Here is a 576,716-nt window from a genome sequence, read left to right as displayed (position 1 = left end):
CGGAATCTTTTTTGAAAATGTAACACTGAAGCTGGAACGAGGAATAGAACAGCTAACTGGAGACGTACAAACGATATAGATTCGTCTCAACTTCATGAAAATGAGTAACAATGTTCCATTCGAGGCGCATGCGCGAAATAATGTCATAATAATTTTTTAAATGCGTAAGAGTATTATTTTATTTTAATTAATTGTATGATAAACTTTCTAATAATTTTATGTTGAGTGTCAGTAATGCGTGAGACGCACTAACGATTGGTATATTGTGTGACGGTAAACGGCTTATTAGCGCTAACGGCCAAACCATGCGGCTGCTCGCGAGGGCAGCACCTACCGGTTGGGAAAAATGTGACGAGAGAATTCGGCACGCGACGGGACGAAACGCGCGCGTATGAAAATGAACCAGTGGAGGACTAACTACCGATACGTCTAGCCGCAGAGTCGAGGAATAGAACCCGATCACTGAGCTGTGCAGCAAATACTTTTGACGTTTTCCCAGGCTTTCCTGAGTGCAGAAACAAATTAATAAGGAGAGACAGGAACTGTGCCATCACCCGATATAGACGAGTGTGTGTAAGCAAGCGTGCGCGAGGAGTTTCGCCATCGAGGGCGAAATCGACAGTGAGAGCCGATCGACCACAGAAGCGGGCTTCCCCGAGTCACGTCTACGAATTTTTTCTTTCGTTCTCCGTGTGACTGATAACAAGGTAAGCTGGCCAGCTTAATTTCGCGATTGCGATAGAATTGTCTATAACTAATCTCTCGTACTCGACAAGAAATGCGCATGTAATAGCTCTGCGAACAATGAGCGGTGAGCGATCTGATACTGCATGTTGTTGTCGTCCGCGCGGCATGTAAACATAAACACGCGGGCCGAATACAGTGTAGCATTAAGAGGCAATAAACGATCTCGTATGTGATATTAACAGCATTTTCGAGGTATTTATTTCACGTTAGTAGGTAGTTGGTTGACTGACATCTGTTCCATCCTGCTCTCCGGTTTTCGTGTTTGAACATTCAGGTAATCACGCTCGCTTTTCTATGCGATCGCGCGCTTAAAATAAAAAGACGGTATTAACCCCGTTACAATTGTAAAAAATTATTTTCAAGATATAAACCACTATATTTGGAGAATCAAATTTGGGTGTTAGCGCTAGCACCAATAATTAATTTTATCTGTTTTTCACATAAGGAAAAAAGAGCATAATCGACGCACAAACGATATGTGATTAATTAGAAGCCACTCAATCAAATGGTGCAGTTAGTTTATAGATTTATTCAATATTTCAATTGTTGGGTGCTAACTTTTAAGAGCTTTAATTCCTTAGTACTTAATTAATTATTATTAGTACTATTAACAGTTAGTATTATTAAGAGTTCTAACTATTAAATAAATATAATTATTTAAACAATAACTATAATTACTTAGCCTAAAATTAATATGTAATATACACGCGTGTCTACATTTTAGAAACAACGAGAACTCGGTCGTTATGTCATTGTTTTGGTAATCAGTAACACTCATACTTTGACTTTATTGCAATCGTTCCACCTTCCATTTCATCCTCACTTGAAAACAAATATTCTTCAACCATATAAAAGTTTCTAAAATATTAATTAAAAGTAATTAATCTTTAAAATAATGATAAAATAATTTTCATTTACACGTATATCTTTATTACATATAGACATTACGAATTATAATTTATAATTGAAACCAGTGTTGAACGATACCAATAACTGATAACAATAGCGTAATATACTATACCAAAGTGAATTACAAGAATAAGGAATACGTACCCCAATAACACAAAAATGTTTTAAAAACGTTTCAAAAACTTTTTCTGGAAAACTTTTAAATGTTGATGACTTTCAGTGAAAAAAATGTTATTAAAACGTTTTTAAAACGTAATATATGTCCGCAAGTAATACGTTTTGAATACGTTTTACAAACGTTTTAAAAACGTTTTTTATAAAAATTTACACAATAGACCGGTATCATAATCTGTTTTGAAAACGTTTTAAAACGGGTGTCACAACGTATTATAGAAAAATTTATACAATAGGCCAGTATCACAATACGTTTTGAAAACGTTTAAAAACGTATTGTGATACCAGCCTACTGTATACGTTTTTTCTGGAAAACGTTTTAAAAACGTTTTCAAAACGTATTTTGATACCAGCCTATTATAGAAAATTTTCGATAAAACGTTGTGACACGTTTAAAAACGTTTTTAAATCGTTTTCAAAATGTATTTTAATACCGGCCTATTGTATAAATTTTTATGAAAAACATTTTTAAAACGTTTTTGAAGCGTTTTCAGAACGTATTACTCGCGGACATATATTACGTTTTAAAAACGTTTTATTCACTAAAAGTCATCAACGTTTAAAAGTTTATCCAAAAACGTTTTTAAGACGTTTTTGAAACGCTTTGTGCTAATCGGGTATGTCCCCTCCTAAGGAGGGTTCACTGACTCATGATATTTGTGAATAACGGAAAGCACGTGTTGATAACCTACAAATAAGTTATTAACTAAACGTATTTATATTTTTTACATATTTATTGCAACTATTGTGTGAAAGTATGCTTTAGATTAAAAACAAATTATAACCGCTAATTTTTATTTGTGTGATCAAGGTTAAAAAAAATTTCCATTGCGGGTCTGTTACATACCATACACTCAGATTGAGCCGGATATACAATTGCAGCTCTCAATTAATCTTAAACTGCTAGTGTTGTAGTAAACTTGCTTTATTATATATATACACTTATAAGTATTATTTGTAAGCACTAGTTTATTAACTCTTAAATACAAAAGTAAAAACAGTTTAAAGAAACACTGCGCACACTGCTATGTCACGTCTGAACAAGTAAGGGAAAGTCTTAACAAAAGGCCCTCTCAGAACCAAACGTTGCTGTCGCAAAGAGCGCTAATCAGAGATTGAGTGAGAGCATTTTTATTCTCTCCCTCCGAGCCGCGCCAAAACCGAGACAGTGGAAGGTGGCGCCTCCAGTGGTGGTCACGACGTACGTTCTCACTCCCTCCCGTCGTGAGCCTTACTTTGAATTTTCCTTGTTAGGGGATCCAGCAAAATAGATACATATGAGATTTTATTAACTTATTTGAGTAGAGTCTGAATTAATTATTTTGTCTCTTAAGTATATGTGTTGTGGTGCTGGTAGAGTTTTCGTCATAATGTCAGCTATGTTCTCTTTGCTTTCTACCCATTTGACCACTACTCTGTTTTCTAAGGCACACTTCTTAGCATAATCTCTATGAGTTACTGCCATGTGAATCTTGCTTCCAGTCTGTTCTCTTAATTTCAATTTTCTCTGAATTTCTGGAACTTCATCATCAAAGTTTTTCAACTTGTGAAATCCATCCTTCTGAGTGCATTTTCCAGCTGAGTCGTTGTCACACCAGATGGTGGCTGGAAAATATGTTTTTCCAGTCATGTCTCTTATGGCTTTGTCAAGTGATATTATTTCTTGACATGCTTCACTCATCGTCAGATATTCTGCTTGGCAGGTGGATAGTGATACATCATTTTGTTTGTAGCTTCTCCACGCTACTGTATTTCCATATAATTTTATTATGTATCCACCTGTGGAGGTAGAGTCTGTTTGATCTCTGAAGCTTGAATCTGTAAATGCCTCTAATTTGTCTCCTCCTCTTCTGTATATTAGCCCTACTTCTTTAGTTTTCTGCAGGTATCTAAAGATCCTTTTGACTTCTTTCCAGTCATTCTCTGTGGGTGCAGCTTACTTTCTGGCCATAAAGTTTACAGTATAAGTAATATCTGGCCTTGTCATTGCTGACAAGTATTGCAAGCTGCCTATTGTTTCTCTGTATGGTGCTCTGTATCTGCTCTGTATGGTATCTCTCCGTCTTCGTGTCTTTCTGAATTAGATTCAATCTCTTTTCTTTTGGCTTGTCTGGTTATCATTGGAGAATTCTGTGCCTTGCAGTCCTTCATGTTAAATCTTTCTAATATCTTTTCTGTATAATCTGTCTGAGTTAGGGTCATGGCTTTATTTAATCTATCTCTCTGAATTTTCATTCCTAAGTACATGTTTGGTTCTCCCATGTCTGTCATCTGAAATGCTTCACACAGTCTGGATTTTATTTCCTGCAGCTTTTCTTGATTATTACCAGCTAGGATTATGTCATCGACATAGAGTACAAGTATAATCATTTTTCCTTCCTTTCTCCACGTAAATAGGCATGCTTCATTGATGTCTCTCTCTACACCTAATTTCTTCACTTCTTTAGTAAATTTATCATTCCATTTCTTTGGACTGATTTTTAGTCCATACAGTGTTTTCTTAAGCTTGCAGATTTTTCTTTTCTTTAGTTCTTCTGGAATGTTTAAGCCTTCTGGAATGTTCATGTAGATTTCTTCGTCTAGTGTACTATTTAAGAAAGCCACTTTCACATCAAGTTGCACTGCATCTAAGTCTTCTTGATATATTATGGCAAGTGCAGATCTGATGATGGCTATGCGAGATACTGGTGCATAGGTTTCTCTTAATTCGTATTCATTCTTATCCTTAAAGCCTCTTATAACCAGTCTCGGTTTATGCTTAATTTTTCCATCTGAAATTTTCTTTTTGTATATCCATTTTGAATCTATTAAGTTGAGTTTGGATACTTCTGAAGTTGAGGCTGGGTAATCAGTTATTTCCCATACTTCCTTTTCTATCATCGAGTTTAATTCTTCATTCATGGCTTGTATCCAGTCTTCTTTTTCTGGTGAACTCAATGCTTCTTTAAAGCTTGATGGATCTTTGTATGTTTGCGCTAGACACACATATGCTTGTTCATCTTCCCTTTGAGCCTTGGGAATTTCTGTATTAATTTGTACTTTATATACAAAGTCTGGATTTCTTGTTGGATTCTCTTTCGCTTTTCTCTTTGGTCCTTTCCTTATTTCTGATGGACATTTATCTGTATCATTGTGGTTCGAAGCGTTTTTCCTTTTTCTCCCTCTTTGATCTTTTCTTCCGATTCTTTTTCATTGTTCTTTTCGTTTAACTCTGAATTAGTTGACTCTTTGCCATCATTTACTTCTGTATTTTCTTCTCTGAACTCTTCAAATCTTAGATCTGTAGGTTTGGTTTCTTTCTTGCCCATTACTTCTTTATAGGTTAATTTTTCATTAAACTTCACATGTCTGAAGTTGATGAATCTCTGTGTTTGCGGATGCCATAGAAGGTATCCTGTAGGTGTGTGTCCTACCAGAATCGTCTTAATTGCTCTCTCTGAAAACTTGGTTTCTGGATTTGGAATTTTTACGTATGCGATACAACCAAATCTTTTTAGTGCATCTATATGACTCTTCCTGTTTGGATTGAGTATCGATAACGGAGTTCTGAAGTTGTTGGCTTTGTGTGGTGTTCTGTTGTACGTGTGAACTGCTGATTCTACAGCAAGAACCCACATGGTTGAAGGTATTCCTGAGTCAATCAGTATTGCTCTTATCAGTCTCTGAATTGTCTTATTGAATCTTTCTGCAGTTCCGTTCAGCTCTGGAGTGTATGGAGGTGCGAATTCTCCCGTGATGTTTTCATTCTTTATTATTTCTGAGAACTCGCCACCTGTAAACTCTGTTCTGTTATCTGTTTTTATGAAGCAAACTTTTTCATTCCGTTCAAGTTCATTTCTTCAACTTGCTTTATTATATATATATACACTTATAAGTATTATTTGTAAGTACTAGTTTATTAACTCTTAAATACAAAAGTAAAAACAGTTCAAAGAAACACTGCGCACACTGCTATGTCACGTCTGAACAAGTAAGGGAAAGTCTTAACAAAAGGCCCTCTCAGAACCAAACGTTGCTGTCGCAAAGAGCGCTAATCAGAGAGTGAGTGAGAGCATTTTTATTCTCTCCCTCCGAGCCGCGCCAAAACCGGGACAGTGGAAGGTGGCGCCTCCAGTGGTGGTCACGACGTACGTTCTCAGCTAGTCAAGTATGCACTATTTACTATTCACTGCATAGTTCACTAATATCTTATAAGTATATAGTATATTGATTTTTTCTACATTTGAATGGACAACTACCTCTTCAAATATCACGGCCCAGAAAATATAAACATTATCTAAAATCAGGTACCAGTCCTCCCATATCAACAAAATATGATGCTAAAAGAAAAAAGAATAGTAAAAGTGACAGCTCGGAAGACAGTAACAACAGGGTTTGTAAAGTTTCATAGTTTTTATGAAATAATGTTTTGTAAATTTTTTTACGAAATAATGTTTGAATGTAATAAATATTTATTATTATAGGAATGCTATCAGCCTGTTCTATATAACATCTATCACGGGCATTCACTTCAAAACAAAGAAAGTTAAGACTCAAAATCAGCAGGAACTTATGAGCAAAGTAGTGATCAGTGCGCTGTTGCACTTTCTAATTATAACATCATAGGAGATACATGTCGGTCGTCTAACAAGGAGACTGAATGTGAATTGTTTGATATGGAAAACTATGAACAATCAATAGGAGCAATGCATTATGATGAATTCGTGAGTAATTATTGAAACCTAGAAAGAAAGTACAAAAAATGTCTATTGAAAAAAAACCACCTAAATTAACAAATAGCCAATCCACTGATGCGTTTGTAATGTGAATAAAATGTAGTTTCCCATTTTGGGATTTTGTTATCTGTATTTACATGCGCATTTTTAATGAATTTAAGATTGGTATACACGATGAATAATTTTTTCCTTTCTTATATTTTACATTTAATCAACAGAGGTGTCAATAGCATGAATTGAATTTTAAAATAATTTGTGTTACAAGTATCTGAAGACAAATTTGAATCAACGTCGTCTTTTCTTGCCACTGATTATTCCAAAGATGATTCTGAATTTGAAGAAGACTTCTGGAAAAAGACAGAGAATGGAGAAAATCTAGAACTTGAAAACAAATTGCAAAACTGCGATTTAAATAAAAAATCCAATGTTCGTTTTGATGTTTCCGCTACAGAAATGATGTTTGCTATTACTAAATTAGCTGATCATTTTGAATTGCCAATTAATTGTATAGAAAGTATATGCTCTAAGTCAAACAGTTTTGTAAGCTCTCCTGTTTTGCCTGACACGCGTTATGAGTTAGATCAGTTGCTGAGGCGTAAAGATCATGCTGAATATCACGCTGTGTGTAATAAGTGTAGTATTTATCTTCGTAAATTTAATCCTATTAAAAATTATGTATTTTGTGATAAATGCCAACAGAGTATTTCAGTAAAAGGCAATGATGTAAAGTATTTTGTTATTTTTAATATCGAAAAAGAAGTTAAGTTTTTAATGGAACAAAATCAAGAATATTATACTACACTAGTGAATAATTTAGAAGAGCGTGAAAAAATATTTAAAGATATTTATGACGGAAAACTTATGACGGTAAACGTCCGGTTTGCGCTACCGTCTCGATCACGTGGCTGCCTGCGAGGGCAGCACCTACGGACCGGGGGAAGTTGAAAACCGGAACTCGGTCCGAAATGGGAGGGAATGCGCGCGAAGAAAGAAGGACCATTTTTTCAAAATGGGAGAGTGCCTTTGACACCGGTAACAGGTGCAGGACTCTAGGAGCAACGCTAGAATCAGTAACAGCGAGAGTCTAGGAGTACCGCTGGCTGTGTTAACAGCGTGCGAGTTTTTGAGAGTACCTTTGACATCGTTAACAACGCGCGTCGTCGAGGATTAACGATAGAATCGTTACCAGCGTGAGTCCGAAAAGTACCTCTAGCACCGATAGCAGAGCGTTTGTATACGGCAGTTGTATCAAGGTGCGCGAGTACTAAACTGCCAATAGTTTTTGTTGTTGCTGCTATCGTGTCAATCCAGCGAACACGCCATCGTAGGCCGGCGGCAAATTCAACGAGCTGATCCGACGAAAGCAGGAAGGCGATCGAAGAGGCCTCGTTTTCGTGGTAGAAAAGCGGCAACCTGAGTCACGTGTTAAGAGGCGACCCTGAATTGCTCCCCCTGACAGCGCAACTAGTTTTATAAGGTTAGCTGGCCAGTTTCGCGTTATGATTTTTATTAAACGTCCGCGCGTTTTGTCGTAGCTCTTCCCTCACGTCTGCTAACGTAAAGAAATCGCTAGCGAGCGAGCATGCAAGCGTGTAATTCGAACGGGCGACTATAAACGAAATGGCGGCGCGTAAGATTGTCGCGCACATCGTATAAACGTAAATGCGCGGGCCAAATGCGTGTAGATTATATAGTAAATAAACTAGTTTGTGTATGATTGAAAGATTAATTTGCTGTTGTCTTTTGCTATTAATAAGTTGGTTGACTGATACCTGTCCTACCCCACTCCTCGGTTAGTTAACAAAAATTGATTATTTCGATCTCGCCGCGCGCATTCCGGTACGAGTGCGCATCAGGCGAGACAAAGAAATTAATACGCATTCATACCCCGTTACATGGCGCCCAACGTGAAAGAACCTACTGTGTTTATGATTGTTCAAAACGCAGGTTTCATTAGACACTGACCTAGTGCTCAGTCAATCAACGATCCAGGTGGCAATTAAAGAGTGTTGCACACTTTAACGCATGCTACATAGAAAATAAAATAAATCGTAATCGAACTCGTGAAGGCCCGACGCGACGATAGCTTGTAAACAGTGTAAGCGCGTGCAAGTGCAACCGAAAGACTCTTTGTAAGTTACCTCGCAATCACCAATAGGTTTTGAAGGTTGTCGAAGAATAACAACATTGTACCCGTTGGCCCGGCGAAATGACTAACACCGGCAACATTCAAAACAAAATAAACACAACACAAATATTTTCTTTCGTTTTAGTCTCAATGTAGTTATATCTTTCAAGAGTTGCTAACTGTAATTATTGGTGCTTGCACGGAAACAAGCTCGCTGTATTAATTTAAAAACTAACCAATACAGTCGCATTAACAAACAGTTAGTGCGCCTGATAGACAGGATTATTGTATTGCGCAATAGTGAGCAAAAGAGTTTTTCGGCTAGCGCAATAGTAAAATAACTTGTATTGAGCCTTTTGTTGGCAATTAGAAACTAAATTTTTGTTTATAAAGCATTGATTGTAGCACTCGCACTTGCATTGTCCTTAAAGGAATTGTGTAATTTATAAATAAAATTAATCGCGGCGATAATAAAAAAAAGCGCGATATTGTAAATAAATAGAAATGGACAGCACTCAGAAAGAAATTGAAAACTGGGTATTGTCGCTCCAAGACGAGGAAATAAACGAGTATCTCGAATAATTGGAGCTAAAGAAAAACGGGAGTAAGCTCTCGCGAGGAGGGCGATTGCAAAATTGGTTGCTAGGCGACTACTCAGCAGCAAATTTCGTCGAAGATAACAACTATAAGAGCAACCCAGTAAGAAGGGCAGCCCTACGCTTAGAGCTGATATCGTTCATCTGCGATGAACATACAGCATCTGAAAAAGGATAACACCCGTTAGCTCAATTGATGCAAAACGCAGAAGTTATATCGTGGGTACAAGAAACAGCGATAAATGTTGTAGATGTATTAGACAATGGCGAAAACAGTAATAGCAATAAGAATATTACAATAATAGCTGATGTTAGCAACCAGTTTCAACTTCCGCCTACGTTTGCTGTAATGATTCAGGACCTCATTTTCCGCTCCCGAGAGAATAAGAGGAAGCTCGAGCTGCTAGACTCGATAAGCGACACCGTATCAAGTCTAACAAAGGTGTTAGACAAGATATATAGTAATAGCAGCAATGTTAAGAGCCAGCTAGATGACTTATCCGCTAGAATAAGTATATTAGATATAATATACTCATTCTAGCGGGATACCAAAAATAAGAATACACAGCCGGATGATACGAGCCATTCAAGTGAATTAAGACAACAAGAAAAACCGCGCAGGAGCGTTGCGTTTCAAGATACGAGGGGGATCAATAAGTCTTTACAAAACCCAAGAGATGGCGCTCGTCACGCTGAAATTATGATGTTTTTGGCAAGCAATACTACTAACTAGATATCGTTCAAAGTTTCAGCTCGATTCATTAAGTCGTTTTTTTGTGAGCGTTGGTTGAACAAAAAGTTATTGGTTTATTTGAAAAATGGAAAAAACAGAGTTTCGAGCGGTGATAAAACATTTTCATTTCAAAGGCCTTACATCAAAAGAAATCACAGTTGAGTTGAGCGACGTTCATGGCAAGTCTGCCCCTGTGTTTAAGACTGTTTATAACTGGGTAAATGAATTTAAACGCTGCCGTACAACAACAAAAGATGAACCTCGTTCAGGACGCCCCATAGAAGTGATTACGCCCGAAATGGTCAACAAAATCCACGATATGGTGTTGAGTGATAGAAGATTAAAATTGCATGAATTAGTTGAGGCCACAGGGGTATCAAAGGGTACAATCATTTCAATTTTGCATGAAAAATTGCGGATGAAAGAAATATCAGCAAGATGGGTGCCGCGTTTGCTCACTGTTGAAATCAAACGAACCCGCGTGGTCACATTTGAGGCTCTTTTGGCACGCATACGTCGTAATCCGGAAGGCTTTTGGCGTCGACTTGTAACTGTAGACGAAACATGGGTACACCACTAGACTTCTGAAACCAAAGAACAGTCCACACAATGGATTACCGCAGGAGAACCAGCTCCAAAGAAGGCAAAGATAGTAAAGTCAGCTGGCAAGATTATGGCCACGGTTTTCTGGGATGCGCATGGAGTCATCTACATCGACTACAATACTATGCGTCATTATTAGGTTAGCTGAAAGAAAAAATCAGAGAAAAACGTCCTCATTTAAAAAAATCTCTCGCATGCCGGCACCACCTTCCAATGCTTAATTGACAGCGTAATCGGTCCTGAGCTTGGCGATTTTGCCTTCGCCTATTTGGACAATATCATCGTAGTGTCGTCCAACTTCGAAGATCATCTACGACATCTCAGAACCGTGTTGGATAGGTTAAGCCAAGCCGGACTCTCAATTAATGGAGAGAAGAGTGTCTTCTGCAAGCCAGAGGCTAAGTATTTAGGTTTGCTGATTAACCGAGAAGGAATCAGCCTCGACCCTGAAAACGTGCGCTCTATCATGGAGTACCCCCGACCAGAAAACGTACGACAGTTGCGTACTTTCCTAGGGGTTGCTTCTTAGTATCGCCGCTTCTTGAGTGATTTTGCCACACACACTGAACCGTTAACGAAATTAACGAGGAAAAAGTGCGAATATATGTGGGGACCAGATCAAGAGCACGCCTTCGCCACACTTAAGGCACTCATGATGTCCGCACCGTGCCTCGAATTGCCAGTACCCGATGGACTGTATGTGTAGGAAACAGACGCTAGCGCTACGGGAATCGGCGCCGTCCTGATTCAAAGAGTACGGAACGAAGACCGAATCATCGAGTACGCTAGTAGAGTCCTTAACCCGGTGGAGCACAACTACTCTGCCACGGAACGCGATAGCTTGGCGGTCTTATGGGCTATACAGTAGTTTCGACGATATATAGAAGCGTACCGATTCGAAGTCAGTAGGTAAACTAGAGAGGCCTTAACTCAGAGGGGTATCAGCTCACTGAGTTGAAGTGTCTGAGTTGAGGTGTGTGCATCTTCAGCTCAGCACTGTCAACTCATCTCACCCCCCTTATTGAGCGGCTCGAGCATTATCGACTGACCTCCCCCCTCCTACTGCGTTATACTGGTGCGTTCTACGCACTCCCCCTTCCCTACTAAGTTGATCTGTTCTAATGCCGTGCGTTCTCCCCGCTCCCCTTGCTCTACTGTGCTATCCGTGCGTTCTACGCACCCCCTCCCCCTCTCTCCTACTGGTGCTGTGATGCCCGTGCCTTCTACGCACTCCCTCCCCTCTCCTTAGTGTGCTGATGTGCTCTGACGCCCGTGCATTCTCTGCACTTCCCCCTCCCAGTCTACTAATCTAATGTATTCTCGATGCGCCCGTTCTGTGTTACGCGTTTCGATTTTTTATTTTGTGTGTGTGTGTATGTGTGTTAAATTTTTAGATTTATCGGAAAAAAACGGACGGACGGATCGGGGGATCGAACGCGCGTCCTCCGGATCCGCAGGCTGATGCTCTAGCGCTAGAGCTACTGCCACTGGTACTACGGGCAATTTCTATTATGTATGAGTATACTAGCTACACGATTGATATGTCAGGGCTGGGGAGGGCCCAAGCGCTAATACATACAAATGATAATAAATTTAATAAATATACTAATTATAATAAATATTATACATAAATATTTATTATAATTGGTATATCACGGATAATTTTTTTGCTGTTCAATGTGCGTTCGCGTGTGTGTGTTTGTGTGTGTGCGTGCGTGCGTATCTCATCTACCGAAGATGCTTTAATAGAAAAAAAGTGCAAGTACCTGTGAAGACAAAGATGAAAAAATGCAACAAAATTCCTACTTATTTTCTTTTTTTATTGATAAAATCTTATTCTACGTGTTCTTAAAATATATACCTTATTGTACAAATTATTAACTTAAAAAACAAAATCACTATAGAAATCCTTCAACGACTTCATCGCTCTCTTCCCAATCCATACAACACACATCGATGTAAAACTTTTTCATTAATTTAACGTTTTGATGTGCACATGCGTTACGTATTTGCCGTTATGATTAGGGCACACGGTGACTGATTTTAATCTTTTGAAAGGTGAATAGCCCCAATCATTCAAATGGAAAACTTTGAGGCCATATCGTTCTAACCACTCTTTTTTCAAATCTCCGGAAACGAAAATTTTTGTAGCATCTTTGATTGTATTTGTGATGATGAATTTATGCTCTTCGTATTTATAATCGCCAGATTTCCATGTTAATCCATAATAGTAGAGTTCTAACCAGAGATTTTCTCGGTTATATTTCTCCGTTAATCTTCGCCATGGAAAGGGAGGTTTGAACCAGCGTACGAGCGGTTCTTCGTTGTAGTTAAGTGGAAGTATCGCTATCTCTTTCAAAGCATAAGTTTTGCTATGGATCATGAAGCATTGCATATCCACTACGTACTCTATTGCGATAAAAAGCTACTACTGAGCTGCTTAAGGAAAGAGTCACTTCTTTAATACTCTTCCCCCCTCCCCTAAATAAGTCTCTTCACATCTCCATTTATCGGATTATACTGAACGATACGATCGTGTAGAATAAGACCATACGCTGTAGTTCCTTCGGGAATATTTTCTCTGGTTTCGAACTCCAAACGCACATCTACTAGAGCAGTCTTTCATGATGTCTTCTACGAGTGGCATGTAATTTTTATATTCGAGTTTTTTGAGCATCGGTTGGGCATCCTTACCGTAGTATACGTTTTGAAAATTGGAATACGTATCGTACAACATTGCGTACTGGTATTTACTGAAATCAATGTTTAGATTACCGTATGGATAGCACTGAAAGTTGAGGTACAGTTTTACATTTCTGATGTTACAATGATCAAATATATTAGCGTTAGAGTTTGGTTAATTTTTTCATTTGATTTGGAAGGCTAAGATGACGTAGCGTGGTTTCTCCAACTGATTTGTCGTTTTAACTGTCCAAACGTGATTTGTGTTTGCAAGCAGCGCTGGATATTCGTACAGTTCCCAACTACGAAAACGCATTAAAATACTTCGTTCGCTTTTGAGAAAGTCGAGTAGACGTATTTTCTTTGCATTCGATGCAGTCACATAGGGTATAAGCCATTCGAAACGTGCTACATTAATCTTGAATTCTTCGTAAGTTTCAACGTTGGTTACGGTCTTCTTCGTTTGATAAACTGCATTTCAATCGGTACTCGATCTTATCAGAATTAATTCATGTTTCATATTCACTAGCACTTTGCGATAGTCCTCAGCGAATCCAAGTATGAAGCTCAGAGAAATCAAACTGTCAAAGTCGCCATTCACATTAGTTATTTTACGGTCCTTTTGTTCTAAGGTATTTATCCATCCGGCATTTTCGGCAATCAAAGTTTGACTTGGAGTGAGAGATAACCAGTTCCTTATAACGTTTGTGAGACCAACGTTCTTACATTTATCTATTTCTATAGCGTTCAGCTCATACTTAATTTCTTTAAACATGTGGCATTATCAACAAAATCAGTATTCATTAACAAAGTGCTATTGTTGCTACGTAATCGTCCACAAATGTGTAACGAGCTGCGAGATGGTAAAAGGCACAAGTTTTGATGTTGAATTGATATACGAATCTCGTTACTATTTTTGAACGATGAATTGGTGTAAGGTTGATGAGCGTGGATCTCGTAATGAGCCAAAGATTCATCGAAGACGACAAGTGACTATATTTCCAGAATGTTCTCCATTGTTTCGTTGAAAGCAGCAGCAAAACAAAATGACTCTTTAGGAACATTATGCTTTGACGTATTGAAGCTTTCGCTTTCCGATGACGATTGATAACTGGAGTTCGTCGTGTTGACGTTTTCAATTTCAGTCGACGACTGATGGTGGGTTTGCATTTTTCAATGCTTATATAGCCCCTACCACTCTTTGAATTGTAAACAATTCCCATTATACGCTTTTGAGGTGTAATCTGATAGTTATGACTTCACAGCGAAAATTAATTAAATTTCCGTCTTGATCGACGATGTATAGTTGTAAATGATCTATAGACTTTTTCGTAACTGGAAGATAAATCACGTGAGAGGGAATTTTAATAATTTTATATCAAGGCGGTACTGCTGGAAAAAATTCGTGAATATCGTGAACGGTGTTTCCGTTCAAGTAAGCTCCAGCGGTTATGTTACACTTGACTCTTACAGCGTTCACCCTGAGAATACTGATGGGCAGATCAGAGTTGTGAGAAAAGTTTACCTCTAATATACTTTGTGAAAATCCTAAGGTTCTAAAAATCTATAGGTTCGGAACACTTGATTGTACAATGCAAGGTGTTGTTGTTTGGTTTCAAACTAAATATTATATTATTATTATTATCAGTACGGAGAGGCTGCACAGCTTTGCGAAGAAATTTATCAATGTCGTCGATCTCGTAGGTCTCGACAGGTATTTCGATAATTTGATTTGCGACGTAAAATTTATTATTATGTACGTCGATATTAGGTATCGAGTTGAACGTTAGAAACTCGACTAAGCCCAACTTGTAATGTTTATGCTGTGATAGTTCGATTGGTGGGAAATAGTGCGCTTCCAACAGTGAAGAATTACCCGAGGGAGTCAGAGTTAACGAATCCTCCATGACTTTCCGAACATGACTACCGATATTTTCACGTTGCCTTTACTTTTATACCCTCGCACACAAACTGTAAGCAAAAATGACCGCATACGTGAGAATTGAAATCGTGATATCTTTTCGTATTATATTTGATCTCGATATCGCTAAGATACATCATTAAATCAATAGGTGGCCTAAGATCTCCAAAGCTATCGAAATATGTGACGTTTTTTCCGATTTTGCGGTAAGCCACCCAGTGCGTTCCTGTTCCTTCGACGTCGTCAAGATTGACTATAGCTGATTCGTGATAATATTGTCCAGAACTCGGTAAGTAATTTCTCATGAAGACTCTGTGAAAATTAGGTATACTCAAAATTTTTGCATACTTCATCAAGTCGGCGTTTGTGAAGGCTCTATCCGGTAAATTTATTTCAAAATTTTTTTTTTCAAACCTGATCCCAGATAAGGTTTGAGATAAAGTCCATAGCCTTTTTTATAAGGTTTGGATACAAGCCTTTTCCCAGAGTAATGGCCTCCATAGTTTTTGTTGTGTCTCTTGTTTTCTTCCAATTGCTGTTTTGCAGACTTTGCATTGTTCACGGCTTTTGCGATTTCCGTGGCGCCAGTTGCACTCAAGCCTGCAAAAAGTGATATGAGGAAGGGCAAAGCTCCACCCATCTTAGTTGATATTGACAGAATTCGTGGAACGTTGATATTTGCTTTTATACCGGCTTTTTTAACGGCTGTACGAGCTTTTTTCAAAGCAGAACCGATGACTTTGGGCGCACATTTACTCTTGGACCATTTGAATGTAGCCGTTTTGATCACGCTTTTCAAATTAACTAACTTTTTCGTTTTCTTGCGTCCTTTCGTCTTGGTTTTCTTTCTTCTGTTCGCGAGACCCATACCAAACTTTGATTTTAATTTCATGGCATTAGATATAGCGTAAGCAGCTGCTTTCTCACCAAAACTAGAATCCTTAGCGAAGATTCTTTTGATCGCTTTTTCAGCTAAAATTTTGTCTGCGATATTTCTAACCTGGATATTTTCTTGATTTTTCGAAAACGTTATATCGTGTTGCTTGCAAGCTGCGTCGAGAGGATTGATTCCGGGATCTCTGCGAGTTAAACGTGTCTGTAACTTAGTTCCTGGTCCACAATATTGATGGTCTGGAATAAGGAGTTCAAATGGAAGTTTATTAATATTATTGACGAATCCTCGTCCTTTCTTCGCTCTTTGACGTTTCCATATGATCATTACTCGATCAAGTGCAACATAGGACTAACATTTGAAACTATAAAAACAGGTATATATATAGCCATATGGTCAGTTATCGTTCGAACTCTGTCTCGTGAGTATGAATTTCAAGAAACAAACTGTGAAACTTCCCGTAGGAAAATTTGACGTCATCGTGCGGGAGGATAAACAAGCAAAGCGTCACGGAGATTTACTGCCGAATAGCATCAAAGCTATTTTTTATGGTCCGTCCAACAGTGGCAAGACCAACAGTCTTTCGGCGCTTATCACTCACTTCAATGACGTTAGATTCGAAAATGTTTACGTGTGCTCGAAATTATTGGAAGAGATGTTGAAGCCGATGGACGGAGTGAAGTATTTTCCGTTCAAGGAGCACGAATCAGTGATGGATCCCGAGCATGTATTGTCTAATTCAATTATGATATTCGACGACATCGCCTGTGAGAAACAGGACAATGTACGTGCTTTCTTTTGTATGGGCAGACATAGGAGTGTCGACTGTTTCTATCTCTCGCAAACGTACGCGCGTATTACTTAGCATCTCGTGAGAGATAACGTCAATTTATTGGGAATTTTTCGACAAGACGAAGCAAATATGAAACATATATACGATGATCATGTGAATTCAGATATGACTTATGATCAATTTAAAAAACTTTGTGCAAAATGCTGGGTGGATGATTAATATGGGTTTTTAGTGATCGACAAAGACAGAGCTATAAACTGTGGAAGATATCGAAAGGGCTTTGATTGTTTTGTTATAAATATATCACAATAGTAATGCGGTCTCTCGATGATTGTCGAAGCGTTAACATGGCTGATCATCAACGGGAAAAACATGTGCTTTCTCAACTCGTAAAAGTGCAAGACGCGATAAGACAAAAATATAGTTTATTGAAGCATAGCCGAGAGTATACCGACGAAGTCTTGAATAAGACATTCAAACCAATAGTCGATTCTCTTAAAGACATAATAAGCGAAGTGAATCCAATCAAAAATTTAATAAGTGAAAAGGAACAAAAAATCTTCCCCCCAAAACTTCCGTTACAGTTAAAAAGCCGAAATTTTTAAACAAAAAAAAATTTAAATATGAAATCAATTCGGCTGATAATGTCGACAAGTATGAAACCGCTCAGTCTAGTTGTGGAGATAGCGATGCTACGTCTGTCACGCACAATACTATACAGTTTTATAACAGTTTATCCGACGAGCCGAGCGAGGATGAGCATTTAGCTGGCGACAAGTACACGAATGTATTGGATAAAAGTGATTCGAATTTTGTGGACTTGATTGATGGAGTACGTAAAGAACGTAATGTACGTAATGGATCATACATGCTTGGTAAATCTACGGTATTTTTGACAAAGATAACGTAGACGTCGATGATTTCAAGTATCCAAAAACACAGGGTTTGATGGAGTTACTGGTTGCAAAGCAACCTGATCAAAGTTTAATCACTTTCAATGATCTCAAGAACTACAAAGAAATCTTGGATATATCTAATATTCATAGGAAGAAAAACAATCCAAATGAGGCTATACGAGCACACAATAGTAACAAATTCAATAACATAATTGGTCCGCTATTTGTTCTGACTAAAAAAAATACAAAAGGATGCGAGGGGCTGCTACAGACGACTGGTATGTCTTTGCCTATCTACAAGATTGCGCGAAACAATACTTCTATGGATTTCGTATACTGGGATGATCCGAATGAGCTCGTTGATCATCTTCAATTGTTAGTGGCTGAGGAATCAGATGGTAACAATAATCACATTAACGAAATTCATTCGATAATCGAAGAATTACGCGAGGGTGGATATATATACTAAGAGCACACCTACCGTTCGAGTGTTATCAAAATGAACATCGACATATTCGGACGTAAATATAAAGAGCAAAGAGTCCACGGTCTTCGCGGTACTCCCGGTATTGGGTTCAAGCTCACGAGCGAGTACCATTACGATCTAGAGAATGAGAGATTGGAAAATCTTGTTCCTCCGCGACAGGCTAAAGACGCTATAAGTTGGGAAACTGCGAAAAACATCGTTCAGATGGCAATCAAATCTACGAGAGACGTGATCGCGCGATTGAGGAGTGATCTTGAGGATTTGGATGCAATTATCAAAGAGGAATTACCACGAATAAAGTCAAGTGTTGAAAATTTAGAAAACAGTTGATTAGATGGAAGCGGTGGTGGAGGAGTTGCACAAGCCAACGAGACGTTATTATCCAAGACGAAAGTACAACGTTCGAGGTATCGATGAGACGTGGAAAGCCGGTCTCGTCGTTATGCAGGCCTATTCTAGACAAAATCGCGGCTACAGTTGGCTTCTCACAATAATTGATATTTTTCCAAGCACGCCTGGACTGTGCGAGTGAAAAGGAAAACCGGTTGCGATGTGACAGCGGCCATGAAATATTTTTTAGAGTAAGGTAGACGGCCAAAGAATCTTCATATAGATAGAGGCAAGGAATTCTACAATGCAGATTTTCAAGCTCTCGTGAAAAAATATAATATCAATCTGTACTCTACCAATAGTTCGCTCAAAGCTTCGATATGCGAACGATTTAATCGCACGCTGAAGAACGCTATGTGGAAAAAGTTTAGTCTCCGTGTAAACTACAAATGGTTCGACGTACTACCGGAGCTCACAGCTGCTTACGATAATCGCAAACACAAAACTATTGGTATAAAACCTATCCAAGTTACAGCGGCGAATCAAGCTCAAGTATTAAAAAAATTTATACAATACGTTGGAAGAAGAAGAAGAAGAAGAAAAGAAGAAAGCCAAAGTTCAAAGTTGGCGACAAAGTCAGAGTCAGCAAAGCGAAGCAAATATTTGAAAAGGGATATACATCAAATTGGTCAACGGAAATATTTACAATTGTGCGCCTGGAACCAACAAATCCAACTACTTATCATTTGAAAGATTATTAAAATAAGCCTATCCTAGGTGGCTTCTACGAACAGGAACTTCAGAAAACCAAATATCCCGACATCTATCTAGTGGAAAAGGTTATTAAGAGGCGTTGTAATCAAGTTTTCGCAAAGTGTCCTTGCCACTAGGAAGCACAATTTTACACATATTCACATTTTTACAGTCGGTCTCGTGCGTTTTCAATCTCTCTTCAGTTAGAAAATAGTGCAAGCAACGATCGCATATGTATGACTTACATTTGCGAAATGACAACTGTCGATACATCAATCGAGATAAGTCTTTTATCCAAACGTAGTGCACTTTGGTATACCGGGACGTTCCATTTGCTGCTGCTGCTGCTGCTCTTCGTTCACATCGACATTAACATCGATATAATAATTTTCCACTAGAAGAAGATTCACGTGCCTGTCTTTTTTCTCATCAGACAAATATTGCGGCAACACATCGTAGGACCCATTATTTAAATTTAAAAAGTACACGTTCACTGAAACGTTGTTTTGCTTTTCAAATTTCATGACTTCTTTCGATAGCAGTAGCAGTAGCAGTATCATTAGCAGTAGCAGTAGCAGTAGCTATAGCGCTATAAAGTAGTTATAGCGCTATAAAGTAGTTATAGCGCTATAAAGTAGCTAAATTTTTCCCCGCTGATCACTACGATGACGACGACGACGACGAAAACGACGATGATGATAATGACGATGACGATAACTAAGCGTCAGTTTTTTATAAATGTTTTACATGTATCTTTTATATTTTTGTATTTTTTGTACTTTTTATAAATAATAAATATTTATGTATAATATTTATTATAATTAGTATATTTATTAAATTCATTATCATTTATATGTATTAGCGCTTGGGCCCTCCTCAGCCCCCACATATCAATCGTGTAGCTAGTATACACAATACGAATTGTCCGTAGTACCAGTGGCAGTAACTTTAGCGGTAGAGCATCAGCCTGCGGATCCGGAGGACGAGCGTTCAATCCCCCGACCCGTCCATCCGTTTTTTTCCGATAAATCTAAAAATTTAACACACACACACACACACACACACACACACACACACAATAAAAAATCAAAACACGCATTACAGAACGCGCGCATCGAGAATACATTAGATTAGTAGATTGGGAGGAGGAAGTGCAGAGAACGCACGGGCGTCAGAGCACATCAGCAAACTAAGGAGAGGGGAGGGAGTGCGTAGAAGGCACGGGCATCACAGCACCAGTAGGAGAGGGAGGGGGGGGGGGGGGTGCGTAGAACGCACAGACAGCACAGTTGAGCAGGGGGAGCGAGGAGATCGCACGGCATTAGAATAGATAAACTTAGTAGAGGAGGGGGAAGTGCGTAGAACGCACCACTATAACTCAGTAGGAGGGCGGAGGTGTGTCGACAATACGAGGTGTGTTTGAAAAATAACGAGAATTTTCGTTTTATGAAAAAAATATTTATTTATTCATCTACATTAATGTTGTCGCCTTCAAAGTAGTCCCCTTCGGATACAATACACTTATGCCAACGCTTTTTGCAATCCTCGAAACACTTTTGAAACTCGATCTTTGTAATAGCTTTTAGCTCTTTCAGCGATTCGCTTTTAATATCATCTATGCTTGTAAAACGACGGCCTTTTAATGTTCTCTTTACTTTTGGAAATAGAAAAAAGTCACATGGAGCCATATCTGGCGAATATGGAGGCTGAGGCATCATTACAGTTTCGTTTTTGGCCAAAAATTCACGAACAAGCAATGAAGTGTGAGCAGGCGCATTATCGTGGTGCAAAAGCCATGAATTGTTTTGCCACAAATCCGGGCGTTTTTTTCGGATTGCTTCACGCAAACGACGTTGAACTTGTAGGTAGTACTGCTTATTGATTGTTTGACCTTGTGGCAAGAATTCATAATGCACTATGCCATTAAAATCGAAGAACACAGTGAGCATAACCTTCACATTCGACCGCACTTGTCGAGCCTTTTTCGGTCTTGGCGATCCAGAATGCCTCCACTGGGACGATTGAGCCTTAGTTTCGACATCATATCCGTAAACCCATGTTTCGTCACCTGTTATAACACGTTTTAGTAGTTCTGCATCGTTATTGACTTCATTTAGCGACTCCTAAGCAACTTCCATTCGCCGCTGTTTTTGTTCGAAATTCAACAATTTTGGAACGAATTTTGCTGCCACACGTTTCATACCCAAAACATTCGAAAAAATTTGATGGCATGAGCCAACTGATATGCCAACATCATCAGCGACTTCTCTGATTGTGATTCGGCGATCGTTCATAACCATTTCTTTCACTTTTTTCACGTTTTCATCGGTTGTTGATGTGCTTGGGCGTCCGGGTCGTTCGTCATCTTCAACGTTTTCGTGGCCATCTTGGAAACGCTTATACCACTCATAAATCCTTGCTTTACTCATAGCAGACTCACTATATGCCTTTGTTAACATTTGACAAACTTTACTACATTTTATTTTATTTTTTACGCAAAATTTAATACAAATTCTTTGATCCATTTTTTTTCACAAACGAAAATCGCCGAGCTCGAAAAACACGTCTAACGTTAGCGGCTGCCACTTAAAAAGTAAGCAATGAATATTGCTGAAAATTTTATCGTACTTCAGGGGCATGCGTACCAACATAATAAAAAAAAATTTTATACAAGCGGACTCTCCAAACCCGCGAAATTTGAAAATTCTCGTTACTTTTTGAACACACCTCGTATACAGGCCGCTCAGTAAGGGGGGGGGGGTGAGATGAATTGACAGTGCTGAGCTGAAGATGCACAGACCTCAACTCAAACACTTCAACTCAGTGAGCTGATACCCCTCTGAATTACGGTCTCTCTAGTTTACCTACTGAAGTCGTAATGGATCACAACAGTCTGAAATGGCTGTACGAAGTCTGTCCGGAAAGTATCAGGCTGACCTTTATATTTTCGTGTTAGCGTTATTCTTTATCATCTGGTGGGTGGCATCCTTCAAAGTAATCCTCACTTGATTGAATAACACGTTTCCATCGATGTTTCCACTTTTCAAAAGAGTCCTAGAACTCACTTCTAGGGATAGCCTTAAGTACACTCGTCGCATTGTTTTCAACCGTTATTTTATCATCGAATCGGTGTCCTTTGAGTGGTTCTTTTAGTTTTGGAAACAGCCAAAAGTCACAAGGACCTATGTTGGGACTGTATGGAGGTTGTCGAAGCAATGCGATATTGTGTTTGCTCAAAAACTGCTGAATAAGATTCGATGAATGTGCTGGCACATTATCGTGATGGAGAAGCCAGTCACCACTTTCTCAAAAGTGCAGCCGTTTTCTTCTTAGTGCATCACGCAAACGTTTCAAAATTTGAACATAGTATTCTTTATTGATTGTCTGACCTGTTGGTGCATATTCGTGATGTACAACACCTTCACAATCGAAATTGACTTAAAATTGCTCCGACTTTGACGTGCTTTTTTTGGACTTGACGATTCAGAATGCTTCCACTGTGAAGATTGTTGTTTTGTTTCAGGATCATAACCATAAACCCATGATTCATCATCTGTAATAACTTTTCTAAGCACATTATCATCATTATTGACCATTTCCAGATTGTCCAGAGCGATTTCTAAGCGGATGTTCTTCTGCTCTACTGTAAGCAATTTTGGGATGAATTTCCCACACACGCGTTTCATTTCTAAATTTTCGATTAAAATTTCTGAAATGATAGTTTTTGGTATCCCGAGGTCTTCTTCTAGTTCTCGCACAGTCATACGACGATCTTGTTCGATTGCAAGTTGCACCCGCTCAATATTATCTGCGGTTTTTGTCGTTGAAGGTCGGCCGGAACGAGAATCACTATCGACTGAAGTGTGGCCATCCTTGAACCGCTTATACCACTCTTTTATTCGTGTTTTGCTCATTCACTCGCTTCCGAAGACCTTTTGCATCATTTCAATAGTTTCCGAACTCGTTTTTCCGAGTTGAAAGCAAAATTTGATGCAAATTCGTTGATCTTGTTTTTCAGTCATTTTTGACAATATCAAAATCCGACGAACGTGAAAAAGGCACTGTAAACAAAGATACGCTGCGCATGAACTGTACGTCCGGCACGTGTCAGTAAGTAACCAATAGATTCGTGAGGCTTTACTGTTGACGTTTCTGTCCGGTAGAGGTCGCTCGAACACTATGGCGCGAAGATATAAACGTAGGCCCGATACTTTCCGGACAGACCTCGTATAGTTTGAAAAACCCCATAGGACGTCTGGCCCGCTGGGCCTTACAACTCCAAGGCCATACTTTCGAGATACAATATCGAAAAAGAGCTGACAATGTATTGCCCGATGCGTTATCACGCGCGTTTGAGCCCGCGAAGGCGGAGGTCAGTGCGATAGACCAGCCTAAAGAAAGGGACGACGCCTGGTACTCGGAAAAATTACGACGTGTCGAAGCTAATCCGGAGGAATACCCAGATTGGAAGGTAATGGGCAGGGTGATATACCACCAACGGCCCAACAATGACTACCGAGATCAATATGAATACGAGGATGCCTGGAAGCTAGTCGTGCCACCAGAAGACAGAAAAGCTGTCCTGTTCGAGAACTGCGATATTGAGACCGCCGGACATTTGGGGCGAGAGAAAACCTTCGCCCGCGTCGCCTAGCCCTACTATTGGCCAGGCATGTACGCGGATGTCAGAAGATACGTCCGGAAATGTCGGATCTGTCAGCATTGTAAGGTTGATCAACGTCTGCCACGCGGACTCATGAAGAATCGGATGTTGTCCACGTCTTGGCAAGTTGTAGCGGACGACATTGCCGGACCGGTCCCGAGGAGCCTTCGAGAGCACAAATACGAATTGGTGTTCATTGACTCATTCACACGATGGATCGATTGTATACCTATACGTAGTGCCAAAGGAAAGATGATCGTAAAGGAGCTCCGGGAACGAGTAATCCTGCGCTTCGGTACACCTAAGATCTTCCTGTCCGATAGTGGCACTGCACTCCGTAACAAGCTTGTAGATGGATATCTGAGGTAACAGGGTGTAAACCGGACCTTTACGCCAACCTATACCCCACAGGCTAATCCTACCGAAAGAGTTAATAGGACTCTGAAGACGATGATTACCTCGTACCTACACGGGAATCATAAAGAGTGGGACCGAGTCTTGCCTGAACTCGCGTTCGCACTGAATAACGCTATCCACAGCTCCACGGAAACCAGCCCTGCTATGCTCAATTACGGGAGGCAACCGGAAGCCCCGAACACCCTGCGTAGGCAAAGGGACGAGCTTGCGACCCAGGAGGAAGACTTGTTCCGAATAGAGCAATGGAACGAACATATGAAGAATAACCGGTTCGTCATTCAGGAAGCCCGAGAGATCGCCTCTAATGAATCTCTTAGACAGGCGAAGTATTACAATGCCAAGCATAGGGCTTCGGGATTCAAGGAAGGGAACTGGGTATGGAAAAGGAACCGCATACTATCCAGGCGGCACAGGGTATATCCGCGAAGCTAGCGCCGAAATTCGTTGGCCCTTACGTGATAATTAAGGTACTCGGAGTCAATTCGTACCGCCTTGCCGACCAACAGGAAGAGGTCTAAGAATTGGTCCATGCCATAGACCTCAAATCCTACTACGGGCAGGAGGATACCTTGTCGAATGACGAAACCCGAAGGCGAGATGACGACGATACCCTGACTACCGAGGGAGCTGAGGCGACGAACCACCCGCCTATAGCGAGTAATGCGACACCGCACGAAAGCGAACGCGCCGTTACCACTAATAATACGCCTCAGAGCGAGAACACGACGAGTTCGAGTCCTCCTCGTCGCACCCTTTCCGATCACCCCGATAAGACTCCGATAACAGCCCCATCAAATAGCACGGTAAAGCGTCCGCGGGGACGACCTCGCAAGAACGCGCTGACTATTCGGGTACCGTTATGCCAACAAAGTCCACGTGTCTTCTCTCCCGTCATCGTGAAAAGGAAGAGATAGAGACCCCTGAAAACACCGACCGTTTATGAATGACGCCCTACCAACGAAGGACCTAGGAGACCGACGCAAAGGACCCCACCTACAATCCCAGAGACGAAGGTCCTGGGCAGCCGACCAGGCGCTCACCTTCGATATCAAAAGGAAAAGATTACCAGTATTGACAAGTAGAAATATTACAGGATGAAGATCACGCAGGAGCAATTCGAGCAAGTAGCGGCCACCTTTATAGGATTGGATTTGTGCCCCGCCGTCAACGGAGTAGTACACGCCGCCCTCCACTTCATCGAAGAAATAAGAAAAGAGGAGGAACAGGCACGAACACGAGCTCGCGAGAGCTCGTCGTCCGTACTGATTGAGGAGATGGGCGAAGACGAACCCCAGACTCCATCATCTGCTCTGGGCGTTGTATACAAAGAGATCCCGTCGCTGCCAGGACCACCAAATAAATATGTAGATATTTATGTAGATATTTCATATGAAAATTGATATAGAATTCATATGAATTTATATCAATTTATATCAACATTTATATCAATTTTTATATGAAATTTCATATAAAACTGATGTGGAAATTTTAAGCGGGGTTATCAAATTCATCATCATCATCATCAATAGAAATAGCAGACTAGTAGTATCAATGTAGAATTTATAACGAATTTAATTCATTCGTTATGTCTCTCTCTCCCCACGCATGCTTGTACACAATTTATATACTTGTACTATACTTGAATTTATATTATAATGTACAGCAGCCTGTAGCAGCCGACAACGCCGAAGTGTAAGGTAAGAGAGAGAGCCCGGCATGTCTACTCATGTGCGTACGAGCAGAGAGAGCCGCGCTCGCATGTATGCGTGTATGCGTGCGGTCGCGCTGCCGAAAAGTGCGATAAAAGAGTGGGGACGCCTCTCGCGGCAATTGACTGGCATACGTAACGCGGGCGACACGTGTCTGGATGCGCAAGGGCTTTTCCTTTTCTTTCTCTTGCAATCGCCGCGATTTGGCGTTGGTCGACTTCGTCCTCTTTACTGGAGAGTTTGGGACTTTCGGCCTGGCATTGCCTAGAGGTGTTTTGCGAGTGCGTACTGTAGTGCGGCGACTTGATTGAGTGGCGTGCGCGTGCTGGGACCTAGCGCTAGACGGACCCGCGCTTCTTCACCACTGCAACCGGCGCCCGGAAACGCCGTCCGGCGAGCGGATACCCTTTGCACAGAGGGCCTGGCCATTGCCATTGTATTGTGAGTACCTACTCGTTTGGCTCTCTCTTGCTAGCTTGCCGCTTCTCTCTCTCTTTGCCGACTTACTGCTCTGTGTACTTTCCCTTGGATGCTTTGTATAAATTATTATTTTATCCTTATTCTCCGTGTTTCTCTAATTTTGCGTCCAACTCTCACTCCCTATCCTTAGCGAATTCTCTGCGCTCGTCGCTACTTTTCGCGCTTTTCAGCCACTGCTACCTGCGACGCTCTACGCGGGCCACGAGGCTGCCTGATATTGCGGCTAATCGAAGGGCCTGGCCGCACGTGCTACAACGCATCCGCCTCGTGGCATCAGTAACTGGTTAAGCCGAGCTGTCAATCATTTTATCCTCTCGATTATAACGACGCGTTAGCTAAAACCCCGTTATAAATTTAATTCATTAGCAGTACTATTAAAATATCAAGATTTGTAGGGAGTTTCAGCTGTTACTTCTAACTTGGAAACTTGATCGAACGCGATTTTCTTTTCCTTTTTCGTTGGCTGTTCAGTAGTAGTAGTAGCGTTACTTTTATCAATAGCTACCTCCACAATTTCTTCAATGGATCAACCATAGGTTTAAAAGTTTCATTTAATATATTTTCTAAATCAGTTTTGTTATGTTTTATCAGTTGATACTTATGTCTGATGATATGACGAGCCTCAGATAATTGCTCGAGCACCTTCTTTTCTCTTTCAAAATCAGCCATGTTGACGCTTGTAATTTCTAAAGTTAAATAATCTTCATTTGCTTACTCCGTTATATTTATAGCAAAAGAATCAAATCCCTTTCTATACTGTCCATGAATAATTGGTCTATATCTATCGATAACTAAAAACCCATGATTATCGTCTCTCCAACATTTTAAAGAAATTGCTTTAAACTTCTCAAAAGTCATATCTGAGTTAACATGATCATTGTCAATATGTTTAATATTCCAGTCATCTTGTCGAAGAAAAACTAGTAAATTCATATTATCTCGAATGAGATGCTTCGGAGTGCGTACGATTGACAGAGATAGAAACTATCTACTTTTTTATGTCTTCCCATACAGAAGAATGCTCTTACAATATCTTGCTTCTCAGTGGCTATATCGTCAAAAATCATGATAGAATTTGGTCATGTTTTATTTGACGAAAAACCTGCCTCATGCTCTCTGAAAGCATGATATTCTATACCATTAATAGGTTCTAATAAATCTTTCAAAAATTTATACTTGGGCTGATTAAGAGATTTTGAGTAGACATATACGTTTTCAAATCTAAGACTATTAGGATGAGTGATTAATGTTAATAAACAATTAGTTTTTCCGCAGTTACTAGGTCCATAAAAAACAGCACGTATACTGTTAGACAATAGTTCACCATGTCTCTTTTCTTGTTTTTCCATCTCTACCACTTCATCGAAATTAACGACTTGAAGCTTAAGAGGCTGTTCTTTGAAATCCATATTGTTTACTCGTCATCGATACCTCAATGAATGAGTTTGTCAGGTATAAAGAGACTGCTTATATATCTTTTATTTCATTAATATGTTGTCTTTCGAAGAAGTATGATAACGTACAATAAAAGAAAGACTGGATTAAAATTAAACAAACGATTGTTGCCTGGAGATCCTGGTAAAAATCCACTAGACGTTGCTTGTAAAGAAGATGATATCGTTTATTCGCAAAATCAAGAGGATATTGCGACAAGAAATAAAGCTGACGAAATTCTAGCTAAAAAAGCTTGGGAAAGAGTACTAACTAAAAATAGTAGTTTTGGTGAAAAAGCAGCTGCCTTCACTGTAGCCAACATTATGAAAGTTAAAAGTAAGCTAAGTAAGTATGGGTGTTGATATGAAGAAAGGTAGCAAGAAATGAGATAGAGGATTCAAAAAACGCCAAACACGAAAGAAATGTAGAAAAATAAAAAGCCATCAATTACATTGAATACAATTATTAAGGCGGCCTTGAAAAGTAGTATGCCTAACAATCAATCTCTTGTAGTTATTCTTTCGACTATAAAAGGTATGGTGGGGAATTTCGGGGGTTTTAATCGCGCTACGAATTTCTTCCGCCGCAAGGCCTGTTTGACTCTTTACCCCCGATTATTTAGGGCCAGACCGCCGGCTAATTAAGGCGATCGTCGGGGGTAGGGCCAAAATGGGGTTCGTCGCGTATATCCCGGTTTGCCTTCACGGCGACTCTTTCAGGCCTCGGTGTCCAATAATTCGCTTCCTATTGGTCTCCTTGGTTATGGTATGCCGGCAGCTCAGATGGAGACTCCTTATTTCAGGTCGAAAGTTCGGTCGAATTCGCGCGTATGTTACCTATCGTGGGACCCGGAAATATAGCAAATCAGCGTTACCGGATTATAACCGCTCGCGGCTGAAAATCACCAGCATGCTAATGAGGCAGGGAACAAAAGTAAATTGTATATAAAAACAATTAATCAGTTGTATTGGCGTATTTATTGATCCATAAATAAGTGGTCGGATTGATTAGGGTCAGTATGACCCGATATAATTATGAGATAGCAAGGACACGAATTAGTCGAAATACTAATATTTTCCCGGTCGGTCTCGGATTGACAAAGATGGTGGAATGGTCAGCGCAAATAATTAAGTCACGACTTCTAATTCATCTATTCCCAATTTCTGCAATAAATTATTATACGGCGAAAAGTCAGCGCGAATAATTGAATCACAAGTTCGAATTCGTCTACCTTCAATATTCGCAATAGATCATTTTATTGGCGAAATGTTAGCGCGAATAAATTAAATCACGAGCCTTCTTTGTCTGATCCTAACACTCACGTTCGATTTTATGAAATGGCGGAAAGGTCAGCACAATTCAATAGGCTCGATAATTTTATTCGGCTAAATGGCGGGCAGGTCAGCGCGATTAAATTAATCAATAATTTTATTCGGCTAATTCTGCGTGCGTAATAAATTAGTATACGACGAAAGGTCAGCGCGAATAAATTAATCACTGCTTTTAATCCATATAATCCTAACACTCACGTTTGATTCTACGAAATGGCGGAAAGGTCAGCGCGATTCGATAGGTACCGGCATCGACAGATCCACGCGTCGCGACGACCTACGGCACTGAAAAATCCACTCCCGCACTCTGCGATTTGCCTACTTACAATTTTCCTTGCTGTTTCGGCGAACGAAATTAGCGTGAACAGAAGGCGTCTAACGCAATTGGTCCTGCGGCAAGATTATCTGGCGTGATCACTCCTTCTAGTTAGAAGACCAGTGACAAAATGGATGAGAATCAGCTTTTCGCGGTCAAAGATCGCCTTTCTTCTCCTCTTTCCGAGAAGAAATGTTATTATTGGTCGGTATGCTAATTCGGATATCGGTAGCGCCCCCTGAATATTTTATCATTGGTCCGTATGTAAATTAGAAGGATACAGCGCCCTCCTTAACTCTCCTACTTTCGTCGTTATTTACCCTCTCTCACCCCCCACTAAGGTAGCTATCATTAATTGACGGAAAAGATCTACCCCTACTCTTATCTATTTTTCTATCCGGACGGAAATCAAATTTTATTCTAATTCGCTAATTGGTCGTGACGTCACTAGCGAATTTCGTCAGAGGTTCGAATTCTATCGGTTAATTTATTGATTAAATTTAATGGGGTAGTTGTCGCTCGCTATTATAATAGGGGGTGTGTCGGTCGCATGCGAATTTTTATAGTTCGGTATTTATTTCATGTTCATTTTTTTTTAATTATAATTTTAATTTTAATTCGTTGTAAATACATATATAATATACGTCGTTTCAATTGTAGCGTCCCCATCCTCGCATTTACATATTATTCTACTCATCATTTCATATAATCTGTCTCGCTCGCTCTTGTTTAGTCTATTTCGCTCGCTCTGTCTCGCTCGCTCGCTCTCAGTATGTCTCGCTCGCTCTGTTTAGTCTATCTCGCTCTCTCTGTCTCGCTCGCTCTGTCTCAGTCTGTCTCGCTCGCTCGCTCTGTCTCAGTCTGTCTCGCTCGCTCGCTCTCAGTCTGTCTCGCTCGCTCTGTTCAGTTCATCTCGGCGCTTCAAAATGGCCGCTCGGTCTCTCGCGCGTACGCTTCGTGTTCCCGTATCGGTTGTTGGAGCGCCTCCTGGGGCGCTCCCGTGTCGGTTAAATGACGTGTTCCCGGATTCGTGTGTGTGGTTATCGTTGTGGTTGTGTGTGGCGCTCAGGATGTCGCCGATGGTGTTCGGCAGCCCGACCCAGCTGATTGCCGGCTGCCACTTCATCGGCGATTTTCTGCTTGCCCCAGGAGTATCAGTGTTCTGTGAATGTTGGTGTTGGTGCCTGGGAGTATACCGGATCTGCATGTGTCATGAACATGCATTTCCGTTGCATTTCCCAGTGAAGTTTTCCCGTTTTTCTTTTGCCGGTCGGCAACACGTGGTCGGGAGTCAGTGTGTGCGTGCACTCTCTTATTTCGTGGTGCGCTTCTTTTTTTTTCTTTCGAGTGTCTGTCAGATTACTTTCATAGAGTTTGTTCCGCCAATATCTCCGGTGTGGTTGTTCGGGCATGAAAAAGGATAATCGTTTTTTATAGGGCGCGTTTGTTTTTATTTTACGCAACTGGTTACGGGGCAGCAAGGGATGGGAATGGCTTTCCTGAGGTGGTGCAAATAATGCAGCGCTTAGGAAAGGCCTTGTAATGTACCGCATTACAAAGGAGCCAAAGAAGCTGTGAAAAAAGCCGGCGGTAGAAGTAATAGTTATTTACGTACCTCGGGCTGTATCACCTCGTATACGTCGAGGGACTTTTTGGGCCTCGGACGCTCCGCCCCCATCTCCTTCAAAAAGTCCCTCGACGTAATACGACGTAATACGAAGTGCGTTAACAATTTTTCAATTTTGGCGCCCGTAAACTGATTTTTACCGTTAGCCGGTTGTAATATAAATAAATATTGTAATCATTTTAATTATATTTTATATATTTATTTATAACTTTTATATTTTTTACATACGAGGTGTGATCAAAAAGTAAGGTGAATTTTTATTTTTCTCAAAAAATATTTATTTATTCATCAATTTTTATTTTATCTCCTTCAAAGTAATCCCCCTCGGATATAATGCACTTGTGCCAACGCTTTTTCCAATCCTCAAAGCATTTCAAAAAATCATTTTTTGTGATCTTGTTTAGTTCATCCTTCGATGCCGCCTTTATCTCCTCAATCGTGGCAAAACGCCGTCCTTTCGTGGGCCTCTTCAGTTTTGGGAACAAGAAGAAGTCACAGGGGGCCAGATCTGGGAAATACGGTGCCTGTGGCATCGTTACTGTGTTGGTTTTAGCCAAAAATTCGCGCACAAGCAACGATGTGTGAGCAGGGGCGTTATCATGGTGCAAAAGCCAATTGTTATTTTTCCACAAATTCGGACGTTTCTGGCGGATTGCTTCGCGCAAATTGCGCATAACTTGCAGGTAATATTCCTTATTTACTGTTCTACCCTGTGGCAAGAACTCATGATGCACCACGCCCCTGCAGTCAAAGAAAACTGTAAGCAAAACCCTTACATTTGATCGAACTTGGCGTGCTTTTTATGGTCTTGGTGATCCAGAATGCCTCCACTGGGACGATTGAGTCTTAGTCTCGACGTCATAACCGTATACCCATGTTTCGTCACCTGTTATAACCCTGTTGAGTAAATCTGGATCATCGTTGCCGTCATTCAGTAGCTCTTGGGCGATGCTCATGCGACGTTTCTTTTGGTCGAAATTGAGCAATTTCGGAACAAACTTCGCTGACACACGTCTCATGTCTAAAACACTCGTCAAAATTGATTGGCACGAACCAAATGAGATGCCAATATCATCAGCAATTTCTCTAATGGTAATTCGACGATTTCCCAACACTATTTTCTTCACTTCTTCAACATTCTCATCAGTTGTTGATATGCTGGGGCGTCCAGAACAAGGTTCGTCGTCGGTGTCTTCTCGGCCTTCTTGGAAGAGTTTATACCACTTGTAAACATTTTTTTGGCTTAAAGTAGACTCACCGTATGCCACTTTCAGCATCTCAAGTGTTTTGGAACATTTGATTCCATTTTTCACACAAAATTTAATGCAAACTCTTTGATCCATGTTTTTAGACAGCAGCAAATCGTGGAGCACGCAAAACACTTCTAACCTTGATGTCTCTCACAAACAAACCAAACATACTACAAAGCTGAAATTTGGAACGTATGTTCTAGACGAGTGTACCGACATAACCAAATAAAAAAGTCGAAGATCGAACGGACGTAGCCCGCTAAATTTCAAAATTCACCTTACTTTTTGATCACACCTCGTATATAAATAAAAAAATAATTATTTTCACTAATACCGGCACTTTTTACTTTTCTCGATTTTCAAGTTCGGACACGTTTGACATATCCCCTCTCACTTTTTAAAGGCGGAGACTATACTTTTCCGCAGCACGGAAAAACTTCCATGCAGAGCCCTCTACATGGAAGTTTTTCGTACTAGTCCTCCGACGTATTAAGTGCTGTCACGTAGAGGGAGCCAGGGTCCTGGGCTGTATTGACTCAATACAGCCCAGTGTCCTAGGCTGTATTGAGTCAATGCAGCCCAGGACACTGGGCTGTATTGAGTCAATACAGCCCAGGATGCCCCTCCGCTGTACTGAACAACTTTCTACGCTGAGCATGCTCTGCACGTAAAAAGCTGCTTACGGGCGCCTAAATTGAAAAATAAATATACCAAGTATTTTACCTATTCTCATTAAAGTAGGTGGAGCGCTTTTTTTTTAATTCCATTATTTGTTGCTTTAAGTGCCCCTGGAGCTCTAGCCGGAAGAACTACTTCAATAGCGAAAGCTGTGAACAGTGCTAAAGCTGTTCAAAATGACCTGAAAGAGGCTCAAAAACATAACAAAACTATGGAGGCTATTGCTATAGGTAAAGGTCTTTATCTGAAGCCTCATAGTAAAGGTTATAGACTTCACCTCAAACCACATATAAGCGGACAAGGTTTAAGAAAAAAAAAACTTTGAAATAGTTTTGCCTAAACGCGCTCTGACTGATTTAGATATAAAAAATATGCTAAAATACTAAAAATTGCAAATTTTCGAGGTATTTTCATGCGTAATGATTTACTATCTGACGAACCTCACTATCAAGAATCATCTGTTATCAATTTAGATGGTACGCACTGGGTAGCATATAAAAATAAAGGTGATGAAGTTATATACCTTGATAATTTTGGTGATCTTCAACCTCCTATAGATTTATTACTCTATCTCAAAGTTAAAAGAGTCAAATATAACTATGTGAGATATCAGGATTTCAATACCTATAACTTCGGACATCTTTCCCTAAAATTTTTTTCGAATAAAATATAAATAGATGTAATGAATGAGAAAATAATCATTTAATAAAAAACTCTGATGGAAAACACACTAACGTTGAGTCTGTCAGGAAATTCATCAGTTCTTGAAGCAAATTATTTTCCATCAATAGAGCTGTCACCTAAAAAAAATATGTACTAAGCTTAGTGAAGCTATTAACATTTCATTCAATACGAAATATTTACGTAGGCAATAATAAATTTTACGTTGGTGAACACGAAAGCGTTTTACCGACAGATAGCTATGAGATAGAAGATATTGAGAGTTTTCTACAAGAAACACTAACGTTTAATCAAATATCAATTAGTTGAAAACCAAACAATAATAATCTACGTAGTGTTATTCAATGTAGTCATGAAATAAATTTCAAACCAAAAGATTCTATTGGTTCAATTTTAGGCTTTACTAGACGAGAGCTATCTGCAAACGAAACTCATAGCTCTGATTTACCTGTAACTATACTCAAAGTGAACGCTTCACGCATAGATTGTAATATTACTACAAATTCTTATATAAACGAATTCATGAAGTACCTTCACATATAATTTATTTATCAGTCGCCGTGAGAAGTATTGATCATTTAGAAATACGTATTGTTGATCAAGACGGAAACCTAGTTAATTTTCGAGAAGTCATTACAGTACGTTTTCATATCAAAGCAATATCGTGATGGGAATCATATTTAACAACAATAAAATTGGACGAGGATATATGAATATACTGTAATGACAGTCAGTGATCAGTCGATCGCGAGCTATTGCAGCGCTCACACGTCAGAACATTCAGTTCCTGAAAAGTCCAGGACTAAAAATAATAGAAAATACATTAGCTGGCGCAAAGTATCGTGTATATTAGTGTGTTACTTACATCAAAATGGATGAAATTCTAAATATTTATTCAGGTATCGCTTTCGATGAGTCGATAGCTCATCAAAGTTACGATATTACGAAGTTCATGCGCATCAACCTCATTCATTATCACATTTCAATAATAATGATGAAGTTCGTATCTCAATTCAGCATCAAGATTTATCCATACTTCCATCTCGTAGTATGATTCATGTTTGCGGTAGATTAACTTAGGAAAATGGAAAACTAAGTTAAAAGCATTATTAACTAACTTAAAACTAAGTTAGTTAATAATGCTACATGTCATTTGTTCGAGGAGATACGATACGAGATAAATGCTATTGAAATAGATAAAGTAAAAAATGTTGGCTTGACAAGTCTTAAGAGGAACTGGCTATCACTCAATCCGAGTCAAAGTTTAATCGTTGAAAATGCTGGTTGAACTAGTGACAAAGAAGTATCACTTACAAATGACGAAGGTTATTTCGATGTTACTATACCCCTTAGTATGCTACTTGAATTTGCTGAAGATTATAGAAAAATTGTAGTAAATGTTAAACATGAGCTTATTATTACAATGTCGAGAAATGATTTGAATGCTACCATAACTACACCTTCCGATACAAATGGAGTAATTCCTTATGAAAAAATTAAAATTACTTTGAATAAAATTGAATGATTAATGCCATATGTAGTAGCAGCCGATAGAGAAAAAATCAAATTACTTAATCAAATTAGTCGTAATAGAGCGATCACTATGAGTTATCGCACTTGGGAATTATATGAGTTCCAAAATTACCTCGCACATCTAAACATGTTTGGAGTGTGAAGACATCCAATCAATTGGAAAAACCTCGTTTCGTTATTTTAGCCTTTCAAACACAACGAAAAACTGAAATAGCCGCTTCTGCTAGTCACCTTGACCATTGTAACATTTTTGATGTTAAATTATTTCTAAACTCTCAATGTTATCCATATAGAAATCTTAATTTAAACATTAATCAAAACCAGTACTTTATGATATGTACGCTAACTTTCAAAACGCATATTATATAAAAGAAAATGAACCATTGCTTAATAAAATAAATTTTATCGAAAAATTACCGTTAATCGTAATAGATTGTTCGAAACAAAATGAATCTATTAAAATTTCTCCTATAGACGTCCGCATAGAGTTTGACAGGAGAGAAGATTTTCCTGATAATACTGCAGCCTATTGTTTAATTCTTCACTATCGAATTGTACAGTATAATCCAACCAGCGGTGATGTAAAGAGATTAGTTTAATATAGTTTATCTCTAAATAAAATATAATTAATACAATTAAATATAAGCAAAATAAATTAAATGTGTAACATACTATACATCACGTTCAATCTTATGAATAAAAGCATTCAATTTTTAGTATATATCTTTACTTAATACATAAACATAACAGCATATGTAACTCTCTCTCTCGCTCTTTTTCTTTAGCTCTGGTTCAGAGTGGACCACGGTGCGCGGAGGGCAGCGCATGCTGTCTACAGTTCTAGCTTGGGGATGCGCTACTACTCGTATAGTAGTAAACACGTGCTCTCTATCTCTTTCCCTCTCTTCTTCGCTTGGGGTTGATATTTCTATCTCTCTCTCTCTCTCTCTCTCTCTCTACCACTAGTTCTCTTACTCTATCACTTGTTTCTCTCCCTCTTTCTAATTAAAAAAAATAAAGCATTATATTTATTTTAATTTATTTTATGTAAAATATACATTAAGTACTACAAAACAATATAATTTAATTTAATTAAATTTTTTCTTTTTTTTCTTTCTGATCCTACAAACTTGAGGGGGCGAGTCGGCTTTCTCGTTGTCGGTTTGGCCGGAATTACAATTATTTTACACCGAACAGCCTCACTACTCTTGATTAGTGGTTTCTTCGGCACAGTTCTCTGTAAAATATTAAAAATATTAATCAATTTTAATTAAAGTATGTGATGTTCGTATCACTTATAAATAATAATAATTCGAACTCTCGTATCTAGCTAATGAGTAAGAATTTGTTTCCAATAATTTTACTCTACTTGTCAATAAAATAAATAGATAAATCAAATGTATTCTAACAATAAATAAATCAGATATATATAAATAAGTACAATGTTTCAAGGAAAGTCAGATAATGCCCTAGTTTCTTATGGTACGAATTGTCCCATAAGCAAAGCTAAAGTCTTTCTTGGATAGGATATAATTCGGCCCAAGTTTCTTATAGCGCGAGATGTTCTATAAGTCGAGCTTGAATTATAAGGAAGGAACAGTCTTGCTCAGTTAATCACAATGAGAGAAAGAACTTAGGTATTAGCCAAGTTTATTCAGACTCATGCGCTCACCTTGCAAGGCTAGAAGTGAATGCTAGCCTGTGCAAAGGTGGGCCTATTTATACACAGATTTTCCCGCTTATTTTTGCAGCAGAGATGTCATCGAACATTCGAGAGACATTCGCGAATTTTGAGTAATGAGTTTTCTTAATTTACAAGTAAATAATTATTAATATTAAGCTTTTAATACATGTAAACTTTACAAAATTTGTTATTTGTTGATTTTATACAATATATAATTATCGCAAATAGTTTCGTCAAAAGTTATTAACTAATATAGTTAATTAACGTGATATTACAATATTTACAATAGAAAATTAAGAAATTTTTATATAACTTTATAGTTGATTCAATTTAGAAGTATTTTCTAAAAATGAATTATTAAATTAGTTAATAACATTTGAATTATAACTAATTTTTCATATTTGTAACGGTTTTTCCTAATCTTATAATGCAATTATTAGATTAATTATCTAAGATTCCTAAATCATAAAGCTATAATTATCAAGTATAAAATTAATACTTTCGTTTTATATACAGTTTATTGTTTAAGTAAATTATTAATTGTTTATTTACTAATAACAGTTATTATTCAGCTGTTATTAATGAAACCAATTCTTACTCATGTTCTATACTTATTCATTTTGCATATGGATTATTTACATTTTTTTAATATTTCATAATGTTCGCGTAATAAATAAATCAATTTTGCATATTAAAATTCATTATTATTTCATAATTAAATGCAATTTGTGTTATTATATTCTGAATCTACGTACTTAAATTTATAAAATAAATAATTTGTTATATTAAAATTATCTCTAATTAACATTGTGACGGTAAACGTCATATTAGCGCTAACGGCCCATGTATGCGGCTGCCCGCGAGGGCAGCACCTACCGGTAGCCGAAAAATGTAACGAGGGAATTCGGCACGCAAGGAGACGGAATGCGCGCGATTGAAAACGAACCAAGAATACGACGCTATACGGCCGCGGGACATCGCCCCAGTGACTTAGGGTACTGGAGCCAATAATAATAACAATAATAATAATAATAATAATGCCGTCCAGTGAGTGGAAACACCTCACTGGGCAAATGCTAGCTTTCAACGTCCACGACGTGTCCGGTGGAATCGGTGTCCGTCGCGTCAATGCTCTGAGCAGCAACGCTATAACGGACACGGTCAAGAGGAAGATATGGCTCACAAATGACGCAAAAGATTCTGCCGATGTGCCCAACCATTAATTACTTACACACACCTACACTCACACATTACACAAACACTTACACATACACGCCTCTTAGCAAACCGGGATGAATGATGGCTCGGCGACCCTATAAACGGGGCTTACCGAAAAAGCGAATGCCACCGACCCCTACAAACGGAGCCGCCCAAAAGCGAATGAAGGGGATCCCTCTAATCAGGCACTCCCCGTGAACCAAGCCCGGTTTTGTCACTATGGGCACTCACAATAACGCACACTCTACAGGGGGGGAACACTGAACACACAGGGAAGAGGAGGGGGGACCTTAGGGGCCGTGCGTTGTTCCAGCGCGATTCATTGAATCACGACCACGAGGGACCTTCAGCATAACGGGACAAAACCAAAAATATGAATATGCACAAAAAAAACATTGACATACCTCAAGTGGCAACTCCTTCTCAGGAGGAATCCATCCCGGGTTTCGATCGGGTAAAAGCCCTGGTGGCCACGGGCAGCGGCACGGCCTCGCTCTCTGGGGGTCAGTGGCAACCCGTCCCTCCGGTTCGGGGCGAACCACAACGGCCTTTCGACCGTGGGGTCCTCACCCGTGGACCCTACCACAAGATTTATGTGGATGGGCCCTGTTGCTTGACCCCCATTGCTGCCGTCTACATTGACCACCAGGTTTACCCCGCACGTCCGCGGCACATCGCCCCAGTGACTTAGGGTACTGGAGCAAGATGGTGTCCCGCCGGCGCCAGTTCGCACTCGCGCTGAAGGAAGTACAGCGCCGTCACCGCCAGGCCCCCGAGGGCCCGGTGAGTGACGCACCCACCGGCTGCTCCCAGCCTCCAACCGTCGGAGCCAGACCAGCGGCTCCGGAATCCAGGTCGGAGACTGCGACACACCGGGGCCCGCGGACGTGCGGGGTAAACTTGGTGGTCAATGTGGACAGCAGCAATGGGGGTCAAGCAACAGGGCCCATCCACATAAATCTTGTGGTAGGGTCCACGGGTGAGGACCCCACGGTCGAAAGGCCGTTGTGGTCCGCTCCGAACCGGAGGGACGGGTTGCCACTGACCCCCAGAGAGCGAGGCCTCCCGCGAGGCACCCTCCTCCGCGCTCAGTGGGAGGGATGCAACGTGTGCCACTACCCCGGGGTAACCCGCACCGACCGGTGTCCCCGCGTAAGGCAGCATGCCGACTTGGTCCAGGAGAGGCTGGGATGGGAGGCACGCGGGCACCCCGCATTAGACGAAGATAGCCGAGAAGAACGGACAGGACCAGCCAGGTGAACGATCTCTGCCCCCGTGGGCAGGGCCGCTCGCACGCCTTCAATAAATGAAAGTTGTTCGAAATATCACATGGACCATGACCTTTTATTATCCTTCCCCCTCCTCACCTCAAAAGTAACAGCGCTAATGATATTATAGTCAAGGACCCCATAGGTCCAGACTGGAAGGGAGCTGTGACGGTAAACGTCATATTAGCCCTAACGGCCCATGCATGCGGCTGCCCGCGAGGGACGCACCTACCGGTAGCCGAAAAATGTAACGAGGGAATTCGGCACGCGAGGAGACGGAACGCGCGCGATTGAAAACGAACCAGTGGAGAATCAGCTACCGATACGGATGCCACAAAAATTGAGGTTCACGACCTAATTGCCCGAACGTGTCCCCAGAGATCAACTGATTGTTGTTACCGAGCTATCCGGAGTGTCGACCTGAGCCAACTGAAGCAGCGTCGTTCCCTGCGGAATCAAATGTGTGTGTGAGGTTTCGCCATCGAGGGCGAAAACCGTGTGCGCGCGAATTCGTGATCCGCGACAAAGAACAGACAATCTCTACCGCTACGAGAGTGCGACTTGCTCATCCGTTCATCGCAAGACTGCTAAAAAGGTAAGCTGGCCAGCTTAATCTCGCGACCGCGATTGCATGCCTGATAATCAATTTTCCGTACTCGAAGCGAAGCGTGCATGTAATAGCTCTGCTAACAAAGAGCGGCGAGCGATCCGACACCGTATGTCGTCGTCGTGCGAGCGCCGCTGTAAACATAAACACCCGGGCCAATTCTAGTGTAACATTTAAGAGATAATAAAGGATTCCGTCAGCGAAATTAACCTTGTTCACGCCATATTGATTTCACTCCTGTAGATAGTTGGTTGACTGACACCTGTTCCCTCTTGCTCTCCGACTTCCGTATTGAACATAGGTAATTACGTGCGTTTTTTCAATACGATTTCACGGATAAAATTAACTAAACGGTAGCAACCACGTTACGACATATTTTTCTTAATATCCAAAATTATTATATCTATATCTATTACTTTGTGACGTCACGCTGTTTATTTTGATTTGACTCTTATATGTATACAATCGAGTAAACAGTGAGGTAGCACCGCTTAATGTATTGATTTGAATAAACAGATAGATACGTTATACTAGTTGCAGTAATTTAGTGATTTAATAAATAGATCATAAATAGAACCGTTACAAGTAAATGCATAAAATATATGAATTTCATAATAAATATAAGCGTTTTCTTACCTTAGTAGACAAATCCATTGCCTCATCATGATGCAAAATTTTTAGCGAAGGCAACTACGGCATCGATGATGTCGCAGACGCAGATGTAGCATACGCAGACGTAGACGACGCAGACACAGACGTCGCAGATAAAGGCGACACAGACGACGTAGACGACAATGACAATGTCACCGATCCTGAAGATGATGATGTTGATGAGGGCGACACTGATGAGGATGATTTTGCTAGCACTATTCTTTTTTTTTATTTTATCAGCTAATTCATCCTGCTCCGTCTTGGCCAGTTCAAGATTCTTTCCTCTTCCGCTCTAGTCCTGAGAATTCTTGTTTTTTTCTTATTATTTCTGCGCGCTTCTGAGATCAAAGCTACACCCTCACTCGATCTTCTATTGTCTTCTCGATCTGATAGGCTAATTGTTGCGCAACCAGCCTTTCCGTTAATGATTCTTTGATCCACTGAAAAATAAAAAATCTGTATAAGTACATGTAAAGAATTAAATAATAACAAGAATAATAATAATAATATCAATAATAATAATAATAATAATAATAATAACAATAATAATAATAATAATAATAATGCCGTCCAGCGGCAGCGGGGTGAGCTACGCCTCTGCCGCTGACAGCCAAGAACCAACGACAGGACGAAAACCGACAATAACAAACGATACACGAGACGTGACGGAACTGCTGCGGTTCATACAAAAGACGGCGACGAAAATGGCCAAGGCAGCAAACATACAAAAGAACATGAACATGATCGTGAAGACGGGAATTAAGACAATTCTTGAGACTGTGGACATCGCGTTGCACAAGCGATCGGACACAGTTTCGGAAAGACGTTTCCAAGACAACAACAATACGGATAGGACAGCGGCGAATAACGAAGAAACGCCACGGACGAAACGAAAACGGTCGGAACCACGCCGGAGCCCTCACAAAAGAGGCCACCGACGACGGAACCGACAAAGGACTGGCAGACGGTAACACGAAAACGATCAGACAAGACAAAAAAGAAAACGGACGTAAAGAATCGGCCTGACAGAGGGGGACAGGCCCACCGGAAAAGGGGTCTGGCTGTCCTGATCAGGCCGGGCACGGACGCGACGTACTCTGACATAGTACGGAAAATACGGACGACGATTGACCCGCAGGAGAGCCACGTGCAGGTGACAACCTTGAGGAAGACGAAGAACGGCTTATGTCTTCTGAAGCTACAGGTAGACGCAGACAAGCCGGACGGACGTGAGATGTTTGGACGACAGATCCAAGACACGATCGGGGAAGCGGGCAGTGTCAGGGCCGTGACCTCCAAGGTCCAATTGGAGATCATGGACCTGGACTGCGTTGCGACTCCGAAAGACGTGACGGACGCGCTCACATTTTCGGTCCAAACCGCGTTGAGCATTATATGGCGGTCTGCGAATTAGAATCGCGGGAAGCCGATGCATTGTTCCGGCGTGGTCGGATTGGAATTGACTGGGTGCATTACCGCGTTCGGAAACGACTGACGGTGACAAAATGTTACAGATGCCTGGGCTTCGGCCATGTGAAAGCTGAATGCACAGGTAAGGATAGGACGAAATGCTGCCGCAAATGCGGCGCATCCGGACATTACGCGAGGAAATGCAAAGGAGAACCGGTCTGTCCACTGTGCTCCGAGGCCGGGCATGAGAGCGTCGCCCATCTCGCCGGAAACGGCAGGTGTGCCGTGTTCCGGGCCGCGCTGGAGGAGTGCAGGAGGCGTGCCGGAAGACGGACAGAGTAGTACAAGGAAACCTGAACAGAAATAGGACTGCAGATATGCTCCTACCGTAGATAGCCGACGAACATGACGCGGATATTTTGATCCTGTGTGAAGCATACAGGAAAAGGATGTCCCAGACATACATTACAAACAAGACAGAGACCACTGCTATCTGGGTAAGGGGTGCCGCTCAATTTAGAGTCTCCAACCGCGGAGTCGGGGACGCCTACGTCTGGGCTACAGTCGGCGCTGTCACTTATATCAGCGTCGACCTGACACCTAACTGCACGACGGCGGAGTTTGAAAGGAAGGCGACGCTGTTAGAAGACAGGATCAGGGACCTGCCCGGAGATGTCATCGTTGCGGGGGATCTCAATGCGAGGGCGATCGAGTGGGGAATGAACGAAACGAATCGACGTGGACGACTGCTGCTGGAAATGGCCGCAAGGTTGGACCTAGCAGTAGTAAATACGGGATACACGCCGACGTACAGACCACCAGGGATTGGAGACTCCATCCCTGACGTGACGATGACGTCGGACAGAATCCTGCCACGGCTGAGGGGGTGGCGGGTGGTCGAGGACTGTACAGCCAGCGACCATCAATACATCGTCTTCGAAGTGGCGGGACGGATAGAAACGAGACAAACGAGAATCCACCAACTCCCGCGGTGGAACCTTAACAAACTTGACCGACAAAAATTTTCGGAGGAGTTGATGGCGGCATCAACCCCGGGGTCGAAGATTCCTCCTGAGCTAACGGGCCGGCGAAGAACGGAAAGACTGACAGATGAGACGGAGAAATTAATAAACAACTTGTGCACCAGCACAATAACAAAACGACGACAGATACAAAAAAGACGGCCACAATACTGGTGGACGGACGAAATAGCCGAGCTACGCAAGATATGCCTGGCAAATCGGCGACGAATGACAAGGGCAGGGGGCGGACCCGAAAAGGAAAACCTCCAAGCCATATACAAAACAGCACGGAAGACGCTGACGAAAGCAATACGGGACAGCAAGACGCGATGCTGGAGGAAGCTCTGCGAGGAGGTGAACGAGGATCCCTGGGGAACCGGCTACAAGATTGTGACCGGGAAACTAGGAGCCCGAGTCTCACCGGAACTTAAGGATGCCGAAACAGCAGGACGGATTGTTGACGGATTGTTTTCGACGCACCCGATTAGGTCAAACGTGATGGATGACGTGGACGCATAAATGCCCCCCCCCCCCGCTTTTGCCGCTGAGGAGCTCATCAGAGCAACGAATGCGATGAAGACGGGTAAGGCACCGGGACCGGACGGAGTAACATCCGAGATCCTCCGGCTCGTGGCTCGTCTACGGCCGGAGATACTTCTCGACCTGTACAATACGTGCTTGACGACAGGAACGTTCAGCGATCGGTGGAAAGAGGCGAGGATCGTTCTTATTCCAAAAGGTAGGGGCGACCCTGGCACTCCTTCGGCCTACCGACCGTTGAGTTTACTTGACACTACTGGTAAACTCTTTGAAAAATTACTCAGACCGAGACTGACGGACGCGATACAGGCCGGAGGGGGTCTCTCAGATTTGCAATTCGGCTACAGGAGGGGTCGGTCGACAATTGGAGCGATCCAAAAGGTGATTGATTCTTTCCTGGAACTAGACAGACACTGCCATGCGGCGCCACCCATTGTGCTGCTAGCGACGCTCGACATCAGAAATGCTTTTAACTCGGCCAGGTGGGTGGATATCTTGGAGGTGCTGAAAAGCAACTTTCGGATCCCACCGTACCTGGTTCGGGTTGTGGAGGATTATCTGAGAAAAAGACGAATAACGTACGAGACGATCGAAGGACAGGTAACGAGACAGGTCACCGCTGGGGTGGCTCAGGGGTCGATACTGGGACCCGACTTTTGGAATGGTCTATACGATAGTCTGCTTCGGCTTGGGATGCCACTCGGAGTGACCCTCGTCGCCTACGCTGATGACGTGGCGGCGGTGATCACGGAGAGATCTCCCGAGCTGGCGCAGCTGACGTTGAACCAGACCATGAGACGAGTTGGACGATGGATGACAGACCACAGACTACAACTTGTAACAGAAAAGACGGAACTGACGTTTTTCACAAAAAGATGCATACAGACAATACTACACATGAGGGTAGGGACATACGAGATAGAGACCTAGAGGGAAATCAAGTACCTTGGGGTAACCCTGGATACGAAGATGACCTTCTGGCCTCATATACAGAAAACAACCCGGAAAGCTGCAGAGAGGATAGCATCCTTGAGTCGCCTGATGGCAAATACGACGGGACCGAAATCGGGAAAACGACGACTGTTAATGGCGACAGCTCACTCGATCCTTCTATACGGCGCGGAAGTATGGGCAGAAGACAAAGAAATAATGTAAGTCGATGATGATGGTACAGAGATAGGGCGCACTGCGAATCGCTTGCTCCTACCGAACAGGTTCTGCGCAGGCTGTTTTGGTGGTGGCTGGCGTAATACCCGTGGATCTTCTGGCCTTTGAACGCAAAAGGATCTATGGGAGCAGCGCGGACATACGACGAAAGAACGCGGCAATCGTTGAACGCGAAAGGACGATCGACATGTGGCAAGACCGATGGACAGAAGAACGAGGTAGCAAATGGACGAGACGACTAATACGGGACGTAAGACCGTCGCTCGGAAGGAATTTTGGTCATGTAAATTTCTACGTCACCCAGCTCTTGACGGGCTACGGGTACTTCCGACAGTACCTTTACAATATAAACAGACTACGAACACCCGACTGTAAGTACCGTAGACACGAACGAGACGATGGGGAACACACGTTTTTCGCGTGTGACTGCTGGACAAGACTCAGATAGGAACTGGAAGAAACGGTCGGCAGCATCACCCCCGATAACATCGTGGCTCTGATGCTGCGTGAACCCGAATGGTGGCGCTTAGTCGCTACCTATACGCAAACTATACTGAGATGTAAGAACGCCGACGGCTGCCTGACAGATGACTGAGCAGACGAAGTAAAGCGACGTAACGAGATACGGAGGAACGATAGGAATGGACGAACACAGACAGGACCTCCAGTCAGAAGTAATATCAATATAGTCCCTGGCTAGGGGGAAGGACACCAAGGAGATGGCGGTTTAGTGGGTAGGCCTATTTTTTATTATTTTATTTTTGGGGAGTCCCACATAACCCCTCAGTCAAAAAGACTAAGGGGAATCCGCAAAAAGGATTCCGCAACTTCTTGTAAAAAAAATAATAATAATAATAATAATAATAAAACTTACTTCACGAACAACCGCAATCATCTGAGTTAGTTGGGTAACGAGCTGTATGTTGCCTGTATACCTGAGCAAATGAAAATAAATAAATAAATATTTAAATATTAAATATTAAATAATACAAAAAAAAAGAACTTACTTTGTTTAAAAGAACAATGAGCAGCCGATACAGCAGCTCAAGCGGAATAGCATTAGTATTCTATAAAATAATTCAATAAAAATTATTAACATTATATATATATTGTGACGGTAAACGTCTTATTAGCGCTAACAGCCCAACCATGCGGCTGCCTGCGGGGGCAGCACCTATCGGTTGGGGAAAGAAGTGACAAGAGAATTCGGCACGAGACGAGACGGAACGCGCGTGTATGAAAATGATCCAGTTGAAGAATAGAACCCGCACACTCAGCTGCTGCTAGTGACAATTAGAGTTTTTCCCGAGTTTTCTTGGAGTGTTAAGACGAGTCAACTGATAAGGATCGACGGGAGCTATGCCTGAGCCAGACCAGAGCGAGTGTGTGCTAGTGTGCGTGAGTGAGGGGTTTCGCCATCGAGGGCGAAACCGAAAACGCAAGATACCTCGTGACAAAGACAGACTTTCTCGCAACTAGAGTGCGGACTTTTTCTCTTGTTCTCCGTGCGACTGCTAATAAAGTAAGCTGGCCAGCTTAATTTCGCGACTGCTATGATTGTTAATCACTAATCTTTCGTACTCCATAAGAAGCGTGTATGTATCAACTCGGCGAACAAAGTGCGGCGACCGATCCGACACTGCATGTTATTGTCGCGCGCGCGCTTTGTAAACATAAACACGCGGGCCTAACACACTGTAGAAATAAGAGGGAATGATTGATCTAGAATGTGATATTGATTGTAACTTTGATGTTATTATTTAATGACAGTAGAAAGTTGGTTGATTGACCACCGTTCCCTCCTGCTCTTCGGTTTTCGAATTTGAACGTTCAGATAATCCCGCGCGCTCTTCGATGCGATCGCGCTCATAAATAATACGACTGTTATCAACCCCGTTACAATATATAAAATTATTTTTACAATAAGATTTCGCATTATACAATTTCACACAAGCGCGTTTCATCCCGAATCTAATGGAGTAAAAGAGAGATCACTCCTCATTAAATGAGCATTTAAAAGTTTTTACAAATAAATGTGAAGATTGGGATGAATTTGCTGAAATGGCGATGTTTAGTGATAATACTAGCAGACACGAGGTTACGCATTATATTCCGTATAAACTTATGTTCGCAAGAGTTGCAAAAGTGCCATCAGCAGCTCCTCAAAAACCGGAAGATCTATTGCCTACATACGAGGTGTGTTTAAAAAGTAAGGTGACTTTGTATTTTTAAGAAAAAATATTTATTTATTTATCAATATTTATGTTGTCCCCTTCAAAGTAATCCCCCTCAGATACAATACACTTATGCCAACGGTTTTTCCAATCCTCAAAGCACTTCTCATAAGCACTTTTCGGTATAGCCTTGAGCTCTTCCAGCGATGGAGTCTTTATCTCTTCAATCGTTGCAAATCTCCGTCCTTTCATAGGTCTCTTTAGTTTTGGGAACAAGAAAAAGTCACATGGGGCCAAATCCGGTGAATATGGTGACTGAGGCATGATTGTGGTGTTGTTTTTGCCCAAAAAATCTCTCACAAGCAAAGATGAGTGAGCAGGGGCAATATCGTGATGCAAAAGCCATGAATTGTTTTTCCACAATTCTGGGCGTTTTCTTCGTATTGCTTCTCGCAAACGGCGCATAACTTCAAGATAATACTGTTTATTGACCGTACGTCCATATGGTAAGAACTCCTGATGCACCACGCCATGGTAATCGAAGAAAACAGTGAGCAAAACTTTGACATTTGATCGAACTTGGCGTGCTTTTTTCGGTCTTGGTTCATCTGGGCTCTTCCATTGGGACGATTGGACTTTGGTTTCGATATCATAACCATATACCCATGATTCGTCACCAGTTATGACCCTTTTGAGTAAATCTGGGTCGTCGGTGACGTCATTCAACAGTTCTTGAGCGATGCTCATGCGACGGTTTTTTTGGTCAAAATTTAGCAATTTCGGAACAAACTTCGCTGACGCACGTCTCATGCCCAAAACGTTAGAAAAAGTTCATGGCACGAGCCAAGCGATATACCAACATCCTCAGCAACTTCTCTGACAGTGATTCGACGATTTTCCAGAACAATTTTCTTCACTGCTTGAACGTTTTCATCAGTTGTTGACGTGCTTGGGCGTCCAGAGCGAGGCTCGTCATTGGCATCTTCCCGGCCATCTTGGAAGAGTTTGTACCACTTGTAAACATTTCTTTTACTCAGAACAGTTTCACCGTATGCCACCGTCAACATTTAAAGTGTTTCGGAGCACTTTATTTTATTTTTTACACAAAATTTGATGCAAATCCTTTGATCCATATTTTTCGATAGCAAGAAATCGCCGAGCACGCAAAACACTTATAACCTTTACGCCTCTCACAAGCAAACAAAAAATGTTATACACTTGAAACTTGGGACAGATGTTCGGAAAGAGTGTACCAACATAACAAAACAAAAATATCAATAATCGAAAATACGTTGCCCGTGAAATTTGAAAAGTCACCTTACTTTTTGAACACACCTCGTATAGTAGGTACTTAGCAATCATTTATGAAAGATCCTGTAGTAATATTACACTCTATACGTAAAGTATTGACTTTGAGAATAGTTACGTCTAAGTCAGAACTATGCATTTCGTTTTCAACAAGCATCCATCTAGTAAAGCCTAAAATTGATCCAATAGAATCTTCTGGTTTAAAATGCATTTTTTGACTGCACTGAATGACACTGCGTAAAGTATTATTATTTAATTTCAGGCTAAACGATATACTCGTACGTTTGGGTGCTGTTACGGTCCTATTTATGAGCTATTTATTAAATCACTGAATTACTGCAACTAGTCTAACGTATCTATCTGTTTATTCAAATCAATACATTAAGCGGCGCTACTTCACTGTTTACGCAATTGTGTATACAAATAAGAGTCGAATCAAAATAAACAGCGTGACGTCACAAAGTAATAGATATACTATAGATATAATGATTTTGGATATTAAGAAAAATATGTTAATTAGAGATAATTTTAATATAAAATAATATTGATTATATAGATTTTAGCATGTAGATTCATAATAAAACTACACAAATTACATTTAATTATTGAATAATAATGAATCTCAACATGCAAAGTTAATTTATTTATTACGCTAATAATATGATCTATGAGAAAAATATAAATAACCAATATGCAAAATGAATAAGTATAGAACATGAGTAAGAATTGGTTTCATAAATAACAGCTGAATAATAACTGTTATTAGTAAATATACATTCAATAATTTATTTAAACAATAAGCTGTATATAAAACGAAAGTATTAATTTTATACTTGGAAATGATAGCTTTATAATTTAGGAATCTTATATAAATAATCTAATAATCGTATTATAAGATTAGGAAAAACAGTTACAAATATGAAAAATTAGTTATAATTCAAATGTTATTAACTAATTTAAAAATTCATTTTTGGAAAATACCTCTAAATTAAATCAACTATAAAGTTATATAAAAATTTATTAATTTTCTATTGTAAATATTGTAATACCACGTTAATTAACTTTATTAGTTAATAACTTTTGACGACATTATTTGCGATAACTGTATATTATATAAAATCAACAAATAACAAATTTTGTAAAGCTTACATATGTAAAAAGCTTAATATTAAGGATTATTTTTTTGTAAATTAAGAAAACTCATTTCTATAAATTCGCGAATATCTCTCGAATATTCGATGACATCTCTCCTGTAAAAATAAGCGGGAAAATCTGTGTATAAATAGGGTCACCTTTGCACAGGCTAGCATTCACTTCTAGCCTTGCAAGGTGAGCGCATGAGTCTGAATAAACTTGGATTATACCTAAGTTCTTTCTCTCATTGTGATTAACTGAGCAAGACTGTTCCTTCCTTATAATTTGAGCTCGACTTATAGAACATCTCGCGCTATAAGAAACTTGGGGCGAATTATATCCTATCAAAGAAAGACTTTAGCTCTGCTTATGGGACAATTCGCACCGTAAGAAACTAGGGCATTGTCTGACTTTCCTCGAAATATTGTACTTATTTATATATATTTGATTTATTTATTAGATTACATTTGATTTATCTATCTATTTTATTGACAAGTAGAGTAAAATTATTGGAAACAAATTCTTACTCATTAGCTAGATACGAGAGTTCGAATTATTTTATTTATAAGTGATATGAACATCACAGTGCTAATGCTTATTTGAGAAAGCTTTCAATATCTTCTATTTCGTAGCTATCAGTTGGCAAAGTGATAGCTTCTTGACATTCAATGTAAAATTTATTATAACCAATATTAATGTTTGGTATTGAATTCAATGTTAATAGCTCAACTAGACCAAGAACGTATTTTTTGTTTGGTATCAGTTAGACCGGTGGAAAATAATGTGTTTCGAGTACGGATGATGTTCTCGAGAGACTCAATGTCAGTGTATTTTCCATGACTGATTCATATTAAATAATAGTCATTCTTTAAATGAGTATTTTTCATATTAGTCGTCTCTTCTATAGTTTGTCAAAAGAAATTTGAGATAAAAATGGCCGCAATTGTACGTATTAAAATCTTGATATCTAATATAATTATACATAGTTTTATTATCTTTGAGATGAAGTAATCTTGAGATAAAGAGTACTATAGTCGGTTGTAGATTACCAAAACTATTAAAATACATAATCTCATCACCTTTATTTTTATATGCTACCCAATGAGTCCTGGTTCACTTTCATCATCTAAATTTACAATAGCTGTCTCTCGATTTCGCGGTTCATTGGCTGGTAGAGCATTACACAAGAAATCACCTCGAAAATTTGTAATCTTTAATATTTTAGCATATTTTTTATATCGTGATCTGTCAATGCTCGATTAGGGAAAGTTACTTCGACTTTTTTTTTAAAACCTTATACCCTTGAATATGGTTTCAGATAAAGGCCATTACCTTTACGATGCGGTTTCAAATAAAGTCCTTTACCGATAGTAATAGCTTCCATAGTTTTATTGTCTCTATGAGCTTCTTTCAATTAATTTTGAGTGGCCTTAGCACTGTTAACGGCTTTTGCTATTGAAGCGGCTCCTCTAGCTAGAGCTCCAGTGACATTCAAAGCGGCAAATAATGGAATTAAAAAAGGGAAAGCTTCACCTACTTTACTAGGAATCAGTAGAATACGAGGCATATTTATTTTTCTTCTACCTCCAGCCTTCTTCACAGCTTCTTTTTCTTTTATAGCCGAACGAATGACGAAGTGTGATCTATTACTAGGAATAACACTTCTCGAGACAGCGCTAATAATCTTTTTCAATACAATTGATAGATTTTTACTTTTACCGGTGTCTTTCATCGTCGTTGTCGTTGTTGTTGTTGTTGGCAATTTTTTAATCCCTTACCTCGTTTCTTTTCAGGTTTTACAATTTTAATACCCAACCAAGTTTACTTTTCACTTTCATTATGTAGGCTACAGCAAACACAGCAACTTTCTCACCAAAACTACTATCTTCCGCTCATACTCTACCCCAAGCATGTGTAGCTAGAATTCTGTCGACTTCGTTTCTCGCGTCAATATTCTTTCGATTTTGATAATAAGCAATATTATCATCTTTACAAGCAGCGTCTAGCGGATTTTTTTTCAGGATCACCCCGAGTAAGTTGTTTTTTAATTTAGTTCCCGGTCCGCAATACTGATAGCCAAGCAAATAAGCTTCGAATGGCAAGTTATTGATGATCTTATTCACTAAGCCATAACCATTAGTCTTTCTTTCATGATGAATGACCATACCTCTTTAGAAGACAAAGTCTTAATGAAACTGAAAATATATAAGCAGTATTTTTATAGTCAGTAGACTCATTCGTTGTTCGATCGGTGGCTTGAATACAATATGGACTTGGAAGAGCAACCACTTAAGTTGCAAGTTATAAATTTTGATAGAGTGGTGGAGACTGAAAAACGAGAAAAAAGACATGGCGAACTACTACCTGACAATATACGAGCAGTTTTATGTAGTCCTAGTAACTGTGGGAAAACTAACTGTTTGCTAATACTAATCACACATCCTAATGGACTTAGATTCGAAAACGCTTATGTTTATTCAAAGTCTACCTAAGTATAAATTTTTGAAAGATTTATTGGAACCGATTGATGGTATACAGTATTATACATTCAGCGAACATGAGGCAGTTGTATCACCGGATAAAGCTAATCCAAATTCCATCATGATTTTTGACGATATAGCCACTGAGAAGCAAGATATTGTAAAAGCATTCTTCTGTATGGGAAGACATAAAAAAGTAGATAGTTTCTATCTTTATATAATCCTACGCTCGCATTCCGAAGTATCTCATTCGAGATAATATGAATTTAATAGTTTTGCATCGATAAGATGACTTAAATATTAAACATATTTACAATGATCATGTTAACTCAGATATGACTTTTGAGAAGTTTAAAGCAATTTGTTCAAAATGTTGGAGAGACGATAATCATGGATTTATAGTTATTGATAGAGATAGACCAATCAATCATGGACGGTATAGAAAAGGATTCGATTCTTTTGCTATAAATATAGCGGAGTGAACGAATGAAGATTATTTAACTTTAGAAATTACAAGCGTCAACATAGCTAATTTTGAAAAAGAAAAGAAGATGCTCGAGTAATTGTCTGAGGCTCGTGATACCATCAGACGTAAGTATCAACTAATAAAACGTGACAAAGCTGATTTAGAAAATACATTGAATGAAACTTTTAAACCTATGGTTGATCCATTGAAGAAACTTGTGGAGGTAGCTATTGATAAAACTAACGCTACTACTGAATTGGAAACGAACAAGGAGAAGAAAATTACGTTCGATAAAGTTTTCAAGTCAAAAACAACAGCTGATACTCCCTAAAAATCTTAATATTTCAATAGTACTGTTAATGAATTAAATTCTACATTGCAACCGCTTCATACTACATTTGAATCCACTATTTCTATTGATGATGATTCTGATGAAGACGAGTTTAATAAGACTACTGAATCATCACTTGATATAACTGCAATAAATTTAGACAAATTTAGTACAAATGTAATTACAAAACAACAAAAATAGCTATTGGATAATTTGATTGTAGGAAATTATATTCGACTATTGCATGAACCTCAACAGAAAAGTAATTTAGACAAAACATTTGGTATTCATTTGCAAGAAAATACATATAGCATTAGCAATTCTCCAATTTCCTTCCAAAACGATAACGTGACTATGAATGATAAAGCATAAAGCAAGATGCCTGGCTTAACAGAACTTCTCTTTCGTAAAGAACCTGATTCTAAATTAATCAGTTTATCGGATATTGAAAATTACAGTCGAACCTACGGCACTGCACCCTTCGGCACTGCATTGCCCGAGTCACTGCGCGCCTCTATACCCTAGAAACTGCACGCTGCACAGTACCGTCACTAGTAGCCCACTCACCGGGGGGGGCCCTCTTAACTTTTTTATTAAAATTAAAAAAAGTAATTTTAATTGAATTATTTTAATGCCGACGAAATCCAATATTATTCTATTAAATAAAAAAATTATCCTGCTTAATTAAACAACTACGAACAATTGCGCGAAAATTTTTTTGGGCCTCTTTTAGTGCTACATATGCCCGTTCCTGGCGTGATTGGCTACCGCCAGCGTGCAGTGCCTTGGATCGGCTACTCCCGAAAGCGTGCAGTGCCGTAGGTTTGACTTTATATGAAAATTCTTGAAATCCCTAATGTTCATCGCAAGAGATATGAAGCAAACGGAGAATATACAATAAGCACGTAAATAAATTCAAAAAGTATATTGGTCCAAATCTATCTTTGTGCGGTAGCGCTAAGAAGTGAAAATCGACTATTGATGAAAGAGGTTTTTTTCCTAATTATAAAACAGCAAGAAAATGAACACTATTTGATTATGTATATTAGGATGATCCAAACGAGCTCGTTGATCGATTGAGATCGCTTATCGCCGAACAAATCGCTGGTAATCATAGTCATGTTAATGAAATTCATTCAATCATTGAAGAATTACGTGAAGCTGGATATATAGATTAAGAGAATCCTAAATATTCCTCAGTAGTAACATGAGTGTTGATGTGTTTGGACGTAAATTGAATAAAAAGAGGTTAATCCAGGTCCTCCTGGTTTAGGGTATAAAATCACTAAAGATGGACAATACGACGTGGATAACAAAAGATTTGGTAACATAATCTATCCTCAGGAGAGTAACGATGGTGTAAACTTATGAACGTTGCGAAAAATTAGTGAAGCTGACGTTACTACGCTTACGACTGCAATTAATAACATTAAAAAATCTCTAAATATAATAAGGTCAGAATCACAAGCGTATCGAGAAGCGATTAAACATTTACAAGAAAATAATAATAATAACAAGAACAAAGACTTAAAGAATATATCGTTTGACTATATACATCAATTTTAACAATTATATTGAAAATGAAACATCAAAGAGTGTTTGATGAGTTACATAAACCAGCACATCGAAACTATCCTCGTCGAAAAATCGATATACGCGGACTAGATGAGACATGGTAAGCTGATCTTATTGAGATGCTAGGCTATTCCAGAGAGAACAAAGGTTTTCGCTATCTATTAACTATTATAGATACAATCTTAAAATATGCTTGGGAAGTTCCACTAAAACAGAAAACTGCTATAGATATCACTAATGCAATGGAGTCTGTATGAAAAAAAGGGACGCATTCCTAAAAATCTCCAAGTGGACAGAGGCAAAGAGGTCTAAAATACAAATTTTCAAAGTCTAATGAAAAAATATAAAATAAACCTGTGAACATTTCAATCGAAAACTCAAAACTGTTATGTGGAAAGAATTCAGTTTAAGAGGAAATTATAAGTGGATTGACTTTCTTTCCCGTTTAATAGAATGTTATAATAATCGAAAACATCGCACAATAAATATGAAGCCTAAAGACGTGACAAAAGAAAATGAAACGCATGTCTTGACACGATTCTCTTTCGACCAACGTCTTTTCAAAAAACCGACATTCCAGGTGGGAGATAAAGTTCGAGTGAGTCACTCTACACCCTTTGTGTGTGAATTTTCTGTGTTTTGCTCTATAAACGAACGCGAGCGAGCGTCTGTACTACTACTTACTACATCACACTCCGAAGGACTCTGGAAGACCCCGTATTACTCTGTTCTTTGCTTAATAAATCTGTCCACACTGTGTTATCGATTTTAAAGTAGTAAGTTTCTCGCTCCTGTTAATCACAGTTACAGTCCATCTCCGGAGATTGTAGCACGAGTTTGTAGAAGGAAATCAACTTATAGACAATTCTATTTATGTTAACCGTTACGTGCGACGCAACAACGTTTTCAAAACGTATTGTGTTACTAGCCTACTGTATAAATGTTCCTGAAAAACGGTTTAAAAACGTTTTTTTCACTAAAAGTCATCAACGTTTAAAAGTTTCCCAAAAAACGTTTTTAAAATATTTTATGCTAATTGGGTTAATATCTTTTCCACTCGGCGTGCAGGAAGTTCGATTTCCCGCACGCTTGTCCGTACGGGAAGTGTAGCATTTCCACACGGTTATTCGGCATGTGGGGAAAGCTACAAGAGCGTGCGGAAAGTAAAAGTAGGTACAGGTACGCACAGGTCTACTTAATGTGCTGACGCTTTATAAGAGACGAGACGAGTATGGGTTTTCCCAATTTGAGCATTATTAATTTCCGCACGAAGCGTTGCAAAACCCAATTAGCATGAGGATGTAATGCGGGAAAATCCATAGGGCTTCTCAAAGAAATATCACTGCGCATTTCACTTTGTTTTTACCTACCCTATTTTCATTTTTATTGTTTTTACCACGTAAGCATGGTCTTTAAGATTATGTTGAGAGTTTTAACGAATAGTTTTCCGTTAGTTACAGTCTAACCTTGAGACCATCCACATAGATTTTTTTATAAATTTCGATCAGCCTTTAGGCGATTAAAGAAATAAATTCGAAAAGTGATAGCAGCGAAATAAGTGACAGTATGCCAGAAGAGTTATTGGAAGCTGCTAAAACTGTAACCCTTAATTTATTGCCATCTCATTCGAAGCTAAAATACACGAAAACGTACAACGAATTTAAAAAATGGCGCCCATTGAAAAATACCAAATCGTTTAGTGAGAAAGTGTTTTTAGCTTATTTCTCAGAAACTGCAAAAAATGTTGCTCCATCAACATTATGGGCGAGATATTCAATGTTAAAATTAACGGTTCAAACATTTGATAACATTGATATTAGCAACTATAAAAAGCTAATTGCTTTTTTGAAAAAATAGAATGTTGGTCATCGATCAAAAAATGCCAAGGTTTTTACGACAATGGAAGTTTAACATTTTATTAATGAAGCTCCAGATGACGATTACTTGTCGTTGAAGGTGAGTTTAATATATTTTAATATTATAAAATTATAATGTACATCTCTACAAATCATTAAAAAATATGATATTTACTATAGAAAATTTTACAAGTTGCTCTCGTCTTCGGAATTGTTGGTGCATGAAGACGTGAAGAGCTAACAAACATAAAATTTAAAGATGTCACGGACCAAGATATATTTTATTTAATAACAATACCGAAAACTAAAGCCGGTATCTAACGATCGTTCACAGTAACTGGTGACTTTTATATATTGCAAAGAGACCGGACCATATTGACTGTGAAAGAGTTTTTATAATGTTCAAAAAAAACATGTACATAAACCATCCAATTGGAATAAATATCATTGGAAATATGCTCGGACAGATTGCAAAGTATATGAATCTTTGCAATCTAGAATTATATACAGGCCATTCATTTCGGAGGACACCTGCAACTTTACTCGCTGATGCTGGTGCCGATACAACGACGCTCAAGAGACATGGTGGATTGAAAAATAATACTGTCGCCGAAGGATACGTATATTGAAGACTCACAAGGAAGGTACCCCAAGTCGAACTCACCGATTTTGATCATTCTTGTATATATTGGAGTAAATTAAAAAAGCAAGAGTTTGGTATTTTTTTATCAGCGGAAAAACATATTTAACGGGTGAAATCCATCCTCAAAGTTCACCCACAAAAACATTTTTTTCAAATAACTTTTCTTCTAGTCAATATTTTTTAGTAAAACAAAGTGGGTAATAATCCTTATAAAAATTAAAATAAACTCTGGTGTGTTTGATTTTTGGGGATTACAACCCCTATTTTTAATACACGAAAAATTGAAAAATTGATATCAGTTTCTACGATAAAAACTTTTAAAATAGTGTAATTATAACCAAATTTTTATATTTACTCGTATAAAGAAAATAGAAAAAATAAGTTTATGTTTTCCAGTATTTTTAATAAAAAATATTTTTAGAGGGTAAAGCCACCCCTATTAACGAAAATTAGAACTTTCCATATTAAAATTATTTAAAAGCGAATTATTTCATTTTTATTGCTTTATATATATTATTATAATACAAATATTCTAAAAACACATTGAAACGGTGAAATCTAACATCATAGTACACCCCCCCAAAAATAGGTTTTTTTGTTTTTAATTAAATTATAGGTTATAACGTGGATTTAGCCCGGTTTACCCCGTGAATATATAAAATAATGAATGGGGAATGATCGAGTAAACGAAGTCTGAAATTCCTGGACGTAGTTGTCTTCCCAGGTCCAGTGTTCGTCGCGTCGGTGACAGGACGGCCGTATCAGCGCAGATTTGTCGTGTTGGCTAAGGAGCGCGAAAGTTTGGTAGTTCGAAAGTGGTTGTCGGCGTGGAAGGTAGGGTGTTCAAATAAAGCAGCGGGATATAAATACGAGGTGTGTTCAAAAAGTAAGGTGACTTTGTATTATTAAGAAAAAATATTTATTTATTTATCAATATTTATATTGTCCCCTTCAAAGTAATCCCCCTCAGATACAATACACTTATGCCAACGGTTTTTCCAATCCTCAAAGCACTTCTTATAAGCACTTTTCGGTATAGCCTTGAGCTCTTTCAGCGATGGAGTCTTTATCTTTTCAATCGTTGCAAATCTCCGTCCTTTCATAGGTCTCTTTAGTTTTGGGAACAAGAAAAAGTCACATGGGGCCAAATCCGGTGAATATGGTGACTGAGGCATGATTGTGGTGTTGTTTTTGCCCAAAAAATCTCTCACAAGCAAAGATGAGTGAGCAGGGGCATTATCGTGATGCAAAAGCCATGAATTGTTTTTCCACAATTCTGGGCGTTTTCTTCGTATTGCTTCTCGCAAACGGCGCATAACTTCAAGATAATACTGTTTATTGACCGTACGTCCATATGGTAAGAACTCCTGATGCACCACGCCATGGTAATCGAAGAAAACAGTGAGCAAAACTTTGACATTTGATCGAACTTGGCGTGCTTTTTTCGGTCTTGGCTCATCTGGACTCTTCCATTGAGACGATTGGACTTTGGTTTCGATATCATAACCGTATACCCATGATTCGTCACCAGTTGTGACCCTTTTGAGTAAATCTGGGTCGTCGGTGACGTCATTCAACAGTTCTTGAGCGATGCTCATGCGACGGTTCTTTTGGTCAAAATTTAGCAATTTCGGAACAAACTTCGCTGACACACGTCTCATGCCCAAAACGTTAGAAAAAATTTCATGGCACGAGCCAAGCGATATACCAACATCCTCAGCAACTTCTCTGATAGTGATTCGACGATTTTCCAGAACAATTTTCTTCACTGCTTGAACATTTTTATCAGTTGTTGACGTGCTTGGGCGCCCAGAGCGAGGCTTGTCATTGGCATCTTCCCGGCCATCTTGGAAGAGTTTGTACCACTTGTAAACATTTTTTTTACTCAGAACAGTTTCACCGTATGCCACCGTCAACATTTCATCAAATGTTTCGGAGCACTTTATTTTATTTTTTACACAATATTTTGCTGCAAATCCTTTGATCCATATTTTTCGATAGCAAGAAATCGCCGAGCACGCAAAACACTTATAACCTTTACGCCTCTCATAACCAAACAAAAAATACTATACACATGAAACTTGGTACAGATGTTCGGGAAGAGTGTACCAACATAACAAAACAAAAGAATCGATAATCGAAAGTACGTTGCCCGTGAAATTTCAAAAGTCACCTTACTTTTTGAACACACCTCGTATATTAGAACGTTTACAAAACTCTTTAATTATAAATAATTAACATCGACGGTCGGAGGGAGGGAGAGAGTACGCAGAGCGAACGAATAGAGAGAGAGAGAGAGTGATCAAACCATCAAGCCGGTACTTACAAGACAGATGCCTAAACCCTATAGGTTCGTCGACGGTTTCTATGAAGGTCCGCGTTGACGCGCGCACACAATGGATGAGCCGCCACGTGCACCACAGAGCTCTAGGTCCTTCGGCAGAAGTAGTCCCTCGTGCAACAGCAGACTTATCGTCTGTATCACCAGCCGCAGTTCACGTGTCCAAACTGCCCGAAGAGTCAGGCGACGTCACAATCTGCTGCCTTAGAGTAGACACTCACAACGAGAGGCGAAGAAAAGGGACAGAAGGACAAAGCTGAAGTTCGGCAGAAGAAAAACAGTCGATGGGACTACGTCCGCTCACTAGCGTGTCGAAACAGCTACTCGTCGCGCCGCGGGCTCAACTTCGTGATTCCGTCTCAGTGAGCCAATCAATGCGCGCGGCCACTCGCTAAGGCGCAATTATATCTGTTTCTCTCTCTTCGCGCCTTGCTATCGTGCACGGAAGTGTCCCTGCGTATTTGCATCTCTCTCTCACCTCACTTACCTTGTATCAGAACAGGAGTGCACTTACATATATGTAAATATACAAACATAAATACAATAAATTCGTGAATATATAGGATAGGTTCGGAGAAATAGGTTACATTTACTTATAGCTACCAGGGAGAGAGAGACATAGCGAGTCAGTAATTTCACTCGTTATAAGGCATTGCAATTCTCGTTTCTAATGAGAATAAACTGGAAAAATTTATATGAATTCCTATTATAACCCTTTATGGTGAAAAATTTTATTTTTATAAAAAGAGAAAATAATATTTAATCTATATTATCTTACATAACTTTACTTTTAACTCATTTGTCTTTGTATCAATTTTTTGATAGAGTGCTGCACACTTACTAATATAAACTTTTATAAAATTTAATACTATTTAGAAGGAACGGTTTTTTAACATTTTTTATTTGTTAAAATCTGAACAGTAATGATAATCATAAAAAAAATATTTGAAACATAGGGATTTTTTACACCATCCACAACGTATAATTGCAGCATTTTAGCAGCCTTCGATTTCGCATTTTGAACTACAAGAATCCCCGAAACTGAAATCAAATGGATTATCAAATGTTTCTGGTTTTTCTTCGAGATATCCACTTTTAAAGATTTAAATATTTTGGTGACGGAAATAGGTTATGAACCAATGACTGAAGCCTAATAATATTATTTCTCAAATGTAAATTCATATCGTAATCCATTAAAATAACGCTATTTGAAAAACGTCGAACAAAGTTTTTCCACACTCGTAATCCGTATACATCTCATGGTTGGATTTTTCCTGTAATTCCAGTTGGAGTTTTCATAGCATTAACGATCTTATTTTCTGGTCTAGTTTCTTCAATTACTTTTTTGCAGTACCCACTCCAAGAATCTAGCAGCAATATACTGGTAGGACCAACATTTAGATGAAAAATGTTCTTCAACCAAATTTTAAAAAGTGTAACGGGGTTGCTACCGTTTAATTAATTTTATCCGCGTAATCGTATTGAAAAGCGCACGTAATTGCCTATGTTCAATACGGAAGTCGGAGAGCAAGAGGGAACGGGTGTCAGTCAACCAACAAATCTACTAATACGGAATAAACACGTCAAAAGTACTGGTTAATATCACAGACGAAAACTTTTTATTACTTCTGAATGTTACATTACATTCGGCCCGCGTGTTTATGTTTACATACCGCGCTCGCACAGCAACGACATACAGTGTCGGAGTGCTCGCCGCTCTTTGTTAGCAGTGCTATTACATGCACGCTTTGCTACGAGTACGGAAAATTGGCTACCAGGCATGCAATCGCGGTCGCGAGATTAAGCTGACTAGCTTACCTTAATGACGAGTGTTCGGCAGCGAACGAAACTTAGCACACCCAGAGCGTTCGGGTAAAGTCTTTTGTTCTCCCTTTCTTTTGGGTCGCGAACTTGCGCGCGCACGGTTTCGCCCTCGATGGCGAAACACTTCACACACACTCGTGGTGGCAGGGGAGGACACCGTGTCTGCAAGCTCTGGTCAGCACTCTCTGGGTAACCCGGCGACAACAATCACTCAATTTCTGCGATGCGTTCAGGCAATCAGGTTACGAGCCTCGATTTTTGCGGCCTCCGTATCGGTACCTAGTCCCATACTGGTTCGTTTTCATTCGCGCGCGTTCCGTCTCCTCGCGTGCCGAATTCCCTCGTTACATTTTTCGGCTACCGGTAGGTGCGTCCCTCGCGGGCAGCCGCATGCATGGGCCGTTAGGGCTAATATGACGTTTACCGTCACAGCTCCCTTCCAGTCTGGACCTATGGGGTCCTTGACTATAATATCATTAGCGCTGTTACTTTTGAGGTGAGGAGGGGGAAGGATAATAAAAGGTCATGGTCCATGTGATATTTCGAACAACTTTCATTTATTGAAGGCGTGCGAGCGGCCCTGCCCACGGGGGCAGAGATCATTCACCTGACTGGTCCTGTCAGTTCTTCTCGGCCATCTTCGTCTAATGCGGGGCGCCCGCGTGCCTTCCATCACAGCCTGGACCAGGTCGGCATGCTGCCTTACGCGGGGACACCGGTCGGTGCGGGTCACCCCGGGGTAGTGGCACACGTTGCATCCCTCCCACTGAGCGCGGGATAGGGTGCCCCGCGGGAGGCTTCGCTCTCTGGGGGTCAGTGGCAACCCGTCCCTCCGGTTCGGGTCGGACCACGACGGCCTTTCGACCGTGGGGTCCTCACCCGTGGACCCTACCACAAGATTTATGTGGATGGGCCCTGTTGCTTGACCCCCATTGCTGCCGTCCACATTGACCACCAGGTTTACCCCGCACGTCCGCGGGCCCCGGTGTTCGCAGTCTTCGACCTGGATTCCGGAGCCGCTGGTCTGGCTTCGACGGTTGAAGGCTGGGAGAAGCCAGTAGGTGCGTCACTCACCGGGTCCTCGAGGGCCTGGCGGTGACGGCGCTGTACTTCCTTCAGCGCGAGTGCGAACTGGCTCCGGCGGGACACCACCTGGCTCCAGTATTCTAAGTCACTGGGGCGATGTCCCGCGGCCGTATGCGCGTCGTATTCCGCGTATACGGCTCGCTGGAAGGTGTTGAGGGTGGTCCAGCCTTGTTCGACTTCCCTCAAACTCTCCACGATTTCCTCCCAGGTCCGTTCGCCAGGCAAGGATGCCTGGCTAGTGAACCTGGGGCGCCAGGTCGCGTCGCCGAAGGTTGTCTCCTCGGTTTGCGTCCCGATGGAGATTGGTGGGGCTCTTATCGCAGTTGCCGTTGCTCCCGGCAAGTGGGGTGCCTCGTCACGTGTGACGCCCTGCACCGTCGAGGAGGGCAGTGGTCCTTCGTCTGAGAGCTCTTCGATAATCACGGATGACGAGCTTGCGTGAGCTCGCATCCGTGCTCGTTCCTCTTCTTCTTTCTTCTCCCCCAGGAGGTGCAGGGCGGCGTGTACCACACCCTCGACGGCGGGGCCCAAATCTAGCCCGATAAGGGCGGCCGCCGCCTGTTCGAACTTCTCGAGCGTGATCTGCATCCTGCAACAATCCCACACATCAGGATCCGGAACATTTTCCTCAGGAATCGAAGGTGGGCGCCTGTTCGGCTGCCCAGGGCCTTCGTCGCCGGGGTCGAAGGTGGGGTCCTTGGCGTCGGTCTCCCAGGTTCTTCGTTCGCTGAGCCTCATGCACCCACGGTTGGCGTTCTCGGCGGTCTACCCCTCTTCCTTTTCCCGACGATGGAAGGGGGAGCACGTTGATTCTGTCGATGCGGTGTAGTGTGTGTGGTTAGCGCGTACTTGCGAGGTCTCCCTCGTGGGTGCTTCACCGCGTTAGTAGAAGAAGTGTTTATTGGGACTTGGTCGGAGGGATTGGGACGGGTGTGACGAAGTGAGCTCGGAGTTGTCGCGTCATTATTCCGGAGTTTGTTATCCGTAATGTCGGCGCGCCCGTTTCCGCGTGTCGCCGCGTCGCTCGCATTAGGCGAGACGCTCGTCGCCTTGGTTCCCTCGGTGGTAGAGGTCTCGTCGTCATCTCATCGTCGGGTCCCATCTTCCGGTAAGTCGTCCTCTTGCCCATAGTAGGGCTTGAGGTCCTTGGTGTGTATCAATTCCGTGACCTCTTCTTGTTGGTTGGCAAGGCGATACGAGTTGGCACCGAGTACCTTCGTGACGATAAAGGGACCTATGAACTTGGGCGCTAACTTCGCAGAAATGCCCTGCGCCGCGCAGGACAACACGCGATTCTTCTTCCACACTCAGTCCCCTTCCTTAAACCTGTGGGCCCTGTGCTTGACGTTATAGTACCTCGCCTGCCTCAGGGATTCATCCGAAGCGCTCTCGTGAGCTTGCTGAATAGCGAAACGGTTATTCTGCATATGCTCGTTCCATCGCCCGATTCGGAGCAAACTCTCCTCTCGAGCGACAAGCTCGTCCATTCGTCTCCGAAGAGTATTTGGGGCTTCCGATTGCCTGCCGTAGTTGAGCATGACAGGGCTGCTTCTCGTGGAACTATGGACGGCTGTGTTCAACGCGAACATGAGTTCGGGCAGCGCTCGGTCCCATTCCTTGTGATTCCCTCGCAGGTACGAGGTTATCATCGTCTTCAACGTTCGATTAACCCTTTCCGTAGGGTTAGCCTGTGGGGTATACGTTGGGGTAAAGGTCCGTTTTATCCCTTGATCTCTCAGGTACCCGTCTACCAGCTGGTTGCTGAACTCGGTGCCATTATCGGACAGGAAGATCTTCGGCGCGCCGAAGCGCAGGATTACCCGTTCCCGGAGTTCCTTCGCGATCGTCTTGCCGTTGGCATTACGTACGGGTATGCCCTCGACCCATCGTGTGAATAAATCGATGAATACCAACACGTATTCGTGCCCTCGAGGGCTCTTCGGAAAGGGTCCGGCGATGTCGCCCGCGACCACTTGCCAAGGCGTGGGCAACGTTCGATTCTGCATGAGCCCGCGCGGCAGTCGCAGTTCAACCTTACTCTGTTGACAGACCTGACACTTTTGGACGTACCCCTAAACGTTCGCGTACATCCGTGGCCAATAATAGGACTGGGCGACGCGAGCGAAGGTCTTCTCGCGTCCCAAATGTCCTGCAGTCTCAAGGTCGTGGCTCTCGAACAATACCGCCTTGCGTTCCTCCGGAGGCACGACGAGTTTCCATACGTCCTCGTACCCATCTTCTCCCTTGTAGTCGCAGTTTGGCTTTAGGTGATACATCACCCGGCCAACTACCTTCCAATCCGGGTAATCTTCTGGGTGGCTCTCGACGCACCGGAATTGTTCCGCGTACCAAGCGCCGTCCCCTGACTTCGGTTGGTCCATTGCGCCAACCTCAGCCTTCGTGGGCTCAAAAGCGCATAATACGGCGTCGGGCAACACACTGTCTGCCCCCTTTCGACATTCGATCTCGAAAGTATGGCCTTGGAGTTGCAAGGCTCATCGAGCTAGACATCCAATCGGGTTTTTCAGGTTATATAGCCATTTCAGACTGTTATGGTCCGTTACCACCCTGAACCAGTACGCCTCTATGTATGGGCGGAATTTTTGTATGGGCCACACGATCGCCAAGCACTCGCGCTCCGTGGCTGAGTAATTTTGCTCCGCCGGATTAAGGACTCTGCTAGCGTACTCGATGATCTGGTATCCGTCTCCTACTCTTTGTATCAGGATGGCACCGATTCCCGTAGCGCTAGCATCTGTCTCCAGCACGTACTGCCCGTCGGGTTCCGGTAACCCGAGGCATAGTGCGGATATCATGAGTGCCTTAAGTTTAGCGAAGGCTTGTTCTTGGTTCAATCCCCACACATATTCTCTCTTTTTCCCCGTCAACTTCGTTAGCGGTTGAGCGTGTATGGCGAAGTCACTCAAGAATCGGCGGTACCATGAAGCAACCCCCAGGAAGGTATGCAGCTGTCGTACGTTTCCCGGTCGAGGGTACTTCACGATAGAGCGCACCTTTTCAGGGTCTGGCCTGATACCCTCGCGGTTAATCAATAAACCTAGATATTTGGCCTCCTGCTTGCAAAAGACGCTCTTTTCTCGATTAATCGAGAGGCCGGCTCGACTTAACCTATCCAACACGGTTTTAAGATGTTGCAGGTGATCTTCGAATTTGGACGATACTACGATGATATCATCCAAATAGGCGAAGGCGAAATCGTCAAGCTCAGGTCCAATCACGCTATCTATCAACCGTTGGAAGGTGGCGCCGTCGTACGAGAGACCGAACGGCCTTCGTACGAACTGGAAATGCCCCAATCCGGGCACGGTAAAGGCCGTGATAGGTCAAGATTCGAGTTTGAGTGGTATTTGGTGATATGCACTACTGAGGTCGAGTGTGGAGATATAGCGCGCGTTTCGTAAGCGCCTCAATATATCTTGCATAAACGGTAGGGGATACACGTTTGGCTCGGTGACCTTGTTGATCTTCCTGAAGTCTATACAGAAACGATACGAGCCATCCTTCTTGCGTATCATAATCACTGGGCTCGACCAGCCATTGTCCGCCGGCTCTATCACCCCTTGGTCTAGCATCTCCCTTACCAGTCTATGCATTTCTTTCTCGACCTTTTGTGATATCGGATAGTAGCGTTGTTTGATTGGCTTCGTATAACCAACCCGAATCTCGTGCTCAATGCCCGCCGCACATCCCAAGCCCACAGGGGCTTGCGATAAGGCCTCGTCGATGGTCCTCTGAAATGTCGTCTGTTGAACGGCCGTCACCTCGGCTAGTCCGATCGTAGCTAATCTCGGACCAGCTTCCAAGCTAGCTACCCCTAGCTTCATCTTGGCTTGTGATTCCTTGAACAGCAACGTATTATCGTCGGGGTCAAGTACCGCTCTGAACAATCTGACGAAATTCACTCCTAGAATGCATTCCTCGACGAGGGTTGGGAGGATAGCTACCCTCGTCGGCATCGTCATCTCCCCTACGGCTAACGGTCAGGCGTGACCAACGATCGTCAACTTTCGACCATCGGGTAGCCCTGCCGTACCCGTGTGGGGGGTATCTAATCTGACGCCTAGCACAGACGCTATCTGCAGAGCATTGCTAGCCATCGCCGGGGTGGAAGCTCCCGGATCATAGAGAGCCCGTAAGTGGAAATCTCCTATTTTCACCGGTAGCCACCAGCGCGTTTCCTGTTCCGGGGAATATTGGGAAACAGTTTCGGCGGCTCCACGGCTCTGCTCCTTGCATACCATAGCGCTAGCCACGGTGCTCTCATGTGGTAAAGTGACGTCACTTTTCGTTCGAATCACCTCGGTTCAGACGACTGGAGTTTCCATAGGGTTATCCTTTGACAGTTTATCTACCGCTACCCACGCCCCCGAGGGCGTGTGCGAACCATTCGACACCACCTCGGCCGGTCTGGGGTCTTGGGCTTTACTAACGTCATTACCCTTTCTCTCCGCGTTCACTCTACAGCCACGTTCGTCATTGGCGTCACCAGAGGAGTTCTAGCTCTCGTCGCTCAACATGCTCGCTACTAACGGTGCGGACTGTGTTGACGAAGGCCGCGAGATCTCGTTAACGGGGTTTAGGTTGGGGGACGAAGGAGTGGGGTCAACCCCACCTAACCACTCCTTTCCTCGTTTCCCTTATTTTTTGGTTTCCCTTATTGGGGACAGTACTTCCTGCTGTACCCCAGTAAACCACTCTCGACGCATTTGAATGGCTTAGCGAAATCCCTCTCTCGTCTGCGAGGAGTCTCCGGCTCCTTAGCTCGGTCCTCGGAGGTCAGGTTTTTCCCGGCGAAGTTATTCTTCATCCCTTTCGATATCTCCTTGAGAGACAGTAGTGCTTGGCTGAGTATATCGGTGAGTGGAGCCTTCTTCTCGCCATTCCTTGCCTCTAAGCTCGGACTAGGTGTCGCCCCCGAGGGCGTCGGCGTGTAGATAGCCTAGTGCGTCACCTTCTCGAGCACTTTCTCCATACGGTCTAATCTGTCGGTGACCTCCGGTTTGTCACTGGACATGGCTACCACCTTGCCCTTGCGACCCTTGCTTGCATCGGCGCGAGGGTGGTACGCTAACTCCGGGTACAGAGTTGACTGAGGGTCTGGTACCACCCGTTCTATCCTTCGCTGATATAAGCTGTTCTGGGCCGCCGTGGCGAGCGCATTCATGGTCCGTATGGAGTTTACTTCGGACCTCCGTACTTGACCTTGAATGTCCGGGAGGAGGTTGGCGTGCAGCAGGTCCAATTGATTGTCAGGTGTCATCTGGGGTTTCAGCCGCTTCATCAGGCCCATCATGTTAGCGACGTAGACATTTACTGGTTCGTCGGGGCCTTGATATCGGCTCTGAATCTCCTTCATTAGACGCAGTTGCTGCTCCACGCTGGTCCTGAACCATTCTCTCGCGTCCATCTCGAAATCTGCGTAGGAGAGCCATTCCTCCTTCATCGTCTCGTACCAGGTGAGGGCGAGACCGACGAGTAACTCCGATACCGTTAAGAACATCTCGTCTTCCGTGAGTCCCGCGCCGTTCCTTAAGTTGTCCAGCCTAGACAGGAAGGTGTCAATACTCGCATTGCCCTCTCCTGAAAACTTCAGTTTCCATCCTCGGACAATGCGACCAACATCCCTTTTAGTCGACCAAGGGTTTGGTGTCTGCTGGGATGACCACGTGCTCGGCGGGTGGTTAGCCACTTCAGCATTAACTCCACTGAGTTGATGCTGTCCACCCTCTCCGAAAGGGAGCGTCCGGCGGGGGGTCCTGCCGGTGGCCCCCGTGGGCCTCTGTCTGCATCCAGCTGGAGTACTTTGGGGTAGTCTGGTGTCGTAATGGCATGTGAAGGTGTCCTGGAATGCCACGCTCCTACGCGTGTTCTGCTGTTGCCGCGCTTCGCTGGAACTATTCGCATTGTCTTGCCGTATATTTCTGTATTCGGCGTTTTCCAGTGCGCTCATCCTGGCAGATAGATCGTCCAGTTGGTCCTTCACATTGCTGCAGTTGTTGTAAATCTGGTCTAATACTTTTGTTAGACTTGACACATTCACTCTCAGTTAGTCTAGCAGCTCCAGTTTCTTCTCATTTTCTCTGGACCGGAAAATGAGGTCTTGTATCATCCTTGCGAATGCCGGCGGGAGTTGGAACTGGCTGCCATCATCAGTCGTAATCGTAATACATTTATAACTGTTCGTGTTCTCGCCGTCGTCCAGGACATTCGCGATGTTTATCGCAGTTTCTTGTATTCGCGATATTACTTCCGCACTCTGCATCAGCTGGGCTAGCGGGTGTTCTCCCTCTTGCTCGGATGCTGTGTGTGCCGGGCATAGGGATACTGTCAGTTCCGAGCGTTGGGCAGCCCTTTTTGCTGGATTGCTGTGCTGGTTGTCGACTTCCGCGAAATCTGCTGCGAAGTAGTCGTCAAGCAACCAGTTCTGTAGTCGTCCAGCTCTCGAGAGCTTGTTCCCGCTTGTTTTAAGCTCCAGGTGTTCAAGGTACTCGTCGATTTCCTCCTCCTGGAGCGTCAATACCCAGTTTTCTACCTCTGTTTGAGTGCGGTCCATTTTCTTCTGCTAGTTGTCTTGCGGCTAATTTCACGCGAAATTTACACGTCTGTTACGCGTGGTGCGAGTGCGAGTGCTGTACTAAAAATCCGTACGCAAGTAAAAAAAATTTTATTAGCCGATACTAGGCTCGATCAAGGGCATTTAATAATGTATCTGCCGATTGACTCTTCGCTCGTTATTGCGCAATATAATGATCATACCTATCAGGCGCGCTAACTGTTTGTTAGCGCGGCTGTGTTGGTTAGTATCTAAAATATTATAACGAGCGTTGCGCGTAATCACCAACAACCGCAGCTAGTACTATTTAAAAATTTCGTTTATGTTAAGACAACACAATATCAATTAAAATTACCAATATTAATTTCTTTTATTTGAATGTTGCCGGTGTTAGTTTTCCCCGGTCCAACGGGTACAATTTTATTAACTTGCGGCAACTTTCAAAATTTATTGGTGTTTGCGCTTAACTAAGAGTCGTTCGGTCGCACTCGCACGCGCTTACAGCTAGTGTTTACAATTTTACGCCACGGCGGGCCTTCGCAAGCTAACTAACAGGCTATGTTTACTCTTGTGGCCTTCAATACCAAGTATGCACAACAACACTTGATTGCCACCTAAGTCGCTGGATGACTGAGCGCAAGGTCAATTTTAAGAACTGGTGTTTTGAACATTCATAAACACCATACGTTTAATTAATTTTATCCGCGTAATCGTATTGAAAAGCTCACGTAATTACCTATGTTCAATACGGAAATCGGACAGCAAGAGCGGACGGGTGTCAGTCAACCAACTAACTACGAATACGAAAAGAAAGCTTCGAAATTGCTGTAAATGTCACAGACGAAAACTTTTATTCTCTCTCAGTATTACATCAAATTCGGCCCGCGTGTTTGTTTACATGCCGCGCGCACGACAACAACATGCAGTGTCGGATCGCTCGCCGCTCTTTGTTAGCCGAGATGTTACAAGCACGCTTTTTCTCGAGTAGAGGATTAACTACCGATACGGAGAGCTGCGAGCGAAGGATTAGCCGTCATCACGCTTAGTCAAAAGGATCAGGATTAGCTACCGATCGCAGAGCCGTGCCGCATAACCTTCTGACGTTGTTCCGAGGTTTCTTGGGAGCGTCAAGGTGGATCAACCACGCGGAACCAAGGAGAGATAGTTTGGCGGACTTGAGTGTGTGCAAGTGGGTGCGAGAGCGGTGAGTTTCGCCATCGAGGGGGAAACTACGTGCGAGAGGCACCGCAAACGACAAACGAGAGTGTACAAAGACATAACGTGCTGTACGTGATCCCCTCTTCTCCCTTGCAATCCGTGCGAGAGCTGAAATAAAAAGGTAAGCTGGCCAGCTTAATTTCGCGATCGCGATATAACTGCTAAACAATAATCCCTCGACTCGAGAAAAAGCGTGCTTGTAACATCTCGGCTAACAAAGAGCGGCGAGCGATCCGACACAGCATGTTATTGTCGTGCGCGCGGCATGTAAACAAATACGCGGGTCGAATTTGATGTAATACTGAGAGAGAATAAAAGTTTTCGTCTGTGACATTAGTAGGTAAACTAGAGGGGCCTCAACTCAGAGGGGTATCAGCTCACTGAGTTGAAGCGTGTGAGTTGAGGTGTGTGTATGCCCCCCCCCCCACACTAATCGGCCCGTGCGTTATCGACTCACCTCCCCCTCCTCCTACTAAGTTATACCGGTGCGTTCTAGCCACTCCCCCCCTCCCTACTGAGTTGATCTGATGTGGCGTGCGTTCTTCCCCCTCTCCCAGCCTACTAATTTGATTCCTATGCACTGCGCGCGTCACCTCCCCCTCCTCCTACTGAGTTATACCGGTGCGTTCTACGCACTCCCCCTTCTCTACTAAGTTAATCTGATGTGGCGTGCGTTCTCTGCACTTCACCCTCTCCCAGCCTACTAATTTGATTCCTATGCACTGCGCGCGTTCTGTGTTACGCGTTTTGATTTTTTTATTGTGTATGTGTGTGTGTGTGTGTGCGTGTGTATGTGTGCGCGCGCGTGTGTTAAATTTGTAGATTTATCTGAAAAAAAAACGGACGGAACGGGGGATCGAACGCGCGTCCTCCGGATTCGCAGGCCGATGCTCTACCGCTAGAGCTACAGCCACTGTTACCACGGGCAATACCGTATTGTGTATACTAGCTATACGATTGATATGTGGGGGGCGGCTGCTGCTGGGGAGGGCCCAAGCGCTAATACATACAAATGATAATAAATTTTAATAAATATACTAATTATAATAAATATTATACATAAATATTTATTATAAATGGTCTATAACGAATAATTTTTTTTGCTATTCAATGTGCACGTGCGCGCGTGTGTGCGTGCATGCGTGTCTCATCTACCGAAGATGGTTTAATAGAAAAAACGTGCAAGTACCTGCTTACTTTCTTTTATTTGTAGACTTCGTGGTTGTAAGCTACTATAAATAGCACAGTGTAAGAATTATAGAATCTTTCATCAACCAGCATTCCAATAAAATGGATCGCTACTCTAAAGTAAAGTACTCTCGTCTTCCACAGGAAGACCCGGATGAAAAGAAGAACAAAGAATCATCGACATGGAAACAAAGTACGAGGTGTGATCAAAAAGTAAGGTGAATTTTGAAATTTAGCGGGCTACGTCCGTTCGATCTTCGACTTTTTTATTTGGTTATGTCGGTACACTCGTCTAGAACATACGTTCCAAATTTCAGCTTTGTAGTATGTTTGGTTTGTTTGTGAGAGGCATCAAGGTTAGAAGTGTTTTGCGTGCTCCACGATTTGCTGCTGTCTAAAAACATGGATCAAAGAGTTTGCATTAAATTTTGTGTGAAAAATGGAATCAAATGTTCCAAATACTTGAAATGCTGAAAGTGGCATACGGTGAGTCTACTTTAAGCCAAAAAAATGTTTACAAGTGGTATAAATCTTCCAAGAAGGCCGAGAAGACACCGACGACGAACCTCGTTCTGGACGCCCCAGCACATCAACAACTGATGAGAATGTTGAAGAAGTGAAGAAAATAGTGTTGGGAAATCGTCGAATTACCATTAGAGAAATTGCTGATGATATTGGCATCTCATTTGGTTCGTGCCAATCAATTTTGACGAGTGTTTTAGACATGAGACGTGTGTCAGCGAAGTTTGTTCCGAAATTGCTCAATTTCGACCAAAAGAAACGTCGCATGAGCATCGCCCAAGAGCTACTGAATGACGTTAACGATGATCCAGATTTACTCAACAGGGTTATAACAGGTGACGAAACATGGGTATACGGTTATGACGTCGAGACTAAGACTCAATCGTCTCAGTGGAGGCATTCTGGATCACCAAGACCAAAAAAAGCACGCCAAGTTCGATCAAATGTAAAGGTTTTGCTTACAGTTTTCTTTGACTGCAGGGGCGTGGTGCATCATGAGTTCTTGCCACAGGGTAGAACAGTAAATAAGGAATATTACCTGCAAGTTATGCGCAATTTGCGCGAAGCAATCCGCCAGAAACGTCCGAATTTGTGGAAAAATAAAAATTGGCTTTTGCACCATGATAACGCCCCTGCTCACACATCGTTGCTTGTGCGCGAATTTTTGGCTAAAACCAACACAGTAACGATGCCACAGGCACCGTATTCCCCAGATCTGGCCCCCTGTGACTTCTTCTTGTTCCCAAAACTGAAGAGGCCCATGAAAGGACGGCGTTTTACCACGATTGAGGAGATAAAGACGGCATCGAAGGATGAACTAAACAAGATCACAAAAAATGATTTTTTGAAATGCTTTGAGGATTGGAAAAAGCGTTGGCACAAGTGCATTATATCCAAGGGGGATTACTTTGAAGGAGATAAAATAAAAATTGATGAATAAATAAATATTTTTTGAGAAAAATAAAAATTCACCTTACTTTTTGATCACACCTCGTATTTCCAAATTTTCGGTCAAAACTAAAAATTTTCCTGAACAAAAATCAATAGTTCAATAACGAAAAGAAGAAATAATAATCATATTTATACATGTCATAATTGTACACCATCTCAACTAATAAATAAACATTTTTTTTATCTAAATTCTATGTTGTATAAATTTTTTTTGTTGATAAAAAAAATACAAAATTTATTATAAAAAGATGAACTGCTGCTGCTGCTGTCATCGTCAGAGTCAGCGAAGAATTTCGTTTTTTTGGATGGTTTAATAAAGAAATAAAAGAATTTTTTTTTTGTATCAATTGTAACAAAAATTTTTTTTATTGATAAAAAATATATCTTATTCTACATGTTCTTAAAAAATACATATTATTCTACAAAGTATTTACTTAAAAAATAAAATCACTATAGAAATCCCTCAACAACTTCATCGCTCTCTTCCCAATCCATACAACAGCCATCGATATAAACTTTTTCATTAATTTAACGTTTTGATGTGCACATGTCGTTATGTATTTGCCGTTATGATTAGGGCACACGGTAACTGATTTTAATTTTTCGAAAGGCGAATAGCCCCAATTATTCAAATCGAAAACTTTGAGGACATATCGTTCTAACCATTCTTTTTTCAAATCTTCGGAAACGAAAATTTTTGTGGCATCTTTGAGTGTATCTGTGATGATGAATTTATGCTCTTCGTATTTATAATCGCCAGAGTTCCATGTTAATCCATTATAGTAGATTTATAACCAGAGATTTTCTCGCTTATATTTCTCCGTTAGTCTTCGCCATGGAAAGGGAGGTTTGAACAAGCGTACGAGCGGTTCTTCGTTGTAGTTAAGTGGAAGTATCGCTAACTCTTTCACAGCATAAGTTTTGCCAGGCATCATGAAGCCTTGCATATCCACTACGTACTCCATTGCGATAGAAAGCTACTACTGAGCTGCTTAAAGAAAGAGTCAATTCTTTAATACCCTTCCCCCCTCTCCTAAATAAGTTTCTTCACATCTCCATTTATCGGATTATACTGAACGATGCGATCGTGTAGAATAAGACAATACGCTGTAGTTCCTTCGGGAATATTTTCTCTGGTTTCGAACTCCAAGCGCACATCTACTGGAGCAGTCTTTAATGATGTCTTCTACGAGTGGCATGTAATTTTTATATTCGAGTTTTTTTGAGCATCGGTTCGGCATCCTTACCGTAGTATACGTTTTGAAAATTGGCATACATTTCGTACAACATTACGTACTGGTTTTTACTGAAATCAATGTTGAGATTACCGTATGGATAACACTGAGAGATGAGGTACAGTTTTACATTTCTGATGTTACAATGATCAAATATACTAGCGTTAGAGTTTGGTTCATTTTTTCGATTGGTTTGGAAGGCTAAGATGACGTAGCGTGGTTTCTCCAACTGATTTGTCGTTTTAACTGTTCAGACGTGATTTGTGTTTGCAGGCAGCGCTGGATATTTGTACAGTTCCCAACTACGAAAACTCATTGAAATACTTTGTTCGCTTTTTAGAAAGTCGAGTAGACGTACTTTCTTTGCATTCGATGCAGTCACATAGGGCATAAGCCATTTGAGACGTATTACATTAATCTTGAATTCTTCGTAAGCTTCAACGTCGGCCACGGTCTTCTTCGTTTGATAAACTGCATTTAAATCAGCACTTTGCGATAGTCCTCAGCGAATCTAAGTATGAAACTCAGAGGAATCAAAATGTCAAAGTCGCCATTCGCATTAGTTATTTTACGGTCCTCTTGTTCTAAGGTATTTATCCATTCGGCATTTTCGGCAATCAAGGTTTGACTTGGAGTGAGAGATAACCAGTTCTTCATAACGGTTGTGAGATCAACGTTCTTACATTTATCTATTTCTATAGCATTCAGCTCATACCTAATTTCTTCAAACATGTGACAAATGGCATTATTAACAAAATCAGTATTCGTTAACAAAGTGTTATTGTTGCTGCGTAATCGCCCACAAATGTGTAACGAGCTGCGAGATGGTAAAAGGCACAAGTCTTGATGTTGAATTGATATACGAACCTCGTCACTATTTTTGAACGATGAATTGGTGTAAGGTTGATGAGCGTGGATCTCGTAATGAGCCAAAGATTCATCGAAGACGACAGGTGACTGTATTTCTAGAATGTTCTCCATTGTTATGTTGAAAGCAGCAGCAAAAAGAAAAAATTAGAAAATTTATTTTCCACCTGGAACTACTATTAACCAAAGACTTTTTAGGAACTTTATGCTTTGACGTGTTAAAGCTTTCGCTTTCCGATAACGATTGATGACTGGAGTTCACCGTGTTGACGTTTTCAATTTCAGTCGACGACTGATGATGGGTTTGCATTTTTCAATGCTTATATAGTCCCTACCACTCTTTGAATCGTAAACAATTCCCATTATACGCTTTTGAGGTGTAATCTGATGGTTACGACTTCACCGCGAAAATTAATTAAATTTCCGTCTTGATCGACGATACGTAATTGTAAATAATCTATAGACTTTTTCTTAACAGGAAGATAAATCACGCGAGAGGGAATTTCAATAATTTTACATCCAGGCGGTACTGCTGAAAAAAATTCGTGAATATCGTGAACGGTGTTTCCGTTCAAGTAAGCTCCAGCGGTTATGTTACACTTGACTCTTACAGCGTTCACCCTGAGAATACTGACGGGGAGATCAGAGTTGTGAGAAACGTTTGCCTCTAATGTGCGTTGTGAAAAACCCAACAATTGTCCGATAGAATTCTGCGGACGAAAATCGATAGGTTCGGAACACTTGATTGTACAATGCAAGGTGTTGTTGTTTGGTTTCAAACTAAATATTATATTATTATTATTATCAGTACGGAGAGGCTGCACAGCTTTGCGAAGAAATTTATCAATGTCGTCGATCTCGTAGGTCTCGACAGGTATTTCGATAATTGAGGGGTTGGGTGGAAAAACGGTATAAGTCGAGTTATACCGATTTTGAGATAACATGATAGAATGATCAAGTACTACCCATTACACATTATATCTTCACCCCATAACAAAAATCATAAATTTAGACCTATTAAATAAGAGACAAACTATGGAAAAACGGTATAACTCGACTTATACCGTTTTTCCAAGTACTCAACCCAACCCGGCGTGCATGAAGCAAAATTGTACACGTAACCGCATGTGGAGCTAGTATGTAATACTACATTCTTATATATTTTACAAAGGCATACTCACGCTTATAAATATACTCACTAATGCACAATAAATAGAAAAAGAGAGAGGGGACGCGAGAGAAAGATAGTCCGATGAATGTAAACAAACGCATTCTTAGCTCGCGCATGCCATATTCGTACATTTCACACAGTATAGTGTTTGTTCTCGACCGAAGCATGTGTGACATATAAATTCAATTAGTAAAACATAGTGGATATGGCGAGTGACAATAGTGAACTTGGTGACAGCAATCTTAGCATAAACTCAACAGACTACTTATCAAGTGAACAAGAAAGTGGAATAAAAAACAAAAATCGCGGAAAGAAAAGAAAATTGCTTACACAAAGTCATGCTGACAATAAAAGAAAGAGACGAAAAAATTCTGGAAAATCCTATGTCAATCGTAAAGGAAAGAAAGTTAGTATAATAAAGATTATTATAAACGTTTTATTTGCTTTTCTAGTTTCATAATTGAAAATGTATAATGTAGATGTGAAAAACAAATACAAGTAAATATATCAACACTGGTAAATAAATACTCATTACTACGCTTGTTCATTATTTTTCTATTACAGGTGCCAGGAAAAAAATTTGAAGTTATATTGAAATGTTGCTCTAAGGAATGTGCTACTAAAATAACAGCTGTGAATCAAAAACAACTTTTCGAATCATTTTGGTTGTTAGGTGAAAAAGAAAAACAAGATTTATTTTTATGGAACTCAATAGATAAAATACCTATAAAATTTAAAACTTCAAATGCAGTAAGAAAAAATAGAGAATGTATGTGGTCTTATAATATTGAATTATCTGGCGTGAGAATGCGCGTATGCAAAACTTTTCTGATGCGATGTTTTCAAATTACGAATAGACGTTTAACGTTCGTTACTAGTAGGAAAAAGGAATCAGTTGTAGATGTGAGTGATAAGCGAGGTAGAGCTAAAAATCCTAAAAAATTACCAGATAAAGTCCTTAAATTAGCTTTGAAACATTTAGCATTGATTCCGCACAAGCGATCTCATTATACCAAATCCCAACGATTTTACTTTGAAAATCCAAGTCTTACTGTCAATGATCTGTACCTAAGTTTTAAAGATTTCTTTTTGGCTCAAACAAACAGCGCTTTGAAAATGCAATATAATACTTATCATCATTGGTTTCGAGAGAATAGTCCGTACAGTTTCAAAGAACCGCACAGCGACACGTGTGATTATTGTACACAATGTATACAAAAATTGAAAGTTAACGCCAATGACTCATGTAAACAGGCTTTTCAAGAGCACACAAAGAATGTTGAAGATTACCAAAACATGAAGAAAAATTTATTAGCAGCTTGTAAAAAAGATAGTTCATTATTGATTTTTGAATTTGATTATGGACAAAACTTAGCATTACCAAAATTAACTGTTACTTCCCAATTTTATAAGCGTTTATTGTGGATGTACGTTTTCAATATTCACTGTCATAATGATAAAACAAGTGCTTTTTATTGGTTTCTAGAGCATTATGCTGGAAAGTCTCCTGATTCAGTGGCGTCATTCGTGAATGATTTTCTACAAAAGTTTTTACCAAGCAAAACTGTGAAAAGAATTATTTTTTTCTCTGATTCTTGTGGAGGTCAGAACAAAAATCACTGTATGGTTCTTTTCTTCTCATGGCTTAGTCAATTATATGATGTACCTATAGAACATATTTTTCCTGTGCGTGGTCATTCTTACAACCAGTGTGATCGAAATTTTGGCTTATACGGTAAAATGAAAAAAAAAATTGAGGTAATTCCAACTGCGTTAGAATATGTAGATATACTTGAGAAATGTAGGCAAAAGCCTCAACCGTTTCTTGTGATTGAAGGTACAGATCTGATAAAAGGATGGCATGACACATTGAGTAAATATGCATATTCAAAGCCGTATGCTAAAAAACAAAAATTCAAAATTCAATCTTACAATCGACTATTGTATACTACCGATGGATCTATTGAAGTTACTCATAGCGATGATCAGTCAAAAAAAGAAACATTTTCTTTGTGGAATAGGGTTTTAGAAGTTTCTTGTATTCCGAGTAAACTATTGCCTATCTGCCCTGTTGGACTGACTGACGAAAAATTAAAAGATGTAAGATCATTAATGCCTTTTGTTGACTCAAAATCAAAGGCTTGGTTTGAAACTATTTTTGAAAAATCTATAAAAAAAGTAGGAAAAAGAGATGCTAATGAAAAAAATATGAAGACAGTGTCAAATATTGCAAAAGAAAAGGTTAAGAAAGCTACGAAGAAGACCACAAAGAAAGAAATCAAAACAGCGAAAAATATTGAAACAAAAATTTGTAAGATTAAGAATAAGGATAGAAAAACATCCAAAAAAGGCACTATAAAAGTCAAATAAATCAAACAATTACTGTAAACTATGTGTAATAAATTTTATGATAATAAATAGCTATAAACTCAAAAAATCGTAGTTGATCTTTGGAAAAACGGTATAACTCGAAAATTTCATTTTAATATATCTCGCTCATTTTACAATATTTTTTTAATTTGTTATATAGTACTTATGCACAATAGTTCACTCAACCCGAGAAAAAAATTAGATGAAATAAATAATCATTTATCATGGTTTGACAAGTTTTTCTCATTTTTCTCAAAATCACGTTTTTCGACTTATACCGTTTTTCCACCCAACCCCTCAATTTGATTTGCGTCGTAAAATTTATTATTATGTACGTCGATATTAGGTATCGAGTTGAACGTTAGAAACTCGACTAAGCCCAACTTGTAATGTTTATGCTGTGATAGTTCGATTGGTGGGAAATAGTGCGCTTCCAACAGTGAAGAATTACCCGAGAGCGTCAGAGTTAACGAATCCTCCATGACTGTGGGAACATGACTACCGATATTTTCACATTGCCTTTAATTTTATACCCTCGCACAAAATCTGTAAGCAAAGATGACCGCATACGTGAGAATTGAAATCTTGATATCTTTTCGTATTATATTTGATCTCGATATCGCCAAGATACATCATTAAATCAATAGGTGGTCTAAGATCTCCAAAGCTATCGAAATATGTGACGTTTTTTCCGATTTTGCGATAAGCCACCCAGTGCGTTCCTGTTCCTTCGACGCCATCAAGATTGACTATAGCTGATTCGTGATAATATGGTCCAGAACTCTGTAAGTCATTTCTCATGAAGACTCCGCGAAAATTTGGTATACTCAAAACTTTTGCATACTTCATCAAGTCGGCATTTGTGAGGGCTCTATCCGGTGAATTTATTTCGAACTTTTATTTTCAAACCTGATGCCAGATAAGGTTTGAGATAAAGTCAATAGCCTTTTTTATAAGGTTTGAGATACAGGCCTTTTCCCAGAGTAATGGTCTCCATCGTTTTGTTGTGTCTTTTGTTCTCTTCCAATTGCTGTTTTGCAGACTTTGCATCGTTCACGGCTTTTGCGATTCCCGCGGCGCCACCAGCTAGAGCGCCAGTTGCACTCAAGTCTGCAAAAAGTGGTATGAGGAACGGCAAAGCTCCACCCATCTTAGTTGATATTGGCAGAATGCGTGGAACATTGATGTTTGCTTTTTCACCAGCTTCTTTAACGATTGCATGAGCTTTTTTCAAAGCAGAACCGATGACTTTGCGCGCACATTTACCCTTGGACCATTTAAATGTGGCCACTTTGATCACGCTTTTCAAATTAACTAACTTTTTCGTTTTCTTGCGTCCTTTCGTCTTGGTTTTCTTTCTTCTCTTCGCGAGACCCATACCAAACTTTGAATTTAATTTCATGGTGTTAGATATAGCGTAAGCAGCTGCTTTCTCATCAAAACTAGAATACTTAGCGAAGACTCTTTTGATCGCTTTTTCAGCTAAAATTTTGTCTGCGATATTTCTAGCCTGGATATTTTCTCGATTTTTCGAGTACGCTATATCGTGTTGCTTGCAAGCTGCGTCGAGAGGATTGATTCCTGGATCGCCGCGAGCTAAACGTGTCTGTAACTTAGTTCCTGGTTCGCAATATTGATAGCCTGGAATATGGAGTTCAAATGGAAGTTTATTAATGATATCATTGACGAATCCTCGTCCTTTCTTTGCTTTTTGACGTTTGCATATGATCATCCCTCGACCAAGTCTAACACACGACTAACGTTTTAAACTATAAAAACAGGTATATTTATAGCCATGTGGTCAGTTATCGTTCGAACTCTGTCTCGTGAGTATGAATTTCGAGAAACAAAATGTGAAACTTCCCGTAGAAAATTTTGACGTCATCGTGCGGGAGGATAAGCAACCAAAGCGTCACGGAGATTTACTGCCGAATAGCATCAGAGCTATTTTTCGTGGTCCGTCCAACTGTGGCAAGACCAACAGTCTTTTGGCGCTTATCACTCACCCCAATGGCGTTAGATTCGAATATGTTTACGTGTACTCGAAATCGTTCGATCAGCCAAAGTATAAATTATTGGAAGAGATGTTAAAGCCGATAGACGGAGTGAAGTATTTTCCGAGGAGCACGAATCCGTGATCGATCCCGAACATGCATTGCCTAATTCAATTATGATATTCGACGACATCGCCTATGAGAAACAGGACAATGTACGCGTTTTCTTTTGTATGGGCAGACATAGGAGCGTCGACTGTTTCTATCTCTCGCAAACGTACGCGCGTATTCCTAAGCATCTCGTGAGAGATAACGTCAATTTATTGGCAATTTTTCGACAAGACGAAACAAATATGAAACATATATATGACGATCATGTGAATTCAGATATGACTTACAATCAATTTAAAGAACTTTGTGCAAAATGCTGGTTGGATGATAAATATGGGTTTTTACTGATCGACAAAGACAGAGCTATAAACTGTGGAAGATATCGAAAGGGCTTTGATTGTCTTGTTATAAATATATCACGATAGTAATGCGATACACAGTCTCTCGATGATCGTCGAAGCGTTAACATGGCTGATCATAAAAGGGAAAAACATGTGCTTTTTCAACTCGTATAACGCAAGACGCGATAAGACGAAAATATAGTTTATTGAAGCATAACCGAGAGTATACCGACGAAGTCTTGAATAAGACATTCAAACCAATAGTCGATCCTCTTAAAGTCATAATAAGTGAGAAGGAACAAAAAAAAATTCTTCCCCCCGAAAATCCCGTTACAGTTATTAAAAAGCCGAAATTTCTAAACAAAAAAAATTAAAATACGAAATCAATTTGGCTGATAATGTCAACAAGTACGAAACCGCTTAGTCTAGTGGCGGAGATAGCGATACTACTGTCACGCACAATACTACACAGTTTTATAACAGTTTATCCGACGAACCGAGCGAGGATGAGCATTTAGCTGGCGACAAGTACACGAATGCATTGGATAAAAGTGATTCGAATTTTGTGGACTTGATTTATGGAGTACGTACAGAACGAAATGGATCATACACGCTTGATAAATCTACGGTATTTTTGACAAAGATAACGTAGACGTCGATGATTTCAAGTATCCAAAAACACAGGGTTTGATGGAGTTACTAGTTGCAAAGCAACCTGATCAAAGTTTAATCACTTCCAATGATCTCAAGAGCTACAAAGAAATCTTGGAGATTTCTAATATTCATAGGAAGAAAAATAATCCAAACGAGGCTATACGAGCGCACAATAGTAATAAATTCAATAACATAATTGGTCCGTTATTTGGTTTGACTAAAAAAAAAGACAAAAGGAGGCGAGGGGCTGCTACAGACGACTGGTACGTCTTTGCCTATCTACAAGATTGCGCGAAACAATACTTCTATGGATTACGTATACTGGGATGATCCGAATGAGCTCGTTGATCGTCTTCGATTGTTATTGGCTGAGCAATCAGCTGGTAACAATAATCACATCAACGAAATTCATTCGATAATCGAAGAATTACGCGAGGTTGGATATATATACTAAGAGCACACCTACCGTTCGAGCATTATCAAAATGAACATCGACATATTCGGACGTAAATATAAAGAGCAAAGAGTCCACGGTCTTCGCGGTACTCCCGGTATTGGGTTCAAGCTCACGAGCGAGTACCATTACGATCTAGAGAATAAAAGATTGGAAAATCTTGCTCCTTCGCGGCAGGCTAAAGATGCTATAAATTGGGAAACTGCGGAAAACATCGTTCAGATGGCAATCAAATCTACGAGAGACGTGATCTCACGATTAAGGAGTGATTTTGAGGATTTGGATGTAATTATCAAAGAGGAATTACCACGAATAAAGTCAAGTGTTGAAAATTTAGAAAACAGTCGAGTAGATGGAAGCGGTGGTGGAGGAGTTGCACAAACCAACGAGACGTAATTATCCAAGACGAAAGTACGACGTTCGAGGTATCAATGAGACGTGGCAAGCCGATCTCGTCGATATGCAGGCCTATTCTAGACAAAATCGCGGCTATAATTGGCTTCTCACGATCATTGATAATTTTTCCAAGCACGCGTGGACTGTGCCAGTGAAAAGGAAAACCGGTCGCGATGTGACTGCGGCCATGAGATCTATTTTAGCGAAAGGTAGACGGCCAAAGAATCTTCATACGGATAGAGGAAAGGAATTCTACAATGCAGATTTTCAAGCTCTCGTGAAAAGATATAACATCAATTTGTATTCTACCAATAGTTCGCTCAAAGCTTCGATATGCGAACGATTTAATCGCACGTTGAAGAACGCTATGTGGAAAAAGTTTAGTCTCCGTGGGAACTACAAATGGTTCGACGTACTACCGGAGCTCACAGCTGCTTACAATAATCGCAAATACAAAACTATTGGTATAAAACCTATCCAAGATACAGCGGCGAATCAAACTCAAGTATTAAAAAAATTTATACAATAAATGGGAAGAAGAAGAGAAAGAAGAAAGCCAAAGTTCAATGTTAGCGATAAAGTCAGAGTGAGCAAAACGAAGCAAATATTTAAAAAGGGATATACACCAAATTGGTCAACGGAAATATTTACAATTGAGCGCGTGGCACCAATAAATCCAACTACTTATCATTTGAAAGATTATCAAAATAAGTCCATCCTAGATGGCTTTTATGAACAGGAACTTCAGAAAACCAAATATCCCGACATCTATCTAGTGGAAAAGGTTATTAAGAGGCGTGGTAATCGAGTTTTCGTAAAGTGGTTAGGATTTGATGATTCGCACAATAGTTGGATAAATAGAACCGAATTGTAGAGAAAAAAAAAAAGAAAAACTATGTAGACTGAAGAATTAATAAATAAACACACACACACATATTTTAATTTGAAAAAAATATAAAGGAAGTTTATTCTCTTCTTTTTTCTTGTTATGCGTACATTGATATACATACGAGGTGTGTTCAAAAAATAACGAGAATTTTCGTTTTATGAAAAAAATATTTATTTATTCATCTACATTAATGTTGTCGCCTTCAAAGTAGTCCCCTTCGGATACAACACTTATGCCAACGCTTTTTCCAATCCTCGAAACACTTTTGAAACTCGATCTTTGTAATAGCTTTTAGCTCTTTCAGCGATTCGCTTTTAATGTCATCTATGCTTGTAAAAAAGTCACATGGAGCCATATCTGGCGAATATGGAGGCTGAGGCATCGTTACAGTTTCGTTTTTGGCCAAAAATTCACGAACAAGCAATGAAGTGTGAGCAGGCGCATTATCGTGGTGCAAAAGCCATGAATTGTTTTGCCACAAATCCGGGCGTTTTTTTCGGATTGCTTCACGCAAACGACGTTGAACTTGTAGGTAGTACTGCTTATTGATTGTTTGACCTTGTGGCAAGAATTCATAATGCACTATGCCATTAAAATCGAAGAACACAGTGAGTATAACCTTCACATTCGACCGCACTTGTCGAGCCTTTTTCGGTCTTGGCGATCCAGAATGCCTCCACTGGGACGATTGAGCCTTAGTTTCGACATCATATCCGTAAACCCATGTTTCGTCACCTGTTATAACACGTTTTAGTAGTTCTGCATCGTTATTGACTTCATTTAGCGACTCCTGAGCAACTTCCATTCGCCGCTGTTTTTGTTCGAAATTCAACAATTTTGGAACGAATTTTGCTGCCACACGTTTCATACCCAAAACATTCGAAAAAATTTGATGGCATGAGCCAACTGATATGCCAACATCATCAGCGACTTCTCTGATTGTGATTCGGCGATCGTTCATAACCATTTCTTTCACTTTTTTCACGTTTTCATCGGTTGTTGATGTGCTTGGGCGTCCGGGTCGTTCGTCATCTTCAACGTTTTCGTGGCCATCTTGGAAACGCTTACACCACTCATAAATCCTTGCTTTACTCATAGCAGACTCACTATATGCCTTTGTTAACATTTGACAAACTTTACTACACTTTATTTCATTTTTTACGCAAAATTTAATACAAATTCTTTGATCCATTTTTTTTCACAAACGAAAATCGCCGAGCTCGAAAAACACGTCTAACGTTAGCGGCTGCCACTTAAAAAGTAAGCAATGAATATTGCTGAAAATTTTATCGTACTTCAGGGGCATGTGTACCAACATAATAAAAAAAATTTTATACAAGCGGACTCTCCAAACCCGCGAAATTTAAAAATTCTCGTTACTTTTTGAACACACCTCGTATATTTATGCAATTGTAAATTCTATACAACCATTACCCTTATGGCTGAGAAATAATTTAACTTTATTAGCGTAATCCGACATATCGTTGAACAGCTTTTCATTCACGATCAGTGCACTCGATATCTTGTTTGGTAGAAACAGCTGAAACTCCTCGTTCACTTCGGCTACGATTATTGCACCGTATCGTGTTTCAACTTGTTTGAGTCTGGTGATCATATACTTGGATTCTGTGTCCAATTCACGAATCTTCATGGTGGGTTTGAATTGATTACAAGCTAAATTATTCAGCTGCGCGAGATCCATCTGTAGAAAAAAAACAATGATATTTAAACTCAGTTGACTTGAAACAAAACACACACACAAAATCACAATTACCTCGTGTAATTTTTTTAATCACGGAAATTTTATTTTTTTCTAATTTTATCGACAAACCGAGCTTCCAGTAACTTTCTTTTCCTCGGTTGACTAAGAATGAAATTGGAAGACTACTGCTGCTGCTCGCTACTCGTCGTCAACGTTGCTGGTAACTTTGTCTCGATGAGAATGAGCTGCGAAGCCTCGGGTGTCGATTGATATAACCCGTCCCCCACTCCGCTCTTTTTCGGCGACGACGGCTCGACGGCAGTGGTTGGCGGCTCGACGGCGTTGGCTGGCGTCTCGATGGTGGTGGCGGCGGCGGCGGCGTCGGTGGCAGCAGCAACGACCGTTGGCTCGACTGCGATCATTCCCAACGCCTCTATCCGCCCCTCCCTCTCCACCAATGGAATGCCGTAATGGCGCCAAGGAAGCGTATCGGTGGTTCCGGGCAGCAAGAAGCGTTTATCGTCGTGCGCGCTGAGCGCGATCTTTGTTTGTCTTTCGCTGTACAATTGATGATGACGCGATCTGATGGACTTTTGCTGTCGGCTCAAAATCACATTTTCTCGGAGACATTTGACGTAGTCAGCGAACGTAATCGTGGCATTAAGCACCGAATTCTTGATCCCCTTTGCCTTCTTTATTAAATCTCTATTCCGAACTCTCACGCTGTACATTTTGCTTCTGAGTCCCATGAACTCGAGCATGATCATTCCGGCGTTCTTGTCCTTCATCTTGCCAACCACCCTCTTATTGGCTCTGGGAATCGCGAAGCGATTCGGCTCTGAAAAATTCGACGTATCGAATTCGCGAATATCACGACGCATGACCTCGTACATGTCTACATTGGTGATCTCGTACACGAGACTATCCGTGTCGGTGTACAGAAGCTTGCAACGCTCCTCGCCAACGGCGGCACCGCGCATGTAGTCGTAGTGGAATCGATACACGAGCGTCTTGGACAAGTAGAGAACAGCGAGACCTATGTAAATGGGTTTTCTCACGGTTATTTCCGTACGCAACAGTTGAATCGCCACCAGTTCGTCGTCGAAAATATCGCTACTGTGGAAATTTGGTCGAGCTATCAGAGCCTCGGCACCGTATCGCCCCTCCCACTTGTTCACCAACTTCACGTCGATGTGTTTCTTCTCGTTTTCCATGGTCTTGCCGTACACCGCATTGTTGAACAGTTTGTACAGCATTTTTTCGAATTCGTTTGCCGCTCGCTTACGCAACTCGCTATTCAAATCGATGTACTTCTGCAGCCATGGGCTCTGCTTAAACTTTAAAACCCGATGTATCTTCGCGAGGTGCAAGCCATGCCCTATTGCTTGTTTTAGAACTCTGTAGTGGATTACGTAACGCTCCTTATTATCGAGAGTCGTCATGAGCTTTTTCTGTTTGGATCGCGGAGCGGCTTTGTGCTCCGGATAAAATGGCATATCTCTGTGCGCATCGTGAATTTCTTCTGGATACTCCAAATCCACCTCGAGTATGTAACCGAAGGCTGAGTCATCGGGAATATTGAAGGAAAAGTTGGCGGCAGCGTCAATGTCGCACCATTCGAATTCACCGAGTGGAAGTGGCTCGGTCATACTCCAACCGTAAAGGTTATTGACGTCAAAATACATCAAATATTTGTCATCTTTCTGTGGATCGTAGTTGTTATCGTCGTCGTCGTCGTCGTCATCGCCCATGTATGGATTGTTCACTGCAGCGTACCTATTGCAACACTGGCTAACTCCACCGCGAATGCCGCGCTCGACAAATATGAGCATGTCGATATCCGTCAAGAGCTCCAACCTTACACCCGTATACTTCAACATGGCGTCCCAACTCAATCCGGACGTCGTATAGTAGTGGGCCGGATCCAAACGATACACCGTTCGACACTTGGCTCTGAAATTTTCAAAAACTTCGGCCAACAAGAGAACGTCCGTCTTGAGATACAAATCCGAATAGTTGCCGAGATCGGCGATGTCGAACGTTCTCCAAACGTTCTCCGCGTGATTGTACTCCTCGTCGCTGATATCCGAATCGTACAGACTGCTGTAAAAATCTTGCTTTCGTGGAAGCGTCGTCGTCTCCTCGAGTTTTGTAAACGACGACACATAGACATAAGGAAATACACCTTTTCTCTTGAGTAGGGCAATCTGCGGCAGTGTGTATCCGTCATCTTGCTGAAAATGTCGCTCTAGAATATCGTGTTTTTCCAAGTACGACGATAGTTTGTCGAGCGAAGACGCCATAAATCGAAACGAATCGACGAAACGCAGCTTTATATCGGTACCTTCCACGTATTTCGTAAAAGATATGTATTTTTCCTTGGTATGAGGAATGAGGCTCACTCGACCGGGAAATTCGTTCGCGATTTCCCGGATAAATAGATGCGCATCGTATCCGCTGAGATTGTGAAAAAAAACGAGTATAGTTCGCGATTCTTGATAAGCAATGTTACACGTGCTGTGAGCAGCTCTACGATACTTTCCCGTAAAGTGACAATGATCGCAAACTTTTCTGTCTTTTTTTTTTCTCGACAAAAGGCCTATTACATATATGACATAGCGTAGCACGAAAAAAGCTAAATGCCTCTTGGAACGTTAAATTTTCCATAGGCTGCGGGCTTCTGTACAACTCGTGCAGATACTTGGCCAAAACGTGAAGATTGCGAACGAACCACTTGGCCGGACCAAAGTCATCGACGGTTTTCTGTTTGTAGCTTCGATAACGCGAAAGAGAGTCATCGTAGCTACACTTGACGAAAAAGCCAACGCTGTACGGTTTGTGACGTTGATAGATCCGCTCGTCGTTGGACACCGCTTCCAAGAGACTCTCAAAATCGGCGTACACGACGAACGGTACCGCGCACTCATTTTTAAAGTTTTCAAATTGTAAATATTTATCCTTGACACTGGGAAGCACAATTTTACACATATTCACATTTTTACAGTCGATCTCGTGCGTTTTCAATCTCTCTTCAGTTAGAAAATAGTGCAAGCAACGATCGCATATGTACGACTTACATTTGCGAAATGATAACTGTCGATACATCAATCGAGATAAGTCTTTTATCCAAACGTAGTGCACTTTGTATGGTATACCGGGACGTTCCATTTGCTGCTGCTGCTGCTGCTTTTCGTTCACATTGATATAATAATTTTCCACTAGAAGAAGATTCACGTGCCTGTCTTTTTTCTCATCGGTTAAATGTTGCGGCAACACATCGTAGGATCTATTATTCAAATTTAAAAAGTACACGTTCACTGAAACGTTGTTTTGCTTTTCAAATTTCACGACTTCTTTCGGGTGTACCGGAAATGATAGATCTTTGAAATTATATTTATCTTGATGAGCAGTATAGGCAGTGACACGGCATGCATTCCTTGCGACTGGATGTAACGCCGAAAGGATGGCCCATTTGAAGCATTCGTTGTCGTTGTTCCGTACCTTCACACAGGCTCTCTTTTAATAGGCTTGGGCACTTCAACGTAAGAACCAGCTCTTATAGGATTGTACTTGCTGATATTTACGGTTAAGTTTAATATAACGCGAAGAGACCAGCCTGAGTCTTGCTCTTGAAATTCTTCCGTGCTCTTACTGATTGGTTGTAAAACGTTTTCGACGAACCACTCGTCTATGTCTGTGGTTAGGTATATCCAGTACGGCATTAACTTTTAAAGAACTATGTTTCTTCATGGTCTCCTTAATTTGAGCATGGAATAATGGTTTGGCATGCCTCAAAAACGCATTCAAATCCAAATGTTTCAGATTGGTTATCATACCAGTCTTTATTCTGCCTTTGAACGCACTATTGATGTCGTTCCAGTGAACTGTTGAGTCTTGAGCTGGATTAACAACAGCCGGTGTAGTGGTAGTAGTAGTAGTAGAAGTAGTAGTAGTAGTAGTAGTACTAGCCGGTTCGAGACCTTCACCAACTACATCCAAAATAACGAGAGGTTCGTATATGGATTGTTCGCTATGCTTGCTCACCACAGGTTCGGCAATCGAGAGGTGGCAATGGGGGACTTTGCCAACAGCCTACTCTTGTATTCGTTTAGCAGATGTAAAACGCTTCTAATCATGCACATAGCTGCCTGCAGCTTCTGTTTGCCAGACACGATCAAGCTAGGCGAACGAGAAAGCTCATCGGCTTTGCGCAAAGCCAATGAAAGCAGTGTCAATAATCTTTCGATGTCTTCGACACTAGCATAACCTGCATACGCCAGACGATGTGCGCGCAAGAGCAACAAAGCTGTGTTCTTGAAATACTCAGCCATGATGCTAGTTACTCAACTGAGCATATTTGACAAATCCATCGCGTTATATTCATTACTCGTCAATGCTAATTGGTTGGAAAAAGTATAGAGGGGGTGAACTATTGTGATTAATCGAAAAATTATAGTGGGGCATCAACAAGTGCAAGCTCAGTATAAAAAGACATTCATTCGTCTGTATTGACGCAGTCGTCGACGTCGATTCCTCAGTTACTACAATGAATTTTGTTGTAGACGTACAGGGCTTCAAAACTATCTTAAACGAATTCGTATTCAAGGAGATTGCTGTTTGTCCTCTGGAAGAAGATCCAACTCCATCGGTGCTTCTGTTTAAACTACCTTACCCATGGGAGTGGTTATTAAAGAAAAATCAGTGTGAAAACCGGTGGTTAGCGAGAAATTTTCATGGTATTCCGTGGAAATCTGTCGATTTACCGTACGACGATCTTGGAAAAATAATGAAAAAAACACTTTTTGGAGCAACTATTTTTGTCAAAGGTCTTGAAAAAACAAAATGGCTGAGAAATTGGTTGACCAATGCACAGTAAGTGTCTTTTCGTCGCGTATCACTTAAAGAGAAAAAAATGATATCTAATGATTTTTTTTACAGAACGACTGTGGTTAACGTTGAAGATTTGGGTTGTCCATCACTCAAGAATCTTTCAAACGATAGCATTTCCGTATGCAGTAACCACAACGCGTATCTATCAAATCCACCATGTGCCTTTAAAAACGCGCTGGCTATCAGTAGATGGATGCTCGCTCGCAAAAGTCGTGATATGTAATTTGATTTTTTTTATATCTAAGTTTGAAAATAAATTTAAAAAATTAACGTATCGATCAATCCTTGTTTTTTACTCACTTATAATATATAAATTTTAGAAACAAAAAAATTTAACATTAAAATACAAAAAAATATTAGATTAAAAGAGAAAAAAACTACACAAACATTTTTTTTAAATAATAGGAACTTTATTAAAACTAAACAAGAACAAATTTACGCAAAATAAGCATGAACGCGTTTGGTAATAGTTTGACGATATATTGGACAATCGTCAATTCTTGATGCATATTCCATGCATACAGTGATGTGTCCACAAGGTAAAAAAAGTTCAGCGACCCTAGCATCCAAACATATCTTACATCTGGTAATTTCAAGTTGACGCAAAATATTGCCTATATCTCGCTGCGACTTTTCAACCCTTTCGCGAATTTTATTCATTTTTTTATTTTGTTTATCGATACTCTTCTTATAACCGCGTACAAATTCTTCGCAAACAGATACCATACCAACAGTTGCATTTACTATGGTTTTCGAAGCACATTTCTCCGTCAAATGTAAATCGGAAAAAAGCTTTGTAACAAGACTCTCAATCGATAACGATAACGCAGGCTTGTCTGTACTCGAAGGTGGGCTAGTTGTTGCGCACGCTGTTGCTGCCCGATACTCGAGCTTATACGATCCACAAACATCTTTACTTTTTCTTCAAGGAGGAGGAGGAGGTACCGGTACGGCGCTCGATCCGATCGGCACATTGCCGCAACTTCTGTTACGAATGAAAAGGCAGCAGCCATCCCAGCGCTTATGTTCCGTCATAGGGTCATCACCTTCTTCCCAACGACAGACTTCCATACCACATTCAAAACAGCGCACTTGATCGATCTGCCCCGTATAATAAAAGCCGGCCGCAGCAAGATCTGCTGGTTGTACGTGTGCGCATGTCCATTGAGACGTGAAGCTATTCAGCCTCGCTTGCTCAAATCTGCACAAATAAAAAAAAATATTAAAAAAATATATAAAGTATGTTCTATAAACAATAAAACAAATAATTACCTATAGTCAATCTTGTTGGAGCTCATTGTAGAATGTTCGTATAACCTTTTTTCTTTCACACTTTACACTAGTTCACTCTGGATGCGAATGCGACTGCTGATAAGATGCAGCTTATTTTTATAACGGACGATTGAGATTTCCCCCCTCCATCCTCCATTAAAAAAATTCCATACATGCCATACGTGCCATACATTCCATTCATTCCATACATGCCGTACATTGCATAAAAAAATATTCATTTAATTTTTATGGGTTATACATACATGTGCGCGTGCGCGTGCGCGTATGCGTATGCAAAGCATACAACTTGTGGGGAATTGACTCAACGGCCTATGCGAGTGACGTCATTTGAAACTGTCGCATATACGCACTGATTTTTAGAGACATTTTTGTTGTTGTTATTTTTAATAACGATATTTCAATTATTTTTAATTAAGAAGAAATTACCTGTCCTTTCTGTTGAATTTAATTGTTGACAATTTACATATAAATAATTAATTGTCTACATCTAATACTCTATAAGAAAAAATTAGTAACATTATTTATCGAATTTTTTTCTCGTACTAATCTTTCGGTAATAGACATACAGGAGAATCGAACCTAGCCTCCTTTGCATCTATACGACAGTGCTCTACCGTCTGAGTCATTGTCGCTCTTTGTAAAGATAGTGCATACTAACTGTATATTACTTTATGATTTAGGAAAAAAATTATCATTTTTTAGTATTATTTTGTACTGTAACGGCCTGTGAAATAATCAAATTATTCTCGCGGCCCGTTAAGAATTTTGTTTTCGCTGTTCGGTGAGGGGCTCACCGCCGCCCCGATCAGCTAGCCGCTTCCTAGCGTTCCGCCGAATACGGGCGGACACGCGCTGCCCTGAAAAGGGATCGCGAAAGCACGGCTAAGCACGAGAGCGTGCGTGAGTTCTAATCACGGGCGTGGGAAGGGACAGAGGTGCCTTCCTAGGTACGCCCAACACGACGACAACACTAGTGTAGGTCAAATCGGGCTTTATTCCTTTTTAGGCAAATCTTATACACAATATCGCGTGCCGAGATTTTGCTTTGTATCCTATTTTAGAGAGAGAGGCGCTCGCTCGCGCGACTATCACACGCTAAATAATCGCTTACAAACGCAACGAAACTCACCGTGAAGTAGCTGCTGCAGACAGACTACCCCTCGCTAGTCGCCCGCGTTATCGCCCTTGCTCGGGCGGGCAAGTTCTGCCCCTGGTAACCGCCCACTCGAGATGACGATCTACAGGTTCCGGCGATCCTCGGGGATGGTCTCTACTTCCTTGCGCACTTTCACTTTTTCCTCTTGTCGGTCGCTCTCCTTTTTCTTTCGTTCGTGCGCGCACGTGACAATCCTTCCCTCTCGCCGGTCTAAGTCTCAGTCCGCGAAAACCGTTTTCTCTCCCCACTCTCTCGCTACGGCACACGCCTGATCGAGTCTCCTTCTGTCTCTCTCTCTCTTCACTCCTCGTTCGCTCGCTCGCCCGCTCGGCCATGCTCGGCCTCGCGCGCGGACAATCTTCCGCGAAAACGGCCCCGGCCGTTATAGCCCCCTCCTAGTCGGATGATACCCGAGGTAGTCTCCGACGATCATGGCGCGGAATGATTATGCGAGGGTAAGGACTAGCGAGGTGAGAGGGGTAAAGTGAAATAAATGTGACGATGACATGAGGTAGGAATCTTTTATTTAGCTGCCCCAGTGGGCAACTGTCAGTGACGCCGGTGGCTGCGGCTGCGACGGAATTCGCCGTGGCGGGCGAGGTTCGGGCAGCGCGATGACTTGGAGACGCCGGGATGTCTGCAGACGTAGCATCCCTCGACGTCTCGGCGCGATTGGCCCTCTCGGCGACCCTCCGGGTCGACGACGTTGGGGTTGGGAGTTCGGCTCGTGCTCCTCACGCGGCTCCGTTCTCTTCGCCCCAGGGAATGGGCGCTCTGCTGGCGATGATGTTCTGACCAGCGCCCGTGACGTTGGCTGACATTGATCGTCACCGTGCTTCCCCCCGAGGAGTTGGCGTCCACGCTCACGCGGCCGTGGTGGGCTGGCTCGGGGGTAGCCGCGTTCTCGGCGTCCTGGTCAGACGTTGCCTGGGCTGTGGACCTAGTGGCTCTGGGCCCTTGGGGGCGCTGGTCTTCCGTGCCGGGCGCACGGCGGAATTCCGGGTAGGGCAACACCGGAGGGGGCGCCGTAAATACGGGCGACTGCCCTTGCTGTATTGCCCGGACCGCCAACTCGTAGCGTTGCCACCGCTCGAGTTTCTCGAGCCACGGGTCAAGGAGGATTACCGCACCGGGTAGCTCCAGGAACTGCGCCGACTTGGTTAGGACTCGGCGTTGGAAGCTCATGACGAACTTCCAAGCGTTCCCGAGTTCGGTCAGCGCTCGCCCGATGCTTGGCCAGCCCTCTTCGCTCGATCGGCTCACCCACTCGCTCAATGGGGAGGTGGGCCAATCCGCACTCTCGTACGGCCGATCGATGCGGGGGTATACGCGGGCAGGCCTCGGAATGTGTTCCGGGTTGCTGCCCACGTCCCGTGCCTTCCGGCTGCACTCGGAGGGCGCGTCTCTTCGGCTCGGGGCCTCTTCTCGGGCCCGCCGCGGGTCGGCCAGCCCTCCGGGGCCTCACGGACCTCGTCCAGGGTGAGCCTTGGATTCAGCCTTAGGCGTGGCGACGCGATGACGCCCTCTTCCTGCAGCTGTTGCACCCGCAGGACGAGTCGAGTTCGGGCGTCATCTAGCCGGTGGAGCACCGTGTCCTGTGCGATGCCCTCCCGGATCTGGTTCGCAATCCGGTCAAAGATGCGGGCGAACTCCGCATCCCTTTTCTCTTCGTCATCCAACTCGAGGGCCTCGACGCGCATCCGCGCGAAAGCCTTGCGAGCGCCGAAGAGGGTCCTTTTCTCCGACCGCTCGAGGTCCTCGTGTCGGGCGTGGTTGAAGAACCAGGCGGCGACTTCGACGACCGCGTCTTCCATCTGAAATGGGGTGACAATGGATGGTATGAGGTGAATGAATGATCATGACTGATGGGGGTAATGATTGCGAATGGCGCGGTTGTGATCGCTAAGCCTTTCTCGGTCTTCCAGGCTTTCGCTTGTTCGTTTCGACGGCTCGGCTTGGATTCGGCATAGCCCGCGTCGCTGTGCGAAGTACCAGGCGTGCCGTTTTCCTAGGCCGGCCCCGTGGCTTTCTCGCGGCAGTGGGCTGTGGGCCTGCCGCTTGGACCTTGCGCGGCCGCCCTGGTCCCCGCTTCGCTGGCGCCGGCGCGGGTGTCGGATCCGCCGGCTCGCCCGGTTCGTCGGACTCGCGCTCGCTCGCTTGGTCGCACGCTTCGGGCGGGTCGCCTTTCGCCCTTGTCTCCCTCGGCGGTCGAACCGTGTCTTCCCCATCTTTGGGCTGGGTTTGGTCTTTGTACTCGGCCGAGTCGTAAAACTGGCGGAGGTCTTTGGCGTGGACGAGGGTGTCTAACTCTTCTTGGTGGTTAGCCAGTTTGAACGCGTTGTTGCCGCAAACTTTCCTGATGACGTATGGCCCGGTATATTTCGGTGCTAGTTTCGCCGCTACGCCTTGGGCCGCCGAGGAGAGGATCCGATTCCTCTTCCACACCCAGTCTCCGACCTTGAACTTATGCGGCCGATGTTTTTTGTCATAATGGGGCGCCTGGCGCTCTTGCTCGTCCCTCGTGCGTGCTGCGGCCTCTTCATAGCAGTCACTCAGTAGCCCTAAGTGTTCGGCCCATTCTGCCCTGGCTTGTTCTTCTTCGTTCTCAGCGCTTGCGGAATCCTGTTGGCGGCGCTGAGTGCCGGGCGGAACTGGTTGTCGACCATAATTTAAAAGGGCCGGGCTGACCTTGGTGGTGCTATGTATGGCCGTGTTCAGGGCGAAGGACAATTCAACGAGCTTCTCGTCCCAATTTTTATGATGGTCTTCTAGATAGGTGACGATCATTGTCTTGAGAGTTCGGTTGTATCTCTCTGTCGGGTTGGCATGAGGGCTATACGCAGGGGTTAGCCCGGACTTTATGCCTTGCTTAGCCAAGTAGTCTTCGACGAGTTGGTTTTTAAACTCTGTCCCGTTGTCCGAGAGGAATTGTTCCGGCGCTCCGAATCTCATTACGATTTTGTCGTTTAACTCTTTAACGATGGTTTTGGCGTTGGCTCGGCGAATTGGTATGCACTCCACCCAACGCGTAAACAAATCGACAAAGACCAGGAGATATTCGTGGCCCCGGGCGCTGCGCGGGAACGAACCGGTAATGTCGCCGGCCACTACCTGCCATGGGCGCTCAACTTTGTGTCGCCCCATAAGCCCATAAGCGCGTCGCTGCTCTACTTTGCACTGTTGGCAGATTTGGCAGCCGCGCACGTATTCTTCTACGTCGCTCTTAAGCGCCGGCCAGAAGTAAAGGCGGCGCACGCGGGCGAGTGTTTTGTCTCGCCCCAAGTGCCCTGCTGTCACTGCATCGTGACACTCGGCCAAAACTTTCCCCTTCTGCTCTTGGGGCACTACTAGCTTCCATGCCTCATCGTCCTCAAGCAGTTCGGAGAAAGCTCGGTCGGGGCGGTAAGTGTACAAGTTACCGCCCGTGATTTTCCAAATCGGATGGGCACCGGGCTCATTTTTGACCTCTTCGATTTTGGACAGGTACCACTCGTCTTTAGTTTCTTTGGCCCACGTGAGAGCACTTATCGTGGGCCCGTCTTCGTCGTCGTCCTCGAACGCGCGTGACAGTGCGTCGGGGACCGCGTGCAGGGCTCCTTTACGGTGCTCGACTTCAAATTGATATCCTTGAAGTCGTAGAGCCCACCTCGCTAGACGGTTCGTCGGGTTTCTCATGCGTCTTAGCCAGCGCAGAGAGCTGTGGTCCGTTACCACTTTGAATTTGTAGCCCTCTATGTAGTGTCGGAATTTTTCAATTCCGTACAGCACTGCCAGGAACTCACGCTCCGAGACCGAATAATTGCGTTCTGCTTTCGACAAGGTGCGGCTCGCAAATTCAATCACGCGCTCTTGGCCGCCAACCGACTGTACCAGGACGACTCCGAGTCCTGAGTCACTGGCGTCCGTGTGTAGCGCGTAGTCTCCCTTGGGGTCCGGTGGCTGTAGGATTGGGGCTGACATCATCAAGTTCATGATGGTTTCGAACGCCTCTTGCTGTGTGGTTCCTCACACGAATGGTTCGGCCTTTCTTGTCAGCTTGACGAGGGGCTCAGAGATCGTGGCAAAGTTCTCGATGAATCGCCGGTACCACGAGGCCATGCCCATGAAGCGCCTGAGCTTCCGAACATTGCTGGGCCTCGGGTATTCTGCAATCGGCCGGACTTTTTCTGGATCCGGCCTGATTCCGTCGCGATTAACGAGCAGTCCGAGATATCGGACCTCCGACTTGCAAAACACGCTCTTATCAGAGCTCACTGTGAGCCCTGCCTCTATTAAGCGGTTCAGAACTTTCGCCAAGTGAAGCTTGTGCTCTTCAAATGACGAAGAGACGATGATGATGTCGTCTAGGTACGCGAACGCAAAAGGGTCCATGCCTGGGCCGATGACGCTGTCTATTAGACGTTGGAATGTCGCCCCCGCATATGCGAGGCCAAAGGGCATTCTCACGTATTGAAAATGCCCCAGGCCCGGTACGGTGAAGGCTGTATACGGGCGACATTCCTTTTTCAACGGGATCTGATGGTAGGAGAGGCTCAAATCCACCGTTGATATATACTTGGCGTTGCGCAGCCGCCTCAGTATATCCTGCATAAAGGGAATTGGGTAAGCATCTGGCTCTGTAATCGCGTTCACCTCGCGGAAGTCGATGCACATCCGGTATTCTCCTTTATTGCCTCGCGGTACCATCACGATAGGACTTGACCAACCGCTTTTCGACCTTTCTATTACGCCGGCCTCAAGCAACTTTGCGACCTGCTTGTGCATTTCCTGCTCGATCTTGGGTGAGACCGGGTAATATCTCTGCTTGAGCGGTCTGGTGGACGTCAGCTTGATGTCATGCTCGACGTCTCTCGCCGCCCCTAGAAGTTTGCTGGGCGGTGGCAGCATACTTTTCACTAAACTTTCTACCTCCGCACGCTGCTCTTCTGTCGTGTCAGCGATACCGATCGAGGTCATTTCGGCGGCTCCCTTTAAGCCAGCCATCTCCATTGGTACCGTCACGTTATCGTCTCGCAGAAAAATGGTATTATCAGTGTGGTCAGTCACTGCCTTGAACTTTTTCATGAAGTTGACCCCCACATAACATTGATCTGCGAGCTCTGGGATGATAGAGACGCGGACATCTTTGGTCACGCCTCCGGTTGTGAAAGGCATCTCTAGATGGCCTATCACAGGCACTGATCGGCCGTCCGGTAACTTGCACGACCCAGCCTTGGCTACTTTCAATTTAAGTCCGAGTTCAGCGGCAATCAGCAGATCTAACGCTCCCATCGACGTGCAGGAGGCTCCTGAATCGTATAGGGCACGAAGTCGGAAAGTCCCGATCTGCACGGTGAGCCACCACCTTGACTCGTCCTCCGGCGCGTATTCTTTTTCACGGCTTACCGTGTGGCGTTCCTTTGCGACCGCGGCAGTCGCCGAAGACTCGCCGCCCAAATCACAAGCTCCATTAGCCGCAGTGAGCCCCTCGCTCGCTGCCTGCTCCGTCTGGGCTTGCGTAGATGCGCGGGATCCTGAGATCTCCGGGTTCTCTGGTGCCGAGGCCGATACCTTGCCATTGCTGTGGAAAGAATGTCCGTCGCGCTCATCTGTGAAGACTAAGTCGGCGCTGCTGGGTCCGCTGACTCTCTTTTCCTGTGTTGTAGCCGAATCTTCGCTACTTGCCGTGGTCCCACAGCCGATGTTACCGTCGTCACCGCTTCCTCGCCCGTGTGTCGGCTGGGCGCTCGCTGGCTTCAGCGAGTCGTCGTTGCCCGCCGATTGCGGGTTTATTTTGGTGACCGGCATCGGGGGCATCGGGCGATCCTTATCGCCCGAAGTTTGCCCTGCCTGTGGGATCTGGGGTTTGGGGGGAGCGGCAGCGATCCCTTCTAACCGCTTCCCGTCCCGTTTCCCGCCGGCACTGGCGGGTTACAATCTGGACAATACTTAACGCTGAAACCGAGCCTGCCGCACTTGGAGCAGCTCAACGGTTTCGAATAATCTATTGCCCTCCGCTGACCTCTTGGCCTGGGTGCCGTCTCGCCCTGGGCCTGCGGCTTGGGAGATGCTCTTGTCACAGAAGGGATCTGGGCGAGCTTTTCGCTGAGCTTATCCATTATGGATTTTTCCAGCTTCTCCATCCAATGGCTCGGTGTCCCCTTCTGAGCGACCGCCGCTATCTCTGCCTCAGCCGGCTCCTCTCCTTCCTCGGGCTGTTCAGCACTCAGTGCTGACATTTTTGCCTTTTTTGCCCCCGCCCCCGATGGGGTATAAGTCCATTCCGGAAACAGGGCGGCTTTCGGCTCCAGCATCATTCTTTTCTGGCTCGCGTGAATTAGGTCGTTCTGGACCTCTGTGGCCAAGCGGCATAATTCACGTACCGAGATTACTTCCGTGCGTCTGATATGGCGCTGGATTTCTGGCAGCAAGTTGGCGTATAGCAGTTCAAGTTCTTCCGACGCGGGCATGGGTGGCTGCACTTTTTTCACCATGGCTTGGAGCTTGGTAATATAATCCCTTACCGGCTCATCTTGCCCCTGGTAGCGCGCATGCACCTCCCTCTTCAGCCTCTGTTGCTGCACGATGCTGGTGCCAAACCATTGGCGTGCGTCCTCGAGGAAGTCCTGATAGCTGATCCAATCCTGGTGGTTGTTTAAGTACCAGGTTTGGGCCGCTCCCGTTAGGACGTCGGGTAAGCCCATCAGCATCTCTTCCTCGGAAATTCCGGCGGCCATCCGTTGCGCTTCCAGCTTATCTATGAAGACGTCCACACTTTGGCCTTCACTTCTAGCGAACCTAACCTTCCATCCTCTCACCATTTTTCCCACATCTCGAGTCGTGGAAAATCCGCCGGTCGTATTTTGGTGCGACCCCGCCGACGGGCCCATGCTGTACCTGGGCAGATAGGTGCTGTTGAACCTGTTCTGCCCTGCACTGCGTCCCAGTCTGTCGGTGGTGGTCGGTTCTACCTGCCCAAAATTCCGTCCGACCGTGGTACTATTGTGAATCCTCGGCTGCCCTCCTGGGTTCGGTACAGCGGAATTCAAATGGGCATTCTGCTGTCCGCCCCCTCCTGAGGGCTACGCTAGGGGTGGTTGGTGCGGCCATCGCGCCCCGGGCGTTTGATTGCCCCTTAATGGCGTGCTGCCGCCCGTGTCGCTCGGGTAGTGAAGCGTAAACGTGTCCTGGAAGCGCGCGCCCGGGCGCGGATTGTCTGGTGGCGGGGCGTTTTGTTCAGCGTGTGTCTGCGCTTCTTGCGTATCCTGCAGGTCATCCATGTCGTTTTCTAGCATTCCGACTCTGTGCTGGAGTGTCTCGATTTGTCTGACGATTCTGGCTTGTGCTGCACACACTCCTTGCATCAGCTGTGTCGCTTCCCGAACCCTTTGGTTGTTTAGGGCCACGGACTTTTCCACAGCTCGGAGTTGCTTCAGCCAAACTCCTATTGCTTTTATGAATTCCCGTGAGACCTGTACTGGGTCTCCTCCGGTTGTTAGCAATTCGTCGGCCTCATCCTCGGGATGCTCTGGCCTTTGGGGCGATGTTGGTGTTTCGCCCGAGTGCGTCGACTCCTCCAGAATCAGCCTCGTTAGCTGCATATCCATTTTTGATATGAGCATGTCATCTGTCAATGCTATTTGCAGTGGATGTTCTGCGGCGCCCGTCGCCTCCACTAACGCTTCTTGCTCTTGCAGGATAAACGTTGTCCTCCGTTCCATCCTGGCTCGCATGGCCGACGCTGGTGACGCTTGCAACGTCTGCTGAAAATCTGACGCGGTATAGTCTCCCAGCATCCATTTCTGCAGCCGGCTCTTCTTTACTGCTATGTCGCCATCTACTTTCAAATCTAGGGCTGCCAGTGTTCTATGTAGCCCATCTTCTTGCAACTCGGCGATCCATTGCTGAACGCATACTTCCGGTTCTCTTAGCGTCTCCATTATTAATTGGTTGCGGGCGCTGTTGTACATGTCAATAATCGCCTAGTACGATTTACAACCTCGCTCTAACAACCTAGCGCACGTGAGTGTGTTCTTGATTAAATGGTGGCCGACCAAAAATAAATTAATTAATCGCGTTTTAAATTCCAACGAATTCAATGCTCCAACGCGAGCTTTTATTTTGATGGCCTCTCAACACACGGCTTGGGGCGCGCCACTCTACGCAAAAAAAAACAATAATCCTACCTATCAGCAGTACTAACTGTTTGTTAGTGCCGCTGTGTTATTTTTCTTTTGGGTCGTTGGGGTTATTATGTGACGATAGCTAGAATCCGAGAAAAGTTCGATTCGCTTCGTCTGTTATAAGTTCGGCGTAGCAAGGCGGCTTACGACGAGTCAAAACAAAATAGTGAGAAGAAAAGAAAATTTTCAAAGCAAAAGCAAAAACAAAAAAAAAAAAAATATGGCCGCTGTTTTCCCCACGAACTCTAACTCAAGCCGCGTGTTTGTAAACACTCACGCGCGCCTGACACAAAGACTCTCTCTCTCGCCGGTTTCGACCTGTGGAAGGTTGCCGCGCGCCGGTCAACCGTTGTTGCCCGTGATTATAGCTAGTTGGGCGCCACTGTAACGGCCTGTGAAATAATCAAATTATTCTCGCGGCCCGTTAAGAATTTTGTTTTCGCTGTTCGGTGCGGGGCTCACCGCCGCCCCGATCAGCTAGCCGCTTCCTGGCGTTCCGCCGAATACGGGCGGACACGCGCTGCCCTGAAAAAGGATCGCGAAAGCACGGCTAAGCACGAGAGCGTGCGTGAGTTCTAATCACGGGCGTGGGAAGGGACAGAGGTGCCTTCCTAGGTACGCCCAACACGACGACAACACTAGTGTAGGTCAAATCGGGCTTTATTCCTTTAGGCAAATCTTATACACAATATCGCGTGCCGAGATTTTGCTTTGTATCCTATTTTAGTGAGAGAGGCACTCGCTCGCGCGACTATCACACGCTAAATAATCGCTTACAAACGCAACGAAACTCACCGTGAATTAGCTGCTGCAGACAGACTACCCCTCGCTAGTTGCCCGCGTTATCGCCCTTGCTCGGGCAGGCAAGTTCTGCCCCTGGTAACAGCCCACTCGAGATGACGATCTACAGGTTCCGGCGATCCTCGGGGATGGTCTCTACTTCCTTGCGCACTTTCACTTTTTCCTCTTGCCGGTCGCTCTCCTTTTTCTTTCGTTCGTGCGCGCACGTGACAATCCTTCCCTCTCGCCGGTCTAAGTCTAAGTCCGCGAAAACCGTTTTCTCTCGCTACGGCACACGCCTGATCGAGTCTCCTTCTGTCTCTCTCTCTCTTCACTCCTCGCTCGCTCGCCCGCTTGGCCATGCTCGGTCTCGCGCGCGGACAATCTTCCGCGAAAACGGCCCCGGCCGTTATAGTACACTGAATTAAACGAACTATTTTAATTTTGTATATTTTTTAACTCATTAAAAAAATACTTACCTTATACTTACCTGCTCGTTTCGCTGAAAATGGAGGGGGTAAGAATAAAGAAAAACACAAGGTTGAATTTATTCGTAATTTCAAATTGTTATTGTTTTTAGTACTTACCTTTGCGGCTACGATATATTTTCACATACGTTTGAATAGCACTTAAAAGTGCTGCTTTTTTAAAAAAATTATATAAGTTTTTTATTAAACAAATAGTTAGTCTATGTTATATTTAACCATACGTTTGAATAGCACTGAAAAGTGCTGATTTATAGAAAAATAATATAAGTTTTTTATTGAAAATTTAGCACTGAAAAGTGCTGTTTTAAATTTATCTGATCTGATCATGATATCGATTAACTGTCGGGATTGTACAGCTTCGTCAACTTCAACAAAAAAAAGTGGCCCAGAAAAGGGCCGATCATTCGTTCGCTGCAACTTGTCACTACCAACGGCTTGCCACCACCTACTCTTCGTCCGTTGCGTGAGAAAAAAGAGCGTACACGCTATCGCGATCCTATATTAATACACATTGGCGTCTCTTCTCCGCACTAATCACATTTTCTTTAGCTACTCCCACCACTAATTATGATCGTCTTATGCGTGCGACAAAATTAGTGCTGTCGCGTAGTCTCGCGTCCCTACTCCCAAATCTTCGACCAATGACCAAAACGCGGCTAGTGTTTCAAAAATGAATAAAATTCGAACGCCTTGCAACGATACGTCATTGTAATTTTTTTTGTCGTGAAGTTAAGTTTAGTGAAGAAAAAATGCAGCGTGAAAACGATAGTGCAGTGAGTGATGAATTGTTGGAACAATTGTTTTCGTCGGACGATGTGTCGTGACAAGACGCATTAAATCAAGTCATCGAAGCATTTGGCGAGGACGTCGATCTTTCCGAAGATGATGAATTCTTCGGAGTGATAAATTTACCAGTACATGAAGCAGCGGTGGACGAAGTCGTCGAGCAGCCGCGAACACCTTCGCCGAGGAGAAACGACGACGACGACATCCACGAAGCGGCAACAATTCGGATGCCGCTGACACCTCCACCTACAATAATATTGTAAGTACCTATTTTTTTCATTCTCTTTTACTCTCTCTCTCTCATTCTGTTTTTATAATATAAAGAATAAAATCATTTAAATGTAAATAGATATGTTCTTATTATTATAAAATTTTATATATAATTAATACCATTATACTAATAACACAATTATATTTAAATATTATTAATTTATCAATATAATGGTATTAGTTATGCACAAATTTTTTTTATAATAATTAGAGCATATATGTATATCTTTACATTAAAAAGAGGTTCTGTTTTTTTTTTCATTGAATAAGGAATGTGAGAGTATGATTAATAATATGTTCTTATTATTATAAAATTTTATATATAATTAATACCATTATACTAATAACACAATTATATATCTAATAATATTGTAGTAATAAATTGATAAAATTTTATATAGATAATTTATCAATTTATTAATGTAAAAGTATTATTCGTTATATAATATGTATGTACGTGTGTATATGAGAGAGAGAGAGAGTATATACTCCAATTTTAAATTTAACGTTCTTTTCTCTCACGTACTTAAAATTTCTTGTGTTTTTGGATCGCATTCTTTTTTTTACGATGTCTGGTTTTCGTCGTCGTTATCAGCATAGTATACTGTTACTATCACAGTTTTATTATGCAGGGAATTTCAGTACAAATACAAGTGTTTCCTATTACAGCAGGCATCGATCGCCACTTGAATTAGCGCCACCGACTCCATGCTCGCGATTGTTTCCAACGGTGAATGTGTACGTTGAATATTGTTATATATAGATAGGTATATGAATTGATTTTTTTTCAAATAAAGAATCTTTTTTTTTTGCAGGTTTGATGACGATGACGACGACGTGGAGATGGTCTGTGAGGTGATTGTCTCGCGTCGACCACCACCACCACCATCACAACACGTGACATACGTCGACCTGGTGACGCCTCGAGCAGCACCCGTGATCATCGACATCACAACGCCACAACAGCTGCTCTTGGTGAACTTAGTTTCGCCAGAGATACAAGAGACGTCCTGCCGCCGACGAGAACAGGTATGATTTTTTTTCTCTTTTCTTTTTTTCTAATCCGCCGTAGTATGTTCTAAGTTTTTTTCATTTTTTTATTGCAGGTCGACGACAACAAAAATAACAACAACAACAACAACAACAACACCATGCCAGTATGCGAGGGCTGGGAGTGCGTATACTGCGCCGCTGGTCGCTGCAGTCAATAGCCGCAGTGGGTGGAATCACCACCGCAAGCGCGGCAGCAGGCGGCACGTCGATCGAAATGGGCCAGTCAGACACGTGGTGCGCAGATTATTTACATCGAGGTCGTACAGTCCCGAAAGTTCCCCCCGCTGTGCGCCAGCCTTCTCGATCGCCGTCGCCAGCTCCCTTGAGTAGGCCCGCGAGATCACCTGTAACGGCGCTCATGCAGGATCTCCACATCACGAGGAAAAAGCGCCTGTGCGTCATGGACGAAACAGTCGACAGCGCCCCGCGCTATAAAGTTGCCAAATTATTCCCCGCTGATCACGACGACGACGACGAAGACGACGACGACGACGACGATGATGACTAAGCGTCAGTTTTTTTTATAAATTTTTGTGCATTTTTATATTTTTTTTGTATTTTTTGTACATTTTTATATTTTTTTATGTATTTTTTATATAATAAATGATTATTAATAATAATATGTCTTTTTATTTCAGCGATCAAACACACACACACACACACACACACGCACGCGCACATTGAATAGCAAAAAAAATTATTCGTTATAGACTATTTATAATAAATATTTATGTATAATATTTATTATAATTAGTATATTTATTAAAATTTATTATCATTTGTATGTATTAGCGCTTGGGCCCTCCCCAGCAGCAGCTGCCGGCGCCGCCGCCGCCCCCCACATATCAATCGTATAGCTAGTATACACAATACGGTATTGCCCGTGGTAACAGTGGCTGTAGCTCTAGCGGTAGAGCATCGGCCTGCGGATCCGGAGGACGCGCGTTCGATCCCCCGATCCGTCCGTTTTTTTCAGATAAATCGAAAAATTTAACACACGCGCGCGCACACACACACACATCCACACACACACAATAAAAAAATCAAAACGCGTAACATAGAACGCGCGCAGTGCATAGGAGAGGGGGGACATGCACACACCTCAACTCTTACGCTTCAACTCAGTGATATTTATCTACTGATATTTACCTACTGATATTTACAGTAATTTCGAAGCGTTCTTTTCGTATTCGTAGTTAGTTGATTGACTGACACCCGTCCCCTCTTGCTGTCCGACTTCCGTATTGAACATAGGTAATTACCTGCGCTTTTCAATATGATTACGCGGATAAAATTAATTAAACGGTATCCACCCCGATACAATTATTTTATGAATTTAAATTTGAAAAAATACGAGTATATAGGACAGTTAACACATTTCATTTGATAGTATTTTTATCTTGTTTTCTTATTTGTAAGTATTCTCAACTCTCACTTTCAACGTATGAAAAAAATTAAAAAATTTATATCATCATTTCATTAATTGGTTCAGTTTTTATGTTTACGAGGTCTCTCCGGAAAGTATGGGGACTACCTTTATATTTTCGTGCTAGCGTTATTCTTTATCATCTGGTGGGTGGCATCCTTCAAAGTAATCCCCACTTGATTGAATGACACGGTTCCATCGATGTTTCCACTTTTCAAAACAGTCCTGGAACTTATTTTTAGTGATAGCCTTAAGTACACTCGTCGCATTGTCTCCAACCGTTGTTTTCTCATCGAATCGGTGTCCTTTGAGTGCTTTTTTTTCATTTTGGAAACAGCCAAAAGTCACAAGGGGCTATGTCGGGACTGTATGGAGGTTGTCGAAGCAATGCGATATTGTGTTTGCTCAAAAACTGCTGCACAAGGTTGGATGAATGCGCTGGCGCATTATCGTGATGGAGAAGCCAGTCACCACTTTCCCTAAAGTGCGGCCGTTTTCTTCTTACTGCATTACGCAAACATTTCAAAATTTGAACGTAGTATTCTTGATTGATTGTCTGACCTGTTGGTGCATATTCGTGATGTACAACACCTTGACAATCGAAAAAAACAATCAAAATTGACTTAACATTGCTCCGACTTTGACGTGCTTTTTTTGGTTTTGGCGATTCAGAATGCTTCCACTGTGAAGATTGTACTTTTGTTTCAGGATCATAACCATAAACCCATGATTCATCATCTGTAATAACTTTTCTAAGCCCATTATCATCATTATTGTCCATTTCCAGATTGTCCAGAGCGATTTCTAAGCGAATGTTCTTCTGCTCTGCTGTGAGCTATTTTGGGATGAATTTTGCACACACACGTTTCTTTTCTAAATTTTCGATTAAAATTTCTGAAATGATAGTTTTTGTATCCCAAGATTTTCTTCTAGTTCTCGCAGTCATACGACGATCTTGTTCGATTGCAAGTCGCACCCGCTCAATATTATCTGCGGTTTTTGTCGTCGAAGGTCGGCCGGAACGAGAATCACTATCTACAGAAGTGCGACCATACTTGAACCGCTTATACCACTCTTTTATTCGTGTTTTGCTCATAGACTCGCTTCCGAAGGCCTTTTGCATCATTTCAATAGTTTCCGAACTCGTTTTTCCGAGTTGAAAGCAAAATTTGATGCAAATTCGGTGATCTTGTTTTTCAGTCATTTTTGACAATATCAAAATCCGACGAACGCGAAAAAGGCACTGTAAACAGAGACACGCTGCGCATGAATTATACGTCCCGCAGGTGTCAGTAAGTAACCAATAGATTCGTGAGGCTTTACTGTTGACGTTTGTGTCCGGTAGAAGTCGCTCGAACAGTATGGCGCGAAGAAATAAACGTAGGCCCGATACTTTCCGGACAGACCTCGTATGCTCCATATGTTAAATTAAATTTGATAATTGAAAGACCTTACTCTTTTGTACACAAACGTTTTATCACACTAAAATATTCTACATTACTAATAAACAAACGAATGTTATGTCCTTCATTATTATTCAATTATTATTATAATTATTCAAAATTTAATATTTGTCCAGTCGCGTTTGAAAAAGTTAAAATAATAAGATAATAATAATTAAACTATTCACTTCTTTCTAACTTCTTTAGTATGGCAACGGCCATCGAGTACTGAAAATCAGAAAATTTATTTAAAACTTTGGCATTATCTACTCATTAGATACTAATTTTTGTAACGAAAGCTCGTTCGTTAACCATTATTTAAAGGGGGGCAAGTGATGCGCACTCGCTCATAGCAATTGAGGCGGGAAGGGGGAAGAGGCAAAGAAATGAAAGTGGTTAATAAATTATACACACATAACACAAATTTGCATTTTAACAAATCTAATCAAATCAAATAACAGTTACATTACACTTGAACTTCGCAATACCGCACATTAACAAATCGCATAAGAATAAGCCGCATTACACAAACTCTTAATCTAATAAACACAACGACGTTCTTAACACCTATTACAAAAGAGAGCAAGTTAACTAATCGCACTTACTAATCTATACAAAGCAACGCGCGTCGCCCGGCAGATGACCGCCTTGACGACGAACCGACTTAGGCTACTTAACTTTTATAAGTTTGTCTTTGCCAGAGAATGATCGGATTCTCACTCAGCACTGTACTGTACGCACTGTAGAACTCATGTAGGGATATCTGGTGATTAGCAAATGTTTGACCTGTTTTATCGACTAACTGCCGCATATTACTAATTTTTACATTTTCCTCAATTTTGGATAGAAAATGAACAAAAGGAAAATTGTTTCGTAATCTGGGAATAAGGAGCTATCTTCCGCTATCGATATTATTTCTTTTTAAACAGGAGAAAAATGTTTAATGCATTTTGCGCGCTGTACGAACGCCCGATTTTTTTTCGCAATTTTCTTAAAAACGGAAAATACGGAAATAAAATTTCAAGCGGAGACATAATCCGGAAAAAGGGAGAAAACGTTTTAGCTCATGAAAACTCAATAATATGATTAAAAAACTTTTTTGGGCGTCAGATTCACAAGTCTATATGCGCGCACCCCAGTCAGTGATGAGAATCCGATAAAAAAAAAAATATCCCCCTTAACCTAGCCTGCAAAGTATCATGGACAGTGAAAAAAAAATACCATTCAAAATATCTCTAATTGAACCCTCCAAAAATGCTCATTATTTTAATTGAACCCCTTCAGTTGTCCCACAAAAATTAAAAACTATGATAATTTTTTCTTTTTTTGCAACTGGGATACCTTTAGTAATACTTAATATTTTTGCAAAGAAACAAAGCAAAAAAGTTGAACCCTTGTTCATATTAATTGTACCCCTCATACTTTTTCAAAATTATTGATATATATGTCAAAAACAACAATCTAATTTTATTGTATGTTCTTTCTAAATAGATGGGTTAACGCGTAATATACAATAAAATTAGATTGTTGTTTGTGACATATATATTAATAATTTTGAAAAAGTAATAGGAGTGCAATTAAAACGAGCAAGGGTTCAATTTTTTTGCCTTGTTTCTATGCAAAAAGATTGAATATTACTAAAGATATCGCAGTTACAAAAAACGAAAAAATTATTATAGTTTTTAATTTTTTTTTGGGACAACTGAAGGGGTCCAATTAAAGATATTTCGAATGGTATTTTTTTTCACTGTCCATTACACTTTGTGGGCTGGAGTAAGGAGGTTGCCATTGCACCAACCACTTACTTGCCGGCTGTGAATCTTGATCATAATTATATAAATGATATAGATACGATACAACTTCATGAAAATAAAATTTTATGTACCGTCATCGGATTCTCATCACTGACCACAATCGATTGAAAACAGTGTTCAACTACATTGATGCACGTTATGAATTTCACTTTCTATCTGCAACTTTCAGCAATCCAACAACTGCAAATAAATTTACTTGAATTATTCTATTGGACATCGATCGATAAATTGATATTAATAACTAAACTATAGTAATGTTACGTCTACGCCAAATGACGTTTAGGCGCGAAGTTCAAAGCGGATAGGTAGTGTTTTAGAACTAAGTGCAAGAGCTGTGAATGTATGTGATAGATAGAACAAAGATGGAAAGATAGCAATTTCCGTGCGTAGAGTAGTTTAAGTATATTCTTGCCTTGATTATTATTTGATGATAATTAGTTGTGTTGGTCTCCGTTAAATAATTCGCGTGGTACGCGATATGATTTAAAACGCAGAGTTAAATAATTTGGGCCAGATATTTAAGGTACACTTTTAATCAAAGTAAAAGATACGAATACAGTTTATACTTAGGTTATCTCAGGTTTCTAATGGAGTAATATAATATTTTAATATTTAAACTAACAAGAGCTCAGGTTTATCGAAACGAAAAAACGAGAAAGGAGTTGAAGATCATGCGCAGCGAGTGAACAGGGGAGAAAGAGAGTCAGTCCAGTGGTAAAGACTTCTTTTATACCTGCTCTGCCGACCCCTTCTCTAACTGATTTAACTTAAATTATGATACTAATTCATAGAAAATTGTTACGTCAACACTTTGTTTACTGTTCTTAAATTTTTAAACCTTGTAGCATCTTTTACCCGAAGCAATAAAATTCTCAAATGAAATAATTCAAATTGACTTGAATTCACTGTGTACATACGATCAATGCACGGAATATCGAATTTTCTTTTAACTTATCTTCTTACTTTTTGTCCATCAGCTTGAATTGGTTAAAAACATATTTTTCTGGAATTGCAGAGTAATAATATTGATGCGTATTACGATATGGCATATTTAAATCAAAATAATATATCAACATTGATATTTACGAATCAATTGCATTATTTATCTCATCAATATTAGTAGGTTCTATGTGAATATTTTGAAAATTTGGAAGATGCACAGGTAAACGAATAATAACATCACTTTTATCGTACATTGGTCGAAACAAAATCCGCCAAATGGATTCTACTGGTCCTATCGTGCATTTAAATATTAAATAATTTCATCATGATCAACAATAAGATCATTAGAATTAGTAACAATTACAGATGCTGCATCCTGTCCTTTGTATAGATATTTATGTAAATATGCAATGGATTTCATATTTGAACAAACTTCTACGTTAATATGACAATTAAGCTTCAAATATAACACTGGAGCATAAGGCACTGCATGACCATTATCTATTTCATAATCATTAGTACATAAATATGTTTTTCCAGTATCTCTTCTCTCTTATTTTTTTGAACATTTCCGATCAATAATATAGCAATCTCCATAAAGACCGTGTATCATATTTTATTCCTTACAATATTAACGCGGTTTTCCCTTTTTGGCTAACAACAATTTTTCCCGTAAAAAAAAACCGGGGGGTTATCCTCGCAGTCCTCACTTGATCACTTCTCCTACTTCCACACATTCAAATTCTCCGTCGTACTCGACTCTCCACCAATAACAACGTGCTTACGCTCTCTCGACCAACGATATTCAATGCTTACCAATATGACGGCGCTCTAAGAGCTGGCTTCCTTTTATATAGAGATATAGAGAATAGATGAGTGGGGATAAAAGGGGATCATGATTATTTTTATATCGAGAATCTAATTATAAAAAATATTGATAACATTTATAAATTGTTGTTACTGAACACGATTGAACATTACTACCCGAATTGTTATCTTTTTTTAGAACTTTTTTCACGACTTCATCGACTAATGTGTAACGGGGTATAACCGTTTAATTAATTAAATCGCGTAATTATATTCGAAAGGACACGCGTATCTATCAATGCTCAATACGAATTCGGGGAGCACGAGAAAGTATGCCTCAGTCAACCTGTAATCATTAATAACCTATTCGGAATTGAGTAGAAGCTATGAGAAATGAGAGAATTAACGAAAACACTTGTTAGTAAGCTAAATCAGATCTTTTATTGTTTCCTCAAAACTCACAAAAGGTCGGCCCGCGCGTTTGTTTACATACACGCTCGCTCATCGGCAACACGCTTTGCCGGTACGCTCGCTGCTCTTTGTCGCTAGAGCCGTTATATACACGCATCGAATGTTAGCATCGAGTTATTATTCATTCATGTAATTCCGAACGCGTAATTAAGCTGGCCAGCTTACCTTACTTATCTGCGACCGGAGAACACTATGACGGGTTGCACAGCACGGAACAGTTAATTGTATTGTTTTTGTTGCCGGTCGCGAACGCGCGCACGTTATGGTTTCGCCCTCGATGGCGAAACCTCATACACACACTCGTTCACTCGTCCTGGCCTCAGGTGATCGGACGTCTGGCTCCTGGATGGCGGTTATCACGGCTGTATCTGCTGTGGTCCTCTCGTCGATCTGATGTACGGTCAGCGAAGGCACGTGGATCAGCGGCGATACGATAGCGAAACGGGCGGACACAACAAAGGTTGATGCTTCACTAGTTCGAATCTTGTCGCGCGCGTTCCGTCTGCTCGCGTGCCGAATTCCTTCGTTACATGTTTTTGTCCCCCCTGGGAGGTGCTGCCCTCACGGACAACAATAAGGTTAAATGATTAGCGCTAACTTGACGATTACCGTCACAGCCCCCTTCCAGTCTGGACCTATAGGGTCCTTGACGATGATCCCGTTAGCGCCGTACTTTCCGAGGAGGAGGTGGGGAAGGATAATAAAGGATCATAGTTCGAGTAATGTCAAATCTATCTTTATTGGACGACAGGGCGATGTATCGGTGGTCCTGCCCACGGGGGCAGGACATCATCACCTAGCTGGCCTTGGTTGTATCTCCTGGCCCTGGTCGTCCAATGGAGGTCTGCCGCGTGCCTCCCACCCCAGTCTCTCCTGGACCAGGTCGGCGTGTTGCCGCACGCGCGGGCAGCGGTCCGTACGGGTCACCCCGGGGTAGTGGCACACGTTGCACCCCTCCCATTGAGCGCGGGAGAGGGTGCCCCGTGGGAGCCCTCGCTCACGGGGGGTCAGAGGCAACCCGTTCCTACGGTTCGGGGCGGACCACAATGGCCTTTCGACCGTGGAATCCGCACCCGAGGAGCCCAGGACCACATTAATGTGGATGGGCCCCGTTGCCTGACCGCTTTGGCTCCCGTCCACGTTGACCACCAGGGTTACCCCGCCTTCTTGTGAACCCTGGTGCGGCGTCATCTCCGACCTGGTTTCCGGAGCCGTTGTTCTGATCCCGGCAGCCGGAGACTGGGGGAGGCTGTTGGTGTCGCCACTCGCCGGGCCCTCGTGGGCCTGGCGGAGGCGTTGTTGCACCTCTCTTAGGGCCGACGCGAACTGGCGACGGCGGGACACCACTCTCTCCCAGTGGTCAAGATCTACTGGGTGGTGTCCCGCGGCTGTGTACGCATCATATTCCGCGTACACAGCCCGCTGGAGGGCGTTGAGGGTCGTCCATCCTCGCTCGACCTCCCTCAAGCCCTCAACAATGTCCTCCCAGGTCCTTTTGCCAGAAGGTGGTGCCTGGCTCGGGAACCTGGGGGACCAGCTCGCGTCGGGGGCGCCCTCTTCCGTTTGGGTGCCCACCGATACGGTGGGAACCCTCATAGGGATGGGCCCCTTTGGTGGTCCGGATGGTGGTGCGGCGTCGCTGCGCGTGATGCCGGGTGTCGTTGCCGGCGTCGTGGGGTTTTCCTCATCCAGGAGCTCTTCTATGAGCACGGATGACGAGCTCTCGTGAGCTCGCACCCGTGCTCGCTCCTCTTCCTCCTTTTTCTGGGCGAGTAGGTGGAGCGCGGCATGTACCACCCCCTCGACGGCGGGACCTAGGTCCAGGCCGATGAGGGCGGCTGCCGCCTGCTCGAATTGATCGAGGGTGATCTGCATCCTGTAAATGTCCGGCGAGTTAGTATCCTACAAACAACTTTAAATATCGAAGGTGGGCGCCTGTTCGGCTGCCCAGGGCCTTCGTCGCCGGAATCGAAGGTGGGGTCCTTAGCGTCGGTCTCCCAGGTCCTTCGTTCGCCGTGTATCATGCATCCACGGTTGTCGCTTTCGGTGGTCTGCCCCTCTTCCTCTTCGCGATGATGGGAGGAGGGGCTCGAGTTGTTTGTCGATGTTGTGTGGTGTGTGTAGTTCGCGCGGACTTACGAGGTCTTCCTCGTGGGCGCTTCGTCGGGTTAGTAGGAGGGGTATCTAGTGGGACTCGGCTGGGGCAATTACGGCGAGTACGGCGAGGTGATTTCGGAGTTGTCGCGTCGTCATTTCGGAGTGTATTATCTGAGGTGTTGGCGCTCCCGTTTCCGTGTATCGATGTATCGCTCGCGTTAGGCGGGACGCTCATCGCCTCGACTCCCTCGGTGGTAGAGGTCTCGTCGTCATCTCGCGTTCGAGGCCCATTCGTCGGTATGTCGTCGTCTCGTCCATAATAGGGTTTGAGGTCCTTAGCATGTATTAGCTCTGTGACCTCTTCCTGTTGGTTGGCGAGGCGATATGAGTTGGCGCCGAGTACCTTTGTGACGATAAAGGGGCCGATGAACTTGGGTGCTAACTTTGCGGAAATGCCCTGTGCCGCGCAGGACAGTACGCGGTTCTTTTTCCACACCCAATCACCTTCTTTGAACCTGTGGTCCCTGTGTTTGGCGTTGTAGTATTTAGCCTGCCTCAGGGACTCACCCGAGGCGCTCTCGTGAGCTTGTTGAATGGTGGAACGGCTCTTTTTCATGTGTTCGTTCCATTGTCCGATTCGGAGCAAACTCTCCTCTTGTGCGGCGAGCTCGTCCATTCGTTTCCGGAGCGTATTCGGGGCTTCCGGTTGCCTGCCATAATTTAGCATGGCCGGACTGACCCCGGTGGAACTATGGACGGCCGTATTCAACGCGAACATGAGTTCGGGTAGCGCTCGGTCCCATTCCCTATGATTCCCCTGCAGATACGACGTTATCATCGTCTTCAGGGTACGGTTAACCCTTTCCGTAGGGTTAGCCTGTGGGGTATAGGTTGGGGTGAAGGTCCGTTTTACCCCCTGGTCTCTCAGGTACCTGTCCACCAACTGATTGCGAAACTCGGTGCCGTTGTCGGACAAGAAGATCTTTGGCGTGCCGAAACGCAGGATTACTCGTTCCCGAAGTTCCTTCACTATCGTCTTGCCGTTAGCACTACGTATGGGTATACATTCGACCCATCGCGTGAATACGTCAATGAATACCAGGACGTATTCGTGCCCTCGTGGGCTCTTTGGAAAGGGTCCGGCGATGTCGCCCGCGACCACTTGCCAAGGCATAGACCATGTTCGGTCCTGCATGAGCCCGCGCGGCGGTCGTTGCTCGACCTTGCATTGTTGGCAGACCTGGCACTTTCGGACGTATCCTTTCACATCTGCGTACATTCCCGGCCAGTAATAGGACTGGGCGACGCGGGCGAAGGTCTTCTCGCGTCCCAAGTGCCCTGCCGTCTCTAGGTCGTGATTTTCAAACAGCACCACCTTGCGTTCTTCCTGGGGCACGACGAGTTTCCATTCGTCGGCATATCGGTCTCCTCCTTGATGGTCGTGATTCGGTTTCCGGTGATACATCACCCGGCCAACGACCTTCCAATTTGGGTATTGCTCGGGTTGGCTCTCGACGCGTCGGAATTGATCCGTGTACCAGGCGCTGTCCCTTGGCTTCGGCTGGTCTATTGCGCCAACCTCTGCCCTCGTGGGCTCGAAAGCGCGCGATAAGGCGTCGGGCAATACGTTGTCTGCCCCCTTTCGATATTCGATCTCGAAAGTATGGCCTTGAAGTTGTAAGGCCCATCGGGCGAGACGTCCAATTGGATTCTTTAGGTTGTATAGCCATTTCAGGCTATTATGGTCAGTTACCACCCTGAACGGGTACGCTTCAATGTATGGGCGGAACTTTTGGATGGCCCATACGACCGCCAAGCATTCGCGCTCCGTTGCTGAGTAGTTTTGCTCAGCCGGATTAAGGACTCTGCTAGCGTACTCTATGATTCGGTCGCCGTCTCCTGCCTTTTGTAACAGGACGGCTCCGATTCCGGTAGCGCTAGCGTCTGTCTCCAGCACATATTGCCCATCTGGTTCTGGCAATCCCAGACATGGAGCGGACATCATGAGTGCCTTAATTTTGGCGAAGGCTTGTTCCTGTTCCTCTCCCCACACATATTCGCTCCTTTTTCCTGTTAACCTCGTTAACGGTTGAGCATGTGTGGCGAAGTCGGTCAAGAATCTGCGGTACCATGAAGCAACCCCCAGGAAGGTGCGCAGTTGTCGCACGTTACCTGGTCGTGGGTACTCCATGATAGAGCGCACCTTTTCAGGGTCTGGCCTGATCCCCTCGCGGTTGATTAACAGGCCGAGGTATTTGGCTTCAGACTTGCAGAAGACGCTTTTCTCTCTGTTGATCGAGAGGCCGGCTTTGCACACCCTATCCAACACGGTTTTTAAATGTCGTAGGTGATCCTCGAAACTGGACGATACCACTATGATATCGTCCAAATAGGCGAAAGCGAATTCGCCCAACTCGGGACCGATCACACTATCGATCAACCGCTGGAAGGTGGCACCGGCATACGAGAGACCGAACGGCATTCGTACGAACTGGTAATGTCCCAGTCCGGGTACGGTAAAGGCCGTGATCGGCCGAGATTCCATCTTAAGCGGGATCTGGTGATACGCGCTACTGAGGTCGAGCGTGGATATATAGCGCGCGTTTCGCAAACGCCTTAATATATCCTGCATAAACGGCAAGGGATACGCATTCGGCTCAGTGACTTTGTTGACCTTTCTGAAGTCAATGCAAAATCTATATGAACCGTCTTTCTTGCGAATCATAACCACTGGGCTCGACCAACCACTGTCTGCTGGTTCGATTACCCCTTGGGTTAACATTTCCCTTACCAGTCTATGCATTTCCTGCTCGACCTTGTGCGATACTGGGTAGTAACGCTGTTTAATCGGCTTCGTATCACCGACCCGAATCTCGTGCTCGATGCCTGCCGCACATCCCAAGCCCAACGGGGCTCGGGACAGAGCCTCGTCGATGGTCTTCTGTAGCATAGTCTGTTGTGTAGCCGTAACCTCGGCTAGTCCGATTGTGGCTAATCTCGGACCAGCCTCCAAGCTAGCTACTTCTAGCTCCATTTTGGCCTGCGATCCCTTGAACAACAACGTGTTATCGTCTGGATCAAGTACCGCTCGGAACAACCTGATGAAGTTCACTCCTAAAATACATTCCTCGGCGAGAGTAGGGAGGATGGCTACTCTCGTCGGCATTGTTAACCCTCCCACGGTGAATGGCAACAGGGCGTGACCAACGATCGTTACCTTACGACCGTCTGGTAGTCCCGCTGTACCCGCGTGGGTGGTGTTCAATCCGACGCCCAGCACAGACGCTATTTGTAGAGCGTTACTTCCCATGGCTGTGGTGGAAGCTCCCGGATCATAGAGGGCCCGTATTTGGAAGTCCCCTATCTTCACCGGTAACCACCAACGCGTCTCCTGTTCCGGGGAATATCGGGAAACAGTTTCGACGGCTCCACAGCTTAGCTCTTTATTCCTGATAGCGTTAACCACTGTGCTGACGCGTGGTCGAGCGACGGCACTCGTCGTCCAAGCTTCCTTGGTTCGGACGGTCGGAGTCTTCTTGGGGCTTCCTTTCGACGACTTGCGCGCCTTTACCCGTGTCCTCGAGGGCGGGTGCGATTCTTTCGTCGCCGCCTCGGTTGGTCCAGGGTTGCTGGCTTTACTAACGTCGATGCCCTCATTCTCCATGTGCACTCTTCTGCCACGCTTATCTTTGGCGTCACTAATGGAGTTCCCGCTCTCATCGCCCAACACTCTCGCTGCTAACAGTGGGGGCGGTGTTGGCGGAGGCTGCGAGATCTCTTTGACGGGGTTTGGGCTACTGGATTGAGGAGTGGGATCAACCCCACCTATCCACTCCTTTGCTCGTTTCCCTTGTTGCACTGGGGACAGAACTTCCTATAATAGCCCAGCAGGCCACACTCGTGACATTTGATTGGCCCTGAGAATTCTCTCCCTCGTTTGCGGGGGGTCTCTGGTCTCTTGGATCTATCTTCGGAAGCCAGGTTTTTGTCGTCGCGAATATTCTTTATTTCCGCCGACATTTCCTTGATGGACGACAGCAATTGGTTAAGTACGTCGGTGGGAGGAACCTTTTTCTCACCATCGACGGCTTCTAAACTCGGATTAGGCGCCGCCCCCGAGGGCGTCGGTGTATAGACGACCTGGTGCGTCACCTTCTCGAGTACCTTCTCCATGCGGTCCAATCTGTCGCTGACTTCCGGTTTGTCGCCGGACATAGATGCAACCTTTCCTTTACGGCCCTTGCTCACGTCGGTGCGGGGATGATACGCCATCTCAGGATACAACGTCGACTGAGGGTCCGGTATCGTCCGCTCCATCCTTCGCCGATGTAAGTTATTCTGGGCCGTCGTGGCTAGGTCATTTAGGGTTCGTACGGAGTCCACTTCTGATCTCCGTATTTGACTCTGGATTTCCGGGAGCAGATTGTCGTGTAATAGGTCCAGCTGGTTCTCGTGTGACATTTTGGGGTTCAGCCGATTCATTAGGCCCATCATGTTCGCGATGTAGACGTTCGCGGGTTCGTCTGGGCCCTGGTATCGGCCTTGGACCTCTTTCGTCAGACGCTGCTGTTGTTGCCTGCTGGTCCCAAACCATGCTCTGGCGTCCGTCTCGAAATCCGCGTACGAGAACCATTCACTACGCATGGCCTCGTACCAAACGAGGGCGGGACCGGCGAGTAGCTCGGATACTGCCAGGAGCATCTCGTCCTCTGTAAGTCCCGCGCTGCTCCTCGAGCTGTCCAGCCTTGATAAGAAGGTATCAATGCTTGCATTGCCTTCTCCGGAGAATCTGAGCTTCCATCCCCTGACGATGCGGCCGACGTCTCTTGTAGTCGACCACGGGTTTGTCGTCTGTTGGGATGACCACATGCTCGGCGGGTGGTTATCCACTTCAGCATTAACTCCACCGAGTTGATGCTGTCCACCCTCTCCGAAATGGGGCGTCCGGCGGGGGGTCCTACCGGCGGCCCCCGTGGGCCTCAGTCCGGGTCCAGCTGGAGTGCTCTGGGGCAGCCTGGCGTCGTAATGGCATGTGAACGTATCTTGAAATGCTACGCTCCTACGCGTGTTTTCCGGACGTTGCTCCTCGTTGGAACTGTTCGACTCGTCTTGCCGTGCATCTCTGTGTACGGTCTTTTCCAGAGCCTTAATTCTGGTTGACAGGTTGTCTATTTGTTCCTGAGCCTTAATGTTGGTACTGACAATCTGTTCTACTATATGGGTTAGGTTAGACGCATTTAAGTTCTTTGCGTCTTGTACCTCCCATTTTCTCTCATGTTCCCTGGACCGGAAAATGAGGTCTTGTACCATTACCGCGAATGCCGGCGGGAGTCTGAATTGGCTGCCATCATCAGCCGTGATAGTAATTTCTTTATTACTGTTTATATTTTCTCCGCCGTCCAGAGCATTCGTGATGTTTATTGCGGTTTGCTGGACTCGCGATATTACGTCCGCACTCTGTAGTAGTTGGGCCAGCGGATGTTCTCCCTCCTGCTCGGATGCTGTGTGTTCCTGGCATATGGATACTATCAGCTCCGAGCGTAGGGCGGCTCTTTTGGCTGGACTGCTGTGTTGGTTGTCGGCTTCCGCGAAATCCGCTGCGGAATAGTCGCCGAGTAGCCAGTTGTGCAGTCGCGCAGCTCTCGAGAGCTTACTCCCGCTTGTCTTGAGCTCCAGCTGGTCGAGGTATTCTTCGATTTCCTCGTCTTGGAGCGTCCATACCCAATTTTCTACTTCGGTCTGAGTGCGGTCCATTATTTTCTGTTAGGTTGCTTGCGGTTGATTTTTGCAAAATTACAAGTATGTTATGCGCGTGCGAGTGTTATTTTATAATTGGTGCGCCGAATTGAGAAATAAAAAAAATTTTATTTGCCAACACAGGGCTTGATCAAGGGCGCTTATTGGATTGGTTGCCGAGAGATTCTTTGCTCGTCAATACGCAATATAATGATCCTACCTATCAGGCGTACTAACTGTTTGTTAGCACGGCTGTGTGAGTTAGTATCTAAAATATTGTTACGAGCGTTATACGTAAACACCAATAACCGCAGTACATAATATTAAAAAAATATGCTAACACAATACAATGTCGAACAAAATTATTCAATTGAAATAATTCCGTTTGAAAATTGCCGGTGTTAGTTTTTCCCCGGGCCAACGGGTATAATATTATTTGCGGCAACTTTCAAAATTCGCTGGTGTTTACGTACTAGAATCTTTCGGTTGCACTCGCACGCGTTCACAGGTTTTGTTTACAAATTTTCGCCGCGGCGGGCCTTCGCAAGCTAGCTAACGTGTTTGTTTATTATTGTGGCCTTCGGTGTCAAGTGTGCATAACAACACTTGACTGCCACCTAAGTCGTTGGTTGACTGGGCGCGAGTTTATTGTTAAGAACCGGTGTTTTGCACTATCAAAAACACCGTAGGTTCTTTAACGTTGGGCGCCATGTAACGGGGTATAACCGTTTAATTAATTAAATCGCGTAATTATATTCGAAAGGACACGCGTATCTATCAATGCTCAATACGAATTCGGGGAGCACGAGAAAGTATGCCTCAGTCAACCTGTAATCATTAATAACCTATTCGGAATTGAGTAGAAGCTATGAGAAATGAGAGAATTAACGAAAACACTTGTTAGTAAGCTAAATCAGATCTTTTATTGTTTCCTCAAAACTCACAAAAGGTCGGCCCGCGCGTTTGTTTACATACACGCTCGCTCATCGGCAACACGCTTTGCCGGTACGCTCGCTGCTCTTTGTCGCTAGAGCCGTTATATACACGCATCGAATGTTAGCATCGAGTTATTATTCATTCATGTAATTCCGAACGCGTAATTAAGCTGGCCAGCTTACCTTACTTATCTGCGACCGGAGAACACTATGACGGGTTGCACAGCACGGAACAGTTAATTGTATTGTTTTTGTTGCCGGTCGCGAACGCGCGCACGTTATGGTTTCGCCCTCGATGGCGAAACCTCATACACACACTCGTTCACTCGTCCTGGCCTCAGGTGATCGGACGTCTGGCTCCTGGATGGCGGTTATCACGGCTGTATCTGCTGTGGTCCTCTCGTCGATCTGATGTACGGTCAGCGAAGGCACGTGGATCAGCGGCGATACGATAGCGAAACGGGCGGACACAACAAAGGTTGATGCTTCACTAGTTCGAATCTTGTCGCGCGCGTTCCGTCTGCTCGCGTGCCGAATTCCTTCGTTACATGTTTTTGTCCCCCCTGGGAGGTGCTGCCCTCACGGACAACAATAAGGTTAAATGATTAGCGCTAACTTGACGATTACCGTCACAAATGTTACCAGTGGTTCGTGAACAATAACTTGATTATCTGCAGTAGCAATATCATTAGTGACCCTCCAATTTTTTCTAATGAGGATTGTTTAAAAAAATTAATTAAAATCGAAAATTTCATCAATTTCTTTATTATCTATTGCAAAACCCTGCATGTCTAAAACATTTATGCATCTTTTACCCTTAAATTCTATTCCTTAGAACGCTTCAAATGTATATAAGTAGGATTAGGTATTGTATAAAGAGCTTATCTAACTTATAGAGGTTATATGTAGGTAAGTTTCCAAAAATGTCATACAACTTATAGGGTAGAGAGATTTTAAACCTAAAAATAAAATTCTTTATCTATATGCATAGGATTTTGCAGGTAGCTTATTGATTTAGATCAAAATATCTAGGACTCCCACTAGAAATATGGCAGCTATAAATCCCCCTACATAAGTGTGTTAAATATTTCACAAGAATCTCTTATCTATCCAAGCAAAGAGCTCATTAATGCAGCAAACATTTTGGAACGTATTTTTAATAAATTTCATAAAATATTCTTGTCAGATAAAAACTTCATTTTTTTTATTACGTCTTACAAATTGTGAGACAGGAAAATATTTTATCCTTTTCGGTTGTGATTTCTTCCTTTACCCGGGTAAGGAAAGATTAGTGTTTATTAAAAATACTAGTTATCCCTCAATCTAAAAATCCAATATTCAGGCGCCAATCCTTTCAGAAGGCTCAGTGAATACTTGATAACAGATTCCACTCAGACCTATAAAGATCCTAATGATCCTAGTTCTGAGCGTTAAACTATGTATCAAGTCTAATCAACTCGTGTTTCAACGAGAGGACCGAGCGATACGGAATTGGGAAGATGAAATGAGAAAGAGGAAGAAATGTGAAAATTAATAATTGAAACAAAACTTATTGTTTATTTTATATGGTGTCCTTTCCAAAAAATAATCCAATATTTTAGTATACTTTTCTTAAGATAGATGGAACTACTCATGCCGAATCGCGTATAAAGGTACTATTGCTTAAATTTTTAGCGTGCAAGAACTTAACATATTTTTATTACTTTATCCATTATGAGTTATTTAATACAGGGTGTCCCATTTTAACTTACGCACCAAGATAACCCAAAAACTATGAGAGCTAGCGAAAAATGTTTTGAATAAAAGTTACTTGTCTCCGAGGGGGACATATTATGGTGACCTTGACTTTGATCTCGAGGATCATTTTCAAGGTCATTTGAAGGTCAACTTTGTTTTTTCAAATAGGAACCCCTATTTTCGACCCCGGATTCGGAATGAGCGGAAATTCCTACGTTTAGATGACCTACCATACGTGGAGTCCGGGAGATCCGCCAAGGTCATTTGAAGGTCAACTTTGTTTTTTCAAATAGGAACCCCTATTTTCGACCCCGGATTCGGAAAGAGCAGAAAATTTTACGTTTAGATGACCTATCATGCGTGGGGTCCGGGAGACCCGCCAAGGTCATTTGAAGGTCAACTTTGTTTTTTCAAATAGGAACCCCTATTTTCGACCCCGGATACGGAAAGAGCGGAAAATTCTACGTTTAGATGACCTATCATGCGTGGGGTCCGGGAGACCCGCCAAGGTCATTTGAAGGTCAACTTTGTTTTTTCAAATAGGAACCCCTATTTTCGACCCCGGATTCGGAAAGAGCGGAAAATTCTACGTTTAGATAACCTATCATGCGTGGGGTCCGGGAGACCCGCCAAGGTCATTTGAAGGTCAACTTTGTTTTTTCAAATAGGAACCCCTATTTTCGACCCCGGATTCGGAAAGAGCAGAAAATTCTACGTTTAGATGACCTATCATGCGTGGGGTCCGGGAGACCCGCCAAGGTCATTTGAAGGTCAACTTTGTTTTTTCAAATAGGAACCCCTATTTTCGACCCCGGATTCGGAAAGAGCGGAAAATTCTACGTTTAGATAACCTATCATGCGTGGGGTCCGGGAGACCCGCCAAGGTCATTTGAAGGTCAACTTTGTTTTTTCCTGGAGTACCCTACTTTTTTTATCACGGATTCGGAAACAACAAAAAATTCTACGTTCAGGCAAGGTGTAACTTGTGGTTGATCACTCAAGAACATGTGAAGGTTAACTATTTTTCATAGGAATCGCTATTCTCGACCCCGGATTCGGGAAGTATGGAAGGTTGTCCGTTCTGTCAACGTCGAGATGTAACGTGTATTCAATTCTTTATGCTCATTTAGAGGTAAAAGTAAGTTTTTGAATAAAAACGTCGATTTTTGTTTTGAACGGAGTGACGAATTTAGTGTTGAGATGAGTGATTATTAATAGTAAGCATTTTTTTAACAACTGTTGAAAAAGTCGTTGAGCGTTTTTCATGTAAGTATTAACAAATTATTACCACTCTTGTGGTTAGTGTTATCTTTCAGATATGCATTACGTCTTTGATATTTCTTCACAGAATGACCAATTATTCAGGAAATGAAGTCGTTGAAGTATTGTTAGTACTTGGTGAATGTCGCCGGAACTACCGAGCTGCTGCTCGGCTCTATGCTGAACGTTTTCCGAACCAGCGCCATCCTAATGACAGGCAAATCAGAAATATCGAAAGACGTTGCCGTATGAATGATCTTCATCGACAGAGAGGTGGAAACAGAAATGTGAACAACAATGATCCAAGACTTCTTGCTGTGTTAGCAATGGTTCATGTGAATCCTCACATCAGTACAAGAGAAATCGAACGTCGGTTGGGCGTACTACTGCTCATCGGATGTTAAGATCCGTGGGTTACCATCCATACCACATCATCCTGCACCAAGAACTCAATGAAAATGATTATTTACTCAGAATGAATTACTGTAGGTGGGCTCTTAATCAACTGGACGAGGATCCCAATTTCTTTTGGAATGTTTGTTTTAGCGATGAAGCTACCTTCAAAAGTGACGGTAAACTCAATAGACATAATTGTCATTATTGGTCACCTGTCAATCCTCATTGGCATCGTCAAGTGATAAAGCAACACCGTTGGAGTCTTAATGTTTGGGTGGGAATATTCAACGGGCATATTATTGGTCCCCATTTTTTTGATGGCAATGTCAACGGCCAAGCGTATCTTGATTTTCTGGAGAATCATCTACCTGAATACTTGGAGGACATCCCACTGAATGTTCGGCAGCTCATGTGGCTACAACAAGATGGTGCTCCAGCTTACTTTGCTGTAAACGTTAGAGAATTTTTGAATGCTCAATTACGTGACCATTGGATAGGTCGAGGTGGTCCAGTTCCCTGGCCACCTAGGTCTCCTGACCTGAATCCACTAGACAGCTATTTCTGGGGATATTGCAAGGTCGCTGTTTACAAGGATGCACCTACCACTATATTAGATATGATGGATAGAGTGAGAAGAGCTTGTGCAGCTGTTACGCCTGAAATACTTACAAACGTTCTCAATAATTATCATCGGCGTTTGGAAACATGCTTAGCAAACAATGGGGGACCTATTGAACATCTCATGTAATTGTGCGTGCGCATCATTCATCACCAACTTATTGCCAGATCATTATTATTGTTATTATTGAGTTATTCCTCATCAGATTGACTAATACTGTTGATTATTACTACTAATGAATAATATTTTTTTGTTAAACTCTGTACATAAAAAGTTGAATAAATTTAGTGTGTTCTAAAATTTACGCATACTTTATTTCTCATATGAAAACATGAAACTGTTCTGAGTAAAGTAATTTTCCATTAATTTGACGTTTAAATGGCCATGGAAAGTTGAATTAATTCATTACATAAAATATTTAGGATTTTTTGTACTTTTCGAATCCGGGGTTAAAATTAGGGATTCCTATTTGAAAAAACAAAGTTGACCTTCAAATGACCTTGGCGGGTCTCCCGGACCCCACGCATGATAGGTCATCTAAACGTAGAATTTTCCGCTCTTTCCGAATCCGGGGTCGAAAATAGGGGTTCCTATTTGAAAAAACAAAGTTGACCTTCAAATGACCTTGGCGGATCTCCCGGACCCCACGTATGGTAGGTCATCTAAACGTAGGATTTTCCGCTCTTTCCGAATCCGGGGTCGAAAATAGGGGTTCCTATTTGAAAAAACAAAGTTGACCTTCAAATGACCTTGATAATGACCCTCGAGGTCAAAGTCAAGGTCACCATAATATGTCCCCCTCGGAGACGAGTAACTTTTATTCGAAACATTTTTCGCTAGCTCTCATAGTTTTTGGGTTATCTTGGTGCGTAAGTTAAAATGGATTTGTTATATATAAATAACAATCTGAGAGTTATATTTAATTCTTAAATGTTATTTATTTACATCTTTTAAAATCTAATTTGAAATTGATTTGTTTTCGTCGGTTTTTGCTTAATTTTAGTAATAATAAAATGGAACTTAAATGAAAAGTAGCTTAAATTTTAAATTGTACGACTTAATTTTTATCTAAATGCACAAAACTACTCAATAGAATAAAATAATTTTTTAATTTTATTACGACTAAATTTACTTATGAAATAGATTAATCTAGATACAAATTATGAATTGTAAATAAGCGTAATTACTTAATCATAAAAATTTTGCAGGTGGGTCTTATTCTCCAGAGGTTACTAATATGATTAAGTCACAAACACAAGGGAGTCAGCACGAACAAAAGGAAAATAATGAAAATTCCTCAAATTCAGTTAATATTTCATCATCTGACAGAGCAACAACAAAAGTATGAATTTTACATGACTTTGAAGGAAACTTAAGGTATGAAGTTACGGTGAGCCCAAAGATGTATGAGAACCCTGCTAAAACATGGACATTCAACCGGATTGAAAATCCAATCCGCTTCGAGTCTATTTCTGAATCCTTCAAATGACAATTTAAATTTATCAAACTGGAATCGATCTGAATCCCCTTTAATATTTTTCTATCCTGAAATTAATTATTATAACATGTAAAATTAATTTCCGGATTAAAAAACATTAAAGTGAATTAAGATTCATTCTACTTTAATGAATTTCAATTATTTGCAACGATTGCCGAAAATCGTTAGGACTCGCGTAGACTGTCGAGCGGGGCTAAGTGTTATAGCCGTGATTGGCTTAGGGTAGAGAGAGAGAGAGAGGGCGCGTTAGGGGCAATGACCGGGAGGGGAGAGGTAGCGAGCCAGTATGACTATGTCCTTCAGTCCAGCGACATCGCAGCTTTTTACGTTTGAAGCGACAACGTGTTTTTCCTTCCGAGTGATAGACAGGGTGATTGAGTGGATAATTAGAGAGTGGTGAGGGGAGTGCGCACACTGTGCAACGTGTGCGACCTCGGCAGCATCCACAGCAACGTAACTTCAGCGACGAGAGGCAGTTGCAGAGGCAGTTCATCCTTTTAGTATAGTCGGATACGGTTGGCCACCGTATCCTCATCGATTCAGCGGTAAGTGCGCTGCACTTTGTATAGCGTTTAGCGTGCGATCCCGCGCAGCGCGCGCGGTGAGTTTTAGGTAGCGTGCGTGCGAATAGTCCGCGATATCCGCGAAATCTACTCTCTCTCTCCCCCATTCGAATTATTGTGTCGAAATAGCGTGCGTTCAGACTCTCGGCATATCGTCCCTTGTACAGGTTTAATGTCGTCAAATAAAGTGGTTGAACATCAATAAGAGACGATCTTATTATTTCGTCTCCCCTTTGTCCGGTGTCGGTGTTATTGTTTACATTTAATTCGAACGCGCCGGTAATCCAACAAGGATCGCGAAAGCATAGAAGGAGCTGTTCGTCGACCGAGTTGTCTGCAGCGGCCGACGGAGCGCTGGCAAGCAAGCGCATCAGCGCCCCCTTGCGGAGAGTTCGCGCATCTAAGTTAGATCACTGAGAGAACTCGGCGCATGCGTACACCGGAGCGAGGTGACTAAGTGTGCTTGAAGCATACAGCTAACAGAGCACCATTTGGCCGTATTCATAACTATAATTACCCGGGCTTTACGACCAAGCGGCAGTCTGTTACATGTCATTTGTAGGATTCAAAAATAGACTCAAAACGGATTGGATTTTCAATCCGGTTGAATGTCCTGGTTTTAGCAGGGAAAGCCATGACAGGTATGGTAAATATTGAATAAGATATTTTTATTTTGGAAAATATGTACATATCTGTTCAACCATAAAAACATTGTAGATGATAATTTTGCAATGCAGATTTTCGAGAGAATAAAAAAAGATAGAGTATTAAAAATAAATCTGCTTTTGGAACAGCAAAAATCTGCAAGTACTTCACCTGATGTTATTAATTCAAAATCATTTGGCAAAACGATTGATCTATCAGGTAATGTATTTTTCAATTACAAACTATTTTATTCTATATAAATTAAAAATATTACGTAATTTATTTTTTTTTAATAAACATTATTTTTCTGTTAATAGAAAGTTCTAATGTAGACAATGAAAATGAATTTATAGAATTCAGCATCCAAGATTCTAAACATAAACATAAAACATACAAGATGTGGCTTCCCCGAGAACAAAATGCTGCTGCTACAAAAGGGATTTTATACTATGTTTTGTAAACCTAAAATTATTCTAATATATTTAAATATACATCTTTTTCAGATCCTTCCTATGCAATTGATCTATTGATTAAATTTAAAACTGATAGGAAATTGACTTATAATCCATTACCGGACGAGACAAATCATAAAACAATTAAAGAGCAGTCTTTTTGTTCTGATACTATCACAGATAACAAATTAGAGAAACAAGTTACAAATGATGCTAGTGAGTTCTATTAAATTATATACGCGCACGCACGCACATATACTCTTTATAATTGCTTTCTTTAGATTGTGTAAATTTCCATTGAACTATAATGTATGACGTATACGAGGTCTGTCCGGAAAGTATCGGGCCTACGTTTTTTTCATCGCGCCATACTGTTCGAGCGACTTCTACCGGACACAAACGTCAACAGTAAAGCCTCACGAATCTATTGGTTACTTACTGACACCTGCGGGACGTATAATTCATGCGCAGCGTGTCTCTGTTTACAGTGCCTTTTTCGCGTTCGTCGGATTTTGATATTGTCAAAAATGACTGAAAAACAAGATCACCGAATTTGCATCAAATTTTGCTTTCAACTCGGAAAAACGAGTTCGGAAACTATTGAAATGATGCAAAAGGCCTTCGGAAGCGAGTCTATGAGCAAAACACGAATAAAAGAGTGGTATAAGCGGTTCAAGTATGGTCGCACTTCTGTAGATAGTGATTCTCGTTCCGGCCGACCTTCGACGACAAAAACCGCAGATAATATTGAGCGGGTGCGACTTGCAATCGTACAAGATCGTCGTATGACTGCGAGAACTAGAAGAAAATCTTGGGATACAAAAACTATCATTTCAGAAATTTTAATCGAAAATTTAGAAATGAAACGTGTGTGTGCAAAATTCATCCCAAAATAGCTCACAGCAGAGCAGAAGAACATTCGCTTAGAAATCGCTCTGGACAATCTGGAAATGGACAATAATGATGATAATGGGCTTAGAAAAGTTATTACAGATGATGAATCATGGGTTTATGGTTATGATCTTGAAACAAAAGAACAATCTTCACAGTGGAAGCATACTGAATCGCCAAGACCAAAAAAGCACGTCAAAGTCGGAGCATTGTTAAGTTAATGTTGATTGTTTTTTTCGATTGTGAAGGTGTTGTACATCACGAATATATACCAACAGGTCAGACAATCAATAAAGAATGCTACGTTCAAATTTTAAAACGTTTGCATGATGCAGTAAGAAGAAAACGGTCGCACTTTTGGGAAAGTGGTGACTGGCTTCTCCACCACGATAATGCGCCAGCGCATTCATCCAACCTTGTGCAGCAGTTTTTGAGCAAACACAATATCGCATTGCTTCGACAACCTCCATACAGTCCCGACATAGCCCCTTGTGACTTTTGGCTGTTTCCAAAATGAAAAAAAAGCACTCAAAGGACACCGATTCGATGAGAAAACAACGGTTGGAGACAATGCGACGAGTGTACTTAAGGCTATCACTAAAAATGAGTTCCAGGACTGTTTTGAAAAGTGGAAACATCGATGGAACCGTGTCATTCAATCAAGTGGGGATTACTTTGAAGGATGCCACCCACCAGATGATAAAGAATAACGCTAGCACGAAAATTTAAAGGTAGGCCCGATACTTTCCGGACAGACCTCGTACCTATATATTGTTGGACTTGAAAGTGATTTCGCGTTGGACAGACCCGCAAACGGAACTTCTTCTTACTGTTTTTGAGAACGTCTCAAAATATCATAAAAATACATTCGATGACATATTTTACAAGAATATTGGAAATGATTTTGAAGAGCATGGTTATTTTGTCACAGGAACTCAATGTCGTAAGGAAGTTGATACCCTTAAATCAAGTATAAACAGTGTTTAGAGCATAACAATAATTCTGGAAATGATAAAAAATATTGTGCTTTTTATGATGTAAGTACTTGTTGCAAAATATTAAAAAAAACGATAAATATTATGTTTGAATATATTACTAATTATACAAACATTCAGGTCTTGCATAGTCTTTTTTCTAAGAAACCGTGGGCACAAATAAAGGAGAAAACTATTGGATTTAACATCCCCATGAAGGATTTGAACGATTTACCATCAACCATTCGTTCTGTTAATAATAATATCAAACAAGAAAGGAGGTATTGATGAAAAAAGTAGTTACTACCATTATACTTTTTATTATACTAAATCAATTATTTTGCAGAAAGAAAATCGAATGTAGATTTTAACGAAGAAAGATAAAATTACATGAAGAAAAAGTTAAAGCAAGGGGATAAGAAGTTAAAATTGGTGGAGGATTATCAAAAGCAAAAATTGGCAAAAATGCAAGGCTTTTTTCACTTTGAAAAAAATTGTGATTTTGTTTAAACGTTACTGCGTTGAATAAAGTAATAGTTATTCACTCAAACCTGTGATTTTCTCTGAATTCATCATCATTATATTTATCAATTACTTCTTCAATAAAATTTTCAGCTCGAGGTTTCTTCCTTCTAGGCTCACCATCGAAATTATCATCATCAAAAATTAAATTGAAGTCATCGCTTGAACTAGAAGAAGAATCCTCGCTATCACTAAATAAGTTATTTAACACATCAATGAGATCTTCTTCAAAAATCATGATCTATAACCTATAATAATAATAAATAATATAATAAATTTTATCAATTACGTCTAAAAACTTTTTCAACACATTTTATATTTATAATAAAATTAAGAATAACCACAATTAATTATAATATTTTGTCGTATACTTAACTAACTTAACCTCTTTTATGTTTTGAAAAATACTTCTAACGGTACAGTGATTTAAAATACGCCGCGCATACTTCGATAACATGATATAACCCAACGTGATCATGCGACGTTGCTGAAAGAAGGTAAAATTTATTTTGTCGTCCCTTTGCGGAACGGACACCACATCTCTTATTCTTTCCACTGTGACATACTGCCTATGTCACGTGATTGTGCACATTTGTAGTAAGGCAGCCTCGCGAATGTTCAAAACCCCTTTCTTTGTATTATAGCGTAGTACTCTTAACTACGTTGGTTTTTAGTTCTCACGCTCGTCAAATATATTTTTACTTTCCCTTTGACACTTAAATGTAGAAAACGCGAATGATAATAAAATTGTTACTTGAGCGCTACGATGCCTCGAGTCATAAATAACGACTCGAAAAGGAAAACAACGCTTCTCGACGACTCTCAACTCGTTAAAATTTAATGGATTTTTCGCTGAAAAACCCAAGTTTTGTAACCATAGCGAACAACTGCGCTACACGTAAGGACTATCAGTGAGGAGAGAAGAGAGACCGAGGATGAGAGCCAGAGAGAGAAAGAGAGAGAGAAAAATCAGCCTTCCAATTCGTCAGCGCCCAGAAAAGGGACGCCCTTTTGCCTCCCACGCACGCGCGAATTGCAGCAATCATCATCGAGCGAAGTTTCGAAGCTGCATCATAAGATCAGAATCGATCTAGTCATCGAGTCGTGTAGTTTAGCCTGTTCCCTGTATTAATCTCATCTGTCACAAATACACATAATGGCTTTTACGGATAATTTAAGTTCTCTTTTAAAATAAAATTATTATCTTTTCCCTTTTTCCAAATTTACCCGAGTCGTGAAAATTTCTTTTTGAATTCACGTGAGTTACGCGCCCAACACAAGGTAGGGATATAACACCATGTATTGGATTGCGACGCATATTGTGATTACATCGTAAAATTAGGTCTTAAAAGTTAGCACCCAACAATTAAAATATTGAACAAATCTATAAACTAATTACACCATTCGATTGGGCGGCTTTTAATTAATCACATATCGTTTGTGCGTCGATTATACTCATTTTCTTTATGTGAAAAATTGATAAAATTAACAATTTGATTCTCCAAATATAGTGGTTTATATCATGAAAATAATTTTTTACAATATACCAATCGTTAGTGCGTCTCACGCATTATTGGCACCCAACATAAAATTATTAAAAAGTTTATCATTTAATTAATTAAAATAAAATAATACTCTTACGCATTTAAAAAGGTTATTATGACATTGTTTCGCGCATGCGCCTCGAATGGAACAATGTTGCTCATTTTCATGAAGTCGAGACGAATCTATATCGTTTGTACGTCCGCAGTTAGCTGTTCTATCTCTCGTTCCAGTTTCAGTGATGTTTACATTTTCAAAAACGATTCCGCGAAAACATTTTTATTGAAAAGCTGTAGATGCAGTACGAATAGATAATTTTGTAAGTTAATTAATTATATTAGTATACTTTACTAACATAATTAATATTATGTTCAATGATATGCAGATCAGAATTTTCAATTATAATACACTAGAACGAATTCACTCTTTTGAAATACAGTTATTATATTAGATGTATCATAGTTCATCTAACTCAACTATTCATTTTAACTAATAGTGATATGTATTTATATATTATTGATAGTAAAACATTAAATAAACTTATCATATATTCAATAACTTTCATGTTTCATTGTAAAGATCATTACGCTTAGAAAATTGTTTATGTATATAGGTAGTCAAATTGTATGGGCAAAACACAGGAAAATTCAACAGGTCAATTTGAAAGTACTTGGAGAAGAAGCTCAGGAAGGTGAGAAGTTGCCATCAACTGTCAAAGACATGGGTGCTTGTGAAATCTATCCACAAACAATTCATCACAATCCTAAAAAAAGATTCGTTGTAGTTTGTGATGATAATTTATTATTTATACGTTTATAGGCTTGAGAAACAAGGCTTTATGACAGGCTTTTGAAGTTGTCTGGGCTGCAGATTCAAGTCTGTATGCTGTCAGAATTTATCATGCCGATATTAAACTGAGCTAATATCTGAAGGAGGTAGTTTTATAAATTAATCGTTATAACTTCTATATAAAGTTGATAAATACAGTAGAATTCGTTTTTTTATTTTAGGAAATAGCTTTTTTCAAAGATTATAAAATAATTAATCAGTACGGTTTTCAGTAATTATATACAATGTGGATCACTTCAGGCTATTATTGTTTTCTGAATATGGACTAATGAATTAATTTGCTATTCTCACAAGATAAAATATGCAATTTTAGGTATAAACTCTGAAAATATGTCTGAAGCATGTGCAGTTGATTATTGTAATAAAGATTAAATGTATTTAATTTTCAAGGTCATACAGAATTGAAAAATGTAAAAGACCATTGCTTTTTATTGTGGTATTTATATGGTATTTGGTCTGGATAGTACAGAAGCTTGCAAACTAAATGAATTTTTCATAGCTAATTGTATACAATGGCGTTAAGACTGCATTAGATCATGATGAAATGAAAATTACTCACATTAATGGTGGTACATATAATGTGATAATATTGTATGGCTTGAATTGAGAATTAATCGCTGTAATTTATATTTCTAGTTTGGAACTGAAGAATGAATTGAAAAAATATTTATCAGGAATGATTCTGTACTGACGAAATTTTGACTTTATAAACTCAATTTAATTGAAGATTTTCTGTACTCATGGATAATATAAAGTAAGTTAAGGTTTTCGTTATTGTTTTATAAATCATTCTTCTGTTGTATTACTACAGAAATTCATGTAGCTGCTAGATATATTACAGAACAAATAAATGCTGACGAACCATTTTTAATATCCATTTGTCTAAAGGACTATGAAGTTACAAATTTGAGAACTATTGTCAATGCTATTCAAAAGCTGGATCTCAAGAGTCCATAAAATGAGCTCCATATTTGGTTAGTTAGTAATAGGCCCACCTGGCACTGACAAAGGTATCTCCCCATAATGTCCAAACTAAAATGTCCAAGCCAAAATGTCCACAGTTATTTATTGTCCAAAATAAAAATATGTATTTCATTAGTTTTTTGCTTTCGATTGTTTTCCCGATAGCGTTTTTTTCATTCACCATAACCTTTCATATCTTACATGTATTAACATTTGTGTACACTCTCACTCATGATTTTTCAAAATTTTCGTTGAACCTCGACAATGGCATATCGTACATTAGAAATAATTAAGAAAGGGTCTTCTACTTATGGACACATTGACGGTTTCTTATACTCTGCATCGACTTCCAAAGGTGATGTAAAATATTGGAAGTGTCGATATCGAGGTCAATGCGCCGCGCGTTTGACTACCGTCAGCACGGGTCGCAGAGTTTTGATTCGGAGAGGTGGGTCGGCAAACTCTCACACTCATGAACCTAATCCCGAAGAAGTCGAATCTGTGCGCATTATGGGAAATATTAAGGTACCACTCTATATTTTTCTACATTGAATAGAAATAATTTTAGCTGATATAACAGCGTTCGGCTATAAGTGACCGTGCTCGTCCTCCTTCTGCTATAACGCGAGAAGCACAGGATTGTAATGAAGCTGTGCAAGCTCGTTTACCTGACATTGGCAACATTAAAAAAACTATACAGCGCGAACGTTTACTGCATCTACCGTCTAATCCCACTACCATAGAAGACATAAAAGGTATAAGAGTCAACATATCTTTTTACATACCATCTCCTGCAGCTATACATTTATTATAAAGTATAACATTTAAGATATACCTGAAACTTTTACAAAAACGCTCGTTGGAGATACTTTCCTGATGTATGACTCTCATACAGACGAGGATTACAATTCGGACAGAATATTAGTGTTCGCAACGCGCGAAAATTTACGATTGCTGTTCAGCTCAACAATTTGGTTCCTAGATGGTACGTTCGACACTGTACCATCGATTTTCTTCCAGCTTTTTACTATAATGGGTTCAGTTACCCAAACTTACAAAGGCACTGAACGTAAAATCGCTATACCATTAGTCTACGCACTCTTGGAAAATAAAAAAGAAATAGCATACTCCAAAGTCATAGAAGTTACTCTCTCCGCTGCTGAAGAGGCCGGTATACGAATACGTCATCCTCAGATTGTAATGACTGATTTCGAGCTGGCGATAATTAACGCTGTGAAAAATCATTTCGGTGAAAATATAATTCGACTGTGCTTCTTTCATCTTCGTCAAAGCATATACCGGAAAATACAATCTGAAGGTCTACAGCAACAGTACGGCGATCCGAATGACAATAGTATTCGAGAAGCTGCGCATTCCATGTGTGCCTTAGCCTACGTGCCCCCAGACAATGTGCCAGAGATATTCGACCTCTTTCAAAATGAAATGCCAGAAGAGTTTATTCCAATAGCTACATACTTTGAAATTAATTACGTCCGAGGTATTCGAGCAATTGGCCGGAGAAAAGCAGTAAGAGTTCGGTACGCGCCAGCCCTATGGAATCAGTACAACTCTGTTCTTCAAGGAGTTGCGCGGACAAATAATGCTTCCGAGGGCTGGCATAACCGCTTCCAAATATTAGTTGGTCGCCGTCATCCGAGCCTCTACAGTTTTCTTACGGAGATCCAGAAAGAACAGGCTGACGTTGAGTATATGTCGCGGGAAATAAGTTTGGGTAAAAAAGTGAAAAAATTGCCTAAAAGCAGCCAACTTCGAGCCGAAGAACGTATTGCCGCCGTCGTTGCCGCATATCAAAGTTATGTCGACGAAGAAAATGAATTGGAATATCTCAAAATAATTGGTCACCATCTTAATACGTGAATAAAATTTGGACATATTTGACATATCAATTGTGGACATTTGACTTGTGGACATTATTTTCTGTGGGCATTTTCCTTTGCACATTTTGGGTTGGACATTTCATTTTGGACATTTTGGGGTATAATCCTGACAAAACAACATACTGCACTGAAATGGGAATATTTCTTGAGAGTTTGGGTAGAAAAGTAGCAATCATAAATATTGGTAAGTTAGTATTTCTAGCTTACCATCAACTACTTTTTGCTATATTACTTAAGGCATATATTTGCTTTTTTTGTTAAGATCCAGCCAATGAAAATATGGAGTATAAGCCAGCAGTAGATGTTTCTGAATTAGTTATACATGAAGAAGTTATGAAAACTTCAAAACTTGGACCTAATGGAGCTTTTGTATATCGTATTGAGTTTTTAGAGAAAAATATTGAATGGTTGATTAGAAAAGTTCTTAATTTCAAAAACTACTACCTTTTGATTGATTCCCCAGGACAGGTAATGAACAAATATTACTTCAGTTTATTTCTTGGAATTTAGAACTATTATTTTATTCTTTGAATTACTATGATAGGTTGAACTATATATTCATCATGAATTTATGAACAAAATTACTAAGAAATTGTTTACAAATTTAGTAAGACTTTGCTGTGTTAATTTAATGGATTCACATCATTGTAGTGATCCAGGTGAAATACCTTTTCATTGCATGAATATTTATGTATTAGTAGATATTAAATATTTATTATTATTTACAGGAAAGTATCTTTCTTCATTGATGGTTCGTACGATATTCATGGATAATTTGAGTAAGTAATATATTAAGATTCAATTTGAACATTTATTTACTATAGCGTGATAGTAGCTCTTTCATTTTCAAGTAAATAAATATATCTGTAGGCTGTAGAATTAGTTTTGTTTCCAAGCTTAGTTGAATTATTATATTGTGTCTTAGTATGGCTAAATTGAAGTTCTTAGTTCTAAAGTAAACAGATATATTTGTATACTGTGCGATCAGTTTTTTTTGCTAGCTTAGTTGAATAATCAATTTTATTTCATGAATTTAAGTTGTTCTGGCTTGTACATCTGATATGGAATGCAGCTTTTGTATATCATTCCAAGTGGAGGATAACAAAGAAAATATTGCCATAATAATACATAATAAATAAATTTCAGATGCAGTTGACATTCTAACATGTACTCAGTGAACTTCATAACAGTAGCAAGGACAAGGAGGGTTAGACGATGAGTCTTTACAAAATATTTTGGCTTAGTTTTGGCCTCTTCTGTAGAAGACATCAAGTTAACATGCGTGTGTTTATCTCATCTAAACCAATAGATGCTACTAATGAAACACACATTTATCAGGTACTTTTCATCAAATCTTTCTAGAAAAACTTAACACAGGATGAATGTTTGCTTATTAAATTAAACTTCCAAAATACAATTACAAAATGGGAGTAAAATATTCAAGGTCGATTGTTTAATAGAAAAAGTAGCTGTCTATCGAGATCTTTTATTGCAAATTCAGTCCTTGAATCTATTACATGCAGTAGTTGAAAGTGAAATAATTATCTTGTATTATATATCAAATTTATATTGATTAGCTTGTATCATCACAGTTGTTAAATGTCTTTTTATTTCTAAAATTAAGGATTCCTGAATATGCTTTTGAGATTTGTCTGGCAAAATATCGGAAAAATGGAAAGCTCACGTGGTGCCCCAGTTTGGTGTATAGATGTGTCACAAGAAAATATTATTTACTGGAGGTGCTTGTCAATTATGAGAAGTTCTAGTAACTTAACTAAACATGGTTTAGAAGATAAAAACTTGTTGGTTGATGCTTATAATCTACCTATACATAATTCAAGCTAAAGATTATACAAATGTTTCCAGATAGACAGTTGATTGCTTTAGCTTCACTTAAAGTTGAAATATCGCTTTACAAAAGTACATTTAAAGACATTTCAATATTAGTTTTGAATTGTTGTTTTTTTAAGTGTGGCTCAATTTTCTACTCAAGGTAAAATTTATTAACAAATAATATGTAATGAAGTAACAATTATATAACGAATATTTCAATATTGATATGTTAAATTTTATGTTTAAGGTTTTCAAATTTTATTACAATACAAATTGTTTGCTAGTCGATAACAATGGTTGCAACAGCTTGTCCATATGAAAATGTTATAATATGTGGAGACAGAAAGGGTAGTATATATGTGTACAGACTGCAAATCGACTCTGTCAACCTAATTCAATCTTTCAAAAGGATTCATGGTAGACTGGATGTACAGTCATGTATTATAGTTAATAGCAATTCACTTGCCAGTGGGCGTGATGGAAAATTAAGATTTTAAATTTAAGCACTTTAAAAATTTCTAATAATAGTCAAGATGTATTTCATTTTGTTGTTTGTTTGGATGGATGCATAAGGTAAGCATGATTTGCAAAAGTAATATCTTGTATTATTTCTTAAATGTATGAATATTGTTTTAGGACTTATATCTAAATATTTGTAATAACCATGGGATCTGGTGGATTTTTAAACTTGGCATTTTTCTTTTACTAATAAAGAAGCTGATATAAAAAAATTATCAATTAATGATGAAATGGAACTTCGTTTATACCAATTAGAAATTAGTAGTTTTGACATGGCAATTGTTAGTGATAACGAATACTTATTGGTCATAAGTGGATTTCCACTTATGCCATTTGACCATCTACTCAGTTTAACAAGTTTTCAAATTCATTTACCAGATAATCCTATTCCGTTTATGAAAATTATTTCTATGTGGAAGACAAATTCTGTACATTATGCGCAAATTACAGGTAATACTATGATATTCTTTTTTGATCATGCCGTGCGGAAAGTACGACTCAACTTAAAGAAAATACGAAAGTCACCGCACGTTTCGTGAAAAACGTGCGCTCGAATTCGCGCTTTCCGCACGTTGTTTTAGAAAATACCGTATCGAACACGTTCAGAAGAGATTCTCGTTTTATGTACTTTTTCGCCATCGCTTCGCCTTGCTCGGGCATAAAACTCGTACGAGACAAGAAATTACTTCCTTGCACTAATTAACTAATGTACTATGGTAATATCATTATTTGAAAAAATAATACTTTTTATTTAATTTTTTGTTTACTTAGGTGTAAAACTTCTTCATAATAAGTGGAATTTTAGCGTTGGGGCTGACCAGAAACTTGCAAAACATAAATATTTATTTAGTAACACTATAATTCATTCCTCACTTGTCAAAGATGAGACTCTTTGTATACCTGATACACTTTTCGATATAAATATTACTATTCACCCCTATTGCTGATACACACGGATTGAATCATGATCGGTATGTATATAAATCAATTCAGTAAATGACAGTCGTTTTAATTAACTCAGTTCTTCTAAATACTGTACATACATCTTTACTAATCCGCAATTACATTTTTATAGACTGGATTATTTATGGAGACGTTTGCCGATGCTGGTCGAATGGCGTTCTTCAATCTCTTGCTGACACCTATTTAACCTATCCGGTAGCCTAGCAATCCCATGAGCTTTGATTTTAATTTCATTTGAAATGAATATTGTATTTATTAGTTACATAAGCGTGCATGCCAAATATTTGCGTTTCAATACTGTATTTATTAGTTATGTATAAGCGTGCGTACGAAATTTGAGTTAGAGTATTTAATTTTAAGTAATATAAGCTTGCTGCTTGAATTCAGAATGACACATAATCAATAACGCTTTATATATTAATTGAAACAAAATATAATTTTCTTACCGTCTATTCTTAAATTTGTTGTATCTCAAGGGATCTCGATTTAAACAGGCCGCGCAAACATGACGGCGCATGCGTTTTCATCGCGGCGGGTCAAATGTTCAAATACTTCGAATTTGTAATTCAAGCCATTAGCCTGCACTCATTTGTTTTGAACGTTCAACAGCGTTCGATCTTTTCATCAGCAGTAATATTACATTCAGTAAATAACAGTCGTGTGATTATTCTGAGTTTTTCAGAGTAACAAGCACCGAGTTATTTGCGTAATAATATTTAATTTATAAGTAATATAAGCGTGCGTTTATACTGAGTGTTCGAGAGCGTAGCGTCATTTCAATCAAGAATTGAAAGTCGGATTCGCAATGAAGGAAAATGAAAATTTAGAACATAAAGAAAGTGATAACGGTTTTAAACAACAGTATCATTTATTAGTTTATGAGGAAGAATGGAGAAAAATAAAACCGGTTGAAGTGCAGCATCGATATAGAAAAACTCGGAAATTCCAACAAGTTTGGACCGATTTTATCATACAGAGGCTGTGGTAGGATTATGGAATACCATGTCCCTTCGCTTTCAAAGATCACAAATTCTACCGAAAAGTTTCTTTACCAGAGGTAAAGTTCTATGGCGATTATCACGAATGTGGTAACCTTATTAATGCATACATAGAAAGAAATACTATTGGAGAATTTCCTATAACCATTATAATTAGTACTTGCGACACGAGCGGAGTTCTCCATAAGACAAACACTAATCTAAGTGGTGAACGACGAGTTCAAGAAAAATTGAAATTAGCTTATACTAAACCAGCAAGATATAGAGATGAGTTGGGAGCTGAATTATTGAACGATAGTGGGACGAAGCCTCCCTTTTACGTGTCTGAGTCAGTTGCATCAACGGCAAGACAGGAAGTTAAACGACAAATTATTGGAATCAATAAGTATGCAGGCGATACCATGTCAGCTGTTACTAGCATGGCAAATGATTTTATCTGTATTCGTCATATATCAGTATTATAACGGGGTTCCTGCTCAGCTTCGCTCGAGCGGGACACGCTATATAAAAGTAACCGCGGAAAAGTAGATGAATGGCTCTCCAGAGCAGATCGGCACTCCTGCACCGAACGTCCTGGGTCCAGCAGCTCAGTTGCCTCCTTCTCGAGTCGAAAACTTGGCCCGCGGAGAGTGTCGTAAGCTTTCGTATGACAAGGCGCGACAGCCAAGGAGAAGCTAAAGCGCGTAATCGCATATACGACTAGGAATCGAGGGAAAATGACACATAGCAAAGGAGTGAATTGAATTCATTTATTCATAACACAAGCATAGAATAGCGTAGTTCGCGCGCAGTACAAATAGCAGCGTGGATAGCCTCGCGTCAGATTTCAGTGCAGCCGACGAGCTGCGCACACGCTACGCAGCGAGGACTTGCACGCGCACGCCCTGTTAAGAGCGGCTAGGCACAATGGCGACGGCCAACTGGCGCGCACCGTTTGAACGAGAAACCTACATCGCTTACTCGTGTCGGCTCTTTAGCCGGTCGAAACGTCTCGGTCACTCGACTTAGACGAAAACGGCAACCGCACTTGCTCGTTGTAAATCGGACGAAGCGACAATACGCGTATAACGGAAGCCTGTTCGTAGGCCGAACGAAAACAAAAAAGAAATAAGCAACTATGCGGTAAGGTATAGACAAGGATACGCAATTTAAGCAACGCAGGAGGAGAGAGCTATAGAGAGAGAAGCCAAGTTAACAGACTGGTACTTAGAATGCTGGAACTGACGAGTCGCTCTACAGTAGATTCGCAAGTAGTTCTCAGCGCGCTCGCTTGCAAAGGATTTGTTAATCGCGTTATCGCTTCTTGCGTTTACGCTTTTTCTCTCTGCTTCTATCACCGAGTGTTCGCTGGGCTTTTCGGGAACAGCGTCGATGGTTGTCACGCGTGTGGCTATCAAACCTGATTGCTCTCTCTAGTAATTAGCGAGCTCGCGTTGCCGGTTGCTTGTTCGTTGCCGGTCGGAAGCAGACTTACTTTTTGTCCCTACTCTCTCTCTCTCCTCGAAGGGCTCGCCTCTCCGCGAGGTTCGCGCCGCGAGTCGATATCGATAATCGAACTATAATCGCGTCACTTACCGGTTCGCTGACGTCCACGCTGCAATTATTTAAACATGTTTACATGATAATTAATTATTATAGGTAATTATTATTTGATGGCTTCCTGGGGAGAGAGAGACATAACGAACTTACATGCCGTTCGTTATATCCCCCTTCCCCAGACGCTGGTTGCCAGTGGGGTACCAGCTCGAAACCTGGTCTCTCTCTCTGCATGCATATGAGTTTATTTACCTCATAGGGAAAATTTAAGACGCGGGCCATCATATTGGGGCGGAATAAGCGCAACCACAAAGGATAGGAAGGGTAAGGTAGTTAGAGTAACTCTCTCCTTTACAAAAATAGGCGTAATTAGGTCGCTTAATTTCGGTTGGAACGGAGTCGTCTCGGTGACGGTGGATTCGCACGCAACGCGAGTCTCTTCTTGCCTTTCGGTCGGCCACGTTTTCTCCGCGGTTAGGAGTTCGTCTCGCAGTTTTCCGACCTATTATACTTACGACCTATATACTTCTTTGTCCGCGTCCGGACATTGATCCTCGTCGTGGCAAGGTCGTAAGTCGCAAACGGCAACTTTACCCACATCGTGGCTTTTTTCGGTACTCAATTGGTATGAGTTCATGCCTAGACGAGCAGTCACGACGAAAGGTCCCGCAAACTTCGGGCTCAGTTTAGCAGCTATTTTCATCGCTGCTGAAGAGAGTAGGCGGTTCTTAGCCCAGACTTTATCTCCAATGCAATACTCTACGTTTCTTCGTTTTAGGTTGTAATACTTCTGTTGACGATCTTGCGCAATCCGAGTGTTTTCCATAGCAACAGCGCGGAAATCATCTAGCTTTTCCATCCTCGTGTGCCAGTGTTCTATTGCAGCAGCTTCAAGGTTACGAACTCGGTCCCTGTCCTCTTTCCTTTTCTCGGAGTTAGGAAGTTCGGGGTGCCGTCCATAATTGAGGAAAGCTGGACTAGCGCGCGTCGCTTCATGTATCGCCGTATTGTAAGCGAAAGCGAATTCCGCAATATGAGCATCCCAGGTGGCGTGATTTTCTTGAATGAACGCACTAATCATAGTTTTGATAGTGCGATTCACTCTTTCGGTCGGGTTGCTCTTTGGTAGGTATGGCGCGCAGGTGCTATGCGTTACGCCAAACGAATCCAAGAATTCGTCCACCAGTTTGTTTTTAAACGGCGTACCGTTGTCCGATAAAAACTTATCAGGCACCCCGAATCGCAAAAAGATTCGTTCCTTCAACTCGCGGCGGATCGCTTTCCCATTAGCCTTGCGTAATGGAATACACTCTATCCAGCGAGTGAAGAGGTCGATGAAGATTAATAGGTGCTCATAGCCTTGCGCTGACTTAGGAAAAGGGCCCATGGTGTCACCTGCCACAATCTCCCATGGCCGAGTGACTATGTGCCGTCCCATCAGTCCTGCTGGAGCAACTTGCTCCACTTTAGTCTGTTGGCAAACGAGGCAGTTGCGAACGTAGTGGGCTACGTCCCTGTGTATGCCAGGCCAATAGTACTTAAGCGCGGCTCGCTTTTGCGTCTTATAGCGTCCTTGATGTCCCGCAGTAAGACTATCATGACACTCTGATAAGACTTGAGCTCTCTGTTCTCGAGGAAGCACAAGCTTCCAAGCATCTTCATCGGTACCCATTATATCGTCCACGATAATATCTGGTTTATAAATATATAACTTGTCTCCTATATACTTCCAATATGGGTGATCGGTAGGGCTTTCTTGAACTTTTTCCACCCATTTCAAGTACCATGGGTCCTTGACTTGCGGAGACGCTTTAAGCGAAGCCAGGCTAGCGATAGCCGTTTCTTCATCCTCTTCGTACATTCGCGATAAAGCGTCCGGGACTACGTTGTGTTTTCCTCTTCTATGCACGATGTCGAAGCTGTAGGACTGTAGAATCAGCGACCATCGTCCTAGCTTGCCATTTGGATGTTTAAGGTTTCGCAACCATTTTAAGCTATAATGATCGGTTATCACCGTAAAGTGATAGCCTTCTATATAGGGTCTGAACTTTTCAACTGCCCATAATACAGCGAGACACTCTCTTTCTGTGACCGAGAGCCTTCGCTCGGTAACACTGAGTGTTCGACTCGCGAAGCAGAGTACTCTGTCTTCGTCTCCGACGTGCTGCAAGAGTACACTGCCTAATCCTGTATCGCTGGCATCACATTCTACAATAAATGGAGCCGTAAAGTCTGGCCTAGCCAAGACGGGGGCAGTAGCGATCAGGCCTCTTATGCGCTCGAAGGCGTCTTGTTGCGCTTCAGTCCATTCGTACTTAGTGTCTTTTCGGGTTAGCAAGGTAAGCGGATCCGCTATGCTCGCAAAATCGGGCAAAAACTTCCGATACCATGACGCCATGCCGAGGAATCTGCGCAACTGCTTCAGATTCTTTGGCGACGGATAGTCCAAAATAGGACGAACCCTTTCAGGATCAGGACGAGTCCCATCCTTGTTGACTAAAACACCTAAGTAGCGAACTTCTGTCATACAAATGCGCGACTTCTTGTAGTTGATGGTTAGGCCCGCCTTTTTGATCCGATTAAGGATACACGAAAGCCATTTCAGATGTTCATCATAGGTCTCGGTGGCTATGATCAAATCATCTATATATGCGAAGGCGTAGGGCTCCATCTCAGGCGGTATCAGCATATCTGCCAGCATTTGGAAGGTAGCTGGTCCTCCAGCCACTCCATAGGGCATTCGCACAAACTCGAATAGCCCGAGGCCAGGAACAGTAAATGCTGTAATCGGCGTGGATCGCTCCGTAAGAGGGATCTGGTGAAAGGCCCCTGAGCAGTCAAGAGCGCTAATATACTTAGCGTGCTGCAGTTTTCGCAGAATCACGTCCATGAAGGGAAGCGGATATGCGCTAACTTTGGACACTGCGTTGACCTTTCTAAAATCTACGCAAAAGCGATACGAACCGTCTGGTTTTTTAACCATAACGACAGGGCTCGACCATTCGCTTTTCGAACGCCGAATTATCTTCGCCTCAAGCATCTTATATACCTGCGCATGCATCTCCATTTCGATAACATGCGAAACAGGATAGTATTTCTGCTTGATCGGCCGGGCATCTCCAACGTCAATGTCATGGGAAATCCATGAAGTACATCCAATGTGGCCATTCTTTGATTCCGGCAGTATCTCCTCAATTACTCGGTCGATCCCTTTTCGTTGCTCTGGAGTAATCTCTGCAATACCAAGTGCGGACAGAGCGAGCGGACTATCAACGCTCAAAGACGAGAGGGTAAGTGACACGGGTTGATCACACCCTTTTACCCGTAAGGTATTCGTCTCGGGATCAAGACAAGCGGAAAACGCACGAATGAAGTCTCCTCCTAGAGTACATTCAAACTCGGCTTCGCTTAAAATAAGGGCATCTATCGTATAAGACGCTCCTGCGACCGAAAACGGTAATTGAACACTGCCAATGATGGGCACGTAATGTCCATCGATAGCGCGCGCTCCTGGGCCGTCGTACAATGTGACCGGACGATCCAGGGCCGCAGCTATTTGAAGGCCAATAGGGCTTAAGACAGTCCGAGATGCACCGGTGTCATAAAGTGCTCTAAACGTGAAATGGCCTACTTGTACTGGTAGCCACCACCGAGGGTACGTTTCAACTAAAGCGCACGTCGCAGTACTTTGGTCTGGCAGAAGCGTAATCGCTTGATCGTTCCGTGCCGGCGAACAGACGACTTTTGCTGATTGCTGTGCCTGACGGTCTCCTGAGTCGGCGTTAGTTGATGAGGCCCTCGGAATCAGGGGAGCGATAGGGACCCCGTCTACTCGCTCCTGTCTGCGTTTTTTGCAGGCTCATTTTTCGAGCATTCAGGACAAGTAGCCTTAGTATAACCGGGCCAACTACACTCCCAGCAGAGTAACTTATCTGCGTCTGGTCCAGGAGTTTTATCTTTATTCTTGTCTGAGCGTGGTGTGATAACTCTTGCTCGACCTCCAGGCGGTCGATCACCTCCTCGACCACCTCTAGCGTTCCATCGCCCTCCATTCCTGCCCCCTCTGCCACGAGAATCGGATCCTCTTCGTGGAGAAGTAGGTGACTGTCGTGCTGCAGCTTTCGTTGAAGTTGGAGTGGTATCCACACTAGCGATAGGCAGGCTTTTGGGAGAAGACACTGTAAGCTCCTGGTATTTCTTCAGTAGGTAATTGTGGAGAGATTTCTCTAACTCAGCGTCTGATAAACTCGAAGCTTCCGCCATTGAAGCGATATTAGCCTTTGACTTCGTCGTTGTCTTGGTCTTCGGCTTATATGCGGCCTCTGGGAGCAAGCTCTGCTCTGGAGACGGCGGCGGCTTCCAAAGTTCATCGGATTCCGCGATTTCCACCTCTTGCGCTCGATGGAGGAGCTGAGCTAGCGATGCGATGGTGTGTTGCTGCTTCTTTAGCTCCTTCTTGAGTCTTGGAACCATGTTATCTATTGCCAAGTCCACTTGGTCAAGGACACTCCATGGTCGCTCAAAGTGGCTGAAAATCGTATGTAGGGCTGACAGGTAGTCTCTCACGGGTTCATCAGGTCCTTGCGTCCTTAAATGCGCTTCCACCGACAGGTTTCGGCTGTACCGACGTGACTTGCTATAAGCGGTTAGCGCTGCATCTCGAAACTCTTGGTAGGTATTCCATGTTGGTCTCAAGAGGCGGTACCAGTGGAGCGCTTGACTTCTGAAAAGCGTAGATAGTGAATCCAGGATTTCATCCTCCGTGATACGGTCTAAACAGCAGTTTTCTTCTACACGCTCCAGGAATTCCTCGATGCTGGCACTCGAGTCGTTGGAGAACTGGATCTTCCAGTCTCTGACCGTTTTTCCCAGGTTTCTTGTTTGAATTCGTGTATTGTCGAAGCCGTTAGCGTTTGTTCTCCAATTTGGAAGTCCGTGACTAGTGGTCGCTTGCCGTGTTGCATTTGTTGGTTGCGATCCCGTAGCATGCGAGAGCGAAAACGCTTCGTCTGTTAGGACCCCCCTTCCCCAGCTCGAAGCTGCGGGGGTAGAAGTCATTCCGCAAGGCCGAAGGTCTTGCGTACTTGTCGCATTAGCTGTTCCAGTAGGTATTGCATTCCTTAGTATGCTTGTTCTGTTGGTAGCTATTTGCGATCTTCTCGTTGACGAAAACAAAGCTGCATTCGGATTCAGTTTTGGCTTTTCAATTACTGTTAAATCGTACTCTGGATCTATAAGACTGTAGGTATCACGAAAATTCACATTTTTGTCCTGTCTTGTTGCTTTCCAGTTACCCATGGTTTCAGACAACGACTTTATCTGTTGCTGTGACTCGATTTTGTTTACGAGTCTAGCGTTCTCGCTTTGCACTCTTGATAAATCGTTCTGTAAATTATCTACCTCTTCTTGAAGCGTAGTCGCATTAATCATAAATCTTTTTAGCTCTCTAGCCGTAGATTCTGGTATGTATTGTGTTTTTCCTGTTGGTAATAAACACCATACCATTCTTTCTGGCGTTTGTGACATTTCGCTTATCGATCGGTTTTCCGATGTTGATGCTCTTGGCCGTGTGTTGACAAAGCTTGTTGTTGTCATTGTCTGTGCCGTATGTGTGCTCCCCGCGATCGTATTGTTGATTAAAGTTTCCTTTGTTAAAATTTGTGTTGTATTAGATGTCGGCGTTAGCGACATGTCCTCGTGTACGCTATTATCTTCAGTGTTGGTGTTATTTGTATTCTCAAAATCCTCTTCATTATCCAATTCTGCAATAAGCTTGAGGTCATCGCGTAATGACTTCGGTATGACTTCCGATTGCATCAGTGTCACACATAATCTATCGCGTCTTTCTTTCGCTTTTAGCGTTAAATTGTCGATCGTTTCCACGAAGTCATCCGTCGAATAGTCTGCTTGTAGTCGTCTGTAAAGTTTATTCGCGCGCTCGTATATTGAACCGTTATTATCTATTTCAAGGTCATTTAAAATGTTATTTAACGTGTCACTGGGTAAAGATTTTATCCAATCTTTAATTTTGTTGTCAATTTCATCTTTAAATATCGTTAAATCGCTAATATTTTCCATTTTTATTTAATTGGTTGATTATTTATAATTATTCGTTATTTATTATTGTTTTCTTGTTATAAACCTTGATTTGGTTCTTGTTATTCTTCTTTGTTAAATTCTTATTTTAAATTTGAATTATTTATTAAGAATTTTAGCGAAATACATGCGCGTTATAAATATATGATTATATATATACATATAAATTGTTGGGTATTTATGGATAATGTTATTATCGTTAATTGTTGACGATATATAAATTGGGATTGTCATATGTACACGGTACTTTCAAAATATTCGCTTATACATGTGGTGACTATATACGTAATATATAGCACAAACACTTAAATTGAAAATATTCGGACTGTCGTATTAACATATATATACCTTTGCGTGGCGATTCTCGCTTCGAACGCCTTTATTACAGAGTATATCTGTACGATATAAACACTCTGAACTCCTCGATGTTGTTTATACTGTGAGAAGCCTTTGTGACTGTCCTCTACAGTTTGTCGTGTTTACGTTTTTACACGTACGCTTCACTTAAATTTTCCGCGAAGGGTATCGCAGCAAAGTCATACGTAAATCGATGGACACGTTGGGCGCCAAAATATAACGGGGTTCCTGCTCAGCTTCGCTCGAGCGGGACACGCTATATAAAAGTAACCGCGGAAAAGTAGATGAATGGCTCTCCAGAGCAGATCGGCACTCCTGCACCGAACGTCCTGGGTCCAGCAGCTCAGTTGCCTCCTTCTCGAGTCGAAAACTTGGCCCGCGGAGAGTGTCGTAAGCTTTCGTATGACAAGGCGCGACAGCCAAGGAGAAGCTAAAGCGCGTAATCGCATATACGACTAGGAATCGAGGGAAAATGACACATAGCAAAGGAGTGAATTGAATTCATTTATTCATAACACAAGCATAGAATAGCGTAGTTCGCGCGCAGTACAAATAGCAGCGTGGATAGCCTCGCGTCAGATTTCAGTGCAGCCGACGAGCTGCGCACACGCTACGCAGCGAGGACTTGCACGCGCACGCCCTGTTAAGAGCGGCTAGGCACAATGGCGACGGCCAACCGGCGCGCACCGTTTGAACGAGAAACCTACATCGCTTACTCGTGTCGGCTCTTTAGCCGGTCGAAACGTCTCGGTCACTCGACTTAGACGAAAACGGCAACCGCACTTGCTCGTTGTAAATCGGACGAAGCGACAATACGCGTATAACGGAAGCCTGTTCGTAGGCCGAACGAAAACAAAAAAGAAATAAGCAACTATGCGGTAAGGTATAGACAAGGATACGCAATTTAAGCAACGCAGGAGGAGAGAGCTATAGAGAGAGAAGCCAAGTTAACAGACTGGTACTTACAATGCTGGAACTGACGAGTCGCTCTACAGTAGATTCGCAAGTAGTTCTCAGCGCGCTCGCTTGCAAAGGATTTGTTAATCGCGTTATCGCTTCTTGCGTTTACGCTTTTTCTCTCTGCTTCTATCACCGAGTGTTCGCTGGGCTTTTCGGGAACAGCGTCGATGGTTGTCACGCGTGTGGCTATCAAACCTGATTGCTCTCTCTAGTAATTAGCGAGCTCGCGTTGCCGGTTGCTTGTTCGTTGCCGGTCGGAAGCAGACTTACTTTTTGTCCCTACTCTCTCTCTCTCCTCGAAGGGCTCGCCTCTCCGCGAGGTTCGCGCCGCGAGTCGATATCGATAATCGAACTATAATCGCGTCACTTACCGGTTCGCTGACGTCCACGCTGCAATTATTTAAACATGTTTACATGATAATTAATTATTATAGGTAATTATTATTTGATGGCTTCCTGGGGAGAGAGAGACATAACGAACTTACATGCCGTTCGTTATAGTATTACCTATCTTAATTTATTATTGGACTGATAACCAGATTGCGCTGTGGAATGAAGCTAACGAGCATTTCCATGTTCCTATTTCTATAGACGCAACCGGTTCTATTGCACGAACAGTTAATATTGTAGCACATGAAAAAAGTGCATCAATAATGTTATATAATAATACTATAAGATTTAATAAGCATATTTATAGTATATGCCAAATGTTATCGAGCTCACAAAATGCTTCTACAATAAAAATTTGTCTTCGAACATGGATAGTAACTGAAGCCACATGCCCAAGAGAAGTTATATTGGACTGCAGTTTAGCTCTGTTAATAGCTGTCTCCAAAGCATTTAATGATTGTCATTATTTTATTTACCTGAATCTGTGTCACCAATATCTACTGAAATTGACAGACTGCTTACCATCGTCTTGGATTCGAAGAGATAGGGCTCATCTAATCAAAGCTTGCTGCTGCTGGAAAGTGTTTGTCAAAGAATCGTGGATTAAAAAAGATTTTTATATGAGCTATTAGTGTAACTTTGGAAGTAACGGAACTAACTTTGTTAAGACAAATTTTTTTCAGTTTACTCGTAATTTGCCAGAGTGAATTTATTGATCCTGGTAGTGAATGTGGTGAAAAATTTGGTTTTCTTTTGGAATTAATTGGTACTTTTGATTACAAGAGTGCATATAATATATTAGATGATACTTTCAATTGTAATTATGATACATGCAGTATACTCACTGAAACTGAAAATATGCAGCATCATACAGAAGATGATATCAACTCTTATCTATAAAAAATCAAGAATGAAAGCGATAAAATATTAAGAAATGGCATTAATTACAAAGATTTAAATCCTTATTACTTACCTAGAATTACAAGTAATCTGTTCAGTCTTTTCTCTCAATATCCGAGTTGGACAAACGTATTGATGAAACATTATTTCTTCAATCCTAGTAAAGTTTCAACTAACAAGTACAGATTCAGAAGTATACTTTAGAATATTAAAAAAAAGTTACCAAATTTCTTCTACGTCTTTGCAAGTGTTTTTACTGAAGCACATTAAACTAATTGACGGTGCAACTAAAAATGGAAGACTTAACTTAAAATTACTTTTAAATCAAAAAGAAAATGAACCTGAAAAAACAACTATAAAAGCTGTGACTCACAAGCCTCAGAAGAAAGCTATGAATGTTGTAAAATCGTCGATTATTGACTTCTCTGACGATAAAATCTATAAATTACTTAATAGAAGTCCAGATTTGCCATATCTCGTCGTCCTTTTTTTTACCACAATACTTTGCCATATTTGATGCAAGAAAATCAAATGTACTCAATTTGTTTTAGTGCTTTTCAATCACTTCGAGGCAATATATACGTGGCGAAATAATTGATACAATTACGGCAATTTTTAAGAGAAAAAAAGATTGGAGTGACATTTTCATGATTCCTACTTACTAAACTAATTTTATACTTGGAGACTGTTGTTATACACAGCGTGGCCAAGAGTAGTCAATGTATCACCTAGATTTTCAGTTTTATGGCTTGGTTTTTATGCCATACTGCTATAAACAACACTGGCGTATGATGGTATTAAATATAACAGAAGAAATAATTTAACATCATGATCCAAAATATTCAGATGAAGAAGAAAAAATCGAGCTATACGTGAGTAGATAAGCAATGTATGTTCGAGGACACAAAGGAGCCGACAAAGGATGCCACCAATGTATAAGGGATACGTGTATGTTCTGGGATACAAAAGAGCCGCCCGATGAAGGTGTCACTATCGTGACACCTTTTAATTTAAGGTGAGACCCCATGCTGAGTGTTTAAAGGGCATTTGATGTTCGTTTGACACCTCCCGCGTGCCAGTGGGCCCCTTCGACGGTGCCCCTCCCCCCTCACCCACCCACCTACCTAAGAGATTGTTAAGGTAGGATGCTGTAGAAGTCGGTAGGGTGTTTGGTAAACTATGTGATGGTCTCTCTCTCTCTCTCTCTCGCTCTCCTTCAATAGTAGGGCGCTTATGCTAGCTGAGTGTGGGCTCTCGGAGAGGGGGTAGCGTCTCTAGCTTGTTAAGCGCAGCCACCACCCACCCACCCACCTCCTACCTTTCGTCTGACTACCCCCTCTTCAACCTACAGCGCCGAAACCGTTGCTTTCAGCACCACCATAGTGCTTAAAAGCCGTGCTCGATTGGAAAAGAGCGCAGTCTTTCGAGACAGCCCGCTTCACTAGCTTTCTTAGCAGTGACAAGCAGTAGTAGTAGTAGTAGTAGTACTAGTAGTAGTAGTAGTAGTATTACTAGTTATCCTACGCGCATTTTCATTACAATGGCTTCTATTTCTTATTTTGAAAATACAGTACGCGATTTATGGAAAGCCTATTACAACTCAGACGCTAATAAGGATGATCTTATTAGATGGAAAAATATAATAATTACCGCTTTGAATTCTCTTGAAGAATATATGTTACGGCCTAACTTAAGTAGAGCAATACGACAGAGATATCAAACATGCGCTACTCATTTGAATTCAATCGAAATTAATTTAAATAATTCGATAAAAGTCGGAGGAAATGTTAATTCATTACGAGTCATTCCAAACCAAATTGAAGGGGACGGAGTTATTTGGCGTGAAATAAATTCAGCATTTGAAAAACGTATCATTACTGCATTCATAGCCAATCAAGAACATACAGATATAAAGTCATTCTTAAAAGCAGCAAATAAATTATTACAACTACAAATACCAAAATATCTTTCAATTCATAATGCTCTAAAAATGAATACAGAAATGTCAGCTTAATTTACCGTAATAAAAGATAATGTAGAGGAATTCAAGTAAAGTATTTCAACACCGAAAATGTTTCTATTTATTGAACGACAGATCTTAAATTATGGTTTACAGAAAATATTGAAGATGTTATACTTAAAAATTTAGATGAATTTCAAGAAAAAGATTCCGGTTGGACATTAAAAACTATCATCGGTATTACTGTTAATATAAATAAATTTAATCCTTTCAAACCTGGCTCATATATTCAACTACCAAAACAAATAGCAGATAAAAAAGCAATTATCAACGTTCAAAATACAGATAATGAATGTTTTAAATGGGCTGTGCTTGCCTGTCTTCATCCAGCTAGATTTCATTGCGAAAAAGTTCAAAATTATATGCCCTTTGCGAATGAATTGAAATTTGATGATATAAACTTTCCTGTTGAGGTAAAGAATATTCCTAAATTTGAAAAATCAAATAGTATTTCAATAAATCTATACATACTAAAAAAATTCGGTTTTAAATTCGAAGTCTCACCATATTATATATCAACTTTAAAACAAGATAAGCATGTCAATGTTTTGTTACTACAAAGCGATTATATTGATGAGAATGAAACAGAAAAATCTAATAGATCAAATAACAATGATAATTCCAAATTAAAATTCCACTATGTATGGATTAAAAACTTATCTGCTCTTGTTAGAAGTCAAGTAACGAAACATACTGCACAAATTTATCTCTGTGAATGCTGTCTCCACTATTTTAATAATAAAGAAAAATTGAATATTCATGAGGCAGATTGCTCAAAATTAAATAAATATAGAGTTAATCTACCTAATTTTCCTCTTCTGAAATTTAATCATTATGATCGAAAAGAAATGGTTCCGTTTATTATCTATGCTGATTTAGAGTGCTTATTGAAACCAGTAAATAATGGACGATTCTTCAAAGATCATGAAGCCTTTAGTGTGGGGCTTTATATAAAATGTAGTTATGATGATTGCAAATCAGTCTTTAAGATGTATAGAAAAAAAACTGAATGAAGAACAATCACCCGCACAATGGATTATCAAACAATTTCAGATTTAGTTAGATGAAATGAATCAAATATATAAGAATGCATATGCAATAGAAATGAATCTTTCATGGCGTAATCAAATGGATTTCAAGATGAGCAAAGTGTGTCATATTTGTAGAAAATATTTTTAACGTGATGAAACAAGAGTTAGAGATCATTGTCATTTGACGGGCCGATTTAGAGGTGCTGCTCACGCATCCTGTAATTTAAATTATAAGAATCCTTATTTTATACCAGTCGTCTTCCATAACCTTACTGGATATGATTCTCATTTTATAATAAAAGAAATAGCTACTAGCTCTGATCTTGAGGGAAATGTGACTGTTTTAGCTGAAAACAAGGAAAGATATATAGCTTTCACAAAACACGTGGACGGTAATACTATAAATTTTCGATTTATTGATTTGTTTCGTTTTATGCCATCATCTCTCGAAAAACTGGCTTCATATTTAACCAAACTAAATATCGTAAAGCATGAATTCAAGATAGATAAATATATAAAAACACAAATAGAATTATTCAAGAGAAAAGGCGTTTTTCCATATGAGTATGTTAACAGTTCTGAACGATTAAAACAGACTCAATTACCACCTATCGAAGATTTTTATAGTTAATTGATAGATAGCAACATCTCTGAAGCTGACTATGAGCATGCTCAAAAAGTGTGGAATGCATTTGACATCATTGATTTAGGACAGTCTTCTGATTTATATTTAAAAACTGACGTATTACTCTTGGCCGATATTTTTAAAAATTTTCGTAAAACTTGTATAGATGCGTATCAACTCGACCCAGCACACTATTATACGACTCCTGGATTAATATGGGATGCTATGTTAAAGTGTACAAAAATTGAGCTAGAACTTTTAACCGATATAGACATGGTCTTATTCATCCAAAAAGGTATTCGAGGAGGTATTAGTCAATGCTGTAATAGATATTCAAAAGCTAATAATCGATATATGGGCTTAGAATATAATGAAAGAGAATCTAGCAAGACTTTGATGTACTTTGATGTTAACAATTTATATGGATGGGCGATGACGCAATCATTACCATATAAAAATTTTAAGTGGGTCTCTAACATCGATGAGCTTCATTTTTTCAATGTTTCCAATAATAATGAGGTTGGATATATTTTAGAAGTTGATCTAGAGTATCCAAAAGAACTACACGACGAACATAAGGACCTTACACTTTGTCCTGAACATAACACACCACCCGGATCAAGACAAAAAAAACTTTTAACAACACTGTATAATAAAGAACGGTATGTCATTCATTATAGAGCGCTAAAGCAGGCTATTAAATACGGACTCAAAATAAAACAAATACACAGAGCACTTCAGTTTAATCAAAAGCCGTGGCTTAAAACTTATGTAGATTTGAATACAAAAAAAAGAAAACAAGCTAAAAATGAATTTGAAAAGTTATTCTATAAACTCATGATTAATGCAGATTACGGAAAGACTATGGAGGATGAAAGGGAACGAAAAGACGTTAAATTAATTAGTGCATGGAGTGGCTGATATGGAGCAGAAGCACGGATCGCCCAACCCAACTTTCATAGTAGTTCAATCTTTGATGAAAATTTAGTAGCAATACAGTTATCATAGACGTCTATTAGTTGTAATGTGGCACATTACAAGGCCTTTCCTGAGTGCTGCATTATTTGCAACACCTCAGAAAGACCATCCCCGTCCCTTGCCGCCCCGTAACCGGTTGTTTAAAATAAAACTAAACACGCCCTACACCGAACAATTATTATTTTCCATGTCCGAATGACCACGCCGGAGATATGGGCGAAACAAACTTGCCCAACGCGATCCGACGGATGCTCAAAGAGCAGAAAAGAAAAAAAAGGAGCGCACCACAGAAAAAGAGAGCGCACGCACACACTCACTCACAGACACTCCCGACCACGTGTTGCCGGCCGGCAAAAGAAAAATGCAAAACCTGACTGGGAAATGCAACGGAGATGCATGTTAATGACACATGCAGATCCGTTACACTCCCAGACACTAACACGAACACTCACGAGGCACTGACACTCCTGGGGCGAGCAGAAAATCGCCGATAAAGTGGCAGCCGGCAATCAGCTGTGTCGGGCTGCCGAACACCATCGGCGACATCCTGAGCGCCACACACACGAAAATCAGCGACCACACACACAAACACCCGGAACAACACCACAGAACCGACACGGGAGCGCCCCAGGAGGCGCTCCAACAACCGGCGCAAGAACACGAGGCGTACACGCGAGAAACTGAGCGGCCATCTTGAAGCGCCGATATAGACTGAGAGCGAGCGAGCGAGACAGACTGAGACAGAGCGAGCGAGACAGAGCGAGCGAAGCAGACTAAACAAGAGCGAGCGAGACAGACTGAGACAGAGCGAGCGAGACAGAGCGAGCGAAATAGACGAAACAAGAGCGAGCGAGACAGACAATATAAAATAATAGAATAATATGTAAATGCGAAGATGAGGGCGCTACAAATGAAACGGCGTATATTATATACGTATTTCTGAGATTAAAATTAAATCATAAATTGAAAAAGAATGAACACGAAGCAAATATCGAATTGTAAAATTCGCACGCGACCGACACCCCTATTATGATGGCGAGCGACAACTACCCCCTTTAGGTTTAAATGATAATTTAACTAACTGAATTCGAACATCTGACAAAATTCGCTAGTGACGTCACGACCAATAGGCAAATTAGAATAAAATTTGATTTCCGTCCGCATAGACGAATAGATAAGAGTAGGGGTAGATCTTTTCCGACAATTAATGATAGATACCTTAGTGGGGGGTGAGAGAGAGTAAATAACGACGAAAGTAGGAGAGTTAAGGAGGGCGCTGTATTATTCTAATTTACATACGGACCAATGATAAAAATTCGGAGGGCGCTACCGATATCCGAATTAGCATACCGACCAATAATAACATTTCTTCTCGGAAAGAGGAGAAGAGAAACGATCTTTGACCGCGAGAAGCCGATTCTCGTCCATTTTGCCATTGGATACCTGGAGAGAAGGAGCTCTATTAGCTAATTTTCGCCGTCGAACCTCTAGCGCTAGACGCCTTCTAAACTCTCTGTTGTCAATTTTGTTTGCCAGTATCGCAAGGAAAAATTTGTAAGTAGGCAAAATGCCGCTCATTTTTAATTAATCGCGGAGTGCGGGTTAAATTATTTAATTTATTTAGTTCGGTGCTGTAGGTCGTCGCGACGCGTGGATCCGTCGACGCCGGTGCCTACCGGATCGTGCTGACCTGTCCGCCATTCCGCGAATATAGATTGAGTGTTCGGTTACGAGAGAAAATCGCGACTTAGTATTCGCGCTGACCTTTCGTCGACTTTATTAAGTGTTCGTTTTGTGAAGGAAAGTCGCTACTTGGTATTCGCGCTGACCTTTCGTCACGTTTATTAAGTTCGTCTTACAAAAGAAAATTGCAAGTTAGTATTCGCGCTGACCTTTCGTCACGTTTATTAAGTTCGTCTTACAAAAGAAAATTGCAAGTTAGTATTCGCGCTGACCTTTCGTTAGTTACTTAGTACCAACGTAGGTTCCGTTGAAGTAAATTGTTTTGACTAATTAGTTGTGCTGACCTTTCAGCCATTTTCGCAAACCGAATTTGAGCGTTAGGTCTTATAAAAGAAAATTGCGATTTGTTACTCGCGCTGACCTTTCCGCCATTTTAGGAACCATTTAAATTGTATCTTAGGGATTAATGAAAATTCAGAATTTTACCGACCACGTTTATTCCGACCTCGTATGTGAGAAACTTTCAATACATCAATAAACAATTAATTGTCTTTATATACATATATATATCTTACTTGATAACCTACCCCTGTTGCATGCTAGCGATTTTCAGCCGCGGTCGGTTACATACGGGTTTATTAATTCGCTATATTTTCGGATTATTCGTTAGGTAAAATACGCGCGATTTCGAACGTCCTCACGACCTGACTTAAGGAGTCATTACCTGAGCTGCCGGCACACACTAATCAAGGAGGAAATTAGCATCGAACGTTGGACACCAAAGGCCTGAACCTCGGATACAACGCGTATCCCCCCATCTGCTTACTCTGCGCAGTCGCCGTTAGGCAGACCGGGATACGCGTAACCCTACTGGCCTTACCCCCGACGATCGCCGTAATCAGCCGACGGTCTGGCGCCCTAAATAATCGGGGGTAGAGCCAAACAGGCCTTGTGGCGGAAGAACTCGGAGCGCGGTCAAACCCCCCGAAATTCCCTGCCACATAGTATTAAAAAACCAATATATATTGGACTTTGTGTGCTAGATCTCTCAAAAGCATTAGTATATGACTTCCACTATGGCTACATAAAAGAAAGACTACCTCATAAAGCAAAATTACTTTATACTGATACAGATAGCCTCGTATATGAATTTCAAGATGTTGATATATATGATATAATGAAAGAAGATATCAATAAATTTGATACATCAGATTACTCAGAAAATAATCAGTTTAATATGCCGTTAGTTAATAAAAAAGTTCTCGGTATTATGATAGATGAATGCAATGGTAATATTATAAGAGAATTCATTGGACTTCGAAGTAAAATGTATAGTATACTAATAGAAAACCATCAAGCAATAAAGAAAGCAAAAGACGTAAAAACACATACTGTCATAAAAACTATAGATCATGAAGATTTTCGAAACTGTTTATCGGATTTAGAAATTATTAGGCTTGAGCAATGCAATATACGAAGTGTATTGCACCAAGTAAAAACAGAAAGAGTGCAGAAAGTAGCACTAAGTCCATATGATGATAAACGATGTATATTCGATAAAAATCCTGATACACTTCCATGGGGTCATTACAAAACTATTGAAACGTCAAAGCTTAAAATCAAGAGTGCGGAACAACGCAGGAAAAGAAAGATCATAGAAATGGAAGAAAATCCTCAAGAAAGTTGTAAGCTTCCTCCAACCTCCGATAGAAGTCGCTTAGAATAGAGTAGTAATAGTGGCGAAGAAGAAGGCTTAGTTAGGAAAAAACTAAGGATAGAATAGTGAGAGAGTGGGGACAACAGTAGAGTGGGGGATAACAGCAGACATGGCGACTGAAGTCGGAGGAGTATGGGCAATGGAATCATCTGAGAAATTACTCAAGTGGGGATAAGGCGAAAAGAGAGGAAAATTACGGCGGCTAGAGTTCTCAGAGAGGGGACGCATGGTACAAAACGGAGAACCCACTCAGTCCGTCGCAGTTATTCAGCAGTAGGTTGAAGCAACAGCAATAGTCTCTCTTCCTAGTTCTTCTATTCGACTTCTAGATTTTCTCTTAAAAGTAAGTTTCTTGTATACGAGTAGCTCTCTAACTATATCCTAGTAGTATTAATTATTGATTGATTTTTTTTATTGTAGAATGGATTTTTCATCAATTAACAAAATAGCCAAATCGGCATTCTTACCTAGAAAAACAATGTCGCAATTAGAAAATAACTGCACCTATATGATAACGAAATTAAGATGGCTGAATACTCGTTATGGATTCAGTGTTGTTATAACCGTAGACGACGAATTTGAAATTTTTCTACCTAAGCGAGTAAGCTTAGCGTTAGAAAAAGACAAAGATATGTTGAAGACATTATTCAAGACTATGGAGAAAAAGGAGTTGTTTATTTACCATCGAGAAGGCTCAAATTTTGAATTTAAAAATTAATCTAGTATAATGTGTAAATGTATATGTAGTAAATAAATTTATATTTAAAATTTTAATTATGTCTTTAATCCTAATTTAATTATTCCTTCAAATCCTTTTTCTTTTTTTTTGGAGAGGTTGAAGTAATTACTTATGCGTTCTTTCTGCTGAGTTTCGACTTAGTGTAAAGGTCTCATAAGCAATGTTAGTAGTGGAAGCACCTCACAGGTGAGAGCGATGGTTGGGGCACTCACCATTCCCTAACAAAAAAATAAGAAAGAGAGAAGGGGGCGATTTCGGCGGCTCGAAAAGCGAAGTAGTGGGGTTATATTCTAAAAATAGCGATAAGATGTTAATAGGAATACCATTCTGTTCGAAGCAGTGGTAAGAAGTAGTAGTAAAAACTTAGCCATGCCAGCTATAAGAGACAACAGGAGATCTCACTCCTCTTCTAAGCATGTATGGTTTGCGAAGAAAGTTAAAATACATCATCTTCCATACGAAGAAAAAGACTCTAGAAAAGGTATTTGGGAGCAGATAGCACGAGATCACGAACGTTTCCAAAGACGTATTGCTGACTTGAATAAAGTTATATCACGAGTATTACTTAAGAAACGTATATTGATGATGAATAGAATGCTTGGTCCTATATTGGAAAATTATCACACTATATATATGTTAAATAAAATGGAAATCTAATTTAAAGTAGAGGGAGGCGATTGTGGTGGCTCGAAAACCAAAGTAGTGGGGAAAGGTTTTAAAAGAGCTGTGAGCCTCGAAGAGCTTTATTCTGCCTCAAGAATCGAGTAGTAGTAGTAGCAGTAGTAGGAGGAGCAGCAGCAGCAGCATCAGTACAAACAGCAGTGAGAGCAGTAGTAGAAGTAATAGTAGAAGTAGTAGTAGAAGTAGTATTAGAAGAAGAATACGTAACATTCTAGATACGTAACATTCTCTTTACCTACAGCAAGATGAATTTTGAAATGTTGAATAACATTGGAATGAAGCTTTTCGATATACTTCTGAAAAAAGTCATTATAAATTGCGTTAAGATGAGAATTATCTAATAACATTCATGAGACAAGATAAATCTCGAATTATTCTTGAACTCGATTGTGAGTTCGAAATTGTTCTACCGGACCAAATATCAAGAGCGATAATTCATCATTTGGATCTTTTTATTTATCTTTCTGATAGAGTACAAAAATATGCATTATTTATTCAATATCATGGATGTGATCGACTTCAATTTAATATTAAGTAAATGTATTTGTATATCTTATTATATCTTAATAAAGATTGTATTATATAAATTTATTTTCTGGAGAGGTAAATGAGTCATTAGTGTTTCTATTAAACTAGGGAGAAAGTCAATCCACTTATAATTTCCTATTAAACTGAATAATATTTTTTAGTGTTCTATTGAAACGTTCACAAATTGATGCTTTAAGATTGCTATAAGTAGAATAAAGGTTTATTTTATATTTTTTCATTAAACTTTGAAAATTTATTTATTCGTAGAACTCTTTGCCTCTATCCACTTGGAGATTTTTAGGAATGCGTCCCTTTTTTAATACAGACTCCATTGCGTTAGTGACATCTGTAGCAGTTTTCTGTTTTACTGGAACTCCCCAAGCATATTTAGAGAACGTATCTATAATAGTTAATAGATAGCGAAAACCTTTATTCTCTCTAGAATAGCTTTGCATCTCAACAAGATCAGCTTGCCACGTCTCATCTATTCCGCGTATATCGATTTTTCGACGAAGATAGTTTCGACGTGCTGGTTTATGTAACTCATCGACCATTCTTTGATGTTTCATTTTAATCTATTTTTTTAATTGTTTTAAAAAGTCAAATGGTCCAATAGTTTTTTCTTTCTCCTTATTATTATTAATATTATCTTCTTCTAACTGATTAATAACTATACGATGCTTTACTAATTCTAATCTGATTGTATCCAATGATTTTATAAGATCATTTATCATACTCGTAAGCGTAGTAACGTTAGCTTCACTAGTTTTTCGCAACGTTCGTAAGTTTACAGCATCGTTACTCTCTTGAGGATCGGCTATATAACAAATTATTTTGTCATTCGCGTCGTATTGTCCGTCTTTAGTGATATTATACCCTACACCAGGAGGACCTCGATTTCCCTCCTTTTTTTTATTCAATATACGTCCAAACACATCAACACTCATTTTATTACTGAGGAATATTTAGGATTCTCTTAATATATATAATCAGCTTCACGTAATTCTTCAATGATTGAATGAATTTCATTAATATGACTGGGACTACCAGCGGTTTGTTCGGCGATAAGCAATCTCAATCGATCAACGAGCTCGTTTGGATCATCCCAATATACATAATCAAATAATGTTCCTTTTCTTGCTATTTTATTGTTAGGAAAAAGACTTCTTCCATCAATAGTCAATTTTCGCTTCTTAGCACTACCACTTAAAGATAACTTTGGACCAATATATTTTTTGAATTTATTTACACGCTTATTGCGATATTCTCCATTTGTTTCATATTTCTTACGATGAGCGTTAGTGATTTCAAGAATTTTTATATAATTTTCAATATCCGATGAACTGATTAATTTAGAATTAGGTTCTTTACGAAAGAGAAGTTCCATTAATCCAGGCGTCTTGCTGAATGCTGTATCATTTACAGTCACATTATCGTTTTGGAAAGAAATTGGAGGATTGCCTATGACATATGTACTTTCATGCAAGCGAACGCCAAATGTCTTGTCTAAATTACTTTTCTGTTGAGGTTCATGCAATAGTCGAATATAGTTTCCTACAATCGAGTCATCCAATAGCTGTTTTTGTTGTTTTGTAGTTACATTTAAACTAACATTGTCTAAATTTATTGCAGTTCTATCAAGTGTTGATTCACTAGTCTTACTAAATTCGTCTTCATCACCATCATCAGTAGCATCAGCAATAGACATAGCGGATTCAAATGTAGAATCAAGCGGATGTAATGTAGAATTTAAGTCATTAACAGTACTATTGAAATATCGAGATTTATAGGGAGTGTCAGCTGTTGTTTTTGACTTGAAAACTTTATCGAACGTAATTTTCTTCTCCTTGTTCGTTTCCTGTTCAGTATTATCGTTAGTTTTATCAATGGCTACCTCCACAAGTTTCTTCAATGGATCAACCATAGGTTTAAAAGTTTCATTCAATGTATTTTCTAAATCAGCTTTGTCACGTTTTATTAGTTGATATTTACGTCTGATGGTATCACGAGCCTCAGACAATTGCTCGAGCATCTTCTTTTCTTTTTCAAAATTAGCCATGTTGCCGCTTGTAATTTCTAAAGTTAAATAATCTTCATTCGTTCACTCCGCTATATTTATAGCAAAGGTATCGAATCCTTTTCTATCCCGTCCATGATTGATTGGTCTATCTCTATCAATAACTATAAATCCATGATTATCGTCTCTCCAACATTTTGAACAAATTGCTTTGAACTTCTCAAAAGTCATATCTGAATTAACATGATCGTTTTAAATATGTTTAATATTCACGTCATCTTGTCGAAACAAAACTAGTAAATTCACATTATCCCGAATGAGATGCTTCGGTATGCGAGCGTATGATTGAGAGAGATAGAAACTATCTACTTTTTTATGTCTTCCCATACAGAAGAATGCTCTCACGTTGTTCTGCTTTTCAGTGGCTATATCGTCAAAAATCATGATGGAATTTAGATTAGCTTTATCCGGTGAAACAACTGCCTCATGCTCGCTGAATGCATAATACTGTATACCATCAACCGGTTCCAATAAATCTTTTAAAAACTTATACTTTGGTTGATTGAGGGACTTTGAATAAATATAAACGTTTTCGAAACTAAGTCCATTAGGATGTATGATTAGTGTTAGCAAACAGTTGGTTTTCCCACAGTTACTAGGACCACAGAAAACTGCTCGTATACTGTCAGGCAGTAGTTCGCCATGTCTTTTTTCTCGTTTTTCCGTTTCAACCACATTATCAAAATTTATGACTTGCAACTTAAGTGGTTGCTCTTTGAAGTTCATATTGTTTTCTAGTCACTGATCGAACGACGAATGAGACTACTAACTATAAAAAGACTGTTTATATATTTTTTAGTTTGATTAAGACTTTGTCTTCTGATGAGGTATGATCATTTGTCACAAAAGAAAGACTGGTGGTGCTGGCTTAGTGAATAAGATCATTAATAACTTACCATTCGAAGCTCATTTGCCTGGTTATCAGTATTGCGGGCCGGGAACTAAATTGAAAAAACGACTTGCTCGTGGTGATCCTGGAAAAAATCCGCTAGACGCTGCTTATAAAGATCACGATATTGCTTATTCTCAGAATCGAGAGAACATTGAGGCAAGAAACGAAGCCGACAAAATTCTAGCTAAACAGGCCTGGGATAGAGTGCAAGCGAAAGATAGTAGTTTTGGTGAAAAAGTTGCTGCGTTTGCTGTAGCCAACATAATGAAAGTTAAAAGTAAACTTGGTATGGGTGTTAAAAGTTTAAAACGAGGAAAGAAACGAGGTAAGGGATTAAAATATCGCCAACAACAACGACAGCGACGAAAGACACATGTAAAAAGTAAAAATCTATCAATTGCATTGAAAAAAATTATTAACGCTGCCTCGAGAAATGTTATACCTAGTAATAAATCACTCTTTGTCATTCGTTCGTCTATAAAAGGGGCTAAAGAAGCTGTGAAGAAGGCTGGAGGAAGAAGAAAAATAAAGATGCTTCGTATTCTACCAATTCCTAGTAAAGTGGGTGGAGTTCTTCCTTTTTTAATTCCATTATTTGCCGCTTTGAGCGCCACTGGAGCTTTAGCTGAAGGAGCTGCTTCAATAGCAAAAGCCGTTAACAGTGCTAAGGCCGCTCAAAATTAATTGAAAGAAGCTCATAGACACAATAAAACTATGTAAGCTATTGCTATTGGTAAAGGACTTTATTTAAAACCACATCGTAAAGGTTATGGTCTTCATCTGATACCATATTCAAGTGGAAAAGGTTTAAAAAAAAAAGCTCGAAGTAATTTTACCTAATCGAGCACTGACAGATCATGATATAAGAAAATATGCTAAAATACTAAAAATTGCAAATTTTCGAGGTGTTTTTATGCGTGATGCTCTACCGGCCGATGGACCTCGATATCAAGAGACAGCTATTGTAAATTTATATAATTAACGGGGACCAGGTACTCATTGGGTAGCATATAAAAAGAAAGGTGATGAGGATATGCATTTTGATAGTTTTGGTAATCTACAGCCGCCTATAGATCTATTGCTTTATCTCAAAGTTAATAGAATCATGTATAATTATATTCGATATCAAGATTTTAATACATATAATTGCGACCATCTTTGTCTCAAATTTCTTTTAAACAAACTATAGAAAAGATACAACTAGTATAAAAAATACTCATTCGACGAATGACTATTATTTGATATGAATCTGTCATGGAGAATACACTGACATTGAGTCTCTCGGGAACATCATCCGTACTCGAATCATATTATTTTCCACCCATCGAATTGATACCAAACAAAAAATACGTTCTTGGTCTAGTTGAGCTATTGACATTTAATTCATTACCAAACATTGACGTTGGTTGTAATAAATTTTACATTGAAGGTCAAGAAGCTATCACTTTACCGACTGGTAGCTACGAAATAGAAGATATTGAAATCTTTCTCAAAGAAGCATTAGCACCTAAAGGTATATCGTTTATCCTGAAATCAAATAATAATACTTTACGTAGTGTCATTCAGTGCAGTCAAAAAATACATTTTGAACCAGAAGATTCTATTGGATCAATTTTAGGCTTCACTAAACGCACGCTCGTTGAAAACGAAACACATAGTTCTGACTTACCCGTCACTATACTCAAAGTCAACGCTTTACGTGTAGAGTGTAATATTACTACAGGCTCTTACATAAACGATCGCAAAGTACATACTATATGAGGGGATGCGCGGTAAAACGGTATAAGTCGAAAAATGTCATTTTGAGAAAAATGAGAAAAACGTGGCAAACATATTTAGAAACGTCCGATCTTTGAAATACTTGGTATAATGATTCACTACTAGGCACTATATTAATATACTCGATTAGAATCAATAAAATTTATTTAATATTGAAAAACATTTAAAAAATTTGAAAAATCAATTTCAGACTTATACCGTTTTGAAAATTATTAAACGCTTTTTTTTTACTTTTTGCTACTTTATTGAAAAAAAAATTACTTGTACAAGATTAATAATGAAAAATTGTATGATGCCACCTATTTGAAATAACATTTTTTAAATTTATTGCATTTTTTTTAACAAAAATTAATTTTTTTTTGCGGGTTTTGAAGTTTAAGTGTCTTTTTTCTTTTTTTCTTTTGTTCTGGAAGATACGCTTGAAAATATGCTTTCGTACCATGCTCGAGCTTCAACACTGAGGGAGTTTAAAAAGCTTTTTAAATCTTTAACTTTTGCTGGTACTAAACCTACGCTTGGAACGTTTCTGATTTCTTTCATAATCCTTTTGTAATTAAAATTTTCCTTCCACACCGCAAATGTTTCTTGATTTGTGTGATCGTTAATGTACGTGACCTTCACATTTCCATTCGTATCATACTCAAATCTATCATATGACTGTATTTTGAATTCTATTTTAAATTTGTACGGTTTTTTGTATGAATATATGTTGAGAGCAGAGTTCCAATCTTTAATTATTCGTGTACCTTCAGTAACGAGAAACGGTTGTGGATTTTTTCTGCAACGTTCCATGATTTTTACATAATCTAAAGCTGTTTCAATGTTTTCACGTTTTTTCTTTACTACACCATGAAGTCCGAAATTTCTATCACACTAATTGTAAGAATGGCCTCGAACCGGAAAAATATGCTCAATAGATACATTGTATAGCTTACTCAGCCATGACAAAAACTTAACTATTAATTGATTTTTGTTTTGACCACCACAAGAATCCGAAAAGAAAATTATTTTTTTTACTGTTGTACTCGTACATGGCAAGTATTGCTTTAAAAAATCATTAACGAATGATGCCACTGTATCTGATGTTTTTCCTGAATTATGTTCTAAAAACCAGTAAAATGTACTATTTTTATCATTGTGGCAATGAATATTAAATATATACATCGACAGTTTTTGTTTATAATAATGTGAATTCACACTCAACTTTGGAACTAAGAAATTCTGACCATAATCAAACTCAAAAACCAATGTTGTGTTATCTTTTTTACACTTTTTCAAAATTTTTTTTTTTTTCTTCTTGTACTCGTCACTGAGTCTTTCATGTTTATCAAGCTGTTCTTTGCACTCATCATTTGGATTTAGTTTCAATTTATTTTTACATTCCGTGCAAAAATCACACACATCACTTCGAGGTTGTTGTAACGAATAAACACTATTCTCTCTGAACCATTGGTTGTATGTATTATACTGCATTGTAAGACGAGTATTTGTTTCAGTAAAAAAATACTCTCTGAAAAGTTCATAAATCTCTTTTACTGTTAACGTTGAATCTTCGAAATATAAACGATCAGAATCTGTATAATGTGATTTACTGTAAGGTATTAAACTTAGATGCGTTAGTGCTAGATCAAATACGTAGCTAGGAATTCTTTTAGCATTTCCATGTTTTCCTCTTTTGTCTGTCATATCTATTACTGGTTGGTTTAATCTCAATTGTATGAAAGTTAATCGTCTATTAGAAACTTGAAATAGACGCATGATAAAAGTTTTGCATACTTGTATATTTTCGTCACGATAATTAACAGAATAAATCCAAGAACATTGTCGATTTTTACGTAAAACAACTGCTTTTTGTGTTTTTAGTGGTTCTTTTTGAATAAACTTACTCAAAAATAGATCTTGTTTCTCTTTATCTCCAAGTTCCCAAAAAGATTTAAACAATATTTGTTGAGTGTTGACGTTAACTTTATCACAGCAACTTTTCTTGCAACATTTTTTTACAGTATCAAAAATTTTTGCGGGTATCTAAAAAAATGAAGGCTGAAGTTAATAACACTAACTTAAAAATAGTGATAATATAAACAAAAATTTTTGCAGAATAATATTTACTTTTTTGCCTTTACGTGTGAGGTATGATTTCCCTGAATTTTTTCTTCTTTTTTGTTTCGGTCCTTTGTGAGAACTTTTATTCAATTTCCTTTTCTTTCCTTTATTTTTAACAACTTTTTCATCGTCTGTCAGTGAAAGTTCAGACGATGCTGTTTCAGAATCAGTTTTATCATCATAATTACTTAATTCATCACATTCATTTTCACTACTACAACTACTTGAATCGTTATTTTCCATATTTACTGCTACGCTTGGACACTTTGTAATTGACAAGTTTAATGATCGAAAGCTAAATCTCGACTGACACATTATAAGTGCGAAATTTCTAAAAGGTCTCAAATCCGACAGTACAAGTATGCGCACCTTCGTAAAGGTATAGTTAGATATACCTATAGATATCTGACAATGTTGTGATTCTATCAGCTAGCTTGACATTCTTCAAATTCCAATAGAACAATATAATTTTCAGAACGGTATAAGTCGACTTATACCGTTTTGAAAAATATTTTTTAAAACGGTATAACTCGACTTATACCGTTTTCATAAGAACAATACTTATTTAAAGTGGTTAAAATCACTTTTACGTAATGCTGTTAACGTAATAATATGACAAGAATTTGTCAGATTAATATTATGCAATAATATGAAAAACGGTATAAGTCGACTTATACCGTTTTACCGCGCATCCCCTCATATATGAATTTTTCCCAGCAGTCCCACCTGGATATAAGATTATAGAAGTTCCCTCCCACGTCATTTACCTTCCAGTCGCTGTGAGGAGCATTGATCATTTTCAAATTCGTATAGTTAATCAAGACGAAAACCTAGTTAACTTTCAAGGAGAAGTCATCACGGTGCGAGTACATATAAAGACCATATCTTAGTAATGGGTATCATTTACAATATAAAGAGCGGCCGAGGCTATATTAAAAGACAAAAATGTCAAACAGCAGCCAATCAACAGCGAGCTATCAGTCCGCTAACACCTCAGAACATTCAATTCCTGAAAAGCTTGAGACTAAAAGTCGTCGAAAATCGTGGAAGAAAATATTGTGCATATTAGTATGTTGTATAAAACAACAACAACAACAACAACAATATGGAGGGAATTCTAGACATTCATTCAGCTGTCTCTTTCGATGAATCTATAGCTCATTATGAAGTTCATGCGCATCAGCCTTATTCATTATCATATTTCAATTATAGCGATGAAATTCATATAGCAATTCAACATCAAGATTTTTCTCTGCTTCCATCGCGCAGTATGATTCATATTTGTGGTAGGTTGACCAAGCCGGACGGTATTACGCCAGTGGAGAACACTTTATTAGTCAACAACGCCCTCTGTCATTTGTTCGAGGAAATACGATATGAAATAAATGCTATTGAAATTGATAAAGTGAAAAATGTAGGCTTAACAACTCTCATGAAAAATTGGCTTTCACTCAATCCATGTCAGAGCTCTATCGCTGAAAATGCCGGATGGAATGGTGATAACAATGAAGTTTTAATATGTAATGATCTAGGTTTTTTTGATGTTACTATACCTCTCAGTATGTTGATGGGCTTTGCTGAAGATTATCGGAAAATTGTAGTCAATGTCAAGCATGAACTTATTCTCAGAAGATCAAGTGATGATTTGAATGCTATTTTGTGTGCTCCAATAGGGAATCCTGCTGCTTCAGAAAAAACAAAAATTACTTTAACTAAGGTTGAATGGTTGATGCCATATGTGATGGTTGCAGACAAAGAAAAAATCAAATTACTCAATCAGATCGGACGAGATCGTGCAATTACAATGAGTTATCGTACTTGGGAAATGTATGAGTATCCAAAATTACCACTTACATCAAAGCATGTTTGGAGTGTTAAGACTTCCAATCAATTGGAAAAGTCTCGCTTTGTTATTTTAGCTTTTCAAACTAAACGTAAAAGTTCGGTCAGTGTTAATTCTAGTAATTTTGATCATTGTAATATTAGTAATGTGAAGCTATTTCTCAATTCACAATGCTATCCATATGGAAATCTCAATTTGAATATCAATCAAAATCAGTATGCTGTTCTGTACGATATGTATACTAATTTTCAAAACGCTTATTATGGTCAAGAAAACGAGCCGTTACTCAATAAAAAAGATTTCATTAATAAAGTGTCGCTAATAGTTATAGACTGCTCCAAACAAAATGAAATATTAAAAAGCGCGCCAGTCGATGTTCGCCTAGAATTTGAAACTCGGACTGATTTTCCTGAAGATACTGCAGCCTACTGCTTAATATTACACGACCGTATTGTTCAATATAACCCAATTAGTGGTGATGTTAAAAAATTAGTTTGAAATTAACAAGACATTATGTAATCAATGTATACAATACTTTTCAATAAAAAAGAAAATAAATTATATATATTGTTGGAATTTAATAAAAACTACCTATAATCATACTATATAGTGACTATGACGCCCTATACTTTCGATTGGTGAGGTATGGTGACTATGAGGCCCTCTACTTTCGAATAGTGAGGTATAGGCTTTATATAGAACAAACACGTGCCTCTACTCTCATAACGGTTTTAGGAACTAGTAGAGTTCACATTAACTTCAGCATCTTTTCAAGTGGATTTCGTAATAGATTTTCAAGGCTTTCAAAGTTTAAACGAGACTCTTGTTTGTAAAGAACTCGCATATCTACCATTAGATGTAGATACTGTTCCAATTGTGTTTTTCTTCGAACCACCATATCATTGGTTTCAACTTCCTTTCAAGTGTCGAAAAGTAAATCATTTCTTAGAAACGTGTCATCATGGTTTATTAGGGAGATCCGGTCTTATTCCATATAAAAATTTAGCACGTGTACTAAACAATCATTTAAATAATTCTAGAAATATTTATGTAAAAGGATTAAAAAAGAAACAATGGTTACAAAAAATTTTACCTGAAAAGTAAATATTTTTATTTTTTTTTGATAGAAATTAAAATCATTATAGATTAAAAATTGTTTTCCATTTTTAGAACAATTTTAGAACTTGAAAGCGAGATGAGATGTCCACCAATGAGCGTATTACCTTACCCATTAGAAACAATATGTACTATACATATCATTACAATAAACCAGCTAACTTTGTATGTGCCGTTACAGATGCACAAAGATTGTTTTTATGGATAAAAGCTAGACGGAAGCAATCTGAAATGGATGGTATTGATGAAGTTGACAATATTACAAATAAACATGTGATGATGCGTCATCACACGAAAAACTATACACTACCGGCACGATGCGGCAGAACAGCCACGACCGCATACACCCGCCCACGCACTCCCGAATCTCGCGAACTATGGCCTCTAGAAGTCTCCCTGACCGATTCGCACGACCCTTACGCTCGTGTACAACCCCTCGCGCACTCACGACCCGATCCGACACTCCCCCGGGAAGCTAGAAGCCCCTAAAGTTTCCAGCCGCGATCATCTGATCGCAAGCCCCCGTTAACTAAGGCAGACCTAGTTAGACTAGAAGTAGGGGTGACCGAGCGCGTGAGAGCGAGCGAGACCGCCGATACTAGACCGATCGGACGCGAGCGAGGGGAATCGGTAAGACCAGCGAGCAGTGGATAGAAGAGGATAGACAAGCGACGCTATTTGACCGGCCAATCGTTATCGGCTTAGGGGTGGTTGGACTAATGAGTGAAAATCGATGCTATCTTCGCGACCAGTAGGCAAATTAGGCGCGAAGAACCGACCAATAAACAAATTGCGCGGGCAAAAAGTATTAATATAGACGGCGCTGAGACCCGGCTTAGCAACAAGCTAGCCAATCGACAATAACTAAGGGGAAGTAAGCTAGGAGAAGCGGCGCGTCGCCGAAAAACGGCGCGCCAGTACCCGTTAAGCCTTGACGGCGAGAAGTTCCCGCCGAGCCTCTCTGACGCGCGGTACCCGAGAAGCAGAGAAAGCAGAGAGAAAATAGATAGAAGCAGAGAAAGCAGATAGAAGCAGAGAAAGCAGATGGAAGCAGAGAAGTGAAAATTAGAAGCGAAAATGGAAGCAAAAAAAATAGCAGCGAAAATAGAAGCGAAAAATAGAAGCAGAAAAGGAAGTAGTGAGAGTAGTGAGAACAGAAAAAAGTAGTGAGAGTAGTGGGAATAGTGAGAAGTAGTGCGAGGTAGTGAAGAATAAAGAAAATAGTGACAAAAGCAGCGATAGAAAGATAGCGATAGATTAGCGAAGTGACGAAGCAGCGACAGTAGCAATAACGGCAACGCAGGCAGCAATAGTAGCGGCCGCTACAGCGGCCTTGGCGGCTGTAGCCGCGACAGTATTTACCCGAAAATTCGACAGGAGTAAGTACCTTTTCCTACTACCGTTTTTTGCATGACCGGCGATCGCGAGATTGTCGTGTAATTATTGACCGCCGCGTTTCGGGAGTGCCGTACGACCTTCGCGCGTTCGATGATGTGATATTCGCGCCTACTCGTTGCTGACTTTTGAAAGTCTCTTTGTCAAGCCGTTGCGTTGTCTATTGTCCAGGAGGCGAAGCTGTCGCGTGATTGCCGCACGTTTGTGGCACGGGAGTGTCATACGACCTTCGCGCGCCTTACGTTTTGCGATCATATCTTTACCGCCGATTTTCCGAGCTTTCCCTTTGTTGAGTCGTCTCATTGTTCCGTGTCCGAAAGGCTAAATCGCCGCATGATTGCCGAATGTCCGCAGCGCGGGTATATCGCATGACCTTCGCGTATTCGCCTTCGTTGTTGCGCGTGTTTTCGCCACCGACCTTCCGAGCATCGTCTTGTGCCGTTATATTGTTGTCATCCGAGAAACGAGTTTCCTTAGAGTGCGCGTCTACGAATTCCTTTTCCGAGTCGATCGAAAACATTACACGAGCCGTGCTAGACCTTCGCTTGACCGGCAGAGTTCGGATACACATTGTCGTCCTTATTTTGTTCGCGATCGTCGCTACAAAGTGCCAACAACACCGCGAACAGAAACTAACCTTCGCGCGACCGACCGAATTCCTATGCGTATTTGCTTTGAACGAGCTGGAATTTTCGCCGCGAGTAAACAAATCGACATCGTGTAATCGTATCCGAAGTCCGAGGTATTCACCCGAATTATTGTCTGCCTAGATCGACTTCGCGTCGTAGTACGCCACTCGCGTCCCCTAGTAACCTAGACCAGGCTGACCATCGCGAGGGATAGATGACTGGGGCTGACCTGGGAAGTTTTTGGCCTAATAAATTTGAGTTACCCTTAAACCTGACTTGTTACTGACTACACCCACTTGATCGCCTCATCCCCCGTAGCTTTCGCGATCGGTCTGAGATCGGTAAGCGCGTGCGCGAATACCCTGTTTGTCACCTAGCCGATAGCCGCCGTCGCGGGCACCATACCACCAGTCCAGGGAAGGAGCTACCCCCCTAAACTACTAGTCCGTCAGTCGGGGCGCCCCTGCGACGCCCCCCTCGATGTACCCGCTTCTGGATTAGGAGCCGCCATGCCCCGAACTATACCTAGCTAGCCGAACGAGCCGCAGCCGTGGGTGGCCTTGTAAACCACCCGTTGCCCCCCTTTCCCCTTTCGCCCGATACGTCTCCCCGCTTCAGACTCGAACGAATTCGTGGCCTAGGACTTCGCGCTCCCACTTCATCCTTCACAGGTGATAGCTACGCGCGCAAGAGCACCGACGGCGACGAGGAGGGAGGCAGCGGGGAAACCACCCGACCATCACAGCGACCAACAGGACCACGCCGAGTCAGCCAACGTTGCAGCGCTACCTGCTCTCCTAACGCGAGAGCACGGTAGCTGGCGCCCAACAAAATAAATAAAAGCTGCATACGTTGTCTCGGCTGACTGCGCGCCGCTGGCGACAGTGCGAGACCGGAGAAATACCTGTCAATTATTTTTCCCCTCCCTCTCCCCCGTCGCAAACATTCAAATCAATATTTCAATATAGCGATGTCAACTACTGAAAATAAAGATTATAGACAGACTGTATTATATTCAATGTATAGTTGAATGAACAATAAATTAATAATTAAACGAAAATTCTATAAGTTTTATTAATTAATATTCAAATAAAATCAACTGTGAGGTTGTAAGATTCCCGAAATCTAATGAAACTACTATAGCGCTTGCTTAGAGAAAGAGAGAGAGAGAGAGCAGCATATAGCTTACCAAGCTTGCTTTGCTGTCCTTTCAGCCGCGGCCCTTTCGAGCTCAGCGGCCCTCTCGCTTGCGGCCCTTTCAGCTGCAGCTTTTTCGGATGCAGCTCTTTCGGCCGCAGCTCTTTCGGCCGCTGCCCTTTCTATTCTCTCAACATCGCTCTATAACTAAGAAAAAAATATATATACTTATTTAAATATAATTATTTATATATATACATTTATAACTACTTCTAATATATGTTGAATATGTCGCCTATGCGACGGCTCCGTCACGATTATATTTAGCTGAAAAGAAAAAATAAAAAGATTAAAAATAAATATATTTGATATTATATAAAAAATGCTTACCACTCTTAAGATCGCAATCAATAAATAATAAAATATGCTAGTCGGTAAACTAGCTAGCAAGATCGGCGGAGTCTAAAAAATAAAAAATTTATTATAAAAACTATCTTGAATAATGAATAGAATATATACATAAAATACTTACATTAACCATGAAAATAATCATGGCATTTATTGTACTAATTATTTGTGTACTATCCATTTCTTTAAATTTTTTTTATAAAAACCAAAGAACAGTTACTAAAAAATACTAAATGCTTCGTCGATGTATTCTTCTTGAGCACTACCGAACGACTGACTCCGGAAAAGATTTTCGGAAAAATCAGGATGATTCCTACTCTCCAAAAGAAACTCTAGTCAAATTAATAAAAATCTTTAAAGGAAGAAGAACATTGATTTCGCTTTAGACGCTCAGCATGTGGGGGATGTTAACGTAACTAAACAAGGCTAACTCAAAAACCTTATCTCTAAGACAAAAAGCAATAAAATGACTAACAGACAATTCGTCATTAAGATTACTCTATCTCCAATCACCTGCTGCGTAATACATACTTTCGAACGCATCTTCATTGAAAAGGAAACATCGAATGCGTTTTAACCCTCAGCATGAGGTAAAGCGTTATTGGAGAGAGTGTAAGCTGGTGTGAGTGGTCGAAAGTTTCCTAAATCAAATTTGACCCTGAAAAAGGATGATGCACGCTGCTAGAACGCATCTTCATTTAAAAAGGAACATCGATTGTGCTTTAGACTCTTAGCAACGACTTCTACAGCAACCTACCTTAATAACCTCTGTAGGTGGGTGGGCGAGTGGGTGAATGGGGGGGGGGCACTCTGTCAAAGGGCCCACTGGCTTCTGTCTCAGAACATACACATACCGGGTGTTCCAGATCATCCGTACAGCCATTTTAAAATCGAAAAGTCGTGGTTTTGTGAAAAATCTTTCAAATTAAAGTTGTTTACGACAAATGGGGCCATCTATCTGTATAATTAGTTTTGACCTTGAACATCGTTTTCAAGGTCATTTGAAGGTCGAATTGTTTTTTTTAAATGGGAAACCCTATTTTTGACATCAGATTCGAAAAGAGCGGGAAATTTTACGTCCACAAAGATATTTAAAAAATTTTTTTCATGGCCTTGAGAAGGTCGATTTAAGGTCAAATGCTTGAAAAACTGCCTAAAAGCGTTTTTTTAATTTTTAAGATATCGAAAAATGACCTCTACAAAATTTGTTCGGAACAGAGTGGGACACCCAATGCACCAAAAATCTTTGACCTTTAACCTCATTTTAAAGGTAATTTCAAGGTCGAAGTGTTTTTTGTAATGGAAACCCCTCTTTTTGACCCCGGATTCGCACATAGCGCGAAATCCGACGTTTGGATAAGGTATTATATTCAGTTTCGATTGATACACGACGTGTTCCCAGTAGAATTTAATAAATTTAGCCGGAAACACTTTGTAAATGTTTCGCGAATAATATTGGATCTAAATTTCACATGACCTTAGCGATAAACGTGGTGATTTTTCATGCATTTTTAAAAAAATCAGCAACTGTATCATCGACATGAATGGTTGCTTTTTCATTATTTACCATGCCATATTTAAATAATAGTTTCTCTCTTCCGTTATACATACATTTGTTCGATCCAGTACTACAAAATTTGATGATTAATGCTAAAATACAGTCATTGTTATATTTATTCAATAAACATTTTTCATCTTCTAGACACAAAGATCGGTATTTCGTAAAATTTCTGAACGCAAAAGCAAAAATTTCCGCTATTACATCGAATTTCGAAGAATTTAAGATTGAAAATTTATATCCTTCTAAAAATCTTGTACGTAGCATATTAGCGTTACGAATTAATGGATACTTATTTTTGTTGGGAATCAATTGCTCGTGTTTGAGCTTGATATCTGGACAAGGAGCAAGATACTTTTTACGTTTGTTGAACTTGTCAAATAACTCTCTTATAGAATAATAGTTCATATCTTTTAAATCTAAACAGTCTCGATCCAATACTAAATCGTTAGTCGGTATCGTTATCTCAATAGTATATAGAGTTTCTGATTCACCTGAAATATTTTCATTTAAGTCAGACATGTTATAATCCTCTTCTACATTAAACGCTTTATCTACAAAAGGTGGCGGCAAACTATCATTTTCAGATTCATTATGCGTCGAACCAGTTTTTTCAATTTCACAAGTATGCTTTAATGCATAATCGTGGTCAGATAGACATGCTATCAATGAATGATCAATCGTAGAACTATTTTGTACGGAAGAATTCGCAATATGATTGAATTCATTATTCGAATGAACAATGTCAATTTTCTCAAAATTAAACTCTGAAATTACACCAATGTCGTGAACATCATCGCTATGAAGTTCATTGATATGTGCGTTGTTGTCTAAGTTAGCAATAACGTCTACGTGTACACATGAGATTGGTTTCGAATTCTGCTCATCAATTTTCGTTAACTTTGTGACATCAAACTCCGACGCAACAGATACATCAGCTACGTCACTTTTCTCTTTAGACTTAGCAAAAGGATCAGCGGGTTTTTTATAGCAATGATTCCTTCCTTTCCAGTTATCTTCATATAATTTTAAACATTTGGCAAAGTGCAAATTAGTGGTTTTATTTTTATCTGTTTTCCGATTATAATTAGCTCTGCCAATTTTTACTGAGCCATTTGACTGCAATACATGATCTACTAGAAAATCAGGCAGTGAGGTAAAGTGTTTCTTTGTATTGACAATTTCAAGATGGCTTGCTGAAATATTAGTGATTATGTCCAATTTCATGTCATCATTTATCAGCAAACTACTCCATGCCGGAAATGAATTATGTAAATAAACGAATTCATTATCGTACCATTCCACAGAGTAATACGGGTTGGGTACCTTAGATGTTGAAATTATGTTTTTTAAAACTTGTTCTTTAAATGTCTGAATAAAATCCAGCGTAGGTACTTCTTTTTGAATTGTGACTGGTTCGCTGGAGAATCCATCAATATATGTGCACATTAAAAATTTATTATAAAGGGCACAGACTTCTTGTTTATTCATTATCTTTTCTTCTAATAGCTTTATTGTTTCGTTAAGTATGTTTTCTTGCGACAGAGAAAATATCAAAATAAAAATTGACTCAAGCGTGTCTTGATAGTCATCCCAATCTGAGATAATACTTAAATAAATTATACATTTTGTATAAAACGTCTTAATGGTCGTTTGCTTATATTGCAAATACTGCGAATTTTTTACAACTATCAGTATGCTCAGCAAGTCAATAACAATACAGACAGGTGTCAATACAGATAGTTCTAGCGCTTTTTCTTCATAATCCTTATTTTTTTCTTCATTCTTAAGAATAACATAAGATAAAACCAGAGTGTTATAATAATTAAAAGAGCATTCATTTAAAGATTTGCAAATTTCTTCGATAACTGAAATGTTATAACCAACACATAGTTTCGGTGGTAGAGGTATACCTTCATTGTCAATAAAATCTTCTAAAAAATGGGCTATCTTGTAAGCATCAATATCTTCTGAGTAAAGATGAGCAAAGTATACAGGACGATCTTGCAACATAGAGGTGATGGAGATTATGCTATTTTTTTTGCTCACATAATTTCGAAGTTTAATTGCAGGCACTACATTTTCCAAAATCGTTACAGCAATACAATTATTTTTTTTTGTACCATATCACGATAGAAAGTCAACTGCGACAAAGACCACAATACAACACTAAAAGGCATTATAGATACTGAGCGAATTAAATTTGCATATTCTACGTAGATTTTCAATTCCATCAAAGTATCGTACTCGTCAGGATATTGAACAATTGATGTTACAGGTGGTTCTAAATACTTTTCCTGTTGACGAAGATTTGATGCATATGAAGTTTCTGGAAAATGATGTTGTAAAAGAGAAACTTGAATATTGTTCCGATTGGTGCAGACATAGTTATAAATATTGTGGTTCGTCATTGGTTTTAATACTTCTTCGGCTACAGCCCAGACTTCATATCCTGATTGAGATTTGTGACGTTCCTTTTTGAGTTTTTTATCTTGAAAAAATATAGGAAGATCGAACGCTGTTGAACGTTCAAAACAAATGAGTGCAGGATAATGGCTTGAATTACAAATTCAAATTATTTGAAGATTTGTCCGCCGCGATGAAAACGCATGCGCCGTCATGTTTGCGCGGCCTGTTTAAATCGAGATCCCTTGAGATACAACAAATTTAAGAATAGACGGTAAGAAAATTATATTTTGTATCAATTAATATATACCGGTGATATTGAGAAGACTAGTTTTACGGATAGTGAATCTGAAAATGATAGATTACCCCCACCCACCTATTGTAGATAAAGCGTTATTGATTATGTGTCATACTGAATTCAAGAAGCAAGCTTATATTACTTAGGCTTCATCCCACTATCGTTCAATAACTCAGCTCTCAACTCATCTCTATATCTTGCTGGTTTAGTATAAGCTAATTTCAATTTTTCTTGAACTCGTCGTTCGCCACTTAGATTAGTGTTTGTCTTATGGAGAACTCCTCTCGTGTCACAAGTACTAATTATAATGGTTATAGGAAATTCTCCAATAGTATTTCTTTCTATGTATGCATTAATAAGGTTACCACATTCGTGACAATCTCCATAGAACTTTACCTCTGGTAAAGAAACTTTTCGGTAGAATTTGTGATCTTTGAAAGCGAAGGGACATGGTATTCCACAACCCTGCCACAGCCTCTGTATGATAAAATCGGTCCAACCTTGTTGGAATTTCCGAGTTTTTCTATCTCGATGCTGCACTTCAACCGGTTCTATTTTTTTCCATTCTTTCTCATAAACTAATAAATGATACTGTTGTTTAAAACCGTTATCACTTTCTTTATGTTCTAAATTTTCATTTTCCTTCATTGCGAATCCGACTTTCAATTCTTGATTGAAATGACGCTACGCTCTCGAAAACTCAGTATAAACGCACGCTTATATTACTTATAAATTAAATATTATTACGCAAATAACTCGGTGCTTGTTACTCTGAAAAACTCAGAATAATCACACGACTGTTATTTACTGAATGTAATATTACTGCTGATGAAAAGATCGAACGCTGTTGAACGTTCAAAACAAATGAGTGCAGGCTAATGGCTTGAATTACAAATTTGAAGTATTTGAACATTTGACCCGCCGCGATGAAAACGCATGCGCCGTCTTGTTTGCGCGGCCTGTTTAAATCGAGATCCCTTGAAATACAACAAATTTAAGAATAGACGGTAAGAAAATTATATTTTGTATCAATTAATATATACCGGTGATATTGAGAAGACTAGTTTTACGGATAATGAATCTGAAAATGATAGATTACCCCCACCCACCTATTGTAGATAAAGTTATTGATTATGTGTCATACTGAATTCAAGCAGCAAGCTTATATTACTTACAAATAAAATATTTTAACTCAAATTTCGTATGCACGCTTATACATAACTAATAAATACAGTATTGAAACGCAAATATTTGGCATGCACGCTTATGTAACTAATAAATACCATATTCATTTCAAATGAAATTAAAAACAAAGCTCATGGAATCGCCGGGCTATCGGATATGTTAATGAGGTGTTAGCAGGAGATTGCAGAATGCCATTCGACCAGCATCGTCAAACGTCTCCATAAATAATCCAGTCTATAAAAATGTAATTGCGGATTAGTGAATATGTATGTACAGTATTTAGAAGAACTGAGTTAATTAAAACGACTGTCATTTACTGAATTGATTTATATACATACCGATCATGATTCAATCCGTATGTATCAGCAACAGGGCTGAATAGTATCGAAGATATTTATATCGAAGAGTGTATCAGGTATACAAAGAGTCTCACCTTTGACAAGTGAGGAATGAATTATAGTGTTACTATATAGATATTTATGTTTTGCAAGTTTCTGGTCAGCCCCAACGCTAAAATTCCACTTATTATGAAGAAGTTTTACACCTAAGTAAACAAAAAATTAAATAAAAAGTATTATTTTTTCAAATAATGATATTACCATAGTACATTAGTTAATTAGTGCAAGGAAGTAATTTCTTGTCTCGTACGAGTTTTATGTCCGAGCAAGGCGAAGCGATGGCGAAAAGGTACATAAGACGAGAATCTCTTCTGAACGTGTTCGATACGGTATTTTTTAAAACAACGTGCGGAAAGCGCGAATTCGAGCGCACGTTTTTCACCAAACGTGCGGTGACTTTCGTATTTTCTTTAAGTTGAGTCGTACTTTCCGCACGGCATGATCAAAAGAGAATATCATAGTATTACCTGTAATTTGCGCATAATGTACAGAATTTGTCTTCCACGTAGAAATAATTTTCATAGACGGAATAGGATTATCTGGTAAATGAATTTGAAAACTTGTTAAACTGAGTAGATGGTCAAATGGCATAAGTGGAAATCCACTTATGACCAATAAGTATTCGTTATCACTAACAATTGCCATGTCAAAACTACTAATTTCTAATTGGTATAAACGAAGTTCCATTTCATCATTAATTGATAATTTTTTTATATCAGCTTCTTTATTAGTAAAAGAAAAATGGCAAGTTTAAAAATCCACCAGATCCCATGGTCATTACAAATATTTAGATATAAGTCCTAAGACAATATTCATACATTTAAGAAATAATACAAGATATTACTTTTGCAAATCATGCTTACCTTATGCGTCCATCCGAACAAGCAACAAAATGAAATACATCTTGACTATTATTAGAAATTTTTAAAGTGCTTAAATTTAAAATCTTAATTTTCCATCACGCCCACTGGCAAGTGAATTACTATTAACTATAATACATGACTGTACATCCAGTCTACCATGAATCCTTTTGAAAGATTGAATTAGGTTGACAGAGTCGATTTGCAGTCTGTACACATATATACTACCCTTTCTGTCTCCACATATTATAACATTTTCATATGGACAAGCTGTTGCAACCATTGTTATCGACTAGCAAACAATTTGTATTGTAATAAAATTTGAAAACCTTAAACATAAAATTTAACATATCAATATTGAAATATTCGTTATATAATTGTTACTTCATTACATATTAATTGTTAATAAATTTTACTTTGAGTAGAAAATTGAGCCACGCTTAAAAAAACCACAATTCAAAACTAATATTGAAATGTTTTTAAATGTACTTTTGTAAAGCGATATTTCAACTTTAAGTGAAGCTAAAGCAATCAACTGTCTATCTGGAAACATTTGTATAATCTGTAGCTTGAATTATGTATAGGTAGATTATAAGCATCAACCAACAAATTTTTATCTTCTAAACCACGTTTAGTTAAGTTACTAGAACTTCTCATAATTGACAAGCACCTCCAGTAAATAATATTTTCTTGTGACACATCTATACACCAAACTGGGGCACCACGTGAGTTTTCCATTTTTCCGATATTTTGCCAGATAAATCTCAAAAGCATATTCAGGAATCCTTAATTTTAGAAATAAAAAGACATTTAACAACTGTGATGATACAAGCTAATCAATATAAATTTGATATATAATACAAGATAATTATTTCACTTTCAACTACTGCATGTAATAGATTCAAGGACTGAATTTGCAATAAAAGATCTCGATAGACAGCTACTTTTTCTATTAAACAATCGACCTTGAATATTTTACTCCCATTTTGTAATTGTATTTTGGAAGTTTAATTTAATAAGCAAACATTCATCCTGTGTTAAGTTTTTCTAGAAAGATTTGATGAAAAGTACCTGATAAATGTGTGTTTCATTAGTAGCATCTATTGGTTTAGATGAGATAAACACACGCATGTTAACTTGATGTCTTCTACAGAAGAGGCCAAAACTAAGCCAAAATATTTTGTAAAGACTAATCGTCTAACCCTCCTTGTCCTTGCTACTGTTATGAAGTGCACTGAGTACATGTTAGAATGTCAACTGCATCTGAAATTTATTTATTATGTATTATTATGGCAATATTTTCTTTGTTATCCTCCACTTGGAATGATATACAGAAGCTGCATTCCATATCAGATGTACAAGCCAGAACAACTTAAATTCATGAAATAAAATTGATAATTCAACTAAGCTAGCAAAAAAAAACTGATCGCACAGTATACAAATATATTTGTTTACTTTAGAACTAAGAACTTCAATTTAGCCATACTGAGACACAATATAATAATTCAACTAAGCTTGGAAACAAAACTAATTCTACAGCGTCCAGATATATTTATTTACTTGAAAATAAAAGAGCTACTATCATGCTATAGTAAATAAATGTTCAAATTGAATCTTAATATATTACTTACTCAATTGATAAACATCCCAGTGTCCACCATAAAATTGATCGCACAATATACAAATATATCTTTGTTTACTTTAAAACTATAAATTGATTTAACCCATTAACCCATTAAGTGGCAAACGTCCATGGCTGCAATGCTTCGATTTGACATTATGCCATTCGTACAATTCTCAATAGATTTAGATGAAATTTGGTTTCCTTATGTTTTAGTGTATGCTCTTTCGAATAATCACCAAGTTTTTTTGAAAATCTTGACAGAAAAAAAAATATGGCCGATTTTTTCGAAAAAATTCCAAATTTTTTTCAATTTTTCTCCAAATTTCGCTCTGCTGAAAAGAAATGGACCCTAAAATAGGCTCTTTAAATAATATTTTTCGCAACATGGGACAATTATCTTTCAAGCGCATTCGACTTTATTAAAAAATGTTGATTAGAAAAAAAAATATGGCGGTTTTTGTATCGTAGTGTAATTTAGAAATTCATGATTTTTTTACTCAAAAAATGTCAACTTTTGGAAAAATTGTTGTAGAACAAAAAGTGCTCAGAATTGGTCGAGGAACATGTGTGAATTTTTACTAAATAATTTGGAAAATTTTTGGAAAATTGAAAATTTGAATTTCCCAAAAATCCAAAAATATTTATACTTTTTTTTGGAAGTGCTTATTTTTCCAATTTTAAGTAAATGTATGTGTTGAAATTAAATGAAATTAATAAAAAAGCTCCTCGTGGAACTTTTAAAGTTTAATATGAAAAAAATAGCGGAATGAATTCGTAACCGTGGTAGATTTTAAACAAGTTTCGATTATTTCAACTGCAGCTGGTGTTACACCAACAAAAGAAGTGAAACGCTACTCCAAAGAAAAAAAAATGAGAACTGACATTTCTATGCCACTTGTGTTTTCACTTTACAACTTATTTATGGGAGGTGGGACGACGGTGGGACAACTCATTTTGGGACGACGAAACCACGTCGTGTCGGGTATCAATGGAAAGCTCTCGTCAATGGAAAGCCCTATCTTATTTTGATGATGAAATCCAGTTGGGATTTATGTGGGTTGAGCGCGCGGGTGTACTGTGGGTCACCTCGACGGTCAGATAAGCGCGCACGGGTCTCGCCGACCGATCCACTGTCATATATATATATATATTTGCTAATTTCAAATATACTTCTTTTTTCATAAATATCTTAATGTGAACTATCAGTTACTCAAATTCGTTTGCTGTAAAAAGTTTTTACGCAGTTTTCACTGATATTTCAATAAAACGTTTTCAAATGTACTCACGAAAATTATCCAATTACCTTGATACGTCCGTTGCATAATTTTACACTCAAGCGAATGATAGTTCATGTAGTTATCGTTAATCAACGGTAAGAGCTCTATGCGATGAAACAAATGAAGTAACCCATACAAAAGATAATGAAAATTTTTATAAATACGTCATAAAGTGTTGTAAAAAAACATTAATTTCTCATTGATATTTTAGATCATTTTACAGTTTACGGCTTAATTAAGTTACATATATAGGTTTCGGTAAACAAATTTCAAGTAAGATTTCAATCCCTTGCTCCATCGAGAAAAATTAATCCTTGAACAAGTTCTCCGGCAATATGATTATATGCAAGGTACATTTAGTGTTTAGGTAAAGATAAATACATAGAAGCTTATAAAAAAGTTTAAGAATCTAAAAAAAGTTAGCGTGGGTTAAAACATTTGTTTTTTTATATATCATTTGTCCATGCGCCAATTAAAAAACTGTTGTATTAATGTGTTTTAATTATTTTATTTATTGTCAAACTTATATTCTGATAATTCTCTCTCTCTCATCGCAGTTTATTTCATATATACAAGGTGTGTTCAAAAAGTAAGGTGACTTTGTATTTTTAAGAAAAAATATTTATTTATTTATCAATATTTATGTTGTCCCCTTCAAAGTAATCCCCCTCAGATACAATACACTTCTGCCAACGGTTTTTGCAATCCTCAAAGCACTTCTCATAAGCACTTTTCGGTATAGCCTTGAGCTCTTCCAGCGATGCAGTCTTTATCTCTTCAATCGTTGCAAATATCCGTTTTTCATAGGTCTCTTTAGTTTTGGGAACAAGAAAAAGTCACATGGGGCTAAATCCGGTGAATATGGTGGCTGAGGCATAATTGTGGTGTTGTTTTTGGCCAAAAAATCTCTCACAAGCAAAGATGAGTAAGCAGGGGCATTATCGTGATGCAAAAGCCATGTTTTTCCACAATTCTGGGCGTTTTCTTCGTATTGCTTCTCGCAAACGGCGCATAACTTCAAGATAATACTGTTTATTGACCGTACGTCCATATGGTAAGAACTTCTCATGCACCACATGGTAATCGAAGAAAACAGTGAGCAAAACTTTGACATTTGATCGAACTTGGCGTGCTTTTTTCGGTCTTGGCTCATCTGGGCTCTTCCATTGGGACGATTGGACTTTGGTTTCTATATCATAACCATATACCCATGATTCGTCACCAGTTATGACCCTTTCGAGTAAATCTGGGTCGTCGTTGACGTCATTCAACAGTTCTTGAGCGATGCTCATGCGACGGTTCTTTTGGTCAAAATTTAGCAATTTCGGAACAAACTTCGCTGACACACGTCTCATGCCCAAAACGTTAGAAAAAATTTCATGACACGAGCCATGCGATATACCAACATCCTCAGTAACTTCTCTGATAGTGATTCGACGATTTTCCAGAACAATTTTCTTCACTGCTTGAACGTTTTCATCAGTTGTTGACGTGCTTGGGCGTCCAGAGCGAGGCTCGTCATTGGCATCTTCCCGGCCATCTTGGAAGAGTTTGTACCACTTTTAAACATTTTTTTACTCAGAACAGTTTCACCGTATGCCACCGTCAACATTTCAAGTGTTTCGGAGCACTTTATTTTATTTTTTACACAAAATTTGATGCAAATCCTTTGATCCATATTTTTCGATAGCAAGAAATCGCCAAGCACGCAAAACACTTATAACCTTTACGCCTCTCACAACCAAACAAAAAATGCTATACACTTGAAACTTGGTACAGATGTTCGGGAAGAGTGTACCAACATAACAAAACAAAAAACATCGATAATCGAAAGTACGTTGCCCGTGAAATTTGAAAAGTCACCTTACTTTTTGAACACACCTCGTATACACATACATATAGATAAAGCGAGCTAGCGAGCGAGCGCGTTGTGCCTATATATCTGCCCTTGCAACATCGTTTGTTATGAGAAAATACACAAATGCGCAAAGATAAAACAATTGTCTGGTCGTGGATGTGTTCTTTATAGATATAAGTTTATTCTCTCTTATACGGCATGAAAAATCAATAGTCCAGTCGAATTAGCACAAAAATGTTTGGAACATGGATGTGAGAGGTGGACGAAATATTATTGCTCAAATTGCTCGAAAATGTTATAGTGAACTACGTGGTATACTTTGCACCTAAAATTTCGCGGTGCGTTTTGCAACATATATGCACTTGCATGCCCTTTATTTAAATAAACCATGTTTTTTTATGTAATAAAAATCAACAAAAATTATAACAACCAGAACTAGTAAAACTATGACAAAGGAATTAAAGTAGTTTGATATCCGTATTTCTCACGATTCGCTCCAAATTAAAAGAAAACGTCAAAATCGGTTGATTAGAAGCCAAGATAAATGGATATAAATAGCGCGCAACGATTTTAACCTTGCCGATTTAGTTTTTGGTCGGCGCGCCGAGTTCCCCCCACCACTATCACTTTAGCGTCGGAGAGCAGATTTTTCTCCTCTTTTCCATTTAATTGTGGAATATATATACGAGTTAAGTATTTTTTGTTTAAAGGTGTATAAAGTAATTGCTTCAACAAATACAACGGTATTATTATTTTTTTTTTGCAAAATTATTGTTCAATAGCCTCGAATAGCTACTTGACTTTGATACTTCATAACTCTGAATAAAATTATTTAAATTTAGCATGTAAGACGTTAAAAGATTCCTTTTTTAAAACACTTTACAGTGAATTTATCAAATTTCGATTTCATGAAAAAGTCGCGTAGATATTGCATTTGTTATTAACATCAAAATCGGTCGGTTTTTTCAAAAATTCATACGGGTTGATAAATGAAAAAAAAGGTCTATTAAATCACGAGATATGATAGTTCGAGTCTTGAAGTACATGGAAATAAATCAAGACCACTTTCAATGGCCTCTGAATAAATCTATGTTATAGAAAAAAGGCTTATCTCATCAAACATCAGCCTTATAAACGTTTGCGATAACTCAATAACTGAAAAAGGTATCGAAATGATTCTTTTTTCGTTTGATTCGTAACAATAGACGTTTTCAAAGAGTAAATTCTCGATAAGGTGCTCTAATATTGTCCAGTTAAATTTCGAGTGCAAAAAAAAGCCTCTTTTGTAAAATTTTTTTTATTTATTTCGCCATTGCGGTGGTGCAAATTGAATTTGACAACTTTAAACTATATCATTTTATAGGAAATTTCACGCTCTACAACTTCACTGTCATGTATATTTGTCGTATCTATCATATTTTATGAGTAAAATGGGAAAATGTGTCGAGAAAAAGCCATTTAGTATACCACGTTGTTTACTATAACATTTTCGAGCAATTTCAGCAATAATATTTCTTCCACCTCTCACATCCAACTTACTCACTCACGTGTTTTAGGAACAGATATCAAACACGACAAGGGGAAGGAGAAGATCGTATATATATAAATTACATGCTTCATAAATTGTTCAGTATACATAGAACTTCTTATACTTGGCAATCATTGTAAATGTTGCAAAATTTTTTTAATTTCAGGCAATACAATTCGACACTTTGCTCCATCGTCTGTGCGTACTGCTAACATCTGTGCAAGACACTTTCGTGATCCAGAAGATTACAAATGGAGCGAAAAAACTCAGACGTTCGAGTTGAAGAGCGATGCTATGCCAATTCACTGGGAATCACCTGGAGCTCAAGCTGAAGTTGTGCAGCCGATGCTAACGCCATTGCAGCAAATGGAAGTTGCGGTAATACAAGTGGAACCAGTTCCAATGGACACTACTAAGGACCAACAACCATCTATTCAACAGCCAGAAATGTCGATGACGATCGACAGTGCGGTACATGATAGAATATTTGGCAAAAACGTAAGTGAAAAACGAGATGCTGCAGATGACAATTTTCTTAAAATGTCAGATATCACTTTTCGTAGACATCCAAATGATGCAAAATACCTTTCTGGTAAAGATATATTTTTTAATATTAATGAAGAAGAATCTAACGAAGCTTATTTGAATTTTGAACTAGTAAAAACTAACAATACTAATAATAAAACCACTGCTAAAACTAATACACACAAGGAAAATTGTGCATCTAGGCATGAAAATACTATAGATTAAGAAATAAGAAATTTTCATGTAAAGAATTATGTTCTTCAGAGTGTGCACAGAACACTCGTTTTTTGCATCGAAGAATACAAAACTTAGAATCGTTAGTAAAAAAATTGAAAGATGAAAAGAAAGAGCTTATTAGGTTAAAGAAAAATTTAGGAATGCAAAATATTAGATTAAAAGCTCGCGTTAATGTTCAAATTAAAAATAAAATTGAAGACATTTATGATTTGATGAAAGACAAACAATTCAGCGAATCGCGCAAAACTTTAGTAGCAATGCAATTTAAATCAAACTCCCGTAATGAAAAGTATACACTCGAAGAACAGAATTTGTGTAAAATAATTAATTATCATTCTGCAGCAGGTTATGAACAATTGCGTAAATTAGGAATTAGATTAGCTGGTGAATCTACGGTTAGAAGCTGGGTTGCGGAATTAGATCTTAGACCGGGTTTGAGTAAGCAGCTGTTAGATAAAATAAAAATAAACTTGAATGAATTACCTGAATCGGATCGTGTATGCGCGCTAAAGTTCGATGAAATGAGTATTAAGAGTATGGAGGAATATTCAAAAAAATATGACGAAATTGAAGGTCTTGAGGATATGGGCGGGACTCTTAGAAACCGTGGAATAGCGAAACATGCCCTGTTATGGTGTTTAGATAGTATCAATGCAAAAAATCCTTGGCGTCAAATACTTTCTTACGGATTTAACAATAAAGGAGCTAGTGGTGAGCAATTATTTCTAATTCTACAGCAAATTTTAACTGCTTTATTTCAAATTTAAAATGATAGTTTGCGATCAAGGTTCAAATAATCAAACTTTATTTTACACACAATTGAAAGTAACGATAGAGAAACCTTACTTCTTTCATGAAGGTCAAAACATTTTTGCAGCCTTTGACTGGCCTCATCTCATCAAACGTTTATTGTATCACTTGAGAACACATAGATATATATTTGTAGGTGACAAAAAAATTATGTCTTTCCATGACTTATTAGAGACTTTTCAAATAGACAGCTCGATCGATTCTTCAAACATATTAGCTTTTTTGAAAATGAAGCACTTCAGCCCTAATAATTTTGATTGCATGAAAGTAGCGTTGGCTTTTCAACTTTTAAGTAGGAGAATGGCATCTGCAATGGAACTTGCAGGTAAAGCTTGCCAACGAAATGAGGTAAATGGACTGAAATCTGATACATGGACAGATTCTGTGGAGTTCATTAGAAGATTAGATAAAGTAATTGATGCTTGCAATGTTTATAAACTTGTAATCGTTAACAGCAGAAGCGTCCATTATCAGATCGCAATCCAGAAATGCAAAAGCTTCTTCAAGAATTTGTCTCATGGTCTAAAGAATGGAAAATACACAAATTAGTTAATAGTAAAAACGGAAAAAGTGTCAAAATTTCAAGGCCTCCGTGTTTTAAGGGTATGCCTCTGACCGTAACGGCATTGTTAGAGTTATATAAAGATTTAAAAAAGTTATTTCCCGATTTCGAATTAGCTACCGGTCTTTGCAACCAAGATAGCGTTGAGCACACCAATTCCAAAGTTCGCGCGAGAAATGGACAGTGTCCGAATCCAACAGCTAGAATGTATCGTTTAACTATGAGGCACCTTGTCCAGACTATGTTGATATACGTTCGTAGGCGAGGTAATGTGAAGATAGATAAAGCTCCTTCCTTGATAGATCCTAGTTTAAAAGCTACGAAATATGATAATGTAAATCCGTTATTAGATGCGTTACTAGATTTACCTGGGGGTTTAGAAACACCGGAAGAATTAGCAGAAGCAGAAGAATTCGCAGAAATATTACAACATTACGAAATAATGGATACTTTTGTAGCGATAGATTTGACTGAATTTGTTATTTTTGAAAAGAAAGATTTGTACGAATGAAATGCTATTGATTATTTGGCGGGCGTTGTTGTAAATGAGCTCTTGAAGAAAATTAAATGCAAGGAATGCGAGAAAGAATGTCTAGAAAATGCCTACACTCCAATTACTGATGACGAGTATTATACTTACCGTAGAGAATATCGACATTCTGATGAAAATCTTCCTCAAATATCTTACTTGAAAAGACCTAGTATAACGTTTAACAAAATTGTTAACTGTCAGTTATATGGATTTCAGCAACATTATCTTAGTCTTTGGCACTACAGACAATTAATTAAGAACTTAACTGAAGTAGTAGAACAATCTACGAATATAAAGTTTCCCGAATGGTTTGATAAAAATAATCCTTGTTATAATCATAGAATACATGCTTTAAAATTTTTGTTAAGACTTGTAACGGGGTAAAACCGTTTAATTATTATATTCGCGCGATTACATTAAAAAGACACGCGTAATTGTCAATGCTCACTACTTATCCGGGAGAGCACGAGAAAGTGTGCGTCAGTCAACCAATAATCGTTATTAACCTATACTAAATTGAGTGGAAGCTATGTGAGATGAGAGAATCAATGAAAACACTTGTTAGTAATGTAAATTGGATCTTTTATTATCCCTCAAAATTCACAAAAGGTCGGCCCGCGCGTTTGTTTACATGCACGCTCGCTCGTCGACAACACGCTTTGCCGGTACGCTCGCTGCTCTTTGTTATTAGAGCCGTTACATGCACGCATTTACGTTATTCATTAATTAGATAATCGCGATCGCGAGATTAAGCTGGCCAGCTTACCTTATACTTGCAGGCGATCGGAGAAGTCACAAATACCTCGCACAGAGCGGAACTGTTTTTATTGTTTCTTACGCGGCTCGCGAATGCGCGCACGGAGTGGTTTCGCCCTCGATGGCGAAACCTCACACACACACACACTGCTTGGCCTTCAGCTGGTGTCCGGATGGCTCCTTGGAGGCAGCTGTCACGGCTATCTGGCACTCTCGATTATCTGCTGATCTGGCGTATCGTTAATAAGGGCACGTGAATTGGCGATTGCGGTAGCGAAAGCGGACGGATACTAGGATGGTCTAGGCTTCACTGGTTCAAATTCGGTCGCGCGCGTTCCGTCTGCTCGCGTGCCGAATTCCTTCGTTACCTATTCTGTCCTCCCGGCAGGTGCTGCCCTCACAGGCAGCAATTAAGCTAAATAGTCAGCGCTAATTTGACGTTTACCGTCACAGACTTAAAGTAATAAAAATCTGTAGGGATAACAATAAAAAGCGTAACGAAGAATCAAAAAAGAAAATACAATCGAACAACGAAAATAAAAATGATAATAAAGTAAAATCAGACAACCAAAAAATGAATAATATACTAAATCGATAAATTCTTTTAAAAGTCGTTAATTTTACGTTAGTTTAGATTGGCACAATATTACATTTTTATAAATATATAATAAATAAATCGATGAATTCGTTTAAAAATCGTTAAATTTTACGTTATTTTAGATTTACACAATCTTGCATTTTTATAAATTCGTATTTTATAGAATAGAATGTTTATTGTTGCTCATGTACAGCCTTCCCGGCCTTTTACATTTATATACAAATATATAAAAATACTTACAAACTAGGTTAATATGCAAAAAAAACAAGAGGAATTCTTAATGCTACAAATACAAGTTTTTTTTTACTTCAATTCAAATTAACGCTCTGGCTCCGCGTTCCTTGACCTGGCTATATGATCAAATTTTTTTCCTTAGTTCCCCCTTCATTATCTCGATAATTCTTTCTTTTGCACTCAGATCCCTGCCGGTAGCTAATTTCTCATCAACCATTTCTCCCCAATTATTGCCTATTTCTTTTCTTGCTTCTGTACAAGATAGTATGTGCTCTAGGTTTTCCTCGGCTCCCTGGAATAATCGGCATTGTGTGTTTTTGAAACCTTTCCCTGCCGTTCTCCCTACGTTCTCGCATCTGATTCTTGCCCACTACTCTTTAATCCAGCTCGGGTACCTTGTATTTTCCCAGAATTTATCTCTTTCTACTTCTGTTTTCTACAGTCGGTACTCGCTACAGTATCTAGATTTAAGTATTTCTTCCAGTAATATTCTAACTCTGCGCCCGACCGTACTGCTAGGAACTCGTCCAGTTTTTCAATTACCTTTCCATTTTCACTTGAAATCCGTATTTTATAATTTCTATGATTGAATTTAATTGTTTTATAATTTATTGTAATTTATTATATTTATAAATAGGTAGCATTTCCGTGCAAAAATAATCGACATACCGCATTCTTCAATGGCCACTTTTTTCTGAAACGTATTGTAATTGGAAGGCCCGAGTTGTGGTTGGATAAGAGACTACGAGTACATCGTGGTTAAAGTATGGCTACAGGCGAGAGTACCAAGGTTCGATTTCAAACTTGATAATGGAAAATTATATAATAATTCTATAACAAATCACTATGCCCTATATTTGATAAAATTATTAATTTTTATTTTCCATTGTAAGTCTTGAAGTTAAACAAAAAAACAACACAACGCGCCGAGTGTGTTTCGAAGAAAAGCAATAGAAAGAAAAAAACAAAAAAACAAATATATATAAAACTATAGTTACACAGCGTTATTTAAAATAAAATACATAATACATCTATTTTTGTCTGATCAAATAATAAAGGAAAACTAATTCGCTTTTCTCATGAACACACTCACAAACAGTACCTCCTGGATGGTGTGGAAACCTGTCGACCTGAAAAATTCAGTATCCCATAAACTATTTGAAATGCAATGAGATAAATAACACAGGCCGACAAAATTTGACCAAACTCCAGAACCTGAGACCGGACCTAGTGTACCCGAAGTATTTTGTTGCGCTGAAAACGAATTCGAGCTCAGAATTTAGCCTATACGTCTGAGTTCCGAGATATTCTAACCTAAAAGTGCAAAAAATACCGTTTTTTGCTCATTTTGAGGTTACATAGCATCTTGAATAAATTTTTTTTCCAAAACGAGGAAAAGCATCACAAAGGAGCACTCTTGTCCTTTGAAATCCATTTTTTAGATTCAAGATGGCTTTTTTTTTCATCGAGATATCATTGATTGAAGTTAAATATTTTCGCAGTTTTGTAACAACGTTGAAACAGCCTATGTAGCATATGTGAGGCTATAAGCCCAATTTATAAGTGATCGTATTCGATCGAAAAAATCTATATATGGGTTTTTGAGGTTGCTGTTAAAGAATATAAGGACAGATTTTGAAAATTCAAAACATGCGCCATATTGGATCCGCCATTTTGAATTTTCAAAATCTGTCCTTATATTCTTTAACAGCAACCTCAAAAACCCATATATAGATTTTTTCGATCGAATACGATCACTTATAAATTGGGCTTATAGCCTCACATATGCTACATAGGCTGTTTTAACGTTGTTACAAAACTCCGAATATATTTAACTTCAATCAATGATATCTCGACGAAAAAAAAAGCCATCTTGAATCTGAAAAATGGATTTCAAAGGAAAAGAGTGCTCCTTTGTGATGCTTCTACTCGTTTTGGAAAAAAAAATTTATTCAAGATGCTATGTAACCTCAAAAATAGCAAAAAACGATGTTTTTTGCACTTTTAGGTTAGGATATTTCGCAACTTAGACGTATAGGCTAAATTCTGAGCTCGGATTCGTTTTCAGCGCACCAAAATACTTCGGGTACACTAGGTCCGATCTCAGGTTCTGAGATTTGTTGGCCTGTGTAATTTACCTCGTGATAATTTGGCGACTGCTAATGACGACAAAAATTCTTATTGTTGTAATACTTATTCATATGTATATACATATCATCTTGCACATGTATTATATAACGTGTATACGTTTGATGTCATGATGAACGTGTGGATTCAAATTTTCACGATAATCGAACAGAATTAATTGAACATGAATGATTTGTTCTCACTATTATCTCCAACCCTTATTAAATTTCATTTTTCCAGTAATTAAATTATAAATTGATACATATAGAAAAAAAAATTTACGTTAAAGTGCATGCTTAAGAGCACCACTCGAATACGATGATAAATAAAGGTCCAGTAAATAAGAGTAAAACGTAATAAAAACGCGAATGCAACTATATGACTAAATAATTAATAAAAAAAATATTTTCAACATACCACAAGTTCATAGCAATAATATAATGTTATGATTTGAAGGGGCGAAAGATGGTTTAAGAAAAAAATCTGTCGAAACATAAGTGAAAATAATGGTCAGTTTACTTCTATTACTTTTCATTTATTACGAAGTGAATAAAAAAAACGCGTCTCATAATGGATGTACGATCGATCGACTAAGCCGTTTTCAAGTTATTTCTATACCATATAAGTTTACGATTTTTTTTTATGTACTAGCCATGGTACTGGTCTATGACGACCGATGTGACGTTCTCCTATAGGTATATATTCAATTTATTATAGCAAAATCAAATTGAAAAATATATATATGTATACGCTTGGCAAACGTTATAATTGCTATAGTAACTCACGCCCTTTCAATAATCAGGAAACACGCTATTTATAATGTTCAATCGACTTTTTATTAATATATCTTGCAGTTACAATAGATACATAATAATCACTTAAAATAATACTGTATCATATTTAAAATATAAATTAAACTGTTCAATCGAAAAAAAAAGTGGACCAAGCGAGGCTCGAACCCGCGAAAGCAAAAACAAAGTGGGCGAGTGCGCGCCTTAGCCACCTCAGCTACCAGCACACTGAAAATGTATAGTATGGAAGTTACATATGTTCATAGAAAAGCGCGGGAGCTTGGGAATCAGCATTTGAGCTTGGAATTGGAGTAATTGGGCTTAGGATATAATTATCGGCAACAATTTTCCGCAATAAATCTGTAAAACGCATAAAGATAAGCATCGTATTGATAGTATAGTACGATGCGCGTGGCAGACCGCCAAGCTCGCCAAAGTCAAAATAGCTTTCAAGCAAGCAGGGATACACTCACTACCGTTGCTCCGCCTCTCCTTCTCGCTCTCTCTCTCTCTCTCTCTCTCTCTCTCTCTCTCTCTCTCTCTCTCTCTCTCTCTCTCTCTCTCTCTCTCTCTCTCTCTCTCTCTCTCTCTCTCTACAGCCGAAGCTAGACAGACGCACACCCATTACTTTCCCCTCTTCTCCTTCTCGCCGACGCACGGTCTCTTGCCTCCATATGGCTCAACCCAAACTGTGCGTCAGGTTCGACCGTTTGGCTGCGACGGGGTGCTCGAACCAGGGGCTTCGGATGGGCACGCTCTTATACATTGCCGTCAGCAATCTCTCATATTATCTCTGAAAGCGCACTCCGACTGAACTCGTGAACTGAACAATAATGCTTCAGTTGAATTTAGTTTACTTCGGTTTACTATAGATGTCAATCGAGTCTGCGACTGAGCAACAATGTTCTATTTATTCTTCACTATTAGTTAAAATGAATAGTTGAGTTAGATGAACTATGATACATCTAATATATATCACTTTATTTGAAAAGAGTGAGTTCGCTCTAGTGTATTATAATTGAAAATTCTGATCTGCACATCATTGAACATAAAATTAACTATATTAGTACGGTATAAGAATATAATTAATTAACTTACAAAATTATCTATTCGTACTGCATCTACAGCTTTTCAATAAAAATGTTTTCGCGGAATCGTTTTTGAAAATGTAAACATCACTGAAACTGGAACGAGAGATAGAACAGCTAATTGTGGATGTACAAACGATATAGATTCGTCTCGACTTCATGAAAATGAGCAACATTGTTCCATTCGAGGCGCACGTGCGAAACAATGTCATAATAACCTTTTTAAATGCGCAAGAGTATTATGTTATTTTAATTAATTAAATGATAAACTTTTTAATATTTTTCTGTTGGGTATCAATAATTCGTGAGACGCACTAACGATTGATATATTGTAAAAAATTATTTTCACGATATAGACCACTATATTTGGAGAATCAAATTTGGGTGCTAGCGCCAGGACCCATAATTAATTTTATGAATGTTTCATATAAAGAAAATGAACATAATTAATGCACGAACGATATGTGATTAATTAAAAGCCGCCTAATCGAATGGTGTAATTAGTTTATAGATTTGTTCGATATTTTAATTGTTGGGTGCTAACTTTTAAGACCTCGTAATATTCCTCATCATTCTCTTACATGGATTTATTTTCTATAATTATATTCTTAATAATCAATGAAATTGTCTAATAGTGGAAATATTTTCAGAATGAGCAAATTACGAACATTGAAATACATTATTTCGGAGCAACAAAACGCTTAGTAGTTGAAATAAAATATCTTCAAAAATGTTATAATTACTTGTTTTATTTGATTAGTTAAAATAATTATATGAACAAAATAATTATAATCATTTTCATAAGCAGCATTGAAAGTTCTTTCAATAAATATTTATTTTATAAAGGAAGTGAAAAAAAAGTTGGTTGTGTAGTAATAGAGTTTTTATATTTTCATCTATATCTATATCCATACTCTATTAACTATAATCAAAATGTTAGATTACTTACAACAGCAGTAAACAGACATATCTTGTAAATTTTTAATTTAAATAAATAGAATTATTACTCACGTGGTAAAATAATTAATCAAATATGATTGATGTAATATCTAATATATAATTAGATAAGATACATATACGTATGAATGAACATAAAAGAGTATTTAAAAAAACACGTTTATTTATACACTCACACTATTATATGTGCAAGCAGAAAAAAATTATTTTTGAAATAAGAAGTTAATAGTATGGGATTGATATATAGAAGAATTGACATTTACCATTAATTGGATAATCAATTTTATTGAAGACATTTATGGTAGTGACAAACACTAACCAATTCTGACCTATATTGAATTGATTTTGTATTTCTCTATCTATCTTACAATTAAAGTCACTGCTTTAGATTGAGAGAATAGTTTTGAATTTTGGTTTTGAATATAATGGATGATACTTATGATGCTATTGTTTTGGGTACTGGTTTAAAAGAATGTATTTTATCTGGAATGTTATCAGTAAGTGGAAAGAAAGTTTTACACATTGATCGAAACAAATATTATGGAGGAGAGTCAGCATCAATTACTCCGTTAGAAGATTTATTCAGGTACAAATTACAATTTAATAATACTACTTTATAAGTCATATGCTCATAAAACAAGAATATTCAATAACTCGATAAATTTAGTGCATGTAAATAATTTAATATTAATACTATGATCATGAATTTTATTCTAGTAATTGTGTCTTAAATTGAATGTTTCATGAGGTTGGCTGTAATTTTATAATACTTAATTACTATTTGCAATGTCAAGTCATAATTTATATATAGTTACATTTTATAGTTATATCTGTTTTTATTTTGTTGCTATTATGATTGGAAAGTTTTATTTTTTCTATTTCGAAATTACAAAGTATAACATAATATTTGTTTCTAAAATAATTTACATAGGTATATGATTCCACACTTATATAGTGCATAATTATATTTAATGAACTAGTAAGTCAATGTAATTAACTATGATTTTCTAATTCATTAAAGATATTTGAGAAAATTTAATTTAAGTTGATATCCTACTTAAAAAAGATAAAAAATATTTGGTAAGCAGTGATGATATAAAATATCTAATTTCATCTGCAACATGTTTATTCAATGTGTATTTTAATATTTATGTCTTTGCAAATGTAATAAATTATTTTTTTGTGACCAATTCATAAAATGATACAATTTATTAATTTTCAATCTGTCCCTGAGAATAAATTTATATTACTGAGTATTAAATAATATATGACAATATATTCCAGAGTTATAGGAAATCAAATAAATGATAATCATGGATATTCAATCTATATAAATATTTGGTAAAAAGATATGTGTACCTTCTTCAGAATGAAGTTTATTTTTGATGTAATTGACAAAGATGATATATTGATTATTATTTTTTGATTCTAGCTCAATTATCTCTCTGGCTTTATTTATTATATAAATAGTTATATTATATGAACATTATAAATTCCAAATATATTCTTATCTCCATTTTGTATGTAATGTTTATCATACTCATAATCTTTATTTCATTTATTTTATATATTAAAACTTTTGTATTCAAAAAAATTAAATAAAATAAAATTTTTTATGTAGATTTCAATGCGTTCTTTTGTTTTTACAAAAATCTTAAATGTGTAAAAATATAACATGATAATACCTACCATTACGTCACTTTTACCATTATAAATTAATATTATTGTATTTGCAAGTAACTAGACTTTACTTAATCTAATTGATTTGTTAAGTTTCAATTGAATAAAGTGTGAAATACAGTGTTAACTATGTACAGTTATTGAAAAACTAAGCCAATTTTATCAAAAAATTATTAATAAATAAATTGTCTTGAGATTTTGATCAAACTATTGAAATTTTTTTACAAAAGTTATGTATTAATAGATTTTTTGGAACAATTGATTGAAAATGTATATTTAGGATATTTAATTATAAAATTCATAAAAGCAATCGACTAAATTTAGTAAGTTCACATGATCAATTATGATTTTACAGCTGATCGAGAAACAGAATCCCAAGTTTGAAATATACCGAGATCTCTACTTATTTTTTATAACCACATCTTTTATAGCTTTATGAGATATTAAAAATTGAATCATTTTTTTAGATTTTAAACAAAAATTGTATGCTTTAAATTGAATTAATCAAAGTTTGCAAATCAGTTTGTCAACACTTAGTTGAAAACTCCTTAATTATTTTTTTTTTTATCTATGCATCTTATAAGAGTTTTTTTACATCTCAAAATTTTTTTTCATGGCAAAATAAGCATTTAATAAATTTAACAGAATATAGCCTAATCAATATGCTTATCAATATGCTTATCAAGATCAGAATGCAGATTCATTGAACAGAAGTCTGTTATAAAGACATTCAATAACAACTGAACATTCATAACTGGCATGTGTTTTTGTTATAAAAGTTTTCATATCTTCCTTTTTTTTCCCTATAATATTTTTCTTCAAGTAACCAAATCATTAAATGCAAATACCATCTTTTCTACAATTTTTTATTAATCTAGATCCTTTTTGTTACTTCAAAATTTTTTTCAGTCACTGTTCTGACACTTTGTCATATATTTCTTCAGTCAGTCATTTTTTGTTTAAAAATTGCATCAGTTAAGAGAGACTCTTATTTGTGAACCATCACATACTCCTTGATTTATATTTGCTTCAGAAAATTTCAGGAATTTTACAAAAATTTATTTGAATGCATTACGGTCTAATTATTTCATAGCTTTTACATATTGTTTCACCAATCTTAATTTGATTTGGAGTGATGGTAGTCATACTACACTTTCAGGTATCAAATTATTAGACATAATGTTCTTAGAACCTTATCTGAAATTCACTTAAAAGACAGTCACTCAAGTTGTACATAATGCTTACAAGGAGAGGTCTTTGCCAATGGGAAACAGATTTTGATGAAAATTTTTTAGCATAATCTATGTAAAAAAACTAGACACGTGTATTGACGTTTTGGCCAATGGGTCATCTGAGCCGAGAAAAAAAATAATGAAAATTTGAATTTTATCCCTATTATTTACTTATGTAGACTGTTTGCCATTCATACAAACTGCTGTAGCTTTTGACCAGAAACAAATTTTTTGACGTGTATTCAATTCATTTTAAAGCTCTCCTTCCATGCTTTAAAGTGAGTTCTCATACAATAAATTTCATAAAATCTGGCTCGACTTATCACGCCTCAAAGTGAGTGTTTTCATTTTCGGTATGCAAAAATACCACTTTTTTATTATACAATTGAACATAATTTTCGGCCGGAAGCGAATTTTTAAACGTGTAACAACTCGATATAAAGCTCTCTTTTTACCTTTTAAAACGAACCTACACCCAATTAATTTGATTAAGTTTGGCTCTCAATCAAACTGCTTTTTACGACCTACAAAAACATAAATACCCATTAGGATCAAAAGAAAAGGATGTTCAATTCATACTTGCTATTTGAATTATTTGCATGCTATATAAGCGAATACCTTGAGGCTGAAATTATGTAAGGATTAAGGTAGGGTTTTGCTGCGCGGGAACGCCTCGGCGAGTGCTGCTGCTCAGCTCGTCTGTGCGCCTCGGCTGCTGAGGTTGTGACTACTGCTGCTGCTGCTGCTCAGTTCCCTGTTTCAAACTGCTATTCGTGCTGCGCATAAGGTCCACTATGAGCCTTGGGCTCCCAGGATCTCGTCGCGACGCGGGTGTAAGGTCGATCGCACAATAAAGATGGTTATGCGTGGAAAGATGACTTTATTTACAGACACTTATTTACAAGCTCCAGTCGCCACAGCTGTGGATACTGAGCGAACGGAGTCAGAACTTAAACGGCGATCATGTGAGAGAGCAATCGTTGCAGCGACGACTACTGTGGTGTGCTCCGTGTGGCTTGCGTGCCGACACGTAGCTCGTCACTCACTGGTGCTCGCTTGCTACGCGAAGTCTGCTCTCGGCGCGAGTACTTGCTTGCGAGGTTGACGCCGCTTCTGAGTACTGCTGTAGTGCTACCAGCTGATGGAGCAAGCTGGCTGGCCGGTACGGGCGCTACAGCCCCTTCCCCCTGGAGGTTACCTGACCTGAAGGCAACCCAGAAATTGTTCCAGGTGCATGAACTGCGTGAGCTGCTGATTCCGGCAACGAGAAATGGACGCGCCGGGGCGCCTTGGTCGCGGGCTGCGGCTGATATTCTGCGATGTATCCGGGTACCAATAACGGCCTGCCATTCACGTTGATGATGTACCTGCAATCATCGATCCTCCTGATGACTCGGTGTGGGCCGGTGTATGGCGGTGCGAGTGACGGCTGGGCGACAGTTACTCGCTTGAAAACATGCGATCAGGTGTGAAGGTCCTGGTGCATAAAGATTTTAGTCTTTATGTGATGTGCCGTGGGCGTTGGCTGCACTACTCGGAAGTGGTCTCGGAGAGCATCCAGGTGAGATGGGCCGGTCGTCTTTGACGAAAAAACCTTCTGGCACTCTGAGAGATGTGCCAAACAGCGGTCTGATGGAGATGCTCCGAGATCCGGCTTGAACGCCGTGCGGAGTCCGAGCAGCATAGTGAGCAGAATATCTGTGGCGACTCGTGCACGGCATATTTTCGATGTTCGATTGTGAAGTTGCCGTCGTAGAGCTGATTTTGTTATACATTCGACGCGCCAATGTTTCTACATGATTTTTCTTCAGTCGTTATTATGACAGCAAAATCATAATCACATATTAATAAAGCTATTTACTATATATTGTCTCTACACATTCATTCTCTTCATTGGTGACCCCGAATTAAAGTATATTTAAAAAAAAAGAAAGTTAACTTTTGAGAGTGAAGAATGGTGTTACCCCGAGACAACCAGCAAGAAGAGCTCAGTGCACAACTCGAACAGTTTCGCCTCGACAACGAGCGACTCACTCGGGAACTGGCTCAGCAGCAGGAGCAACAACTGCAACAACAGCGACAGCAGAACAATGATGGCCTTGCAGCAGGCGGCGCACCCGCCCCAGTTAACCTCATCCCTGCACCGGCAGTTCATCGTGTTGCTGTCAAGCTGCCGCCCTTTTGGTCGGACCGGCCTAGCATGTGGTTCGCGCAGGCGGATTCGCAATTCATTATCTCCAACATCACAAACGAAGTAACAAAATTCCATTACGTCGTTTCACAATTGGATACTCGTATAGCTGTCGAAGTTGAGGATGTCATCGTCAATCCGCCCGCCGATAATCCGTATACTTTTTTGCGCACCAAACTGATTGAGCGTTTGTCTGCCTCAGAGGAACAACGCGTGAGGCGCCTGATTAGTGAGGAGGAACTAGGTGATCGCAAACCCTCGCAGTTCCTTCGCCACCTTCGCACGCTTATTGGCACGACAGTCATCCCGGATAACCTTTTGCGTCAGTTTTGGCTCCAGCGTCTTCCGTCTCACGTTCAAGCCATCATCACTGCGCAAATGACGGCTCAACCGACCTTGACCCTCGATAATCAGTCCGAAATCGCTGACAAAATCATCGAGGTGTCTCCAGCAACGCCTTTATCCGTCCGAGCCACCTGTTTCAACGTCCACCGAACAAGAAGTATCAAACAACGCGTTGATTTGTGCCATCGAATCGTTGTCAAAGGAAGTCGCAGAGCTTCGTAGAAATCGAAGCAACAGCCGAGGACGTCAACGCAGCCAATATAAGCAAGATTTCAGTCCTGATTCATCTCGTCTGTGTTGGTACCATCGCAAATTCCAGGAAAAAGCTACGAAGTGCACCAAGCCGTGTGCTTACAAACCGGGAAACGACTACGGCAGTTCGTAAGGACGGCGTCGAACTGTTTGTCTCCGGGCAGCCGTCTCTTCGTGACCGATCAGACCTCCAAGCGCAATTTTCTCGTTGACACAGGGTCTGATATTTGTTGTTATCCTCGTCGTTTTCTTCGTCAGCGTTCTTCTCCTACTAATTTTAACTTGGTTGCAGCGAACGGCAGTGCAATTAAGACGTACGGCTATCTCTCGCTTAATCTTAATTTTGGTTTGCGGAGGGAGTTCAAATGGAAGTTTGTCATCGCTGACGTTGATGTCCCAATCATCGGTTCGGATTTTCTGTCGCACTTCCATTTGCTACCTGATTGTCATATGAAACTTCTCGTTGATGGTACCACTAATTTACGAACAAACGCTCAGGTAAAAAAAGTTTTTCAGCTCAGTGTGAAAACCGTCGCAATGTCTTCTTCGCCCGAATTTTCTCATATTCTCGCTGAATTTCCTGATTTGACTCATCCTTGTGGTAAAGATCGTGAGATTAAACACAATACTGTTCATTACATTCACACTACTCCAGGTCCTCCAGTCTCTAGTACTCCTCGTCGATTAGCTCCGGACAAACTCAACGTCGCCAAGAAACAATTTAAGGACATGGTCGAGGCTGGCACAGCCCGCCCTTCTTCAAGTTGTTGGTCGTCACCGTTGCATTTAGCTCCAAAAGGCGAGTCGGACTGGAGACCCTGTGGTGATTATCGTCATCTCAATAGCCGTACTATTCCGGATCGTTATCCTGTTCGGCACATCCACGATTTCACAAGTAATTTAGATGGTTGCACGATCTTTTCAAAAATCGACCTTGTCAAAGCGTATAACCAAATTCCTGTTTTCGTTGACGACATTTGCAAAACTGCCATTACTACACCATTCGGTCTTTTCGAATTTCCTTATATGACGTTCGGTCTTCGTAACGCAGGTCAAACTTTCCAACGCTTTATGGATGAAGTTTTGTTCGGTTTAGATTTTTGCTACGCTTATATTGACGACATATTAATTTTCTCTCGTTCTATTGATGAGCATAAAAAGTACCTCAGAATTGTTTTCGAGCGTCTTTCTCGATACGGTGTCTTAGTTAATGCGTCAAAATGTGTTTTCGGTGTTCCGGAACTCAATTTTCTTGGATATATGGTATCTTCGAGCGGTATTCAAGCTCCGCATGAGCGTATCACGGCAATTCAAAATTTTTCTTTGCCTCAAACTGCGCAGGGCTTACGTCGTTTTCTCGGTATGATGGATTTCTATCGACGATTTATTCCGCACGCTTCTGAGTTTGAAGCACCACTTCACGACGCACTAAGTAACCCACCTTTGAAATGTAAGCAAAAGGTACCATGGACTCAAGAGCTTGAAAAAGCTTTTCAAGCTTGCAAAGATTGTCTTTCCTCGGCTACTCTTTTAGTTCATCCACGAATTGGTGTACCTCTCGGTATATTCACTGACGTTTCGGGCTTTGCTGCTGGCGGAAGTTTTCAGCAGTTTGTTAATGGTTCTTGGCAGCCGCTCGCATTTTTCTCAAAAAAGTTGACTCCTAAACAAGCGCAGTTACCGGCATATTACCGGGAACTTCTTGGTACATATATGACAGTCCACCATTTTCGTCATTTTCTCGAAGGACATCACTTCACTATTTTCACCGATCACAAACCTTTAATTTATGTTTTCGGACAAAAGCGTGACAATTTACCTCCTGTGCAAAGAAATCAGGTTGCATTTATTTCTGAATATACTACAGATATTCAATATATCAGCGGGGCAGATAACGTAGTTGCAGACGCTCTTTCCCGCATTGAGGCAATTTCAAAACCATTGAACTACGAGTCATTGGCAAGATTTCAAGAAGACGATGAAGAACTCAAGACTTTTCTGAATCAACATACGTCTCTTCAGCTTAAGAAGATCAAAGTTTCTGGATGTCAAGGATCAGTGTACTGTGACGTTTCATCTGGTAAGGCAAGACCTTTTATCTCTGCTCCATTTCGTCGTCAAGTTTTTGAACAGCTCCACAGCCTCAGTCATCCTGGAGTCAAAACGACCGTGAAACTTATTAGCGATCGTTTTGTTTGGCCTTCCATGCGGAAGGATTGCCGTATTTGGGCTCGAGCTTGCTTGGATTGTCAACGTTCTAAAATTTCACGTCATGTGAAATCATCTATTGGCATTTTCGATCTTCCAGCTCATCGTTTTTCGCATGTTCACGTCGATATCAATGGTCCTCTGCCTTCCGTTCGCTCTTTTAGGTACTGTCTGACTGTTGTTGATCGTTTCACTCGTTGGCCGGAAGTTTTCCCACTTGAGAACATCACTGCAGAATCTGTCGCTCAAGCATTCCTCAGCGGTTGGATTTCTCGTTTTGGTTGTCCTCAAATCGTTACAACAGATCGAGGTTCTCAATTTACTTCATTTTTGTTTCGTGTACTCGACGATTATTTCAGCATCAAGCACAAATATACCACTAGTTGGCACCCTCCAGCTAATGGCCTCGTCGAGTGTCTTCATCGACCTCTTAAGGCTGCTATTATGGCTCATTCCGATGTAAACTGGGTTGAAGCTCTTCCTCTCGTTCTTCTTGGTATTCGCTCTGCTTTCAAAGCCGATATTAATTCATCATCGGCTGAATTAGTCTACGGCGAACCTCTACGACTCCCAGGCGAGTTTATTTCAGCCAACGCTCAGACCGCTGAAGATCATCCGACTTTCCTGGCCGCTCTTCGTGATCGCATGGCTCGCCTAAGACCAACGCCAGCATCAAGACATTCAAAGCCTGGAGTTTTCGTTTATAAGGAACTTCGAGACTGCACGCACGTATTTTTACGTGAAGGGCCAGAACGACGATCTCTGCAACAACCATACAGAGGCCCTTTCGAAATTATTGACCGCAACGATAAAACTATGACTCTAAAAATTAACAACAAACCAAACCAAGTTACGATTGACAGATGTGTACCAGCGTTTATTTTAAATGAACCACCACCAGTTTTCTCATCACCATCGAAGCCTACGCCATCATCTTCACCACCAGTTGAGAAACCTCTACCTCCACCTGCACCATCACCAGTGAAACCTTTGCCTCCACCTGCATCACTATTAAAAAAGCCAGAGCGGACAACTCGTTCCGGAAGACGTGTGCATTTCCCGGACCGTTTCCAACCCTGACCTTTTTCACTCCGCAGGGGGGTAGTGTGGCGACGCGCGCACGGCATATTTTCGATGTTCGATTGTGAAGTTGCCGTCGTAGAGCTGATTTTGTTATATATTCGACGCGCCAATGTTTCTACATGATTTTTCTTCAGTCGTTATTATGACAGCAAAATCATAATCACATATTAATAAAGCTATTTACTATATATTGTCTCTACACATTCATTCTCTTCATATCCAGCCAAGTCGCAGAAGCGTGGCAGGTGAGGGCAGCTTTCAGCATTTGGTGCCAACGCTCAACCATTCCATTTTCTTGAGGCTGATAGGGGGTTGTCCGGATGCGGCTTGTTCCTACCATATGGGCTAGCGCCGTATAGAGCGCTGACTCGAACTGAACCCTTTGCTCGGTCGTGATAGTCAGCGGCCAATAAGAGAGATCCACTCTCTGTAGAAGGCAGCTGCGATAATCTCGGCGGTCATGTCTTTGAGCGGGATGGCGTGCGGCTATCTTTTAAAACGATTTAGATCGTCAAGCAGTGCCGGTAATCCTTTATCGAACGCATAACAATGAGGTTGAGGTGAAGGTGGCTGAAACGCACCTCGGGCACCTCGATGTGATTTGGTTGGTTGCGAGTGTGTCGATGTATTTTTGAGCGCTGACACACGGAATGCACTCGCGTGCCCAACGCAGCGTATCCTTTTTTATGCCAGGCCAGACAAATCTCTCCTTAATCTGCCTGCAGGTTTTTCGGCCGCCTGGATGCGAAGGTCCGGGGACTACGTCGAAGGCCACTCTGCAGAGTGACGGCGGAAGGTATGGACGAACGGTGCCAGAAGAGACGTCGTATAGGACGCGGCATCCCTCGATGTTTCACGGCTGGAACCGTAGGGAGGTGGAGTCCGCCTCAGTCATGGTTGCAGCGGAGCTTGCCTGAGCCTCACTGATGGCCTTGGCGTCGAGTTTTATGGGCATGGAGATGGTGCAGATGGGAGAGAGCGTATCCGCCACCAGGTTCTGGTCGCCCGGAATGTGTGTGTGTGTGTAGGCAATGTCGGTGCAGAATTGACCGATGTACGAGGTCTGTCCGGAAAGTATCGGGCCTACCTTTATATTTTCGTGCTAGCGTTATTCTTTATCATCTGGTGGGTGGCATTCTTCAAAGTAATCCCCACTTTATTGAATAACACGGTTCCATCGACGTTTCCATTTTTCAAAACAGTCCTGAAACTCACTTTTAGGGATAGCCTTAAGTACACTCGTCGCATTGTTTTCAACCGTTGTTTTGTCATCGAATCGGTGTTCTTTGAGTGGTTTTTTTAGTTTTGGAAACAGCCAAAAGTCACAAGGGCTATGTCGGGACCGTATGGAGGTTGTCGAAGCAATGCGATATTGTGTTTGCTCAAAAACTGCTGCACAAGGTTGGATGAATGCGCTGGCGCATTATCGTGATGGAGAAGCCAGTCACCACTTTCCCTAAAGTGCGGCCGTTTTCTTCTTACTGCATTACGCAAACATTTCAAAATTTGAACGTAGTATTCTTGATTGATTGTCTGACCTGTTGGTGCATATTCATGATGTACAACACCTTGACAATCAAAAAAAACAATCAACATTGACTTAACATTGCTTCGACTTTGACGTGCTTTTTTTGGACTTGGCGATTCAGAATGCTTCCACTGTGAAGATTGTTGTTTTGTTTCAGGATCATAACCATAAACCCATGATTCATCATCTGTAATAACTTTTCTAAGCACATTATCATCATTATTGACCATTTCCAGATTCTCCAGAGCGATTTCTAAGCGAATGTTCTTCTGCTCTGCTGTGAGCAATTTTGGGATGAATTTCGCACACACCGTTTCATTCCTAAATTTTCGGTTAAAATTTCTGAAATGATAGTTTTTGTATCCCAAGATCTTCTTCTAGTTCTCGCACAGTCATACGACGATCTTGTTCGATTGCAAGTCGCACCCGCTCAATATTATCTGCGGTTTTTGTCGTCAAAGGTCGGCCGGAGCGAGAATCACTATCGACAGAAGTGCGACCATTTTTGAACCGTTTATACCACTCTTTTATTCGTGTTTTGCTCATATACTCGCTTCCGAAGTCCTTTTGCATCATTTCAATAGTTTCCGAACTCGTTTTTCCGAGTTGAAAACAAAATTTGATGCAAATTCGTTGATCTTGTTTTTCAGTCATTTTTGACAATATCAAAATCCGACGAACGCGAAAAAGACACTGTAAACAAAGACACGCTGCGCATGAACTATACGTCCGGCAGGTGTCAGTAAGTAACCAATAGATTCGTGAGGCTTTACTGTAGACGTTTCTGTGCGGTAGAGGTCGCTCGAACACTATGGCGCGAAGATATAAACGTAGGCCCGATACTTTCTGAACAGACCTCGTAATGCAGTTCGTGCAACTGGCGCAGAGAAGCCTTCTCAGGCCATTGCTGAGAAGCCTTGGCGAGCGGCTTGTGGTCGGTGCCGATGATGAGGTCTCGTCCCTCAACGATGTGAGCGAAGTGCTTCAGTGAGGCGACGATGGTGTGAAGCTCGCGATCGTAAGGGCTGTATTTCTGTTCGGCCGGAGAGAGCTTTGAAACGCACAGAAATACAGCCGTGGCCTACAGAAGGCGGGCAGTCCAAGCGTCATTATGTGGTGTTTGACTGATGCCGTCAGGCCGGTGACTAAGCCGTCCAGGGCGGTGAATCGGTCTTGAAAGCGTGCGACTAGCGACTCTACAGTTTCTTCATGTGCTGGCGAGGCTAACGGCAGTAGGGTGAGAGTCGAGATGGAGTGCACATCTGCGTGCTTGAGGACTCCTGGAATTGGGCGCAGTGAGCGTTCGTTGATGAGGCGCTGTCGCTTGAGATCCGGCAGGAGTCCGAAGAACGACAGAAAGTCAGCGTCTAAAATGGGCTTCTTGATGTCTGCCAAGATGAATCTCGATTGATCTCGAGGAAGAGCGGCCTCTGCGCTGACTGGGCAGGCTCTGTTGGCTGGGTCTCCTAATGCCATCGGCTGGGTTGTCAATCTTGATAAGGATTTCTCGCGACACTGAAATCAATTCAGAGAGTAAACCCCAGATCTTGGAAAAGTCCTGAGCACGGTGCTTTATTGCCTGGGCGATGGGAGCTTCGCCACCTAGAGTAACAGTTGAAATGCCAGGATCTAAAATGACGTCGACCGCATCAAGGAGCTCTTGCAATGTTGATTTTGCCTTGAAAATCTTGAGCGTGTTAAGGGCGTACTGCGGCAACAGCGTGAGCCATTTTTTAAGTAGATCTAGTTTTAAGTATATCCTCCGTGACGTTGTTTCCGGCAAGTTCGGACATCTGCCTGTGAAGCTGGAAAGGCTTTTTTTCCCCAAGCTGCATGCAGGTGAGCATCTGCTCAAGCTGCTTTTCGCCGGAGTCGACGAGGCGCTCCAGAATCCGGTTTTTGAGAGTCTCGTACTTGTTCTCTGCCGGGGGTTGCGAATAATGTCAGCCACTTAGCTGAGCGCCACATGATCGAGGGCTCGGATCACCAAATTGAATTTCGAATCGTCACTCTTGATCCGATTTACATTGAATTCTGCCTCAACCTTGAAGAACCAGAGCTTCGGGTTATTTACAAGCTCCAGTCACCACAGCTGTGGATGCTGAGCGAACAGAGACAGAACGTAAACGGCGATCACGCGAAAGAGCAATCGTTGTAGCGACGACTGCTGTGATGTGCTCCGCGTAGCTTGCGTGCCAACACGTAGCTCGTCACTCACTGGTGCTCGCTTGCTACATGAAGTCTGCTCTCGGCACGAGTACTTATTTGCGAGGTTGACGCCGCTTCTGAGTAGTGTTACCAGCTGGTAGAGCAGGCTGGGTGGCCGGTACGGGCGCTACAATTATACCTCTATATATAGTGTGAATTTATGTATATATATATACACATATATATATATATGTGTGTACATACATTGTGTGAATTTCAATCAAGTTATCTGCTGTTGATCATGTAAGGTTACGTGATAGGTTTGCAAATATGGAAGGACTCTAGAGGCTAATCACATAAAAAAGCATTTATGTTTTACCATAATTATTTTGATTATTGTACAAAATGAAACTTGAAAGCATTGGATTTCAGATATGTATATTTTCATATTATTATTATTCTAAATTTTCTTTTTATTTATAAGATTCAAACTTTGGTTGTTTCTCTTAGACAGGTTAAATATATAGATTTCAATGCTCCAAATTAAAATAATATATTAATGAAAGTGGACCAGGTGAAGAATCAATAGAATTAAAGCAAATCTAATTTTAGAGATTATTCAAATGAATCTTAATTCGTTTTGGCATTTTGATGGGTGTAAATTTTCAAAGAAGTACTTGAAACATTTGTACATTTTGCAATAACAACATTTAGCAAATGACAGGGCTTGACTTCCACATTTTAATTTTCTTATTTCAGGTGGGTTTGTTTAACATTACAAAATGTTAAACAAACTAATTTGTTTAACATTTTGTAACTCTTCCATTTCTGTGTTCAAGCCAGAAGAATACCATGCATATTATAATATATTTTTGAAAACTGGAGCCTCAACTGGTTGCGACTTAAGGCATGCCTTTTTATATTGTCATTCCTTAAGCTGATATTGATTTGATGTTCAAAAAAAGAGCTCGAAGTTTTTAAATATTTCAAGAAATACTTCACTTGATTACAAAAATAAATATCATTTTTCTGAATTAATGGAGTACAGGGTGGTAGAATTTCTTTAATTATCAGCCTTGTCTGCAAATTAACTTGACTAATTAAATGTCAAGCTCTAGGTGAATATTCTAATAATAATAATGGAGGTTTTCTTCCATATGAGGTTTTAAAACTTTTTCAATATACTCTATAAATAATTCCGATGATATTTGACCAGTTTTGGAGCATGTAATAATATTGTTAACATAGAATTCCGACAACTCACCGACAGAATTTTTGATAATCTCAGAAAATTCCTCTCTCGGTTCTGATAGGCATATGAAAGCTTTAGGAAATAATACATCTGCATCTGTAAATGTATATTGGGCTATCATCTGATTTTTAACTCCAGTACTTATTGCGAATAATCTTACTTACCATATATAATAAAAAGCCTTCTAACCAATAAATTATAAATTTTGTATTTTTAAACTGCGATATGATTGAAAATCAATGCATAGTAATGAAAAAAACAACATAGATAATAACACTGCAATTAAGCTTACGTTATTTTAATTTTTAGCCTTGCAGTCTTCATCGAATATAACCAGTATATCGAAACAAATGTGAACTTGATTTGAGAATGCTATTCTGATCATACATTACATAAATTTTTAGCAACTAAACAAAATCTTTAGATTGTATGTTAAGCGCGTAAAAAATGCTTAATAAAGAGAACTCTTACCATCAACTTGCAGACACACTCACGCGTGTAATATACGTTAGTATATATGTACGTATGTTAGTATACCGTTCGTTAGTATACCGAACTGATATGCAAGAAGCTAATTGGTCGAAAATTTGAATTTCCAATATTCTGTTTAACGTTAGCCATTGTTGAAAAAGGTATTTGTAATTTTATTAAATTGAATCACAAAATCGTACTTGTCTATTTTCAAAGATTTAGAAGTATAACAAATGAGGTACATAAGTACGACTTTAAACAGTGAATAGTAAAATTTTCTTGAAAAAGAGAAAAATATTTTATCGAATTTGATGATGATATGTTATTATAAATTGTTATTTAAATATTTCAAGATATCTAGAAAAATTGATTAACGATTAAAATATTGAAATGGAATCGATGTCATCATCAAGTAAAGAAACTGATGAATTGTCTAATGTAGATGAAAAAAATTAATTGATTTCTGACAGTTTGCACATTTGCTTTGAAATTTTGAAAAAAATGATATATCCCAGTTAGTGAGCGGAGTGATTTTCTACCATTTTCAGAGATAATGGGAAAAGAGCTGGTTGATATTATAATTGACTTTATTGATAACCTTGAAATCGAAGAATTGGATGGACTTTATTTAGAACATGAAATAGACATGATTTCATCAGATATTATAGAAGATAAGGAAAATTTTAGTAGTGAAATGGAATCTCACTTCTCAGGTAAATTGTAAAAATATAAGATAAGTATAAGATTCTGTTGTATACCTATTTTTCCAATGTTGATTCACAAAAAAATTTTATATAGTCATTTATATATAAAGCTATTGAAAAATTATTAAATTTAAAGTTCTCAATGTGAATTCAAAATAAAAGCTTTTGCCAGGAAATTTTTATTTTCCGAAGCTCCACCAACCAATTCTTTTTTAGGATATCAATTTGATAAAATATTTTTTTATGACAGAATGAAATTTATCAAGTCAAATAGATATGTCACAAATCCCTGAATTAAGTCAATCCTCATAGGAACCCATATTTTTGATCCCGGATTCGGAAAGAGCGGAAAATTCTACGTTTAGATAAAGTATTATGTTGGGGGAGCGGTTCACCCCTTTGAATACATGAAGTCGACTTTGAAAATCAACCTGAAAGGGTCTAGCCTATTAAGATGGTCGAAAGTGCCCCCAACGATTTTGAAAAAGTGGATCGACTATCTTGTTCAGCATGAAAAACAACTAAGATTCCCCAATTTTCATATCCCTAAGTTCAAATGGGGCCTTATAAGGCCCTATTTTGTGATTTTCAGTTTTTCGACGATATCTCAGTCAATTTTTGAGCTAGAAAATTCTTTTTTTTTTAAATTGTAGAGTTTTTTAAGCCCTACAAAACGGGGGTAACTCGAAAAAATTTTGGCGGGAAATTCAAATTTTTCGAGCCGTTCGAATATTTCAAAATGCGATATTTCAAAAACAAAGACAGACTCATCTCTGAAAAAAATATATATTATGTATTTATAGTCCAGAAATGTCTGTGAATTTTTTCAGATTTTTAAAAGTGGTGGAACCCCCTCAAAAAAATAAAAACCGATAAAAAATACAGTTTTTTTACTCTAGAGCCGCGTAGGTTAAACCTACGATAAAATAAATACCACCATTGTGTTTTACGGAAAAGAATCAGCAAAAATGATATTCTGCTAAGACTGTCGGCCTTATTCACACTGTAGACAGCTATGCCTTTTGTATTCAGAGGTAATTTAATATCATTTTCGAACATATGTTACATGTTTTCGATATATTTTTTCCCGCAGAACACGATGGTGCTATTGATTTTGGCATATCATCCACCTAAGATGGGTCAGAAGCGAAAAACCAACAAAAATCCTGATTTGTATGGTCTTTATATTATTCATTAAATCTCAAACAATCATTGTACATATTTTACATAATTTTTTATTCTCAGAATTAAATAATTATTGAACGTATTTTAATTGTACTTTTTACCTTCGAAACTTGAATGATTATTATACATATTTTACATATTATATTAAATAATTTTTTTTATTAATTATTCTAATGATGATAAATACAAAACATGCAATGCATATGAATTTCAGTTTTGATTCTTTTCAATCTATTAATAAATAACCCTGAATTTTAAATTAATCTTCATCACTATCTTCTTCAATCACGGGAACTGTCTCTACTTGTTCGAAAATTTGCGTCAGTTCTTCTGCAGGTCTTAGAATTTTTGACAGGTATCTTGCGTGCGATAAGTAGTAGATGACCGAAGCCACATGAGAGCAGCAGCCGATAGTTCGCATTCCGTTAGAACATTCACAATAATGGCGTAAGATCCCAGCGGTGCCTATTGTATTAGGTTTGTAATCAATATAGCAATTATAAGTTCGTCAAGAAATATGTCGAGATCTGACTTGAACTTTGAGGATATTCGTGGAGACATTGCAAAAACTCAAGTTTATCTCATCTTCATCGTTCATCATTTCAGCTAAATATGATATAGTTTGCTGTAATTGATAAGTTCCTGTGAAAAACTTGATCAAATCTGATTTTGTCATTTCAGGAAAATCAAGTACATCAGAGGATGTCAACTTCTGAAATAAACTTGTTCTTCTTGCCCAACGCGCAGTTTGCGCTTCTTCTGCCAGACTATTTACAACGCTATCTTTGGAAAGAACATTATTTATCATTTCTTCATCGAACGAAGCCCTTGATACTAATCGTTTGCCAAATTCATTGATTAAAAAGCAAACAATTTTACAGTATAACCCAGCTTTAGGTAAATATCTGTTATCCAGCTGGTGATGGAAAAACTTATATTTTTGAGCTACATTACCGTGCACAGCTTCTACAACCCATCGAAGCATGGTAACACGGCGCGATTCATTTGCTTCCTTTGTTGTCAATTGTTTCTGATTTTTAATTTTAGACTGGGCATCAGAACACGATATTTCTCAACTTCTTCCAACCTCTTTACAATATCACGAAATCCGCGATCCAGCACGAAAACGTCATTCTCCTTACACATAAGTTTTTTCAAATCATTTTCAGCATCATCTAGAATAGTCGCTAATATTGAGGCATCATTTACAGTGGCATAAAAGGGCCCTAACACATCTACAATGAAACCGTCAGTTGCGCAAATAGTGAACGGTTTACACAAAGGGGCTTTTTTGTGACCTGAATACGATTTCCTTTGATATTCATTGTTGGAACTTTTCTGATGTCTTATGTAAGTTCCGTCAGCAACAAGCGCTAAGTTATCGCCACTCACTTGGTGAAGTTTCGATAACAAATTCGTCGTATGATCACGGATCAATTTTTCGCGATTTGCGGCTTTCAAGCCGAAACGTGTAGGTAAGACGTCTTTTTCAAAAGAATTAAGTATGGACAGTGAAAAATTCGAAACTTGTTGATGACTATCGAGCCCGAGAATAGAACAAATCATCTCATTCGAACTGCCAGACCGTAATCTAAATAAGAAAACAACAAGAGCTTGTGTTACGCTACGATTGTCGGAATCTCGCAACGAGGTCATCATTTCACGCAATTTAATTATTTGTTCCCAATGTAGTCCAGTGAAAACATAAATTCTTTCTTCAGAAATGGAAAAATCTGCAATTTTTTCTGTCAGTTCTCTTTCTGAATGTATGCACAGATTGTTTAACAGCTTCGTCAAGTCCGATGATTTTATAGAAGAAGAATGAGAGATAACTCTTAAGTTTTTTATCTGATCAGCATAGAATCGATTTTTAATGAGATGATTTTCACAGCACCGATTTCCTTGCGGAATGAAAATTCCTTTTCCGGTAAAAATTTGCTGACGTGCTTCAAAAGGAATGTTAACCAGATTTGAAACTTTTCGACAAATGCAGCAGTATTTGTGAGTTGAAACTACTCGTCTGTAAGGTAGTTCGATCGATTCTTCAACTTTTGTTTCTGAAGGTGGCGGAGGAACATAAATCGGATTTTTTTTTGCAACTTGGGTTGGAGATTCTGACGACGTTTCTGTTTCAATGGTTTCTTGACTCTCCGGAGAAGAAATTTCTGTCATTGTTTTGCGCATCTTTGCTAACGAAAAACGAGCAGTACCCCAGCATTTGCTGCACAGAATATTTCCAACAATAACTTGCATATCAAGTGCATCTGAAATTTTATCAGCATCATCAGCAGTCTCTATTGTATGCTTAGGTCCAACAATTTTTTTACTTAAAATATTGCAATTTGCACATTTTCCATCAATGTTCGACATAATGCTGAGAATCTAAAAAAGGAAAATAATATAACTGTCTCGATACGATACAAAAATGTTTCTATACGATGTTTGCTATTATGAACATTAAACATACTTTAATAATTTTAAAGATTACCAATTGCAAAACTTTCATTTTTATTTAAGAATTAAAAAGCAGAAATTAGAAAAATAATAAATTAAGGTGAACATAGTGGTTTTTACGAGTTTGAGAAGGGGCCTATTCTGGTATACTTTTAAGACTTTTAATTGTAAATAACTGTAAACAATAAAAAGTTTCATAGATCAGAGAAAATGCAGCAGGCAGCCAAATGAAATTTTCATTTTTTGTTGCATAAAAATGAAATTTTAATTTTTTTAAAGTTGTTGAATAACTGAATTTTAGAGAAAACAAATTGCAAGTTATTTAAAAAAATGTTTAAATGTATATCATATTTAAATATTTTTTGTTGGATAAACTCTCGATAAAATTGGTTTTATCAGATTGTACGAATGAAAACTTTGAACTGTTTGAAGAATATTGTGTTCCATTTTAAATTTTGGAAAAAAAGTATGATAATCTACAACTGAAGGTTAACTTTATGAGTTTATTTGGCCCAAACTAAAATTAGTGCAGCATGCTATACACCACCTCACATAAATAATTTTTAAATTAGCGTAGCATGCTATACGCTGGCTCATACAATTTTAGTCTTCATTTTAATTTTCATTATTTTCTCTGGGAACATATTAAATCAAATTAACTATATAGATTATTTGATTGAGATTGATGTCAAGATCAGAAAAAGAAAGATAAAATTGATAGGTAATTAATTGTGTAGACAGCTACCATGCAAGAGAAAGTAAAGGATATTTATACTTCTACTTTGCAACAATTATTAGTTTCAACCTTATTCATGTCATCTTTGGAAAAAGTAAACAACAATAGTTAGTTAGATGGTAAACAAAATTGTAAGAGTGACATTTTTGGCAAAACGGTTAATCAAAGTTTTATAATCCAGAAAAAAAAAATTTTTTTTAATTATTCTTTGTAAAGAAAATAACTATACAATAAAACGTATAAATTCAAAAGCAAATAATAAATAATAAACTTAATATGAAATAGTCAAATTTTCTTACGTATTCTACATGTACAAATCAAAATTCCTAAAAACAATGTATTTGATTGCCCAGTTACTTTTGAATAACACGCTTTACAGAACTACACAGCTGTGCAGTACATATTATTGATCTATTAAATTGCATTTTGTATACAATCGAAAAAAAAATTTTATCAGAAATTCTATTGCAATAAACCAGAATACGTAGAAAAGTATAAAAAGAACTGAACCCACTTCGCTAACTAGAATCCTAGGACTAGAAAGTTATATGGTACCAATGTTGGATTTGTTAAATAAAAATTTTCTTTGCATATGAATTATCTAGAGACTTATTGTAAAATTTTTTTCAATGTTTATCTAACGTGAATTTAAAAATTGTAGTAATAATTGGTAACAATAGTAACTATATCTTTATAAGCCTTAAAAATATCTTATCTTGTTATGAATTTATCAGTCTTAGAAAAATCTAACTTGTTTTAACTTGATGAATATAGTGAATACAGTATCTTTCAAAAAACTTATTAAGAAAATTATATGCTACTATTACCTGTAAGCTAATAAAATCACATTCAAGGTCATGTAATAAATACTTCAAAATTATATGAAACAATTTTAAAAAGAACAAGCTTCTTAGATAAAAAAATTTTACTCAAATCTTCAAATCACTCTCTACGTATTAAAAATCTTATAACTTTGATTATTTAAATTCAGCAACTACCTATGAAAATTCCTGTATTTTTTGTCCATAATAATAACAAAAAAACATTTGTATTTACTTGCAAGTAAATATTACTTATTATCTTGCATTAAAAAATTTAGCCTGCCAAGGTTTATGGTTGTCAAAATAAAATTTTTGTTTCGGAAACACAAACACTACAACTCTGACAATAAAACAGACATTGGAACATTCTTACCTTATACTGATACGTAACAATTTCAAGCAGTTGCTGCTAATTTTGGCATAAGTTTTCAAATAAACAACAAGTTTGTTCCGCTCTACATAAATATCCAGGTGTAATTAATGATAACCTAGCAAGAAAGCCCAAGCACCGATGCATACTCAATTATTGAGCACTGTGATATTGGCAATATAAACCTAAATAAACAAAAATGCTATAATTTACCGGTTCAAGCATCTTTAAAAATACTTAAATAATTGCAATATGTACCGTATTAAAACCACAGCTGTTAAAATCAACTATTTGAGTACAATATGACAACCTGGTTTATATTTTGGTAGACGACCCAGATCACTGCATTGATTGTTGACAATATATACTTTAGTATTTGAAAAGCAAGATAATACCCCAGACCAAATGAAAAGCTAAATAAAAGAAGAATAATACATAAAATAAACTTAAGTTTTATGCACTTGGAATCAAAATTATTTTATAATGTTTACCATTATTATAATCTACAGCCAAGAAAAATATTTTGACAGCCCTAACCTCCAATAAATGCCTCAATAACAAAATGCATTACAGGCAGCTACATTACAGTAATTACTCCAATTATAGATGGTTCGCTTTCGTACAATACATGGCTACGCTAGATAAATTCTCACACACAAAAATTGTTTAATATTACAAACTTAAATTATAGCATGTGCCGTGTAGAAACACTGAGAAACACCGGCTCATCTGATCACTGTATACTCGTGCCGGCAGAACCGTCCGCTAGAGTCACTAGTCGCAGCGCCAGTGGCAGCCATAATAAAAGTTACTAACACCATGCGTCAATCCACCTCGAATCGCATATTTCATTATATGAATTGATTGAAGTATAAAATGCTAGTTATTTAGATTCATATTGTTTCTCTATTTGTAACGAAGGGAAGATGATTATTATTTTCATCGAAGACTAGTTATTTTTTCAGTAATCAATGAAAATACCATTCTGGATAATAATGGTAAGGAAGATCCCTGAATGTTAGGAAAATTTGCTCCCCCATCCTCTTAAAGCTACCAAACTATTCTGTTGCCTCTGATTTTCGTAAATAATTAGTATTATTTCTGGATTTAATAATCAAAATAATATTCAATGATAAAAACTCTCTCATATTTAACGATAAAAACATAATTCTTCACTTAGTGTACTTATGATAAACAAACTGAATTTTAGCACACCTTGTAACTTAAACACCATATAGGGACCGAGCGTACGGAGCAGTACGGCTTCAGCAGTATGCGCATGCGAGAAATTTTTATCCCTACAAGAGATCGATTTTTTTTAATGCTTATACGTAATAAATACTCTATGTTTTGTAAATTAAATTTTCATAAAATAAGAATAGTATTTTGTGTACCATAATTATACCATAATCATTCAAGTTTCGAAGGTAAAAAGTACAATTAAAATACGTTCAATAATTATTTAATTCTGAGAATAAAAAATTATGTAAAATATGTACAATGATTGTTTGAGATTTAATGAATAATATAAAGACCATACAAATCAGGATTTTTGTTGGTTTTTCGCTTCTGACCCATCTTAGGTGGATGATATGCCAAAATCAATAGCACCATCGTGTTCTGCGGGAAAAAATATATCGAAAACATGTAACATATGTTCGAAAATGATATTAAATTACCTCTGAATACAAAAGGCATAGCTGTCTACAGTGTGAATAAGGCCGACAGTCTTAGCAGAATATCATTTTTGCTGATTCTTTTCCGTAAAACACAATGGTGGTATTTATTTTATCGTAGGTTTAACCTACGCGGCTCTAGAGTAAAAAAACTGTATTTTTTATCGGTTTTTATTTTTTTGAGGGGGTTCCACCACTTTTAAAAATCTGAAAAAATTCACAGACATTTCTGGACTATAAATACATAATATATATTTTTTTCAGAGATGAGTCTGTCTTTGTTTTTGAAATATCGCATTTTGAAATATTCGAACGGCTCGAAAAATTTGAATTTCCCGCCAAAATTTTTTCGAGTTACCCCGTTTTGTAGGGCTTAAAAAACTCTACAATTTAAAAAAAAAAGAATTTTCTAGCTCAAAAATTGACTGAGATATCGTCGAAAAACTGAAAATCACAAAATAGGGCCTTATAAGGCCCCATTTGAACTTAGGGATATGAAAATTGGGGAATCTTAGTTGTTTTTCATGCTGAACAAGATAGTCGATCCACTTTTTCAAAATCGTTGGGGGCACTTTCGACCATCTTAATAGGCTAGACCCTTTCAGGTTGATTTTCAAAGTCGACTTCATGTATTCAAAGGGGTGAACCGCTCCCCCAACATAATACTTTATCTAAACGTAGAATTTTCCGCTCTTTCCGAATCCGGGATCAAAAATATGGGTTCCTATGAGGATTGACTTAATTCAGGGATTTGTGACATATCTATTTGACTTGATAAATTTCATTCTGTCATAAAAAAATATTTTATCAAATTGATATCCTAAAAAAGAATTGGTTGGTGGAGCTTCGGAAAATAAAAATTTCCTGGCAAAAGCTTTTATTTTGAATTCACATTGAGAACTTTAAATTTAATAATTTTTCAATAGCTTTATATATAAATGACTATATAAAATTTTTTTGTGAATCAACATTGGAAAAATAGGTATACAACAGAATCTTATACTTATCTTATGTCCGTTTTCAATTTTACAAAATAGCGGATCTAATATGGCGTCGGTAGTACCAAAATCAGGTAATGTTGATAAAATTGCGAATCTAATTACTATGTGACATCCGGGTCACTATCTCAGGTACGTCTGAGGTGGACGTAATCTCAGGCGCTCTATTTGGTTTGCGTGCGTACGCTTAAACCGGGACGAGCGATTGGAGAATTAGAGCTTTTCTACTTCGCGTTTCGCGTAAAAAGAGTGAAAAAATTAAACTGGACTACAAGCCTTCCATCAAACACCAGGGTCCAATGGAGTCGGGACTTGGATGTGAAAATCCCAAACCTTGCCGGAATTATCACATAAAAAGTATTTTATTTTAGTTTAACGGCGCGACTGTCTTATTGAAAAAGTATCCCAATTCCTGCTGAAATACTTTTTCGAAGACCTATTTTTCACGAGTTTCGATCAGCTACTCTAACAAGAAGAGGAAAAGGAGAGATAGTGAATAAAATTTTGTTTCAACTTACTTTTCTTTTATTTAGTTAACTGGTACTGGAGAAGTCAATCTGGACCTGGCACTTGGTCAATGAGATGCACTTAAAAGCTTGTGTGGAGCGTGAGAGCGTGAGAGCGTGAGAGCGTGAGAGCGTGAGAGCGTGAGAGCGTGAGAGCGTGAGAGCGTGATTTTCGCTTGCGCATGCCCTTTTAAACCCTGGGGGTGGTTGGGAGGAAAATCCCTCTTTCAGTCCCTCGAAATTTGGGAAGAGTGGAAATGCCAGTGAATTCTAATTGGCCAACCGAGATTTTCCCTCCTTTTCTCTTTCGGATTTCGGGCCCTAATTGGTTCGGGGGCGTGGTGAGAATTGGGGGCGCGCGTTCAAAAGTTTGGGCCTTATCTCGCTAGATGACTCTCCAAGTACCATTTTTAGTACAGTTTCTCTTATAATTATTAAGTTATTTATTATATAAAATTATTACAATTAATTCTTAAAAATAACGTAAGTTCCTTATTATTTAACATATTTTACGCGAAAATCTGTTGATCCTACATGTTTACAATTAGTAACTTAATTAATTAACTCACTTCGTTGTTTAAATAAATTCGAACGAAAAAAGGGTATTATTTAATTGTGGACTGTATAACTGATTTGCTAAAATTCGTTCAAGTAACTGTTTTCGACTATTTACCTCATTTTTCTAATTTGTAATTTAAAAACTTCGAGTTATTTTCAATGATTGCGCGGCAACTATGTTTCTAATCAAAAAGTGTGTGGGAGGTTTCAAGAAGCTGCGAAATTTTCCTATCATGCTGTTATTTTCCCGATTCATTTATGTAAAATTAGTTATTAAGGTTTTTTTATATAGCAAAAGTTTTGACTTCTAAAAGTGGAAATCTTTTGGGTGAAATCGAGTAACAGGATGCAGGTGGAATTCCGCGGCTCCTTTACTCTTTATCTAAACCTACTCAAAAAACTTTATGATCGTGCGAGGTAAACATCGGAAAGCGCGCGATAAAGGGACGACTATTTTCACGTGTCCTCCAGCTGCTTCAGCTGAAGGCTCTCCTTCGCTAGTTTACCGAGTTAAAATTTAAGCTACACAAAAGTACATGAGGAAAAAAAAAATTTATTTCTAATAAACGGCCCGACGTTACAACTATATTTTTTTCTGGATTCTTTGTCCCTACAGTTGGATAAATCCTTTGTCTTCTCGAGTATTGTAAAGTGTGTATTTCTCTAACGGTCTTTTTCAAGATAGTTGGAGCATATTCACTCTTTTTCTTCGGCTGCCTCTCCAATAGTTCTTTTCAGGATAATTGGCGAACTTTCCCATCTTGTGGAGGATTGAAAAGTGCGTATTTCTCTAACGGTCTTTTTCAAGATAGTTGGAGCATATTCACTCTTTTTCTTCGGCTGTCTCTCCAATAGTCCTTTTCAGGATAATTGGCGAGATTTTCCATCTTGTGGAGGATTGAAAAGTGCATATTTCTCTAACGGTCTTTTTCAAGATAGTTGGAGCAAATTCACTCTTTTTCTTCGGCTGCCTCTCCAATAGTCCTTTTCAGGATAATTGGCGAACTTTCCCATCTTGTGGAGGATTGAAAAGTGCGTATTTCTCTAACGGTCTTTTTCAAGATAGTTGGAGCATATTCACTCTTTTTCTTCGGCTGCCTCTCCAATAGTCCTTTTCAGGATAATTGGCGAACTTTCCCATCTTGTGGAGGATTGAAAAGTGCGTATTTCTCTAACGGTCTTTTTCAAGATAGTTGGAGCATATTCACTCTTTTTCTTCGGCTGTCTCTCCAATAGTCCTTTTCAGGATAATTGGCGAGATTTTCCATCTTGTGGAGGATTGAAAAGTGCATATTTCTCTAACGGTCTTTTTCAAGATGGAGCATATTCACTCTTTTTCTTCGGCTGCCTCTCCAATAATCCTTTTCAGAATAATTGGCGAACTTTCCCATCTTGTGGAGGATTGAAAAGTGCGTATTTCTCTAACGGTCTTTTTCAAGATAGTTGGAGCATATTCACTCTTTTTCTTCGGCTGTCTCTCCAATAGTCCTTTTCAGAATAATTGGCGAGATTTTCCATCTTGTGGAGGATTGAAAAGTGCGTATTTCTCTAACGGTCTTTTTCAAGATAGTTGGAGCATATTCACTCTTTTTCTTCGGCTGTCTCTCCAATAGTCCTTTTCAGGATAATTGGCGAGATTTTCCATCTTGTGGAGGATTGAAAAGTGCGTATTTCTCTAACGATCTTTTTCAAGATAGTTGGAGCATATTCACTCTTTTCTTCGGCTGTCTCTCCAATAGTACTTTTCAGGATAATTGGCGAGCTTTACTATTCACCGAGTATTTTTTCAAGATAAATATTTATCAGATTCGGACTCTAAAAGAAGTTTCATAAAACTGGCAAAATCATGCCAAAACGTAAGTCGATGAGGAATGCCAGTGTTGATAGCAGTGTTGTAAAAAACAATGATCATAGTGATGAAGATGAAAATGATTATGAAGTTATGTGGGTACCCGATGATGATAATAGTGACGTAGAAGGTCTCGATAATGACGGAGAAGCTGATGGAACTTCTAGATTCACTGATGCAGTAGCCTTATCTTATGAAGAAGTGTATCAAAATTTTTCCGCGAACGAGAAAAAGTTAGAAGCCTCACATAAATACGAATGGATAGATCAAGAAAGACCATACGATGTTCAACTTGAATCAGAAATATATAATTTTGAAGCAATAAAACAAAATATACTAGGAAAGGAACATCGAGAATTATTTGAAATGTTTTTTTGTGATAGAATGAGAGGTTACATTATTGAAGCGATAACTGAAAATGGATTTGAATTAGATCCAGATCATTTCAACAAATTTTTAGGTATTATCATTTTTTCCACTTCCAATATTCGTAAAAGCTATAGAGATTACTGGTCGACTGATGAAATGTGGCATTCCGATGTTGTTTCAGAAACGATGAATAGAAATTTGTTTGAAAAAATTAAGTCTAATTTGAAAACTTCGAAAAATTCGGATAAGACTGATAATGACAAAGTTTGGAAAGTTCGTGTAATTTTAAACATTTTCAGAGAAAATGTAAAACAGTTTGGATTTTTTTGCTCTTCTTTATCAATAGATGAAATGATGATTAAATTTTTCGGTCGCACGCTTCTAAAACAATTCATCAAAGACAAACCAATACGTTTTGGAATAAAATTATGGGCCCTTTTACTTCTAATGGATTTGTTTTAGAAATAGATATCTATTGTGGAAAAAATGATTGTCAAAGTGACACGAAGTTCTCTAAATGCAGTTTAGGATCTCGGGCAGTGATGAATATGCTTCATGTTTTTCTAACATCGGTCGATAAGAATGATGTAGCTAAATATCATCTATATTTTGATAGATTTTTCACATCCCCTGATTTACTGGTACACTTGAAAAAACAAAACCTGTGTGCAACAGGTACGGTTAGAGATGATCGTGTTTTTACAAAGGAGATGTTTCCAAAAGTGTTGGATAAATCAAGTAAAAACTCGAAAACATTGATCAAAAATCCCGAACAGAAGACATTGATAGATAAACATAAACTAGATAAAAAGAAAGCTGTTAGAGGATCTTATGTTGTAAGTCATGATAAAACCAGTGGTATAAATTACATTACGGTAATGAACTCGAAACCAGTGTCCGTATTATCTACAGCCGTTGGCGTTACACCTACAATTCCAATGGAACGATTCGATAAAACAGCTAAACGTAAAGTACCAATTGAATTTCCTGGAGCATTCAAGACATACAACAAATTTATGGGAGGAGTTGATCTTCATGATCAATACTGCAGTGATCTAAAAACGAATATTGGTTCAAAGAAATGGACATGGGTTATTTTATGTAGAATGATCGAGTCTTCACTGACAAATGCTTTGATTTTGTACAATATGGTGAACAAAAAGAGAATGTCTAGTAAAGATTTTGCAAAAAGTGTTGCAAAGTCTTATTTAGAGCAACCGATTGAAAAGTTATCAAAGCATTTGAAACTCACAATACCTGATCGTAGACGAATGTGTATAAAGTGTACCATAAGAACAATATTTTATTGCTATGAGTGCAAAACTCATTTCTGTGATACTTGTTTCAGAGAGTATCATCATATCCACAATAAATCCACAAAATCTTCACAAAGAATATGCAAAGCTAGCAATGACTGCAAGAAACCTACGAATATTTATTGCGAACAATGTCAAGAGTATCTATGTGCAAATTGTTTTGACTCTTACCATCTTGAAAAAACAGGTACGCTTGATGAATAATTTCTTCCACTATTGCATCAATTATTTTGGAAAATACTAGAAAAAGTGCTAAAAATTCAAGACAAAATGCAGCAATTAGATTTGCGATTTTATCAACACAAACTGATTTTGGTATTACCGACGCCATATTGGATCCGCCATTTTGTAAAATTGAAATTAACACTAGCATTGTATTCAGCGACATCGAAAGTATAGGTAGTATATATTCATTCTCTAAATCGGCTTTTATTTAGAAAATTTTAGATTTCCCCGCTTGTCAACATGTTGCTGGGCGCCATCTTGGAAAAATGTTCCAGGAAAATTCGTAATGCCTAGGTTTATCAAAGAACTAACATTTTCAATGTAAATCTACATTTTCATCCTGATTCTATAAATTTCAGCAACTAATTTCTGAAAGAAAAATTCTAATGTAATACTAAATTTTCATCAACATTCAAGACGCCATTTTGTAATTTTCCGTGAAAAATATCTTAATTCTGACTGCAGATTCGTAAAGAGCGGGAAATTTTACAATAGAAAAGTGACTTCTAGTATACATTTTCGATTATTTTGAGGTTTTCCTCGGTCAAAAACAAATCGACTATAAAATGGCGCCTTGGAAAGAAATGGGTTAATAGGCTAGACCCTTTAAGCTCAAGGTCACTGTTGTTTGACCCTACATTTTTTTTGGGATATTGGGGTTATCAAGTTATTCGATTATTGGGTTATTTGGGTTATCGAGTTATTGGGTTATTACAATTAACCTTACTCTTGCATCCCACACATAATACGTTATCTAAACGTAGAATTTCCGCTCTTTCCGAATCCGGGATCAAAAATATGGGTTCCTATTCAAAAAATGACTTTGACCTTCAAATGACCTTGAAAATGAATATCAAGGTCAAATCAGATTTCACAGAAAGGTTGCCCCCATTATCCCAAACAACTGTTGTCTGAACAATTTTTTTGTACAACGCCAATCGTCGAAAATTTCGGGGTGGTTCCTTTAAAATGGGACACCCTGTATATATAAAATAATATATATATATTATTTTATTTCAACTTTTGTTACATTTTGCTTTACATTTCTTACTTCACTATTTGTGTAGTTACTAATGTATGTGTTTTGTGTGTGTATGTGCGTGTGTGTGCGTGTTTTATGTACGAGGGTGGTTCGATAAGTACTTAGCCTACAAAAGAAAAACGAAAATTTTGGAACAGTGGCGATTAGTTCGACTCCTTTTAGTTCGATACACTTGGCCCAGCGATGCTCCAACTTCTTTAACCCGTCTGAAAAATACGTTTCCTCGAGGTCTGAAAAGTAGGCTTCCGTGGCAGCGATTACCTCCTCATTCGACTCAAATTTCTGCCCGGCGAGTGACTTTTTCAAGTTTGGAAACAAAAAGAAGTCGCACGGGGCTAAATCTGGAGAATACGGTGGATGGGGCAGCAGTTCGTAGCCTAATTCGACCAATTTGGCCATGGCGACGGCGGAGGTGTGAGCTGTTGCGTTGTCATGGTGGAAGAGCACTTTTTTCTTCGCCAAATGGGGCCGTTTTTTCTGCAATTCGACGTCGAATCGGTCCAATAATTCGGCATAGTACAGCACTGTGACCGTTTTGCCCCTCTCCAGGTAGTCGATGTAGATCACACCTTGTGAATCCCAGAAAACGGTGGCCATCACCTTTCCGGCCGATGGGGCAGTCTTCGCCTTCTTCGGAGCACTTTCGCTGGGTAAAGTCCAATGTTTTGACTGTTCCTTTGTCTCTGGTGTATACCAGTGGATCCATGTTTCGTCGACTGTCACGAAACGACGCAGAAACTCCTTCGGATTGCGCTTAAACAGCGTCAGACATTTCTCTGAAGTTGTTTCACGGTTGCGCTTGTTGTCCGGAGTGAGCAAACGCGGTACCCATCGCGTCGACAGCTTTGTCATGCCCAAAATTTCATGCAGGACATGACCCACGCGGTCTTTTGAGATGCCTACGATGTTAGCTATCTCGCGCACCTTCATTCATCGATCTGCCAATACGAGATCGTGAATTTTTGTCACGTTATCCTCCGTGGTAGCCGTTTTTGGAGCACCTGGACGTGGCTCTTCAAAAATCGACATGCGACCACGTTGAAACTCGTTAAACCAATTTTTGACGGTCGCCATCGAAGGAGAAGAGTCACTATGCACAGCATCCAAGCGCTTTTTGATTTGGCTGCGCGATTTCCCTTCCAAAAACAAGAATCAAATCACCGACCGATAATGCTTTTATAATGCACTTGCTTTCACACGCTCTCAAAAATAAACTACAACTCCGATCCGGCTATAATCTTGACAGTAACCATCGAGAAGGTTGTACTACGTGATAGAATATTTCTTTTGCGAGAGTGGTGCCATCGGGCGGTGAGGCTAAGTACTTATCGGACCTCCCTCGTATATATGTGCGTATGTAGGTGTGTCTGCAAATCTTGTGTCTCTTTCTTCTGTGACTATCTGTTCAGCTTTTCTTCCCATTTTTCAGTTGCTTAATCTTCTCTTCCTCTCTCTCTTCGAGATCTGCCTTTACCACTCTTCTGTTTCTCCCTTTCTTGCTTATTTTCTTTTCGACTTCTTCCTTTGCTACTTTCTTTTTCCTTTTCACCTTTGCCTTTCATTTACTTTTCTCTCTTGCTAGTCATCTAACCTGTCTTTCTCCTTATTAGGGCTATGATACCTTTTTCTAATTTCCTATTGCTCTCTCTGCTTTTCTTTTCCTCAGCATCACTTGTTTTCCTTAGGGTCTTGTAATTTCGTCTTCTTGTTTTTCTTTTTCTTTCTCCTCTTCGTTTCTTCTTCTTTTCCATTTTAACTCCATCATCCACGCTATCTTTTCTTTGCTTCCTATTATTATTTTTTCCCATTCTTCCCCTTCCTTTTTGCTTTTTTCACATTTTTCTACTATGTGCTTCCAATTTTCTTTCTCTTTCATACACATTCTGCATGTCTTATTTTTTTCTTTTTCCCAATACCTGCTTCCTCTCGTTTCATTATCTAACCTAAACCTTTCCCTTATTTGTAGGCCTTATATTCTTCCCTCTCCTTGAATTTCCTTTAATCTGTACTTTTTCATTACTTCTTTCAATTCTTTCTACTCGTTTATGTATCTTGGCTTTTCTAGCTTTTCTTCTAGTTCTTTTTTCTTTAGCTCCTCTCTCATTTCGTCTCTCTCTTCCCTCTCTTTATATATTTTACTTTTTTCTAGCCTTTCCTCTCTCTCCTCCTTCTTATCCTTTTTATCTTTTTCAGTTCTTTCCCTTTTCTTTAGTTCTATCCATGCTTCTTTTTTTATTAAGCCATCTCTTTCTTCTCTTATTTTGCTTTCATACCTCATTGCTCTTTCTAATACTGTTTTTTTTCATTTCTTGTCTTTCTGTTTCCGATCGTATTAAGTAAATTGGTATGTTTTTATTTAATCGCAATACCCACTTTATGTATTTTAGTTGTAATCTCTCTATTTCTGCATATCTCCTCCATTCCCAGATTTCTACTCCATAAATAATCACGCTTTTCGCCATTGCATCGAACAAGTTTATCCTCAGCTCCCAATTTTCTCTAAATAGCTTTTCTCCTAGCTCCCATAGTCTTCCGAGTCCCATATATATATATATATATATATATATATATATATATATATATATTATATACAGGGTGGCCCATTTTAAATGATCCACTCAGATATCTAGATTGGAGTGAGTTTTATCGAAAAAAGTTTCAGACAAAAGTTACTCAACTTTGAGGGGGCCATGTTTCTATGACCTTGGATTTGACCTTGGAGGTCATGTTCAAGGTCATTTCGAGGTCAACTTTGTTTTTTTAAATAGGAACCCCCATTTTTGACCCCGGATTCGGAAAGAGCGGGAAATTTTACGTCCAAAACGGTATTTTTAAATTTTTTTTCATGGCCTAGAGAAGGTCGATTTAAGGTCAAATGCTTGAAAAACTGCCTAAAAGCGTTTTTTCAATTTTTAAGATATCGAAAAATGACCTCTACAAAATTTGTTCAGAATAGAGTGGGCCACCCAATGCACCAAAAACCTTTGACCTTTAACCTCCTTTTGAAGGTAATTTCAAGGTCGAAGTGTTTTTTGTAATGGAAACCCCTCTTTTTGACCCCGGATTCGCACATAGCGCGAAACTCAACACAATACCTTATCCAAACGTCGGATTTCGCGCTATGTGCGAATCCGGGGTCAAAAAGAGGGGTTTCCATTACAAAAAACACTTCGACCTTGAAATTACCTTCAAAAGGAGGTTAAAGGTCAAAGGTTTTTGGTGCATTGGGTGGCCCACTCTATTCTGAACAAATTTTGTAGAGGTCATTTTTCGATATCTTAAAAATTAAAAAAACGCTTTTATGCAGTTTCTCAAGCATTTGACCTTAAATCGACCTTCTCAAGGCCATGAAAAAAAATTTAAAAATATCGTTTTGGACGTAAAATTTCCCGCTCTTTCCGAATCCGGGGTCAAAAATGGGGGTTCCTATTTAAAAAAACAAAGGTGACCTTGAAATGACCTTGAACATGACCTCCAAGGTCAAATCCAAGGTCATAGAAACATGGCCCCCTCAAAGTTGAGTAACTTTTGTCTGAAACTTTTTTCGATAAAACTCACTCCAATCTAGATATCTGAGTGGATCACTTAAAATGGGCCACCCTGTATATATATATACATAAAGAAGGTCTTTATCTGCTTTTCATTTCCGTTATTTCTGCTTATCACATATCCCAAGTAGTTGTACTCTTTCACCATCTCTATCTTCTCACCTTCCCATTCGAATTCTTCTTCCTTCCCCCTTCCTCCTCCTCTCCTGCATTTCATCATCTTTGATTTTCCTACATTTATCTCTAATCCCCTTTCTTCCAGGTATCTTTTTAATTTTTTCAGAATTGCTTTCATTCCACTTTCACTTTTTGCCATCATCACTACTCGTATATCATCTGTATATCCTAATGTCCATTTTTCTTTCTTCCTATCATTACCCCTCTTTCTTGCACCTGTTTGATCTTGACTTCCAGGTCGGCGAAGGCAAGATTAAATAGCGTGGTGCTCAAAGGGGGGCACACTTGCCTTACGCCTTTGTATGTCTCAAACTCCTCAATTATTTCTCCTTCAACTTTTACCTTACTTCCTGTTTTCTGATATATTTCTTTTCCTGATTTTTCCATTTATCTCTTTATCTTTCATGATTTTCCATATTTTCTTCCTCTTTATCTTGTCAAAAGCGGCCTTCATGTCGGCAAAGAATACGTACTGTTTTCCTCCTTTTTCCCTTATTTCCTTCCCTATTATTGTTTTAAATATATATATTGCGTCCATTGTTCCTCTTTTCTTCCTGAATCTCATCTGCTTATCGCTTAGCGTCTCCTTTGCTTCTAGTTCTCTTTCCAGCTTTTTCCTCAGTATTTTCGCGTATATTTTATATCCCGTGTCCATCAGCGTTATTCCTCTGTAGTTTTTTACTTCTTCTTTCCTTCCTTTCTTATATATAGATACTATTATTCCCTTCGTCCATTCTTTAGGGTATCCTTCTCCGTTCTATATTCCATTTCAGCATTTTGTCAGATCTTTTAACAAGCCTTCCATGCCTTCTATCCACGCTTCATTCCTTATACCATCTTCTCCTGTCGCCTTTTTCTTTTTCATTTTTCTTATTACGTCTTTTACTTCTCTTACTTTGATCTCTTCACCTTCCTCTCCTTCACTGTCTTCTGTTTCTTCCCCTTTGCTTTCTTCCTTTTCTTTCTCTTTCTGTTGTCCCTTGAAGTGCTTTAACCATTCTTCTTTTCCTATATTTTCATCTAATCCAATTCTTTTCTTCCTATTGCTATTCACTTTTTCCCAGAATTTTCTTCTCGTCTTATCTTTTCTTATTTCTTCTGCCACTCTTTTCCCCTCAGCTTTTTTCGCTTTTCTTATTTTCTCTCTGTATTATCTCTTTGCTTCTAGGTATTTCACTCTGTCGCCTTCCCCTTTTCTTATCTTATTTAACTCTACCGTCACCCTAGCCCCTTTTATCCTACATTCTTCTCTCCACCAGCTTTTTTTCGATCCTTTTCTTTTCTCTATCTTCTTTTTTACGACTGCATTCCCTACTCTATTGTTTATCTCTATCCATTTTTCTGTTCCCTCTGTTGCGTTTATTCGTCTCTGATACTCTCTTATACCTTCTTCGATTTAGTCATCTATCATTCTTTCTTCCTCTTCTTTTCTTTTTTCTACTATTTTATCTCCCAATTCCACGTCTACTGGTAAGTGGTCCGACTCTACCCTCTCTTTTATTTAAACCCTTTTTATTGCCTCATCACCTTCCTCGTTACCTACTACATAATTTATCGTTGACATTCCTCTTGCTCCTATATATGTTATTTCTCTCTCTTCATCTCTTTCTTTTGTCCCATTCATTGTCACTAAACCCATTTCTCCTAACCATTTTATAATTTCTTCTCTTCCTGCGTTTAACACTTTGTCCTTGGCCTTTATTTCTTCTAGGTTTTCTTATTTTACTGTTTTTACTTTGTTTTTCTCGATCTCATCGCTTAGGTATTAATAGTTTTCCTTTTTCTCATGTTGCATATACACCGTTGCTATCATGTATTTCCTCCCTCCGATCATTATTTCTCTTGCTATAACCTCACTTGTTTTTTTTTCTTCCATTCAACCTTACTCATCCCTTTCCTCTTTCTTACCGCCATTATTCCTCCCCTATTTCTCTCTCTTTTCTGCCTTCTTCTCCTTCAAAAAATTCATCAAAACACAAGTGTGAATTTTTTCGAATTCCTTTGAGCGATTTTTTGCTTTTTGGATTTATCGGATTGTTTGAAAAATTAAAAAACTTCCAAAGATCTTTTACAAAAAATCGCTCAAAGGAATTCGAAAAAATTCACACTTGTGTTTTGAGGAATTTCAAGCAATTTTGTTCCTTAAATTTTTTTTCCAAAGCCATTTCCTTCCGAGTAAAAAAATCGCAAAGTTTTTTATTTTTGAAAATTTTCAAAAAATTATAACTTTTTTATTTTTCATTTTAGCGAAAATGGTCTCTGTTACTTTTTTGTAGGAAATGAGCTAGATTTTCATAAAAAAATATGAAATATTAATTTTTTTAACATTTATTACTAAAAATTTGAAAAATAAAATTTTTTGTTTACGAGTTTGTCTCTTGTAGCCGCCATATTGGAGCCGCCATGTTGGTTTTTGCAAAGGCTCACACAGCATCAGAAAGTAGATATCCTAAACTTTAAAATGAGTCGTTGCACGATTTTTTTGGTCACATCAAATTTTGGACACAGCAGTGATCCGGTTGACATGGATCGTCCCATATATATATATATATATATATATATTGCAACGATTACCGAAAATCGTTAGACTCGCGCGAGGTAAACGAGCGGCTAAGCGAGAGGAGCCGCGTTCAGTTCGCGAGAGAGAGAGAGCGCGTAGGGGCAATGACCGGGAGGGGAGGCTCCGACCGGCAGTATGACTGTGTTACTCAGTCTGTCAGCGTCGCGCTAACCTCCAATCTTCCTGAGTTTCCCGTGTTTTGCCAGAGACATTGCGAACTTGAGTGCGTGGGTGGGTGTGCTAACAGTAGCAGCAGCAGTAGCAGGAGCAGTAACTGCAGCAGCAGCAGCAGCAGCAGCAATAGCAGCAACATCAGTAGCAGCAACAACAGCAGCAACAGCATACGAAGCGGCACAGCGAGCATCGAAGCGGCGTTTAGCAACTTGTTGTTCGGATACGGTTGGCCACCGTATCCTCATCGTTCTCGCGGTAGGTGCACCTTTTTCCCCTTTTCAATTGTTAATATAATTTGCGTGCGAATCCGCGCAGCGAGCGCGAAGAATTTATTTGTTGCGTGCGAGCAGGTAGTTCGCGATAATCGCGGTTTTCTCTCTCACTCTCAATCTGCGTGTCTTGTCATTCACGCGAGCATGCGTAAGTCTCTCGGCCAGACCCTCGTGTAAATAAGTTGCGTTAATAAAGTGCATTTTAATTGTTACTTTCGAGTCAAATAGTCGTTATTTAGTCTTTCCTTTGTCCGGAGGTCGCGCCAGTGTTTATTTTCAGTGGATTCGAATTCGCCGGTTGCGTAGCACGAATCGTGCGAATTCCGATAGACGCGAGTCGACAACTTAGATTCCGGCGGCGGCCGCACGAGCGCTACTAGCAAGGAGCGACAGCGCCGCCAAGCGGTGAGTTGGGGGAACCCAACTCGGAACAGTGAAGAGACTCTGCGCAGGCGCACTCTGAGGCAAGGTAGGTTACTGTGCTTTGAGCACATAGATAACAAGGCTTCGTCTAGTTATAATAAGGGCACTTTTTAGAGATTATCGACTAAACGACAGCCTGTTACATGGCGCCCAACTAGAATTAGGACTCACACACGAGGGAATTTGCACGAAAAGAGAGAGAGAGACGTTTGCGCGCGTGCGTAATAAGGTGCGAGCGGGTAAAATAACGCGTGGCTCGTTCGGTACGTGCTCTGCGGTAGGGGAAAGACGCCTCTTCGACCCAATAACACCTGCTTTTGTGAGCCGAGAGCACACTAACCCCAGGGGTCGAAGAGACGTCCGGAGTCGCTCTAAATCGAATAAAAAAGGTGACAAATCATATTTTGATTAACTTTTTGCTTTTAGGTGTTTCATTACACATTAAAGTATTTTAGTGGGGGTTAGTCACCGAGCGACAGTACCAGCAGAGCGCGCAATTGGGGTGTGTGTAGGGTTAGATTAACTAACCCGGTGGAGCTAACAAACAGTTAGCCTCCACCTATAGGCAGGTAGTTGCGAAGTGGAAGTTCGTACTTCCTTAGAGTACGCGATACCTGCACACACCTACAAGCCACGCGTATTGTTGCCTTGTAAATAAAGGCATAATTGGGTAGTTGGCGATAAAAATCGCAACACCCCGCTCGCGCCTTGGGCGATAGGAGGCGGTAGTGGTCGACTAGGGAAAATTAACCTCAACCGTCACCTACGCCCCAGCATAAGCGATATGGAGGATACCGCCGACGCGATAACCCGGTGGGCTTCGGAACTGCCTTCGACACAGCTGGACAGATACCTGACGCAACTGGAGTTGCGCACAGATGGTCCCAAGCTGATGCAGGCAGTTCGATTAGCGTATTGGTTGCTAGGCGAATATATCGACCTAGACTTCCAAGGAGCGGCGTTGGATAGGGAGGCCACACAACGCAGGCGAAGGAGTCGAGAGAGGTGGCTGGAGTCCAGGCGACAAGAGTTAGAAGCAGCCGATGCCGAGGATCTTGTCGCCCACCCACTCATGCTGTTATACAGAGATGAGGTGGTAGAGGCGAACCTGACGCGGACTCTCGCGGTCTACGACAACTTAGAAGAGGAGAGTCAGAGCGAGACGGGGGAGCGAGAGCCCGCAGAGGAAGGGGGGACCGGCGAGGTCAAGGGGCCCACGGAGGGGGTCAGTAGTGAGCACAAGGGCTCCACCGGATCGCCGGATAGGCGAAGGGCCCGTCGTTTCGAGAACGCAGAGCTACAACCTCCAGAAGAAGAGGAAGAGCGGTGCGTGACCGAACGACTAAAGGAGGAGATTGAGCGCAACCGGGTCGGGATAAACCGCATATTAGAGATGCTGGAAAGACACGACCAGGTATGCGCGCGGTGGAGCGACCAGGTGACCGCTCTGCAGGTGGAGGTCCAGCAGTTAAGGAACAGGGACCCCACCAATCGACGAACGGTCATACCAGAGCGGCCCCGGAGGACCGTGGATTTCCAGTCCACGTATACGTGCCACTACGACCCAAGGGTACCGGGTAGTACCCCGGAACCCCAGCGACCGACCCCTGGCGAACCTCGAGAGGCTCCCCAAAGGCAGGTGCCTTCAAGGACGGAACAGCCACCAAGAAAAGGACCAAGAGACGCCGACATGGGTGAAGATCAGGCGATCCCGGAAGGATCCGCCTGGTATGACGCTAATGCGGCGTCGGGGTACTACGCGACTCGGGACGCGGGTAGGATTGTCCGAGGATGGAAGTTGCGATACTCTGGCACGGCTTCAGAGTGCGTAGACACCTTCCTATCAAGACTGGAGGATCTACGCGCGGGCTCAGGGCTAACGGACGGCGAAATTTTGTGCTCGGTATCAGAGCTCCTCGAAGGCATTGCGAGGACCTGGTACGAGCTTAACAAGTTCAAGTGGAGGAATTACGCCGATTTCGTGGCAGGCGCTCGACGATGTTGTGGGTCAAGTGAGTTGCAGCAACAAAGATTGCTGCAAGAGGCCCAAGCCCGATACCAGGAGAAAGGAGAGCTGGTGCAAGAATATGCCTGCCACCTCCTCTTCATGTTAGCCCAGCTACGCCCACCGTTACCAGAGCAGAGGCAGTTAGATTTGCTGTACGCAAATCTCCTACCCGCCATCCGGATGCAGCTGCGGAGGAATGCGTTCTCCAACGTGGACGAATTCCACGCCCGGGCGACAGAGATCGAGACCGCCTTGCGGGACGACGAGCGCCCGAGGGCCAGGCTGGAACCAACGTCCACGTTGTACCCCGAGCACATGGGGGTGTCAGCTAAGGCACCACCGCCCCGGGCAGGACCCCGAACAGCGGCCATGTCCAACAAGGCTCGGGGTAGGGAACAGCTGCAACCCGAGTCACCGGTTAAAGCCCCGGCCAGGAAACCCGAGGACCGGCCCACAATCGCCGCAACGCAGGCGACAGACCGCTTTGAGGATCTGTCGTCGCAAATTGCGACCCTGCGACGAGATATGGACCGGTACTTTAAGGAGAGGAAGGCTAGCTCTCCCAGGCGGCCGAGGGGTCGGCCGCAAGAAAAGGGGAGGAATAAAACCCCCCCAGGGTCTCCTGGCCAGCGACGAGAGGGTCAGCGGAGGAAAATAGACTACTCCCAACCGATTAAGTGCTCGTCTTGTGGCAAACTAGGCTTTACCAGAAGGTACTGCCCGGATTGCAACAAGGGAAACGGGCAGGGAAGCGGAGGACGGAAGTCCCCTCCGCGTCCCCAGTAAAGGTGACCTCTCGTCGCGGGTCGCTGGAACGGGGCAGGGGCCCGCCAGCGACCCCAGGGTTCAGGAAGGTCTCGCCAAGGATATCGGACCCTACGAGACCTGGCAGTGCGGTGGCGTTGGAAGCGACAGCGACCGAACAGATGCCTGATCTGGGTAACCGGGCATTTTGTATCCTCGAAGGGTACGGAGGCCGGATTCAGGTGGTGGAGCAGGGGTTTGAATGGGTCGGAGAGGAGACCATCAGACCCAAAAGCTCCAGGAGACCACCTGACGCTCCGGAGGATACGCCGGCGACCCAGACACCTGCGGGTGAGAGCACGTCGATGCGAGTAGCGGCTGCCCAAGGCAAGAAGAGCCGTGAAAGCCTCCCGTCCACAGAGGGGAGAGAGACGGCGAAAGCTCCCCGCAGGTATAGACCCGAGGATGAGACCAGATGGTGGCTTCAGGTAGGGATAGGTGCCTACAAGTTAAGGGCACTCTACGACACCGGGGCCTCATCGACGGTAATGGGTCAACTCGGGCTTAGGTTGGCATCAGACATGGGGTTGGGCCTGGACGTCACGCGTGCGGGAGAAGCGAAGCTCGCCGACGGTCGCCCATGTCCCATCTTGGGTCATGTGATTTTCCCCTTCACGGTAGGGGGAATCACAAAAGACGTAAGGGTCGCTATAACGCCACTGCTGTCTGATGACTGCTATGTCGGCGCGAATTTCGTAAGGGAATTCAGCGCCAACCTGAACCCTGACACGGACCAGTTATACTTGGCGAAAGCCAAAGTGGCGGTACCGTTGGAAGTGGCAAGCGTCACTGGTACGTCGTACCTCGCACCCGTAGGCCTGGTAGAAGCCACGGAAGCACAGCGCCAAGAAGTGGCTAGCCTCGTCGATGGATTAATTCCAGACGGAGGCGAGTGTTTAGGCTGTGCTGTGAGGGTCGAGCATGAGATAGACATCGGAGACGCTCGACCCTGTAAACAAAAATACTACCCGGTCTCTGACAGGGTGCGAGACGAAATGCACGCGCTGGTCAAGGCCATGCTGGACAACGACGTCATTGAACCAGCAATCAGCGGGTGGTCAAGTCCAGTGGTGATGGTTAAGTAGGCAGATCGCAAATATCGGTTCTGCGTAAATTACCAGAAGGTAAACGCAGTAACCAAGCCGGACGCCTATCCATTACCCTTCATGAGTGACATCCTGCGAAGGATCAGGGATGCGAAGTTCATCTCGACACTGGACTTGAGTAGCGCGTACCACCAGATACCTCTTAAAAAGGAGTCGCGCCCCATTACGGCGTTCACAGTCCCCGGCCTGGGGCATTTTCAGTTCAAGAGAATGCCCTTCGGATTGTCTTACGCCGGCGCGACCTTCCAGAGGTTGATGGACAGAGTGATTGGCCCGGATTTAGATCCTTTTGCTTTTGCGTACCTCGACGACGTGATTATTATCTCGCCGTCCTTTGAGGAGCATAAGCGACACCTGGGATTGGTTTTACAACGAATCCTGGGTGCGGGCCTCACTGTGAATAAGACCAAAAGCCACTTCTGTAAGTCGGAAGTCAAGTACCTGGGGGTCCTAGTGAACCGTGAAGGGGTAAGGCCAGATCCAGAGAAGATCAAGCCCATCATGGAGTACCCAGTACCACGGACGATCAGACAGGTGAAGCGATTCATGGGGATGATGTCGTGGTATCGTCGCTTCATACCCGACTTCGCAACCATTGCTGAGCCGATAAACCGCCTGACGAAGAAGAGCATCCCGTTTGCTTGGCAGCAGGAACAGGAGCAGGCTTTCGAGCGGTTACGAGACGCAATGGTCTCGGCACCGATCTTGCAGTCACCAGATCCCAGCGCGCAGTTCGTGTTACAAACGGACGCGAGCGATAGTGGGATAGGTGCGGTGTTGACGCAAGAAATCGATGGACAGGAGCGCGTAATCGAGTACGCCAGTCGCTCCCTAAACAGTGCGGAAAGGAACTATACAGTCTCCGAACGAGAGTGCCTGGCCGTAGTATGGGCTATCGGGAAATTCCGGCCATATGTCGAGGGGCACCACTTGCCTGCACCACCCATGCCAAGCTAGCACAACTGGCTACTCGGCGACTATTCCGCAACAGATTTCGCGGAAGTCGACAACCAACACAGCAGTCCAGCCAAAAGAGCCGCCCTACGCTCGGAGCTAATTGTATCCCTATGCCAGGAACACACAGCATCCGAGCAGGAAGGAGAACACCCGCTAGCCCAACTATTGCAAAGTGCGGACGTAATATCGCGAGTTCAGAAAACCGCGATAAACATCGCGAATGCCCTGGACAGCGGAGAAAACACAAATAGTAATAAGGAAATTACTATAACGGCTGACGATGGCAGCAAGTTCAAACTCCCGCCGGCATTCGCGGTGATGATTCAAGACCTCATTTTCCGGTCCAGAGAAAATGAGAAGAAATTGAAAGTACAAGACTCACGGAATTCGAATACGTCTAACCTAACCCAAATAGTAGAACAAATCGTCAGGACCAACATCAAGGTGCAGGAACAGATGGACAACCTGTCAGCCAGGATAAAGGCACTGGAAAATGTCATACACAGAGATATGCGGCAAGACGATTCGAACAGTTCCAATGAGGAGCCACAACCGGAAAACACGCGTAGGAGCGTCGCATTCCAGGACACATTCACATGCCACAACGACGCCAGGCTACCCCAGAGCACTCCAGCCGGACCCGGACTGAGGCCCACGGGGGCCGCCGGCAGGATCCCCCGCCGGACGCCCCCTTTCGGAGAGGGTGGACAGCATCAACTCCGTGGAGTTAATGCTGAAGTGGACAACCACCCGCCGAGCATGTGGTCATCCCAACAGACGTCAAACCCGTGGTCGACAACAAGGGACGTCGGCCGCATCGTCCGGGGATGGAAACTCAGGTTCTCCGGAGAAGGCAACGCGAGTATTGACACCTTCTTATCAAGGTTGGACAACTCGAGGAGCAGCGCTGGACTTACGGAAAACGAAATGCTCATGGCCGTATCCGAGCTACTCGTCTGGTTCGAAGCAATGCGAAACGAATGGTTCTCCTACGCGGATTTCGAGGCAGACGCCAGAGCATGGTTTGGGACCAGCAGGCAACAGCAGCAGCGTCTAACCAAAGAAGTTCAAGGCCGATACCAGGGCCCAGACGAACCCGCGAACGTATACATCGCGAATATGATGGGCCTAATGAGTCGGCTGAACCCCAAAATGACGCACGAGAGCCAGCTGGACCTGCTACATGCCAACCTCCTCCCGGAAATCCAGAGCCAAATACGGAGATCAGAAGTGGACTCCGTACGGACCTTGAATGACCTGGCCACGACGGCCCAGAATAACTTGCATCAGCGAAGGATGGAGCGGACGATACCAGACCCTCAGTCGACTTTGTATCCTGAGATGGCGTATCACCCCCGCACCGACGCGAGCAAGGGTCGTAAGGGGAAAGTGGCATCTATGTCCGGTGACAAACCGGAAGTCAGTGATAGATTGGACCGCATGGAGAAGGTACTCGAGAAGGTGACGCACCAGGTCGTCTACACACCGACGCCCTCGGGGGCGACACCTAATCCGAGTCTAGAGTCCGTCGATGGCGAGAAAAAGGTTCTGCCCATCGACATGTTTAACCAAATACTGTTGTCCATCAAGGAAATGTCGGCGGAAATGAAGAATAATCGCGCCGACAAAAGTCCGACTCCCGAGGACCGAGCCAAAATGCCAGAGACTCCTCGCAGACGAGGAAGATAGTTCTCAGGACCGATCAAATGTGCCTACTGGGTTACTACAGGAAGTTCTGTCCCCAATGAAATAAGGGAAACGAGCAAAGGAGTGGATAGGTAGGGTTGATCCCACTCCTTCATCCAGTAACCCAAACCCCGTCAAAGAGATCTCGCAGCCTCCGCCAACACAGCCCACGCCGTTAGTAGCGAGCGTGTTGAGCGTCGAGAACGAGAACTCCCTTAGTGACGCCAAAGATAAGCGTGGCGGTAGAGTGCACATGGAGAAGAAGGGTTATGACGCTAGTAAAGCCAGAGACCCTAGACCAGCCGAGGCGGTGACGTATGGATCGCACACGCCCTCGGGGGCACGGGCAAAGGCGGATAAATCGTCGAAGAATAACCCCATGGAAACTCCGCTCGTCCGAACCAAAGGGGCTCGGACGACAAGTAACGTCACTCGACCACGCAAGAGCACAATGGTTAGCGCTATGACGAATAAAGAGCAAAGCTGTGGAGCCGTCGAAGCTGTTTCCCGATATTCCCTGGAACAGGAGACGCGTTGGTGGCTACCGTTGAAAATAGGGGACTTCCAAATACGGGCCCTCTATGATCCGGGAGCTTCCACCTCAGCCATGGGTAGTAATGCTCTACAAATAGCGTCTGTGCTGGGCGTCAGATTGGACACCACCCACGCGGGAACAGCAGGATTACCGGACGGTCGTAAGTTGACGATCGTCGGTCACGCCATGCTACCATTCACCGTGGGAGGATTGACGATGCCGACGAGAGTAGCCATCCTGCCTACCCTCGTCGAAGAATGTATTTTAGGAGTGAACTTCATCTGGTTGTTCAGGGCGGTACTTGACCCCGACGATAACACGTTGCTGTTCAAGGGATCACAGGCCAAAATGGAGCTAGAAGTAGCTAGCTTGTAGGCTGGTCCGAGATTAGCCACAATCGGGCTAGCCGAGGTTACGGCTACACAACAGACCATGCTGCAGAAGACCATCGACGAGGCCCTATCTCGAGCCCCGACGGGCTTGGGATGTGCGGCAGGCATCGAGCACGAGATTCGGGTCGGTGATACGAAGCCAATTAAACAGCGTTACTACCCGGTATCGCACAAGGTCGAGCAGGAAATGCATAGACTGGTAAGGGAAATGTTAACCCAAGGGGTAATCGAACCAGCAGACAGTGGCTGGTCGAGCCCAGTAATTATGATACGCAAGAAGGACGGTTCATACAGATTTTGTATTGACTTCAGAAAGGTCAACAAAGTCACCGAGCCGAATGCGTATCCCTTACCGTTTATGCAAGATATATTAAGGCGTTTGCGAAACGCACGCTATATATCGACGCTCGACCTCAGCAGCGTGTATCACCAGATCCCGCTCAAGACTGAATCTCGGCCAATTACGGCCTTTACCGCACCCGGACTGGGACATTACCAGTTCGTGCGGATGCCGTTCGGCCTCTCGTACGCCGGTGCCACCTTCCAACGGTTGATCGATAGCGTGATCGGCCCCGAACTAGGCGAATTCGCCTTCGCCTATTTGGATGATATCATAGTGGTATCGTCCAGTTTCGAGGATCACCTACGACACCTAAAAACCGTATTGGACAGGTTGTGCAAAGCTGGCCTCTCGATTAATCGAGAGAAAAGCGTCTTCTGCAAGTCTGAAGCCAAATACCTGGGCCTGTTGATCAACCGCGAGGGGATCAGGCCAGACCCTGAAAAGGTGCGCTCTATCATGGAGTACCCACGACCAGGAAACGTGCGACAGCTGCGCACCTTCCTGGGGGTTGCTTCATGGTACCGTAGATTCTTGACCGACTTCGCCACACACGCTCAACCGTTAACGAGGTTAACAGGAAAAAAGAGCGAATATGTGTGGGGAGAGGAACAGGAACAAGCCTTTGCCAAAATTAAGGCACTCATGATGTCCTTACCATGCCTGGGATTACCGGAACCCGATGGGCAGTACGTGCTGGAGACAGATGCTAGCGCTACAGGAATCGGTGCCGTCCTGATACAAAAAGCAGGAGACGGCGACCGAATCATAGAGTACGCTAGCAGAGTCCTTAATCCGGCTGAGCAAAACTACTCAGCTACGGAGCGCGAGTGCTTGGCGGTCGTGTGGGCCATCCAAAAATTTCGCCCATACATAGAAGCGTACCCGTTCAGGGTGGTAACTGACCACAATAGCCTGAAATGGTTATACAACTTGAAGAACCCAATTGGACGTCTCGCCCGATGGGCCTTACAACTTCAAGGCCATACTTTCGAGATCGAATACCGAAAGGGGGCAGACAATGTGTTGCCCGACGCCTAATCACGCGCTTTTGAGCCCACGAAGGCAGAGGTTGGCGCAATGGACCAACCGAAGTCAAGGGACAGCGCCTGGTACACGGATCAATTTCGACGCGTCGAGAGCCACCCAGAGAGATACCCGAATTGGAAGGTTGTCGGCCGGGTGATGTATCACCGAAAGCCGAGCTACGATCATCAAGGAGGAGACGGTTATGGCGACGAATGGAAACTCGTCGTGCCCCCGGAAGAACGCAAAGCGGTGTTGTTCGAAAATCATGACCTAGAGACGGCAGGACACTTGGGACGCGAGAAGACCTTCGCCCGCGTCGCCCAGTCCTATTACTGGCCGGGAATGTACACGGATGTGAAGGGATACGTCCAAAAGTGCCAGGTCTGCCAACAGTGCAAGGTCGAGCAGCGACCGCCGCGCGGGCTCATGCAGGACCGAACATGGTCTATGCCTAGGCAAGTGGTCGCGGGCGACATCGCCGGACCCTTTCCGAAGATCCCTCGAGGGCACGAATACGTCCTAGTATTCATCGACGTATTCACACGATGGGTCGAATGTATACCCATACGTAGTGCTAACGGCAAGACGATAGTGAAGGAACTTCGGGAACGGGTAATCCTACGTTTCGGCATGCCAGAGATCTTCTTGTCCGACAACGGCACCGAGTTCCGTAATCAGTTGGTGGACGGGTACCTGAGAGATCAGGGGGTAAAACGGACCTTCACCCCAACCTATACCCCGCAGGCTAACCCTACGGAAAGGGTTAACCGTACCTTGAAGACGATGATAACGTCGTATCTGCAGGGGAATCATAGGGAATGGGACCGAGCGCTACCCGAACTTATGTTCGCGTTGAATACGGCCGTCCATAGTTCCACCAGGGTTAGTCCGGCCATGCTCAATTACGGCAGACAACCGGGAGCTCCGAATACTCTCCGGAAACGGATGGACGAGCTCGCCGCACAAGAGGAGAGTTTGCTTCGAATCGGGCAATGGAACGAGCACATGCAGAATAGCCGTTCCGCCATTCAGCAAGCTCACGAGAGCGCCTCGGATGAGTCCCTGAGGCAGTCCAAGTACTACAACGCCAAGCACAGGGACCACAGGTTTAAAGAAGGTGATTGGGTGTGGAAAAGGAATCGCGTACTGTCCTGCGCGGCGCAGGGCATTTCCGCGAAACTAGCACCCAAGTTCATAGGCCCCTTTATCGTCACGAAGGTACTCGGCGCCAACTCATATCGCCTCGCCAACCAACAGGAGGAGGTCACGGAGCTAATACACGCTAAGGACCTCAAACCCTATTATGGGCAAGAGGACGATACACCGGAAGATGGATCCCGAACACGAGATGACGACGAGACCCCTACCACCGAGGGAACCGAGGCGATGAGCGTCCCGCCCAATGCGAGCGATACATTGATACACGGAAACGGGAGCGCCGACACTACAGACAATACACTCCAAAATGACGACGCGACAACTCCGAGCTCACCTCGCCGTACTCGTCATGGTCCCCCCAGCCGGATTCCACTAAATATCCCTCCTACTAACACGATGAAGCGCCCACGAGGAAGACCTCGTAAGTCCGCGCGAACTACACACACTACACAACACCGACAGATTACTCTAGCCCCTCCTCCCATCATCGGGAAGAGGTAGAGGGGCAGACCACAGAAAGCGACAACCGTGGATGCATGAAACACGGCGAACGAAGGACCTGGGAGACCGACGCCAAGGACCCCACCTTTGACTCCGGCGACGAAGGCCCTGGGCAGCCGAACAGGCGCCCACCTTCGATATCCAAAATTATTTCAGGATACTAACTCGCTGGATTATTACAGGATGCAGATCACGCTCGAACAATTCGAGCAAGCGGCAGCCGCCCTCATCGGCTTGGACTTAGGTCCTGCCGTCGAGGGGGTGGTGCGTGCCGCCCTACACCTTCTCGGCGCAAAGAAGGAGGAAGAGGAGCATGCACGGGTGCGAGTTCACGAGAGCTCGTCATCCGTGCTCATAGAGGAGCTCCCAGCGGAAGAGGCGACCGCGATGCCGTCGACGAGCCCCGGCATCGCACGTGGTGATGCCGCACCGCTGCCCGGGCCCCCAGCGGGACCAATCCCCCGGAAGGCCCCAACCTCGACCATCGGCACCCAGACGGAGGAGGGAGCCGCCGACGCGACCTGGCGCCCCAGGTTCACCAGCCAGACACCCCCGTCTGGCGGGCGGACCTGGGAGGACATAGTTGAGGGGTTGAGGGAAGTCGAGTAAGGCTGGACGATCCTCAACACCCTCAAACGGGCTATGTACGCCGAGTACGACGTGTACACAGCCGCGGGGCACCACCCGGACGATTTGGATCATTGGGATAAGGTGGTGTCCCGCCGTCGCCAGTTCGCGTCGGCAATCAGAGAGGTCCAGCAGCGCCACCGCCAGGCCATCGAGGGCCCGGCGAGTGGCAGTCCCGCGAGCCTCCCTCAGCCTCAGACCACCGGAGCCAGAACAGCGGCTCCGGAGGTCAGGTCGGGGGTCACATCGCGCCAGGGCCCGCAAACGTGCGGGGTAAACCTGGTGGTGAATGTGGACGGGAGCCAGGGTGGTCAAGCAACGGGGCCCATCCACATCAATGTGGTATTAGGCCCCGCGGGTGAGGACCCCACGGTTGAAAGACCGTTGTGGTCCGCCCCGAACCGAAGGAACGGGTTGCCTCTGACCCCCAGAGAACGCGGTCTCTCACGGGGCACCCTTTCCCGCGCTCAGTGGGAAGGGTGCAACGTATGCTACTACCCCGGTGTGACCCGCACGGACCGTTGCCCCCGTGTGCGATAACATGCCGACCTGGTCCAAGAGAGGCTGGGGTGGGAGGCGCGCGGCCGTCCTCCACTGGATGACCAGGGCGAGGAGCTACCCGGGAGACCAGCCAGGTGATATTCCCCTGCCCCCGTGGGCAGGGACACCGTCATGTTACCCGGAAAATAAATAGTGAAATGACATCACATGGATTATAACCCTTTATTATCCTTCCTCTTCTCCTCCTCGGAAGGGACAGCGCTAATGGAATTATCGTCGAGGACCCTGTAGGCCCAAACTGGAAGGGGGCTGTGACGGTAAACGTCAAATTAGCGCTGATAATATAACTTAATTGTTGCCTGTGAGGACAGCACCTACCGGCGGGGACGAAATTCGTAACTAAGGAATTCGGCACGCGAGCAGACGGAACGCCCGCGATTGAAACCGAACTAGTGAAGCGTCAACCGTCAACACGCCCGTTCGCCTTTGCTATTTCGCCATTGTCAATCCGAGTGCCGCTTGAATTAAATCACCAGTGGAATATCCAGAGCAGCAACATCCAGCCATCTACAATCGTTGCCGCCAAGGTGCCATACGATTGCCAGTTCGGAGCCAGATCAAGAGAGTGTGTGGGAGGTTTCGCCATCGAGGGCGAAACCATAACCGCGTGCGCGTGTTCGCGACCGGCGATAAACATTCAAAACTGTTCCGCTCTGTGCGAGTTATTTGTGTTTCCTTCGATCGCCTGCAATAATAAGGTAAGCTGGCCAGCTTAATTTCGCGATCGCGGTTGCATGATTGATAATTAATTTCCGATATTCGAAGCGTGCGTGTATCGGCTCTAATAACAAAGAGCAGCGAGCGTACCGGCAAAGCGTGTTGTCGATGAGCGAGCGTCAATGTAAACAAACGCGCGGGCCAACTTTGTGTAGTACTTGAATGATAATAAAAGGCTCCGTCCGTGTTATTAACAAGTAATTTTGACTCGCTCTTTTCGTATAGCTTCCACTCACTTTTCCCAGATTAGAGGACTTACTGGTTGACTGACGCACGTTTCCACATGCTCTCCGATTTATGTATTGAGCATAAATAATTACGCGCGTCCTTTTAGTATAATTGCGCGAATAAAATAATTAAACGGTTTTACGCCGTTACAATATATATATGGATTGCTATTTTTCCTGGGATCCTAGAAAAATTATTGGCATCTTTCTGGGATCCAGAAAAAATTACTGACAACTTTCTAGGTTCCAGAAAAAAATACTCACAACTTTTTGTGATCCTGGAAAAATTATTGACAACTTTCTGGGATCTTGAAAAAATGACTAGTAATTTTCTGGGATCCTGGAATATATTTTTTTCTAAGATATCCTAAATATTGTATAAAATATTGTGAATAAACAATTTAAACCAACATCAAATAATTCTTAGAAGTTGGTTTATTAGTGGATTTGAAATATCAATCTATATCCTTAATTTGTAAAAATTACTATTAACTATTTAATATCTCAAAAAAATTTGTTTCAAAATAAATTAATAGTATTTATTATTTACTTCTAAATTACTGATCTATTATCTCATGTCCCTGTCGTTCGTAACGTTGCACCCCTGTATCTTGTAAACTCAGATGCTTTCGAAGATTTAGAGTTTTCGTCACTAAATGCTCCTTCAAATTTATCGTACTTAACCCATTCTGACGTTCTGTTAGTCGTAACCCTCGAGCATCCGGATTATCAGGCCACTATTAATGAATGGAAATGATTTCATGTCCCTGTGATTCGTAACGTTGCACCAGTATGTATTCGAAAGCCAAATGCTATCGAAGGTTCAGAAGCATCGTCGCTGAATGCTCCTTAAAATTTATCGTACTTAACCCATTCTGACTATCGGTTAGAGGTAACTCTCGACCGACCGGATTATCAGGCCACTATTAATGAATGGAAATTATTTTCTCTGTATTGTGGACTACAATGCTTGGGATGGTTCAGAATCACCTTCTCTGAATACCCATTGAAATGTATGATTCCTAACCCAATAACCCAATCTAAGCTTCCTACGAGCGTAAATTTCGACTGACCGGATTATGAAGCCACTAGTAATGAAAGAAAGTAATTTCATTCTCTGTGCTTTACGTTGCTTCTCTATAGATTGTAAACTCAAATACTTCTTAAATTACAATCGCCCTCGCTGAATATCCGTTGAAATGTATGGTCCCTAACCCAATCTAAGCTTCTCTGAGCATAACATTCGGATAAAGGAATACCAAACAAATAGTAAAGAAACTAAACTATCTCATCTCCCTAAGATTTCTAACTTTGCACCAGTATGTATTATAACGTCAAATGCTATGAAAGGTTCAGTATCGTCGACGCTTAATGCGTGTTAAAATATCTCGTACTTAAACTATTCTGATTTTCAGTTAGAGGTAATTTTCGACGGATCGGATTAGATCACTATTAATGAATGGAAATTAGTTTATGTCCCTGTGATTCGTAACGTATCACATATATTATTTTTGATAGCTATATAGATTAGCAGTTATTTCTGACGTGTTTCGAATCGGTTCATCCCTCTGTTACTCCGCATTAGAATTTAATGTTCCCGTATATCGAACAAATTTTGAAACATTACGTTTCAGGTATCGAAATGCAATTGACTGTCATATATTAGACGATTGTGTTTCACTTGCTATTGGTACCCTGATACGTGTTAAAGATGGATTTTTACCCGAACGAAAATGAATCAAATAAATTTCTCCATGCAACCGTATACTGTGCCCTGAGTCAGTCTACCGCCTATTAATCGTTTTCTTATATTCAATCCAAGAATTTGATATTGTACATTGTACGAATATGATTATCCCATCCCTTATAATATAACAATAATCCTAAACTAGATCGTGGATCAAAAACTAGGATGGTTCGAAAGCTAGTTGAAATAATTTGTTGTCCTTATTATCTCGCTTTTATTATTATTATTACTATTCCAGATTACTATTATTTTTATGTACAGTATTTTTAAATATGATCAAATATTACCTCATTATTATGATTTTCCTTCTTATATACACCTTGTAAATTTATTTCACATGTTTGGCACTGACAATGTTGATTTTTATTACCAAAGAACTTATAGTCAAAAAAACAAGTTAGTTCTTCTCCTGCATGAATAAATCTTTTTGTTTCGATGTAAACAGCACTGTTGTAAGAGATGTACTTACAATTGGCAGTACATTCATGATTAACAAGTGCAACAGGTTCTACAAGGATACAAGTAACTTTTTTTCTTTAATTATACACTAAGGAAAAATCTATTCCTTTATTTATTAAGTGCTGCATTTCTTTTTCAGTTATGTTTATATTAAATCCAATAAGACTATTAATTCTTATTTTCTGAGCTATATTTTGTTTAGCAAGCATTTTAATTTGCTTTTGACTTGTTTGATATGTAGTAGATTGCTCAACAGTGACAATATAACTACGAGGGGGGGGGGTCAATAAGTCTTTACAAAATCCAAGAGATGGCGCTCGTTATGCTTAAATTATGATGTTTTTGGTAAACAATACTACTAACTAAATATCGTACAAAGTTTCAGCTCGATTCATTAAGTCGTTTTTTCGTGAGCGTTGGTTGAACAAAAAGTTATTGGTTTATTTGAAAAATGGAAAAACAGAGTTTCGAGCGGTGATAAAACTTTTTCATTTGAAAAGCCTTACACCAAAAGAAATCACAGTTGAGTTGAACGCCGTTTATGGCAAGTCTGCTCCTGTGTTTAATACTGTTTATAACTGGGTAAATGAATTTAAACGCGGCCATACAATAACAAAAGATGAACCTCATTCAGGACGCACCATAAAAGTGAGTACGCCCGAAATGGTCAACAAAATCCACGATATGATGTAGAGTGATAGAAGATTAAAATTGCGAGAATTAGTTGAAGCCACTGGGTATCAAAGGGTACAATCAAGGTTGCATGAAAAATTAGGGATGAAAAAAATATCAGCAAGATGAGTGCCGCGTTTGCTCACTGTTGAAAACAAACGAACCCGCGTGGTCACCTCTGAGGCTCTTTTAGCACGCATACTTCGTAATCCGGAAGACTTTTCGCGTCGATTCGTAACTGTAGACGAAACATGGGTACACTACTACACTTCTGAAACTAAAGAACAGTCCAAACAATGGATTACTGCAGGAGAATCAGCCCCAAAGAAGGCAAAGGCAGTAAAGTCAGCTGGCAAGATTATGGCCACGGTTTTCTGGGATGCGTATCGAATAATCTACATCGACTACTTGGAAAAGGACCAGACGGTCACTGGACAATATTATGCGTCGTTATTAGGTCAGCTGAAAGAAAAAATCAGAGAGAAACATCCTCACTATGAACAAAAAAAATGCCTCTTTCTTCAAGATAATGTTCGAGTTCACACGTGTTAAGTTTCGATGGAAAAAATTAACGATTTAAAGTTTGAATTAATTGACCACCCGCTATATTCGCCTGATTTGGCTCCCAGTAACTTTTTTTTATTTCCTAAACTTAAAAAATGGCTTGCCGGACAACGATTCACGTCGAATGAAGAAGTCATCGCCGAAACAAATGCCTATTTGGAGAGTTTTCAGAAATAATATTTTTCCGATGGCTTAAGGGAGTTGTACAGGAAATAGAATTGATGGATAGCAAAATACCAAACTTTGCAGAATGTTGAAAAATAGTAAAATAATGACTTACACAAATTTTCAAGGGCCGAGGTTAGCTTGAACAAGAGTTATTCGCGATTTCTTTTTGTGCTCCACGCGTCAATTTAACATGGAGTTTTATGAGAAGTCGTAGAGTTTACTGCACATTATCATCGATATTTCTGTAACTGATGGATAGGTTGAATCGAAATGGAGATAGTAGGTAGAAGGATATCTGAGGATTATTTATTAGCTTTAATAATTAGTGAAGCTTACTTCTTTCAGTAAAGATAAATGTAATAAGTAGTACTGAAAACGGTTTCAGACAGTTATCTTACACGACATGGCAACGCCGCGCGAATTGGGTTATGTGCGCGCACTTTGAAATTGAACGAAACAAACAACTCTGGCAAACTCTGCAGGCTTTGATCATTTATATTTGAAATGATGAAGTAATTAACTAACTCATGCCAATTAAATAATAGATTCAGTAATAATATTATAAACAAATGTGAAAACATTTTTATTATTCATAATATCACTTTACAAGTGTTGTTTTTTAAGATGAAATGCAAGAAGTACACATACGAGGTGTGTTCAAAAAATAACGAGAATTTTCGTTTTATGAAAAAAATATTTATTTATTCATCTACATTAATGTTGTTGCCTTCAAAGTAGTCCCCTTCGGATACAATACACTTATGCCAACGCTTTTTCCAATCCTCGAAACACTTTTGAAACTCGATCTTTGTAATAGCTTTTAGCTCTTTCAGCGATTCGCTTTTGATGTCATCTATGCTTGTAAAACGACGGCCTTTTAATGTTCTCTTTATTTTTGGAAATAGAAAAAAGTCACATGAAGCCATATCTGGCGAATATGGAGGCTGAGGCATCGTTACAGTTTCGTTTTTGGCCAAAAATTCACGAACAAGCAATGAAGTGTGAGCAGGCGCATTATCGTGGTGCAAAAGCCATGAATTGTTTTGCCACAAATCCGGGCGTTTTTTTCGGATTGCTTCACGCAAACGACGTTGAACTTGTAGGTAGTACTGCTTATTGATTGTTTGACCTTGTGGCAAGAATTCATAATGCACTATGCCATTAAAATCGAAGAACACAGTGAGCATAACCTTCACATTCGACCGCACTTGTCGAGCCTTTTTCGGTCTTGGCGATCCAGAATGCCTCCACTGGGACGATTAAGCCTTAGTTTCGACATCATATCCGTAAACCCATGTTTCGTCACCTGTTATAACACGTTTTAGTAGTTCTGCATCGTTATTGACTTCATTTAGCGACTCCTGAGCAACTTCCATTCGCCGCTGTTTTTGTTCGAAATTCAACAATTTTGGAACGAATTTTGCTGCCACACGTTTCATACCCAAAACATTCGAAAAAATTTGATGGTATGAGCCAACTGATATGCCAACATCATCAGCGACTTCTCTGATTGTGATTCGGCGATCGTTCATAACCATTTCTTTCACTTTTTTCACGTTTTCATCGGTTGTTGATGTGCTTGGGCGTCCGGGTCGTTCGTCATCTTCAACGTTTTCGTGGCCATCTTGGAAACGCTTATACCACTCATAAATCCTTGCTTTACTCATAGCAGACTCACTATATGCCTTTGTTAACATTTGACAAACTTTACTACACCTTATTTCATTTTTTACGCAAAATTTAATACAAATTCTTTGATCCATTTTTTTTCACAAACGAAAATCGCCGAGCTCGAAAAACACGTCTAACGTTAGCGGCTGCCACTTTAAAAGTAAGCAATGAATATTGCTGAAAATTTTATCGTACTTCAGGGGCATGTGTACCAACATAATAAAAAAAAATTTTATACAAGCGGACTCTCCAAACCCGCGAAATTTAAAAATTCTCGTTACTTTTTGAACACACCTCGTACATACAGAGTCTTTATAATTTTTTAAATCTACTAATATTTGAGTTGTAATAACAATAGCATCACATGAACATTGCTGAATTATACATTTTTTTAAATTAAATTATTCAATAATTTGACGATAATAATTTGATTATTAACATTATTGAATAAATCACTTTTGCAGCTTATCAATAATTAATACTTGCTTTTCAAGCAATTAATAATTTTGTATATAACATTTTTATTGTTCGTTACACGGACCTTGCCGTTTTTATCACGGCCTGATAAACGTGATAACCCGTCATATCCTTCTTGTTTATAATTATCAATAATCATATCTACACTAATATCACATGCGATCATTTTTTTTCTCATTTGTACTGATGTGCAGGTTTTCAGTTCGTCGTATAATTTCATATTGGATTGACACTTATTAGTCAAAACAATTTTATCTTTCGCAGCAGACCATTGTACAGCACGATTTTTTATTTCATCGTTAGTAATTTTCAACTTGGTTAAAATTTTGTTTAATATTGCTATATCATCTAAAGCATCATGAGCTGCATAACCTTCTATCTTCAAACGTGCAGCAATATTTTGTAGTTTGTTATGCCCAGCACCTTTTATATTTGACATACCACGTACGATAGGTAATGTATCTGAAAATCCGAAAACAATACTTTGAAAATACTTGGTCAAGAAAGTTTTATCAACACCCTTTATCAATCTGGGGCAATCAAAAGCACAGTTATAAGCTGTCAAAACGCACTTTTTTTTAAATGCAAATAAAAATTGATATAGCCCTATCAGTGCCTCTTGTAGAGTGACTGCAACAACCTTTTTTCCATGGGCTCTCATGCAACCATCAATAAATGTTAAGCCATGTACCTCGCTAGATTTATCAGAAATTTTTTTAGTAGGTTTAATGTAAGTACTAAAATCATATTTTTCATGTTTTGCAGCAATTTGTAATATATCACAGTCGCCAGATAAACTTCCCGTCTCTAAATCGAATAATACAACAATGACTTCTGAGGATTCCTTTATAGAAGCTACTTTAATACTCGCTGTTATATTATCCACCAAAAAAGCTTTGGATTTATAAGTAGTATCCTCCGTCAATTCAACTTTATGCCTAAGTTCCGACTTTTGCTGTTTTAATAATAAACGTCGCCGCTTGAAAGTAGTAGTATTAGCTTTAGTATATCTTTTTTTATGATATGTATCTACATTTTCATAGTATTTCCTCAGTTTTTTCGTTGGAGATGAATTACAATTATGCAATAATTGTATTAAAAACTGTTCACCTTCATTTTTCTTCAATACAGCCAAGCCAACTCGAGTATTATATGATATCGAAGTACCATATAAGTGTGCTTTGGGAGCTTTACTTGCGACCATGGCATTAAATCTCTCATTAGTATTGCTTTATACTCCTGCAGCGAAGCTACTAGCTTTATTGGCCATCACGTCGAAAATATCTACAAGATAATCAAATAAATAGGGAACTTGAAACCCTTCTCCAATAGCTGAATGCTTATATGCTTCGGGATCTTCAGAATAGCGACACCAATCTCCGCACTGTCGATGTATATTGAAAGAATGGTATGGGATATTCCTAATCGCATCAGCCAATTTGCCAATATCGCCTTTATTCTGCGCTACGGCATAGTTGAAACACTTACTGAGATATTTGATGCTGTTGGAATTCAATTCCTTAAATTTTTTAATATTTTTATATAACTGCGAAGTTAATGTGTTAGCAGTGTAGTTGGTATCATCTCGCTTGACTATTTCATAATCTACAGCATTACGAGCTGACTGGATGGCACAAGAATCACAATCTCCTATGAAAATTCCAAGCTGTATTTTAGTCTTCGACAAAATTTGATTACTTTCACCGACTAGCATAGCAGCTGCTCTTGGCTCCATTGCCTTTGCGCTTCCTACAAAATTCTTTTTGCAAGCATGATCATTTTTGTCATGTTCGATATCACATAACCGGCATTTCCTGTTCAAGATTACTTGTGTTAATATTTTTTCTGAAAAAAAGCCTATTATGCCTGCTGTGCCAGATAAACTGTCATAGCTTCTTCCTGAACCTTTAGTAGGCCACCCCATATCGAAGGATCCTGTTACTCGAACGATATTATTATATCGAACGGAATATTTTTATTCTCTTTGTCATGAACCGATGAGCCAGGAAATAAAAAATCATCTTGCAAATTTTCAGGCCTGAAAATGTCGGAGAAAAAATAATGTAGACGTCGCAGATTTTTTAAATTTCATTCTAATTTCTTTATTACGTAAAAATCAAAATATATTGTGTATAGATCAGTTATTTCATGATTAAGCTTAAAAAATTGCAATCAATTATATTATCGATTATTCTTATATACTTTATTATGTACGTTAGAAAGTAGCTTAATTTTATAAATCACGAGAAGAAAATATATCTTTAAAAATTAAATGAATAACAAAAAAGTCGTGTACAATCAGAAAAACTGGCGTAATATTAAAAGTGAATCGTAGTTTTCTTACATTGAAGTTACGATACGTAAAAAATTGTAAATTTGATCTCACATAAAAAAAAGATTATAAAATGAGATACATGAGTGATTCATTAACGGAGTCACCAACAGTTTTTTAAACAACTTACAATAACTTTTTCAGCTTTTCAGAATTTTCTATAGTTCATCTTCTTTCTTCTTGAGCAGCATTTAGGCAATTTTTTTCAACCAGTTCATCTACAAGTTTTCCAACTTCTTTTTCATGGGTTTTGAATGTATTTGGATTCATTGGGGAAACACCAATTACAGCAAGAAGTTTGTTCAATGAAGTACGGCCCCCTCCTCCGTTGAGAGTACCTGCGATAAACAATCGAGTGAGAATAGATAACAAACAATATTTTGTAAACAACGTATGCAATGACTTTATACTGTAGGCGTATGTGTAGCAAGAGTAAATCGCATTATTTATATGCTGTTAGTATATGTGTTTAGTTACTATACAATAGGTATAGTACATACAATCCTTACTTACCGAGAACAGCTTTCGTATTAGAGTTGAAGGTTTTTCCCTGCGATGCTCCAATATTGTGCTGTTTGTCTGTGGTGACGTCGTTAGTGAAAAAACATTTTCGGCATTCAACGTAGTAGGTAGCTCCCAAACCAGAAGCGACGCAACTTTTTGCGTCCAGCAGTGATAATATATTGCAGCATTTTTTGCAAATTAGTTGACGAGCAGTTTCTTCAACATTTATGATTCTGTAGCCTTCATCTTTGAGGTCAATAAACTTTCGGTTCGATCTTAGATTCAAATGAGATTTTGTATCAAATGCTAGGTTATGTAGTTCACTGTTCTTCGTTCCGTATATTGAACGGACATTTCTCCCAGATTTTTGCTGATTCAAACGAGCATTGTAGACTTTTTCAGAAACGCGTTTACCTTTCCAATATAATCTTTTTATTTTTTCTTTAGGCATACTAATATCGGAATATTCTGACTAGGTTTCGATTTTGTTTACACGAGCTGCACAAATGGTATACACGGACACGCGACACATGCTTGAAAAAGCGACGTTGCCAGATCGAGTACTACTTGAGACACTTAGGAGTCAAGCTTTATTATGACTACTACGGTGCCTGTACAACTCCCTTAAAAAAACTGGAAAGCCGTTTAATAAAATATATCGACCTTCAAGGAGATTATGTTGAAAAATAAAAAAAAATTACATAGGGGCAATACTTAGGCAAAACTTTTTTTTCCTTCTTTTTGTAAAGACTTATTGACCCCCCCTGGTAGCATTAATGAAATTTAAATAAATTTCTAAATAATCAAATAATTTAGTTTCATCAGTAAGATCAGAAATTTTTCCACAATTTATATAAGTTAATAAATTGGAAAAAATAGCTTTAAAATTTGCTTGATTTAATGATTTGATAATCAAATTATTGTAAGAAAATTCTTCATTTTTCGATGCTTTAATAAAATCTGTTGGATCCAATATATATATTTGCATGCATGAAAACTTCAAATAATTGTCTAAAATTAACTTTTTGGCTATACTATCAAAAAGTAGCCGAATTTTTCCCTGAAGTTTCAATAATACTTTTGGTATGTTCATAATCGAATTACTAGTTTCTAAATTCAATAATAATTTTAGAAACAACTCGATTTTAGATAAAATTTTTTCACGTTATATTGTTCAAAGTTAAAACAATTATGTACATATTTTTTCAATGTTGTTGTTTTACGAGGATCCTAGAAACTCTGCTTGTATTTTTCAAGGATCCTAGAAAGTGTGCATGAGTTTAGTTTCAGGATCCAAGAAAAAATTGAATGCATTTTTCTGGCATTCTGGAAACTATTAATTCATATAGAACTTTTCTGGGACATCCCAGAAACACGCAAAAATCCCAGAAAGTGTCATTCTGTTGTGACGTTGTGGCAACGACACATCTCAGGTGCACCTGAGGCTTGGCGCAGTCTCAGGGTTCTGTTGTTGCTAGTCTGCGATTTCTCGCATAAACTAGCGGGATCACCAATCGAAAATTAATAAAATCGAGGGGCATAGTGTCACTAAACCTATACTTCTGCTGTTGGATTCCAATCAATAGTTGTAATCCGAGAGCGCGAAGGATCCTATGTCCTATCAATAGGAGAACCCGGTTTGCCTATTACAAATTGTACTTGGAGCTTATCAAAAGTAGTCTCTAAATACGAAAAAGAGAAGAATTTTCGAATTACGAGCTATTTCTGAGATAGAGGAAAGATAGATAAGTTACGAAAAAAATTAAAAGTTTTATTTGCTTACTCTATTTTTATTGAAACTTGACACCTTTTAACTTGTGGGTCCTAATTCTGTATTAGTCGATTTTATTTGTCCCGCTTCTTGAGCTTCTTGGCTGCTTAGCTTTTTTGATTCACTTCTTGTCTGCTTGGTTGCTTGACTCACTTCTTGGCTTGATTCTTGTTTGGGATCTGACTTCTTGGTGCTGATTCCTGTGCTTGCTTCTGCATTGGTATTCAAACTCTCTCTCTTTCACACACTCTGCCTTTTGGGTATTGTGCAACCCCTTTTATATCAGGTGGGTGGTTGGATGGTGAGACCCTCTTTCAGCCTCTCGGTTTCGAAAGGAGTGGAGCAAGCAATGATGTGTTGATTGGTCCGTTTGTTTCTTCTAATTTTCCTTGCTGGATTTTCGGGCCCTGATGGGGGTGCGGACGTAAGGGTACAGGCCTTAGCTCATGAGATGGCTCTTCGAGTATCATTCGCAGCCAAGATTAGTTTAAAATTTTGTAATTATGAATTAAGGTTGTACCGGCATGAGTTTTTTTTTATAACTTTGGCAACCTTACTTCCTATGCTAAAGCATTGGAAGTAGTGCCAACGGTAGATAAAAAAATTCACGTTACTAATATGGGTTCAGTTGGTGGTTGCGAACGACGGCAACATCGCTAGTCAGCTGCTCGCGTGTCTATGTTATTATTGTGCGACCGCGAGTACAACATAACCTGAATCAGCACTATCTAATCATTTATCGTTTGATTAAAATTCTGATCTATTGTGCAATGAGTATTATTCCGGAAAAGAAGATTTTCCGATGGAAAAATAAGAATGTCAGTGAAAAAGTGTTTCTGCATCGAATGAAAGTACGAGTAACTTTGCAGAAAAAATGGGCAGAACAAAAAGACGAAGCAGAAACTCCAGTAATTGCGGAAAAGCGGCCGAGGATCGGAACTCGCATCGTAAATATGGATGTTTTGAAAGCTGCCATGAAGTGTAGGAGTTGCAAAAACACATTGTCTTTAGATAATATTGTGCAGCAAGAGCACAAAGGAGCTGCAGATATTTACCGCATTATTTGCGACTATTGCTCTTTTGTAAATGTTGTCCTGACTAGCGATCATTGTATCGAAGAAAAGGGAAAAAAAAATTACAATCTGAACTGTAGAATCGCTCTTGGTAAGTGTAGTTTAGAATACAATTTGTTATTAAGAAACAAAATGATAATCAAATTAGTATTTCTTGAAAAATGAAGTGTTCATATGCGATTATTTTTTTAGGATCTATAAATTCCGGAATAGGATGCAGTCAACTCAATAAATTTTTCGCCGATTTAAATGCACCGACGATTGATGATTACAATTTCAAACGGCATGAGAGGATTGTTGGTTCTCAAATCGAGAAAATTGCCAAAGATAGTTCCCGGGAGGCTGCTAAAGTTGAAAGAGAACTCGTTTTGAATAACGTTGATAAGCTATCTAAAATGATGTAATTTTGAATTTCGAGCTAAAGGATTTTATCATGTATTTCTAATGTTCTTTACCGCGTTATTATCAGTAAATAATTCAATTTTGAATAATCAATTTTTTGACATATTTATGCAGGAAATCCTATAGATTTTTTTATAAATTCTAATCACTTTTTATGTTTTTATTAAGCTTATTCGATTTTTATTAATTTAACCATCGTGTACTCGAATGCTATAGGAAGATTTTAGAAAAGAAAATGATATACTGTATACAATTGCATGTGAATAAAATGTAAAGAAAAAAAAGAGAAGCTTAAAAAAAATGTTGATCGAATTTTTATCAATTATACATTAATTATTATAATCTTGTTTCTTGTTAACAGACCTAGGAATCTTGGCAAAAGTTTCATTTTACCTGACTTGACAAATGTAAACAATGGACTGAAATTGTACGAAGAACCATCATTCACCAAATCCTGGACATTCGATGCCAAATTCCATGAAATAAATTCTTTAGAAATCTTTCCGCTACAAACCATCCCGATCTTTTCCTTGACAAGACGTTTACACTTTGAATTTTCAAATGATCGAATTGAAGTCTCGTACAAAGGTCGCGTTAGAATTGGTGGGTCGTATGATATGGCATAGTTTAAATGAGGAGCAGGTCGTAATTACGACAGTTTGAGTGGATACGGCTGTCTCTTTGGTTTTTTCACAGGTAATATAATCGATTACGGAATTAGAAATCGAAAATGCAAAAAATGTAGTTTAGGACATCTACCGGAAGATCATGATTGTCGAAAAAATTATAGTAGACCTGCAAAAGGAATGGAAAGTGACTTGGCCCTAGCTCTTACTTGCGATAGTGATATTTTAAAAGAGTTTAATTTGGAGGTCGGGATTCTCATTGGCGATAATGACTCGGCGTCGATCGCAAAAATTCGCGGTCATAGTGAACATCCTATTGTGAAATTGTCGGACTCGAATCACACTGGAAAAGGATTGACCAGTCAACTTTTCAAATTGAAAACAAAGCACAAGCAAGCATTGACTGTTGATGCAATAGATTATTTGAAGCGATGTTTTTCATATGCAGTCAAACAAAATGAAGGAGATACCTGTAAAGTAGCTGATGCCATTCGAGCAATTCCTCTTCATGCTTACAATATCCATGACAAATGCCTTGGATCTTGGTGTCGTTATAAAGAAGAAAAAGAAAACTACGAACACACTACTATTCCTGGAGACTTCAAGAACGAGTCGTTACGCAAAAGTCTTATTGAGTTGTTCGATTCCATCGCATCAAAAGCTGAAAAATTCTCTCATGGGGCATCAACTCAACTAAATGAAAATTTTCATCACGTGACGACGAGTCGTGAGCAAAAGACGAAATGTTATGGATTGAGCGAAGCTGGTTATTTCAAGGTAGCTGCATCGGTTTGCAGTATAAATATTGGGCCGTCATTTCCGAAAAAACCATAGCAGCTGCACTAAATTTGTCCCCTACCAGTAAAAGTTCCTCGAAATTTTACAATTTACAGTCCCTCCAGCGATCTAGAAGACGCGAAAAGATTCGCACAAAGGAGTTCAAAGCACGTCGGCGGACGCTTCAAACTGAACGGAACGCTTTAAAATATCGTCTTGAGCGTGAAGAAGGGGAATCTTACATACTGGGAATGGGATTTATTGATGAAGAATGTACGCCTTCTTTGGAATCATCCGTAGAGACTATCGAGAGACTTCTCATAAGCACTTTTCGGTATAGCCTTGAGCTCTTCCAGCGATGCAGTCTTTATCTCTTTAATCGTTGAAAATCTCCGTCCTTTCATAGGTCTCTTTAGTTTTGGAGACTCTTTAGTTTTAGAACAAGAAAAAGTCACATGGGGCCAAATCCGGTGAATATGGTGGCTGAGGCATGATTGTGGTGTTGTTTTTGGCCAAAAAATCTCTCACAAGCAAAGATGAGTGAGCAGGGGCATTATCGTGATGCAAAAGCCATGAATTGTTTTTCCACACTTCTGGGCGTTTTCTTCGTATTGCTTGACGCAAACTTCAAGATAATACTGTTTATTGACCGTACGTCCATATGGTAAGAACTCCTGATGCACCACGCCATGGTAATCGAAGAAAACAGTGAGCAAAACTTTGACATTCGATCGAACTTGGCGTGCTTTTTTCGGTCTTGGCTCATCTGGGCTCTTCCATTGGGATGATTGGACTTTGGTTTCGATATCATAACCATATACCCATGATTCGTCACCAGTTATGACCCTTTTGAGTAAATCTGGGTCGTCGTTGATGTCATTCAACAGTTCTTGAGCGATGCTCATGCGACGGTTCTTTTGGTCAAAATTTAGCAATTTCGGAACAAACTTCGCTGACACAAGTCTCATGCCCAAAACGTTAGAAAAAATTTCATGGCACGAGCCAAGCGATATACCAACATCCTCAGCAACTTCTCTGATAGTGATTCGACGATTTTCCAGAACAATTTTCTACACTGCTTGAACGTTTTCATCAGTTGTTGACGTGCTTGGGCGTCCAGAGCGAGGCTCGTCATTGGCATCTTCCCGGCCATCTTGGAAGAGTTTGTACCACTTGTAAACATTTTTTTTACTCAGAACAGCTTCACCGTATGCCACCGTCAATATTTCAAGTGTTTCGGAGCACTTTATTTTATTTTTTACACAAAATTTGATGCAAATCCTTTGATCCATATTTTTCGATAGCAAGAAATCGCCGAGCACGCAAAACACTTATAACCTTTACCCATCTCACAACCAAACAAAAATGCTATACACTTGAAACTTGGTACAGATGTTCGGGAAGAGTGTAGAAAATTATTTCTGATATATTGTTGAAGTTAAAATATTCAAATTAAAAAACATTATTTAATAATTTCTAATGCCTAATTTCTAGTTGGAAAGGGAAAAATTCGTTAGTCATGATGAGAACAGGATACAGACGAGATGTTATGGCCCTCTTCTCTTATCGACATTTCGGCGCCCACGTTTTCGGAGTCTGCATGCACTTTGTATGCAAGTGCGAGGGTGCGAGGGGCGGAAGAGCGTAATAAAAAAAGGAATGCACGCTTAAATAAATTTGGACTATAGATTTTATTGCTATTTGGAGATTGTCAAGGAAAATTTCCCTGCGACACTTGACTCGGTTCCCACAGCTCATGGGAAACGGTTTCAACTCTGCCATTAATCTTAATACTAAGAAAAAATTATTCCCTTGAAATTTGAAAGTTGAAATCATATGACCCGCCGTCACACTGTCGTCGAAATCATCCCAGAACATCGCAAGGTGTATATATGTTTATGATTTTTTTATGATATATATGTATATATGATTTTTTTATATATGACTTTTTATATTTTATATATATATATTTTTTTTTTCACAATTTGAAATTTTTATTCATTTAATTCCAACGTATTGAAGCATTCTCGAAAGATTTTTCCAATATTTTTGCACTTCATTATAAGAAGCTATTTGACTATAGATTTCAATGCATCAAAAGATTGAGAAGTATAGCTTAACGGAAAGTCCTTGAATGATCTACAATAACAAATGCAAAGGAATTTCGTTTGGTCAAGTACATTCTTGATTAAAAATCGTCTTAAGTTTTATAAATTGAAGAATATACAAATTATATATAATTTTTCTTTAGATATATTTTGTTTTGTGAATGTTATCAATTTTGTAGATTGTTGTGGGAAATTCTGATTTTTGTTTCGAGAGAAAATAATTTTTTCTACATTTCACAGCACTTTGTACGGCGTTTTTTAAAAATTGAATTGTCACGAGTATTCAAAGTTACATTTCAATAAATGATCCCTTATTTTTCTAAAATTTCCGTAGTCAACAATATTGAAATAAGTATACGTAAGTAAAAACTAAGCTTTATAGGCTTTTTTTCAGCGTTAGAAAAATGTTAGACAATTTTTGATGCCAGATTTGGATTTATAGTAGCAAATTGTATAAAATACTGTGCTTTGAAATTAATTTTGAAACGGTTAAGACTGGCAAAAGTAGAAAAAAATCGTAAAAATTTTGTTGCATCAAGTTTCGAAGGTCATTTGAAAGTCATATAATAGAACTATCGTCTTTATAGTATTTTTCTCGGATTGTACATCAGTCTCGGTTTCATTAGCTCCCCGGCTCATATTTTTGGCTTCATTCTGAGCTGAGATATTTGATTTTTTCACACTTAAAAAAAAATGGTCCATAGTGCGCCACCTCCATCTACTATATCGGTCAGCGAGCCTCAACGAAAAATAATGTGGCGAGTTGCGCCACAGTTAGTGAGCCAGAGATTCTCTATTCCACCATTGTAATGACAGATGCGCTTGACAATTGAGTCTCTGCATGTGCGCAGCAGAGTCGCTTCATCGTAGTCGCATATTCGGTGAAAGAGCCTTTTATACCACGTTGATGATTTCCATCTTGTCATCCATATTAGCGTCTTCATCGATTTTTCTTGGGCTTTTTGTAATCTTGTACAATGTGGTCAACCTTTTTGCACTTAGAACACTCGTTCTCCGAATCGTATTGTCTTGTGTCTCACTGTCTGTTGCTTGTTGCAATGAGTGTGGCGATTTCTGTCTTCTCATCCTCTTTGTCATCGATGTTCCGTCTTTTCTCTTTCAACAACCTTTCATGTAGCTGATAAAGCGTCTGTTTTTCTTCAGCTACACTCTTCTATGCTACCACAAAATAATCGAAATATTGCGGTAGTCTTCCGAGAATTTTAGCCATGACGGATGCATCGGAGATCTCTTTCAGATCACCGAGTTTCTTAACAATGTGCTACATACGTGTCTCATACGTTGCCACTGACTCTTTCTCCTCCATCTTTGACGCATGAAATTTCTGGAGTAGTGTCATTTTGTTCGAGCCTGAATTTTCTTCGTAAAGGCTATTTAGTTTTATCGAAATTTCATGAGCAGACTTACATGTAATAATTTGATCCTTAAGCGACTTTGTCAAAGTTTTCAAAAGATGCTCGGCTCCGTCGAATTGGCTTTTCCCCATTTCTTCATCCCTTCCGCGTCTAGGAATCTAATTTGTGCCATCAACAATGTCGAACACGTCCACTGCAATGAACACATGCTCCATTTTGAATTTTCAGATATGAAAGTCAGTTCCATCGAACTACATGACGAATTTTATTTATAAAATATCGGCCATTTGTGCTTGTCGTTACTTGTGGAATTTTACTGAAGGGGATCTGCGACGAACTTTCTCGCTTGATACTTTGAGCCAAGAGCATTACACTCAGTTACTACTTTTACTGTCTTATGAGTTGATCTGGGCCCATAACATTTTGTTATTTATTTTTTAGGTTATGAGTTCTTGAATGAGTAAGAAGTGGAATTAACAATACAGTAATGAAATATGTTTATTATAGCAACAACATAGAATCCTCAGAATTGATTACGTTGCGTGAGTGCGAGAGATGAGCATCTGTAAGGCTAGCTATGGATTTCGCGCCGAGCGCGCTGCTCGTCGGGAAAAAAGCGAAGGGAGTGCAGCTAACATCAAACATAATCCATCACTGCCACATACTCACATACGTATATTCGTTCATTGCAACATCACATAAAATATTTGAATTCAGTAATTGATAAATTGAAAAAAGAAAAGAAAGAGAATGCTAGATTAATGAAAAATAAAACGGAACAACTTAGAAAATGAAAAAATCGATTAAATTCAAAAGTAGAGAAAAATTGAAATATTTGTGATCTATTAAAACAAGAAAATGTCAGTGAATTTCAGGAAACTTTCATTATAATACATTTTAAACCCAAATTTAGCGTTTGAGTCTTTTAAATTATTGAGTTTATTCTCAACTGTGAGCAAGCGCAGTACTTACGTTGTTAAAATTTTTTGCACCTCAATTTTTCATGCAAAATTTACGCAACTTTATCTTATAATATGCCTCTGGTCTCAACTTATTTGTGCACTTTGATCGTGGATCACTTAAAATCATATCATGGATTTTCTTAATCACGTCGGAAGCAGTTACTTCCAACGGGCATCTTGAACGATGTTCATCTTTTATGGATGTACGGTCATGTTTAAACTCATTCACCCAATTGTAAATAGTTGCAAACATGGGCAGATTTACTGTGAACTTTATTCAATTCAGCTTTGATTGTTATTCGTTCTTTTTGTTAAACCTTTTAAATAGAATTGTTTCACTACCACTGGGAACTCGCTTTTTTCCATTGTTAACGATAAACAAAAATTATTTATTTTGATCGACGATAAAAACAAAATCTCTTTGTGGATCTGGCTGAAAATTTGGCAATACGTATTTCTGATAGAAGTGATGCTTGCTGTTGCATCGTAAGTTGTGAAGCTTTTGCGTGCCATGTTTTGAATTTTCTTACTGAACAACCTTCGTATATGTCTATTCGCCTGTAAGATTTTACTTTTCGAGAAAGAGATATGATATATATTCATATTTTTCTTAAATATTAAATGTTATTTAGAATTAAGTTAAAATATTTATTTATAGTTATATATTACATTTTTATAGTTATATATTACATTTTTCAAAGTAACTCTAAACTATTTGTTTTTTTCGATATAATCTTCATTATGTGCTTTGAAATTCATTAATCTCATTTTTCGTTTCTCGCAAAGCCTTTTAACATTTTATGTTTTATATTAAAATGTTTTTATTATTTTTTAGTAAATTCAAAGCTCCCGTTCCTGATAAAAGTTATGGCAGAGGTAGAGATTGGAACGTAGATTTGATTCCAAAATTTCTGATGGCTAATGGACTTCTAGTTAAACTTTTAATACATACAGGAGTTACACGTTATGTAGAATTCAAATCTATAGAAGGATCTTATGTTTACAAGTCTGGAAAGATATCAAAAGTTCCAATCGATCAACAAGAAGCTTTGTCCAGCGATCTAATGGGTATTTTTGAAAAGAGGCGCTTTAAAAACTTTTTAGTATGGGTTCAAAATGTACAAGAAGACGATCCGAAGACGTGGGATGGATTTGATCCATTCAAAAATCCAATGAGTGCTTTGTACAGCAAATTTAATTTAGACAGAAATACACAAGATTTTACAGGACATGCTTTAGCTCTATACAGGTACTATATTACTTTTTATTTTATATTACTTGTATATACGAGGGTCGTTTGAAAAGTCCGTGCAAAAATAAAAACTGCTTGATTTTTTTAATAAATCTTTTTTATTTTTCAACATAGTCTCCTTTTAGGCTTATACATTTCATCCAACTCTGCTCTAGTTTGTTAATCCCTTCCAAATAATAGGATTTGTCCAAGTCTGTAAAATAAGCATTCGTTTCTGCAATCTCCTCCTCGGTTGAATAAAATCTTTTCCCCGCCAGCCATTTTTTCATATTAGGGAACAAATAGTAGTCCGACGGAGCCAAGTCTGGAGAATAGGGGGGATGTGAAACGAGTTGGAACCCTATCTCCATCAGTTTTGCGGCCATAACTGCTGAGGCGTGAGCTGGCGCAGTGCCGTGGTGGAAGAGGACTTTTTTGTGGGCCAATCGTGGACGTTTCTCTAGCAACTCGGGTTTCAAACGATCCAATAACGATGAATAATATTCGCCTGTAATGGTTTTACCCTTTTCCAGATAGTCGATGAAGATTATTTCTTGCGAATCCCAAAAGACAGTCGCCATAACCTTCCCGGCCGAAGGAATTGTCGTCACCTTTTTCGGAGCAGATTGCCCATTGTTTAGACTGTTCTTTGGTCTCAGGAGTGTAGTGATGTATCCATGTTTCATCTACAGTGATGAAACGACGCTTAAAGTCTTGTGGATTTTGCTGGAACAGCTGCATATCATTCTTGCAACACTTCACACGATCTCATTTTTGGTCAATCGTGAGCAATCGCGGCACCCATCTAGCGGATAGCTTTTTCATGTCCAAATGTTGGTGCAAAATATTATGTACCCGTTTTCTTGGGATGCCTACAGTACTAGCAATCTCACGCACATTCACTCTTCTGTCAGCCATCACCATGTCATGGATTTTATCAATGATTTCTGAAGTGGTAACCTCAACAGGGCGACCAGAACGTTCAGCGGCTTTTGTGCTCATATAGCTACTCTGAAAATTTTGAAACCACTTATAAACCATTCTAATTGAAGGTGCACAATCACCATAATGTTTATCAAGCTTCTGTTTAATCTCCTGAGGCGTTTTGCCTTTGAAAAAGTAATGTTTAATCAATACACGAAATTCTTTTTCGTCCATTTTTTTACAACCACTCGATTTCTTTGATTGAAACGAATGTAAAACGCAAAGTAATGGGCCGATCTGGCTGAAACTTGGTGTGTGCTCTTCCAAGATATGCCACTAACTGAAAATAACCTTGATACGCACTATTAGCGCCATCTCTCTGACTTTGCACGGACTTTTCAAACAACCCTCGTATAATTTCACGCATATATCCATCCAAACATACATTCAAATTTCATGAAAGAAGAATTATTTTTATAATTAGAAATGATGATCTGATTGGTTGAAGAATTCTTATGTAGGTTACTGCTATGTGATCATATAAGTTAGGTGTTACTGATTGTATCATATGTGTGTGTGCACGGGCGCGTGTGTGTATATTTAAGTTCATATTTTATCACATGTGTAAACGTAAGTTACAGTGAAATGACACTTATGCAGACACACGGTATACTTAGCGGACTATACTAAAAATGAATTTAAGGGTCGATACCCCAAGCCACCCCGGGGATGAAAGAACAACGTTGGCCACCATTTCCACCTATTTCGTTGGAACAAACCATTCAAAATCATTACTTACGCATATGCGCGAAGCCGATGGTCGCTTTGAAGATTTTCAGTGGTGTGTGATATATGATTTTTGATACGTTTATTTTTTAAGACAGCATTTCGGAAAATATATTCGTCTTTCATTCGAAAAGTTCTTTTCTTTTCTTCCACAGAATCTGCACTCACTTTCTTTATACCCTTTCGCCCGTTCTCTGCCTAAGTTCCCACATCTTATTCTCGCCTATTGTTCTTTTATCCATCCCGGAATCTTCCTGTCCCTCCAATAAGCCTCTCCCCCGACCGTCTCTTTCAGTCTTTTATAAAGTTCGCTATATGTTGACCCGTCAATTTGGCCTACAGGCTTTGTAGTTCTTGTTCTGCTTTTCTTTATATCCCTCTCTCTATTTTGCCCTTTATTTTTTCTACTTCTTTTTTGTCCCATATCAATTTTAGAATTTCCCCACCCCATACCCCTTCCAATAGCATTTGTACCTTCTTTTCCCATTTCGTCGGATTCTTATTTAGTATGCTCCTCACTTTCTCCTTCAAGCTAATTTTTGGCCATCTCCCTTCTTTTAATTTTTCTATCTCAACCAAATACTCCATTGCCCTCCTAGCTGTCTGCAACTCCATCGACGCCCTACCTGCTTCCATGGCAACTATATAATTTGGCGTGTTACTATTTAATCTCATAGCTATTTTTATAATTTTCCTTTGTACCTTCTCAAGATTTTCCCATTTCTGCCACCCCCAAATCTCTAGACCATATAAACATCCCGCTTTTATTATACTATCCAGAAGATATAGCCTTTTCCTTAAATTCTCTATTTTTGCCCTTTTTAAAATACTCCACACCGCATTTTTTGCCCTACTTGCTTTGTCTGCTATTTTGTTTATATGTGTCGTATTCACATTTTTTTGAGTAAACTAGTACCCCAAGTATTTAAATTCCCTAACTACCTCCACTTTTCTGCCTTTGTATGAGAAGACCTTCTCTCTTTACTTATTTTTCCTTCACAACAAATTATTATCTTAATTTTCTCTGTATTAACTTCTATTCCTATCCCATCACTGTAAATCTCTGTTTCTTTCAACATTTCCCTCATTCCTTCCTCATTATCCGCCACAATTACAATATCATCCGCGAACTTTAAACAATAGAATTTTTTCCCTCCCACTACCGTTCCTCCTATTTCTTTCTTTTCCCAAGTATCTACCCTATCGTCCATGAACAAACAGAATAGGTTAGGGCTCAATGGGCACCCCTGCTTTACCCCCTGGTGCGTCAAATTATCATAATACGAGTGAGAGAGTAGGTTGTGAAGGAGTGATAAAGAAGTGAAAGATAAGCGCGAGTAAGAAGAAAATGAGTGAAAGTACGAAGATCAATAAAAGTGTGGTTATGGCGACTCTCACTCGTCAAAACTCTCTGATAACCCCTCACTAGATATTACCTCATTCGTTGTTGATTTGTAAATTGTTTTTATCATCTGCAGCATTTTCCCTCTTATCCCCTTCTTTTGTCATTTTTTCAACATTTTATCCCTGTTTATTCTGTTAAACGCATTTTTGAAATCAATGAATCCTAAATACAATTTGCCTCCTTTCCTTTTTAGTTTATTGCCTATAATCGAGTTCAATACAAAAATGTGCTCTCTCGTCCCTCTTTTCCCTCTCAATCCTGCTTGACTATCCCTATATACCTTATTACTCTCTACCCATTCACTGATTCTTCCGGCCATTATTTTCGCCATTAATTTATAGCTCATGTCTAGCAGCGATAATTTCTAGCCTCCTCATCCTCACCACTTTTCAATATTGGGTAAATTCGTGATATTTCCCATCCCCCTAAAATCTTGCTCCTGTCCCATAATTCACTAAACATTTATATTATTGTTTTTATCCAAATATCCGGTGGTCCTCTTATGAATTCAATGGAGAGTCCGTCTGACCCGCTGCTTTACCGTTTTTCATTTGTTTCAAGGCATCTCTAAATTCTTTCTCACTTATCCTCCTATTTAACATGTCTTCAACCTCCCCCTCTTTTGTCCCCTCGTTCGCTTTTTTCATCTGGTTCGCGTTTCCCCTCTCATTCTCGTCCCCCCCCCCCCCCCATTCATGCTTTCCTCCTTGTTCGGGTTACTTCTCCCTTCCTCTCTTGCTCCTAGTAAATTCTTAAAGTGTTCGGTCCACTCCTCTCTTTTAATTGTTTCTCCCTTTCTGCTTCTCTTCGGTTTTTCTTTATTTACTATCCTCCAGAATTCCCCCATGTCCCTGCTCGTTGCCATTACTTCGATTTTTTTTTCGTTTGCCTTTCTTACTTTTCTCGCTATCATATCTTTTAATTTGTTTTTCTCTCTTTTCCAATACTCTCTATTCTTTACCGTTCTGTCTACTCTCCATATATTCAACTCTTCCCATACTCTCTTTTTTTGCATCCTTATCTCTCTATCTCTGTTTCTATTCGACCCCCCCCCCCCCCATCCGTTACATTTCATTTTCAATTCTTCAGCTGTTACTTTTATTTTCATTACCAAATTATTCCACTTCTCCTGCAGTGATATGCCCCTTAGTTCTATCCTCCACTTTTTCCCTATCAAAACCTCGTATTCTTCTGCCTTTCTTTTTTCCATATAAGTCCTTTTCTAGCCTCTCCTTCCCTTTCCTCCTACCTTTTTTCATTTTTACCCAACTCGAAAATTACTGGTAAGTAGTCAGATTCTATCCGTGTTACTATTTCTATCCCCGTCACTATCTTTGTCAGCCCAATTCCTCCGTCTATTACCAAATCGAGGACCGATGAGTCCCTATCCCCATTAAAAGTAATTCTTCTTCTTTCTTCTCCGTTGATTCATCCGTTTTTTATTTCGGCGTTACAGTACTTCAGGCTTTCTATCAGTTTTATTCCCTCCCGCGTCGTTTTTTTATTCTGTGAATTTCTCTTTCTACCCTTGCTTATCTGTTCGCTTCCCACCCTTACATTGAAATCCCCTGCTATAATAAATTTCTTCCCTTCAACTAAACTCATCTCTATCACCCCTTTCAATTTGCTGACCATTCTGCTCGTTTTTGCGTTGTTATAAATCGTTATAACATCAATTTTTTCTTTCTCCATCCAAATATTCCTTATTACTATTCTATATTCCCATTCTTCTATCCCCCGTTTATACCTATCTCTCTCTTAATCACTATCTTACCTCCCCCCCCACTTGCTCGCCCTCACGTTTTCACTTTATTCGCCGCCTTCATTCCCCGCCTTTATTTTTTGTTCAATTTTATAATTAAATTTAGTTCTTTACTTTTTTCTACCTACGTCTCCTGTAATAAAATAATGTCAAACTTGTTTAAAAAATCTTTACATTTTAATATATTTTTACTCCACTCTACAGTCCATGATACGCATTTATAACCTACCCCTCGTTGTTCGCAAATCTCTCCGCTCGTCGTTGCTTCTCTCATTGTCCCCTCCGTCGTTTTGTCATCTTCCTAGATCTCCAAGCTGCCGTTTTCCTCTTCCTCGATTGCTGCTTCTGAAACCTCATACTCATTCTGAAACCTGTCGTAGAACTGTTCCGTGTTTGTCCGCCGTGGTATCCCTTTCCGTACCCAGTGTTTCTCTTCTTATCTTCTGCCCTGAAAAAACATTCTATCTTTTGCCTCTACGAGACCCTCTCTTCTTTCATCCCATAAGCTCATTCTTCCATTGATTCTTATTTTTAGGTAGCCCACCTGCACTTGTTTTTTTTTCCTTTTTTGATCTGCTACCATCTCAATCCATTTTTGCACTTCCAATTCTCTGCATGTTCTATTTTCCTCTACACTTATTCCTATTTTTTTTTAATTTCCGCCTCCTCTATAAACGCCATTTTTTCTCCAAAGTTTTCAAAGGTTAAAAGTAGTCCTCCTCTCAACGGCCGGATCCTTCTTATTTCAAACTGCCTTCTTGTAGTTCCCATTATTATTCCTTCTGCTCCTTTCTTCCATCTTCTTCCCGATGTCCTCACTCCTCTAATAAACACATTATTCTTCCTATCTCTCCTCTCTTTCCTCTCAAACTCGTATTCCGATTTTTTCATCACATCCGGCTTATTCACTTCCAGCTCTCTCTCTCCATCCACACCGTTCTTGTCCGCATTTACTTGTTGCTCTTCGTCTGCTCGTTGTGTCGTATCCTCTTCTTGCCTTTCGCTGCTCTTGTTTTTTTGCGCTCTCATTCGCCTGCTTTCCTTCCTCCCTCCTACACTTGCTACATCTAATCATTTTTCCGATTTCTTCCTTCAACCTCTCTTTTTGTTTTCTCTCCTTTTCTCCCATTTGGTTTATCAATTCTGACATTTTTCTATCCAACTTCTCCACTGCCAGTCTTATCGTTTCTTTCGCCATTTCTACTGCTTGTGCATCAATTCTTCTTTGCTCTTCCATCTCCCCCATTCTATCCTGTAGTTTCTTCAATTTTTCTCCTACTCTGCTTCTCTCATCCTCGCTTGTGTCCGAGCTCTTGTCTGTGTTTACATCCATCCCTTGGTCTTCTATTCTCTTTACTTCATTTTCTTCCTTATCGGCCTCACCTTCTTTACCATTCAGCTCCTGTGCGTCTTTTATCTTCTTCTCCTTCCGTATTTCCTCATTTTTGTCTTTCGAATTCTCTCCTCACCTTCCCTCACCATCCTTCTCCTTCCCCACCTCATCTTGTTCGTTTTCCTCAGCTACCTCGTCATCGTCGACCTCTATTTCCCCTGCCTGCTCAATTATTTTACTGTGATTTTTCCCCACGCTACCGTATGACCTTTCATCTGGTTTCCTCGGTGGTGTATGCACTAATTTGACTCCTTTTGCAAAACCTAATTCCTTACTATCTTTCTCTCTTTGCATGAACTTTCTTATATCCTTTTCCCCAATGCTTTCCTTCTTCTCGTTTACTACGTTCTTTGGTCTACCCTGGTCCCGTTTTGTCCACTCTTGCTTTCCATTACTCGTCTCCTTCCTGCTCGCTGTCGCCATAACCACACTTTTCTTGATCTTCGTACTTTCACTCATTTTCTTCTTACTCGCGCTTATCTTTCACTTCTTTATCACTCCTTCGCAACCTACCCTCTCACTCGTCCTGCCAGTTCATTTTTATTGTTTATTCTCTCCTTTATCTCAATATCACCACATGAATTGCTATCTTACACCACACTCGTCTTTCCCGTCCGAGCTTTCGACCGGAAATCCGAAATTTGAAGTATATTTCATTCAATTCTTTCATAAGAAATGACTAATTAGTTGAAAATGTTTTAAGTTTAAATTACTATTTGTAGATTTTGTTACCGTCAATATATTAAAATACATAAGATCATCAGAGTCACGAGTTGCATTACCTATATTTGAATTTTTTTAGATATATTTATACAAAAGATAAAACAGAAATAAAAAAAATTTTTTTTGTACATGACCAACAAAATATTTATGTCTTTAATCTATCGTCAATTTTCATTTATTAGATCTGATTTTTCGGAATGCTAAAAAATCGCTAAATATACGAGGGGGGGGGGGACAATAAATCTTTACAAAAAGAAGGAAAACAAAGTTTTGCGTATGTAATTTTTTTTTATTTTTCAACATAATCTCCTTGAGGATCGATACATTTTATTAAACGGCCTTCCAGTTTTTTGAAGCCCTCAGAAAAATATGATTTCTGAAAACCCTCAAAATAGGCATTTGTTTCAGCGATGACTTCTTCATTCGACGTGAATCGTTGCCCGGCAAGCCATTTTTTGAGGTTAGGAAATAAGAAAAAGTCACTGGGAGTCAAATTATATATACCATTCAAATATGGCGCCATATTCCAATATATACCATTCAAAAAAAGAAATTAAGCAAACAAAATAAAATGTTTAATTTTTTTATTTTTGAAAATACATAAAATTTTTAAATGCAAATTAATAAAACACATTGACATTATCAATATTTATGCAATAAAATAACAAAGAAAAATGATACCAGAATGTGTAATTTATATAGAAAAATATAAATAGTACATTACGATACATGTTCGGGAAAGTAGATTATTGTCTCGTGTAGCGTTTACGCCTGAGCGATGTAATTGTATCGTAATGTACTATTCCCGCACTTGTATCGTAATGTACTATTCCCGCAGTTGTACCGTAAGGTACTCTTTCCACACGACACGCAAGAAGTTCAATTTTTAACACGCCATCCAAAAAGTACAACTTTTCAACACGCTCGGCGAAAAATATGCACCAAATTCGCGCTTTCCACATTTCTAAGTTTTTTTTCTTTTACCAATAAAATTTAGAACATCTTTATTTCTGACTTCTTTAATTTAATTAAATAACTGTTATTTGTTGATTAATTGAACTTTTCATAAATTATATGAAGAAATAGTGTACTTTGTAACTTGTATTTAAAGTAAGTGGAAGATACTGTTACAGCTAAAAAACATCTAATTTTCTACTAAATAAATATATTGCTAAACCGGTAAATAGAACAAAGATCTAAATTTATAACAGATTTCAATAATTTCTGAGGATACTTCTTATAAAACTTCAGAATCAAAATGTTTTCTGCAAGCTGTATCGTTGATTGTTTTACAAGGGTTATAGGGGTAATTACCATAACATACAAATTACTTGTAAAGTTCATATGGAATTGAATCACGTCTTTTGCAACATACCCGTGAATATTTTATGTGATCATAGTGTCTTGAATGGGTCATTAGATCTACAAGATGCCAGCGTCTTGTACTGTAAATAATTGCTATCAGACTGAGAAAGACAGCAAATATGATTCCAACAATTTGACCACCTAGATAGTAATGAAAAAATTATCAAATTTAGTAAAAATTATCGGCACAGATATTCAATCCTCAATTAATTAAAATGAAAACTGTAATATACTTTTTTAAAACATAAAAATGAATATACACGTTTAAAAATTGGGATTATTTTTTACAAGCATTTGCCTACATATGTAGTTCTTACCACTCAGAGAACCAGGTTCACTGGACTGTGGTTGTGTCTTGTTCATATTATTATTTTGTCTTTGACATATTTTTTATGTAGGCCATTCAAATTCTATGTTACATGGCTCTTTCTGTAGAAAAGTCAATTATATGAATAATTAATTTTTACGAGCATTCATGAAAAAACATAACGATGTAAAAACGTACTCTGGTGATTACTGGTTTCGCTAACGGTATATGGCGAATATGGTGGATAATCAATTAATTCGAACGTTAAATCGTTAATTTTTGCCATCGAAACTGCACACGTGTGAACTCGAGCATTGTCTTGAAGAAAGAGGCATTTTTTTTGTTCAAGTGAGATGTTTTTCTCTGATTTTTTCTTTCAGCTAACCTAATAATGACGCATAATATTGTCCAGTGACCGTCTGGTCCTTTTCCAAGTAGTCGATGTAGATTATTCCATACGCATCCCAGAAAACCGTGGCCATAACCTTGCCAGCTGACTTTACTGTCTTTGCCTTCTTTGGGGCTGGTTCTCCTGCGGTAATCCATTGTTTGGACTGTTCTTTGGTTTTAGCAGTGTAGTGGTGTACCCATGTTTCGTCTACAGTTACAAGTCGACGCCAAAAGTCTTCCGGATTATGGCGTATGCATGCCAAGAGCCTCAGAGATGACCACGCGGGTTCGTTTGTTTTCAACAGTGAGCAAACGCGGTACCCATCTTGCTGATATTTTTTTCATCCCCAATTTTTCATGCAAAATTGATTGTACCCTTTGATACCCCTGTGGCCTCAACTAATTGTCGCAATTTTAATCTTCTATTACTCAACACCATATCGTGGATTTTGTTGACCATTTCTGGCGTACTCACTTTTACGGGGCGTCCTGAACGAGGTTCATCTTTTGTTGTTGTATGGCCGCGTTGAAATTCATTTACCCAGTTACAAACAGTATTAAACACAGGGGCAGACTTGCCATAAACGGCGTTCAACTCAACTGTGATTTCTTTTGGTGTAAGGCCTTTTAAATGAAAATGTTTTATCATCGCTCGAAACTCTGTTTTTTCCATTTTTCAAATAAACCAATAACTTTTTGTTCAACCAACGCTCACAAAATACGACTTAATGAATCGAGCTGAAATTTTGTACGATATCTAGTTAGTAGTATTGCTTGCCAAAAACATCATAATTCAAGCATAACGAGCGCCATCTCTTGGATTTTGTAAAGACTTATTGACCCCCCCTCGTAGCAACTTGAAAGATGAAACATATGAAATGTTATATTTCATAAAATTCCTTATTTATTTTCTATTTTCGATTGTGAAACGTGAATGCGTCATTCGAATTGATTCGTTGGGAAAAATCTAGTTAAATGATATTTGATGATAAAACTACTTATATTTTTTTAAGAGAAATGGTGAATTCTCGCTGTTTCAGTTTTATCGTCCACTGGCTGTTAATCGTTTTGTGTAGATAATGTAGTTAATTTGGAAAATTCTTCATTTGAAAAAGTTATGCATAATAAATAAGATGAAAAGTCGTTTTTGTTCCGTATTGACTACCAATCGAGTACAGCTTCAACTAAATCATACAAAGTAATTTAAACATAGAATATTTATCGTTAGATTTGATTGAAGAATACTCTGACTTATGCCTGTGAAATAAAACATCTATTACTGCAAGTATAATGATACTGAACTAATATAATCTTTGTTGAAAGTTTTTCGAAGCTTCAAAAAATTACAAATAGTACCAAATACAGTACCAACTTTTTATAGAAAAAAAGATAGGTATATTGCTGTAGCCTTGATGAGTTGATGAACAAATTATCATTAAATCAGTGACAAACCTGTATAAATCTGAACATTATTAGCATATTGTTTGGAAGATAATCCTGTTTTAAAAAATTTCGCTGTTACTTATGTTTATTTGTCAGATGAAATCGAGATAAGCGTTGCTCAAATTATAATTGGTGGAAAACAATATCTCTTGAAGCAGATAAAAATAATGTTAATGATAAATCTCTTATCGAGTTTAAAAAATACACTTGTGTCATTTTTTTACATCAAAATATGTAAAGTGGTATTTCTATCCGACCAATTATTTTATGCTTATGAATTATTGTAAGGAATTCGGAGGTGTCGAATCATTAATCTTCAGTTAATGATAATATAGTGCACGCTAAGAACTGTTAATTACGAAAACAATTATTGTGTGATTAGTATTCAGCGGAGTGCCACTCTTAATTGTAAGTTGTAAATTTATTTAAGTCACAATTTCTTATGGATCCTATTTTATACTCGAAACATTGTTGATTCTTCGGTTCGATCAACAACTTTATTTATTCAAGTGAATTAGGTCTAGCTCAGCTACCTTGAATAAGGCCGTAATGATTCACGATAGTAAATACGTAGTCGGATTAGATAACATTATTTGTTTTGGAAAGCTTAGTCCTCTTATTTTTACTTTCAAAAATATAATTATTAGAAGGTCACGGCAAACGCATGTAAGGAATCATGAAGGATGGATCATTAGGCAAATAATTTGTCTTACAAATAATAAATATTTGATAAATAGTGAGCCGTTTATTTGATAAAGGAGCGATGTGTATTTGTTAAAAGTAAAAATTACAGTTAAAATTTTGTAATGTGTATGTGTTTGTCTGAGTATGTCTGCTCGAACCTTCTATCTAATAACAAAGGAAAAGTCGAAGAGAAAAATGTGTAAATAACAAAAATGCAAAATTAAATATTTTCTAATGAGAATAGTGATCGTTCCTTTTCAGAATCGCGTTTATAATTACATTAATTGTATTGTTGTAATAAATAATTGCACTAATCAACTAAAAATTATAATATTCACCGGTACGCTGTGCATTCACGCAGAATGGCTAAGTGAATGATTCAATGCCAATGCTGGTTAAATAATACGTCGTGCAGTACTCACATTGTATGATTAAGTTGATAGTTGCACTTCACTGTAAATATATTTGAGACTAATGAGAAGGCAACAATTATTAATTTTTCAAATAAAATAAACAAAATCACAGCGGGCACAAGTGCGCTATGGCACTTTTACACCGAAGAAAATTATTAATAATCACGAAAAATGGAAGTATAAAGTAATACAAAAATAGTTGGAATTGAACATTGTACTGCGTAAAAGCGAACGGCAAACTCCCGCTTTTCCTCACTCCTCATTTCCCACCTAGTCGCAAGAACCAATCAGTAGACATGGAACTTTGAACTGGCATGATTTTGGCAATTGTATTGTGCTCATTTTGATGATGCTATCGGTTTATCCTAATCCACTGCTAAGCTCAGGTAAGTTAGGTGTTCGCACTGTTCTTTTCTATTCATTGAACTATCTCTATTTGATACTCTTATAGCCAGAGCAACGAGTGGTCGTGGCTAGCTTAATAGTACACTCATATGAATATTCGCATTCGACTCGCAAGATATTGTGATGTTCGTATCACTTATAAATAAAAATAATTCGAACTCTCGTAATTTAGCTAATGAGTAAGAATTTGTTTCCGATGATTTTACTCTAATTTCAAGAAAATAACTAAGTGAAACAAATACAATAATTAAGTAAATCAAATAGATATAAGTAATTATAAAATATCGAGGAAAGTCAGACAATGCCCTAGTTTCTTATGGTGCGAGTTGTCCCATAAGCAGAGCTAAAGTCTTTCTTGGATAGGATATAATTCGGCCCAAGTTTCTTATAGCGCGAGATGTTCTATAAGTCGAGCTCAAATTATAAGGAAAGGTTAGTCTTGCTTAGTAAATCACAATGAGAGAAAGAACTTAGGTGTTGATCCAAGTTTATTCAAACTCATGCGCTCACTTTGCAAGGCTAGAAGTGAATGAATCTAGCCTGTGCAAAGGTGGGCCTATTTATACACAGATTTTCCCGCTTATTATTGCAGGAGAGATTTCATCGAAAATTCGAGAAACATTCCCGAATTTTGAGAAATGATTTTTCTTCATTTACAAGTAAATAACCATTAATATTAAGTTTTTTACACATGTAAATTTTACAGAACTAGTTATTTGTTGATTTTATACAATATATAATTATCGCCAGTAGTGTCGTCAAAAGTTATTAACTAATAAAGTTAATTAACGTGATATTACATTATTTACAATAGAAAATTATTAAAATTTTATATAACTTTATAGTTAATTAATTTTGGAAGTATTTTCCAAAATTAATTATTTAAATTAATTAATAACATTTGAATTATGACTAATTTTTCATATTTGTAACGGTTTTCTTTTAATCTTAATATGCGATTATTAGGTTAATTATCTAAGATTTCTAAATCATAAAATTGTCATTATCAAGTATTAACTTAATGTTTTCGTTCTATATATCGCTTATTGTTTAAATAAATTATTAGTTGTTTATTTATTAATAACAGTTGTTATTTAGCTGTTATTAATGAAACCAATTCTTACTCATGTTCTATGCTTATTCATTTTACATATAAATTATTTATATTTTTCTAATATTTCATATGTTAATAAATAAATTAACTTTACATATCGATATTCGTTATAAATTTATGATTGAATAAGATATTGTGAATCTGTATGTTAAAATCTATATAATTGATACTTTGTTATATTCAAATTATCTACAATTAACATATTTTTCTCAATGTTATGATTCATTATATCTATGTCTATTATTTGTGACGTCACGCTATTTGTTTTGACTCGACTCTTATTTGTATACAGTCGCGTAAACAGTGAGGTAGCGCCGCTTAATGTATTGTTTTGACTAAACAGATTAATACGTTAGACTAGTTGCAGTGATTTAATAACAGCTCATAAATAGGACCGTCACATAGCCCCCCTCTTGAAACTGAATAATCTGTGAGAATAAGGTTTCAAGAATTTTTATTTTATGAGCTTTTATTAGTATTTTTTAATTTGTTCTTTATATAATTTTTCTTTATTTCTTTATTGTTACAATTATAAAAAATTTCCAGGTGTTGGTGGTCGTTCTGGCTGTTTTGATTCTATTTTGTTTTTTATTTCCTCGATTTTTTCTTTGGTTTTTGTAATTTTTGCGGCCAGCTTCTTGATCTTCTTCTGGATCCTGCGCTTTTGCTTCCTTGATGTTGTTGGTAGAACTGCAGCGGGCACAGGAGCAGAAGGACGTGGCACATTTGAAGGCAGGAAAGATATCGTGGTTTCTTTTTGCGTTTTTGCCTTTGCCATCCAAGTAGGCTTGGATGGTGTCTGTGTGCTTTTGCACAGGGACCAAGGCACCATATTCATTGATGGTACAAAAGGTCTGGCTAATGGTGCTGGGATATAGTATTTCAGATCTGACCCATTGGTCTGAGTGCTGTTACTTCTTCCAGACATCTTTCCAGATCGATAGTGTACTCTCTCTAGTGTTTACATATATTAGATCAATATGTAAATTTGCTTAGAGAGAGAATCTATCCTCTAGTGGCTAAATTTGGTACGGTTTTAATAGAGAAGTATGAAATACACCTCTATCTTTACCATTTTTATATTTCAATAAGTATGTATCTAAACCGATTATGGATTTAATTATATACGGGCCTTCGTATAAGTTTAAGAATTTTTTAATAATTTCTTCTTCTTTATTACTTATATTTTGACTCCGTAATAATACATAATCATTAACTTTATATTGATAATGATGTATATTTTTATTGAAATTATTTGCACGTTTTATAAGTTTATTGTGCATTTTTTTTTTAATATCTTCTACCTGATTATAATTTTTTGGTACCTTTGTTTTGGTATCAGGTATCCACCGATGCCAAAATCTCTCTGGTTTTATATGTAAATGAGCTTCTATAGGAGTTGTTTCAATTGTTTCATGATATACACAATTCATTATTTGTTGTATTTTGGGAATTAGTGGAGCCCAACTTTTATGATTGTCGTTAGCATATGCTCTTAAAAATCTTCCCAGTTCTCTATGTATTCTTTCTACAATATTGCTTTGTGGATGTCGAATACTGGAAAATACTAATTTTATGTTATTGGCTAGAAGCTTTTCTTTCCATGCTTTAGCTGTAAACTGTGTTCCATGGTCACATATGATTGCTGATGGTTTACCATAATTTGGTATATAATGTTCAAATATTTTTTTAATAGTAGTATATGTAGTTGATCTTTTTATAGGATACATTACTACAAATTTACTAAAGCAATCTATTGTGGTTAAAATGTATTTAACCCCTCCTCGTGAAGTAGGCAATGGTCCATAAAAATCTAAAGACAATAAATCATTTGGTTTTTCAACTAATATAGGCTGCATTATGGATGATATCTTCTTCGTATAATATTTTGTACGTTGACAGAGATCGCAGCGATTTATAGTTTTAGCTACTTTTTTGCGAAGCTTGTAAATATAGAAATTTTCTTGTAACATTTTCGTAATTTTTCTGGATCCAATATGACCATATATTTCATGTATCTCTTGGATCAATTCTTTAATAATTATTTCTGGTAGTCATAATTTATTGTTAATTTTATCTTTTTTATAGACTAAATTGTTATAAATTATATATCTATGGTTGAAATTTTCTTTATTTCTTAAATTTTGTGTATAACCATCATTTTGTTGTAATGACTCCATATTCTTGAAGTATTTTATTAAATTACGTGAAGGTTCTTTCATCAACATAGCAATTTCAATTTCATCTGTATAATTATTACTGCAGTCTGTGATATGTCTAGATAGAAAATCGGCGGCTTTATTCTTATTTCCTGGTAGATACTCATACGTAATGTTGTAGTCTTGAAGAAACAAGCACCACCTCACTAATCTCGCATTTGTAAATTTACAAGTCGTTAAAAATTTCAACGCTTCGTGATCTGTACGAATAATTATTTCTTTCGCACCTCTTAGATACGTTTCTAATTTTAAACATGACCAAGCTACAGCTAATAATTCTTTTTCAGTAGTAAAATAATTTAATTCTGCTCCTTTTAGAGTTCTAGATATAAATGTTATAACTTCTTCATCACCTTCATTATTTAATTGTGACAAAGCGGCGGCTATAGTATGGTAACTGGCATCAGTTGTTAATATGTAAGGTTTATTAGGATCAGGAAATTTTAAAGTGATTGTTTCAATAAATATTTTTTTCACATTATTAAAAGCTGTTTCATGCTCAGGTAACCATTGATAGCCTTTACTTTGTTGCAATAAATTCATTAAAGGTCTACATATTTCAGCATAATTTTTTGCGAATTTTGTATAAAAATTAACAAAACCAAGAAAGCTTTGCAAACTTTTCAAATTTTTTGGAGCTTTATAATTTTGAATTATTTCTAATTTGCTTTTTTGAGCTTTTATACCTTGTGGAGTCATAATATGTCCCAAAAATTCAATTTCTTCTTGAACTAATTTAGACTTTGAAAATTTCAATGTATAATTATCTCTTCGACAACATGTAAATAATGTTCTTAAATGATAAATATGTTCATTGAAGGTTTTAGAAATACATAGTATATCATCCACAAATGGTATAATGAATTGTTTTAAATCGCCAATTGACAAATTTAAAGCTCTCACTAAAGCTGCTGTACTAGTACATGTACCGAAAGGAACTACATTAAATTCGTAGGTATTGCCCTCGATTATAAATGCTGTATATTTTTTACTTTCTTCATCGAGAGGAATCTGCCAAAAACTACTTGTTAAATCAAAACTAGAAATAAACTTTACTCCGAAACAATGTTGAAAAATATCATCAATATGTAGTGGGGCTTCATAATCTTTAACTAATTTTTTATTCAATTTTCGAGCATCTAAACAAAATTGCACTGATCCGTCTTTTTTAATGCTTATAACAATTGGATTAATATAATTGCTAATTGATCGTCGAATAACGCTATCTCTTAGCATTTCTTTGATTGCAATTCGAACATTTTCTCGATAATTTAACGGTATAGGATACTGTTTTGAGAAATATGCCTCTTTATCTTTCAAAATCAATTTATGAGTATATACTTTCAATAAACCTAATTTTTTACGAAATACATCTTTAAATTCGTACACAAGCGAAGCTATCTCATTTTTTTGAGCATCGGTCAGGTTAGAGCTTTCATCAACTTTCTCATCAATTTCCCCTCGAGTTAGATTATCAGAATTATTATTTGTAATGCCTGCATCTATTTCATTTCGAGTTAGATCAATGAGTGATGGTATGTCATCCCCAAAATCCGAGACAGTATCATACTGAATAGTTAATCTTTGATATGTACTTTCATCCATAAATGCATCGTTATATTTCATGTTTTCCAAAGTATTATTAATTTCAAAATAAATTTGCACTTTAAATGTGTCAAGTTTGAGCTTTATATTTTTCATAGTATCATAACCGATAATACAATCTTTAATTAATCTAGGAATAATTATGAAGATAATATCAATGTATTGACTACCCCATTTTACATTCAAATAAATTTGTTTTTTCAATCTCACCGATTTTTGGCCTGTAGCTACCTTAATAACGTGTCCACTAATCGGCAAAGTAGGTTTATCTTTAAAACTACTTAAGTTTTGATTGTAAAATTCCTCTGAAATAGCAGAAACTTCACTACCCGAATCAAGTAGAGCTTTTACTGGAATGTTTTCTAATAAAAGAAATATTTCAGGACAAATTCTGCCCCCACTACTATTATCGTTATTTGATAATTCACCGTTAATTTCATGTCTAGGATCTTCAAAAATAGTTAATAATTCTTTTGATAATAAATTGTTACTTGATTTTATTGTTGCAACTCGTTGCAAGCTTTTGCATTTATCCGATTTCCGAGAAGCAACATTTACTCGTTTCCCGAGGAAGTACTAGGTACATCTTGTAAAATCGGTTTTGCAATATTCTTATTTTTATTTACTTTATTATTCTTATTATTCGACTTACTATTTTCAATTGTTATGCTATTAATTTGTTGTTCTCCGCCGCTATCTTTTTGAGCATGACGTGAACTGATGTAATCATCATTATCCAAAGAAGATAAAACTTTAATAAACTCTGATATCTTTTTTATATGTCTAGCTTGAACTAATAAACGCACATCTCTATCAAAATGTCGAGATAATTTATCTATTAATTCTTCTTCATCTAAATTTTCATTTATATCAAAAGCTAGATTAATCTTACGTATAGCATAATTATAACGTGATAATTTTCCACCAAAATATTTTCCAAATTCTATTTCGCGAGTAATATTTCTACGTATTTCAGCGTTCCAAAATTTCTCTTTAAATAACATTTCAAAATCTTCAAAATTTCTAATTTCCCGCTGTACTAAATCATACCAAGAAGAATTTACTCCCGTCATAGATTGAGATAACAAACATAACAATTGAGCAGTATTATAATTACTTGCTTGCAAATAACGTTTGAGATCATTTAAATATTTTACTGGTCGATATTTATAACTATCGTCAAAAACTGGACACGTTAAAGCAGGTTGCTTAATAGTTTCAATAATAGTTTCATTAACAATTGATCTATTTTGTTCATTATTCTTAATTTTATCAATATTCTCACGAAGTACTGAAAATGTTTCATTCATTTCCATAGTAACATTATTTTTCGCTCGAACAATATCATTAAAATTATCTTCACATCTATCTTTTAAAATAGCAATAATCTCATTTGACTTTTCTAAATTTGACTCTAAACTCTTAATTATTTGATCTTGTTCAACCATTTTATTCGTTAATCTATCAACTTTATTACTTAAATTGTTAATAGTTTCACAAATTGTCTTAAAATCATTTTGTAACTTAAATTGATCAGTATGAAATGTCTTTAATTCATCTACTACGGCTTTTTCCCATTCGTGCGTTCTTTTTTGTTGCACGGTCAATTCTTCACCAATTAGTGATTCACTAAGTTCGTTAAGAATTGTTTCGGGAGCACATTCAGTAGAATTATACATTGAACGTTTTTCGTTTGACATTGTAATATCAACAAAGAAAATCCAAAACATACAATCAATTTAATACCAATAATAAATAATATATATATATGATACTAATCAATCAATTTACAATAATATATAGGATTTAACAAATAATTGAACAAATTCAAACTATATATCTTAGTAATCAAATTTATTATAAATAATGATACAATTTATGCGCCTGGAGCAGGCCTAGATACTAACATATGTTCTACAGTATCAGCCAAATGATTTAAATCAGAGCTCATATTTCTCAAACTAGTATCAAACAATTTCATGTTCTTTTTGTAATTATTTCCTAAATTAACAAACGATTCCGCAAGTTCCATATATAATGTACGTAGTTCATTTATTTCTTTTTCCAATGACGCATTCTTACATAGTACTGCTCGCATATGTTTGTTTCTTTTCGGCATAATAACAATTTACAATAAAATTACAAACTAATAAACATACTAATAAACTAAATGACAAATACTTAACAATAACTAATATAACAAGAGTCCTGTCACGGTCGCCAAATGTGATGTTCGTATCACTTATAAATAAAAATAATTCGAACTCTCGTAATTTAGCTAATGAGTAAGAATTTGTTTCCGATGATTTTACTCTAATTTCAAGAAAATAACTAAGTGAAACAAATACAATAATTAAGTAAATCAAATAGATATAAGTAATTATAAAATATCGAGGAAAGTCAGACAATGCCCTAGTTTCTTATGGTGCGAGTTGTCCCATAAGCAGAGCTAAAGTCTTTCTTGGATAGGATATAATTCGGCCCAAGTTTCTTATAGCGCGAGATGTTCTATAAGTCGAGCTCAAATTATAAGGAAAGGTTAGTCTTGCTTAGTAAATCACAATGAGAGAAAGAACTTAGGTGTTGATCCAAGTTTATTCAAACTCATGCGCTCACTTTGCAAGGCTAGAAGTGAATGAATCTAGCCTGTGCAAAGGTGGGCCTATTTATACACAGATTTTCCCGCTTATTATTGCAGGAGAGATTTCATCGAAAATTCGAGAAACATTCCCGAATTTTGAGAAATGATTTTTCTTCATTTACAAGTAAATAACCATTAATATTAAGTTTTTTACACATGTAAATTTTACAGAACTAGTTATTTGTTGATTTTATACAATATATAATTATCGCCAGTAGTGTCGTCAAAAGTTATTAACTAATAAAGTTAATTAAAGTGATATTACATTATTTACAATAGAAAATTATTAAAATTTCATATAACTTTATAGTTAATTAATTTTGGAAGTATTTTCCAAAATTAATTATTTAAATTAATTAATAACATTTGAATTATGACTAATTTTTCATATTTGTAACGGTTTTCTTTTAATCTTAATATGCGATTATTAGGTTAATTATCTAAGATTTCTAAATCATAAAATTGTCATTATCAAGTATTAACTTAATGTTTTCGTTCTATATATCGCTTATTGTTTAAATAAATTATTAGTTGTTTATTTATTAATAACAGTTGTTATTTAGCTGTTATTAATGAAACCAATTCTTACTCATGTTCTATGCTTATTCATTTTACATATAAATTATTTATATTTTTCTAATATTTCATATGTTAATAAATAAATTAACTTTACATATCGATATTCGTTATAAATTTATGATTGAATAAGATATTGTGAATCTGTATGTTAAAATCTATATAATTGATACTTTGTTATATTCAAATTATCTATAATTAACATATTTTTCTCAATGTTATGATTCATTATATCTATGTCTATTATTTGTGACGTCACGCTATTTGTTTTGACTCGACTCTTATTTGTATACAGTCGCGTAAACAGTGAGGTAGCGCCGCTTAATGTATTGTTTTGACTAAACAGATTAATACGTTAGACTAGTTGCAGTGATTTAATAACAGCTCATAAATAGGACCGTTACAATATCTTATATATTGTATATTTTACAACTATGTATACACATAATTATTAATAGATAAATATATTTTATTTGAGGCATATATATATTTTTCTAATATATGCAATTGATTCGATAATTGTATTTTATGTACTGCACTCAATGCTTTCTGCTTTCTTCAGCCATTTGCAGTAATGTTGGAGATTTTCATGCTTGATACGTTTCTACCAAATAAGATTTCCGCTTTTCGCTGAAATGTCATCATATTAGAGGAATTGACAGTATGAATTGCAATGGTAGTCGATTCGAATAATCGATACGTTCGCGATTCGACATACTCGAAGTGCTAGAGCGAACGATTAGGAGAGAGAGGGGGCGCGCGCGAGTTTAAGTTTTAGTATAGCCTCAGCTGTTGATTAGTAAGCCGCCAATTTTCACCTTGTGTTTCTTTGCCGTCCGCCGAGATAAAGTTTTGGGTTTTGTTTTGAAACGTGAGTGGTGTGATGTGATGTGATGTGATGCTCCAAGAGCAGCGAGGAGATGGACGAGCAGCAACCGATCCGGTAGCTAAGGCAGCGTCATCGCAGCATTACCAGGGAGCAAGAATTGTTTGCCGACATCAATTACGGCTGATCACCGTAATTATTCCACAGGGTAGGTAATAGTGGTGGCTCACATAAATTCGTAAGCCATCGTTATCGTATTCGCGCCGAGCGTTGTATTTCGCGGTAGAATTTCATATTCTCTATCTCTCTCTCTCTCTCCCAGGATAAATGTTAATCTTATACGCGTACGCAAGTCTTTCGACGCACAAAAGACTGTAAATTTTATACCTATAAAAGGTTTGATTTTTTTATTCGCCGCATTAGTCTTTCTTTCAACCCTTTAGTTTAACGGATCCGTTTTCTGAAATTTATTAAACCAGTTTTGTCTACGGAATAGCGGAAATAAACATTAGTCTACGTACACCTAAGATAAAGCAAGTATCACAAGTCAGGTGACTTTAGGTGAGTTCAACTCTATTGGAAACTCCGAGCATATACTACTAGAGGCAGCCTGCAGGGCTGCCGAACCGTCATCGGGTATAGAAAGAGATAGCGCGATAAACAGGATAGACTATCTCTTTCGCATCGCACGCTGTTTGGCTGAGTGTGCTCCCTGCCTTTGGTCGTACATATAGATATAGTTTTATATGTTGCGCGCTTCCAGTCTTCCAGGTGTAAATGTCGAGTGTATACGAGTATGTGTGTATAATATGTGGTTTTTTGTATCATAATATATAGTTATTTGTATTTGTTATTTTTTATTTTCATTTAAAATTTATGCGAATTTTTGAAAATTATTTTACTGAAAATTATAAAGTATAACCAGATGAGCGTCGTTTTAGTTAGAATTTTTCCTATTATAATATATTTACTACGAATAAATATGTAAAAAACATTTTTTTTTTCAATATTTATTGAAACTATTACTTAAGCAACCAAAGCAACAACAGTATATCGGTACATTAGTGATGATGACTTTCATTTTTCTTATATTTATAAAAATATTACACCAATTCAGTAATTTATAAAGTCGACTTCACGCTTTGAAAACGAATAACAGTTACTTATACTTATATAGTAAAATAACTTCAGTCTTAATCGTGATAATGTAATATCAATTTAGTTAATTTTCTACGAATGCGTTTCTTTTTTTGAGCTTTAACAGATTCAAATTTTTTTGATCTTATTAGAAAGTACTTTATAATTATAGATTTTATTAGCTAAGATCGATGAAGCGATGGATTTTCAGAATGGTTGATCGGTAAAAGATCTCCCGGTACTGCAAATGACATGTAAAGACACATTTTACGAAACATGCCTCGTTTAGAATTGTACTTTACTCTGAAAATCTAATAATTTACATAATCGAAAAACGTCTAAGCTCGGTTTAATTAAACCGCCTCGGTTTCTTTTATCCAATAAAGCTGATTGACTCACTTCGTCTGTTAATACTAAAGGGCATGAAAAACATTTAGACCTTATCAAAATTTTTCTCGTCATGAAGCCTGCAATGAGACCAACAACGTCGTCAATATATTTCTTACATGTTCCAGGGCCATAGAAAGCGGGATTTGCAAAGTCGATATCCAATTTCTCATTAACATTTGTTTGAATTAAACGTGTCATAGAACCATTTAATGATTTCCACGTATTCTCAGGAATTCATAATAATTCCGTATCACCAAATACCGTACAATTACCTTTATGTGATCTTTTAATATCTACATGTGTAAGTAATTTTTTAGAAGCATTAGAAAATTGATGACATGTTGGATTATTGTTATTGCCACCTCTATTACGTATAGCACTAAAGAATATTTCTAAATGATTTTGCGACAACTTATATGTCAATAAATACAAACCATGAGGCTCAAAATACTTTTCATAAATGTTGACTACATTTTGCAGTGAAATTATCATGCCTTCAAAACCGATTTTCTTTTTTGAATGAATTACAAATTTACCATCTGCGTATCGCAATGCTTTGATGCATGTGATAATTTCTTCAAATTTATAATTTATATCTTTAATATTTTTTGTAGATATATCTTCTTTTAAGTCATCTTTACAGTACAATTGTTTTGAATTCAAAATATCAAATGCGCTGTCCATGACAGAGCAAAATTTTGCCGTACCTCCAACATTGGCAAACCCTTGTATCTTCAAATCATCGTGCATGTATAACAAAGATTTAGAGGTGCTATTACTCAAAGTTTGGACCGCAATTCTCATATTCATTTTATTCTGGGTCCACTCCTTATGTTCTTGGATTAATTTATTACCAGAATTGAGCTGTTGAGCAGTTTGATAATCGATTAATTGTGCAATGAACGTCCAAGATATTGAATTTCCTTCGCTGTCATACATTTGACCACCACTTGCAAAGGCATTGCGAATTAATTTTATGGCATGACATGCATCAAATATTAAAAAAACTTCTTGTTTTGTGATGGAATGCGGGAAAAATTGTTTGTTTGGCAGCGTCACTGACATTTGAGCACCTAGTTCGGTAGACATGGCTAAGTTTGCTTGTAATCCATCAAACGTTAAAGATGTGACAGTAATTCCAGTTTCGTGTAAAGCAGTTAAGTTTTCATTGACAATTTTGACTTTTTCCGCTCCAGACAGTGCGGTTATAAAATGATAACACACTAGTATCTTAATTTTGCCATTTTCTAAAACAACCATGGTAACTAAAGCATTCGTTGCTGAAGGCGTAGGGATTGCATTGACATGCTTTCCTCGATCGATATACCCATATTCTCTATCGCTTATTATTTCTATCTTTTCTTTTCTATCCATCTCGTTCATTTCTAAACTACATAGTACCGGTTTATCATCATTAGTTTTTTTTCTTTGCTGAACTTTTTCTTTAAGCACTTCTATACAAGCTTTGTTAATACCTGAAGTGTACTCAATTTTTCTCTACCACTTCGATATTGTTAATGGATGGGGTAGGCACTTAACAAAAACCTTTCGGATATAATTGTAGCCTTTAACAGAATAAAAATGTAATGTTGTTGCAAATTTGTGTAAAGCGGGAGGAAATTTCCATTGTCTTCTACAGTGCTTTTGAATACGTGTTAAAATGTCACGTACTTCTTGATGTACCGAATCCTATAAGTGAAATATTACTAATTAACACGGGAAATTTTTATGATTTTTCAAGAAATATTTATGAATATCGCGTAGCTGTAAATGTTAATTAAAACATGAACAACATGAATAAAAATATATGTAACCATTTTCAGATTTATTTAATTCTTCACATAAGCATTAATTTAAAAAGTTCATTTTAAAAATCGATACAAAAGCTTGTGCATGTACAAGTCAATCGAATTCAAAATTAAAATTGTAACGGTTGTTGATTTATTAAATGTATTAAATCGTCGTCCGTTAACAAAGTCGATGTATTATCGTTGCTCGCTGTTTTCCTCTTCTGGCTAGCTCTGTGCTTGTCGCGCAACCTGAAAACGAGCGCGAAAGCACGAAATAATAAAGGAAAGCAATGGTCGAAGATTCCTAGAAAACGGTGCGGAGGAAAAGGGAACGTAGAGAATGTTCGGGACTATCGAATGAATATGCCGGCTTATTAGTATTTTTCTGCCGAATTTATTCACTTCTTATATCCACATTGGCGCGACTATTTACGTTGGCCGAGAGATTCGCGATACGCAGCCTAATCGTACGTACGCGTGAGAGAGAGACGGAAAATACAATTTGGAATGACACGCAGCCGACGCTGTTTACATGCGCTCGCTTCCCGAAATTCTCGCTCGCGATACCGAAACAAAGAAGAAGACTTACGCGGGCGAACGCTGCTGCAGACAGCTACGCCTTAATTCTTGAGCCCGGTTGCTCGAATATCGTCGCCCAGGGTCGTCGAGGCTGGATATCCTAGCGGTCGGTCCTGGTGGGTGATGGGCGACGTGTCGGGTCTCTCAACTAGTGCGACAGCCTTCGTACGGTCCCTCTTACTCACTCCTCACAGTCACTCGATTTCACCACCCGGGATCGATCCCATGCTCGGTTTTCCGAAAAACGATCGAAAGGCTTTCGTGCGCGTGCGATATCCTTGTCGGTCTCGCGTGAATTGTCTGGCCCGCGTGTTTTAGCTATTTCTCTCTCTCTCTCTCTCGCTGCGCGGAACTTTTGCGCATGGCGCGCTATTTCGAAATCGCTCATCTATTTCTTAACGAGCCCGCTAGTTACAGCCCCCCCCCCCTAGTCTAAACTTACCGGGAGTTTGGACGAACCCCTTAATTGCGCGACGATGAGCGATGGGTGAACAGGGGTGATCGTGAGGTGAAATGAATGTACGACTTGTTATGGCAAAATGAGATCCCTTTATTTAAGGAGAGGAACTAAGGGGGTCGATTTGGTCTTCCCATTGGCGGGTGGTTGAGAATATTCAGACACCTGCTGGACCGGGTTACACCCGGATGTCCGCATCGAGCACATCCGTGCGCCTGCGGGAAGGAGAGTCCTTCTCTCCTGTTGTTAGGATCGCACTGGTTCGGGTTAGCCTTCCGATTCGGGTCGTGGTTGCGCCGGCTCCGCTTCCTATGGAAGTCCTTGGGCAGCAATCGTCCGCGCTGCCCACTCTGGTTCCTCTCCCTGTTTGGGGTGATGGTGATGTTCACCGTCCCTCCTTTGGACGAGGAAGCCTCCACGCTGATGTTGGTGCTGGAGGTTGACCCGGACCGGTGACCACGGGCCTCGTCCCGAGCTTCTCCGTGGCCTCCGCGAGTCCGATCCTCGCACCCCTGGGCCCGGGAGTCTCGGACCTTCCTGATGGTCGTGGTATAGGACTGCCAGGTGGTGATCTTCTCGATCCATCCCCCGACCATCTGGGTAGCGCCGGCATACTCCTGGAATTCGGCGAACCTTATGGTGGTGTTGTAAGTGAGGAGTCGCACGAAATTCCAGGCGTTGTCCACCTCTTGGAGGGCATTGTGGAGGATCCTCCACTTCTCCTCCAGAGAACATTCTATTGGCCAGGTCAAGGCGGAAGTAGGCCAATCGTCCCGGTTGTATGGGCGGTTTCGCTTGGGGTATTCCCGCTGATGCCATGGCCTCTCCAATTGTGGGGCAGCGACGTTCTCTGGTCCCGTGCTCGTTGGCCGCCTGTTCGATGTCGTGGCTGCGGCGCTAGGAACAGCGGTAGGCTCCCGGTTGACCGAGGAGCCCGTGGAGGAAGAAGGAGCCTCCATGTGGTCGGATGGGTCGGTGGGGGGGAGCAGCCTCGGTATTGGTGGCTGCCTCTGCCGTCTCCACCCGTCTCGCCCCCGCTGGTGGGTTTGGGCGTCCCGTGGCTGGTCGTGATCACCCATTACTCGTGGGAATCGGTAGGAACTTTTCCCAGAGTTTCTTCAGCCGTCCGATGGAGGTGGTGGGGCCAGGCCCGGTCTGTGGGTGACCACTGGGATTTCCGGGGCGGGATTCCTCACCTCGACGATTCGTATCGGTTGATCCTTCGGCCGATCTCCCGAGCATCGCTTCTCCTTGGCTGTGGGCGCGTCCGAGTTGAGCGAGGAACCATACTTGAGTGTGTACGATCAGTTCCCTCGCGACGCGCCCAATGTTCACCTCCCCCAGTTCGTTGAGGGCCGCGTCGGCCACGCCCACCATCATCTCCTCTACGCGGGTCGGGTCTTCGAGGTCCAGTCCACGTTCCCTCTGATGATTGTCTCCATCCTGGGGTTGGGAAGGAGGAAGATATTGGGTTGAGGTAAATGAATGATGTTTGACATGATTATGATATATGATATGATATGTTAGAAAAAGGTAAATGGTTACATAATATGGATTTCTCGTACCCCGGGGTGGGTATTACAATTAATGAATTCATGCTACGTTTTCCGAAGTCGTCCGCGTCTTCGTATGGGAGGCTCGTCTCCCCGCTTTTCGCTCGAAGCCGCGCGCTCGACCGGTCGACGCACCACTGTAACGGTTTTTCTTGAGCGACCCCTGCTTTTCTGAGGTCGGGGCTCCCTGACTCTGTGGTCCTCTAGGGGGCCGCCCACGTCGTCGCCGTCCTGGTGCATTCCCCGCTTAGGAATCCTTGGTTTCCGATTGTGGGGGGTGCATCAATTGAGTCCGTGGTGCGTTCGGGGCCGTCCCTCTCGCAGTTACCGTCGTTCGGTTCGACGCATGTCGCTGGCGGGTCGCACTTCGCCTCGATGTCCCTCGGCGGTCGAGTGTCTTCGCCTTCTTCTTCCTTGGTCGCCTCGTAGAATGGTTTGAGATCTTCGGCATGTACCGTGCCTTCGATAGTCTCCTGGTGGTTGGCTATTCGGAAGATACTCGCACCCAGTTTTTCGATGATAACGTACGAGCCTTTATACAGCGGCACCAAGCTAGCCGAGATTCCCTTTGCCGCTGATGATAGGACGCGGTTACGGTACCACACCCAGTCGCCAACCTTGAACGGGACTTGGCATCGCTTCCGGTCGAACATTTTCGCCTGGCGTTCCTGTTCACGTCGCGCCTTTTCAGTGGTTATTTCGAACAGCTCGGGCAGGTGACTCATGTAATCCGCCCAGTCTTCACGTGATTGGTCTTCTTCGTTCTTTGCCCTTACCAACTCCTGTTTGCGTCGGACCATCGAAGGCGGCACCGGTTGTCTCCCATAATTTAGCATGGCGGGACTAACCTTGGTTGAGCTGTGGACGGTGGTATTAAGAGCGAAACAGAGATCACGAAGTTTCTGGTCCCAATTCTTGTGCTGCTCCTCGAGGTATGATTTGATCATGGTCTTGAGGGTACGGTTATATCTCTCCGTCGGATTCGCTCGTGGGCAATAAAGTGGTGTCAGGCCCCGCGAGATGCCATTACTATCGAGATATTCTCTCACCAGTTTGTTTTTAAATTCCGTGCCATTGTTCGACAGTAAGACCTCTGGCGCACCGTACCGTGTGACTATTTGATCGTGGAATTCTCGTACGATATTCTTAGCTGTGGCCTTCCGAAGGGGGACACACTCTATCCATCGAGTGAATAGATCCACGAACACCAAGATATACTCGTGCCCTCGAGAACTTCGAGGAAGGGGTCCGGCTATATCCGCGGCCGCGACCTGCCACGGCTTTTCTATTGGGCTGCGCCCCATCGTGCCATAGGGTGGGCGCTGTTCCACCTTGCACTGTTGGCACACCGTACAACTCCTTACATATTAGGCGGTGTCGTCTATGAGAGTTGGCCAGAAGTAAAAACGGCGTATCCGGGCAAGAGTCTTTTCCCGCCCAAGGTGCCCAGCCGTCGGGGCATCGTGGCACTCAGCCAAAATTGACTTCCTTTGTTCCTTGGGCACTGCTAGCTTCCATGCTTCTTCCTCATCGCCCAACTCACCGAACTACGTGTCTGGGCGGTATGTATACAAATTTCCCCCCGTGACTTTCCATGTCGGGTTCTTTTCCGGCTAATCCGTCACTGTCTGCAAGGTTTCCAAGAACCACTTATCCTGAGTGCACTCAGTCCAGGTCATGGCACACAGGGTCGAGTCTTCCTCGCCATCCTCTGCATAAGCTCTTGAGAGGCAGTCAGGCACGTGATGTAGGGCACCCTTACGATGTTCTACCTCAAAGGTATACCCCTGTAGTTTAAGCGCCCATCGAGCCAAGCGGCTTGTCGGATTCTTCATGCTCCTCAGCCACTTGAGGCAACTATGATCGGTAATCACCTTGAAGTGATAACCTTCTATGTATGGCCGGAATTTCTCTATGGCCCATACGCGTTCGGAAACCGAGAAGTTCCTTTCTGGTTGGCTCAACGTATAGTACGACTGGCAAATTCGATGACCCTTTCACTCCCTTCCACTATCTGTGTCAGCACCGCCCCAAGCCTGTATCACTCGCGTCGGTGTGCAGCACAGTCTCCTTTCGGATCGGGCGGTTGGAGGATTGGTGCCGTCGTCATTAATCTTTTTATCAGGTCGAATGACGTTTGTTGCTCGGGACCCCATACGAATGAAAACTTCTTTCTCAGGAGCCTGTTGAGGGGTTCTGCGATTGTGGCGAAGTCATCTATGAATTTCCTGTACCACGAGGCCATACCCATGAAGCTACGGAGTTTTCTCACATTCCTGGGGACAAGAAATTCTAGGATTGGACGTACCTTCTCGGCATCGGGGCGTATCCCGTCTCGATTTACTAGTACGCCCAAGTGTCGTACCTCCGATTTGCAGAAGGCACTTTTCTCCAAGCTTACGGACATGCCGGCTTTCTTGAGCGCCTCTAATACCTTTCGCAAGTGCTCCTTGTGTTCTTCGAATGTCGATGAGACGATTATTATGTCATCGAGATACGCGAAGGCGAAAGGATCCATGTTAGGGCCGATTACTGAATCTATGGCCCGCTGAAAGGTCGCACCGGCATATGAGAGACCGAATGGCATTCTCACAAACTGGTAGTGACCCATACCTGGTACTGTGAACGCCGTCATCGGACGGGATTCCTTTTTCAGGTTAATTTGATGATAGGCCGAATTGAGGTCGAGGGTCGATATGAACTTGGCATCCCTTAGACTGCGTAAAATATCTTGCATGAAGGGAATGGGGTAAGCGTCTGGCTCCGTGACCGCGTTCACTTCCCTTAAATCAACGCAGAACCTCCAAGTTCCGTCCCCCTTTTTGACCATCACTACGGGGCCTGACCATCCACTCTTGGATGGCTCGATGACCCCCGCCTTCAGCATTTCGTTGACCAGCCGATGCATTTCCTGTTCGACCTTCGGCGAAACTGGATAGTACCTTTGCTTAATCGGCCGGGCGCTTCCGACGTTGATTTCGTGCTCCACCCCGATAACACAACCTAGGAATTTCCCTGGCTTTGGCAAGATCTTGGAGACCATTTTGCTAATCTCTTCTCGTTGGACATCCGATAGCCGGTGGGGTTGGTCCTTTTTCCCTGGGCGCGCACTGGTTGGCTTGCTCCTTGCAAGTTCCTTCCTCCGTGACGCTCAACGACTCTTGGCCATCCTTCCCCTCCTCCGGGTTCACCTTTAGATCGGCGCTCGCAATGTCGAAGTCCTTCTCTGTGGAACTCGATACCTCCATACCCTCAGATGGTCGATTTATCGCCTTGGATTCGCTATCCTCGCTCGTTTTTTGCGTGTTGATCTCGGTCGAATATTCACTCTCACTCCTGATACTTTCATCACCGCCTTATCAGGGGTAGCTGCCTGGTTTGTCTGCGGGATCTCGCCGTCCCGCTGACTATCGGAGTGAGGGATCCTCTCTGTTTTTGGAACAGTAGGGACCCCCTCTAACCGTCCCATGCCTCGTTTCCCGACTTTGGGCTCTCCTTACAGTCGGGGCAGTGTTTCATGCTGAAGTCCAACTTGCCATATCTTATACACGTGAGTGGCTTAGAGAAATCGATCTCTCGTCCTTGAACCCTTTGGCTTCATCTTTGGGCTTTCACTTTTCTCGGAAGTTTTCAGTTCTCAGCAGGCGGAACCGCGCGTAGACCTCTCTGATCTATCATTTTCGAGATTAGGCTCTCCAGCCCCTGCATCATTGTGGACGGGAAGGTGTGCTCCATCAGGCCCGCTATCTCCGGTACCGTTGGTTCTTTCTTTCCCTCCTTATCTTCTTTCTCGCTCGACATGCCCGCTACCTTCGGCCGACGGTTGCTTGCTGCTACTTCTCCGCCTGTGGGTTGATACGCCCACTCTGGGAAGAGAGAAGCCTTAGGTTCCAATAGCGTCCGTTTTTGGCGGGCGAAGGTAATGTCGTTCTGCGCTTCCGTCGCTAACTGGCATAACTCCCTAACAGATATTGTGTCTCTCCTCTTCACGTGAATCTTTATCTCTGGAAGTAGGTTGGAGTACATCAGCTCGAGTATCTCTGCCGGTGGCATTGGTGGATGTAGTTTGCTCACCATTGCCTGTAGCTTCGTGAGGTAGACCTTGGCTGGCTCATTATCTCCCTGGTATCTCGATTGAGCCTCTCTTTTGAGTCTCTGCTGCTGTTGGATACAGGTGCCGAACCATTCTCTCGCATCCGAAACAAAGTCTTGGTAGTCTATCCAATCTTTGTTGTTGTTTAGATTCCAGGTGTTGGCTACCCCGGTAAGTACGTTGGGTAGCCCGAGAAGCATCTCTTCCTCTGAGAGACCAGCTGCCAATCTTTGGGCTTCCAGCTTTTCTAGGAAGATGTCTACACTATGGTCGTCCCCTCCAGAGAATTTCACTCGCCAGCCTCTCACGATCCTCCCCACATCTCGTGTGGTTGACAGACCCGTCGACGTGTTCTGCGCATAGCTGCCTGTGTGTCTCATAAAACCACCTTCAGCAGAATTATTCGCTGTATTCTGCTGTCCACTCCCCCCCGCGGACTATACTGGGGGTCTCCCGCTATTCTGGGGTTCCATTGTGGCTGTTCCGTTGGTGGTGGTCTCTTTGGAGTGCTTCCAGGGATCACGGTGTCATAGTGCAGCGTCACCGTGTCTTGAAAGTTCACTGTTCTACCGGGCGGCTGTTCTGTTTCTTTGCTTGGTGACGATGGCTGGTCTTCCTGGAGCAAGTATATCTCGTTTTCTAAATTGCCTATCCTCTGCAGAGCTAGTCATCCTGGATGTTTTCGTGGCCTGGGTAGCGCATATGGTTTGTGCCATCTGTGCTATTGATAACACATACTGGCGCTCTCTTTCCATTGCCTTTTCGACTCTTTTAAATCGATGTATCCACTCGTTCATTACTTCCTTGATCTCTGCAGGGATTGTAACGGGGTTGCCCCTTTCATTATATAGCGTAAGCATCTCAGTATCTGACGTTATCGAAGTTTGGTCTTCTTCGAGCCCGTCGCTTTTTGAGATCTTTTGTGCTCCTTTTGATAGGGATTGGCTCACTGTTAGATTGAGCTTGATTGCGATCTCATCGTCTGTAAGTAGCCTATATAGGGGTGGTTCTCGCGATCGGTTGCTCCTGTGTTTTCCAGTGCTTTGCATTCCTTGGAGATGTAGGCGGATCTTAATTCATTTCTCCGAATAGGGTCCTGGGCGATTTCTTGGGCTGTTGTTTCGTCGAAATCAGCCGATGTATAGTCGCCCATTAACCAACGCTGTAGTCTCTTTGCCCTGGCTGTCTTTTCACCGTCGCTTCTTAATTCCAAAGTTGCTAGAGTTTCATTTAGTCGATCATTATCTAGATTACTTATCCACTCCTCTATTTCTGCTTCTGTGTCATCCATGTCTCTCATGTTTGGCATATTTCTATTTATTATTATCACTGGATATGCACGCTGAATTAGACCCAGTGATGTTTGTTTTGTGTGTGTGTGTACTTTTATATTTTTCTAATTTTCGATACCACTTAAAGAATTATCAGAAAAAAAATTAATCCAATATCAAAAAAATTATAATCCGTTAGGGTAATTAAATTTTAATTTTTACTGTGGTATTCACCACGAAGTTTCCTAATTTGCCTTTTCTACGCTGATTTTACAATTTTCCTACCTATTAATTTTCACTTACTGTTTGTAGGTGAAAATTTGTTAGTTTTTATCGACGTATTTATTTGTGTAAATTTGTCGTCGTACAGTGAGCAGTTTTCTATTTTCTATATTTTTCTATTTTTAAATTTTCTATCAATGATTTAAAAAAAATTTGAATATTTTGAAAAAAAAATTTTATTGAAGCAAATAATTTTCTCGCGCCGTGATGTTTTTGCCGAGAGAACGGGCTCAACTTGTTTTAGTCTATTTTGAAAAGAGAAAGAATGAAGAGAAAAAAATAAGTGTTACAAAAAAAAATGTGCACGTGAAATTCGATTCTCTTATTCAATACAAGTGTGTTTGAATAGGTAGTAAGTAGATAAGCAATGTATGTTCTGGGACACAAAGGAGCCGACAAAGGATGCCGCCAATGTATAAGGATACGTGTATGTTCTGGGACATAAAGAGGCCGCCCGATGAAGGTGTCGCAATAGTGACACCTTTTAATCGCGATAAGGTGAGACCCCATGCTGAGTGTTGCGTTTGATGTTCGTTCGACACCTCCCGCGTGCCAGTGGGCCCCTTCGAGGGGGCCAGTGCCCCCGCCCGCTCTCCTTCGATAGTAGGGCGCTTCACCCACCCACCCACCCACTCACAGAGGTTGTTAAGGTAGGATGCTGTAGAAGTCGGTAGGGTGTTTGGTAAACTATATGCTTATGCTGGCTGAGTGTGGACCCTCGGAGAGGGGGTAGCGTCTCTAGCTTGCTAGGCGCGTACGCCGTATAGTGCGGATGCTGTTTTCACTCTCTCTCTCTATCCCTCTCTCTCGCTCTCCTTCGATAGTAGGGCGCTTATGCTGGCTGAGTGTGGACCCTCGGAGAGGGGGTAGCGTCTCTAGCTTGCTAGGCGCGTACGCCGCATAGTGCGGATGCTGTTCTCTCTCTCTCTCTCTCTCTATCCCTCTCTCTCACTCTCCTTCGATAGTAGGGCGCTTATGCTGGCTGAGTGTGGACCCTCGGAGAGGGGGTAGCGTCTCTAGCTTGCTAGGCGCGTACGCCGTATAGTGTGGATGCTGTTCTCTCTCTCTCTCGCTCTCCTTAGTAAGCTTATGCTGGCTGAGTGTGGGCCCTCAGAGAGGGGGTGGCGTCTCTAGCTTGCTAGACGCGTACGTCGTATAGTGTGGATGCCGTTCTCTCTCTCTCTCACTCTCCTTCTATAGAGGGCGTTTAGTAAGCTTATGCTAGCTGAGTGTGGGCCCTCGGAGAGGGGGTAGCGTCTCTAGCTTGCTAGGCGCAGCCACCACCTACCCACCCGCCCACCCACCTCCTACTTTTCGTCTGACTACTCCCTCTTCAACCTACAGCGCCGAAACCGCTGCTTTCAGCGCCACCATAGTGCTTAAAAGCCGTGCTCGATTAGAAAAGAGCGGGACAGCCCGCTTCACTAGCTTTCTTAGCAGTGACAAGCAGTAGTAGTAGTAGTAGTAGTAGTAGTAGTAGTACTAGTAGTAGTAGTAGTAGTACTAGTAGTAGTAGTAGTAGTAGTAGTACTAGTAGTAGTAGTAGTAGTACTAGTAGTAGTAGTAGTAGTAGTATTACTAGTTATCCCACGTGTATTTTCATTACAATGGCTTCTATTTCTTATTTTGAAAATACAGTACGCGATTTATGGAAAGCCTATTACAACTCAGACGCTAATAAGAATGATTTTATTAGATGGAAAAATATAATAATTACCGCTTTGCATTCTCTTGAAGAATATATGTTACGGCCTAACTTAAGTAGAGCAATACGACAGAGATGTCAAACATGCGCTACTCATTTGAATTCAATCGAAATTAATTTAAATAATTCCATAAAAGTCGGAGGAAATGTTAATTCATTACCAGTCATTCAAACCAAATTGAAGGGGACGGAGTTATATGGCGTGAAATAAATTCAGCATTTGAAAAACGTATCATTACTGCATTCATAGTCAATCAAGAACATAGAGATATAAAGTCATTCTTAAAAGCAGCAAATAAATTATTACAACTACAAATACCAAAATATCTTTCAATTCATAATGCTCTAAAAATAAATATAGAAATGTCAGCTCAATTTACCGTAATAAAAGATAATGTAGAGGACATTCAAGTAAAATATTTCAACACCGAAAATGTTTCTATTTATAGAACGACAGATCTTAAATTATGGTTTACAGAAAATATTGAAGATATTATACTTAAAAATTTAGAAGAATTTCAAGAAGAAGATTCCGGTTGAACATTAAAAACTATCATCGGTATTACTGTTAATATAAATAAATTTAATCCTTTCAAACCTGGTTCATAAATTCAACTACTAAAACAAATAGCAGATAAAAAAGATATCAACGTTCAAAATACAGATAATGAATGTTTTAAATGGGCTGTGCTTGCCTGTCTTCATCCAGCTAGATTTCATAGCGAAAGAGTTCAAAATTATATGCCCTTTGCGAATGAATTGAAATTCGATGATATAAACTTTCCTGTTGAGGTAAAGAATATTCCTAAATTTGAAAAATTAAATAGTATTTCAATAAATCTATACATACTAAAAAAATACGGTTTTAAATTCGAAGTCTCACCATATTATATATCAACTTTAAAACAAGATAAGCATGTAAATCTTTTGTTACTACAAAGCGATGATATTGATGAGAATGAAACAGAAAAATCTAATAGATCAAATAACAATGATAATTTCAAATTAAAATTCCACTATGTATGGATTAAAAACTTATCTGCTCTTGTTAGAAGTCAAGTAACGAAACATACTGCACAAATTTATCTCTGTGAACGCTGTCTCCACTATTTTAATAATAAAGAAAAATTGAATATTCATGAGACAGATTGTTCAAAATTAAATAAATATAGAGTTAATCTACCTAATTTTCCACTTCTGAAATTTAATCATTATAATCGAAAAGAAATGGTTCCGTTTATTATGTATGCTGATTTAGAGTGCTTATTGAAACCAGTAAATAACGGACGATCCTTCCAAGATCATGAAGCCTTTAGTGTGGGGCTTTATATAAAATGTAGTTATGATGATTCCAAATCAGTCTTTAAGATGTATAGAAAAAAACTGAATGAAGAACAATCACCCGCACAATGGATTATCAAACAATTTTAGATTTTGTTAGATGAAATGAATCAAATATATAAGAATGCAATAGAAATGAATCTTTCATGGCGTAATGAAATGGATTTAAAGATGAGCAAAATGTGTCATATTTGTAGAAAATATTTTCAACCTGATGAAACAAGAGTTAGAGATCATTGTCATTCGACGGGTCGATTTAGAGGTGCTGCTCACGCATCCTGTAATTTAAATTATAAGAATCCTTATTTTATACCAGTTATCTTTCATAACCTTACTGGATATGATTCTCATTTTATAATAAAAGAAATAGCTACTAGCTCTGATCTTGAGGGAAATGTGACTGTTTTAGCTGAAAACAAGGAAAGATATATAGCTTTCACAAAACACGTGGACGGAGTACTATAAATTTTCGATTTATTGATTCGTTTCGTTTTATGCCATCATCTCTCGAAAAACTGTCTTCATACTTAACCAAACTAAATATCGTAGAGCATGAATTCAAGATAGATAAATATACACAAACACAAATAGAATTATTGAAGAGAAAAGGCGTTTTTCCATATGAGTATGTTAACAGTTTTGAAAGATTAAAACAGACTCTATTACCACCTATCGAAGATTTTCATAGTCAATTGATAGATAGAAACATCTCTGAAGCTGACTATGAGCATGCTCAAAGAGTGTGGAATGCATTTGACATCATTGATTTAGGACAGTATTCTGATTTATATTTAAAAACTGACGTATTACTCTTGGCCGATATTTTTGAAAATTTTCGTAAAACTTGTATGGACGCGTATCAACTCGACCCGGCACACTATTATACTACTCCTGGATTAACATGGGATGCTATGTTAAAGTGTACAAAAATTGAGCTAGAACTTTTAACCGATATAGACATGGTTTTATTCATCCAAAAAGGCATTCGAGGAGGTATTAGTCAATGCTGTAATAGATACTCAAAAGCTAATAATCGATATATGGGCTCAGAATATAATGAAAAAGAACCTAGCAAGACTTTGATGTACTTTGACGTTAACAATTTATATGGATGGGCGATGACGCAATCGTTACCATATAAAAATTTTAAGTGGGTCTCTAACATCGATGAGCCTCATTTTTTCAATGTTTCCGATAATAATGAGGTTGAATATATTTTAGAAGTTGATCTAGAGTATCCAAAAGAACTACACGACGAACATAAGGACCTTCCACTATGTCCTGAACACAACACACCACCTGGATCAAGACAAAAAAAACTTTTAACAACACTGTATGATAAAGAACGGTATGTCATTCATTATAGAGCGCTAAAGCAGGCTATTAAATACGGACTCAAAATAAAACAAATACACAGAGCACTTCAGTTTAATCAAAAGCCTTGGCTTAAAACTTATGTAGATTTGAATACAGAAAAAAAAAACAAGCTAAAAATGAATTTGAAAAGTTATTCTATAAACTCATGATTAATGCAGTATACGGAAAGACTATGGAGGATGAAAGGAAACGAATAGACGTTAAATTAATTAGTGCATGGAGTGGTAGATATGGAGCATAAGCACGGATCGCACAACCCAACTTTCATAGTAGTTCAATCTTTGATGAAAATTTAGTAGCAATACAGTTATCATGGACGTCTATTAGTATTAAAAAACCAATATATATTGGACTTTGTGTGCTAGATCTCTCAAAAACATTAGTATATGACTTCCACTATGGCTACATAAAAGAAACACTACCTCATAAAGCAAAATTATTTTATACTGATACAGATAGCCTCGTATATGAATTTCAAGATGTTGATATATATGAAATAATGAAAGAAGATATCAATAAATTTGATACATCAGATTACTCAGAAAATAATCAGTTTAATATGCCGTTAGTTAATAAAAAGGTTCTCGGTATTATGAAAGATGAATGCAATGGTATTATTATGAGAGAATTCATTGGACTTCGAAGTAAAATGTATAGTATACTAATAGAAAACCATCAAGCAATAAAAAAAGCAAAAGGCGTAAAAACACATATTGTCATAAAAACAATAGATCATGAAGATTTTCGAAACTGTTTATTGGATTTAGAAATTATTAGGCGTGAGCAATGTAATTGATGTAATACGAAGTGTATTACATCAAGTAAGAATAGGAAGAGTGCAGAAAGTAGCACTAAGTCCATATGATGATAAACGATGTATATTCGATAAAAATCCTGATACACTTCCATGGGGTCATTACAAAACTATTGAAACGTCAAAGCTTAAAATCGAGAGTGCGGAACAACGCAGGAAAAGAAAGATCATAGAAATGGAAGAAAATCCTCAAGAAAGTTGTAAGCTTCCTTCAACCTCCGACAGAAGTCGCTTAGAACAGAGTAGTATGGAAGAAAATCCTCAAGAAAGTTGTAAGCTTCTTCCAACCTCCGACAGAAGTCGCTTAGAACAGAGTAGTAATAGTGGAGAGGAAGAAGGCTCAGTTAGGAAAAGACTAAGGATAGAATAGTGAGAGAGTGGGGACAACGGTAGAGTGGGGGGACAACGGCAAACATGGCGACTGAAGTCTTAGGAGTATGGGCAATGGAATCATATGAGAAATTACTCAAGTGGGGATAAGGCGAAAAGAGAGGGAAATTACGGCGGCTCGAGTTCTCAGAGAGGGGACGCATGGTACAAAACGGAGAACACACCTCAGTCCGTCGCAGTTATTTAGCAGCAGGTTGAAGCAACAGCAGTAGTCTCTCTTCCTAGTTCTCCTATTAGACTTCTAGATTTTCTCTTAAAAGTAAGTTTCTTGTATACTAATAGCTCTCTAACTATATATCTTAGTAGTATTAATTATTGATTGATTTTTTGTTATTGTAGAATGGACTTTTCATCAATTAATAAAATAGCCAAATCGGCATTCTTACCAAGAAAAACGATGGCACAATTAGAAAATAACTGTACCTACATGATAACGAAATTAAGATGGCTTAATACTCGTTATGGATTCAGTGTAGTTATAACAGTAGACGACGAATTCGAAATATTTCTACCTAAGCGAGTAAGCTTAGCGTTAGAAAAAGATGAAGATATGCTGAAAAAATTATTCTCTTTAATCCTAATTTAATTATTCCTTCAAATCCTTTTTTTTTTTGGAGAGGTTGAACTAATTACTTATGCGTTCTTTTTGCTGAGTTTCGACTTAGTGTAAAGGTCTCATAAGCAATGTTAGTAGTGGAAGCACCTGACAGGTGAGAGCGATGGTTGGGGCTCTCACCATTCCCTAACAAAAAAAAAATAAGAAAAAGAGAAGGTGGGGGATTTCGGCGGCTCGAAAAGCGAAGTAGTGGGGTTATATTCTAAAATGTCCATAAGATGTTAATAGGAATACCATTCTGTTCGAAGTATTGGTAAGAAGAAGAAGTAGTAGTAGAAGCTTAGCCATGCCAGCTATAAGAGACAACAGGAGATCTCACTCCTCTTCTAAGCATGTATGGTTTGCGAAGAATGTTAAATTACATCATCTTCCATACGAAGAAAAAGACTCTAGAAAAGGTATTTGGGAGCAAATAGCACGAGATCACGAACGTTTCCAAAGACGTATTGCTGAATTGAATAAAGTTATATCACGAGTATTACTCAAGAAACGTATATTGATGATGAATAGAATGCTTGGTCCTATATTAGAAAATCATTACACTATATATATGTTAAATAAAATGGAAATCTAATTTAAAGTAGAGGGAGGGAGTAGAGGGTTGTGGCGGCTCGAAAACCAAAGTAGTGGGGAAAGGTTTTAAAAGAGCTGTGAGCCTCGAAGAGATTCATTCTGCCTCAAGAATCGAGTAGTAGCAGTAGTAGCAGTAGTAGCAGTAGTAGCAGTAGTAGCAGTAGTAGCAGCAGCAGCAGCAGCAGCAGCAGCAGCAACAGTACAAACAGTAGTGAGAGCAGTAGTAGAAGTAGTAGTAGTAGAAGTAGTATTAGAAGAAAAATACGTAAGATTCTAGATCTCTTTACCTACAGCAAGATAAATTTTGAAATGTTGAATAACATTGGAATGAAGCTTTTCGATATACTTCCTGAAAAAAGTCATTATGAATTGCATGAAGATGAGAATTATCTAATAACATTCATGAGACAACATGAATCTCGAATTATTCTTGAACTCGATTGTGAGTTCGAAATTGTTCTACCGGACCGAATGTCAAAAGCGATAATTCATCATTTGGATCTTTTTATTTATCTTTCTGGTAGAGTACAAAAATATGCATTATTTATTCAATATTATGGATGTGATCGATTTCAATTTAATATTAAGTAAATGTATTTGTATATCTTATTAGATCTCAATAAAGATTGTATTATATAAATTTATTTTCTGGAGAGGTAAATGAGTCATTAGTGTTTCTATTAAAGCAGGTTTCGACTTGTCTTAATGGACTCACTAGTGTCGAATATAAAAAATGGAAGTACCTCACAGGTAAGAGCGAAGGTTGGGGCTCTTATCCTTAAAATAAAAAAAAACAATGTAATATTTATAAATGAAAACAATTATTTATTTAAATACAAGCTAGATACATATAAATTTATATTTGTAATTCATTGTTGTATAGTCTCCTTATTTATCCAAGAATTGTGAGTATTATCAAAGCCAAGCCATTTTACATAGACTTCATTACACCGTCTTCTGAGAATTTTTTCTACAAGATAAATATCAGGATACATAGCTTTCTGTAGTTCTTGCTCATAAAAGCCTCCAACAATGGGATTTTCTTGATAATCTAGTAGGTGATATATTACAGGTTTAGTTCTCGAAATACGATGAATAGTAAAAATTTCTGTAGACCAATTAGGCGTATATCCTTTTTCAAAAACGTGTTTAGACTTGCTTACTCGCACTTTATCTCCTACCTGGAATTTCGGTTTTTTTGAAAAGACGATGATCGTAAGAGAATCGTGTCAAGGTGAAGGTGAAAATGATTTCTTGCCTCTGGTCCTATTTTCCGCAGGTACGCTGGAAGATCCGGTTCCTTCCGCGCGCGCTGCAGCCCAAGGGCGAAGCGGGCCTTCGCCCCGTCCAACAAATGCTGGAGCGCCCGTCCTAATTTGGATGCCCACAGGGCATCGGCCAGCAGGTTCGCGACTTCCAGCAGTTCCAAGGCTCGTTTCTTGTCGTCCTCGATGGTCGATGCGCGCCGCAGGGCATCGCGAAATCGCCTACGGGCCGTGATGAAGACGGCCCTCTTCTCGGGCTCGAGCTGTAGGCGCTCCACGTTTTCGACGAGCCACTCCACGGCCTCGTGAAGGGCGCTTTCCATCCTGTAAAGGAGTTATGTGGTTTTGATGAAGAGGTAGGATAGGGAGCCCATCAGGCTTAAGGAAAGAGATGAAACTTGGATGATTTAATGAGTCGGCTCGCCCACTCGCGTTGCTTTAATTCGCACGCTCGTCCGGCGGACCACTTTTACGCTTTTCCGTGGTCGGCCTCGGGGACGTCCTACTAGCGGTAATTCGAGAGCTGGGGCGGGGATTTTCCGCGGGCGGCCTCGCCCCCTCTTAACCGGTGTGACGGGGTTTTGATCTCCCGGGTCTCCGTCTGATGCTTCTTCGCCCTTGTTTTCGGGCAGTGGTTCTTCCTCTGGGCTCGCGCTTGCGTCTTGTGGTGACCGATTACCTTCCTGGGGCGTGTCGCGCTTCGCCTCGCTTCCCTTCGGTGGTTGGGTAAGCTCGTCCTCTTCACCTTCCCCCTCCTGGTGGAAAGGCTTCAAGTCTTCGGCATGAACCACTCCGACGAGGTCCTCCAGATGATTCGCCAGGTGATATGTATTGGGGCCTAATTTTTCTCTCACCGTATACGGCCCCGCGAATGTCGGCGCCAACTTCGCCGTGACTCCACTGTCGGTTGAAGATAGGACGCGGTTCACTCGCCAAACCCAGTCTCCGACTTTAAAGGGAGCGGGGCGGCGCTTCCGGTCGAAAAGGCTCGCCTGTCGTCCTTGCTCTATTTCTGATCTGTTCGCCGCTTCCTGATATAGCGTGGTTAGGCCTCCCATGCGGTTTGCCCAGTCCTGTCGCCCTCTCTCGTCGTCCTTTCCACTAGCGAGGGCGTCTTGAGTACGGCGCCACGTACGTGGTGGGGTCGGTTGCCGCCCGTAATTCAACATCGCTGGACTCACCTTCGTCGTGCTGTGTTTCGCTGTATTTAGTGCGAATACCAAATCACTGAGTTTCACGTCCCACTCGTTATGTCGCCCTTCAAGATACGACTTGATCATTGTCTTGAGGGTACGATTATACCGCTCTGTGGGATTCGCCCTAGGGTAGTAGACGGGCGTTAGCTCGTGGAGGATACCCTGCTCTGAGAGATATTCGTCGAAGTGTCGATTTCTGAATTCTGTTCCATTGTCCGACAGAAACGTCTCCGGTGTACCGAAACGCGTCAGTACTTTCTCGTGGAACTCCTTCGCTATCGTCTTAGCGTTGGCTTTCCGGATCGGAATACATTCTACCCAACGCGTAAAGAGATCCACGAAGACGAGCATATACGAATATCCACGTGCTGTCCTGGGTAGCGGTCCGGATATGTCGCCCGCCACAACTTGCCACGGGCGGCTTGTCGAGCGACGCCCCATATACCCGTAAGGGGGACGTTGCTCCACCTTGCATTGCTGGCAAATCTGACAGACTCGCACATAATTTCGGACGTCCTTGAGTAGTGAGGGCTAAAAGTAGAAGCGCCGAACGCGGGCGAGTGTTTTCTCTCGCCCTAAGTGGCCGGCTGTGGGAACGTCGTGGCACTCCTCCAACACCTTTTTCCGGTACTCGTTGGGCACGACCAGCTTCCAATTTTCGTCCTCGCTTAAATCGTCAAACGAGTCCCGCTCGGGGGAGTAAAAGTATAAGTTCTCCCCGGCAATCTTCCACGTAGGCCACGACTCTGGACTCTCAATGATTTGCTTCTTGCGATCCATAAACCATTTGTCCGTGGTTTGATTTGCCCAGACGAGGGCTCTCACTGCCGCTCCGGGCTCTTCTTCTTCAAACATCCTAGATAAGGCGTCGGGCACCGCGTGGAGCGCCCCCTTACGATGTTCTACTTCGAAGGAATACCCTTGCAGCTTTAGCGCCCATCTGGCTAACCGATTTGTCGGGTTTTTCATGCTTTGTAACCACCGCAAGCAACTATGGTCGGTGACCACCCTGAAATGGTAACCTTCCAAATATGCCCTGAATTTCTCGGTGGCCCAAACTACCGCAAGACATTCTCGTTCCGACACTGAGAAATTCCTTTCCGCTTTGGAGAGTGCTCGGCTGGCGAATTCAATTACTCTCTCCTCCCCTTTCACGGTCTGCGTCAGGACCGCCCCCAATCCGGAGTCGCTCGCGTCAGTTTGCAGGACAAAATCGCCATCGGGATCGGGAGGCTGGAGAATAGGGGCCGAAATCATGCAGCTTTTAACTTTCATGAAAGCTGCTTGTTGTTCGTTGCCCCATACATAGGGCTCCTTTTTTCTCGTGAGCTTTATCAACGGCTCGACGATAGTCGCGAAGTCGTTGATAAACCTTCTGTACCAGAATGCCATTCCCATAAAACTACGCAATTTACGGACTGACCGGGGCACCGGATACTCGACGATGGGTCTGACTTTTTCGGGATCTGGCCTGATTCCTTCTCGGTTGACCAACACTCCCAAATACCTCACTTCTGGCTTGCAGAAAACGCTTTTGGCTTGGTTTATTGTGAGGCCGGCGCCCTTCAACTTCAATAGTACTCGCCTGAGGTGTTCTTTATGATCTTCGAACGTAGCCGATACTATTATTATGTCGTCCAGATAAGCGAAAGCAAACGGATCCATTTCGGGCCCGATCACCGAGTCGATTGCCCTCTGAAAGGTCGCCCCCGCGTATGACAGTCCGAAGGGCATGCGCCGGAATTGAAAGTGACCCATGCCCGGTACCGTAAATGCGGTGATCGGGCGAGACTCTTTCTTCAGGCTGATCTGATGGTAAGCTGAACTGAGGTCGAGCGTCGATATATATTTTGCATTTCTTAGGCGTCGTAAAATATCCTGCATGTACGGGATTGGATAAGCGTCAGGTTCAGTTACTCTGTTCACTTCCCGGAAATCTATGCAAAAACGATACGATCCGTCAGCCTTGCGCACCATCACGATCGGGCTTGACCACCCGCTGTTCGATGGTTCTATCACGCCCGCGGCCAACATCTGCTTCACTTGGCGATGCATTTCTTGTTCAACTCGCGGTGAGACCGGATAGTATCTCTTCTTGACCGGGCGGGCGTCGCCCACACTGATTTCATGCTCCACGCCGATCGCGCGACCCAGAGTTTTGTCGGGCTCGGGCAACAACCGCCCTGCAAGTTCCGTTATCTCCTTGCGTTGCGATTCGGACACATCTGCTATCCCGATTGAAGCCATCTCTGGCACGCCGTGCAAACTCACGAGCTCCATCGGCACGCTCACTTGCTCGTCTTTCAGGAGTAGCGTGTTGTCCGTTGGATCGGGGATTGCTTTGAACGCCTTTACGAAATTCATACCGGCGTAGCACTCACTTTCTAGATGGGGGATGATCGCTACTCTCACTATCCGCGTTACGCCGCCTACCGTAAAGGGCAGCATAACGTGCCCCATGATTGTGATAGAACTGCCGTCCGGGAGCCGGCACGAGCCCGCCTTCCTTAGGTCGAGAGCGATTTTCATTTCGGCCGCTATCTGTTGGCCTAACGAACCCATCGTCGTACATGAAGCTCCCGAGTCGTACAATGCCCGAACTCGAAAACTACCAATTTGGACGGGCAACCACCACCTCGTCTCGTCTTCAGGTTCGTAGTCGTTGCGTTCCCCACTGCTTGAGCGATTCCCTCTTGTAGCTCCTACTGCCGGTGACTTGCCGTTTGCGTCCTTTGGCGTGCGTTTATTCACGGTATCCGTGTTCGTGAATTTCTCCGCGTTGCTCTTCGACTCAATACGACGTTCCGAGTCACTTCGGCCTTGTGTCGAAGCCGTGTAGTCCTGCTCGTCTCTGGTTTGCGCTTCCTTCTCTGGGACCTTTTCGACCTTTGAGATGAACGGTTCCGTAACACTCTCCTCTTCTTGTAAGCGAGGCACTGCCTCGCTTTCCGGGTGGGTTCCCTCCGGTGACGCTCCGTCCGCGCGGTCAGCCTTTGTCGCGAGGCCATAGAGTTGATCCGCCACTCCATCCCTCGGCGCTGCTTCGCTACCGCCGGGCGAGACCACGGGCAGCGCGCGGCATAGCTCCTCGCGCGACTGCCTTGCCTGGGGGAGCCCTTTAACGTTGGGAGCGGCCCGGGCTCCTCCTAGCCGCTGCCCTTCTCGTTTCCCGTCCCGGCGGGCTTATTGCAGTCGGGACAATATCTCGCGCTATACCCTAGCTTGCCGCATTTGCCACACTGGAGCGGCTTCGTATAGTCCACCGCCCTCTTAGTTTTAGGGTTAAACTTCGCTCCCTGGGTCGTATGGCTGGTGCGGCCCTGGCTACCCTCATTGGGTGGGAGGGCCTTCGCCAACTCCTCCCTCAATAGGCGCGTGAGCAGCTCCTCCACTTGGCTCATCGGGGCCGCGGTTCCACTGTTGCTGGGCGTTGCTGAGAGGTGAGCTTGGTTCGCCTCCATTTTTGCCTCGTCCTTTTCCGCCGCCAGGGCAGAAACCTTGGTCTTTTTTGGCTGGGATTGGGTGGAGGTGGCAGTCGAGGGGGACTGATACATCCATTCGGGAAAGAGTGCTGTTTTTGGATCGATCATCTGTCGCTTCTGATGAGCGTAATGGAGATCGTTCTGGACTTCAGTTGCTCGTTTGCATAATTCTCGTATGTTCGAGCATTCCTTCCTCCGAATGTGTTGTTGGATTTCCGGCAGCAGGTTCGAATAGGCCAACTCCATTACTTCCTCCGGAGGCATTGGGGGTTGGACTTTATTCATCATCGCTTGTATCTTCGTCAGGTAGATTCGTGCGGGCTCGTCGGGTCCTTGGTACCTCGCTTGTGCTTCTCTTTTCAAGCGTTGTTGCTGCTGTATACTCGTGCCGAACCATTCTTGAGCATCGCGGATGAAGTCTCCGTATGAAGTCCAATCTCTGTTATTATTTAGGTACCATGTTTGCGCTGCTCCCGTGAATAAATCCGCTAGCCCATTTAACGTTTCGTCCTCAGTCAGCCCCGCTGATATCCTTTGTGCCTCGAGTTTTTCGAGAAATACGTCGATGCTCTGCTGATCCTCCCCCGAGAATTTATTTCGCCAGCCTCGGACTATTCTGCCGACGTCTTTTGGGAAAGCAAAACTGGCCGTCGCGTTGTGTGGAAAATAGTTTGTTTGTCCGACGGCGCGATCAGCTGAGGAGTCGTTAGTCCTCTGCTGTCCACTCCCTCCTGAGGGCGGAACTGGGGGGCGCTCGTTGGGCCACCGAGCGCCCGGTGTCGGGTTCGCCCAGAGGGGAGTGCTACCCGGCAGGGCGGAATCATAGTGGAGCGTGAAGGTGTCCGCGAAGTTTACTGATTTCGCCGGCGCTTGTGGGCTTTGACTACTTTCCTTGCCTGTTTCTATCATATCATTGATGTCATTTTCCAGTACGCCTATCCGATGTACAGCTCTATTCAATTTATCTGCTTCTATTGCTTGTGTAGCGCATATTGATTGGCACATTGCTGCTACTGACGATGTATTTTCCATCGCTCGCGTTAGCGCTTTTTCCAAATAGTCTGTGCGTTCTTTATATTTGGCGAATAGGCTTAGCAACTCGGGTAGCGTTTGCTGTAGGTTTTGGTCGATGTCAGTGAGCTGTGATGTTTGCGCGTTTGGGCGAGTGGGCTTTTCGCCTTCCTCGCCCCGCGCATTATTTGCTGCTGCGTTTTGCATTGCTGCTCCTGTTGTGAGGCTTAGTTTTGTGTTGATTTCGTCGTCGGTCATAAGCCTGTAAAGAGGGTGGCTGCTTGCTTCTGCTGCTTGCGTTTTTTCTAGTGCTGTGCACTCTTGCTCTATGTATCTGGTTCGGAGGGCTATCCTTCTTATCGTGTCCGATGTCTGCTTTGCTGTTTTGGTTATATCAAAATCGGCTGCTGTGTAGTCCCCCATCAACCAGTTTTTTAACCTTTCTTCCTGGTCGATGCGCTCTCCCGCCTGTTTGAGCTCTAGTTGATTTAACGTTCGCTCGAGCTCTGGTTGGGGTATGCCTTCGATGAAAGCTTCGATTTCCGCCGCTGTGTCGTCGAGGTTGGACATTTTCGTTACGGAACTCTTTTTCAACAGAGAGACAAAAACGCGTGTTTGTTTCTCTGTTTTTGGGTTCGTTTATTGCGCGCACGTGTATTTGCCCTTTTTTGGTAATATGCGGCTGGTCGTTATCTACTTGTCGGGATGACTTCGACAATGCAAGCTACTTTGTTGACTGGCCGATTTATTCGCGCGTGACTCGTTGGCGCGCCTTACTATGCTTTTTGTTTACAATTGTCCTACCTGTTAATTTCATCAGCTATTTGCTGGCGAAATTATTGTTAGTTTCTTGGGCGCGCTGTTTTATACAAGCTCGTCGCTGGGCGGTTGAGTGTGAAAAAGGAAAACAGCGATAAAAGGAGGTAATATCCCTTGGAATTCTTAGGATTGTGTCTTTGCGCGTTATGTTTTGTGAATTTGACCTCGGCCGGTGTTTACATCGGCCTAAGCCTAACTCTCTCAAATTCTTGAAATTTGATGCTTATATTTCACTCGTGACCGCTCTTTGTCCTGCCTGGTCGGTGTTGTTATTATGTACTCTCGGCCTTACAAGAGTTGCGCAATCTTTGTTTCCGATCAGGCTGGAATTTTCTTCGGCGAACTTGTATTTTCGAGTCGCGCGTTCTCAAGCTGTACACGTGCGCTCTTACAATTTTTGTTCGACCTATCTTTATCTTTCTCTCTCAGGTCGTAAAAGGAACGTGAGTGTTTTAGTGGAGATTTCACTCCTTACCTTTACCACTGGTTGGGCGCCACTGTAACGGGATACTTCGTTCAGGGAGTGAACAGAATTCTTACCCGTTAAGGAATGGTTGTTCCCTGCGTCGCGAGGCTGACCGCCGCCTCGATCAACTCGTTCGAACGGCGTCGATCTTTCGACGTTCCGCCCCAGAGCCCGTGAATAACCTACACGTGTAAGGCGCGTGTGGAAATCCGGGTTGCCCAGTGACTCGTGGTCGGGCAGGTTCTGTCGCGGGCGTCGGGAGTGAACAACCAAGGGGATTTGAAAGGAAGAACTCTCGGTCGTTTGTTAGAAGAATCGATGTCTTTATTTATGCTTGTCGCTTCGATCGTACAATCGCAACGCCACGGCCGAGAGATTTTGTCGAGTGTCTCGCGCACGCGGCGAGAGAGAGAAAGAAGGCGCACTATCTAACCGCGCTTCTTGTCCGCACGCATTTACGTACAAAGTCGTAGACTTACGCTGTGGGGACAAGTCACTGGGGACCGAGTAGCTCTGGTGGTGCGCGCAGGCAGCGTTGATCCTCGCCACTTCTCGGAGACGGACCTCTCAGTCGGAGTTTTCGCCGCCCGAGTCTGCAGTTGCCCGCGACCCTCGGCTGTTGCCTCAGATCGCTCTGGGCAACTGATAATGGGCAGCGAAAGGACCTTTATCCGAGAGATGTTCCCTTGGTGATTTCTGGGGCACTGTGTCTGCGTACGCTATCGGTCGGGTTGCTCCTCGAATCTCACTATCTTAATCGCTCGTCACTTGTGATCTCGCTGTCCGCAGGTCCGGACTTGACTGACTTTCCCCATTCCCTCTTCCGTTGTCGCGCGCACGCCGGCCGGCGGCCCGATCGCTCTCTTTCCCCTTCCTATTATTTCTAATGTCTCGCGGTACACGCACCTAACTCGCGCTGCTCGGCGTCCTAATCTCTCTCCTCTCTCTCGCTCCTTCGCTCGTTCGCCTCGCGGGCGCTTCTCCTTCTCGTGTTCTTTTCTGCGGACCGGCTTTTAGGTAGCTGCACGCGATAGGGGCGCTTAGGTCACACCTTTAACGAGCGACGCTCGTTACAAGTCGTAAGCGTAGCGACGTTAGCTTCAATAGTTTTTTGCAACGTTCGTAAGTTTACAGCATAGTTACTCTCCTGAGGATCGGCTATATAACAAATTCTTTTGTCATTCGCGTCGTATTGTCCGTCTTTAGTGATATTATACCCTATACCAGGAGGACCTTGATTACCCTCCTTTTTTTTTCAATGTACGTCCAGACACATCAACACTCATTTTATTACTGAGGAATATTTAGGATTGTCTTAATATATATAGCCAGCTTCACGTAATTCTTCAATGATTAAATGAATTTCATTAATATGACTAGGATTACCAGCGGTTTGTTCGGCGATAAGCAATCTCAATCGATCAACGAGCTCGTTTGGATCATCCCAATATACATAATCAAATAATGTTCCTTTTCTTGCTATTTTATAGTTAGGAAAAAGACCTCTTCCATCAATAGTTAATTTTCGCTTCTTAGCACTACCACTTAAAGATAAATTAGGACCAATATACTTTTTGAATTTATTTACACGCTTATTGCGATATTCTCCATTTGTTTCATATCTCTTACGATGAGCGTTAGTGATTTCAAGAATTTTTATATAATTTTCAATATCTGATGAACTGATTAATTTAGAATTAGGTTCTTTACGAAAGAGAAGTTCGATTAATCCAGGCGTCTTGCTGAATGCTTTATCATTCACAGTCACATTATCGTTTTGGAAAGAAATTGGAGAATTGCCTATGACATATGTATTTTCATACAAGCGAACGCCAAATGTCTTGTCTAAATTACTTTTCTGTTGCGGTTTATGGAATAGTCGAATACAGTTTCCTACAATCGAGTCATCCAATAGCTGTTTTTGTTGTTTTGTAGTTACCTTTGAACTAACGTTGTCTAAATTTATTGCAGTTCTATCAAGTGATGATTCACTAGTCTTACTAAATTCGTCTTCATCAGCATTATCATCACCATCATCAGCAGCATTAGCAATAGACATAGCGGATTCAAATGTAGAATCAAGCGGATGTAATGTAGAATTAAAGTCATTAACAGTACTATTGAAATATCGAGATTTATAGGGAGTGTCAGCTGTTGTTTTTGACTTGAAAACTTTATTGAACGTAATTTTCTTCTCCTTGTTCGTTTCCTGTTCAGTATTATCGTTAGTTTTATCAATAGCTACCTCCACAAGTTTCTTCAATGGATCAACGATAGGTTTAAAAGTTTCATTCAATGTATTTTCTAAATCAGCTTTGTCACGTTTTATTAGTTGATACTTACGTCTGATGGCATCACGAGCCTCAGATAATTGCTCAAGCATCTTCTTTTCTTTTTCAAAATTAGCCATGTTGACGCTTGCAATTTCTAAAGTTAAATAATCTTCATTCGTTCACTCCGTTATATTTATAGCAAAAGAATCGAATCCTTTTCTATACCGTCCATGATTGATTGGTCTATCTCTATCAATAACTATAAATCTATGATTATCGTCTCTCCAACATTTTGAACAAATTGCTTTAAACTTCTGAAAAGTCATATCTGAATTAACATGATCGTTGTAAATATGTTTAATATTCACGTCATCTTGTCGAAATAAAACTAGTAAATTCACATTATCTCGAATGAGATGCTTCGGAATGCGAGCGTATGATTGAGAGAGATAGAAACTATCTACTTTTTTATGTCTTCCCATACAGAAGAATGCTCTCACGTTGTCCTGCTTTTCAGTGGCTATATCGTCAAAAATCATGATGGAATTTGGATTAGCTTTATTCGGTGAAACAACTGCCTCGTGCTCGCTGAATGCATAATACTGTATACCATCAATCGGTTCCAATAAATCTTTTAAAAACTTATACTTTGGTTGATTGAGAGACTTTGAATAAACATAAATGTTTTCAAATCTAAGTCCATTAGGCTGTGTGATTAGTGTTAGCAAACAGTTAGTTTTCCCACAGTTACTAGGACCACGGAAAACTGCTCGTATACTGTCAGGCAGTAGTTCACCATGTCTTTTTTCTCGTTTTTCCGTCTCAACCACATTATCAAAATTTATGACTTGCAACTTAAGTGGTTGCTCTTTGAAGTCCATATTGTTTTCTAATCACCGATCGAAGGACGAATGAGACTACTAACTATAAAAAGACTGTTTATATATTTTTAGTTTCATTAAGACTTTGTCTTCTGATGAGGTATGATCATTTGTTACAAAAGAAAGACTGGTAGTGCTGGCTCAGTGAATAAGATCATTAATAACTTACCATTCGAAGCTCATTTGCCTGGTTATCAGTATTGCGGGCCGGGAACTAAATTGAAAAAACGACTTGCTTGTGGTGATCCTGGAAAAAATCCGCTAGACGCTGCTTGTAAAGATCACGATATTTCTTATTCTCAAAATCGAGAGAACATTGAGGCGAGAAACGAAGCCGACAATATTCTAGCTAAGCAAGCCTGGGATAGAGTGCAAGCGAAAGATAGTAGTTTTGGTGAGAAAGTTGCTGCATTTGCTGTAGCCAACATAATGAAAGTTAAAAGTAAACTTGGTATGGGTTTTAAAATTTTAAAACGAGGAAAGAAACGAGGTAAGGGATTGAAAAATCGCTAACAACAACGACAGCGACGAAAGACACATGTAAAAAGTAAAAATCTATCAATTGCCTTGAAAAAAATTATTAACGCTGCCTCGAGAAGTGTTGTACCTAGTAATAAATCACTCTTTGTCATTCGTTCGGCTATAAAAGGCGCTAAAGAAGCTGTGAAGAAGGCTGGAGGAAGAACAAAAATAAATATTCCTCGTATTCTACCAATTCCTAGTAAAGTGGGAGGAGCTCTTCCTTTTTTAATTCCATTATTTGCCGCTTTGAGCGCCACTGGAGCTTTAGCTGGAGGAGCTGCTTCAATAGCAAAAGCCGTTAACAGTGCTAAGGCCGCTCAAAATGAATTGAAAGAAGCTCATAGACACAATAAAACTATGGAAGCTATTGCTATTGGTAAAGGACTTTATTTGAAACCACATCGTAAAGGTTATGGTCTTCATCTGAAACCATATTCAAGTGGAAAAGGTTTAAAAAAAAAGCTGGAAATAACTTTACCTAATCGAGCACTGACAGATCATGATATAAGAAAATATGCTAAAATACTAAAAATTGCAAATTGTCGAGGTGTTTTTATGCGTGATGCTCTACCGACCGATGGACCTCGATATCAAGAGACAGCTATTGTAAATTTGGATAATAAACGGGGGCCAGGTACTCATTGGGTAGCATATAAAAAGAAAGGCGATGAGGTTATGTATTTTGATAGTTTTGGTAATCTACAGCCGCCTATAGATCTATTGCTTTATCTCAAAGTTAATAGAATCATGTATAATTATATTAGATATCAAGATTTTAATACATATAATTGCGGCCATCTTTGTCTCAAATTTCTTTTAAACAAACTATAGAAAAGACGACTAGTATATAAAATACTCATTCAAAGAATGACTGTTATTTGATATGAATCTGTCATGGAGAATACACTAACATTGAGTCTCTCGGGAACATCATCCGTACTCGAATCATATTATTTTCCACCGATCGAATTGATAGCAAACAAAAAATACGTTCTTGGTCTAGTTGAGTTATTGACATTTAATTCATTACCAAACATTGACGTTGGTTGTAATAAATTTTACATTGAAGGTCAAGAAGCTATCACTTGACCGACTGGTAGCTACGAAATAGAAGATATTGAAAGCTTTCTCATAGACGAATTAGCACCTAAAGGTATATCGTTTAGCCTAAAACCAAATAATAATACTTTACGTAGTGTCATTCAGTGCAGTCAAAAAATACACCATAATTTGAACCAAAAGATTCTATTGGATCAATTTTAGGCTTCACTAAACGCACGCTCGTTGAAAACGAAACACATAGTTCTGACTTACCCGTCACTATACTCAAAGTCAATGCTTTACGTGTAGAGTGTAATATTACTACAGGCTCTTACATAAACGATCGCAAAGTACATACTATACATGAATTTTTCCCAGCAGTCCCATCTGGATATAAGATTATAGAAGTTCCCTCTCACGTCATTTACCTTCCAGTCACTGTGAGGAGCATTGATCATTTTCAAATTCGTATAGTTGATCAAGACGGAAACCTAGTTAACTTTCGAGGAGAAGTCATCACAGTGCGAGTACATATAAAGACCATATCTTAGTAATAGGTATCATTTACAATATAAAGAGCGGCCGAGGCTATATTAAAAGACAAAAATGTCGAACAGCAACCAGTCAACAGCGAGCTATCAGACCGCTCACACCTCAGAACATTCAATTCCTGAAAAACTTGAGACTAGAAGTCGTCGAAAATCGTGGAAGAAAATATTGTTCATATTAGTGTGTTGTATAAAACAACAACAATAATATGGAGGGAATTCTAGACATTCATTCAGCTGTCGCTTTCGATGAGTCTATAGCACATTATGAAGTTCATGCGCATCAGCCTTATTCATTATCATATTTCAATAATAGCGATGAAATTCATATAGCAATTCAACATCAAGATTTATCTCTGCTTCCATCGCGCAGTATGATTCATATTTGTCGTAGGTTAACCAACCCGGACGGTACTACGCCAGTAGAGAACACTTTATTAGTCAACAACGCCCTGTCATTTGTTCGAGGAAATACGATATGAAATAAATACTATTGAAATTGATAAAGTGAAAAATGTAGGCTTAACAACCCTCATGAAAAATTGGCTTTCACTCAATCCATGTCAGAGCTCTATCGCTGAAAATGCCGGATGGAATGGTGATAACAATGAAGTTTTAATATGTAATACTCTAGGTTTTTCTGATGTTACTATACCTCTTAGTATGTTGATGGGCTTTGCTGAAGATTATCGGAAAATTGTAGTCAATGTCAAGCATGAACTTACTCTCACAAGATCAAGAGATGATTTGAATGCTATTTTAAGTATTCCAGTAAGGAATTCTGATGCTTCAGAAAGAACAAAAATTACTTTAACTAAGGTTGAATGGTTGATGCCATATGTGATGGTTGCAGACAAAGAAAAAATCAAATTACTCAATCAGATCGGACGAGATCGTGCAATTACAATGAGTTATCGTACTTGGGAAATGTATGAGTATCCAAAATTACCACTTACATCAAAGCATGTTTGGAGTGTTAAGACTTCCAATCAATCGGAAAAGCCTCGCTTTGTTATTTTAGCTTTTCAAACTAAACGTAAAAGTTCGGCGAGTGTTAATTCTAGTAATTTTGATCATTGTAATATTAGTAATGTGAACCTATTCCTCAATTCACAATGCTATCCGTATGGAAATCTCAATTTGAATATCAATCAAAATCAGTATGCTGTTCTCAACGATATGTATACTAATTTTCAAAACGCTTATTATGGTAAAGAAAACGAGCCGTTACTCAATAAAAAAGATTTCATTAATAAAGTGCCGCTAATAGTTATAGACTGCTCCAAACAAAATGAAACATTAAAAAGCGCGCCAGTCGATGTTCGCCTAGAATTTGAAACTCGGACTAATTTTCCTGAAAATACTGCAGCCTACTGCTTAATATTACACGATCGTATTGTACAATATAATCCGATTAGTGGTGATGTTAAAAAATTAGTTTGAAATTAACAAGACATTATGTAATCAATGTATACAATGCTTTTCAATAAAAAAGAAAATAAATTATATATATTGTTGGAATTTAATAAAAACTACCTATAACCATACTATATAGTGTCTATGACGCCCTATACTTTCGATTGGTGAGGTATGGTGACTATGGCGCCCTCTACTTTCGAATAAGGAGGTCTAGGCTTTATATAGAACAAACACGTGCCTCTACTCTTATAACGGTTTTGGGAACTAGTAGAGTTCACATTAACTTCAGCATCTTTTCAAATGGATTTCGTAATAGATTTTCAAGGCTTTCAAAGTTTAAACGAGACTTTTGTTTGTAAAGAACTCGCATATCTACCATTAGATGTAGATACTGTTCCAACTGTGTTTTTCTTCGAACCACCATATCATTGGTTTCAACTTCCTTTCAAGTATCGAAAAGTAAATCATTTCTTAGAAACGTGTCATCATGGTTTATTATGGAGATCCGGTCTTATTCCATATAAAAATTTAGCACGTGTACTAAACAATCATTTAAATAATTCTAGAAATATTTATGTAAAAGGATTAACAAAGAAACAATGGTTACAAAAAATTTTATTTGAAAAGTAAGTATTTTTATTTATTTATTTTTTTGTTAGAAATTAAAATTATTATTAATTAAAAATTTTTTTCCTTTTTTTAGAAAAATTTTAGAACTTGAAAGCGAGATGAGATGTCCGCCAATGAGCGCATTACCTTACCCATTAGAAAAAATATGTACATATCATTATAATAAACCAGCTAACTTTGTATGTGCCGTTACAAATGCACAAAGATTGTTTTCATGGATAAAAACTAGACTGAAGCAATCTGAAATGGAAGGTAATGATGAAGTTGACAATATTACATATAAAAATTCAACTCAATATTTCAATATAGCGATGTCAACTACTGAAAATAAAGATTATAGACAGACTGTATTATAGTCAATGTATAGTTGAATGAACAATAAATTATAATAATAATTAAACGAAAATTCTATAAGTTTTATTAATTAATATTCGAATAAAATTAACTGTGAGGTTGAAAGGTTCCCGAAATCTAATGAAAATACTATAGCTCTTGCTTAGAGAAAGAGAGAGAGCAGCATATAGTTTACCAAGCTATATGCTACCCTCTCTCCAAGGGCCCAAATACCCTACTATTAAAGGAGAGTGAGAGAGGAAGGGAGAGAGAGAGAGAGAGATATTTTTTTTTTAAATTTAAATCAATTTATTTAATTTTATTACATTACATTAAATTTAATTAAATTACAAAAATTTTTTAATTTTTTAATTATTTTTCCTACCACATGGTTTGGTAGGTCGTGTAGGTTTCCTGTTAAAACAAGAAAATACACTAGGGTCCTGGATTATTTTAATACATTTTACCTTAGGTACCACTTTCTACTTGGTCGTGGTAGGTAAAATTATGCTGCTGCTGCTGCTGCTTGTAGCGATGACTGCCGGTGGAAGGGCATTTTCGATGCTACTCATGGGGCATCTCGATGGTTCATTTCGATCCACAGCATCAGTAGCAACATTCATCTAAAAAAATAATATTCATTTAAAAAAAATTTAGCTATTAAATAAAAAATGTATTTATCTATAATAATAATAAATAATCTTACCTTAAGAAATTTCTTCTTTGGTGGAAGAGATGTAAACGCTGCTAACGGAACAGCGTTTACACATCTTTTTTTGGCTGCTTTTACGGCTGTTGTTTCGCTCGCAGCCCTCGCAGCCTTTTCAGCTGAATATTTTGCAGCCTTTGCTGTTCTTTCAGCCGCGGCCCTTTTGAGCTCAGCGGCCCTCTCGCTTGCGGCCCTTTCGAGCTCAGCAGTCCTCTCGCTTACGGCCCTTTCGAGCTCAGCGGTCCTCTCGCTTGCGGCCCTTTCAGTTGCAGCTTTTTTGGCTGCAGCTTTTTCGGCTGCAGCTCTTTCGGCTGCAGCTCTTTCGGCCGCAGCTCTTTCGACCGCAGCTCTTTCGGCCACAGCTCTCTCGACGGCAGCCCTTTCTATTCTTTCAACATCGCTCTGTAACTAAGAAAACAATATATATATATATATACTTATTTAAAAATACTTATTTAAATATAATTATTTATATACATACCTTTATAACTACTTCTAATATATGTTGAATATGTCGCCTATGCGACGGCTCCGTCACGATTATATTTAGCTGAAAAGAAAAAATAAAAAGATTAAAAATAAATATAATTGATATTATATAAAAAATACTTACCACTCTTAAAATGGCAATCATTAAACAATAAAATATGCTAGTTGGTAAACTAGCTAGCACGATCGGAGTAGTCTGAAAAAATAAAAAATTTATTATAAAAACTATCTTAAATAATTAATAGAATTATAGATAAAATACTTACGTTAACCATGAAAATAATCATGGCATTTATTGTACTTATTATTTGTACACTATCCATTTTAATTTTTTATAAAAAGCAAAGAATAGTTACTAAAAATATTAAATGCTTCGTCGATGTACTCGTATACTTCTTGAGCACTACCGAACGATTGACTCCGGAAATGATTTTCGGAAAAATCAGGATGATTCCTACTCTCCAAAAGAAACTCTAGTCAAATTAATAAAAATTTTTAAAGGAAGGAGAACATTGATTTCGCTTTAGACGCTCAGCATGTTGGAGGATGTTAACGCAACTAAACAAGGCTAACTCAAAAACCTTATCTCTAAGGCAAAAAAAAAGCAATAAAATGACTAACAGACAATTCGTCATTAAGATTACTCTATCTCCAATCACCTGCTGCGTACATACTTTCGAACGCATCTTCATTGAAAAAGGAACATCGAATGCGTTTTAACCCTTAGCATGAGGTAAAGCGTTATTGGAGAAAGTGCAAGCTGGAGTGGGTGGTCGAAAGTTTCCTTAGTTATATGTGTGGCCCTGAAAAAGGATAGTGTACTCTGCTAGAACGCATCTTCATTTAAAAAGGAACATCGGTTATGCTTTAGACTCTTAGCAACGACTTCTACAGCAACCTACCTTAACAACCTCTGTAGGTGGGTGAGAGAGTGGGTGAATGGGGGGGGGGGGCACTGTCGAAGGGCCCACTGGCTTCTGTCTCAGGACATACGCATATACCTTATGCATTGGCGGCGCATCTTCAATGCATAAGCTACATCGATTACCTTTTACGTACTCAGCGGGAGGTGTCAAAGGTACATCAAATACCTTTTAGACACTCAGCATGGGGTCTCACTCCGTCGAAGGGGCCCCATAGCGCCCTACTATCGAAGGAGAGCGAGAGAGAGGGATAGAGAGAGAGAGAGAGAGAGAGAGAGAGAGAGAGAGAGAGAGAGAGAACAGCATCCGCACTATACGGCGTACGCGCCTAGCAAGCTAGAGACGCAACCCCTTCTCCGAGGGTCCACACTCAGCCAGCATAAGCATATAGTTTACCAAACACCCTACCGACTTCTACAGCATCCTACCTTAACAACCTCTGTGAGTGGGTGGGTGGGTGAAGCGCCCTACTATCGAAGGAGAGCGGGCGGGGGCACTGGCCCCCTCGAAGGGGCCCACTGGCACGCGGGAGGTGTCGAACGAACATCAAACGCAACACTCAGCATAGGGTCTCACCTTATCGCGATTAAAAGGTGTCACTATTGCGACACCTTCATCGGGCGGCCTCTTTATGTCCCAGAACATACACATATCCCTTATACATTGGCGGCGCGCGCAAGGTGTCAAACCAACATCAAATGCCCCTTAACACTCAGCATGGGGCCCACTGGCACGTGGAAGGTGTCAAAGGTATATCAAATGCCTTTTAGACACTCACCATGGGGTCTGACCATAAATTAAAAGGTGTTACTACCTTCACACCTTCATCGGGCGGCTCCTTTGTGTCCCAGAACATACACGTATCCTTATACATTGGCGGCATCCTTTGTCGGCTCCTTTGTGTCCCAGAACATACATTACTTATCTACTGTAGTATTCACTGCTCTATGCTATGCGGCGAGCCTGTTGCCGCTGTGTTTTGCTCGCTCTCTCTTTTCGCGGCTTATGACGTCACGGCGTCGGAGCTTCTTGAGCGCGTTGCCGTACTACAATCTTACGCGCTCACTTTACCGTGCTCACTGTATTCCTCTCTGGCCTCGAAATTTTGTTTTCATTAGTATATACTCTCGGCCTTACAATGGTCTGTTTATATAATATGTTTATTTCGTGGCCAGAGTACGTTCGACAAATTTTACCGCTCTGAAACTCCGTGGTGTTTGCTTTTACACACACACACTTTTATTTTTAATTTAGCGCGAGTCTCTCTCTCGGAATTTTCTTCGTGCGCGCCCTGTCAATTCTCTCGTCGGGGTTCTCAATTTTTCCTACTCTTTTTTTTCGTGTAAGTTGGACGCCACTGTAACGGTTGTTGATTTATTAAATCGTCGTCCGTTAACAAAATCGATGTATTATCGTTGCTCGCTGTTTTCCTCTTCTGGCTAGCTCTGTGCTTGTCGCGCAACCTGAAAACGAGCGCGAAAGCACGATATAATAAAGGAAAGCAATGGTCGAAGATTCCTAGAAAACGGTGCGGAGGAAAAGGGAACGTAGAGAATTTTCGGGACTATCGAATGAATATGCCGGCTTATTAGTATTTTTCTGCCGAATTTATTCACTTCTTATATCCACATTGGCGCGACTATTTACGTTGGCCGAGAGATTCGCGATACGAAGCCTAATCGTACGTACGCGTGAGAGAGAGATGGAAAATACAATTTGAAATGACACGCAGCCGACGCTGTTTACATGCGCTCGCGATACCGAAACAAAGAAGAAGACTTACGCGGGTGAACGCTGCTGCAGACAGCTACCCCTGAATTCTCGAGCCCAGTTGCTCGAATATCGTCGCCCAGGGTCGTCGAGGCTGGATATCCTACCGGTCGGTCCTGGTGGGTGATTTGTGACGTGTCGGGTCTCTCGACTAGTGCGACAGCCTTCGTACGGCCCCCCTTACTCGTCGATTCGTTGCCGAATATGTTCAGCCCCCACAGCACTCACTCCTCACAGTCACTCGATTTCACCGCCCGGGATCGATCCCACGCTCTGTTTTCCGAAAAACGATCGAAAGGCTTTTGTGTGCGTGCGATATCCTTGCCGGTCTCGCGTGAATTGTCTGGCCCGCGTGTTTTAGCTATTTCTCTCTCTCTCTCGCTGCGCGTGTTTTTTGCGCATGGCGCGCTATTTCGAAATCGCTCATCTATTTCTTGACGAGCCCGCTCGTTACAAAATATACATATTTTTCATAAAAAATAGACGTTGAAACTATTTATATACAAAATATATATTTTAACAAAAAATTATAAAAAAAATTGTTTACTCATAACATTGTAAATTTCGTAAAAACTTAAAGTAGAAATATATCTCTAATATAGGAGATTTAATGATGACATGATTTTTACAAAGAGTTATCATTTCTGATTACTATTCTGCCTAAGTTTGAGGATGATTATTTTTGTTCAATAAACTCTAGCTAAACTAATACGTTCATGAAAATGTTCGAGCACTCGAAAATTAATCATAATTTTTTCACAATTGTATAAATGTGAGTCGAAGTATACACTCTGAATTTTTGAGCTTATTTTTTCATTTAATTTCGTTTTCACTATATGGTATACGCTGAGAATTTCAAACTAAATAAATTAAAATTGTCTGAAATATCTGTTGTTTGAGAAGTATAATTAATAAAAGAATTTACAAAAAGTTACGGAAAAACTCTGGTGAAAAAGAATATTATATAAACCCTAAAATTGATCTTAAAATAAAAGTAAATCATTCCGTACATTTAAGGCTTCTACAGCTTTTTCTGACACGAGTCCTAAATTTTGGAGGTGAGACAATAAAGTTTTGAAGCTTTTAGCTCTCTTTCTTAGCCTATATAGCTTTGATGGTTCGGCTCTATTGATTCTTCGCAATCTCTCAATTTCGATCTTTGCACTTCTCAACACTTTCAATATAAAAGGCTTATAATCTAAATTTATTGTATCTATATCCAGGTTGACAATGGATTTATGAAACAATTTCTCTGTGGATGATTGTGGCAACGAATTCACTGTCTCATCTCTGTAAAAATAAATATATAGATTAATAACTTTACAGCACACACTTATATGTTCGTATCAAACTTTGATTGCAACAATATTCTTGTAACACTTAGGCTGTTCTTCTAAACATCTTACACTCTTTTCATCTGAATTGATATTTATTTATGGACTATCCAACGAGCTTTCAGAATTAACATTCATTCCTTTGCAGTGTTTATCTTCAGAATTATCAAAAGTATTTTCAACTTCGGTCAATTTCATAAGAACACTTAGAACTCTGTTTTTGAAAAAATTTGTTCATGTTTACATGAATATTTCTAATTATTCTTTTACAATTACACAATGTTATTAACGTTTAATATTACTTACGGAATGTCAGGAGCTTTTTCGTTAGATTTGTAAGCTTCAATTTCATCTTGAAAATTGTGAAATATTGTGGGAATTGCTGTTTTTTTAAAGTTACTCTCTCGTTTAAGTGATTGAAACATTCTTCTCGAAAGTACAAAGAACATATATATGAATAATCGCCAAAAAATCTTCTACTGTTGAAATGATCATTGACACTTTTTTCCCACTCCTGTCGTCTTGGATCTTTTGGTACTCTATAAAAAAAACAATTCTGATTTCTGAAAAACTAACCCCTTAACATCGATGCCAATAATAAACTTACTGAAAATAATTCAGTTTGAGACCATCAGGGCTATCCCATTGGCGCTTGCAGTTTTCAATTAAACACTGACGAGGCATTTTGCAATAGTATATGCGAGAAAAAAATAGAAAGTATAAAAAACTAAACTGTTATACAAAGCCACATGCTTTGTATACAACCTGGAAGTGCGCAACATATAAAACTATATCTATATATATACGGCTAATGGCAGGGAGCGCACTCAGCCAATCAGCGTGCGGTGCGAGAGAGATAGCCTATCCTTTTTACCGCGCTATCTCTTTCTATATTGACGGTTCGGATGACGGTTCGGAAGCCCTGCGGGCTACCTCTAGTAGTATATGCTCGAAGATTGGAAAGGAAACATTGGAGCGATAGTATCAATTGTAAAGGCGAATACACGTATGCTCATACGTGATTAACGGAGCAGCGGTTAGCTCTGCATCGTGGAAGATTGTTCTTGGACAAACCTTTATTACAGTTAATCTACCACGTTACAAAATGAATCTAAATTAAATATCAGTAATGCTGGTGCGCAGCGTGTTACAGCATATGGAATATAAATAAAAATAATAACGGATTAGTATTAATTTTATAAGTTACGGTGCTAGTACAATACGGAATACGAAAACTCGCCGCTGACTCTTTGAATTTCTTCGCGCGAAAAATTATTTAAATTATTTTGTGTATAAGTCAACCTGTTACAAATTGATCTAGTGAAGCAGTTTGCCAAATTCTTAGACAAAGATTAAAACTGTTTTGAATATTTAGGAAATCAATCAGTCAGTCGCGGTTACAGCGTCAATGCTTCCTATTATATGTGGTAACTTTTTAGTTTTCTTGCTTCCTTTCAAGTAGATTTTTTGCTCTTGAGACTCATGCTAAACTTTGATTTTAATATCATGCCGTTAGATACAGTGTAAGCAGCTGCTTATGCTATATCTAACAGTATGATATTTCATACTTTTTCAGCTGTAACTTTATTAGCAACATATCTAGCTTGTATATTTTTTTTTATTTCTCGAGTACACTATATCCTGTTGCTTCCAAGTTGTGTCGAGAGGATTGATTCTTGTACCGTCGTAAACTAGTCGTTTCTGTAACTTAATTCGCGGTCCATAATATTGATAGTCTGAAATATTAAGCTTAAATGGAAGTTATTTATGTCATTGAGGAATTTATCTTTTCTTTGCTCTCTGTGACTTGTGTATAATCATCACTCTATGAAGTCCATCATATGACTAATCTTTAAAACTAAAAGCGGATAAATATTGTAACGGGTGGTTCGGCCGCTCAAAAATTCGCCGTTGACCACCGCTGGTTGATCTCTTATTACGGAGCTCTGATCAACGTTGCGTGCTGGTACTTGTGAGACTTTGTATTTCAATATGTTAATTCTGTTTATTTTGGGCAGCCTCGAAACATGGAAGCAAGCTACACAAACAAAATCTACACTAGCTATCAGCCTCTTGACGACAACATATATCAAGGTTACTGTTGGCCTCACACCAACCAGACACACGCACACTCACACCTGTTCGTCACCAGCACTCAACCTTATTTGAATGAGGGAAAAGAGGGGCAAGACTAGCCGGAAAATCTGCGAGGAATCGAGGAGAGAGTTCTCAGCCATAACCGCGCGTGGACGTCTCTTTATGCACGATGCGATTCTAAGTCACGATTAGCGCTGCTTCTCCACAACCAGATTACGCTAGTCCAGCTAATCCTGTAAAGAGTACGACTTGATCATTGATTCTGAGCATACGAGGTGTGTTCAAAAAGTAAGGTGACTTTGTATTTTTAAGAAAAAATATTTATTTATTTATCAATATTTATGTTGTCACCTTCAAAGTAATCCCCCTCAGATACAATACACTTATGCCAACGGTTTTTCCAATCCTCAAAGCACTTCTCATAAGCCCTTTTCGGTATAGCCTTGAGCTCTTTCAGCGATGCAGTCTTTATCTCTTCAATCGTTGAAAATCTCCGTCATTTCATAGGTCTCTTTAGTTTTGGAGACTCTTTAGTTTTAGAACAAGAAAAAGTCACATGGGGCCAAATCCGGTGAATATGGTGGCTGAGGCATGATTGTGGTGTTGTTTTTGGCCAAAAAATCTCTCACAGACAAAGATGAGTGAGCAGGGGCATTATCGTGATGCAAAAGCCATGAATTGTTTTTCCACAATTTTGGGCGTTTTCTTCGTATTGCTTCTCGCAAACGGCGCATAACTTCAAGATAATACTGTTTATTGACCGTACGTCCATATGGTAAGAACTCCTGATGCACCACGCCATGGTAATCGAAGAAAACAGTGAGCAAAACTTTGACATTTGATCGAACTTGGCGTGCTTTTTTCGGTTTTGGCTCATCTGGGCTCTTCCATTGGGACGATTGGACTTTGGTTTCGATATCATAACTATATATCCATGATTCGTCACCAGTTATGACCCTTTTGAGTAAATCTGGGTCGTCGTTGACGTCATTCAACAGTTCTTGAGCGATGCTTATGCGACGGTTCTTTTGGTCAAAATTTATCAATTTCGGAACAAACTTCGTTGATACACGTCTCATGCCCAAAACGTTAGAAAAAATTTCATGGCACGAGCCAAGCGATATACTTCTCTGATAGTGATTCGACGATTTTCGAGAACAATTTTCTTCACTGCTTGAACGTTTTCATCAGTTGTTGACGTACTTGGGCGTCCAGAGCGAGGCTCGTCATTGCCATCTTCCCGGCCATCTTGGAAGAATTTGTACCACTTGTAAACATTTTTTTTACTCAGAACTAGTAACTAAGAACTAATAATTAGACAATATCTCAATCAATATTATCGTGACAGGTAGATTGGACGCACTGAACGTGGAGATTTTGATGTTCGATGGCCACCAAGATCTCCAGATTTAACATTACCTGATTTTTATTTGTGGGGATAATTAAAAGATATTGTTTATGAACAGGAACCAACAACAAGAGAAGACATGATGCTAAGAATTCGAATCGCTTGTTAAAACATCTCAAGGGCGGTATTAATCAGAACAGTAGAACAATTTCAGCATTGAATACAATATCACAGTAGTAATGTAGTATATAGTCGATCGACCATGTTAAAGCGTTAACAAGGGAAATCATAAATGAGAAAAATATATTTTCTTAACTTGTGAAAGCGTAAGACGCTATTAGACGAAAGTATAATTTATTACATCGGGCATTCCTTAGCCACTCCAGTACCTTAGGCAGGTGCAATAGGTGTTCTTCAAAAGCTTCTGATACTACTATTATGTCGTGGAGTTGAGGTAGGCAAAAGCATAGGAATTTATCTCTGGGCCGATAACGAAATTACTCGCCTGCTGGAAGATCGCTCCTTCAAGCGAAAATTGAAAAGGCATCCTCTATCATTTGAAATGCTCCATTCCGAATATCGTGAATATTGTTAATGCGAGAAATTCTTCTTTTAGCGATATTTGGTGACTTCCTGATCTAAGGTCTAGAGTGGAGATGTACTTGGTATTCCGCAAACGCCTACGTCTATCCGATATTTAGGAGATAGGTTAGGATGGTTCAGTAACTTGATTTATTGCTTGTTAATCAATGCAAAATCGAAACAAGCTGACTACATTCTTCACCACCATTGATGAGCATAACCATTCGCTAGGCGATGGTTTGACGACACTTTCAGCAAGCATCTCCATTTTGAGCCTATTTATTTCGTGCTCTACCCCAGGGAAAACTAGGTAATAACTTTATTTTATAGGTGAGGTATCGCCCACATTAATTTCGTGTTCTACCCCTATCTTGCTCTTGAGCAGTAGCAGTTTCCCTGATTCCGACACCACCTGGATTACTAATTCTTGGACTGGTCTTCAATGATCTGGGGGAGCGTTAGCGATTCCGATGGAAGTCATCTCTAGTTGCTACCATAGACAGGCCATTTCTATGGGGATGGTATGTCTTTCCTTGATGAAAAACTCATTCCGTTCATGATTGAATACGGCTCTGATCGCCTTGGAGAAGTTTACCCCGATATAGCATTCATCCGCAAGTTGTAGAATTATAGCCCACCGAAAGTAATGGGCAAGGTGATGTGATCGATGTTATAAATCTTAAGCTATTGGGTAACCAGTAAAATTTGGCTTTGGCGATCCGTATGGGGCATATAAGCTCGATTGCTATCAATACACCTTAGGTTATCCATCGTTCTGCTGGATGCTCCTGCATCGTATAGTGCCTTAATTATAAAGTGTCCTATTTGAATAGATGGCCATCACCTGGTTTCATTTTCGGGATCATAACCATGCTTCCTTTTTTCCGGTCGGCTAGGTGCTTTGGTAAACCCTATTTGCCAGAGCCCGCAGTCGTTTGGCGTCGTGGCTTCCGACTCTTTTGGGGCCACCCCATGACCTCAAAAGTGATCCATTTTGGACGAATTCTTAGTCACTGATATCTGGCGATGCGGTCCGGTATGAGGGATCCTGGTGGGGGAGGGAGAGTTAGCGGTCGGGACTAACCACTCTCGTGCACATTTCCCATTATATTGTCAACTTGCAATCGAGGTAATGCTGGAGGCTTGAACCTTGCCTACCACACTTCGCGCATTGGAGGTGCTTCAAGAAATCGATCTTTCGACGTTAACCTTGAGGCAGTTTTGCCATTTTTTAGTTTTTGTTTGCCAACTTATCCCCCTGTTTGACAGGAGGTTGGATTGAGGAGGTTCGAGGATGCGTTGGAAGAGGTCCTTGAGTTAGTCTCCCAAACCCGTGATAACCAGTTTACCTATGCTGGTCATAACCTGCGGCGTTATCGGAGGATCGTCTACCTGCTCAACCCCCGGTCTCATGGATGATACTTGACTTTTTGTCTTTTGCCGTAGCCGTTGATTTTATCTTTTTATCATTGGTCCTGCTGGAGGTAGATCGGTAGGCTCAATTCAGGAATCAGGCAGTCTTGGGATCGAGAAGAATGATTTTCTATAGGTCGTGAGCCAGATCGTTCGACGTTACTGAAGCAAACTTGCATAAATCTTTTACTGAGGCCGCGTCGCTTCGCTTGACACGGTTCTTGATTTCGGATAAAAGATTGTGGTACAAGAGCTCCATCATCTCTGAAGCTAACATCGTAGGGTGGAGCTTGTAGATTAGTCAAATATGTACGGACGGGCTCTTCTGATCCCTGTTACCTGTTCTGGGCTTCTCTCTTCAGCCTCTGTTGTTACTGCATGCTCATTCCGTACCATGCCTTGATATCAAGCATAAAATTGTGATAGCTCACCCAGTCCTGGTTGTTATTTAAGTATCATGTCTGTACTGAGCCCATCAGCACGACCTGCAGGCCTAAAGGTAAAGGTATCCTGGAAGTTCACCGTCCTGGGCGTTTGTGTTCTTTCGCTTGATGATAAGATATTGTTGATTAAAGTCAAGTATTTTTGAAGTCTTATAATAACTAATTTTCTGATACATATATATAATATATGCGAAAATACTTGACTTCAATTAAAGATATCTCGAAAAAAGAAAATATATTTAAAATCATAAAAATGAATTTTGAAGAATGAAAATAGTATTTAAAGGTGGTTATTTTGAGTTTGTCAATATTATTTAGCAGAGCTTTACATGCGTTTCCTTTAAATGAAGAGCAGCCACTATTACTATAACTTTTGTCAATATGTCATTGTTGAGTCCATTTTGTCGCGATGTCAGCATACTGTTTTTGCATATTACTATACAATATATTAACAATCCCTAACAACAGCTTTAATGCTGGAGGAGCAATAATAGTCAAATGTAATCAGAGTCCTTAAAATTCCACAATTGCTTAGATTGTCTTTTGTGACCATCAAACACATGGATAATAACTCGCACTGTTTGACAAATCTGATTAGCAAGTTTTAAATCTGTCGTGATTGTTTCAGCACATTCATTTAATAACTCATATATTTTTAATTTTTCCCACAAAGTTTTCAGATTACTGTAATTTTCTTGTGTAATTAGCGCAAAAACAATGATGAATATTTTCTTCACCCCTCCCCCATCTTTTTACTTTACAAAATTTTTTAAATTTTTTTCACCAAAAATAATTTTTGTTTTTGATCTCACTAATTAAGTAATTTTTAAAGAATCGCTACTACCATCAATACCAATATTTAAATGAAAATTTAAAAAATGTTCTGCCTTTCCATTATTTTTTTTAAACATTATATTAAGTTGCAGACAACAGTATAGCTTGGAACATTTTGTTCATGAGTTCTAGACAAATTCTTTTGAATTTGCATATTTTTTGTGCTGTATTATTTTAAATTAGATTTTGACTATTATATTAATAAACTAATATAAAATGTTCAATTTGAACCTTCATTAATTGGAGAGTATATTAATAGATTATGTTGATGTTAATATTTAAATTTCTTAAAGATACATAACACTATTCTACATTTTTGATTATAACTATTTACATATTTCTATATAACTAACACTCTTTTATATTTTCAATATAAATATAACTTTCATCTACATTTCTGGAATATATATAACACTAATTCACTAGTGAAATTTGAGATAGTGCGAGCCCAATAATTGATCGGTTTAGCTAGCAGTGTATACAAATATTATATACGAACATACTAGTAGATCAGTAGTTCGAGTTTGTGTAATTTCTTTGATCATAATACGTAGCATGTTTCCTAATTTGAAGGTATTTAACTCATTGTTTCGTTTACTATCATATTAAATCATTGATAAATGACAATGTCCTTTGAATAGCATGTGTTTTTTTCAAACCCGCTTTTTTCAGGTAAACTGATTTTAAAAAATACACGAATATATTTAAAAAATGTCTATAAATAATAATCAAAAGAAATAACGAGGCGACGTTACTTTGTTATTCATGCTTGCTTCCGAAGCACCATGATTGAATGCTGTATGCTGAAATGTTAGGCTTAACAGGTAGCTGCTGCCCAAGTCGTAACAATTGGTTCCGGTACCTAACTATCTAAAACAAATTTTTGAACAAATCATTGGAATCAAAATTAAAAAAACCTAAAAACCTGAAAATTGAAATCTTAGTACATCCAATACACCGAGTTGAAAACACAAAATATCTTGGAGTTACTTTTGACAGTAATATGAAATGGGATTTACATCTACAAATCCTATACCAAAAAACAAAATATCTAACATTTGTCCTATATAAGCTATCAAAAATAATGAATACCAGTACATTAAAAATAATCTACTACGCACTCTTTCACAGCATAATGACCTATGGAATTATAGCTTGGGGAGGAGCGTACACAGGTCGAATTAAAGTAATACAAAACTTGCAAAACAGACTACTAAAAATAATCTATAAAAACCAATTTGTGACACATGAATACCCACTTAACTTAGATCAATGCTTTTCATTGGAATCTCTATTATTCCACTACGATACTTTTAAGGACAAATATATTGGAAAAGAAAGAAAAACAAGATTCGCCTTAATCCAACACCCAAAAAGAACACTAACTATCAGCATAAAAAACAGTTATGTAAGAGCAATTATGTTATACAATAAACTACCAAATGACTTGAAAACAATTAACAACACGACAACTAGGAAAAACAAACTTAAAAAATGGATCAAAGGAAACGCAATATGGCAAATAGATTAAACAATTAATTGATCTCTATGGTACTCTGTATCCGACATCGGAAGTCCATGAGGATGCAGTAGACCACAACAAATTAATACTAGATATTAGAACATTTATTTGTGCAAATAACAATTGCAATTTATCTCCAGCAAGATTAACAAACTTAGAACGTGTCATCTACAAAAGAACCATGAATGCAACAACAGGATATTTCACTACAGCCAGACAGATGCTAAATAGAACATGGGATTAAAATAACAAATCATGAATATCTTTATACAAATTATTAATTAGTTTTAAGTATTAGTATTAGTTTATTAAACATGCCAGACCAGCGCACAGGAAGAAATTCCTCTGCTGGATTACATGTAATGTAATGTAATTGTATATTATTAATCATTATTAATGTATATTTACTCTGGACTTAAATAAAATAAAAAAATAATAATAAATAACGTTTGCAACACCAAATAATAACAATAAATGAATATAAACCCAAGAATCGTAGCTCCTGAAATGAAACAAGCATAAACTGAAAAATTGTTGCTTCAAAAATAAAATAAGCATAAACCGAAAAATTGTAGCTTCTGAAATAAAACAAGCATACATTGAAATAGCGTAGCTTCTGAAATAAAACAAGTATAAAACAAAAAATTGTAGCTTCAATTTCTTTCTAATTATATATGAATTATAAATCAAAAAAATTATACTACATGAAGTATAATATCTTAAATTAATACAGAAAGTTCAATAAACTAAAAAATTACAGCATAACCTATACGAGGTGTGTTCAAAAAGTACCCGTAATTATCGTTTTTCCAAAAAAATATTTATTTATTCGTTTACATCGATGTGGGTGGTCCCCTTCAAAGTAATCCCCCCCAGATATAATACACTTATGCCAGCTTTTTTTCCAATCTTCGAAGCACTCTTGATATTCACTTTTTGGTATGTCCTTGAGCACTCTCAGCGATTCGACCTTTATTTCTTCAATCGAGGAAAAACGCCGTCCTTTCATCTCTTCAACTTTGGGAACAGGAAAAAGTCACACGGAGCCATATCTGGTGAATATGGAGGTTGGGGCACGACTACGGTATTGTTTTTGGCCAAAAAATTTCGAAAAAGCAACGACGAGTGAGCAGGTGCGTTATCGTGATGCAAAAGCCATGAATTGTTTTTCCATAAATCGGGGCGTTTTCGCATAACTTCAAGGTAATACTCCTTATTAACCGTACGACCTTGTGATAAGAACTCATGATGCACCACGCCCCTGCAGTCTAAGAAAACTGTAAGCAAAACCTTCACATTTGATCAAACTTGACGTGCTTTTTTCGCTCTTGGTGACGTTGAATGCTTCCAGGTGGACGATTGTGCTTTGGTTTCGACATCATAACCGTACACCCATGTTTCATCACCAGTTATGACCCTTTCAAGCAATCTTGGATCGTCGTTCACGTCGTTTAACAGCTCCTGAGCGATGTTCATGCGATTGTTTTTTTGGTCAAAATTCAGCAGTTTTGGAATGAATTTTGCTGCCACCCGTTTCATGTCCAAAACATTTGAACAAATTTTATGACATGAGCCAATTGATATGCCAACTTCATCAGTAACTTCTCTAATTGTGATTCGGCGATCATTCAGAACCATTTTTTCAACTTTTTTCACATTTTCATCGATTGTTGACGTGCTGGGTCGACCGCAGCGTTAGTCATCTTCAACGTCTTCGCGGCCATCTTGGAAACGCTTATACCACTCGTAAACACTTGTTATTTTCATAGCAGACTCACCATAGGCTTTTTGTAACATTTCACACACTTTGTTACACTTTATTTCATTTTTTACGCAAAATTTAATACAAATTCTTTGATCCATTTCTTTTAAAAAACGAAAATCGCCGAGCTCATAAAAACCCGTCAAACCTTAGCTACTACCGCAGACAAAGTAAACAGTGAATATAGCTGAAAATGTTATCATACTTCAGGGGCATATATACCAACACAATAAAAAAAAATGTTGCCAATCGGACTCCAGACCCGCGAAATTAAAAAATTCCGGGTATTTTGAACACACCTCGTAATTCCAGTCAGTGATCTACGAAATTTCACACTCACCAGGAGCAATAACATTACCAAGCAACAGCTACAGAGATAAATGACCCACATAAAATGACAACGCTAGCAGGAAAAGACACAACGCTGCGCTCTTGAGAAATACAATAACTAGGTCACCAGAAATATAAGCTCGACATTTACAGAGCAACTTTTATTAATTTCAGAAATGTTCAAATGAGCAATAACGGGAAACGAGACAGCAAATCAACAAATCGAATCAAACTTATACGTCAATAAGTAAACAAAAATCCCGAGAAAAAATCAAAAATATAAAGATCACCAATAAAAACTCAATAAAACCAACTAAATGATACTGAATTAACCGATTAAGAAGATAAAGAAGTTATTCAAAAAACCGTAATAAGAAAGAACCTAAAACTAAATTCATCTAAATAAATATACAGTGCCGCACCTTCGATCTCGAAATCAGCGAAAAATATTCAGATACCAAAGGATATACGTATAACAGAGCATATTTAATTCCAGAAACCTCTGGAGACAACTATTGCAACTTATAAGACAATCTAATAGACCGTACTCAAAACGGAAATAAGCGACATATCCCTAGGAACGATACAATTAAAATTAGTAAGACGCGATATGCTAACATGGCGGAAGAATCATTATCATTAAAACCAATGAAATAACATTTAAAAAATGTTATAAATTATTTCTCTGATTATGATGGAAAAAATATGTCAACCACAGACTACATTAAAAAGTTAAAACAAGTAAAAAATCTAATCTATGACGAAGCAAACCTCACAAATTGGCTGAAAGTAAGAATTAAAGGAGAGGTAGGTAATGCACTCAGCCATACAAGTTTAAATACCATAGATGATTTAATAGCCGGAATAAGGTCTCTATACCCAATAGAAGACGACATCCAGGAGCAAAGCTTCGTAGGATTATTCAAAGAGAGAATAAAACAGTAGTATAATACACCAATAGATTGAGAGAATCAATAACGAATATAAAAAAACTAAAAGAATCAAAATGTAAATCAACAGAAAACTTAAAAGCATTTTTTGATAATCTAAACGATGTCGCTACTATAAGTTTTAAAAAAGACTTATACCAGAAATCAAATATAAACTAGGCCAAGAAAATACAGTTCAAGCAATACTAACTAGGGAGCCACCGCAACCCTCCACCTCCGATTTTTCTGCAATTAAGATATGTTATAGTTCGTAAAAGAATAAAAGACCCGTATGTTTTTTATCGTCGGAAAAAGCTATTTAAGGGATGAAACCCACCCCCAAAAAACAGCCCCAAAAGCAGTTCCTCCCTTCATTGGAGAGTGAACAGAGCATTCATTTGTTACCCTGATCCCCTACCACCTCGAACCCAATTTCCTTAAACCTCCAGTTAGTTACCCTGCCACGCTATAACCCGTAACTCCTACATCCCAATTTCATCGACCCTCGAGCTGGTTACCCTGCCACGCTATAATCCCGAACTCCTACACCCAAATTTCATCAATCCTCGAGCTGGTTACCCTGCCACGCTCTAACCCCGAACACCTACACCTGAATTTCATTAACCCTCGAGGTGGTTACCCTGCCACGCTGTAATCCCTAACTCTTAACCGCAATTTCCTTAACCCTTAACTATTGCCGACAAAAAAATCGGTGTTACTTAACTTAACGATTCAGACTGTGGATAAAACGAAACAGATAATTTTTTGTTGACCGTCTATAGAAATTGAAATTAACATTAGAGCTTGCGGCTTCAAAGCTCATAATCTTTACGTAATAAGAACTACATTGAGGTAATGGAAAATCTCTATGACGAAATATTGAATGGCAATTATTAAATAAACAATTAGTCTTTTTGTATTAATAACTTTATATCTAATTAACATGTATTAACGTGTGACATACACTTTTGTATGTCTTACCGAGATGAACAAAAAACCATCAGATCATTATTCGATTCAACTGCTAGTAAAAAAGATATTACGCGAAAACATGAAAATAGATCAATTTTTTTTTTTCAAATGGCTGGTTAACAATGTTCTTCACCGATTTCACACTTTAGATGAAGATATGTTATTATATTCATTGTCAGCTTTCCACAGTAAAAATTTCGTTCTTTCCGGAAAAAAGTACGCGCAAAATGCTCTATTGCCTGGACTACAAGAATCATAAAGAAGCTACATCAATATATCAGCTCCACATAGGATATTTTATAGAAAATTTGAATAATGCACAGGCAAGTAAAATGAACGTTATAAACGATGAATATAATATACAAAATTACTCTACCTTTTTTGAAATATTACGAAACAATTGGGAGACTACGAAATTGGATATATACAATTATGAAAGAAATAAAATAAATTATCTTACATTCGACACTGAAGACATGTTTGAGAGATTTGAAGGTACTACAATAGAACTGCTACCGGAAGAAACAGAAACCTTGCATTTCGCATCTATATATTTAACAAAAGATTTACAAACGAACTCAAATAAAAAAATATTATTTATCAAAAAAGAAAAACAGCATTATGAAATACTATAATTAATTAAGGAAAAAAAACGGGAGCTCATGAAAAAATTAATACTAACGTTTGTAGATATATGCTAGTTAGAAGGGGAAAAAGTTGGCATTTGCAAAATAGAAGAGCATGAATTCAACTTAAAAGATGACGCACCAATTTACCATAAATAATTTCCACTATCCTACACATTGAAACAAGTTGCTATTACAGAAACAAAAAAATTAATAGAAAATAACTTAATCAGCCAACCAATAAGCGTATTCAACACACCTGCGTGGATCATACCAACAAAAAGGCCTAACAAAAGATGGGAAAAAGATGTAACAGTTTTGACACGCTACTACCTATTTTTAAAAGGGAAGGTAAGAGAGGTGCTTTCGCTCTAAATGCAATCGGAAGAGTAGGCAGGAAAATAAACCAAATTTATTAATACCAAATAACAAACCTTTTTATTACCTTATAATTCAAACAAACGCCCGCTTAAACTAATAAAAAATCTAAACATCTTAATCGTATGTCTACAACATCATACACCTTAACCGAATAACAAACACGACTTATTTTAACACAGAGAAACTTGTAAAGTAGTCGACGAGACATCGCCTGGCTACGGCGCACTTACAACTAAACGAAACACGCAATACAAATTATTGACGAAGAGGAATTAAGCAAAGGTAGCCGGCAAGTGATCGCCTGGCTACCTAATAATTCGAAGGTGGCAACTGCAGGACAAGCTGATTGTCCAGCTTCTCGTCGTTGTCGCTGCTGCAGATGGTGCGCGCTTTGACGAAAGGCCAGGACGTGGGGCCGCTCAGGATAGAAGGCAGCCAATCTCTTCTTCGCAGGGAAACAGTTGCCGAGATGATCGGCAGCGCGAGCTGATTCCTTCTGCCGACTGACATCGATTACTAGCTGACGTAGAGTCCCGCCACGCAATACTTCAGCGCGGACACTGCCCAAACTATCTCTACTTAGTCCATTTTTAGGCGGCGTGCGACGAAACGCTAATTGGTCACGCGTAGGCCGCCTGCCTAATAACCGCTTAGTGTACGCTCACGTGAGCATTCTCTCTCTTTCTCTTTTTCTTTTTCGAGTTCTCTCTCTCTCTCTCTCTCTCTCTCTCTTTTTAACTGCAGCGTCTTACGTTTTCCTTCTGCAACGCTCGCTCTCCTTAGGCTATCTCAGCCGAGTCTAGTAATTTATGGGTGCTAAAAAAGAGGTACAGTATTAGGCGCATAGAGAAAGTGCGCCCAATTCTGACCACCGAGCCTTGCCGAGAGCAAAGGGGAGGGACAGAGGAACCGAAGAGAAACAGGCAACTGCTTACTCTCGTCACAAAGAAATTGAGACTAGTTTTTGATTACAGGAAATTAAACGCTAAAACAATACCAGATCTTTATTTACTACCAAATATAACCGAAATCTTTAATTCTATTGGAAAAAAATAGATCCTTTACAACAATTGATCTCGTGTCAGGATTTCACCAAATTTAAATGAAAGAATCTGATATACACAAAACCATATTTAGTTTATCGGGTTTAGGACGATTTGAATTTAAAGTACTACCTTCGGACTGATAAATTCCTCAAGAGTATTTCAAAGACTACTAACAAAGACACTAGGTAATCTACTGGAAAAAGGCGTCTGCTACGTATATATAGATGACATAATTATAGTTTCCAACACAGTTGAAGAATATAATGAAAGATTTAAAATAATTGCTGAAAATCTTAGAAAAGCTGGACTAAAATTAGAAACAAGCAAATGTAAATTCTTTCAAAGAGAAGTCCAATTCCCAGGTCACATTATAAGTTAAGAAGGCATTAAAACAGACCCCAACGAAATAAAAGCAATTGAAGGATTTCCTACTCTTCAGAACATGAGAAATATCATTGAATTTATAGGATTTACGAGCTATTGTAGACGTTTTAGAGGAAATTTCTCACAGAAAGCTAATCCTTTAATAGAACTGTTTTAAAAATATACCAAATGTATGTACAGCCCCAATTTTACAATTTCCAGATATTAAAAAACCATTTATAATAACCGCAGAGGCATCAAATTTTGTATCACGATACATACTTTCTAAAGGTAAAATAGGAGAAGACAAAACAATAGCGCTCGCTTCAAGAGTGCTAATACCCGCAGAAAAACGATATCATACTTATGAAAGAGAAGCATTAGGAAACGTATTCACAGTAAAACCTTCTAGAAATTATATTTATGGAAATAAATGTACAATTTTTAGTGACCATAAACCACTACTGTCATTTAGATCAGCTGATAACAATATAAGAGTAAAAAAATGGAGACTAAAATTATTAGATTGTGATTATGATATAATTGTAACGTCGGCCCGTTTAATATTAGCGAAAATGTTTTTTTTGTGTGCGTTTATTATGTTACTTAGATTTTAATTCTGGGAATGAGAATAAGGAGAGCATTCAGCTGAAATAAAAGATATAGGATAAAGGAGCCGCAGAATTTTAAATACATCCTGTTACACGATTTCTCCCAAAAGTTTCCACTTTTAGGAGCTAAAAATTTATCATAGGAAAGAAAAGAAAATAACAGAATAATAAGAAAAATTCGCAGTTTCCTGAAACCTCCCGCACGTTTTTTGATTAAAGACGTAATTTCAGCAAAATTAACGGAAATATCCAAAAGTTTTGAAACTATTTTTCCTAAATAAGTTAAAAAATTTAATAAATATTCAAAAGACAATTACATAAATGAACAATAGTATATCAGTCCAATATGCGACACAAATTAAATTCGTATTTGCAGAAAACAAAATTGATTTCAATAAATAAAATAATAAAAATAACTTTTTAACAATTTTCCTTTTGTATTCAAGTTTGAAAAATTAATTTTGCAGAAATTAAATAAATCAAAGGGCCAACAAAACTCGAAAAAACAATCTCCGAACAATAAATTAATTAGATAATTCACTCACGGTAATATATTAAATTTCATGTAAACGACTTTAGTACAATCCATCAATAATGCGCAATTTTTCCCTTCTCATTCCAGATTATTTAAACAAATTTAGTTAATTATTTAAGTTACAAGTTATAAACACGTAGAATTAAAGATTTTCGAATAAAATATGTTCCGATAGTATGTAAGCCGCGCTATTGTTAAGAATGATCCACGAAAATTTATGTAATAAATTAATTAATAATTATAAGATAAAAATGTAACGAAAATGGTACTTGGAGAACCATCTAACGAGATAGGACTCACACCCTTGAGCGCACGCTCCCGATTTCCACCACGCCCCCGAACCAATTAGGGCCCGAAAGGCGAGAGGGAAAAATGGAAAGATCTCAGTCAGCCAATTAAAAACTGCTGTTATTTTCACTCTTCCTAAATTTTGAGGGGCTGAGAGAGGGATTTTCCTCCCAACCACCCCCAGGCTTTAAAAGGGCGTGCACAAGCGAAAAGAGGCCAATCTAGTTCAATCTAGTGCCAACTCCAGTTCCAATTCAAGTAAGGTCCATCTTATTAGGAACCCAACTCTCCAAGTGCTAAAAGCTACTTTAAATAACAAAAAAGTAAGTTAAAACAAAATTTTTTTGCTATCCTTTCTCTTCCTCTTACTGCTAACTTAGCTAAATCGATACTCGAAAGATTTAAGTCTTCGAGAAATATTTCAGCAAAATCTGGGATATTTCTCTGTAAGACAACCGTGCCGTTTAAGAGTCAATTAAATTTATTTTTTTTTGTGATAATTCTAGTAAGGTCTGGGATATTCACATACAAGTCCCGATTCCATTGTATCATGGTGTTCGATGGAAGACTTGTAGTCAAAAACTTGTTCTTTTTAACGCGAAACGCGAAGTAGAAAACTCTAATTCTCCAATTGCTCATCCCGGTTTAGGCGTACGCATGCAGACCAAAAAGAGTACCTGAGATAACGTCCGCCTCAGACGTTCTTGAGATAGTGACCCGGACATCACATAATATACAAATCAGGAAATATTAACACTAATGAAGACGCACTATCAAAAAACCCGATACCGCAAGGCCGATTAAATGTTCAAACTAGAGTTCAGAAAGCAAAAAGAATCGAAAAAGAAACAGATACAGAAAAATTAAACGACAACGCGGAAGTTAAAAAAATTATACAGCGAACAATTAAAACAGTAACAACCATTAAAGCAACTAAGACAGAAGAAAACAATAACGACAAATGTACTACAGGAAAACACGACAAGATTATTTTTACAAAAATGTACCTATCGAATCCACAAAAGGTAATATCGTCATTTTTATCGATAATCTACATAACCCATTTGACAGAAAAACGAACTGCTTGATATTTAATAAGACAATAATATTTAATAATAATTTATGACCAAATGAAATAAAAGTCACGCAACTAGACACAAAAAAATTACTACTCACATTATGCGTCAATACAAAACAATCAACATCTTCAATAATAAATGATATTAACAAATAATCACAAGTCTTAAGGAACTTATGATCAAGAAAAAAATTATACGATACAGTATTTCAAAAAATATAATAATACATAATCTTGAAGGAAACACATTGAATAAAATCCTTAAAGACACCTTCAAAATACCGACATTAACATTATTACGAGGTGTGTTCAAAAAGTACCCGGAATTATCGTTTTTCCAAAAAAATATTTATTTATTCGTTTACATCGATGTGGGTGGTCCCCTTCAAAGTAATCCCCCCCAGATATAATACACTTATGCCAGCTTTTTTTCCAATCTTCGAAGCACTCTTGATATTCACTTTTTGGTATGTCCTTGAGCACTCTCAGCGATTCGGCCTTTATTTCTTCAATCGAGGAAAAACGTCGTCCTTTCATGGGTCTCTTCAACTTTCGGAACAGGAAAAAGTCACACGGAGCCATATCTGGTGAATATGGAGGTTGGGGCACGACTACGGTATTGTTTTTGGCCAAAAAATTACGATCAAGCAACGACGAGTGAGCAGGTGCGTTATCATGATGCAAAAGCCATGAATTGTTTTTCCATAAATCGGGGCGTTTTCGCAAAACTTCAAGGTAATACTCCTTATTAACCGTACGACCTTGTGATAAGAACTCATGATGCACCACGCCCCTGCAGTCAAAGAAAACTGTAAGCAAAACCTTCACATTTGATCGAACTTGACGTGCTTTTTTCGCTCTTGGTGACGTTGAATGCTTCTAGGTAGGCGATTGTGCTTTGGTTTCGACATCATAACCATACACCCATGTTTCATCACTAATTATGACCCTTTCAAGCAAACTTGGATCGTCGTTGACGTCGTTTAACAGCTCCTGAGCGATGTTCATGCGATTCTTTTTTTGGTTAAAGTTCAGCAGTTTTGGAATGAATTTTGCTGCCACCCGTTTCATGCCCAAAACATTTGAAAAAATGTTATGACATGAGCCAATTATATCTTATACTCGAGCCCAACGGCGTTCAAGAATATATTTATAAATTAAACTATGAGCGATTCCAACTCATACATAAAATAGGAATTTTTAAGTATGACAATTTACATACAATAGCAAACCTAAAAATAAAAACCTCAACATCGAAAGCAGTTGACTTTGCAGGCAATGCGATAGTCAGAACCTGCAATGGCGTATCACATGTAAATAATTTCAGCTCCTGGAATAAAGCATTCGTTCAAAGGTCAATTAAAATTACGCTCGCTCAAAAGCAAAGATTAGCTTGAATTAACTTGATAGGGAATTTTTTATTGTTTTAGTTGTTCTATTCTAATGTATTCTCTGTCGCGTATTATTATTTTCTCTTTAGCTGTTAGTGCAAATGTGATTTCGCTGATATTTAACATATAGATTATTTTATGGTTCTTATCACTAGAATATCTTGTGGTTAACCCTTTATTTAAGATATCATATTCGTTTTTGAAGCATTCACCTTCTGGTAAGATATTCCAGAATCTGTATCCTCCTTCCACATCTAGGCATGATTTTTCCGAGAATTTACATACTACTCCGGAATTCCATTATTAAATTACAGTGCCGGTCAGCCACTTTTACCCCCCCACGGGCAAAATCAGTCTAACTTCAAAGTTTTATATCTCTGGTAGAAATTAACGTACAGAGATGCGCGTGGGTGAGTTTGAAAGGTCTTTCGGAGAGCTTTCAAATGATATGACTCACGGTTGCCATCGATTGTTTTTTTAAATTTTGCGACAATTATGCAAAATTGAAAATTCTGAAATTTTTTTATTATTTTTGACAATTAGCCAATTTTGGAAAAAAAATCGCACGAAAATTTGAAGTACACCATTTTTTAGCTATTACCAAGCCCTATCTGAATCACTCATCAAAAATTTATTTTCGTCAAATATGACGCGCGCACGGGCATTTTTTCCTGGAAGTGTCAGTTTTTTTCAACATTTTTTATCTCCGTCAAATTGTAACAATCGAAAAAAATTTATAGGAGAAAAAATGTTTGTTTTTTCACGTAGAATACTGCAATAATTTTTTTTTCGGTTTTTTGAAAAATTTTTTTTTTCGGTTTAAATTATTTTTCAAGGTCGAAAAAAAAAAGATTTTTTTTTTATGTAATTTACGATACTTGTTATGTAGTATTATTTAATGGGTGGAAAAAATTTTTTTTTTGTGGTTTCTCATCTTTTTAGCGTACCGACTGTGAGAAAAAAAAATTGAAAAAAACCGAAAAAAAAATTTTTCGAAAAACCGAAAAAAAAATTATTGCAGTATTCTACGTGAAAAAACAAACATTTTTTCTCCTATAAAATTTTTTTCGATTGTTACAATTTGACGGAGATAAAAAATGTTGAAAAAAACTGTCACTTCCAGGAAAAAATGCCCGTGCGCGCGTCATATTTGACGAAAATAAATTTTTGATGAGTGATTCAGATAGGGCTTGGTAATAGCTAAAAAATGGTGTACTTCAAATTTTCGTACGATTTTTTTTCCAAAATTGGCTAATTGTCAAAAATAATAAAAAAATTTCAGAATTTTCAATTTTGCATAATTGTCGCAAAATTTAAAAAAACAATCGATGGCAACCGTGAGTCATATCATTTGAAAGCTCTCCGAAAGACCTTTCAAACTCACCTACGCGCATCTCTGTACGTTAATTTCTACCAGAGATATAAAACTTTGAAGTTAGACTGATTTTGCCCGTGGGGGGGTAAAAGTGGCTGACCGGCACTGTAATTTAATAATGGAATTCCGGAGTAGTATGTAAATTCTCGGAAAAATCATGCCTAGATGTGGAAGGAGGATACAGATTCTGGAATATCGTACCAGAAGGTGAATGCTTCAAAAACGAATATGATATCTTAAATAAAGGGTTAACCACAAGATATTCTAGTGATAAGAACCATAAAATAATCTATATGTTAAATATCAGCGAAATCACATTTGCACTAACAGCTAAAGAGAAAATAATAATACGCGACAGAGAATACATTAGAATAGAACAACTAAAACAATAAAAAATTCCCTATCCATTGCAATCCTTTTCCTAGATAAATTTGCACATAACATAATGAAGAAACCAGGATATATGGCAACAATAATAGCGGAAATAGTACACATAATAAAATGCACACCTACAACAGTCAAGATATTAAATCTCAAAGAGTGTTATAGCAAACTACCTGTCTTCTCTGGAAATAAAACCTGGTTTCTGGCACCCAAAACGCACATTCTGAGAAAACAGAGCACCCAAGTAAACTGCAACTCAATACATACTACAAGATCGGAAAAGAATGGATAAAATTCACACCGACACGATTTAAAATAACACCCTTACACATACTCAAATTAAATTCCGAAATTGGGTGGTCATTCGAATCAATTGAATCTTTAGCAACAAACTGCATATACTCTCAAGAAGAATTAGATCAACTACAAAACTAGATAATGGTTTCCAATGGAATAAACATCACTCCTAAATATGGCATAGTCATAGCAAGAGAAATGGCCGGAGAATAAACATCGGAAAACATGATCACAGAAAACTCATTAAAGCAATTAGTGGAAAGCACGTGAAACCTGCTCATCGATAAACTCATCACATGTGGATCAATTTCGTCAGCAGTCATCATGATACTTATAATCTTGCACATAGAAAAACTAGTAATTGACACTATTATTAGAGGATACATTTTACATACAAGCTATGGTTGGTCCCTACGCCTTTTCGGGACAATTTTCAGTTCAATAACATAACTACTTACAACTCTACAAAAACCAAACCATCATAAAGAAGAAATCGAACTCCAAAGCATAGTTATACACTCGTCACCACCAAATGCCAAATTATTTCCTCCACCTATCCCGAATAACCTCCTTCCTCTCCAAAAAATGATAATTGATACTTTAAATATTAAACCAATAAATGGATTGTTTTCTCTAGAGACATAATAAACATAGTTTTAATAATTCTTATTTATTTATCACCTGAAAGAACAAACGCAAAAATGAAAAGCCATATTATATTATCATAACAACAAAAAGTTTTAACAAATATAATTCACTATATTTTCATATTGCTCTACATTTACCTCCGCGCGACACACTCCGCCGGCGAAGGATACTTATACAAAACTATCACGATACAACATACACAATAAATTTATGTACACTTAAATACAAATCCGTTGCAGTACACCTGCAACTCGTAAAGAACAGCTCCTAAGATCCAAAATATCCTCGACAGGCCTATAATCTCCCGTATAACACGATTCTCGACACAGGCGATACACCGCCTCAAAGTCTACACAGTAACCCAATCCTGAAACTAACAAGAAAAGGCAAAAAAATTAAATAACCCAAAAGTCCAACAACACCAACACACTAAACTGCGTACTTACGCATATTCGCCGATATCTCCGCATCCCTACTTTGATCTCAATAGGAGCAGGCAAGCCGTTTCTTTTAGCCCTTTTCAAAGCGCGAGAGTGCTGCCAATCCTCAAACTATACCTTAAATGCATACATATATAATACATACACAAATATATACATAATACTTACGCTAGCAATTGAATATCTTTTTCTCTCGAATCCAAACATCGTTTTCTTTAGTCACTTACGTAGGATAGAAACAACTGCGTAAAACTGATTTCACACAGATCTCTCATCTTATGTACTGAAAATATTTCTACAAAGTGGAACAAACTCGGCATTCGCTGAATTATAATATTTTTTTGGCTCATGTAAAATTATTTTTATAAAAGTAGGCACAAAAATTGTAGAATTTTCAATAAAAAAAGAAGAGTTCCATTCCTTATAGTAAAAACTGAATGCTGTAGTTGTGATATTAATATCACCTATTATTCACATTTTGTTCGTACTTTCGTGGTTTGTCGCGTTAATGTCCCATAAGCAGACCATAAGTCTCTTTTGAAAAAGGACGTGATTGAACCTAATTTTCTCATAGCGCGAAGTGTTCTATGAGTTGAGCATAAATCACAATAGGAAAGGAAAGAATCACTTAGTTAATCACTAGAGAGAAATAACTTAGCTATAAGCCAAGTTTATTTAATCTCGAGCGTTCACTTTGCAAGGCTAGGAGAGAATACCGGCCTGTGCAAAATTCAACGTATTCATACACAAATTTTCCTGCCTTTTTTCGCAGGATAGCCCTCTTCAAGCTGTTTACGCTAGTGTGCAAAATCATTTTCTCTTGTTTACAATAGAATAGACAGCATTAACGACAATCTAAATCATGTAAAAAATACAGAAATTGGTATAGATAATTTAAACATAATTTACACTTATCGTAAAAATCGGATTTCTAAGTTATTGACTAATGAAGTTAGTTAATACAATAGCGCAATATTTACAATAAAATAATAATAAAATTTTACATATAAAAATAGTTTATCGCTTGTAGATGTGATTAAAAAGAAAAAGTATTACTTAAATTAGACAATAACATTTGAATAATTTATTTTTGCTAAAACTTATAATGTAAATATAAAATCGGTTAATTAAAATTAATAAATTATAACAATGTTGTCAAAATATATAAAATTAACACTTTCGATTCATATACTATTATTTGTTTAAATAAATTATAAATTGTTTATTTATTGATAATAGTAATAACTAAGTTGTCATCAATGAAACGAATTCTTACTCATATTTCTCAGATAGTCATCTTGAGTTCAGAGTATCTGCTTTATTAGAATAATTAACATTTACAAAGTTATAAACAAATTAAGTTTGCACATTAAAATTCAATTTAGTAGTTAAAAGTAATTAAAAATATTATAATCTTAGTCTATGCCCTAAAATCTATATCAAAAATACTTTGTTTCATTGAAATTACTCTTAATAACGCATTTTAATTGAACAATAAAAATTATCATATCTATATCTATAAGTAGAGTGACGTCACGCTCCTTATATGGTCGTGAAATTTGACTCTACCACTATTACAATCATATAATATGTAAGGTGACGGCGTTTAATATAATAATTGATATATGTAGATTCATAAGTTTAGCGGGTCGCAGTAATCCAGTGAAAAGGGAAGAGCCATAGATAGGACCGTTTCATAGTTCTACATTTACATGAGAAGGGAAATGAAATTTATTTCATTGTAAAATTGTAACGGTCTTATCAATGAGCTCTTAGATTATTCTCTTATTTTCACTGTACGAGGGCTGTGTAAAAAGTTTCCGACCTCAACCTTAAGATGGCAGTACTTATCTACATAAGTTAGAGAGAATATATTTATGCAAGTCTTGGGAGATCCTAATCTAAAATTTCAGCCATTTTGGATGCTTAGTTTTTATTTGATAATCATTTAAAAGAGACATTGTGGAGATTTTCTTAAACATGGAAAAACTTGAGTATCGTGCTGTCATTAAATTTTTGTTTTTGAAAGGCCATACGCCTACGCAAATCAAAGAGGAGTTAGACACAGTTTAAAGAGACTTTGCTCCATCATTTACGACCGTAAAATTTCGGGCAGCAGAGGTCAAACGTGGCCATATCAGCTTAACTGATGATGAGCGTTCAGGGCGGCCAAAAACTGCGAGAACCAGCGATAACATCTAGAAAGTTCACTAGATGGTACTGAAAGATCGTCGAATTAAGGTTAGAGAGATAGCAGAAGTAATTGGAATATCAAAAGAACGCATCTGTCATATACTGACTGAAAAATTGGGTATACGTAATCTATCCACACGTTGGCTGCTGCGTTTGCTCACTTTGGATCAAAAATGCATTCGGATGAACGTTTCTAAGGCCTTGTTGACATGGTTTAAGCAAAACGCGTCAGTCGGATTTTTTGTGTCGATTCATAACTGTAGATAAAACCTGTATTCACCACTATACTCCTGAAACGAAAGAACAGTCAAGACAGTGAATTGTAAAGGGCGAAACTGCTCCGAAAAAAGCAAAGACTATTTCATCGGCCGAGAAAGTGATGGCGACTGTTTTTTGGAATAGTCATGGAATTCTTTTGATTGATTATCTCCAAAAAGGTAAAACAATAACAGGAGAGTATTACGCATTATTGCTTGATAGTGCTTTTCCATCAGGACAACGCATCTGCTCAAACTTCGGTAATCGCCATGGCTAAAATTCACAAATTGCGCTTCGAATTGGTTGACAATCCACCGTATTCACCAGATCCGGTAGAAATACCCTTCTATCGATCTTTGGTTCATGATATAGCTAATTAAATATGGTTGTTTTCTAGCCAAATGCACGTCACTCTACTTTTATACCTTTCCTCCTTTCAGCCCTTTTTTCTGTAAAATAGGTGCCATCGCGCTTTCATTACTTTTACTATTTTTATTATTTTTTACTACTTTTATTGTTTTTATTGTTCTTTATACATTTTTATTTTACTATATTTTACATATCTTATTCTATTTTTATTTTTACATATATATTCTTAGTCTTCTTACTGTTAATGCCATTGTAAATTCGCTGCTCACCGTGCATACAACTCACGCATTTTCACCTAATTCATCTTCTTCAAATAGTTAAATGCGTTACTATTTATCCTTGCATCTCTTCTTTTGTTATTTTTAAATTTGGTTATTATTTGATTTGTACATTTTCTAAACTGCCAGACGAGGTTCCACCTCATTGGCGTAATAAACGAACTAATCTAATCTAATCTCTGGTGAGTGCCGCACGCACTTCACATCGGCCCCAGGTTTTTACAATTTAATTAATATAATTTTGTTGCACTTCTGCGAGCAACTTATTCCAGGTGATGTGTTGTCCAAGGGGCAGCTAGGCTTGAGCTAGTTTTACATAATTTGCCCTGGAATTACACATTACCTCAATCTACAGTTGTCACCTAACCTGATCCAATTTAAATCTCAACGGACGTGAGGCTGCGGTGGCTACTGGTATCATCTGGCATCATTTTGCATTACTTTGATTTCTCCTGCACACCGGTTTCCTGCAACATCGGCTACTAAATCACAACATCATCGCCTGTACACCGCTTCAGTGAGAGAGATACTATCAAAATCGCTAATTTTATTTCATTTTATTTAATCTCATTCTCGCCCCGTAACCTGGCACCACCCTTGTTGAATTACTCCTGTAGCCGTTTTTGTTACCTTTTTGACTGATCGATTTTATTTGTTAAATTTGTTAAATTTGTTTTTGTTGTTTCTGTTCGTCATCAGTCAATTTATTGTTAAGCGATTGATTTTAAGTATTCATATTTCCGAGCGCCATTTAGGTTAAGTTCCCTTCTACTAAATATTCCTGCGAATTTTCCCAAATTTCCCGCGAATTGTCAAATATCCTGCATTTCATCCAGCCGCAGGTAGGAGTCGCAAATCTCGTTCACTTTTGTTCGCGCCAAATTTTCAATCTGCCACACACATATTATCTTGAACATTTCGACTACGTTAATTCGCTCTTTCCTCTCCAGTTTATTTATTTGTTGAGTTTAACGTAGTTCGACTCCCTCTTAATCCTCTTAATCTCAAACTTGTGATTCCTTACGAATTATTAATGTGAATCAGAGATTGTGCTACGTATCACCTTCCTCTGCGACGACTTGACAGATCTCTTCTGTGCGGCAACTCCCTTTACCACCTTAATTGTATTTCCCCAAATGCTAGGCCAGTATCTATAACGGCTGAATTTATATGTTGTACTGATTCTTCACCTTCCAACCAATTACCCATCGCCAATACAGCCGCGCTATTCGCCACGCCGACCGGACACTCTCCATCTGTACTCTTTCAGGCAAATAAACGCTTAACCTCACCTACTCAGCCATCATTGTCACCGGTAACTAAACAATCCTGTACTGCGCCTCATCATTCGTCACCTGAATTATTCGATCCTGCAACCAACGTTTTCGCCGCGAATCAGGATCACCATTAATCGTCGTTGCACTCAATCTCACATCAAGGCACAGATCACTCTACTACCATGGGGGATGCACCTGAGTGGTTCAAACGAGAGGCCCAACTAAATGCCGGCAGACATTAAGAGATACGCGATTTGTGGTCCCAACTGCGTTCGGAGCACCAGGTCAGAGATGCTCTCTTTGCTGTCACAGATGAAACTGAAATTATCATCCACGGCCTTCCCTCTGACTATCAGGGCATACTATTTCAAGCAGCCATTTCACTGCTTGTTGCGCTCGGTTTTGGCGGGATGCACAATCTTCCACAAATCATACATACGCGTGAATGGAGCCCTTTCTCTGTCTCTCCCCCACACTCTCGCGCTCTGAACGCTGGCGGCCTCCTGGCACTGCTCGTCAGTCTACTCGCTCATTCGCATTTCTTGTTGACTCTCCCTCGATCCGGGATAGGATTCTTCACTTCTCTCCGAAGTTGAAAGAGCACACCGCCCAGTCAATCTTTGGTACTGATGGACCTACGAGAGTCTACGTTAGACCGAAGACCGGCCGAAGCCGGTCTTCGATCTTCTCACAAAAGCGAGAAAGGTTAGTGCTGAGCTTGGTTATGCCTGGCCGGTGGTCCGTAACCTGAGAGTATTCTGTAGGCAGACTCAGCACTCTGAGCTAATCCCCATTTTAACTGAGACTGGCCTACGCGGGCTTGTGCCTCTCTAACGTGTGACACCGTCTACTGTGAAGCCACCCTCTCAACAAACTCATACTCACATACGACCGTTGCCCTCAACTTCTCTCCCCCTTCAAATTAACACAAACCCAGTCTGACATCCACCGAAATGCAACAATTTAGCTGAGTCAAACTCATCCTTCACTGTTGCGCACGCCAATATTAATGGATTAAATGTACCTTCACATTTCTCTCTTCTTGAAGCTGAAGTCCTGGCTGTCGCTTATGACCTAATAGCAATGTCGGAAACCAAACTCAATGAATTTGTATCAGATGCGCACCTTGCTCTTTCGGATTACAATTTTGTACGACATGATCTTGTGGGCAGGGAAGGTGGAGGTGTTGGTTTTTATGCGCGGAACACATTGATGATCAAAATACTGGCTGAGTCTGATCCTGTCTATGACAATACTCCTGAATTTATAACTGCTGACATTCAACTGAATCACCATAATAAACTACTTTTTGCCATAGTTTATCGTCGTCCCTCAGCCTCCATCCCCTCCTTCTTCTTTGACTCCATCTCTACTTTCCTTCCTTATTACGAGGGGGGGGGGGGGGGGTCAATAAGTCTTTACAGAAAGAAGGAAAAAAAGTTTTGCGTATGTAATTTTTTTTTATTTTTCAACATAATCCTCTTGAAGGTCGATACATTTTATTGAACAGCCTTCCAGTTTTTTTAAGCCATCAGAAAAATATGATTTCTAAAAACCCTCAAAATAGGCATTTGTTACGGCGATGACTTCTTCATTCGACGTGAATCGTTGTCCGGCAAGAAATTTTTGAGGTTAGAAAATAAGAAAAAGTCACTGGGAGCCAAACCAGGCGAATATGGTGGATGGTCAATTAATTCGAACTTTAAATCGTTAATTTTTGCCATCGAAACTGCACACGTGTGAACTCGAGCATTGTCTTAAAGAAAGAGGCATTTTTTTTTTTCAAGTGAGAATGTTTTTCTCTGATTTTTTCTTTTAGCTGACCTAATAATGACGCATAATATTGTCCAGTGATCGTCTGGCCGTTTTTAAAGTAGTCGATGTAGATTATTCCATACGCATCCCAGAAAACCATGGCCATAATCTTGCCAGCTGACTTTACTGTCTTTGCCTTCTTTGGGGCTGGTTCTCCTGCGGTAATCCATTGTTTGGACTGTTCTTTGGTTTTAGCAGTGTAGTGGTGTACCCATGTTTCGTCTACAGTTACAAGTCGACGCCAAAAGTCTTCCGGATTATGGCGTATGCATGCCAAGAGCCTCAGAGATGACCACGCGGGTTCGTTTGTTTTCAACAGTGAGCAAATGCGGCACACATCTTGCTGATATTTTTTTCATCCCCAATTTTTCATGCAAAATTGAAATGAATGTACCCTTTGATACCCCTGTGGCCTCAACTAATTCTCGCAATTTTAATCTTCTATCACTCAACACCATATCGTGAATTTTGTTGACCATTTCGGGCGTACTCACTTCTACGGGGCGTCATGAACGAGGTTCATCTTTTGTTGTACGGCCGCGTTTAAATTCATTTACCCAGTTATAAACAGTCTTAAACACATGGGCAGACTTGTCATGAACGGCGTTCAACTCAACTGTGATTTCTTTTGGTGTAAGGCCTTTTAAATGAAAATGTTTTATCACTGTTCGAAACTCTGTTTTTTCCATTTTTCAAATAAACCAATAACTTTTTGTTCAACCAACGCTCACGAAAAAACGACTTAATGAATCGAGCTGAAACTTTGTGCGATATCTAGTTAGTAGTATTGCTTGCCAAAAACATCATAATTCAAGCGTGACGAGCGCCATCTCTTGAATTTTGTAAAGACTTATTGACCCTCCTCTCGTACAATGATATCCTTATCACAGGTGATTTCAACTGTGATCTCACCTCCGATCTTCCACATGTTCGTGTTTTTCGTGATTAGCTGGACTCTCTTGCTTTAAGGGCTGTTTCCAGTGAACCTACACATCATCCTATCTCAACTACCGGAGAAATCACACACACAACTCTTGATTTATTTATCACCAACCACTCAACTAATATCATACAGTTTGCTCAGTCTCATTCACCTTTTGTTCCTTATCATGACTTAACCGCTATCTCAATCTCAGCCACATACAACAAAAATACTTTTTCCTCCCGTCCTCTCTAACACATTAATCCCTCAGCCCTTAATTCGATAATCGATACTAATCTCTCAATTTTCTCCTCCGGACCTTTACCGGACCTCTCACCTTCACTTGATTAGCTTGAATCTATTTTCACTCTCAATGTACTTGCCGCTTTTGATCAGCTTGCTCCACTTCGCAAGATCGCTATCCCATCCAAGGAAAACTCCTGGGTATCTGAGGAGCTACGATCCAAGATGCGCACACGTGATCATCATTTCCTCTGCTACAAAAAGACAGGTTCCAATACCGGTCACTTCGTAATCAAATCTCAAATTCCTTAGACACCGCTAAGAATTTCTTCATTCATGACATCATTCATGATGCAAAGTCTATCACACACAAATGGGGAGCCCTCCGTGACATGGGTGTAGCTTCCAACCCTCTTCCTTCTCCACTACTCTTCTTCTTTCCTAACATCCTGAATGTTCACTACGTTTTAGTTGCCACTTGTCACTCTGCTCTAACTAAACAAGCTTTCGGTCACATAATTAATGCTCCGATATTCGAACCGATTCCCTCTCATTTTCCACAACCCTTCACCTTTTCTGCTGTCTGTCAGCGTGAAGTTGAGTCCAAGGTCTTGGCCCTTCGCTCCAAAGATAAAGGTAACGACGGTCTCTCCTATCAAATGCTAAACCTTGGTCTTAGCTCGCAAGCTCCCCTACTCATACTCATAATAAATCAATCCATCCTCACTTCAGTTTTTCCTTCTGCCTGGAAATGCACTATCATCTGCCCTCTCTCAAAAATTAAAGCTCCCCAGTCTCCTTCTGATACCCGGCAATAGCTCAGCTTTGCGAGTCCTCCAAGGTCCTGTAGCGCTTAGTTCATAAGCAACTCTCGGACTATCTGGAGGCTAGCAATTTCTTCGACTCAAGGCAGGCTGGATTTTGCAAGGGGCATTCCACTGAGACCGCTCTGGTTGGTCTGTTGGAGGATGTCAGACGCGCTGTTGAAATGCGTCAGCTCACGATTCTTGTCTTGTTCGACTTCTCCAAAGCGTTTGACAGTATCCCTCATGACTTACTCGTCCGGAAGCTGTGAGCCTGTAATCTTGCTGACTCAAAACTTCGCTGGTTTTTTGGCTACCTGTCGGATCGGTTGCAGGTTGTGGCTGATCGGTTTGGCTCATTTTCTGGCTGGCTGCATGTCTGTTCCGGAGTGCCCCAGGGCAGCGTCCTTGGACCTCTTTTATTTTCCATTTTCATAAATGATCTTCCCAACGTACTGCATTTCTGTCAGCATATATCATATCTTGACGACACTCAAATCTAGCATCATTATTCTTCCTCTGAAATTATTCCAGCCCTCACCAAAGTTCAACTTGATGCCCACGGTGTCGCGAACTGGGCTACTTCAAATGGTCTGCAACTAAAAGTTTACAAGACCCGTGTCATTGTTATCGTCAGTAAGCTTTATCTATCCTTTTTACATCTAGACTCCCTCCCCCAAATCTCCATTACTAATATCGTAATTCCATTTTCCTCATCCGTAAAAAACCTTGGACTCACGATATCCTCATCTAACACTGGAAAACTCATATCAACAATACACTCAAAAAGATCTACATGAATCTAAATTCACTAAAGTTATACAGGAAGTCTCTCGCGATTTCCACCCGATCCTTCCTAATCAAATCCCTCATCTTCCCTCACTTCACTTACGCTTCTATTGTCTTCCACAACCTGGATAAAACGAGGCGGCTTGCTCTACAAGTTGCTCACAACACCTGGGTCCGTTTTGCTACTGGTTTCATCCCTTTTATCCCATCTCCCGACATTGAAACCCACGTCACCTTTCATAGACTACGTCTTGGATGGCTCTCCCTTGATTCTCACAGAAACATTTCACTAATCCTTTTTGCTTACAAAACAGTTTGTCTTTCACATCCCTCATACCTTACTACCCATTTCCAATTACCAAACTCTCGTCATATAAAACGTTCCTCCCGCAATCCACCTTCAGCTTTCTCATATCCAGCTCCGCGTACTTCGACTTGAAACCTCTCTTTTACAATTCATTCCATGTACCTGCTAAACCAATTATCCATAACTGACTTTGACATTTCCAGATATAAGGAGTTCAAGTTATGGCTTTTCTCCCTCTTCACGATCCTGGAACATCAGCACTTCATCCAGAGGGTCACATCCGAATCTTTAACAAACCTCTCATCTCTTCGAAAATTACCCACAGTATCCCTTTCTTTCAACGTTTCAGCCTTCACTGATAGTTCAAATTACCTGCAAACACCTGGTTCCTACCTCTCTTATAATTTCCCTCCCTTCAACATATAAAAAATGCAATATTGAATCTTCCTCCGTCTTCTGTTTAGATTTTATTTCTTCTTATCTCTCTTCTCCTCCTTCTATCCTTCTAATGTAGTTGTCACATGACTCGCAGTAACTGTCGTTACCAATAGGTCTAATAAGATTGATCTGCCTCCTTGAGGTCATTAATTGAAGCCAGCCTATCCTCCTTGCTCACACGATCTTCTTCTCTCTTTCTCTTATGCAAATTATTTTCTTCTGTACTCTACTACCTCCATATCTTCATTTTATTTTGTTTCTCTTATTGTCATATCAGTGTGATATTATTGTCCCACACTCTCTCACCTCTTATTGCTTTTCTTATTGCGTTTTCATCTTGTTATGTTTCTTGTTATAATGCCAATATATTGCGTATGTTATCTAGTTTTACTTATATTTACTTATTTGGTAGTGGCAAATATTACAGCCTTCCCATTGTGCCCGTGACATGGTGCCTCGTGGAAATCCTCGCTCTCGAAGGGTTAACGGCAGCCCATCTCGCCGATTGGGTGCGGACCACAGTGGTAGCTCCGCCGGTGGCGCTTCGTCCGTGGACCCCACCACCAAATTAATGTAGATAGGTCCCGTGCCTTGGTCCACGCTATCGCTGTTAACCTTAACTACCAGGTTTACCCCGCATGTCCGTTGGTTTTGGTTGACGGTCACTGTGGAGGTAGATACTGAGGGCTTGGTCACCGGAGGTTGATTGGTAGCCGAAGATTGGTCGCCAACCGGGCCCTAGAGGGCCTATCGGTGTCGACGTTGCGCCTCCTTTAGTGCTGCGTCGAATTGGGGCGGTGTCCCTTGGCCATAAAGAAATTCAGCGTATACGGCTTGCTGAAGTGCGTTGAGAGTGTTCCAGTCTTGCTCAACTTCCCTCAAGCCCTTGACGATCTCCTCCCACGACCGGTGACTACCCGATGCTGTTGGTTGGTGGAAGAAATCTGGACGTCATTCAGTATCGACGGGTGCACCATCAACCTGGGTGCTCGTCGATATCTTCGGCGCTGCTACTGGAATGGCTCCAGCTGGTTGTCCTGGCAGAGACAGGATCTCTTTGTATACTACGCCCGGAGCAGATGATGGAGTCTGGGGTTCGTCTTCGCCCACCTCCTCAATCAGCACGGACGACCAGCTCTCGCGAGCTCGTGTTCGTGCCCGTTCCTCCTCTTTTCTTGTTTCTTCGATAAGGTAGAGGGCGGCGTGTACTACTCCGTTGACGGCGGGGCCCAAATCCAATCCTATAAAGGCGGCCGCCACTTGCTCGAATTGCTCCTGCGTGATCTTCATCCTGTAATATTTCTACATGTCAATACTGGTAATCTTTTCCTTTTGATATCGAAGGTGAGCGCCTGGTCGGCTGCCCAGGACCTTCGTCGCTGGGATTGAAGGTGGGGTCCTTTGCGTCGGTCTCCTAGGTCCTTCGTTGGCAAGGCGTCATTCATAAACGGTCGGTGTTTTCGGGGGTCTCTATCTCTTCCTTTTCACGATCACGGGAGAGAAGAGACGTGGGCTTTGTTGTCATGACGGTGCCCGAATAGTCAGCGCGTTCTTGCGAGGTCGTCCCCGCGGACGCTTTGCCATGCTATTCGATGGGGCTGTTATCGGAGTCTTATCGGGGTGATCGGAAAGGGTGCGACGAGGGTGGCTCGAACTCGTCGTGTTCTCGCTCTGGGGCGTATTATTAGTGGTAACGGCGCGTTCGCTTTCGTGCGGTGTCGCATTGCTCACTATAGGCGTGTGGTTCGTCGCCTCAGCTCCCTCGGTAGTCGGGGTATCGTCGTCATCTCGCCTTCGGGTTTCGTCATTCGACAAGGTACCCTCCTGCCCGTAGTAGGGTTTGAGGTCTTTGGCGTGGACCAATTCTTTGACCTCTTCCTGTTGGTCGGCAAGGCGGTACGAATTGACTCCGAGTACCTTAATTATCACGTAAGGGCCAAAGAATTTCAGCGCTAGCTTCGGGGGTATACCCTGTGCCTCCTGGATTCCATACCCAGTCCCCTTCCTTGAATCCCGAAACCCTATGCTTGGCATTGTAATACTTCGCCTGTCTAAGGGATTCGTTAGAGGAGATCTCTCGGGCTTCCTGAATGACGAACCGGTTATTCTTCATATGTTCGTTCCATTGTTCTATTCGGAACAAGTCTTCCTCCTGGGTCGGAAGCTCGTCCCTTTGCCTACGGAGGGTGTTCGGGGCTTCCAGTTGCTTCCTGTAATTGAGCATAGCAGGGCTGGTTTCCGTGGAGCTGTGGATAGCGTTATTCAGTGCGAAGGCGAGTTCAGGCCAGACTCGGTCCCACTCTTTATGATTCCCGTGTAGGTACGAGGTAATCATCGTCTTCAGAGTCCTATTAACTCTTTCGGTAGGATTAGCCTATGGGGTATAGATTGGTGTAAAGATCCGGTTTACACCCTGTTCCCTCAGGTATCCATCTACAAGCTTGTTACGGAATTCAGTGCCACTATCGGACAAGAAGATCCTAGGTGTGCCGAAGCGCAGGATCACTCGTTCCCGGAGCTCCTTTACGATCATCTTACATTTAGCACTACGTATAGGTATACAATCGACCCATTATATGAATAAGTCGATGAACACCAATACGTATTCGTGCTCTCGAAGGCTCCTCGGGAATGGTCCGGCAATGTCGTCTGCCACAACTTGCCAAGACGTGGACAACATCCGATCCTTCATGAGTCCGCGTGGCAGACGTTGATCAACCTTACACTGCTGACAGATCCGACATTTCCGGACGTATCTTCTGACATCCGCGTACATGCCTGGCCAATAGTAGGACTAAGCGACGCGGGCGAAGGTTTTCTCTCGCCCTAAATGTCCGGCGGTCTCAATATCGCGGTTCTCGAACAGGACAGCTTCTCTATCTTCTGGTGGCACGACTAGCTTCCAAGCATCCTCGTATTCGTATTCATCTCGGTAGTCATTGTTGGGCCGTTGGTGGTATACCACCCTGCCCACTACCTTCCTATCTGGGTATTCCTCCGAATTAGCTTCGACACGTCGTAATTGTTCCGAGTACCAGCCGTCGTCCCTTTCTTTAGGCTGGTCTATCGCACTGACCTCCGCCTTCGCGGGCTCGAACGCGCGTGATAACGCATCGGGCAATACATTGTCAGCTCTTTTTCGATATTGTATCTCGAAAGTATGGCCTTGGAGTTGTAAGGTCCAGCGGGCCAGACGTCCTATGGGGTTTTTCAAACTATACGAGGTCTGTCCGGAAAGTATCGGGCCTACGTTTATATCTTCGCGCCATAGTGTTGGAGTGACCTCTACCGGACAAAAACGTCAATAGTAAAGCATCACGAATCTATTGGTTACTTACTGACACCTGCCGGACGTATAGTTCATGCGCAGCGTGTCTCTGTTTACAGTGCCTTTTTCGCGTTCGTCGAATTTTGATATTGTCAAAAATGACTGAAAAACAAGATCAACGAATTTGCATCAAATTTTGCTTTCAACTCGGAAAAACGAGTTCGGAAACTATTGAAATGATGCAAAAGGCCTTCGGAAGCGAGTGTATGAGCAAAACACGAATAAAAGAGTGGTATAAACAGTTCAAGGATGGTCGCACTTCTGTCGAGTGATTCTCGCTCCGGCCGACCTTCGACGACAATAACCGCAGATAATTATTGAGCGGGTGCGACTTGCAATCGAACAAGATCGTCGTATGACTGTGCGAAGACCTCGGGATACCAAAAACTGTCATTTCAGAAATTTTAATCGAAAATTTAGGAATGAAACGCGTGTTTTCAGCGATTAAACTTTGACTCGGATAGAGTAATAATCAGTTCTTCATATGACTTGTTAAACCAATATTTTTTACTTTATCTATTTCAATAGCATTTATCTCGTATCGTATCTCCTCGAACAAATGACATATCATTATTAATTAACTTAGTTTTAACTGCTACATTTCCATTTTCCTGAGTTAATCTACCGCAAATATGAATTATACTGCGAGATGGAAGTGTGAATAAATCTTGATGATGATTTAAGATATGAACTTCATCATTATTATTGAAATGTGACAATGAATAAGGTTAATGCGCATGAACTTCGTAATGAGCTATCGACTCTTCGAAAGCGATACCTGAATGAATATTTAGAATTTCGTCCATTTTGATGTGAGCAACTCATTAATATACACAATACTTTTCACCAGCTGATGTATTTTATATCACTTTTAGTCCTAGACTTTTTAGAAACTGAATGTTCTGACGTACGAACGCTACGGTAGCTCGCGGTCGACTGATCACTGACTGACATAGCAATCTATTCATATATCCTCGTCCAATTTTATTGTTGTTAAATACGATACCCATCACGGTATTACTTTGATGTGAACACGTGCTGTAATGACTTCTCCTCGAAAATAACTAGGTTTCCGTCTTGATCAATAATACGTATTTCTAAATGATCAATACTTCTCACGGTGAATGGCAAATAAATTATTTGTGAAGGTACTTCAATGATTTTATATCCAAATGGTACTGCTGAAAAAAATTCATGTATAGTATGCACTTTGCGATCGTTTATATAAGAACCTGTAATATTACACTCTACGCGTAAAGCGTTCACTTTGAGTATAGTTACAAGGTAAATCGGAGCTATGAGTTTCGTTTGCAGATAGCTCTCGTCTAGTAAAGCCTATAATTGAACCAATAGAATCTTTGAAATTTATTTTATGACTACACTGAATAACACTACGTAGAGTATTATTGTTTGGTTTTAAACTAATTGATATTTGATTAAGCGTTAGTGTTTCTTGTAGAAAACTCTCAATATCTTCTATCTCATAGCTACCCTTCGGTAACACGCTTTCGTGTTCACCAACGTAAAATTTATTATTGCCTACGTCAATATTTGGTATTGAATTCAATGTTAATAGTTCCACTAACAAGGAAACCCCCCCAACCCGACCTCACCGATTTCAATAATCTTTTGATATGTTATAGTTCATCAAAAAATAAGACATACGTATTTTTTTTTATCGGCGGAAAAACACTTTGAGGGGGTGAAAACAACCCTCAAAGTTCACCCCCAAAAATAGATTTTCCAATGTATCTCAGCATCTAATTGATATTTTACGACCAAACAAATTTCATATCACTTCTCATGTGAAAAGCAAACTAGCACATGCAATTCCGACCACAAGGGATGCAACCCCTAATTTATGTCATCGAAATTTTTACCTTCTCCATTCCTATTTTTGAAAAAAAGTTCATAATGAGCTTAAAAAATTGGAAAAATTATTATCGTGGATAGAATACGAAAAATATGTACCAATTCAAGATTATATCACCCAACAAGACCCAGAACTGGGACAACGTTTTTCCAAAGTATTTTGTTGCGCCGATTCCGAATCTGTCCGGAAAAATGATCCATCACCCAGTAGCAATTTCTAAAACTCCCCTTATATCCCAATGGCAATTTTCCGAACTAACCCGCACTATCAGAATGCTTACAACCCCCCCTAATAACCCCCTAAAAACCTCCAATGAAAATGCCGTTAGCCCCCCACTAATAGCCCGAAGACATAGCTGAGCCCCCTTGCAACCTTATGGCAATGCTTGCAACCCACCGAATAACATAATGGCAACCTTATCAACCCTGCTTACTACTGGGGTTATTAGGGGGTTATTAGGGGGAGGGCTTATTGGGGGGGGGGAGTTATTAGGAGGTTAATGGGGGGTTGTAAGCAATGCCATTGGGGGATATTAGGAGGGTTATTAGGGGGAGGTTTATTACCATCGCCATTCGGTGATTAGGAGGATTGATAGCATTGCCATTGTTTTTGTTGGTTGAGTTTTTCTCCTTTCTTGTGACTAAAATTGTAAACTGCCAAGTAATATATATTTAATTGATTTTTATATGCGTTACTATAATTCATTCAGTTACCAATTAAAAACAATCAAAAAAATTAGGACGGATTTATTGTTCATACTTCTTACAATAATGATATTCTTCATAGAAGTGCTCGAAACATAATGATTTTTTGCACCAACCGCAACGTATAATAGCCACATTTTTGCATCCTTCTATGTCACAATGTGTATCGCAGGAATCTCCAAAACTGTAAGCAACAGGATTGTCAAAATTTTCTGGTTTTTTAGTGAGGTAACCACTCTTGAACCAGGAATATTTAAAAAGATTAGTATATCTTGGTGAAGATAATTGATTGTGGACTAACGACTGAAGTTTAATAATGTTGTTTCTTTTATGTAAATCCAAATCATAATTCATCAAAATTACGGTATCTGAAAATTGGCGGACAAAATTCTTCCATATGCGAAATCCAAAAACATTAAGTGGCTGAATTTTTCCCGTTGTGCCAGTCGGTATTTTTTTAAAATTTATAATTTTATCACGTGGAGTTACAGTTTCTATGGCACTGTCACAATGACCGCTCCAGGAGTCAAGCAACAGCATCGTATTGGAACCTACATTAGGGAAATATACTTTTTGCAGCCATATTTTAAAGAGATCTAAAATCAAAAATCTTATTTGTAAAATCATTTATAATGACATTAATTGTAACTAGATGGGATTATGTATACCTGTAGTCAACTTTCCAGATTTAGATGCTTCTACGTAAACATTTTCGGGTCTAAATAAAGTGGTTTCAACAATGGGTCCAAACTCACCGCTAGATTCCTTCAAAACTAAAAAGAGTGGTGACAGTAATTCTCCTGTGGCTGATATGAGTGGCTGTATAGTATAACTGTGGGTTGTTGAAGAAACTGACTGTACTAAACACTGTACCTGCTTTTCTCCTTCAACCGCTAGCGTTCTTCCGGAGTGCATTTCCAGTTGGAATCCGCTCTGATCAGAATTAAACACATTATGAATTCCAATTATTCTTATGCCTGCTTTAACATCAGCAATAAAAGTATTTGCTTTAATCGTTAGTTCTGAATTACTTTCTAGTGTTTTCTTGGTTATAAACTTATTTATTTTCCGGGATACTATTTTATGAGCTTTCTTGAATTTACAAAGCCAGTTATCCGAAGCTTTGAATTTTACATCTTCTGATCCTATAATCTTTTGAGCTTGCAATGCCCATCGACGTATGTCACGATCATGAATGATGTAACCAGCGTCTACTGCTGCTTTAAAATTATCAAAAGTGTACTGACAAATTCTTGCAATTTTTTCTCTATAAGTACCACCTTTGTTGACTGTATGAGCCCAACGTTTCAACTGACTCACAGATGAAACTTTCTTAAATTTTTGACGTACACTTTCAACACTTAAATTTTTTTTTTGCCACTTCTCCAGTATTCTACGGCTCTTTGCTTATATTCAAAACTGACATCTTCATTGTCTTTGGTACAATGGTCGGTGGGTGCTTCGAAATCGTCAGGAAAATGGTGTTGAACTTCATCTTCTACTATTTTTGCAGCATGATCTTTGTAATCTTCTTGAAAATCTAATGTATCTTCAACGATCATATCTACTTCATTGAAATCATTCACGGAATCTATTAAAATGCTTTTAATTCTTTCCGACAATTGAATCTCTTTATAATTTGTCTCACTTTCAGGTATTTGTAGAGTTTAAAAGTAAGCTAATAATAAATTTAAAACGTTCAGAGCGTTAATTTTCATTTTTTAATCTGAAATAAAAAAAAATATATATATATCTTATATATCTTCTATTATATTAAACAGAAGGCGCGAAATTCTCCGTGCGTCCGTCCATCCATCCTCCCCTTTTTTTCCTTATTTTTCCTCTGTATAGGTCTCTCCTGATATCGCTGGGGAATAAGAAATAAACTGAATAACAAATAAACAAATTAGGATAAAAACAAACAAATAAACAAATTGATAAGTAAACAATAATGATAAACAAACTTATAGAAAACATTCATGAAAAAAATTAATTAATAAATTAAAAAGTAAACATATTAATTAATAAACAATAATAATAAACAAATCAATAAGTAAACAATAATTATAAACATCATTAATTAATAAATCCTCATAATCAGTGTAATTTAAATTTTTTTAATAACAAATATTAAAAAGCCGTAAAATTATTTGCATATAAAAAATAATTTTATAGTTATACTTACGTAGCAGGTACTACGAAATACGAATTAACGGAATAGTATCTTATTATTATTTGTACTTATAATCTTATATTCTTATTACTATTTATTATGCTGTTAGTTCAATAGTCGATACAATACGTCCAACAACAAGAAAGTTGTGTTGGCTACTGATGAAGAATTACTTACTCATATTTATCAATCATGAAAATAACAGGCAATCGTCAGAGACGCTGATAGTAGGACGTAAATAAAATTCTGATAATACTATCTTTCATATACCAAAATTTTTGCGCATCCGAGAAACTATACTTATCTTCTAGGTATACTTATAATATTATATTATTCTTGACTTGTTTTTTCATATAATAAAAGTTATTTATTTTTTGATAGAATTAATAAACGATAGAACGTAAAAAATTTAAAAGAGAGCAACAAAATAGCTATGGAATCATAGCTTATTTGATTCAGAAGAGATTGCAACGATATGTCAGAAACTTTTTTTAGGATGGTTTTTCAACATTGAGGGTGGTTTTGAAAATAAGTTTGAACAGGTAAATTTTTTATTCTTATTCTATCCACGGTAATATTTTTTCCAATTTTTTTAAGCTCATTATGAACTTTTTTTCAAAAATAGGAATAAAGAAGGTACAAATTTCGATGACAGAAATTAGGGGTTGCAACCCTTGTGGTTGAAACTGCACGAGATAGTTGTGTTTGTACATTATAAATGATACGCAACGTATTTTACAGTAAATTATCAACACCACCTGTAATGTATTGGAAACAATTTTTTGGGGGTGGTTTTTCAACATAAGGGGTGGTTTTAAAAATAAAAGGTAAATTTTTTTTCTTATTCTATCCACGGTAATATTTTTACTAATTTTTTCAAGCTCATTATGAACTTTTTTTCAAAAATAGGTACAAAGAAGGTAAAAATTTCGATGACAAATTAGGGGTTGCAACCCTTGTGGTCGAAACTGCACGAGATAGTTGTTTTTGTACAGTATAAATGATACTTAACAAATTTTACACTAAATTATCAACACCACCTGTAATGTATTGAAAACAATTTTTTAGGGGTGGTTTTTCAACTTTAAGGGGGTAGTTTGAAAAAAAGTTTAACTAGATTAACTTTATTTTTGTATTTTATGTAGGGTAATATTTTTTCCAATTTTTTTCGGGTTATTTTAATTTTTTTCATAAAAATAGCCATGAAATAGATAGTATTTTAAATAAAAAAATAAGGGTTGCATCCCTTGTGGTCGGAATTGCATGTGCTAGTTTGCTTTTCACATGAGAAGTGATATGAAATTTGTTTGGTCGTAAAATATCAATTAGATGCTGAGATACATTGGAAAATCTATTTTTGGGGGTGAACTTTGAGGGTTGTTTTCACCCCCTCAAAGTGTTTTTCCGCCGATAAAAAAAAAACGTATGTCTTATTTTTTGATGAACTATAACATATCAAAAGATTATTGAAATCGGTGAGGTCGGGTTGGGGGGGTTTCCTTGTAAGCCTAGTACATATTTTTTTTAGGCGACAGCTCTATTGGTGGAAAATAATATGCTTCAAGAACTGATAAATTTCCTGACAGATTCAACGTTAGTGTGTTCTCCATCAGAATTTTTTTATTAAATGACTGTTTTTTCATTCATTGCATCTATTTATAGTTTATTCGAAAAAAATTTTAGGCAATGATGTCTGCAGTTATAGGTATTGAAATTTTGATATCTCACATAGTTATATTTGACTCTTTTGACTTTGAGATAGAGTAATAAATCTATAGGAGGTTGAAGATCACCAAAACTATCAAAGTATATAAACTTCATCATCTTTCTTTTTATATGCTGCCCAGTGCGTTCCTGGTCCATTTTTCTCATCTAAATTGTTAACAGCTGATTCTTGATAGTAAGGTTCGTCAGATAGTAAATCGTTACGCATGAAAACACCTCAAAAATTTTCAATTTTTAGTATTTTAGCATATTTATTTATATCTAAATCTGTCAGAGTGCTTTAAGGCAAAACTATTTCAAAGTTTTTTTTTTCTTAAACCTTGTCCGCTCACATGTGGTTTGAGGTGGAAACCGTAACCTTTACTATGAGGCTTCAGATAAAGACCTTTAACTATAGCAATAGCTTCCATAGTTTTGTTATGTCTATGAGCTTCTTTCAGCTCATTTTGAGCAGCTTTAGCGCTGTTCACAGCTTTCGCTATTGAATCAGCTCCTCCAGCTAGAACTCTAGTGGCGTTTAAAGCAGCACATGATGGAATTGAAAAAGGAAGCGCTCCACCAACTTCAACGAGAATAGGTAAAATACGTGGTATATATATTTTACTTTTACCTCCAGCCTTCTTCAGAGCTTCTTTGGCGCCTTTTATAGTCGAACGAATGTCGAAGCGTGGTCTATTACTAGGCACAACACTTTTCGAGGCAGCTCTAATAATTTTTTTCAATGCAATTGATAGATTTTTACTTTTTACAGGTGTCTTTCGTCGTCGTTGTCTTTGCTGTTGTTACTCGCGATTTTTTAATCCCTTCCCTCGTTTCTTTTGAGATTTTACAATTTTAACACCCACACCAAATTTACTTTTCACTTTCATTATGTTGGCTACAGCAAACATAGCAAATTTCTCACCAAAACTACTATCTTTCGCTCGTACTCTATCCCAAGCATGTGTAGCTATAATCCTGTTGGCTTCGTTTCTCACGTCAATGTTCTCTCGATTTCAAGAATAAGAAATATCGTGATCTAAACTTAACATACTGTCTTGATTCCCTTATGATTTGTATAAATGATAAATTTTGTAATGAAGGAACGAAGGGAAATAGTTATAGATGCAAAATCACTTAATTTTAATTAAATTCAGCAACGTTTCGTCCGCACATTTGCTGACCTCTTCAGGCTTTATTAATAAAAAACACAACAAATTATTAACAATAGAGTTTTAACAAGTAATTTTAAAAGTATATAATTATAAGTATATGTGTATATCTGATTTCTCTCGTAGTCAAATTATTATAGGCTAAAACGAATAAATCGTAGCACAGTCAAAATTAAAGTGAGAAATCAAGTATTTCAACTCAAATATATAGTCTTCATCTATTGTCCTTTCCTCATCGATCTTAACCCATTAATACCCAACCCAAGCCGAATCTGGCAGAGATAGCCTTGAAATAACCATTGAGTTCATGTTATAGCTCAAAAACAATTTACACGTGTTTTTTCTTTTTGTATTTCCAATTGTTTATAAAAAATTATTGAAACAAATTGACAAAAGTTTTAGTTTTTTGAAAAACTATTTACGGCAATCGATTCAACGGGAAAAACCAAGGCGAAAACCTCTTTAGCCTTTTATCATACAATTGTAATTAGAAATCATAAAGCAGTTTCCATCATTTGAATTTTACGAACCGAATGTGAACTAAAAATAACTTGAAAAAGATTTTCTACGGTTGTACTGAAATAATCACACCATCAGTAGAAATTCCTCATAATTTTATGATTCTTTCTAATTTTCATTCCTATCTTCATTTCAAATGTAAATCGACTAAATAGTTCGGTGTCATATACTGTTTCGACGATAGCTTGTCACTCAGTGAAATAGAAGACCATTCTATTATATTGAATAAATTACTGATTTTGTTCTTTTTATATACTTCAATATAAAACTGTAATACCATGACGAGGCGAAGAATTGCTGATTTGAATGAGATGGTCGACGGTGATGATATAGATGGTGACCATCATGTTGATATTGCATTTCTTCTAACAGAGCATGAGAGCTCAGATGAAGGTTCAAGTAATGAAGAAGAAGAATATACTTCACTTCGGCCGCTTCCTACAGGATCGTATGAACATATAAAGAGTTCTTATACTAGTGACCAGAAGTTACTAAAACCGAATCATAAGTATAATTAGCGTGATAATGCTTTGAATTATGACAATCTTCCAGATGATGACTATGATCTTTCATCTATTTCATCATTTTACTCAAAAAGTTCTTTGGAATTGTTTGAACTCTTTTTTTGTCAATCAAGGAAAAGTTTATTATAGAAGCTACTTCCGAAAACCACTTTGTATTGACCAATGATGATTTAGACCGATTCATCCTGATCATTATGATTACTATAGTCAATTCTAGGAAAAAGCAGTCTGACTATTGGTCCAACAAACGACTTTTGCACTGTCCAATAATAAAAGAACTTATGCTAAGGGAAAAATTTGTAAAAATAAAAAAAAAACATTAGGTTTTATAAACTTCAAGACAAAGATGAAAAAGATAAAGTCTCGGAAGTCTGATATTTATTTGAATTATTTAGGGAAAATTGTATGAGATATGGATTTTTTTGATTATAATTTGTCAATTGACGAAGTTATGGTCAAATATTTTGGAAGATTCAGCATCAAGCAATGCATTAGGAACAAACCTATAAGATTTGGGATAAAGCTATGGGCACTATGTTCTTCAGATGGATATATATATGATTTAGATATACGGGCAAGTTTGGTACTGAATCTGAAAATGCTTTAGCTTCTGTTTGTTTGGGATCGAGAGTGGTTATCAAATTACTTCAAAGGTTCCTGGAGACGGTTAAAAATGAAAATCTGGCAAAATATCATTTGTTTTTTGATAACTTCTTTGCATCTCCAAATCTGATTCACTTAAGAAATATTGGATTATCGGCTACAGGAACTGTTCGTCAAAATCGCGTCAAAGCAAAAATCGATATGTCAAAGAAACTGAATTACATAACGGTGATGGACTCAAAACCCGTATTAGTTCTCTCAACTAAATACGGAGATGAACCGAAAGTTGAAATGAAAAGATGGCATAATAAAACTAAACAAAAAATTCTCTTTCCTCAAGCTTTCTCAATGTATAATAGGCACATGGGTGGAGTAGACTTACACGACCAGCATTGTAATGCACTTATGCCTACAATCCGAAGCAAAAAATGGACGTGGTGTCTCTTCATGAGACTTATTCAAGCTTCATTAGCTAATGCTACTGTTATTTACAATAAACTCCAGCCAGATGAGAAGAAAGGTTCAAAAGATATTGTGGAGGAGGTTTGTGAATATTATATTCAAAAACTTGAAAATACTCATCGACCCAAACGACAGAAAAAAGTTGAAACTCCGACAGAGGAACATCAGATAAAGTTTGGGAAACGTAGAAAGTGTGACAACGAAAATTGTTCAGTATTGACTGAATATTGTTGTTCAAAATGTGATATTTATTTTTGCAAAACTCACAGAGAAAATCATTCGTAATTGTTTTTAAGGATCTGTTTTGAAGAAAGTAGTTCTTTTACCCATAATGATTAACAAAAACAATTGGGTTGAAAAAAATAATGTTAGAGAGGTTTTTGTCAGCACCACTTCTCAGTTTCAAATTGTTTATAACGAATATACACCAACAAAATCGAGTCTGACAAGAAAATCTTACAAAAGTTTTCGCCTTGGTTTTTCCCGTAGAATCGATTGTCGTAAATAGTTTTTCAAAAAACTAAAACTTTTGTCAATTTGTTTAAATAACTTTTTATAAACAATTGGAAATGCAAAAACAAAAAACACGTGTAAATTATTTTTGAGCTATAACATGAACTCAATAGTTATTTCAAGGCTATCTCGACTAGATTCGGCTTGGGATACAACGAGGTCAGCATCACTTCTCAGTTTCAAATTGTTTATAACGACATTACACCAACAAAATCGAGTCTGACAAAAAAACGCTACAGAGGTTTTCGCCTTGGTTTTTCCCGTATAACCGATTGCCGTAAATAGTTTTTCAAAAAACTAAAACTTTTGTCAATTTGTTTAAATAACTTTTTATAAACAATTGGAAATGCAAAAACAAAAAACACGTGTAAATTATTTTTGAGCTATACCATGAACTCAATAGTTATTTCAAGGCTATCTCTACCAGATTCGGCTTGGGTATTAATGGGTTAATAAAGACTTATAGCTGTGACTAAGATATTGTATATCCTCTTTTCTATTTAACATATTTTTATGTAAGCCAATGTATAACATTTCGGATATTCTTCGTTTCTTATAATTCTTTTCATAATCTAATATCTTAGCTTTTTTCCAGTCAAATTCGTGTGAGAACGTTCTTCTATGTGTAGCTACTACGTTTCTTGACCGTCGACGAAATATGAATTCACTGGTATACATCAGAGATCAAGGAACAGTTGAAATAGTGGACTCTACCCGGCGAAAGTGTTCCGGAGAATGCGAAGACTGTCCCATCGGCCGGAAAGGTGATGGCCACCGTTCTCTGGGATTCACAAGGTATAATCTACATCGACTATCTGAAGACGGGCAAAACGGTCACAGGGCCGTACTGTGCCGAATTATTCGGCCGATCGATATCAAATTGCATAAAAAACGAACTCATTTGGCGAAGAAAAAAGCGCTCTTCCACCATGACAATGCACCGGCTCACGCCTCCGCCGTCGCCATGGCCAAATTGATCGAATTAGGCTACGAACTTCTGCCCCATCCACCGTATTGTCCTGATTTGGCCCCGTACAACTTCTTTTTGTTTCCAAACTTAAAAAAGTCACTCGCCGGGCAGAAATTTGAGTGGAACGAGGAGGTAATCGCTGCCACGGAAGCCTACTTTTCAGACCTCGAGGAAACGTATTTTTCAGACGGGTTAAAGAAGTTGGAGCATCGCTGGGCCAAGTGTGTCGAACTAAAAGGAGACTATGTTGAAAAATAAAACGCCACTTTTCCAAAATTTTCGTTTTTCTTTTGTAGGCTAAGTACTTATCGGACCACCCTCGTACAGGTGCACTCGCGCACCTTCTATCGTCGATCTGTCAATACGAGATCGTGAATTTTTGTCACGTTATCCTCCGTGGTAACCGTTTTCGGAGCACCTGGACGTAGCTCTTCAAAAATCGACGTGCGACCACGTTGAAACTCGTTATACCAATTTTTGACGGTCGCCATCGAAGGAGAAGAGTCACCGTACACAGCATCCAAGCGCTTTTTGATTTCGCTGTGCGATTTCCCTTCCAAAAACAAGAATCGAATCACCGACCGATACTGCTCTTTTTCCATTTTTCAAACATCAACGGACACACTTGCTTTCACACGCTCTCAAAAATAAACTACAACTCCGATTCGGCTGAAATCTTGACAGTAACCATCGAGAAGGTTGTACTACGTGATAGAATATTCCTTTTGGGAGAGTGACGCCATCGGGCGGTGAGGCTAAGTACTTATCGGACCACCCTCGTAAGTTACGTGGTTGGGATTCGACAACTCGCACAATTCGTGGATAAATAAGACTATACATATGAAAAAATGAAAACGTTTATGTAAAGTAACTTTCATTCAAATAAATGTCATAATAATAATAATAATAATAATAATAATAATAATAATAATAAATAATTTTTGTTTTATTTTTTAATGGGAAGGGTTCCAGCCTTTGCTCTCACCTATGAGGTACTTCCATTTGACCATCATCACTTGTGAGTCCATTAGAACAAGTCGAAACCTGCTTTAGTAGAAACACTTGTGACTCATTTATCTCTCCACAATATATTATATAATAAATTTTTTGTACGTGCTTTATTGAAATAAAGATACATTTTTGTTATATTAATTAATAATTTGAAATCTACTAGCGCTATGATGTTCAATCTGTAAACAATATCTTTTTACATGTTCCGAAAGTAATATATAAAGATTATAATGTTTCATGACGACTCTTGAAATTCGTTCTTGTAAAATAAGTTGGAATTCAGCATCGAGCTCAAGAATGATTCGATTGTTATCTTCTTCCTTAAAGTCTGTTACTAAATAACAACGATTTTCGTCAAGTTTATAATGATTTTTCTCCGTTAATGGACCAAAGGGCTTCATAGCAATTTTATTTAACATTTCAAAGTCCATCTTGCTATCAAAGACTTGAGAATATTGGAGAAGGAAGTGGATACTACTGCTGATCATTCTTCTAACATAATGACGTTTTCCGAGCTCTTCTCTTTCTCTTAAGACCTTTACCCCACTACTACTACTAGACTTTTTTCTAGCCGCCGCGACCGTCTCCCTCCAATTCCTGCTTCTTCCACCTCCACTATCATTTTTAGTTTGTTAAGTGCATATGCTATACGCTGATTTTTTAGTATAGGTTCAAGAATATGATTCATCATTATTATTCGTTTTTTAAATAGTGCTCACGATATTATGCTATTTAGTTGCATAATACATCGTTGGAAGCGTTCGCGATCTCGTGCAAATTGCTGCCACTCGTTTCCTCGAGTCTTTATCTTCAATAGGAAGATGATGAATTTGAACATTATCTGAGAACCATACGTGCTTCGAAGCACGAATTCTCTTCTTGCTACTTCTAATAGATGCCATGATAAATCAAAGGTAGTTAGTCTTTCTATAGCTGTTTCTTCTTACTGAATGATAATAGCTATGCATCCTTCGTATAAATATATTAGAAATCGAATGACTGCCCTCTATCGGGAACTTAAGATTAATTATATGAATAGTGAGAGCTCCAACCTTCGTTCTCACCTATGAGGTACTTCCTTTCGAATCGTCACTCATGAGTCACCTTTATAATGAGTCAAAATTCATTGGAAAGGGCTACATTATGGACTTCTTTTATCTCTCCACAAAAGGAAATAAGAGGATAGTTAAATAAAGTACAAAAGACTATTTGATTAAATATTAATTTTTTTTTAATTATAGAGCAGCTATTTACAATAGTGTTACAATACAATAATTATTTGCTAAAGTTACAATTATGTTTAATTCAAAGTTTGAATCAACAATATAAAAAATAAAGAGCTCCTCCCTCTCACTGGTTTGGTGCAGGTTTTTTCAGCATTTCTTCATCCTTTTCAAGAATTATATTCACTTTTTTAGGCAGGAATACCTCAAATTCATCATCAATTGTAATGACAATGCTAAATTCGTATTTCGTTGTTAACCATCTAACTTTAGTAACTTTGTATAAATTAAGCTGTGTAAGTTGGGACGTTGCCTTCCAAGGAAGGAAAGTCGTCTTATTTATTGATGAGAAATCCATTCTATAAAATAAAAAATCAAAGAATTAATTGATTATGTATTTATTACTAAGGTATTAATAAACTAAAATTATTTACATGTCTTACTTGTTTTAATGGTTGGTAGTAGATCTACTGGAGGTTGAGGGTAAGACTGCTGTTTGAGCGAGAGCTGAGCAACTGTATTGGATAAGAGTGAGCTCTCAGTTTTATTAATGGCAATCTTACTCTTAAAGCTCAAGCCGCCGTTTCCGCTTCCCTCTCTTTTAATCTTCCCTCTCTCACGATTCTTCATCTAAAGCTATTCTCCCAGTCCGTAGACTCTGGTATGCATTATTTCTCCCTCTTCATTGCTAGTCATGAACGACATCTCGTAACTGTCGAAGGAGTAGAATGTCCTCTAGAATGTCCTTTAGAATTATTTTCTTCAATTCTCTATCTTTTCGCATTACTGTTTCATTCTTTCACTTCATCTTCTTCTCTATGCCTCTTACTTCGTAGTTGTACAACTCTTTCTTTCATTTTAGCGATTTTGAGAGTTTTATAATTCCCACATGGAAGTGTGTTCGGATTATTATCAAAAATGCAGCGTTTGACATCATGAGGGCTGCTGTCTTCCTCTCTCTCTGTTATAATTTGATATAATTTAGATCGAATATTACATTGGGTATGTTTAATAATTTCTATTTTGTTTAAACACTTCCGATAATCTGAGTGACTGATTGTATTTTGTACTGTATATTTTTTCACTCCTTTTGTCTTTTTCAGGGGCTCCTTATTTGTTATTTCAATACTGTACAGTTTACTTTGTAACCAAATGTACTCTCTCACAATAGCAGCATTGCACTCATCCTTCATTACACCGAGAACTTTTTTGTTAGCGAGAGGCATACCAAATTGATTATCAACTAGAAAGTCAGATGTGTCAAATTTATCAATGTCCGCTTTCATGATCTCATACATATCAACGTCTTGAATTTGATAAATGAGGCTGTCGGTATCAGTATAGAGTAATTTTCATTTTTCACCAATTCATCGCTTCATATATTCATAATATGACTTTCATTAATCACTAATGTTTTTGAAATATCTAGTACATATAGATCAATGTATATGTAATGTTTTCTAATAGTGATAGTTGTCCAGGATAATTGAATAGCTGCTAAATTTTTATGAAAGATGGAACTAGTATGAAAATTTGGCTGTGCAATTCGAGCTTCAGCGCCATATCTGCCACCCCACTGATTAACTAGTTTGACATCTTTTCTTTTCCTTTCGTCTTCCATCGTTTTTCAATATACTGTATTAATCATGAGCTTGTAAAATAATTTTTCAAACTCATTTTTAGCTTGCTTCTTTTTTTCTGTATTTAAATCAACGTATGGTTTTAGCCATAGTTTTTCTTTGAATTCTAGCGCTCTATATATTTTTTTCAGTTTAAGCCCATATTTAAGAGCTTGTTTCAATGCTTTATAATGAATCACATATCGTTCTTTATCATAAAGCGTTGTCAAAAGTTTTTTTTTTATCCAGACAGTTTAATATTTTCAGGACAAAGAGGAAGGTCTTTATGATCGTCATATAGCTCTTATGGTTACTCTAGATCTACTTTTATAATATAGCCAACATCACTGTCATCGGCGACATTAAAAGAATTTGACTCGTCTACATTTTAAACCCATTTAAAGCCTTCATATGGTAGTGATTGAGTTATAGCCGAACCATAAAGGTTATTTACGTCATAATACATTAAAATTTTACTTGGAAAAATCATCCTCATTTAATTCTTCACCCATATATTTATCGTTTGCCTTTGAAAATCTATTGCAGCATTGACTAATACCTCCGCGAATACTTTTTTGAATGAATAATACCATATCTATATCTGTTAATAGTTCAAGCTTCATATTTGTACATTTTAACATTGCGTTCTATGTTAATCCAGAGTTGGTGTTATAATGAGCAGGATCGAGATCATATGCATTCTTACAGGTTGATCGAAAATTTTCGAAAATATCAGCTAGTAAAAGTATGTAACGTCGTGGTAACGTCACATCTCAGGTGCACCTGAGGCTTGGCGCAGTCTCGGGGTTCTGTTGTTGCTAGTAGAGCGATTTCTCGCATAGACTAGCGGGATCACCAATCGAAAATTATTTTAACCGAGGGGGACAGTGCCACTGAACCTATACTTTTGCCTCTGGATTCCAATCAATAGTTGTAATCCGAGAGCGCGAAGTATCTTGAGTCCTGTCAATAGTAGTACCCGGTTTTTCTATCGAAATCGTACCTTAAGCCTATCGAAAGTAGTCTCCAGATTCGGAAAAAGGGAAGAATTTTTGAGTCACGAGCTGTTTCTAAAATAGAGGAGAGATAGATAAATCATACAATTTTTTTTTGTTCGCTTACTTTTTATTAAATGTTTCGAGTTTTAGAACAAGCACGCTCCATTCCGTACTGGCTGCTTGGCTTGATTCGCTTTTCTTCGATACTTGGTTGCTTGGCTTGATTCGTTTTTCTTGGTCTGCTTGGCTGCTTTGCTGCTTAACTCCTTGGTTGACTTTTTGGTTGACTTCTTGGTTGACTTCTTGGCACTACTGATTTCTGTGCTTCCTTTAGGACTCGCTCACTGGTACTTAATCTCTCCTCTTTGGGTCTTGTACAGCCCTTTTTATATTAGGTGGGTGGTTGGGTGGTGAGGCCCTCTCTTAGTCTCTTAGTTTCGGGAGGAATGGAGCAGGCAATGATGCGTTAAATGGCTCGTTTGTCTCTTCTGATTTTCCTCGCTGGGTTTTCGGGCCCTGATTGAAGTGGTGGCGTGGAGGAAATCGGGGGCGCGGACGCAAGGATACAAGCCTTAGCTCGTGAGAAGGCTCCTCGAGTATTGTTCGCAGCCAAGATTTGTTCAAAATTTTTGTAATTATTAAATAATCGAAGTCGGAATAAATCTAATCGATCATACATAACTTATACACTACTTAATACTAAGAACAATATTACAATTAAATCCGCCGCAAAGTATAGTTATTATTAATTATGTAGTAATAAGATATAATAAAAATAGACCAATGCTTGTTATCTCGCATACTACGTTGTATAAATTCGTAGATTAATTTTTTATAATAAAAGTTCGCTAAGTAACAGTGAATTTATTAAAATTGACGTATATTTTTCTATTTTTTCCTGTTTTCTGCTTAAACTAAGCTCCGGAGTGAAAACTCGATAAGAGGGTTTGAGAGGCCAAAATTATTTCCGACATACTGCTGAAGTTAAAATATTCAACTTAAAAAAAAAATTATATCATGATTTCTAATGCTTAATTTTTAGCTTGAAAGGGAAAAATTCGTTAGTCATGATGAGAGCAGGATGCAGACACGGTTTTATGGCCCTCTTCTCTTATCAGCAACTCGGCGCCTACGTGTTCGGAGGCAAGTTCGAGGGTACGAGGGGCGGAGGAGCGTTATAAAAAAAAGGAATGCACGTACATGAATTTGGACTATAGATTTTTATTGCTGTTTGAAGACTGTCAAGGAAAATTTCCCTGCGATATTCGACTCGGTTCCCACAGCTCATGGCAAACAGTTTTTACTCCGTCGTCTGTTTTAATACTAAGAAAAAAAATTATTTCCTTCTTTTGAAATCATACGGCTCGCCGTCACAAGTAAATCAGTCTTTAGATAGAGATCAGAATATATTCCTAAATCTATTTTCTTCCAAATACTACTAAAAATATTCCATACGTTTTGAACATGCTCATATTCTTCAGTAGGAATATCATCATCTATCAATCGACTATGAAATTTTTCAATGGGTGGTAACTCTGTCTCAGTTTGACTATTTAAATTTTGAATGTATTTATATGGAAAAACTCCTTTTCTTTTGATTAAATTGATTTTTTCCAAAGTATAATTATCTTTCTGAAATTCTCACTGTACAACATCTAGCTAAGGTAAGTAATATGCTAATTTATCAAGAGATGCGGGCATAAATCGAAAGGAATCGATGAAACGAAAGCTAGTTCGACTGTTTGCAACTTCTTTTGTGAAGGAGATGTATCGCTCCTTGTTTTTAGCAAGAACAGAGATTTTTCCTTCAAATTCTGAGCTAGTAGCAATTTCTGTTATAATAAAATGAGAGTCGTAGCCTGTAAAGTTATGAAATACGACTGGTATAAAAGCGGCATTTTCATAATTTAAATTGCAATGATAGTGAGCTGTGCCTCTAAATTTTCCTGTTAAATGACCATGGTTTTGAACTAATTTTTCTTTCACTTGGAAATATCGATTGCAGATATGACATATTCTTGACATTATGAATGCCTGTTCATTGATAAATGATAAATCCATTTCTATTGCATTGTTATATATCTCTTGTAATTCGATCACTAGAAACTTCAATTACTATATAAACCATGATGCTAGTGATTCGTCTTCATTTAACTTTTTTCTATATCGCTTATATATACACTTATTATCATCATAACGGCATTTCACATATAATCCGACACTAAAGGCTTCATGTTCTTGGAAATTATATCTCTTAACATCGAGATTCCTATTCGGATCTTCTATAGGTTTTAACAGACATTCGAAATCGGCGTATATAACAAATGGAACTTCCACTTTATGTTTATAATTTTTAAATTCTAAAGTGGCATCGTCACGTAAATTAATCTGATACTTCTTTATTTTGGAACAGTGAACTTCATGAGATTTCAAATTTTCCTCGTTAGTAAAATAATGAAGACAACGTTCACAAAGATAAATTTTTTCAGTATGTCGAGTAATTTGACTACGAAGAAGAGCAGGTAAATGTTTAATCCAAATGTAGTGAGTTTTTAATTTGAATATTCCATTGTCTATTGGTATTCGAGGTCTATTAGTATTATTTTCATCAATATATTCCTTTTATATTAAGAGTAAGTTGACATGTTTAATTTGTTTTGATTTTGTTATATAGTACGGTAAGACTTCATATTTCGATCCATATTTATTAAGTATGTATAAATATACAGTTATATTATTTAACTTTTCAAATTTAGGACTACTTTTGCTGGTATACTTTTGTTTTTACAGGGAATACTTTTTGTTTTTACAGGGAAGTTTATACCATCAAAATTCAATTCATTCTCATAGGGCTTGTACTTATTTACTTTATAAGAAGATGTTGTTCAACTGGATGAAGGCATGAAAGTATAGCCCACTGATAATATTCATTGTTTTCATTTTTCATTAACACAGGCTCTTTTATTATTTAAGCTTGACGGTAATGGAATATATGGGCATGGTTTAACAGAATTTTTTTAATGACCAGCCTGAGTCTCTTTCTTGAAATTCTTCTATTAGTTTAAGTATGATGTCTTTAACGCTATTTTGAAACTATCTATCACGATCAGTAGTTCTCTAAATGCAAACATTTTCTGTATTAAAATACTTGATTTGAATATCCTCTTGATTTTTCTTTATGATAAATTGTGCAGTCATTTCTGTATTTATTTTAAAATTATTGTGAATAGCAAGAAATTGTGGTATTTTGATTTGTAGGAGTTGATTTGTAGCAACTAGAAACGTTTTTATATGTAAGTGATGTTGATTAACTATCTATGCTGTACTAATTCGATTTTCAAATGCTGAATGAATTGGTCTCCAAACAACTCCATCTCCTGAAATTTCATTCTTAATAACAGTTATTGCCTGTATACTTCCATCAACTATTATAGATTTACTTAGATTGACTTCAGTAGAATTCAAATGAAAAGCAGAAGTTTAACATCTTTGTCGAATTGATTTACTGAAATCAGTCCGTTTCATAAATTCATTAATTGAAATTATAACATTCGTTTCTAGATTTCTCCATCTAATACAATCATTTATGTCTAAATCTTCCGAATGATGATAAGCTTTCCACAAATTACCTCTGTATTAGGAAATTAGCTAATAAAGAGGGTGAATAGACTGTAGCACCCTTTAACTTATTAATTTAGTTTTAAAGGGTTTATATAGATCGTGAAAATAAAAATATAGTCATTATTGCTTTGAGATACGATTCAGTTCACATATCTGAGAGAATAATTAGATTTATACTCTAAAATGGACTATACGAGTATTTTAGATATTCAAAGCTTTCGGAGTCCTAATAATACTTTTATTTGTAATGAGTTTGCCTATTTACCAGTATGTTCTAATACTTCACCTACAGAACTACTTTTTAAATCTCCGTATCATTGGCTCAAACTTCCTATCAAATATCCAAGTGTTAATAAGTGGCTGGAATTAGATCATCATGGTATTTATTTTTTATTTTCGTTAACTAACATTGATATTATTTCAAATATTTAATATATTCAATTTTGTAGGTATATTATGGAGAAATGGTATAATACCATATAATTTTTTTAATTGCACTATACGTAGTCATTTACATAATTGTAGAAATATTTATGTGAAAGGATTACAAAAGAAGCAATTGCTCCAAAACATTAGTCCTGAAATGTAGGTTTAAGTAATTTATAATAGAATGTAATTATAAACTTGAATTTAATTATTTTTTTTAACTACAGAAACATTTTAGATATCGAAACTGAAATAAGATGCCCGCGATTTAAATCATCATGCATATATCATAATCGAAATCGAGAAAATATCGTATGTGCTGCGGTAAATACACAAAAAATATACGATAGGATGATGGAAAAACAAAAACAAGCAAAAAGGGGACAATACAGTCAAAAAATTTACAGACGACTATAATTCGCATAAAAATTCGACTGAATATTTTCAGATAGCTATGTCGGACACTGAACATAAAGATTATAGATAAAATGTACTCTACTCAATGTATATTTCAAAATAATAAATATTAAATAAACTGTTATGTCGCGACTCCGTAGCCGTGACATGTATTCGTTTAATATGAGTAAAATTTATTTTATCACGGTATGATTATAATATGATATGTATAATGGCAGGACTTACCTGGGTTATATATATATTGTTGAAGATGTTGATAAATTATTATCTTACTCCTTGTTCCTTTATATTATTTTCTTCTTAAATTGGTTTCTTTATTATTGAGAATATTTCGTATGGAAATTATAGAAATGAACTTGATACACTTTATTTAATAATATTTAATAACACTTTATTTAATAATTGGATTTCACTCAATGAGTGGCAGAGTCAAGTGGTACAGTAGAATTGTCGCGAGTCGCGAATCAACTGGCTAAAAAATTGAGACGCTGTTTTATATATTGGCTTACTGACTTACATTTAGTTGTCGAGTAATCAAGTTGATGTTTCAATTTCTCAATTGAGTTTTCTGCTGAATTTGATTTATTAATTTTTGCGTTTCGTAAAATAAAAAAAGAAGGTGAAATACATTTTGTGCTTATTTTGCTACTTTCAATTCGCATGATTGCCGTTGATCTCAAAATGATTTAATTTTACGTCTCGGGACGTAACACGTCCGTGGCTAGATAGTTGCATATCGATGCGATATCAACGTAAAAGAAAGAAATAGTTAAGTTTATATCAATTTGAGGTCTTCGTCAATTTTACTTGGTTATAAATTTTATCTTAAAACTAATAGTAATTATATTCTGAAAATGATAATATTTTGTATAACGGTGCAGTAGAGTTCCATTTTAGGGTCTTTATTTATATAAATTTGTGATTATTATTAATGCAAGTCTAATGTGAAGATTGGAGTATCATATTTGTTTGTTTTGGAAATTTTGTTTGGAATTGGTGCTGCAGGTATGATTTTTGGTGGTTCTTTGTGTATGGTTTGGAGATATAGAGGTGGTGATTTTTGTATGGTGGTTTCTGGGTGGTCAATCACTATTTGCTGCAATTCATATTCATTATTTTTCGTTGTGTCTTTGTATTTTTGTTTGGCGAGTGGTTTGTTTAACGCTATCAGTAAGTGTGTGATAGAGCTGAACACTGCTGCTAGCAAATATGTTGAGAATCCATATATTGAATGCAACGTATATCCTCTGATTATCACGTTAAACACGCTTTTGACGCATTGAAATATGATAATACTCATTATAATGGCGGAACTTATAGAGCCGAATTTAGTGAGTTTATTGATGGTTTTGGTCCAGAGGTTTTCTGCTAGATCGGTTAGAGTTTTTTCAGTGAATATCAAGTTTGATATTAGTCCTCCTTGCATACTTTCGTCGCCTTGCATACCTCTTGCAATTACGTTGAGGAGTGCTGTTTTCTCCATAGGAAAGAGTATATGGTCCTGTAACTGTTGCAGATCTTCTTGAGAATAAATGCCACTGGTTGCTAATGACTCTAGTTCGGTCGGTTGCCATGTTATTGTAGTATTTGGTTTCAATGTCAAAACTGCGTTAGTTGCTTTTCTTGGTGTTGGTGTAAGATTTATCCATTGATTTCCAATTTTGTAGTATTGGGGGATGATTGCATTGCAGTTTATTTCTGTTCCTGTTTTCAGTAAGATGTGTGTCTTTGGTGTGAGGTAGTATGTTCCGTTTTTTGATTTTACTGGAAGTTGTACGAAACATCTGTCTGTGTGAAGTAGTTGGACTTCAGTTGGCGTACATTGTATGATATGTACGGCTTCCCCTGCCAGCCGAGCTATGTACCCAGGCTTCTCCATGAGGCTATATGCAAATTCGTCAGGTGCAATGGATGCAATGGATAGGGAATTGTATAGGAATTTTCTGTCCAGTTCACATTTTTGTTTTAAAATATTTAAGTAAAGGTTTTTTGTTTCTAACCTAAAATGTTTCTCTACATACACGAATTTACTATTAAAATACGTGAATAAATCATAATTAAGTATCCCTTGCTTTGTCCGAATGTCATTGTCATATAGTACATTGATGTTAGACTTTTCATATACAAAGAGTTTTGGGTGTTCGGTTTTTGTTAGGATTCTATTACAAAAACTTATATTCCCTCTAGTTGACAATGCAAAAGATATTTCTTCTGTATTTAGGCTGAATATTGTTTCTTGGTTAGGTGAGGTTATTTTAGTGACCGAGCCTCTATATAAAATATCATATTGATTTTTAAAGCAATTTTCCCGTGGTAATAATGGCCAAAAAGTGTGGCCTCCTTCCATATCAATACAGTGTTGGTCTGAAAATTTGCATACCGTACCCGAATTTAATTTGATTTTGTCGTTTTCTAATCTAACTGCTGCGTAACTTTCCCATAGAGTTATTCTTATAAGACCTTGTACAAAAACGTTACTCCATGTTCCGAAATTATCGGCATAGGTTGCTCCTGAGCAAGATTTTCCCTCTACTTTTCCTGCTAAGTCTAATCCTTTGGATGTTGTAGAGTTAATTTATAGTCCTGTTATAATGTGTACGTTATCGTATTTGAAAATACCCGTTTGGTGTATGTTATTACAATCATCGTGTGATATATCGTAAACGTATTCTTGAAGTGCGTTTTCTGTTGGGCCTAAATGGCTAAACATGCCGCAATGAAAAACTGTACGTTGTATTACTATTTTACATTGGATGATTTTTATCGATTTAAATTCGGTTTTTTGTAGTAATTCTATTGTAGATTGTGTTGAATTTATTTTTGTTTCGTGGAAGTCACATTCTCCAGTGTCCACAAGGGAGTATGTTGTAATGGTTGGGTTGGTTGAAGCGCAGTTAAATCCGATGAGCCCTTTGCTTGTTTGAATGAGAGTGATTAGTATTAATATAACTAGTGAATATTGTTCCATTGTATTTTCTGAAATAAAAAGAATATTAATTTATTTGTTTAACTAAACTTAATTTATTCGCATGAACTGTTTTTGGTTTCCCGTTGTAATTTATTACAACGCTGCCTTTTTCTGTTATTTTTAGTATTTCAAACGGTCCTAAGTATTTATTTTTCTCCAATTTCCCCGGGTTTGGTTCTTTCATGAACCAGACTTTGTCTCCGATTTTGAATTCTATAGGGTTCATAAATCGGTCATAGTATTGTTTTGATTTTTGTTTTGAAATTATTAAGTTTTCTCTAGCCATGTGTGCTAGTTCGTTCATGTTTTTTATTAAATTTTCTAAATATCCGTTAAATGTTGGTAATTGTTCGGTAATTTTCAGCGGTACGCTAGATGGTAATTTGGCTGGAAAGGCAAAAACAAGTTCATGTGGCGTGAAATTATGACCAGTGTGAATGCTGGTGTTATAATTAAATTGTGCCAGTTCTAAAAGTTCATCCCATTCACATTTTTTTGATGTGAATTGTTTAATAAATTCACAGAGAGGATGGTTAGCTCTCACGACAGAGCCGTTGGATTGTGGTGAGAATGATGTTGTTTCGATTTTTTCGAATTGAAATCGTTTTGCTATTTGTTTTAGCAGTTTACTTTTAAAGTTCTGAGCTTTGTCGGTTAATACTACTTTTGGTGTTCCGAAAATACAAATGAATCTTTTTATAAAAGCTTCGCTTACCGATTCCGCGGTTTGATCTTTTAACGCTGTGAGAGTAATAAATTTTGAAAGTTGGTCTTGAATTGAGAGTATGTATCGATTATTATTTTTTGTAATCTCGAATGGTCCCATTATGTCCATGGCAACTTTATCGAATGGTTTGAAAGGTGTGTCTGTTAAAGTCATCGGTTGTCTTGTTGGTTTTCGTTTTAGTTTGTTTCTTTGGCACTCTTGGCACATTGAAATTCTTTTTTGTATGTCTTTCTTTAAATTTTCCCAGCAATATTTTTCTTTAATTTTATTGTAGGTTCGGTTTACTCCTGAATGACCTCCGAGTTTAGAAGTGTGATATATTTTAAATAGTTCGTTTCTTTGATCTAGATCGCTTATGTATTCGATGTGGTTCATGCAAACTATGATTTTAATGTTGCTTTCTTTGAAGATTGTTCTGATTATGTCTTCTATTTCTGACCACCATATGTTTATTATGTTGATATTCTTTGAAATACTTATTGTTGAAATGTTATTTTGTATTAAAAGGTGTTTTAAATTTTCGAACAGTTCGGTTAGATTTTGCTTTTTTGTTTCTGCTGATGTAGCAGTGTTTAGACATAAAATAAATATTTTCTTTTTTCCATAGTTTAATGTATCTATTTCGTTTATAGATAAGTTTTCATTGATTTTTAGGTTCTTTTTTATTAGTATACTGTTAGTGTTTGCATCTAATTCTTTGTGTTTTTCGGATATTATGTGAATTATGTTGTCGTTTCGAAATTGTATTGAATTTTTACTATAAACGATGTTATCACTATTCGTGTCATTATTTTTGTTTTTGTTAGTGTGTTTATTTTTTCGTTTTGATTATTATTCGTGTTGCTGAATTTGCGTGTACGTTTTCTTTTGTTCTTTTCTTGAATTCTTTTGTTATTCATAATTTTTATTTTCTCGTTGTTATTTAATTTTTGAGTTGGTATTATTTCATTTTTTGATTTTGCTTTCTGTGCTCGCGTTGTGACACATATTTTAGCTTCTATAGGGTTTCTTGATAAACAGTCAGCTGGGCCGTTTTCTTTACCCGGGCGGTAAATTATGTCGAAATCGTAATCGACTAATTTTAATCGCCATTTTTGTACTCTGCTATTGTTATCGGCTGATTTTAATGATAGTAGGGGTTTGTGATCCATTACAACAGTAAATTTGTTACCGAATAAGTAAGTTCGGAATGTTTTGATTGCGAAAATTATTCCCAGAGCTTCTCTTTCGTAAGTCATATAATTTTGTTCTGTTTTACTTAGAACTCTTGATGCGTATGCGATGGGTATATCGTGTCCCAATTCTCCTTGAGATAGTACTGCGCCTAAGCTATGGTTTGATGCATCTGTTCTAACGATGTAGGGTTTGTTAAATTTTGGATATTGTAGAATAGGAGCTTCACATAGTAATTTCTTTAATTTGTCTAATGCTTGTTGTTGTTCTATTTTCCAGAAAAATTTTACATTTTTGTGTAAGAGTATAGTTAATGGTTTTGTTATTTCAGCGAAATTCGGAACAAAACGTCTATAGTAATTGCAGAGTCCGAGGAATTCTCTTACGTTTTTTGTAGTTTTTGGTGTTGGGAAAGCTTCGACGGCTTGTATTTTTTTTTTGTCTGGTTTGATACCCGATTCGCTTATAATGTGTCCTAAAAATGATACTTCTGTTTTTAACCAGTCACATTTTTGAGGTTCGAGTTTTAGACCAGCTTCTCTTAGATTTTGGGCTACTGTATAAAATCTTTCGTTGACTTCGTCTACTGTTTCTCCGAAAACAATTATATTGTCAATAAAGACAAAACATGTATTGGCAATTAGGTCGCCTAGAACTGTGTTTAGTATTCTTTGAAATGTTCTAGGTGAATTTATTAGGCCAAATGGTAAAACAAGGAATTCAAATCGTCCTAAAGGATGTATACTGAATGCTGTTTTAAAAATATCTTTTGGATGCATTTTTACTTGATGAAAGCCTGATTTTAGGTCAACGACGTGATAATATTTTGCTTTCCCTAGTTGGTCGAACATTTCGGTTATGTTTGGAATTAAATATGGATCGGGAACAGTTTTTTCATTTAATTTTCTGTAGTCGATAACTAATCGCCATCTGGTTTTTCCATCTGCCAAGCTTTTCTTCTTAACTATCCATGTTGGTGCATTAAAAGCACTTTTTGAATTTTGGATTAGTTTTTGAGATATTAGTTTTTTCACTTCTTCTATTGCGATGTCTCGTAATTTATGTGGTAAGGGGAATTGTTTCACATAGACTGGTTTATCGTCAATTAAATTTATTTCGTGTTGTTCTATGTTGCAGGTACCTAATTTATCGCCTTCAACCCAAAATATGTCTTCAATTTTTTCAATCAATTTTTTCATTTTTTTATAATCATTTCCTTGTAGGTCAGTTAAATTTATTTTTTCGAAGACTTTTTCTTTGTGGTTTAATTGATTATTTTCTGATTCTTCTTGTTCTTCTCCTAGGAAGTTTATACTGCCTGCATGAAAAATTTCATTTTCATTGACATTGAAATCTGTATTTTCCGTTAGGTCGATATTGTCTGGAAAATTGTCTAAATCGAAAGAAATATATTGGTATGTTTGAGTTTCTTCTAGTATGTTGTTTTCAGGAGGGAATTCTATTTCAGTATTTTCTTTTATGACAGACATAAATTGTTTATAGTTATAATTTTCGATAAATTCGTCATTTGTGTTGGATATATTGTCATTATTCATTGTCATATTTATATGGTTAATCAAAAGTTTTACTTGTAAAGGATTTTTTTCTAATTCTAATTTTAAATTTGTAAGTCCTTTTGAAGGGAAGAATGTTTTGGTTGACTCTTTACAAGTTTCTATATCCTGTTTCGTATTGTCTGATGAAATTATTTCATTGTTTAATTTATTTGCTGTTGTAGTGTTCATTTGTTCGGTGATTGTGGGGTATATTATTTTTGTATCATTTTGTTGTAAATTATAATTATTTTCAGGTACTGTATAATTTTTGTCTTTTTCTTTTTCACATTCTTTTTTATTTTCTTTATTAATGTTTTGTAGAGTTTTGCTTAGAAAAATTTTTTGTTCTTCTGTTATTCTTGTTGCTGTCCTTTCTTTTTTTTCGTTAATAGCAATTGAATTGTTTGTATTTTAAGGGACTGATATGAGTTGTATTTTCCGATTATTTATTTCCAAGTAACCTTCGTCTAGTCTTAATTTGTGTTCTTTCAGAATAGGTATTCCTAGTATTCCATCGTAAGGAATTGAAAATTCTTTTGGAGCAACGTGGAAATCGATTAATAATCCATTGATGATTATTTTTACTAGTCCTAATGTTTCTATTGTTTTGTCAGTAATTCCTGATAGTGCAATTTTCTCGGAATCTAGTATGGCGTTTGCTGGTATTTGGTTACTTTTTATAATGTTTATTTGAGCTCCACTATCAACCAGTAAGTTGAAATTAATGCTTGAAAATGGATTTGGTATTTGTATATATTGTAATAAATTTTCTAATTTTAAAAGATACATTGATACTTTAGTTTTGAATGTATTTTTGAATTCTACGTTTTCTTTACATTCGAAACATAATTTTTCTTCTGTTGTTATTTTCACGTTATTTTGATTTGCTGAGTTAATTATGTCAAGTTCGTTTGTGTCAGTAGTTTCAACGTTTAGTGTTGTCATTATATTGCTTTTTGCTTCTGTAGTAAGTGATTCACTATGTTGTTCTTCCGTGCACTTGATTTCGGAAGAATCTATTCGTTTCCCTGATTATTTCGTCTAAAGCATTGTGAGTCTGTATGGTCCGTTCGTTTGCAAATTGAGCAGAATTTTTCTTGACTGCTCTCTAGTGATTTTATAATTGGACATGCTTCGATTTTATGACCTGTTTCTTTGCAATAAGAACATACAATACTTTTTTTTGCATTTTTCTCAAGTGCTTTTATTTTTAAGCAATTTTCGATTGTGTGATTTCGCATGTGACAATAGTCGCATTTTGTATCGTTGTTTCTTCCAAAATTATTATATCGTGTAGGTCTACTGTTGTAATCGTTGTTTCCATTTCTACGTGTATTGTTATTAAAATTTGAGTTTGTATTATCTCTGTTATCATTGCTTCTATTGTTTTTAGTGTAGGTGTTCAAAATTTTTACCAATTTGCAGTCGTTTGTTTCATGACTTTCTTCGTTGCAAATTGCACACGCTGCGATTCTGTAATTTCTCATTTCGTCTGAGTTTGGACAAAATTTTACCGAGTGGCCGATTTTATTACGTTTACATGTTACATTTGGACAATTCAATACTGTGTGTCCTGTACTGTCACAAGCCGCACAAGGATCTGGTGTTTTAAGAGGTTTTAAACAGGTGTATGGGCTGTGTCCACTTTCTTTACATTTCCAACATACTTCGTATTCTGTAATGAATGGGCATTGTATGACAGAATGTCCCATCACTTGACAGTATTGGCAATGGTTTCCTTTTATTTTGTTAAATTTGCAACCGTCTATTGAGTGTCCTTTAGCATTGCAAAATTTGCATATGAGTTCGATTTTTGATTTTGCCACTTTACAATTGTTTGATAAATGGTCGTTAGATTTGCAGTATACGCATGACCCGTTATGACAAAATAAAGCTTCATGATTGTAGCTTTCACAGATTTGACAATTGTAAATATTATTAACATTTGCCGAAACGGTAGTTGAATCAGGTGTGTTTTGGGTAATGTCGGTAATTCCACCTATTAATATTTTATGTTTTTTGAATTTTGTTTCGATTTGTATGGCTTCTTGTACAGCAGTGCTTAAATTGTTATAATCTTTTAATTCTATTCGAATATTTTGTTGTAAGCCATTTTTAAAATTTATTAATGCGTCTTCATTTATTGTTTTTTCAAATGCCTTAAAGGTTTCATCAGTATCTACTTGTAGTTTTTTTAATTCTTTGATCTGTACAACTAGATCTTTCAACCGATTTGCATATGTAAGAACTAATTCGTTTGGTTTTTGAATAATATCCGTAAGTTTCCCGTATAAACTATGAATATTATCTAAAGAAGGAAATAATTGTTTTATAGCTTTAATATAATCGTCTATTTTATTGATTTTTATATTAGCTAGTGCTTTATAAATTTCTCCACTTAGCTTGCATTTTAAAATTGGTATTAAATTTGATTCATCTATTTCAGAAACTATTGACTTTGCAGTTTTTAATTTGTCGATATATTCGCTGAGTGTTATGTTTTTGCCGTCGAACTGTGGGACTAAATCCGCGACATACTTGAGTGGTAATCTCAGCGGTTGCGACATTTCGCTGACGTTTGCTTTCGTATTAATATTTTCGATTTGTTCAGTTTTCTGTAATTGGATGTTTGAATTATAAGGCACTAATTGTCCGAAATTTTCGTTTTTGTTTATTAAGTTTTTTGACTCACTACAAATACTTTGTTCGTTTAAAATACCACCGATGTCCGTGTATTCGTTATTATTAAATGAAGAATCGCAATTTTGATCGAAAGTGAAGTCTAAATTCGACGGTGAATTCGGATATTCAAAATTTAATGTTAATTTTTGTTGTGAGTTTTCTTCTGGAATATCGGTGTCTAATATATCAATTAATTTTTCTTGTGTTATTTGTTTATTTAACTTCTCTAGATTTTCTGAAATTTTTATTTTATTGTTCTCGCTATTTGTTCTAGGAGGAGAACGCGCGAGTTTATTTGATTTTTTAAAAGGATTTGTAATAGATGTGCTTGGTTTAATTATACCGCTTTTTAATTCTGGTTTAGTTTTTACTTGCAGTCGCGTAAGTCTTTTCGCGTTGTCAGAACTAGAAGAATCTTTATTGTTCATTAAAAATTAATTTTTTTTTTTTTTTAAGTTTTACTTGATGCAAAGTAAACACCCTTTTTGTACCGGAACCAATTTGTTATGTCGCGACTCCGTAGCCGTGACATGTATTCGTTTAATATGAGTAAAATTTATTTTATCACGGTATGATTATAATATAATATGTATAATGGCAGGACTTACCTGGGTTATATATATATTGTTGAAGATGTTGATAAATTATTATCTTACTCCTTGTTCCTTTATATTATTTTCTTCTTAAATTGGTTTCTTTATTATTGAGAATATTTCGTATGGAAATTATAGAAATGAACTTGATACACTTTATTTAATAATATTTAATAACACTTTATTTAATAATTGGATTTCACTCAATGAGTGGCAGAGTCAAGTGGTACAGTAGAATTGTCGCGAGTCGCGAATCAACTGGCTAAAAAATTGAGACGATGTTTTATATATTGGCTTACTGACTTACATTTAGTTGTCGAGTAATCAAGTTGATGTTTCAATTTCTCAATTGAGTTTTCTGCTGAATTTGATTTATTAATTTTTGCGTTTCGTAAAATAAAAAAAGAAGGTGAAATACATTTTGTGCTTATTTTGCTACTTTCAATTCGCATGATTGCCGTTGATCTCAAAATGATTTAATTTTACGTCTCAGGACGTAACAAAACAATAAAATGTGAACTTATTAAAATAATATTTAACTAATTACATTAACAAAATAGTCATGCATGAGAAGGATAGGATACTCTCTTAGTAGAGACATTATATCTGAAGCGATTACAAGAGTGAACGGATGGGAATAACGGTTTTCTCCTAGTAGAGATGTTTAGGAGGAACATCTCAAGGAGGTGCCAGTCGAGCGACTGCGCTCGCAGTCTCTAGCATTCTTACGAAAACAGCTATGGTAGTAAGTGAAGCTCTTTCCGTGGAGAGAACACGCATTTACTACTATAGCAGCGCATCCCCAAGCCAGAACTATAGACAGTATGCCCTCCACTCCTCCTCCACGTGCCATGTTTCACGCTGAGGGTTAGAGAGAGAGAGAGAGAGCGAGAGAGAGAGAGAGAGAGAGAACGCTGCCAAACCGAGCTGATTGCGTGCTCCTCTCTACCGCACGCTCGGGCCCTATACCAAATGTATGTGTGTTGTGTGTGAGGTGTGTGTGTGTGTAGCTAATATACACAATAAGCATTCTCTAAGGTACATGTGGCATTGGCTTTAGTGGTAGAGTACTAGCCTGCCAACCCAAGAAACGCTTATTCGATTGTCCAATCTATCTTTTCATTTTTTTCAATTATCGTTTTCTATTCATTTCATTTTCAATGTAGCAATTAAATTATCAATAATATTTATAACTTTTTAAAATACATTTAAATAAATTAGATAGAAAGCAATAGGTAGGGTCCTTAGGAACTAGAAGCCCTAGGAACCTTCCTTAATATAAACCCTTCCTCAAAAATTATAAATAATTATTAACATTAATAATAATTAACATGGAAGGATTAGGCCAGAGAACTAAAGGTGTAAGCCAGGGACTCCCGCAGATATTGTTAATAATAATTATTAACCTTAATAATTATTATTAATATGCAAGGGTTAGGCCAAGGGACCGAAGAATTACAGATTCCCGCGCAGAGTGGCCTGAAACATACATTGCTATACTACTTATATGTAAAAATTTCTTATTTTTTTATTGTAAATTTTTTACTATTGTTTTAACTTACTTCATTAGTTAATAACTTTTAACTCCGATTTTTGCGATAAATGTAAATTATGCTTAAATTATCTATATCAACTTTTGTATTTTTTACATGATTTAAATTTTCTTTAATGCTGTCTACCAGGTGTGGCAGTTAATAATTCTTAATTTTTTGTAAAGAAAACACGTCATTCAGGAGAATAATGAAAAAATCGTTTATTCAAAGTATTCTCCATCGTTTGATACACATTTTGTCCACCTATCTGGCAAGTCATGGATATCCTTCCAAAAAAAATGTTCATCCTTTGAGGCGATCCATTCAGCAAGCCATTTTTCGACATCTTCGTAGTTCTTGAAGCTTTGCATAGAGAGCGCGTGGGCCATCGATGAAAACAGATGGTAATCGGACGGGGCCAAGTCCGGTGAGTATGGCGGGTGGACCAGCCAAACGTAGAAATGGTTTCTTTAACCGCTTTCGCTGTGTGTGCGGGGGCATTGTCGAGCTGTAAAATTACTTTCGCGTGCCTTCAAGTCCATTCCGGTCGCTTTTCATCCAATGCATGCTTCAATTTGACTATTTGTTCACGGTAGCGCAAGGTGTTAACTGTTTCACCCGGTTTCAAGAGCTCATGGTACACAACCCCCTTTTGACCCCACCAGATGCACAACAATGTCTTTTTTCCGAAGCGATTTGGTTGACCTGGATCTACCCATGATTTTCTACGTTTGGGGTTCTCGAAGTAGATCCATTTCTCATCTCCAGTCACGATTTGATGCAAAAAACTTTTTCATTCATGTCGAGAAAGCAAAATTTCGCACACTGTTTTTCGCTTTTCCATCTGTCTGTATATAATTTTTCAAATTCACTACTTTAAAATTCAAACGAATTTTTACTCATTAACGCAACAACTACGAGAGTACGAACAATATAAACTAATAGGTGATAGTAATATCACAAAATAATAACTAGAACTTGAGAGAAATGGAAAAATTTATTTTTGAGGGTGGTGTTTGAGGGTGGGTTTCACCACCTTAGAGTGTTTTTGGCAAATAAATAAAACACGTGTTACTTATTTTTCTATGATTTACAACATATCAAAAGAAGATTAAAGTCAGTGAGATAGGGTTGGAAGGAGGGGGGGGGGTTCTTTCATAAGTATAGGAATTGGAAAGTGTATGATGGGATGTTATATTGACTTTGCAACAATGACCTCCTTGACCAAGTGACTTATACAAAACAGTGCTTGTATCTTAGATACGTAAAATAAATATTATGATAGAGGTAGGTAATCAGTGTAATTTCAGGAAGTTGATCAGGTACTGCGATGAGTCCATACTTCGTAGATCTAAAACCTGTACAAAGAAAAATTTGAAGTTAGTCCCGAATTATTCCTACACGTATAAATGTATGAAGGTACTTTCGTCGGAAATTCACCTCCTGACCACTGTTACCTTTCGATAAGGCTGAACCAGGCATGATATAAGATCTATATAAGAACTCCCTCAATTCGTGTATTTCTTGCTGACTATGGAATAATTCTCAAAAAAGCTTTTTGAAGTCGAGAAACAGAGGCAGGCGAAGATAGATGATAAAGCAAAAATCACAAATATTTCACGAGCGCAAACTAGAGTTAAAACGATTCCGTCTGCGTGAACGTTGGCAACGGCACTACCTCCACGCGTAAATATCAAATTTCCCTAACTCGCGATGAGCGAAGGCGGAAAAATTAACGCTCCCGCAAAGCATTTTTTGTCAAGGAGAGTCACTCTAGCTCGGAGATCGCTTTTAAATTGTACAGCTCTCTTTCGGTAATTAGTGTATAAGATATTGTTAAGATTCTTGGTTATTTTTTTTCATCCCCTCTTTTTTGATAAATAAACATCACCGACCATACAAGTGTGACTGACAGCTTCACACATATTCATTTTAAAATTGACGTTTATTCCGCCACTCCGTCGATGAACTGATACTGAGTATGACTGGCTGTGAATGGCACGTTCGAGCAATCGTTGTCGCATATAGGAGGAATCACATGTAATCCACAACATTATCAATATAAAATTGAGGTGCAGTCACTGTGTCTATGCTGCTATGAGCTAAAATCTCTCATCACCTAAGGTTATATTTTCGATTATTATTTTATTTTATTTTTATTATTTTATTTTATTAAGAATAGTTTTGCTAACTTTATTGCTTCTACACTGTTTAAGGTAATATTCCTTAAACAATTCGCTATTCGCGCGGACACGCAAATTATAACCAAAAAGAAGACGTAACAACCATGATCATCAGAAATCAGATCGCGCGCGAGTATATATCAGAGTTGAAATGAAGCGTTCATTAAGGAATGAAATAATGAAGGAAATAGGATTCTATACGACTATATAAGGTAGGTGAGTAAGATCAAACGAGGGCGGATAGGACCTATACACCTTTGTCTCAAAAAGGCTGCATAGAATTTAAATGATCAAAAATCAACGAAACTAATAGAAATTGTACAGCAAGAAGGGTAGAAACTAAAGTAGACCTAGATTGAAAAGAAATGTGGTAATATGAAATATTTAGTGATTAATCAAACGCAGCGCTCCTATGAAACAGTGATGTAGATAAGCAAGCGATCAGCCGTGTTTGGTTATTAAGATTAGAATAAGATTCACGTGGTCGACGGTTTGCTGATTTTCTGTCTGTGTTTTGAAGGATTAAGCTATCTGCTTAATATAATACTGTAACCCTCGTTGAAATGTTGTCAATGATATTGTCTATCATTGACAATCACGTCAGGCTCTGGATGAGGTGGCTGTGCCTAGTGCAGTAAGTGGCTGGATCGCCCATGTTTCTTTGAGGCCGTATTTACTCTCGCATGCTGAGCCTTTATCCTTCGACTCGGGGACGGAGAATTTAGCACCAACTGGAATATCGGTCATCCATCGTAGAAGATTATAATGGTAGCAGTCAATCTAAAAGGGAAGAACAAGGCGATCGAAATAGGAGGTTGAACGCGAGCTGGAGGCGGAGAACATTTTCAACCTGTCGACAAAAGTCGACATGTGGACTTGGTCAAGATCTCTGCTATTTTTACAGGATGCATTGGAAGAAGTCTTTTAACTGCTCTGCTAGCTCTGATGGCTAATTAGCTCGTGGCTGCTGCAACAAACATTTCATACATCCTCGACCTCCAAGCTCATGGTTGACACTTGACTTTAAGCCTTATTTTTAACTACACTGGAAGGAAATCGGTAGGAGGAAACTCAGATAAAAGGTTATCGCATATAAGTTTTAGTAATATCAAAATTGGTATCAGAGGGTGGAGCTTATTGACCATGGCTTGTATGTCGATTAAGTATATTTGGGCAGGTTCATTTGTACCTAGTACTTTCTTTGGACCTCTCGTTTTAGTCTTTGCTGCCATTCTCTTAAAAATAGGAGTATCCTTTTCACTATACTCTTCCTAATATGTACTGCATAGACATTCACGATTCTCCAAATATCTAGGTTTTCCGGTAATAATGAATGAAATAGCAAAGAAAAACGATGCGTCCCAGACTCACTATTTCTTACCGTAACAATATTGTTCTCCTTAATCGCGTGTCGTTCTCTCTCTACCATCGCGCACACACTTCTTCTAGGTGCGCTTCCGAATTTTTCGGTCGGTCTCTTTCTCACGTCCACGCTTCCTATTTTTCACGAACAACTGCTTCAAAAGCAAAATCATAAGAGTTTTTTGCATCGAATCGTAACGGGGGATGAAAAATGGATCCACTACGTCAACTCAAAGTCCAGGAAATCATGGGGTAAGCCCGAACATCCATCAACTTCAACGGCTAAACCAAATATTCATGGCAAGAAGCTTCCTTCTGTATATCTGATGGGATCAGCTCGAAGTGATCTATTATGAGCTACTCCATCCTAATAAAACCCTTACTGGAGAACGTTATCAACAATAATTTATGCAATTGAGTCAAGTAATGAAGATCAAACGCCCCCAATATACCAAAAGATACGACAGTCATCTTTCAGCACGACAACGCTCGGCCCTTCATGTTGCAAAAGTCGTTAAAGACACTTTAGAGGGGCTTCAATGGAATGTCCCACCCCACCCGCCATACTCACCTAATGTTGCCCCTAGTGACTATCACTTGTTCCGGTCAATGACTCACGGCCTAGCCGAACAGCATTTTACTTCTTACGAAGAAGCCAAAAATTGGATAGATTTTTGGATCGCCTCAAAAGGTGAGGAATTTTTTACAACGCGGGATCCATATGCTGTCTGAAAGATGGGGAAAAGTCGTGTCTAATTATATCCAATACGTTGAATAATATATAGTTTACCATTTTTATAAACAGAAAATTTTTAGAAAATTAAAAAATTACTCGAAATGTTTCAACAAAATTCTCACGTACTCCTTGGCATCTTCTAAGATAATTTTATTCTTTACAATTTTCTCATGAAGTTGATGGTTTTCCAACAAAAAAATCTTGAATCTACAAATGACGTCTTTTTTTCTCTTCCGCAATTCCGCCTCGTAGCGAGTTCCAAAGTTTGCAATTTTAGAATATTTTTTACTCAAAATTCTAAGATTATCGAGATTCCTCCAATTTACCTGAAAAACACTTCAGTCATCGGATTGGCAATCTGTTTGTCTTTAACGGCTTCGTGTCCAGGAACAGACACTCAACCAAGAAAATCATCGGCGCACTACTGCAAAATAAATCTTTACGTGCATTTTTCTGTGCATGTGTACATTAGCAGACTATTTACTTTTAAATCAAAATTGAAATGCTAAATAGTATAGAAAATGCCCAAGCGATTATTTATAATGACGATGGATAAGAATTTACGACTGTTTTGCAACTTCAGCATTTTTTTTGAAAAATAATCCACTTGATGAGTACATTATGAATCATAAAATGATCTTAGAATATGCTAAGGAGTACATGAGAATTTTTTGGAAGCATTTCGAGCAATTTTTAATTTTGCAAATATTTGCTATTTATAAAAAGAAAAATTTTCCTCCTAACTCTCCCAAAAAAATCATGTGCATTTCCCGATCGATTCTAAGAACTTTTCATCTCCTGGCACTTTTCCAACAAGTTGATAATTTTCGAGTAAAAAATTCGTGAATAACTTGGGAAAATTTGGCTGTTCAGACGTCATTTTGAAAATACTAGAGCGAAAAATTGAACTTTAAACCACAAATTCTTAAAGTTTAGGTATTTGTTCCATCGGTTGCAAGGGTTCTAGGTTGGTTCCCAATGCTGAAGGTTTCGAAAATTGGATTTGAAAAAGAAGATAGCTGAAAATCCCTATATTTTTTTTGTTTAAACGTGTTGTTTTCATAAATAATGATGGTTAAGATCAATTTTGAGTACACCATCATGAAGGGCTTGCTGTAAGTTTTTGAAATATGTATCTCATAAATTTTTTGAACGCTTACTGAATTAGTTATAACGTTTCAAACACTAGTGTCTCGTGAGTTGCGTTTTCGGCCGAAACGGGTTAAGAAAAAAAAATAGTAAAAGAATTCAGAAGAATTATTTTGTATTTCTTTTTGTGCTATGCAAAGTACTTGTTCTAAAATATTTTTTATTTAATTTCAGAGATTATATGAACGTTTCCTTTAGAAACAACTTTATATTCATTGTTAATATAGAGCTTCACACTTACAGTCGTTTTGTTCTCGGTTGGGTAAAGATTATTGGACGGGAGTGTACGCACTCGCATTAACGAATATCTGTTCATTACACCATATAATTGATAATCTAAGATAAACTGTTTCAACATTTATTTTTTGGAAATTTTAGTATATATATGCTTATCTGTATTATGAAAAGAGTACGGGAATCTCCGAAATAGAGTATTTATTAAAAAATGTTGGAGAAGCGGGTATTTTCGGTTACTTTTTTAAATTGGGGTATGGCAGGAAGAGAAAAGAGAATCTACATTTAAAAACCCTTGTAAATATACCATTAACGTTCAAAGGGATGTTACGATTGCATATTTATAACTATTCAAAAAAACACTAAAAATAAGGAGAAGAAAACTATAAGAACTATAAAAAAGTGAAAATAAATTTTTAATGATTTTATTGTTACAATAAAATTTTTTCATCGAATTTGAAAAACTAGTTTATTAGAACATAAGGCCGTAAAAGTATTAGTCATTTTATAGCATACGACGTGTGTTCAAAATGTAAGGTGACTTGGTATTTTTAAGAAAAAATATTTATTTATTTATCAATATTTATGTTGTCCCCTTCAAAATAATCCCCTTCAGATACAATACACTTATGCCAACGGTTTTTCCAATCCTCAAAGCACTTCTCATAAGCACTTTTCGGTATAGCCTTGAGCTCTTCCAGCGATGCAGTCTTTATCTCTTCAATCGTTGCAAATCTCCGTCCTTTCATAGGTCTCTTTAGTTTTGGGAACAAGAAAAAGTCACATGGGGCCAAATCCGGTGAATATGGTGGCTGAGGCATGATTGTGGTGTTGTTTTTGGCCAAAAAATCTCTCACAAGCAAAGATGAGCGAGCAGGGGCATTATCGTGATGCAAAAGCCATGAATTGTTTTTCCACAATTCTGGGCGTTTTCTTCGTATTGCTTCTCGCAAACGGTGCATAACTTCAAGATAATACTGTTTATTGACCGTACGTCCATATGGTAAGAACTCCTGATGCACCATGCCATGGTAATCGAAGAAAACAGTGAGCAAAACTTTGACATTTGATCGAACTTGGCGTGCTTTCTTCGGTCTTAGCTCATCTGGGCTCTTCCATTGGAACGATTGGACTTTGGTTTCGATATCATAACCATATACCCATGATTCGTCACCAGTTATGACCCTTTTGAGTAAATCTGGGTCGTCGTTGACGTCATTCAACAGTTCTTGAGCGATGCTCATGCGACAGTTCTTTTGGTCAAAATTTAGCAATTTCGGAACAAACTTCGCTGACACACGTCTCATGCCCAAAACGTTAGAAAAAATTTCATGGCACGAGCCAAGCGATATACCAACATTCTCAGCAACTTCTCTGATAGTGATTCGACGATTTTCCAGAACAATTTTCTTCACTGCTTGAACGTTTTCATTAGTTATTGACGTGCTTGGGCGTCCAGAGCGAGGTTCGTCATTGGCATCTTCCCGGCCATCTTGGAAGAGTTTGTACCACTTGTAAATATTTTTTTTACTCAGAACAGTTTCACCGTATGCCACCGTCAACATTTCAAGTGTTTCGGAGCACTTTATTTTATTTTTTACACAAAATTTGATGCAAATCCTTTGATCCATATTTTTCGATAGCAAGAAATCGCCGAGCACGCAAAACACTTATAACCTTTACGCCTCTCACAACCAAACAAAAAATGCTATACACTTGAAACTTGGTACAGATGTTCGGGAAGAGTGTACCAACATAACAAAACAAAAAAATCGATAATCGAAAGTACGTTGCCCGTGAAATTTGAAAAGTCACCTTACTTTTTGAACACACCTCGTATATAAATTGACACCCGAGGGTATCAAACACATGCTATGGGCTTACTAATACCGCGGTCATGAGTCATATATTATTTTTTAGCCAGCAAGTCTGAAATTAGGATATAAACGACCGAGCCAGTTACATCCTAATCGGTGCTAGTTTGATCAGTGACTAAAACGGCCGACTTCCGGTCTGCTGGTTATAATAATATTTCTATCATACTCAAATTATTATAAGTATTTCATATTAGATGTACTAATAAAAAAAAATAATAAAAGATTCTGTGAAATTGAGATTGTTTCGCATATTTGTAATGTACAAATATCTGTACGAATTTTATCATTAGAATATTAGTTGATTCTATATGTATATATATTACATATATATTGTTATTTGCTTCTTTTAGAAATGACGACTATATTTCTCAAAGTGCGATTATTACAATCCGCAGAATTAAGTTATATAGTGAAAGCTTAGCACGGTATGGAAAATCGCCATATTTGTATCCTCTGTATGGATTGGGAGAATTACCTCAAGGTTTTGCTCGTCTCAGTGCTATTTATGGCGGTACATACATGTTGGATAAACCTGTAGATGAAATTATTAAGGAAAATGGAGTAGTTATTGGCGTCCGCTCAGGGACTGAAATAGCATCTTGTAAGCAAGTGTTTTGCGATCCAACATACGTTCCTAATATGGTACACAAAGCTGGTCAAGTTATTCGCTGTATTTGTTTGTTAGATCATCCTATTCCAAACACAGGAGACGCGCTTTCGACACAAATCATTATTCCACAAAAACAGGTATAACTTTGAATAATTTTGTATTTTATAACGATTATAATCAAGCATCAAATAGCCTTTTACATTCTTAAATTTACAATATATTATTCATACTTTTGTATTTATACCTAAAAAATAAATTATTATACGTCGGCCTATATGTCTGCGTTCCGAGATATTCTAACCTAAAAGGCTCAAAAACACGTTTTTTTCCAATATTTGAACCTCTCTCACTTAGTGAAAATTTTTTTTTTTAAACGACAAGGGCATCTTAAAGCACTAGATTTCAACTTCAAAATTCACTAGTCATTTAAGTAAATACCATTTTTTCTTCCACATTTATGGCGGATTGAAGAAATGAAAGTTTCGATTTTTGTGAATGTGACTTTCAGTGTGAAAAATTTTTCTAGAGAACTAAACTCACTAATTGAGAATTTTTATGCATGTCCTTAATCCACAAAATCTGTATCTTGCGACCTAATAACTCTAAGACGCTACATTCTCGCTTACTTAATCCACAAACCCAGTATCTGCGATCCAATAACCCTAAGTCGCTACACCCCACTTACTCAACCCACAAACCCAGTATCTTGCCACTCTAGGATCCTAAAACTTTATATCACACTTCACTAAAATCGAAATTTTCACTTCGTCGATCAGCCATAGACGTGGATGAAAAAATGGTATTTACTTACACTGCTAGTATATGAGCCGTTTATTTTGAAAGTGACCAAACTCCGTTTTTCAATTTGCTGCCGCTTACATGGTTACATGTACAACTTCATGATATTTATCAGTGACGCACTTCAGATTGCTTATATTCAGAGAAAATGATACATTTTTTACACATAAGTTTTCCGAATTAATTGAATAATTGAGCCGTGTAGTATGAAATGGCCTAAACTTTCAATATCTCGATTTGAAGATGAATGGAGTTAGGCTACTTTCAAAATAAGCGGCTCATATTTTGAAGTAGAAATCCAGCGCTTTAAGATGCCCTTATCCGTTTTTCAAAAAAACATTTTTTTTACTAAGTTAAAGAGGTTCAAGTATTGCAAAAAAAAACGTGTTTTTGAGCCTTTTAGGTTACAATATCTCAGAACCCAGACATATAGGCCAAATTCTAAGCTCGGAGTCGTTTTCAACGCACCAAATTCTTCAGGTACACTAGGTCTGGTCTCTGGTTCTGGGATTTGTCGGCCTGTGAAATTAAAATCTTTCTGTTTTGAAAATTTTTATACTAATTTTTATTTCTATAATATATCTTTAATCACAAATATATTTTACCACATCACTGTTAATTCTATATAGTATAGTGTAGAAAGTTTATACAGTAATCTTACTATATAACTTACTCTTGTGATGTTTTACTTACTTAAGCATGCCGATAGTCTTAACAATTATTATTTATAGCTAAATATATTTATAGCTATACTCGTATATACAGGGTGGACCATTTTAAGTGAGCCAGTACTTTTTCTCGGAAACTAGTGGGGATAGCGAAAAATGTTTCAAACAAAAGTTGTCCAACTTGGAGGGGGACATACGATCATGACCTTGCCTGTGTCCTTGGATGTAAGGTTCAAGGTCATTTCAAGGTCAACTTTATTTTCTTAAACGGGACCTTTTATTTTTGACCCTGGATTTGGAAAGAACGGGAAATTCTACGTTCAGATGACCTATTATACGTGGGGTCTGGGGTGACCCTCAAGGTTATTTGAAGGTCATTTTTATTTTTTTACTAGTGTAAGATTTACGAAAAATAGTTTCATACATAAGTTGCTTAACTTGAGGACATACCCTTATGACCTTGCCTGTGACCTTAGAGGTCAGGTTCAAGATTATTTCAAGGTCAACTTTGTTTTCTTAAACGGGACCTTCTATTTTTAACCCTGGATTTGGAAAGAACGGGAAATTCTACGTTCAGATGACCTATTATACGTGGGATCTGGGGTGACCCTCAAGGTTATTTGAAGGTCATTTTTATTTTTTTACGAATGTAAGATTTACGAAAAATAGTTTCATACAAAAGTTGCTCAACTTGAGGACATACCCTTATGACCTTGCCTGTGACCTTGGAGGTCAGGTTCAAGATTATTTCAAGGTCAACTTTGTTTTTTTAAACGGGGCCCCTCATTTTGACCCCGGATTCGGAAATCGTTGATTCGTCCCTTTTATCATATGCTAGCGCAAGGCCGTATGCTTTTCTAGCTTAACCATCCATTTTACCCCATAAAAGTAACATTTACCGTGAAGATAGAATATCTGTCATTGTATGGTTTGGCTTATCGAATCTCTTCATTCTCCCAAAACAAAAATTATTTTTTAATACAGCAGCTTAGTTTATTCGTTTATTTCACTGAATAAAGATTTTGTGTTCATTGAAGAGAATTTTTTTGTAACAAATTTTTATTAAAAATTACATCAAAAGCCTTTTGTTTCGGAGTATGCCGGATTATACTGCGCGTGAACGTGTTGACATGATTATTATTCTTGGTCTAGCCGGAGGGAATTATCGTAGAGCTGCAAGACTTTATCAAGAACGTTTCCCGTACCGAAGACACCCTAATCGTAACACCATTCGAAGGGTTCATGTGAAAGCTCAACAAGGACATTTATTTCGTACGCGAAGACATCATACTTACGATGAGAATGATGTTCGCGTGCTTGTGATATTGGCAATTATTCATGACAATCCTCATATTAGTACATTATAAATTCAAAGAGAAACTGGCATATTAAAACAAACTGTCTTGAGAATTTTGAGAAGCCAAAAATTCCGACCATATCACATCACTCTCACTCAAGCCATCACACGAGATGACATGGAAAGACGACTGGAGTTTTGTCGTTGGGCAAGAGAAATGATTCAAAACGACAGAACTTTGTTCCGTAATGTCATGTTCTCTGACGAAGCTACATTCAAAAATAATGGGGAGCTCAACAGGCACAACTGTCATTATTGGTCAGCTGAAAATCCTCATTGGCATCGACACATAGATCATCAACATCGTTGGAGCGTCAACGTGTGGTGTGGCATTATCAATGGACATATGATTGGACCTTACTTTTTTGAGGGAAATGTCAATGGGGAAAACTTTTCTCGATTTTTACAAAATGAAGTAGATGCACTACTGGAAGAAGTTGACCTCCAAACAAGACTGAGAATGTGGATGCAGTTAGATGGAGCTCCTGCGCATTTCCACAGAAATGTTAGAGCTTACCTGGACAACAGATTCAATGGTAGATGGATCGGTCGCGGTGGACCAGTTGCATGGCCACCACGATCTCCCGACTTGACATCTCCTGACTTTTACTTATGGGGATACTTGAAGAATGTCGTTTATCAAGAACAACCAACTACCCGAGAAGACATGATGGATAGGATCAGGATCGCATGTCAGAACATACCGCAGGATGTACTACTAAGGACAGTAGATAATTTTCATCGGAGAATTGAATTATGCATTCAAGGAGAAGGAAATGTCTTTGAACACTTACAGTAAAATATTTCACATGTAATTAACAATTGATTAATTTGGTAAATAAATAGTAAATCTAAAATACTTTAATCACTTATCTTCTTCATCACATTACGACCATGAATAAACAGGGCAACATAGACCGCACACGTGACGGCTAAACAAGACGTTGAGTAGAATTTCCGGTCTTTCCGAATCCGGGGTCAAAGTGAGGGGCCCCGTTTAAAAAAACAAAGTTGACCTTGAAATAATCTTGAACCTGACCTCCAAGGTCACAGGCAAGGTCATAAGGGTATGTCCCCCTCCAAGTTGGACAACTTTTGTTTGAAACATTTTTCGCTATCCCCACTAGTTTCCGAGAAAACGTACTGGCTCACTAAAAATGGTCCACACTGTATAACATTTTATCACTTCATTGTACAAAGAGTTCCATTTTAATTTGGACAACAATATAAATTAAAACTTTGCAAGGTATTTGAAAAATATTTTAGATGAAAGTCGTATGATTCAGAAGTCATCAACTAGACTGAGAGCTGGTTACATGGGGTACGACATACCTTAATGCATGATACATTTTACGTGGAAAACGATCGATTGATGAGAGCAAAGTGAAAGGCCGAGCGTCAGAAGGCGCACTGGAAAATGAGTGTGTGAGCGGACGATCAAATGTGACAAATTTAAAACTATAAAAACAGTTTAAGTGCAAGGCTGAAAATTTGCATAAATGTCGAGGATAATGAGAAAAAGTAGTAATAAAATTGTCAGAAGCGTAAGTGAAATATAAAGGGTCGTCAAAAGCTGCCAAAATCGTAGAAACTATCGGGAAATTTAGATTTTAAAGAAAACTTCTGACAATTTAAATTTACACTATTTATTCATGGAGTAAGTGATGTGTAAAGTGGCAGAAATTAAAGTAGAAGAGATGACAAAATCGAAAGCGAAGGGATAGTACGCATTTTTGGCGCGCGGCGCAGTAGCCACCGCTTTTCTGTTTATTTTCATACCGTACATATTTCAGTGCATTTCCTACAAGTCACCTGATTAATAAAAGGCTACACAAGAATTTATTAACAAAAAGTCACAAGTTAATTAAGAAAAATATATAAATATAATTAATAATCAACTGTTACATTTAAAATATTTAGCATGATGTTTACTTTATTACCAAAAAGTCAGAAGTTAATTCAAAAGATTTATATAAAGAAAAAAATTTGTACAGAAATGAAAAATATCTGTAGCAAATTTTGATGGAGTCATTCTGTTTCATATTCTGCATCTTGTACGTTTTCTTCGAATTGAAGATCTTCATCCGTATCATAATCAGACTCCTCGTCATCTACTGAAAAAGTAAATTTTAAAATAAACTTAACTCCCTCTGTGTGTGTGTGTGTGTGTGTGTGTGTGTGTGTGTGTGTGTGTGTGTGTGTGTGTGTGTGTGTGTGTGTGTGTATGTGTGTGTGTATTTGACTTTGCCGTCAGCCAAAGTCAATCCTGATGTTTCAAGCTTAAATTCAATGTAATCAGACGATGTTGCCTTATTCCATAAGTGTGTAATATAGTACATCCTTTTCATTTGTTGCATAAGCTCAGTGTAGCAAGGTGGCAAGCGGAAAGTGTCGAAGCTTTTCAATTTATTTTTTACAAAGGCTTCATCAGATTTGTAATTTTATAGTTGCGAAGGAACATCCGATATTTAACATTATTGATTTTGTGTGGTGCCATAGCCGTACATGCTGTAAATGAATGCTTCTCTTTTTGCAAAAATATTATTTGTATCAACTTCCGTATTTCCTAAATTAGCAAACGCATGCTGAAACTCCTTTTTTTTACGAATATTTTGAATGGGCGCTGTTTATCTTTCTTAAAAAATGCGTGATCATAGTCGCACCCGGTGAATGCATGGAATCCTGGCAATGCTTTGCACAGTTCAAAACCTAAAAATTCATGAAGCGTATTGACGACTATAATATGCCGTTTTTTTGAAAAGTCACATTCAATGGAAATTTTTGTTGCTATCTTATGCCAATTACCCAACATTATTACAACATCTGTATCAGAGCACTTTAATACAACAGTTGAATCTCGATTTATTTTAGACGCATGGTAAACAATTTTAGTGTCGGTCTCTTTGTGTGAAGAAAAGATAATTCTGTACAATCGCTTCAACAGCATTACCATTAACGGCGCTGTATGAATGACAGTGAATGTAATTTAATAAAATTGTCTTATTTCCAATAAAAGAGGCTACATCGTTACTTTCCCAATGTGAAATTGAAAGAAGGAGAAGAGATTTTTTAAATCTGTCATTCCTCAGTTTCTTAGCAAAATCCTGTGTCCTGGTTTAATCTGGACCAGAGATAATGTACTCATGGTTGTTGTCAGAATCTCCTCTTAACAAACGTTCGCAATCTTTTATAGACGGCGAGCAGTATCGATCGAATATTGTGAATGTTTGCTGCGTTGTAGCTTGAAGTGATTTGCAAAATTATTTTCGATATACTATCTAACGATTTTGGCACATTCAACTTAAATGAATTCAAAAAACCGTCAAAAATTACAACATCAATTACCATGCTGTGGTAGATCACTATCATTTTGTAAAACGTTTATCATAGCTGATTTGTAGGTTTTACAAATGACGCCATCTAAATGATATAATAACATTGGTATCGGAGTCATTGGGAACGAAAATAATTTTTCAATGTCCCTCACCTCTTTTATTGAAATTCCTAACATTCAGCCGAATAAATCGCGTTGCGTGCGAACTTCTTGTACTTTATGATTGATATCGATTTTCTGCTTTTTATTGCAAGAGGTAAAATTAATTATTTTATTTTGCTATATCGTGCTTTCAAATCTATGATCATCTTGTGCGCCGTCAGAAATAAATGTGTCGTGAAGTTCTTGTCCTTTTTTTCGACATTCAGAAGAAAACCAGTCACGGCATCAGGTTCACTACGACCAGTATTTCTGTTGTACAATAAATCGTTGCTCATTTCTACGCTATCGAAGGGATTCACATTTTGATTTATAACTTTCGTAAAATTAAGTAAATGAGTAAATTCTTTAAATATTTGATTTTTTTCTAAACTTGACATGGCATTCTGAATTTTTTTTAATCCGCTAAGATCAAATACATAAGAAATTATTCTCGATCTTAAGCCGTAACTTTTTGCCCATCGTTGTCGAACACTTATTGAATTTGCAGAATGTGTTATTCCCGTTAATCGTCTCGCTGCATCGGCATTATTTGTTCTAGCGTTAAATCTAGCGTTAATATTGACACTTGCGAATATTGGAACTTAAACATTAAGAATAAATTGATTAACTTAGGAATTATAAATTTGTATAAATCAAAGTCTCCTAAGCGAATACTTTTTATAAACATTACATAGTAATCAACGAATTGTATATACATTGCATAATACTGCGGTGTTTTCCCATACATTCCATTCAGTGTATTTTCTTTGAATTCTAAATATTTTTGAATGATTGCTAGTAGCTCTGGATTGGTCAATTCATCTGTACTTAAATTTTCAGACTGAATTTTTGTCAAATAATCAACAACATTTTTGGAAATAATTATTCCAAAGGTTTCGCAGAATTTCTCTATAAGTAAAAGTTGTAATGCTGATGGAAACTGATGGGTGTAATCGTTTGCATCGATTAAAATGCTTGCCGCTTATAAAACCGTTTACCGAACCACTAGCTAACAAATTGCTTTCGACTATCGTATGAGTTAATCCGCATTCATCAATAAATATTTCTAAACTTTAAAATAGGCCATCATTTTATAAAAACCACCTAAATGTATGAAAAGGTCATTAAAATTTGGTTTTTCCACAGATTGAATCTGATAAGAGATTTTTGCGATTGCTATATCAAACGTAACTTGCATGTAATTTTGCAGATGTTCTCTGGCAATTTATTGACTATGTCTCATCGTTGCGAATACGATACAGGATTTGTGGCCGAGGCATTGATCGGTATTAAATACGAGATTTTTTGCTTTGTACTGTCATCTTGAATAATTTTATGATTAAATTCGATCCATCGAAGTATTCGAAATGTTACAGTAATGAGATAATACCCATGCAATATCTAGTGCTTTATACAAACGTATTTACCCGGTGATAAGACACGTAAATCTCTATCCGATGATAATAATGTTTCACAAAGTACAGGCTTTTTAATGTATTGCTGTAATTCCGGCACAACAGGATCCAAGCTTCTTCTTCTTCTTTCAGCAGCTGAATGATCTCTTTCCTGGTTGATTGGACTTTCTCGTCTTTCGTCCAATGTAGAGCTATCAGTATTGAAAATATTTTGGTATAAAATACCAACCGTATCATGTAAAGTATTTTTACCACTTGTCGTTTCAACAAGCCGATCAAAATTATCAAACGCAACGCCTGTACAATAATTAAGAGCGAGTATAGTATCCTCTGAGGAAACATTTGCCGCATTGCATCCAGATAATGTAGCTTCTGTCTCAAGCTCTTCGACAATATTGCAACTACAACAATGTCCAAACCTATTCAAGAGATCAATAACTTTTTGGCTATATGTTATATTTTTAAGCGTAATTTTAAGAACGATGTTTTAAACTTTTCATTCTGCCGTGATGAATCGCACAAACATTTTGTAGTAGCAATTTATTCTCAATTAAGAGAATTTTTTTTTCTCAATAACAATGCAGCGCGTGACAATTATTCAAAATCTTGAATGTCATTAAATGCTGCGTCATCAATGATGTAGCCGGCTATTGGAGTGATAGTTTTTTTTTATGAAGTAAGATTAATTGAATTTGGCCGTTAAAAGTATTTTTTAATTTTTCTAACAAGAGTTGAAAAGTATATTTTACATAATAAGAACCAAATTCTTGAAAAAAAAGTTTTCAAGCATTTCATTATAAAAATCTGTTAAAAATTGTGATAAATGACATTTTTTCTTACCAATAATCTGTCTCAACAAACTCTCGCAAATATTCGTGTATGCTAATTCATGAAAATTTTATTTTTTATGCTAACTTGTATTACTTGCTGGTTTCTTACAAGGGAACCCCCCAACCCGACCTCACCGATTTGAATGATTTTGGGATATGTTGTAGTACTTGAAAAAAAATTAGATACGTGTTTTTTTTATCGCCCCATAAGAGCTTTTAAGGGGTGAAATCCATCCTGAAAATCAACCCCTAAAATCAGTTTTTTAAATATTTCTCAGCATCAAATGAATATTTTTCAGTAAACTCAACGTTAAAACATTTCTTTTAAAAAGGCGCTTTTAAGGACATAACATTTATACCGAAGGGTTGCAACCCCCTTTTAAATAGGGGTAAATACACTATTTTTTGTACTGTTTTACGACATGTAATATAGTAAATCAGCTCGAGTGATTTAAAAATTGCACTGATAATGAAAAAATACCAAAATTAAATTGACGTGTTTCCGGATTTAAAAAAAAAATATGTTTAAAAGGTGTTTCACCCCCTAGAAACCACCCCCGTCAAACTATCAGATTAAGTCAAATATCGATTAATCCACCTAAACTAGGGATAAACAAGTTTAGTCGTTTGTTATTTCTTGAAATAATTTAATCCTATGCATGAGCGAGCTACCTCAACTAACCAACCTGTCTCTAACCCACCAAACCTCCATAAACCACCCTCACCGAACCACGTGCAGGCTAACCCACCTAATCCTGTGAAAAGCAACTTTAGTCATTTGTTATTTCTTGAAATAATTGAATTTTACACCATAAGCGAGTTATCCCAGCTGAATCACATATCTCTTATCCACCTACCCCTAACCTATCTAACCCCCACCCTTATAAACTACCCTTACCGCACCACATGCGGGCTAACCTTATAAAAATAGCGAAAAATAAATGTATTTCTAATTATTACAAATTTTATGTAATAATTATTATTTTATTTTCATTATAAATACAAAAAAGATAAAAATAATTAATAATGGCTTATAAATATAAGATTTGAGACTAAAATAAATTATAAACAATTATTAACTATTTTGTTTTTTCGAAATTAATAATAACAGTTATAGTATCAGTTTTTTTAAAAATATTATTTGCATTGTATTACATATAGCTGTGTATAAAAGAGTAATAATAATAGTTATTATTTTTTAAACGTAAAGTTAATTCGTAATAAAGAAAAATAACACGAACAACAGTTAAAAATTATTAATTTTAAAAGTGGAAGTTTAATATAGCTATTATTTCTTTTTTAATCATTTACAATTTGTCAATGAGAAAAGAAATTATAACAAATAATTGATTATATTAATAGTTATAAATAGTTATTATAGTCTCATATCCTATACTTCTAAACTGTTTACTTTTTTCAATTTTCACTTGTGGTTTAACTTACTTTTTGTTGGTACATTACTTTGCTGTACACTTTATCTCATTTACAATTTTGTCTTATCAATGGCTCGAAAAAAATAAGTTATATCAAATCTACACCCCTTACGATAAGACATCCGATACATATTTAATTATTCATAGTACTTGAAAAAAAGTCAAGTGTTAAAAAGTTAAAGTTTTTTTATATTGCTGGATTTATAAATAAACTTATTTCTATATTTACATACAAATTTCCCGAACACGAAAATATAGTACATATCAAGAAGAAAAGTTTTTGTCTACTACGTAAGTATTTATGTCACTTATCATATATAATTTTATTCAAATATTTTGATTTGTAAACATGTGAAATATAACTGTTAAAAACGTATGATCGAATTCTATCTACAGACTAGGTTTTCTTTTGTCTTTTGTAAAATTATTCAACTGCAAAAAGAGTATTTATATCTTGATTATGTTTTAGATTAAAACATGAAGATCAATCCTTTGAACGTAGTCAATTTATTATTAGCATATTTTCAAAGTTTACAAATACCAGATAGCGAGATTAATTTCAAAGAAATTGAATTGTCAGAAAAGTTGAAAGAAATATTAATAGATGTCATGTATGAGTTTAATGATATTGATATGATTGTTGAAGAGACGTTAGATTTTCATGAAGATTATAAAGATACTGATGCTAAAATAATCGAAGATGAAGTTCAACATCACTTTCCTGATCCTGATTTTGCACCAACAAATCAGTGTACAAATGATGATGAAGAAATCACATTTGATTATAACAAAGAGCCATAGAATTTTGGAGGAATGGAAAAAACAAAAACTTCAAACTGGATACTGCGCATACAACATAGATTCAAAAAAGTTTCATCTATAAGTCAACTTAAACATTGGGCGAAAACAATTAATAAAAATGGAACTTACCGAGAAAAAATGGCGCAAATTTGCCAATACACGTTTGATAATTTAAAAGCCGCTATTGCATCTGCTACGATAGTGCATGATCGAGATATACGGAAATGGGCATTGCAAGCTCAAAAAATTGTTGGCCATGAAGATATAAGATTTAAGGCTTCTCAAAATTGGTTACTAAAATTTAAAAAAGCTCATAGAATAGTATCTAGAAAAATAAATAAATTTATCACCAAAAAAACATTAGAAAGTAAAGAAGAACTATAAACTAATGCTGATGCTTTTGTTGCTGATGTTAAATCATGTATACCAGAAATCGGCATTACAAACTTTTATAATTCAGATCAGAGTGATTTCCAATTAGAAATGCACTGGGGAAGAACATTAGCAGTTGAAGGAGAAAAGTAGGTGCAATGTCTGGTACAGTCGGTTTCATCAACAACGCATGGTTATACAATTCAGACAACTATATCGGCAACCGGGAAACTTTTATCACCACTTTTTAAAAGTATTAAAAGAAAAAAGTGGTCAATTCGGTCCCATAGTGGAATCTTCATTATTTAGACCAGAAAATGTGTATGTGGAAGCATCTAAATCTGAAAAACTAACGACAAGTTAGTATACGAGGTGTGTTCAAAAAGTAAAGTGACTTTGTATTTTTAAGAACAAATATTTATTTATTTATCAATATTTATGTTGTCCCCTTCAAAGTAATCCCCCTCAGATACAATACACTTATGCCAACGGTTTTTCCAATCCTCAAAGCACTTCTCATAAGCACTTTTCGATATAGCCTTGAGCTCTTCCAGCGATGCAGTCTTTATCTCTTCAATCGTTGCAAATCTCCATCCTTTCATAGGTCTCTTTAGTTTTGGGAATAAGAAAAAGTCACATGGGGCCAAATCCGGTGAATATGGTGGCTGAGGCATGATTGTGGTGTTGTTTTTGGCCAAAAAATCTCTCACAAGCAAAGATGAGTAAGCAGGGGCATTATCGTGATGCAAAAGCCATGAATTGTTTTTCCACAATTCTGGGCGTTTTCTTCGTATTGCTTCTCGCAAACGGCGCATAACTTCAAGATAATACTGTTTATTGACCGTACGTCTATATGGTAAGAACTCCTGATGTACCACGCTATGGTAATCGAAGAAAACAGTGAGCAAAACTTTGACATTTGATCGAACTTGGCGTGCTTTTATCGATCTTGGATCATCTGGGCTCTTCCATTGGGACGATTGGACTTTGGTTTCGATATCATAACCAAATACCCAAGATTCGTCACCAGTTATGACCCTTTTGAGTAAATCTGGGTCTTCGTTGACGTCATTCAACAGTTCTTGAGTGATGCTCATGCGACGGTTCTTTTGGTCCAAATTTAGCAATTTCGGAACAAACTTCGCTGACACATGTCTCATGCCCAAAACGTTAGAAAAAATGTCATGGCACGAGCCAAGCGATATACCAACATCCTATACATCCTATATCAAGTGTATACATCCTATACACTTGAAACTTGGTACAGATGTTCGGGAAGAGTGTACCAACATAACAAAACAAAAAAATCGATAATCGAAAGTACGTTGCCCATGAAATTTGAAAAGTCACCTTACTTTTTGAACACACCTCCTATTTTTGCAATGACATAAAAAAATGTTGACATTTTTTTATTTTAGATCATTTTAAAATTTGGTTGAAAGAAGTTTTTTACCCGAACGTTGGACCTCAATCTGTACTTTTACTCGACTCTTGGAGTGGACATTGTGATAAAGCTGTGAGGGAAACGATGCCGACAAACAAAATTGTTAATATAAAAAAAATTCCCACAGGAACGACAGGTAACATCCAACCACTCGATGTTTATGGATTTCGTATCTGGAAAAACTTCGTTCGACGTTTATCAGATCAAGTAATTTTGATGGACTATGTAATGAATCTACCTTTAAGAAATAACATCATAAAAATGCAGTGTCTTGTCCATAACCAGCTTTCTTCACCAAGATATACAAATATTTTTGAATACGCTTGGTATAAAAGCGGCTACATTGCTGACAAACCAACTAAAACAGATAACCCTGTTAATTTTAGTTTTGGAGATTGTTGCAATATACATTGCAAAGTAGAAGCATATAAAAATGTTGCAATACAGTGTGGTTGGTGTAAAAGATCATTATGTTTCAAACACTTTTTCGATCATTATTATTTCTGTAAGGAATCCGTTGAATGATACATTTTAATTTACCAATAAATAAAAAAAAGAAAAAGATGAAAATTATTATGAAAAATCAAAATATATGTAGTATCACGTACGATGGCTCTTACGTAAATATATTTATGTATCTACATACGAATATAAATATATATGTATAGATCTATGAATGATAATTAGACCTCGTGTTATTCCATTTTGGTACTATTATAATAAAATGTATTAAACATATTTTTATTTGTCATAAATTATGTTTGAGCTACAGATATATTTTATCAAAAAAAAATGGGATATCCCACATACGGTGTAGAAATCAAGTTTTTTAAGAAAAAGCAACTGATAAACTCAATTCTCCCAAAGTTAGGTCTATTAGCCTACATTTGGTTGGGTAAGGGTGGTTTATTGGGGTTTGGTGGGTTAGAGGCAGGTTGGTTAGTTGAGGTAGCTCGCTCATGCATAGGATTAAATTATTTCAAGAAATAACAAACGACTAAACTTGTTTATCCCTGGTTTAGGTGGATTAACCTGGTGATAGTTTGACGGGAGTGGTTTCTAGGCGGTGAAACACCTCTTAAACATTTTTTTTTTTAAATCCGGAAACACGTCAATTTAATTTTGGTATTTTTTCATTATCAGTGTAATTTTTAAATCACTCGAGCTGATTTACTATATTACATGTCGTAAAACAGTACAAAAAATAGTGTATTTACTCTTATTAAAAAGAGGGTTGCAACCCTTCGGTATCAATGTTATGTCCTTAAAAGCGCCTTTTTATAAGAAATGTTTTAACGTTGGGTTTACTAAAAAATATTCATTTGATGCTGAGAAATATTAAAAAAACTGATTTTAGGGGTTGATTTTCAGGATGGATTTCACCCCTTAAAAGCCCTTATGGGCCGATAAAAAAAACACGTATCTAATTTTTTTTCAAGTACTACAACATATCCCAAAATCATTCAAATCGGTGATGTCGGGTTGGGGTGGTTCCCTTATTAGTTTTTTTCTTGAAATACGTAATTTTGTAAGGTTTGTGATAATAAATTATGCTATTTAAGTCGACAGTTCGTAATGTGATACTGATTTCGCGATCTTCACATTCGTTGGCAATTCTACAAATGTCATTTCTCAATTTTTCGACCTTTGATGAATGAAGAGGTACTACGCGATAATTAGATATTTTTCGATTTTTGTTACAAAAAAAACAAATTTGCTCTTTACTTTCCTGATTTTTTACGCTATCATCGCCTGTTGCATTATCGTTGTTACTCATTTTATCCTCATCACTTGCTTGTTCTCGCATACTTGATGCCTGTTTGCTACTTGCTCTATTCTCTTCACGATCATCAGACATTGACGTTGATTGAATTGCTGCAAGTTCAATAGAAGTGTCCAATTTCAAATTTTAAAACAGATTAAAAAAATGTATGTCGAGCACAACAAAACGTACATCTATGTAGTTTTGGTGATCTTGTTCAGCTCCTCCTTCGATGCCATCTTTATCTCCTCAATCGTGGCGTAGCGTCGTCCTTTCATGGGCCTCTTCAGTTTTGGGAACAGGAAAAAGTCACAGGGAACCAGGTCTGGGGAATACGGTGGCTGCGGCACCATTTCTGTGTTGTTTTTGCCCAAATATTGGCGCACAAGCAACGATGTGTGAGCAGGGGCGTTATCATGGTGCAAAAGCCAGTTTATGTTCTTCCACAAATCCGGACGTTTCTGGCGGATTGCTTCACGCAAATTACGCATAACTTGCAGGTAATATTCTTTATTGACCGTACTACCCTGTGGCAAGAACTCATGATATACCACGCCCCTGTAATCGAAGAAAACTGTGAGCAAAACCCTCACGTCCGATCGAATTGGTACGCTTTTTTCGGTCTTGGCTCATGCGGCAGCTTCCATTGGGATGCTTGAGCTCTGATTTCCAGATCATAACCATAGATCCATGATTCATCACCAGTTATAATCTTCTGGAGCACATTTGGGTCGTCACGGGCCGATTCCAACATCTCGCGGCGAATTTCGCGGCGACCCTCAAGCCCAAATCATTGGTTAAAATTGAAAACAATGCATTAGCCAATCGATATGTTTAGATCCTCAGAAACTTCTCTAACGGTGATTCGACGATCGGACAATACTATTTTCTTCATTTTATCACACTTTATCAATGTTTTCGTCTGTTGTTGACGTGCTCGGGCGTCCGGCATATTGTTCATCGTTCACATCTTGTCGGCCCTCTGAGAACATTTTGTACCACCGATAAACGTTGCTTTAGACCAAGGTAGCTTCACCATATGCCACAGTCAACATTCGAAATGCTTCCGAGCACTTTATTTCGTTTTTCACACATAATTTGATACAGATTCTTTGATCCATTTTTTAGAATAGACAAAACTCGAACACGAGCTAGAACTCATCCAAGCAGAACAGCCGTCAAAAATTAACTAAACATTCAAAATGGCCGACTTTGTCAGCATAAGTTAGGGACATAAGTATCAACATAATGCAAAAAAGATCAAAAAGAAAACTACAAAAAGATCAAAAATCAAATTTACGTAGCCCGCGGAAATGCAAAATTCGCGATACTTTTTGAACAGACCTCGTATTTGCTAAAATATGATTATGGAAGAATCTTTAGATTTTCAAGAGGAGTGCAAAGACTTTAACGCATATATTGTCGAGGAACAAAATTTGCATACACTACCTGAAGATCCTGAGTTTCCTACAGATAACACTAGATGCACTAGCCTGAATGAGCCATTGAGTTTTGAATATAAGAAAAGAGCTGTCGATTTTGAAGAGCGGAAAAAGAAAAAATCTTTCTCTTTAAACGGTACAAAATCATTTCCATAAGGTCACATCTGAAACACAACTACGTCGCTAGGTACACGAAATTAATCAAGGTGGTACATATCGAGAGAAAATTACAAGAATTTCCGAATATACTTTAGAAAATTCTATCGCGGCTCTTGAATCTGATTTTATAATTCATAACAATGATTTGAGAAGATGAGCTTTACAAGCTCAAAAATTAATTGGAAATGAATACATAAGATTTACAGCTTCTATATGGTGGGTTGCAAATTTTAAGAAAGCTCACAGAATTGTGTCTAGGAAAATAAATAAATTTATAACAAAAAAAAGTATAGAAAATAGAAAAGAATTGCAAACAATAGAGACAGAAAACAATGCAAACAATAGAAATCAATTAATTAATCAAATAGATATTGAGAATACCTTTGATTTAAATCAGAGCAGTTTTCAATTAGAATTGCACTCTGGCCGCACCTTAGCAGTTCAAGGGAAGAAACAAGTACAATGTCTTGTACAATCTATATCATCCACTACCCATAGTTACATCGTGCAACCAACGATATCAGCAAATGGAGAAATATTATCACCTTTATTTTTGGGATTGCAAGAACGTACCAGGGATTTTGGACCAACCGTATCACCAAAAATGCCTACACACGTGCATGTTGCTGTTTCAAAATCTGGAAAACTAAATTCAGGTAAAATAATTTTTCATGCATTGTACATATGAAATATTAAAAGAAAATTTACAGGTCTCTTCAAAACATGGTTGAAAGAAGTATATTGTCCTAATGTGGGATCTACTGTGATGATGCGTCATCACAGTAAAATTGACTTCCTAAGCTCGCGCGATATCCTCTTCCTACAAGAGGATGCGGACCGATCAGCTGATGCCATGTAGCCCACACACGCGCATATCCGAGACTTCGCGAAAAACACTTCTCAGGGTCTACTAAATCGACGCGCACGACCCTTACGCCCGCACACAACCACTCGCGCACTCGAAACCCGGACCGACAATCCCCCAGGAAGCCAGACAACGAAAAAGATCCCAGCCGAGATCAGCTGATCCGAGACAATCGATAGAAAGTTTGAGCTAGACCGACAGAGGGGCAACCGAGCGTGTGAGAGTGAACGAGACAGCCGATGGGAGAGTGATCGGACGCGAGCGAGGGGGAATCGGTAGGGCTAACGAGCGCGTGCAGGGAAAAGATAGTTGATAACGATGCGAAACCGACCGACGCGCGCGACTTGACCAACCATCGGGAATAAGATAGGGGTAGATTGACAAATAGAGTAAAACCGACGCTATTTGACCAACAAATAGGGAAATTAAACGCCAAAAACTGGCCAATAGTAAAATGCGCGGGCTAGAATCGTAATATAGATGGTGCTGATATAATTGACTTAGCAACAAAATCAACCAATCAGATAAAAACCCACGAGAAAAAGAGGATGTTAACGAGGAGAAGCGACGCGATGCCGCAAAAAGCCGCGGCAGTGTTAGCAGAGCTCTGGTTACGCACGGAGGCCCAGAAAGTGACAGTGAACAGTGAACAAAGTATTAAGAGATAGCAGCAACAGTATAAAGAAATAGCAGCAACAGCATTAACTATCAGCAACAGCAGTATTAATCAGCAGCAGTAAACGGCTAACAATCAAAGGGATAAAAGTGAGTACTCCCCCTTCTCTCCTTTCTTTCTAATACGCACCCACCCCTAACCGAACCGTGAATTGTCGGGAGTGCTGGTTGACCTTCGCGCGATCGCCTAGATATTCGCATGTTTATTGGAATGCCGCATGACCGTCGCGCAATCGCCAAATTACCCGCGCACTAATCAGTGCCGCCAGACCTTTATGTGATTCCCGAAATCATCCGCGTATTAACCCGCGCCACCTGACCTTCGCGCAATCGCCACGAAAACAGATCACGATCGCGTCGCGGTGCGCCATCCGGGAGCCTTTTAGGGGGATTCGGACGAAGTAGACCGCCGCGGATAGGTTTCTTGCCGAACAAAGAGGAAGCCAAATTACGTTGAGGGTGCGATCACCGGATGTCATTAGCACTTTCCCCCTTTTCTCCCCTTTTCACTTCGACCTACGATATGACCGACCTTAGGCTGACGCGGGTAGAGCAGTTTAGTATTTATTAATAAATAAGAATTTCCGCCGTAATGCTTTTATCACCGACTCAACCTTAATCAATTTTCCAATCCCCCGTAGTTATCGCGGTCAGCTGCGCGATGTAGGCTAACGCGTCGACGCATCGACGCCATTTTGTTTACGCGATTGATTCATCCGAACTCTTCACTGCCTCTGGATTGCTGACTTGGGACCCTGAGACGCCACTCCGACTACCCGCTGCTGAGAGAAGAGCACCCGACATATTAACTAGCCGTTGCCCGTAATTTTCCTGACACGTTGGATAGGATTTCGCACTTCCCTTTTTCATCTCTAGGTGGCCAGCGAGATCAGCGTGCAAAGGAAACAGCAAAATCGTCCGAATCTCAGCGACCAGAACCAGCCGATCTGCAGCACTACTCGCCCTCCTAACGCGAGGATGATAGCTGATGCTCAACAAATAATAAAACTGCAACCATTGGCTGACTGCGCCGCTGGTGGCAGCTGAGGCCATGAAAAATTCCAGTAAATTATTTTTCCCCTGTCCTCTCCTGTCACACTACAACAATGCTATTAATTGATTGGAGAAGCGGCCACTGATCAGTAGCTGTAGAGGAAGCTACGCCACATAATAAAATGGTATATCTGAAACAAATACTCACCGGAACTACTGGAAATATTCAGCATTTAGATGTTTTTAGATTCCGTACTTCAAAATTTTTTTAAGCAATTTTCAGATAATTTTAGCTATATTGACGATGAATTAGAGTTAAATAAGAAGAATAATATTATAAAATTAAAATCATCAGTCCATAATTAGTTTTCATCCTATATAAATCTATTTAGGTATGCGTGGTATACAAGTGGATACCTTGTAAATAAACCGAAGGAATTTTATAACCCCGTAGATTTTAGTTTTGGAGATTCATGTGCATCGAATTGTGAAATTCATGGTTGTAATAACGTTGCTATTATTCGAAGCGGATGGTATAAAAAATCTTTGTACTTGAAGCATTTTTTCGAAGAATACCATTACTGTTCTATTTATAATCCGTAAGATTCTGACGAATTTTGCAAATTCATTATTTACGACAAAATTATTTTATTATCATTAACATTAGCGTAGCTTTTAGTCCAATAAACGGTTTAGTCATATAAAAACAGATAAGTGTTAGTCAAAAGTTTTAACCTTCTATAATACGAGGGTGGTCCGATAAGTACTTAGCCTCACCGCCCGATGGCGCCACTCTCGCAAAAGAAATATTCTATCACGTAGTACAACCTTCTCAATGGTTACTGTCAAGATTTCAGCCGGATCGGAGTTGTAGTTTATTTTTGAGAGCGTGTGAAAGCAAGTGTGTCCGTTGATTTTTGAAAAATGGAAAAAGAGCAGTATCGGTCGGTGATTCGGTTCTTGTTTTTGGAAGGGAAATCACGCAGAGAAATCAAAAAGCGCTTGGATGCTGTGTACGGTGACTCTTCTCCTTCGATGGCGACCGTCAAAAATTGGTTTAACGAGTTTCAACGTGGTCGCACGTCGATTTTTGAAGAGCCACGTCCAGGTGCTCCGAAAACGGCTACCACGAAGGATAACGTGACAAAAATTCACGATCTCGTATTGGCAGTTCGACGATTGAACGTGCGCGAGATAACTGAGATCGTAGACATTTCAAAAGACCGTGGATCATGTCCTGCATGAAATTTTGAGCATCAGAAAGCTATCGGCGCGATGGGTGCTGCGTTTGCTCACTCCGGACAACAAGCGCAACCGTGAGACAACTTCAGAGCAATGTCTGACGCTGTTTAAGCGCAATCCGAAGGAGTTTCTGCGTCGTTTCGTGACAGTCGACGAAACATGGATCCACTGGTATACACCAGAGACCAAGGAACAGTCGAAACAGTGGACTTTACCCGGCGAAAGTGCTCCGAAGAAGGCAAAGACTGCCCCATCGGCCGGAAAGATGATGGACACCGTTTTCTGGGATTCACAAGGTGTGATCTACATCGACTACCTGAAGAGGGGCAAAACGGTCACAGGGCTGTACTATGCCGAATTATTGGGCCGATTCGACATCGAATTGCAGAAAAACGGTCCCATTTGGCGAAGAAAAAAAGTGCTCTTCCTCCATGACAACGCACCGGCTCACACCTCCGCCGTCACCATGGCCACATTGGTCGAATTAGGCTATGAACTGCTGCTCCATCCACCGTATTCTCCAGATTTAGCCCCGTGTGACTTCTTTTTGTTTCCAAATTTGAACAAGTCACTCGCCGGGCAGAAATTTGAGTCGAATGAGGAGGTAATCGCTGCCACGGAACCTACTTTTCAGACCTCGAGGAAACGTATTTTTCAAACGGGTTAAAGAATTTGGAACATCGCTGGGCCAAGTGTATCGAACTAAAAGGAGACTATGTTGAAAAATAAAACGCCACGTTTGCAAAATTTTCGTTTTTCTTTTGTAGGCTAAGTACTTATCGGACCACCCTCGTATATTACTATATCACATTAATCAGATATCTACGGTGTTTCGTTTGAATGAAAATTAAGGGTAGCTTATGCATAACAGTCTACTTAAGTATTCAACGTCATTCCAAATGAAACAATAACAATATTGTTGAATTTCGTTTTCAGTTTTTTTTATAACAAAAAATTTTTTTAATCACAATCGCCCCTTCCATAGTTAGGGGATGCAACCCCTTGAAGTTTGGTATGGCGCATAATTTTGTTGAGTAAAAATCAATTTCCAGTTGAATTTGGAAATTTGTTACGTAGAAATATAGATACCCTGAAAAATGTACTTTAAAGACAAATTTCAGAGGTTGTTTTCACCCCTTTAAAACATTTATCACTATAGAAAATAATTTTCATCTCTTGTTTTTCTGAAAATTTATAATCGACTGAAATTCCATTGAAATCTACGGCGTTTTACTTGAATAAGAATGAGAATTATCTATAGGTAGTTTACCCCCTATACCGTATAAAAACAAAAAAAGCCGAAACACGTCAACTTTAGTTTTCAATGTCCTTTAGGACAATATAAATTTCGTTGACTTTGGATTAAATTTGTAATTTTTCCGAGACAAAAATTAAAAAAAAAACTTTCACCCTGTTGAAAAATCAGGGGTGCCACCCCTGCGAATCTTAGTGTGCTGCATGATATTGTTATTTAGTCACAAACATTCACCAGTTATTTTCAAAAAGAAATTTTGTATAGGAAAGGAGATATATACTGAAAAAATGGTTTTTGAGGTCGAACTTTCGGAGTAGTTTCCGCCCCTTCATACCGTTTATTATCACATTAAAAAATATGTGTCGCTTATTTTTTAATCCTCTACAACATATCACAGTTTCATTGAAGTCGTTTCCATACCCTTCCTTTTCCTTCTTTGCTAGTTCTTCCTTGAGAGTTTTTCCAATCAATAGTACGAAGACAAGAGATGAGGTCCGGTTGGGGTGGTTCCCTTGTTAGTTGTTCGAACTAACATTGCGAGTAAACAAATCGCGAACGGATCGATTAATCGAATCGACTACCGTTGCAATACAAATTAAAAATAAAAATAAGGAAAAGATAAAAAGGATAAAATGCAACGTCAGCTATGCCTAACAATTTAATTTTGTTTATTTTTTAACATACTGGTTCATGATATTAAGCTTTTTGTAGGATATCTATATATCAACAGATATATTATTTTAGTTTAAATATTTTTCAACTGTTCCATTAATTGTTCATCTGTAACTATTTGGAAAATTTGCTTATATTTAAAATTAAATTCAAAAATTATTTAAAATAAATTAGTGGTGTCGAATGCAGGGACATAAATTAACAGAACATCATATGAAATATCATTTACCATTCTTTTCAATGTTAATCATATTTATCCAAAGCTAAACTTTACAATAAAGATATTAAATAGATTTATATGTCCAATAAATAAATGTAACTCGAGTGCTTTAAGATTTCTTTATCTTGAAGATGGCTTTAAGATTGAGCCATTGAGATAATATGAGAATCATTAACATTTCAATGCCGATAAATTTTTATACTTAATCGTATTGATAGATATAAAACACTTCAATCTATTATTTTACAGATTTACTCATAAATGAGACCCACGTGACTACATTCAATCAATCCGATCACGAATAAAATTAACCCACTTATTCATATAGGAAAATAAAAATATGTAGAATTAGATACACTTTGCGCGTTCTTATCTTGTTTTTTATTTCGTATTATATTAATTAATATATGTAACATAAATTATTTTTTTCAAAGGTATAAATTTTTTCAATTTTTTTATAAAACACATATCACGGTGGAAAAATGTGTATCAGTGATGAAACACATTTTCAATTTCATGTTTTATTATATCTAAAACTGCAATAAATATAAACTTATACTAGTTTTTTCTCAACAGGTTAAATATTTATAAAACTTTTATTCTACTTTTTGAATAAAGATTGCGATATTATAGCCTTTATTTTACACATAAAAAAATCAGATTATCGATTACTAATAGAAAATATTTAAAACAATTCCAACCTATATTATTTATATGGAACGATTTATTCGTTATTAGTTTCATACAATTCGTGTAAATATAATAATACTGTAGTCCACTTTTTTACTTTCATTATCTTTAAAATTATCCGTATGATGAATTATAATAAGTTGTAATAAATTTAAAATTTTTACTAAAATCTGAACCTTAAGCCATACCTACACGTTTATTTGCCGCCACATAACAGTATATCAGGCGACTATATCTCAGTCAATCAGATCACGAACCAAAAGCTTTAACATGGCCTCCATCACGTTTTTATAAGGGATAAAACTGATAAACGTTCGATTACATTATAACCACGGATACTAAATGAAAGATTATATTTTTATGTTTTATTTTCTTGCTATAAAAACTTATTACAAAAACTGTGATAACTGGTAATTGCAGGTAGTATAAAATATAGGACAAATCAGAATGCTCACTTAAATTTAATGTTATTTTTAGACTAAATGATGCATGACCTTTATTATTGCCTGTCAAAATTATTGCTTTTATATTATGATTATACAATTCTACAATTGTTAATCTAGTTCTATCACAAAATCCATCTTTTATGTTGATATTACGTATCAACATAATGATGACACCAACTTTCAATTTTAATTCATGAGGTGGTAAACGAAATGTATTATCAGTATTCAAATTATCTATGTCATATTTTATGATATCTTCTTTAGATCGATCAGTTCCTTGTGAAATAGCATAATCAATACTGTAATTTTTTTTTCGCCAGTTGATTTTTTTAACATTATCAAATTGAAATTATAAGAATCGTCATTAAGGCAAGCTAAAATTGTTTTGCTAGATAATTTTACTTCATTATCGACAATATCACCATAACTTTGATGATAAATTTCGGTAACCAACCAATTTTCTAGGACAATTAATTCCTTCTCTTGTCCATTTCTAATAGGTAGTAAAAATTTTGCGAATTCTTCATTTTTAGATTTCATATGTTTTGTTAACATTTTATAGTAGTGACCATAAACAGGAACATTTTACGATATCGTTGACTAAAGTATGCCTATAATCATGTTTTGCAACTGGTAGTATTTGTCTAAAATCACTACCAGAAGTCTGCTTCACACAATTTTTTTTATCTGCTTTTAATTGTAGAAATATTGTTTCCACAGTTGACAAATTCAATAGCAATTGAAAAGTTCTATGGGTGACCATTCCTTCAGGCGATAAAATAAAAACTATACCTGTCCACGACATTAATAAAACATTTTTTGATTTAGATAAATAATAATAGATAAAAGTTCTGTACAAAAAAGTTTTTCCGGTTCCTTCAGGACCATCAAGGCCATTATAGGCTCGCCAGTGACCATTTTAAAGATATGTCTATGGTTTGTATTCAATTTGGTTTCCATATCAAGGAATACATTTTTATTCAATTTCACAATTTTTTGTTTATCAATTTATATTATTTGAGTTATTTCTACATCAGATAATCTAAAATTAGCAGTTAAAAGATTTTCAGCACAGAATAATTCATTAAGATGTATTAAAAACGTTCAGTGACTGTAAGTCGTAGTCAACCGTTCAACTCCCATTATTATTTTTTGCCAAGCGTTCCACTCTGCCTTTTTGAAAACTTATTATATTAACTGTACACCATTCGATCAATCGCATATTTTCAGAGAAATATGGCAACACTGCTTCTCCAGCGAGCTAGTTACGCGAGAATATATCACCAACGCATAAGCAAAACATGTGTACATAATCTTGATTTACATGACGCTGTAAGATAAAATCATGTAAAATGTCAGGATTAACCGGGTCTTTTTGAAATTTACAACCTCACTGAACGAATGAAAGATTCGTGAAAAAGAATGTGTTACGCAAATAATCAATATACGAGGTGTGTTCAAAAAATAACCGGAATTTTTAAATTTCGCGGGTCTGGAGAGTCCGATTGTCAAATTTTTTTTTTATTGTGTTGGTATACATGCCCCTGAAGTATGATAAAATTTTCAGCTATATTCACTGTTTACTTCGTCTGCGATAGTCGCTAAGGTTTGACGTGTTTTTATGAGCTCGGCGATTTTCGTTTTTTAAAAGAAATGGATCAAAGAATTTGTATTAAATTTTGCGTAAAAAATGAAATAAAGTGTAACAAAGTGTGTGAAATGTTACAAAAAGCCTATGGTGAGTCTGCTATCAAAAAAATAAGTGTTTACGAGTGGTATAAGCGTTTCCAAGATGGCCGCGAAGACGTTGAAGATGACGAACGCTACGGTTGACCCAGCACGTCAACAATCGATGAAAATGTGAAAAAAGTGGAAAAAATGGTTCTGAGTGATTGCCGAATCACAATTAGAGAAGTTGCTGATGAAGTTGGCATATCAATTGGCTCACGTCATAACATTTTTTCAAATGTTTTGGGCATGAAACGGGTGGTAGCAAAATTCATTCCAAAACTGCTGAACTTTGACCAAAAAAACAATCGCATGAACATCGCTCAGGAGCTGTTAAATGACGTCAACGACGATCCAAGTTTGCTTGAAAGGATCATAACTGGTGATGAAACATGGGTGTACGGTTATGATGTCGAAACCAAAGCACAATCGTCCACCTGGAAGCATTGCAACGTCACCAAGAGCGAAAAAAGCACGTCAAGTTCGATCAAATGTGAAGGTTTTGCTTACAGTTTTCTTTGACTGCAGGGGCATGGTGCATCATAAGTTCTTATCACAAGGTCGTACGGTCAATAAGGAGTATTACCTTGAAGTTATGCGATGTTTGCGTGAAGCAATCCGAAAAAAACGCCCCGATTTATGGAAAAACAATTCATGGCTTTTGCATCACGATAACGCACCTGCTCACGTGCCCCAACCTCCATATTCACCAGATATGGCTCCGTGTGATTTTTTCCTGTTCCTATAGTTGAAGAGACTCATGAAAGGACGGCGTTTTTCCTCGATTGAAGAAATAAAGGCCGAATCGCTGAGAGTGCTCAAGGACATACCAAAAAGTGAATATCAAGAGTGCTTCGAAGATTGGAAAAAACGCTGGCATAAGTGTATTATATCTGGGGGGATTACTTGGAAGGGGACCACATTGATGTAAACGAATAAATAAATATTTTTTTTGGAAAAACGATGATTCCGGGTATTTTTTGAACACACCTCGTATGCGGTAGCTATGACCAATACGAACAGAAAGTTAGTGCATCTTAAACCGGAAAAAATCCAAGAGGTTTGTAAGGTAACAAGATTAATCTTGTTAAAGTAACAAGACCATGTCTTGTTACTTTAACAGAGCTTGCAAAAAATTTGAAATGCACTAAATGCAAGAAAACTCTCGATTTGAAAAATATTAAATCTGAAAAAAATACAGTCTCCATTCTGTGTTAAACATTATTTGCCTGGATTGTCAAATAACCACAAAATACCTACGAGTAAAACTGTTACAATTGACGGAAAAAGTCAATTTAGATAATGCGTAAATATTTATATACTATAACAAATATTTATAAGGGGAATTAGCCCGGTTTACCCCGTGAATATATAAAGTAATGAATGGAGAATGGTCGAGTAAACGAAGACTGAAATTCCTGAACATAGTTGTCCTCTCAGGTCTGACGTTCGTCCCGGCGGCGACAGGACGGCCGGATCAGCGCAAATTCGTCGTATTGACTAAGGAGTGCGAAAGTCGGTCATTTGAAAGCGGTTATCAGCGTGAGAAGATAAGGTGTTCAAATAAAGTAGCGGGATATAAATATATTAGAGCGTTTACAAAAATCTTTAATTGTAAATAATTAACAAAAACGGTCGGAGGGAGAGAGCACGCTGAGTAAACGAATAGAGAGAGAGAGCAAACTATCAAGCCAGTACTTACAAGATAGATGCCTAAACCCTAAGTTCGTCGACGGTTTCTATGCAGGATAGCGTTGACGCGCGCGCACAATAGATGAGTCGCCACGTCCACCATACAGGTCTAGCTCCTTCGACAGAAGCAGTTCTTCGTGCACTGGCAGACTTATCCTCTTTACCAGCAGCTGCAGCTCACGTGCCCAATCTGTCCGAAGAGTCAGATGACGTCGCAATCTGCTCCCGTAATGGAGACACTCACAACGAGAGAAGGCTCATGCTAGGTTGAACACCAAACGTCTCCCACATAACTCCAGAGGCGAAGAAAAAGGACAGAAGGACAAAGCTGAAGTTCGGCAGAGGAAATCAGTCGATGGGACTCCGTCTGCTCACTAGCGTGTCGAACAAACTACTCTTCGCGCCGCGGGATCAACTTCGCGATTCTGTCTCCGTGAGCCAATCAATGCGTGCGGTTACTTGCTAAGGCGTGACTATATATGTCTCTCTCTCTCCGCGCCTTACTGTCGTACACGGAAGTGTCCCTGCGAATTCGCATCTCTCTCTCACCTCACTTACCTTGTATCAGAACAGAAGTGCACTTACATATACGTAAATATACAATAAATAAACATAAATACAATAAATTCGAGAATGCATAGGATAGGTTTGGATAAACAGGTTACATTTTCTTATCGCTACTAGGGAGAGAGAGACATAACGAGTCAGCAATTTCACTCGTTATAATACACACTACGTTGACTAAACAGTGCTTCTCAGATTCAACGAAAATTAGCCTCATAAATTCTTTTAATTATGCAAAGTGATTTAATTTTGATACAAAAAATTAAAAGTTGCCTTAATTCGTTATTTTAACTATTAATTGAAATCATGTTTACTGTTTATCTATCAAGGAAACGCTCCCAACCCTCTGCCTTCGATTTTTCTGTAATTGCGATGAGTTTTATTAATAAAAAAAATAATAGACCCGTATTTTTTTTATCGACATATGTAACGGGGGGATAAATCTACAAAATGAGAAATTTATTTAAGAGAAAACTCCCACGATGCAGAGCAAACCGCCGCTCCGTTAACACGTACGTTAATACGTGTATTCGCCTTAACGTCAGTTGACTTAACTTAGTTGTCTTCGATCAAGCGGAGTTGAACTCACCTTAAGTCACGTGCCTTGTGACATTCGATGAGTTTTAAGTGTAAGCGACTTTACTCCTAATCCACTTAATCCCCTAGCTGTAATCGGATTAAAACCTAAGCCTTTTTCAATTGCTTAAACTACTAGGAAAATTATATGACGAAATCGGCGAATAAGTTTAACAGATTTTATTAATAAAAAATCTCTACAGTCTTTGTCGGGCCGAAAGACTGACGCACGCGAATAGGATTTACAATTAAATAATTTTCGGTGAGAAAGAGAGAGAGAGAAGATTCGAATATTGGCGCGATCTAACGCTCGGCGCGAATACAAAAAAAATTAACGCTAACACGGTTCGACAAAATACCAAATGTATTTTATCACGTGATAATTAAGGGAGGTGCACCTACTCTGCGGTGCAATTACGGTGATCAGCCGTAATTGTTGATGTCAGTAAAATTATCAACTGCCTCTGGTCCTGGATTATCAGCTGCGCTGCCTCGTACCGCCTATCAGCTGCAAATCTGCTGCTACCGTAACGCTGCAATCTATTGATCACGTTGTTGCACTCGCGCGCGTAATTGTTCTGGATAAAACTATTACTCGGCGAGAAAAACAGTGCAAACAAAATTCGGCGATATCCACTCGTATCAACAGCTGAGTCGTAACTGCCAATTCAAAAGATCGCGCGCCCCCTCTCTCTCTCTCTCTCAATACTTAGAACTAACGCGCGAAAATCAGAATCGCGAACGGTTCGATGAATTGAATCGACTACCGTTGCAAAAACTATTTAATAGATGATGCCCATCCCCAAAAGTCAGCTCTAAAAGCAGTATTATAGCAATATCTTTAGTTGTAATAAATTTTTTTCAATGAAAATAAAAGGAAACAACTTCCTATAAAAAAAAGCAACAGAATCACATACATTTTTTCCCCGAAAGTTGCAACCCTTAAATTATATAGAGAAGAAACGATATTTTTAAGTGTATTTTTATGCTACAAAATCAAAAAATTAAAAAACTGCTTTTCCAGTAGAAAATGATAAAACAAAATTTACGTGTTTCATGTTTATAGGTTACCTATTATTTCGTAAACTACCCCCGAAAGTTACCCTCCATACCATTTTATAGCGAAATATTTGTAATTTATGCATCATTTTCGACGAAAAAAATTCTAAAAAATTCTATAACAAAATTTAAGCTATATTATATATATTTCGTTTACCATGGATTGCGACGCCCTGCGTTGTACAGTGTGTCTATATGGATAAAATTCTGCCGACTGCACAAAAGTGAACTGATTCACACGAAAATTTTGTTATATACTTATTATTCCTTGAAGAATAACCTATGGGTGCAATAAATTAGATTTGTGACCTTTTGATCTTGATAAAATTCTACTTCGAGGCAAACCCAGTCTGTTAGAATAAAATATGTTTTAAAAATAATTTTACAGATATTTTGGATCATACAATGCTCTTGAAAAATTGTTCCAAGTTTTTTCGGAGATCCTGAACTTCCAGCCCATACTATCAAGGTCATTTGAAGGTCAAACACTTATTTCTAGGTTGAATACTGAATACTCAGAAGATAAGGTTAGAATTTATAAAAAATCATTAGGAAATGATAAAAGTATGAAGCGGCTGTGAATCTGTGTTCTAACCTCAACACAATTTTCATGCTTCAAGGACATTTGAAAGTCTAAAGCCTACTTGATACTTTAAAATACTATGAATTTATAAGATATGGGAACCATATCAGTGTCAGCCAACTGTGACTTAATTTCTTATCTTCACCAAACAAAATATTTAAAAAGATCTAATTATTACTTTATAACGAACGGCTTGTAGTTCGTTATATCTTTCTCCCTCCACGAAGCCAATAATAAAGATATTTGTAATATTGCTATGTATTTATTTGTATAAGATGTTTACAGTCCAGACGTCGGCAAACCGGTAAGTGACGCATCAATCATTCGATAGTCGAAAGTAAACGCGCGACGTCTCGAGGAGAGAGAGAGAGAGAATAGGCGCGATTAGCACAATTGGCTTTCAACCGGCAACGTGGATGCAACCCGGGGAGAGAGCAAATAGTTGAGGAGGATTGCAAAGCTATTGAAGCGGAGAGAGGTGAAAAACAGCCACGCGCGCGACTAGCGGCATCGACAGCGATAAACGAGGACCCTAGCGTGTACTAAAAGACGATCACTTACTAAGGGAGAAGCGTATACGCAGGCTAGTTTCGTAAAGCGAGTGCGCTATCGGTCCGCATGAATTTAGCGAGCAACCAGCAGTGTAAGTACTAGTTTGTCACTTGGCTTTCTCTCGCTCTCTCTCTCTCTCTCTCTCTCTCTCTCTCTCTCTCTCTCTCTCCTCACACTTGCCTTGTATATCTTTTTGTTTAATTCGCTTACTACTGCGTCTAGTGCCTCACGTGCATCTTATTGTTTGTTTTCGCTATGTATCAACATTTTGTCGTGCCGATTGTCAATCGCCATTGTCAACGCATCCAGTTATGGCGCGCTGGTTCGCTTTCTATTAGCAGCGGTTCACAACGCGGCGTGAATTTGCATTCCGTCGGCCTACGTGGCACGTGCGCAACGATTACCTATCATTCCCCCTAAAGCGTTAACCCGAATGTGTTCATTACCCTGAAAAAAATCCCGAATGACAAATTACCCGAAAGCAGTACCCCGAATGATGAATTCCCTGAAAAAATTTAAATCCCCCGAAATTAGAATCCGACGCTCAATTGTTATAGATAAACAGTCTTCTAACCTCGGCCGGGGCAGAGGGCATAATAAATTTTTTGTTGAACAAAATTTTCACTGGAAACTTTCCACTTGCTGATGGCAAAAAACCACCCTGACTTATATTCTTTCATAACACATGTTATGAAAGAACAGGGAGACACAGAAATATCGGTCGTCGAAGTTTCACTGGGACGGAAAATTAAGATCGCTCCGAAAAAGAAGTGGGTTGAAGCTCAAACAATAGTGCAAAGAATAGTTGTGAATTAAGAAAATTATGAAATTTTGGATTATTTTAATGCTGTTGGACAGACCATTGTAATATAAAATTGATAAAAATAAATTAAGTATAAAATTATATAAAAATATATTATATATTATACATAAATATATTATATATAAATTAATGATTACAATATATTTGACTTGTACTAGCTTATTATTTTCCATTTTGAATCGATGTACTTTAAGATGTTTTATAATCTCTTGTGTTCTGTTTCAATTACATCATTAGTTTCTTTTTCAAATGATAGTCTTAGAGGTCGTGTGAACCGAGTGCTTTGGTGTGTTGGATTGATCCAAATATGCTTCTTCCTCGATTCTTCATCGCAGCAGCTTTCAAGTTGAATGGTGTTAATTGATGTCACGAAAAGTGATTGTTGAGCATTTAAAACTATATCTTCTATGAGTGTCTTTGATTCTTCAGATCTTTGATGAGGATCTAAATGGCCTGATGAACTATCAAAACCTAAATTCATAGTTAGTACCAAGTTTCGAAGACAGTTTTCACTCCAATCATTTGCTACTGCACCACATAGACATTCAGCAGTTTTATCAAGCATAACTTGCAATGGGACATAAATTTCACTGTCAGTAGAAAATATCGTTTTCACGCTACATTCTTTTTTAGACTTGCTAATGTTGTTATAAGACGGGTATATTGAGCATCCTCTTGACCGCGAGTCTGATACTAATCCATTGTATCCATGTTTAGAATAACCATATTCCATAAAAAATCCTAATGCTGAATCATTGTCGTGTTTTTCAAATCGATTATTCTCTTCAAATTTACCATGACGCTCAACTTTGTTATCAATACCTTGTCTTTTTTTTTATATTTGTAAAGCTAATTCTAGCAAAGATACGTCGTAATCAACACTTAGAGCAAGTTCGGCAGCTCTCCTCTTCTTAGTTGAAATAGAAGCTACTTTTACAGGTATACTATAATATAAGTACGTTTCCTGCCACCGGTAACAGCTTTAGCACTTTTTTCACGCGGTCTTCCATCTTTGGTTTTTGATCTTGTTCTCGTGTACAAAGCTGCCATGGTATGCCTTGACATGAAATAATTAGCACAAAATAATAGAGTTGATCAATATTATGATTAATTAAGTAAAAAAATTTTCATATATTTTTCATTTTGTTAAAAATTAAGGGGGCTAAATGGAGTTAAAAAAGGGTTATTGACAATCTTAATTATTGACCTATAGAAATTGCCTTAATAAAGATTCATGCCACAAATCCGATTATTCCGAAATTAAAATTTTCTTCTTTCAGATCTTCAAAAAACTGAATTAAAAAAACTGGTTTTGTAGCATGAAAAAATAACTTTTTTAAAAAGCGGCTCCACTTAATCCATAACGGAGAGAAAGAAAATGAATCTCTTCAAAATGATTTTTGTTAATTCTAAGCTTTGGAAACGCGTGGCAAAGTCAATTTCTCAATATTTACGATAGTACGCAAATACTGCCTTATAGAGTGCAATCATAAGATTTTTAAATTTATGACAAAGAAAATGAAAGCGTTCACAGAGTACTTTGAGGTGCAAAAAATTTCGCATCGATATCTTCATTAAAGCAATTTCTATAGGCTACTAATTGAGACTGTCAATTTCTACTTTTTAACTGAATTTGGTCTCCTTAACTATTTTTAATTTTATAAATAAGATGCTTCTTCTCATTAGAAACAAGAAACGAAACAACTAGGATAAGAAAAAATGTGTATGTTTCTAAAAATAATCAAAAATGTATTTCATCGTTGACATCGAAATAATTGAATTAGCATTTTTGAATTTAATAAAATATGCAAAACGGTTTCCACAAGCTAATGAAATTGGCCGCTTAATGAACGATGGAAATTTTCACTTTTTATCTTTTTCATTTTTATTTCGTAATTTTAATTAGTATAAGAAAATATTTTATTTACTTACAAAAGTCAGTGATTATTCGTAGAAAGTGCCAATAAAATTCCACAAATTATTATTTTACGATAGGTTCTTTGTATAAATATTTCCACTCAATAATAATAATATATAATCTTACACAAATCTTTGAAAAATGTTAAAAAATTATTCAATTTTTTTCATTAATTTGTTTATCTTTTCGAACCAATACCTTTTTTGAGCTTTCAGGCCAATAAATATTGATATTTTTGTATCTAAATATCTTCTATTACAAGACTTGTGAATAACTTTTAACTTCAAACATTTTTTTGAGGAAGCACTGAAATCGTTTGTACCGAGGGTTTAAAATTTTTTAATTTTTTAGTGGTCCAATGTTGAACACATTAATTGATTTGTTAATGAAATCGAATTATTATTTAACTAAACCTAATTATTTTATTTAAATTATACCAAAAATCGTATTGGGAATCCTCGTATTTAATTGAAATAATTAATATCATTTACTTTTCATAATAAATGCAGAAAGGTACAGGGCGGAATTTTGAATTATCTTGTCTTGTGTTGTCTTGTGTTGTCTTGTGTTGTCTAATGTGTGTCGTCTGAATAATCTGAAATTTAGGAGGGTAATTTAAAATTATTTTTCAGATTTTTGATTGTTTAAATAAATAAGTAATAATAATTAATTCGGAAGTCATGGAATTAATTTATACAACTCTAAAGTTGCAAAGCAATTAAATTCTGAGTAATACGGGACAAATAAAAGATTATAAACTTTTTCGGAAAAATGTGTCGATAAAGAGGAAAGTAAAAAATGTCGCATTCTTATTTTTACTCGGCCCGAATTACTCAGAATTTCATTACGTTGCAACTTTAGCCTTGTATAAATTAATTCTATGACTTCCGAATTGATTATTATTACTCATTTATTTAAATAATCAAAAATCTGAAAAATAATTTTGAATTACCCTCCCAAATTTCAGAGTATTCAGACGACACAATTAGACAACAGAAGACAACACAAGACAAGACAATTCAGAATTCCGCCCCAGTGGTTGACTATTACGACTATTGAAGTACTCGTATATTTACACATAATCATCCAATTTATTTCTGCTTCATTTCACTTACATGTCTTCTGTTCTGTTTCACTTGAAGAAATTGATACTTGACTTACAACTATTCTGTTTTATTTGGATCGAGGATCGTTTGATGTTATTATTGTAAGCAAACAGATTTACATTATTGTCGATGACCATGATCAAAAAGATCATGAAAATCTGATTGGGGATCCAATAACCCAATATACTTTACCGAAATTCTAATGACGGATTCGGGTTCCTCGTTCTACATACTACAAAAATACGTTACGTCATTGTCAAAAAATTGAATATTTGAAGTGAAGAAATAGAAAAACTGCAATTTTTCGGAAAAAGTATAAATTTGACCTTGAATTTAAGGGGGAAAGGGTCAAATGATTAATTCCGGGATAGTTTTCTCCTATTCTACATTAGTTAAGCTATAAAATCCCGTTGAGTTTGTCTCGCTATCTATACGAGGTGTGATCAAAAAGTAAAGTGAATTTTGAAATTTAGCGGGCTACGTCCGTTCGATCTTCGACTTTTTTATTTGGTTATGTCGGTACACTCGTCTAGAACATACGTTCCAAATTTCAGCTTTGTAGTATGTTTGGTTTGTTTGTGAGAGGCGTAAAGGTTATAAGTGTTTTGCGTGCTCCACGATTTGCTGCTGTCTAAAAACATGGATCAAAGAGTTTGCATTAAATTTTGTGTGAAAAATGGAATCAAATGTTCCAAAACACTTGAAATGCTGAAAGTGGCATACGGCGAGTCTACTTTAAGCCAAAAAAATGTTTACAAGTGGTATAAACTCTTCCAAGAAGGCCGAGAAGACACCGACGACGAACCTCGTTCTGGACGCCCCAGCACATCAACAACTGATAAGAATGTTGAAGAAGTGAAGAAAATAGTGTTAAGAAATCGTCGAATTACCATTAGAGAAATTGCTGATGATATTGGCATCTCATTTGGTTCGTGCCAATCAATTTTGACGAGTGTTTTAGACATGAGCCGTGTGTCAGCGAAGTTTGTTCCGAAATTGCTCAATTTCGACCAAAAGAAACGTCGCATGAGCATCGCCCAAGAGCTACGGAATGACGTCAACGATGATCCAGATTTACTCAACAGGGTTATAACAGGTGACGAAACATGGGTATACGATTATGACGTCGAGACTAAGACTCAATCGTCCCAGTGGAGGCATTCTGGATCACCAAGACCAAAAAAAGCACGCCAAGTTCGATCAAATGTAAAGGTTTTGCTTACAGTTTTCTTTGACTGCAGGGGCGTGGTGCATCATGAGTTCTTGCCACAGGGTAGAACAGTAAATAAGGAATATTACCTGCAACTTATGCGCAATTTGCGCGAAGCAATCCGCCAGGAACGTCCGAATTTGTGGAAAAATAAAAATTGGCTTTTGCACCATGATAACGCCCCTGCTCACACATCGTTGCTTGTGCGCGAATTTTTGGCTAAAATCAACACAGTAACGATGCCACCGGCACCGTATTCCCCAGATCTGGCCCCCTGTGACTTCTTCTTGTTCCCAAAAATGCAGAGGCCCATGAAAGGACGGCGTTTTGCCACGATTGAGGAGATAAAGACGGGATCGAAGGATGAACTAAACAAGATCACAAAAAATGATTTTTTGAAATGCTTTGAGGATTGGAAAAAGCGTTGGAACAAGTGCATTATATCCGAGGGGGATTACTTTGAAGGAGATAAAATAAATAAATATTTTTTGAGAAAAATAAAAATTCACCTTACTTTTTGATCACACCTCGTATTCCTTCATGAGATATCCGTTTTTGAACAAAATTTTTTTAAAAAGTCCCACTGTGCGGCGTTGCTCGAGCCGGCACGCGAACGGTTGGGAGGAGAGTTCGAGCCGAGATCATGAGTTGAAGGATCGATTTGACGGCCAACCATGCGCACGCGAGAAAAACCGAATAATCAAGCAGAGACAAAGGAGCTAGACGACGCCGAGCGGAGTACAGCCCGGAGAGGATTTCCATCGACACCTGAGGCATCGTGAAATTCAATTGAACCTGCCGCAAGCCTACCAGCAGCTCCACCAGTATTTCCTGCCAGCAGCTCCAGCAGCATTTCCTGCCAGCAGAACTAGCAGCGATTCCTGCCAGCAGCCTTCACCAGATCAGATCGTCTCTCTCTCTCTCTTTTCCTCTCTCTATTCACGAGTGGGCGACGCGTCGGCGAAGTGCCCATGATCATCCGCGAGCACGGCGAAATCGGCAAACAAGGCGAGTCCCTCCTTTGTAGTCCTCTCAAACTGTTGTAACGTGCCCTCGTCCGATTGTCCGCACGAGCGCAGGCACGCGGTTGTGGAGGACGACGCGTAAACCCGCGTCGCCGCTCTTTTGATTGTTAAACGTTGAGGAATAAATATTATTAACGAATATCAGGAGTGATCATTGTGTGCGCCCGTCATTACTTTCCTCTCAATCTAAAGCCCAAAACGCCAATTTAGTGACGAGGCTCATCGTCACCGTTTAGAGGAGCGAAAGAGCCTCCCTTACCTTATCCTTTTAAATAATTTGTGACACGGCACACATTGTAGGAAAATGAATAAAAGTCGAACCGCGGCTCATTTTTCAACTGATTTCGGTAAAAAAAATTTCAAAATACTCGGGAGGATGTCTATTACCACATAAGACTGCGATATGTACGATTTCTTACTCCTATAAATCACCTTTTTTCCCTATGACCCCTATAAACTACCCCTGCCAACCCCCGAGCAGGCTAACCTACCTACCACTGGGTAGAGCGAGTTTAATTTACAGGGTTCGGTGGGTGAGCCTTCTTGATAGTGATTTATCAGGGATATAAGAGTATTTGGGTATGCAGTTTATCAAAGTTAAGGTGGGTTAGCCTTTGTTTTTAAAAGAAGCAGTTGATTATACTCGCTTTATCCAGATTTCGATAGCTTTGCCTGCTTTGGGTTGGATAGTTGCTGTGAAAAATAACGGGAAATTCTTTAGCTATGCTTAATTTTTAACAGATTTCAATTAAACATATTTTAAAATACTCGGTAGAATATCTATTGACGAAGGTGACTGCTACATTTTCTCCTAACTATTCTTTTCTCCTAACCCCTGCTAAAGACCCTTCGTAACTTGAACAATATTTTTAAGCTCTTATAGAACAAAATAGATTATTAATAAAACTTATTAACAAAGCAATTTGTAAGGAGCACTGAAACGCGTTAAACCAAACTGGTATTTGTTAAATAATTGCTTTTATACTAGTGTTAAAAACGCATTGTTCATGATCGACGAAACAAACACGCTATAGTAACGATTAATATACGTTAGTTTAAGCGTAATAAATTTTGTAAAAACAGCAAACTTATAATATTAATAATAAAAACCTTGTTTTTTTCACAGTATACCCAAACCAGAGAATTCATATTCTCTTAAGCTCTCGAAGCCATCATTTAACAAATTCACGAATCCACTGTAACGTCTTACGACGCATCCTTTTTGTAACAAATGCACATTCGTGAAATTCAAAGCTGCTAACCTACTCGCACGTCAGCTGACGAAACGCGAGGTGAATGACACTCCGAAATAAAGTCACCAAACGCAAAAATTTATATTCAGCAAAAACAAAATGTCACACCATATCGCAATACTGACCTGAAAAGAGCTATAAAAGATATAAAAAGGAATGAACAAATTACTCAGGCAGTTGATCAGTAGTCCGTCAGTCAGTCAATAAGTACTTGTAAGACTCAACTCCCTACACACCGGTCCGACAATTGGTGATTACTTTACTTAATAAACTCGCGACTGTTACAAAGTAATATCGTGCAAGTAATTATTCAACGACCTATCCAAAACATATAATTTTTTTCCTTACTTTCAAATAATTTAAAATTTTTTGTTTTCACATAAATGAATAAGTAATAAAATAAGATAAAAGTGCGACGTAAAGAATTAAGTGTTAGTTATTTAGCATTAACATATTTATTAACAGACGGATATTTAATAATTATTTTAAAAGAAATGCTAACTTTAGTGAAGTGTGGGATTACAAAAAAATTGAAATAAATAATTAGAAAACATTACTTGCCAAGTATTAATTAATTTTTACTAATGTTATTAAATTTAAAATATTATGAGTTATGTGATATTATATAGAACAGGGTGGATACCCATGAAAGTTATACTGATTCGCTTATTAGTCGTCTTCAAAGTAAATATTCTTTGTCTTACTGTGATGGAAATATTGTGAGGAAACATTTAAATAAAACCTTTATTATCCAGTTCAAACAAAAATGCAGTAGTACTTCAAGAAAAAAAAGATATTTTTAAAAATAAACATACAGATTTTCTTGCCAAAACAATTACTATAATGTTAGATAATGAATCTTCTTCCAACCAGTTGACATCACCTAGTAATTCCTCGTCTTCATCAAAATGTATGACAGCGACCGCAAGACCGCGTTTATCTTTTGAAGAAGGATCTTCAAAAACGCAATATAGACGTGCTCTTGAGATCGCTAACAAGTATACAAAAGAAGAACTATCTCTGGCATTAAAAATTAAACTACAATCATGTAGTACTAAAAATGTCTCTGAAAATGAAGTACCTGATGAAGAACCTGATAAACCAAATACTGAGTTGATTCAAAAATCATTATGTATGTTTTCTGATTTAGATTTGTCATACCGCAAATATGAAAAATTAAGATCTTATAATCAACTGATTTTTAAAAACAAATTGTACCCACCATATGGGATGATTACTGATGCAAGAAACGCCTTTTACCTAGAACATATAGAAATAACTAATTCTGAAGCAACGATTCACATTATATCTCTCCTTGACCATACTTTAAAACGAATTCTCATGATGTTCGATAAAACAGAATTACAAAAATTGAATAAAACTTTAGTTTTTGTAGGGAAGTATGGATTTGATGGATGTTTAGGGCAGCAAACAACAAGGCAGCGTTTTATGAATAATTCTTTACATTTCAGTTCAAGTGGTGATGAGAATAATGATTATTACCAAAAAAACTTTTCTGATGCATCTGTATTTATTGCAAATCTAGTACCTATTGAAGTAAGAACTTGTGATGGTAAAATAGTATGGCTTAATAATAAACCATCTTCAACTTTGTATTGTCGCCCAATAAGCTTTGAATTTGTAAAGGAGAGTGATATTAATACAATAAAAACGTATAAAAGAATTTCAAAACCATTGGAAAAAGTAAAAAATTATGAACTGAAATTTATGGATATGGAATTTAATATAACGTTTGATTTTAGATGTACAATGATAGATGGTAAAGTGGGAAATGTTTGATAACTGCTGCAGTATTTGTAAAGTTGGTCCAAAATATGTAAATAAAATTGATTACCTTTTAACATGCAACTGTCTTGATGAATTTTATAAATTTGGATTTCCAATATTACATAGTTGGATTAGATTCATGGAGTATCTATTACATATTGCGTATAATTCTGACTTTAAGGAGTGGTCAGCATCAGGTACCAACCAACAAATAAAAAAAAGTCGCACAAAGATTATTCAACAAACTTTGATAGAACAAATCGGGATAATAGTTGATGTTATTAAACAAGGTTATGGTACAACAAATACCGGAAATGTAGCTCGTACCTTTTTTCTGAGTACAAAGCAGTATCCAAAATAATTGGTATTGATGAAGAGATTATATTAAAACTATATGTAGTGTTACAAATAATATCTTGTAAAAATAATACACGTTTAGATATATTTAAAGATTAGTGTTTAGAAACATCCAGAAAATGTGTCTGGTTGATACAAAATGTCACCATCCGTACATGAAGTACTCATACATGGCTGTGATATCAGGGTGACTTTTCCAAAACCTTTTATTCAGAAGAAGCAGAAGAAGCCAACAATCAAGTTTTTCGTAAAGCTCGTATTGCACATAGTTGAGGCGGTTGCAATCACGACGCTCTCAGGAAGCTCGATTATAATCCGCTTAACAAAAACATGGATGATGCATATAGTGCACCATATGGCCAGCCTCGCGGCTGGCCTGGTCACTTTGTGCAAAAATCTTTTGTCAAAGCGGCGGACAGTAATTGTCTTCCTTAGCAGAGAACGGAGACTCCTCAAACAAACAACTCGTTGTTTTAGGAAAGGACGTCGAAACTTCTCTCTTTTGTGTACGGGCATATACAAATGCTGAAGTACAAAATGCGTCACCGATTGCCCTCGACAAGCAACTAATGCTAGTCGACCCGAAGTGAATGCAATGTATATTTGAACGAAGACTTGCAATCACATGTGCGGATGTGTGTACCTTCACGTGGTGGGGCTGAAAACGCTGTTTCTGTAAAGAAACAATAGGCAAAACACACAACGCTTGCCCCCAGGGCAATAGGCCAACCGGCCAAACAAAACAAACAACACGGACCATGACAATACGTGGTGAGGTGCGGCCTGTAAATGCCCAAACATTCAACGCAGAGTCAACCACACCCCAAGAGCTCAACTCGAGCCCAGAAATGCCAAAATCCGGTAGTCACTTGAGGGGAAATATCTTGGGATTGTGGTACCGCGCGCCCTCTTAGAGGACGGGAGACCGCTCCGGGAGCTAGTTGCAGAGGACCAATGGTCCCGGCAATCCGAATTTCATTCGGGTAGATAATAAATTGCTCCCTATCGACTGGCAATCGGTAGGTGCCACTACTGTGGGTAAAGAGTCGCGGCCGTGGTCATAGCAGCCACCCAAAGTTCTTTACCTCGAGCTCCCGGAGTAAGGCCCGACACCAATTGTGCGAGAGAACAGTCCATTGGGCCGAGTAACTCTCGATGACTAGAACGCACTACGGATGCCAAAACCCTTAGGAAAAATATTTCCACAGAAGGGCAGCATCCTTCCTGCTAAGGAATTGTTTAAGCCCTAATAGCTAAAGCAATTTTGCAATTGAAAGCGAAATTAGTGGCTGTCAGCTCCCTTTGAAAGCGAAAACCATGCACTAAATGCCCATCAGATCCAGTGCTGCTAATGGTGAACACAGGCTAAGATGATAGTAAAGGCGGAAACTCGACATGATCACTCAAATGCTACTTTGGTTGCAATTCGTCTAACACCTAACCCGGACTTGACCAAACGAGGTTTGATTAAAAATCAAACCCAGCGTGAAATATAAACACGCTGGTACACTCGTAATTAGTTTTAAGTTATATTATAATAAGATTAGTCCTAAGCAGTTAACAGTAATTTAAGCAATAGCATAAGCAGTAGTACAGTAAGTAGAAAATTAAGTAGTATTAAGTTGCGTTAAATAATAAGAAAATAAGAAAGTTACCAATTAAAGATTAAGATTAAAAATCAAAATCAAAATCAAAATCAAAATCAAAATCAAAATGAAAGCTTAAATTAAAAATTAAAAACAAGCAAACCAAAATCAAAATCAAAGTCAAAATCAAAATTAAAAAGAGATTAAAAGCTAGAAAAATAACTAGCTAATAAATCAAATGTAAATAAAAGAGCCATGGGAAACCATGGAGAAACCCGATAAGGTAACAAAGCTCAAGCTCAAGTCAACACGCACACGCACAAGTACTCACTGCTCGCACTTGAACGCCACTCGAACGCCACTTGCTTAGTTGAACGCGAAAGTTAACGCCAGGACTGAAGTCGAAAGCCACCCTCCAAATCGCCAGCAGCGATCCCAAAGGAGGAAAAATATAACTAGACATTGCGTTGTACCTTGAAAGCGACATGGTCAACCACTCTAGGTATAACAAGGCGAGGAAACGTAAGCAGGAGACGACCGTTGAGAAACCAGAGCACTGCTCTAACACTCCGGTATCAACTCAGTTTTCCTCGCAACCAAACAATGACGAAAGCAAAGACGATTGCCCACCAGTTAAAAGGTTTAAATTGAACGCACAACAAAACCCCGAACTGGGCCCGAAATTGAGGATCATACAATTGAACCTCAACAAAAGGCAAGTAGCCAACGATGAGCTGGGAGAAATCATGACAGACGGAAATCTTGACATACATGTGGCACTCGTGCAAGAACCATATCACTGGAATAACGCGATTTCAGGTATGGGCAGCATCGCAGCTATTCATGGCGCCAAAAAAGGCGAAAGAATCCAAGCTGCAATACTTTACAATCCGCACAAAGTCACCGCTACCAATATTTCTAATCTGTGTGACTCCCACTGTGTTTGCGCACAAGTAGTCGGAGCCTTTGGTGAAATTTATTTCATAAGCATCTACTGCCAGTTCAGCCACAGCAGGAAGACCTATCTTGACAAACTAGCTGAGACTCTCAAGCAATTGAAAGGCAAAAGAGTCTTAGTTGGAATGGACGCAAATGCCAAGTCAAAGATCTGGTCTAATACACAGGACAAGAATGGAACAGTCATTGAAGAATTCATAGACCAATACGGGCTAATAGTGGCCAACAGGAGGGGCCAACTTCCAACGTGCCGTAGCACAAGGGTCGAGACGGATATCGACGTAACTTTACATACGTCAAATCTGTCAAACTTCTTAGCTAGCTGGGCGGTGAAAGAATGGACCACCAGTGACCACAGGCCCATAGTGATCGAACTGGATTTTGCCTCACAACCAGCCAGACTCATACGAACCGAAGAAACATTAGAACCAAGGTTTAACATGAGAAAAGCTGATTGGGAGAAATTCGGCAAACTTTGTAAATTCGAGAAAGAGAACCTAGCTAAACTCCCTTTGAGATCCTCTGAAGACATTGAAACATATGTTTCAAAACTTGAAGAGGTCTTAGTAAGGGCAGCAAGGAACTCTATTCCACCCAAAAAGAGAAGAACGCGCTCTCTACCCTGGTGGAACCCTGACTTGCGAAGTAAGAAGCGAGCGATACAAAAAGAACGCAAAATCGTCGCTCTGAAAGACAAGGAAGGATCGAATAGGAAACAAAGGAAAGCCCTCCAGAGATCACTTGAGAAATTGAGTCAAATGAAATCTGAATATACAATGGCTATTAAAAAAGCCAAAAACAACAGCTGGAGAGACTTCTGCACTATCGAAAGCGAAAAGAAGGCTTGGGCGTATCCATACAAACGAGCATCCAACAAAGTCAGAATCTCAAAAGCAATGTGCACGGTTAACTGTAATGGTTCTGTCACAAAAGATTGGAAAGAAACAAGCATGACTATACTAGAAGAATTAATGCCTGATGACGACCCACGCTGCAAAAATGATACACATGCAAAGATTCGCAGAGATATGCGGGAGGTTCCAGTAACCGGCAACGCAAAGCCTTTCCTAATAAGGGAAGTTGAAATGGCCCTTAAAGCGAACAAGGCAGGGAAATCACCAGGCAAAGATAGAATAGAGTCGGAAATGCTTGTTAACGCAAAACCATTACACCAGGAACTGACACGACTTTTTAACGCCTGCCTAAAATGCGGAGTGTTCCCCAGAAGATGGAAAAGTGGAATGCTAATCACGTTGCTCAAAGGGGTTGAAAAACCCGAGAACGAGATTAAATCATATAGACCCGTATGTCTACTCCCCATAGCCGGGAAGACACTCGAGAGGCTTGTGATTCAAAGAATTTCCAACATTCTAGACAGCTCGGACTGGTCTTCGGAGGATCAATTTGCCTTTAAGGCAAACAGATCCACAGAGGACGCCATCAGAAGACTATATGAAATAGTAGAAGAGGCAGAATCTGATCCGTCGATCAAGTACGTAGCCGCTATTCCACTGGACGTCTCAGGAGCATTCGATGCCTTATGGTGGCCAAGCCTGCTCTCCCAATTGAAAGAAAGAAACTGCCCGAGATACATCTATAAGCTCCTCCAGAGTTACTTCAGTGATCGAGAAGTGGGCATATATGCACACTTCGAAGAAACACTGAAAACAGTGACGAAGGGGTGCCCCCAGGGTTCAGTTTTCGGACCGGTAGGCTGGAACGTCATCTTTGACAAACCATTCCGGTCAATCAGGGACGCAGGATACGAAGTACTAGCCTACGCAGACGATGTGCTTCCTATCATTAAGGCAAAAACACGCATTGACTTTGAAAGACAAGTCCAAGAAATCATTAATATAATGATGGACTGGTGCAAGTCTGACAAAATGAACTTGGCAGTACAAAAGTCAGCACTAATATGGCTAAAAGGCCAACTAAGCGAGAGTAGGAACCCTACAGTCAAAATTGGGAAAGACAACATTAGAACGCACAAAACAGTCAAGTACCTAGGAATCACAATCTCGAAAGGCTTCCGATTGGAAGAACATATTCGAAACGTGATTCAAGATTGCAACAGTACCTACTTCGAGCTAAGCAAAATAGCAAAAGTAAATTGGGGCCTAAAATTCAATTCTATGAAAGAGATATATAATGGCTTCTTAGTATCGAAAGTTACATATGCCGCTGCGGGCTGGTGGCAAAGGACCAACATCAAACAGCAATCTGCTTTAGAAAGACTGCAACGATCGGTTCTCTGCAAAACACTCAAAGCCTACAGATCGATCTCTCATGAAGCAGCACACGTGCTTGCAGCCTCCCGACCGATAGCTCTAGAGCTTGACGCAAGAGTTGCAAAGTACTGCGTCAGGAAAGGGAGATCGATTAAAATGCACGGCATCCGAATTAAATCGGAGGAACTTCGATCGGGCAGACTAAAAATCTCGAAAGCCATACAACTCATCAACGATGAAATCGAAAGGGTATGGCAAGAGAGATGGCAGTCAGCCACAAATGGCAGGAGAACGTACTGCTATTTCCTAGTAATCAAAGATAGATTAAAGAAGAGGTGGCTAAACCCCAACCACTACACAGTACAGTTCATGACTGGACATGGTGCTTTTAAGTCATACCTCCATAAAAGAGGATTATGCGAAGACCAACTGTGTAGCTGTGGAGAAATAGAAAGCGAAAGCCATATTCTCTTTAACTGCGAAGAATTAAGGGAACTAAGAAAGCCATTAATAGAGGCTGTTGAAAAAGAAGGCCACATATGGCCTTGCCCAGAATCAGCCCTAGTATCCAGCAGGAAAATCTACAAAGCCTTTAGAGACTTTGCTAGAAAAGTCATAGAGCCCAGGGAAGGAGCACCCATAAAGAGGAGGAAGCGAAGAAATGTAGTTACAAACTACGGTAGAAAGATGCCGTTTCTTACAAGGTCCCTAACCAAAGGACAAAAACTCGCACAATAATCTAATTTTTGAACCCAGACAAGCTCATAAAGCTTGAAATTTTGAACGATAATTTTTGAACATCAACTTCAGAACTAAATTCTGAAGTTTGAATACTTGAACGCGATGAACCCCGTTTTGACCCAACGACAGAGTTTTGAACCGAATGCGTGGCATAACAGGCAAGAATACTGAAAACTGCCTGGGGAGTCGCCTTGTCGGCTAGACGAGACCTCGCCCTGACATAACAGTCAAAAACCAAATTGAAAGAGCAAACATCAGTATCAGCCAAGCCATAAAACCATTCTTTATAAAGCGAGATCTGACTTTGGGACAAAACGGAGTAATAACAACCTTTCGAATGACGGATACCCACCAGCGTGAGCGGGAATGACCGAAACGCAATGGGGAGACGTACCTTGGTATGTCGAAGCGATGGACCTGTGAGTCGTGGGAGAAATCCCTTAATACAGGTACGCAGGGTGGGATGTTTTTCGAACGCTAGCCTAGGAGGGGGGACTTAGTTGGTTGATCGTCTTAGGAATCTTCCTCTGGTTGTCCTGGCTGAGTCTCCCTTCTGACATCCCAATTTGGGTTGGCCTCTGCGGGGTAGTGGTACCAGGTCAAGCAAATCTCGTAAGATTTGTACGCTGCGTGCTTCCGACTCAGAAGACGTTGGGGCAACTAGAGTCCCGTCGCGCCCAGAGAGAGGGGTGGCAATGTCTTGAATACGCTATACCACCCTCAAATCGGAAAAGTATGAAACAACGCATACACTAGCTGCACATAGTTGAATGATGAATAGATTTGGAACAAACAAACATATAGCGCATTACTTATTAGTAGAGTCAGATCCCTTACTAAGTTTTATAAGAATTGTACAAAAAAAAAGATAATAAAGATTTGATTCCCGAAATAAAAGTTTTTCTAACACTTGATTAAAACACCTAACAAACACTAAAAGAAATAAGAAGAAAAAAAAAACAAAAAAAAACAAAAAAAAAACAAAAACCAAAAAAAGAAACAAAAAAACCTTTTTGAAGATTGATGCCTTGCCGCGGTAAAGAAGCTTCCATCGAATAAATATTAATCGATATCCAAAAGCAGTCACCATTTATGATTTTATTAAAGATTATGGCATAATCAACAAAAAAATTAATTAAATAAAAAAATGTTAAAAATAAGATAATTCATAAGTTTGTTAAGATTAATAATAAGCTGTTAGATTTTAGTTTAAAGTATATTAGCATTCAGCAGATTTAAAGTAAGAAGGTATTATGATTGAGAAGTACGAGGTGTGATCAAAAAGTAAAGTGAATTTTGAAATTTAGCGGGCTACGTCCGTTCGATCTTCGACTTTTTTATTTGGTTATGTCGGTACACTCGTCTAGAACATACGTTACCAATTTCAGCTTTGTAGTATGTTTGGTTTGTTTGTGAGAGGCATCAAGGTTAGAAGTGTTTTGCGTGCTCCACGATTTGCTGCTGTCTAAAAACATGGATCAAAGAGTTTGCATTAAATTTTGTGTGAAAAACGGAATCAAATGTTCCAAAACACTTGAAATGCTGAAAGTAGCATACGGTGAGTCTACTTTAAGCCAAAAAAATGTTTACAAATGATATAAACTCTTCCAAGAAGGCCGAGAAGACACCGACGACGAACCTCGTTCTGGACGCCCCAGCACATCAACAACTGATGAGAATGTTGAAGAAGTGAAGAAAATAGTGTTGGGAAATCGTCGAATTACCATTAGAGAAATTGCTGATGATATTGGCATCTCATTTGGTTCGTGCCAATCAATTTTGACGAGTGTTTTAGACATGAGCCGTGTGTCAGCGAAGTTTGTTCCGAAATTGCTCAATTTCGACCAAAAGAAACGTCGCATGAGCATCGCCCAAGAGCTACTGAATGACGTCAACGATGATCCAGATTTACTGAACAGGGTTATAACAGGTGACGAAACATGGGTATACGGTTATGACGTCGAGACTAAGACTCAATCGTCCCAGTGGAGGCATTATGGTACACCAAGACCAAAAAAAACACGCCAAGTTCGATCAAATGTAAAGGTTTTGCTTACAGTTTTCTTTGACTGCAGGGGCGTGGTGCATCATGAGTTCTTGCCACAGGGTAGAACAGTAAATAAGGAATATTACCTGCAACTTATGCGCAATTTGCGCGAAGCAATCCGCCAGGAACGTCCGAATTTGTGGAAAAATAAAAATTGGCTTTTGCACCATGATAACGCCCCTGCTCACACATCGTTGCTTGTGCGCGAATTTTTGGCTAAAATCAACACAGTAACGATGCCACCGGCACCGTATTCCCCAGATCTGGCCCCCTGTGACTTCTTCTTGTTCCCAAAAATGCAGAGGCCCATGAAAGGACGGCGTTTTGCCACGATTGAGGAGATAAAGACGGGATCGAAGGATGAACTAAACAAGATCACAAAAAATGATTTTTTGAAATGCTTTGAGGATTGGAAAAAGCGTTGGAACAAGTGCATTATATCCGAGGGGGATTACTTTGAAGGAGATAAAATAAATAAATATTTTTTGAGAAAAATAAAAATTCACCTTACTTTTTGATCTAACCTCGTATAAGTTTAATTGAATCAGAAACTTGTGCGTTTAATTGTCTGTATAGAGTTTAAAGAATTTAAGAAGTCGATTGAACTCCCTCTACCCAGAGTTAGGTAGGTTAGTCTGCTAAGGATTTGATAGGGGTGGTTTTTCGGGGTTGTGAGGGTGTGTAGGTATAAGCTACATCACTGCTGAGATTGCTTAACCCATCTGTGATTGTGGTATCAATTTTTGACAGAAAATCAGTCGGTTAAACTCGGTCTATTCATTGGTAGGTAGGTTAGCCTGCTTGGGGGTTGGACGGGATGGTTATTGGCGGTTGTGAAGGTGTGTAGGTATAAGGTACATCAATGCTGAAATTGCTCAACCCATCTGTGATTGTGGTATCAACTTTTTAAAGAAAATCAGTCGGTTAAACTCGCTCTACCCAGGTGTGATGTACGTATCACTTATAATTTATTTAATAGCTCGTACCCTCGTGGTCTTGTCGCGTTAATGAGTAAGAATTCATTTCTTTCAAATTTACTCTAATTATTAATATGAAATAAATGAACAAATAAAGTATATATGTATGTAAGTAAAATTCTCAAGGAAAAGACAGACTTTGCCCTAGTTTCTTACGGTACGAATTGTCCCATAAGCAGAGCTAAAGTCTTTCTTATAAAGGAAATAATTCAGCCCAAGTTTCTTATAGCGCGAAGTGTTCTATAAGTCGAGCATGAATTATAATAGGAAAGGAGAGGATTTTCTCAGTTAATTACAATAAGAGAAATAACTTAGGTATTAGCCAAGTTTATTCAATCTCATGCGCTCACTTTGCAAGGGTTGAAGTGAATGCTAGCCTATGCAACAATCAGCGTATTTATACACAGATTTTCCCGCCTATTTTCGCAGGGGAGTTCTCTTCGAATCTTCGAGAATTATTATTGCGATTATTCACAATTTTTGAGAAATATATTTTCTAAATTTACAAGTGAATAAACATGAATACCAAACTTTGAAAACATGTAAACTTGACAAATTAAGTTATTGATCGTTTTAGTATGATTTATAATTATCACAAATAGTATCGCCAAAAGTTATTAACTAATAAAGTTGATTAATGTAATATTACAATATTTACAATAAAACAATACTAAAATTTTACATAACTTTATAGTTTATCAATTTTAGAAGTAATTTCTAAAAAGAACTACTCAAATTAGTTAATAACATTTGAATTATAATAAATTTTCATATTTCTAAGGGTGTTTTCTATAATCTTATAATGCAGTTACTGGATTAATTAATTAAGATTTCTAAATTCTAAAGCTTTCATTATTATGTACAAAATTAACGCTTTCTTTCTATATACAACTTAATGTTTAAATAAATTATTAATTATTTATTTATTAATAATAGTTATAATTAAACTGTTATTAATGAAACCAATTCTTACTCATGTTTTTAAGATATTCATTATGAATTTGGAGTATTCGCATTTTTCTAATAATTAATATTTACAATGTAATAAACAAATTAACTTTGCATATTACAATTCAATATTATTTAATAATTAAATATTATTTAATAATTAAACGCAATTAAAATTATTATAATCTAAATGTATGTACTAAAATCTATATGAAAAATGCTTTCTTTCATCAGAATAACTTTTAATTAACATATTTTATTCAAATAGCGAAAACTATTATATCTATATCTATAAGTCTGTGACGTCACGCTCCTTATATGGTCATGAAATTAGACTCTTGTACTAAGACAATCAAATAATAGGTGAGGTGGCGCCGTTTGATATGCTAATTGATGTAAACAGATTGATGAGTTTAACGTGTTGCAGTGGTTCAGTGAAATAATAGACTAGCTTGTAATAGCGTCGGCGTACAATGCCGATAAATTCACCACTATTACCAATTATTTATAAAGGGGGAAGGCAAGGGAGGCGGTGTATCGCTCCAAGCAAAGCAGGAAAGAGAAGTACAGGCAAAATGATTTCACACACACAACTCGTTAACAAACCGTTTATTACAAACGCACTACCTCGAGTGCCGACGAGAGTACAAATCACTTATTAGCAATAACGCACAAACTTAGTCTAAACGAGATGATCGGCACGTTAGCGCCATGTCACCTCGTTAACCGGCTCAAACAACTACTTAAATTACACACTGCCGAAAACTACGCCGGCTCGGGAAATCCTGGCGTAGCAACGCGAACCGTGAGAATCGCCGAGAAAAGGAGAGATATAAAGAGAGAGAGGAATGGATGACCTGACCAATTTCGGCGGACGTCGCTGTCGCCGGCAATCTGGAAGATGTCCCACCGGCGGCCTGGCAGGAAAACCCTTGGCTGCTGTGCAGCCGGTGATCTGGCAGAAGAACCAGCCGGGTACCGTCCTGATGGTGGTTTCTTGCAGGAAACCTCCTGACTGCCGCGTCGCTGGCAGAGAAGATCCCGTCCGGCCAATCTGTCGAGGAATACCAACTTCTTCCCGAACAAAGGGCGCAGGCTTCGCAGCGATGGTCACCAACTAACTCATGCGGCCGATTACTCTCGCGTGCGTCGCATAACTCACTGTCGCGAGTGCATGAGAGCCGGCTTCTCACGCCTTCTCTCACCACTCGCCTCCTAATCGGCGGCACGCGGCAATGCCGGTCGCGACAAGTGCCGCGCGCCAAGCCCAACCTAGACTATAGTTTCTCTCTCTCTCTCGCACTCTCAATGTCCGATCGCGTCGTCGCGTCCACGGCTTCGCCTTCCACTCTCGTGCGTTGCTGAAAATAAAAAGGCAGGCATCAGGCACGTGAAAACAACGTGCGTTTGATGCCAGCCGTGCGCCTTTGCCTGGGAAGGAGAAGGAGATAAGCACACGGTGCAGGCCATGACAGGCCTACACCGTCACAAGCTCATAGATAAGACCGTTACACAGGGTTAGGTAGGTTAGCCTGCTCGGGGGTTTACAGGGATGGTTTATAGGGGTCGTAGGGGTATGTAAAAGTAAGAAATCGTACATATCGCAGTCTTATGTGATAGCAGACATCCTCCCGAGTATTTTGAAATTTTTTTTACCGAAATCGGTTGAAAATTGAGCCGCAGCTCACTTTTGTCCATTTTTCTACACTGTACGGCGCTTCGGCACGGGCCCTTGCAAAGCTCATGGGAATTATTAAAAAGTATATTTTCCCAAAACGCGTTAAATTTAAAGAATAGTGTCACAAGATGATAACATTATTGAAAGCTGGATTTCCAACCTGTAGGACAATTAGGAATGACAGAAAAGGTCTTCCGAAAAATTAAGAAAAATATATTGACATGAAGATGGAATTCAGTGAATATCATACGTCAAGTGAGGGAGGATATCAGGTAATTGAAATGGGTAGATGAAAAACCAATTGAATTTTTATCAAATTTTCATGATCTATCTGTTTTACTTGAAGTAGAGAGAAAACAGGAATATGCTTAGTTGAAGACTATAGCTTGCCGTCTAATGGTTTTAAGTGGTCAAATTTTAATGCTCATACAGGATGTGTTGACAAATCGGATCAGGTAAAATTATTTTAGTATTATACAAGATATTAGTTATTATATAAGAAAAAGTAAAAAATGGTAGCACCGCTTACTATGGCACCCCATAGACGTACCATTGTCAACTTTTTCAAAATTTTCAAATTACTCAATCCTCAATCCTGATAAATATTTAAAATTGAAAGACTTTCGTTGTACTAATAAAAGACTATTAGTTGTACATAAGTTTATAGCAATGAATTACCAAAAGAAACGAGGATTTGAAGAGACCACATTCAAATGAATTCAAAATTCCTGCTTAAAAAAATTAAAACACCTAAAAGTATTAAGCAGTCAGTACAGAAACATTTCCCTCGAGAGTATGAAGGACTCTTCTGAAGAAATTGTGAACTTTGTAGTATTAAAAACAATTGAGTTCGTTCACAATACTTTTGCACAACATACATTGTGACTTTGTGCATCAATGTGAAGAAAAATTGCTTTGCTGAATCATAAGTAAAAAATTATTGCATTATACAGGTAGTAAATATTAAATTCATATGTAATTAATATATTCTATTCATAGAATTTTCCAAATTTTTATTCACTACTTTGGATTATTAATCTTTATTATAAAAATTCGGGACCATATCCTTGATTAGTTATTCTGCATCCCAAAAACAAAAAATAATTATATACAGGGTATCCCATTTTAAAGGAACCACCCCGAAATTTTCGACGGTTGGCGTTGTACAAAAAAATTGTTCAGAGAACAGTTGTTTGGGACAATGGGGGCAACCTTTCTGTGAAATCCGATTTGACTTTGAGAATTATTTTAAAGGTCATTTGAAGGTCAAAGTCATTTTTTGAATAAGAACCCATATTTTTGATCCCGGATTCGAAAAGAGCGGAAAATTCTACGTTTAGATAACGTATTATGTGTGGGGTTCGGTTAACCCCCCTCCCCTCGCCTAAGGTCATGTAGGGGTCAAATTTATGATTTTCTTCATCTATGCACAGGGATGATCGGGCAAGGGTAAGGGTAATTGTAATAATCCAATAACTCCAATACCCAATAACTCGATAACCCCAATAACCCAATAACCAAGAGATATTTTGAATAAGGACCCCCATTTTTTATCCCGGATTCAAAAAGAGCGGGAAATTTTACGTTTAGATAAAGTATTATGTTGGGGGAGCGGTTCACCCCCCCCCCCCCATCCCACCGGGGCCAGGGTAAGGTTAATAAGGTATTGATTACCCAGCCAATGAAGGCAAGGTATTGATTACTCAGGCAGTGAAGGTAAAGTGTCGATTACCCAGCCAATGAAGGCAAGGTATTGATTACCCAGCCAGTGAAGGCAAGGTATCGATCACCCGGCCACTGAAGACAAAGTATTGATTACCCAGCCAGTGAAGGCAAGGTATTGATTACCCAGCCAATGAAGGCAAGGTATTGATTACCCAGCTAATGAAGGCAAGGTGGGAATGCTCAGCCGATCAAGACAAAACGTTGACTACAGATAGAGTTATGGTCAAGATTGTAACACAAACATTTATCTCATAAGATGTTCAAAAATACCTCCGTTCAAATTTATGCAGTGTTGAATTCTACGTTCAAAATTTTCAACTGTGGACATCAAAACGTGACGCGGAATAGCTCTGCAAGCTTGTATGATGCGTTGCATCATATCTTGCCGTGTTGTTGGTTGTTGTGCATAAACAACATTTTTCAAATAGCCCCATAAAAAGAAATCTGGAATTGTCAGATCTGGTGATCTTGAACACCACTCAGTAATGTCACTACCAATGCCTATCCATCGTCTTCGGTATCGTTGGTTCAAGAAGTGACGAACCATTAGTGAGCGATGACACGGTGCACCATCCTGTTGAAGCCATAATCGTCTTCTGGTTTCCAAGTCCACATCTTCCAATAATTCTGGTAATTCTTTCTGCAGGAAATCAAGATATGCTGCGCCGTTGACATTCCCATCGAAAAAATAAGGTCCTATCAGATAACCATTTATTATACCGCACCAAACTACGAGGCTCCATCTATGCTGATTATCAACATGACGTACCCAATGAGGGTTCTGGATAGACCAATAATGATTGTTATGGCGATTGCGTTGCCCATTACCACGAAATGTAGCTTCGTCCGAAAACATGACGTATCTGAAAAATTCAGTATCTTCACGAATCCTTGCTTGTGCCCAATTGCAGAATTCGAGTCTGCGGCGGAGATCATCTGGCATCAAAGCTTGAGTCAAAGTTTTGTGATACGGATGAAATCTGTACAGCCGCAAAAATCTAGCGGCTGTTGATCTTGGGATTCCAGTACGTCTCTGAATTTCACGCAACGAGATATGATGATCCAAATCAACCATTGCTAAAACGACGAGAATTCATGGATCATCGTTGTTCGACATCATAATGCGACGAAGATTTCTGCGTATCCGGGGTCGACGTCTCTCTCTTTGCTCGATGATTCGGATTCTCACGTGGTTCGGGTAGTGAAGCCTCCCTGGGTAATTTTGGCGGCAATACCTTGCCGCAGCACGATATCGGCCTTGACATGCCCCCAGAGACAACAGAATATCAACAATTTCGTTTCTTGAATAATCCGGCATATTCCGTCCTTTTAAGTCGACTAAGAAAATTACACTTGAACTATCCTGAGGACTGTTCGCGAATCACTATTGTCATAAACAATACTAAAAAAGTGTTATTAAACAATTTAGTTGAAACTTTGTAGGCTTGTCCGGAATTACAACAGAAAAAAGAATGGAAATAACATGTTATCCCACAAAATGGAAAATGACACTTCTCATGAAGGCTTTGAATACATGAAGTCGACTTTGAAAATCAACCTAAAGTTTAAGCTAAAGGTCACTGTTGTTTGACCCTACAATTTTTTTGGGATATTGGGGTTATTGAATTATTGGGGTTATCGGGTTATATATTGGGGTTATCGAGTTATTGGGTATTGGAGTTATTGGATTATTACAATTAACCTTACCCTTGCCCGATCATCCCTGTGCATAGATGAAGAAAATCATAAATTTGACCCCTACATGACCTTAGGCGAGGGGAGGGGGGTTAACCGAACCCCACACATAATACGTTATCTAAACGTAGAATTTTCCGCTCTTTTCGAATCCGGGATCAAAAATATGGGTTCTTATTCAAAAAATGACTTTGACCTTCAAATGACCTTTAAAATAATTCTCAAAGTCAAATCGGATTTCACAGAAAGGTTGCCCCCATTGTCCCAAACAACTGTTGTCAGAACAACTTTTTTGTACAACGCCAACCGTCGAAAATTTCGGGGTGGTTCCTTTAAAATGGGATACCCTGTATATGAAACTAATAGAAAATTCTCTAGAATCCTGAAATCAGAATTAGCGGATATCTAATTGAAAAAGATAGTGTTTAGAGGAGAACTAGAAATTATTTAAGACAGTTACCAACTTTTGATTTTTTTCTTTATCACTGACTCGATTTTCACGTTTTTATAAGCTTAGTGTATTTGTGTTTTTTTTTATACTTTGAAAAATTGGCTAGGTCCTCTTTCTGATGCTCGGCTTCTTAGTTTCTTTACGGTTGAGGACTGTTGGCTGCTTGGTAGTGGAGCTCCAGAGTGAGTTTCCTAGTACCCTCTTCCAGGGGCGTGCACGGCCTTTTAAACCCTTGGAAGGTGGTAGAAGTAAAATCCCTTCTTAGGGCTCATGCTGCAGGAGACTATGAAATTAGTTCCAATTTTTCGGATTGGTCTTTCGATATTCTTGTCCAAGATAAGCTCGTAAACCTGGGCCTGTTCGACGAGAGATGGCTCTTCGAGTATTGTTTTCTTATATTTCGTTATGTCTTTGTTAATAACAAGACGCGCAAAGCTTTTACATTATTTAACTATGCAAAATTTATTTTAATAGAGTTCATTTGTCTAAACTATGTCATTTCGATTGATATTTAAACATTATATTAATATAACTATTTTACTTAAAAATATATACATTATACATGAAAGTACATGAAAAGGCGTGTGTGTGTGTGTGTGTGTCTATATGTTGAGATTTTAAGTATAAAAAGGTCTTATTATAGTTCAATGCAGTTTCTTTTCAAGTTCAAATGTTTGGTTTAAACTATAGATTATTTCTATTTATTTAACGAGAAAATACAGGGCAGAGTTTAAAGTAATATAGTTAGTATAAGTTGTAAAGAGTAATTTAGCCAATTTTAATATTGCACTATTAGTTTTTACAATTGTATTTTGAAACATGTTTTTTGACAAAAATAGTTTCACGTTCGTCATGCTTACAAAAAAAAGGAAAGTTTTTGTAAACGGGAAACAGATTGTGTTTTAATGCTTTCAGGCCCAGGCGGAAGGCTAAGAAGCAAGAGAGATAACAAGATAGAAAACTCTCAGAAATATTTTGCAAGCGAGGATTTTTAACTTCGTTTTCTTACAAGATAAAGAATCTCATTTCTTATTCTCAACTTTGAACAGTTCGAAGGAGAAAGAGGAAGGAGAAAAAAAATTGCCCGCCGTTACATTCAGATGTAAATATAATAAAACATGCATTTATGCTCGTGGTTAAGTAATACTTTAAATAAATTTTTTTTCCAAAAATATGTCGTGTTATGATAAAACAATACTTTTGTCAATGAAACCCCATTTATCAGATTAGAGTTTCCTTTTTTTTTCGTCGAGATATCATCAATTCGATTTAAGTACTTTAGCAGTTTTGCAATAACATTAAAACAGCTCAACCGTCTTTGTAATCAAAATTTCTTTGTAATCTGTGACTACATAAGCCTAGACCCTTGAACTCCAATTACCTTAGCTCAACCCCTATAGATTATTATAGAAGAAAAGGCGTTGATTAAACAAACACTAAATAGTAAGATAAAATAATATTAATAAAATTGATTTTCGCCTACTACATCATCTACACTGTCAACAGCATATTTTTCGTGACCGATAGCAGAAAATATCCATTTTTTTATTAATAGTCCTGAATTTTAATTTGTTGTGCAATTTTTTTAAGGCAAAACGGAATTAAAGAATCGTATGATAATGTGTTCAACACTATTCCCTTAAATATATTGCTATTTCAATGAAAGAATTAAACAATTATTTACTTTTTCAGTCTGATATATGTATTTCTTTATTTAGAATAATAATAAATTACTCTTATCATTCTTATTGAAGAATGACATTTTTTAGCACAATTAATAAATCTATTTTGTAAAAAAAGCGTTTAACAAAGGTGGTTTGATTTTATAACTACTAGGTTTAAAAGCTATATGTATGATACTATACAAGTACAATTATTTTTTAATGAATCGCTAATAAAAATAATTTTTCTTAACAGGTTAATCGTAGTTCAGATATTTACGTTTCTCTCATTTCATATACACACCAAGTGGCAGCAAAAGGATGGTTCATTGCCATGGTCTCGACAACTGTAGAAACGACTAATCCTGAAATAGAAATAAAACCTGGACTAGACTTACTAGGATCCATTAAACAAAAATTTATATACATTTCAGATTATTTGCAACCTCTAGATGATGGAACCACAAATCAACTTTTTATTTCCACCAGTTACGATGCTACTACTCATTTCGAAACAACTTGTTTAGATGTGCTTAATATCTTTAAACGAGCAACTGGAGAAGAGTTTGACTTTAACAAAGTTAAGCAAGAATTAGGTGATGAAGAATAATAATGAAAAAACTTTGAAAGGCACAAAATAAATTTATAATCATTTCGTTCTCTGAGTATTTTATGTTTTAATACACCTCAATTTACGTTAGTATAAAGTTACTGAAAAAATGAGATTTTATATGACTCTATAATAGAAACTCTTACAAGGCTTAATCTAAAGAAAAATGTTCAATAATATCTTCGAATAAGGATTTGTTACTCGTTTTCAAATTCAAGGGGGTGGGTAGGGTAACTACACCAGAAAGGGTCATATCACATTACGGCACAGTTGGAATTATGTAAAATTGCCATTGATCCAATCGAAACATTTATTTAAAATAGTTTTAGATTTGACTGCTCGGTCAGAAATTAATTGATTTACAGTTATAAGAGATAAAAAGGAAAAAAAATTTTTATGTCCCTATTTTCATGATATAAAAAATTGAAAAATTGAATCAGAATCTTGTGCGTTTAATTGTCTGTATAGAGTTTAAAGAATTTAAGAAGTCGATTGAACTCCCTCTACCCAGAGTTAAGTAGGTTAGTCTGCTAAGGATTTGATAGGGGTGGTTTTTCGGGGTTGTGAGGGTGTGTAGGTATAAGGTACATCAGTGCTGAGATTGCTCAACCCATCTGTGATTGTGGTATCAATTTTTTAAAGAAAATCAGTCGGCTAAACTCGGTCTACCCAGTGGTAGGTAAGTTAGCCTGCTTGGGGGTTGGAAGGGATGGTTTCTGGGGGTTGTGAGGGTGTGTAGGTATAAGGTACATCAATGCTGAAATTGCTCAACCCATCTGTGATTGTGGTATCAACTTTTTAAAGAAAATCAGTCGGTTAAACTCGCTCTACCCAGGTGTGATGTATGTATCACTTATAATTAGTGTATTTGTCACATTAGTTTCAACAGTCTCTTTATCGTCAGACCAATGTTAAGCCATTTAAAATGGCATTTTCAATCGAGGAAACAGCCAAAAGTCACAGGGAGCTATTTCAGGTCTGTATTGGAGGCTGACTGACCTACGCAACACTGTGTTTTAATAAATACTGATGCATAAGATTTGATGAGTGCACTGGAGCATTTTCGTCATGAAGAAGCCAACCACTGGTTTCTCAAAGTTATGATTGTTTTCTCCTAACGGCATAACGCAATATTTACAATACTTTAACGTAGTACTCTTTGTTGATTATCTGGCTTGTAGGAGCATATTCCTGGTGCATAATGCTCTTATAATCGAAAAAAAACAACTAACATTGACTTGATATTGCTTCGACTTTAACGGGCTTTTTACAGCCGTGGTTCTGATGGAAGTTTTCACTGTCAAGATTGTTAAAGGCCTTTTGCAACATTACATTAGTTCCGACACAACTTTCACCAAAATTAAAGCAAAATTTTATGCAAATTCGCTGTTCGGTTCGGCCTGCCATTTTTAGCAATAAACTTGTGATGTTCGTATCACTTGTAATTTATTTAATAGCTCGTACTCTCGTGGTCTTGTCGCGTTAATGAGTAAGAATTCATTTCTTTCAAATTTACTCTAATTATTAAAATGAAATAAATGAACAATTGAAGTATATATGTATGTAAGTAAAATTCTCAAGGAAAAGACAGACTTTGCCCTAGTTTCTTACGGTACGAATTGTCCCATAAGCAGAGCTAAAGTCTTTCTTATAAAGGAAATAATTCAGCCCAAGTTTCTTATAGCGCGAAGTGTTCTATAAGTCAAGCATGAATTATAATAGGAAAGGAGAGGATTTTCTCAGTTAATTACAATAAGAGAAATAACTTAGGTATTAGCCAAGTTTATTCAATCTCATGCGCTCACTTTGCAAGGGTTGAAGTGAATGCTAGCCTATGCAACAATCAGCGTATTTATACACAGATTTTCCCGCCTATTTTCGCAGGGAAGTTCTCTTCGAATCTTCGAGAATTATTATTGCGATTATTCGCAATTTTTGAGAAATATATTTTCTAAATTTACAAGTGAATAAACATTAATACAAAACTTTGAAAACATGTAAACTTTACAAATTAAGGTACTGATCGTTTTAGTATGATTTATAATTATCATAAATAGTATCGTCAAAAGTTATTAACTAATAAAGTTAATTAATGTAATCTTACAATATTTACAATAAAACAATACTAAAATTTTACATAACTTAATAGCTTATCAATTTTAGAAGTAATTTCTAACAAGAACTACTCAAATTAGTTAATAACATTTGAATTATAATAAATTTTCATATTTGTAAGGGTGTTTTCTATAATCTTATAATGCAGTTACTGGATTAATTAATTAAGATTTATAAATTCTAAAGCTGTTATTATTATGTACAAAATTAAGGCTTTCTTTCTATATACAACTTAATGTTTAAATAAATTATTAATTATTTATTTATTAATAATAGTTATAATTAAACTGTTATTAATGAAACCAATTCTTACTCATGTTTTTAAGATATTCATTATGAATTTGGAGTATTCGCATTTTTCTAATAATTAATATTTACAATGTAATAAACAAATTAACTTTGCATATTACAATTCAATATTATTTAATAATTAAACGCAATTGAAATTATTATAATCTAAATGTATGTACTAAAATCTATATAAAAAATGCTTTCGTTCAACAGAATTACTTTTAATTAACATATTTTATTCAAATAGCAAAAACTATTATATCTAGATCTATAAGTCTGTGACGTCACGCTCCTTATATGGTCATGAAATTAGACTCTTGTACTAAGACAATTAAATAATAGGTGAGGTGACGCCGTTTGATATGCTAATTGATGTAAACAGATTGATGAGTTCAACGTGTTGCAGTGATTCAGTGAAGTAATAGTCTAGCTCATGGATATTTATGAATTTCTCAAAATTCGAAAATCCATTAACCCATTAAGTCCTAAGTGAACGATTTTTTTACTATTTTCAATTGATCTTTTATTAGGGACAGAAATCAGGAATAGACATTTCTAACGTAAAATTGTCTGAACTTTCGATCTATGCCGTTAGATTTTGAAAAAATGCATGCCTGTGTATATGTACGAGGTGTGTTCAAAAAGTGAGGTGACTTTTCAAATTTCACGGGCAACGTGCTTTCGATTATCGATTTTTTTTTTTTCGTTATGTTGGTACACTCTTCCCGAACATCTGTACCAAGTTTCAAGTGTATAGCATTTTTGTTTGGTTGTGAGATGCGTAAACGTTATAAGTATTTTGCGTGCTCGGCGATTTTTTGCTATCGAAAAATATGGATCAAAGGATTTGCATCAAATTTTGTGTAAAAATGTTACGTGACAGTTTTGATGTCTCTTCAAAACGAGCACGTGTTAGACCGTTTTTAGCTCCGAGTGGTCCTGACTCGGGCGGACTAGACCTTCAGTACGGTACCCCGACCGTGTCAGCGAATGGATCGCGTCTTTGTCGATAATATCCGAAGTTCGTCCCTGCGAGGGGTAGGCGGCAGTAATCGGGAAGGAAAAAGGGAGGGGGCTTCGCCGGTTTACTTAAATGAACTTAAACCGGTACATTAGATAGGTTTATATATATATACAGGGTGTCAATTAAGTCCCGGGACGCCTGAATATTTTCTGAAGTACTTCAGTTCTGAAAAAGGTCAAGGTCATTCCTACAGTAACTTTGAACAAGGAATCCGATGGTGACCTTGGATTTGACCTTGAACATCAATTTTGAGGTTATTTTGAGGTCAACCGCATTTTTTTAAATAGGAACCCCTATTTTTTATTGCGGAATCGGAAAGAGCGGGAAATTTTACATCCGGATATGTATTGAGGTTTGAGGTTGAGGTTACTCCTAGAGGTCAAATAGAGGTCAAATAATGAATTCTTAAAAATTTCGCGAGTTCAGAGGTAAAAAAACAAATAAAGGTCATACCATTGGTAAGTCTTAACGAGGAACTCAACGGTGACTTCGAATTTGACCTTGAACCTCATTTTTAAGGTCATTTGAAGGTCAACCTCATTTTTTCTAATGGAAACCCCTGTTTTTGATAGCGGATTCGAAAGGAGCCCCAAGTTTTACGTATCGATGTGTCGAAGAAGGAATCCAATTGTGACCTTCAATTTGACCTTGGACTTGACCTTACAGGTTATTTGAAGGTTAACTTTTTTTTTAATAGGAACCCTTATTTTTGACACCGAAAATCTATAGAGCGGGAAATATTACGCTCAAGTATGTACTTAGGTCGCAGAAAAAGTTTGACATTGGGGTTTACTCCAAGGTCATTTACCCTCAACCGTTCAATCTCCACTTGACATTTAAGGTCATTTCAAGGTCAACTAGTTTTTTTGATTGGAAATCCCAGTTTTAGTACCAGCAATCGATAGAGGGGGAAATTTTTCATTCAGACAGCATTTTTTAAAATTATGACCTTACTATCGTCCTTATTCTTACTCTTTGCGTTACCCAGAAACAACGACGTGGACGTAGTAAGATCTGTTTCCTTTGGGGTGCTTGATTAGCGTAAATCCCCTTGCCTCTCACGATTGGGGTGCTTTATTAACGTGAGTCCCCTTGCCTCTCACTTAAAGGTTGAAAGTTTAATGGCAATGCCATTTTAGATTTGAGAAAATCTAAATTTTGTCAGTAGATTCGAACTCAGTGACCCCCAAAACCCCCGGGTACTGATTTCCAGCCAAAAATGTGCGATTTCTATTTTCATCCGCCATCTTTAATTCGCCATCTTGGATTTAAAAAAATCTAAATTTTGGCAGTAGATTCGAACTCAGTGACCCCTAAAACTCCCGAGTACTGATTTCCAGCCAAAAATGTGCTATTTCTATTTTCATCCGCCATCTTGAATTTGCCATCTTGGATTTGATAAAATCTAAATTTTGTCAGTAGATTCGAACTCAGCGACCCCCAAAACCCCCGAGTAAGAAATTTCAAGCCAGAATAGTCAGTTAAAAGGAATGTTTATAAAAGAACATGATTGTTGATAAAATAAACGTTTGTTTAAACCGTTTTCAAACTTATTTCAAATTTGTAAGTGGGTAAAGACAAAGATTAATGTCCAGAAGTTTGCATTACAGTATATGAGTTAGGGATTCCTGAATTTAACGACTCTTGCTATTTAAGCATTTACAAAAAAAAATAGAATTTATTTGATCTTTTTTGTTGTTCCTGGATTGTATTTCCGGCTGATAGTTTACGAACATAATAAGTTCCAGAGTTAAAAACATTCTAAAGTTTAAAACATTCTAGAGTTCTAAACATTTCTTTTTGAACAACTCGTTTTTCTTTGCAGCTCATAAGTTTTTCTTTTGGTTTTAATTCGTGTACTATTCTTATCTAATTAAAAAAAATGGCGTATGCTAAACTTTCGGAGCGAGAACGGATAAGTTTGTTGATGATGCGTGGTTGGGAAGATCGAGTTCGATCTTACCTTGAAGTGCGCACACTGTTCAATAATAATTTCCGTAATCAAGATGGACAAACACCTATTTCAAAATCTACAGTCGAAAGGGCTGTACGGTGCTTCGCAGAATTTGGGACTATTAGTGATCTTCAGAGAACTGGTCGCCCAACATCTGTTGCAACTGAGGAGAAGCAGATTGAAATTGCTCAAGCATTTATTGAAAATCCGCATCTTAGTTTACGTAGAGCTGAGCATGAGCATGACGTTTCTCATGAATGCGTACGAAAAATTCTGAAAAGCATTCATTTTCATCCTTATAAAATCCATTTGGTACAGGAGCTTAATGAAGATGATCCGGATCGTCGGCTTGAGTTTTGCGAAACGATGATGAATAGAATAGATGCAGAGCCTAATTTTTTATACAATATAGTTTTTTCAGATGAGGCTACTTTCACTTTAAATGGTGAGGTTAATAGACACAATTGCAGATATTGGTCTGACTCAAATCCTGCATGGATGTTGGAAAACCACACACAATATCCACAAAAGTTGAACGTGTGGGCTGGTATCTTTAATGGTACTCTTGTAAGCCCTTTCTTTATCGACGGTAATCTCACTGCAGCTTCATACGAACAGTTACTTAGGGATCAAATAATACAACGAATTAGAGAGATAGCAGGTGATGATTACGATGTAACTTGGTTTCAGCAGGATGGAGCAGCCGCTCATTTTGGTCAAAACGTTCGAGCATATTTGGATGCTCAGTTTCCTCGAAGATGGATTGGAAGAAGGGGTGAAATCGAGTGGCCGGCTAGATCTCCGGATCTGACACCACTCGATTACTTTCTCTGGGGTTACCTTAAGAATAAAGTTTATGCCACTAAACCAAATAACATAGAGGAACTGCGCAATCGAATTCTGGAAGAGGCTGCAAGAATCGATAGAGCGATGATTCACCTTGCTGTTACTCATTTTTACAATCGTCTAGCTTTTTGTCAAGAAGTTGAAGGATTTCAGTTTGAGCATCTCCATTAAACTTTGAACCTTTAAGTAAGAGGCAAGGGGACTCACAAATCAAGCACCCCAATCGTGAGAGGCAAGGGGACTCACGTTAATAAAGCACCCCAATCGTGAGAGGCAAGGGGACTCACGTTAATAAAGCACCCCATCGTGAGAGGCAAGGGGACTCACGCTAATCAACCACCCCATCGTGAGAGGCAAGGGGACTCACGCTAATCAAGCACCCCAAAGGAAACAGATCTTACTACGTCCACGTCGTTGTTTCTGGGTAACGCAAAGAGTAAGAATAAGGACGATAGTAAGGTCATAATTTTAAAAAATGCTGTCTGAATGAAAAATTTCCCCCTCTATCGATTCCTGGTACTAAAACTAGGATTTCCAATCAAAATAACTAGTTGACCTTGAAATGACCTTAAATGTCAAGTGGATATTGAACCGTTGTGGGTAAATGACCTTGGAGTAAACCCCAATGTCAAACTTTTTCTGCGACCTAAGTACATACCTGAGCGTATTATTTCCCGCTCTATAGATTTTCGGTGTCAAAAATAAGGGTTCCTATTAAAAAAAAAAGTTAACCTTCAAATAACCTGTAAGATCAAATCCAAGGTCAAATTGAAGGTCACAATTGGATTCCTTCTTCGACACATCGATACGTAAAACTTGGGGCTCCTTTCGAATCCGCTATCAAAAACAGGGGTTTCCATTAGAAAAAATGAGGTTGACCTTCAAATGACCTTAAAAATGAGGTTCAAGGTCAAATTCGAAGTCACCGTTGAGTTCCTCGTTAAGACTTACCAATGGTATGACCTTTATTTGTTTTTTTACCTCTGAACTCGCGAAATTTTTAAGAATTCATTATTTGACCTCTATTTGACCTCTAGGAGTAACCTCAACCTCAAACCTCAATACATATCCGGACGTAAAATTTCCCGCTCTTTCCGATTCCGCAATAAAAAATAGGGGTTCCTATTTAAAAAAATGCGGTTGACCTCAAAATAACCTCAAAATTGATGTTCAAGGTCAAATCCAAGGTCACCATCGGATTCCTTGTTCAAAGTTACTGTAGGAATGACCTTGACCTTTTTCAGAACTGAAGTACTTCAGAAAATATTTAGGCGTCCCGGGACTTAATTGACACCCTGTATATATTTTAATACGTCAGATAATACTTCTAGTAATAATATTGCGCTACTATGTGGTTCGCCATTTATTAAATAAGTATTCTAAATTGCGCGGTCAGTGGTGCTTACACACTTGGTCCCGGTACGCAATCACGTGGATTCACCGAAAGGGGAACCTTGAATATGCTTAGTAGTATTAGAGCGAAGAGAGAGAGATAATAAAAAAACAATAAAGAAGAGATTTCGCTTTATCGAGAATAAAGCCCAAAATTACTCACTCTGTTGTCTAGGTTCAAAATATTGTTCGGTTCGTGATATGTCCAATATATTCTTTTTATCCAATAGTGTAGTTAATTGCAAGAAAGTGATAATTCGTATGGTCAATTTGTCCAATATATTCTTTATCCAATAGTGTAGTTACTCACAATTCAAACAATTATATTCTTAAACTTCTATTATAGTTTTTAACTTCAAGTAGGAAGAACGTAGGCTTCTTTATTGAGCGCTCGCTCCTAACTAACTGAATTTTACTGCTCTGCTTTCGCTGGTTTATTTTATAGCCTTTGTCCCGAGCATACCGTCTCTCTCTCGCACATATACTTTAAACGTTTACGCTTTTCGTATCGGCTCGTCTTACCTAGCTAAGCACGCTGACCGAAGCATGCCGTCGCAGCATGCTGGCGCAGCGTGAATCAGCCTCTGCCGCACGTTCCCACCGAGTCGCGCACACGAATAATGCTGATTATACTATGTCCGAACGGAAATCTCGGGTCCGAAATATTATTTGACAAAATAAAAAAAATAATACAATGAAGCGTCATGTAACAAAAAAATAAAATAAAGTGCTCCGAAATACTTGAAATGTTGACGGTGGCATACGGTGAAACTGTTCTGAGTAAAAAAATGTTTACAAGTGGTACAAACTCTTCCAAGATGGCCGGGAAGATGCCAATGACGAGCCTCGCTCTGGACGCCCAAGCACGTCAATAACTGATGAAAACGTTCAAGCAGTGAAAAAAATTGTTCTGGAAAATCGTCGAATCACTATCAGAGAAGTTGCTGAGGATGTTGGTATTTCGCTTGGCTCGTGCCATGAAATTTTTTCTAACGTTTTGGGCATGAGACGTGTGTGAGCGAAGTTTGTTCCGAAATTGCTAAATTTTGACCAAATGAACCGTCGCATGAGCATCGCTCAAGAACTGTTGAATGACGTTAACGACGACCCAGATTTACTCAAAAGGGTCATAACTGGTGACGAATCATGGGTATATGGTTATGATATCGAAACCAAAGTCCAATCGTCCCAATGGAAGAGCCCAGATGAGCCAAGACCGAAAAAAGCACGCTAAGTTCGATCAAATGTCAAAGTTTTGCTCACTGTTTTCTTCGATTACCATGGCGTGGTGCATCAGGAGTTCTTACCATATGGACGTACGGTCAATAAACAGTATTATCTTGAAGTTATGCACCGTTTGCCAGAAGCAATACGAAAAAAACGCCCAGAATTGTGGAAAAACAATTCATGGCTTTTGCATCACGATAATGCCCTTGCTCACTCATCTTTGCTGAGATTTTTTGGCCAAAAACAACACCAGAATCATGCCTCAGCCACCATATTCACCGGATTTGGCCCCATGTGACTTTTTCTTGTTCCCAAAACTAAAGAGACCTATAAAAGGACGGAGATTTGCAGCGATCGAAGAGATAAAGACTGCATCGCTGGAAGAGCTCAAGGCTAGACCGAAAAGTGCTTATGAGAAGTGCTTTGAGGATTGGAAAAACCGTTGGCATAAGTGTATTGTATCTGAGGGGGATTACTTTGAAGGGGACAACATAAATATTGATAAATAAATAAATATTTTTTCTTATAAATACAAAGTCACCTTACTTTTTGAACACACCTCGTATGCGTGTGCGTTGACTTCAGATTCATTATTAGCAACCCCAAAATCCCCCGAGTAACAATGTTCGTGTAAATTCACCGAACAGAAAAATTTGTGACGAGGGTGAGAGAAAGATCCTGAATGGTACTTCGATTAGTCAACAGCGACACCACAACATCAGCTCAATTCCTAATCAATATCAACACTGATTCGACTTCAATCCAACTTCCTACCCTACACCAAGATCAACCTAATACCAAGTTCACGTCATATCTCTATAACCCCAACCATAGCCAAATTAATAAATCAACCATGATTAAGATAACACTAAGAGAAATATATTGATATAGAAAATAGAACGTTACTATAGACAAGAACGATATTAAGATTAAGACCTTCTTAAAATCCGATATAAAAATTGTGAATTATAATGATAATTAACGTCAAATTAAAAATTCAGAGTAGTGAGTACGAATATGCGATTGAGTCTAAAACCCATAAGGAGATTTGCCAACAAATGAGATCGAGTATAAGAGTAGGCAAGATTATATCCAGAACGATTTTTCTTCTTGATATTTGTACTACTGTGGGCAAAAAGTAAGGTGAATTTTCAATTTAAACTTCGCGGGCTTAACATTTCGGGCTAGTTCTTTTTTTCTTGAGTTGGTAGGACTGCGAATGACATCTGGGACAAATTTCATGTCAATGTCATCATCAGTAATATATTTACGCTTGTGTTTACCAAACGACCAAGAGTGCATGTTTCGATTTTTACAATGTCTGATTTAATTGAGCAAAGAAGTGCCATCAAATTTTGTTTGCGGAATGAAATTTCGGCTGCGGAAACGTTGAGGATGTTGCGAAAGGCTTTTGGTGATTCTACCATGTCGCAGAAAAATGTTTATAAGTGGTACAAAGACTTCAAAGAGGGTCGAGAACGTGTTGATGACTTGGAGCGCTCCGGACGACCATCGACGTCAACAGATGACCAACACGTCAATAAAGTGAAGGAATTAGTGCTCGAAAATCGTCGGTTGACTGTTAGAGACCTTACTGATATGATCGGAATATCAGAAGGATCTGTGAAAACAATTTTGAAAGACCATTTGGGCCTACGAAAAGTCAAATCTCGTTTGGTACCGAAAACGCTCAATTTCTTGCAAAAAAGTCGCCGCGTTGATGTGTGTGAAACAATGCTTTCTGACTATCAGGACAAGCTCAAATGCATGATTACGGGAGATGAGACTTGGATTTATGCTTACGACCCTGAAACAACCGACCAATCAAGCGAATATCGTGCTAAAGGCGAGGCCAGACCGAAAAGAGCACGTCAAAGTCGTTCAAAAATCAAGGTCATAATGACAGTTTTCTTCGATTTTCGTGGTGTGGTGCACTATGAATTCCTTCCACCCGGCCAAACTGTTAATAAGGAATATTATTTGAGCGTTATGCGTCGTTTGCGTGAAGCAATTCGTCTAAAAAGACCAGAATTATGGGCCAACAACTCTTGGTTTTTGCATCACGATAATGCACCATCTCACACTGCACTCGTTCTTCGTGACCATTTCGCCAAAAATTCGACGCATATCGTTCCGCAACCACCGTATTCGCCTGATTTGGCTCCATGTGACTTCTGGCTATTCCCAAAACTCAAGAGACCACTCCGGGGAACGCGTTTCGAGTCGATTGAGGAGATAAGAGCTGAATCGAAGAAGGCGCTGATGGCTATACCGGAAAGGGACTATTTGGCATGTTTCGAGGATTGGAAAAAACGTTGGCATAAGTGTATTTTATCGGGAGGGGATTACTTCGAAGGGGATGACATTGATGTAGAAGAATAAATAAAGATTTTTCATTTTACAAACAAATTCACGTATGTTTGCAAATCCAATTTTGGAATCAGTATTGGTAGAATCTGTAAACCTAAACATCCACATGATGGGAATATAGTAAAAAGAAAGAGATACAAGAGTATATTAACTTTATTAGATTTGTTATAACTGGAGACCGATAAAAACTGCTATCAGTTATACAAATAAACAAAGAAAGTACATAATTGATATTAAGAAAATGACATGTGTTTTATATCAAAACTACATCGTATAGCGTAAATCTCAATTTTGTTCTGAGATAATTACTACACCTACTCATTTATTCTAGTGTCTTGCAAGACCTTGTATTTGCCAGGATCGATTGTTGTTTGTATTTAGTGATTCCAGACATTCCAACATCATAAAATGCGGAGTACTATTATATAGCATTCATTTCCCAGTGATGTAGATACATTTGTACACGAACTGAATAAACTTAAAACTAATCTTTGTCAAATATAAAATAAAACAATTTGATACATTAAAACTAACGTAGAAGTTGTAATTTATCTACGAAACTAGTAATTTAGGTAGGGCATGTAATGCATGCATATTGGACAAATTTGTTTATTCAAATATTTACATCATCTATGATTACCAAAATCCTGTTAGTATAGATCTCGTAGTCCTGAAATATCCTGTAAGAACATTTCTATCCACACACACACACGCACACACACACACACACACACACATATACAGGGTGGGGTAATTTAAAAGATACACCCAGTGAACTTTCGCAAGAAATACTGTAAATAGAAGTTGCTTGGCTTTGTGAGGAACATATTTTAATGATCTTCTCTTTGATCTCGGAGGTCATGTTCAAGGACATTTCAAGGTCTACTTAGCTTTTTTAAATGGAAACTCCTATTTCTTACTTCAGAAAGAGCGAGAAATTCTATATTCAAATAAGATAACATAGTGTAAGATATTTACTTTAATCTTGTTTGAGAAAGGTTTAGTTATATATTAGTATTAGTTATATATTATGAATGTATTTTGTAACTGTGCTATTAATTCTGAATTCTTAAAAACAAAAAATGACTGAGTCAATAATCGTAAATACTCGAACAAATAACTCTACATGATATGTATTTTTATATTACTACTTATTTTTATCCCCCTAACTCGGAACATCAGCTTCCTAATGCCATAGCAAGATAAAGTTAAGTAGTTAAGATGAGTTATCTTACTCACCAAGTACCTTTATCAGGGCAAGATAATTTTCATTCTTATTCGAGTAAAGCGCCATAGATTTCAATGGAATTTCTGTCGATTATAAATTATCAGAAAAACAAGAGATGAACATTATTTTATATAGTGATAAATGTTTTAAAGAGGTGAAAACAACCCCTGAAATTTGTTTTTAAAGTACATTTTTCAGGATATCTCTACTTCTACGTAACAAATTTTCAAATTCAACTGGAAATTAATCGTTACTGTTCAATAAAATTATGCGCCGGACCAATCTTCAAGGGGTTATCCCCTAACTATAGTAGGGGTAGTTCTGATTAAAAACATTTTTTTTTTCTAAAAAAACTGAAAACAAAATTCAACAATATTGATACTGTTTTATTAGAAGTTACGTTAAATGCTAAAGTAGACTGGTATGTATAAGCTACTCTTAATTTTTATTGAAACGAAATGTCGCAGATCACTGATTTATGTGATATATTGATATATATATATATATATATATATATTATAGAAGGTCAAAACTTTTGACTAATACTTATCTGTTTTTATACGAATAAACCGTTTATTGGGCTAAAAACTACCCTAATGTTTATGTTTGTTACGGTACGTTCTTGTAATACCAAAAATAAAAGTGATAATAGTTCTCCGTCTGGTGATATCGTAGGTTGCACGGTGTAACTATGGATAGTAGATGATACAGATTGTACAAGACATTGTACTTGTTTCTCTCCTTCAACTGCTAAGGTGCAATTCGAATTGAAAACTTTTCTGATCTAAATTAAAGGTAATCTCAATACCTATTTAATCAATTAATTGGTTGAGATTTGACAAAAATTCTGTCTTTTGTTTGCAATTCTTTTATATTTTCTATACTTTTTTTGTTATAAATTTATTTATTTTTCTAGGCACAATTCTGTGAGCTTTCTAAAATTTTGTAACCCACCATTTAGAAGCTGTAAAACTTATGTATTCATTTTCAATTAATTTTTGAGCTTGTAAAGCCCATCTTCTCAAATCATTGTCATGAATTATAAAATCAGATGCAAGAGTCGCGTTAAAATTTTCTAAAGTATATTCGCAAATTCTTGCAATTTTCTCTCGATATGTACCTTCTTGAATAATTTGCTGTGCCCAGCGACGTAATTGTGTTTCAGTTGTGACCTTGCGGAAATGATTTTTTCTTTTTCCGCTCCTCCAAAAGTCGACAGCTCTTTTGTTATAATCAAAACTCAATGGCTCATTCTGGCTAGTGCATTTATCTGTAGAAAACTCAGGATCCACAGGCAGTGTATGCAAATTTTGTTCTTCGACAATATATTCGTTAGTCTTTGAACTCCTCTTGAAAATCTAAAGATTCTTCCATAATTATATCTATGTTATCATCTGATTCTATCAAAACTAATAGTATCATCTGGATATGATTTTTGATTTAAATTTCCTTGAGATTGTAAGGACTTTCTTGGATAGAGAGAGTTTGAAAGTAAGCCAAAAGCATATTTATTACATTTAATGCATTAACTTTCATTTCCAATGCTAAAAATTCATAAGGTGTTCATGAAAGTGTGGATATATATTGATAAAATCTTCTAGACTTTACAAATAAAGGATCATAATTGATTTATGAAGAATTTTAGATGCACGTATTATACTCTGAGAATTTTAAATAGTCAAACGTTATTGGTATTTCTACACTTTTAGGCAAAGTTTTTTTGTAAACACACAAAGAAATAAGCTTGTTAGACGTATTCTTATAGAACCATAACATAATGCGCGAAAATCTATATTTTGTATAAGTCTGATAGGTACTTAGCCTACACAAGAAAAACGAATATTTTAGAAAAGTAGCGTTTTATTTTTCAACATAGTCTCCTTTTAGTTGGATACATCTGGCCCAGCGATGCTCCAACTTTTTTAACTCATCTGAAAAATACGTTTCCTCGAGGTCTGCAAAGTAGGCCTGCGTGGCGGTGATTACCTCCTCATTCGACTCAGATTTTTGTACGGCGAGCGACTTTTTCAAGTTTGGAAACAATAAGAAGTTGTACGGGACCAAATTTGGAGAATACGGTGGATGGGGCAGCAGACCGTAGCCTAATTCAACCAATTTGGCCATGGTGACGGCGGAGGTGTGAGCCGGTGCGTTGTCATGGTGGAAGAGCACTTTTTTCTTCGTCAAATGGGGCCGTTTTTTCTGCAATTCGACGTCGAATCGGCCCAATAATTCGGCATAGTATAGCCCTGTGACTGTTTTGCCCCTCTCCAGGTAGTCGATGTAGATCACACCTTGTGAATCCCAGAAAACGGTGGTTATCACCTTTCCGGCCGATGGGGCAGTCTTCGCCTTCTTCCGAGCACTTTCGCCGGGTAAATTCCACTCTTTCGACTATTCCTTGGTCTTTGGTGTATACCAGTGGATCCATGTTTCGTCGACGGTTACGAAACGACATAGAAACTCCTTCGGCTGGCACTTAAACAGCGTCAGACACTGCTCTTAAGTTCTCCCACGATTGCGTTTGTTGTCCGGAGTGAGCAAACGCGGCACCCATCGCGCCGACAGCTTTCTCATACCCAAAATTTCATGCAGAACATGGTCCACGCGGTCTTTTGAAATGTCTACGATCTCAGTTATCTCGCGCACCTTCAATCGTCGAACTGCCAATACGAGATCGTGAATTTTTGTCACGCTATCCTCCATGGTAGTCGTTTTCGGAGCACCTGGGTGTGGCTCATCAAAAGTCGACGTACAACCACGTTGAAACTCGTTAAACCAATTTTTGACGGTCGCCATCGAAGGAGAATCGAATCACCGACCGATACTGCTCTTTTTCCATTTTTCTAACACGCCCGTTTCCACACGTGGTCACAACAGAACTATGAGTCCGATCCGGTTGAAATTTTGACAGTAACCATCGACAGGGTTGTACTACATGGTAGTATATTTTTCTTGCGAGAGTGGCGCCATCGGGCGGTGAGGCTAAGTACTTATCGGACCAACCTCGTAGATACAAAATTATACACAAAACTAACTTGTTTGTTCCAAACCTTTCATGCTAATAAATTTCTCTACTTAATCTTCCTTTCTTCTCAACAAATTCTCACTAGAAATAAACTGTTTGAATACTAGAATAACTATTTAAGCAGTATTCAAAATAGTCAAAATAATGTTTTGAATAAAAATGGACAACTGACTCACAACGAAATGTGCAACTCGCCCACAAAAAGTCGTGGCACTGACTGCGACGAATGAAAATAAACATTGTTGTAAATATCTAAATATATGCAGCAAAAAAATATTCTATAAATAAATATGTGTATATACATATGGCTGCTCGACAGAACCGAATTTGCGACAATTGTATGGAAAACATCGGAATCTTCATATTTGAGTATTATCAAGATCGATAATTTACATAAAAAATCAAAAGCCAATCTAGACCTGCAAAAATCACGATAAACACCGAATAAGTCAGTACATCTAATATATTTTTCTAAGTTTAAAAATAGAAAAAATATCCATAAAATCACAAATAAGTCACTTATTTGATTCTCTCATGCAACCACAGATATGATTCTAATTATGTCACAACATTGAAAAAGAAGCGCATGTTTATCAAGAAAATTATTTATACACAATATTTTTAGATAGTGTACCTATTTTTTCGTGTACATGTTTATTTTTTATATAACATAAAATGTAACGGGGGAGATATATCTGAAAATGGGAAATTTATTTAAGAACAAACTCCTACGATGCAGAGCAAACCGCCGCTCCGTTAAACACGTATGATAATACGTGTATTCGCCTTAACGTCAAATGATTTATCCTAGTTGTCTTCTATCGATCGGAGTTGAACTCACCTTAAGTCACATGTCTTGTTACACTTGAGTTTTAAGTGTGAGCGACTTTACCCCTAATCTTCTTAATCCCCTAGATGTAATTGGATTAAAACCTAAGCCTGTTTCAAATACTTAAGCTGCCAGGAAAATCAAATGACGAAAACGGCGAATAAATTTAACCGACTTTAATTAATAAAAAACCACTACAGTCTTTGTTGGGCCGAAAAACTGACGCACGAAAATAGGATTTTACAATTTAATTATGTTCGGTGAGAAAGAGAAAGAGAGAGTAGATTTGAATTCTACCACGAACTAACACGACGCAAATACAAAAAATATAACGCTATCACGAATAGACAAAATACCGAATGTATTTTGTTTCGCTTAATATGACGGAAGGTGCACCTACCATGCGGTGCAATTACGGTGATCAGCCGTAATTGTTGTTGCAAAAATTTCAACTGCCGCTGCCCCTCTATTATCAGCTGCGCTGCCTCGATCTGCCTCAAATTAGCTACAAAGCTGCTGCTTCTGCTCTGCTACTGGTTATCTCGAAAATACCGTTGCACTCACGCACGAAATTGTCCCAAAGAACTAATTATTCGGCGAAAACAAAGTGCAATACAAATCGGCGGTAAATTCACGTTCACAGCTGAGGCGTAACTGCTTATTCAAAAGATCGCGCGCCCCCTCTCTCTCTCAATAGTTCGAACTAACGCGCGAGAAGCAGAATCGCGAACGAGTCGATTAATTAAATTGACTACTGTTGCAAAAAGTATAACTTGATAACTATAAAATGGTATTTACAATTAACAATAGTACTTGTGACTTTTCAGGAATTTCACATTAAAAGACTTCGGGATGAAAAATTTAAATTCAAGAATAATTATTTTAGCTAATTAAAACTACGAATGTATTAATCTCGAAGAGATTTATTTGGATCATTGAAAGTTGGTCTTTAGCGTGTCTTTACGTAGAGTTTAATCACACAAAAAATTAATTCACGTGAAATACATATTTATTTGAACGATAAATTTTTTTGTTATAATCGTTAAAAGTGTTTATTCAACTCCTTGGTGACGAGAATTTTCCATTTCCCTTCAAAAAGTTGATCAGATAGAAAAGTAATAAATTATACCAATTAATAAAATAGGATTTTTACCAATAAACTTTCCGAGTAGATTTTATTCTTCTAGAAAATTAATCATTACATATAAAACACGTCAGTACTTTTTGACCTTCTGTAATATATCAATATATCACATAAATCAGTGATCTGCGGCATTTCGTTTCAATGAAAAGTAAGGGTAGTTTATATGTACCAGTCTACTTTAGCATTCAACGAAACTTCTAATAAAACAGTACCAGTATTGTTGAATTTCGTTATCAGTTAAAAAAAAAATTTTTTTCTAATCACAGCCACCCGCACCATATTTAGGGTATGAAACACCTTGAAAATTGATCCGACGTATAACTTTGTAGACTAGTAACAATTAATTTTCAGTTGAATTTGGAAATTGGTTACGTAGAAGTAGAAATACCTTGAAAAATGTACTTTAAAGAAAAATTTCAGGGGTTGTTTTCACCCCTTTAAAACATTTATCACTACACAAAATAATGTCATCTCTTGTTTTTCTGAAAACTATGACAAGAGTAGGTAGTTGCCTGTTTCTCGTCGGTCCCTCTGCCCCCCCCCCTTGTCCTCGGCAGGGCTCAGTGGTCAGTATTGGGCGCACTTTCTCTATGTGCCTAATACTGTACCTCTTTTTCAGTCGCCATAAATTACCAGGCCCGGCTAAGATAGCATAAAAGCGAGAGAAAGCGTTGCAGAAGGACAAACGTAAGAAAACGCTGCATTTGAAGAAAGAGAGAGAGAAAGAAAGAAAGAGCACTCACGTGAGCGCACGCTAAGCGGTTATTAGGCAGGTGGGCGACACGCGACCAATTAGCGCTTCGTCGCACGCCGCTTAAACATGGCCTTAGTAGGGATAGTTTGGAGACTATCTGCCCGCGCATGAGTATTGCGTCGCATCAGTTAGTCATTCACTCTAAGTCAGCCAGCAATCGGGGTCAGTCGAACAAGGAATTAGCTCGCACTACAATCATCTGCCGTTGCTTCCTGGAAGAAGAGGTTAGCTACCTTCCATCCCGAGCGGCCCACGCCCTGGTCTTCATCAGAGCGCGCACGACCTGCAGCAACAACGACAAGAGGCCAGACAGTTGGCCTGGCCGAGTTGCCACCTACGCCTTCAAGGGATCATCGAGGAGAAAAACAAAGGTCAGGTTATCTCTCTCCCGATTATTCTCTCTCTCTCGTAGTGATGTGTGGCCGCGTGAATTATAACCTAACCAGGCGATCACTTGCTGGCTTTGTCTGATTAATTCCTTTTGTTGGTAATTTTGTAATGCGGGTTTTGGTTAGTTGTAAGTGCGCGGTAGCCAGGCGAACACTCGCCGGCTACTTTATGAGTTTCTTTGCATCAGAATAAATCGCGTTTATTATTCCGTTAAGGTACAGCATGGTATTAGAATAAGTCGCGTTTACGGTTAAGACGTTTAGACTTTTGATTAGTTTCATATTGTAGACGTACGAATAAGGTGTTCATAGTTGATTATTTTAAGCGCGCGCTTGTTTGGAATTGTAGGATAATAAAAGGTTTGTCATTTGGTATTAAATAAATTGGTTTATTTTTCCGCCTACTCTTCCGATTATATCTAGAGCGAAAGCGCCTCTCTTACCTTCCCCTTTTAAATTAGATAGCAGCGTGTCAAAACTGTTACAAAATTTATAATCGACCGCAATTCCATTGAAATCTAGAGTGCGTTACTCGAATAAGAATGAAAATTATCTAAGGGTAGTTTACCCCCTATACTGTATAAAAATAAAAAAGCCGAAACACGTCAACTTTAGTTTTGAATGTCCTTGGATTAAAGTTGTATTTTTCCGAGAGGAATATTCAAGAAAAAAATAACCTTTGCCCTCTTGAAAAATAAGGGATGCCACCCCAGCGGATCTTGGTGTGCTGTATGATACTGTTATTCAGTAACATGCATTTACCAATTGTTTTCAGAAAGAAATCTTTTATAGGAAAGGAGATATACTGAAAAAACGGTTTTTAGGGTTGAACATTGGGGGTAGTTTTCGCCCCTTTAAACCGTTTATGAACACATAAAAAAATACCTGTCGCTTATTTTTTAGTCCTCTACAACATATCACAGTTTCATTGAAATCGGTTCCACACACTTCCCTTACCTTCCTTGTAAGTGGAGTAATCCAATTCGTTAGAATATTAGGTTGATTTAGACTTACTTTTTATTCATAAGGGTAAAGTGTCTCATGAGTTGGACATCTATCATAAATCCATGGCGAAAGCAGGTTAGGTAATGTGTAAGACAAACGATACGTTAAGATGAGATAATCAGGTGACGAAAAAAAATACTGTCTTTATTGATCAGACCAATTGCTCAAACTTTTGCTGGTTTAGCTAATAGCCCTTTAGACAAACAGTTTGAGCATACGTATTACAACTTTACAACACTAATTTACATTAGAGATGGCCAACACCGCGTATCGATAGAACTTATGTATTTATTTTTTTTTATTCATTCCACCGGAATGCTCAAGCAAGGGTGACGTTAAGCAAAAAATATTTGAGATAAAGTTAATGCAACTTTGATAGAGACATATTCCTATGACTTTGACATTGGAGGTCATGTTAAAGATCATTTCAAGATCATCTTTGTTTTTTAAATGGGAATCTATTTTCGTCTACGGATTCAGTAAAGAGCGGGAAATCCTATGTTAAAATTAAATATTATGTGCTGGGTCCGTTTGTTTCCGAAAGGTCACACGAAGGTCAATCATTCCACCAAATTAATCCACACGAGAAAAAATTTTACGATCAGCTTTGCAATTAAGAATATGTGGCGATAACGAGATGAGACCGCCAAAGTAAATATGAAAAAACTTTTAGAAAAAATTATCTACTTCAAAAAACACATATGTTGATAATCTTGAATTTTTTCTCAAGGTAATTTTTCGAAGTCAAAACAAATGTCGTATGGCTAATTCGTGTTAAATACTAAGTTATAATAATTTCTCAGCTCCACCAAAAAAAGAAATTTTCTATTCACGGAATCAGACCACTATATTCTTATGTTTTTAGCGTCACTGAATTTCTAGTCAGATTTTTCCATCGGGTAGGGCCAAGGCCAAGTCAAGGTCAAATCCAGGAAAAAACGTGTAGTCAAAGACAACCGTTATATGAAGGTTCTCGGCTTTGCTATGTCAAGAACCTGTATATATCTAAGGTTTTTTATGGTATTTCACTTTTTTATTCTGGAAAAATCGTAAAAGTGGCTGTCTTTTACGTTTTTTTCCTTATTTTCCCTTTTCTTCCCGTCACATTTGTCACACATAGATAAAAACGAACAATGACTGATCAGTTTTTTATAGTTTTGTAAGTGTTTGTGCCAAATCCATGGTTCTGAGACGATGGGATTCGACTTGTTAATAAACTTTAGGCCCAGAGATCGGGAACCAATAAATCAAGTAGAATGATATAAATAGAAGCAAGTGCTAAAACGAGTACTCTTGCACACGGTAATCTGAAGGTTTCTTAGGAAACCGAAAGATAAGGTGGAAAATAGAAACGCTTCCCACACAGCAGTGGCAACTTAGATGCCCTAAAAGTCCGGAGAGGGTTATTGGGTTATTGGAGGGTATAAGGGTATAAGGGTTATAGGGTATAAGGTTATAGGGTATAAGAAGTACATACAGAAAAATACATCTGTGTGGGCATAAATTAATTCTGTAAATACTGCTACTATGAAGGATACTAAATACGATGACAAATGCTTCAAATAAAGATGTGTAGAATGATTCGCTCTTCAGTCCATCATGGTAACGAAGCCAGCGATGGCGCGCTACCTTGCAGGGGAACGTTAGGGTTAGTCTGGTCATTCTAGTATATTGATCTATATTTTTACGAACAACGAGATTTTTTTTATTTCGACGCGGAATAACACTTAGATAATGGGAAAAATAGTTTTGATTTCCAAAAGTTTTCGGGATATTATTTTATTAACGATTTATTCCAAAAAAAGGCAAATTTTTTAGTTATTCGCTTAAATCTTTTTTCCTAATTATCCTATCGATATAAGCTTAACGGAATTCGATTCCTGAGATAATTCTACATAAGGATAAGCACGTCCGAAAATTAATTTTTTTTTATTAATAACAATATCTTGTGTTGTTACCAAGATTGCAAAAAAAAAACAATCGCTTATATCTTCTTTAATTTTCAATAAATTTTAACGAAACTTTCAGGGCCGATACATCTTTAAAAAATGTATAATAGAAAGCCGGTCCGATTTTTTGAAAGTTAATTGTTTACTAGCTAGAGTGCGACAAAGTTTCAACTTTAACGGTGTATCGCGGCCGTCCTGACCAGATTTCGAAAAAAGACCAATTGTAATCTAAGAATTACGATGAAATCTATCGGTAGAGAAAATTTGATAATTTTTCGATAATTAGTTTCCGAGAAAAAGACGAAAGACTGAAGATGTTTAGTTGTAAAATAGAATTTAACAATGAAGCAATAAATATATTGGAATCTAATAAAATTCATTCAATTAGCAATTTAAAGACCTTTCATTTAAAAAAAACAAGGTTCTTTCTACGATAATTAGGAGCCGAGATATTATTATTTTGGTTTTTAATCCACAAGTAGTCCTGTTTATAACTTTTTCAAATTTAATTGCTGATTTTGATTTGAGAAGAATTTACGTATACGAAATTTATTAAGCTATGCAGGATTTTCATTTCTATTAGCAAAGTTAATTGTAACAATTGGAGTGCGCCGCGGGGACGCGCGCGCCCGGCGCGGCGGTGGTGTGGGTCAGGGGAATGATCCTCTCCTCACGGCTTCGAGGCTTTCGAGCTACCTTAATTGCTATTAATTTTCATATTTTATTGTACAAATTGGACAGGATAGACGATATTTAATGAAATTCTGATGAAAGAATGAGAATGTAGAGAAAAAATACTTAAAAAAAAATTCTACCATATTAAGAAGTGGTGTAAATTAATTATTCAACTAAGGTATCTTGAAAGCCTTGAAGCCGTATGCCGTATGCTCGGCGGCGCACTCCAATTGTAACAATTAAATAGCTTAAAAACATTTCGTATAGGTAAATTCTTCTCAAATCGAAATCAGCAATTAACTTTGAAAAAAGTTATAAACAAGACGACTTATTGATTAAAAACCAAAATAATAATATCTCGGCTCTTAATTATCGTAGAAAGATTCTTTTTTTTAAATGAAAGGTCTTTAAATTGCCAATCGAATGAATTTTATTAGATTCCAATATGTTTATTGTTTCATTGTTAAATTCTATTTTACAACTAAACAATTTTAGTCTTTCATCTTTTTCTCGGAAACTTATTATCGAAAAATTGTCAAATTTTTTCTACCGGAAGATTTCATCTTCCTTCTTAGGTTACATTTGGTCTTTTTTTGAAATCTGGTCAGGACGGCCGCGGTATACCGTTAAAGTTGAAACTTTGTCGCGCTCTACTACTCTACTACTACGAGATACTATAAAAAACCTTAGATAAATGTAGGTTCTTAATATAGCAAAGCCGAAAACCTTCTTATAATGGTTGCCTTTGATTACACGTACTTTCCTGAATTTGATTTTGACTTGACCTCGGTCCTGACCTGATGGAGAAAGACTGACTCGAAATTCGGACTCAGCGACTCAGCACAAAAGTATAAAGAACTGACCCTATTTGCCCACATTTATGGGATGGTCTAGATTTGACCTTGATTAGACCTTGACCCTGACCTGATGGAAAACAACGGACTTCGGGTTCAGATTCAGCAACCCCAAAAACATAAGAATATAGTGGTCTGGTTCCGTGCACAGAAATTGTTTTTTGCGGGGCTATATTATAAATGGTTCGTTGCCTGAGTGAATGAAGCTAATGAAAAAGTTTCTAAAACGGACGAGTTTTACTTAAAACATTTATGTGATAATTTTTTTTTATAAAGAATTAATTTTAAATTGAATTATTTTGGATATTGGTAAATCTGTCAAGAAACCATCTTTTAGAGCACCTATAAATGACAAAATTAATAAAATATTTCATATTCCGGTTACCTTCTTGCTTATTTTTTACAACGAATGATATGATATAGTGGTCTATTTCAAAGTGTGTTATTACACGTCTTTGTATATCTTTTATTGTGTAAACGTAATATTAATATTTAACTTGTCAAAAAATGCCAGATTATACTCGTAATGAAAAAAATGATATTCTGTTGGTGCTCAGTGACTGTCATCGTAATTATCGTGCAGCAGCGAGATTGTATCGAAAACGGTTTCCGAATAGACATCAACATCCATCAGATATCACGATTGCTAGAATAAAAAGAAATAAAAGGCATCAATGTGGAGTACGGTGATGACGACGTCATATGTACCTAAAAAAAATCATGCAATAGTCTTATTTATCTTAACATTGATACACTTGAAGCCACATCTGTCTAAACGTCAACTTACAGTACAATCAAACATTTCACATAACACAGTTCGGAGAATTTTGGCTCTAATCATCGATTCCATCCTCATCACATAATATTAATTTAGAGCTTGATGGCTGAAAATTTCCAAAGAAAACTTAATTTTTGCAATTGGATCCAAGAAATATCAAATCGCGATCTACATTTTCTGAATTATATCATGTTTTCCGATGAAGCAACTTTCTATATTGACAGTCAATTGAATCGATACAGCAGTCATTATTGGTCATTGGAAATCCCGAACTGGCATCGTGAAATTGGTGGAGTCTTGTAGTTGTGGAATTTAATAGATATCTAATTAGGTCTTACTTTATTTATGAAAACGTAAATTTACAAAGATATTTACATTTTTTACGAATGATTCATTTTTTAGAAAATATTAATTTGTTAACTAAGCAGCGAATGTAGTACCAATAAGATGGTACATCAGCCTACAGAAGTTCAAGAGTTAGAAGATTTTTAAATCGTAGATTTTCCTATAGGTGGATAGAAACTGGAGTAGAAATTGAATAGTGCCTTAGATCTCCGGATATGACTAGTCCTGATTGTGTTTTGCTTTTGAAAAATTTGATATTGATTTGAAAAATGTATGTTACATAGAAGTGCTCACAACTAGAAAAAATATAATGCAATGTATAACTGATGCATGTAAATCAATCCCAAAACAGATTCTACTATAAACTTTTGAAAGCTTCCAAACACGAATCCAACTATGTATCAACAATTATGTCGATTCAGGGATAATAAAAAATAATATTCAAAAAATTATTTTCTTAACTTCATATTTCTCCATTGACCTCAGAATGGCCTTGAATCACATAAGATAATCTTGACTTTCCATTTCTATCTGAATTAGGAATCGAAAAACGAGGTTCTTATTAAAAAAAACAAAGTTGACTTTAAATATGACCTTTCAGGCAAATGTAAATTCCTGAGAATGTGTTCCTTATTGTTGATCCACTTTTGTCTCAAATCTTTCGTACTAATTGCCAGGTGCCACAGATAGATTAAGGAAAAAATAAAATTGACCTCTACATAAACTTGAGTCTCATTTCGACTCCAACTACGTTACCTTATTTAAATGTAGAATTTCCCGCTCTTCCCGAATACGAAGTAAAAAATAGGTATTCCCCATTTAAAAAAATAAAAAAAATAAAGTTGATCTTAAAATGACTTTAACATGACTTTATGATAAAATGATTTTAACATGACTTCCAAAATCAAATGCAAGGTCATCAAAATATGTCCCCCTCGAAGCCAAGCAACTTCTATTGGAAATAATTTTTATAAAAGTTCACCTGGGCGGACTAATCACTATATCTTTTTAAATTGGCCCACACACAAACACATATATTCCGTCACATGTAATTTTTCGACGAATGACTGAATTTCTTGAATATAACTAGTATTACCAGCTGCTTGTTTAGCTACAAGTAATCTTAGATTTTTTGTATTTCTAAATTAATTTACAATCTGTTTGTGAACAATAAGTAAATGATATTATTACAATTTCAACAATCAGTTACAATATTACATAAAGGTACTTCACCAATGATCTGTACCAGTGTATTAATTCTATGCTATTTTATTTTTGTATACTCGTAAAATAGTGTTTTATATTTTTAAATCTTGAAGTTGTAGGTGTTGTGTGCATTAGCTCCTTTACTAGATGATTTGGATGCTGTGTTATCTGGCTAGTATATTTGCTAGATGCTGCTTCTATTTCCTTTCTTACTGGCTTTATTTTCACATCTTTTCTTATACAGGCGTCCCTCGTTATACGCGGTTAATTCGTTCCTGAAAATTCCGCGTATAAAAAAACCGCGTATAAAAAAGCATTAGTCTTATGGGAAATCGGGGGTTGCGTTCCACGTCCTTACAAAAATACGCAATTTTCACAAAAAATCAGTTTTTTTTACTGAAAAAATCAGTTACACGACTTTGTTTTGCTCGTCTGACTGTAATTCTGTATATGGGCGCATAGCTTCTTCGCAATCGTGTCTAAATTTAATACTGCGTGACATTATCGGGTCATTGAGAATTAACAATTCGAAAGCCTCTTGAATTAATGACATCGCATTTGCCACTGTTTTGTACGAAAGATGTGGTGGTTCTTCTTGTGATCCAAGATCGTCCTCATCGTCCGGTACATGTCCCGGATCCAAGATCTCAACAAGGACACTAGGTGTAAGATCAATGTTCTCATTTATCAAGTTCACAACTTCAGCTGCTTCCATGTCTTTAAAACCGTCTGCTTCGATCCCTTTTGCAACCTCTACGACCTGCTGTGCAATTTGCTGTGCGTTTAATTCGGGCTGTTTGTCTTGAACAATTTCGGGCCACAATTCAGATTTATAAACCAACAGTGGTTTGCACTTATAAGTGCCAGATGCATTACTGCACAACATCAGCGTGTAACGATCTTTCGAAATCTTAAAACCTGCCGCTTTGTTTTCATCTTTTGTTAAAAATGTGCGATTAGGCATCTTTTTCCAGAAAAGGCCAGTTTCATCACAGTTAAATACTTGTGATGCATGATACCCTTTTTCAGCAATTAATTCCTTGAAAACTTTCGGAAACTCTGTCGCAGCTTTATAGTCGGCAGAAGCACTTTCGCCGCTGAATTTGACATTATGAAGAGAATATCGTTTTTTAAAACCTTCGAACCAACCTTTACTAGCTGTAAACTTCTCATTCGTTTTTGAAATTTCCTTGTTGAGATAATCGAAATAGTATAATGCTTGTTCACGGATCACTGCAGAACTTAGTGGAACTCTTTGGCGGGTTTTATCTTCTATCCAAATATACAACATGTCTTCCATTTTTTCCATGTTTGTGCTTCTCACGTATTTAACAGTTTTACCATGTACACCCACCTGTTCAGCCGTCTCTCTAATTTTTTTTTCATTGTTTCTAATTGTGCGGATTGTTGATTCATTAACCTGTTTGATATGTCGTATTTTACTTCTTTGCTTAAGATATAGTTGCAAACTATTGCAAACTATGCAAACTATTTGCAGCTTACTTGATATTGTTGAGCAAGGAAAACTACTTTTTCTCCTCTCCTAAGACTGTCAAGAATTTTATTTTGTCTTCAAGACTCATAACTTTTTTTGCTCTTTTTACAACTCGTTTGTCAGGAGAATTGTTTTTGCGTTTAGGAGGCACTTTTATAACTGATTTTTTTTTAAAAAGTTTTATTAGAAAACTAATAAATGTTTTCTAAAAGTAGAAAAATAGATATATAATAATTTTGAGGTTTTGTTTAGAAAAAAAAACAATAACATTTTACGACTAACGTGAATATTGCTCCGAATCGATCTTCGAACCGCGTATAATCGAGGGAATGACCGCGCATAACGAGGGATGGTGTATTTTCATTGACCGCGGATAATGAAAACCGCGGTTAAAAAAACCACGTATAACGAGGGACGCCTGTATATTTATTTATTATAAATCATGATACATCAGTGATATATCTTAATCTTCTGCTTTAGAATCTTTCCATATCAGTATTTGACTTACAAGGAAAGGTACCCAACCTGAACACACCAATTTTGATGATTTTGATACATATTGTAGAACATAAAAAATTAAGATACACGTATTTTTTTTATCGGCTAATTTTCACATTTAAGGGGTAAAAACCTCTCTTTGGGGGTTAAAATAAAGTTAACCCTCAAAAAGCGTTTTTTTTAATACCTCGGTTTAAAACTAATATTTTTTAGTGAAACAAATTGGAGGTTATTTCTTACAAAAGAAGCAAGTATTTCATGATGATTTGAAGGGTAAGGGTAGCATCCTCTATTCTTTAGGGGTTGAAAACATATATTTTTTGGCTTAATTTTACAATAAAAACGTTTAAACCGACTAAAAAAATTGGAAAAAATGTTTAAACATCCATAATAACAAAATTTAGTTGACGTCTTTCGGTGTTCTAATAAATATTACCCCTAAGGAGGGTAATCCACCCCTAACACAAAATAACTGTAAATATGTAATTCAATATATAATATTTCGTAGAAAGTTTGTATATACGAGGTCTATCCGGAAAGTATCGGGCCTATGTTTATATCTTCGCGCCATAGCGTTCGAGCGACCTCTACCGGACAGAATCACTATCGATAGTGATTCTCGTTCCGGCCGACCTTCGACGACAAAAACCGCAAATAATATTGAGCGGGTGCGACTTACAATCGAACAAGATCATTGTATGACTGTGCGAGAACTAGAAGAAGATCTTGGGATACCAAAAACTATCATTTCAGAAATTTTAACCGAAAATTTAGGAATGAAACGCGTGTGTGCGAAATTCATCCCAAAATTGCTCGAAGCAGAGCAGAAGAACATTCGTTTAGAAATCGCTCTGGACAATCTGGAAATGGTCAATAATAATGATAATATGCTTAGAAAAGTTATTATAGGTGATGAATCATGGGTTTATGGTTATGATCCTGAAACAAAACAACAATCTTCACAGTGCAAGCATTCTGAATCGCCAAGACCAAAATAAGCACGTCAAAGTCAGAGCAATGTTAAGTCAATGTTGATTGTTTTTTTCAATTGTGAAGGTGTTGTACATCACGAATATGCACCAACAGGTCAGACAATCAATAAAGAATACTACGTTCAAATTTTGAAACGTTGGCGTGATGCAGTAAAAAGAAAACGGCCGCACTTTTGTGAAAGTGGTGACTGGCTTTTCCATCACGATAATGCGCCAGCGCATTCATCCAATCTTGTGCAGCAGTTTTTGAGCAAACACAATATCGCATTGCTTCGACAACCTCCATACAGTCCCGATATAGCCCCTTGTGACTTTTGGCTGTTTCCAAAACTAAAAAAACCACTCAAAGGACACCGATTCGATGACAAAACAACGGTTGAAAACAATGCGACGAGTGTACTTGAGGCTATCCCTAAAAGTGAGTTCCAGGACTGTTTTGAAAAGTGGAAACATCGATGGAATCGTGTTATTCAATCAAGTGGGGATTACTTTGAAGGATGCCATCCACAAGATGATAAAGAATAACGCTAGCACGAATATATAAAGGTAGGCCTGATACTTTCCGGACAGACCTCATAGAGATTTCCGAGGTCGCTGATTACAAATCTGTTATCAAATTTTGAAAATTCAAAATGGCGAAACCAATATGGCAAACAGAAATATCGAAAAAAAATTTTATATAACAAAAAAGTTTTAAATGACTAAAAAAATTGGAAAAAATTTGTAAACATCTACGATAAACAAATTAAGTTTTTCGGTTCTTTCATAGGTACTAGCCACAAGGGAGGGGGATAAACGACCCCTAACACAAAATAACTATAAGTATACTTCAATTCATAATATTTTGTAGAAGGTTTGTACATAGGGGTTTTCGAAATCGCTCTTTACAAATCTAATATCAGATTTTTAAAATTTAAAATGGCGGAACCAATATGGTAGACGAAAATGTCGAAAAAAAATTTAACTTTCATAAAAACTTGTTTACAAATGTATGATCTTTGTTACCTGTACGTGTGAACTAAAGAGCCTTAAACCCTAAACTCCTAAACAACAAACAGGCTAGATTCCTGTGCTTTTTAACCAAACCACCTCAAATTCCTAAATTTGTAAACAAGAAAATTCTGTGTGTGAAACAGTTTTATAATTTTCTTGGAAATTGTTATCAGAATGTTATTGAAATTCCTTTATTGTAAATTTAACTTATAATATATTTTTGCTTATTATATTAGAGTATCATAATAATAATCTACAATCTTTTATCTTTTGCCATAGTGCATTTTTTGTATTGAGCATAAAATATATTATTTTACGAAGTTTTTACAATAATGGTAGTCCTCATAAAAGTGTTAAAAGCACAATGCTTTTTTGCACCAACCAAATCATACAGTTGCAATGTTTGTGCACCCTTCTATTTCACAATGTGTTGCACAAGACTTTTCAAAACTGAAATCTATAGGATTATCAAATTTATATGGTTTTTCATTGACGTAACCGCTTCTATACCAGGAATATTTAAACAAATCTATATATCTCGGTGAAAACAGTTGGTTATGAACCAATGATTGAAGTTTAATTATATTATTTCTCACATGTAAATTCATATCATGATCCATTAACATTACATTATCAGAAAATGTTCGGACAAAGTTTTTCCAAATATGGAATCCATAGACATCAAATGGTTGTATTTTTCCTGTGGTTCCGGTTGGAATTTTTTTTATGTTAATAATTTTATTTTGTAGCATCGTTTCTTCTATAACTTTGTCACAATGACCACTCCAAGAATCAAGTAATAATATTAAGTGATGGCCTACATGGGGATAAAATATTTTTTCCAACCAGATTTTGAAGTGATCTGCAATTAAACGACTTTAATTAACTGATCAACGATATTACAATGTAAAAATTGTTATTAGATCCCTTACTTGTTGTTAGTTTTCCAGATTTGGATACTTCCACGTACACGTTTTCTGGTCTAAATATGTTTTGTTCTACAATAGGGCCAAACTTGCCACTTAGTTCCTTTAAAACTAGAAATAGCGGTGACAACAGTTGTCCAGTAGCTGATATTACTGGCTGTATAGTATAACTATGCGTTGTTCCTGAAATTGACTGTACCAGACATTGCACTTACTTTTCTCCTTCTACTGCTAATGTTCTTCCAGAATGTATTTTTAGCTGAAATTCCTTCTGATCTGAATTATACAAATTTTTGAGTCCAATCCTTGGTATACACGATTTAACGTCATCGATAAATGCTTCAGCTTTAGCCGTAAGTTCTGCACTACTTTCTAGCGTTTTTATTGTTATGAACTTATTTATTTTCCTAGAAACTATTCTGTGTGCTTGTTTAAATTTGAGTAACTAATGTATGGAGGCTTTGAATTTAATATCATCAAAACCATTTTCATTTTTAGCTTGTAAGGCCCATCGAATTATATCTTCATAATGGATAATTGAATTACTGTCGAGAGCTGCTTTAAAATTATTCAGGGTATACTGACAAATTTGTGCTACTTTTTCTCTATAAGTGCCACCTTTATTAATTCAATGAGCCGAACGACGTAGCTGACTAATAGATGATACTTTTTTGAATCTGTTTTGCACTGTTTTAAGACTTAAATTTTGCTTCGTTTTGCTACTTCTCCAAAAATCTACAGCTCTTTTTTTTCTTCAAAGTCTAGTTCTTCATTATCTGCTGCACATTGATTTGTTGGTGCTATATCCGGATCAGGAAAATGATGTTACACTTCATCTTCAATTATTTCCGCATTATGGTCTTTATACACTTCTTGAAAATCCAAAGAGTCATCCGTAATCATTTCTACACCGTTGAAATCATGTGTTGCATCTATTAAAATTTCTTTTATTTTTTCGGCCAACTCTGTTTTATGATAATTCGTGACACTATCTGGTATGTGTAACGCTTGAAAGTATGCTAATAATAAGTTTAGAACGTTTAACGGATTAATTTTCATTTTTCAATCTGAAATAAAAACAAGCGGTAAAATTTATACAAGCTGTGTTTTTTGCATGTAAGGTACGACTGCTACATTTTTACCAGAATAAAACGAGTGAATGTAATTTGAATCAAACCATTAATATATGCATTGGAGAATAATTCTCGTTCAACTTTGTGATGTTCGGGAAACTCTATTTTTGGTTCACTTTATAGGTGCTGAAAATGGTAAACTTTATTCACATGTTATAAAAAAACTCTTTGAGTTTATTAAAAAACTTTATTATATACATGTACCATGGTTACATATATATTGAAAATATCTTTTTGCCCTGCCTCCACCGAAAGTATGCTGTTATATGCATGTAAATCGGGCGGAAAATAACACTTTCCCGATCAAGGGCGGAGGAATGAGCCCTTGGGCGGAAAATAAACTTACGGGCGAAAAAGTGCAAAACTGGAAAAAATTTCCATCGTAGGGCTTACATTCCATTCTAAGGCTCTCTTTTCCGATCTAGAGCGGAAAATAGTGCTATAATTTCCACTCGCATTTACATGTATGTAATAACACAGTTACGGTGCAGATTAGACAAAAAATGTGGTGTGCATAATGGGTGGAAAGAAGACGATCATAATGAGTGATTGCCACCCGCACTTCGCTAGGGTGACAACTTTCACACACGTCTGCAATCGCCTTCTTTCCGCCCTTAATGCGTAACATACTAATAATGATTTATGCCTAGTCGCAAGGTGAAAAATCACGCGATTTTCGTGGATATTTTGAGAAATTAAAACTGTCTTTTTGCTTACAGCAAATTGTTGGTTCCAAAGTAGGTATATTGAAAAACTTTCATGAATTTTGGTATTGAAAAATATTGTAAATTAAGAGAATTATAGCCATGTTAAGGAAACTTGTCTTTTTCAGAGTTGTTTTTCGGTGACCAAGATATCTTGAAAATTGTAAAAACAATCGTCTTAAAATTTTGCTTCCTCCTAGAAATAGCTCTGTAATAGTAAAATTTTCAGTTTCATAAAAAAACTTCGTTTGAAGTTCAAAAAACGTTTTTAGAAAATGTCCGTATGGATGTATGTGTGTGTGTGTATGTATGTATACCATTTTTGAACTGGCCATCGGATATCGATAAAATTTGGTATCCACTTTTGTTTTTCTATCGCGAATGCGTAAAAAGAATCCATTTTGATTTTATCAACACGTTTTTGATTTATAGTGAAATTTCGATTTTTGAAAAACGGTTTTTCCATTCTTCAGATGATAAAAATTAAGATATTTAAATCGTACAAATTGTTTTTGAAAGAATACAAAATACTTATGTTTTCACTAAAAAAAAATTTACTTACAATTAGCTATAACCATAACTTTGTTATTCACAAAAAGGGTTTTTTTTAACGTTATATCTTTTAAATTAAATCCGACTAGGCCCAAACATTTTGTAATAATACATGATTCGACCTCCAAACACCATTAAACTTACTTCTATGAAGTTTTAACTGAAAATTTTACTATTATAAAGCTTTCTCTGGGAGGAAGTAAAATGAAAAATTTTGAACCAACAATTTTCTGTAATAAAATACAGTTTTTAACTTCTTTTAAAAAAATCACCGAAAATCGCACGTTTTTTCGCTTTGAAAACAGATATGGCACCTTCAGCGAACTCATATTAGTTCAAAATTTATTTCACACTTTAAATAATCATTTTTCAATTGGTTACACTTTTTGTTCTTGTGAAAATATAAGGCCTATTATGTAGGAGTCGTGCCCAAAATGAATGATAAGTAACTATTAGGATAGTATTCTTACACTCGAAATCGCTAAACAAGAGACTGTACTGGTCTAAACATTTTTATTTCTGAAGGAATTTTGAAAAAAAAATTATAAATTTTTTTTCGTTACAATAAATTTTCGAAACAAGACGAAACAAAACAGTATCTTTTCTAGACGAGCCCCTTGAGCGGTATCGAGTTTAATTTGAAGAAGCAAAAATACAAAAGTTTATTTATTCATTTTATATGAAACGTAATAATTACTGAAAAGATGTTTGAAAAGTGAATAAAATACTTACATATTTTTAAAATAATCACTTTTAAACTAATTATTTTTTACTTTTAAAATTTATAGAAACTTTTATTCACTTTGAAATTGAATATTGTAAATCTATATAAAATCACTAAAGAAAAATTTCTATAACTGTATGATACCACTGACAAACAAAAAGACGTACTATTCGTACTTTCCGGCATCGAACTAGAATATCCACAAAACTCACTCACTGCCGAAAAAATAACACAGGCAGCTGAGGTAAACACTCGATGAAAACAATCTGAAAAAAGAATATACTGATTCGCACATATTATCAACAACTTTTATTAGTGAAAGACATTTATCTGTGGAATTATCATTGAATGTATAATATTCACTAAACTAATGAATGTATATACAATTCCCTTACAATAACAACGTGTTCTTTCATTGCAAATGAAGTTCGAGTATTAATATTCATTTATTTATTTTTACCAATAACAAAAATGATCATAGTAATATAATAATAATAATAATAATAATAATAATAATGGCTTGGGATACCGCTCGGAGTGACCCTCGTCGTTTACGCTAATGACGTGGCGGCGGTGATTACGGAGAGGTCCCCCGAGCTGGCGCAGCTGGCGTTGAACCAGACCATAAGACGAGTCGGACGATCGATGACAGACCACGGACTACAATTCGCAACGGGAAAAGCGAAACTGATGTTTCTCACGAGAAGACGCATACAGACGATACTGCACATGAGGGTGGGGACATGCGAGATGGAGATCAAGAGGGAAGTCAAGTACCTTGGGGTAACCCTCGATACGAAGATGACCTCCTGGCCTCATATACAGAAAGCAACCCGGAAAGCGGCAAAGAGGATAGCATCCTTGAATCGCCTGATGGCAAATACGACGGGACCGAGATCGGGAAAACGACGACTGTTAATGGCGACAGCTCACTCGATCCTTCTATACGGCGCGGAAATATGGGCAGACTCCCTGAAGACAAAGAAATACTGTAAGTCGATGATGATGGTACAGAGACAGGGTGCACTGCGAATCGCTTGCTCCTACCGAACAGTCTGCGCAGGCTGTTTTGGTGGTGGCTGGCGTAATACCCGTGGTTCTTCTGGTCTTTGAACGCAAAAGGATCTACGGGAGCAGCACGGACATAGAATGAAAGAACGCGGCAATCGCTGAGCGCGACAGGACAATTGAAATTTGGCAAGGTCGATGGACAGAGAAACGAAGTGGTAACTGGACGAGACGATTGATATGGGACTTGAGGTTATGGCTTGGAAGGAAATTTGGTGATGTAAATTTCTACGTCACCCAGCTCTTGACGGGCCACGAGTACTTCCGACGGTACCTCTACAATATGAACAAACTACGAACATCCGATTGTAAGTACTGTGGACACGAACGAGACGACGCGGAAAACACGTTTTTCGTGTGTGACCGCTGGACAAGATTTAGACAGGAACTGGAAGAAACGGTCGGCAGCATCACCCCCCGATCACATCGTGGCTCTGATGCTGCGTCAACCCGAATGGTAGCGCTTAGTCGCTACCTATACGGAAACTATACTGAGACGTAAGAACGCGGACGGCTGCCTGACAGATGACTGAGCAGACGAAGTGACGCGACGTAACGAGATACAGAGGAACGACACGAACGGACGAACACTGACAGAACCTCCAATCAGAAGTAATATCAACATAGTCCCTGGCTGGGGGAAGGACACCAAGGAGATGGCGGGTTAGTGGGTAGGCCTATTTTTTTTCAGGGAGTCCCACATAACCCCTCAGTCAGAAAGACTAAGGGGAATCCGCAAAAAAGGATTCCGCAACTTCTTGTAAAAAAAAATAATAATAATAATAATTATAAGAATAAGCATAATTGCAATAGCAATAATAACAGTAATACTGATAATAGCAATGATAATGAAAAATAATAATAATAATGAGAATAATATTTATTATTGAATTTAGATTTTTTGATAAATTCATTAAACCGTATCAAATAGTATTATTATGGAATTCCAGACTGTAAATATTTAACTATAGATAGAATAATCATTACTTCGAGAATTCATCTAAAAAACTTTTGGCTTACGAAATAATTGTAACAATGAAAAACTCCTAAGTTTGACAACATTAAACTTTATTACAAAACGTAAGAGGTTGATAAACTAATTTTATTAAACTATGTTTTTTCATTTGCAAAAAAGTGTGGACTTTTTGAATATATAAAATTATATAATTATGAAATTTATGAAATACTTTACAATTTATGAAGTTACTTTTGAAATTATGCTAATTTATAAAAGCAGAAAAATAAATAATCTTTGATTTGAAATATAAAACGAGATGTAATTTATTACATACAAAATGATTGAATAAAATATCGGTAATATGTCTATACTCGTGTCTACGGTAAAGTATAGGCCTTCGGCCTGTCTGGAGGTTAGGGGTTTGGAGTCGTTTGGTTAAAAAGCATAACCATTTGGCCTATTTGTTGTTTAGGGGTTTAGGGTTTAAGGCTCTTTAGTTCACATGTACAGGCTACAAAGATCACACATTTGTAAACAAGTTTTTATGAAAGTTAAATTTTTTTTTCGACATTTTCGTCCACCACATTGATTCCGCCATTTTGAATATTCAAAATCTGATATCAGATTTGTAAAGAGCGATTTCGAAAACCCCTATATACGAGGGTCGTTTGAAAAGTCCGTGCAAAAATAAAAATTGCTTGACTTTTTTAATAAATCTTTTTTATTTTTCAAAATAGTCTCCTTTTCGACTTATACATTTCATCCAACGCTGCTCTAGTTTGTTAATCCCTTCCAAATAATAGGATTTGTCCAAGTCTGTAAAATAGGCATTCGTTTCTGCAATCACCTCCTCGTTTGAATAAAATCTTTTCCCCGCCAGCCATTTTTTCATATTAGGGAACAAATAGTAGTCCGACGGAGCCAAGTCTGGAGAATAGGGGGGATGTAAAACGAGTTGAAACCCTATCTCCATTAGTTTTGTAGCCATAACTGCTGAGGTGTGAGCTGGCGCATTGCCGTGGTGGAAGAGGACTTTTTTGTGGGCCAATCGTGGACGTTTCTCTAGCAACTCGGTTTTCAAACGATCCAATAACGATGAAGATTATTCCTTGCAAATCCCAAAAAACAATCGCCATAACCTTCCCGGCCGAAGGAATTGTCTTCGCCTTTTTTGGAGCAGATTCCCCCTTAGTAACCCATTGTTTAGACTATTCTTTGGTCTCAGGAGTGTAGTGATATATCCATGTTTCATCTACAGTGATGAAACGACGCTTAAAGTCTTGCGGATTTTGCTGGAACAGCTGCAAACCATTTTTGCAACACTTCACATGATCCCGTTTTTGGTCTATCGCGAGCAATCGCGGCACCCATCTGGCGGATAGCTTTTTCATGTCCAAATGTTGGTGCAAAATATTATGTACCCGTTCGCTCGAGATGCCTACAGTACTAGCAATCTCACACACCTTCACTCTTCTGTCAGCCATCACCATATCATGGATTTTATCAATGATTTCTGAAGTGGTAACCTCAACAGGGCGTCCAGAACGTTCAGCGTCTTTTGTGCTCATATGGCCACTCCGAAAATTTTGAAACCACTTATAAACCATTCTAATCGAAGGTGCACAATCACCATAATGTTTATCAAGCTTCTGTTTAATCTCCTGAGGCGTTTTTCCTTTGAAAAAGTAATGTTTAATCAATACACGAAATTCTTTTTCGTCCATTTTTTTACAACCACTCGATTTCTTTGATTGAAACGAATGTAAAACGCAAAGTAATTGGCCGATCTGGCTGAAACTTGGTGTGTGCTCTTCCAAGATATGCCACTAATTGAAAATAACTTTGATATGTAACTACCAATGATCCTGGCGATGAAGTTGAGGTAGATAACTAAACGTTTGTGAGATACAAAGAGATTTATTTGACTTGTAGAAGTTATAGGAACAACCTACCGTTACGGCGGGTAGAGCGGTACTGCCTGTAGTTGCGGTCGCCGGTCGAGGCGACGGAACGGCGCTGTGCGCTAAAGCGGTGGTCACTTGTGTAGATCTCTACACGCTCCCCTCTATAAAAATCGCAAGAGGTGATTCGGATTTACAATGAAATAAATAACTTACAGACTAATTTTACAAATTAACGGTCTATAAACTAATCGCTCGGAATTCGGAAGACTTCGTTCACTGCTAAATCGACGGTGACGGTCTTACGCTGCTGAGCTTCTTTCAAAGGATAAGTTTTAAGAGCCGGTCGTTGCAGTGGTGCAAGGTCTTGCGTGGATGTTTGGTTCGGAGCGGCGGGCTGGGTAGCGAGATTTAGAGGTGTGCAAGCTCGATTAGTTGCAGGGCGCTGCGAAGCGGGTGAGCTTGCCGTGCTCGGAAGCTGATGCACCAGCAATGATCGGGTGATGTGTTCGTCATTGGTTGGAAGCTGCACACTGGTCGTATTTTGTTGTTGCAAAAATGTAGGTAGCGGCGCGCTATTAGATTCGTCGAGGACGGGTGCTGGTTTTAAAAGCTCGGTAGACACAACTTTAGGTACACCTTTCACTTCTATTTTGAAGTTCAAGTCGTTGATACGCTCCAGGACTTTGTAAGGACCCGTGTATGGACGCTCGAGGGACTTCCTGACGGCCTTAATAAGCAAAAATACATGTGTGCAGGTGTGTAGGTCCTTGAAAAAGAAAGCATGCGACCTGTATTTTTGTGTGACTGGTATCGGCCTTACTTTGCGCATATGCTCGCGAAATTCTTCGAGGAATATTTGAGGATCGGGCATGAATTCTCCTTCGAGAAAAAATTCTATGGGAACACGCAGTACGGTGCCGTATACGTATTCCGCAGGTGAAACGCCCGTTTCCTCGCGAACATGGATGCGAAGTCCGAGAAGAACAGTTGGAAGTACGGCATGCCAATTCTCGTCGTTGTGGCACATGATAGCCGCTTTCATCGCCAGCGCTCTATCATTCCATTCGCTTTCGGGTGCCAGGCTGTGGTGCGAATCCGTTCGCAGCCTATGAACGAGAGGAGGGCTTTGGTAAGTTGCGCTTCAAACTCGGATCCTTGGTCAGTGGTGACTCTTTCGGGAGCTCCGAATCAGCACACCCAGTTGTCGTAAAAGGCTCGACTAACTGTTTGGGCGGTTTTGTCGTGGATCGGAACCGGATCTGTCCACCGCGAGAAACGATCAATCATCGTCAGGCAATAAACGAAGCCTTAAGATGGTTTGAGCTCGCCGATTAGGTCCAAGTGGACATGTTGGAAGCGGCCGTCCGGTGCGACGAACGACGCCGGATTGTTTCTGACGTGCCGGGATTTTTTCGATGCCTGGCAGTCGAGGCATGTCTTGCACCAAAGTTTTACGTCTTTGTGCATATTAGGTCAAACGTAGCGCTGTCTAATAACCTTCGGACCGCCGTGAGCCAGTGAGTGGAACTGGTCGTTTGCGGAAGGGTTTTGGAATGTAGGGTCTAAGAACGGTGCCGCTCTGGTCGACGCAAATACGGTGGAAGTCTTGTCCCCATTCGGGAAAAATGAGCTTCAGGGAATGCTTATCGGTATTCTTACGGAGTTCTGCGAGTTCTGTATCTTCGGCTTGGGCTTTCGCTAGATCGAGCATGTTAAGTTCGAGCGGGAGACGAACTGACTCGACACGGGATAAGCAGTCGGCTACAACGTTCTTAGATCCTGAGAGGTGCTTGATCTCGGTGGTAAATTGAGAGATGTAGCAAAGTTGACGACGACGGCGCGGGGAAGCTTTGTCTGAACGCTGTGCAAACGCAAATACGAAAGCCTTGTGGTCCGTTACAATTTTAAACTCTCTTCCCTCGAGAAAGTCTCTAAAATATTTGATCGCTTCGAAAATTGCAGTTAGCTCGCGGTCGTACGTGTCGTAGTTGAGTTGCGCTTTGGTGAATTTGCGTGAGAAAAACGCCAAAGGTTTCCACGAGCCGTCGAGGATCTGTTCGAGGGCCGCGCCCATTGCTATGTCTGACGCATCTGTTACGACGTGTGTTTTTGCGTGGGGGAGGGGTGGCTCAACAGTGCGACGTTAGCGAGGTGGAATTTAGCTTTATCGAAAGCTGCCTCCGCTGTTGGAGTCCATTCGACCGGCCTTTTGTCGTTCTTGCGCGCATTGTGTGTGTACTTGTACAAGCTCGCTTGTTCGGCAGCTGCATGTGGGAGATTAAGACGGTAAAAATTGATGAGGCTCAGGAATGAACGAAGTGCAGATATATTCTGCGGCTTCGGAAATTCGGTGATCGCGCGCATCATCTCGGTCGTCGGCTTCGAGCCTTCGCTCTTGATCAGGTACGAAAAAAAAACGACTTCGTTTTTGCAAAATTCGCATTTAGTAAGGTTGAGTTTAAGACCCGCAAGCTTAAGTCGTTTCAAAACGATGTGCAAGTGTCTCTCGTGTTCGTCAGCGTCGACAGAAGAGATTAGAATGTCATCGATATAGACGAAAACGAAATCTAGGCCTTGGAGAACTTGTTTAATGTATCGCTGAAATGATTGTGCAGCATTGCGGAGGCCGAAGGGCATGAAAATGAATTCAAAGAGTCCAAAAGGTGTGATCACCGCTGTTTTTATCACGTCAACGAGGGCGACGGGAATTTGGTTGTAGACTCGATGAAGGTCGAGCTTGGAAAAATCATTTTTCCGTGCAAATTGACGGCATAGTCGTGAAGATGGGGTACGGGGAACTTGTCGGGCTTGCTAACGGCGTTCAACCGACGGTAGTCACCGCAGATACGCCATGTTCCGTTTTTTTTTGCGCGTCATGTGGATAGGACTCGCCCAGGGGCTTTTAGACTGTCGACAGATGCCCTGCTTAATCAACTCATCGAACTCAGCTTGAGCGGCCTTGTATTTCTCGGGGTCGAGGCGCCTGGCTCGCTCGGCGACCGGGGGTCCTGAGGTTTCGATGTAGTGAAATATATCGTGTGTAGTTATAGGTTTCGTCTGCTTGGAGCTAGAGACTTCAGGGTATTGCAACACGATATTTGCGAATCTATTCGTATGGTCGATTATTTTAACTGATGCGACGGCGGATGACTTGAGGTAGCCATGTGCTGACAGACCAGCGTGTCTGTCGATCAAGTGGCGACCACGCACGTCAACGAGGAGTCCGAAATAGTCGATCAAGTCCGCTCCTATGTAGGCGCTAGGGACTGCTGCGACAATAAAGTTCCGAAGGATGGGTCGTCCTAGGTCAAGTGAAAGTTTCTTTTTGCCATAGGTCTTAGAAGGGGTGCCGTTTGCTGCATATAGTACTAAATCGCTGGGTCTTGCATTTGGGTTAGTGACGGGGATGAGAGAGACGTCAGCGTCTGTGTCGACTAAAAAATACAGACCTGGTGGTACGGTCGCGGATATGCAAGCGTTTGGAAAATCCTTCTTCGTTCACAGCTTCCACGTGGCGAGAAGGGGTTAGTTTTCCGGCTTCCAAGAGCAAGGCTGAAAGCACTTGCGCGCCTCTGCGCCGTACTTTGCGTGAATGCGGCATAGCCCATTAGGTTGCGTTGAGGAGGAAGAAGACTTGTTGTTCGCATTCTGGTTGTCCGGATGCCTATGCTGAGAGCGAGATCGACCGCGGTTAGGGCGGTTGATCTTGGCTTCGAGTTTCGCGACCTGAGCCGTCAACTCGGCCAGCTGACTCTCTAGGCTTGGAGCTTTTGGCTTGTTGACTGCTGCGATGAATCCCGGGTCCGACTCTGCTGATTCGGCGTACTTGTCAGCCATCTCGCCTAAAGTTTCGAGGTTGGTGACGTTGGAAACCGCTAGTGCTGCTCTGCAAAGGGCTGGAAGCTGCTCGAGGAAAACGGATTGGATGATGTTGTCGGTCGCACCACTGTTCAGAGCTTTCAGCCTTGTAATGATGTGTAACGGTCCTGTCTGATTTGTCTCCTATTTTCGTCTGCAAAACGGCAACCCGTCATACACGAAACAATTAGAGAAAATCGGTAATTGAGCGTAGGCGCTTTTCACACGTATATGCAAATGTGTTAGGGCAACTCTGCGAAAACATTACCATATAAGGAGCGTGACGTCACGACCGTGGGAAAATTTATTGTTTACAACCAAAAATCGTTAATTATAAAGTTTTTTAAACGAACAAAAGTATTTCTTAGTCAAATTTGATGCGCTGATCTTGAATTTCATGTTAATTTAACTCTCAAATAGATATTTATTAGTCGAATCTAATTTACAAGTTAACATTGTTAGTTATTTTGCAATAAACAACGATATTGTTATTTCAAGTATGCGATTACAATCTCGACGTGTTAAAACAGAAAAGCAAGAATTTGACACTTTGACAACCCATTATTAACTGAGTTATCAATAAATAAACAATTTATAATTTTTTTAAACAATTAAAATGACACGGTTAGATAGAAAATCGATCATAAGTATCTGTAAAATTGATGATTAAGATTGTTACTCATTTACTGATTTTTAAACCGCTAAAAAAGAAAATTGCAAATTTGTTTTTTAATTATTATTCAAAATTAAAGAGCAAAATTAATCATTTTTTATATGGATAACAATCTTCTAACCACAAGCGATTTTTCCATGTAAAAATTTTCCATAATTTTATTGTAAAAATGGCGTAATTTGATTGTTAAATTGTATAGCTTATAACTTTAAAAGGCGATTTTTCCTAGAGATGCAATTTATATTAAAAAATTCATCTTTCCCAGTTTCATTTTTTAAATCACATAATTGTAAATTCGTTCGAGCCATTTTGCGATAAAATATGTATAAAATTTGCGCCAAAGACAAAAATAGCGTTGTAGGGGCTACCAAGCGTAGAAAGGAGCCCATTTCGCATGTATAAATTCGCTCGTCGCTGCGGCAAAAGGACTCATTCTCCTACCTTGCTTAGCAGCGCGAGCACTGTTGGAAATAAAGCTTCAGCTATCTCCTGAGACGAATTTCTTAATCAGTGGTTAGCCTGATAACTTCCCATCCTATAGATCTCTAAGAGCTCAACTCATGAGACCATATCTCTCATGAGAAAAAAGCAGCCTTAGAGATCTTCCCTTCTAAATACACTTGCTATTGAGAGATCAGATTGAGCAGTAATTGCGGCGCTGTCGGGCCTTTCCCCGATAGATGCAATTGCTCTCAATTACATCTCGAAAACGATTCATCGAGTTGGCAAACGTCGTGGTTTGCCACTCGAAAGATTTTCTTTTAATTTTTCAGACTGCGCGCGTGTCAAATTCTTGCTTTTTTCGGAAACGTTATTGCGAATTTTCTGTAAAGAGTCCGAACTTTTATTAACGTGAGAAATACTCAAACGTTACAGATGAGAGACGGTTTGCCGTCTGTGGGGACTTGACCTTTCATCATCCGTCGTAAACCCGTTTCTGCAGAAGAGCTGTAGGCTGATATCAATTTGTCCTTCATGAGTTGATACAAGTTGTCGGGCCGTGGATCTCGTTGCAGAAGTTCGGAGATAACTTGGAGAGCTTCGATATCCAGCTTCTCAGCGATGAAGTCAGCCTTGGTTGGAAACGCGGTGATTTCGGCGTTGCGCAAGGTTATTTCAGCTTGGAGAAATCACGTGTTTACGTCCACGCGCGAAAAAGCAGGGATTTTCGGTTGACGGTAGCTCGCGTTGATTTGGGGGGGGGGGGTGGATTGGGTACTTGCGCTTGGTTAGCGTTGCGTAGCTCGGTGATGGCTTGCTAAGCAACCGCTAGCTGTTGTTGGAGGATTTGGAATTCTTCCACAGTCGGTGTCGCCGGTGGGACCATTTCGAAAGTGTGATCGTAAAAGTGGTCGAAAAGGAGAGAAAAAATTTTGTCGATTTTTCGATTCGCTCGCGACCTGATAACGTCGTTACGTGTGAGTGGTTAACAATGTTCCCTTACTGCGCTCACAGACGCCTCACAAAGTTTCGCAGCTAATTTTCGACCAACCACATGCCGCAACTCGCGATCTATTCTCTCCTTTGTTCACAACGCGAAAAAACAAAAAAATTCCAATGAAAAAGAATAAATGCGAGTCGGAGGGGCTGCTGATAGTTCGGTACGTGGAAATCGTGACGATACGAAAAAGAAAACAACGCGGCGCGTGTGTAACAGGCGTCGGGTTCTCGGAATCGGGTATTGGCGCGCGAATGTAAACACGTTCGCTCGTGTTCCTTTTCTGTACGCGACGCACGTATGTACCTACGTGAAACTTCTCGTGTAGTCGTTGTACTCGGAGATTATGTCCGATGATCGCCATTACTGCAGGTGCTGCGCGGGTGTGGCGACTGATGCGGCTGCGGCGACGAGTTGCGAAAACCGTGCCTCGTACTTTTCCTTCTTCGGGTATCGGCTTCGCGCCAGGGACACCCTCTTCAGAAAGTAACCTCACGCCTGCCTTCCACCGATGCTCCTCTTGAGATTGTCGCGATCGTGGTCTTTGGCACGCCGGCGATTGGAAAAAAAACGACCACGGACCTGCTCGTGCGCGTCTCGCTAAGAGAGAATTTTGCGATTCTCCCGCTCCCGTATCTCAAGGATTTTTGAACTCGGGGGTGTAGTCCTTGATCTTCACTCCTGTTCGAAGTCGGGGTCACCAATGTAACTACCATTGATCCTGGAGATGGAGTTGAGGTAGATAACTAAACGTTTGTGAGATACAAAGAGATTTATTTGACTTGTAGAAGTTACAGGAATAACCTACCGTTACGGCGGGTAGAGCGGTACTGCCTGTAGTTGCGGTCGCCGGTCGAGGCGACGGTGCGGCGCTGTGCGTTAAAGCGGTGGTCGCTTGTGTAGATACGCACTAGTAGCGCCATCTCTCTGACTTTGCACGAACTTTTCAAACGACCCTCGTATAAACCTTCTACAAAATAATATAGATTGAAGTATACTTATAGTTATTTTGTGTTAGGGGTGGTTTACCCCTCAACCCCTTTATGGGTAGTGTTTATGGAAAAACCGAAAAACTTAATTTGTTTATCATAGATGTTTACAAATTTTTTCCAATATTTATAGTCGTTTAAAGCTTTTTTATCATATAAAATTTTTTTTTCGATATTTCCGTCCGCCATATTGGTTCCACCATTTTGGATTTTCAAAATCTGATAACAGATTTGTAATCAACGACCTCGAAAACCTCTATATACAAACTTTCTACGAAATATTATGTATTGAATTACATATTTACAGTTATTTTGTGTTAGGGGTTGTTTACCCCCTGAGGGGTAATATTTATTAAAACACCGAAAGAGATCAACTAAATTTTGTTATTATGGATGTTTAAACATTTTTTCCAATTTTTTTCAGTCGATTTAATCTTTTTTATTATAAAATTATGCCAAAAAGTATGTTTTCAACCCTTAAAAAATAGGGGATGCTACCTCCACTCTTCAAATCACCATGAAATACTTGTTTCTTTTGTAAGAAATAACCTCCAATTTGTTTCACTGAAAAATATTAATTTTAAGCCGAGATATTAAAAAAAAACGCTTTTTGGGGATTAACTGTAGGGGAGGTTTTTGCCCCTTAAAAGTGAAAATTAGCCGATAAAAAAAATAAATGTCTCTTATTTTTTTATGCTCTACAATATATATCAAAATCATCAAAATCGGTGAGTTCGGGTTGGGTACCTTTCCTTGTTAGTAGTAGTACCCCAAGTTATATGCCATATGTTCATACTGGTTTTGTAATGAATTTATATACCAATAGTTTGTTTTTAATTGATAATGTGGATTTTTTCCCTAGTAGCCAGTAATTTGTTCTTATCTGTGGATTTAGTTGTTTTCGTTTAATTAATCCAAATATGGTCTCTCCACGTCATCTATCGGTCTAGGTGCACACCAAGTTATTTTCCTTTGTCTCCTTGTAGAATTGGTTAGTTATTTATGTGCACCAGTGATCAAAAACCTCTTTTTTGAGTATAAGTTACTTGTGTCTATTTCGTTTTATTAATCATTATCCTCCATTTATTGAATTATTTAAGAGCTACGATCAAGGTATTTTAGCATAATATAAGTGGCTGTAATTTCATCAGCATGTGATACTAATATTGCTGTATCATTTGCGTACGTGGAAATATTAAGCCTGTCTGAAAATTCATTAAGCGCGAGTTTTGTGAATTTCCATTAGAGTCCCTTAAGAACACATTAAGTGAGTATCTGGTGTGTTCGTAATAACATTTAGTTATTATCTATCCCGTAGCATACGATTTTCTCTACACAACAATATTGCTTGTCCCGGCCATTGCGTTATGCCCAAGCCAAATCAGAGCGACCCTGAGTCTACGCTTACTTTAAGCGTACCTGAGAATGACCCCGATGTCATACTTTAATATTATTTAGTGACTGATTATTAGTATTGTTATTTTGCGTGCTTATATAGTACCTTATTTTATTTAAGAAATTTTGTTCTTCTTCTGCTATTTTACATTGTGGTGGACTGAATACGATTTGCAAAAGTTTCACAAATGCGTAAGCTTTATCAATATTTGTTAATGTCCACAACATATCATTTTTTAAGATGAAAGGAGAGAAATTTTTTGTTTGGTTAATTTTTTTAGTTGCTTTCCAGAGTGAATAATCTGTTGCTTCGGTTGCAGTTAGATTAGTTATTCTCATTTTTTTTATTATAAAGTATTTTTCAAAGCTCTTTAAATGATCGATTATATTTTGTCTTATCAGTTTGCAATCTAGTTTGAATTTGTTTAATTAGTTGTTTTGATTTATAGTCTATCAAGGAGCTACGTTTTTGACAGCATTATGAATGTTGTTATTTAGATTTTGAATAGCAATATTAATACCTAGTTTTGTTTTTAGTGGTATATTACAAGCTAGTTTTTCATTTATTACTATTCTGTAAAATTTCTAGTCTTTTTTTATTATATAGAGGTTTATTTTTTATATTAGGTTTGATCGATGAATCGAAATTGATTAATATTACCGTTAAGTGTTTAGAACATAATTCTTTAATAATTGCAAAATCTATTAAATCCGACAGTTTGTATCATTGAGTAGGTTCACCTGTTGATATTGGTGTTAGACTTTCAGTTTTCATTACTGTATATAAAATTGCTTCTTTTGAATTTGGTGTTATTGCCCTTGAACCACACCAAGAGTATTATGCACTGTAATCGCTTTCTGCAAGGAAGCGATTTCCCAAACTATCAAAATACTTTTTGTATTATTCTTTGGTTATTTTGTATGTTGGAGGGCAATATATGGCTGAAAAAATTATTTGACCGTTATTATCCGTAATTGCAACATTTGTTGCTTGTATATCCTCTTTTCTATATGCTATAGTTTCGTGATGTTTGATTATATTTTTTATTAGTATAGCTGTTACTCCGTGGGCTTTTCCATCGGGATAATTTGTACAGTATAGCGTATATTGTCGTATTCTTAGAAAATTTTGATATGATTAGTGCGTTTTAGATATTAACATTATATCGATATTATTTTCTATAACAAAAGGTTTTATTTCTATATTTTTTTGCACTAAATCATTAGCGTTCCAAATTTCTATTTTTATTTTGTATTTATTTAATTTTTTTTATAAACGTGGTAAGCAAATTTAGCATTGTGTTCACTTTGTTCATAAGTTGAGTCATTTTATTTATTAGATGATTGTCGTTGTTGTTATTTACTATTATTTATGTGAGTGTTCGTTTAGGTTCTTCTGTTATGAGTGTATTTCTACTTGATGCCTGCGCATTTAAGACATTTGGTCTAACAGTGTATACATTTACATCATTTGCTATCTATTTTGACCTTAGTGCTAGAAAAATTTTTTATTGTAGGAGTTTCTTTGTACTACATCAATTATAGTTAGCTACGTAGTTTCCACCGCAATTCTCACATTTGACTTCTTTTATTTTAGGCTGTATCGAACAGTTAGCTGTAAAGTGATTTTTTGCGCATTTTATGCAGACTGGTGCTCAGTGGCAGTAATTTTTAGTATGGCTATATTTTTGACAGCACATGCATTGTGGAATTTCTCTCTTTTCACGGGAAAATTCAAAACCAATAATTTATTGCATTAATTTGTTTATTTTATATATTTCTTTGCTATTTTTTGTAATTTTTATAATAATGAAAAAGATTGGTAACGGTTGTTTAGTTATTTAATATTTAATGTTTGTAATTCTTAATACTTCATGATTAATCGATTCTATTTCTTTTTTTAGTTCATCGAGGTTTACCGATGGATGCATATTTTTTATAACCGCTTTATATTGTTTATTTTTCTTTTATTAGAACGTGTAGAAATCAAATTTTTATTTTTCAATTCTGTTACTATTTGTAAAAAGAGTTCTGGATTATTAATTTGAATTTTTATCTCATTATTGTTTAGTACTTTTAATGTATATTCATTTTTAACTACATTATTAAGTAAATTGTTAAGCGAGCTAATATTTAAAACTCAATTAACAAAAATCATCGGTGATACTTTCGCGGTTTTAATAGTTGTAGGTGTTGTCGATAGATTTAACATGTTATCGCTTTCTTTTTCAATTGTAACACGTTAATTTCGTTCACTTGACTTCGCGATTCGCGCATCAAATAAAATATCCCAAATAATGCCGCGTCACTAATTATTTATAATGAGGAGGTTACGGAAGGCCCATTTGCTTCTCTGCAGAAGGCGTCGATGGGCTCTCGTTGTCTAATAATTCCAAATGCTGTAGTTATGAGACAGATACAGAAACAGGAATCATTATTTGTCAATCATTATTTGTAACAGCAATCAAATTATTTGTCTATTCACACTCTTTATTTACTCTTAGTTAATTACAATGACCCGATGCGGTTTTACGTATTGGAGAAGAAAAGCCGTACGAGGTCGTCTCCGTACGAATAAACGCACCGGAGACAAAGCATTGCCTCACACTCACTCGTCCAACCGTCCGGCAGATGCGATGTGATGTAAGCGCACGTACATCTACTTGTCCGCGTTCTGGTGATTTGTTGAGAGAGAGAGAAGAATGAAGGGCGCACTGAAAATACGATGGAGTATCTGACATGAGGAAGAGGCGCTATCGGGAACCTGGTGAGCGGCTACTGCTGATGCCGCTTTGCCACTCATTGACTTCCCTTCAACTGTTGCTGGTCGTCCTCTCGTTTTCAAGTGGAAAATAGCTGTAGAGGCTGGGTAATCTGCCTCAACTTCCTCGCCGCTTCCTGTTGCCACGAGAGAAGGCCAGTGTCCATTGGAATCATCTTTTTGTGAATTTTCACTCGCGCTATTACTCGCGACGCTGGTCTGGCCAGTACTGTTCGCGCTCTACCGTTCTTCGCGGCATATTCCAGCCCCTTCCCTGAGCACCGAAAATCGGCTAAGCGTCGCTGACTACGCACACATGTGCGAGTCACGCTGGCGACACTATTTCTCTCTCTCTCCTCTTCTCTTTTCTCCACAGCTCCAACCGTCGACGCCGATCAGGAATTAAACCAGAAACAAAGCCACATCGAGCGTCGATACTTGATTCTAATTACTAAGATATGGATATAGCAGAGGTGAAGGGGAAGGCACGCGGAAGAGAGACAGAGATGAACAGGGCGAGCGATCTCAATGATCGCATCACTCATCACACAGTCATACTGGTTGCTTCTTTCCAATTTGTTGTTAAGTTCCCAGCCAGTAGACACTGATATGTTTGCCTTCTCTTATCGATTTTGTTTTCTTTTGTGCTATTTCTTGTCCTTTTTTTTGTGCGGTTTTCCATGAAATTGGTTTATTTCTTAAATCTTTCGAATTATCTGTTGATGTTATCGTCTACACTATTTTGTTGTTGTAGCCATAGCGGCTAAAATGAATTTATCTGCTTATTTATGATTTTTTGTTTTGTTTTGGTTCAATCTGCTTATATTTACTGTACTACTCTAACGGTTGCTGGAATTTTTGAGAGCAATTAATGGTACGTCTGAAATGTCTGAGTGCTGTAAAACAACTCAATCTTAGTTGTTCGACTATTTCATTTGGATCATCCCAGTAAACTTCATTAAGTAACGATTCTTTCGATTCTTTTCTTGCAACTTTATACCCTGATAAAAAACCACTTTCATTAATAGACTTTTGTTTTTTAGCACGACTATCGAGAGATCAGTTTGGCTTAATATAGTTTTTGAATTTTTTAAAATACTTATTTCGATATTTTCGTTTTGATTCATATAACTTCTGATGAGCTTTACTATTTTCAAGAATTTTCATATAATTTTCATTATCACATGAGCTAATCAATTTAGATTTGAGTATTTTATAAAAAAAAGGTTAAATCCAAAGTTTTCGTGTATGTTCTATCATTCACTATCACTAATTGACTTTTGAAATAAGTAGAAGAATCATCAATTATGTATGTATATATTTTCCTTTAGGCAAACACAAATAAACAAAACTATCAAAGAATGTTTTGACACTGTACTATTTTTCAATGTATCGTAAAACAAATTCTGATAATTCATTAGTTTTTTTCGTAGAACAAATTTTTTTTTCTTCCAAGTAAAAAAAACAAGTAACGAAAAATTTATTTTGATGATATACAATATATATATTCGAGGACATTCGTAACAAATATAATTATAATGGCGATTATACATTTTTGAATGAATAATTATTTCAATAACGGATTGTACTTGTACATTACAAATCTGCGATGCTTGACATTTCAAACAATATCGATTTTCTGTCTCCATCAAAAACTATGAAAATAACGATCAACTAAATAAATGTTCACATCACAAATTATTTATCATCAAAACGAAAATTATTAAATTTCCTTGAAGATGAGATTTTTTGCATTCGTTGTCTGATTCTTTTTTTCTTTTCTTCTAAAGTTTCCGAAGTATAATGCAATCGTATCTGCAAGTATTGCTTGATTATTAATTTGAATAATTACATGCGATGGTCGGACAAAACTGATGACAAAACATATGATTTTTATCATATGAAACTGTGCTAGATAATACGTAGATTGTTTTGAATACCATTTTTTCAACAACCGTTTTTTCAATATAAGAGACTTATAATCTAAAAATCCTTTCGGCACTTCGGCAAATCTCTATGTCCGATGAAGCAAAAATTAATTTACTGTAGCTTTTATGATCTTGTAATTTTCATACAAGTAACACTTTATTTTTGCCAACTTCGTCAAGTTCTTCTGGCATTTCTCACTGCTTTAAACATTCATCACATCTTATTTGCTTCTTAATTAATTTAATCACACTACCTACTATGTACGCAACAACATCCTCCACGTAAATACTCAACTTTATATCTTTAAGTAAATCAAATATTATTAGTCGTTCGATGAGATCAATTTCAGTGGCCTGAATTTGTTTATTTTAGTGGCCTATAGGAACAGCTGCATACTGATTCTCATTAGGCAGAAATACTGCCTTGAGACTTGTTACTGAGGAGTATATAAAAAGTCGCCGATTTTCTGGTTTGTAATCGTCATATATACCGTACAAGCCAGTAAGGCTTCTTATGTCGTTACAATAGATTTTTTTTATTTCCTAAGAAACTTTATAATCTATCGTTAATGTTAAGACGATAAGTAAATTTATTAATATATCGAACAGTTACATGGATAGCGGCCGAGTATTTTACTGAGTAATGTGAATTTGATTTACATTACAATTGGTTCATTAAATTTAGTTTTACTTTTCTTGTTTATTGATTTATAAGTTTGTGTTTTTTGAGTCTCGTGTTGGTGATAGCTGTTTTCAAAAGGTTGCTGATAAGTTTGTTTGGATGGCTTTGAAGCCTTGTATTGTAGTTTGTGTAGAATATTTTGATTTCTTCTTTTACTGTTGGAATCTGCAAGTCGTTTCTTATTATTTCATTGAGAACGAACCAATGTGCTCATATTATATTTCGTAATACTTTTGATTGGAATCTTTCCAAGATTTCAATGTTCGAGTTTGAAGCAATGTTCCATAATTGGATGCCATATGTATATAGGTTTGATTACCGCTTTATATATCAATAATTTATTTTCTATTGATAGCTCCGATTTTCCTCCAATGAGCCAGAATATTTTCCTCCATTTGAGTCCTAATTGTTTACGTTTGTAAATATATGTTTTTTCCATGTTAGTCTTCTGTCGAGGTGGATGACTAAGTATTTTATTTTGTTATTTTGTGAAATATATTTATTATTCAGTGTGATGGACGAGTAGGTGTCCTTTCGTAATGTGAATGTCGTTTGTACTGATTTAGTTACATTTACTGTGATCCTCCATGAGTTTAGCCAGTTTTGGAGGTAATTATCTATGTATTACTGAAGAGCTTCGGTTGCTATTTTTGCCTCCGAATGTGATGTTAATATGGTCGTGTTATCTATGTATGTTGCTGTGGTGATATACAAGGTGTGTTCAAAAAGTAAGGTGACTTTTCAAATTTCACGCGCAACGTACAGTGCCGGTCAGCCACTTTTACCCCCCCACGGGCAAAATCAGTCTAACTTCAAAGTTTTATATCTCTGGTAGAAATTAACGTACAGAGACGCGCGTGGGTGCGTTTGAAAGGTTTTTCGGAGAGCTTTCAAATGATATGACTCACGGTTGCCATCGATTGTTTTTTTAAATTTTGCAACAATTATGCAAAATTGAAAATTCTGAAATTTTTTTATTATTTTTGACAATTAGCCAATTTTGGAAAAAAATCGTACGAAAATTTGAAGTACACCATTTTTTAGCTATTACCAAGTCCTATCTGAATCACTCATCAAAAATTTATTTTCGTCAAATATGACGCGCGCACGGGCATTTTTTCCTGGAAGTGACAGTTTTTTTCAACATTTTTTATCTCCGTCAAATTGTAACAATCGAAAAAAATTTTATAGGAGAAAAAATGTTTGTTTTTTCACGTAGAATACTGCAATAATTTTTTTTTCGGTTTTTCGAAAAATTTTTTTTTTCGGTTTTTTTCAATTTTTTTTTCTCACAGCCGGTACGCTAAAAAAATGAGAAACGACAAAAAAAAAATTTTTTCCACCCATTCAACAATACTACATAACAAGTATCGTAAATTACATAAAAAAAAAAATCTTTTTTTTTTCGACCTTGAAAATTAATTTAAACCGAAAAAAAAATTTGTCGAAAAACCGAAAAAAAAATTATTGCAGTATTCTACGTGAAAAAACAAACATTTTTTCTCCTATAAATTTTTTTCGATTGTTACAATTTGACGGAGATAAAAAATGTTGAAAAAAACTGTCACTCACAGGAAAAAATGCCCGTGCGCGCGTCATATTTGACGAAAATAAATTTTTGATGAGTGATTCAGATAGGGCTTGGTAATAGCTAAAAAATAGTGTACTTCAAATTTTCGTACGATTTTTTTTCCAAAATTGGCTAATTGTCAAAAATAATAAAAAAATTTCAGAATTTTCAATTTTGCATAATTGTTGCAAAATTTAAAAAAACAATCGATGGCAACCGTGAGTCATATCATTTGAAAGCTCTCCGAAAAACTTTTCAAACGCACCCACGCGCGTCTCTGTACGTTAATTTCTACCAGAGATATAAAACTTTGAAGTTAGACTGATTTTGCCCGTGGGGGGGTAAAAGTGGCTGACCGGCACTGTACTTTGGATTATCGATTTTTTTGTTTTGTTAGGTTGGTACACTCTTCCCGAACATCTGCACCAAGTTTCAAGTGTATAGCATTTTTTGTTTGGTTGTGTGACGTCGGGGTCACTCTCAGGTACGCTTGGAGTAAGCGTAAACTCAGGGTTGCTCTGATTTGGTTATCGTGTAACACATAAGCCGGGACGAGCAATATTGTTGCGTTGAGAAAACTGTATGCTAACGCGGAATGTAATAACCAAATGTTATTACGAACACACCAGACTCACGCTTAATGTGTTCTTAAGGGACTTTAATGGAAATTCACCAGACTCACGCTTAATGAATTTCCAAAAGAAAGGCGGATTACTTAAAGAAAGAAAAGGATAGCCAGATATAAGATTTTACTTACTTTTATTTTATCAAATCACTTATTATTAAAGTTGCGTTCTCTCTGCTCTTTGGCCTCTTTCTCTCTCTGTATGCTCTGAATATACTTGGGTGACTTTTCTTCTTTGATGCTTCCTCCGGGACTCACTCATTGGTAAACACTTCTTATTAGGGACTTCCTGGTGCTCACTCCGCACTTACTCTAACTTACTCTCCATTCTTGTACAGAGCTTTTTATAAGCCGTGGGTGGTTGGGTGGAAATCCCTTTCCTCAGGCCCATGAAGCGATAACGGCCAAATTTTGTATTGGTGGAAAATTTTCTAATCATATCCAGAATATCTTTATTGGTCTGTGGGCGTGAATTTTCAGAGAGAGAAAGGGCGGTCCCTTTTTAACTTGGGCCCTTTTCTCCAGAGATGGCTCTCGGAGTGCCACTTTTAAGAACAAGAGTAACGCTATAGCTTATAATTACTTATACATAATTGTACTAAACTTAATTAATTATGACGATACATAGTGACTATTATAAACATTCAGAAAAATTCAAACCTTTTACGATTTATTATAAAATACATTATTTTTCTATTTATTGGTTATTCGGTGACAAAAAGATGCGCATTATAATGGCTTACAAAATTGATGAAAATCTATTTAATATTACGGATATTTTCTTAAAAATCGGTGGGAAAAAAAGATAGATTGCATTTTTATGGTCCCCTTCCATTATCAGCGTGATAACACTTCACGATGTATACGCGATGATCGTAGGCCCCTGTCAACACATGCGTGTGGGACAAAGCAGGATAGAGCGTTGATTGTAAGCTTGAGTACGCAGGCTCGGGTCACTATCAAAGTTTATATTTCGAATGCGTTTTCATCGTGGAAAATTAGGAAGGTTTCCACTACGTTCGTCATATTTAATAATTAAATTAATAGAGGAAAAAAAACTAAGTTACGGCTGGCCGTCACAGTTGTGAGAGGCGTAAAGGTTATAAGTATTTTGCGAGCTCGGCGATTTCTTGCTATCGAAAAATATGGATCAAAGGATTTGCATCAAATTTTGTGTAAAAAATAAAATAAAGTGCTCCGAAACACTTGAAATGTTGACGGTGGCATACGGTGAAACTGTTCTCAGTAAAAAAAATGTTTACAAGTGGTACAAACTCTTCCAAGATGGCCGGGAAGATGCCAATGACGAGCCTCGCTCTGGACGCCCAAGCACGTCAACAACTGATGAAAACGTTCAAGCAGTGAAGAAAATTGTTCTGGAAAATCGTCGAATCACTATCAGAGAAGTTGCTGAGGATGTTGGTATATCGCTTGGCTCGTGCCATGAAATTTTTTCTAACATTTTGGGCATGAGACGTGTGTCAGTGAAGTTTGTTCCGAAATTGGTAAATTTTGACCAAAAGAACCGTCGCATGACCATCGCTCAAGAACTGTTGAATGACGTCAACGATGACCCAGATTTACTCAAAAGAGTCATAACTGGTGACGAATCGTGGGTATATAGTTATGATATCGAAACCAAAGTCGAATCGTCCCAATGAAAGAGCCCAGATAAGCCAAGACCGAAAAAAGCACGCCAAGTTCGATCAAATGTCAAAGTTTTGCTCACTGTTTTCTTTGATTACCATGGCGTGGTGCATCAGGAGTTCTTACCATATGGACGTACGGTCACTAAACAGTATTATCTTGAAGTTGTGCGCCATTTGCGAGAAGCAATACGAAGAAAACGCCCAGAATTGTGGAAAAACAATTCATGGCCTTTACATCACGATAATGCCCCTGCTTACTCATCTTTGCTTGTGAGAGATTTTTTGGCTAAAAACAACACCACAATCATACCTCAGCCACCATATTCACCGAATTTGGCCCCATGTGACTTTTTCTTGTTCCCAAAACTAAAGAGACCTATGAAAGGACGGAGATTTGCAACGATTGAAGAGATAAAGACTGCATCGCTGGAAGAGCTCAAGGCTATACCGAAAAGTGCTTATGAGAAGTACTTTGAGGATTGGAAAAACCGTTGGGATAAGTGTATTGTATCTGAGGGGGATTACTTTGAAGGGGATAACATAAATATTGATAAATAAATAAATATTTTTTCTTAAAAATACAAAGTCACCTTACTTTTTGAACACACCTCGTATGTAGATTTTGATTGATCCGAAGTGTATAATAGATATAGTGTTGGGCCTAAACACTACCCTGCGGTACACCTCTGAAGTAATTGACTGAAGTTCCAATAAGCTTCTATTTATTTTTACTTGAGATGATCTGTTTTATATGTAAGATTTCAGTAGCTCGTAGTGTTTCTTCTTCCTGCTAAAAATTCTTGGCTTTTAGTCAATTTTTTGGCCACTGGATGAATAAACCGCCTGCCTGGTTACAACATAACCTTCATCAAATCTCCATTTTTAACGAGTTTTAATCTATACACTTCTGCAAACAACACAAACAACAACACAGCCTCCACACCAGGACCGCTACACTCTATACACTACACACTTCACATCTCACCGAATGCAACACTTCCAACATTTTTGCTGCTAAGTACCAGTGTCAACTATTTTTACCGTTATCCACATATTTGAATCTTCTCGGAGAGACTCCTCATAGCCGGTGCTATTTCTTCGCCGCATCACTACTCTTAACTTAATTTGTTCTTGCGCTTAGTCATCGCGATGGCTATTTTAATTTTAAGCTTATTTTAATTTATATTTATTTTACTTCATCTTGTTTTGTTTTATTTAGTTTAATACTGTTGTATTTTCATCTAGCGCTATCTACACGCTAGACAATTTTATTTTTAATCTTAATTTTAATTATATTCTATCGACTGTGGCAAATCGCGTTTACTTTCTTACTTTTTCACGTAATTTGCAATGTAATTTTTCTGTGTTCGCTTCATCAATCGTTTTTTCTCATTTCATTTTTGTGTATAAGTTACATATTTATCTTTGCGTTTCAATCATCTCTAGGTTAATTTGCGAATTCCCTTACCGTCTATTGTAAATGGCATCATTTTACTCCCGTATTTCCCGCCAATTTTTGATCTTTAACTAACTGAGTTGGTGCCAACTGAGGCGCCAATTTTCAAATCTTTTAAATCCAGACTTTTCTTAACTACCGTTTATGACTGGTCAGTGACTAAAATTTTCGTGCGAAATTCAAACTGTTCAATTTGTCATGTCAATCGGTCTTTTAAATTATCTCACTTGTTACAGTTTCTTGCGTAGTTTTGAAATCCGGAGAGGAGATATGGGAAACTTTTTGACACAACCTATGTATTTTTATTTTTTGTCTTAACTAGTTTTTAAATTTTCAAACCTTTCACTTTTATCAAATGGTCTTGTCTTCATACGCCGAGTGTGGTGAAGCGCTGAGTTATCTGGGTGCTAATATCTTGCAGTTCGAGTCCTGTGATAGATCTTTCCATCGACACTGTTTCCATATAACCTCAAACCCTGACCTTGCGACCTTTACTTGTCGTGCCTGCTCTTTTCAGTCTGCGGTTTTGGCCAACTCTCGTCAGTCCGGTGGCGTTTTTTTGGAATCCCCTCCTTCCACTCAAATTGACTCTGCTTCTGCTGGTACTTTGCCTCTTATCGAAATCTCAGGCCGTAAGAGGCAGGCATCACCTTACGAGCTTTTCCCATCGAAGACGTCGAGAGTGGAAACCCGGAGTGACTTCTGTGGTGCTGACCGATCGGCTGCCCTTCCCACTGTTTCTTCCTCCAGTACGGACCAAACCCACTTGCTGAATAGCATGGCATCTACCACGGGCGACAAACCACCAGCATGGTTTTCTGGCTTCGTGAATATTGAATTCCCTGAATTTCGGAACGAGATCAGAGCCACCCAGACTTCCATTCTGCCCAAAGTCAATACCAAGCTTTTGATGGCGGTGGTATATAGACGTCCCTCTGCTTGCTCTCCCACACACTTTTTGAACTGCTTGGCCACTTACCTCCCTCTGTACGGAAATGTCATCATTACCGGTGACTTTAACGCGGACCTAGGTTCCAGCTCCCTGTCAGACGCTCGAGCTTTGAGATCTCTCGTCGACCTGCACAACCTCCACTTCGTATCCACTGCTCCCACACATCACTGTCTTGATACAAATCCCCCTTCCCATACTACTCTTGACCTCTTCATAGTGAAAGACCCAAATGCTATCCAGGCATTTGGAAAGTCTGATACTCCTTTTATTGCTGGCCATGATTTCATCTCGCTCACCTATCGCTTCGCTTCTAACAAGCATATCACCAGAGTCATTAGGTCCCGCGGTTTAAATCGGGTGGACGAAGCAGCCTTAAATGGGACCCTCAGCGGCCTTCTCTCGTGTCTGGTTGACGAATCTTCAACACGACTGCAGCACTCTTTTGACCCGTCGATCGAAGCCGACGCGCATTCCCTTGACAACTTGGTGCACTCTTTCACTGAAGTCCTCATAAAATCCTTTAATGAGGTAGCCCCTCTCAGGTGCATCAGGTTGTCTTCTAGGCGTAAACCCTGGATGACTCCGAGCATTTTTGCCCTTATGAAAAAGCGTGACGCTGCCTATAAACTGGCATCCTCCTCCCGCTCGGGCAGTGACGTCGCTGGGTATCGAAGACTACGCAACGATGTCTCAAATGCCCTCGACTCTGCAAAAAATTCGTGCATTTCAGGCAGACTGTCTTTCGCAGCCACCAACAAGGCCAGATGGAGAGAGTTACGAAACTTGGGAGTCACAAGGCGCGCTCTTCCATCCCCGTTTCAATTTTTTTCCCCAGCCGTGCTAAACACCCACTTTGCCAACATAGTCAACTCGTCCTCTCCATTGACACGTGACTTTTTGGACGCCCTTTTAGCGAGTCTCCCAAACGCTCCTCACGTCCACTCCCCATTCAATTTTCGTGAGGTCACTTGCCGGGAGGTCTTGGATGCACTAAACTCGTCCACATCCAGAACATTCGGTCCTGATGGTTTGTCTGTCAAGATGCTTAAACTCGTCTCCTCTTCTTGTCTCTCATCTCTCACGCATCTTGTCAACAAATCATTACTGTGCGGCGTCTTCCCGACCTCCTGGAAACGGTCTCTCATCACCCCTCTTGCCAAAGTACCTTCGCCCGCTCTTTTATCGGACATCAGATCGATAGCAAGGTTATCTGAGGTATCAAAGGTGCTTGAGAGGCTCGTTCATTTACAACTCTCGTCTTACCTAGACCGCCGCAAGTTGCGTGATCCACGGCAGGCGGGTTTCGTGCGGTTTTACAGCACCCAAACTGCTTTCCTGGGTGTCCCGGATGACGTCCGCAGGGCTATTGAAGAGCATAAAATTACGATCCTCATCCTGCTGGATTTCTCCAGGGCTTTGGACATTATCCCCCATGGTCGTCTGATGGTCAAACTCAGGGATCTATGCCTGTCTGACACTGTCTTGGGATGGTTCTTCAGCTATCTGACTGACAGGTTTCAGGTCGTTATGGGGGAGGATGGCGGGGTGTCGGATTGGCTCAGGGTTGCTACTGGAGTACCGCAGGGTAGTATTCTGGGACCATTGCTATTTGCAATCTTTATCTCGGTCCTGCCCTCTGTTCTCTCCTTCGTGAACTACATGCTTTATGCCGACGACACGCAGGTCTATCTTCACTATCATCCCGGCAGCCTTGCGGAGGCTTTGGGGAGGGTGCAGCTTGATGTGCAGGCTATAGCGGATTGGGCACTAGGAAACGGTATCTCCCTTAACCTCACCAAGACCAAGGTCATGATACTGGGCAGCGAACAGTACGTTAGGGCTATCAATTTGAATGACATCGTGAAGATCACCATCAACGAGGTTCCACTCGACTATGTTACTAGTGCTCGTAATCTGGGTGTGACACTTACTCCCACGTTAAACTGATCCGAACATGTGAGAAGCGTGACGAGGAGGGCATACAGCTGTCTGGCTTCACTTCGTTTCCACAGGAAATCTCTCTCGACTACCCTCAGAAAAGTTCTTGTCGAGCAACTCTGTTACGGATCAAGTTCGCGCAATTATGAGCGAGAAATTTTCAAATACTTTCGAATGTATTTTGTCGCGCAATAATAAAGGAAGGTACAAAACAAATTGGCGGTATTCTCGCGAAAGTAGCTGAGGCTTAACTGAATATTTAAAGCCTCGCGCGCCCCCTCTCTCTCTTAGTCATTCGAACTAACATCGCGAGTGCACGAATCGCGGACGGATCGATTAATTGAATCGACTACCTTTGCAAACTTCGACTTCATATTTCTTCAAGAAAAATAACTAAACCCGTAACTAGTAAGATATGACTGAAGAAACTAAAATTGCAAATCGTAAATCTGTTCACTACAACTTAAAAATTCTAGAATATCTCAATATAATCCAGATTTTGTTATGAATGCTGATCAGTCCGGTTTTTCAAAAGAATATTTTTCGACGAGAATTTTAAGTATTCATGGTGACAAAGACACTTTGCAATTAGTAAAAATTGTTTTCAATACTAGTCATTCATATACAATTCAGCCAATAATCACAGTATCTGGTAAACTTTTGTCACCTTAGTTAATATGCTTACAGGAAACTACTGGTAATGAATTTGGGTCCCGTATTCGTATGGAAGTGATTCAAAATTCACCGAGCAATTTAATCGTAGTTTGTAGTAAATCTGGTGAACTGACCAAAGAACACATCAAGAAATGGAGTGCAGAGTGTTTAATACCTCACCTACAAGAAAACACTTTACTTTTGTCTGATAGTTGGACCAGACAAATTTTTTAATAAGATGCTTACCTTTCTATAAAAAAGATTATGTTGAGCCATTAACAATACCTATAGGTACAACGGGAATTTGTCAGCCATTGGACGTATATTCTTTTAGGCAATATAAAATTTATAATCAAATAATGTTAGAGTTAAAAGAAGAACAAGCGCATGATAAACTATTTTTTTCTAAAGATGCATTCACTTGTTCAAAATCAGCTCACAGCAGAAATTTTTCCTCCAATCCTGCAATACGCTTGGTACAAAAGTGGATACACCGTTGCCCATCCAGGAATATTTCAAAATGTAAATGAAGTTTGTTTCAATAAAAAAAGAAATATTTAGTTATTGCGTTGAATGTGATAGTTTAGCATTCATAAAATGTGCACATTGTAACAAACTTTTGTGTTTGAGCCACTTTCTAGAAAAATTATGTTCGCACTAAATGAACATGAAATTGAAGACTGAATATATGTTTAATTTTATACTTTTTAGAAATAGCAAAAAAAAAAATTTGGGAAAAAAAATGTGGGAAAAAAAATTTGGAAAAAAAAAATTTGGAAAAAAAAAATTAAAGAATAAGAGCCACTTTGTCTTTATACAGTCCTATTATTGGCTTTGCACAATACTGAATGAGAGTCATTTCAACATTTGTATATCAAAATTATTCAGTAATTAAAAATTTTTTTTTTTAATTTTATTTTTTAAAAATTCAAACTGAGGAAGTGGTACTCAAAAATATCCAAAAAGTAGGTCTTAAGTCAAGTCCATCCTTGTTGTGGGTACCATAAGGAACATTTTCTACCTAATAGTGAGCCCTTTGGTGCTGAACACCTGGGGACCTTCCCTTGTCAGACACACACATTTTCAAATTTTTATATAAATTGAATAGATTTTGTTAATAAGCTAAAAAATATCACATGATGCACACGGTGAGCATTAACTGACTTGTTATAAAAATTCAAAACAGCTAGACTTTCTAATTGAAAAGTTTACTAGCATTAAAAACTAGTATTTTAAGATCATAATTAAAATCATCCATGCATCTCTTTTTGAAAAAAAGAGATTATTTTACTTCAAACTCATAATTTTGCAGTTGAGATTATTTATTGCAAATAATTATCATGAGAACGTATATACCCGCTAGTCGAAGTTTATATACAGGGTGTTCCAGACCACCCGTACATCCCCTCTAAAATCCAAAATAATGGATTAATCAAAAACTGCTTCAGACAAAAGTTGCTTGGCTTCGAGGGGGACATATCCGTACGACCTTGGCTTTGACCTTGGAGGTCATGTTCAAGGTCATTTCAAGGTCAACTTTGTTTTTTTAAATAGGAACTCCCATTTTTGACCCCGGATTCGGAAAGAGCGAGAAATTTTACGTCCAAAACGGTATTTTAAAATTTTTTTTTATGGCCTTGAGAAGGTCGATTTAAGGTCAAATGCTTGAAAAACTGCCTAAAAGCGTTTTTTTAATTTTTAAGATATTGAAAAATGACCTCTACAAAATTTGTTCAGAACAGAGTGGGCCACCCAATGCACCAAAAACCTTTGACCTTTAACCTCATTTTGAAGGTCATTTCAAGATCGAAGTGTTTTTTGTAATGGAAATCCCTCTTTTTAACCCCGGATACGCACATAGCGCGAAATCCGACGTTTGGATAAGGTATTGTGTTGAGTTTCGCGCTATGTGCGAATCCGGGGTCAAAAAGAGGGGTTTCCATTACAAAAAACACTTCGACCTTGAAATGACCTTCAAAATGAGGTTAAAGGTCAAAGGTTTTTGGTGCATTGGGTGGCCCACTCTATTCTGAACAAATTTTGTAGAGGTCATTTTTCGATATCTTAAAAATTAAAAAAACGCTTTTAGGCAGTTTTTCAAGCATTTGACCTTAAATCGACCTTCTCAAGGCCATGAAAAAAAATTTAAAAATACCGTTTTGGACGTAAAATTTCCCGCTCTTTCCGAATCCGGGGTCAAAAATGGGAGTTCCTATTTAAAAAAACAAAGTTGACCTTGAAATGACCTTGAACATGACCTCCAAGGTCAAAGCCAAGGTCGTACGGATATGTCCCCCTCGAAGCCCAGCAACTTTTGTCTGAAGCAGTTTTTGATTAATCCATTATTTTGGATTCTAGAGGGGGTGTACGGGTGGTCTGGAACACCCTGTATAGCCTTTCCTGTATGTTACATGTACACAGCATATATAAACAATGAATGAATGTAATGAATTTTCAAAAACCATATGGTATGCATAAAATAAAAATGTCCATCAGAAAAATAGCATAATATATAAATATTAGTAGGCGAACTATTTGATTACTGTATAGAAAACAATGATGGCAGAAAGTATAAAAGAAAAACAAGTGCTCAAGAAGATGAGTACATTGTAAGAACAAGTTTACGAAATAGAAAAATGACAGTACCTAAAATAACATTTGCTGTGAATAAGGTTTAAAAAATTCAGTAAGTGAAACTAAAATTTGCAGAAAACTAAAAGACAATGAACTTTGTGGATGTGTAGCTGCTAAGAATCCTCTTTTAAGAAATATAAACGTAAAAAAAACGATTTAAATGAGCTAAACATCAGCATTGAATGATTGATGAATGGTAATAAGGCCGATTCCATCTCAAATCATACGGAGCTCCATGGGCACCCATGAGCAAACCACACCAAACTATTTTTTTAAGATTCTATGATGAAAATAAAGCGACACGTATTTTTTTTTGCCTTAGACGCATATTTGATATAATATTGAATTTTGAAAATTCACTTTTAAAATTCAAAGTTAAAAAAAAATTTTAAGAGTTGGATTTCGACTTTCTACTGCTCGGTCATTATTAGTCCAAATCGGATGAAACTTTTTTCATATTGTAGCAAAATTGAAGACCTTCAAATGTACGTGATCAAAAATGTGCATAAATGCATTTTTCAGAAGATTATGCACTTTTGCATAAAAATTGCATCCTGTAAAAATACCGATTTATCTCAAAAAGGCCATCTTTTTTTTGGCCCATTTTTTTTTGTAGATTCGTTGTACCATCGTGTTCAAACGTATACCAGTCCAGTTTCCGGTTTTTGCTTTTTTATGGAGAAAAAAAATAAAAAAAAAAATTTTTTCTTCCGTGTCGAAAATTTGAATAATCTATGTAAATGTATATTACTTTTATAAAAAAAAGGTTCAAAAGTAAATAAAATAATGTTTCACATTTAATTTTTAATATATCTTGAATCTATTCCTTATTTATTTTTCTTTTTTTTGTTTTTTCGCCTGTTATTCACTTTCTTAATTTTTCCTGATAAAACTTTATTTTTCTTTTGACGTACTTGACCATATTTTCCTCTTTTAGCCGAAGTTTTCTTCACCTTGACTTTCCTTTTAGTCATTTTTACTTTTTTCTCCATCTCAATCCATTCATGTACTGCAGTTCTAGCGATAAAACACTTGCTCTTCCCATTGGATGGTTCAGACTTCCACATGTGGCATCTTTGGATACCATCGAATTTCATGGAACTAATCCTATCTTCAATTTTCTCGTTACGAAAATTTTGAAGTTCTTCAGATTCTAGGTGTATTAACTGTATTGAAGTAGTATAGCTTTGAACATATTCAACAAATTTTTCAGCACATTGAATAGCGTCGATCTCGGAAGAACGTAAATTATGTACCGTTGCATAATGTTTTACTAAACCTCCTAAACCATAAACAGCACCTTTCCCATGACCGGTTGCAGAAAATATCCATTTTTTATTAATGGTTCCTTTTCGAAACTCATGCAACTGAAAACGATTTTTAAAATGACTTGAGGCACCGTCCGATAATATGGTGATCGACTCCAGTACAATATTGTCTTCACTAACAAGTAACCCTACCCAAGTGTCACTCACCGATTTTAACCAAACTTGGCACATCGTTAGAGCACTAAAAAATATTGAACCCGTGTTTTTTTATTTTGGCCGAATCCACTGTTAAGGGGTAGAAACCACCCCTAATAGCCCCTAACCAGGCTAACCCACCTAACTCTGGGTAGAGCAAGTTTGATTAATTATTTTTTCACAAGAAAGTTAACTTCTCAACCCGGATAGGCTAACCCATTTATAACCTGATATAACCGATCCCCACAAATCACTATATCCCTTATACATCATCCCTATCAACCCCTAAGCAGGCTAACTCACCTAGCCCTGGATAGAGCGAGTTTCATCAGCTGCTTTTCTATAGGAAAATAAAGATCATAACCAGAGAAAGGTCAACAAAATTTTACTTTGTAATAAAACTTTTGTATAAAAAATGAGTTAAAACCTGTAAATTTCATAGAAATAAATAAAACCGCAGCCAACTCGTTGAAAGTAAGCTTCTTCAAATAAAATGTTCATTCGCAAGCTTTTTTTTGTAACAACGACTATACTTTTCTTGTATTATCTTTGTATTTTTTTTAAGGTTTAAAAAGTTGAAAAAAATCTTTTGACCTCAAATATTTTGAGAATAACAGTAACTGTGATTTGAAATTACTTTTTGAAGAACCGTCGACATTAGCGTGACCCAATGTGCACCGCGTGGAGGTTATCGATCGGATTTTGCACATCATTTGGCCATGAAAAGGGCCGTTTGGAATTTTAAAAGATTTTTTATAGTAAGTGGAGTTCGTTTAAATATCATAAAATTAGTGAAGACAAATGTAACACGAAACAATAAAAAATGTACTATTATTTAAAATATAAAATATTCATAATGAAATTACTATTATTATTTTAATATTTATGTGGAATTAACGTATTGCTTACAATAGTGTGTTTATCGACATTGTCAAGAGCAAAAAAGTGGTTTATACAAAGACATTTGGCGCACCATGCACATGTGACAATCCCAAATAGCATACAAAAGTGGCATTTAACATCAGTATGTTGAAAACAATACTGAACAGGGGTTTGCCAACTATTTGGTTTTTCAAGTACGTAACCACTTTTGTACCATCCATATTTGAACGTGTTTGTAAATCGTGGTGCAGAAAACTGGTTATGCGTAAGAGATTGTAATTTTTAAATGTTATTACGTAAATGTAAGTTAATGCTAAAATTGTACAACATAACTATATCTGAAAAGTTTTTTACAAAATTTTTCCAAGGTCTAAATCCATAGACATCTAAAGGCTGTATCATTCCCGTCGTTCCAGCAGGTATAGTTTTAATTTGAATATTTTTCATACCTGTATCCAATTTTTCAAACACTTTTTCATTTTGTCCAGTCCAAGAATCTAAAATTAACAAACTATCCGTATCAGCTGCAAGTAAAAAAACGTTTTTAAACCATTCAGTTACAATATCAGATGTTAGTTTTCCTGATTTTGAAGGTATAACATAAATATTATCTGCTTTATAAATAGTAGATTGTACCAATGGTCCAAATTTACCATCAGGTTCTTTTAAAACTATTAACAAAGGTGAGTGTAGTTTTCCATCTGCTGAAACGATTGGTTGAATTGTATAACTATGTGTTAAAGAATTTATCGACTGTGCTAGACATTCTACTTTTTGGGTGCCTATGATTGATAAAGTACGGCCAGCGTGAACCTCTAGATTAAACCCTGATTGGTCAGAATTATAAATATTTTTTTTACCTCTTGCTTCCACTTCTGACCATACCTCGTCTACAAATTCAGAAGCTGCTTGTTTCAATTCGTATTGATTTGTCAACTGTGCAGTAGTAACAAACTTATTAATTTTTCTTGAAACTATTCCATGTTTCACTTTAAAATTATGCACCCATTTTGGCGACGCTTTAAAATATTTTGAAGCTAATTATACACTTTCTTTTGCCAATAACCCCCATCTTTTTAAATCGATATCATGAACAGGTAAACGATTTTCAGTAGCATTATTGAATTGCTGTAAAACGTATTTTAAAATATTGCGTAACTTTTCTAATCTGGATCCTCCTTCTTATATTTCTTTTTCCCATCTGTACAGCATTCTCTCATGTTTTACCATCTTAAAATTTTTCTTTACTGAATCCAAACTTCTCCTTTTTTAGTACTACTTTTACGCCAAAAAGTAACTGCTCGTTGTTTATAATCCAAATCGACATCCTCTGATTGGTCAGAAATTTCTTTTTCTTCATAGTCACCGAAATCTTCTTCTACTTCATCTTCCACGCTTATAGCATTAGCTTCTACGCTATCATCATAGTAACATAAAGTTTCGTAATTTTCAACAAAAATTTTAGTATTCGATGAAACTTTTATTAGGTCTGTTAAATACGAAGCAAAAGATCGTTCTTCATCTGTTATTTGACTTTGGATATTATATGCTGGGTCATTAAATGCAGAATACAATAAATACAAAATATTTTTTGGGTTCATCAGCATGGTGGGCTATTTGAATTATTATTGAATAAAAAGAAAGAAAAAGATACTCGTAAGTTATCAAATTATTTACTCCACACGGTTCTTCTGTTTCTCTTTGAATTTATTTCTTATAAGTTGATATAAAAAATGATAGTAGATAAATTTAAATTATGTCCTGTTTTTAGTTGGTATAGGTATTTTAAATGATGCTTAAGGTTGCCGTTTCGATATTATTCCTTAGAATCAATTAATATCATCTGATTGCGCGTAAACTTAACCCTGAAGGTACATACAGGACTTAAATACCCGGATGTAAAATTGAAAAATGTGTGAAAAATTCACTTTTGATCTTGTAAATCTCTAAATATAATATTTATACTTTAATAAAAAAATGTTTGTCATATTTCCAGAAAAATTTACTTTTGTTAAAAAATATTATATTTAATAAAATATAAAATATATTTAAATTTAATAAAATAGAAAATTAAATCAAGATACGAATTATAAAAGAGACCGTAAATACATCCACAGTGTACCAAACTGAAGCTTTAGGATAGTACACCTTAAAGGTTAATTTAAATTAAGTTTTTTATATTTTTTATGTATTGAAAGATAGAAGCATTTTAATACTTGGAAATTGATAGGGGCGGTTTATGAGGATTGTGCGGATTTGTGCGGATGAGGTACATCAAGGTTCAGGTTGTGTTGGCCTATCAGTGGTTATGATCTTAATTTTTTTACAGAAAAGCAGCTGATGAAACTCGCTCTACCCAGGGCTAGGTAGGTTAGCCTGCTTAGGGGTTGATAGGGATGGTTTATAAGGGATATAGTGATTTGTGGGGATCGGTTGTATCAGGTTATAAACGGGTTAGCCTATCCGGGTTGAGAAGTTAACTTTCTTGTGAAAAAATAAATAATCAAACTCGCTCTACCTAGAGTTAGGTGGGTTAGCCTGGTTAGGGGTTATTAGGGGTAGTTTATACCCCTTAACAGTGGATTCGGCCAAAATAAAAAAACACGGGTTAAATATTTTTTAGTGCTCTAACGATGTGCCAAGTTTGGTTAAAATCGGTGAGTGACACTTGGGTAGAGTTACTTGTAAGTGTGCTTTCAATTATATCAATAATTTTTTTCATCGCTAATAAAGCATGACAAAAATCATGTTTTTGGTCATCGCTGACAACAACAAAACTCTTCACCATATTTCCTAAATAAATAATTGCAGTAAAAATTGAAATCTGTTTGTTTACCCAGTGGTTTCCTTGAACGGGATTTTTCAAAATTACTGTCCAATTCTCAACAAAATCAATATGCATCAATAACCATCGACAGTTTTTTGATACTGCTTCTTTTTCAGATTTTATTTCTAACCTTTGTATTTCCTTAATCCTTAAGTGAGAAATAATTTTGATGGTATGCCCTGCAATCTCTTCCTTGAACGTAGCAATAGATACCGTTCTCATTTCTAGAGTACCTTTACTCCAAAATGCAAATGATATTTCACTATCTACCTCAGATTCGTCAATTTTTAATTTGTCGAATGTGATGCCATTAGCGCCAGGGCATGAAGTGCATTCTAGAAAATTACAAGACTCTGTAGGGGCTGAACAAACAACATTTGATAACATTTCAGGGCGCATACTCGAAAGACTAGTACTTGTTTGCCCAATAAAATTTTTCAAAGCAATGAGAAGTAGATTAAAATTTGCACAATAAATACATAAGCATACATCGTTCACTGGATCTATTAGTACATATTTTGGACGCATTGAGTAGAATTTTGATTTGCTAATTTTTATACTAGGATTGTCTTCTTTGAAAACTATGTATACTTCCTTCATACTCCTCGTTAAAAAACGTTGAACTTTTTTCACCCTTTGCCCAAGTTCAATCACAGTAATAACGTCACATTTGTTAGGACTTTGTCTTGAGCAGTTAAAATCATCGTTCAAAAAATATTGCATGACTATTTCACTTGTTTCTTTTTCTAATGGATGTCCATTATAGCGATCTGGTTCACTGCAAATTCCTATAGTTGAAAATTACACAATAAAACTTCTGCTTTTAGAATAAACTATCAACAAATATATCTAATTTTGAATATTTTAAAAATAAAGTTACCTTCATTTGAAGAAATTTTTCTTGCTTTATCAACCATGTAAGCCGTAACTTGTGGAAACAAAGATAAGATTTGGCATTTAGATAATATAGGAGCTATAGCGGTCTTGATCTTGTCTGAAATATTCCGACAACTATGAAAGGCTTTAGCTACGTTATCCTTTAATTCTTTGGACATATGACCCAAATAGCTTTGCTCTTCCTCAAGTGGTGTATCATATATTTTTCTTAACTTCCGGCTCGTAGCTTTAGTAAGCGATGACACGAGTTGTCTTTTTTTTTTAAGAACATATGTTTCGATGTTCATGTGGGAAAGATTTCCTTTTTTTCGCAAAGGCGATACTGGATTTTCCAATTTTGAAATAACTGCATTATTGAATTCATCAACATGTACAGAAGAATCCAGTTCAAACTCACTATCACCATCAACGTTAATCACATTCACTTCCACCGAATCGGGGATCTCAACCGTATCATTATGATCTACACTATCATTATGAGCTCTGTAAATACGCTTGTAGCAATTACTACATACGAGGTGTGTTCAAAAAATAACGAGAATTTTCGTTTTATGAAAAAAATATTTATTTATTCATCTACATTAATGTTGTCGCCTTCAAAGTAGTCCCCTTCGGATACAATACACTTATGCCAACGCTTTTTCCAATCCTCGAAACACTTTTGAAACTCGATCTTTGTAATAGCTTTTAGCTCTTTCAGCGATTCGCTTTTAATGTCATCTATGCTTGTAAAACGACGGCCTTTTAATGTTCTCTTTATTTTTGGAAATAGAAAAAAGTCACATGGAGCCATATCTGGCGAATATGGAGGCTGAGGCATCCTTACAGTTTCGTTTTTGGCCAAAAATTCACGAACAAGCAATGAAGTGTGAGCAGGCGCATTATCGTGGTGCAAAAGCCATGAATTGTTTTGCCACAAATCCGGGCGTTTTTTTCGGATTGCTTCACGCAAACGACGTTGAACTTGTAGGTAGTACTGCTTATTGATTGTTTGACCTTGTGGCAAGAATTCATAATGCACTATGCCATTAAAATCGAAGAACACAGTGAGCATAACCTTCACATTCGACCGCACTTGTCGAGCCTTTTTCGGTCTTGGCGATCCAGAATGCCTCCACTGGGACGATTGAGCCTTAGTTTCGACATCATATCCGTAAATCCATGTTTCGTCACCTGTTATAACACGTTTAGTAGTTCTGCATCGTTATTGACTTCATTTAGCGACTCCTGAGCAACTTCCATTCGCTGCTGTTTTTGTTCGAAATTCAACAATTTTGGAACGAATTTTGCTGCCACACGTTTCATACCCAAAACATTCGAAAAAATTTGATGGCATGAGCCAACTGATATGCCAACATCATCAGCGACTTCTCTGATTGTGATTCGGCGATCGTTCATAACCATTTCTTTCACTTTTTTCACGTTTTCATCGGTTGTCGATGTGCTTGGGCGTCCGGGTCGTTCGTCATCTTCAACGTTTTCGTGGCCATCTTGGAAACGCTTATACCACTCATAAATCCTTGCTTTACTCATAGCAGACTCACTATATGCCTTTGTTAACATTTGACAAACTTTACTACACTTTATTTCATTTTTTACGCAAAATTTAATACAAATTCTTTGATCCATTTTTTTTCACAAACGAAAATCGCCGAGCTCAAAAAACACGTCTAACGTTAGCGGCTGCCACTTAAAAAGTAAGCAATGAATATTGCTGAAAATTTTATCGTACTTCAGGGGCATGTGTACCAACATAATAAAAAAAAATTTTATACAAACGGACTCTCCAAACCCGCGAAATTTAAAAATTCTCGTTACTTTTTGAACACACCTCGTACACTACTGTTAGCAGTTATACTTTCATCTGCAAACTTTGTTTGTAAAAATCCTGCGTAATCACCCACAACTTGAAAGTTCAATGTTCTACTTTGATACACGCACTTTTTGTGAACTTGAAAATAATCGGGGCATTTCAGTCTCTTTGCAGAATAATTTTCGAGAGTAGACATGATAACTACAAGAAAGCCAAGCTTCTACTGTCGTCAAATTCTAGATATGCGTATGTGGATAGTACTCGCGTACTCAAAGAATGCGGCAGTGTTTGTAAACATGAGCGTTCAATGATTTACAGTTATTTTTTATAGAAGTAACATACATTTACGTAGATTATTCAAATTTTCGACACGGAAGAAAAAATTTTTTTTTTAATTTTTTTTTTTTGAGGAGAGTTAGAATCCATTTACGGACAACTAACGGAAACCCGCCAAGTATGGGACTCAGTAGCTTAGGCCACCAATACCTACCAAACGTATCTCTCCTTGTTCGCACCGCAACCAGCCCGGAACTGTTTATCACATTACTTCAGACTGGGCGGCTGTCGTTGCGTGTCCAAGCACACATTCATCCCTTTAATACTCATTCATTCCCGAGTTGGCTCTGAAAAGTTCTCATTCATTCAATTTTCCACCATCCATCCGTCTTTTTGTTTCGTAACACATTCGAAACGTACAGCGCGATCTTACGCCATGCGTCAGCTGTTGTCAACATTGCGTTCGTCACGTTTTCTGGTATAATCGGCCCTAATTATGTCTCCAGTCTCAATCTTTGCTCGGCCCAACGGTCGTACACGAAAAACGTGTGCTACGCGTCGTCCCAAGACCTCCTGCAGTACACACAGTCTGGGGAAGTTATCTTACCCATTCTGTGCAGGTATTTTCGGAAGTATCCGTGTCCGGTCAGAAACTGGGTGAGATAGAAATCTACCTCCCCGTGTTTTCTGTCTTTCCACGGACCAACGTCTGGTATCAGTCTGTGGTTCCATCGTCCTTGAACGTCTGTTATCCATCTTGTCTGCCATTGTTCTATCGTTTTCGTTCGTTCCTCTGTTACAGCGTCGGTCCTCCCTACGATCGCACTTCGGTCGTAAATGCGTTTTCTCTCGCCTGCCAAGAGGTCGATCGGGGTAACGCCCGCGATCGCGAATATCGCGTTTTCCGAGACTGTTCGGTACGCGCACGCGATTCTTAGCGCTCCCGTTCTTTGTACGCTCGTCATAGTCTTTGCGCGTCTCCTCACCCGTAACGAATTGGCCCATACCTCTGCTCCGTAAAGCATGAAGGAGTGGGCTACGCCCATCAACAGTCTTCATATACTCGGTCTCGGTCCTTTCGTGTTTGCCATCAGCCTACTTAAGGCCTTGGACTTTCGCTGGCTCTAGCGGTCGCGTCTCGTATGTGGGGCCAAAAGTTCAGTTTCATATCTAGAGTCACCCCCAGGTACTTTACCTCACTTTTGGTCTCCAGTCGTTCCGTACCTATGGTCATCGGTATTGTCTGCCGGATTGTAACACTCCTTGTGCAGGAACTTGCGGTAAGATACTCGTATGGGTAACTAAAATTACGGCGCAGTCTTTCTTTTTCTCTGTGTAGCTATAGGAAATTTAATGACCCTTTTCTCATATATTGGTCGTTGCTGCCTTAATTCCCATTTCTTACTTTTTAGCTGCATACGACGCAGCTCTTATCAGCCGCATGTTGCATGCTTGCTGAGACCTGCTTATACTGTGCTCTCTCTCTCTTTCTATCTCTTTTCTTTCTCTTTTTTTCTTGCCACCAGAACTCTTTGGTCGCTTCGCCGTTTTTCAGCAATCATTGGCAGCTGGTACAAAAGGCCAATAGTTAGGTGCATTTTATTATTTACTAATCGCTGGCCACCAAATCTTGCTGAGAATAAAGAGGAAAGAGAGAGAGAGAGAGAGAGGTAGATGAAAGACAAGCGTACTGATTGTTCTCATGACATCCCCTCCCAAGGCTAAATTTTGTACCTGTGAACGGCCTGACTTTCTCCTTCACTCTTTTTTCTCTCTCTCTCTCTCTCTCTGTCTCTCTCTCTCTCTCTCTCTCTCTCTCTCTCTCTCTCTCTCTCTTTCTGGAACTGAAACGCTCTGCTGTCGGCTTCAATGTATGTGCCGTCGATAGAAGGCTTTAAAAGAGGGACGTGTACGCCAGCAATGAGTGCTACTGGAGTTATTTATTAATTTAACTGATTAATATTAATATCTTCAAAGGTTTTCCCTGCTGTACCACTAGTCTTGAGAAAAATCTTTTCTAATCGCATGAATATCACGCAAATGATTTCTCTACTTAACCTAATCTAATTTAGACAAATTAATTATAAAATATTTATGTTTGTTCTGTATAGTTTTGTTGACTTTAAACATTGACTAAGGAAATATATATATATAATCTCCCTATATATATAAATTTTCAACTATTTTTCTTTATTTTCACCTATTTTCACTCTTTTTCACTAAATATTGTCCATTTTCACCCTTTTTTGCCCAATACTCAAATAATCAAACAAAATTAATTTTATTTATAAAATATTTATAACAGTAAATAAATAATTAATTATTTATAATAGAATTGGTAGATGACGTTTTAATATATATTGCCTTCAATGAAACGTGTACAATAACTTTGTCATTTTCTTGCAATTACGTATTTCTCGTTAATTTTTTAGTTACTGATAATTTTGTGATTATAAAAACAAATGAGATATATCTATCGTTCATCTATCGTCGATCGAAAACGGAAGCGTTAACATAACGAAACATACGGTTTCTGAAAAATCTCTAAGTTTATTGTAAATTTACATTCAGCGTCAAAATATACATGGAATTAGACCTGTCTGTCTAAAAATTTCGATAATTTTTTTTGTGTGAGTCTTTGTTATCATATAATTATTGTTAATTCTAGACCTCAAAGTGAACCAAAATCAAAACTTAATAGAGAATTAACAATAATTATATAATGACATAGGCCCACACAAAAAAAAATCTCAACTTTTTATCAGACAGGTCTATTACTACGTTTTTCCAGATCTTTATTACTCTATTACGCTTCAGGGGGGTAGGCGAGTGAAGCGAACAGTTAAGGAACCTTCACTAGTATATAGATATGTGTGTGTGTTTATTTGTGTATTATATCTTTGTGATAGTACCATAATGCGTGGTATTTTTTTGTCATATTTTATAAAACTAGAGAATGTAATATTGACAAAGATTGTATTTAACAGTTTTACCACAAGTGAATACTATATTTAGCAATCAACCAATCTCTCTCTCTCTCTTTCCTTTTAATTCGTTCTCTTTCCAAGATTAAAGCTTCACAGTCATCCTCTAACTATCAGATCTATAACCCAACTCTCAGAGCTCTCTAAAATTATCGAGCTTATCATTTATAGACAGCTTTCAAACCATCCAGAAAACAATGATTTATTGGATCACAGGTAGTCAAGCTTTCACAAGCATTACTCGATAGAATCAGCATTAATAACTCTTTTAAATATTATAAATTTTTAAATTGAAAAGAAACTAATAATCATTCTCATTCTTTTCGATTTCTCCAAAGTTTTTGACTCGATAACATATTTATAACATATCGATAACATATCGATAACTTACTCATCAAGAAACTGAGAGCTTTCAATCTTAAAGATAAATTTCTCTAGCGGGTATTTAGTTATTTTTGAGACAGGTTATTCAGATCGTCATTGACAAGAATGGATTGATATTTCAGAGGTTGTAATCTCAAACTCGAGTTCCTCAGGGCAATGTGCTTAACCCGCTGTTTTTTTCCATTTTTATTAACGATCTTCCAGATGTTATATTTTTTTCTAAATATTTAATTTACACTCACGATAAGCAAATATACCTTCATTGCCTACACACTAAGCTGTTGCAGGGATTCAGAAAAGTTCAACTTAATGCTTAAGCAGTTGTAAATTGAGCCCAGGATAATGTGCTATAGCTTAACTTTGCCAAAACCAAAATCATTTTTACCGGTAGCAGGCTTTATATCTCTTCACTGTCCCTTGATTCTTTTCTTAAAATCAACGTAAACAATGTTAAAATTCCCTTTTTTTAAGTTGTTGAGAGCTAAGAACTCATTATATAATCTTCGCTCCAATGAAAATACCATGTACGAGATGACGCATTTCGCGTCAACTCGGCCACCGAGCTTCGACAAAATTGAGAGCGTCCTAAAAAATCGCGCGACGGCTCAAAATGTTCGTCTTGACAAGTACTTTCGAAATAACTCTAGCGATTTTGAAATTTCAAAATGGCGGATCCAATATGGCCGCCGAAAGTTAGTTTCCTCGGGTTAACTTTTTACGTTTTCGGTTACAAAACTTGCAATTTTATTGCTATTTACTTGAAAACTTGTAATAAGGGGTATTTTTGGTCGGTGAATTCGAATCCGTGATCAGAGTTTCGAAATTCAAAATGGCTAATCCAATATGGCGCCGCGGGACCTGGAAACCCGAGCTAAGTCGAGAAAAAATTAACGAAATAGACTTGACATACATATTAGGGAGTTTTGGAGGTCGCTGAACACGAATCCATTGTCATATTATCGAAATTCAAAATGGCGGATCCAATATGGCGCCGAAGTAATATGAATATCCTGCTAAATTTTTTGAAGTCTATCAAAAGCGATTGGTATTTATGTATAGCAGTATTGAAAGCCATCAAATACAAATTCGGGGACAGATATTCATAATATAAAATAACTTATCCTTATGCATGACATACCAACTAAAAATTTCATAATCACAATATAGTCAGTTCATGTTTGTTCGTCATAAAAAAATTCATTTTATATTTTCATCTTCAAAATAGGGGGGGGGGGGGTCATTGTTCTCTTAAAAATACATAACAGATTTTATTAAGAGTTTCATATAATCATTTTAAAAAAGTGTCATCATTTCTTACCTTCCTATTGTAGATGAGTGAAAAGCTCTCTGCGTTTAACAAGATTGAGACTGTCATCATGTGAACTTTGGATCTGCGGTACTGCTAGAGCTTTTGAAAATCTTTTTTATAACTTTCTTTGTGTTCTATTATGCATTTCTTTACTGTAATAGAATACTTTCAAATTTTCAAATTTCGCTGCTGCCCACTCGTACAGAGCTTTCGAATTCAGTATGGCTTCTGTTGGTTTTGCCAGGAGACTAGCTCGAACTGCCTCTTTTTTGAATATCGCTCCGACACCATCGCAAGCACCTTTTCCATGAGCCGTTGCATAGCAATGCCATTCTGCTTTTATGCCATAGTCCTCGATGCATGAGGTTGCACATTTGAAACTTATTTTTGTAATGCTGCTTAGCACCATCACTAGCGTAAATTATTTTCTTAACATTAGGACACACTTTCTTTATTTCTGGTATCATGTTCTCTTGAAACATGTATACTGATGCTGCATCATGGGTCGTGCTTTCAGACAACCCTATCAAACTTTGATGTTCAATCGTATTACCATTTCTATAATAAAAAATGCTAACGTGAACTGTGGATTGGTCATTATTAAAATGGAATGCTTGGGCGGCATTTTGAACAACGTATTTCAAAATTTTCAGAAAAGTCAGTACCAGCTAATACTTCTCCTGGTTTCAGTTGAGATAGATAAGCCGATTGATTTTTTGAAATAAAATGATGAGGCAATAATTTCTGTAATTGTGTGCACATTTCAGAGATAAAGTCTTTTGCAGGTAAACATTGCTTTATCAGTGTACACCTATCGGTTGACTGCCACACGCTGAAAATGACTTCCGCAATATTTCTTTCTTCTAGAATTTCCTACACGTAATCATGAAAAGATTCAATACCTAGGTGAGCTGTACAATTTCTTAAATAACAATCAACTATCGGTTCTTTGCACATAATAATTGAAAAGCAATCATTATAATTTTTAATTGGGTATCTCAGCCCAAGCGTTATCCTTTTCAAATCAGCAGCCTCAACCATATTTTTGAAATTTTCATGAATAGTGCAAACATATACACTATGTGTGCCTTTGGCTCCAGCCAGTTCAACGTATTCTGGTCGAAGCTCTGAAAATTTGGTTAGTCCGATGGGATTATTCGGATACAATTTCTTAAATTCTCTATGTAAACACGCTATATCATATAATAATACTTGCTTTGTTTCCAATTTTTTAGTTTTATCTTCTGATACTACAAGGACATTGCTCAGATTTGGCATTAACCGGCTATTCAAATCACTTGTATAGAAATCTATCGCCAATTTCTTCGTATCATTTGGGAAAAATTTCCCTTTCTTTAATGCTGGTTGCGCTAATACTCCTTCTCATTCCCTTAGTTTTTAGCTTTGATTGCCATATCCCTAGTTGTTTCGAATTCTTTAGCTGTTTTACGAGTACTCCATTCCTCGGGAGCAACTGTTAAAATTGATAAACGCATGTTAATAAACGATCTGTTTTTTCTAGCGAATTGAATTTCTCTTTCAACCCATCTAACATGTGTTCTAGTTCAATTTCTCTTTCCGACTTAGCATTTTTATTATCTACTAAGTCTTCATTTGCAGATGGATGTACGTCTGACCTGGCTGTTACATGTGATTTATGCACCTTTGCCACTTTAGCAGGTGGCTCAGATGAATTTTGACGCGTAGATTCTGACAAATTGTCTCTGCAAGTTCTGCAAACTTTTGCTTTATCAGTTATATGTGGGTACTCTTGGAGAACAGCTTTTGATATCTTACGTAAATCGGTCCCAACATGGCCCGTTCATCCGAGCGGATTAGCACATCTATCTGATCGGATAGTTGACATAGTTTGAAAATCAAATATTAAAAAAAGTTATTTTATTTTCGGACAACTATTTCATGATTTTCCTATTATTATGTTAACTATTTCTACCAACGGTGTCATCAATACTCAATTTTTTTATATTTTATTATTTTTTTGTCTTTTATGTGATATTTCCTAAACTTTAATCTGTACTCAAAATAATCTGATAAAAGCTATAACTTAAAACAACGTGATATTGAAATTTCTTATTTAAATCATATTTGAAAATCAATAAATGTTTGGTTGTAAAATAAACTCACTGTTTTATAATTCAATGTTATTATTAATCAATCCAGCAAAAATAATTCCAATTTGCGAGTATTAAAATCACACTCATTCTGTCAATTTTTTTTTGATAATATGAACTCTTTCGTTGTAAAAAACAAAATATATCAGATAATTTGAAATAATGCAGAACATGTTAACTAAAAATATTAACGAATTATTTTTTTTTATGTACGGAATAAAATCATTCGCGAACTGATGTCAATACCTGATCTTTTTTAAATCTTCGTTGAATGGTGGAAAAATTTTGAAAATTGTATTCTGTTGGAGTGTATGAAAATCGTTATTTTCTGTAACTCTACATTATTTATTTTCTAATCAAACCGTTAATCACTATTTTTCAATGCAATACTAATATTTTTATTTTACAAGCACTTCAACCGCATTCAATATTTGTATGCCACTAACAGACTTCCCTGCTATAAAAGTTCCATTGAAAACCATTGAAGAATTTCTGAATGGTTTTCAATCTTCGATCTGAACACTCCAAATGACCATTGAATATGATTCCTCATCCAACAAGAAATGTCAAGATATTAAATACTATTGGTTCCAATAATATAGATTACTATTGATTCCTAATCGAGATTAATCATTATCAATAGAAAAATATACTATTAAAGTAATGGTTTTCAATAGGATTCAATGAAATTTCTCATGTATGTTACCCAATCGATTTCAATGGTAAAATTCGTGGTCAAATCGAAGATTTGAAACCATTCGAATGCGATAATCAATTTGATTGAATTGATATCAATGGTTTGTTATTGCAACATTCAAGTCTCGTATCGTTGAATAATTTTCAATAGTTTTGAATATGAAAGTCCTAACATTTCAATAATATGCAATAGAAAATATCAATCTAATTGAATGGGTATTAATGGTCTTTTATCGCAATGATGATACTGTCGTTAGACTTACTAGTGGACAATACGCTAGAATAACAAAAATTCTCGAACATGACGACGATTCATACATTGTTGTACAAACATACAACGTATTTCCAGAATATCCATTTGAAGGAGTGACTTATATCCGAAAAATTCAAAGCGAAAACGAGATTGATCTCATCAAACTCATTGGTGAAATAGATTGCAAAATAATTTTGGTAGACGTTAGAAATGCTAGATATTTATGCAAAATGCCCAATTCATTTGAAATCCAATAATAATGTTCATGTCAATTTTTGTAATTTGTTGATGTACATAAAAAACCATTTATTTACAATTGAAAAAAAATCGAATACCCATTAAAAATTATATTCGAATATGTTTTTACTTAAAAACTATTAAAATTGATAAAAGTCTATTCAATCAAATCATATACGGAGTTTTTTCATTCATGACCTATATAAAATTATAATATCCAAAGCATAAGATACGATTCTTCAATTATAGTATCGAACAACTATTCAAATTTATAAAAAATCATTCAATTATGGAAATTTTTTCTTTCATCATCTAATGAAAAATTATAGAATAAAATTATATTTGATAAGTTTGTAGAATGAAGGATTATTCAAAACTATACAAACAACTTCTCAATAGAATACGATTGAGTTTTACTTGCATTTACCAATCATTAGATTTCATTAAAAAATATTCAATTGAAAATATTTGAAATTTTTTTGTTTGCCTTTCATAAGAAATTATAGAATACTATACCTCATTGAATACGATTGGGTTATTTTTATATTGACCAATCATTAAGATTAAAAAAAAAACTATTAAATGAAATATTGCTAAAGTTACAGTATTGCTTTTGCTCATATTGGCATATATGGAAAACCATTCTATAAAATATTATTGACCAACCGTGTAATTGGATAAAAATTAATATCCATATAATATGATTCAATAAAATATGATTGGACAATTATTGTATCGAAAAATTATTAAAATTCATAGAAAGATATACAATAAAATATCATTGATTAATTATTTTATTGAACTGTGATTGATATTCATTCAATGCAATTGGATAGATTATCATTGAAACCATTCCTATACAAAGTATTATTCAGAAAGATTGAATTCTATTAAATTTAATTGTAAGTTTTACTATTAGTTATGCTTACCATGAAGTATTATTGAAAATCATTCAGTTTCAATCGTCAGCGGAACATTGAACCATTCAGTTCATTGATTACCATTGAATATGAATGATCCCGAATAGGAATGAATGGAACTTTTTTAGCAGGGTTTGAAAATCCACTATGTTGCCATGTTAATATTGTCACGTGTGTGTGCTTCCCAACACAGCGACTTAGTATACGAGGTGTGATCAAAAAGTAAGGTGAATTTTTATTTTTCTCAAAAAATATTTATTTATTCATCAATTTTTATTTTATCTCCTTCAAAGTAATCCCCCCTCGGATATAATGCACTTGTGCCAACGCTTTTTCCAATCCTCAAAGCATTTCAAAAAATCATTTTTTGTGATCTTGTTTAGTTCATCCTTCGATGTCGTCTTTATCTCCTCAATCGTGGCAAAACGCCGTCCTTTCATGGGCCTCTTCAGTTTTGGGAACAAGAAGAAGTCACAGGGGGCCAGATCTGGGGAATACGGTGCCTGTGGCATCGTTACTGTGTTGGTTTTAGCCAAAAATTCGCGCACAAGCAACGATGTGTGAGCAGGGGCGTTATCATGGTGCAAAAGCCAATTTTTATTTTTCCACAAATTCGGACGTTTCTGGCGGATTGCTTCGCGCAAATTGCGCATAACTTGCAGGTAATATTCCTTATTTACTGTTCTACCCTGTGGCAAGAACTCATGATGCACTACGCCCCTGCAGTCAAAAAAAAACTGTAAGCAAAACCTTTACATTTGATCGAACTTGGCGTGCTTTATTGGTCTTGGTGATCCAGAATGCCTCCACTGGGACGATTGAGTCTTAGTCTCGACGTCATAACCGTATACCCATGTTTCGTCACCTGTTATAACCCTGTTGAGTAAATCTGGATCATCGTTGACGTCATTCAGTAGCTCTTGGGCGATGCTCATGCGACGTTTCTTTTGGTCGAAATTGAGCAATTTCGGAACAAACTTCGCTGACACACGTCTCATGTCTAAAACACTCGTCAAAATTGATTGGCACGAACCAAATGAGATGCCAATATCATCAGCAATTTCTGTAATGGTAATTCGACGATTTCCCAACACTATTTTCTTCACTTCTTCAACATTCTCATCAGTTGTTGATGTGCTGGGGCGTCCAGAACGAGGTTCGTCGTCGGTGTCTTCTTGGCCTTCTTGGAAGAGTTTATACCACTTGTAAACATTTTTTTGGCTTAAAGTAGACTCACCGTATGCCACTTTCAGCATTTCAAGTGTTTGAGAACATTTGATTCCATTTTTCACACAAAATTTAATGCAAACTCTTTGATCCATGTTTTTAGACAGCAGCAAATCGTGGAGCACGCAAAACACTTCTAACCTTGATGCCTCTCACAAACAAACCAAACATACTACAAAGCTGAAATTTGGAACGTATGTTCTAGACGAGTGTACCGACATAACCAAATAAAAAAGTCGAAGATCGAACGGACGTAGCCCGCTAAATTTCAAAATTCACCTTACTTTTTGATCACACCTCGTATAAGCTGACGCAACATGCGTATGACGAGGTGCAATAAGAAGCTCTGATTAATATAGGTGCACGGTGGCGGCCGTGGTCTAGTGGTCAAGACGTCAGACTTGCAAGTCCGGGGCCGTGAGTTTGAGTCCTCGTCCCGTCACTTTTTAATTTAGTTTTAAGGATTTATATTCACATGTAACAATATGAACAATATAGATTAAACCATATTTTTCGGCTTCGGAATATCGGGGCAGTTGTATATAAAAGAGTAAATAAAATTATATAGACTGAGAATGCCGAAATGTATAACATATAAGCTCTATTTATGTTTCATAAAAAGAAATTGAAAATTTTAAATAAACGGAAATTTTTTAAATATTGTTTTTTAGTTCACCATTAATAATATTTTTAAAAATTGTTATACGTAAAATATCATGGAAAGTATGATGTTATATATCTACGTTACGGAATACTTCCTTCCAGAGATTCAGTAATAAAATTAATTATTACTGAATCAGCTATCAGTAATATAATTAATTATTGTAATGAATGTGATTTGATTAATTTTCTCTAATTACTATTTTGTACTATTTTGTAAGTTAATCGATCTATTCGATTTTTTTAAATTTCGAACTGCCATATTGGATCCGCCATTTTGAATTTCGATAATATGACAATGGATTCGTGTTCAGCGACCTCTAAAACCCCCTAATATGTATGTCAAGTCTATTTAATTTTTTCTCGACTTAGCTCGGGTTTCCGGGTCCCACGGCACCATATTGGATTCACCATTTTGAATTTCGAAACTCTGATCACGGATTCGAATTCGCCGACCAAAAATACCCCTTATTACAAGTTTGCAAGTAAATAGCAATAAAATTGCAAGTTTTGTAACCGAAAACGTAAAAAGTTAACCCGAGGAAACTAACTTTCGGCGGCCATATTGGATCCGCCATTTTGAAATTTCAAAATCGCTAGAGTTATTTCGAAAGTACTTGTCAAGACGAACATTTTGAGCCGTCGCGCGACTTTTTAGGACGCTCTCAATTTTTTCGAAGCTCGGTGGCCGAGTTGACGCGAAATGCGTCATATATATTTATATATATGCATGTATTGCAACGGTAGTAGATTCGATCAATCGATACGTTCGTGATTCGGTAGCACTTGCGATGCTAGAGAGAGAGGGGCGCGCGAGGGTTCAATTTTTTAGTTAAGCCTCAGCTGTTGCTTGTAAGAGTACCGCCAAAAGTTTTACACTGTGTTTTGCCGTTTGCCATAAAAAATTTTCCGGTTTTTTGGATTCGTGCGAATGCTAGAATAAATAGCAGCAGATTCACAACAGCAGCAAGCGAACAGCAGCATTAAACGCAGCAGCAGCCAATTTTCAGCGAGGAAAATTAGTGCAGTTGCTCCTGGGAAAAAATTCGCTTTTCTTCAACAATTACAACTGATCACCGTAATTGCACCGCAGGGTAGGTGCACCTCTCTTTTTCTGCGCGACAAAATACTGACGAAAGTATTTTTTCAATCGCGACCGTTTTTTGTATTCGCATTGAGCGTTAGTTTTCGCGGTAGAATTTAGAATTCTCTTTCTCTCTCTCTGTCCCCGTATTATTGTAACAAGTTGTTAATCTTATTCCCGTGCGTAAGTCTTTCGGCCCATCGAAGACTGTAGTTTATTAATCATAAACGATTTTCATTTTATTCGCCGCATTACGTTATTTCGTTTCCTTTTAATTTAACGGATCCGTCACCAGTTAAATTTTGAACCGATTTCATCTAGCGGATAGTTGAAGTAAACATGAGGTCACTCACATCTAAAATAGATCGAGTATCACAAGTCAGGTGACTTAAGGTAAGCTCAAATCTGTTGGAAAGGAGACATTGGAATTAAAGTATCAAACGTAAAGGCGAATCCACGTATACTCATACGTGTTTAAGGGAGCGACGGTTAGCTCTACATCGTGGAAATTTGTTCTTTAATAAACCCAGTTTGTACCAGCTAATCCACCCCGTTACAGTATGTATTAATATAAATAATTAATTTATAATAAATTTAAGCTGTTTAGAACAAATAATACAATTCGATGATCAGCCGATTCAGACAACTTGGAATCTATGAGTCTTCGGAATCGATTCTATACGTTGGAAAAAAATCTATAAATTATTATAAATAACAAATAAAACATAAATCAGTGTCGTTTGAAAAATCTTAATCGACGATTTATACCTTGCAAGAACACCGTTTCAGTAATACATAGAAATAGAATATATATATATATATATATATATATATATATATATATATATAAGTATTAGAAAAAGATGTTACTCAAGTCGTCGGCACCGGCAATAACATCCTTATACGAGTATAATGAATATATGACATGCTATTTAAAACTAATTCGTGATATCAACATCCAGTAGAACTACGAATTGACGAACATTACTTACAACATAGCGAAATATTTAATAATCTTGGATATGGTGGTAGAAAAATTCGTTTCTGTAGTAGTTGGATCCAGATACACATATATTATAGTATGAATATATAACATGCCTTTTACGAGGTCTGTCCCGAAAGTATCGGGCATACCTTTATATTTTCGTGCTAGCGTTATTCTTTATCATCTGGTGGGTGGCATTCTTCAAAGTAATCCCCACTTGATTGAATAACACGGTTCCATCGATGTTTCAACTTTTCAAAACAGTCCTGGAACTCACTTTTAGGGATAGCCTTAAGTACACTCGTCGCATTGTTTTGAACCGTTATTTTCTCATCGAATCTATGTCTTTTGAGTGGTTTTTTTAGTTTTGGAAACAGCCAAAAGTCACAAGGGGCTATGTTGGGACTGTATGGAGGTTGTCGAAGCAATGCGATATTATGTTTGCTCAAAAACTGCTCCACAAGATTGGATGAATGAGCTGGCGCATTATCGTGATGGAGAAGCCAGTCACCACTTTCTCAAAAGTGCGGCCGTTTTCTTCTTACTGCATCACGCAAACGTTTCATAATTTAAACATAGTATTCTTAATTGATTGTTTGACCTGTTGGTGCATATTTGTGATGTACAACACCTTCACTATCGAAAAAAACAATCAACATTGACTTAACATTGCTCCAACTTTGACGTGCTTTTTTTGGTCTTGGCGATTTAGAATGCTTTCACTGTGAAGATTGTTGGTTTGTTGCAGGATCATAACCATAAACCCACGATTCATACCTGTAATAACTTTTCTAAGCACTTTATCATCATTATTGACCATTTCCAGATTGTCCAGAGCGATTTCTAAGCGAATGTTTTTCTGCTCTGCCGTGAGCAATTTTGGGATGAATTTCGCACACACGCGTTTCATTCCTAAATTTTCGGTTAAAATTTCTAAAATAATAGTTTTTAGTATCCCAAGGTTTTCTTATAGTTCTCGCACAGTCATACGACGATCTTGTTCGATTGCAAGTCGCAGCCGCTCAATATTATCTGCGGTTTTTGTCGTCGAAGGTCGGCCGGAACGAGAATCATTATCGACAGAAGTGCGACCATCCTTGAACCGTTTATACCACTTTTTTATTCATGTTTTGCTCATACACTCGCTTCCGAAGGCCTTTTGCATCATTTTAATAGTTTCCGAACTCGTTTTTTCCGAGTTTAAAGCAAAATTTGATGCAAATTCGTTGATCTTGTTTTTCAGTCATTTTTGACAATATCAAAATCCGACGAACGCGAAAAAGGTACTGTAAACAAAGACACGCTGCGCATGAACTATACGTCCGGCAGGTGTCAGTAAGTAACCAATAGATTCGTGAGGCTTTATTGTTGACGTTTCTGTCCAGTAGAGGTCGCTCGAACACTATGGCCCGAAGATATAAACGTAGGCCCGATACTTTCCGGACAGACCTCGTAGAACTGATTCCTGATCTCATTAGTCCATAGGACGACGAATGTAAGCTCCTTATTCATGAGATAACGCGATATCTAATAACTTTGGATATGGTGATAGAAAAATTCGTTTCTATAGTCATCGGATATAGATATGTATATAATATAGATATGTATCGGAACCGGATACACCTGCATCATATTATGAATATATAATATGCTTTCCAGAACTGATTCCTGATCTTCTGAACAAATAGGATGACGAATATAAGCGTCATAGTTGTCGCGATATTTACCCGAGGTCCCCTCACAGTAAATAATCTTTTCTTTTCTTGTGATTAAGGCTACGCTTTCCGATATATCGGGCCCTTGTATTTTATGACTGATTTCGATAGCAAAAATCCTCAGGAACACGCAGGAGCAAGAATTTTTCAAAAAAAATATACTTTTCGAGATACTAGCAATTGTTTAAACAAAAAGTTAATAACTTTCGAAAAAAATTTTTTATTGTTTATTGTTGTAATTATTTCGAAATTTTAAGACATTAAAAGTATTTTCAAAATTCGATTTCGATATCTTTATTAGTTTTTAATATATAGCCTTTTAAAAACTTTTAATCTTTTTTCTTTAATTGTTAATAACTTTTGATATAATTAATTTATCGTCATCAAAATTTGGGAAAAATCTCACTTTTATAAGTACAACAATTGTGTCAAATTAAAAAAAAATCCGTAACCTAAGGGTAATACAAGTCAATCCAAATAGCCAAGAATAATCCTTATATTTGATATTGTGAGATGATGAACTATAACGAGTCAAGCTCTAATGCACTCGTTATTTCTCTCTCTTTCAAGTAGCACGTCTTACAATTTTATATATTAATACTTGTATTTATAATTATTGCTAATCTATTTATGTTCCAGATGCATATCCGGCAAACTGAACCACCTGTTCGAACTTCGCACATCTCGCAAAAAGCTCGCCACAATCTGCTCATTAATATAACTTTCTATCGACTTTTCCCTTTCCTTTTTCGTATGTATATACCATAATGACAAAGCAAAAATGGTACATTTTTTGAAAATAAAATTAACACGTTATGAATATTAAGAGCAATTTGAATCTTAATCATATGCTATTGTCAGGAAATAAAGAAAAACTGATGAAATAAAATAACGTCCTTTTCTTAAAAATTAATTTGCTATTTGTATCTATTTTCATCATTGTATACGGTGAAATTAGAAAGTAAATAGATATACGTCGCTACAGTAATACGGTTAACTGATTAGAGCTTTTTTTCAACGAGCTATATCACTGCCTTGGGTAAGCATTAATTAAACATTATATCTATATTTATAGATGCACAAACGCTTCAAAAATGTAAGCGTAATAATCATATATTCAACAAGCACGGCACACTATTTATTAACCAAAAAGTCCTAATAATATATTTCTTACCGTCGTCATTATTGTTATCATCACTGTCTGGAATGCAATTGAAACAATAGACGGATAATAGGATTAATTCTAATACAAAATATTATAACGGGGTTCCTGCTCAGCTTCGCTCGAGCGGGACACGCTATATAAAAGTAACCGCGGAAGAGTAGATAAATGGCTCTCCAGAGCAGATCGGCACTCCTGCACCGAACGTCCTGGGTCCAGCAGCTCAGTTGCCTCCTTCTCGAGTCGAAAATTTGGCCCGCGGAGAGTGTCGTAGGCTACGCGTGAAGATGCGCGACGTCCAAGAAGAGAGACTCGCACGGGTACAGTCGCACACACAATTACGGTTCGAGGAACGGGGAGTCGGCGGACAATAAACACTCAAATACGATTAATAGTGGATGCGTGTAAATTTTAATTAGCAACAATGGAGTACATAATATCACAACGCGTCGATATAAACAAAGTCAATCGTAACGCAAGGAAACTCGCAATAATTTGACGGTGAAGCGGACGAGGCTGCGCACGCGCTGTGCGGTTATGGTCGCGCAAGCACTCGCTCTGTTGTGAGCTGTGCACAATGACGACAGCGAACCGGCGCGCACCGTTCGAACGAGGAGGCGACAGCGCTTAACCTTGTCGGATCAAGTAGCAGCAAAATCGCCTTGTAGGAGCCGGGTGTTCACAAACGGCAAGTGGCACTTATTCAGTTAAAGTACGACGAAAGTACGAAAGCGACAGCACACTCGCGGAGAGAGAGAACATGCCGGTATCAACAGCGGCCGCGGCGCAACGCGTACAAGAGGAAAAGGCGAGCGTAAACGCGCGGCTTAATTAACATAATAAAAGGGAGAGAGAGCGGTATAGAGAGAGAAGACAAGCGCTAGACCTGGTACTTACAGTATCGCCGCTTGCACGCTTCATCTAGCCGCTGTCCAAGAGCGTTAAGTAGCGAACTCGCTTCTGTTGTGTATCCGCTCTTGTCGTCGATAAACTGGCGATGACGCTTCTCCCCTGATAGGAGCGGTGCTGATCGCCCGTAGTAGGCTTCTGCTTCAGCCCCGCTGCAGCGATATTCTCTGCTACCTCCTAATACCGATTCGTCGAGAAGAAAAGCCGGAAAACTCGTGGTGACTCGTGCGAGAAGTCTTAGCCGGTCGCGGATTGCAAGCCAACTGTGTCGATTTTCGAAACTCTCTCTCTCTCCTCGCAAGGAAGCGTCTCTCCGCGAGGTCCGCGCCGCGAGTCGATATCGATTATCGTACGCCAGTCGCGTCGCTTACCAGTTCGCTGACGTCCGCAATGCTGTAACTATTCAAACGATATGAAAATTTATAATGTTTAATAAATATATTAGTCACTGGCTTCTTGGGGAGAGAGAGACATAACGAATATACAAGCGATTCGTTATAATATATGTATTAAATCTATTTACTAAGAGATAATAAACAGATAAGAATTCGTACAGGAATAAAGGTCTCTAAAAGATAACCAACACTTTAAATTATAAACTTGAATGTCTAAAGGTAAATGAGACAAATTTGAGAAATGAGAAAACTCGAAGGGAGAATTTCGAGGAAAATCTAATGAACACCCTGAATAGCAGAAAATCCTGTAACACAATATATCGTTGCCTATTATTCACAATATATTATGCAGGGATTCGCAAGTGGTATCAAAATCGTACTAATATTGTTTATTATCTTAAGTATTTTATAAGATCGGAAGAGCTAATAGTGGTAAGGAACCTAATAAAAACATCAGAAAACCAAGGAAAAAAATACGAATTCCTGTCTACAAAATCTAAAACCTTTCATAGATCAAACTTTATTAATAAAAAAAATATAGTTCCATAATTTTTTCAATTCAAATGGACTTCGAACATTCTTTTTATAATACACAAATTTCAACGGATGTCAATTTAATTGGAAATCCGTTACAAGTTTGAACACGCATTTCAATGTATCAATGCGGGCGCAAATTTCAAGGAGAACGCTGAATTAGTGCTATAATTGAGAAAGACAGAGACTATCCTTATTGAATCTGCTACCCACGTGAATGCGTTCGGGGTGCATGAGCTCCGAAAACGATAAAGTGATTTTACGGTTTATCAGGATGAGATTACACATCAGAGAATTGTAAGAATAAATTATCAATGAGCAGGGTCCCATGCAAAGAACGAAAATTCAACTACTAGTAACATTATGCTTACTACACCTCTGATGAACCGAGTAAATAAGTTATCAACGTTGTCGTCGTCGACACATCGAGGTAGAAGTGTTCTCAAACGGCGGCGCGTACTAGGGAAACCACAACTATATAATTTCTTTAAGCAATAAATTATTTGTTTTAACTAACTGAAGGAATATTTTTCATTAATTACATTCATATTAACGAAGTATGAAATGTTCATAGAACAAACAAATTATATGATAGTCCGTTTGTGACATTGCGACAAAAAACCAGGACGAATCATTTAATCTACAATATAACCTTTATTTTTTCGCAAAAGCTATAGCTAAAGGAAGAAACTATTATAATAATACCAAAAGATTAAACTCAGAGAATCAAAATTCATAAAAAACCCTTGTTAGGACCATCTGTAAGGAAAAGTCCATAAGAATATACGAGGGTCGTTTGAAAAGTGAAAAATAAAAGCTGCTTGATTTTTTTTAATAAATCTTTTTTATTTTTCAACATAGTCTCCGTTTAGGCTTATACACTTCATCCAACGCTGCTCTAGTTTGTTAATCCCTTCCAAATAATAGGATTTGTCCAAGTCTGTAAAATAGGCATTCGTTTCTGCAATCACCTCCTCGTATGAATAAAATCTTTTCCCCGCTAGCCATTTTTTCATATTAGGGAACAAATAATAGTCCGACGGAGCCAAGTCTGGAGAATAGGGGGGGGGGGGGGTGTAAAACGAGTTGGAACCATATCTCCATCAGTTTTGAGATCCATCAATCGTGGACGTTTCTCTAGCAACTCGGTTTTCAAACGATCCAATAACAACGAATAATATTCGCCTGTAATGGTTTGAACCCTTTTCCAGATAGTCGATGAAGATTATTCCTTGCGAATCCCAAAAGACAGTCACCATAACCTTCCCGGCCGAAGGAATTGTCTTCGTCTTTTTCAGAGCAGATTCCCCCTTGGTAACCCATTGTTTAGACTGTTCTTTGGTCTCAGGAGTGTAGTGATGTATCCATGTTTCATCTACAGTGATGAAACGACGCTTAAAGTCTTGCGGATTGTGCTGGAACAGCTGCAAACCATTCTTGCAACACTTCACACGATCACGTTTTTGGTCAATCATGAGCAATCGCGGCACCCATCTAGCGGATAGCTTTTTCATGTCCAAATGTTGGTGCAAAATATTATGTACCCGTTCGCTCGAGATGCCTACAGTACTAGCAATCTCACGCACCTTCACTCTTCTGTCAGCCATCACCATATCATGGATTTTATCAATGATTTCTGAAGTAGTAACCTCAACAGGGCGTCCAGAACGTTCAACGTCTTTTGTGCTCATATGGCCACTCCGAAAATTTTGAAACCACTTATAAACCATTCTAATCGAAGGTGCACAATCACCATAAAGTTTATCAAGCTTCTATTTAATCTCCTGAGGCGTTTTGCCTTTAAAAAAGTAACGTTTAATCAATACGCGAATTTCTTTTTCGTTCATTTTTTACAACCACTCGATTTCTTTAATTGTAGCGAATGTAAAACACAAAGTAATTGGCCGATCTGGCTGAAACTTGGTGTATGCTCGTCCAAGATATGCCACTCACTGAAAATAAGCTTGATACGCACTAGTAGCGCCATTTCTCTGACTTTGCACGGACTTTTCAAACGACTCTCGTACAGATTCTTGACTATAATGGAACATTAAGAAAACCGGATATTAAATATTGCAATACTTCTTGTATATTCGAATTATCGTGTTCAGCAGAATCGATCTGACGGCAACAAATATATACCTATTCAATCCACGATTTCTTATCTTACAAGGGAACATTTCCAACCGGCCTCCTTCAATTTTGTTGTAATTGAGATATGTTATACTTTATAAAAAAATAAGAAAAACGAATTTTTTTATTGTCGGAAAAAGCTGTCTAAGGGGTGAAAACCACTCTTAAAAGTCACCCCTAAAAACAGTTAAACAGCGGTAACTTTAGTTGCAATGAATCTTTTTTGATAAAACAAAATGGAAAAAATTTCTTAATTAAAAAACAACAAAACCACATAGTTTTGGACTTGGAGGTTGCAACCCCTACGATGTACAGGGGAAAAACTACATTTTTGATTGGATTTTTCATGAACAGAATCACAACATTATCATAAAATCACCTATGAAATGATAAAATAAAATTAACGTGCTTCGGCGTTTTTTCATTTTTATGTATTTCGAGGGTGAACTACCTCTAAATCCTATTAATACTATATGAATAGTTGCCGATCACCAATTCTGTTGATTTTCCATATACTATGACTTTTGAAAGTGGGCTAGACAATGACATTGTTAGTCTGTAGGAAAATAAATGTAAGGGCTCAAGACCACCCTCGAAAACTACTCCTAAAACACTATTACAGCAATATCTTCGGTTTATATCAATATTTTTCGACAACTACAAATTTAAAAAATTCGTTATAAAAAAGTGAATATAACTATATAGGTTTTGTCGCTGGGGGTTGCAACCCCTACGATTTAAAGGGAAAGAACAACCTTTTTGATTGGATTTTTCGCGTAAAAAATCATGAAAATAAAATACCATAAAAATTAAAAAATATATTTCCATCTAGAAAATAATAAAATAATATTGATTAGCTTCGGAATTTTTTCGTTATTTAATACTTTGTGAGTGAACCACCCTAAACCCTACTATTGCTATATGAATAGTTGCTAATCACTATTTTCGCTGATTTTTCATTTCCCATGAAACTTAAAAATTGATGAAAGAATTATACCGTTGTTATGCTAGAAAAGGAATTTGGGGTCTGAAAATCACCCTCAAAAGCTATTCTCAAAACCCTGTTACAGGAATATCTTCCATATATATGACTATTTTTCGTTAAAAAAATTTGAAAAAATTTATATTAAAGAGAAACGTAACCATATACGTTTTGTCACTGGGGGTTGCTAGCTCTACGTTGTACAGGTATGAAACTATAATTAGAGTATATATTTTTACCGTCCGAATTCAAAAACGGATCATAAAAAAATTAAAAAGCGATCGATCTTGTGAAAAATAATACGAATAAATCTAAAGCGTTCCGGTATATCTGCTAAATACCCAGTGATTAACTCCATACGCATACTCCCTAATCAACTTCCTGATTAACCCCCTTATCAAACTCACTCGCATACTCCCTGAATAACTCCGCTCGTCAAGTTAACCCTTATAAACGTAAGCCCTCAGTTCATCCCCAAGACAGTTTCACCTCGAGAAGGCTTAAACTAATGAATGGTTATCGGACGGGTTTACTCCCAGGTTAGTCAACCACTTGACAAACATTTCCGTAGACAGATTAACCCGCAGTAAAATTCACCCCTATACAAGTTGATTCAGGACAAGTGATGTATGTTTATTTATTTTATTAATACAATATTAATACGTTTGATGGTATCATCATATTCTTCTTCAAATTCAATCAAATTTTTAAAGTTAATGATTGTTTTGTATATAAGATCCGTCTTCTTGTCATTGTTGATATTGTGAGAAATAACGATACTCTATAAACAAATGCCGCAGGCATAGAAGTGTCTTGCACCATGCACATTTCATAATTGCTATATTTTCACAAATCTTGCAGTTAGGATCCTCTTCAATGCAAAGCAATATGCTGCAAGACTATCGAATTTAGGATGTTTTGCATCCAAATATCAACTCTTGTACCAAGCATATTTGAATACGTTTTGGAATCTAGGTGAAAATAATTGATTATGTTTAATAGATTGCAATTTTATAATATTATTTCTTTCATGTAAATTATGTCCGATCCAAATAAAATGAGAGCATCAGATGTTTTCCACACAAAGTTTTTCCAAATTCTAAAACCAAATACATCCAACGGTTGAATTTTGCCTGTGGTACCCTTAGGGATTGTCATCAATCGAAAATTTTTATCTTGAGGTATAACTTCTCGTGCAGTGCGTTCGTATTTTCCACTCAATGAGTCTAGTAACAAAACAACAGTTTTTCCACAATTAGGAAGAAACCATGTTTGAAGTAATTCACTGGATAGATTTCCTGATACACTTGCTTACAAATATAAATTAAGTGCTTGGAATAATTTTTTTACAACAATAGTCCCGAATTCGTCCTTTGATTCTTTTAAAACCTTAAAAAGAGGCAAGAGCAAAATACCTTCTGCAGATATTGTTGGTTGTATCGTATAATTATATGTTGTAGATGATATTGATTATACAACTGTTTCAACTGTCTTTATCCCTTTCCCATTTAATGTCCTGCCACTATGATTTCTAAATTAAATCCACTTTGATCAGAATTATATACGAGGTTTGTCCGGAAAGTATCGGACCTACATTTATATCTTCGCGCTATAGTGTTCGAGCGAGCTCTACCAGACAGAAACGTCAACAGTAAAGCCTCACGAATCTATTGGTTACTTACTGACACCTGCCGGACGTATAGTTCATGCGCAGCGTATCTTTGTTTACAGTGCCTTTTTCGCGTTCGTCGGATTTTGATATTGTCAAAAATGACTGAAAAACAAGATCAACGAATTTGCATCAAATTTTGCTTTCAACTTGGAAAAACGAGTTCGGAAACTATTGAAATGATGCAAAAGGCCTTCGGAAGCAAGTATATGAGCAAAACATGAATAAAAAATTGGTATAAACGGTTCAAGGATGGTTGCACTTCTGTCGATAGTGATTCTCACATAGAGAATTTTCCTAATCATGAATTTGATTGGGAAAACACAGTTATTTTGGATAGAGAATCAAATTACAAAAAAAGAATTACGTTTGAGATTATTAATATTAATATTACTGATACCGATCAACAGAAAAGAAGATGTGAAGCTTCTCAATAAACAATACTGTCAGATTGTAAATATTGTAAAAGGGATGCGCTCTTGTCATTGAATTTTTGTTTGTGTGGTTCGAATTGTTCGGGCATCTCCGTTTCGTGCTTGACTCTGATTGGATGTTTAATTGCTTACTATATTGACAGTCTAGTATAGACAGTTGTACCATGATGAGTAACACTTTGAAATTCACAGTTCATTTTATATCTCACAATTTTCAGGTTGTTCTGAATAGTAAATATTTTATAAATTGACATTACTATGACTTAAGTTTTCTATAATTGTGAGTACGAATGATTTTGTTATTATTGTTTGATGTGTACTGTAGTGTTATGATCATGTCGATTGTTTAAAAAAGTTTTTAATTGTTTATAATTTTTAATAAAGTTTTCCTGAAGAGGCCATGAATTTATGGCGAAACGTTGAAATTTCAAGATTGTTGTTTTAATTACATGAGGGATTTTCCTTAACCATAGTTTATATGAGATTAGTAATATTTCAAAGGAAAATAAAATAGATTATAAAATATCCACTTTAGTGATGCTTTAAGCCAAGGCACATTCAATTCATATTTCTTTTCTAAAGCCCATCTTTTAAGATCTAATTCATGAACTGTTATCTTTCGGTTTGAAGCATCTTTAATTTTTTGTAAATTATAAATTTGAATGTATAAAGGTAGATGAGAAAAATTCGAGAAATATGAAAGCTCGACAAAAGCACCGGAAAATATTGTACGTGCTATACTTTCTAGAGAAAAACAGTAAATTTGATGGTTAAAAATGTATTCCTTACTAAATAAAAGTAAATATTAATGTATATTTTCCACGTGGCTTGAGTAATTAAAAAAATGCTTCAGTGATGAAAATAAATAATGTTTTTTGAGTATTGCTTTTTCGTGGTATTTAAATTTTAATGAAATATTAAGGTTAAATATGTTTCTCATTGAGAAATAAATATTTCAATAATGCTTATTATTCAATCCCGGAAATGTTTATTTTTCAATGAAATTACATATAGAGAAAAATAGGAAACTTGTATTGTTTTGTTGAAAAAGAATTATTTGTACACGATTATTTAAACAACTGAGTTTTAAGCAAAGCCTAGGGGTTTGTCGTAAAAATTATTAGTACCATTGGATTCAGCAGGTAAAAATACATAAGATTACATGGTTTTTACTTTCTGCCGTCTTAGAGTATACGGGATGATACCCGGTTCCCGGACTAGCAGTATACGGCAGTGTCTGCCGCGCAGTGCTTAGGGACAGAGAGCGCGCAGTGCACGGGAAAAGGCAGTGCGGTAGGAGGTAGTGCGTCAGGTTCGACTGTATTTACAATTGCAAAATTAAAAAGGCAAACTTCTTTTTTTACTTTACTTTAAAAAAATGATAAGTCAACGACAATCATGAAAATAAAAGTTCCAGAGCGCGGATATAGGCTTCCCGCAATGAATGTATCATAGAGAGAAAGTTGAGTTGAGTTGAGTTTTATTGAGCCGTGGGGTGTAATCCCGTAGGCTGCAAGATATACAGGATGTTCAACAATATAATATATTAACAATAAAAACAGTGTAATATGGTAATAGCATTCGTAGAAGCAATTCGGTTGGTAGTGTAATTAAGTAATCACATGATGGAATACAATAGTGATATAATAGTCAGTACAGTTAGTTTTAGTTTTAATTAACAAAGAAATACAAAGACAAAATTATTTGATTTAAACACAAAAGTACAAACACAGCAAAAACAATAAGCATAATCAAAAGGCAAGACCTTGAATAGGCATGAAATTCGGCAAGATAAAAAGCTTAGAGAAAAATTTGGGAATGACGGTGACACTACTGTTAATGTAAAATTTATTTAGTGATAGTAGAACAAAGCATTGGGATTTATTACGGAGAGGATGGTTATGAATTTCAATTAAATGGAAAGATATTATATTTGAGGTAGTGGCCCGGGGTTTGAAAATATTCTGTGGTGAAGGTGAAGACGCTGACATTAATAGGCAAGAAGATAGATGGCAGGAGAGAAAAGGCAACAGAGTTAGTAAAATTTTCTAATTTAATTTGTATATAGAATAGAGGAACAAAGCCAACATTAAAATTCATGCAACCTCTCAACTTGGAAGTTTGTGACTACCAGTTGGTTAAACAGATACATGCCATGAATGGGTGCTGAGTATTTCCATGGGAGGGTTTCTGTTAGAATATCTATAGGAGACTTGATTTGGGTTATTAAAATAGGTTGTAAGGTAGTTGGGATTTTGTGTGCAGATTATTTTATAAGTTAGCAAGGATATTGCAATATTTCTCTTGTAACGGAGAAATCCAGCCGTCCCTATTCAGACAGCTCGTGACTGTCCGTACAAATTATTTAATTAAGAAATGGGATTCGAAAAGAAAAGGAAAACGTTCCCACGACTGAAGAATGCGTCGAGCGAAAGCATTAATCGTACACAAACAAATGATTACGGGATCAGGAGTGATTTCAGGTACAATATCACAACAAGAAATCTAAATGTAACAAAAACTTTAATAATAAAGCAACAAACCTTAATATAAACAAGAGAAATAACGCCGTTGTTATACTAAATTCGAAGCCACGAACGTACAGCGGATCGGCTGCAGGGCTGCTCATCGAACTGCTGTTTATTTAATCGAGAAAAAATATAAAAAGAAAATACATTTGAATAAAGAAAAATAATTACACCCGAAACAATATCAATACACGATCTCGTAGCTAGCAGAGCTACCTGGCTACGTAACAAGCATTCGGCACTTCGGACAGAGAAAGAGAGAGAGAGAGAGAGAGAGGCCGAGAGAGAGAACCACCACACCGACCTTGCTCCGCGTTGTTGATATGCTAATCCGTCCTTTTAACTCCCTCTTCGAAATACTTCCTCTGCTTTATATTGTTCAATACTGTAATGACACAAAATTTCTTTGTTAGTTATCCTCTTCTTTTGTTTCTGTACCTGTTTGTTAATTGTTGTTGATGTTATTGTTGTTATTAGTGCTGTTAATGTTGTTGTTGTTATTAGTGTTGCTGTTGTTTCCTGAATGTAGTTGTTGTCCTGGTATGGTTGTGTGTGTGTGTGTGTGTGTGTGTGTGTGTTGTAACGTTGGCTGTGGTTGTTGAGGGGATGAATGTTAATTTGTGTTGTGCTCCCTGTCCAAGCAAAAACGCCGTTTACCGACACGGGAAATGGCCGCACGCGCGCACAAAATTCGCGTCACCTCGCCGGTTGTCCCACGTGCACCGATGCCGGCTTCGCTACTCTCGCGGTTTCACTTCTCTCAGGCACACACAATATGTAATTAACTGTTCCGCGCACCGGACACGTATCCTACACTAATTTACGGCGAGGGCGTGGGAACTTAGCTAACAAACGAAATAATAAATTGAAGAAAACTTTCTGCACGTGGCGGTGTGCTCCACTGCTCTACAGCAACTGCCGATTTTATTACTCCTCTCTCTTTAGCGAGATGCGTGTGCAGGTCTGCCAGCGACTCGCTATCCCTCTCTCCGATTTTCTGTCTCTCTCTCTCTCTCTCACTGTCATACGCTCATCAGCTCCCTCCAATCGCCATCGCCGCCGTCGCACCTCAAGAAAGAAACAAAGAAAATAGCTAATGAGAGTGTGCTCAACCAGAGCACACTCTCAGCTGGGCAAGGCACACTGGCATTGGTGAGAGCTCGACGGAGAGCAACGGTCGAGCCGTGATTCTCCGTTACACTCTGCTATTGTAAAGAGAGTCAGCTCAGTCACAATCTGTAATATAAAACATGAGATTTGATATCTGCAATTAGAATAAAAAGAATATAGCCAAACTCAAGCTCAACAAATTAAACTCAAGCATTGTGAGCTGTTTGTAATATTGCTATTCTAGTTTTATTGAGATGATACAAGGCTATGTAGGTATAGTGAAAGTGTGAAAAGACTAACGTTTTTAGGAAGTTTTTCTTAATGGGAATAGACAGATTTTTCCTATGGAATTTAAGAGTATTTAATATTAGGTAAGGCCCTGTTACGACGTTGAATATATGGTACTTCCATTGAAGTGTAGCTGAAATTGTGAGTCTAAGGCTTTTGACTATTTGCGAGTAAGGAATCTCTACATTATTTAATTTAATCTTTGGAAGAAAATCCATGGACAAGCATGAAATATAAAGCTCACTGCCTATGGGGATCACTTTGTTTTTAGCGATATTACGATGCGGACTATTGCCCCTGGGCCCAATCTGCCACGACTTACCCATTAAAGTGAGCTTTTTTTAGTGCTGGTAGCAAATTGGCTGGGCTGCAGTGGAAAAATGTTTGAGTATCATCAGCATATATTAGATAATTGCGGAAAAATAGTAATGTAGGGAGACTATTAATAAAAATTGAAAAAAGCAACGGCTCAAGGATACTGCCCTGCAGAACTCCAGTCTGAGCTCGCAGTCATTAAGATATCGTTCCATCCTGATCTATAACCGCTTGAAACCTATCGGCAAGATAGCTGCAAAACAACTGTAAGGACTTATATGCAAGATTAAAAGCTGAGGGCTGTTTAATGAGTAAATCGTGTGGTATCGAGTCAAAAGCCTTGGAGAAGTCAAACAGAATAAGAATCGTGATTGTCTCTTTTCAATTGCAAATTGCATATCATTTGAAAGAGCAACCAGCGCCGTTTCTGTGGAATGATTCTTTTGGAAACCTGCTTTTTGTACTTCAGTAGCTTGTGGGTTTCCAGGTAATTTGAAAGTTGTTTTTGTATAATGCGCTTAAAAACTTCAGAGAGCTCAGAGAGTTGGGCTATTGGTCTTGTATCGGATTGTGATTGAGAAGCTTTTATTTTTAAAAGAGGGCGGATTAATGTGTATTTCCAGTTTCGAGAAAAGATCAATGGATTGATTATATCCATATTAAGATAGAAGGTTGTAGCTTGCGAGCTCATTATAAGTATTTTGACTGTAATTTCTTTAGCTCCTTTATCTTTAGAGGCCAAGGAAACAATTACATCCTCAACTTCTTTTTGCGAAACATTTGAAATACGAAAAGGTGAGAAAGCAAATATGCCTGGTAGCGAAAACTTGCAGATATCGTCTTTCTTTGGGCTTTTTCTTGGGTTAAAAATAGCGAACAAGTCACTACTCCTGCGCAATGATCGTTGAGACAGTCTGGTGTAAAAAATAATAATGGGGATGGTAGGAGATTATTCGCTATTCTAATGTCATGTAACGTGCGCCATTTAGCTTTGGGCAATTTAGCAAGCTGTAGGTTTAGCGAAATACAATTATTTTTAGCTGTATCTATTTGAATAGAAATGGAGTTTCGAAATGTTTTATATTGGTGTCTTGCGCTCGCATGTAGAAGCGGATGTTTCCAGAGTCCCATAGTTTCTTTTTTGATAAAATGGAAATAAGGCACACGGTGTAAGCTCATCAAAATAGACCAGCATCACTGAGGTAAAAATACTTTCGAGAAAGTCTACTGACAGGGAAGGCATATGAATGAGAAGAATTGAGTCATGAAGCTTTTAAGAGAGAGTGACGTTGAGGATAGTATTGTCAACTTTATGGAGAGATCTTGAGGGAGAGGTATGGAGAGATTCAAGAGGAGAGAAAAAAATAATGGAAAGCTGTATAAGGTCATGAAAAGGAACGAAAGGAGAGGATTGCGAGAAATTATAAATATTAATGAAATGATTAACTAGAAAAAGGTTGAGGGTAGTGTGGGTAATGAAGCCATTGTCAGTAATTGAATGGTGTGTCGTTTCGGTGAATACGATCTTAAGGGTATTTATATCGATTAAATCGCACAATGAATGAATATGAAGAAGATTTGAGGTAATGTAGAAATTAAAATCACCTGTAATAACAACATCTTTGAATTGTAGAAGAAAAGGAACAATGGTTTGAAAGAAAGACGAAAGGATGTAAGCAGTAGGGCATCAATATATAACGGCAAATAAAAGCTTATTATTTTTAAAGCTAATTTCTGTGATTGTAAGATCCGAGCTGTTGTTGGAGCTTGCAGACAAGTTTGCAAGAATTTTATATTAATAGAATCGCATACATAGAAATTAACGTCACCACCCTCCTTACTCACGATCATGTCGAACAAATTTATAATTTTGAAGGGTAAGGAAGGAAGCAGATATTTTTACTTAGTTTAGTCTCCAATAATGCTATTATATTGTAGCTATTATTTTGTACCTGCATTTACAGTAAATTAAAGTAGGGCGAATTGTTAAGGCCGTTAATGTTGATATGTGCTGTTACGTCTCGTGCATCAACTACGAATAGCTAATGAATCAGACGTTCTAATATGTTGAATAGTGGTTGGATATGTCTCACTTATAGTAAATGTATGTGGAAATGTAAATATGTGTGTATGATAATTGCACTACCTTGATAATCGTAGTTTTTTAATTGTTGATAGAAATGTAGCAGGCTCTAACTGCTTGTTGAATTGTATTGGATAGGTCGTTGAATAATATTTGCACCATATTACTTTGTAACAGTCACGAGTTTATTAAGTAAAGTAATCACCAATTGTTGGGTCGGTGTGTACGGAGTTGAGTCTTACAGGTACTTATTGACTGACTGACGGACTACTGATCAACTGCCTGAGTAATTTTGTTCATTCCTTTTTATATCTTTTATAGCTCTTTTCAGCTCAGTATTGCGATATGGTGTGACATTTTGTTTTTGCTGAATATAAATTTTTGCGTTTGGTGACTTTATTTAGGAGTGTCATTTACCTCGTGTTTCGTCAGCTTTTTGCTGACGTGCGAGTAGTTTAGCTGCTTTGAATTTCATGAATGTGCATTTGTTACAAAAAAGGATGTGTCGTAAGACGTAACACTTTATTTCGGAGTGTCATTCACCTCACGTTTCGTCAGCTGACGTGCGAGTAGGTTAGCAGCTTTGAATTTCACGAATGTGCATTTGTTACAAAAAGGATGCGTCGTAAGACGTAACACCCCAGGGCCTAAGACATTGCAATGTTTGCATAAAAATACTTCTGAAATTCAAAGCTACTAGCGGTTTATACAGAAATTTTGCGATGTGTGCACTTTAATTAGTATATAAGGAGCGTGGTTGCTCGACTTTGTACAGTTCAATTTTGACTTGTAATTTACAACGTTTGGATTTCCAAGGAAGCGTCATTTGATGGTCTGCGTAAGTATTTTACAAATTGATTGTAGTTCTTGTTACTTAGTTTCTATTTTTTCTTATTCGTTGTTATTATTATCATTATATATTTTCCTTTTTCTAGTTTGCGGATTGGCAGCATTCCCGTGCGGTAAAGAAAGCCAGACGGGAGGGCTTGCCTTTACCAGCCGCGCCTAAACCCGGGACCCGGAAATATGTGAGAATAGATGTAAGTATTTTACAATGTATATTTGTATATTGGTATATTGATATATCTGATTAATTTGTTTCCTGTTTGCTTGTTAGTTTCAGAGATGGAAATTAGTGCGTACTCTGAGGCATTGTGATCGAGTGACGCGGACGGCCTTCTTCTTGGGGGAATACGGTCCAGATGAAGATACTTGGAATCTTCGTGAATTATTTTTTTATGATTTGTTAGTATATAGTAACGGTTTTCGTCGAGTATGTGTGGAGGTTTTTAATGATTTTTACCATGTAATCATAGGTCCAAGTATGGACCATCGATATAATTGTAATTGTATATAAGTGTAATTATATTTGTAAACATAATTGTAATTTTGTAATCATAAATATTTTTTTTCCTTTTCTTTTGCAGTCTTAGCCTAATATCTGAAAGCGAATATCTTGCTTCCCTCCCCGCTTAAAATGTAGCCATGACGTAAAGCATTTGGGGTACTGAACGACACGACAATTAATTAGACTTTTGTTGAAAATAGGTCATGTTTGTATTTGACTAGTGTTGATTCGAGAGTTAAGCTTTGTTGAGGAATAGGACAGTGGGTATCAGGGTAAATTTGTATCTTGACGTCTGTGTCGTTCAGGTTTGTGTGTACTGTGTCTAGTTGTATTTCTGCGTTTTGTTTGTTATTTTTTGTCATACTGTCGTGGTTTTGTCGTCCTAGTATCACTAGCAGGTGGGTTATTGAGCTGAAGAAGGCCCATAGTAGGTTCATAGACCAGCCATAAACCATGTGCAGCGTATATCCTCTGATGATGGTATCAATTGTCAATTTTATTATTTGCAGTAATATTAATATCATTATGATTACTGACGAGATTGATCCGCACGTGATTAGTTTGTTGAACATGTGATTCCACGTGCTTTCAGCCAATTTCGAAAGTGTATTTTCTGTAAAAATGTTCTTTGTTGTTCCTTCTCTTGATATCTCTTTAGCTATAATATTTAACAGAGATGCTTTTTCCATGGGGAACATTATTTGTTGTTGTAATTGGTCCAATTCTTGTTGTGAGTATATGCCGCTAGTTGCTAATGAATCTATGGATTCAAATTTCCATTTTATGTTTGTGTTAGGTTTGAGTGCTTGTGGTGGTATTGTTTCCATTGGTTTGGGCGTTAGTTTTATCCATTTGTTGTTTACTTTGTATTATGTAGGTATTATGGAGTTGCAGTTCATTGGAGTACCTCTTCTTTTGAGGATATGTGTTTTTGGAGTAAGAAACCAGGTTTTATTGCCTGAAATTACTGATAATTCGTTGTAGCATTCGCTAAGGTGCTGTACCTTCACTACAGTAAGGGTGCATTTTATGACATGAACTGCTTCTCCTGCGATCCTGGCAATGTATCCAGGTTTCTTCATGATGTTGTATGCGAATTCGTCAGGGGAGAGGGTTGCAAGGGATAGGGAGTTTTGTATTGTTTTCCTCTCCACTTCGCACTTATCTGTAATGACTTTTCTGTAAAGGTCGTTCAGCTGTCTGCCCAAATGCTTTTCGACATATACAAATTTAGAATTTACGTATGTGAATAAATCTATGTTGACCTTGCTTTTGCTAGTAACAGTATCTTTATCGAATTTGTATTTGTTGAAGTTATTGTTTTCTTCCGCGATAAAGAGTTTTGGGTGTTCTGTTCTTATGAATTCTCTGTAGCATTTCAATATTTTATCTTTGGCTGTTAAAGCAAAGGTCGTGTCGCTAGTGTTTACCATGTATATTATGTCGTCATTGTGTGTGTTAAAATATTTTGTTACTGGACCTTTATATAAAATATCATAAGTGTTAGTAAAACATTCTTCCTGAGGTAAAATATCCCGAAATGTATTACCTCCGTCAGAGTCTACGCAAGTTGTGTCTGAAAATTTACACGTCGTTCCTGAGCTTAAATGTAATTTGTCATTACTCAGACAAATTTTCGCATAGGCTTGTATTAATGTGATTTTAATTGTGCCTTGAACAAGTACCTTACTCCACGATCCGAACCTGTCTGCGTAGACTACGCCGCTGCAGCTTCCTGCATCGCCAGCGAAGTCTATGCCCTTGGTTGTTGTGGCGCTTATTTTTAAATCAGCAATCGTATGAAAATTGTCATATTTAAAAATTCTCGTTTCGTGGATAGTTTGGCATTGTTCATGGCTCAATTCATACAAGTATTCTTGTTCTCCGTTTTGTTCAGGTTCGAGACGTCCGAATAATCCGCATTGGTATACTGTCCGATGGATTTCAATTTTGCATTGATGTACTGGAACATCTCTAATTTCGGCTGCTTGGATAAGTTCTACATTTACTATTGTTGAGTTTATGGTTTCGGTGTTAAAGTCGCATTCGTCAGCATCCAGTAAGGAGAATGTTGTGATATTAGTGTTTGTGGTGCCGCAGTGATATCCAATGTATGCATAAGTAATTTGAAAGAATGTAATGAATAACGTTATTTTTGAAAACATGATTTCTTGGTCCGAAAACAGAGAAAAGTTTATCAGTTTATATACTCTTGTGTAATATTAATTTATTTGCATGAACTGTATTCGGTTTTCCACCCTTATTTATTGTTACGTTATAATTATCTGTGATGTTTAATATTTCAAAGGGACCCAGGTTGTGATTCTTTTCTAATTTTACTGGTTTAGGTTCTTTAATGAGCCACACTTGATCTCCTATTTTGAAATTGCAAGGGTTTATGTGGCGATCATAATATTTTTTTCATTTTTCTTTTGCTGTTACGAGGTTTTCTCGCGCTAAGCATGCAATATCCTGCATGTTTTGTATAAGTGTTGATAGATAATTATTGAATGTTGGCAATTGTTCTGAAATTTTTAACGGTTCACTAGACGGTAATCGTGGTGGGTAAGCGAAGACCAGTTCATGCGGAGTGAATCTATGTGCGCTGTGAACGCTTGTGTTGTAATGAAATTGGGCTAATTCTAATAAATTGTCCCATTCAATTTTTTTACTAGAAAAAATTTTCAAATATTCACAAAGGGGGTGATGTGCTCTATCTAAGGAGCCGTTTGATTGTGGTGAAAATGCGGTTGTTTCTATTTTTGCAAACTTAAATCTACGAGCAATGGCTTTTAAGATTTTACTTGTAAAGTTCGCTCCTCTGTCGGTGAGGACTACTTTTGGTGAACTGAAAATACATATAAATCTTTTGATTAGGGCGTCTGCAATTGTTTCTGCGGCTTGATTAATGAGTGGAACAACTATTATGAATTTTGAGAGTAGGTCTTGTATAGAAAGAATGTATTTGTTCTGATTATTAGTAACGTTTAGAGGTCCTACTATGTCCATTGCGATTTTGTCGAATGTTTTCATGGGAGTGTCCGTTATTACCATTGGTTGTCTAGTTTTTATTCTTTTTAGTTTATTTCTTTGACAAGTTTCACAATTTTTGATACGGTTCTCTATATCAGTTTTCAGGTTTTTCCAATAGTATTTGTTCTTTATTCTGTTCCATGTTCTGTTGATTCCCGAATGTCCTCCTAGTGCACTTGAGTGATGTTGGGCGAATATATTGTCTCGGTCTGCGAGTTTTACGTAGTCGATGTAGTTTAGGCAAATGATAATTTTAGTTTCAGAAGTTTCGAATGTTGTTGCTAGAATGTTTTCTATTTCGGCCCAATGTATGTTTTTTAATTGTAGGTCTCTTGAGATGCTTAATGTTGTTATTTTCTTGCAAATTATTAATGTTCTTAACAATTTGAAGAGACCTTTGAGATTCTCCTTTATCCTCATAGCGGACTGTCTTGTGTCAAGAAGGGCTATGAAGATATTTTTTGTTCCTGACTGTATTATTTCAATTTCCTGGGGCTGTAGATTTTTGTCTGGTTGTATCTGTTTGATTTGTATTAGTCTTTCTGTTGCGTTATCTAATGATTGATGTTTGTTGTCGATAAAATGTATAATGTTGTCTTTTCTTGATTCGATGGGTTTTTTCGTAAATCGAATATTATGTTGTTTCTGTATTTTTGCTTCATTATTTGTATTTTCTTCATTTTCCATATGTACTTGTGCTTGTGTAATATTTTTATTTCTATTTTCTTTTTCTTTGTCTTGATTTCTTGTTATTTTGATTTGTTCCTCTTGTTTTTCTTTTACTTGTCGTTCATTTGTTATTATTTCTTTTGATTCTTGTGTAATAGAGTCGGCTTGCAACGCCGATGCACCTATCGCTATTACCAATTATTTAGAAGGGGGAGGGCAAGGGAGGCGGTATATCGCTCCTGACAAGGTAAAGAGAAAGGTGAACGCAATAATCATTCCTCATATCTTAATAAACCCTTTATTACATTATGCTACCCTGAGCATACAGTTCGGACATTCAAACGCACGTCTTATTATCTACACTACAATTTACGATCGCTAAAAGAGATGGCCGGCACGTTAGCGCCTTGCCATCTCGATACCGACTCGATATAATTTAACCTAGGCTAATAACCGAACCAGCCGCGCCGGCCCGTGAGAGCCTGGCGCAGCGCACAAGCCGCGAGTAGCCTTAGAGTGAGAACTAGAGAGAGAGAGATTAGAAAATTGACCTGACGATTGAAGATATTCGATGCAGGGCCTCGCCGAAGATGGTGATGGCGTCTGATTACAGGCAAATCTGTCCGTGGTCGGAAGGACTCGGTGGAAGATTAGCTAGATCCGTAGCCGATACTGATGTCGTCTCAGTTTCCTCTAATCTTTTCTTTGCGGTTGACTGCAGGGGGTCAGCACACCTCTCTCTGCTAATGACCACTTTCTACTGCCCGTCGCGAGTACGCTTCCGAGTGCGTGAGAGACTGCTTCTCACGCTCTCCCCACTCTCTTGCCTAATCGGCGGCACGCGGCACCGTCAAGTGCGGCTAGTGTCACGCGCCTGCCTGCACTAATCGTATTCTTTCTTTCTCTCTTATCTCTCTCTTTCTCTCACTCTCTCTCTCTTTCTCTCCTACAAGAGCGCATAGTAACAGGCGCTCTTGCCGACCAATGCCATTGCCTCTCTCTATCCTTCTTCTTCTTGCTCGTTGCGGTGGCGATGCTGAAAACATACAGGCATGCATCAGGCACGTGAATTATGTGCTATAGGTCTGCCATGAGTCCTCGCCGATGGTAGGGAGAGATGGGGAACACACGGTGCAGGTCGAATCCACCGGCACCGTTACACTTGTTTTGCTTTTTGTGCTCTGGTAACTACATTTATTTTTATATCTTCCATCGGATTTCGTGATAGTGCATCAGCATTTGTATTTATTTTGCGAGGTTTGTAGATAATATCATAATCATAATCTGCTAGTTTTAGTCTCCATTTTTGTACTCTTGAATTGTTATCTGCTGATTTGAAGGATAACAATGGTTTGTGATCACTAACGATGGTAAATTTGTTTCCGTATATGTAATTCTTAAATGTCTTTATTGCGATTACTATGCCAAGTACTTCTTTTTCGTACGTATGGTATTTTTTCTCTGCTGATTTTAAGATTCTTGATGCAAATGCTATTGGTCTGTCATCACCAATCTCTCCTTGAGAGAGTACACAATCCAGCGCGTAGTTTGAAGCATCTGTTGTAATGATGAATGGTTTTTTCATATCTGGGTATTGAAGAACTGGAGTTGTGCATAGGGCATTTTTTAATTTTTCAAATGCTTTTTGTCTTTCTTCAGTCCAAATAAATGGTTGTTCTTTTTACAGTAAATCTATGATAGGTTTTGCTATTTGTGAGAAGTGTCCAATAAAGCGTCTGTAGTATGTTGTTAGGCCAAAGAATTCTCTGATATTTTTGATAGTTTTCGGGATAGGAAATTTCTTTATTGCTTCTATTTTCTTTGGGTCTGTTTTGATGCCTTCTTCACTTATAATTTGGCCTAAGAATTCTACTTCCTTTTGGAGAAATTTGCATTTACTCGTTTCAATTTTTAATCCTGCCATTCTTAATTTTTCTGCTATGAGTTTGAATCTTTTATTATGTTCTTCAACCGTATTTGCAACGATAATTATATCATCGATGTACAAGTAGCAGAACCCTTTTTCCAATAGGTCTCCGAGTACTTTTGTTAGTGCTCTTTGGAAGACCCTAGGTGAGTTTATTAGTCCGAAAGGTAATACTTTGAATTCAAAACGTCCCAAGCCAGGGATACTAAACGCCGTTTTATGTATATCTGATTCTTTCATTTTTAGTTGATGAAATCCAGAAACCATATCGATGGTAGTGAAAGCTTTGTTTTTTCCTATGCAGTCGAAAATTTCTAATATGTTGGGTATAAGATATGGGTCTGGAATAGTTTTTGCATTCAATTTTCGATAATCTATTACCATTCTCCATTTTTTCTTTCCGTCTTTTATTATTCCCTTTTTTGGCACGATCCATACTGGCGCGTTAAATGCACTTGTTGAGGGTCTAATTAAGTTATTTGCAATTAGCTTCTTTGTTTTATCACATGCGATTAGTTTGAGTATGGCAGAGGAAATTGCTTAATATATACTGGTTTATCATCAGTTAAATTAATTTCGTGTTCTTCTATGTTGCATTTGCCAAGATTATCTCCTAACCAGCATATGTCTTCGAATGACAGTATTAAATTTTCTATGTTTTCTTTTTCACGTTGAGTCAGGTGTTCTAAGTTTATTGTATTTATCAATTGATCTCGTCGTATTTTTATTTCGTGTTCTTGTGTCTCTTTTTGTGCGATTTTGTTGTGTGTAGTTGTTAATATATGTGTCGAGTTTAAATTAGTTTCTTTAGCTGTGAATTTTTCATTAATGTTTTTGAAGTTATTTTCTATATCATTCATAATGTGAATTTGCTGGTTCGTTATTTTGTCATATTTTCTGTCAATCTCTCCTATAACGTTATCTTTTAACGTGTCGCAAAAATTTGAATAATCATTAATAGTATAATTCTCTTCGATTTCATTGGATTCGTCTTCCAGGGCTTTACTAATATTTCCAATAAATTGTGCCAAGCTTGAGTGATAGTTAGGTTGAGATAATATTTTTGTTTCTGGATTCCCATATATTTGATCATTCGTACTATTTTTCGTTTCTTTTTGTATGTCACTTATTATATTTAAGATTTGTGTTACATCTTTATGTATTGATACTTCTTTGCTGTGTGTTGTATTTGTTTCGATATCATTTTTGTCTACTATGTATTTTTTGTCAAATGCTATGGGTTCCCATGTGTCATGATGTTCATTAATTTCTTTTGATGTTTGTACTGTAAATGTGTTTGTTTGATTTCTGCTAGTAGTTTCTTTTAATGGCACTTTTTGATTGTTTATTTCCAAGTAACCTCTATCTAATCTTAATTTGTGTTTGGATAAAGCATTTATTCCTATTATTCCATCGTAAGGAATAGAAAAGTTATCTGGTGCTACATGGAAATCAAATGGTTCATCTGCAATGTGCATTTGTGTTGAACCTATTGTTCTTATGGCGTCTTCTGTGATTCCTTATATAGATATTTGTTCGTTTCTATTTAAATGCTTTTGTGGAATGCTGCTATTCTTGATAATGTTTAGTTGTGCTCCACTGTCTACTAGTAGTTACAGTTTGTTATTTGAGTTTGGTTCAAATATTTCTATGTACTTGAGAAGGTTTTTAAGTTTGACAATGTATATTTTGATATAGTCGTTTGTAATTTGTTGATTAATATCAGTACTGTTTTTAGCTATATCTGTCTGTAGCATGGTACTCTCTATTTTCTTTACATTTCCTTCGAATTTGCTGTATATATCTATGTATTGTTTTGTTTGTGTAGGGAGAGTAGATGTTTCGTCGTGGAACGTTTTTATTTTCTGCTCATTCCTTAGGCGTTCCTTCCCAAAGGAGCTCCAGAGTTTTCCGAGTTTATCCCATATTTGCGGCTTTGTTCTGTTGTATGACCGACACCTTTACAGGTTGTGCAAAATATTCTTTCTTCTTGTAATCTTTTAATTTTTTCACAGTTATCTATGTTATGTCCTGTTTCGTTGCAACCTTCGCATGTGTATGAAATATTTTGAAGTGGGTAATTTTTTATTGCTTGTAGTTTCCTACATTCGCTCGCTGAGTGACCCATATTTTTGCAATAGGCGCAGAATTTTTTTCTTTGATCGTTGTTAAAATTGTTTCTGTAGCCGTTATTGTAGTTTCTATTGTAGGTGTTGTAGTTTTGTGGAGTTTGCTGAGGGTTTGCAGATTGTTGTGTATTCGCAATTTTTCTGCAGAACTTTGCTGTGTGACCTAATTGATCACAAAATTGGCACTTGTAACTTGATTTGCTTCTTTGTTCTGTGAAATATATTGGCGCTTCTTCACAATCTTGTTCTTCATGTCTCTGTTCTTGGCATAGGGTGCATATTCTATTTTTATCTGTTGTGCAAAATTTGATAGAGTGACCTTTTTTGTTGCATTTTTTACAAAAGACTTCAGGGCACTCTTGCATTGAATGACTTCCCTCTTCGCAAATATCGCATTTGTTTACTTTTTGTGTGATCTTATTTTTACACTTGATGGCTTCATGTCCCGTTTCTCCGCATTTCCAACATTTTATGTAGTCTGCAATGTAGGGGCATTGACCTACCTCATGTCCTAATTCTTGACAGTATTGGCAATGAATATTTCTTCGTTTGTTTAGCGGGCAAGCGCTTATTGAGTGTCCTTTTTGGCTGCAGTATTTACATATCAAATTGATTTTGTCTACTGAATTTTTACAGTTATTGGAAAAGTGATCTGATCCTTTGCAATAGACGCATGCTGCAGAATGGCAAAATAGCGCTTCGTGTTGGGGGTCATGACAAATTTGACATATCATAATTTTTTTTGGTAGTTCAGGTCTATTATAATAATCATTGTAGTCGGCATATGTGTTATTAATTGTCACATTGTCTGTTGCTTTTCTAATATTTATGTCATTTTCAATTTCTATAGCTTTTTTGGACATTTCTTGTAATGTTGTCTCGTTGCCCAATTCGTATTTTATTTCCGCTCGCATTCCTTTTTTAAAGCATTTTGCTGCGTCTGCATCTAATTCTTCGTTGAAATTTTTTCTGGCTGTTTCATTTGTTACTTGTATTCTATATATTTCTTTTATTTCTAATACTAGTTGACATAATCTATTTGTATATTGAATAATTGATTCTGTATTTCCTTGTGTTATTTTGCGTATCCTAGCACGCAGTTCGTGTATGTCTTCTTGAATTGGATATAGACTTCGTATTGCTGTAATTAATTCCTCTATTGTTTCCACACAGCTGTTTCCTAAAGCTTCTTCTGCTTCTCCCTTCATTCTCACTTTCAATAGTTCTACTACATTGTGTTCATCTTGGTCATCTACTAGATATTTTACTCGTCGTTGTCTCCTGATGTACTTTGCGGGCGGCATATTTTTACCATCAAAGTCCGGGTCATAATTTACCAATTCTTTGAGAGATAATTTGATTGGATGTGAATTTGCCATATTTATTGGGATTGTTGCTGGGCTTGTGATACGTTGGTTTTCTTGAATTTGTTTTTCTTGAATTTGCTGAGTGTTTCTTTCACTCTCTTTTTCTTTTGTGTATTGTGTTTTGTTTATTTGCCTAATGTCTTTTTTTGAGTCTTCACTGTTCTCGTGTTGGTCAGAGATTTTTGATAATGCGTATTGTGTGTAGACTGGTTCTTCGTTTTTATTTATGGTGAATAATATGTCCTTTGGTGTTCCTAATATTAGACTTTGTTCACCTAAAAATCCTCCAATGTCTGAATATCTATCGTGTTTTTCTGAGTCAAATGTGTCAAACGTCTGGTCTAATAGTGAGTATCTGTCTGAATCAGTGTAGTCTGTTCTGTTTGTTTGTTTTTCTGTTAAATCAACTAATTGATAAGTTGTTGGTATGATTTTCTTTATTGCTCCTGTGATTTTCTCTTTTTCTGCGATTTTTTCTTTGGTCTTAGTCGGCGATCTTCGTAGTTTGTTACTCTTTTTGAAAGCTAATTCATCCAGTCCTTTTTCTAAAAGGTCTTCTAATTTTGGATTCTTGTCAATTTGTGATCGCGTAAGTTTCCTAATTACGGATGATGTGTCCTTCGTTGTGCTGGACTTCTTGCTCATTTGGGCATTTTTTTTTTTTTTTTTATAAACAAGGGGAATTTGACAAAATCAAAATAGAGTGAAGCAGGGAAAATATAAGAAAAATTATTGTTAGCAAAAAAAAGTTATGGTAGAAATATATAGAAGCACAATTACTTATTGAGATGGCAAAAAAAAAATTGTAACACTGAAATTGTTAAATAAATAATAATATATATATTGTTTAATTTTCGTACCGGAACCAATTGTTACATCTCGTGCATCAACTACGAATAGCTAATGAATGAGACGTTCCAATATGTTGACTAGTGGTTGGATATGTCTCACTTATATAAATGTATATGGAAATGTAAATATGTGTGTATGATAATTGCACTACCTTGATAATCGTAGTTTTTTAATTGTTGATAGAAATGTAGCAGGCTCTAACTACTTGTTGAATTGTATTGGATAGGTCGTTGAATAATATTTGCACGATATTACTTTGTAACAGTCGCAAGTTTATTAAGTAAAGTAATCACCAATTGTCGGACCGGTGTGTACGGAGTTGAGTCTTACAGGTACTTATTGACTGTCTGACGGACTACTGATCAACTGCCTGAGTAATTTTGTTCATTCCTTTTTATATCTTTTATAGCTCTTTTCAGCTCAGTATTGCGATATGGTGTGACATTTTGTTTTTGTTGAATATAAATTTTTGCGTTTGGTGACTTTATTTAGGAGTGTCATTTACCTCGTGTATCGTCAGCTTTTTGCTGACGTGCGAGTAGTTTAGCTGCTTTGAATTTCATGAATGTGCATTTGTTACAAAAAAGGATGCGTCGTAAGACGTAACACTCTATTTCGGAGTGTCATTCACCTCGCGTTTCGTCAGCTAACGTGCGAGTAGGTTAGCAGCTTTGAATTTCACGAATGTGCATTTGTTACAAAAAGGATGCGTCGTAAGACGTAACAGTGCTATGGTGAACGGTAAGATTGAGTTTTCTATAGGAGTCTTTTGAGTCATAATGACGAAATTGTGGAGTGTTGAAGTGGTTAGCGAAATTTAGCATATAGGATTGTCTGTTGAGCAAATTGTAATGGGAGAGCTAGCGCTCTAAAGGCTGGTGCGTTGGTGATGAAATTCGGGCATTGGCAACCGTGGAGACCGAAGTTGAGACTGGAGCCGGTGACGAGGAAACACACACACAGGCAGAGGGGCAAGTCTTCGAATATCCTCATCAGTGACAATAGGAATAAGTTTAGAGCAAGGTGTCTGCTTACAGAAGACTAGCATTCCAAACAACCGGCCAGACGTACCCAAGCACAGCTCTCACCTTTTCAGTCCTTATCAGCAACTCAAAAACTGGCTTAAGTCAGATATGGACTTTAGCCATATCCCCACAACCGAATATACCCTGGACCGTGTGACCCTTAAGCCGACCGGAGTAACGGATGATGCGATCGCATATAAATGAAAATGCCACCATAATTGTTCAAAAGTTGTGTGTAACGTACTTAACTTAAGGGTAAGAAAATGAGAGAGAGTGAATGAAAGATGAAAATAAAGTTAATAAAAATTTTCTGTAATGAGGTAGAATTTTACTTATTCAATAATATTTATGTTTTGTCAGTGAGCAGCGACAAAACATGGAAAAGCGCATCGAATGTGCGAGTAATTTGTATGTATCCTTATTACTAGGAATTGACTCGTAACTGGAGAGACAATTATGATGAGACTAGATAAGGAAGAATACTGTAAAAAATACTGTGAGAAACGCGATGACACCTATTTTAAAGATAAATTTAGAAGAATTATTTAATAAATCATTGAGTTGCTAATGGATTTTGTGTGGAAGACTGGACAGTCTTGCGCAAACGCGACAGGATCAATCCTGTCAGGTATATAAACATAATTAGATATATCCAGCACATGCATTAGTTTTTCACAAACCGCACCCATGATTCATATTCGAGCTTCATGATTCAGGAGCAGATCACGTTTCCAATCTTTGAAAGACGAAATCTGGTGAGTGGAGAACAAGGTCACGTTTAATGAATTGAGTCTTGTATTAAAATACCGATACTGGACGGTGACCTGAGCATCGACTGACGATACTATCGAATAGGACGGATAAGTTTTTAGCTAGATATTGAGGGGACTTCCTAGGTACTACAGAGTAGGCTAGGACAGCAAGGGCTTTATATCGGTTTGAAGTTATTGATAGCCAATCTAGAGTTAACGTATGGTGAATGATGTGACTATTTCATGAGTGGGTGAGAATATATAGATTACATTCTATTATGAAGCGCACATAGGCATTCTGAGCTATCTGTAACTTTGATATGCACTCTCCATTAAGCTGAATGCAAACCATTAGAAGGTAGTCGAAATAAGGAAAAACAAGCTGCTCGACAGGTTGCTTTCTATGAGCTTCCTGTAAAACGAGACCAGAAAACCATACGCTTTCCTTGTCACACTTCTAACTTATTCACTCCGATTTAGAGTGAAAATCAGAATCAGGCCCAAATTGCGAGCACTGATGACATAATCGAACGGGACCTCATTAACCTGAAGTGATCCTCGAAATGTTGTTCACATTGATAGCTCTGACGTATCGGTCGCTATCTAATATCATGACCTTAGTCTTAGTGAGGTATAAAGAGATACCATATCAGAATGCCCAGTCTGCTATGATCCGAACATCAAGCTGCCCTTCTCCAGCGCCGTCGCGTGGTCGCAGGGATGATAGTGCAGGTAGACTTGAGTGTCGTCGGTATAGATCATGTAGCTCATAAAAAAAAGAACGGAGGGCAAGTCTGAAATATAACTTGGGAACAGCAATGGCCTTAGAATGCTACTCTGCGGCACCTTGGTTGCCGCTCGAAGCCAGTCCAACACTTTGCCACCCATGTCGACGACAGCCTAAAGTCTATCAGCCAGATAGCTAAAAGACCAGCTCAAAACAATATCAGACAAGCACAGATCACGGAGCTTAACGTCAGCCAACAATGAGGTATGACATTAGAGGCCTTAGAAACATCTAACCAGACGAGAATTATGATCTTTTGGTCCTCAATGGCCCAGTGGAAATCGTTAAGGATACCCAAGAGTGTGGTATGGATACTGTGAAATCTCACAAAACTGACCTGTCGAGGATTACGTAAATGAAAATTGTCAAGATAGGAGGGTAACTGTGAGTGAACGACCCTCTCAAGCACTTTTAAAACTTCGGGTAACCTTGCTATCTATCTGGTATCCTATAAACGAGTGAACCAGGGTACCTTGGTAAAAGGGGTGATGAGAGACCGTTTCTAGCAAATCGGAAAAATGCTGTACGATAAAGATTTGTTGACAAGATGCGTAAGTGACGAGAGATATTAAGAAAAGACGATTTTGAGCATCGTGACAGACAAACCATCGGGGCCAAATTTTTTGAATGAGGATAAGCTTAGAGCGTCCAGGATTTATTTGGTAAGTAACCTTACAAAAGTCAAATGAGGAGTAGTCACGACGTACATTTAAGGGAGAGTCTAACAAGGTGTTTGAAAACTCATGTGTCATAGGAGGAAAAACATTGACTATATTGGCGAAATGAGAATTTAAATCAGCCGAAGGACAAAATTGAAACGGAGATGGAAGGGTGACTCCCAAGTTGCGCAACATACTCCATCTTGTTTTGATATCTCTTGCAGAAGACAGCTTACCTAAAATTTAGGAGTTTTTGGCTAAGTCGAGGGCATTGGAGACGTCATTTCGAAGTCTACGATATTTGGCTACGTCACTCTCAGAGCGGTAAGAAGATACCAGTTTGTAGGCAGCATCGTGCCTTTTTATGAGAGCGAAGATATTCGGGTTTACTCATAGCTTTCACTTGGAAGATAGTTTAATTCTTTTAATCCATTTCTTCCCAATCGACCATATTATAGTCGATTGGTTTTTTGCCTACAAAATTATTCTGTCTTTCCGATTCTGAAGTAGAATTTTTTTATTTTCATCGGTGAAATTCAAACTGATGGTTAGAATTTAATGAAAATTTTAAAATAAATTTTTTAACTTTTTGACATGTATGTTTGGAATAAAACGCGGATTCCTCTTGCTAATGCTATTAGTGTTTAAATATATGATATTTCCCCATATTTCCGACAAATTTTCCAAGGTAGCCCCTGTGACGTCATGAAATAATCGGTAACTCTTCATGATCAGTAGTGAAAGAGTGATATCGAGGCGTTCGAGAAGTATAAGCTTTTGGGTGGAAAAGAGACGGATAGAAAGACGTGAATAGCCGAATCGTGCCGGTTAACGCGCGCATAGTAGTAGTGAGCTACTAGACGCCGACAGAAAAGTCAAGGAAAGTATCGCGTACCGAACAAACGATGTTCCGTGAGTGTTATGTCAAGGTGGAGATTCGTTGGACTTCGAAAACCCGAGTCGTGCCTCTTCCTGAGCTAGGCAACAGTTAATACAGATAGTATTATTGTTGAGGGCACCAGCATCTGTCCGCGTAGCAATAGCGATCGCAACAGTGATAATCCCAACTGCAATAGCCGTAGATGGCCACAGCAACAAAATAATCTTAGCAACAGCGACAAAATTTGTCGAAGATTCTGTGTTATCCTTTCATTCTCGGAAGAATTTTCGGGTGAAACGTCATAGGAACCCCGGGACAGCATTCGTGCGCCCAGATCGCTGTAATTTGTCGTCGTGGTCATTGTGACTGGCCTGCAAAAGAAACGTGCCTCAAAACTAACAGTTTGCTTTTCCTGCTCTCCGATCGCACGTTGGTGTTGTTATTGGACGTAAGGCTTGGGGTAATGAAGTAATAAATAAAATATACATATTATTTCTAGTAAATTTCAGTGGGTGATTCCTTTTGACGACCTTTAACCTCCACCGGCATGAAAAGTCTTTCACACATGCGTTCGGTAAAACCTGGTACGTCATTCAGCGGTAAGGCCATGAGTCTCAAAACTCCCAATCAAATATCATCAATTCACGTCCCGAGTTACTACAATCAGTAGATTCCGATGTGACGTTCACATGTGTATAACAGTACATGGATAAATAGATATTTAGATGTTTTCTATTGCAATAAATATACGAAATTTTTAAACAATAAATCTACAAAATTATGTATCTTACCACTAGTAAGAGGTGTCGAACTGTAAATGTTTTCTTGATGAGAAAACGTGGACAGCTCAGTCTCAATGATTAAGCTATCGATGACTGGCAGTTCTTTCAACTAGTTTGTGAAGTCATCAGTTGTATTACCAACAAAACTATCAAATGCATCTAAAATGCAGTTGACATAGTTTATTATATCTGGCATCGTTGCCAACATTATTTTTAAGAATGAGTAAAAATTTACCATTTTCGTTATTCCACGGTTCAAAAGAATCTAGTATCTCTTGATTGATGTGAAGATCAGGCTGCAGTTCGACAATCGAACTATTCACTTCACTAGACTCACCGGCTTGTGGTATTGTGAATGAAGTATTTGACAAAACCCTGCCTATATAAAAAAATACATTATACTACTATCTATTTAGAAAAACTTTATAAATCATTTTATAATCTACTTTTATAGAACACCGTACTTATAATATAATTTATAATACCAACGAAGTTTGACGCTTTCTAATGAGTGCGTGTGTGTGAGCGGGCATAATTATACTCAATGATTTAAGCAGTAGGTTTATGGATCTAACAACACGTAAATAAGAAATATTGTAAGCAACCTATTAACAGACATCCAATCTTGCTTAGGTAACTCAATGGCGTAACAATCTCGTTAAGAAAGAAATTAAGTATCTGAGAAGTGACTTAGATTGAAAAATGATTATCCAAACATTTTACCATGAAAGTAGCAAAAGAAATGCGTTTAAAGTCAGCTAGTCGCTGACGAAACTTGTACTGAATATAGGAAGATTATAACAGGCATACAAGAAAATGCCGTCAGCAGTTGAGAGTTCAACTTTACGATATAGTAAAAGATATATATACTTTGAAAAAAGTAGTGTTCAAACAAATGGTCTCAGTCCAACGCAAGATAAACATTCGGTTCATTAGTGAATGAAGATTAATGTTAAAAGTTGGGGTATTTTTTTTTAGATTTTGAGCCTTTTAAATAAGCAAGGTGAAGATATAACAGAAACCATGACATAAATAACGACAAGATTTATCTGAAGATGAGAAAAACATATACACAATAAGATGCAAAATGCGCTATTAAAAAGATGATAGAGAAATGAGATCTGTATTAATTCGGTCGATGGACATATGCAGTTATACAAAAAATTATGGTGTCAATTAGCTGACAATGTATTTTCATGTAATAATACCTAACGGATACAATTAATGACCGCAGGTGCATTTTAGATTATGTTGCACAGAGAGAGAGAGAGAGAGATTAGATTAGATTAAATTAAACAATTTTTATTTAGCCATGAAGTATAACCCCGTAGGCTTCAAGAATAACAAGGTCGCTATTATAATCATAAAAAACTATAATATGAATAACAAATGAACATTAATAATTAAACAATTAAGAATTTTCGTGTTCATATATCAGTGTGACGGCGGGCCATATGATCAAAATTTTCAAATTTCAAAGGAATAATTTTTCCTAGTATTAAGACCAACGGCAGAATTCAAATGGTTTTCCATGAGCTGTGGAAACCGAGTCAAGTCTCGCAGGGAAATTTTCCTTGATAATCTCCAAACGGCAATAAAGTCTATAGTCCAAATTTATGTACGAGGTGTGATCAAAAAGTAAGGTGAATTTTTATTTTTCTCAAAAAATATTTATTTATTCATCAATTTTTATTTTATCTCCTTCAAAGTAATCCCCCTCGGATATAATGCACTTGTGCCAACGCTTCTTCCAATCCTCAAAGCATTTCAAAAAATCATTTTTTGTGATCTTGTTTAGTTCATCCTTCGATGCCGTCTTTATCTCCTCAATCGTGGCAAAACGCCGTCCTTTCATGGGCCTCTTCAGTTTTGGGAACAAGAAGTCACAGGGGGCCAGATCTGGGGAATACGGTGCCTGTGGCATCGTTACTGTGTTGGTTTTAGCAGAAAATTCGCGCACAAGCAACGATGTGTGAGCAGGGGCGTTATCATGGTGCAAAAGCCAATTTTTATTTTTCCACAAATTCGGACGTTTCTGGCGGATTGCTTCGCGCAAATTGCGCATAACTTGCAGGTAATATTCCTTATTTACTGTTCTACCCTGTGGCAAGAACTCATGATGCACCACGCCCCTGCAATCAAAGAAAACTGTAAGCAAAACCTTTACATTTGATCGAACTTGGCGTGCTTTTTTTGGTCTTGGTGATCCAGAATGCCTCCACTGGGACGATTGAGTCTTAGTCTCGACGTCATAACCGTATACCCATGTTTCGTCACCTGTTATAACCCTGTTGAGTAAATCTGGATCATCGTTGACATCATTCAGTAGCTCTTGGGCGATGCTCATGCGACGTTTCTTTTGGTCGAAATTGAGCAATTTCGGAACAAACTTCGCTGACACACGTCTCATGTCTAAAACACTCGTAAAAATTGATTGGCACGAACCAAATGAGATGCCAATATCATCAGCAATTTCTCTAATGGTAATTCGACGATTTCCCAACACTATTTTCTTCACTTCTTCAACATTCTCATCAGTTGTTGATGTGCTGGGGCGTCCAGAACGAGGTTCGTCGTCGGTGTCTTCTTGGCCTTCTTGGAAGAGTTTATACCACTTGTAAACATTTTTTTGGCTTAAAGTAGACTCACCGTATGCCACTTTCAGCATTTCAAGTGTTTGAGAACATTTGATTCCATTTTTCACACAAAATTTAATGCAAACTCTTTGATCCATGTTTTTAGACAGCAGCAAATCGTGGAGCACGCAAAACACTTCTAACCTTGATGCCTCTCACAAACAAACCAAACATACTACAAAGCTGAAATTTGGAACGTATGTTCTAGACGAGTGTACCGACATAACCAAATAAAAAAGTCGAAGATCGAACGGACGTAGTCCGCTAAATTTCAAAATTCACCTTACTTTTTGATCACACCTCGTATGCGTGCATTCCTTTTTTTTATTACGCTCTTCCGCCCCTCGCACCCTTGCACTTGCATACGAAGTGTATGCAGCCTCCGAACACGTGGGCGCCGAGATGCCGATAAAAGAAGAGGGCCATAAAATCGCGTCTGCATCCTGTTCACATCATGACTAACGAATTTTTCCCTATCCAACTTGAAATTAGGCATTAGAAATTAAGAAATAATTTTTTTAAATTTGAATATTTTTACTTCAACAATATATCAGAAATAATTTTGGCCTCTCAAAATTTCTTATCGAGTTTTCGCTCCGGAGCTTAGTTTTAAGCAGAAAATGAGGAAATACAAAAAAATACGTTAATTTTAATGAATATAATGTTACCGAAAAAGCTTTTATTATAAGAAATTAATCTACACAGCGTAGCGTGCGAGATAATAAGCGTCACTCTATTTTTATAAATTTTATTATTACATAATTATTGATAACTGTATTTTGCGGCGAATTTAATTATAATGTTGATTGTTAATATAAGTAGTGTATAAGCTATGTATTGTTCGATTATGTTTTTTCCAATTTCAGTTAATTAATAATTACGAAATTTTAAACTAAGCTTGGCTGCGAATGATACTTGAAGAGCCATCTCACGAGTTAAGGCCTGTACCCTTGCGTCCGCGTCCCCAATTTTCTCCACACCCCCGCTCCAATCAGGGTCCGAAAATCCAGCGAGGAAAATTAGAAGAAACAAACAGACCAATTAACACATCATTAGCTCCTCCACTCCTTCCGAAACCGAGAGGCTGAATCAAAAAGCCAAGCAGCCAAGAAGCCCAAGAAGTGGAACGAATAAAATCGACTAATACAGAATTAGGAGCCGCAAGTTAAAAAGTGACAAGTTTCAATAAAAAGAGTAAGAAAATAAAATTTTTAATTTTTTTAGTAACTTATCTATCTCTCCTCTCTCTTAGAAATAGCTCGCAATCCAAAAATTCTTCCCTTTACTGCATTAGGAAACTACTTTTGATAGGCTCCAAATATAATTTATATTAGGAAAACCGGGTTCTACTATTGATAGGACCCAGGATACTTCGCGTTTTCGGATTACAACTATCGATTGGAATCCAAGAGCAGAAGTATAGGTTTAGTGGCACTGTCCCCCTCGGTATTATTAATTTTCGATTAGCGATCCCGCTAGTTAATGCGAGAAATCGCAGCTAGCAACAACAGAACCCTGAGACTGCGCCAAGCCTCAGGTGCACCTGAGATGTGTTGTTGCCACGACGTCAGATCAGTTATAAAATAAATAAATAATTTGAAATAAACTTCGGTCGCTGGTTAAAACCTTAATATAAATAAATATAAAACTAGGTAACATACGCAATACATTGGCAATATAACAAGATACATAACAAGATGAAAACGCAATAAGAAAAGCAATAAGAGATGTAAGAGTGTGAGACAATAATATTACACTGATATGACAATAAGAGAAACACAATAAAGATACGCAGGTCGCGGATCACAAAAGAAAAATAAGTCGCATAAAGAAAAGGGGGGAAGAAAACCGTGTGAGCAACGAGGATAGGTGGGCTTCATTTAAAGACCTCAAGAAGGCAGATAAATCTAACCGGCAACGACAGATACTGCGAGTCATGTGAAAACTACATCAGAAGGATGAAAGGAAGTGAAGAGAGATAAGAAGAAATAAAAGCTGGACAGAAAACTGGAGGGAAATTATAAGAGAGATAGGAACCAGGTGTTTGTAGGTAATTTGAACTATCAGTGAAGGCTGAGACGTTGAAAGGAAAGAATACTGTGGGTAATTTTCGAAGGGATGAGAGTTTCGTTAAGGATTCGGTCGTGACCTTCTGAATGAAGTGTTGATGTTTCAGGACCATAAAAAGAGAGAACAGCCATGACTTGAGCTCCATATATCTGGAAATGTCAAAGTCAGTTATGGACAGTTGATTTAGCAGGAATACAGAACGAATTGTAAAAGAGAGGTTCGAATTGTAAAAAGGGTAGTATGTGTGATTTCTCCGGTAGTTGAGATAGGATGATGTGTAGGTTCGGTGGAAACAACCCTTAAAGCAAGAGAGTCCAGCTGATCCCGAAAAGCACGAACATGTGAAAGATCAAAGGTGAGATCACAATTAAAATCACCTGTGATAAGGACATCATTATGGTAAGCAAGGAAAGTAGAGATGGAGTCAAAAAAGAAGGAGGGGATGGAGGCTGAAGGACGACGATAAACTGCAGCGAAAAGTACTTTATTATAGTGATTCAGTTAAATATCAGCTATTATAAATTCAGGAGTATTGTCATAGACAGGATAAGATTTAGCCAGTATTTTAATCATCAGGGAGTTCCGCGCATAGAAACACACACCTCCACCCTCCCTGCCCACACGATCATATCGTACAAAATTATAATCCGAAAGAGAAAGGTGCGCATCTGATACGAATTCATTGAGCTTGGTTTCGGAGATCGCTATTAGGTCATAAGGGACAGCTTGGACTTTAGCTTCGAGAAGAGAGAAATGTGCAGGTACATTTAATCCGTTTATATTGACGTGCACTACAGTGAAGCATGAGTTTGACTCAGCTACATTGTTGCATGTCAGTGAATGTTAGACTGGGTTATTGTTGATTTGAAGGGGGAGAGAAGATGGAGCCGACGGTCGTCCGTGATTATGAGTTGATTGAGAGGGTGGTCTTACAGCAGGTGGTGTCACGCGTTGGAGAGGCTCGAGCCCGAGGAGGTCAGCTTCAGTAAAAATGGGGATCAGCTCTGAGCGCTGAGTCTGCCTACAGAACACCCTCAGGTTACGAACCACTGACCAAGCATAACCAAGCTCAGCACTGACCTTTCTCGCTTTTGTGAGAGGATTGAAAACTGGCTTCGGCTATATGGGACGAACGTAGACTCTTGTAAGTTCACCAGTACCAAAAATTGACTGGGCGGTGTGCTCCTTTAATTTCGAGGAGAAGCAAAGGATCTTATCCCGGATCGAGGAAGAGTTAACAAGAAATGTGAATGAGCGAGTGGACCGACGAGCAGTGCCAGTGGACGAGAAGTTCGGGCTTATCTGTAATAGCGAAGAGAGCATCTCTAACCTGGTACTCCGAACGCAATTGGGACCACAAGTCGCGAATCTCTTGATAACTGCTGGCATTTATTTGGGCCTCTCGCTTGAACCACTCAGGTTCATTCGCCATGGTATTAGAGTCATCTATGCCTTGATGAGAATGTAAAATTGAGCGCAACGACGATTGATGGTGATCTTGATTCGCGGCGAAAACGTTGGTAGCAGAATCGAATGATTGAGACGACGAATGATACGGTGCAGTGCAGGGTTGCTTAGTTACCGGTGCCAATGATGGCTGAGTAGGTGAGGCTAAGCATTTCTTGCCCTATAGGAATACAGATGGAGAGTGTCCGATGGGCGTGGCGAATAGTACGGTGGTATTAGCGATCGGTAATTGGTTGGAAGATGGAGAATCGGCACAACATATGAATTCAGCCGTTATAGAAACTGGTCTAGAGTTTGGAGAAATACAATTAAAGTGGTAAAGGGAGTTGCAGGAGCCGCACAGAAGACATCTGTCAAGTCGTCGCAGAGGAAGGTGACACTTAGCACAGTCTCTAATTAACATTAATAAGTCGTAAGGAATCACAAATTTCAGATCAAAAGTGAGTCGAACTACGCTAAACTCAACAAGTCAATAACTGGAGAGGAAAGAGGGAATTAACGTAGTCGGATGGTCAAGATATTATGTGTGCG

General features: G+C 38.3%; 2 protein-coding genes and 1 long non-coding RNA gene across 3 annotated transcripts; 2 read left to right on the top strand and 1 right to left on the bottom strand.

Annotated features, from left to right (window-relative positions):
* Positions 1 to 126,714: 126,714 nt before the first annotated feature.
* LOC131675582 (uncharacterized) lies at positions 126,715 to 128,932 on the top strand. Its single transcript, XR_009303085.1, has 4 exons — positions 126,715 to 126,834; positions 128,441 to 128,546; positions 128,625 to 128,764; positions 128,830 to 128,932. It is a non-coding gene; the product is annotated as an uncharacterized LOC131675582 (long non-coding RNA).
* A 65,460-nt stretch (positions 128,933 to 194,392) lies between these two features.
* Positions 194,393 to 454,014, top strand: LOC131675575 (rab GDP dissociation inhibitor beta). Its single transcript, XM_058954602.1, has 4 exons — positions 194,393 to 194,985; positions 261,925 to 262,338; positions 397,150 to 397,546; positions 453,611 to 454,014. The coding sequence occupies exons 1-4, from the start codon at positions 194,825 to 194,827 to the stop codon at positions 453,962 to 453,964; spliced, it is 1,326 nt and encodes a 441-aa protein (XP_058810585.1). The 5' UTR covers positions 194,393 to 194,824; the 3' UTR covers positions 453,965 to 454,014.
* Positions 454,015 to 479,776: 25,762 nt separating this feature from the next.
* Positions 479,777 to 480,676, bottom strand: LOC131675586 (tigger transposable element-derived protein 1-like). Its single transcript, XM_058954619.1, has one exon. It carries the CDS (start codon positions 480,674 to 480,676, stop codon positions 479,777 to 479,779), a length of 900 nt encoding a protein of 299 aa, XP_058810602.1.
* Positions 480,677 to 576,716: the final 96,040 nt, after the last annotated feature.

This window comes from Phymastichus coffea, unplaced genomic scaffold (assembly GCF_024137745.1).
Source record: "Phymastichus coffea isolate CEN01 unplaced genomic scaffold, Cenicafe_Pcof_1.1 PCOF00026, whole genome shotgun sequence".
NCBI lineage: Eukaryota > Metazoa > Arthropoda > Insecta > Hymenoptera > Eulophidae > Phymastichus > Phymastichus coffea.
Note: the sequence above shows the minus strand (reverse complement) of the source record. Positions and strands in the feature narration are given on the sequence as shown.

Excerpts from the sequence above, each read along its gene's own strand:
- LOC131675575 (XM_058954602.1), top strand. The coding sequence starts at position 194,825 with ATGGATGATACTTATGATGCTATTGTTTTGGGTACTGGTTTAAAAGAA. Across the intron at positions 194,986-261,924 it reads CCGTTAGAAGATTTATTCAG|TAAATTCAAAGCTCCCGTTC; the intron begins GTACAAATTACA and ends ATTATTTTTTAG. Across the intron at positions 397,547-453,610 it reads TCATTATTCCACAAAAACAG|GTTAATCGTAGTTCAGATAT; the intron begins GTATAACTTTGA and ends TTTTCTTAACAG.
- LOC131675586 (XM_058954619.1), bottom strand. The coding sequence starts at position 480,676 with ATGGAAAAAATGGAAGACATGTTGTATATTTGGATAGAAGATAAAACC.